A 576,716-nucleotide genomic window follows, 5' to 3' on the forward strand; every position below is an offset into this window, starting at 1 on the left:
AGGTGTCGAAATTAAGAAACAAGGTGCAGAGCTACAAACTTCATGTTTTGTTATACTCTTACGGAGACAATACCTACAATTATGCACAGCACTTCATATTCTCCATCTGTGGCAATGAACAGTAAACCATGATCACAGTATGTTAGAGACACAAAATGTGGTCCTCAGGCGCTCAGTGGGAGACTGCCTTGTAGTCTTTCATGATCCCTGTTACTCAGCAAAGTCTATGCAAAATACTTGTAAGAGAAATTGTCCATTGTGCTCACATTAAAACATTTTAACACTGCACCATAGCAAAGTCAAAAGCGAGTTAACAGAGCAAAAAGAATAATTTCATGCCCCTGAAAGCTACTACTTAATGCTCCATTCACAGGCAATCACCAGTTCACATATTTTTAATATTTCTGTGTGAAAGCTTCATTCCAAAATTTTCAGCAAAAAATGGATTAATCTTGGAAAACTGTCTGAAAATGATGTTTTTTAATTAAAATGTGCTCTCCTGCTTCATCTCAGTATTTATGACAAGAATGGCATCAGCTGAAACACTTTTCCCCCTACCAGATGAGGAAGACTAATGGCAAATCTTTCTTGCCCGATCATTGATGAAATATGGAGGGAAAATGTATAAGTGCCATGAGGGTTACTATTTCGCTGCCTCCCAGGCAAGCACACTCTGCTCAGTGCAGCACGTGTGAGGCAAGTGCAGCATCTGCCCTCCTGGGGGGCTGGAGCAGACGAGCTGCTATCCCTCATCCCGGCTCTGACTCACCACAGCTCACAGCAACTTCCAGCTGCTCCCGTTTGCTAAACGGCAGAGTTTCAGATTTAGGTGTGGGACAGCAGGCAGCCAGACATGGCCACAGGAAAAACGCCCTGCTCCTTATGTAACCCTTTTGCGAGATCCCTTTGGTAAGGGGCACCTTACCTTGCTAGGAGCCCTGACTCTTCTCTGGGTGTCTTAATCAGGGGGACAGTGAGCAGCAAGGCGCTGCCGGCGGGCAGGGGTGGCCGCAGAGCTTTCCACTGCACGAGTGGTGAGGCACCAACGGAGGAGATGAATCACAGATCAATGTGGGCGTCTATTTGGGGAAATGGATTTCAGCTGCTGCCTAAATACCTGCATTTAGGCAGATGAGTCACACCCTGTTGTTTTAAAATCATTAATTTGAACTGATTTTGATGCAAACAGTACAGACAACATTGGCTGTTAAGACAAAGTCCTCTCAACTGAGCATGGGAACTTGCTATTTACTTTATACATTTTTAAATGATGATTTCAGGAAACATGGCCAAAGCAGGATAGGTCTACAGGTTGCAGCCAGACAGGGTCCTCACTGCAGACACCTCTCTGCACTGGAAGGTGGCACTGGATAGAGCTTCAGAAGTGCTTTAAACAGCACAGGCCACAAACGGACAGTGTTTCCTATTGGAATATCCAATTATTGCATACAGATGCCCAAAAGATTTATACAATTGGAAGGAAAATAATACTAGCTCTAAATTAGAATGATATTAAGCCTTTCATTCTGACAGCTTGGTCTATTGCTTCACCTTCAAAAAAAATTTTGGATTTATTTACAGAAGCCTCCAGGAGGTAGATCTGTAGTTTGTCACAGTTCAAAAAGCAAGTGAAAATACATACAGCAGCATGTCCTTGGGGGAATGTTATTCCATCTGCAGAGGAACAAACAGGAAGGTCATATTCTACCCTCTCTCCTTCTCTCCTTTCTCTAAACACCTTATTTGCTACACCACAGACTTTTAAAAAGAAAAATCAGGGCATTCCATGATGATTCATAGTCAAGTACAGCAGAAGCATTAATCATTCACATCTCTAACTCTAGGGCATACAAACTTTCAAGGATGACCAGTCAGTGAGAAGCATTTATTTTTTTAGCTAGAAATTCAATTTAGAAATAGAACATCCTGAAGTTCAGACCAGAGACCGAAGTATAGAAAACACTAGACATCAGCTTCCAAAGAGCCCAATAGCTCGGCCTCCGCTCCTGCAAAGGGCAGCTCCTCCGTACAAGGAATGCTGCCACTTGTGATACAAGTCGTGATTCCAGGAAGTGCCAGGAAAGGTGAGATAGGAAAGGGAAGTGCAGTGGAGCCAGATAAAACCCGCCTGTCCCGCTTACCAAGCGGATTAAGAGGAGGATGTTGATGCTTGATAGCAGGGTAGGAAACAGAAATAGCCTCCCTAGTGTGCCTTATCCTGCTTTCTGCATATCCCTAAATCATCTTTCTAATTATTCCTGTACCCACTTTTTAGGGGACCTTCTGGAGTAGGAAATGATGAAAGTAAAGCCACTGAACTTGAGATCTGGCCCTTGATCCAGAAAAAGGGTGAAAAAAAAATCAAGAAAATAAAAAATCACACACATTAAAAATTTGCCTAGAAAAATATCCACGCAAGTGGCTAGTTACTACAAAAAGCATATGCAAACAATGAGCAGAGGACTGACCATGCTCTAAGATATTTTTATATTTGTAGCAACCTTTTACAAGATAATCTGAACTCTGGAGAGTAAATTACTGCCTACTGTCATTGCTTAGAGACAAGATTTCACCATCTGCGACAGCGTTGCAGCAATAACATTAGGTACCCATGGTACCCTTGGCTTTCACTGGAAATTCAGTGTATGCCTTTCACTATTGCATGTTTCCTTGTGCATTCTTTATAAGAAATTGATATGCTTTCACATTCTCTTCTACATGAAGAAACATATGTTTTTGATCTCAGAAAAAAGATTTTGCCAATGAAAGCTGATCTTCTGTTTAAACTAGACACAATAAAAGTTGTTATACTCTCACAGATTTCCTAATTATACAAAATTAAATAATAACTATTATGGCAGAGGACAACAGAGAAAAGGTGATGGTAGGACCCTCTTAATAAAAAACAGCTTCTGTTAAAAATAAAAGCTTAGATTCCCTTGACACAGACCAGTTAATTATTAAAATATCAGCTAGCTTTACTATAATTATAATTTTGTAGAATTTGCATTATGTCACCTCAAACAATTTGGAAAAAAAGTATTAAAAAAGCAAACTACGATCTTGCCTTCCTTCACCTTCAGGTTTAGTGTATCAGTAAGTTAACATATCCTGAGTTAGGTTTGAATTCTGAAGCTGCTCTCTGTATTTAGTGAGCATGACAGCAGCAGTGGCTCCTGGGATAAAGGCAGTAGGAAATGAATGCTAGTGGTAAGAAAAAAAAAAAAAAAGATAAAAAAAAAGATATTATGCTGTTGATATCACCATTTTGGATTATATAATAGAAACTGAACCATGGCCTGTGACGCTAAAAGTAAGTCTGAAGAGTAGTGGCAGAGAAGCTGACAAGCAGCTCAGTTTCATGGATGGGAAGGTGTGGAAGCACATTCTTTTTTGGGAACTGTTTGTTGATATCCCCAAAGTGAACATTTCCTGATGCTCTGGAGGCTGGGGGAAGGGTGATGTTTGTTGTTTTTTGAAAACTTCTCCTTAGCTAGAAATCCTGCCTTTTGACAGCCCTTCCACACAGTGAATAAAGCACAAGGCAGCTGCAGCCCGTGGGGAGGGAAATGCTGCTGGCACTGGGAGAGGGGCTGCCTCCCGCCGCAGACGCATGACCCACATCAGCGTTATCTGGGGAAAGTCAGCTCGCTCCTCTCACACACCAGAAACACTTACAGGGTAATAAAAGCCACTAAAACAAGATAAGAATGGTTAGCGGGAAATCGTTTGTTAAAGCTGAGAGGGCTTGTGCTGCTGACAGGGTAGCTCCGCGGCAAGGTAGCACTATGTGCAGCAGCTAACGCTCATACTGGCAGATAGACCTCTCTGCACCTGCTTAACAACACAGGAGAGGGCAAATAGACCTTCTTCTATGATGTCACCCTGTCCTCAAGAAGAATTCATGACCAAATGTAAGAATTATTTAAAGGAAATCCACAGATTTAACTACAACCTACTACTATCTTCATAATAAACATTGCTAGAAATAATGCCTGGATGGCAGCTATGATTACCCTGACACTAAAGGAGTTTAGGAACAAATCCTGCCATGTATAGCACCAGAAAGGATGAAACAAAAATCCTGCCATGTATAGCACCAGAAAGGATGAAACAAAAAAAAACAGACTCATTGCCAACAGAAAGCCTTCTGCTAGAAGTAGTCTCGTGACACAGGGTCCAACTGTGGGCTGAGCAAAGGAGCTACTGCAAAAAAGTCAAGGATTCTTATACATTAAAGCAAGACTGAACTGTAGTTTATGATTAATGTCAAAACAGAGCATTTCAAACACCTCTGATAATTTTAGATATTTGGATTCCCTTCATTCAGATTAGCAGCCCTTAAATTCAAGCACCTGCATAAACACTATTGGCGGTTGTTTAACGGCATTAATGTTTAAAGGCAATTATCTCTGTTCTGACATTGGTATAACAAGATCTAGTAAAAGGCATTCTGCATTCTCCCATACCTACCTTACCCTTTTCCTCCCCCCATCCACCTTTAGATCCCTTTATATGAACATAGTGAACAGGCGAGTCCCAGGAGCATGCTGCTAATCCACTGTGGTTTGTTTTTTTGCTGGGTGTTCAAGCTGGATATTCAGGAAGGACCTGGACAAAAGCAACTTGTAAGAGATGCAAGTGGCACTTGGGAATAAACTGACATGTTGACAAATAAATTCTGCAGTCAGCATTGAATCCCCCTCAATACTTTTCAACATTCTAACACTAACGAACTGAGCAGCAATTCATTCCATTGATACTTTCTCCTTACAGCTTGACTACCCCATGAATAAACATCTCATCGCATCATAACAGTCTATGGAAAAACAGCATGACAATTATAGGAGCATTCTGAAAGCCTTTTAGCAGCAACCACATCACCTCAGGCTGTACGCTTGTTGGTTCCCCTCACAGTTGAACAGGGTGAGCGCTAGGGTGGAGGAGGCCACGAAGCAATCCCAGCATATTCAGCACTAGCAGACTGCCACGCCGCTTGTGACAAGTCTCACTCTGAGCAGCCTGAGCAACGCTGCTACACCTTACCTTGCTGCAGCTGTGCAGTTACAAAGACCCTTTCTGGAGCCTGCTAACGAGAGCTTATGCCACTGTTCTGCTTCTCCTGCAGGAACTGCACATGCTGCAGACAGTTATTTTCAGTGCCATGAGTATCACAGATGTTTAACTCACTTTGGTCGCATTTGTTGCTGCTCCGGAGCTGAGAATAAATCACATGCTGATGGTGCAAGCTTCAAAACTGGTGTTGGCATGGTGGACACTGGGCAGCTCAGTACCAGGGATACTAATTTGCGAAACTCCTGCTTGGTCAGAGAGCCTCTTTCTGTTCAGTCTCAGCACTATCCATGGGGCTGTCGTGCCTTGGCACCTATTTTAAACCTCCACAGGCTTGCACAGGAATAATGTGGCTGCACAGGGTCACCCCTCCAGGGGTACTGCCCCAAGAAAGACTAAACTCAGGAAGCTGCTTTTTTTTTCTTTCTTTTTTTTTCTCCCCCTTTTTTTTTCCTCTCTGTTTTGTATCAACTCTCTTCTGTCCTGCCCCCTGACCAGCTTTAACAGAACTAAGCACTAAATGCAATTGGAAATATGCCTGAAGGATTTTTATATTTTATCTTTTTACCCCAAACAACATAATAAAATTAAAACAGTAAATTATTACAGAAGCAGATAGCTTATTATAAAGCTGTTGCAGGAAACTGAAATTAAATAGCTTATCCAGCTCTTTACAAGGCACCTGCAGGAGCAACATCAGGGAATTATTGATGACTGATATTTGCCTTTTACTCTGCTTACTGAGAGTCTGGAAGCAAGAAGAATGAATTTCTTCTTATCCAGACCTACTTGGAAGATGGTTTGCACGTATCGATTTTAAATTAATTATTAAAAAAAAGAAAAAAGCAAAACACAACACACACACATTTTCCTGCAGAGTTGTTATCTTACTTTCGAAGTGAACTAACAAAATACATTTTATAGGGTTTAGTATACAAGCACTGATGATTTGTTCTGCAGTAATTAGAGCCTTAGATGTTTCTCACCTTCTTAAAAAAACAGCTTCTTTTAAGACGCCAGCAAGCTTTCGCTTCTGTTTAAGCAGAGCCTAAAATAACGTTCTTTCAAGACTTAAAAGCTAAGCAGGATGGAAGTGTTTTAAGTGTGTAGCTATACTACCTAGGAAATGAGGCAATTGACTTGAACTCAGCTCTACTAGACAGTCCTTTTCATGGTGCTTATTACGCTGATGGCCTGGGACAAGAGAGAATGTTCCACAGTGCACACAGATACATATATACATATGTATATACATATATTTAAATGAAATAATCTCATGAAACTTTGGGTCCTACAGGATGCTGTTTCGTGACAGTCTGGAATGAACATATAATAGTGCTGTTTTACTAGCAACACCACCCTCTGAAATCTGTACATGGAGAAAAAAAAATCTTAGGAAAAGGGAAGTCTCATCTGCGGCAGAGATTCTGAGCATGCTTCCTGTGGGCAGCACAAACTGATATATGCACATTTCTGCAGAGGAAACAGGTACATTAGTCAGTACCACTGCGTGAAAGGGAGAGAGTCCTCCATGAATTTATTGCTAGGTATTAAATACACAGAGAAGAGATTTCTTTCTTACCTGAAGAGATCTTTGACTGATTTACATCTTGAAGTATGAGCAATAGATCCTACCTCCTGCTTGTCATGTATCCTGTTCAACTACATCACTGTACTGACACTACCAAGCAAAAACACCACCATGTATTTTGTAGACAAATGAGTCATCCCAAAGCAACTTTGGACCTCAGCAAATCTCACTTAGGTTTCAGAGGAGAGCAGAATTTGATGCCTGTGCAAAGTGATGCATTCAGACACTTCGGGACTGAATTAGATGTGGTTTTCTTTCCTTTTCTCAAAGAAAAAGACTATAATTCAAAAGATATTGAATACAACAGCAGGTTTTTAGCTGTTCTGTTTGAGTCTACATTTATCGCCTGTGATGTGATGGATGGAGCCCCTTTCTGCTCTCTGCACTGGTACAGAGTTCATGCAGATCCCCTTGCATGAAGGAGGACTGTTGCCCTCCCCTGCACATCCAGAACCCTGAATGACCCCACAAGAGTCGATGCAACTGCCCAGGGGTACTAAGAGCATCCCAGGGGCACATAGCCAAAGCCAGGGAATTAGAACTGCCTGAAGATACAAAGGAACATGACTTACTATTTTTCTTGGGGGACCTGTACATGGAACGACAACCAAAATGAATTAAAGATCCTGCTTCTAGCTCTTGAACCAAACATGGTGTGGTTTCTCTGCAATAATCCAAACAGCACTTCCAAGGGCTGCAACAGCAATGGAAACATGCTGGTTGTGGCTCCAGAACACATGAACCAATTTCCTCTTCTTAATTAACAACTGATTTCCTGCAAATGTTATCCACCTTTTCTGCCCAGCCAATGTACCTGTATGCCTGGCTCATTATTAGCAATGATTACAGCCTGTAGGCACAGCTGGAAGCTATTCAGGAGTCCTCATTAACCTGAATTCTGTGGGCCATTCCTCAAATTCAAGCAATGACATTTAAATCTCCCTTGATTATGCGGTGACTATTTGAATTGCAGGTTACTAAGGACTCCCAAAAAAGTGAAATAAATTTATTTATCTCTTCTTCTCCCTGTATTTAAAATAATACCCAGTTCATCAACCAGAACTCAATGTTGTAATGGTATACACAAACACAAGATCAGGTTCTCCCATTAACTGTCATCAATATTTGACCTCTGTATATAAATAACACCAAAGCCCTTAAAGACTCATGCATAGAAAGAAAACATGCAACCTGTAATATACATACTAGGCAAAACAAAATACACAAAACCACAATCAATATAATTGTCTCGACACTATCCTAGTCTTAACTTGATTATTAATAACATGAGATTGTCTTCAGACACTTGCAAGGAATCCATTTGCTTTCAAAACTGCATATGCTTTTGCTACTGCTTTCAAAATATTTCTGACATGCTTTCAAACTTGATTTTCTGTTAAAGTATTGCTTCTTTCAGTTTAACAATATAGAGACAAACAATTTCCCTGTATTTAGGCAGCACTGTCTTAAGCAAAAATAGCTGAAAATATGAAGAATAAAATTATCAAAGAGAATTATCTAGTCAATAAAGTTTATTATTTAAGAGGTTTTCACTTTGACAGCCTCTTTCATCTCTACTTTGTTTCATTTTCCTGCCTATCTTTTCTACCAAAGAGGCAAAAACAAAGTTAATAAATCCAATGCAGCTGCCTGCCATGGACTCGTTAAAAAGAAACTGCTAGAGTATTCTTGTTTTTGAAGAAACTAAAGAAACATGAAATGACATGCAAAGAAACCCACTAAACACCTCTCATCAACGAGCACTCTGAAGCCTGACTTTGGCTAACATAGCTTTGATACCTTCTCAGCTGCAATTTTCCCTGATAATTAGATTTGACAGAAATTCCTTTAGAAGTCAAAATCAGCCTGTTACTAAGCTCATTTGTTAAAAGGTGGTGGGGGGGGCTGGGGAAAGGAACTGTTAGCGAGCTATTCATTTTTCTTGCATGATTTTACCTAAGTGTTTCTTCATATAAATTTGCACACGTTTCAAGCCTGGCTTTTGTTCTGCTGTTTGGTCGCCCTGCCCGGTGTGGAAGGCAGGAGTTCACATTGCCACTTTCAGAACTGCTCCATTCTTGAATAGTCAGAGGACACCAGCATTCCTCCCCACCTTCCCATGCTACCTCTGTCATTACTCACACTGAGCAGCACCTTAATTCATGTCTCAGTGGAATATTTACAGGCACCTCAATGCAAGTGGCATCCTGATGTTATTTTAATTACATCTTCCTCTTCCTAAAAATATTGAGCTTGTGCCATCTTTACCATCCAGAAAGAAGTCACAACTATGCAGCTTTGAAGATATCCTCTAGAGAACCTTCAAAGGAAGGCAACCTTTCCGAGACTATCTTTCCCCTTGTAGGGAGAGACTCTCCGGACAGAATTGCACGGAGGGTAATTTATTATGCTTCTTCCGGATGTTCTGCCTACTGTTTCTTTGATTCTGTGCAAGAAATTTGCAACCATGAAATGTTTGAAAATGGCCTCTAGCCAGAATCTGACAAGGTTTTCCCAGGTGATTTTTTCCTCTGCATTTATTTGATGCATACCAAACAACACAGTTTAAAATATCAGCCCTGGGAGGCACTCATACCATTATTTTCTTAAGCAAGCCATTACAATAAACATAAAAACATCATTCCATATAATGAAGTCAAATTGCATTGAGGCAGCTGGTAATGTACGGAACATATAATCAGCATCCAAATCAATGACCAAATAAATGATCATTTCCTGCTTAAAATGCTGATTTACAGATTTGGAAACCACTAAGGATAGCTGTGTTTATATTTCTTCATGGCTTCTTGTGACACCTAAAGATGTCAATCCACCCAAAGGATGCACTGGCTGAGGTGCTATAGGTTGAGGGAGACCCCATAATTCTCACAGGCATTTTTTTAGATAATAGACCTTTTCTGATCATCTCTGCTGCACATAGTTTACTCAGAAATCCCAATGTCAGCACAGCATTTAAACTGTTTGTCAACATAGTATTTAAATGGCTATACTGGTCTTCAAGACAAAATAGGACTTTCATTTTCAAATTAATGCATTCCCTGATTTCTACAAAATCCACAAAAATGCAAATGTGTACAGTAAAAAGAATGCACAAGCAAAGACAACTGCTCTGTAAAATATTCATAATGGTCGCAAAACACTTCCTCCTGGAAGGCTGTCTTATGCTGCAGGGCCTTAACGGCATCCAGATTTTCCTGAAAAAGCGCAAAGGGGAGACCTCCAAAGAATGGAGCTATTATTTAATTCTTGGAGTGCCATTTTTCCCTCCGTAACTGCAGCTTTCTATAGAGATTAAAAAGCAATGCAAAGCTCTGACTGTACAGATCCATCTCCTTGCCTGAAATATTTAGTTCTGTACAGTATAATACAACACGTATTTTTCATAAAAATTACTTAAGTCAGATGGAGGCGCACTGAAGTCAAACATTATGCATTAGACAGAAAAGTCAGATGGAGCTAGTTTTGTGGAAGAGGCCACCTGAGCATTGTGGCAATTCATCCTTTCCTTAATACATCTCTCAGTCCTAGATAAAGCAGGTTGTTCCAACTCTGCGAATCCAATTGCAAATAGAAAAGCTTAAGTATGATGATCATAAATTTTACTCTTGCTGTATTATGAGAAACCTTATCTGTCTCAAAATAACTCTTCTCTAAATACTACTTTTAACCATCTTTTACACCAACAGCTTTGCAAACAGCCAATACAGGAAAGTACATGCACCCCACTGCAGGCTGGCTACGTTTTCACACAGTTCAAATGACTGCAAACACATACACACAGAGAACAGAACTCTGCCTCTTTTTGAAAGATCTGTATTAGTCCCTTCCCCATTCCTTCAGCTGACAGTCCAAAGGAAAAATGTTGATCAAAATGCATAGATCTTGAGAGCGACTTTATCACAAGAACACAGATCTGTAATTTCATCTAATGCTTCTGATTTCAGTTTTCACTGTGAACCATAGACAGAATTTGAAATTTAAAATAAAATCTCTGCTGGGACTTTCTTAAAAGTAACATTATCAAGTCGACGAGTTTAACTTCTGTTACTGACCATGTAAATTATATGTATAAATAGCAACTAGAATGCAATAACATTTAATTAAGAATATATCAAAATATTACTAGGACTCAGAAGTCTCAAAGAAGCAACAAATTAGTAAAAGCAACATACACTTTGAATTCAGAAGATTTTTGCCATGGCAAGGTAACAGCAAGTAATTGTCATCTGCCAAACCACTAAAACACTTTAATTATTATAGAAAACTTTATAAAGCCTTTTTTTTTGTGTGTGTGTGTGTGCGTGTAAACTTTTCTATGCCTGATCTTTCTATTTCTTTTCTTTCATGTCACTTTTTTCCTCCTGTGATCTTACTTCCCTTGATATTCAAGATCCTCTCATGCAATTTTCCCAACAGGCATAAAGTACTACATGCTAGCTAGAAAGCTTCCTAAAATGAGAGGTGAGGAGAACAAAAAAATTATCTAACTTCAGCTGCAGAAACTGAAGCTGTAAATCTCAGGTAGTTTTAGTAACTTCATTAGCCTTTCTCTGCAGACCTTCTCTGCAGTCTGAGGTATAACTTGCTCATATCTGTAATCAGAGCTGCAGTATTTCACTGGATGCTCTCTGCTCACAGTGCTATGAAAAGCCTATATATTTTGGGAAGCTAATGATAGTTAGTATTTCTTCCTGGGAAAAGAAGTTTTCATGGGGTTTTGCCTACACCAAAATTTTAAAGGAGATCAGTAAGAACATATACAACCAAACTATATCAAAATGGGATGTGATATAAAAATTAAATACATATGATGAAAGATCTAAAATATCTAATGGAAAAAAGAAAACCTTAGTGCTTAATTAGGTAAAATCCAAAGTTTGTCCCACAAGAATTTGTCAACTGGACATGCTTGTTCTTACCATTTTCTACAATCTATTAACCAAACAAATAAGTTTTTTTTTTTTTTTTTTTTTTAAGCAGTGTGACTCAGTGCTGCTTTGCAAAAGAAGAGACCACGCTCCTATGTGGTCAGGTAGGATCATGATACAAGGATTCATTCTTTCCCAGTTCCCAAGCTCTACAGTAATATCTCAAACACAACATGTCCTCGGTCAGCCTTTAGAAGGCTTAGATGATGCACAGTATGATCCTTTTATTATTGCCATTGTGATTTTCCCTTCAGGCCACTTTAGTGTACAAAACCTAGATTTTTACATTTAATATTCCTTTTCAAAAACACTACACAGAAGATATCCTGAACCATGAACATTTATTTCTTGAAAACTAATCTTATCACATCATGATTCTGAACAGTCTATGAAAGACACAGCTCAAGCTAAGAGTGTGTTTAGTGATTAATCCTTATATAAGCATTTTAAACGTCTAATAAATCTATTATCTTGAACAATCTGAATAGTGACTGCTATGAGAAGCAGGCAGAGGAAATAAAACAAATACACTTTATTTCTTAACTGGAAGCCTACCACTCCGCCCCACCCGCAACATGAATGTACTTGGAATTCAGGTTTTAATTAATTTGGAATAACTTTTGTTGGATAAAACTTTCTGTTGGGTAAAAATGCTCTTTGCACCCTAAAATATATTAATGGAATATCGTTACTGTTTAGTGTATATTTTTGCTTGTTTGTTTTTATTCCACAAATCCCGAACTTGAAATTGTCCTCTACAATAGCACACTGTTTCTTACAATGCTGCCTAGAGTTCAAACATATTTATTCCTCTGAGTATACAAGCCTTGGAAGCAAGTTTAGGTGTAACAAAAGAATTATCCATCCCAGCAGCGCTGCAGAAAAATATTTTCTGACAGTCAATAGGCATCATGAACATTGTTAGCACTGACGTTTACCAGACAGCTCACTCCTACCAGAACATTAACTCTGATCTGTTGGACAAAGCATTGCTTTATTTTGTTTGATCTGTAAATAAAATGAAGATAAATGATTTATTGCAGCATACAGCTGTGTGACCTTTGAGTGAGCCAAACTCTGCCTCCATTTTATCAGCAAGATTTCCCTATGGGCTCCCAGGCACTGGCTGCTGCACAGTGCTATTTCTGCATCCACGCATGTTAACGCACTCACTAGTGGCTACAGTTTGGGTATGTCAGCCCCTGAATTCATGCCTTCGTAAGCACGTTCCTTCTGTGACAGGACAGCAGGTCTTGCAATGTTTCTTGGAACTTGCCTATCTACATCTTGATCACAATAAAAACATCTGGTATCCCTTCAGGTAATGCTAAGAGAAAACAAGAGCTAAATCAAACCCTGACGATGGAAACTAAAAGGGAGGAAGTACAAGTTAAAAGACTGCACTCAATAATTTCTATATTTTCATTATCAAAATTGGTAAAGATCCTAAAGTTCTTCAGAAGTTTTCCTCAGCCCTTGTGCTTTTTTTAAACAGACTTTTATGGAACTGATGAGGAGCTGAATGTCCCTAAAGAGCTGGGAGAATAAGGAAGCAGGTTGACAGGTGGGAGATTAGAATTCCAAGCAATTTCAGTACACTGGAGAAGTGGCTAGCCAAAAGGAAAAAAGGCAACATTCTGCGCTTGTTGAAGGGATAGCAAAGTAAAACCAATACAGAACGAACAACAACTGCTTAGGTAGAAGGGTGATGCTAGAAAAGATTGCAAGTTCAATAGAAGAAAGAAAAGACAAAAAAAAAAAAAAAAAAAGAAAGTGGGGGCCGAGGTAAAATGACTGTAATGTACAAACTCAGAATATCAGCTCTGAGGCAGTTGAAGTGATTCTTTTACTCTGAACTGCAGGGATAAGGTTTTGGTTGGACTACCTTATTCAGGTTAGGCATCACATTTCAAAAATGAGGCTCAGTGCAAAGAGCCCGAGTCATAATGAGACTGCAGGGGACAGTCCCTGGAAAAGCCGATGCACCCAAGGCAGAAAACCCTGAAACGAGATACATAGCACAGGCATCAAACACAAACAAGAAAAACTAACTTAGCCTGCACATTAACTAGGAAGAAACCAAATTAAGTAATTGGCTTAAGCTGCAGCAAATGCCATACAGGACAAGAATTTGAAATGAGAAGAAGAGGTTGCCCAGGGAAATTTTGCAAGTTCTACAGAAGAGGTTAGACAAACACCCACAGTGAAACACAAGAGTCAACATTATTTTGGCTTCTTGATGTCTCTGTCAGCTGTATTCACTGCAACTCCTGGAGACATTATCCTGAGCTTTGCTTACATTACCTAGAATCTTGGAATCTAGTAATACTTGCTGCCTTTCCTTAGAGGAAAGGATGATGAGTTTTTTAAAAATGTACATCTAAGATGGAAAACAGTATGGATGATACTAAAAATGCTCCAAACCAAAGCAGTCCATAGCCATCTACAGTATTTAAAGTCTAATTTAAGATAATGCTGTTTATGAATGTTTGACTCTCCTATATTTTTCCTAAAGAATCCATCTCTATTGCAAGTAGTTGGAAACCTTCTACAAATATATTCTTATTACAAAGGCACTGATTATTTTTGCACCAACTCATAGGGGCAACTGACTGCATTTTTACTCCGTAAATTGGTGACAAGATTGCTTACATGTGAACTTTCTGAATATTTACGATGTTGGTGGGAAGATAATATATGCTTACTCTATTAGCAGGATGAGACGTGTTATTTGTGTTAGATACAGTGAGAGTTTTTTTGATTCTGAGTTCAGCTATTACTTTGCAATGACACAAACTCACCAGGCTGATATAGTTTAGAACCTGTTAGGGAATAGTGTGCCCCTTTCCATCTGCTCATTTTGACCACAAAATTACATCGACTAAAACAGATGATAGAAAAGCCTAGAAGTAAGGTGGAAAATTATGAACAAAGCAGACACACAAAGGTTTGAAATAGCATCTTCCTCAGTTGAATTATCCCACAAAAATGTAATCAGATTGCTCCTGCCAGAAACCTGATCTCCTCTTTTGCTGGATAATATTCTGAGATCTTACTCAGAATTTGTTTTATTCTCAAAAGGAAGGTGAAATGGGAGGCTGTACCCCAAGAAGACAAACATAGTCACAATAAGTTTTCTAATCTCAGGCATCCTTTCATCCACCCGACACTGCTGCCGTTCTCTTGGTACTGCCTGAGAGAGCTTGGGCTGACACGGCCTAGAGGCACAGCCCCCATGTCCGTGAAATATAGATGTATTTTAACTTTATTTAAATAGTTAATGATTTGTTTGCCCCACTTATAAAGCTTAAAAAACAATCACACATCTTTTTACATTCTTTGCTTTTATCAACAAGCTTCATGCGTAAATTATTAGCAATACAAAAATAGTAATTATTTTGAATTGCACTGAACAAAGTTTAAGCTTGGGAGGAAAACACACACACATACTCAGCAAACTGCTAGGGCAGATTATGCGTGATACTATCAGGGGCCTCTGCCACCTTTCTAGGGAGCAGCTCACGTATTTGCAGCAAGACCACCTCCAGCTCTTGGCAATCAGTGATGGCGGTTTCAATCACACTGATGATGTTGATGACAATGATTAAACTGGCTACTTAAAGCATCTTCTTGATTAAAATGATATTTAATCCATAATAAATCATGAAAATCTCTCCTGTTCGGTTTCATGAGAGATTCCCTTCATGACACTTTCAAGTGACAAATCCCTATCTCAGTTCATCCTATTTCCTTCTCATGAGGTAGATTTTTGCCAACCTAGGAAACAAGACAAAGGGCCCTTCTACAATTTCCATCTTTAACTAATGCAGCTTCTTGCATACAATAACAGCCTAACATTTCACAATACCAAAAATACAAAAAAAAAAAAAAAAAAAAAAGAGAGAAATTCAACTTCTAGCATTGTGAATTTTGGTCTCCAAGCAGTCTCTCTAACTTAAAATGTGCATTAAGTCATCATCTTATTTTTCTTTCGTCACCAGATAAAGTAGATAGCAAAAAAGATGTACTATCTGCTAAAGACATCCATAATATACATATAATAACCCATTTCTTCCTCTTCTCAGGTGAATATTACTTGTCTTGATGTGATTATGTACGTAAATGGGAACACTACTGTATTAGGGTATCCTGAACTGTTGCTCTAATGGGGTTTATTAAATTTTCCTCTCTGAATTGCTATTTCTTCCCAGTATTCGAAAGACATTAGTAGAAGGTGTTATTTTAGCACCAGAGCGCTAAACCAAAAGCCTTCAAGTAGAAGGAGAGCTGAAGTTACTTCAGGTTATTGTGGTCACGTAAAAATAGAAACTTCTGGATGTTTCTGCAATTAGTACCTGGGAATTAACAGCTCAGTATAGCAATAGTTAACAGTATCTTTCTAGGACTGATGAATTCATCTAATTCATGAAAGGGAAGGCTTTATGTTAGAGATGGCCATCTATATTGTCTCAGCTACCTCGGCAGGAATTGAAGGGTTATTTGAATTTAAAAAAAAAAAAAAAAGCATATTGTATTGGTTTATGTTTACGGTGAGAATTATCACCAATAAATCCATATATTCAATTCAGTTCAAACAGAAAAAGTTCTCAGAACAAGGCATACCCTAGGGAGGTTGGCTGCAAACTAGTTACATCTAATAGTACAATACAGCCCGTTAACAGAAAGTAGCAAACAAAAACCTCGTCTTTGCATAGCTCTGGAAAGGCCGCAGAGCAAGTACAGCTCACACAGGACAGATAAGCTCTCCCCTCACCCCGGCTCCCCCCTACACACAGGGCTGGCCTGATGTTGCAATAAGTTTTCATGCTCCCGCTTTGCAGAGGCCTGCTTTGGCCACATATTGTTCACAACACCAGCATCAACCTTCCTCAGCCTGCCAGCTGCAAGGAGGAAAACCTGTGTCCAGAAACCATAGCTTTTCATAAAGCTCTTCCTTAGCAAATTACTGCTACAGCAACTCTCTGCATAGCAGTGGCTTGCGAGGAAACCATCTCCATGGTTCGAGAGGCGTAAGTGAATTCACAGAGGCAGCAGAAAAGACGCTGCACCTGGGCATTTTCCAGGGAGCTCCCAGCAACATCTCAGCCACTGCAGCGCAGAGACCTCTGCCCGCGGGCTGCTCTCCCGGGGCCTGATGAACACCAGCACCCCTCGGGTTCCCCAAAGGCCCGGCCAAAACCAGAACCGCGCTCATTTTTGAGACCTGCATAGCTGTCACGTCTGTTATCATTCATGTAAAGCACAGCCTAGAATAGCAGAACTATTTTTAGAAGAATAGCAGCAAACTATCAAGTACAACACAGAGAAAAAGAGCAATAGCACTAGGTACCACATGAGAAATGCTGAGGACAAGTCAAGACTTTACATCAATACTGGAAGTAAGCAGGGGAACATAACGCAGAATGCATAATCTGTCAGAGAGCGACTTTATTTCCTATGTTCTCCTCTTGGCCCGCTACACTGAAGAACTTTCTAAATAAAGAGAGAAATGGTAAAAGACAGTTAAAAATAAAAGACACATAGGATGATGCAAGACAGGCATACGTCTCCTTACAATATCCAAGCTAACTCTAGTATCAGTGCAGTGCTCTGCATTTCAAGGCCATAGGAAATTAAGGGGAGAAATAAATAAATAAAACCTTCCCTAAATTAGACCTTAAAATTAAACCTCAACCACTACCTACAGTCCAATCTCAAAAAAATAAACAAAAAAAGAGAAATTAAACAAACGCAACAAAGGAAAAAGCTCTTTTTTTTTTCTAGCCATAATAATGTATTTTGCTCAAGTCTTCTTTGTTCTTAAAAGAAGCCAGCTCTGCTGCAGAACATCACCTTTATAATGGAGTAGTCAATCTATGTAACGCATCACAGCTCAAGCCAGCTGCTGCCAAAGTGATTGCTTAGGAGGTACAGATGAGAGCACAGAACACCCAGGCACCACAATCACAGGCTTTATCTATAAATCCCTTTTTGTTTTTGTGCTCAGGTGTTTCTGCCAAGCAACACTTTTATTTGTAGCCACATCTTTTTCTGGTAGATAAATGATGAGGGGAGTGAGCCTTCTTTTAAGGGTAGACTCCTCCATCTAGCTTTATGAGTAAGTCCCCTTTACTGACCTTGATCTGTCCATCTGGCTCACATCCACCTGAGCATGAAGGAAGTTCCCTGAGATTTTGTTATTTAAAGTCTTTAATAAACCAGGAACATGCATCTCCTAGGGTCTGTATTCAGTTTAGGTGGGTGCTGTGCTTCCCTTAGGCTCCCTTTTTGATTCACTCTGCTACAAACAGTGCGGGCTCCTGAACTGCCAGCCTTTTTCTACCAACTTTCCTTCTGTGCAAATCCTACTGTAATAATACTTGTGAATAACATAACAATTGAAAAACAAAACAAAAAAGCAGCAAACTTACCAGAAAAGGGTAAAAGCAGAGTTTTGTGACAGCTGGCTCTTTTGCAACCTGACCACCTACAATTTTACACGTCACTATATTGAGGAACTTGCTTAGGAGAAACAGAATCATAGAATCATTAAGGTTGGAAAGGACCTCTAGAGAAGAAACCTTCCAGCTCAAGCAAAGGACGTATTCAGCACACGGGCGTAAATGCAGCACTCAAAACATCATTAAATTAATCACAATACCTCCATTTTAAGGTGCAGTGCTGCAAGCAGCTTCATGATTATCCTTACTTCTTCAGCTGTGCTAGTTTGGGAACACTTGCCAAATAACTAAGCACTTGACTGCAGGCCACAGGTGCACATGCTCACCAAAGTCCTGGCAAAAAAACTCACAATAAGGCATGTCCTTATTTTGCAAGATACCAATAACATTCCTGTGAGTGTTTTGCTAGCAAACACCGGCAGCATTTGCCATTGTAGCAAAAAAATATAATTTTGACGTAGCTGCTGGAAGTAAAAAGTGACCTTTTTGGCAGCTTGCTGCGGAGCCATGAGGAATATAAATTGCAGGACTTAAAAGGTCTGAGGAAAGCTGTAGATGACTGTGTATGAGGGGTGGTTTGCAGTTGTAGGGTATGGATTGTCACAGGAAGTTTGTGAAGCCATACAGTAAGTACATGCCGGAGTCTTGCTTCAGAAGACGTTCTTAATTAACAAGCTTTTAACATTGGCAAGTAGTATTGCAGGTGCATGCAAAATTTTAGTGTCAAATATGACTCATAACAGGAACTATCGCTGCATGCTTTTTTCCTTAGTTTCAAATGGCGCTCTTGAAGGTAACCTGGCTGCCTGCCACCTAAGCCGCCATCCAGAGCAGCCAGGCCGTGCAAACGGCCGCTGTGGCACAAGCTCCACGTCCGCGCTTCAGAAAGCAGCCGCACGAACCGGCCTATCACCCCTGAAGACGGGGATACGGAGCAGGCACTGCCCTACGGAGCTACCCACCCTCGGCGGGGGGTCGAGCCGCCCTGGGGGCCGCTAACGGACCCGGCTGCGCGCACAGGGAGCCGTTACGGCCGTTAGGCCCTGTTTGAGGCGGCGCGCGCAGGGAGCCGTTACGGCCGCTGGGCGCTGTTTGAGGCGGCGCGCGCGGGAAGCCGTTACGGCCGCTGTTTGAGGCGGCGCGCGCGGGGAGCCGTTACGGCCGTTGGGCCCTGTTTGAGGCGGCGCGCGCGGGGAGCCGTTATGGCCGTTGGGCGCTGTTCGAGGCGGCGCGCGCGGGGAGCCGTTATGGCCGTTGGGCGCTGTTCGAGGCGGCGCGCGCGGGGAGCCGTTACGGCCGTTGGCGCTGTTCGAGGCGGCGCGCGCGGGGCGGCTCCCGGCGGGAGGCGCTGCTGCCCCGCGGGGCGGTCCGCCCTTTCCTCCGGCTGCCCGTTCCTCCCGCGTTGGTTTGAAGTTCTCCCTCTCGTCTTCAAACTGTCGGAAGCGCCAGGGATGAGGCTCGGTCTCCTTGCAGTGAGGTGGGAAGACGTTTTGTAAGGAACTTGTGCTTCGTCTTTCCTCAGCCTCCGCAGTCAGCACTGCTGCCTCGCTCCATTGATTTGCCTTGTGAATGTGCAGTTTTGTCTCTTAGCGTTTCTACATGGCTCACTGAGTGTGCACAAAACTGAGGCTTGCAGGTGAGGCTGGAAAGGGGGACTTCAACAGCAGAAAACTTGAACTTTTCACCTCGATGTTTCTGCATGCAAGAGCCTCGTGGTTGCGGCTGTCGCCTGCTCTGGACGAGCCTGGCTGATCCTTGCGCCAGCAGTGGACACACAGGTGAGCAAAGCTGCCTTCCTCCAACAGGGCAGCGTTGTCCCTCTTTGCAGCCATGTTAGCAAATGAAAAAAATCTGCTTTAAGAAAAGACGCACTTATCATAATACAGTGAGAACAGCACTTAAGAAAAAAGGAAAAAAAAAAAAACCCTGGATTCAGCTACATGTGCAATAAAACTCATTTGTGAAAGTAAATACAAAAATAATCCTGTTCATCTTAGTTTACATATATGCGTAAAAGAATCTACTCAACTGGAGTATAAAAACGAGACAAAATACAGATTGATCAATTCTTTTTTTATCCTTTAAAACCACAGACAGGAAAGAACAGCTCCACAAAATGGAGACCCAACATGGAATTGTAACGTTTCCTGGACTGTGGAGTGACTGTTTTGCTAAGGCTACTTCCTTTTAACCACAGTTTCAAAGTGGGCTTTGTTTCCAGTTAATGTAATCCCATAGCAGTACACACTGCAGACCCCTTGAAACACACTCCTTGTCATAGGCGCTGTGATTATTTTTCTGCCTTCTTTGTTTCTGTTGAAGCATAGTGAAACATAGTTGAAGACACACATCATTATCCCCTTCAGTAGTTTGTTTAGCCTTTTTGTTTAAGTGGATACTTTCTCTAGCTATGTAGATGAATTACATTGGGGAAATCATTTTTGTGTTCTAAAAAAAAAAAAAAAAGTTTATAGCTTTACATATTTATTATTCAAAAGCTCCAAATCCAACTCAAGTGTTTATCAGTGATTTTATTGACAGCAGAAGTGATTTTGTGGATGTGCTAGTTCTCTTAAGTGAGCGGTTCAAGACTTTCAGCTGCTAAAAAGATTTCACAAGACTCACCTTATGCAATAAAATGCTCAGACTTCATATCCATATTAGGTGCTTTCATGCATATCTATAGATGAATTTTAAGGTAAATGTAGCTTTATGTGGTATGGGAACTATCTAGTGATGTGTAAAGGAAATTATGAAACCAAGAATAACTCTGCATTAAAGGATAATCTGTTAAAATGAAACTTCTATGCATTGACTCTACTTGATTAGAGCAGAGCAAAAAGTCTGAAACTTTAGATTTGTGACTATTAAAACTAGTCCTGGGAATGAGTCATTCCACTTTCACTTCTGGACATCTTAATGCCTTTGTTGATTAAATGGTGAGGACTGAAAACCTATTTAATTAATACATCAGGCACATGATCTGCAAAGGCAATTTTCCCCTTGCAGTTATCCAACTACAAGAGCTGGATATTCACAACAAATAAACAATGTTTCCATTACCTTTATTCAATTTTTGGTGCTTTTAATATGATCAGTTGCTCGAGATTGCATCCGCAGACAGTAAGAAACCAGCGCAGAGCAATGTCTGGTGTTTTGTGATCTAATTAAGGAAGACGCACAGAGCACTGTAACCTACCATCTACCCACAGTGATGGAAAGTTGCCCGTCAGCAACTCTGAGCCTTCTTAGAGCATTGGTGTTTGCACAGTGATGTGTTCTTATTATTTTCTGAAGCCACCTAGGAATAGTTTTGAGTTGTTATTAATACAAAACTAAGTCTACTTTGTGGGGAAATGAGAGGAAAAAAAAAAAAAAACTTTGTTGTCACTCTATACAGGGTTATAGAAGAGCCTCTTTTTTAAAGAACTATAGTTTGAGTTTCATTCCAAGTCACCCCTTTTTTTCACCCTAGGCCTGACTTGCATCCTTATTTTAAGAGAGCTCTTCTACAGTGTGGGCCAAGGCTGCAAGGCCGCTTGCCTTGGCCTCACAATATGGAGCAGTGCCTACAAGATTTCAGAAAAGACTCCTTTACCATGTTTAGACAGCAGCAGGAAGCAATGTGGGGCTTTGTGTGACTCTCACACCTCCAGCTATAGGGTGGCACTTTCTATCTAAAATAAAAATGTGTGTTAGTCAAGTTAGACTGAAATGCAAGTTAATAACTCTTATTAAAAGTAAAAGCTATCTTTAACTCTGTGAAACTCCAACATGTGAGACAAGCCACTGACCAATTTGAAAGCAAGCTACTGGTTTATATAACATTTCTGTGGAAATACATAACCGGACCCAGATAGCCCCATTTTGGCAGTACTTACCCCTCTGATGACTGTTAACACTAGTGGAACTATCTAGAAAGGTTGTTGGTAATTAGCCCTTCCTTATGCCCCTGCCTCCTGCACAGAGAATGCAGAGTGTCTGTCATTTGCTTTAACCTTGCTTCGCTGTTCAGAATGTTTTAAGTAGTTCTAGGTACACTGGCACTTGGAAGAAAGAAGGTCTTTCTTAAAAAGAAAGTCAGACTAGATAAGCACAAATACATGTACAAATTGCTCAGAACAATCCTCACCGAATTTTAAAGAATTAGTCTCCTGTGCTCCTTTTGAGGGGAAAAGAAGCTAGCATAATTAGCTAGTGAAAATGTAGAGACTGAATTTATGCCTTCACTGCAAAGAACATATAGAAAAGCTTCCTAGAAAATTGTATTTGAAAGATAATTTTGTAAAGCAAAATACAAAATATGAAAGATCAACCTGGCTGCGCTCTTTTACAATCCCCATTTAGATGTGAACGCGTATGATTGCTGCAGCAAGTATGGAGATTTTTGCTTGTAGGAATACGTAACTCTGGCCTGTGAGATACAGCTCTGTTATGTACAGTTAGAATACCACATACAAAAGTCAGAATTGAAGTTAAATTTACAGTTACTCTGCTAAAGGCAGATCTGCAATGGCAGCTTTAAAAAGACTCTGGCAGCTTTATCTATGCAATAATCAGAAAGAATATGCAATGAAGTATAAAATGAGATTAGCTGGAATTAAACTGCTATAATGCTGTTCAGAACAGGATGGAGATACTTCTGCATGGATTGTTCCAGTAACTTAAAGTGTTGTGATGTAATAGGTCAGTTCAAACTATGAGCCAGGGCCTCAGAAACTGTGGATTAGCCCAGCGTATGGTACTCTGTATAACCTGACAGTTCACTCCCATATGTTTTTGGTCCAGATTATTTTATTACAGGTTAGTGAGTGAAGTACACACGGAGTTCAGTTCTAACAGCTGTATTTCCTAAAATCACTGATGGAGTAGCTGCAGATGTGCTGGGAACTGGGGCAGATCACCAAACAGGAGCACAGCTTCACCCCTTTCATGCAAAAATCTGGGTGTTATTTAATTCAGATCAAATGCTGAGCCAACATATGGTCCTCTGTGAGCCCGTTTCTGAGTGAAACAACTGCCATTTGTACAACACCAGAGCATGACCTGGCAGTCCCAGGCAGTCCCTATTTTCATATGTCCTCACCTGTGAGATAAACCCTCTACCCGCTTCTCAAAACCCTTCCCATTGTGCACCTTTCTGTGGTGGTATGGTAATATTGCTCTTAGCTGCTGTTTGTTCATCAAGAATATTCAAAATACAAATTATTCTAGGACATTCACATTCAGTGGATGGTTATGATCTTGATGTAAATTGGTTGATTTTTGAAAAAAGTCATCAAGAATACAGAGCTCTTTTTTGGGGAGGGGAGGGGGGGACATGTTCATTTATTCTCTTGAAGGGATTAAAATAAGCTAAAGCAATTGAATTTCACATTATTCAGAAAACCCAAGTGAAACCTATACTACATTTCTGTCCTGCTTATATTGAGGTATGTAAACTTAGCATGGCTCTGTATAGGAGTGAAGTTTACATTATGAAAGAAACATTGTCGTAATATATTGACACATAATGAAAAGTCCAAGCCTGAATTTCTTACAAGAGGTCTTAAAATTATAACTAACATGAAATATAAAATGGCCTGAATATTCTTTTACTTCCACGCTGCATCTAGATAATCTTTATGTACTACTTTTATTTCAGAAAAAGCATGTAGCTATGATGCTATTTTTGATTTTCTTGAATATTTATAATATTATTTGCATTTTTTCCAGATATTTAAGAACTGAGAGATCTCATTCATTATTCTTTCAAAACAAGACATGCATTAAAAATGTAATATTTGCCATATAACTTTCTGACTGTTCATAAACTTTGGCATTATTAGTATTACATAATTCTATGTAACGCCTGTTAAGGATCTAAACCTTTGGAGACATTTTAGTATCAGTAACAGGCAGAAAGTAACTTCTGAAGCAATAACTCAGGACACTTCAGATGAATTGTCTTTGGCTGACTTACTAGCAACACTTTATGTTGTTGATCATTGCAGAAAAAATACTGAACACTAATTCTCTTTCTGCACAATTCATTCCTTCACAGGCAACAACATACAAGTGATCAATACATTAATTTATGAGAAAACATGAGAAGAATTGAAACAAAATCCTCAGTATTGTGGAGTTAATATTCAAAAGACTTGGAAACTGGCTGACATGTTGTTCCCCTCTCAGATGGGCTGCAGTTCTGACTTGCCAACATAGTAGCACAGAAGGCTTTACCCTCACAATCTCCTGGATTTATTACTTTAAGGTAAATGTTTATACTGAAACTATTGCACATAGTGTATATATCATACAGTGTAACAGACAGAAAACTATCAGTCTGAGGATGAGTAACTTTGCAAACACTATTTCCAGCAGTATGTTTGCTTACAGAGAAAATGAAATATTCCTGACCTGTAGCTGTTTTTTATGCTGACCTTTAACCACTTAAAAAAGCAAGTCATGCAAATGTTATTACCTTGTAAAGTATGCATATAAGCAGCAGGACTTAATATATGGGAGATCAAAGCCTCTGAATCCTAACAGTATTCTCATGTTGGACAGGAAAACATGAAAAGAATTTCTGACTGTGTAATTTGAAATGTTAGGAAACTAGTTATGAAAGAGCGGTAAGAAAACACATTACAGCACAGATTAAATAGATCTTACTTCTAGGTAAAGGTTTCTTCCATTATGTCTACTCACAGCAGAGAAACATAAGCTTACAAAATCTTGAATGTGAGTAAAGATGCTGAACCACTGTAAGTTCAATGAGGACAGTAAAACCAGAGAGTATGTAAGTCAGTATGGAAGTTGACCTTGCAATGCAAGAGCAAGGAAAAAGGATAGTGGCATAGACCTTAGTTAGTATTAAGGAAAACAGAAATATAAATTGCATATAGGTCTCCTCTTGAGGGAGTTACAAGAATAAATTACTAAAGGTAGAATATCCATGCCACTTACATACATTATGCCATATATGTTATTTACATTCTGCAGTCATCAATAAAAGCATGTTTGTTACAGCTGTAAAATACAGTAGTTTCCCTATAGCAATGAAACAAAAAAGTAGCTTTAGTTATATTTTTACTTTATCATTTATCTGGAAAAATAAAAGTTTTTCACAAAAATAGCCGTGTGGCATACTAGGAAATCATTCCTGTATAAAGGACTCTTAACCAAAGAGGATCCTCTTAAATCTTTTCAAAAAAAATAAGTGTCAAGAGCGCAGCCCATCAGTGTAGTGTTATCATGCTGTCCCTATTGTGGACATTAGAAATGGTGATGTAGGAATAAAGAATCAAAACATACATAATTACCTTTGTTCCAATTCACAATAGAAGAATCAAGAATTTGGGAATTTCTGCCCCTTTTTGTTTTCTTAAATATTACTCAGTCATTAATAAGTTCAGTCATTAATAAATGGTTTCAAGTTTTTGGTAATTTCAAAACACACACAACATATTTTTGTGTACTTTTAAAGTGAAAGCAGGTTTACATTCTGCCACATCCACACTGCATGATTGTTTCCTCATCTGCTGGTGATTTCCACAATTCTAGCCTAAAATAGGAAGCAATGGAAGTGCTTCCCACTTCCATTAGTTTTGTGACTGTATTTCTTACATGTAACTTACATTCTTACATAACTTAGATGTAACTATCATTGTCTATGGCCCAATCCAATAATTATAATCAGAATGAGCATCATTATCATATTAAGTAGTTTACTACTGTTACAGTTACTTCATTTACCTCTTTTGATGAACTCTGCTAGTTAAAAAAGAAAAAAAAATCTTGTTTGATCTGGTGATTTGAGAGCATCAAATCCAAAACCTCAAAACTAAGGGCACCAATTATTTTCATGTGGGTAGTCATCAAAATAAAGTTAGGATCAATTATGCTCTCAGCAAGAGTATAGGATAAGGAACTACCTTAATATTCTATGAGCTTTTTTGTCTTAAAAATTTGATCTAACGGCCAGGCATCTGGGCCAAGTCAGGCAAAAGAAATAGCCCTTAAAAAATATATGAGACCTGTTATCATAGACCTGTCAGGTTACTAAAATGAAATTTTAAAAAAAGCACACAAGCTCAAAAATATATATGGAACATTTGTAGGTTTTTTTTCCCCTCCACACTGTTTAAAGATGAAGTGCTTCAAGTTACTTTCTTCTATATTCTGAAATTGAACATTTTAAATTCATGCCAAGATAATAAAACTGAAAGTAACAGAGTAAAGGTCAGTTTTTATCAGCTCGTTGTTTGCCCAAAGGAAAAAACAGTTTATAAGAAAAAATGTGTTTTACTGAAAGGCAATTCGCATATATGCCAATTTCTAAAGCAGCTTTTATTTCATGTCTGTTCCTACAAGCTTAATTTTATTTACTGGAGCTAGGGCTTTGAAAGAGCCCATTTTTTTTTGTATTAATTGTCATAATTTCTTCTAGAAGGTCAATCAATGTCTAAAATGAAATTGAAGGAAGTTGTGGATGAATAGGGAAGAGGAAACCAAATGATCTTTCCACCTCCATTAGAAGTAGACATGGGTTACCTGACTGAACATTTGGCTTCAGGAATAATTGTAGTACATGCCTCATCATAAGCACATGCCATACTCCCATTAGCTTCACCATTTAAACCAGAGGCTTCATAGCATTTTGATGACTAACAGCAGAACTAGCCACATGTTTAATTTGGATTAGATCTCAGTCAATACGATTCAGCCCTTCTAAGAGGATAGCCCTGACAAACCTTGAACTATATTCTATTGAGGATTCTTGCACATGGATATGATTTTCATAAACAAACAAAACTAAAAAGCAAAGATAGCTCTATAAAACAATGTTGAAAACGTTACATCATGCAGTAAGCTATTAACATTTCTGATTTTGTCTTGCACGTTGAGTAGAATAGATTGGGGACATGATCCTCTATTAAAAGTTATTATTAGTCCATTGACTACATCAGCAAAGAGTTGGGCTAGGCTAAATTCCAAAAGCACTCTGAACAGCACAATCCTCAGGAACTAGTTTATTGAGCTAAATGTGTTTTTTCAAGAATTATAGCATTTCAGCTTTAGCTCATGGTTGTACCAAAGGGTTTTTCTATGGTTAGTGTTGCTGAATGCACCCATACTTACCCACATTTCCTACTTCCAATGTTGGGATCATTCTGCTAACCAATACTTTGGGAACTTTTGAGACTTAAAAAAATATATATTTAGAAGCAAAAAAAAAAAAAAAAAAAAGAAAAAAAAAGAGAAAGAAAAAAAAAGAAAAAAAGTCAGGATACACAACATCTGTATTTCATAATTTCCACAAAATTAACATTAAGCTGAAGAGATGTAGGCTTTTTCTAATCAGTTTAATTATATTCAATTAACTATTCTCCCCGTTTTCTTGAGTGTAACACTGCATGAATTTTCAACCAGACTACACTCAAACTTCATAAGTCATATATATGTTTTAATTATGTGACAAGTACTGAATTCAGAGTTTTTTTTTTTTAAGGGAATTACAGGTTGTTTTCAAAGCTAGGCAGAGATGTAATCTTAAGACTGAGCTAGATTCTACACTGACTTGCATTCCTTCTGGTCCACTGAGTTCAATGGGACCATATGGTTCATATGTACAGCAAAATTTGGCCTACTATTTCATCTAAACTTCCGTTAAAGTACAACTTTATGAAATCTTTCATGCCTTTGACAAATTTAAATTGCCAGACCTCAGAGAAAACACTGTTCCATTCACTGTCGAATAGGATATTCCACAGGGTGAAGCAGTTGTATTACAGAAAGAGACAAATCACATTAAGGCTACGTATTTTGATGTTTTAAAACCTTTTCCTTTTCCTCTGTAAACAATGACATTTTCAACAGGCTCTGAAGTGATAGTCTTAACAAATAATACACTAGTCTGTCATGTGGTTAACATCTCTCTATTCAAACATGCTGAAAACTGAATAGAACAGTTAACATGTAACAGTCACACATCCTTTGCTGAATACAAGATCACATCTCTAACAGAAAATGAAGATTCCTCACCAGTTCAGATCTTCATCTGTGATTCAATCAATCAAACACTTAAATGTCTTAAATACATCGCTCTTCAACTGTTTCTGGGTCTTTGGGGGGGTGTTAAGTAAACATATTCTCTCAATAAAGCCATTGCTCATGATATAGCTCTTTCTTCAACAGAAATCTTGCCGTGTGTTTCCAATACATTTCCCAAGGTGAATTTGCCATTTGGTAGGATTTGGGGGCAAGTGGACCTTATATCTGGATTGGAAAGATTTCGATTTGAAACATCAGTTTAGGCCAGTGTCTTGCACTTTACAGCCAAGAGATTGTCTTTCAATACAATTCACAAATTGCAGAGTCAGAGCTTCATAGACAAGCAGTTTTCTATGTCACGGGTGTGGCCAGGGCGGGGGCTTAGTATGGGCTGTTGCAAGCTCACTTGGTTCATGACCTGAGCTGGCAGCATGTAAACAGCACCCATACAGAAGTCAGGTGTCCACAAAAGTGTAGCTCAGCTCCACCTGTAATATCTTGCTTTTTAGAGAGTTTATTTCCCACAGTCAGCTCAGCCCATGAACAGTAAGGGTGTGCCCAGCCACAATGCGCTGTAGGAACATGTAATGAAAGAGCACTCCTCACAGTGATCCCACCTCAAAATCTAAGCTCACTGCACAGAGCTTTGAAGAAGGGAGTCAGAACAAGGTATGCTCCATCCTGGGGCATAAAGCAGTTTGCCCTCAAATGTATTTTTATTGAAAACACACAGCAAAGATTACAGCCATAGAAAGTTCTGTAAACAAGACAGTTTCATCCACTTTGTCTTAAAACAAACAAAAACTCCCAAATAAGACTTGCTGAATAAGACTTGTGAATTGGAATTTTTTTAATGCCTTAACTGGGGATAAAATAAATGACATACACTTTCAGCATTTCTTTTTCAAATTTACTTGACAGAGGTTTAAATATTGCTTTATTCTGACTCAACATACAACAGCACTCTGTGATCAATTGTGCTATTTTGAGAAGTCTTGAGACGTGTGAACTGGAAAGTCTGGGGCACATCTAATCAATGTAGTAATTCATTTGCTGCAAAGTAATGTTTTTAACACAATCTGCATATACGGTAATTTTCTCCTTTAATCAGTCTTCCAACATTACCTAGAGAAGGCTATTTGGCAATTATTTACCATACTTCTTTTTTTTTCCCACAAGTAATTTAAGCAGATTTTTTTAATAATAATAAAAACAGGAATGCCTGTGTCATGGAACCCAATTCATTGCACTATTGACATATGTTACAGTCATATGAGGACGAAGAGGGTCTCAAAAGAAAAAAAATGCAAATATATATTGATAATGTGCTTGGGATACTGCAACCAGGAAATGACATTTCTTCTCTAAGGCCTTCATCTCCTGCAGGGACTGATTTGATGGAAACCATCTGCTCTTGTACAGCTTATTAGAGTTAGATATGTACTGGTCTGCAGGTCTGCCCAGACTGAACCATCTGCAGGGTTGAAGCTTTAAAGTTCACAAGCCTAAGCCATGATTAATTAAAGTGACTGGAGAACTGAAAGTGGGAACAAATTAGGGCAACATGAACACATTTCTGCTGGATTTTGATCATATTGTATCTCCCTGATTCATCTCTGAACAACCCATAATAAAAATAAGTTTAAAAAAATACACACACACACACACACACACACTCAGAAGTGCTCCTGGGTGCCTACAAATGCCTTCAAAGTATAACAAGTCAGTAACGTGGAGGGTTCTGTAACAAACAATGGAGTTTATATTCCCACTGTTAAAAACAAACAAAACCAAACCTGCCATGAAACACACTCTTGCATTTTCAGTTTGTTCCTCTTGCTTTCTCCATGGACCCCGCTTGGACAAGTAAAGCTCAGAGCAGGGCAGAGTGGCTGCATCTCCTGATCCCTGCCTTGTGGCAGGCCCCAGCCCCACAGGACTCTTCCCAAACTCAAACCTCCTCTTACAACTTTCTTGGGCTTATGCAGTAAAGTAAGGTTAAGCATCTGGTTCAACTAGGGATTTACTGTCATTCCACAATTGGTGCCAAACCACAGAAGCTGGACAAGGAATTGGTCTTTGTTGGTCTGTTTTCATGCTATGAACCTGGAGCCAAGAAGTGAAGAGTGGCCCAGACTCGTGCCAGGATGAAGTTCCCCTGGTCAGGGCACAACTCCTTGGTCAGCAGCTGACTGCAGCACTACCCTGAAACCAGTCATGAATCTAAGGATAGTCTTGGACTTTACTGAAAAAAATACACATAACCTAAACCTTCTAACAGCCAAACAGGACAGTGTTAAAATGCTCTGTAACTGAAACTGTATGTAAAATCCTGCCTAGAAAGCATTTGATGTAAGCTTCATCTCTCCTGAACTTTTCTTTCCCTTAAAAAAATATTTTGTTAAAAAACACTATGATATGAGGGCAATTGACTATTTGGTTTCTTCTAAGTAGATGCTCTTAAATTAATGCATATAAATAATTTGTATTTAATTTCCTCCTTTCCTGTTTAGCAAAGCATCAAATGCACCAATCTCTTATTTCCCCTCCCACAACCCCCACACAAAGTCACTTGGTCAATACTGAGTCTCTTTGTGTTTCACTTTTTAAGACAAATTGTGCCTCTCGTTCTGATTTGGCCACGGGGCTCATGGGCAGAAATGCTGTGTTTTCACTCGCACTGTTCTCTGGTTCTAGGCTCGTCAGTTCGTAGTCCTCTGACCTCCTTGCATCAGTCAGAATTCGGATCTGCTCCTGGACAGTTTCTAGCAATATTTTCACTTCATGTTGTTCTGCTATAAGACAATTACTGACTGGGGAACTCACATTGACAAGTTCAGCAGAATAGGAGTTTTTGCACCATTTGATGCCTGTTACTTCAGGAACGTTTTGCATTTGCATGCAGGCTTCATCCAAGCCCACAGACGGGATGATGGGAACGGAGTTGGCCCTTGAAGATGAATATCCAACCAAGTCCTTCTGATCCACATTATTAAAATAAGGGGTTGTCTCTCTTGAAGGCAGTTGCATATTTATTGAAGTATTCTGAGGAGTTTTTAAAACACTGGATGAATACCTGAAAAGAATAATAATAAAAAAAAATGTTGTATATCAAGAAGGGAGATGCAGCCAGCAGTAGAAATGTTGTAGGAGATTCAGCAAACATACCTTTTTTGGTACACTAGGAGCACTTAGTAATATTGTGGCCCTGGGAACAACACTGGACTCTGGAACCATGTCTTTTATTCCCAGATCCACATAAGACAAAGCACTGCTTTTCTCTCCATCTCATTTTCCCCATCAGTATATGAGAATAGCAATTCCTTTTTAAAACTTCTGAGAGTTATGCTATCTGTGACTAATTCATTACAATGACTAATTACTTCAAGTTAAATTTAAAATGCTGCTCCTACATTCCGAACTGTGGAAATGGACAGCAGAACTTTTTTAGCAGAACTTTAACAGCAGAACTTTTAGGGTCAAATAGCTAATTAGTAAAGTACTTTGGAAGATGCAGAAAAAATAAACGTCAAACAAAATATTGTTGTGGGAACATGGAAATGGCTGTACAGTCAGTCAGACAAGTGGACTTTAACGGCATTGTACCTCAAGAAATTATGCAATATTTTCACTCAGCTATACTGCTGATGTTGGCATGATTTCTTTTTTTTTAGATCTTGTCTGGAGATAGAGCTAATGCATTAGACTCTGGAAAGTGTCTGTTTTGCTGCTTTTCAAGGAAAATCCTTTGTCCTCCACTAACACATATCATAGTCTGATTTTTATTTACTCTGAAGCTTCTTTTAGGAAATTTCATCAATATTTTCATTTTGTTTCAAAGTCAAAGTAGTTATTCTTATGAAGAAATGTTTTCATTTAGAGGAAATATTTTAAAAACAGACATGGAAAGTACAGCAAGCATACAGTAAAGGAAACCTGGCAATAAAAAAAAGCAGATTTCCCATTTGAAAAATAGCATTACTAGAAATTTGGTGCTCTGAAAGTTAGTACTTCTACTAGTCATGACTACAAAGGACCATAAACAACATCTCAGTCCTGGAACGTATTTTCTTTCTCATTAACTTTGCAATCACATCACTTATTTAACAAAGCAAGGCAATGGTGAAGTCTCATATGCTTTACTCACGGGAAAGGAAAGCAACATCTAGATATATCTAGTATAGAAACAGGTATCTGAGTTCTGATTTTATTTATTTATATTTCCTGCAAGACATTTGAATCCATTAGATTTTGTTAGGAATATTCCTGTATTTTTACATGCCTTATTTCTTTTGGTTAGCAGAAGGAAAACTAATGAAAAGTGAAGTGCATAAAACAGTCACAATCCAATATTAGGGTACAGAATTGATCAAGCACCTCTTTGGGATGCATGGTTCTTGTGCATGTTAAACTGCTGCAGATACACGTACATTGTGCTTGCACACCCTTGTAGCCTGTTTATAGCAGGCCTTTTAAGAACAACTTTATAAAGATTGATATGAAATACTGATCAGGGAAACTATTGCAAAGGGAGGACAATTTAAAAAATAAATGAAAACACAGCATTGTAGATTCCTCTGATTTGTGCCCAGTCTTGCTTCCTTTTGCATTTGCTTATTCCATAATTTTTCAAACCACTATGACTGCAAGGATCTCAGAAAATGCACTGTTCTCTTTTTTAGTAATTGGGAATTTAAATATATTTATATTAATGTATTTATATCTAGCCCAGCTTTCTGTTAGTTACAAACTGATCCATGCTTCGACTTGTGACACCAGACAGTTTCTGTTTGTCAGGCTTAGATCTGCAAGTCCAGAGTGGTGATTACCTTCTCCTATAATTAAACTAACATTCCCAAAAATGTATTTTTTTTCTTGAAGATGGGTATCTATATTTTTTCATCTAAAATGTTGCTTTTTGTTTGAATAAACTCATTCATGCATGTGTTTCAAAGTGCAATTCTCTCTCCACCCTTTTCCTAAAACCAGGCCAAAAAGAAACTTAAACATTTATAAATATGCAGTAGTAATTATCTGTTTCATCCACACAATGTTCAGGACTCTAAATTAAAGACTGAAACTGAATCAAGAGTACTAATTATACTGCCTTCCTAAAACAAGTATTAAAGAGAGACTTAACTAATTGCGTGGGACTTAAAATACAAACTGGGTTGAATTTAATGTGGTACAAATAACTTTGCTGTTAACCCCAATGCTTGTAGCTGTCTAGTGTGCGAGGGTCATGCAAAGACTATTTGGGAGTCATTTCATGGACATTAATAGGCTTTAGTTCAGTCTTATAAGCACATATACCTATATACACACACCATTTGCAAGTTGTATATGTGACAAAGGTCTTACATACATAAACACATTTATATCTATATATCTGCATGTTCATATTAATAGTTAATATAATGTAATGCAAACAGCAGTTGAAAACACACAATAAAATGCTGTCCACTTAGCTGCATGTAAATTCTTGACACCCTCAGAGACTCTTATCAGACTGAGGGGATGAGAGTGGCATGGAGATGGTTTGTTTTCTTTAAGAACCTCATTTTAAGCAGGTTGTTCTCCTACTTTGAGTAGGTATTGATTAAAACTGATATTAATTGTATCTGACTCAAGCTGCAAATATCAGATACTGCTGCTAATACAAGACTTTTTATTTCTTGGAAGCAGGAAAAGCTTTCACCTCAACACAGGATGGGAAGATAGAACACATTTTTGTACCTGGAGAAAAACTAACCAGGTAAACTAGCCTCTTTTTAATTAAATATAAGCATACAAAATCTGACTCAACTTCGGATGCTGCTGCTAATGGATTAACTTTAGCAGGTTGAAGAAATTATGGAGACAAACCACTTAGATTTTTGCATCCCTATTGGGAAAAGATCAAGGAGAAAGGGACAGAAAGATCTGTACCTTCTGCAGGAGACAAGGAACTTTTCAGTTGAATTGAATCTAATGAGAACACCAACACTATGAAACTCTGGCACGTATTTAGATAGTATAAAACAGAAATCCTCTTCCTAGTTTTAAATATAGTGTTCCACATTAAATGCAATTAAAATTGTTTATATTTTTAGTCAAAGATGTGTTGTTTTTGTTAAATAAATTACCTCATTACTGCAACACAAAATAACTTGCAAAAAGTGCTGTTACGTTCTTTAAGGATTTCATTTTCATAAAATCCATCAGATCAAAGGATAGCTTTTATTTTCATTTCTACTACTTACATTCTTGTAATTCATTTTTATGGGCACTATTTTAAGAATTTAGTGTCACAGTTGTGATTATATATACACTACTGTGATTTCTTGTCACAACAGTACCTTTAGATACATTCAGACAACTATTTCTGAGAGACAACTTTTGTGAGTCTACAGAGACATGCACAAAATAAAAATAAGGTGCTTGAGTAGATTAAGGCCAGAACAGTAGTTAAAAGTTCAACATTTTGTAGAAGTGCAAATATAACACAGGTCAATTTGACATGTACGTGTAATACCAAAACTTAGTTCCTATTCAAGAGTAAACACAACTGTCCGGACAGCTTTGATCTGGATCAAAAAATATATATAGCTTTGCTGTATTTATATATAAAACAAAATATATACCTAAATATATACGATATTTAGATATATATTTTATTAAATATATATTTATATTATATATATATATAAAAAATAAAATATAGCTTGGCTATATTTTCTCTCTCACTTCTGCACCTAGAAGGATGCTGCAGCCTTCGTCAGCAGCCTGCTTCCCAAAACTGACATTTAATGAGGAAAACTGTGGTTACCTGCTTGTTAAAGTAAGGTTTGCATTCCAATTCACAGCTTCCTTAGAGAATTAAGCCTACATTGTTATACAAAAGACAATAAAATTCTTGGAAGAAGTAATAAACAGGTTTCTCTTACAAGGAAACAAATAGTAAGAAGGATATTTATTCTTAAAATGCACCCACAGAAGGTTGAAAGTCAAGGCAGGCAGGGGTTTGTGGTTGGGGTGCTTGTGTGCATTGTATGTTTGCATAGGGGAACTTCTGCAAAGACAAACGTATGCAGACACTTTCTCTTAGGCAGCACTGATGCCACTGAGTGGATAGTCATAATGATAATGGCTATGTTTTTCCTGGCCGCCACCCCCTCAAAAAAAATTACACACACAGTTGTCTCCAGTCTTACAGTCCATAAAGCCAATTCCAGTAGTTCTTTAAAGTACAGCTGTCTTCCTGCAGTATAATTTCATTTACTTCACTGCACTTAGTCTTGCACATAGTCTTAGACTTGCACATTGTATCTCATCCCAGTTACTTCTAGTTTTACACAGAATACATATAGATTCTGGAAAGTCTTTGGAAATCAATGGGGATATGTAAATATTATGCAAAATAGCTCAGCAATTGCAAAGGACTTCAAAGGCAGCTGTAGATGCTCAGAAACACTGAAATTCAAACCTTATGTTTAGCTGGAACCTATATGCAATCAATATTCTACAAAGCTGAAAGAAAAAGGAAAAATGTCTGATCCTTCGTGCACTGTGAAGGGGTCAGTCTTCAGTCTCTAGCAAACACACCTTGCAATATGCATTTTAAGAACATGAAAGTTGATTTCCTGAATAATTTTCATTTACAGTGCTGATGGCAGAAACAATGTAATGCGGAGGGCACAAGAACTGTAAATCACAGCATTGCTGAAGAAAGGATCATTTACAAAAAGTAACATGTAGCAAATCACTTCCAGTTTGTCTGATCACTCCTTTTATAGATTTAGAGAGGCCAAAAAGAGTGACCAGCCAAATAAAAACATATTATCTTCAAAGAGCCAAAATGCTGAAAACAATCTTCTGCTCTCAGTACTATAACCCCTGAATCCACAGTTCACTAAAAGTGCTGCAAGTACTCTCAAGGCAAAGCACAGTAACTAACGCACCTTTTATTTTGCAGCCAGTAACAAATTGGTTCACATTGGTTATTTTCTTACTTACCGTTGACAGGGTACTGTGTCCTGATCTGTCATCCTTGACTCTTCTAGCTGCTGATATGCTGGTCCTGTGATTCCATTGAACCTACCCCGAGGTAAGGGAGGAGTCCTCCGAAAGGCATTTTTATGTAGAATCCCACCTTTTTGTCCTGGGCTGCAGCATGAAGACAGGCTTCTAGGAAAAAGGGCAGAAGTACAGGAAAAGTTATCAAAGCAAGCTCATAACTTCTGCAAAATAGCTTCAGAATTAATAATACATGGATTGTTGTTTTTGTAAACTTTGGTATTCAGTCCACGATGTTAGTAGAAATTCTCTATGGAAATATAATGCTACAATTCACAGTTGGCTGTTGTTTACTCCATATTTAATAGATCAGCTTCCTTCCAGGATTAAAAAGAAGTGACGGGTAAATTAAATGTTTTCTTATATTTAATGAGGAATGCTTCTTTTTTCCTACACTACATACATAATTCTTAGTATGCAGTGTTGACTCCTCAGAGGTCCATAAATAGCATAGGTCCATCATATCTAGCTGAGCTCACAAGCATATCTTGAATTTAGAGCCCATTATATAACCTAGCAGCCTAGACAGTTCTGTTTGTTGATCTGATGACATTAAACTGAGAGAAAATATTTCAGTGAAGCTAATGAACTCCTAGCTTGAAGAAGCCAACAAAAATGTTCTCCACATTGGACAAGATTTCAAGATTTTCACAGAAAAAAAAGAAATTCTCCTTTGATATGCACAGCTAAATACTATGTTGTTTCTTTATGTGATTCAATACAAACTTTAACATGATATAATCAAGTTTAGGTATTTTTTTTGACTTATTCTAGAAAACAGCATTTTTTAAAAAACTAACATAGCATTTTTTTTGCAGAATAATAGATTTTCCCACTTTGGGCAAAAATTAAATTGTTTCCGAAATTCCTGTAGTTTTATTATAATAATGACACATTCAATGCTTGCTAAAGCAGGAATAAGGGAATACATAATAACGGTAAGACGTAACATATTTCTAGTTTTAACAGGTCACAGTACTGTACAGCATGACTAGCTGTTCCCTTTCCAGATACTCCTATTTCTCCTGACATCTCCCAGAGCTTTGAAATACATGTATATTATTTAATATTCTCTCACATCATTAATGATGTTTTTTATAGGTTTTGCGGTGCATTTTAAGAATAACTACCCTTGGTTATGTGAATAATTTCAATTTTTGATACAATTCACTTGCACCAAACGTTTTTGATAAATTTGTTTCTCTTTTCCCATAACCTGTCCTAAAGGCAATCTGCATTTTATATCTAGCAGGAACTTTACTTATAGTTAGGTCCACACTTACTCTCAGACTAAGTATCTTGGACAAACTCCCTGGAGCATGCCATTTTCATGAAACCCCTCCTTCTCTCCCAAAAGTCAAAACATAAGAAATGCAATAGGCTCAATCCTACCACTTAAATGACAAATGTCCCATCCTTTACTTTCCCACTTGCTTTTTTTTTTTTTTTTTAATGTTGAACTCGAGTATTAGCCATTTAATCTTGAAGATGAGTTCAAATTGTGAGTTACAATCCATATTCTCTATAATAACATTTCTACTACATCATAAAATACTCAGCAATCTCTGTTCAGGATATTCTCTGGGTTATTACAGCACAGAGTATTAAAAGATGCAGTTGAATTAATAAATCCTGATGAATAATGGATTTTACCTTTTTTATTGGTTGCAGTGTATCTGTCAGCACATTAGAAAAATCAACACACTGATTACACTCATAACACCTTGCAATGACTAAAATTATTCGTGACTAGAAAGGTATTGTTTAATTGCGGATGGTTTGATGCTCTTGTGTTTCTTCTCTGCTGAGTGAGTGCACAGAGTCTTCCATCTAAAAACATGCACAGGCACTAAGTTCTGCACTTGCAACAGGGTTCATTGAATGCATGCAGGTAACTTGAGCTAATTGCTAAACACAGCAGCAAGGACTCATACAAACTCCCCAGCTGCGCTTCCTCACCTTGCACTCAAATTCACATTGCTACATTTTTACTGCTAATGATGCAGGAGCTGGCTAGACACAAGTGAGCAGCCGTGTGTTAACATTATGCTGCAATCACGCTAGCTCCAGCACTGGCAGAGCTTGAATGTCTGAACTGTTTCTAATGTGGTGTGCTTATGCTTCCAATATTTCTAACAGAAAAAAGCAGGTAAAAAATGAACAAAAAAAACATAGGTGGGCATGGAAAAGACATATTTACTAAAAAGGATTTTTCTGGAAGATTTTTACAGCAAGTTCCTTTCTCGAAGCACCAAAAACAAGGATAGTAAGAATTTGCTTAAATTTTTAAAAGAGTCTCCACCAGAATAATTTTTTCCATTTACACAAAACTGTCAATGCATGCTATGAATATCTGCATATTCTTCCTCCAGAAGTGTTAACTAACACAGGCCCCCTCAGGCGCACCTATTCCGTTTCACTCTTGAAGCATTCCTCCCTAGGAGCAACGCCTTTCAGATTTCAGGCAATTTATCCTTCCAGCTTTCATTACAATTTCTTAGCCATGTACTCCAGTCTCACTGGGTAAAAGAAGCAAGCTCAGTAACTGAGGTGCTCACTAAGCCCACTAAGGAAAGCTATAGATACATTTTTAAAATCTTTTAATCAATATAGACATGAATAACAAAAATTGAATATTTTTGAACCGCTTCACAAGCAATTCATAAACTATGGAGAAATGTAGTTCTGAGGAATAACTGAAAAATAGCTCGAAAATACTATTTCAACTACCTCTGCACCAATGAAGAAATTCTAGTTCATCCTTGCAAACAATTTTGTGTGAACATGTACTTTAGGTTGAGTAACTAAGTGAAAACAAAGCATATTCTCTTCTCAAGGCACAAGCACAACTCCAAGTACAGCTGAATGTGTCCATGAATAGGAAAAGATGCATCACAATTAGAGTAACTGGGAATCATCCTGCAACCCCCCTTTTTTTTTCAGCTTGCTACCAAACAGAACTGATTACACATCTCATTATGGATGAATTTAGTCAGAACTACCTTTGTTGAGAGAAACATGAAAAGCCTTGACACTTGAACTGTGTTCCACTTGTTAACACTTTCAATGGGACCAAAGAGTAATTTATTGCATCAGGCAACTAAGCATGTAACACATCATTTGAGCATTTGCATACAATTGCATATATTTTTAAACAGCTAACATTTATGTGGTACACTGAGTCAGAAGCAGCACAACTAATCTGGGAAGCACTTAAATGTCAAACATCCTACTTCTACAGCAAGCAATTGATTTCAGATATGAAGAAAACTACAACAGGCAGAATAGATCACAAAATACTTTACAAAAATTGAAGAAAAACGTGGCCCTAGGATTGATTCATTCATTGTCTTGTAAAAATATATGTATAGAATCCTATATACCACAGTAAGTTTCTATAGCATTTTACCTTTGGAGGATGAAATGAGACTACTATGTGTATTGAAAACACAAATAATCAAAAATAGACTTTATATGTGATAAAATTCTTGGACAATCATAATTCTCCTTTCTACAAAACTGCAAGAACCCAACTCTTCTTCTCTTTGCTGTTGAATAAATGTAATGGAGCTAAAGAAACAGTGCTTATAACCATGGTTGTGTGTATACCTGTATTTCATATCCCCCACTTTTTCCTGCTTGATCAGTTACAATTTCCTTTCTAATGGCAGCACTGCCACTTTGTCTTTCTACCTCATCTTTTCCTTGTTGCCATTCATTCACTTTGTAACCCCAACTTCCCAGTTTTTCCACACTCCACATATGTCCTGTGCCATCAACTAGGTATTCAAGAGAAAGATGCTACGAACAGTAGGCTAGTACCAAGTTCTCTCTTCTGGCATTTTTACTAGCTCAAGCTTTGTACATCTTGTGTTAAATGCAAGCATTTTTCTATTAGTGCAAGCCTCCTTCATCCATAAGCTTGCCCTTTTACTTTTTTTTTTTTTAAACACTCTGCCAAGCTAAGATACACAAGTATAATTCAGAAAGAAGGATGCAAAGCTGAGGAAGAAAGGTTCTAAAATCAACTGGAAATATTCTGGCTCTATATCTGTAAAAAACTATACAGTGACTTGTACTACATTATATACCTTACTCTCTACTAGTAACAACATCTACACATTTGTTGTCTAAGTCTCGAAGCTATGATCTTTGCCCCTACAGGTCAGTGACCACAAACACATGCCTCAATGACAGACCAAGCTGCCAGCCAGTGTCTTCTGATGTTCTCTAGGAGACGTTTTTAGGCTATGTAGACAACTCACAGCAATGACATATACAAATAAACTACTTAGACTTACAACCAATTTCCAGATTTAATAATAAAGGATCTGTAATATCTCTGTACAGAAGTACATCTCAATAAATACTGTGACAACATCCTTGGAACTGCAGTGAAACTATATGTGATTAAAATAACACTATGATTATATGCAGATTATATGCCAAAAATCTGTAGTACTAGGGAACTGAGGACTTTCCAGGGCTTCCTTCTTGTCTGTTTGCAGTGTCCTACATTTCAAACATTTAAATACTACTACTTGCTATGTCTTTGTAACCATTAAAAACACACTGAGACCAAAGATTATTTGAGGAAAACATCTGATTTACTGTAGCACAATGACATATGTTTAATAGGTCATGTGTATGAAGTGCTACAGCTGGTCAAATTCTCAGTCTATATGATGGACTGGGATAGCAGCCAGCTGTTTTCACAACTCTCTTCTCCACTTGTAAATGCCAGAGCAGCTTCCCGGCACCCAGCATGCATCGACAATTCTAATTTTACATTTTAATTTCTGAAACAGTAGTATTGTTACTTCCATTACATATTTATATATACAGAAATAGCCTATACTGGGACTGATCAGGGATTTTGCAGCTCTGTGCAAGTGCCTCAGGACTAAATATATTATCTGAATAAAGACATCATACAAGTTCCACTGGTTAGGTATATGCAACAGGAAAAGAAAACAGAACAGTCAAAGGTATTACAATATCACTGAGCTCAACCATCTTATACTCCCCTTAGTGCACTGATCAGTCTTAAATTCCCAGTCCTAAACCTGGAAAGACTAAGGCTATAATTCCAGACAATTTTTTGAGGCTTCAGCCTTCTCTTGATTTCCAGTTTAAATTTGTTTATGGTCAGGACATATCTGTTTGTCCTTGTGCCACCATATTCCTTCATTTTAAAAAAGTCTTTTACTGCTCCTCAGGCTTCTCTCTGATGTATTTATAAGCAGAGTCTTTTCAGTCTTCATTTTATTACACTCAACAAGACAGGCTCTCTAATCCTCTCTATGGAACACAAACTATTCATTGCTCACATTATTGTATTATCTCATGAAGGCAATTTGAGTCCATTTTAATCATGAGCCCATTTTAACCAGATGATACTTGTCTATTTCTCATGTTATATTCAAATTAAGTTATGCCAAAGTCTTATGACCTGGTTTTAATGCTTTTGACTTTCTAATGGAAATGTCTTGACTAATACTTTTTCTTATCCTGTTTATCTTTTACATCACCTTGAGATTTGGTTTCCTTTATTCCAATAGTACATTCTGAGCCTTTTCTTCCTTGTTTGTTTCTCAGCTGAGAGCAGAAAACTTTATTAGTTCCTAAATGCATGACCTTGTTATTCAGTTCATTCTTTATTATATCAAGATTCTGATCTGTATTGACACTGTATCTTAACTAATTTCTTCAGCACGTTCCTGCTTTTTTGTGCCAAAATCATGAATGAAAGTAAGAGTTGTCTCAAGGCTAACTCTCAGAGAACTTCATTAGTGAGCATCTTCAGCCTAGCACTCATCTTCTCAATGTATTTTCTTACTATATCCCTTCTAACCACCTCTGTACATCCACTATAGTTGTTCTGCCTCTCCCTACTTTCTCCCACTTAACACATAACTACATGTACCACAAGGAACCCAATATTGACTAAGGTTGTATAGGTCAGGTCTATCTCGCTCTTACCAAAGAAAGCCTTCAATGTAGTGTTGCAGGAACTGCTGCTGGTAAACAGGATACATTTTATCCTTTTTTTCTATTTACCCAAAGGATCATCCTCCCCACAATATCCATCCTAAAACTTTGAGTACTATCTAATTCAACTTAGTAGGTCATCAGCTGTAGGTATTATCATTGTTTCCTCTTCTGAAATTTAGGTACGTTTGCTCTGTAATGCAGTGGTCCAACTCCTATTTTTGATGAATTTTTGCTTCCAGATTTAAGAGTTCATGAGCCAGTTCCTTCCAAACCTCTGTGATGGACACTAACCAGTCCCTCTTGACCTAAGCACATTAATCTCTGCATTTTACTTTTACCTTGAGTGTAATAGACCATTTCCACATATTCTATTACTGATTCTACCTTTGTTCCTGAATCATCATCCTAACTGGAAAAAGATATATTCATTCAGACTTACCTGCCTGTTTCATATATTATCTCTGTCACATCACCAGTTTTGCTTCTTCCTATATAGTACCCTTCCTATTTATTTAGCTAAAGAACACTTGACTGTTTTCAGAATCACTTGCAATCCTTAAATCAGAGTGATTTCTGAAAATGGTCCTCTGTGATTTTTTTTTTTTTTGGTTCCCCTACACCCCATTGCTTTTAGGTATTCTTTTTAGTAAACTTCTTCATAAGATCATGCCCTTTCATTGGGATAATTCACTCTCATGACATTTAGGCTTCCTCTTTTTTCACATCTTTAGTTGTTTTAGCTTATCAATATTTGTCCTTTTAAAAATCAATAACCTTATTTGCAGAATTACTTTTGCTTATCCTTTCATTTAATTTAAATGAAATCAATTATTTTATTTTACTATATTTTATGGAGTTGAAATTAATTGAAAATGTAACCACAGAAAATTTTCAAGTTTAGAGTAAGTTTATCCAACATTTTTTAAGATAACAGGCTGAAAGCCTTTGCTTCTGGCTTTCATCATGGTATTGTCTGAAATGAATCCCTCTGAAATACATGATGAATGAATAAATAAAAGTCAGTATGACTAATTACCTGCTACTCAAAGGGATCACAAATCAATTCCCATAATTAACAAAATCATAATTTGTTTCTATCTGTTAGAAGAAAAAACACTGGGGGGGAGGGGGTGTTTTTCTTTTTAAAAAATCCAACAGCCAGTCTGAGGTACATTTTTGAGCATATTTTATACTTTACAGGAAATATACTTGCTACTTTCCAGCTCTGACAGAAGTTAAGAACTGTTTTACACATACAAGCACATGATACAAGATTCTTATACAGTAATAAAAATGCATAATTCACGTGAAATATTTTAAGGGTAAGAGCAAGTCTTTTCATCTCTATAGTACTCTGCATGAAGATGAGAAAATGGTTATCTGCTAGTGTGCGTGAAATGACTAGGTGATCTCTGTCAGTCAAATTTGTTTTGTATGTACCACTAGAAAAGCAACAATCACAAGCAACCCAAAATTACTTCCCACCTTGGCAATCTTACTGCCTGGCAAGTTATATTGGTTTTATTTACTGGAAACAGAGAGCTACTGGTTCTAAGAAATAATCACCCCTCCACTAGCATCCCTGAAAATATCAGTAGGGAAAACAGTTCTAACTGTGGAACATAAAATGCCAATGGTGAGCAGAAATAAACCAGTAACATGGCATAACAGTTGTAAAAAACAGGGAACTGCAGAGATGCACTGTTTTTTTCCAGGCTTATGTCAGCTTCTTAAGACATTATACATAATATTAACCACATTTCCTCTATTTTTCTTTAAGTTGCCTTCTTAAGGATACCTGAGAATTCCAGCTAACATCTGTCACTGGGCAGTGGGCAACTGACCTCAAATGAATGAAAAGGAGGAACATTTAGGACTAATTAAAAGTTTCCTCATTTAATCATATGAAACATACATAAACAAGAACTAGTTATAGATAGATGGAGATCAGAAAAAGAGACCGCATGAAGTATTCAGGCAAAGCCTCACAAATTTATTTTGAACAGTATCTAGGGAAAAAAAGTCACAAAGAAACTTAGGAAGCTGTCATACGATGCATAAATAAAAACCTTATAAAGCACTGTCATGTTGAAATCTATCGTTTTATAAACAAAGGTTTGGTACAGTAAATCCTAAGGTACAAAACTACAGAAGAGGTTCTTTATAAAAATCAAGCCAGTGATTCCACATCCTACAGCAAAACTGTTCTAAAGCAGAGTCTTGATGCTGTCCATTGCTTGCCATCTGCTAATGACTATTGCTTGCCATCTGTTCCCCCCCACCGGTATAGAGACTTTGGAGAGCAAAGGCATTAAAATGAGCACTTTGGAATTTTACATTAGTTCACTGTAAATTCAGTATGGCTTTCTCAGTAATTTCCCTATGGAATATATGAAGCCTAGAGTTATTCAACTTTTATTTTAAGTGACCTTTATAAACAGAAGAAATATTTTCAGTCTTCAATTTCTCTCTACATTTTAAGCTTGGAAAATGTCTTGGTATGTCATCAAAACAATCTAAATTTTTTAAAGTTAATCGAATGTCACTGTGCTTTTTTCTCCCCTACCCCCACCTTGACTGAATTGAGATAAAAATCCCTCCAAAAGCTCAAGCAGAAAGCATTCCAGGAAACAGTTCCACAGTTCATCTATGTTCAGCAAGCATATATTGAAGTTTGTGGAATAAGAGCCCTAGGAAGTGGATCTTACACAACAGTTGACATTATTTTCTTCATGCCAAATTAAAGGCTTAAGTAACGTAAATGCAAATAGGATGCAAATATCCCTTCAGAGGTCATACAACACCCTTGTTAGGTTAAGCAAATCACTTATTCAGAAGAGAGAGAATATGTAGCTGACTGTCCTACTGCAATGGAAATGCCCTACATTTGCAAATTACACCAAATGCTACAGAATATGGACCTGAGCATCATGCAATCCCATATTTTTAGTAAGCTTAAAAGACAGTCCTTGATCCTAATTATTAAGTCTTTCCCTCTAGACTATCTAATTGTAATTTTGACTTGATTTTTCTCAGCCTTTTTTCCTCTCTCACTCTGCTTTGAACGAGATATTTTCATTGTTACTCCAACAGCAACATTACTTCTATGAGATAGGAGTTTGGTTTCCGTTACCTTAATATGAAAAGGTATGAACAGAATCCTAATCCAAATGGCATCCTGTGATAGGTGATTTTCCTCTTTTTTGCTCTTGGGAACATCTTACATATAAACTTCTAAAAGACTGTTTTCAAAGATTACCACATTTCATGAATAAGTCATCAGTCCTTTCTAGTGCTTTCTGCTTAAATAAACAGTGAGAAAGGCTGGAAGTCTGCAGCCCTGTCAATGTGAGGAGACAGAAGTCACTCGTGTCACTAAGCAGAATCTTGCTTTTAATGGCTTCTCACACTACAGTTGTTTCAGTCACTGGTTTGGGTCTATAGTTTTGGTGATGTTTTTTAATGCTTCCTCTAGGACTTTTTTAAAATGTAGATAAAGTCAACAAGCATTGTTAAAACTTTTTATCTCTGCAGCTAAGAACATGCTTGGCATCTGCTTAATGAAGCAGCTGATGTTAGTACCATACTGTCCTGACCATGTCCCAAACACGATCCTTAATAATCTTGTATATGCATCACCAAACCAATGATGTTTCCAACGCGTCTGCTGCATTTTCCCCAGTGCCATCTGCTCACCTGTGTTGCTTGATGGTCTGGGTTCCTCTCTCAGGAGACAAGGCCTCGGGGAAAGACGGAGGACCCGAAAAACTAGACTCCATCACTTTGTCCAGCATCGGCCCAGGATGCCTATCTGCTTTTGAATACTGTGGCACAGAGCACAAAGTTAATTCATGCACAAAAATCAAAATATATTAATGAAGTTATTAATTAGAATTTATATCAAAAGGGATAGAAGGTACTTATCATATTTTTAAGTTAATTGGTCATTGCAAGCAGTACATACATTCAGTGCTGCTATCACAGGAGCTGCCCCTGTCCATAATGAGGGGCAACACGGAGCCCTTTGAATAGAAGCCTGCGTCATGCCTGAGCTCATGAACTGCATCTCAGAGGATGTTCAGCACCTTCCCTGCCCTTTGGTGAGTTCAGTCAAATGCTGCTTTCATCAAGGTGGAAGCAGCATCAATGTTCTTAGCATCTCCAGGGCAATATCTCATACGTATGAGAAGCTAAAACACTTTTCCACATAAATACAAAAAATATGTCTTTGGGCTACTTGACAATGACCTGCAGTAAAACTAGTTATTTTATTTTTATGCAATCCATTTCTTTCTGTAAATATGAACTGTTTGAGTTTCTACTTTTATTACCTGACACTATCTTTATCATCCATGTTATCTTTTCCATAAACAAATATTGTATCCTTACAAAACATAAATATTGTATCCTTACAATACATAAATAATATAACGTATTTTAGAATGAAAACACAAAATATACTTGTTTAAGAAATAATCACATGTTTATCAGTAATAAAATGCAATTGCACTAAACCAAATTAAAAAATTCAATTAAACTGAATTAAAAATGAAGTAAACAATTTCAGTACATCTACTCTGGCTCCTTGTAGCCAATTTCTGTTCAGAAAATAACAGATCTAGAAATCCCTCCAAATTTTTCCCTTGTAGTGTGAAAAATCTATATGAACAGAGGAAAAATCACTGCCTAAGTGATTGCGAAGGTGTCATTATGCAAAACTATGAAAGTGACAATATGTAAAACTGTCAAATGCATGAACACAGGTGAAATAAGATATTACATTCTTAATTATTCCAGTTACAATGATCTTAGCTGTCATTTGTAACCGTGATAGGTAAAATATGCAGACAGAGGTAGGGTTTTTAAGGTGCCTCTGAAAGTTTTTGAGTTTAATAGTTACTCTGCCAGCTGCAGAAGCGAAACTGCCTTTGATTTCTGACCCAAATAAATCAATTTGAGCTACGTAAGGCAAGGTTGTTAGTGCAAGAAAGCTACTTCTGTCCTTTCTTGTGTTTATTCATGATACTAAATTGAAAGTCCAAACGTCTTGTAAGACTGTGAAAGTGAAATGAACCGTAAAGGACAATTAGGGGCAAGCTCTGCCCTTCGCTGCATCCAAGGTTAAGGTGGAGGTGGGCTGGAGGAGTGGAATATACCTTTTTTCCTCATCCCTGATGAGTAAAATAGAGGACCCTACATGCTGCCCAAAAACAATGACTAATGAAGTATTAACTATATATATAAATTCTCTCTCTTTATATATATAATTTGGCTCTACCACTCACCTACTGTATAATTTTGAACAAGTCATTACACTATTGTCTGCCTTGTATTCCCCACTCTCACATTATTTAGATCTGCAGATAAAACTGCTACACAAATGCTACAGAATAGCTAGACACTGTATTACTAGAGCTATCTAAACAAAGCATCCCTTTTTCCCATCTTTCTTGGCTTTTCCTCCTCACAATTCATTTCCCCCTTCCTTCCCTCCCCCAAAAGGAAGACATCTACATTTGAAGTTCTATTGAAAGAGATGCCACACAGGGATGTAATTTCAAAAACAGCTAAGAATGGGAACGGTGTCACCTTTAAATTACATTCAGAGAGAGTGCTTCAAGGAGATAAAGAACTAGTGATTCTCCTAGACGGCCAACCTTGTGCAGAAAAAGCTTTCAGGTGGTGTGATTAACCTCCTTGCAGCTCTTTCCATATGTCATATATTTTGTTGCCAACAGTCTAGAGAGAGGCCAGTAAACTCAAGTTTGTCGATTTTGGCAGGTCTTTCAAAGTAGTCATGGTAATAAAGAAACGGCAAATTTGCTTTTGATCTTAGCTGACAAGTCACATTGTAACTCAGGCACAACTGCATGGTAATCTTTTAAAAGATTTAACTGCCTCCATCTGGTGCTCAACATATTAATTGTATTTTTACCACAGTTACTAGAAATAATTTATTTACCACTAAAAGCAACAAAAGACAAGAAGACACAAAAATATATATTTTCTCCCCCTCTTAAGTATATCAGTAACCTGCAGCCATGACAAGTTATTTGAACCAAGCAAAAAAGAAAATGAAACCAGATTCTACATCATGAAAAGTGTATTAGTCGCTTGATCAAGAAAGAGGTGGGGAGTTTGGAAAGACCAATTTTTTAGAAAACCAAGCAAGAGAATTATTGTATTGCTGCCAAAATACTTGGTAAGAGCAATGGACAAGACTGGAGACGACTTGGAAGAAAATCTGGAGGAGCTCTGTTCAAATAGACATTTAAGAATCCTGCTTGAAATACACAGTATTATCTCATTGCTATCTCTAACAAAAGGATGGAGTCAATACTGAGAGAAATGGGCTCAGCACTGGTGAACACAATTACAAGCGCTAAGAAGCAGGAGCTCAGAGGCCTGACAATATCTAATGATTATTTTTTTAAACTTACAGAATCACAAAACAAGCAGATGAAGAAATTGGAGATATGATGCATTTGGATATGGGAAGGAAAAGCAAATGATACTTCTGAATACTTTTACTCTCTGTGCAAACAAAAAAGCACTGATTCCCTACAATTTCCCTGCAATAAGGCAAGCGACAGGAAGGCACCTAGATTTTAACACAAATCCATAACTCCCCTATCCATAACTCAAATTTGCAAATTTGAGTTTGCAAATGTTTCATGTTAGAAGAGTACTCACTTCACACTGGAATGAACCAAACCTTTTTATGTGAATTGCTCAGACCTAGTGCTCAGCCTGGGACTTAAATAAGTCCCCAGGCCATGCAGCATATCTTTCTCTGTTGCATGTCAGCTGGACAATGGTGCAAGTGTCATTGATGTAGGGTATTTTTAAGGGGATCTAAAAATTTAAATAAGCAATTTAACCTACTGGTATTTACCCAAGTGCCTTAAGCACCAAACCTACAAGTTCTTGTTTTCTGCTCGTCAGAGATTTCTGGGAATGCTTTCAAGAATAAGATCAAAGAGGAGGAGTCTAAGGTCCTGTCTGCGCTCTCTGGAGTGCAGCCTCTCTGGCAGTTCTAGCACAGAGCCTGTGGAGTTCCCATGCGCGGTGCATGACTCGCACAAGGCAGAGATGTGGCCTTCCTGCCTCGCTTGTGCCTATCCTGCGGGGCAGAGAAAGGGTGAAAAAAAGAGAGCAACTTGTTCAAGGAGGTGAGTTCTAAAAAAAATGGCCTTTCTTGTTCAATAAACGAAAGAGCAATCTTGTCATGCGAATGTTTAGCGAACTTGGGGGAAGTGTCCGACACTTCAAATTCATTTCTTGAACACTGTCTTTCAAAATAAAGATTCAGCAAGTTAACATGTAGCTGAGGATCCAGCAAAAGTCTTATGTAAATGGCAAGTGTTTCAAAAACAAACATTCAGAGCTTTTAACCTCGCATATGGTTTTCATAATCGCACTGCTGTAAAGCAGCTTTAATTGGTACAGAGGTGGGATATCAGGGGGTGAGGTCTTTTCTTTTTCTCCCGCAGCAATACAAACAGCTGCAAGTATAATCAGTGAGCTATAAAGAAATGCAAATTTGTAATTCATTTTAATACTTGGTTAAAAAATGAAATGTGGCATTAGTCTGTAACAGTAATTTTCTTACATTTACACAGCATCTCTCATTTAAAAAGATTCAGAATTGCCTTTCAAACTGTGTACACAAAAGATAACTCTTTTTTCTTAAGTCCAGTCAACAGAAGAAAGGGAAAAGGAGAATGATTAGGTGAAATAATACTTCGCTGCAATTGATTAAGCTCTTTAAAGCCATAACCCATTTGAAATGCTATTAGCTCTACTCTAGGTCTGGGGAAATAAAGGAAATCTATTTCTAGGGTAACACATGGTTTTGGAAAGGTTTATGTGCCCATCACTAAATGGAGCAACCTCTGAATCAAAATACCATGGTCCTTTGAAAACAGACTTTAATAGAAGAGTTATCCAATTATAACAAGGGTAAGGAAATTTATGGACGATTCCCAGGGCTATCCTAATACAGAGCACAATAAAAACCAGGGTTAAAAAAACCTGAAGACATCACTATGTCCCTTTGGAATAGGAAGGAGAGAAATATGGGAGAATCTGTTAGAAACAGAGAAGGGAGAGATACAAAGCAAACAGATTTCCCACGTCAAAGGAGCAGATGGAGTGGGAAAGAAAAGACCTCAAGGATTACAACAACCACAAGCTCTTAGGAGAACCATTTAGGCTGTACAGCATAGCCTGGAGGGCTAAACTCTGTACCCGAAACGTGATGCAAGTATCGGTCCTGGCTCCAGGGAATGGAAGGAAAAGTCCTGGCTCCACCACCCAAAAGCCAGTGCCGCTTCTCCCCAAACGCCTGGGGTGGGAAGTGCAGCTGGGAGCCTCCCGGCAGCGCCTGGCACAGCAAACCCGCGCTGCGAACGCGGGCGGGTGCCCGAGAAAGCTCCGCTCCCCTCGCCCTGCCCTGTGGGTGCCCACGGCGAGGGGCTGGTCTCTCCAGCGGGGAGCTGCTCAGCCACCCGCTCCTAGGAAATACCCTTTCCACGTTCTGCTCTGCTGTCTCACCACTCCTTCCCCTGTTTCTTCCCCAAATCTGCCAAGGTTTGTGAATATTTAATTAACTGCCTACACGCATTCCTGCGCTCAAGCCTTTCTAACAGCAGAATCGTTGCTGCCTCGCGCAGTTCCGCTGCATCCTGTGAAAGGTCAGTCTGTTTCCTCCTTAGTGCCTTCACTCCCAACGGGAAAACGCTTTAATGACAAGGAGAACCCGCTCCCTCCCTGCTAGTGGCCACAAGAATAAGCAAACCGTGGGTTAATTAGCAGCATTGATAATCACCCTCTGAGCAGCATTAAAAGCTGAAGAGCAAATTTGGTTTAAAATAATAAACGACAATAATGTTTTGCAGTCTCTAATATCTGAATCTGCAAGCTGCTGCTGCTGTGGCTGCTGCAGCAGGCGAGCACCGCACAGGCAGAAGGGCAGAGCTACAGTGAAGCTGGTTGATGTGTTTATCAGCCCTTGGAACAACAGAGCCAACAGCACTCGTTTGATGATTTCTTCAGATTCAAAACTAGGAGAATTTTTTAAAGAACTAAGCATTTAGATAGGCTTTAATAACATTTTATGATTTCCTATTATATTGTAATTTTGGCTTTACTAGCAGGATCCTTCTAATTTGTTCCAAAGGCTTTGCTCAAAAAACGGGCATATGACTGTGGGAAGAGAGCAGAGTGCCTTGGAAAGCAATTTGCAACAAAAGCTAAATCCACCCAATTCTGCAAACTTCTTGCTTCAAAATTTCTTTATGTAACTCATGATTGTGAGATTATGTTAAATTACATTTAACTATATTGAGAACATGATTAAATAAATCTCAAGTTCAGCTTGAACAAACTGACTTTCAGTACCAAAAATCCCTTTGTTTAACTCGACACAGGAAAATAAGACTGCCTGCACTATCTTCACTTGTATAATAGCGTAAATTTTTGATTTACTCTGAATTAACAACAACAAAAAAATCTCTACATGTTTTCATGCAGGTCCACTAATATTTTGTATTGGAAGGTTCAAAATCAATCAAGATTGATGCTCCCCATCTCATCTATAAACCGCAGACCACAGAAAGCTGTGGCAGTCATTTCCAGTGCTGAATGCAGAACTGGGGGGCTCAACAATATTTACTACATTATATGAATATATGAGGACCACTTAGAATAACTTTAGGGAAAAAAACAAAAACTACTTGCTGTTTTCCATCAACGGGCCTGATAGAAAACATTTTATGAAAGAGGTGAGTAATTTTGTTCCCATTGCTCAGATGGTAATAACAACATGGTGATCCACTGCCATCAGCAGCAGGAACCCAGCCAGGCTATTAAGTGCTGTGGCTGGCAAGATTACTTACGTGTTGCAGCTGGACTCGGCTTTGTGCCATACACTCTGACTTTGCCATCATGCTGGAAGCATTTAGGCTGTAGGTTTTCCTATTCTGTGTTTCTTTCAGCTGTTCATGAATTTGCTTTGTTTCTTTCCTGGACAGAGAAATAAAATTCATATAAGAAAGGGCTAGTCTGATCTTCTACTATAGTTGTGAGATTTTTATAGCCATGCTTTCCTATATTCAAAACTTCACCATATTGGATTAGCCAGCTGAGCTAATTCACTAGTGTCTAATATTTCAGTGCATTGGTCATTTTATTGCACAGCTTAAGAATGGAAAGAAAAGAGCTCCTCCGATTAAAATAGCTTCTATTCTCAAATTTATATAATAGCATGCTAGTTTTTAGAGAGCAGAGTTTTGTACATAAAGAGATCATCCATTACGTATTTAACAATAGCTTGGAAGTGGCCCCAAATGATAAAAATTGTATTTTGCTCTGATTTGGAGCAGCAACTTGGGCAAAAACAGCAGACATTAACCCCCGTTGGTTATAAAATCTGCCAAAACATTTGACTTTACTTGTAGCTCATTAGACTTGACCCATAGCAGTATCTTTAACAGACCCACTTTCTACTTACATGCTTGGACCTTGAAAAAGCCTAAGAATTAACACTGCATCTGTGTTTTGACTACAGGCTGCCATGTCAAAGCTGAGAAAGCCACTAGATGAGTCACTACGTTCAATGAGATCTTTTTATAAAGATTATCATCCTTTTTAAAGATTTGCTTAAGTGCAACACTGAAGGTTTGCTGAACCTTCAGCATCTGCTTAAAAGCAGATATTCATTTCAGCACTCTTCCTGAATACAGGCCATAAACTATTACCATTATTGGAGACCCTGAATAAACATTAGATTTAAACATATATAACATTCATAAGCCTAAACATATATTTAGATCCTAATTTGAAAGAGCGTGGCAAATGGAAAAATTAAATTACATTGGAAGCATGTTAGAAGCAAAACTGGTATGAAGTAGAGGCCCATAATTAGAAAGGTATATGATGGATGCGTGAGGAAATCCTCTCATACGCGAAAATGTTTTTTAAACTTTCAAAATTCTTCCTTTGTCCAGAACAATATGAAAAGTTAATATCAGAATAATCTGAAAAAATAAAAAACTGAAAGATTCCGTCAAGTGAAATAAATAATTTTGAAACATTTCATTTAGACTTAACTCTTTTATGTATTCAATTCCCTCGTGAAAATAATGAAGTTGAATAATTCATTTAGAAGATGACAAAATGAACCATTTAGCTTTAAAAAATATTCACAGAAATATTCAAATATCCATAGAAAATTTATGGAAATGATTACACACTTTTTATGCATAAAAGTTTTCTGAACAGCTAAATTATATACATTGGTGATATAACTATGCATATCCATATGTCCTGTTCGAAAGCCACCCACTTGCATGCAGGTCTCCAAAGTTTCTATAAAAGATCAAGTCTTTTTTTGTTTGTTTGAACATTTTTGAGTGGAGGCTTCATACAAAGTCTAAGCAAAGGCAGAGTAATATGATCACGGCATCAAACTTGGGGAATCTCTCCTGTAGATAACAATTTTCAGAATTTAATCAACAAAATAACAAATCAGCCATTTGAATATGAATTTAGAATAATTTCTACCTGTATTAACAAAATTTAAGTAAACTGGAATATTAAGCTTGTATTAAAGCTTAGAGAAACTGCTGTATTTCTTTAACATTAAAGCTAAGTTTTAAATTTTTAATTTACTGTGAAAAACAATCTTCTAATTGTTTCCTTTTCAGGCTTATACAGCCTAATATTAATATTAGGTTTATGTACATTAATTTGTTTGAATTATAAATTATAGGATGGACAGTTAAAAATCTAGAAAATAGTCATCTGAAGTTATTCACTGATAAATATATTTTAAAATTTTGTTTTCAAAACAAATGGCCCTTATATATTCCATTTTACAGATGTTCTGCAATAAAGTACTGTTATTGCTCCAACAAATAAATTCAAGTCATTCGGATCTATAAAAGTCTAAGCCATAAAGAGCAATCCATGTTGTTTTTGCTGTGCTCTGGTTACAGACGTTAACATATGGTTATGGTGAATGGAACAACAGCCAGGGAGGTAGGAACTGGTATCTTAAAATTCTTATGTTTCATGTGACCTGTAAGGTGACCCAGAGGTACTTCTCAATACTCTTCAAACCTTAGTTCCTAGAAAGCAGACTAAGCTCACTTCAGCTCTTCCCTCTTAGGCAGCAATAGTTAACTCTGAGCTATCGTGATATTTACAATGCAGGTTTCAAAAACAAAGAAACAGAAATTCCAAGCAAACTGTGATTCCAGCCGACAATCCCATTCGACCTTTTCTGAATCCCTTTTCATCAATTAAAATCCTGACTTCTTTACTGGATAGAGAGGAACACCTTATTCTGTCTCTTCTTCTCTGCAGATGTAAATATGTAAAGACATTTCCTAAATATGTAAAGACATTTCCTAATCAGTGGGAACGTGACTGCCTCTGCTCACATTTTTTTCCTACAACCTCAGACTCTGCAGAGGGAACCTTTCCTAGAACAGCATTGTCCCAGTTTATGCTTCTATCAGATCCTACATCCAAGACATTCAAACAAGTAGGAAAACCTAGATGAAACATGAACCAACTTAAATCTTCACAGAAAAAAAATTGCACAAACTATATCTGAAATTTTAAAAAAGGTCTTATAATGTTTCTAACATTTTTCTCCTTTTATTTTTTTTCTAGGAACATCGCATTAAAGAAAAGAAGCATTTCTCATCAGATTGCCCACCCATGTAAGTAAGTATATATGTACATGAGGGATTCAGATAAGCATCCAAACTTAAATGTGGGAAGCTTCCACATTATTTATATTCAGCCCCCATGACCAACCTCATGCAGGTGCCATTTATGTTAGCTCCAGTTGGCAAAGAATTGGGGAATGACAATCATATAGAACATGTTTATAAATACGGTGGCATTAACATGCATGTCAAGTAATTGCTATGAAGTTTTTGTAACTCAGATTACACACATAGCAATCAATATTAAAAGATAATGATATTCGGGAAGAGAAAGAAAAACAGAGTGGGAAGAGAATATTTAATTTGAAAATATTTTAGTACAGATGATTCTACCATTCTTGGATAGTATAATGTACTTGCTTGCTAGAGATACTAGGTAGGTAACTACACTAGCAGTTTACAGTTACCTACGAATTACAATGATCTGCAGTGAACTGCTTCCTGTTTGTGTATTTCTAATTCACCTTACACTTGTAGGTTTCTAACTCACCTGTTCATTTACCCAGAAATAAAAGGGACATGAAGGGGTATAAAAAATGCAAAAGGAGATGGTATGATTAACTTTTTATTCTCTAAGGAAAAATGTGACTATTACATTGGTACTAAAAGGCACAAAAATACTATTGTCAAGAAGAAGGACACATAAACTCTTCTTTCCTGATATCAGAAAATATAAACAAGAATATTTATTACTTTTGTTTACTTCTGTGTTTGTTTGACTTGATAATCCAGCCATGGGCAACTGTTCCAGACTACTCAGAGATAAGGACAGCTTCAAAAGAATGGGAGAAACTAAAGAATCAGAAAGTGATAAAAAGGACAGAAACTAGATAACAAACACAGCAGACAAAGGCTCTTACTTCGCTTTGAAGTAGAATGCTGCACAAAGCATGGCCACAACGACGAGGCCAAAGACGATGCAGGAGATGGACAGCACCTGGCGCTGGTACACTTCTTCGCTCTCTGTGAACAGCAAAATTGACAATTATAAAAATATCAAAAAACAGTACTTGGGAACAGTGGAATTCAGCATGTCATGGTTTTCGTAACAGACAAACATGAGAGACTTTGGAGGTCTGGACTGCATGTTCCTCCACAGAATAGATGCTTCTCTGAACCTCCAGTCTACGTAAGACTTATATTGTCTCTTAGAAAAATTTTAGAAAATGGTTTTCAGTTCTCAAAGACACTGAAAGATACATAATCATAAATATCTGTAAACTTTAATAGTATCTTTTTTTTTCTGTATGCTATTTTTCAACTGTTTAGAAAACCATGCAGCTACCATTAAGAGCATAAAGAGCTCCATAACCATGGGGCTTTTCTGGATGCAGGCAAGATCTGTCAGAGCTCTCACAAGGTCCCACATGACTCAAGAGAATTCGTTCTTAGCTACCAGAAAAATACAAGTTTTGATTTGATTGATCAGTGATTACTGTCTAGTGCTCCCATGTTATTCCCTGTACTTGAAGCTTACGTACAGCACAGTGCAGTGAAAAAATTAATTCAGTCGAGTTGGATGGAATCCAAGGACTGCTATGCTATAGTGCACCAGACACTGCTTTCAGGAGAGTTTCTGTTTTTTTTTTTTTTTCTTCAAGTAATTTCCTTGATAAACCTCATAATCTTCTAATTAAATTTGAAAACAGTTACAGAATGAAAATTTTAAAAAAGCTAAGAAAACATTAAAAAAAATTTACAACAGCAAACAGAAGCTGATAAGCAACTAGAGTTTCACATGTAATTTTTATCAAAAGTTGATTAAATATAGCATCTTGTTTTACTTTCTCTATGCATTCAAAAAGGTTAAAATGTCAAACTGGTTGCTTTTCCTGGCACACAATATTTAATAAATGCATATTTCCATTTGTTTTAGATAGCAAACATAAACATGCCTGCTTATCAAAGCATGGTAGAAGCATGGCGTGCGGACAAGGCTGTCTCCTGTTCTAGGTTAGTGATCTGCAGGGCAGACCATCATTAACATCAATACTAGACTCCTGTGTCTTTCACAAGAAGAAAAGTTTGCAAGTGAGCCTCGAGGTGAATTTAGGCACGTATGGAAAGATCAACCCCTAAGTGGAACATGAGTGAACTCCTCTCTCTGGTGTCAACTACAGTGACTGAAAACTATACAGAGTGTTCTAACTGGTACTAATTACTAATTATATTTCCAAGAGTAAATATACATAAATTTGAAAGTTTAAACATAATGGCCATCATCTCACTAATGGAAGCCACAGTGCCTTTTCTGTTAAGCATAACCATTTTCCCATAGTTACAAATCCCAAATCTCTATTTCTTAATTACTTCTTTGCTTGCTCATTCAATGACCAATACAGTGATTCAGAACCTATTTCTGAATGCAAAATGTCCTTGGTTCCTGTTGGATCTCCCCTCCCCCCGTCCCCCCCTTCCCCCCCATTTAATTTTGAGATTCTAGAAGTACGCACTATTTAAAAGTTATTAAAAAAAAATCGGGTAACTTAGAATTTTTACGTATCTATATAGCAACATGCATGCAGTTGAATAGAAAATCCTGGCAATATTACAGCAAATCTGATACCATTAGATTTTTAGGCCTATTGGCTTGTAGAAAAATCCAGAGCTGCCTGGTAAATTCTCATTGCTGCTGTACTAAATTCATTTTTAACTAGTTTGTGTAAACTCAGAGTTACGCGTCTTCCATTTCCAATATTGTACACAAAGACCTATTCTAAAAATATAGGTCCTTAGGAGAGATCACACTACTGCAGTTAAAAAGTTGTACAGTTCAACAACTGTTAACATCTACCTGACTGCCACTCCCAAGTTTCTACTGCCAAATAAAATTGACATCCATATGAACTATAAATTCAGTGAGATATTTCATCAATTAAATATATGTATCTGATTGTATTAAAAGAAACTGATCCAAGTCAGGTGTGCAAGAATGGTTTAATTCTGTTTAACTTTAGTCTTCATCAAAAACTTTTCTTTTGTTATTTTTTAAAAAATGGTGGGTTTTGTGCAGCTGCGATATTTTGTCTGTCCTGAATAACAATCACTGCCTTGCTAAAGATGGTTAAAGCATTTCCACAATTGGACAATATTATCTTGCTCAAACAATATGTGATGATTTAAGTCTTTCTGTAGCCAACTTAATCTCTGTCACCAGCTTTCAACGCAAGCCGATCAATGCTTTCTTTGCCTTTTGCTTGCCTTATACAGTGCCCATTTAGGGAACTGCTTATTGATTAATATTACCATATTTTTAGATGCCTTTGTTAATCCTTTTGATCCTTTAAAACTTTGTTTATGTATTGGTCTCCACTTTTTTTTTTTTTTTTTCTCTTCACTCTCCAGCATGTTAAAATAAAGTTGGTTACTTTAACCCCGTGAGCCAGGCAGGGCGCCGCAGCGGCCCCCGCACAGAGGGACGGGATGCCCAGGGACAGCAGCCCTGGAGCTGCAAAGTCAACCACGGAGCCCTCCGGCCATCTCAGGTAAGCGGGGCATCCCGTAAGCGCACTGCCATGCGATGCTCCTGGGCCATCTCCTCCCCAGCACCTCTTCTGGCACCAATGTATGGACTCTGGACACGAGGACAGTATCACCTCCCCCCTTCAGTGATTAATATGACAATAGTTTGCAAGTATGTTAGCCTCAAAAAATATATTGATTCAATGTACATATATCAAATAGATAAAACTTTCCTGGACAAGTTTGTTCCAACTCCACATTTAACAACATGTGCATTACTCCACATAAAAAAAAATCTAAATCTCAGGTATCTATAATGGTCAGTGCATTTTCTTCTTTTTGTCTTTATTTTAACTAGATGGAATTTCTCTTTTAAAAGGGTTTGAAGTCCTTTGGTTCACAAATTAGAAGCAGCAAGTTGTATCCTCTATTAGCTACAGAAAGGACTAAGTCAAAGTTAATAGAACAGATTCACTTTTCAGGCTGGAATCAGACCCAGCTAAGTTCCCTTGGCAAACATTCCCACTGCATTTAATAGTTGCAATAGCAATTCCCTCTTGGGGAAGGTTGTTCAATTGTTCTAACTGTGAAGAGGATTAAAAAAGTACATTTTCTTGTCCTCATGGAAAGTCTCAATGAGCGTAAGGAGAATGAGGTTTGGTTCATTTTGTATATGATAAATAATATGTGATAATTTCATGATACTATACCATGTTTGACTATTGATATTTTATAGTATTTTATACTATACATTATATATACTACTATATACCATGTACTATTGTACTACTGATATTTTTATACTAGTGAGATCATTTGCAGTGTAAGCAGAAGGCAGAAAAGGAAAGGAAGCGTGTTGAACCTGGCAGGACGACCTATTTTTGAGTATTTGATTCTATGGTATTAATGCTGCATTAGCACTAGTTTTGCATGGAATATAAAATATGAAGCAATGAATTAAGTATAATGCTAAAGACTCATCATGAAAAAGGGATGTAAATGTCTAAATCTGAGCTTTCAGCCAGCGATTCTAGGTCAGTGAGCAAGGCAAAACCACATTCAAAAATTTATGAATTAAAACCTTGTGAAAAATTATTTCCATCAAACCCATTCTCAATGGAGGAAAAAAAAATCAGCCTCCACTTCTTTGTCTCATTCTATCTGCAAAAGAGAGATATGAATGCCTAAAGGCATTTAGGCATATGAATGCCTAAAAACACAGTTACAATGGAAATGAACATGCCAATATTCTCAGCACCCATGGAAAATGCTACTTTTTTTTTTTTGAGAAGCTGTTATTTTTAATAAACATTCTTAAAGGGCAAGGTTGTAATTCTGAGGGTAGATGAATTTTAAATTTGTTTTCCTAATAAACAATTGTTTCCTTTCTATCAGCTCTAAGGCTTGCATCTAAACCACTTTTCAAAGCCTTAGCTGAGCACTTTCAGTGCAGGAAATTTAATAAATCTCAGGCTTGAAGAAGCCCCCTAAGAAGCTAAGTGATGAGAGGGAGTTTTCTCCTAAGGAAAAGCCTGATTAGGAGTTTTTACGCATTGCCAACTCATGCCTAAGACAAGGCAATTCTATTAGGAACTTTTACCTATTTTCATTTGATTTCTAAGATTGATCATGTCATTAATTTAAATGCAAAATGCTTTACCTAAGTCTCCGCAGCTGCTGGGTACATGTGTGTTATTTCTCCTGTTTGAAAGATTCATCCTCGTACTTTTTTATGGCAATTCTAGGTTTCTTAAATAAAGACATACCATCACAGAAGCAAATGATCTTCACCCCCTAACTTGGGCTGTCCTAGTTCAAGTTAAGCACTATCATTTTTTTTTACCATTTTGGAAACAAAAGAGAAGCCCGAGGGAGAACCTCCAAGGAGCAGCAGCCCTGGAGAGCAGCTTCTGGGACCTGGCAGAAAGGGACAGGGGTGAAAGGGCCAAAACATTTGATTTTCATTTGATATTAGATCACTTTTGAGGGTATTTATATTAAAAACACCTACATCAGCCAGCTGAATAAATGGTATCATGGTAATAAGGTGTCAAAGTCTGTTAACCAATTAACTATATCCAAAGAGTTTTTTTTTTGTTTTGATAAATAACGTTCTTTCAGACTGGATTTAGTTATTTTCCATGTTTATCTTTAAAAGCATATTCCTGCAGGCTATCACTTACTTGCCAGGCTGTTGAGCCTTCCAAGCCAAACACTTGGGAAGATAAAGGATTATTCTTGTTCTCTCCGACAGGACATGTAGTTCCATCATTTTGTGTATGAGTCTCCTAAATGGGGGTAAGATGGTACTGATCTGCCTCTGGAAGGATGAGTTGCCCTCCTTTCCTGGCTTGATTTGCTGGCTGTTTCTCAGCACCTCCCTCGTCTCCCGTTGATTTTGTTATCCTTATTTTTCTCATTTTTATTGTAAATCTTACAAGCAAACACCCTCTTACACTTTGAAAACGGCTCCCCTATGATCTTTCCTCCTCCACTAGCAGCACAAAAACTCTTCCCGAGCGCCAGTGCCGCTCAGCAGCCACCCGCGGCACCCCGCACGCAGCCAGGCACAAGCCTCCCGAATGAGTTATACTGCAATACACCACGGCTTCTTAAAATATGGACTTTGGATTAGCCCCTATGGATAGCGTGTGTGTGAATGTGCATATATAAACATATAATGGACTTTCGATTAATCCGAAGTTTATTAAGTACAATGGGCATTGGACCATTGTACTTTAAAGTCATTTTCTGTAACACTCTACAAAGACCATCTCTGAGATGTTTATTATGTAAAAATATTATGGCTTTATAAAGCAATAACCCTGTTTAATTCAGGCTTAGTACTTGGATAATTCCTTAGCCCTGAGCATGGCTAACATCTAATATAATAATGCCTGTATCCTCTCGCTGATGTTTTATTTGCTGTCAGAGCCTGCGCTGGTGTTACCAGACTTTGCCCTATGGGTGTCCTACGAGCCGTCTATATGCTGCATCTTGCACTCTTGCTAATATTGATACACACCCGACACTACACACACAAATACCAATAACCCTAAACATTAGCCAGGGCACCCCATGGATTTTGTTTAAGAAAATCCTGCATAAGCAGCAAATCAAAACCTTGTAAGAGATGCATATATATATTAAACTTGTAAATATAATTTTAAAATTCTATCAAACACTACTTAAAATACTGATGCAATAGGATATTTATCTGACACCCACTTAAATTAGTAGAAAACTCCCACTTATTTGGGATAGGATTTGATTAGATAATGCCTGTTGCAACATAATTGCTCTAACTTCTCAAAATTACCTATGATAAGCAAAAATTAGAGTAACCAAACCCAAATCATTAAAAAGACAACAACAATCATCTTGAAAATATAGCATGTATAAAACAGTCCCTTTCTTTCCAAAAGGTCTGTAAACAGATGCAGAAAAGTTACTGCAGATACGGGGTGGGGGCGGGAAGAAGAGGCTGGCATCATTTTTCTTTTAGTCGGAGAAGCACTGCAATCCCATACAACAAAGCCAACATCAAACATTTCAGATGTTTCTGAAGGCACTGTATTTGGAAAACTGATTTCCAAAATGCATCAGTAGCATCCAGTAGCACAAAGACATGTGAAATCCTTTCTGCCAAAGTCAAAACTTACTCTGGATCAAAGCCCCCACTTCTGCTCTTTGTGGTTGAGCTTAGGGCAGGCTCCACATCAGCAACTGTTCCCGAGCGCCTGCAGAGCCAAAACAGCAGCAGAATCACGCTACCAAAGAGCTCCACACCAGGGCATTTTAGAAGTATCTGAGTGCAGACGAATTCTGTCTCAACTATCTTGTTTACCTTCTTCAGCTCTGTGTGTTGCAATTACACATACATGCCAGGACTCTCCCCAAAGGCCTCCCCCACAGCTAAAGAAAATGCAAATCCCAGTAATCAATCTTTAATATGAAATGGGTTAAAATTGTCAGAACAAATGTGCGGGAGGGCAGGTAGAAGCCACGCAAAGTCCTCGCCTCTGAATAATGGAACAGACACAGTTCGGATAAAGAGAGGAGTTCTACCATCGGTAACTTCTATTTACTAGACATTTTTATTCAACATTAGAATGCTGCCCCTCAAGTGACCGGAATATGTTATGATTCCAGTGAAGAATTCCAGTGGCTGGGAAATGCTCTAATCTCACACACACAAAAAAACCCCGAACAACAACCCACCGGCTCCTCCATATAGGCACAAACTACCCTTTTCATATCACGTCACCAGACGCTACAGAGGCACTCAGCAATTCAACCAAATACAATCACTTTTTTTTTTAATGTAAAAGAATGCAAAATAAGAATATTTTTATATATTCCAAAGTTCTCAGACATGAAATGAGGCAAAAGCATTTTATCTTAATCAACCAGTCTGCTGTCAGCAATAGTTCTGCTATTTAGCTAATCATGGAAGATGGGGAGAAGGAAGAGAAAAAAAAAATATCTGAATAAATTCAAACCTAATAAATGTTACCCCCTTGCCAAATCCTCCCCTGCTAAGTTTTCTCTACTGAAACATTTCAAGACTATGAGCAATTTTAAACAGCACCATTAAACAAATAATCATAAAAAGTGTTCCTAAGCTCTGCTCACTGGACCACTGAAAAGTCTCCTATGTTCTAAGAAGATTCCTCTCCAGAGAAGAAGAGAGCACCAAAGCAAACATTTCTGAAAGAGATGACCATGCGATATATGGCAGCTTATTACAGACACTACTTTTTAACCAAAATTGGAGCAATCTCAGGCAGTAAGACACAGAGCTGCTTAAGTGGGCTGCCAAGGGAGCAGAATTTTAGACAAGCACCACACTACGAACATTAGTCACATTAAGCTTTGTTGCTAATTTGGACTTCAACATATTGATTACAACTTCTTCCCCCCCCTCAGTAATGAGCAGTAATTACCACTAATGAGCAAGAAAAGCCATTTCTGAACTGCAGATTATCAGTTTCCGTGGTTTACCACACAATGCAACACATTAGCTACACGGATTATGTTGCATGGCTTTCTCTGCTATTAGCTGAGAAAAGCAGTGCGCGGTACCAAGGTATACGATAACCAAAGAGACAAAGTGCAAGACCAGAACACATGCATTTCATTGAAAGCTTCTTTATATATAAAGGCACTTATTATCTTACACCCAAGTTATTTTTTAAAATAACAGTTACTGCACTCCATTCTGATAACGTGTGCATCTCCTTCCTATTACATTTAATGCAAATGCTCTTTTGAAGTCAGAAATGAGTTTGTATGAGTTTTTCAGATTTAAAAAACTAGCAGATTGATTAACTGAAGCTGTCTCCCCATATTCGACCAAACTAAGAAATAAATTAGCTTTTCTTGTACTCATCCCATTTTTTTTTCCCCAGTGAAGATCCACTGCTCAGGAGCCTGTGGAAATACCTCCTTAGAACTGCAAGCATTTGAAGTAAATTTTAATTTTTCATTTAAACTCCTGCGAGACGTACTTTTCATATGGAATACAATGGAACATGGTATGTGCTCTGTTTCCAAAACCGAAGCACAGAAACCTTGTGGATCCCTGTTAGAAACTCAAATGGAACTGAGTGAAGCACAAAACCCCCTTCTTTGAAGAGGGGACAGATGCAGTCATGTTGCTTGGAGAGCCTGGAAAGGAAGCGCTGCCTCTCCCTACCCTCCGGGGCTAACAAAGAAAAAGGTTAAAAAAGATCCTTCCTGCTATGTCTCTGCTCCCTCCATCCGTTATCCCGCATGGTAAAGACGGCAAGCGCGGTCTGTCGCGGCACCGTTTCCTGCCGCGGGTTTCTCTCCCTGCCGAGGCCACGCGCGCACAACCGCTCTAGGGACTAGCTGGGGATTCCTGGGCAGAGCTCAGCGCTAGACCCACCAGCCCCGTGCGCAGCTCCCTTGGACACAGGTCCGAGAAGCGACTCCCCTCACAGGGCGGATGCTCCATCCCCAACGCGGTGAGGACGGAAATCATGTGGCCAGCACAGAAATTCCCGTTCCCAGTAGAAGGGGCACTGGCTTCCCTGAGGGATCGCTGCCGGAAGGGATTCTAACTTTCCAGCGCAGCCCCGTGGATTTCGGAAGGAGAAGGGGATGAACGAACGTAAGTGACACAGCTCCTCGTTCCCTTGGGACCCTCCTGTTTCGGTTTGGAGGGTGCAGTGTCACAGCTGTGCAAATGGCAACACCTGAACACCAACTGAAGCCAGGGGCAACACTGCCCCACTGGCACACATGCACTCACACGTACTTTTCCTTTGGGGAAAAAAAAAAAACCCTAGCCAACAGCTTCTTCCTTCCTGGAAAATTGAAGATCACAAACTTCAATCAAGGCTTCACACACACACATGCGGAAGTATTTAGCCTCCCAGTTAACATGAGATCTTCCGAAGAGACTTGCAAATGCTTCAGTTGCATTTCGGTTTATATTAAACAGCTAATTTTCTTCATGCTTCTTTCTTAGCTACTGCTCACAAGCACACCCAATAGCGTGGATACAAACGAGCAGTAAGAAGCAGATTTTGTCTCTTGCATTACATGTTTTTTCACCAGTAAATGAGCCCGGGGACAGACCCGCACTGCTTTCCCTTGCATCCGTACCGAGGCACCCGACACGGATGTTTTTAATAAACACTAGGCCAGCTCCCTGAGAGCTCCCTGGATGGTGGGTGGTTATAAGCTCCAGGCTTTGAACTCGAGGAGCTCTACTCGACAGCAGACAAACCCAAACTCTGCAACAAGATTTTTTTCAATTATGCATCAATTCCCCTTCTTATAATTAAATCCACTGTGATGCCATTGTGGTTCACTTCTTCCTTCTCAAAGCAAACCCATTCTCTCATACTCTTTACATGAATAAATAAAAGCAGCCTAAGTCTGACTACACTTATCAAAGCCACAGAGTTTTTTCATAGATGTACTGTTCTCCAGTCTGCATTGGATTCTTCCATACTGAATAAAAGGAATAAATGATGGGAGATAAAATATTAAAGTGAACTGCAGGTACTGTAAGGCTGCCACTATATCCACTTGATGCTATAAACTATGCTCATCCCTAAATTTTCCCTCTGCCCATAGAAAAAGGCACATCCATCCAAACCATTCGTTTCTAAAAGAAGGTGCTTCAAGAACAGCGAAAGCAGAAGTGCCATTTCTAGAGCCTTTATGTTTTTAAGTAGCTTTGAGATAAAGTGGGAACGATCCAGTGCAGGGAGATTCCTATCAAAAAACATTTCTGTTGCTTTTAGCAGAGTAATTCAAAGCATAGTTTAGAGATAAGAGAGACCAATAAGAGATTGGTAGGAGAAAAAAATAAATATTTCTGATTAGCATATTTGTGAATCTTGATGAAACCTAAGGGCACTTAAAAACCTTTTATCCTGGCAAATAATAAACTGCTTTTACATTTGCAATTTAATCAGACTGGATGTTTCTTTTTAAATGCTATTTGTCTAAGACAAACATTCTGTATGCAATCCTTATTACATACGTTTACTCTATGATGTTTAGGGAAGACCCGGGTACTAAATCCAAGACAAAAGTCTCTGTCCCTTTACTTTCGGGGCCCAGCTGGGTGGGAGCTGCTCTGACTGGGGCCACCTCAGCGCGCCCTTTCAGAACCTTCAGAATAACATAGAGTACCCAAGGAAAAGGATATTGCATGGCAAAAAAAAAGATCATTACAGTAAATTTGAAAGGTTAACAGAGAATATTCTGAGGAGAGCTGCTCCAGCAAGTTCTCAAGTTCACTGCTTTCTAAAGCCAGTCATTTGCTGCTCTGAAAATAAACTTGCATTTAAGACTGATGTCTTATGCCTTAATCCAAAGGCAAAGGCTGAGCTAGATGCCAGCTCCCACAGCAGGCAGGGAGAAGGCCAGAGGCTCCTCTCCTAATGCACCTGAGCACTGATGAGGACACAGGGACACCACAGTGAAACCCACACCAAAACCTATCACGGATTGCACTCAGCTCCCAAGGAACACCTCAGAAACACGCGCTCTGCTTGGTGCTTCCTTCCATTTTCTCCAGTCCTGCCGGAGAGTAATAAACTCGAGGAGAAAACAGTACACTCCGGGCACTCCTGGCCTGGTCCTGATCCTTTAATTCATTTAGAGGTTGACAAAAATATAATTCTCCATATTTGATATGTCAAAAAATCCTATGTTGCACAATGCCTAGCATTTTAGGCAATAAACCAGGTTCTGGGACACTGAACACTGGTGGCTCCACGCTGGCTCCTACATCAGTACAAACAAGTCCACACTTCCAAAGCACGGGAGGAAAAGCAGCAACACGCAGCTCCTTGCCTTCCCGCTCAGGAAGTATTTGCGGGGATGTAATTTGCATAGATACAAGTTCAGAGAAAACTGAGTGGGTAGTAGGTCCTGATAACTTTCCAAGTTGTGCTGTATCTCTGGAAAATGAAAGCTTTCCACAGAGGCCTCCAATGGATTAGCAGTTTCGCCGTGTGTAAGCCTTCCCCATGGCTTTTCATTACATTTCACAGTCACTTAAGACTTCTCCTAATAAAAAGACAATGCCAAGTGTGAGATTATGAAATACTCCAAAGTTAAACTGATAACAGTTTAATTAAATGTTGTTCACTAGCGACATTTCCAGCATGGCCCAGACAATAAAAGGGAAAAATGAATTCTATAATTGCTTCTTTTGCCGCCTTTTCACAATCTTCCGAATGCTCTTCCCATGACACTGCCCTTCCAGGCGCGCTGCAGACCCGGCTGCACGAGCCGGCCGCTCAGGGCGGACACGCGCTGAACGTGACAGATTCACTTCAGGAGCCTGCACTGGATTTGGGACACACTCTGCACAACCAGCTTTTGTCTTCTTTTTAACTGCAATGCAAGGCTCGAATTGTTGAGGTGAATATTTCACCAGTTTTTCTGCCAACGTCAACAGCGAAATCCTCCGTCAAGCCATATATTCTTGGGTAAAGCACTGCTCTTTTTAGCATTGACTTTATAAACACACGTGATAAGGTTATCCCTCCTTTTTGCGTTTGCTTGCTTTGGTGTCCCTTCATTCCGCAATGCTCCGGCACGTGGCGTGTGCCCTCTGCTCCCCCGGCTTCCACCTCACCAGTTACGAAGTAGCTACATCATTTCCATATGATCTTCCCTCTACTATAACAACCTTGTCTACAGTACTAGCTTTCTTGCATACCATAGTCTTTCTAGTCTTTCTGTATTTAAAACAACTCTGATTCAGTGTCAGCTTGCAAATTTTACTTGGATAAGTAGTTTGAGATCAGTGCCTGATCATCTGCTGTTGTTGAAGCAGGTAAGTTAGTGACACATATTCAAAAACATCTTCAGAAATCAAGAACGATTAAATTTACCCTTCCCCTTAAAACTGAACTCTTGTTATGTCTGAGAATTATATAACACACACACAGTAGTCATGGATGTTAAAATCATGTAAAGCCTTCTGGTAGATGTTCAACGTAATTCATTAATAAAGCCCATTACGTAATGATGATATACTTAGATTGTGGTACATACTGCAGTACAAGGTGTCTACTAGAGGCAGTTTACCCTGAAAAATTGGAAGCCTACATTAAAGAATACAGAATGGTGGGGAAATTAAGACAAAAATTTAATTAGTTGCTCTCAGTGACAGAAGTGCTTATGAAAATATAAACAAGAAGTACTAGCACATGAAGAGCAAAATTAATTAAACACCCAAACTGGAGAATGGTACCTTTCCCATGGCACACACAGAAACACTAACTGCTCTGAATAACATCCTCCAAATTCAACTACAGAACAGCCAGAAGAAAAGTTAGGTAACCAAACAGGTAACTACTCGTCCTACATCAACCTTCGCTGTCTTGTGACCATTCCGTTAAAGACACGTTTTATTTTTCTATAGTAATAGTCGCACTGTTAGAGAACCCTCTAACACCTCTTGGCTGCTGCTTTGGTTTTAGCCTTCAGCACAGGATACAAAGCTCCCCGCCGCAGGTCAGCAGGAGCTTAGCAGAAATGGCCGCTACGACCAAGATTTACTCACAAAATTTGGTTAATTCTAAGGCTGAGAAAAAGGGTTCAGAGATCTAAACTGGAAGAGCAAAGAACGACTCCTGCAGGATTCAATTATCACCAGGACTGAGACATGCAATGCAAAACATCAGGAAATAATGTCCAAGCCCTCTCATCCTAGGGTGAAAGGCACTGCTAGTACTGGAGGCCACGGCAGTATCTGCGTAAAAACAAAACCAAACCTCACAACACAACAAAACAAAAACAAAGTCTCCTGTCTGGGCCGTCTGTGTTTTTAGACTGTCACAAACAGAATACAGTTGCTACTGAATGCAAGAGGCAAGCGTAAACAGTGCTTTTCTTTTTCATTTTTCCCCAGACTGACACCCATTTTCTGACTCAGAGGGAGACTGGCTGCAATGCTTATAGAAATCTTTCTTTTTCCCCTCAGCAAAACTGCTGGCTTCACTTTTGCCGGGAGATCCTTCAACCCCAGGCTTTGCTCGTGGCGCAGCAGCAGCAGAGCCCTTCTTCTCTGCCTTCCCACTCGCAGTGTTTCGCAGGATTGCTGCTGCTTTTGTCAGCCTGAGGCAAACATCTTCCATCCAGCACCGAAGAGGTTTCTCTTTGTTTTCCTGAAGAGGCACCAGGCTTTGCGTTTGTTTTTATCCTCCCTGCTTACCATCAGCTTCTATCTCGCTCGCCTTGGGTTGCAAACACGGGTCAACAAGAGGGGCTGCAGCACTTTGTGACCTCTGATCCAGCGACGCAGGCCGAGCAAGCAGCCCTGCCGCCGCAGAGCTACCGCAGGTGCTACCTGCCTCCTCCCTAAGGAGCAGGAATTTAGCAGCAGCAGAAAGGAGGATGGCGGACACAACATATGGAGTATTTTGCATCACAGTACATTATTTCTCCTCTTTATCCATTCCCCAAACGGTGAACAGTCTTGAAAACCCCAAGCCTCGGGTTAACAGCATCCCCTGAATGGCTTTAAGCACCACGGTGGCTTTGGGCACGGCTTGACCTGAGCCCTTGAGCCCTGCCTGAGGCAAAGTGGGCAGATACTGGGTGATGAACAGGTGTTAAGACCTTAATTTCTCTTTGGGGAGAAAAAAAAAAAAGGGGGGGGGGGGAGAAGATTTGAAGTGAATTTGAAGTGAAAATTCACAGTATTTGAAGTGAAATAATAAAGAAGAGGCATTGAGGATCTCAGACTGGACGACGCATCCCTGGTTCAACCCCGGCGGTGATTAATAGCACAGTGACTCAGACTTTGATCCTGAGAAGATAAATCTATGGCTCTGCTTTCATCGATCACTTTGGTGAATCAGGTGATTTTGAAGATCTCCCAAATGTATTGACTATTCCTAAGGTGCACAACTAATTCATACAGGGTCATCTACTTTAACGTTTTTCCTTACATCTCAATAGCTGAGACACAAATCCACAACACTAAAACAACGAATTAACTTCTACCCATATGGTACTTTACATTTTGAGAGTAATAACAAACTTATCAATGAGAAATGACAAAATTTGGAAGTGGGAGTAAAAGTCATTTTTCTTAGTAACATTTCCTAGTAACAAAGGAACTCCTCCTGTTCAGAGAACAAAAATAGAGCATCAGTGCAGGGCACCAACAACAATCAACAAGAATACACTCTGTACCGAGGGTATTCTTAAGGAAACAAAAACCGACTTTGTCAAACTGCTATCATCATGTCTGGAGTGATTTTTTCCCTGTACATTTGTGCATAACATAAACGAAAAAATGTAATTTTAATGTGTGTAAATACTTTAGCAAAAATATAAACCAGAACAGAAATCAGGAAACTCAAGCAAAAAAAAAAAGGCCAGAAAACAAAAGATGAATGTAGATAACAGAAAGCTTTTCTAGTGATTTCCACAGACTCTTCCTTCCCCCTACAAATCACATTATTAGTAATCACATTATTTCATTTTTCTTGAGTCATATTTTAGTTCATGGAACCTTTAGGAACTGTTTCTTCTGAGGTGTTCTGTCACAACCTTTTTCCATCTCCAATGGCCATATACGTGCTTTGGAGGAGCCAAGCCACGGCAAGGTTTGCAAACAGGCAGAACGCCACGTCCAAGCTGCTGAATTCCCTGCTAACCGTGCACGAGGGGGCACGAGGCAGAGGCGACTGCCTGCGGCAGACAGAAATATAAACGGAGATGAAGCCAGTGATGAAAGCAGGGTAAGGTTTAGACCATGACCATACAACACAGCTTTTAACCTTGAAGTCAAGGAAACTGCACATTCTGAAGTGCTTTGGGGAACTTCAGGAAAACAAAACAAATTACCAAGGTTAATCTGTCCTTACTTGCATTCACTGTCAGGAGAATAATGAAAATAGCACAAAAATCTCTGATTAAAATAAAAACTCCTTCTGGAAAGGCACTATGCTTAACCAGCGTCCTGTCTGAACGCTCCACCTCCAAGGCCTCGCTCCGTTCCCCCTCGCGCCCGCCGCGCCAGGCCCCTCTCACCTGCAGCCATCCCAGCAGCGCGGCCCACCGAAAGCTGCCCAGCAGCCCCCTCTCCATGTGCCTCTTCCCTCTCCACTGGTTATAGATTGAGTGCAGGTGATCAATTTAGGCCACAAACTTTAAATTGGGTACAGCTGGATGGGCTGAGCCACTTACATTTACACCCTGGGCCGCCTGGTGATGTCCCTGCTGCAAGTACTTCAGAGAATAAAGCACACGCGTGGGACACGAGCCAGGATCTTGCAACATTGATACTGTGGGTGCCACATTGGCAGCCTAAAGCAGCAGGTTACCTCCTGCTTGCTGTTTTCATGTGACACACCTCGCCTTACCTCTAGGGTTTATTTGGGTGTTAGATTATCGCAGGGTCTACATCCATGCCTTCCATTATGGCTGTAAATGATTAGCATTTTTTGGGTGCTATCAGAAATACATAACGAAATAGAACCGTAATTAATAATCCATCAAACTGCATTTCTTACACACATTTTAAGCATTTCATTAAAAACACTCTAAAAAAACCAATATGCAAAATGATGTAGCAAAGGAAAAGTTATCCCTAAAGGGAGATCATTAGTCTTTTCATCCTTTCACTGATAAAGTTGTCATAGCAACAGCAGAAAAGAAAGAATAGTCTATTAACTTCACTGGGATTTATTGAGTTGCTTGTTCACTGTCACCATTCACCACAAAAATAGAAGAGCTGCATCTCCGTCCAAAAGAACGAAATCATCAGCATCTCAGGAAAATATCTTCAAGCACTACAGACTGATGCTGGCTTTATAAATATTCACTAAAACACAAACATGAGCATCCTCTTTGATTTCTTGAGCACTGTCTAAGAAGAGATTTTAATTATTTCTTAAACATCCTTAAATTTCATTGAAGGCCAGAGAGATTTGGAATATATAATACAATTAAAACAATTTAAACATTAGATAATGTTAGGAAGGAAACAACACAAAAGAAATGTAAAAAGAACTTAATGCAGATATTCGACAGGAAAGCTTGAGTTGATCCTAAATGTTTATCCGCCTTTCATGACTATGGTCCTGATTCAGGACAGTGCAAAAGGATATGGCCATCAATAAAGTGAAGAAACACGCAGAAAAGTGCGTGTTTGCTCCAAGCTAAGCCTGTGTTTTAGGTATCTTGTTAAGCTTAATATGATCAACATTCTCTGAAAGCTTACAGATCATTACTGAAAAACATATGGAGGAGAAAAACAGGTGGCCTAATGCAAAAGAAAATTATTTTTTAAATGTCATTCCTTTAAAGTAAACAGGCTAGAAGCATCACATACTATTCCTGGATAAAAATAATAATAATTAGGGAAAAAAAAAAAAAGGAGATATTTGTATGTGAGTATTACTGACCAGGAAACACTTCAAACATATTGTACAATGAAGTTACTATATGAAGACAGAAATAGAAAAGACGTAAAACAAACTCAAAACTATTCTTTCAAATACGTAGCTCAGTGCATTGTAGGTAACATTCTCTCAAAGCACAGTGGAGCTTGGAGACACCTGAAAAAAACCTGAAGACTACCACTTATTACTGACTTAAAAAGAGGCTTTAAGCTCTAACTTAAAAGAAATAAAGTAAGTTTTGACTAGCTGATGCAGGTTAAAATACGTGACTTATAATGACAAGTAATTTGGAGGATTTGAAAAAAAAAAAAAAAAAAAAAAAAAGGTATCATCAACAGTAAAGGTAACAGTGATACCAAAATGATCAGGGCATAGAAATGGCTGCAGATACAGAGGGGTGGCAAGTGATCTGAAAGAAAAAAAAAAACTCCATAAGGGATTTAAACAGCCAAAAAGCTGTTCTCTCAAGAACAAGGACATTGGAGTAGTGACAGCAAGGGGCAGAATCTTTGGAACAGGAGAAGACTTGGCAAGCAGGTCTAGCAGCACGGCTCTGCTGTCAACAGGAAGCATCGATATTTTTTTTAATATCTACCGCAAAAGAAAGAAGGTAAAATGTAGAGTTTAAGCAAGCAATAAAGATGACAAATGATTTTTTTTTTTTTTTTTTATAAAGGGGGACTAAGGGACTGATGGTACAAGTCCTGACGTCATGAGGAATAAGGAACAGAGAATGACAGAAAATAGTAATGCTATGTCATGGAATATATTTATGAGAAGTGGAAATAAATCATACCCTGGTATTTTCATGAGTTTTTATTCTCATACACTATTGAAAGAAAACAAATTTATAAACCTATATTTATGCTTTTGATTCATAAAACATTTGGGAAAATTGGGATTTTTGGGGAGGTGGAAGGGCAGATGATGGACTTCTTAAAAACGTGCCTTTTCCCACCATACCTGAAGCACAAAAGAGTAGGTCCCCATTTTTACTGCATGGGTGAAGTAGAAAACTAGCACCAAAATCCGGGGTACAGAAGAAACATTCAGTAAAGCATCAGAAACACACTTCATCCCCAAGTTCCCAAGGCTGTTTGTCACATAAGAGTTAAAGCTTTAAACTTAAAAGTGATTCTGATTTTTATTTCCCCACACCAATATTATCAGATTCTCACTGCACATGAATGAACACACTGAACTGGATGGTTACTGAGCTGATTCATGGCCTACAGCCACAAAATCCAATCCATACAGGTTCTGAGGCACCAAGAGGGAAAAACAGCTGATACATGAATAGTATCAAACCCTGAAAGTTGAAGAGAAAAATTACAAATCATTTAAAGCCAATCAATGGCATACATTCCTCACCCCTCCATAGGACAATGCCGATTAAAAAAGCTGAATAAAGTGGCATTAATCACCCTGTACGTATTTCAATTGCCTTTTAGATGCTCTATCCACTCCCAGAGCATCCATCAATTAGGAACCCATGAGGCAATATTATGAAGTGGGATACAGTTTTGCCAGGACTGTTTTCACTAATCACTGTCACGCGACGTCTGCAGACCACTCAGAAAGGATTACATTTACATATTTCTTTAAGGATTTTAAGAAGTAATTCACTTGTACAGGAATAAAGTATTGAGGAATCAGGTTTTTTTTAACCACATGACATTTAGAACATAGAGCTTAACATATGTAAACTTGGAAATAACACATGAAAACCTCTAAGAAACAACAGGATTTAAGATAGATACAATTCACTGCTTGTCACCAAATCATTCTTGAATAATTTCTTAAAGGAAATTCATTTAAATATGGCTTGATCTGTTACTATGAGATTTATATAGGACTCACCTTTTCCTCCTGAGGGTCAAATTTAGTTCAGCACAGGACTTGCTCCTAAGAAGAAGACTGAGATACTCTGGTACTACCTTACCTTGAAAAGAGACTCTCCATTAGGGGTGAGAAATCTGCTAGAATGGTTATTTCTACTGAAAGTACTCCGCAAAATTTTACAAGAAATGACTGAAATTAGAACAGTTTACTTGTTTCGTTTGGTGGATTTTCCTTTCAGTATTCATTAAATGAACATAATTACCTATAGTGCCTTTTTTGTTGTTGTTGCTGTTTTGTCTTAATTGCTTTGCCCAAAGTATAAAGGTACAAAGAAACTTCAAATAACAAAAGTTGTGGATGTCATACTGTTATTGTCACTGAGGCAGGTATTAATTTTCTAATTTCACATTTTTATGACATATATTCTAATAATGTAACACACACGACTATTTAGGGCTCAACATTTTAACATGTCTACCTCAAAAGGCCACAATACAAAACAATTTCCAGCGCCGTTAGCATTACATTCAATGCACAGAAAGATAATCCACCCTACAGACTCAAAGAAAAACATGGCACAAAAGACAGCTTAATTTTGCTTGTCAAAGTGAACCTTTCTTACCCCAAGAAGAAATCTAAATTTGTTGAATGAGAGTAATAAGAAAAGTATAGAATATATTCAGAGAAAGACGCAGCTCCTATTTCTTCATTAATATCCCATGTATCCCATACACTAAATGTACACAATAGGAACAAATATATTATTTTGTTTCTCTAAATCTGATTAATTAGGTTAACAGTGCTGTATTCATTTTCTGAGTTTTTATATTTTATGAATTAGGTAATTTAGTGCACATCACAACTCCCATTTTTCTAAGAGAGTATCATTTCTGGAAGGAGATATTACAGCTACAAATGATTAAAATTGTGCATGTGTGTCTCTCCATTAAAGCTAAACAGAGCAGTTGTGCAATTTATGACACTAATAAAAGAAAGTAAAGGCATAGAAAAGAAAAAAAAAATGAGGTGAGTAAAAAAGAGTAAGTGGAGAGAATAAGAATGTTAATTAAAGAGGGGAAGGGAAATACTTTCAGCTTTGCTTTACACATTGCAGTGAATTTCTTACACATGCTAGACTTTGTCCACACTGCTCAGGACCTATTCTTCACATTCAGGTGACTTGGAACCAACCAGGAAAAAAGCAAAGCAAAACAAAACCAACAAGTTCACTTCGTATGTTAATTGAGTCACACATTTGTTCTTGATTTCAAATCCTGTTTTGAAATATAAATTGGCTTCCAGGTGTTTCTGATTGGGAATCACAAGCAAGACAAAGGTCAATCCTGTAAGTTCCCCAGCAGTTCTCACAATGTGCCGTCACCTCTGAGAACACGCGCAGTCCCTGTAGCGCTCCGTTCGTAGCGCTCCGTTCCCCGCGCTCCCGGCCTGCGCAGACGCACGTAGGTCTTGGCTGCACTGAGCCCTGGTGCTCGTCCCCTGCGAAGGGGAGGCCACGCGGGGCAGCGGCGCTCCGCAGGCATCGCTCCGCAGGCATCGCTCCGCAGGCATCGCTCCGCAGGCATCGCTCCGCAGGCATCGCGTGAGCCCGACAGGCTGCATGCCCAAACACGGGGACGCCCGAGGGCAGTTTCAGTGCTTTGTTCCATTCAACACTTGAAATCCTGTGCTTTTCAAGACTAAGGTCATTTTTTTTCATTACAAAATGCACAGTTCCAGTGTTTAACAGAAATGTGTGGAAATATATTGATAGAAATATTAATGCTCTTAATTGCAAAGATACTTACTTCTTTCAATTGTTGGTTCATTTTTTCTAACTCTTTGGTTATTTTCAGTGTTTTTTTATGGTATTTCACTACCAAAGAGTGAAGTCCCTAAATTATTTCAGGCAATTCTGCGGAGACTGTCAACACTGCGGCATTTTCTGCCCCTCCATTACCAGGTTATTATGTTGTCTTTTCATCTTCCTTTGTATTTGAATGTGGAACACAAGATTGCCAAAAGAATTGAAAGAACAACCACACAGTAATAGTGTGTTACTACAGACACCAGAGTTTCCCTCGGTAATGTAAATACACATTAATACATTAATTCACTTACCACTAAAATAAAAAGGATTATATTAATTCATATAAGAATTACTGGACAATTTATTTAATATAGCCACAGTGACTAAACTACACAGACACTATCTGCATTATGTTTGAAAAATCTGAATCCGTACTAAATATCTAGATATATCTTAACTGTGATCAACTTTGTTAAATGACAAATCTGTGCTAGTAAATAAAAACGTTTTCTATACTCTGCATGCAACAGTTTACAATTTTGGGATTAATTTAACTTTCCTTAAGAATAGCACATACAGGAGCAATGTGCGCACACATACACTCTTATTTTCCTTTCCTGCTGCTCAAGCTTATTACCTGCACAATGTAGAGCTGTCTAGTCTGAAGCAAATACTGACACTGAGTAACTGAATGAACAAAGATTTTCAGCACAGAAAAGTTAGTTTGAAATAAGATGAACCAAAGTTGATGGGGAAGGGAAACGGAACCATGAGACGATTTTCAATTATCATGAAAACATCTTTATTGAAACCCATCAGCCAGACTGCAGTAACGATGCAACACTCCTCCACGTGCCACTGTGCTACAGCTCCTGTAAGAGAAAAAAAAAGGGAGGGCATCAAAAAATTATCTAGTGCTCTACACAGTGCACCGTCTATTTTTCCACACTGCTTACCCTTCTCCTCTGCTTCCGGAAACTACTGGCAGTTGTGACACTGTCTCTACTCATTCTAGGCATAGAGGACACAGAAAGATTTAGTTCATTGTCAGAAACATTAATTATTCTATAGAACTGCAGCATTCAAGTGCACCACTACCATGAAGCATTTCTTGTGTTACTTACCTTGTGTTCTCTGAATCCTCGCTGGGTTTGCCGGGGGAGACTTGACATCTATACAACACCTTGAAGTGGGAGAAGGACAAAGTAACAGATTCACCACGGCTGGATAAAACACAGCACAGCTCCGGCATTTGGCACTTCTCTTCCTGTGGCAAGATAACTTCAGGACATCGTAAACAATGTTCTCCAAAACCCCCCAGTAAACCAACCCACCTTTCACGGACATGTCTCGTCCTTACTCCTTCGGAGCCGCACAGCCTCCAGGAGGGCTGCCCGCAACGTGCCACACACACAAGTCACTGCTATGAGTTTTTGTGCCTGCTGCAGCTGCCATTGAGCGCAATCTGGAGACTGACCAGCCCCACAGAAACCTCGGGGCCATGCCCGGAGCCCCCGCCGCACGTGTATGCAGAGCGCCGTGCTGTTCACGGTGACGCAGCACGGCAAGAAACCCTCTGTGTGCAGACCAGGCACTGAGCCCTGCGGCTGAAATTCAGCGTCCCAGCCCTTCTTCCCAAGGTGCCAGTACAGCACACGTGTCCCTGCAACCAGCACCGAGCCCCTGCTACAAGGAGTTCCAGGGCAGCTTACCCGGAAGCCCATCTCAGGTAGCCGGGTTGGTAAAGCTTCACATATTCCCCTTTCTAATCCACAAGCATACAGAATACAAGAATACAGAATAAAGTATCTGCAGAGGGCAGATAGGTCACAAAATGTCTATGGCTAGATGTCACCTTCCCACTATACTCCCAAAGCAGACTCAACAGGCTGTAACGTGGCCTTCAACACGTTCCCCAGATGCACTTCAGCCTTCACTTCTGCAGTGCCGTTTCCCCAGTAGGTGCAACCACGGGCAGAGCTTCCCATGTCCCCGAGGAAACCTCCATTTCACCCAGTACTCTCACAGTGCACAAATGCCAGCTCTTTCTATTCATTTCTCTCGTGGTGCTCATGTCTCCTTCTTCAGAGGAACCTGTGGGAAGTGCTGAAGCTCCAAAGCTGTTTCATGCCTCCGGATGCTGGGGTTATGTTGCAGTATACATAAAAAGGATGGGTGCTTCACCAAGCAAACACAATGACACTGTCCCAAGAGCAAAGCCCTTTCTAAGCTCAAGAAGGGGAAAATGAGGAAAAGGTACTGAAAGTGTGGACAGGATGAAGAACCACGGGACTGAAGGAGAAGTGACAACAACGGGATTCCATGTTGTGAACATCAGTATCTACCTGGAGACCTGCTATTAGCTCTACTGGAATTCAAGTGAGGAGCACAGTGATACAATGTAGTATTACAAATGCTTAGAGTTAAGAACATCATATTTTTGACAAATACGAGTAGAGAGTCTCTGCAGGTGCTTGTGATCAGGAATCCCTAGTAACAGCTTGTACAAACAGCAGCACAAACCAGCCAGTACCCAATTAACAACAGCTATACTTCGATTTATACTTCACCATGATTTACACTTCGAAGTCGCATGCAAACTGAACTTCATTTTTAAATGTATGTACTCTAAAATACACATATTCCTTGGCCATGCAAATCAATGTATATCCCCTCCTCCAGTTATGACAGGAGTGTTTTTAAGAGCATGATAAACTATATGCTAAACACATATGCTAAATTAGAGCATGCCAGTTTTATGATGAAGTCTAAAATTAAGGCTACGGCCATGGAGGTGAATGCTGGTATCCATTTTCACTGCCTGTTTGCTGCTGCAGTCCTGAACTGCACATTTTGTGAGCTGCACAAGAATCAAGGAACTTGCCTTTATATTTCTTGTCCAAACAGGCAAAATAGTCAATTTTTTCAGTCTTGGTTATACTGCCCATCAACAAAACCAACCTTTGTGTCCTGACAAAATCAAAAGGTATCTGTCACAGTGAACAACACAAGGTCACAGAGCAGATTTAGTTAACTCCATCATGTGTTCCCTGAGCCTCAGGCACGAGACCAGCATATGGTCAAAATGAGGCAATAGAATCAGCAAAATAAAAAATAAAGGATTTATCTTCTCCCAGAACTTCTACATTGCAGCCTTTGCTACAATTTGGTAATTTTCTTATTTCACTGACTTCAGTTAAGTTTCTTCTAACTAGCTGAGAAAGGAGAATTAATTGCAAATAACATTTATTTCCTGAACAAGACCTGAATACCAGAGCTTCAGAAAGTTAAAACATCACTCATCTGGTTTTCCAGATTCACACACCAGCTCATTGCTCTGCAACTGTTATATTAATTTTGCAATCTACACATGGTGAGATTAAGGTTAACATCATAATTGTGATTTTGGTTTATACACCTGATAGTGTTTGAACTGCCAAACGGCTAAAGATGACAACTATTTCACATTAGGATCGTATTTCCATCACAACTTTAGCAGTCTGCCTACTGTGCTTGCGTGGGGCATTTTATTTTCATCTGCATCCATTGTACGCTACTATTTCAGAGAAAGAGACAAAGATTCTGCGTTATCAAATCCAGCGTTGTGGATGAATTGCTGAAGTGGTCACGTTTGTTCAGCAGATTGTTCCAAAAACTCACTCACCTTCACACTCCACCTCCTTATACACCTTAACTGCCTCCATGTTTGCTTAACAAGAATGAGTAAAACGGACAAAACTGTCAAGCCTTTTGTCTCTGTCACCAACTGCCTTCTTGCCCCGAGCACTGGGCAAATGCCCACATCTCTCTCTCTCAACCTATGAAGAAAAAGACACTGCAAAGCAAAGCCAGCAACAACATTAACGCATCAGACATGCATGTTTGGGAATACACAGTATCATAGGGAACATAAGCTAGATACTACCTAAGAGAGGGAGGCAAGTCAGGAAGGAATATGACAGGTTGGCAAAACTGTTTGCCACCTGCCTAACTCTTGTTCACCAAATCCTGCGCATGAAAACGATGCCCTCGTTAAAGAACCTGGGTTTAAACAGGCAATAGAAACGTATTCCGTCACACAGCACACAAGTAGCAAACTTCTGAGCCTTGCTGACCCAGGAGCTTGTGGTGGAAAACAGTACTGGCATGTTCAGAACAGGATCAAACCAACTGGTGGGGAGCAGATCCCTAGAAGGGCAGGCCCTGCTGCTGAGAGACGTTCCCATCCACGCAGCATTCCAGCTTTACCCACTGCGCACCGAGTTCAACCTTCCCTCGCCAATCCTCAGCACTCACTCATACAACAAGTCTGTGAAAAAATGGGGAAAGCACTTTTCAAAACTAGGGCAGGTGTCCACATTTTCACTTAACTTTCCATACAGCGCTCGTGATTATTTTTTTCATTTTACCCAGTTTCAAAATGATTCTAACAAAAGGTGCTATGGTATCGTCCCTTGGCTCTTCACTAGTATTCAAAAATCAAAGTGAAAATATCAAATGCAAAAGTTCTGCTTTAAAAGTCAAGGTTAACACTCTGTTCCTCAAAGAAGAGGGGGTCTTCAAAAGCAGAATTTCCAGCCAGATGACAGAAACGGAATTCCTAAAGCGCATGAACCCACAAATACAAGGAAAATCTTAAGAAGAATGTGCCCTACATAACGTACAATAAAAGCTAAGCTCTGCAACACTTAAATGCTGCTATTTTTGGTAATTGGAATAATTCTACTTTTCTCATTCCTAGCAATTTGATTTTCTACAGTACACTCATGAAAAAGACTTTACAAAGACTTCCCTAACTGGTGAGCATGTATTGCCACCTGATGCCTCTGCATACAAAGCAGCACAGAATCATGTGCTCAGTAAAGGCCATCTTTGCTTAGGCTTCCTAATTAAAAAAAAAAAAAAGGCTCACTTGAGATACTCAGTGTCTCTTCTTTACTAGAAACCCAAACCAGGAAACAGTTCTCCACATACGGCCCACAAATACAAAAGCAGAGGTCCCAATCCCTCCAACCGCGGGTAGCACTCCTGCCGACACAGCCTGGCGCGCAGTCACCGTTCACCACCGCCCGGCCGACGAGACAACCCCTGCTCGTGCAGGGCGCCCCGCGCCATCGCTCGCAATCACCAGCCTGCGGCTGTTTCCCCAGGGCGCTGCCTGAGCGGTGGCCAGCAGCCCAGCCGCGCTGGCCGGAATGGGAGCGCTGCGCTCCAGCCGCGGCTGCTGCGGGACCGGCCCCCACGCCGAGAAGGGGCTGACCACACCGACGGCTGCCTCTTCTCCACCGCTGGCATCGCCCCTGCTCACAGTGACTTATGTCCCCTCTGCCCCGTTCAAAAGCTGACACTGGGAGGCTTTTGAGGGCTCAGTGTAGAATTAGGGAAATACAAGGCTTGCCTGTATAGAATACATAATTTTCAGATGGACTACACCGGATTCACAGCCGTTTGGCTATGCACCGAGTTTGTCTGCAGGCTGCTCTGCCTGGTTACAGGCCTGCACACATACCGGGTACGGCTGCTCCCCTGCGAACGGTGGCTGCGGTTCGGCTATCAACGTTCCTGTTTCACGGTACAGACTTGCAAGTTCATATTCGATAAATCAGAAATTAACCTTAAGAATATATATAAATAAATAGGGATTATCAGACTAATTGGTGACAAAACCAGTGATCAAAACATCCTCTGAATTTTTGGGTCTTCATAATCTCCCTAATCATTTTATCCAACAGTATTTTATCTCCTGCCACTCCTAATATGAGTTCATGAGCTTGGCAAGCTAAATCAATTTCCAAGAAAACCTGGGTACAACATAATATAAATAAATGACATATTAAAAAGCAATTTTTATGACTTCCACATGCATTTGCAAGCTCCTGCATGTGCTGTCAGTCGTGGTTCACGCAAGCTGCTCTGCACAAATGGTACACTGGGGGCGAGCTCAGCTTTGTGAGGAGAATCCACTCCTCTCTGCTGCAGAGCAGCTGAACGGTGAAGTGGTGGTGACCTATGAAGCCTGCCAGTGCCTCAGGGCATGTACACACTGCAGGGCAGCATTGGAGGCGAGAACAGTTTTCCCCTTCCAAACTTACAGGTAGCAATTCTCATTAATCATTCATTCCTGTGTAAGTTTTTGCTTAAACTGATGTTAACTTACTAGCCATTTTTCTTAAAAATATCCTTCTATATTTTCTGTTAAGAGCAAATGAAATAGTTCATTTTAAACATAGTTACACTTTAATATTACAGTCAACACATAATTCTGAAAAAAAAATTAAGCTTAACATTTATTTTCTTTTACATGAAGATAGGCACTAACTCTCCTAAAATCTCACATAAGATATGATTCCTCAGATGTCATGATTTGGCCATATAGTCTTTACGTCATGTTTCATTAAAGACAAATAAAATAGCCAAACGTCATTACATAACTTTTTGCCATTTAACAACGGACAAGTAAAATGCAAAATCCTGATACAATTTCAGTTGTAACCAGCAAATACAACAGGAACTGCTCTGAACACCCAAATCCACTGGTGGAGTTCATGAGAATCTTCCCAATCACTCCCACGTGCTTGGGGTTATGATACCAAGATAAACATTAGCAAGCAAAAAAGAGAAGTGAAAACTTACCCATGAATTCAATTCCTAAGTGGTCTGCTATACCCAAGAAGGCATGTAAAAGATGACAGAAAGAGAGAGCAAAATGTTAGAAACGGGACACAACACAAACATCATCTGTACCGTCATGTGCAGTAGGACCTGTGTGAACTGGTGGGTGGCTCTGCTGCAGGACTCCCCGGGGCTCGAGGACCTGCTCTGGAGCTGCTGCTCACATAGAGGAAACAACACCCTGACCCTAGGAGCACACTCGAAAGAAACTGTCACCAAGGCTGGCACCGGTGGGGACAGACATGGACACCTCTCTGTATTTCATTAGACTTGTGCCTGACTGAAAGGCCTCCAACCAGTTCACCAAGGGAATTGCTTCCCCGCCTCCTGAAAAGCCTCTCTCCAACTCCTGACTACTTCCACTCATTAGACAAGCTCCTTGCTTTCATTTTCTCTGGCAGAGATCAAAACCTAAAGAGATAAATGAAAGACTTTTACTGACTTTTGCAGCTCTCATTACTGAGCACTGGCCACACTCAAGGTGAACGTGCCTACTGGCTGTTTTACAAGAGAAAATCCGGCAGTGCAATAGGAATAGGACACAGTAGACCTGCTGCCTGCTTAGCCACAACCTCAAGCAAAAAAACAGAATATTGGCTGAAGCTACTATATGGAAATTCCAACATTTCAGGACTAATTTTTTCCACATGTCTGAAATTTGACTTGCCTAGGCAATGTTTTAGTGCATTAAATTAATATAAAATCTTTATTAATTTTAAAGTTGGTATAAAGTATGCTTAATTTGATTCTAGGTGATTAAGTAATAATAATAATGAGTCCAAGGAACTGCAAAAAAAGATTGCAAAGGGATCCAGCACCAGAGAAAATTATAATTGGCTTTTCAAGACTGAGGGTGTAGGAAGCTAAACTTCAAATTCACATCGAGCTGCTGCAGGACAAACACAGCTAAAGTGCAAAACACCTACTGTTCTCTTCTAGCCTAGATCTGAATTATTTTCCTTTCCTAGGGGAATTAAGAAGAAGGTTTTTGCCCAGACCAATGAGACGTTTTTCTTTAAATATAGTATTTTTTTTCTTTTCGAGTTGCTTATGTGTGCCTTTCAATTTATAATCACGAGTGCCCAGAACCGGGCTGTACTGCTTGGAAATTTGTAAAACTCTTTGCTTCTTAGTCAATACATTGCAGCTTTCAACAGTTCACTTAAAAACTATGCAGCAAAGTCAAAAGAAGGTTTCCAAAATAAACAACAATAATTTTAAAGATCGTTGTATGACCTGTATGTCAGTTCCGGTACCTGTAACAAGGATGGGAAGTGTCAGGCTCCCTGGCGAAGGCACCGGGAGCTGGGCGCCCTTCGCAGCCTTCGAGGCCGCGCAGGGCACAAACGTCAATGCCACCGGCAAAGGGCACAAGAGGGTGCCGCGTGGTATAAGCACCTTTTTACATGGCTTAAGACAGGCATGTTGTCAAGACTAGTGACAGCCAGATGAAGTTCTCATTACTGGTATTAAATATAAAACTCCAAACCATTCATGGGGGTATTCCCCATCACAGGCTCCCAAGCTGTATTCCCACAGTCACCTAGAAACACATTGCTGCATTTCAGACAGTCATGAGTTTTTACAAAAGCATGAGATCAGAAGTATGAGAAGTGCATTCAGAGGTCTGCTTTTTCTGTTTTACTTATATAATGCTATTAAACGGTGCAAGCCTATAAAATCTACACATATCATCTGCCCACAATACCGTAAACTAGATCAGGGTGCAGGCGTCAGCTGCTCACTTAAAAACAAACAAGAAAAGGAAACCAACTGCTGTAACCTGCTCTCCCAGGAGCTAAGAATATTCACACACAGAGAAAGCCCGGGTCATATCACCTTGATAAATCAGTGCAGAACAGCTCATAAAAAATGGTCTTTTCCTAACTGGGCCACCCGAGATCTCGAAATAGCAGTTTTCCATCTGCAGTTTGCAGTCTCCTTCCTGGAGTACTCCGAGATGGTTAAAAGCTGCTTCCAAGAAAACACATTTAAAATATACCTTTCCTTTATGAATTGGTGAAAGAGATTTTAGCTCATCTGTGAGTAGTATATACAGTGGGAGGCCAAGGTGTCTGTTCCCTAAAAATGTGTTCAGCTGGGGAAGGTGGAGGAATTCAATTTTCACTCCATCGTGTGCTTCAGCAACCAGCACTCCATCTTGCTGATAAGGCTGATGTGCAGTGATTGAGGAAGGCATGGCTAACAGGATAAACCTGAGCAGGAAAGAATCCCAGCTGCCCATCCATATCATTAAGCATGTTTTTACAGGCTCTGGAAGAATATGCCTCCGATTACAAAATGATAAAATAATAATTCCTGCTGATTCAGCACAGTCTGAAAGGCTGCTCCAAAGCTGCTCTCTCACCAACAGCCCATGGTCTGCAGCAGGACCACTTCCCACTGCCTTTCCCTGCATTAAGGATGTTAAGACACTAGAGTTTAAATAACACCAAACAAAATCAAGCAAAACTAAAAGACACCCTTGGTTCCAGACACTGCATGTTTTGTTCACAGACGTATATAGTTATCACCCTAAGACTCCACTAGCTACAGAAAACCCCAAACCCTGCAAGAAGCAGGAAGGAGGCCAGGCCACTGCCCCTGTCTAGGACACGCACTGTACCCGAGGGCGCTCCTTGCAGAAGACCTGCCTCGATCCTTCCCATCTGGCATCTCGGAAACAGGGAAAGGCTTCGGTGGAGGCCCGGGACTGCACCAAACACAACGCGGGCAGCGCTGATCTGCGGCAAGCCCGAGGTCCTACAGGACTGTGACACATTCAGAAGGTATAAATGATCGATTAACTCGCATCTGAGTCTTGGGGCGCAGAGCGCGGCGCGCCAGGCACTTCCCCATCGAGCAGTGCAGCTGCTTTGAGGACTCCTTCAACCCAGCCGCAGGCGGGGGCTGTTGCACTTCACACGACGGGGTCGTTAACCACGTAACGGGGCCGTGCGTTGCTTTGTTACTGAGATTGCTTTTCTTTCCACTACTGCCGTGTCCTCAAAAATGAATATATTACTCAGACAGGGAGATTATTCACTTTTATATTGAATTTTATGAATATTTCACTATTTTGCTGGTGATGTGGGAAAAAATACTGTCTTATGGCCTTTGTGCTATGTGAGCTTGCTGCTAATAGTAGTCATTTTATTTTACACTTTATGAATATGTATGCACCTGGAAATGATAAACTTGTACCCAGTAATGGATTAATTTATTAGTGTCTCACACACAACATGTAAGCTCATGTCTCTTGTGCCTGGGCTGTGGCTTGGGCTTGGCTTTTTTTTTTTTTTTTCGTCATATTAAAGAGGATTTTTTCTGCCAGTTCAAGACAGGCTTCATTACCCTGGCTGCATCTCAACCCCTCCTATGAACAGAAACACAAAGTCCACTTTTAAATGGCCCTGACAGAAAGAAGAGAAAGCTTGATATAAAAATATGCACTGCTGACTGCTACAGACATTTTAATCAGTTCTAAGGATAGACTTTTGGCAAGGAGGGGACAGCGTTGGGGAGTCAGTGCAACAGCAGTGCATTTTCCTCTGCAAGTGGAAGTCATTGGTTCCGATTCCAACACCCCCCTCATCAGACCTGTCCTTGGCAGCTTATTGCCTCAGCCGCAAGCCGCCGCGGAGAGCTCGGCGCTGCCGGCAGCTCCCACGCAGGGAGCACCACGATGAGCTCAGCTTTGAGGCAGCCCAGGCAGCGAGGCGGGAGCGCTGTCTAACCCTGGCAATTGCGGCTACTTTATCCATCATGTTTGACGATGCTTGACAGCGCGCGGCGCCCAGCCTGCCGCTGTGCGTAATGAAGCTCACAAGCAGAGCTGCTTGGACACGTAGTGCAAAGTGTGCTAGTTTTTCAGCCGAGACGGGAGCCTCCATTTACATGTGAGCACATGGGACAAGCTATTTCTCTGTTCATTACAAAGCTTCACTGTTCCACATTTCCTTTTTCTAACATCTACAGGGCTTTATCAGAGCTAGCAATTAAACCAGCTGCTCTGAGAGCAGGATCATTTCAGGATCAGAAAGAAAAAGCACAAGCCTGTACTAGAGTATTTTACATAACTAAGTTACTGGACAGCATAAATTTGGACTTTCTTTTACAGGGATTCTGCAGATTCATTTCTGTAATAAATTTATATAGAAATACTTCATTTTTGGTTCATGGCCACGAGTCACAGAAATAAAATCAAGATAGCTCCCTACAAAGTTGGTTCCAAGTCTCTTCATCCAAAGATGTGACAGCACATGCGCTCAGTGGGACACTTATTAAAAACTGACCAAAGTAAATCTTTGCTGCCTCTTTTTACCATCTCTGAAAAGTGGGTTATTAAAATCTTCCCAGATGTTGCCACCCCATCAATAGGCGGGCTACTCTGGGGAAGCAGGAAGGGTGCAGGATGTCAGTAATTAGTTTCACCTGTGTCAAGACTCAGTATTGAAAACCATACATACGCACATCCCTTACACGGTGCTTAGCTCTCAGTGAAATTAGAAAACATAGCTACAGTCATAACTGTATGATTTAAAAAAACAATGTTACTAAGCTACACAGAAGTTCACAACCTGTATATTTTCAGTAAAAAGTAATGAAAATTAGTTTTTTATTCTACATTTGTACAGATAAGGTTGCTTTTAATTTCAGTCAAATTGAATCCTCAAAGCCAGAAAACTAAATATTGAAGATAAAATCTAAAGGTTAATTGTTATGTTGGTTTCTCTTTAAAACATATAATGGCAAAGAAGGAAAACAACTAGGTTTGCTTTGCTTACAAACCTGCTCATATTGCTCTGGGGAGGCTCTGAAGGGCTTTCAGACAAACCTCCTCCTCCACCCCCCAATCCCAGGAGAAAGGAACATTTCACATTTTAAAGGTATCCACCAAAAGCTTATATAAACAAGACATAGTGCTGAATAATGGAATAACTTCCTATACTGCTGATAAGCACACATGTAAGAATTTTAGTAGATATAGATCAAAAGATTTAGTGGTAGGTGTTAGCCAAATGCAGCAGAACTTTACTTTTCCCTGATTATACTCATCAGCGAGATGAGTGCAGCAAACTGCACGTGTTGCTGGACTTTCCATATTATTCAGACTTAATTTTGCAGATTTTAACATTCATAAATCAACATACATGCTCTATACATACAATGATTTAAATAATGCATCCCAGAATATCAACATGCAAAGATTAAGTCCACACCTAATGTTTAGTCTCAAGTCAGAAGCTCTGAAGGATTTGGGGCTCTTCCAGTGAAAATCACCACATCAGATGAAAGGGAAGCTGCCTGGGTCTTGGCTTCGAGCTCATAGCAAACAAGGTTATTTATGAAGTACTTGCTAAACACATCGACTTTTTTTTCCTGCGTTTAGGAGAACACAAGTTAACACTGCACATCACATCCTGGTTCCCTAGTTACAAGACAACATTAGAAACTACTACAGCCGTTGATACTGCTAGATATTCATTGAAAAAACAAGATTTCTGATATTCTGCAGATTTGATATAATAGCTATACGGCAAAGCAACTGTATTACTGCAAAACCAAACCAAACCAAACTCTGGTTTTGCTCCTTTGCTACCAAAGCCTATCAACTCAGAGTTCCCTTTTCCTTGGCTCTATACCTAATGCCTTCTGTTAAAGTAACATCTAAAAGCCCCACTCTCCACAGACAGATCGCTCGCTGTGCTAAGAACTGCACAGCGACCAAGCACAAAAGCAGTTACTTGACCTATTTTTCCAGTTCTGAATCCTTTTCTGGGGTTTCTGCAGCAACTTGCTCCGACGACGTCTGTATCCGTCACAGAGCCACAGCTGCCCGGCGGGTGATGACGGCTCCAAGGAGCTGCCGGAGCCGCTGGCTACGGCACAAGGTGCCCTCCTCCCGCGCGCGCTCCGTGTCGCTGCCGTAACCGCTCCTGCCGAGCGGGATTCCTCTTCTGGTTAAATTAATGACACAAAATGCCTATTAAGGCAGAGTAAGTCCGTGAGTTTCTTCAAAATTATCATTGGGACTCTGGCACTGTTGTTTCCAAATGGGCATTTGATAATACTGTTGTGTAAAATATAACCAGCCTCTCAGAAACATTAAAGGAGTTGCTAATAGGTCCCTCATCTATGACATTTTATAAACATTTCTCATGCTAAATGTTACTTTATTCCTTCCACACATCATTAAGGTGTCCTTCACTTGCCTGCTACAGGAGAGCGTTCCAGATGCGGTTGCATTTACTGCTCTCTGAAGACAGGGACAATTTGGTAAGTTTTTCTCCATTTCTTGAAACCTAATTACTTGCCTCAACGTCAGGCGCAGAAATGTGCATCACTTTGTGAGAAAAGGTAGCCCCGGTCCCTAATGCACCAAGCAATTTGCAGCCTCTGCAAGCAAAGGAACAACCCAGCAGCAGCCGAGCACAAGTATTTGGTGTTTACACTGAGATTTTTACAATATTGACTGAAAATTTTAATGATTCTGAATTGCACACCTCTATCCTAATGACAGTTAGAAAAGCAGCCACGTCTTTTGCTATCCATCTGCAAACCTTACTGAAGCAGACCTGCAGGGGACACTCAGGAGGGTAGAGTCGCGCCCCCAGGACGGGCGGCACCCAACTCCTCTCCCACCTCAAACCCAACCGCTCGCAGCTCAAAAGGCTTCTGCTTAAAAGTGACGGTTACCACCCCTGTATTTAGCATGGAAAAGTGAAGTTTGTGCTCGTTATGTATATAAAATCTATATGCATATTTAAAGGCTATGCATTATAAATTTGTATGCTATAAAGATCTCACTGGAGTGAACTCCATGGCAAAACAAAGCATTTGTTCAACATGTCTTATGATTCAGTGGGGAAATAGCAAATGGCAGTTCACAGAGATATTCCGATTACTGCACAATTCTCGTTTGGTTTTAAGAATTTAGACCTGTACAGCACGTGAGTGATAGTAAATCTCAGCACATTTGTCCTTTTCTTAATATTAATTCCCTACTTATTCATTTTACAATTCAACTAATAGCTTAAAAACAAAACAAGACAAAGAACAACAACGACAAAAAAAAAACAAGCAGCTGCCTGATGGGTTGGCTGCCACAGGCTGCAAACCATGCACATGGGCAACTTAACGTTCTTGCTACATTTTGCTGTATTAAAATTTGAGGGACACAAGTCCCTTTATGGGATCCAGATTTTTGCTTTGCTTAAATGAGCTGGAAAATTTCTGTGAAAAAACTCTGCAATTCCAACAAAACATCTAAGGAGATGCGTCTTATTTAAAGCTCTTGAGTACACCAAAAAACTTAAAGTGATTGACTGTTTTACTATACAGGATTTTCTGATTCAGAGAAAGCATTCCTTGAACAACAGGAATGCATTGGTACTGCAGTGTGAGAGCTCTGTCACTCAAGCAGCCTAATAGATCCCTGACCTGTGAAGCTGGTGCATTGTATAAATAGTTAAAATGGAAAAACATTGATGATTATTTATGGTACCAAACAACAAACAGCAGATCAGAAAATAATGGTTCTCCTTTTCTACAAGTTAATATCCTTCCTTAACGTTTGGAGATTATTTCCTTCAAGCTGATCAATACTGAAAAAGCACACTGATTTGGACAGCAGTTCTATGGTGTCTATTAACCTCAGTATTTTGGGGCTGGATGACAAGTGTTAATTTTGGACATGTGAAAACTACAGAGTTGAAATCAACTATCACCGAAGCAGAGAAATGTGCATCTCACCTGGAGCTGTAACAGTTCCAACGAATTCATTTGAACCCAACTGCAGTATTTGCACGTGTGCCCTCACGATATTCTACTCCCTGGGATTTGCAAACCCCCAGACCTTTGGGATCAGACACTGTAATTAGTAATTCCATGTATTGTGCAGTCACATACAGCACATACTAATGGAATCAGGGCTTTTTCACGTCTAAGCTGTCTCTACATAAATACAGTCTGTTGAGAAGCCCTTAGCCAATAATATGAACAGACAAATAGTACCAAAATAGACAGCAAAAAATGACTATCAAATCTTTTCCACACAAGCTGGGCATCTCATGAAAACAGTTTAATTCAAATACATGGGATGAATTTTGGCTACATGAACAGAATTTAGAATATCTGGTATGTGGGTAGTAAACTGAACAGGTTCTTAATTACTTTGTGATTTAATACTGCATGTCTTCAAATTTTTTACTACTATTAACTGGAAACTAATAGGGAGTATGTGGTATAAACGCCCTAAGTGTGCTATTCCCCAGTTCTGTATTTTGTTTCATCGCTATATTAGAGAATGCTCATACACTTTTCAAAAATACTGCCAAGAATATGCACTATTTGACTTTGGTTTTATGGTAGTACATAGAGAAAAGGTGCTCTGGTAAGTGTTAATGTTTAGGAAGGACACTATCCCCCACACCGGAGGATCTGAACCAACCAGGGGCTACAATAAAATGACTTGGTAGCTGCTATCAACAGCATTAGAATACACCACATAGATATTAAAATATACTATATGATAGGAAAAACACATGCTTTCCCTATAACCTAGAATTACCCATGGCAAGAGCAGTAACACCCAAGCTGCTGTTCGCCCTCTCCTGCATTTGCTGGTACCCGGCTACTAACTGTTGAGTGTGATGTGGGAATTGAGCCCAAGGACCCCAGATAAAGAAATCTTGAAATCATTGAGCGAAATCCCACCATTAGAGTCCCTCAAACACAGGAATTCCATATGCAGGGACTGGCCGCAAGCCAAAACCAGTCGAACGGTATCTGTGCGCCGATACCTGCAGTGCTGATGTTTTGCGTCCTGCCCTCTCACCAACTTGAAAATTCCAGCAACACGCGTACAGATGAGCATGCCAGAAAAATAAAAAAAAGCAACAGAAGTCATTCCTGTGACCTTCATACACACGCGCTATGATCTAAAAGCTAAGCAAGGATATTTAGATAAAATAAACGAGCCACTCAGGGAAGCCTTCGCTTAAGATGTCAAACTGAACTTACTTTCTTGGTTTCTTTTCTATAATGGAAAATGGGCTATTACTACAGAGCCTTGGCTGACACAGCTCTTAGAGGATCTGCTACCTAGAAGAAACGGGCTTCAACCTATCCCCTTAAAACAAACTAGTCTGATAAAACAGATGTGTCTGTGGTCACAGAGAGAATTATTGCATCTCATGCATTAATTCTAATAAGAATCTCTAGAAACTATTAAGAGTGACTTGCAGCAGCAATGCAGGATGTCTTGCAGACAGCTCCTCTCTTTTAACGAGTCATAACACCAAAGACGTGCATGAACTACCAAGAAGAAAATGTTTTAAAATTACAAGAGAAATACATAATACATCAATCAGCATCTCAGGAGGAAGCTAAGCCATTCTGCTCTCTGTGTACACTTCTGTTTTATTTGTGCTGAATGAAACTGCATCATGAATTCATCCATTTATGAACACACTGCATTAAACACAGTTAGGTGAGGAAAACTATGGGTTATGAAATGGTTACCTTTTATCTCCCATCACAGTCTGTTAAAATGTATGGAGGCACAAATTGGCAGAGAACATCTCTCAAAGAGCAATCCTGTACTTACCTGACTGTGAGCCTAAATAGAAAAATCAGTTTTCCATCCTTGCAATATTACAGAACAAGTAGAAATAAAAGTAGCAAACCTACAGTAAAATGCTTACAAAAACACACTTAACACAGTGAGCGAAAGCACCGAGGGAGGGACACTTCTGCTGTGACTTTCTATCTATTTACACTTTTACTGAGTGTTGGAACTTCACATATGGAATAAAACCAGGTAAGAAAACGAGTGGGCCAGATGGAGAAGGGGAGACAAAGCTCAGCAGTGCCCACTCCGGAACTCCCTCAAGCAGAACTGCTGCTGACTTTGTGAAGTGGAAGTCTACATTCATTACTCAGACAGTTAAACAAGCTAAAAGCCAGTGTCTGCTTAAAGCATGTGTGTACCAGGACAGAGTAAGAAAGACAGCTCCAGGATATGTTTCTGACCCACTCCTCTTTCCCAAGATGTTTAAAGAAGGGGAGATATTTCTCTTCAGAGAAGCTGTGGGGTTCCAGCAAAATAATATCCGTCCTCGGGACTGAGGCAGCAGATCTTCCCCAGCAGCTGCTCCATTTCTAGCGTTTACCAGAAGTGAACTTTTCCACTAAAAGGTTTTACAGGGTAAAAGTCTCTCAATCCTACTGTCTCCTCAACCTACTACATGCACTGCAGCCTGGAATCTACGCTGCAGAAGAGACTGTATTGCTGCTTGTGCTGAAAGCAGCATCAAAAATGGATCTTTCAGTCCAAGAGAAGCTTTGCAAAGGACCAGTGTGTGTCTGACAAAGAAGCCAAAATCAATGAACAATTATCTCCTAACATCACTGTAATACAAGGAAATGAAGCAGGTATGCAGACAGAAAGCGAAGATAACCCGGTGGTGGCTCTTGTGCTGCCAAACACCAGTAACATCAAATCCCGCACAATCGTGCTGCCTCTCATGAAACCCTCACTTAAGCACTTTAAGCACTCTAAGTGGTCAGGTGATGTGCGGCTCCCAGCATCATTAGCGAGCAGAAATACAATGAACTGGTTCATAGGCCTTTGTATCCCCCAAAAGAAGCAATGAGCCCTCAGAAATGACAAGGCCCTTCCTTGATGCTGCCTTTTCTGGCCCCAGACTCGTATTTTCTAGGTAATCAAAAAAAAAAAAAAAAAAAAAAAAAGGATCCTGATGTGTTTATATATCACCGCATACACCCTACCACAGAACTCAGAAGATTGCTGGCAAATCCTCCCAAAAGGCTATTAAGAAAGTTCAAGATTTTGCTTTCACACCAGAGAACACTGTCATCTGCAGCAATATTATTGTTTTCCTCAAAGGTTATCTATTGCAAATTTCCTTCTGTCTTTGAACAGCTGTGCACTACATATAACTAAACTTCAAAAATATTTTAAGCTGAGAAAGCAGCTGTCTTTCCTTTTAGTCTGCCAAATGCATTCACCATTGAGGATTAGTGAAGCCTGCTACTCTCACATGATAGCGCTATTATTATTTTCATGGTTCAAGTAAAACATTAAAGAGAAGCTACCACACGGTTAAAAACACATTTAGGCATCTAAAACTTTGCAAAGCAAAAGGTGCTTTCAAAGCGGAAATCAGACTCTCGCACTTCTTGGCTCTCCCGAACATTTCAGCTCCGCAGGGTAACACCGGCACAACGAACGGGACAAGCGACGGCTCCGCCTGCCTCGTCCCCGCAGACCCCGCGGCTGGCAGGAGCACGCGGCACTGCGGCTGCGAAGGCCGCCCGAGCGCGCGCGCAGCCCTGCGGACGCCCTGCAGCCTGGTCCTGCGATGCCACCGCTGCTGCTCCGCGCTCCGGCTGCATCCGCAGCCCGGGGACGCCCAGGACGCAGCCCCGGCCGAGACGGGGAGTCCTGCTCGTGTTCGCCAACGGGGCCAACGCAGGGCAGCAGGACACGGGAACCCTCACAGGAGGAGCACTCCTGCTGAGGGCCAGCAACCAGGCCCGGGAAAGGCACCGACACCGAGCCACCTCCAGACAGCTGGCAAGCACGTATCCTTGGCTATTTCATTCAACCACCATTTATACCACCATGCTATTATATCCATCAGTTCAGATCTTAAATATGCCTTAGGCTCCAAGCTGCAGAACCTGGTTTCTCTGATGTGCAAGAATATTCTTTCAATTTTCAGTCTAAAATTATAAAGCATCAATTCAAACCCATTCATTCCTGTGACAACATCTCTTTCAGCTTCAATCATTCTTATCTTTCCTTTGTATTTATCCACTTAATGCATTTATAGACTTGACAATATCTCTGACACATTTCACAAACCATTATTCTATAAAGTTGTAATTTCCAGAGAGACATTAGAATATCTAGCAATTAATGCGCTGGACTAGCAATATATTTACCCAAACAATGGTTTTCAACTATTTTCAAAAAAGCTTAACAAAACAGTTCCTGCCACTACCATCACTTCCCATGTGAAATGGCCACATTCCTATAAAATACAGTAGGTGAAAAAGAGCAAGAAACAAATCGTGAACTTACTGGTGCAGTGAAGGCATGTATAAAGATAAAACCCGGAGTATCCTACATTAATGTATGAAACTTCTAAAGACGCATAAAGTAGGGTTGAGAGTCAAGCAAAAGTAAACACATGGAAAGAGGAACACAGGCTCTTCATCTAACTGAAACTCCTTCCCAAATGTGAGGTCAAAGAGGGAGAGGAAAAAAATAAAGTAAAATCTTAACCTGAAAAGACTAAATACAGCAATTCTGTTTCCTCTTCTTTTTGGAAAGCTAGAGCCTAGCCCTGCTGGTCACCCTAAACAGAGTAAGGTGTGGGAGATGCAAATGAATGCACAGCAAATGAAGCACAGCTGCCTGCAGAGAAACTTGCAGTGGATTAGCCAGAGACTTGCCCTAACAGAAGGCAAGGATTTCATCCTCTCAGCTGCATCGGACCATGCCAAAACTTTGCTTCTCCAAAAAGTGAGCAGAGACTAATGTGCTTTTGTTCAACTTCCCAGCGGAGTGGCTGGCTTATGCGAGGGACACGTGGACATGAATCTGCTGCCAGAACGACTGAAGGAGGGAGGCGCAGAGCTCTGGCTGCAGCTCCGAGCCCGGCTCCTCGGCGTGAGGAGGCTGCAGGAGCTGCCCCGACGGCCGCCACAGACCCGGCTGTCTGCAACGCTCCCTCCCCTGCTGCCCCAGCAATCCCAAGGTTTTCCTTAAATCCCAGATGCCTGCAAAGGAATTTTCTGCCCAGAACTTCATCTAAAGCTATTAAATTGAGAAAGCATTTTTTTAACGGAGAGAATACGTTCTTATGATATTTGTATGAGGACTTAAGAGAAAAGCTTAATCAAAACAGTTCAAGAAGATCTAATCCCTTTTCCATAATTAAATTTTGCACCAATAAAACAGGTTTTGGAATGAAAAGCTTTTGGTTTCAGACTGGAATATAAAAACAAGGAGATGTCTTAAGATTCCATCTCTAAAAATGACCTTTTAAGAATTATTAAAAAAAAAAAAAAGTGGTGGTAAGTACAGGTTATGTTACATGTAAAGACAATCATACATTGTGTTTTCTTTTATCTTTAGGGTAGGTACTACAAACACTGCCTCACAACAGCATCACAATGTAAATAAAGGAAAGAAATCAGTGTATTTATATGAGATGTTAAATGCTTGTCTGTGACCTGTCACAGCACCTGAAGAAATATGCATACCTCTATCCTATAATCAGAGCACTTGTCACTTGGAAGATGAAAATGACTTTTCTCGGGAAGATCCCAAGCACTAGGCACAAAAGGGTAAACAAAAGTCCACTGAGCTAGAAATGGGCAGAGAGGAAAGCTGATCCATCACATCGATCCTTTTATTCTTGAGAGAAGGGCAAGAATGAAATCACGGGCTAAAATTGCTCTCAGACACTGCCTGGGTCCTGCAATACCCTCCTCACTTTTGGAAAGCACTTCAAGAAGCCCTTCAGCCGTACAGTAAGCATTAATGCAAGTGTCTGGAGACAGATCTATATCTCAAATGACATGGAAGGAAAAAAAATTGCATACAACCCTGGTCTGACTGGGATGCGGTCACTGCCTCTTGGACGGTGTCCTTTTAGCACGGCAGCAGTCCCACACAACTGCAGGTTGCTGTTTTCTTACGGCCTATTAGGCTGACTTTAACACAATTAAACATACCCCAGGGCGAAATAACAACACAAAACAAAACTAAACACCAACCCCGCACATAAGCATTTTCTTAAGGAATCACGGTTTTGTGGATAAATGTTTCTCTCAAACTAGAAACAATTCCACTCAGCTCCTCTCCTTTAGATGGCCACAAAATGGGGATGGGGAAAGAGCAGATGTTTTGTTTCTGTTTAATAGGTCCACCAAAACCACCGTATATCATACAAGAAAACTTCTGCTCCATTAGAAGGAAAAGGAATAATTACAATAAACAACACTTTACTGTCACAAAAAAGACAAATAAGATTAAGTTGAATGCACCTTTGCAAAAGCTAATTACATCTTTTTTATGCCTCTTGTGCTGTAACTATCCATCATATTCATTGCCTTTCGTGGGTTGCACTGCTTGTGCCTATGGCTACTAAATGCAAAGTGTATCAGGTCAAATTATTTGTACCAAATCACATGGAACAAACTGCGCCTTTTTAACGTTACCACATTTTAAGCAGTTAAGAGGAATAGTCAGATATTGGATGATCTAAATAAAGCATGTGCTTTCCCTGCCATTTAACAAGAGTAGACAAGAGCAGCTTTAATTTTGAGTTGACTTTCTACATGTTTTACTAGTAAACCTGTGTTTTGTAAAGTCACTGGTACCATGACAGCCCCCCACCCCCCCTTTTTTTTTTTTAGAAGATGTTTATGAACAATTTAACCAGGACACAGGATGTGCCACCAAGTCACCCTATTTCACCCATTTTTATAGCGATTTCCAGGCTCGGCCGAGGACACCGGGCCTCCCCGGGACGCAGGCACCGGGTGCTACAGCAGCGGCTCTGCCCGGCAGCGGCTCACGGGCACACAGCCCCACCGTTGCCTTCCCAGCACATTTATAGAACTCAAAATCCCATTTTTGCCCCCTTTCCAACAAATCTCCCTGTGATAACTGCAAAACTTGAAGCCTTTGAATATAGCAAATTAGACCGGACGTTGTTATTCCCCCACAAAACAACTCCTTGTGCGTAAGCGAAGGGCAACAAGGCTACGTTGCAAACATGCTAAGCTCTCCGCTCCCCAGCAAGCCTCAACGCACCTCAGGAGGAGTCCTCTGTGATTGTGGTGGGAAGGTAAAGATCCCTCGGGTGTTTTGGACTGCAGACTACTGCTACGCTGTGCGCTTAGCTCATATTTGTCTTAGCAAGAGGCATTGGCTGCCTGCATTTTTTCCTTGAGATATGGTAAAGTACTATTTGCCTCTTAATAGAGCCATCAAGGGCCATTCTCTCCAGTTTAGTATACAGATTTGTATTCCTTGCACAAAAGTGTTATGACTTTAATTGGAATAGACAGCATGGTAGCATAATTTTATATAACTGTTTGCAATTACTTCAGTGGCAGCTTCCACAGAGCTCTCTGTGATATTTCAAGAGCATTTTTAAGCATAAAGTATACATATTAGAAAAAAAAAAGCCAGTAATTTGCTGCAGCTGTACAAAGTGAATTAGGGAAATCTATCAGTAGTGACACAGATATTCAGAAATGGGAGATATTTTGCCCATATGAGCACAATCATAAGAGCTGGTGACATTAATAGTTTTGTAATGGATGGATTAACTAAAGTATTCTCTTTTACCTAAGTGACACATATGGAAAAGACAGAATTATGGGTTCGGAAGGGATTTGGGTTGTTCTTGGCTCTCAGATGAGAGGGGTTAGAGGCAGAGAGGCGCAAGGAGCAGCCCTGGGGAAGAGGCCTGGGCAGCTCCAGCGCTTCTCCCTGCCCGCGCCGGGCCCAGCTCCTCCTCCCAGCCGCAGCTCCGCTCCTCAGCTCTGCCTAAGCTCCTGTTGCCGTTAGGTGCAACACACCCAATGCAGATGATGCAAAACAGACACTTGCATGGGACCTTCTTTTCTAAAGGAGAAGTTTAGCACAAATATTTAAAGGAGCTTTGTGAGCACAACAGCAATAGGAGCAGAGAACATTTTGCCTAATTAGACTGTAATGGAAAAAGCTCACTGGGGAAGTTTGAAGCTACAGTAGACGTATTTATGAAAGACAGCAACCCAGGTCTCTTCCTGAAGCAGTTTTATGGTGATAAGTCCTGTGGTTTCATTAGACAACAGATTTATTCTTTATTTACTTTTGAAAAGACTCTCTGTGGGAGGATAAAATACAAGACCCAAAAGATCCTTTTTGACCTTGAACTTTATGATCCTGTAAATAGATTTGTCACCAACTCAAAGCAGACTGGAATAATACAGTGGGGACCAATCGTGAAGAAACAGAGCTATTAGTAATAAATGTAAATTTTGTTGAAAAAGTGGCCCATGAGAGCTACTGGGTTGAAGACGAAATTCTTGGGGAGAGGGCCAGGCAGACTGGTATTTATGCTAGATGAATTGGCTTTTGCTGAGTTGGACTGATTTCATCCAGGATTTGTTTGGGTATTTCCTCATCCAGCTGCATGGGCTGCACACGCACTGCAGGAATAACCCAGGCACATCACATGGGCCCACACCAAATAAACACAATTTTTGAAACAAGCAAATGAAAGCTTCCTAATATGCTGCTGCAGCACAAAACTGATCAAACAGTCAAAAAGGGCTATACTAAAACTCACGTGCTCTAGTCAGAGAATTAAAATGTACTATCGAGGGCCCTTAGCAGGAGCTAATAGCACCTAAGTCACAGGACAGTCTATACCTAAGTGCCTCACAGTATTAGTGACCATTAATGTTATCCGGACAGGCAAGAGGTTTTATCCTGTAGTTCTTCCGTGAGCCTTCTCAGAGCTTCTTCATCATCCTCTCACTTACAAGCTAGGAAAGCCTGGCAGTGGCTTTGCTGCACAACACATGACGCTTCTTCCACAGATGCCCTCTGCAGATAAGCAAAAGACACCTCTCCCCCACTCCTTTGTATCTCTCCGGGTTTGGTGATGGGTTTGAAAGCAAAAAACAATCTCAGAAAAGCAGAATTTCTAAATGGGGGAAACACTTTGACTCTGCTCCTGTGTGCAATAACATCAAAGGAATGTTACAAGGTAGAAAATCTATTATATCCCCATTTACTTATGTGTCTGTGCAGGACAGTAGTGTGGATAGCAGCTAAAAACCCAGGTGGCATGGCAAGGCCTTCCGACTCTACCCAACAGGCTCCTTCCTGAAAATCTCAGCTCCAGTAGTCATTACCTCAGGATTTTTTCTCTCTCTTTTTCTTTTTTTTTTCTTTGGAGTGGAAAATAGAAGCATTTCTATCCCTTGTGAAACACACCTTCTGACAGCTCAGAAAAGAAGCAGAGAAATAAAAAGAATCCAAATCTATTAGGTTTTCAAATCATACTTTTAAGAAGATACTTTGGTGTTTGGTAGGCTTATTATATTCTGCACAGGTAAGATATGAAAAAAATCAACTGCAAGAAAAAGTTCATAAAAATAATTGGTTGGATTAACTACCAAGCAAAAAAGACCTTCACTTAGAATGACGGCCTAGTTAAAGTAATGAATGTTTGTGTACTGAGCATAAACTTAAATTTATTTTAAAAGGCTAGGCTTAAAAAAGTAAAAACCTAACAGCCATTGTACCAATCACTGGAAACTGCAGTTAGAGGAGGTGCCCACTTCAGGATATGCCCATATTTTTTTCCAGCCCTCTCAATTGGTTGGGCTTAGGTCACCACTAAAGCTTGTAACTCACGCATTACCCTTGAACTGCAAAGAAGGCCACATCTCCTTGGGAAGGACTGCAGCCACGCACACTAAAAGGAAAGGAAAGTTTTTAAAAATGCCAGGATGGAAATTCAATTCAAACAGGTGTAGTGGGCAGTGAACAAGATACTCAAGGGTACGCATCTATCCTCTTATTTCTAAATTGTTTATTCTCTCTTCCCATGTGCCTCCTCTCTGGTCCTGCACTGAGAGGGCTGTATTATTTTTTCCTCTTTAACGTGATGAGCCTCCCTGGCTTTCAGCCAGCTCCAGGGCTGGGAAAGGCTGCTTTCTGGGAAACTACTTGCCCTGGCGACCGTTTCCACATCGCCGAGCAGAGAGGCTCGCAAGACAAATCACCTTCTTAGTAATTACCAAGCAGCTCTGCGCGCCCTAACACCTCACTTGGCTGAAACGGGGCTGCGTCCTTACACACTCAGAGTGCAGGGAAAGGTAAAGGGAGCAGAAGGAGAGCAAAAAAGTCCACTCAAACAAGGCTGTTTTGGCACACAAATCTTTAGGCAATGTTTGGCATAACCATGGAGTCATAAAAATCCCTAGATATGGAGATTCCCTTCTAAATGCAGCCATCAAACAACTGAACTTAAGACATTAATCCTCATTCAAAAAAGAAAATGCAATCCGAACACCCAGCAAACCCCTCTGCCCTGCTGGCAGCCATTTGCTCCTGCTGCGAGCTGCCTGCATGTGACACGGGAAGTCAATCAGCAGGAAAGGCAGAAAGTAAACAGAGCCTATTACTGTTAAATACAGGTGAGATGCGTGCTAGGCCTCCTGCCAGTGACAGGCAAATGTATCGGCACATCCCAGGCCACAGTAGGGAAAGCCTCAGTCAACAACTCATTCACTCCCAAGTGCTTCCAAGGCAGTGGGGAATTCATTTTCCGGGGCCTAAATCTCCTTTCAGACACTGACCTCAGACTTGCAGGAGGCCCAGGATCACCACATGTCTGGGGCGCTGAGCTCCCACTGATGATTTGGACCTTTCTGCCCTTGCTTCTCCCCACACTTTGGTGTAGGAGACGTGGTGTTTGGATGCAGCGGAGCCGCCGCTCCCCATCCAGCTCGTGCTGTGGCTGCCAGGACGTCAGGCTGGAGGGAGTTACGGATAGTGACGGGAGAGTGCTGGAAATCATCGCATCCGGATGGGACCAACCGCGAGCTGCAGCAGGGCCCCAGCCTGCGGGGCAGCCGATCCACGCTTGCGGGTAGGTGTAGGGCAAAGAAGAATCCTCCAGTCAGCCAGGCTTCTTGGAAGCAAACACACTATGTGTTTGACAAGCCAGTGCCTACATGGATAAAGCACTTCCCTCTCCGACCAAAGCATACTATAGAGATTTGTTTTCTAAGCCAGAGGGTGTGCTACAGCAGACAAGAGCCATTCTTTTGCCTTGCTGTCCTACAGCAATAATTTCTATCATTTTGTGTAACAAATAAATGTATCAGCGTTGGGATCTCAACATCTCCTGCTCTGCACACAAACAGCTGCATTTCATCTGCCCATTAACTGATGGGCTGGGCACACACTTCTTTCCATCCACATTGCTTATTTTGACATGTCATTTCTGAACTGTTTTCTGGTGAAAATACCACATTCAGTATATATGAAAAGCACAAAAATTCTCTTTTTTTTTTTTCTTTCAATGAATAAAACAGACCAGATGAAGAACCACAGCATTCCCCTGTGCAAATCTCACATTATTATGCAATTATTTTTCTGTTTTAGTCAATTAAATCACCCAGAATAAAAAGAAAGGATGTGGTGAAAAGGACTGCCTAGAACTCTTGATTGTAAACCTGTACCAAAAGCCAAAGGTGCTGGGCGCTTTCCTCAGACACATCTTGGTGCTGGCAGGGAAGAGCCAGGCGAGCTGCACGTGCATCGGGGACGATGCCGACCCAACCCGGCAGTGAGAGCACAGCACATAACATCCCCATTGCGCTGAGCAAAGCAGCTCTGTCTATTCTAATTTTCCTTTCTGCTCAGTACTTTTACGGCCTGGGATTAAAACCCCTCAGAAATCCCTGTTGCAGCCCAAGAGGCCGCAGACCTTTCCATCCACTCCTCCTGGCTCCAGCTCCTTCTACTCTGCTAACTTTTCTGCTTTACATAATTAAAAATCCACAAAACTCAATCTAAAGTATCATACCTACCTTATATCCCTCTTTATCTCTGTATCTCTATATCCCACCACCTGCTTTGTAAACATTCATTGCTGCCACACGTTGCATTTTGCTGGTGAGGTTTGCAGAAGGATGTGCTTAGATGCTCCCATGAATTCCTTCCCGGATCTCCTCTTCCTGCTGACTCCCTCCTCTGGAAGGATCTCCTCGCTAATGCCTAGTGCACAGCTCTGTTCATTGCTTTTTAAACTTTAGTATCACTCCTGGCAGTTTTATTTCCTTTTCTTTGTAGCTGTTCTTTCCTCTGCTCATAGACCATCTGCTATCCTGCTGCCCAAATTGCTTGTCAGCTTTCAAATCCATCGGCACTGTAGCATCTTCTAGGTATTTCCTACTTCTTCCTTCCTAAATTTTAGTATAAGAAGGGGATTGTACTGTAATGCAAAACTGCCTAAGAAAAAAGCAAAAGCCCACAGCATTTGGAACAGAAGGCACATTCCACTATTGTTTTTATGTGCACTTACTACCACTTATTACAAGCTTATTCAAATTCCCTTTCGGTAACCAGCTTCAAATGGTTTTCAACACACCTATTTGCAAAGAGTATGAAGTTGTGTAGCTTATGTTTTCCCCCAAAGCTGAAAAACAACTTCACTACCAGTTCTAGTGAGGACACTTTGCTTTATGCCAACACATGCACGCTAGACATTAGAAAGAATGCTGGAATTTTGGAAGGAAGGGAAGATGGAGATTCGGAGGCTTCAGACACTAGGGAGGTGGGCCAAACTAGTCCATCCAGGTCTGGAGCCTGTATGAGGCTCCGTCATCTTCCCTGTCCCCACTGACAACCAGACACTGGGAAAAACTCTTGCTGAAAATAAGGGGTAGTTTTCAGAAGACTTGAGAAACTGGACCAAACTGGGCCAGGGTTTCATAGGAACACCAAAATACAGGTGGCTGCTGCTGCCATAAATATGCATGATCGCAACAGATTTTAATCTAATTTTAGAGGACTGGCTGATAAGATCAATCCTTTTTTATATCTGTTGATCCCTGCTAAGCTTAAGTAATTCTCAATTTAAGGCTTAAGTAATTCTCATTTAGTACCTCTCATTTACATTTTAAGCTTAAGTAATTTGCACTTTCAAGGCAAGCTCAGCTAGGGAGTTAAAACGCACAGCAGCCCATCCAGGTTGTACTCTGGGCAAGCAAGGGCTCACCTGGAATTCATTCTTACAAGCCTTGCAGCTTGCGCAACAGAGGACAGCACCCTACTTTGCAAAATAAATAAATAAATAAATAAATAAATAAAAATAAAAATTCAAAATGTCACTCAAGGGATTTTTTTTTTTTCCTAATCTCATCCAATCTGTCCTATCTTCAGAGCGGGGCAGCATGGAAAAATCAGAACATTACATGGTACACATAAACAAGACATCACCTATTGAACCTGCCACGTTTTAGAAAAAGCCTTGCATTTCCTACTGAGCCAAGCAGCAGGTTGCTGATGCTACATTATTTGCTTCACAGTCCTGATATAGCTAAAGCATGCTGAAATAAAGTCTCAGAAATGTCTCGTTCCAGCTACCCCACAACATATTTTTTTTCCTTTTTCTTTTTTTTGCCCCTCCTCTTTCATAGCTTCCTTTTCTGGTAACTTTATTCTCAGTTCAAAGAGCAGGGGGAAAGGCAGACGATGTCCTGCCCTGCGCACACGCGGAATGCCGAAGCTGCCAAGGCGGCGAGCGCAGGAGGAGCCTTCCCTGCTGGCAGCGCGCGCCAGGCTGCTGCTCCCGCAGCGAGCGGCTCTCACAGAGGCCTGAGCTTCCCTGGAGCAAGAAGCAGCCAAGGAGAGGGAAGCTGCGCCCGAGGGCCCTTCAGCAGGTCACATCTAGGTCACATCTAATTAGCCAGGAGAGCCGATATCCTCTAGATGTCGTCTGACATCCAAGTTAGGCTTTTGCCTAAACTGCCGGATTGTAATTAGCGTCTGGTAGAAGAGGGAAGTGCACATGCCCCGCTCGCTATGCAGAGCGCCTAAGGAAACAACCTACAGGAGATGAGTCTCCTACTTCAGGCATCTGTGAGATGGTAGGAAAAAACATACACAAGCTATGGTGCTATCAGAGCACCTCGTGGGGTGAGGTTCCTGACTGGTGTGGAGTTGGAGAAAAGAAAATTTGGAGAGTGGGAACTCAGAAAATGTGATTCAGCTGAAAGGAGTGCTCAGGATTCCCCCAGGCACCAGAAGTTCCCCAGACAGAAGCACCTCTATGTTTAGCAACAGTTGATGACAGCTATTGGCATCATCACCTCATCTCGGCCTCACTGGGCATCCTCAGACCTTGAAACGCTCCTAGCAGCAGTGCCCCTTAGCCACAAAAGTGTCAGCTACGCAACGTTGTGAATTGTCCTGTTTCCTATTTTTGAGTGAATATCAGAAAAGCACTGCACTTGCTACAAAACGTCTTTTCTAGAAGTTGAAATTTCAAAGCAAATACTGGCTTACATGTAACAGAGTGAAATTCTGAAAATTCTTCTGCTTTGCGTGACTCACTGTGACAGATATTGCCAAATAATGGGATTATATTTCCAAATGGCATTTTCTTTCCTCTTTAAGGAATAAATCCTGAAAACCTATGGACAGATTATTGCTATATTTATGCAAACAAAAAACAAAACAATGACAAAAACCCTGCTCATCCCTAACAGCCATCCGATTTGGAATCTACATGACTGCAAATTTAACAGTGGTTTACAATAAAATAATCAAAAAGTTACATTGCTATTAGGTCTAAGTAATCAGCTACTCTTACTTTTCTTCAGCACATCACAAACATTTGTCAAGTTAAAAACATGCTGGTCTTTCAGAAAATATTTGCCTTTTTCTATTTATTAGCTTCTTTCCTGGCATATTTGCTGCTGTTGGCTATTTAATAGATTAATAACTATTAAATATTTAAATTAAATAATTCATTAAACAGTTAAATTAAAAAGTAATTACAATAATAATAAGTACCCTATTTAAAAATCTGTCCTTATTTGTTTAGTTCAAATAGTGAACAAACTGGGTATGCAGGGTCCAACAGGGCACTTCGGAACAGCCCGTCTGGACTGTGTCCTGAAGTTCGAGCACGTGTTTGGCCTCACAAACAAGTCAGTTTTGCACTGCCACAGAGGATTGAAAAACATGTTACTAATGGGAAGAAATATTCTTTTCCTTATTTTTTTATCCTTTTTTGACAGTTCTCTGACAACAGGAATGGCTTTACCTGTTTGACACATAGTAAGGAATGAGATTTTATTTTACTAATCCTCTTAATCCTTTTGTGTTCAGGGACCTCCCAGCCTCCCAGTCTTACTTTAAAAAAAGTAACTGCGGTTCTCGTGAAGGCTTCTGTTGATGAGCTGGAATCTCTTCTGCTTCAGAAAACCAGGACAGTACTAATCTGTCCAAGCAGGCAGGTTATGTACAGCTGGTGACGGCAGCATGGGCACGAAGAGCAGACTTGTTCGCAAACTACTACAGCGCTAGAAAGCACGGAGGGTGAAATCACGTCCCCAGGCAGCTCCAAGGAGCACCTTCCTCCAGAGCAACTTCAGGTAGCTCAGCCCATGGAGGAGCTGTCAACCAGTCACTTAGCAGAAGTGCAGGGACCTGCCCCAGCGCAGCTGCATTTTATCGCACACGCGGGCAGTTCCCATGGCATAACTATCCGCAGCGCAAGTCTACAGCCTCACCTGCAGTAACTGGTAAACAGACAAATTAAACTAAAAAACGATTTATCCCCCTGCCACTTTTCTAAGCTGTTTCAATAAAATTTATGGCATTACTACAGCATTAGTCAGGTTTGCTCAGCTGCATTACAAATTAGAATGCATTATTCTAATGGTTTATTCTGGCCTTAAATATCTATGAATTTGTACTGCCTTTATCTTAACCTCATCATCAGCCAAGTATTTCTATTTTCTTGTGGATTAAGACACTTATTCCTATTATACAACATTGAAATGATTTATTTAACTCTTTTAGTCATCATCCTTCACATGTCTAGAAAATTAAAAACAATTTTCTGAAATAGTAGCACTGCATTGGTTGGTAGCTTTTTAATTTGGGGCCAAACATGGGACCTTGTTTGGCCAAACATTCACATGAATAGCTTAATGAAATGTCAAAACTTTGTTCTGAAGCAAATCACCTTTTCTCCAAAGATGTAAAGAAAGGGACAAAAAGTATCTGTGGGCTTTACAAATTGTTACAAAGCACTGAAAAAAGTTGCTGCTTAAAATTCAGAGGTTAAACTACTGCGGCCGACAAATTTACACTACAAGCAGACCGAAACTTTCAAAGACAACTAAAAGGATCGGAATAAAGTTTTTACAGTAGTCATTACTTTTTAATATATTTTTATAGTTTTTTTATATGTGTGTATGTACACACACACACAACTACATGTCAATCTCCACAGACCAACAAGCTCCTTCAAAAACTGAACTCTATCTTTCTGTCCCTGGGGTGAATTGTGCATCAGCTGAAGACTGAGCCTTCTAGGTACGGCTCCTCTACCTATCCCCCATTGACACGAAATCAAAACATTTTGGGGGAGGAAAAACAAACAAACAAAAAAGAGACGATGAGCTACTTGCTCTGCTGTGGTGTGATCTAGGCATCTACCTGGAAGACAGGAAAATCAGGTTAAGCAGAACAACAACTCAAAGCTGTTTCATCTGTTACACATAAATACTTCAATCTCTGCTAATTTAGAGTCCTCTCTGCATCTGATTTTTTTTCCTGAACTTGGAAAAATTTTCCACTAAATGTACTATTGAGACACATGAAAAAATTCAGTCTTGAAAATGCAACCTTCTTCCAGTAAAAGTCAGTTTTATAAAAACAAATTACAGATTAAATATAGACACTGCCTTTCACAAACAACCCACACAGTGCATATTTTCTCCTGGTAAGCATCAGGTATTACCCTCTTTCTATATCTTTAGAGATAATTGGAGCCAACCTCCTCAGGAAGCAAAATCGAATATGGACATCTGTTCAATGTAAACATGCAAAGAACATTTTGGACAGTGAGCTAAACTAAAAATTATTATTTTTTATATTCTATTATATGGTGAAAGTACCAGTGATAAAAAAGAACAAAGAGAAGCACAAATGAGACCCAACAGGCTGCATGTGACGAGTAATTTGTGACCTAGGTGTTAATCTGGAAGATGGGAAGCAGCTCAAGCCGAGCCAGAAGCTGAACTGGGTTCCGGGATGGTGGCAGGCGACAGACAGGAGGCAAATCACTACACAAGCACATCCCAAATGTAGAGTGGGAAAAGATTAGAGGAGTGTGAAGAACCATTAATAGAAATGTGATTCAGACAATGAAGAAGAAAGCCCCTCCATCAAGGAGGGAAATAAAACAGGTGTCAGAATATGGGGTAAGAGAAAAAAGGGAGAGAACAGGGAGCAGGGAAATGAGGCAAGGAGACCAAGAAAGAGTGAACCTGTATGTTAAATAGAATAAGTAGCACACTTGTATCTTTTCATTTTGATGATGATAATCCAGTTAAGCTGCAAAGAGGTAAAGGAAGTGAGGAAGAGGGGAAACAAAACCACAGGGCAGAACTACTTGAGCCATACTTGAACATACTGAAAGGACCATGGTGGGCAGAGCTTGGCCGTTACACACAGTAGGTCAGTGGTTCAATACTGCTTTCCTTGTAAGACCATTCAGAGCTTGTTTGTTAAAGCTGTTATTCAGGCTGTGTACAGACATAATGAGAGAAATTATATCCCAGGCCCCTTCTTAACCTGGGACTTCTCTATGGAGAGCTCGTAGTTAGAGCCAGGAGCTCTGCAAGCACAGAGCTGTAGGAAGAGGTTTGAAGGGAATCAAGTCCTTCCAACAGAAACAACCCCAAGTAAACTGCCTGTTAAAAACTGCTCTTTGGTTTGTGCCTTGGACAACACTGATGTGTAAAACCGTAAGGAGGACAGCTGTTCTCTGGTCTCTGCTGCTGCACAGGATTGTTAAGGAAGGCTTGAGAAAATGAAATCTGAAAATGGAGTTTCAAAATTATCTATTTTCATAGAAGAAAACAATTATCTCAGCATGGTCATTCAACTATATAGTACTGCTGACCTCAGGTTTCCATCATCTGAAAAACTACATGAATACACGGACTAATCCCAAAGCAGCTGCTGTTCACAGCCACACGGAGCCCTCACTCCTAATGCTCCCTCACTCACTAAATGCTGCATGATACGGGTCTGCCTTCTTGAGGTTGTTCAGGGAGCTCAATGAACTTCTCAAGGAAGCCCTGCGTGAAGTACGACACCAATCAATAATTACTGCCTTAATAAGCACCCTTGTAACAGGGCATGGACTTGGGGTAAAGACTGAATTTCAGTTAAAAGAACAGAGGCCCTCAGAAAGTTTTAGTGTTGGTTTGGTAAGTATTTCAGATCACTCAACAGAAAACTCTTTGGGAAAGCTTTAGTTCTCATGTGTGGGTCCCTTTATCACTGTTTTCACTCTCAAGACTAAGACTATTAGCACATGCCAGACTGATCATGAACACTGCCCCTGTAGGAAGTACCGCAGAATTTGTCTTCCTGCAATTTATTATTCACCCTAGTGGAACTGACTTTACAGGACACAACAAAGCAGAATCTCAGACAACCCACAACTTTGTGACTGCTCTGCACACTCAGTGCTACTTTTTTTTTTTTTTTTAAACTAGAATCACTTGAACACAGAACCATCCATAGGGAAACCAAAACGCTCACTTAGAACTTCGTTTGAATACAGACAAGTATACTCAACAGTGTGGCATTAGTTGTAAGTAAGAGAAACATGTCTCTTTTTTCTTTGTATTCTTACTGGCTCCGGCAACAGGCTCTGACATCTACACCATCGCAACAAATCCTGAGGCATTTCGCTTCAAAAATGTGACTAAATCACAGAGATAAAGCGAAGTGGCAATGCCATTTGGACAACTGAATAGATAATCTGTAACGACAGAAGCTGACGAAATGACTGAAGATGATGGTTTTGAGTTAAATCACTGATAACGTGTTTTCTGCAATATTCCTACACATCATCTCCTGATGACCCATCTTTGCAAGCACTTTTCTCCCCGAGCCTCAAGCCTCAACTATGGATGCTGCAGTGCTGAATATTCCTCTTATAAGGCCTGTAAATGTGATCTGACAAGTCAAATGAATGACTGCATCTTGTCCATCCAGGCAAGATCAGGGAAATCTGTTTTCAAGACAGTGGGAGGCTGACACCAACAGCAAAATATCATATGCACAAAAAGTATGCAAGTCAGAAAAGTTAGCTACTCAGAGCAACAGCATAAATTAAATAGCTCCAGAGTGTCACAGGACATACACTTCAAATTATATTTATATTCATCGGTTATGAGCCGCGGAGTGGCCAAAAGCAGATCTAGGAAATCATGAACCGTTTGTGAGAACGGCACAGGATCGATGCGCCTTGCAGAGACTCGTCGCGCCCGGCCACGGCGCCGCAGCCCTTACGTAAGCTGCTGACCTCCATTCCCGGCCATCTGCCGCGGCTGTTGCATAACAAGCTGTAGCCTGGTGCTTCTGCTGTCATGTGGTAAATTTGCTTAAAATACATGTACCAAAATCACTACACACGGACCCAGAAATACTTTGCCTAGATGCAAATCCTAAACTGCACAGATAGTAACTGGAAGGGAAGCCTTCAAAGTCCCGTGCATGGCTGTACTTCCCTTCTTGGTTTCTATCATCTGGAGCTTAAAGGACAATACACTGATTAAAACTTCCTGCTGACTTGCATTGATACCTCAATTTTCTCTCTTCCTTAGCATTAATACTGAGGTCAAAACTTTTTTGACAAGTTTTGAAAACAATGTTGCGTTGCCAGGTGCCAATATTTTCTTTTCTCCCAGGAAAGGAGATAAAGGGCAGAAAAGGTAAAGAACTGATGTTGCCCTAAAACTACTAAAAGAATTTTGGACAAATTCAGGCTGAAGCTTTCTACTGTTGCAAAGAAACCTGTGTGACTTCTTATTTTAATATTATTTTAGTTAAAGCTAAATAAAAAAAGATATAAGCTTTTTAAAGGCTGAAATCATTCTTATCTGAAATATAAAAATGAAAAGCACTTGTAAACCCCTTCAATCTGCCTAGAAAGTATGCCCTGGGCAGGGGGGATCTATTCCAATTGTGTTTTTTTTGAGGATTGGAAATTTGACGAAAACAGAATAAAAGCTCTAATACTGTACTCTAAAGCCCTAGCATTGCACCCTGAAGTAATGAAAGCAATTAAATTTAAAGGCAGTTTGGAAAACACTTTTATACCAGCTTACGGTGCTTTTCCTGCTATATGCTAGAAACAGGAAAACCACCAATATTCTTGTAAATTTTTTAACCTCCTTTCAGGGCTGATAGAAAATCACCAAATAACGTCTATAATGCACAGTTTGCAAAAGTCACTACTAGCTGACCTACAGAAATACTAATATATTAATTCAAGCTGTTTCCTATGCATTTTAAGGTCCTAGGAAACAGATACGTTATTAAATCTGAAAGCGATGTTGAGCTTGAGCCCACTGCATTAGCGGCAAACTTGTGATTTCAGCCACTCTCCCTTGGGCTTTAACTTTTTGGTACGCTGTGACGGCAGACACATTCCCGCTTCTCTTCCTCACGGCGCAGCGCTGCACTATAGTTGTTGCTCCGGAGCTTGTTCTTGCTGCACTTCCCAGCGTTGAGGCTTTCTAAATGAGCCTAAATGTTCCTGGCAAAATACTCTATCATTCTGAAATGAGTTGTAGATGTTTTAATCATTTACAGTCCCAATCTGCTGAGAGAGAGTCTCAGATCTGTTGCTACATCAAGACTTAATCTAAGAATGAATAACTGCAAATTCCAGACATAACACTGCAGGTTTGTCTTTGATGGGACTCAAAACCCAACATGACTTGTAGTTGCTCTGCCGTGCCATGCCGGCACAGGTTACAAACGACACAAGCACAAACCACAAGTAAATCCCTAGGAACAAGACTTCTGACATTTAAAAAGGCTATCTGACAGATCAAAAACATAACGTTTCCACCACAGTGGAAACTGAGGTAAAAAGAAAAAAGTACACATTTTAGGACAGAACATAACTGACAAATTTGCTAACACTCAAAAATGTCACATCAAGTTTAGGAGTCTTTTCCAAAAAAATGTTCCCGTTTAACGAGATATTGCAGGTTACTGTGGGACTTCCTGGTGATCAGTAGGAAGTTACCCTGGATGACCATAAATTGCTTTTAAGAATAAGGTCTGTAAAGCTCCATGAATATATGTATTTGACTAGCTTTGCACATTGATTTTATAAGGTGCCATTTCAACTCTCCATATACCTCTCAGATATCGTATGACACTTCCTAGCATAAGCACATATTTCTCCTTGATTGGATGGATTTCCAGCAAATGAATGAAGCCATAATCCTGTTCTAGTAAATGATAAAGATTTAATGTCCAGTGGGGCCATTCTTGTACAGAAACAATGTTTTCATAACAGATTATAGTACTTTGGCTGTGAATACGTTTTGGCTGAAATCTGAAGTGCTGAAAACCTCAGAGCAGGAAGGCTGCAAAATTCATTTCACACTAGTTCACACCGATCTTAAGTAGATAAAACCGGAAGATGCTCAGCTCACAGAAGGAATTATATGTAATAACAGAAACCTGACTTAAAAACCTAGATGCTTTCTATCCTATCTTTCTATATTCAGAAAAAGAGGCACTTATTTTGAAAACGACTGGATACCATTCCGCATATTTGGTGGAGTCCCATTCTAAAGAGCCCTTTTGGGACCCCTTTTCACTTAAGCTGTTGAAGTTAAACAGGACAACTTAAATGTACAGGGCTATTCAGTATGAAACAATGTCAGAATCTTACCTTAACATTTTATGCAGTAGGAACATGAATACCTAGGTAACAATGTCAACTAAAATAATAATAAAAAAAGAATTTCCTATTTCCTCTTATGCAGATACTAGAAGTATTTTGATACTGTTTTGAAGCACACTGGGGTTTACTGGGACTCACTAACAAACATTTAATTAAAAATGCTAGTATCTTGTTTTGGTTCTACCACAAATTTTTTGTTTTTACTTGATAATATGTCAAACTTAAAATGCAAGCTACACATTATACAACTCAAATGACAATTTTTGCATAGCAAATCCCTGAAAGGGATCCCAAGGAAATTACCTTTCAGCACTAAGCATAAAAAAGCTGAAGGCTGAACTCAACATAACTCATTAAAATACCTACATGACATCCTCAACTGCCTTTTTTTTTTTTTTTTTTTTTTTTTTTTTTTTAACTATTTCAGAACTCCACAGAATGGCCAGAGTCAAATGGATTATGTGCAGCCCAAACACGACTCACCTTTCCAGACTCGCGGGCCAAGCAGGTCTGCTCAGGGCACTCCAACGGCCAGGGCAGCACTGCCGAGCGCACTGCAGCGCCAGCCCTAAGCAAGCCCACAACACGCACTGAGCTGGGCTTGCTTCTCAGCCTAACTGACCCCGCGTGCAGGCCGGACACAACAGCATCCACGAGGGTGTTTAATTTATTCTGCAAGCTGAATCTTCTGTTTGAAAAATTGCTTATTTCTGAAACTGCCTCCAAATTCACTCTTCGCATCCTTCCTCCTAACGCAAACACAGCAACGCAACCACAAAACTGTATCTTTGCAAAGCACCACCAGAACCTATAGAGATGCTGCTGTTGCACTTGAATATAGTGTCAAGCATCTTCTAAATCCTTCCAGTTATGCAGATAACAAATATTACTGCTCTTGATTTCTAAAATTAACGTGGTGGTCACTCTTTTCTAAAAGCTCAAAAATTTAATTCCTGAGGAAAATGGTGATGTTTCAGTGTCCACTGTCCACGACAGCAAGTCTGTACTACCTGCTTTTAACACTAGTCAGGCTTGGAGCAAGAGCACGTGCATGCACACACAAGGATGTACATCACAGCGTGTCTACACACACAAGCCTAACAGCCTTTTTCTATTTGGAGGCAGATGAAGATCATATACAAGTTAAGTTTCCAAAACTGACTGGGAAAACACTTACATTACCCTTCCTTATGCGCTTTGGAAGGGAAGCTTCTTGGGCCTGGACCCATGCCTACCAAGTCTATGTCAAACCAGTATCAGGCAAGGATCTCCCTCTCCTTACATACTCTGAATCATGCGTTTATGAATGCAACCCACACTGAAAAAAATAACTGTATGATCAGAAAGAAATTTCAGCAGAAACACAGCTTATTGAGGAGGATCAGGTGGCTTACCAATAGTATGGAAGTGATACAGCCAGTGCAAACTTCTCCCATGTTAACAGAAACAAGTTGGTGCAATCAAAACAAGGCAGTAAACAACAAAACAGTTGCACATAAACATTGTTGGGCTCTTAGCCTAGTTAGATGCAGCTTAATACAAGAGTTGCTCCTTTCTGAGAGCTCCCAAGCAGAGCCCTGACAGTACCACCCTGTCCCAGACGCAGCTAACTGATTTCCTCTCCTCTGTATTCAGGATGCAAAGTACATTTCTCCTCAACATACACACGATACTGCTCATGTCCACATGCACACGCAACTTGGCAGAGCCAGAAACTGCCTATTTTCATTATAGGCTCTACAGTTTACAGTTAAGGGTCAAGCAAAAAGAAACGGTAAACTAAATATAAAGCCACTTTGAACAGGAGCTATTCAGCACACAGTACTATGAAACAACAGGTGCCTGGCAGCAGTCTCTCAAAATAATATTTCACAGGGGAGCACAGGAAAACAGACAGAAAACACAAAAGAGAAGAACAAGCATTATCCTTTAAAACAAAACAAACAAACAAACAAACAAACCCCACAAATGATAAAACAAAACTAATTTTGAGAAAGCATCCAAACCCAGCAGACTCAAATGCATTACAGTTTCCAGGTGTAAGAACATGAATAGGAGACTGGACATGACCCTTTGTTGTATTTCACTTCATCTAACAATTTAAGATGAATGATTTGATGTTAGTAAGTGGGTTTCTTTCCAAGAAATTCACTTGTCTAATAGCTTTGACATATTTTTATTAGTCAATAGAATTTAAGAAGTGGGACAGTGCAGGAGCAGAACACTGATGCATTCTGGCTGCCACAAAATAGGGAGTTACTTTATCTCCACTAACTGGAAATAAATCTTTACTCCAGGAATAAGGGGCAGCTTCACATGTAAAAGTTAAGAAAATTTATTTTTGTATAAACCGAAGAAATAAAAGAAAAACATAAAAAAAGACATCACATTTCCCTAGAGATTTATCATCTATGCAAATTGGAAAATTAATTTGTTTTCTTTGAAGGAATCATTTTGCAACTTATGAGTTGTCTTTTGGATTCTGAGGTTTTAGTTGTACCTGAGTCAAAAAAAGAGAAATATGAAAATCTGGACTGTAATTACGCACCCATATTGTTCCAAATTAAAGGAAAATAAATTCCTATAATGGCATACTTTACTGCCATCACATTATACAAAAACGGACACCAGAGTGTGTTCTTTTATCTGCAAAAACAGATGGATCAACAAGAGAAATACTATTTTTGACAAGCTACTGCAGTGGTCCATAACAGTGTGCCTGATAAGAGGCAAAGGGTCATCTCTCAAGGCAAGAACAGTCTCCAGCATGGGATAAAAATAGAAAAAAAAATTTACATACTTGGATCTGACAAGATTGAGTCGGTTTTCGGCAGAAATTGGTCACAGCGGACTCCTTGGTAGCCCTCTTTGCACCTGAGGAAAAGGGGATAAATGACACACATACGCATGCGATAGTAAAAGGTTAATTTTAAGAGGGCAAATCAACTGAAATTCTCCCTGCAGTCCTGCAAGGTCCTTCAATATTTCCAAGTATTTGAACTATTATGAAAGCAAGATCATTATGGTAATAAAATGGGACTACATAACACCATTTGTACTTCAGGAAATTCCCCTTGATCCTTTTTGAGTATTTTAGTAATTACCAAAAGAAGCATAACCTTTTCCTAAAATATCAATTCAGATAAATAATTAAACAAAAATATTCTATAAATAAAAATCTTCTAAAAAACAGATAAATTTGGCAAAAAATAAACTCATTAGGTAAGACATAGCTTTATAAAACCATTGAACTTGCAGCTCATTCATCTTCAGCTGTTCAAGTAAGTAGAGAACACTTATCTAGCCACTAACTTTAAGACTAGTTTCTGCTTTGCTTAAAGGATAACATGTTTAGGGATGTATGGGCAATGTTAGGTATCGCTTTTAAGTGAATTATCCTAGATGCCTGTGGAGTTGGATTTTCAAGCACATAACCTAGAAAGCCCTTACAGTTTGGTCTTGACTGTGCTTCTAATACTATTATTTCTGCTGAAACTTTGGAAATTCCTCCTACTGCATTTGCACTGTTCTCCAACAGTACTCTTTCATTCACCTAAGTGTGTCAAAATCAGCCTTTAATTATTTATTTGCTAAAGCAGTTTTGCAGAGAAAAGTGATGGACGCTTTAATTATAAATGATAGCAACAAGTGCTCTGCATCTCCCAAAGCTCTTGCACATCATACAAACAATATGCTCGTCTCGGTGCTGGCACCTTCACTAACATTGGCAACTTTAGGAATAATGTCAGAAGCAGAAGTAGCCTGGCTCCTTTGCAACATTTCTACTCAGCCTTGCTCTAAAAGTTGTCTTTTAAAATGGTTTGGGGTTAACAGAGGAATGCTTCAGTGAAAAACGCACCTCACCTGTTTAGATTCTGGGATTAGAAAGCAGATTTGGGAAAAAAAAAATACAAGCTATAAATACTCAGATTCAGTACAAATGAGTACAGTAAGAAGAAAACATAGGCATTATTTTAGATGCTCTTTAGGTCTCCCTTCCTGAAGGATATAGTGCCACTTGCCCCTCTACAGGACAACGCGGAGGGAGAGCCCCTGCGTTCCCGGGTGAGCGGCGCTGGGGCACGAGCCGCGCGCCCCACTGAATGGATGGCCCCACTGAGGCAGAGCCACCAGGGCCATCGGCTGCAGCTGGAGGGTCCAGGCCCGGCGAACTGCTCGTGCCAGAACTGAGGGAGAAAAACGCGGCTCCTCCGAGCTGCTGGGGCAGGCAGTTATGCGGGGCGGAGAGTTCTCCTCCAACCCCAACAGCTGGGTCAGGGACCAGGCCGAACATCAGCCTTTTAGTTTAGGGAAGTATTTTTCATATCTGGTAATAATGCAAAAAAGCTCTCAAGGCATTTTCGTCCTCAATGTAATGTTGTTTAGAAAGGTTATATTTTATGAGCAACAAATGCAGAAGATGCCTACAAGGTTGGCGGCCATGAAAACAACCTGAGAGTCCTGTAACAGACACAGTATCATTCAAGCACAAGACACTTTATTAGAGACATTTTCATATCTTTGATTTCTTGACTGTATAATACCAAAGGGCTGGAGGAGAATTGAAACACAGAGTCCTCCTGACTTGGAAAACATTCCTTGTATAACACAGCATCCCTGGTACCCGACCAAACTCCACACTACCACGACTACAGAGCTCATTCGGAAGATAATGACGGGGATGGGTTTGTACTTGCACAACGTATGGGCTATCACACATAACTATTTTGATCCTGGCTCTACGACGTCCGTAACTGCTGCTTGTCTCCAGCAGTGTGAAGCTGCACACAGTCATCACCCAGCCAACCCACCTGAAGGAGCAGTCAGGGAAACCTTGAGAAATATTCTGATAGAAGTCAAATGTTTGAGCAAGAGTTTAATAAACACGGCTTTAAAAAGGAAAAACAAAATGGAACTAAGATATTGTCTGCATGTGTCATCTCAATGAGACACTTAAGCACACTGAGCTACCTTCCCATATGAGGAATCACTTTGGTGCCTTCTGAAGCACTTGCACTATATATGGGTAGACTTGGGCACATACTGAAGTGAGGAAAGGCTCTAAAAATAGCATTAACTAAAACGGCACCTTCACTGGAAAGTAAATAAGGGAATGGAATCATCTCTTTTGCATTCAGGTTTTCACCAAAATAACTGCATTTGACTAGACTCTATACCAAAAATACAACAGAACAGGATGAATGGAAGGATTTAAAGATCTTATGATCAAATACTAGGAAAAACAGACTCACAAGTGAAGCCAATCTGCAACTACTGAAAAACTACATGCTAAATAACACCTGCTAAACTCAGACCAGGATCATTTTAGCATTTTTCACTTGGTAATGTACTTTCTCCAAGATCCTCTCTCTGAGGTCATTGAAGGCAAACTGCATTGTGCACTAGTTTACAGAGTCAGTTACAACATTGTTTGCGTGAAAACTCATTTCTCATTCCATGTGGTAAGTACTTTTTTTTTTTTCTCTGTATTCAAATCTTGTGGAATGGATGGAAGGCTTTCCCTGACTGCTTAAGGAAAATTTCAAATATGAGTGCATCAAAATTTCTATGTACAGTACTGCAAATACCTGCATTTAAAATGGGATGCACCAGAAGCAAGCAAAGTGAACACAAGCTGTGGTGAATGAGAATTGTATGTTGTGCTAGGGGAAGATAAAGAACAAAATATATCTAAAGACAGCAGGGGAAAGAAAGGATATTACAAAGAACCCACTTAGAAGAGTTTGGGAAGAACACAGAGCATTTAAGACTAAGAAACCAGTTCCATTGGTCCAGTAGTTTCTACTTTCCCCAACTACATCTGCAGACAGAGCTGCACATACCTATTTCACTAAACTGTTTTAGTTCTCAAGGGATAGCAGTGCTTAGAAAGCAGAGAGAAGGGGCACTAACAGTCCAGTGAGAAAATTATATTGGAGTGAGTCCCAAGCATTATACCACTCATTCCCCTCAAACAGTACACATGGATTTAAAATGGGAATAATTCCTTTTCCACCCAAAATTCTGGTGATACTACCTTTGCCTATGTGAAAAAAACACGCAGAAAAGAGATTCTCTGCGTGAAGTCCATAATTTAATAAGCATGAGATATGTAAGATGCTCTGAAATTGAAATTTTGAAAAAGGCATTTGGGGAACTTCAATGACTGGCTATACCAGAAGACAGTATTTAATACTATACATGAAAATGAAGAATCAGAGACTTGAAACGATGTCTTCTATATCCAATAAATGCCATGATCAGTGAATGATAGTCTTTTCTAGGAGGGTCCGTTCTTGCATTTTTTCTTGAAAAAAATTAGCGATAGTCCCTTTCATTACAAAACAAATCAGGGAAAAATGACAAAAATGAAAGCATCAGCAAGATGGGAAAAAGAAGTACTTTGAACACAGCTCTAATGATGCCTCAGTGAATGAAACAATCATGTGTCATCCTAGTGAAAGTCAGTACTGTTAACAGGTGGTGTTTACACCCAACAGTGTTCACAGGGAAATACAAAAGTATCGTTTTATATCCAAATTGCATAATTGTGGCTGCAGACTTTCAAGGCAGTGCAGGTGACAAGCTATTTACTGAGCAGGGCTCGGAGGGATGACTCTCTGCCAATCCCTTTCAGCAATATCACAATGCAAAGACTTTTTCAAGATGAGAAGGATTTTACCATACTGTTCCACAGAGGGTTTGTGCAACAACCCACGAGCAGGGGTTGCTTAACGGTGCCAGCGCAGGCGGGCACTGCGGCCGCGCGGAGGAGGCAGGGGAGGGAGGGCCAGAGCCCCCAGGACAAACCAGGGACAGGAGCACACGGCGGCCACACAGGAAACTGGCCCGCACCCACCTGCTTAGTCTTGCAATACACATAACTAAATAAAGCTCAATCCCCTCCAAAAACAGCAGACTTGAAAACTAAATTATGACAGTGCAGAGTTTTTCTTCGGTGGTTGCTATCAGAGATACGACACATCTACCTCACCACAGTCCAATACACTATCAGAACCGCTTTTAAAACATGCTTCTTTCTAGCAGGCTTCATCCTGTCTCCTTCAACCCAGGAAGACAAATCGTTGCCATTTTGAATGCAATTTTTAAAGTGCACCGGTGGGATCTTCCACACGGATTCACTCACTAATCCAGGCTTCAGGTCTCACTTGTGGTCGTTTCCCTCAAGTCCCGTAACACAAGGGTATATGGTCATGTGCAACCACAAAAATTCTGCATCTGCTGCTACTCTGTATCACGTAGCAAAGTAATTGAGGAGCAAACCACCCAGTTACCAAGTACTGACAGACAGCACCAGCAACGAAAGAGGCATGAACAGGGAGTTGAGAGTACCCATGATTACCAGGTCTGTCCTTAAACACAACCAGCTAAAGGCTTTAAGCACCAGGAAACTAAACCGATACTGTGTATACCAGAGCAGTGGTTAAATGGTATTTTTAGGTAGGTGGAGAATCTATTCAAAACTCTTGACTGTTACCCTGCTAACATAAGTAACAGAGCTCTTCCAAGGCAACAGATTTCAGAAAGATGCTCTCTATGTTTCACAGTCCTCAATCTCAGGAATTACTCCAACGAGCCATTTGCAATACAGGTAAAAACAACAACAAAACAGCCTCTTCTGGGTTTTTTAGACAACCTTCTTCTAGTATTTCTAAACAGTAGCACAAAGACCTGCCACAGTTAGCTCCCTTTCAATCCTATTTTCCACTGTCAAATGAGATCTCAGGAGATCTGGCTGCTTCTAAATACAAACTTGATTTTTTCCCTATTTTATTCTGTTATTTTTCTTTTTGAAAATGCATTGCAAACGCATCATTAACTTAGTGTGTATCTTATGTTACTAAATAGTGAGATTTCATTTTAAGTGCAAGTAAAAAAAAAAAAAAAGTGGATTTGTTTGCATAACCTTCTCACGACAAAAAAAGATTAATACCACCGCATTTAGGAATTCTTTATTACATGTCTAGCATATCTAACAAATTCATACTGATTTTACAAAAAACATCTTGTAGCAAATACAAATGCCAGTTTCTAACATTGCATTAGTCTATGATTACAAACTATTTACTTAAAATCCTGCTATACCTGGCTAAGTGGGGAATACAATCAAATTTTCATTAAAATTTCATTTCACCTGAAAAATATACTTTAATAAAGTATTAATTAATTAATAACCATTTAAATGCTCTTGAGAACATGTGCAAGTATATTCATTAATTCTTCAACACTTCTAAGGACAGAGAGTTCACATTCAAGCCAATAGAAACTCACCAATTTCAAAGACCTCTTATTTGGGCTAAGAAAACTAATGAAACTGTCAAGTTCTCCCGCGGAGGAGAATAAAAAGAAGACACCCTAATGCTCATTTTAATCTACAGTATAGTAGATGTTAAAATGGAAACAATTATCTGCTAATTAAAAAAAAAATAGACTGAAACTGAAGGCAGTTTCTAAAATTTTAGCCCAACTAATCCTTCATTTCTAACCCAAAATACATGAATTGAATCCTGCTATTTTCAGATAATAAACTTGCCTCCCCACCTTTTTTTTTTTTTTTTTTTTTTCTTTTTACAGTGATGGCAAAAACTTCCCAGGGTAGCAAGTAAAATGGGAGAAGGATGCTCGCTTATTTTTGCATTTGGTCTCTACTCAATGTGCAACGCTGTCTGTCTGGATGATAATTTAGATGTATGAAAAAGTTTCCTTTTAAGAATTCTATCAGTCGCAGGAGAGGTGGCTTACCCAGCAACAGTATCAAAGGAAGAGTTTTTATTTAATGGCTCTTTCTGCAGGCCACCCCACTGATGATTTGCTACTAAATGGGTTTTCCATTTGCAGCATGCATTGAAGATGCCCTTTTCTTTCACACACAAACTCACTTTCCTGCTAAGACATCATAAACTTCATATGCAGCAACATAAATTGCCTTCTTGGAAATGTTTGTCCGGAACTTAGTAAAATCTCCACCACAGAGGTGCAACTTAATGAATAATACAGGTTTTGTGTCACGGTTTAGGCATTTTGTATTTTTTTTTGAAGGCTTTGCAATCTATTTTGTGACTGACATAAGGAATGCATCTGGCTTTCTCACTCTCTTCTAAAGGAAATAAGGTTGACTATTGTGTAAAGAAATAATACAATTTTTACAGAATGGACACAATCAGCTTAAAAAAAAAATCATCCTTCTTTCAATTTTCTTTTAAAATCTTGAAATTGTTAAAAGTAACTAGAGGAAATAACCCCAAAGGCAGAAGATTAAATTGAAAAAGCAGCAAGTAAAGGCAGAGGAAAGATTTTTCTGTATAATTTACCCTGGACCCAGGCTATCTGAAACACTCCAACACCAACAGACTGAACGGAGTCACGCGTTTCTCTCCCCCTCATCACACTTGCTCTCGGGGCACCTCGGCATTGGAGCCGCGGCATTTTTTCCCCAGGGTGCAAACTGTCAGTGCATGTCCTGGAAACAAGGACGCGCCGGTACACTGCCCTTGCAGGTGTCAGAGATTAAAGGTCAGACCCACTAAAACCCGGGCCATTGCCTAGATGTGACTTTCAACCACTCTGGGGACTCCATTCTGCCAGGGTTGTTTAACCTATGGGAAGCTAAACGGGGAAACTTTAGCAAAAACTGCATTCTCTAAACCCTCTGTAGGAACCACTGAACTAAGTAAGGCTTTAGGGACTCAGAAAGGAACTATGTGGATTTCATCTAAATGTCATGTCCCAAGTTGTGAGGAAACTCCTAAATAATGAGGAAGTTTTGCTAAAGCCACTCCAGGATTCCAAACTTATGGCAGCACCTCAACTACTGCTTTCTTTCCCTCACAGTAGGGCTGGTTTTCAGTTTGAAGGTGTTCCCCTTAAAAAATGTTTCATATACTTACCAGTACAGATATTCCAGGCATAACTAGTAGTTAGTCTAAAGTATTCATTTAAAACTCAGGTTGGATTTTGTATTTGGAGATAAATTTACAGCATAGCCACATGCAGAGGTCAACATTTCAAACTAATATACAGGCCTTAAACTAGTCATATGGATGAGAATTATCTTCATCAGCTGACAAATCATCAAATTAAATCCTCAAAAAAAACCTCGCCACCTTTTCCCTACGCTTTCTGGTAGGTCACCTGGAGAGAACACTTCTAACATACACAACACTTAATCTGAAGTGACAAATCAGCAAATCAGTGTAGATTTGTTTCAGATTCAAGATTGAAAAAATCTGCCCTCATCATTTTATTGCAGTAAATGTTTCTGAATTTGAGGACGGTACAGTTGCAAGTCATCAAAAGATATCTAGAATTAACTGATGTTTCAAATGTTGCTAAGTGTTAGTCACATATATAGAAGGCACAGAGATCTACTTACATTGTTACTGGGATGAATTACTTGGTTTCCAAATATGACTTCCTCTCCTATCCTCTCTGCTACATTTTCCATTGCACATTTTAATAATGAAATATCCAGTGGAAATCTGTGTAATTATATGAATCTTTAAAACCAGGCAGATGCTCAACTCCGGTGCTGAAGGGGCGCTTAGTCGTGTGAGCCTTCACCCAGGAGGAACTAGTCCAGGGCTGCTACCACATCTAGTATGTGCATCAAAACATGTTACATACTTTTAAAGCTACATGAACGATTATATTTTTGTTATGGTTGAACTAAGATGAACTCCATGGTTTCAAGATATGATTTCTTCTCCTCTTCCTCTTTATGACAATGTCTAGCATACATTTTAACAATTAAATTTTTGTTTTTTCAAGCCCTTTCTTTCCTTTCTGCAGGAAAATGCCCTTCCAGCAAGTGTGCACTGCAATGATTAGACATCCCAGGATCATGTGGCCTGTTCAGCAACTTCTCTTTCCATTCTTGGCTCCATAATACAGAACATTTATCTATGGTGTTAGAGAAGTAAAGCCAAACAACATAGAACCAGTTACTCTGCTGCAAAAATCAAAGCTGGAAATACAAATACACCACAGAAGTATGGACAAGCAGTTAACTCCTGAAATACTGTGATGGACAAGAAAGGTAAAAGAGCAAAAATGCAACACGTTCTTCTGAAATCAAAACTAGAATTAAAAAAAAAAACTTCATCTCTTATTTTTCATAATAAAATTGGTTTGGGAACCAACCTGGATTACTAGTAAAATAATTAAGACTCTGTAGTCTGTGTTGACAAGAACAAGGTCATGCTCACTTTCTGGTAGGCCAGTTTAAATCATCTTATTCTTATTGCACTATTGAAATAAGAAATCACTTCTGGTCAACAACAGACTCCAACCCACAAAGCACAACAGCATTAAGAACTACTAACTGTCTTGGCATATCTAATAAACACGATGTTTAACCAACTAACTGAGCAATCATTTCTCTGCTACTCCAAACATAGCCAACCACAAAAACTGAAAAGTTTGATTATTTTTTTTTCACAATATACTTCTGCTGTGTGATAAATGATTTACTAGGGATGATAAATGAATAGAGTCTTTCATTATGCATGGCATTCATTAGCTATGAGAAAGCTTTTGAAAAAATGGAAAGTGATTTCATACCATATTCAAAGCCTCATGCTTTGGCACAGATGAAAGCCTCATTCAGCGCTTGAAAAACAAACGAAAACGAGACCTTTGCTTTACATTACACAGACTCAAGACTGCCATATTCACAAAAAAAACCCTTCAAAACTCTTCTTGAAAGCATCTTTCAAAAACGGGACCTTACGTTAAAAAAAAATTAAAAACAATAAAGAAAAGAGTAAAGAAGCTGAACTTGTAGACACTGTCACAGCATTCAGTAGGAAGCTGCCTCATCTTCACGTGGCCATTTGCTAAAGGCAGGGATGAGGAGAGCGTGCAAGCCCGGCTCTGCATGGTTTTTTTTACCCTGTTTTCTCTCCACAGACACTGTACTATATGCTTAAGACTAAAGTCTCTTGGCTTCTAGATATTTAGCAAAGGCAAAAGCTTTGGACTTTAGCTGAAAACTTCCAAACATGTTTTGTGCTTTGTTTTCTGGAGTATTCCCCCATAGCAATAGAGGGAAAGACACTCAGAAAAAAATGCTATTCCTGAGGTATTTCAAGCCTAGCTAGAAGAGCAAAAGGTTCTTTAATTATCATGAAAAAAAAAATCATGCAAGATTTGCAGCAGGCCAGCCATGCACACTCAGAAACATCTGTTAGGTTTCAGAGACATTTTCTGGGAAAATTTTAAAATGTGTGTAGAAACTCGCAATGCCTGTCCGGTTACAATATTTATATGGGAGAATGCTTGCCACACACTTCTCTCCCAAGCACTCAGGGCCACGTCAAACCAAAGCTTACCACGGGACTGAGGGCCTCCACCCGATGCTCAAAACCCCCAAACATTTTGGGGAGATATTTGTTCTACTCCACGTCACTGGTACAATACAAAGAATTCACATGCAGAGAAATCTAGAGAGCTGAGCACAAAGGAATGAATTAAGCATTCAAGACAAATTTGAGTCTACTGACTTGTATCCATGACTTATGGTAAGCAGTCTTAGATATTTTTTTGATCCTATGCACATCAAATAAACAAAATGATTTCAGATCTAACATGGGATTAACATGTGGAGAACCAGAGGGGTTTAATACTATGTGAATTTACATGGGAATGCTTGAAAAAGATACCATAGATTTAAGGACTGATATATGTATTTTTGAGACTTACTTTAGCAGCTAAGATGACAAACAAGTCTTGTGACCTTGCAGAGATGACTCAAACCCTAGCCTGCCCACACTACCAGCCGTCAGCAAGACCAACTCTTCCCAGTCCTGGTCCTTACTGGAGCCCTGATGGCAGCAGCTCTCAAGCTTATCTCCACCCTGGCATTCCCTCTGCTCCCAACTTGCTGAGAAAATGGAGCCTCGTGGCCAGTCTCACCTTGATTTGGGAGAAACATTTCAGAGGAGTCCCACCGTAGGGCTCCTTACTGGCAAAGAACCTGAATTAGGACCTGGCCCTTGAATCGGGCTGCCTGTAACACAGACATTTGCTCGCTGGGCCTTAGGACGGGCACGAGCACTCACAGAGGCCATACTCAACACACTCCCACAGTAACCATACTGGTGGTGGCTCTTCTCACCTGACATGCATGCAGTTTGGTTTGCAGGGGATGTCTGCCCTCTAGCCCCCTCAGACTCGCATTCAGCCCAGCTTCCCATAAATTTTAATTTCGGGTGGGAGTCGGTACCTTGTTTGGAAAGAATAAACTAAAGCTGCTCGGGAGGTCCCAGTTAAAATGCCTTTAGCTACTGACAGATGGTCTACACAAATGATGCCCTCTCACTTTATGGCGTGAAATAAAAATGCCTCTGCTACTGTTTTTTATATAATCGCACGTAATTTCACTTTACATACACGAACAATTTTACGTGCAAGTAATTGCCTAACAGAAACCAAATAGAGAAACATTTTCGAGGTAATCTTATTTAATATATTAAGCATAACTAAGAAACTAGAAAATGAAGGGTGTTAAAATTCAAACATTTTATTGATGTATTTAAAGTTATTCACTAAAATATGTAGTCAACCTTTGAAGTTACCAGCAGAACTAGAATTAGTAGCCAGTCCTGGATAGAACTATTTTCTAGAAGGCGACAAATATATACATGGTAGTTATGCTGCAGCATTATTCATAACATACATTAAGTGTAAAACTAGCAGCTAATGCTATCCTGCACATGGAAAAACTGCTTCCCAGCTAGCTGAAAGTGTTGGCACCAGGTGCCTAGACCTCGGGATTTAACCTGGGCAGGACACGGGAAGCTGAAGCCTTCTTTGCATTCCGGCAGCTGCTGGAGCTCGCAGCCCACCACAACTTGTAACTTGCAATGAAGACTCAGGCCCAAAGTCCTAAGCTTTTGATTTTGCTCCGCTCTCTCCTGTTATTTCTGAGGCAAAAAACCAAAACTAACCCATATGCAGAAGCAGCACAAAAACTGCCACAGGAAAAGAACATAGTTACATCATCATATACCCAAAATATAACGCAGGGGCACTTGCAGAGGAGGAATATGGTAAGATCCTTGCTGTACCAAATAAGTAGAAAAATTAATGGATTAAATAAGCAGAAAAAATAATGGAGGAAACAAAATGCCCCATGTAAAGAAACATTTTTTTTTTTTCAAAAGGTTTTATTAGATTGAGGAATAAAACTTCCAGCCAAGGTTTTATAGTGGCGCAAAGAGGGAAGCACTCCTCATTAATTTCTTTCTCATGGCTTAAAAGAATGTGCATCCTTCCAAAGCACTGGCTCTAGCTTTGTCTACAAGTTAGGGCCTTTTTTTTTTTTTTCCCCAAATTGGTTCAAGAATCTTTTTATTTTTATTATTTCATTACTACTTAACACTGTCAGGTACTTCACCACCACGTATCAGTTATGGGGTTTTTGTTTGCGCGAAATTATTTTTATGCAATAATATATCTGAAATCATTATTTATACAGGATAGTATTTCTGGGCTTCTTAAATGTAGATTTCCTTCAGAGTAAAGAACTGATCCATACCAAAGCTGAAGGATGCCATGACTCCAAAGGAATGAGGATAACATTTGTTCAGCCTGCATTTAAAAATAACAATCCCGTTACCTCAGACAACCTTAACACAAAAATCACTGAATCACTTGAAGACATGCTGAGGAACACAAGCTATGCAGTATTTTGAGAGGATATATTACTTTATATATATATATATATATATAATAAGTATTGTTAAAACGAAAAGCATTTCTAACAGCGGTAGCAAGTATTTTTCAAAAGTTTGCAGCAGAGAGCAAAAATTGTATTTATTTCTGATTGCAATATTTCTACGGCTCTTTTTAATAGATGACCTCTAAGCAGATGAGATAAACCAAACAGAGGTATGTAAGATGCAAGCCATGTTGTTCTATGTCCGTTTTATCGCCTGCCCAACACACGGAGTTGCTCTCTGCCTGATGGAGTCCTCAGCACCAGCTACCCCAGAACCCGAAACCGGAGAGGTTTCGTGGCTGCTGTCTGGGCACGTTAGCTCGCCGGCTGCCCTGCAGCTTATGTACGGAGAGGAAGAGAAATGGAGCTCAGAGACAAGGAAGCTCCCAAGAACCGTGTCAATATTTACACTGGTTTAGCACTGCTGAGGGGATTACGTTTTCCTAGGAGCTCAGCCCTGCCAAGTGCCAAATTCTTACCATGACATACATGAAGTGCTTAACTTCAAGTAAACAAATAGGAGCTACGTGAAAAGTAATCAAGCACTGCAGAAAGCACCGCTCACAGATGACCTGCTATCTTATGATTTAAAGCTGACACTTCTCAATCTACTGGCAATACTGTTAGAAAAAGTAAGTAGTTGCACCAAAATTGACCCTTTGTGGGCCCCTTCTCCAAACCCAACAAAACCCAGCTCTTTTCAGAAGCACAGTATTGCTCATGTTTGTCAGCTCCAACAGGCAGCACGGATCTGCTTGCTGCCATAGAATGGTACAGCAGCAGACAAGAGTAGCAGCAGAGACTCCTGCTCACGTCTTACCTGAGCTGGGGAGGATTTGTCAGAGTTGTGCTTCGTGAGGCAGCAACCGTCTCATTAGAAATATCCGAGTGAGCTAGTTCACGGTTACCTTGGACAATACGATGTGCTACTCTTTGTTATAAGCTATTCTAAATAATTCATTGCCAGCCTTGATGTTTTCACACTCACCTTCTTACCTGTAGCACTCCTCCCTTCACGATAAATAATAGTATTCTTATAAAAATTGATTATTCAGAAGTTGGATCAATCCTCCAGTGAAATACCTTTACTCCAATTTCACACAACGAATATAAATCTAGCCACACACCAACCATGACAGGATTCATTATTCTACAAACTCCTTGTCATTATAAGTTAATGAAGTTGATGATTTCTTTTTCACTTTTAAGTATTTAGTAAGTTCCTTCGAACATCAACACACAGATCAGAAAATCCCCAAAGCACTGACTTGCTTCTTCCAATACTACTAAATAACCTTTTCCTTTTTTGGCCATCTTCACAGCCTTGCCAGCATATTTAGCAATAAGATGCTCATGACTATATGAATTTTCAAATTAACTGTGTTCCAAAAAAAAAAAAAAATCTCCCACCATGTTTGTTTATTGTCCAAATGTCTTGGCTCTTTCTGTATTTGCATCTCACCCCACTTAATTCACCATTTCTAATATATCAGGTATACATGGTAAATCTGATTTAATTCTGCCCTATTAAAGATTATTTAAAATATATTTCAAATATACAAGACAAATCTTATGTTCTGAAGCACGGAGAAAGAATAATATTCATTTTAAAATGCTACCCCATTGCTACAGAAAAAGATCTGGTAATATAGTAATGCCTTATTATGTCTATCGGAGCATCTAAGTAAATAGAGTTCTCCAGCTTCAGAATTGCATTACTTGGGGAGAAAGAGAACTTTCTCTCAAAACATCTGCCTTTGAATATTCAAAGGAAACTGAAAAGATAATCAGTTTAAAGCAAGTAAGGGAATTAATGTTCTTTTACCTTAAAGAATCTTCGAATTCACCTCACAGGAGCTTCAGTTCAAGATTCAGAGAGATGCACCAATTGCACTCAAATCTGATCTTTGTACTGCACAATCATTCACACGGGATCACTCACACGGGATTTTCACTAAAATGGCTTCAGTCAAATTGACAAAAAACAAAAACAACAGTACTCCAATGTAGTAGAGGTTGATAGAGTAGCATGAACAACTTAAAGCTTGCACAAAGTTTAACCACTTCAAATTTTATAAATATCACTAAGGAAATAGCCTATTGCTGTTTTCCCTTAATGTACTTTGTTTCTAACAGTCCTCTAGAGACAGATTAAAAAAAAGAAGGAAAAAAAAAAAAAAAAAAAGAAAAGAAGAAAAAACCCAAACCAGATACATGGGGGAAAGTCAAGCTAAACCTGAGCCAGGCACTTCCAGCCACTGACACTGATACTCAACGGGACAGCACAACCTCAGCAACTTCCTGCACTCCAATTCCCTTATGTGCTTTGCATTTATTCTTCCCTCAGCCAGTCTACCCAGGTGTTTAAGCAATCTCTACATGACCTAACATTTGCCTAATTCCATTTTAGAAGGACAATATTGCCCCTAAAGCATTCTGTACTACTTATTGATATAGCCACAAAAATTGCCATCTGGTGGTAGGATTTCAGTTAATTAAAATCTGTATTTCAAGATTTCTGGCCATCTGATAAAACTCCCTTTCTTACTGCAGAGAGGAAATAGGCCCAACAGAGCAGCACGTACTGACAAGTAAGAGGCCTCTTGCAGGAAAGCAGCTCTTCACCCTGCAGCAATCCTGCCGAGCGCTCCAGCAAGACTTTTTGGCACATCAAGAGTTAAAGTCTTGTAGCTAACTTAAGTTAATGTAAAGTCTGTAGTTAAGAGAGTCAGTCTCTCTAGGTGGAATGCAGACTAACAACCCAGGGAATGCAGACCCGGGGAGTCCCACACCTTTAACAGGAACATCCCGACTCCTCTATCCTCTGGAGTGGACCAGTTTTCTGAAAGATGTGGGAGATCTGAAGGACCAGGCTAGCTGAGCCTGGCAAAGCTAGAGAAAGAAGAGGGATGTAATGAAATCCTATGCACAGGTTCTTGCCGCTCTTCTGTCTCTGCTGTAATATTACAGCCTCAGAGATTATCCCACACCCCAGAATGAATTAATTCCATAATTATAAAAACATATTACAGATTTATTCTCTCCCAAGTAGCTAGAACCTAATAAAAATGCAAAAATTTAGGATGGATTCAACAGAACTGGAAGCCCATGCTAATATCTTCCCCTACAGCACATATACTGTCTTATGTGTCAAAAGCTCTTGCTAACTGCATTAGATTTCCTTATGTGTGCTGCAAGGTGGATCAGGCTCCTTTCCTACTGCATGCATGTTCATAAGCAAACAAACAAGCTTAAATGGTTAACTATAACTGTAGAAAGAACAAAGCCTCATGTTCGATTTTTCTTTTTTTAATACACGTCCTTTTTCATATTTCTGTTTATTTGCTTGCTTATGCAACAATTTTAAATCCCAGCTGACAGTCATTTCACAACTATTAATAAAAAAATATGAACTATGTTGCTGTCTACCATTTCATCTCCCCCTGCATTTGCCTGATTTTCTGCAGTTTATTCACCTCTCTTGTAAACACAGACCTGTGGCACTTTAATATACTTGCAGATGCTCTAGCAGAAGAGGATGGCTATTTTAAAACTCCAAGCAGATACAAGATTGCACAACATTACTAAGAATAATGTTTGTTATATTTGTTATAACATTATATATTATAATATACATTATATATATTATATTATTATGCATATTATGATACTATATATTATATTTGCTATAATTTGTTATAACAAATAACAATACAAATAAAAGCCAGTCTCTGCCAGTCACGGGGAGAACCTTTGTTCCTCAATACAAGGGCATTATATTAATTCATAGCCTCCTTCCTTTATAGGGAGGTGACTGATATTAGTAATGAGGCTTAAGAAAGTTCAAAGGTTAAATCTAGCGCTTAAGTGGACTATAGCACCTAGCTGTTTCCTCGCATAGTTCTGAATTTTATCTCAGAATAACAGAAAATAATTTATGAACACAATATTGTGTGTTTTTTTTCTTACATTGTATTAAACTTGCTCAAAGATTACAAGGAACATTCTGTTTTACATTTTCTGTCCTATCAGTTCTCGGCAACCTTTTTCTTCATGGATAAAAAGAGCTTTTTTGAATTTGTATCATCAGATTTTTATCAACAAGTTTATACTGAGAAGAACTTAGAGACAGATGCAATGTCATTATACATACAAAGATAGCAAGAATATTCATCCTTAAAACATAGGGGCGCAATAAAGCCCTGCAGTGTGATATTTAGAGGCTGCCTGCAAAGCATCATATAGCCAACAGGATTGACTTGTAAAACAGTTATTCTTTAAAAACTAAACAAACAAACAAAAATGATAATAATGCCTGAGCATGCTCATGTGCTGGCCTTTTTATGGGCTAAGGGCAACCTGGGCCAGCTGCAGATGATGTAGCAGCTTGAATGCCATATCTGCCTAGTTCAGTGATTTCCTTCAGCTTTGGGTTCTGTGACAAAGCACTCCCAACACCTACCGTAAGTAACTATACACTGATAGGCAGCGGGAAAGCAAGCTAACTATAGAAGAGACAAAGATTTCCATGTAGAGCATAAGGTCTTAATATCGATATAATTCCCAGACAAATTCAGGGGCCTTGGTACAAAACCATGTACCTACCATGCATACCATTCACTGAGGAAAACACCTGTAGATATGCCCTAAATTCTACCATTAAGGAGAGACAGAAAGTGAAATGTTTCAGACCTGTCTCCAGGCATTTGTGAATTACTATTCGCTTGCTATTTTCAAAACATACTTGTGCTTTATGAAAAGAATATAGCTGACTGGGTAAAATTTGATTTCTCTATATATCACTCCCACTCTGTTGCAGTTTTCAGGTACAGATTTGCAAAGGGAATGCAAATTCATCTAGAAACAAGGAGAATGTTTGCAGAGGAGAACGCATCTTTTTCAATATCTCCCCAGAATTTCATTGGAGATCCAAGTCCTTTAAGCCTGCCTGGGATTACAGCAGGGCTTTGCACGCCTCGGTACGAAGAGAGATATGTGATACTTGTAATAGACAGTTGAACAGATAATATTAAATTGGTATTTTTCCTAGGCAGAAAGAAACACCTTTCCCACAAGCATTTCTAGTTAAATATACAACTACCTGTCATACATATATATATTTTTTCAAAATCACAAAGACTGCAGGAGAAAAAAAAATCTTGTGAAAAATGCCAGCATAACTCTCGCTTGCAAGTACTCAAAATGGCTGTAAATGATTCAAAGACATTTTCTGCTCCTTTACTGTAAAGGGATAGGAATAGGCTGATGAGAGCTAATCATTGCTTACTTAAGAAATTAAATCATTACATTTGGCACAGAGAGTTTTAAATCGAGTATGCTCATACTCCTCTGACAAAAAAATCAGATATTTGTGCTTGCTATCAAATACTGAGAATTTCATGTCTAACTTTGACTACCCTAAGGACCCCTCCCAGAACAGTTGGTTCATTTTTTTTTCCAAAAGACTCTTTTCCATAAGCTTCCAGAAGCATAGAAGAAAGCCCAGCTTTCACGTAACAAAATTCCTATCCTCTTGGATTGATTAGGTTTTAGCATCTTTGAAAAGTGAGGCTGATAACAAGCTAATGATGAGTTCCAAATAATTATTCATTCCCAAACAGAAGTACACAAATAACTTCTCTTCCTTCACTGATAACACATAGACCCACAAAACTGCAAATCAGCCAAAACACCAATATTTTAAATCGGAAATAAACCCATATTTGCAGTGATCAATTGAATGCAAATATTTGACCCGTTTGCATCTCCAGGGAATATCACTTAGAAGTCCCAGTCATCTGTAGTTCTGTTTTGATGGCTATTGCTCAACTTCAGCCGTTTTAGCATGAAGCACTGACTAAGTAATTACTTGCATACATGGTAAATTCAGTGATACAACACGTATTTCAGCTATACATAGTGACATTTTTTATCTCTCTCAGACCGAATATTAGCCCTAACTTCAGGAGTATGTTTTTGTCATTTTGACTTTTAATTCTGTGAATGAGTCGCCTGCTCATGGAAACAAAACACAAATTACTGCACAGCCAAATTCTGCTTTCAAAGGGAAAATTCCTGCTAAAAGGAATGTCATCTCAAAGCAGCTCATGCCAGTGTACTCTCAGCAACACAGCTTTTTGATATAACATCATTCTTCCAAGAGTACAAGTTATGTTTTTCCACTTGTAAAACCATGTAGCCCAAATGCCTCTAAGCCAAATCCTTTCTCTCTCCCCTAATCAGCAGGAGGAAGCAGTAGTTAGTGGGAGTTCTACAGATTCAGCTGGAAATGAGAATGAAAGTCGTTGTTCCAAGTCTTTCATGTACTTGGATGCTCAGGAGAACCCATGAAAGATCAACCCGGACAAAAGTTGGTTATAGGGAATTCCAGGGGCTGGAATTTTATTTTATGTATTTTTTTATTTTAATAATAAAATAGTAACAGGAGTAGTAGTAGTAATTTTATTTTATTTTAATAATAAAATACTACTGCTAAGTCAAGGAAAATGTAAGATGGTAAAGTATATAAAACCTATTTGACATTACAAATATAAATATTTTATATCAAGGGAAAGGCAGGAAAGAGGGGAAAAAAAGGTACTAAAATTTTAGCTGAGGCATTTTTACCTCATTTCTAGTAGCCGCAGCGGTGAGGCTACACTTGCATATGTACTTTAGGAAAAGTTACAGCTGCTTTCTGCCTTCATGCTCGTTATACCTATAGTAAGAATTCTGTGAGAAAACTATTCACTCAGAAAGGTTGCATACAACTGCTAGGATATGTGGACTGCATTATGTGTAACACAAGACACAATTTTGCATATGAAGATGTGTAAAATGAGAAAAGTTTTACTTATCAGAATGCTAATATGGTAAACTAAAATTTAGCCACTGTAAATGGTCAGACTATGCCAACAGTAGATTGGTACTGGCCAATATCAATTGAGCAAGTTCGGTTTCTTGGGAAAATCTCTAATCTAGTCTAACACATACCAATGGCAACAGACACAGGTCTATGCCGATGTATGTTAGGAAAGCACATCTTGTTGCTCCAGGGCAGATATATTTCCACCTTGGAATAACTACCAGTATGTCAGTGCACAGCTGTAAGGCATCAGAAGGATGCATTTGCTACTTTAAAATATTTAAGGCTGTAGATTATGCACTACTGTATCTTCACCCCTCACAAGTTATTCATCACCTACCATTACACACACAGTTCACAGAGCATAAGCGAGTAGAGGTGAGAAACAGAGCAGGAATGGCCAGAAAGTCTTAATTACCTAGCTCCCGATTGCCACTTGAAACATAAATTGTACTGCTGGTTACAAAGAGATGTCAATGCTTGCTAGTAATAATCTGCACCAAATTAGTTAACACCCTTTGCCCAGTGCTGAGCTATACAAAGATATTTTTCTAAATCTCCCAACAATCACAAATCACTGCACCTGAATCACAGCCAGCCTTAAAAAGACAGAATCGGTGAATTGAAAGATGTATTTCATCACAGTCACAAAGTGCAGTAATCATGGAAAGAGTAGATCTTACACTCTAAGCAACAATGTCCTAACCTGGAAGTGAATATCTTAATTTTTTGTCCACATACTTCATCAGAAAAACACAAATGTTCTCAAATGAAATGAGCATGCAAACTTCTTGGCATTTCGATGACATTAACTTACAATGGAAAGCTTCATTTTCTTGCCAGAAAGATCCTATACCCTGACAGGGTAATCCTTTTCATTATTACAGATCTACTTAATAAAAGTTATCGTATATCTGGATTTCTGCAAAATATTTTATGCAACTGAACCTGGCATACTGATTAAGACTTTCATTATGCAGATGCAACTGCTTGTGGGTTAGATTAATCAAGACACACACTCAGACTCCACTGTAAAATTACTCACGTTGAGCAGGTAAGAGCCTTTATTTGCTCAACTTTCTGTGGGGGAAGGAGGAGCTGGTGGAAAGGGTTACTGAGACATCAAATGCACATAATATGCTAAAGGTCTTGGTGGAAGCTGAGCATGTCAGAAGTGGGAGGTACCCGAGAAGGGGCCTGGAAGGGGCCTGGAAAGCATCGAGAAATCCTGTGGATGTGGGATGTGGGCAGCTGCACGTTTTCTGTGTCTCCTGTTTGAAGGGACAGTCTTTGGCCTCTAGTGTTGCAGATCCCTTATGCCAATGGTTCTTTTAATGGAAGTTTTTCTAACGTACCTTTTAAAAAACATGTCGAATTTTTAAGCACTTAAACAATTCATGTATCTCCACTGACCGTAGACCAAGAAACTAAACTGAAATTTATTTGAAAATATCTTAACTTTAACAAGTATTGCTTCACCTTCTCTTGTAACGTAGATTAAACTCCACATACATATGCCAAAAAACACTGTGCAAGTCAGACACTTTCTCTTGCTTAATTTCAAATGCAGAATGGAGTTGCTACTTCAGGGTCAACATTATAGTAAAATCTTTTAGCTGCTATAAAAGGCAGCTTTTTTTCCTTGACTTACTTTGTAGGAAGAAATAACAACATGATTCATACAGAAATATTTTGTTTTCAAAATTACTCTTCAGGTGTTGAGATCAGTAATGAATTTGAGGAGGCTGACTGCAAAATGATTGGGTAGGATTCGAGGAAGCTGAGAGAACTGAGTATGTTTATCCTCTGTGTTTTCGAAAATAACTTCATATAATTAGACAGTCAAGTTTTGTATTTATTATTCATTCTGAAATACTAGGCAAGCTTAGATAGATACTGCTTAGATAGATGTCTTATTCCTACTGAAGTAGAACAACAACAAAAAACAAGTCTTAATCTATTCCAATGCCTATGCATAAGACCCTTGGTCTACTGGAAAATACGTTTATTCTTTTCATGGTGTTGAGGAAAAATTAGTCATTTCCCATTTAGTAAAAAACAAAATAAAATCCCTTTCTTCCCCCCTTCATTCTAACTGTCCTATCCATCTTCAGTAACAGATTTACCACTGTTTCTTCCCTAGAAGACATAATGCAAAGTTCAGGTAACATTAATCCAAACTTATCCATGTACTAACATCAGCAAGCTAGTGCCTCCTCAGCCTGCTAGCGAAAGTGCCCACTTGCTGCACAGTTCCTTCCCTGTGGATTAACAGGCAGAAATTGCTGGAAAACAATCATCTTTGATTGATGATCACACTTCAAGGACTGTAAGGAAAATAAGCACAAAGGACTATATTTAAAGTTTTATTTCTTCTCTATTTCCTTAGATAAGAATTATAAACAAACAAAATCTGTCCCTAATTACCTTGAAGTGCAGCTGGTTCCAGAACACAGGAAATCTGACAATGAAATAAAGTCAAATATAATACTGAGAAATGTCAAGAGTATGAGTCAAAGAATTAAAAAAAAACCCCTAATCAGTCAATAAGATACTTATCCAACCACTGCTAATCTTCTATGTCATTGATGGCTGAAAACATATCTAAATACTGTGAAAGCAATCTCAAAGCTATAAAATAAACTGCTTTCCTGTGTGAATAAATTCAAACAGCAGACTAATGTAAGATGACTTGATGATCCTTAGCCATACGATTATTTTCTATGGTTTTGGTAAAATCAGCTTTGTGAAAACACGAAAGGTATATTTTAAAGAGAAGGTCAACATTCACGTGCCAGCTTCCTGATAGATTATTTCAGCTTTTTCATCAAATGGCAAAAAGATTGCTTCTGTGGCATTTTAATATCAGAGGAGGGAAAAACTGGAATAAGCAGCTGCAGTGGGGAGGGTGGAAGTGAGAGAGAGATGGAGAGGTTTTGCAGTAAATGCATAGCAGGGAACACAAACCTCAGTAGAGAATCACACTCAGTAACAAGAGAGCACAGTTACCCTCCCTAAGCACACACCTGCAAATGCTGAATCCTTACACGGTAAACTTAAGGATAGGATCAACAACAACAAAAAAATCCATGCAAATGGCTCCACTTATTTTCTCACAAGAGCACAAAACAGTGTTTATATAAGGCCTGCAAAGGTTGATTAATGGTTTCTCACCTTGTCCTCTCTTCTAATCCCATAATCTGAGTATGTTACACTCATCAGGCAATACTGTAGTTCCACTTGGTACCTTTCTTATTTTTAGCTCAAGCTAACAGGGGGCTCAACATTTTACATTGTGCTGTATAACCACTTCCCAGGGTTTTAATATTATTTGAAATCTGGTTTTGCATCACACCAGGATTGTTACCCTTTTCTTTCTTTCTAAGACAATATTCAAGGACATATTTTTAACACTACTACTAATTGCCCAAATACCCCTATTCTCTTTCTCTCTTTTTAAAAAAATATTCTTATTTATTAAATTCAGAATTTTCAAAAAAGAAAAAAAAAAAGTTCTCATAAAATAATTGCTTTCAATAAGACCTTTCACATTTTTAGTGCTACCTCTATTTTAAAAATAGCCTAGCTACCAAACTCTTGAAAAAATGCCAATAAAACTTCTATGAAAAGCATCCCTTAGTAATGAGCTCTCTCTCAAGATGGTAAAAACTCATCTATGGCTGATAACTCCTTCTCACACAAGCAAAAGTCGGTCCAGGAGTTCCAAAAGTAAACATATTTTTTCAATATGAAAGCAAAATCTGGTGGCATTCAAACAAAACTGACCATAAAGGAGAGCAAAATTGTGTATTTTTATATATACTTTCACTTATGTCCTGATCCCGACCACCACTCGTCTCAACAGGCCTGGAGCCATTTACCAGACAGAGCCTTCTCTTACCGGCCGTGGGGCTGCAGAAAAGAAAATACAACTTGCTTTTCCAAATTAGGATATTCCTGATTTATTACATTTTCTCCATCTTGACTGAAAACCAGCTTTAATTTTTAATTTTGCAATCTGCATTGCCTTTCATTGTTACCAACTTTATTTAGTTCCTCCAGAACTCCCGCTAACAAAACCAAGTCCATCCATCCACCCCAGAAGAAACAAATTGCTAGTTGTACAAAAATGTAATATGTAAGACATTACATAGAGAGAACACAGGCCCTTGCTTCACTTGGCCAGATTCTGAATGAAATATTGTAAAACTGATTTCTTCTAGTGCAACCATACATGATTAAGACCCTGAAACAATGCCAAAAAAATTAGTAATTTTTCTCAGTGAAAGATTTCATTAAAATTTCAGCCTTGACCTCTCTGGTGTTAAATGAATAATGAAATGATCATTTTAACACTCTAAGGCAAAGCAAATGAAAAAGAAATAAAGCAACTCTAACTAGGTCAGCCCTCCCTTATCAGCTGGGTTCAGGAAAAGCAACAGACCATATGTTTCAAATCACTAAATCTGCCTTCAAGTTTCTGATGCATGTGTGTCTGTGCATCCATTTCTGTCACTGGCAACTTTTTTTTATGGCTTGGAATTTGCTTGCTGGCAGCCAGCTGGTAACAATTCCAGTGCAAACTGGTAGGTGTACTGCAGTTTGGACACAGATTCACAATTCATTGAGAGGAAGGCCTAAAATAAATCTAGAAACTGTAAAATACAAATTTAACTGCTTCTGTTTTTTTCCCAGAAATTATTTCACTCAAGAACAAACAATTCATCAAGAAATACTAGAAATACAAACTATGTGCACAGGCTTTGTCACTGCAATCCCTGCCTTCTGCGCCAGCACCAATTAACCATGGTTCTCTAAAGACAGCATGGGCATATGGAGGAGAGAGTGCTCTTTTTCTTCTTCACCCACCTTGCCCAACTGGAAGGAAGAAATCCTGCTTGGCTCCCTTGAATTGCACTCAAAGCAAGGCTCCTCTTCCTCACCTTCCCTCCACCCTTCACCTGAGACAGCTGATCAACCATCTCATGTGGTCACTAGAAAGCTCAACCCCAGTTTAATGCTATAAAGTTTCAAAGTTTAAGACTGAGATGCTTTTAAAAAAGTTCTGAACATCTACACTCACAACCAAAACTATTTAGAACATATTCATTACTCCAATAAGTTTCTCTGCCAAAAAAAATTCATTTTGAGTCACCATTACTCTTTTTCTCCTGTTTTTCTAAGCACAGGAAAGCATTATCCAAAACACACTATGCTCTGCTGACCAAGAAAACAGGAGATGTGAAGCCATGCAGAAAAGTGAGATTTCCTAAATTTCAGCACCACACTAGACAAGTAAACATTTTATTTAGAAATATTTTCAGGCGATCTTGATGTGTTTGCCAAAAAGCCTGCAACGAGAGATAAAATGCTTCATAACAACCAAGAGACTTCATAGTCCTCTCACTGAGCATGGGTTCTGCTCCATGCTGCCGGGACAGGGATGCGAGGCAGAGCGGCGTGTTGGACCTGTCACCATGATATACTGTCAGATATGACAGCATCTGGTGAAACACTGAGAGGAAAATGTTGTTTGTGGTTCTATTTCCCAAACCCTAGAACTGCAGAAATAATTAACCTCTGTTGCACAACTGCTACGTGCACATTCGTCCCCAGCTACAAATTTTGGCTGCCGCAGAAACCCCATAGAGTCCAAGTCCCGAAACTCAACAGTGGCACCTAGTGGGTAACCATTTATCACATCTGAGTACTTCCTATACACTATTTTTTTTTGTTGACTACTAAGATACCCTCCTGGAAGAAGTTATGTCTAAACTCATTAAGACCTCCTCAAGCGCCTCCTACTCGTAACTAGAATCAATGTATTGGGATAGAATCCAAAAAGAAAAAGAGAAACACTATACAAAATAGTAGCTGTGGGGAAGTAACCAAGAATTAGAGTCTTTCTGATATAACCTTGTATAGCATTAGGGTTCTCCCTGCAAAACTAGCACTCACTAACTTCTGATAGCTGACAGGTTAGTACTACTCAGGGAAGTTCTCAATACTCTCGTTTTACATATTTTAAAAAAATAACAAACAAAAACCTCTAGGTCCAAAATCAACAAAATATTTAATATTCCATTAAGAAGCTTATGTGAGACTCAGGAACTTAAATATTACATGGAACCAGAGCCCTGGCACAGCAGCCACCTGCGCACTGAGAGGAAGCTTCTTGTGATGTGCAACTCCAGCTTCAAGTCTGTGGCCCCCTACCACTTGAAATGATTCCATCTGCAGCCATGTCCTCATAATTATGTATTAATATCAAAAAAAGAATAATCAGTGATTTCTCTACCCTCACCCCCACTGATAACTAAGGCTTCCTTCTCTCCTGAAAACATCTTCGAAAAGGGCACGTCAGTCTTCTTCCATTTGAGTGGAACATCTAATCTCATTAGAAAATAACAATTTATTTTCAGAGGTAATAAACATTACAGTGTACAGAAGACCACTGCACCTTAATTTTAGAGAATCAGGGCAAGTTTACTCACGTTTTATTTAGGCATCTCAAAACATCACTCAATATTATTTTTTTTTTAATTTGAACCTATCTAGCTAGCAGAATAGGAAATCATCAGCACTTTAGATAATCATTTTTGAAAGTACTGTCTTCAGGTTTCTACAGTTCTAAAAAGCCCCACATTTCATATATTAACACACACATTATACATGTATTTCTCTGCTGACCACCACCTTTGTGATTAATTTAGAACTTGAAAGAACCTGACAGGCTTGAATGTCTGATAATTGTGCATTATATCCCAAGTATTCATGTAATGTAAAATTTTTAAGAGGATCACATCAGCTTACAATACAGAATCCAATCACTATAAAGGGCAGATACTTAGAATGAAAAAAGCGTACTTTTTCATAAAACACTCTTTATTTTCAAGAAAACTATTACCACAGTGACTGTTTCTCTACTGTACTCACCAAAACACTTTCTACTGGAGAACTGCATTGTGATTTACCATTAATTTTTAAGCTCTATTTTCTTACAGGCTTTTGAAACAAAGGTAAAAAATGCAGAACTATTGCAGAGGTCATTTTTTTACCCAGCAAATAAATCTGGTTCTGTAAGAAAAGTTCTTTTTGTGTTTTAAACTTCCACGAAAGTTAGCAACATAAGCATTTATGTTGTAGCTCAGTTTTGTTTTATTTTTGTTTTCCTCTCTGCAAACTGTCTTTATTGATTCAAGTGAAATTTTTCAGAAGGGAACTGTTCAATCTTTCAAGGTTTCCCATTTCTCACTGTGTTATTAGACTTTTCAAAGAATCATAAAGAACAGAAAGTTTTCCATACATGGCACTGCTGAACTAAGGAGGCTTCATACCTCACCTACAGTCTGTGATTCCTCCTGTGGGATGTGGGATACTGCAAAGCACCTAGGACCAAAGCTCTGTCCTAGGGACTGGGCTCCATTTTAATGGTGGTAAAGGAATTTGGCAGGTGAGAGGCAATCTGTGCCAAGGAGACACACTCTCCTCTTAATAACATGTGTGTAAATGCTTGTTTTGACTAAAATATTTTTTAACTGATATAAAAAAAATTAATGAAATGATTTAAAATTTTTCAGAGCAACAGATTTTTTCCTCTCTTTTTTTGAAATCAGTATAAGTCTGAAAGAATTGATATTCTTTTGCAGAATGTCACATACAAAGGCTGAAACTTGTACAAATTAATTACAGTCATCTAAAACTCTGGCCTCAGATTCACAGCAGACAGACTCCTCCATAACAGAAGAGGAAAGGACATTGCCAACTAAGATTCACTTACCCAAAGGTTTTGAAAATTAGCAAAAAAATGTGTCTGTCTACTGCGCACAGCTCAGAAGAGCAACTGAAACCCAGCGATGAAGCTTTAGGCAGCCCAGCTCTGGCCCCAGCCCCCAAGTGACCCAACAGCTGGTTTCCAAAAGCCGGTAAAAGCAGTTGTTTGCTATGATACTGATGAAAAGTGCAGATCTTCCAAAGTACTAAATATTTTCCCTAGGACAAAGGACACTACTATCACCTTTCCAGGATGAAATGACCCTTCTTGGGACCCTAGCTGGGTCTCTAAAGTAGAACTTAAGAACTGACTTGAAAGATTTTGTTAGGCAACTGCCATTTACCAGGTATCTCTGAAAGGCCTAGTCCTAAACAATGCATTAGGCACCCCTTAGACATTAAGGCATTCACAAAAATCCATACAGATTCAGGATTTTCCTAAACGATGAACACTGACACTGCTAACCCACCTCAATCAACAAATTTATTGTGGCTGTCCCCTTCATATAAGTATTGGTGAAGAAATCCTCTGTCTGTTACAGCAGAAATGACTTGTCTCCCCAAAACACCTTGCACATCTGTAACAATTTATGCCTATATTAAGGGCTCACTGTTGTAAATTACCCCCACACAATGCTGCTTTTATATCTGCACATATTTATTTCAGAACAAGACCCAACATAATTATTCAAAATGCGTAGAGAAATCCAGGGTGCCTTGATAAGACTCCCAAATGCACGCTGTAGTAAGTGGGACATGTCTTCTATTAAAGTACTCCTTTCCAATTAAGAATCAAACACCGAATTTAGTAAGCTTCCATGGAGTTACAAAGTACAAATAAGAGAGCTGCTTTCTATTATGCTGATCAGTAGATGGGTATGGCCTAATCTGCTTGTTAGAAGGAAAATACCTTGCCAAAATTAACAGATCTAATACCTTAATCTGTTGTATCACAAGTGCTATCTTCTTATTAGTGAGCAAATTATGGAGAAAACCAGGCAGAGAACCTCACACAATTATGTGCTTAGCAAAACCACGCAGCGCCTTCCTGTGTCTGCAATTAGCTATGAATTACTGAGACCTCCAATACCAACAGCTTGCTCCATTAAATTCTCATTTTGTTTCTATTCTGGTTTCATTGTATCTCAGAATGACTTGAGAAAATGATCTGGCCCATTCTTTCTTGTATTTCATTTTCTATAGTGCAGTTTCACTTGAAATAGATTTAATTCTACTGGATAAAAGACACCCGGGGGCTTAAATATCATCAGTAGATTGGAGAGAGTATAAAACTCAGGCTCCTAAATTCCCTAAGAAAATTACATCCAAAGTGTTAAACAAACAAACAAACATTTTTGTATGGTGAATGGGAAAGCACAGAGGTGTCCTGGATGTTGTGGCAATATCGTAGCCTGACTTCTCTGGCCCCTGCCCAGCTATGACTCCTTCCTGCACTTTGCCCACTGCCCAAGGGCCAAGTTCAGTGCTCAGGGCCTCTCCAAGAGAGGCTGGGGAAGCGGAGTCGCACAAGGCTCTGACCCCAGCTCGGCACACAAAGAACAGCGAGCCCTCCACCTTGAAACGCCAGCGTGGTGCTTCCCTGAGCACCAAAATCACTTGGCAGAAGTGAAACTCTTAATGGCTCCAATGATGTAACTTCATCTGTAGGAACTGTTGATTCAATCTGACAGAAACGTTTCACACATTTGTATTCATATCATATTCACAGCAGTTCCAAAGGAGCTATTTAATGTCAATTAAGTGCTATTATAGTGTCAAAGGGAGTTCATTTCAGACGTATTTTATTCTTCCTTTAATATTTTGTTGCAGTACTTCTACACTTTTATTTCAATAATGGTGCAGCAAAGTTAACTGACTACAAACGAAGTAATGAATAATTTCCTTTTGTTCCCAAAGCAAGTTATTTTGGCACTTGCCTGTCTGTCTGTCCACTCTAAAACACTTTCCCCTCTCTATCTTCTCCATTGTTGAACAGAGCACGAGTGCACAAAAATGCAATTGCTTATGGAGCTACTGTCTGAGCAGGCCCTCCTTCTTCCTCCTCGATACATTCCTAATGGCAATCCTCCTTCTTCCGCACTTCCCTACTGAGGATAAACACATTCCCTTCCATCCTTTTCTCCATCAGTGCTTCATTCTTCTGCTCTTCAGATGGTTTTAGGTGCTCTCTCTCTCACAATATGTATTTCTCCGGTATTCTCGTACCAGCATCTCGCTCTGTCTTTAATTAGCTAGAGATAACAGTAATCCCTCTTTCCTCCCCTTCTCACACCCAGACTCTCACACAGACCTAACCTATTTCCCCTATGGTGAAAGACCATTCAGTTTACACTCCCCCCTCCTCCTCTTTTCCTTTTGGAAGTAGCAATAATGTTACAACAAGCTTTCAAAACATAAACTTTTCAAGATCCCCTTTAAGCCTCTGCTTATATGGACCACATTACCCTAACTCTACTACAGTGTTTAAAACTGGTAGAGATACATAGTAAAGAATATAGTATTGCTGCTGTCACGAAGCTCCCTGTCAAGCTCTTGGTAATGTTTTTCAGACTCTTTTCTCTCAGTATCTTCAGCATGTCACAGTAAAAATATTACAGAAGTCTCTTTCGTGCAACCCTCTCTGATTAAAACACATTCTGCATGTCTAAAGAAACATTCACACCAATTTATCATTGACTTTTAATTTTGAATCCAAAAAGCCTGTCTGTGCACTAAATTCAGGTTTCTGATATAAAGAATACATGCTATGTTCATTTTAAATTATTACTACTTGCTGCAGTGGTAATATTTTATTGTAAAACATGAAGATCTGCAAATTTCTCAGATCAACACAGCTTGGAAGGGTAGAAGGAAAATGAAAAACAAACACATCAAGACTTACAGTAAGGGTTTCAGCATCTGCTAATCTGCTTGGTTTCCCATGGCATCTTTAATTACATGACTGTAAATCACTCATGCATATCCTTGCCTCCTAATTATAGGCCCCGCTTTTATGAATGTCTCTCGAACTCACAACCAACAGGTCACCCTACAGATTCACTGCAAAGAGAGTCACCCTTGGAGCAAGAATTTCCTGTAGCTCACAGCTATTTTAGCCATATAATTTGACAGCAATGCTAATGAAAGAATACTTCTATTTTTCTTCTCTCAAATTACAATTTACAAATCAAATTACAAAGCAAGTACACATTCAGAAAGATTGAAAAGCAATACGTTTATGCACAGGAAAATTCCAAACTGAAGCAAACAACAACACAGAAATGAAACGGTGGTACTCTACCACAACAGGCAGACACAGGGCTCAAGGGCACTTCAGATGCCCATGTCATTTATGTGAGATGCAAAACCCTTATGTTTCCATGGCATTGATCCAGCCTTTTTATACTTCGATTAATCCATAACTGGCCCTCATTCGGATAACTTTAGCTGCATTTTCCTTTAAAGAAAGTTTAAAGCAAGCATTAAAACAAGTTGTTCCACCATCACAGAAAGAATCGGAATGTCTAAGGAAGAACCTTGCAGTCATCAGTAGAAATCCCTATTCTGATGCTTTCCATTTTGTATACACATCAGAAGTAAAGACTGCTACCTGGGGTACATATATCCCACTGACAAAGTGTGTTTCTTGCATTTTTTTTTTTTTTTTTAAAAAACTCAAGGCTCCTGTTCCAGTCTATCTTGAAATAAGGAGGAGTAACAGGACCAACGATAGCGTCAATTGGATTATTGTGTCTCTGGAGCATTAACACTTCTGGTCCCACTTTACTGGACCTATGAAAATGAAGCATGATACAAGGTTCAAACCCTATGGTCATCTCAGCTTTAAGTAATCTAGATACAGATCTCCACTGTATACAATATATACTGTATAAAATATATACTGTATAACTGAAACCTCCTCCCTGAAGTTTCTTTTTTAGTCTTTTCCAACTCTACCCTCTCAAGGGCCGACAACTCTGGATCAATCAGTTTATATTAAGCTGCAGGAGATGAGTCAGGCACTTAGACACAAGCAAGCGCTCTGGGCGCAGATAAGCACCGAAGTTGGAGGAAATTAAAGAGAATTGGTTTCCTCCCTTTCACAAGACTTTAGCTGCATCCATTTTGAAGGGTGGAGTCCAGTGATGAAATGGAGAGGTGCATCATTACAGCAAAGACATTAATTTTTTTATTCGTAAAAAATTTCAAGAGAAAAATACTGTCCAATCCGTTTTGGATGCTAAACCACTTAGGTGGTTCTGCTCTGCCACAGACTGAGCCAGTTAGGTTCAGACTGGAAAGATAACCCCAGGATGCCGGGCTGGAAGGAATACTGCAGGGTGCTGGATGCATTTCTCTGGAGGTGGAAAAGTCCAAAAGGCCCCAGGAGTGGTGAGGGATTTCATTGGCTCAGTCACACAGAGGTGTCACACAGAGGCATGAGAGACCCTGACTAAAGCCATGAGAGTAGGCAACTACATTTTGGGTTTTCCTGTGGGTGGATTCTGATTTCAGGGAGCTGTCTAAACAAAGAGAAACTAAGGCTATCAAAAATGCTGAGCCGGTGGCTGCTCTGTTCCCTTGCTATGTGGATCTAAATGTCACCCTGGCTCCTCATGCATTTTTGCAGGAAGAAAGCATTCCCAGGGCCCTGAGAGCATCCCCAGGCACTGACTAGAGCCAAGGGCCCCACATCAGCACTGAGGGGGTTGGAGGACATCAGGCTAAAGCACTTTCCTGTCCATAGAGATGGAATTGCAGCAGCACAACTGGATCGTGCACATACTGCGTAGTCCTAGAGGGCTCTTGCCGATGCATTCCTCAATTTGCCAGTGCATGTAAGAGGAAAAAACACCAGCAAGAGAAAATGAATAATAGATTAATCAAATAGAGCTTTTATGGGACAGATAATTAACAAGATTTTAAGAATCTAGAATATCTAACCTCATCTTCAAATCAATGACATCTGGACTCACGGATTTCCAAATCCTGATACAACGACTACAGACTACCAATTTTTAAAGAACCCTTAATTTTGAATCTCACATGATCTAGCACACACATCACAGACTGGCTGGCTGAGGTTGGAAGGGACCTCTAGAGATCATCTAGTCCAACACATAGGCAGGAAGATTTTTTGGCTTCTTTTTGGAGTCATTGATATTTAGTGCATTCAGTGAAATTGATTTAATTCCTCACTGCTTATTTGGTCATTCTCTATTATTTAAAATAAAACAAAAAGTGATAGGCTTATTGACCCCAATTCCAAAAGTGCAGAAATCTGACCATAGACTTGGATCAGGAGCTAGATTTAGTAGGTTATTCAAGAACAGATCTCATCTCCCTTGTCTAGGATTTCCTTCATAAAACATAATAAGATTTTTGTTTGTTTGTTTTCCAATTATTTAAACAAAGTCTTGCCAATATAAAGTATTACACCTTTTCTCTTTGGGGGAAAAAACAAAATAAAACAAAAAAACAACCAAAACTGAATAAACAAATAATAGAAAGGTCATTACCAGACTGAACAGTATTAGAGATGGTACAAAGCAGAATACAATCCAAAACAAAGCTTTTTATAGTTCCTTTTCGGCACAAAGAACAAGACCTTCTGTTGTAAATTATCTACTCTAACATCAGAACAATGATCTAAACGTACAAAGAAGTCTCCTCATTTTTTTTTTTTTTAATGAAACATGGTGCTAAAACCCTTGTTCTTTACACTCCATTTTATAGAGAAAAGGTTCTAAGGGTGCCATAAGCCACACGGGTAACCGTAGGGTTACTCCACACACAAGGGATCCCATTGCATTTTTTTTTTTAAGATAAATCTTTAATTTTGAATTAAAAAATCAACTATTTTAGCCATCTGTCTCTAAGGCTTTCCTACAACTACAACATACTTAATTATCTTTCAGGAGAAGTGCTTGTATTAACTCCTCAAAAGTCATAAAGGCAGAGCTAAGCGTTTTGAGACTCCTATTTCAATCCTGAAAAAGCTCATAAATCTTATCATTTCATCCAAATATCTATGTTTTCTCTTCCATCGTAAGGTCACTGCAGTGCAATAAAGCAAATAGCTTTTAATAGCACAAGGGGAAGTATGAAAGGCAAAGCTTGCAAAATTGCAAGAGACAAATGAGCCAAGGCACTGTAAAAGAAAGAAAGTCTTCTGGTAGCACCAGAGAGGGGGAGAAGTTTGTGCAAGTCTTTTCCCAAGAGTCCTGCAGAGCTGCTCAGATTGTATAGAGAGATCCTGTGCCGAGGATTCCTAATCTTCACGATCATCATTATTAAATGAAGTGAGAACACTCATCTGGAGTCCTCTCTCCAAAGAGGTTTCAAGTGGTCTATTTCTTCCTCAGATACCAATTATAAAATGAGACTTCCATTTCTTTGCAGAGCAAGATTGCTGGAGCCTTCAGACCGGGTACTTCAAGAGCTCTAGTGAATAGATTTACTTTTGAGTGGTAAGAGGGATGAGAGAGGTCAAGTATGTTCAACGTAAGATATTTTAAAATCATAAAATAAGAAACAGCTCAGAAATGATAGGGGAATTCATATTAATATTAATAAAACCACTGCCTCCTCACCATCTATAGTAGAATCTTTTAGACATTAATGGTATTTTGCCAGTAACACCCATTAGCATGATCATTTTCTATTACATAAATGAAAAATATGTTACATTGTAGGTTACAAATGCATGTATGTAAGAACAGTAACCTGCAATCCTTAGACAATATTGGCATTAAATCTAGTAGCTTCCCTGCCCTGCTCCCCCCACCCGCTGCCGCGCCTCCCCAAAAAAAAAACACTTCAAAGCTTTGAACTACTTGTTACTTAGCTTAGAACATCCTACCTGTGAGCAGCCTCCCGTAGGCTTCTCTTCACTCATAATAGACAAAGTCTCAAAATAAAAAGTCTCGATGTCAGTGATGCTAAGGCTAGATCAGGATACTGCCCTTAGCACAAGAGGCAGGTGCTGATGACAACTCCTGGGGTTTGCTTTCCAGCCAACTATATGTTCACTTCATCATGGTGCATCTTGGAACATACTTCCCTTGTTTGGTCAAGAAAAGCAGGCAGATCATCCTTAGCAAAGACAAGGTATTGAGACACTAGCTCTCCCCAGTTCTTCACTGGGCTAGCAATTCAGACCAAGAGCATTTAAATTGCATTTGTAATGGAACAAACAAAACAAACTAAGCTGACTGATCCCACAGGTATCCTCCTTCCCCGCAGCATAGCTCCCTGGAGCTCCACTAGAAATGCTTACAGCAGTATCTCGGCCAGCAGGAAAACTCTGCTAAACTTGAAGAAAGCTGAACATTTCCCCCTGACAGGAAAGTAGGTTTGGATAAGCAAATCAGTTTTGAGCATTCAGTACATGTAAGATGCACTAATATTATTTTTAGCATGGAAATAAAACAGTCATGTTAGTACTGAATATAAATAGGACAATATTTATTTCCCCCATACAAATGTATACGACACTGACATTGCTCGTTACCTACACATGGTAAGGATGGGTGACTATTGTCTGCATCTGACTATAAACCGGGCCTTCATCAGCGGCAGATTACAGTTTATTTTGGCAAAAGCAGTGTTTCTGTCCATCAGCACCTGCACCAAGACAACCACTGCTCCGGGTGACATGAAGGATTACAACGACATGAGTGGACTAATGGAAAGAAATGATGCTTCATTACCCCATTAAAATACACTCCCAACTTGGCCAACAGGGACCCTAATCCAAATTCATTCTCTTAAAAGAAAAATCTTCAGATACCTTTTTATGACAGTTTTTACTTGCAACTCCTAACAAAACCTACCAACTGTAATAAACACAAATGATGTCCTTTTGCTTTGAGTTAGTTCCTGTATCACAGGCAGACAGTCAAATGCAGCTCTGGATAACTGCATAGCTGTGATCATGTCGCATAAGATAAGAACAAACACTAAGATGAACAAGGAGCGATAAAACCTCTCAAGCCCTTTTTGATAAATTCTTATTCCTCTCATTGTATAACAAGAAGGCAAAAGTGCTGAGGTGTGTTTTAAGATGCTACAAGGGACCGCAACGCTTGGAAAGGCTATTATTCAGTCAAGCTCTGACCAACAGATTCAAGCTATTGATTTTTTCACAGAATCCACAAGATCAGCCTAGAACACAAACTGCTGACACAACCTGATTCTTACTCCCACTTCCACTGAGGTGTAAGAGGTATGAGAACTAACATATTAAATAGAGAAGATCCAGAATTCTGCAGCACTACCGGACAAGATTTGCCTAGATGGGAGGGGAAAAGTTTCACAGTATTTTACTGGTAGCATCAGCTGCCGCACTGTCTCCTTTTCCTCATGTGTGCTTATTCCTTGATGTGCAGGACTCTAGGTACAAGCTCTCATAACTTTTAGATTAGGAAAGCTTAATACTGAAATAATAGATTCTGAACACTCATGTGGAGAATATAAACCCTACACTTCTCTTATTCTAAGTATTCTACATGAGCAAAGTTGTATTTTGCAGACTCATAACAGAATTATCAAGCTATCCAAGCACTTGCAGAAGCATTTGCCCCTGAGTTCTTGCCTATTTCCTATGAGTCTTACTGACTAGCTAGTAAATAAAAGCTAATTTTTATTTACCTCTAAAAACAGGAGTTCACATCATGCCATAAATACCTCATTTTTTCATATTTCAACCTACATAAAAAAAAATTCCCATCAAAAGCATGAAATGCACTGCGTGAGATCAAGTTTACATCTGTTAAAACTGCCAGAAGCAGTTAGAAATAAGCACATTTTTCTGCATATTCTGCGATGGCAAATCCACATTAACTGGAGATCAAACTAGGTTTTGCATGTGATATCAAAAGCTGTTTTCTGCCACGATCACAAGGAAAAGGCTGGATTAGGATCTTGTACTGCCTACCTGCAAGGAAATCTCTGCCCTAACTAAATTCAGTGGTTTACAAAAAGCCTCAGGAAGCAGTTTTTTGAATTCTTCTGTGTCTTCTCTACCACCGAATGGGAAGCCAGCGAGGTGGGAGCAGGCGGGAGCAGCGGCCACCACGGCGGCCGCCGGGAGAGGCTGCGCGAGGGCCGCGCGTCCCTGCCCCGCGCGTCCCTGCCCCGCGCGTCCCTGCCCCGCGCGTCCCTGCCCCGCGCGTCCCTGCCCCGCGCAGTCCCCCAGGCAGCCCCTGGGCAGCACCTCGGCTTCTCCCAGGAGCACGACACAAACGGCGTCAACATCAAACTCTAGTTTCACACCCCAGCGTCTGTTTTTTCTCTGGTTTTCTACTTTGCCTCAGATGTAACCTCTAAAAACATCAGCTTCTATGAGTATTTTAATACCCCCAGAAGGATCGACAGCTCAAGTGCTATCACCTGATTGATACTTGATTAAACAATTGTTTCTAATGTTTCTTCAATTAGAGAAAACATGGACATCATACTGTAAATATCAAGTATTTATGATCTCTTGCTCCAACTGAAACAACCAATGACATTAAGCCAAGTTAAAAAAAAAAAAAAAAAAAGTAAAAAAGTATTTTTGTGTATTCTCTCCTTTCTATTCAATTCTTTATCCCATCACTTTTTTATCCAAAAAACACACAATGAAATAAAGAGTTACAAGAAGGGCTTTTATATTCTGAAGCAATGACAGGAACTTCCATACTAACAGGTACCTTTCAAATGAAAAGAGAAGGAGAAATTACTGTCTTGATAGAACAATGATTTGATGACAAATACGAGATTATGATTAAATCTCCAGAATAGCAAGAAGGTGATAATATCTAATATTGTGCACCAATGAGACACAGAGAAATAGGTTTATAGAAATTATAACAAAATAGTAAGTCTGTTATTTAAGAAACATACCAACAGTTTTTACGTTCCATAACTTCAAATGAGAAAGATTGATCTCCTCACTTCCATTGCTTGAACTTGTCACATACTGAGATTTTAACTTAGTATTGCACCTGTTATTTCCTGATTTAAAAAACAGATACTAGATACTACATTTTACCACAGTCGACACACTTCTAATATTAAGTTGTCCTTCATATTCTGAAGAGTCTGAATTTTTCTTAATCTCTGTGACAACCCTGATCCCATTTGTTACATTGCACATTAAGGGACATTTTCCACTCCTAAATATAAAATAAAACTTCAAATGAACATTGCTGTATTTTGATTTTTTTTGTTGCTGTCTGATAGTCAAAATGTCAAGTTAACTGTTTTCATTGTAAAAAAAAAAAAAGAAAACTGAATTATTAAATAACAGCCATATTGCTCATTTATTTATTCATTTCTAAATCAGTTGTGAAATTTCCATTTCTGCATGCACAGAAAGACAGTCCAATGACTCAGGCTGGCCACACTCCTCCCCGTGCAGCCCAGGACACGGCTGGCCCTCTTGGCCACGCGGCGCTCTGACAGCACATGTCTAATGTCCACCAGGACCTCCAGGTTGCTCTCTGCAAAGTGGGTTTCAAGCTGGTCAGCCCCAGCAGGCACTGGCGCATGGGGTAACTCCTTCCCATTCCCAGGCGATGGCCCTGGCATTGCCCTTTGCTGCCCCTCATGCAGACCCCCAGCTCTGCAGCGGCTGGGGACGAGCTGAGGCTGCGGTCACCCACAGCACCCAGGCCGTTATGAAGGTGCTCAACAACTGGCCCCAGTACTAGCCCATGCAACACCATTAACTCCCAGCCACCAGGAGGATTTCACACCACTGACCACAATCCTCTGAGCCCATTTTCGGGCCATCTCACTAATCACTTTTCCAGCCCGTACTTCATCAGCTAGTCAGTGCGGATGCTAAAGGGGCCTATCAGACACCTTACTGAAGTCCAGGTAGGTGACATCCACCGCCCTGCCCTCATCTACACAGCCAGCCACCTCGTCCTAGATGGCCATCAGGCTGGTTAAGCACGATTTCCCCTCTGTGAATCCATGCTGACTACTCCCGATCACCTTTCTGGCCTATGAACATTCAATACACTCTTGTTTTTACTCTATATAGGTCAGACTGAAACACTGAATCATTATTCAGCAGAAAGTGTTCTGGGCACTTTAGTCAGAGGTCTCAGAAACACGCTATTTTTGTCTTCCCTTCCTATCCCACAGGCCTATGAAATTAAAAGCATTAAACTCCATTTTTTACATGAAGGAGCAGAAAAATAAGGCTTGTTCTAAGTGCTAGAATACGTGCAGAAGTTGAGAAGGGATTTAAACAAAATAGGTCTTGTCTGCTGACAAGAACATAGATGACATTGTCAGAAGCAAGCATTATCACAAAATTTCCATCCCTCCTCCTCTTACATGGGCAAACACTTGGTTTTGTACTAAGCTGGTAACATATACTTAGTTATTTGAAGAAACACAAAGCTATTGCTTGTATTTTACAATCTTACCACATTAAGAAAGAAAATCCTGCTAATTACATTTACAGAAACAGGGATGAACTAGAAGAGGCAGTGCATTAAAAATAACTGTGAGGTATGATCATTTTTTACAAAAACAGAACATAAAGAATGAGCTTATGAAATGCCCATTTTAAACCTACTTTCATGGAAATATCATAGCAAAAATGTATTGCAAAAGTGATAGAAAATGAGATGCTTGGTTTTCAAGAAAATGTTTCTTGAGAGATGGGGAGATGACACCACTCATCTGGTCAGGTATTCTAAGGTCTAAACAAGAGAAAATTACAGAGAAGGGAAGAAATGTAGTCCCAAACTCAGTATTTGTAACACAGTCATCTGTAATGACAGCTCAAGAATTAAAGCCGTCTTCCATAAGGAACAAAAATAATTTCAGCAATTTAAATGCAAATGGATTGCACTTCTACAGGAAAGATTTTTTGCAAGCAATTCTTTTTCAAGCAACTGCTGACCTATTCTCATGGGCTTAGTGAAAATATTTCTTTTACATCACACAAGCCAATGCACACACTATCCATCCTAATAAAAAGTGGCACCATTGCGCATGTCCTCCAAATTAATTTGAGGAAACTTTCTTTAATGTCTGTTAGGATATGAAATTATTGATTGAGAACAAGAATAAAAACAAGAAGCAAAGACAGCAGTGGGAAGAAACTGCTGTTTTCTAAATCTGAATAATGTAAAATAATGAGGTCTACCACTTTTTGTTCTTCAACATGTTGAATTAGCACTTGTAGGAATTTGTTAATAGTTGCTCGATGTGGCTTTTTTCATTTAAATTGATGTTTTCTACCATTCAATTCCAGCAAAGGAGTTTGCTCTCATTAAAAATGCCCATTCTCTAGTGCAATAGTTAAATACCAGTAGTATTGGACTTGGTTCAGTATTCATTTTCCAGATACTTCTCACTCTCATTTATTGAGCAAGAAAGCTGTGACAGAGTTTTGAGAGTTACTTTCTCTGAGTGATAAACTGAGCAGCTCTTTCACACTCCTGTTGCAGATGAACATTCTCAATAAGCTTCACCTCCAAAAACGTTATTCCAGATATCAGTTTGGACAGAATATAGTATTCTTTCAGGCAGGTTGTACAGCAGCCATGGACATAGGAGTATTCCAGCGTTTTCCTATATTGCCTTTCCCAAATTCCTGGACAATTCACAAAGTGGGTCACATTACTCATTGTAAAATCCACCATAAATTTAGGCAAGCTTTTACAAAGATGAGCTGGCCCCAGTAGCTGCAGATAAATTCAGTACTCAAAACTGTTTGTTTTACTTTAACAAAATTTTATCACCTGGTAAAAACTGTCAGCAGTTTTTTTTAGCAATGTCTGGGAAATTGTCAATACTCAAATACTCATCAGCTGTAGTTCCTGATTAGTCATGGGGCACAATTTTTACTAACTGAAATGATTCATAAAATGCCAGATGCCACAAGATGCAAAGAATTCCATACAAGTGCAGTGATTGTCTTCCTCCCATATAAGTCTACTTATATACAGATAATATACAGTTCTTTAGCATTCAATCATTTTGTAAACATTAATCCAATACAAAAACTCATGTGAATGTTTCATGCTAATAAATTTTCACGAGTGTTATTAAATTACAATATGTGTTTGCAAACAAAAATTATACACGGTTATAATTACAACACAGCCCTGCCACTATCACCACACATAAGGTAAATTTCTTTGTATTTGTACAATGCTCTATTGACCTACAGCACTATCAGAAGCAGAGGCACTTACATTGCTGTAACTGTTAGCACAACCTTCCCTCCTGCCCTGCTCAAAGCAGCAGCTTCCTACCCACCCGTTCCCTTCTCCAAACGTTCACTCGACTGCATGAGACCATACTAATGAAAGTGGCAAAAGCAAAGCTCTAAGTAGAGCCAGAGCAAAGCCAAATTTAAAAGTACATAGATTTAGTCTCAAGATCTGAAAAGGCCAATGCACACACATACCAACATGAACAGTCAGGTTGACTTTAAAGAAGGAAGCTATAAATACATGCATGCATCTTTGAAAAACAAGGAATTTGCTGCATAACTGGATCTGAAGTTAAGGAAATGTGCTTACGGCAATAGCAAGAACCTCAATGAAATAATCTTCTGTTTTAAAGTAACATAAAAGAAATCAGATTACTGCTCAGATCAAGCCTGCTAATGGGCTGCATATGGGAATAAGAAACACTGGAATCAGGAAACACCAGGATCAGGAAACACCAGTATAAAATTGTAGCCGATTGACATCTTCTATCAGGCTTTTTTTTTTTTTTTTTTTTTTTTAAAGTATCAATATTTTAAACAGTATTTATCCAACAGATAATTTTATAGATGAGTAAAATAAATGACTCAAAATGAGCTATTTATATTCTTACTAGAGTAGTGGTGCTCTGATTCACCTGCTAAGAGCAAAACTCTGGTACCTTCCTAAATTACTGGAGCACACCCCATAATCTACTTTCCAGTCTTCACAGTGCCATTTAACAACACATATAAGAAAAGTTATCAATCATTAAAGTTATGAATTAGTCCCGAGTTGAGTGCAAAGTTGATCACAAATTCCTCAGCACGTTCTTGCAGGAATGGTTAATCGTTTTTTGCCTCTAACGGTTTTAACAAATAATTTCAACATCTGTTTCTAATTTTCGCATGAAGAGCACATAAGCCTAACACCTGCATTTTCTGAGTTCAAATCGCACAGGGCACGTGGTGGGACTCCCAACCTCCCCCTGGGATTGCAGGACTCTGGGAGCAATCACCATGTTCCCACATGCAAATCCGTGTCCCGTCTCACAGAGCAGCTTTCCACAGGCACGTGGCTGTGTCTGGGCACAGCTGTATGGGCTGCATGCAGCACATGGTGTGAATGGAACCGATACATAAGAAATACCCTGTCACTTCATGCCTGTACCTACACATTTTGTATTTAGCCTATTCCTGACATCCTGACGGGGAGGAAAATAGCCAGTTATCTCCCTCAGAAATGTCATAAGACTGAATTGTGTAAACAGGAGAAAAACTTACTCTTCAATTTAACAGAAAAAGACATAAGACAAGGCAGTTGGGAGTGCAGAATAATCTTCATACACGGAGGAAAAGAGGCACACATTTTTAACTGAGAAGAATTTTAACCTCTAGGTTTTCCATTCATTGAAAATTTCAATAAAAATTGGATGCTTTCAGAATCAACAACCTAGATAGCAGAGACACATCACTCTTTCCAGCAGGAATGCTTTGCCCACGCTGCACGCAAAAAGAGCTGGAGCAGAGGTTTAAGTGCAGCCAAGAGCCCACCCGCGCGCTCAAAGCCTGCCGCGGTGCTGGGCTCAGTGCAATGGCTGCCCTGCTCTCGGGAATGGGCAAGGTAAGGTCAGAAATGTGTAATGTTCATAAGAAGCTTACAAAACACTCCAAGGTGTTTTGGAACCAGAAGTACTACATGAATTTGACTTAATTCCAATATCATCTTTCTGTAATTTCAATCCTATTTTCAAGCACACTACTTAGAAATTGTTTTTGAAGACAGAATTTAAAATAGCACAATCTTGTATCAAATTATATACTTTTGAAGTTAACGGCAAGTTCAGAAATTACAAGGGAATCCAGTTAGTACTCCACATACTTTTTTATATATATAGATATATACACACATACATAGAAGGTTCTCATTTGTTTTTTTATATTTTACCTAACTTTCCCTGTATCAGACAAACAAATATTCAGACATTCCTTCGCCTATGCTATAGAAAAGAAGCTCATCTATTCCAAGAAAATCTCTCGGATTTCTTGATACACTCCCTGATTTATTTGCCCACACACATAAACTAACCAGTCCATGCAGAGAGACACCAAGTATAGAACGGGACTGTAACCACAAAAAATAGTTGGGCATATCACAAGGTCACATTGCTGTCATTCTAGCCTTTAAAAAAATATTTTGGGCAGAGTCATTTTGGTACTCTCCAGTGAGGCATATAAATGACAGTTTGGATTCCTTCCGGAAATATATTATTATTAAGTCACAGAATCACAGAATGCTTAAGGTTGGAAGGGACCTCTAGAGATCATCTAGTCCAACCCCCCTGCTCAAGCAGGGACACCTACAGCGTGTGGCACAGGGTGGCATCAGCAATAAGAAACTTGATTTGCTTCCTTCTGAAAAGCCAAAGCAACTGGCACTGCTTGGAGCTCCGGTGTGGCTTGCTGCGTCACCTGTGGAACTGAGCAAATACTAAAATATGGGTGCAATAAAGGAGCAAGCAAGGTGATTTGGGTATATCCTCATCACCTGTAATTATAGGAAAGGAAAGAGCAGAAACACCATACCCAGAAAAATACAGGAATGACTGTAGAAAGGCTAAGGTGAACTTTAGGATACACCATAGTCATATAATACCAGTGAAAAGAAAATATGCTCCTTCAGAATTCCCTTGTTTGATGGATAAAATTATAGGGTATAGCTTTCTATTCTTAGAGGGGTGCTATATATGAATCACCTAAAAGAAACTTAGATAGCTCATAACAACAGTAGTTTCTGAACTCTGTGTTCACAGAATTGACTCAATTTAGCCACCTGCAGTTGCTACATAAAAGTTTAAACAACAAAAGCACAATACTGTACTTCTAAATAACTCATCCATTGCATTATTTTGAATTTTTCCCCCTCCAAATGAAGCACAGAACAACAACAAATATTTCAGTAGCTAAGAAAGCTGATAATCAGGTCACCAATGAACCACTAAGATCAGAAGCAGTGATTAAGGAGTTTAGAAAAATTTCTATGCAAAAATCTGGGTCATGACAAGCAAAAGAAAGGGAGTAAAACCTCAAGACTTGCATAGCAGTGGGCAGGGAAGGTAAAAAGAATATGGACAACCCACTATGTGTTTTGAAGTCAATAGCTACTTGAAAATTGCTACCATACATAACATTACAGTATTAGCACAAAGAAGGTTTTTTAACAGAAGTTCTCAATAGGTTTATACTTTTTAAGAGCATTCATTTCCTTTTACGGTAACTGTGAATGTATCTATTTTCCTTCCACACTCACAAAATTAAAACTTGACATGGTACTTTATTTTGCTAAATGAATTTATCAAAACTGTCAGGATAAGCATTTAAAAAAAGCTTGTGTGAACAATAGCTGTAGTAAAATGATTGCATCAGTATTGGAAGTACTGCCAGGATCTCCTGTTAATATGCTTTACTTGGCCACATACATCTCAGCTTTGCAACATAATCTATAAATAAATCATTAAAAATATTAAATCCATTAGTTATTTCACTTGATCTTTAAAAGTCACAAAAAAAGGAAATAAAATGTAGAGCAAGTTGGGCATACAGAAGGAGGAGAATAAAACCTGCAAAGTTGCAGTAAAATTCTAAGGAAACTCAGAGGCCCACCACAAAAAGGATTATTTATCATTGTCTTGATAAGAAATCAGTAAAAGCAAACAAAAAGTGGGAAGGGGCAGGATTCCTGCAGGAAGAATAGCCTAAGTCATGCTCCAAAACTGGCAGCACAGTTTTTTTTAATGTTTGCCTTTTAACGTTTGCCTTCTACGCCTGAAGAATACATTTTTCTTACTATTTTCTTCACCTACTACTGTCAAGTGCTATAGAACTGGAAACATCCCTTTCTGAGCAAGAACACACATCCTGGAAGCAGCTTGCAAAGGAAAATCAGCAGAGAATCACAGAAGTAATCATGGCGACAAAGCTACTAAAACAAGAGACAAACACATGAAATATTATTATTGCAAAGCTTATAGTAAAAACAGAACATTTTCTTTGCCTTACACACTAGGTCCTCTAGCAGCCATGGAGCTGAGTCACATGTGTTTGCAAAAGTTTTTGATGGGCATGTGTCTGCGGAGCCAAAGGGAAATGAGGAGAGGAGGACAACTGCATTCAGAGACTATCCCAGGGTCAGCCCTGCGAAAAGCAGCATGCATGAACTGCTCTGCTCTGGGGACATCCTGCTCTGCAAACAAGAACTGCCAGTGGATGTGGTGTTCAGATGACTCCTTGCTCCCTGCCCCTCTGCTCTCTTCCCCAGAGCCACGTGCACGCACAGCTGCAGCAGCTGAGCTGGTGTACCTGCTTCCACGGCCCCCACGCCAGACTCACTGCAACGCTCCTGAAGGAGCATTTTGTTCACACAGGTAAGCTGAGAAACTCAAACTGCTTCATACGCAAATTTTAATTCTCTGGTCTCAGCAGGAAAAAGACAGAAGAACATAATAATGCTCTTAAGCAATGTGATAACCATTAATATGGAGGCACTATTTGTGCTTCTCACAGTACTAACTGCAGCTCTTGGGTACCCACTTTTCTTACAACACAATTATTCATCCTCCTCAAATCATGCAGCAATGGCCATGATTCATTCTTCTACCTCCTTCCCCTTTTTTGATTTTACATAATGGTTATAGGAATAGTTATACAGGTTACAGGAATACAACAACACTAGAATCAAAAGCAGGGAATGTAAGGGATTTCACACAGCTTTCCACGGGGCTGTATACCACCCATCCTAAGTTCTAAGGAGCCATCAAGAAGTACAGAGCATGGCAGGATGTCAGGTTACTCTGTGATCCAGTCTTAGTGGTTCCCTGAACAAATTCTCCTACATATGCAGCTCCCAACAAATAGGACAACACAGTCTGAGCTTTCACAGAAGCAATAACATTAATCCAAGCACTTGACTTAATCCACCTTCCTCCGTGAGCAGGAAATTTTAAACTTGGTCACACAAAATTTGTCTATGGACCAGTTGTTAAAATACATTCTTAAGTAACATAATTCTAAGAGGAATCCTCGTCCAGAGGTATCCAAGTTGTTTAGGAATATCCTAGCTAACACAATGACAAATAATAATACATGTTCTCGAAAGAGTTGAGTATTTCAACTCAAAACAGCTTGTTAACTTCTTGCAAAATTTCAGAAAAAGTCAAAGTATAACATGGTAAAAATTCTTTTATTTAAATTAATCAGTATTGGAGGAGACTTCTGGCATTTAACTTTTCAATGTAAAAACATATTTTCTTTCCTACCCTTTCAATAGAATCACAGAATTCTTAAGGTTGGAAGGGACCATCTAATCCAACCCCTCTGCACACTCAGGGTCACCTAGAGCACGTGGCACAGGACTGCGTCCAAGCGGGTTTGGAAGATCTCCAGAGAAGGAGACTCCACAACCTCTCTGGGCAGCCTGTTCCAGTGCTCTGTCACCCTCACTGTCAAGAAATTTTTCCTTAAGTTCCTGTGGAACTTTGGATGCTTCAGTTTCCAGCTGTTTCCTCTAGTTCTGACTAGTTCCTCTAGTTTCCGAAAAGAGGCCAGCACCATCCTCCTCACTGCCTCTCCTGAGGTACTTACAAACACTGCTCAGGTCCCCTCTCAGCCTTCTCTTCTCCAGGCTGAACAGGCCCAGCTCCCTCAGCCTCTCCTCATAGGGCAGATGTTCCAGGCCCCTGATCATCCTTGTGGCCCTGTGCTGGACTCTCTCCAGCAGCTCCACATCCCTCTTGTACTGTGGAGCCCAGAACTGGACACAATACTCCAGATGCGGCCTCACCAGGGCTGAGTAGAGGGGCAGGATCACCTCCCTCGACCTGCTGGAAACGCTCTTCTTAACGCACCCCAGGATCCCATGGGCCTTCTTGGCCACGAGGGCACACTGCTGCCTCATGGTCAACTTGTCGTCCACCATGACACCCAGGCCCCGCTCTGCAGAGCTGCTCTCCAGAAGGTCAGTCCCCAGCCTGTACTGGTGTCTGGGGTTATTCCTCCCCAGGTGCAGGACCTTGCACTTGGCCTTGTTGAATTGCATGAGGTTTTTCACCGCCCAGTTGTCCAGTCTGTCCAGGTCCCTCTGGATGGCAGCGCAGCCCTCTGGGGTATCGGCTACTCCTCCCAGTTTTGTGTCATCAGCAAACCTGCTGAGGGAGCACTCTGGGCCTTCATGCAGGTCATTGATGAATAAATTGAACAGGACTGGACCAAGGACTGACCCCTGGGGGACCCCGCTAGCCACAGGCCTCCAACTAGACTCTGCACCGCTGATCACCACTCTCTGGGCCCTGCCATCCAGCCAGTTCCTAATCCACCTCACTGTCCACTCATCTATCCCACACTTCCGGAGCTTGCCCAGGAGGATGTTGTGAGGGACGGTGTCAAAAGCCTTGGTGAAGTCGAGATAGACGACATCCACCGCTCTCCCCTCGTCTATCCAGCCGGTCATTCCATCATAGAAGGCTATCAGGTTAGTCAAGCAAGATTTCCCCTTGGTGAATCCATGCTGACTACTCTTGAGCACCACCTTGTCCTCCACGTGCCTGGAGACAACGGCCAGTATGAGCCGTTCCATCACTTTTCCGGGGACGGAGGTGAGGCTGACTGGCCTGTAGTTGCCTGGGTCCTCCTTCTTGCCTTTTTTGAAGACTGGCGTGACATTGGCCTTCTTCCAGTCTTCCGGCACCTCCCCCGTTCTCCAGGATCTTTCAAAGATGATGGAGAGCGGCTTAGCTATGGCATCTGCCAGCTCCTGCAGCACCCTGGGGTGCATCCCATCAGGGCCCATGGATTTGTGGGTATCGAGGTTCCTTAGGTGCTCTCTGACCCAATCTTCCTCTACCCAGGGCAAGTCTTCCTCTCTCCAGGCTTCTTCTCTTGTCCCTAGGGCCTGGGGCTCTAATGGGCTGCCCTTGGTAAACACCGAAGCAAAGAAGGCATTGAGCAACTCTGCTTTTTCTGTGTTATTTGTAACCAGGGTGCCCATCCCGTCCGCCAGCGGACCCACGTTTTCCCTGATCTTCCTTTTGCTGTTAATATATTTGAAGAAGTTTTTCTTGTTATTTTTAACATTCCTTGCCAGATTGTGTTCCAACTGTGCCTTAGCTTTCCTTGTTGCATCTCTGCATTCCCTGACTATGTTCCTGTATTTCTCCCAGGGGGCCTGTCCTTTTTTTCCACATTCTGTATACCGCCGCCTTCTGCTTGAGCATTGCCACAAGCTCCTTGCTCATCCACGCAGGTCGCCTGCCCCCTCTGCCTGACTTCTTACACACAGGGATGCCCTGTTGCTGGGCGTGGAGGAAGTGCCGCTTGAAAACTAACCAGCTCCCTTGGGCCTCCTTTCCTTCTAGAGGTCTAGTCCATGGGATTCTACCGAGGAGGTCTCTGAAGAGGCTAAAGTTGGTCCTCCTGAAGTCCATTGTTGCAAGGCTACTTGCAGCCCTGCCTCCTCCTCGTTGGATCCTGAACTCCCCCTACTCATGGTCACTGCAGCCGAGGCTACTCCCCACCTTCACATCTCCTACAAGTCCCTCCCTATTTGATAGCACGAGGTCCAGTAGCCCGCCTCTCCTCACTGGCTCCTCCACAACCTGTGTCAAAAAGTTATCATCAACGCACTGCAGGAACCTCCAGGACTGTTTGTGCCTGGCTGTGTTGTCCTTCCAGTTGATGTCGGGGTAGTCGAAGTCCCCCATGAGAACCAGGGCCTGTGACCCTGAGGCAACATCCAGCTGCCTATAGAAGGCCTCATCAACTTCCTCATCCTGGTCAGGTGGCCTGTAGCAGACACCCACCACAGTGTCTCCCACATTAGCCTGCCCTTTAACCCTTACCCACAAGCTCTCAACTCTCTCAACCCCCAGGTTGAGCTCCACGGATTCCAGTTGCTCTCTCACATAAAGAGCAACTCCATCACCTCTCCTTCCCAGCCTGTCCTTCCTAAAGAGCACACAGCCTTCCACGGCAGTGCTCCAGTCGTGCGAGCTATCCCACCACGTCTCTGTGATTCCAATGAGATCATGACGCTGGGACCGCACACAGATCTCCAGTTCATCCTGCTTATTCCCCATGCTTCGCGCATTGGTGTACAGGCATTTCAGGGAAGTAAGTGTGCCTGCAGGCTTCCCAGGAGGGGAATTCTCATCATTTGCGTAACTTCCTAAATAAAGAGCCTCCTTCTGAAGCTATCCTATTTTATTTGCATTTTGCTATGCAATGGAAAACAATTCTTGTTTTGATGTCCTAGAATCATGATAAATCAAGGTTTCTATGGCTTTGTGGCTCAAAATTAGAAAAACTTGCTACAGAATCTAGCATGCACAACAGAATAACAGAGATGACTACAACATGCTTCATGATTATAAAATAGGTAAAAATGCACAAGGCCTTCAGAGCGGTGAGGACACGGAGAGCACGGCAGGCTGCGACACCAAGCACTGCTGTCAGACTGCGCATTGCTCCAGACGGAGCAAACAAAATAATAAAAGACAAGCAGGAAGCAAGCCACAAAAAAGAACGGCAGGGAAAGAAAATACTACTTATTTTTAAAATAGCTCATTTTGACCACACTAAAATACCGTCTACAGCGCGAAACAGCAGTTTCAGCAGTTTACTGAGCCTCGTTTCAGGTGCCTCAGTACAGTGGACATTGACAGAGCCCTAAAAAGACAAAAGGCTCAGGGGAAATTGCATTCCTCAACTATGTAAAAGGAGAGTAAAAATAAAGAGGGAGCCTGTATCTTCTCAGAGGGGCAGGACATGAGATAACGGGCCAGTGGGAACAGGGAAAATTGCAGTGAGATATCAGCACATTTACTGTGCTCCGCATGAGGCTGGTCCAGCCCCTGCAGAGGCTGCCCAGAGAGGCCATGGAATCTGCCTGGCCTTAAGTGATCTCATCTAATTTGAGCCCCTTTCTGCTAGCGTTGGACTAGAGGATTTCCAAAGATCCTTCCAAATTCGATTCTTCTTTTATAAAGAAAAAAATAATAATACAGAAAAAGACAGCAAAGTGAAGTAATTTATAATTTTGCAGAGGACTAATAGCTACTTCTAAAGCTACCATATCCTTCCTGTATCTAACAAACTTTTAGCCATTCAGACACAACTTATTTTAAAGCAGTCTGCCACCCTCAGCAGAACAAAATCAGGTACGCAGATAACCAGTGTATGCTGCTAATTGCAATAAACACTCAATGACCAACACAACTAGACAATAAACTAAGCAGCATGAAAGCTGCTCTCTTGTTACACTTCGCAAGGAAAATGCTGTCAGCTTTCTCAGAGAGATAGCTAATGTACAGTCCAAAATTAATTTTGGCTATTTAGAAAGGGAAATGTGATGAATGAATCAATTGCAGAGTCTCGGGGGGCTGATCTTATGAACTATGATGATGACACCATTTAGCCAAAGTCAAGCGCCTGTTCCCATCTAGTTTGTTTGTTATATCTAGGCACTAGAATCCTGCAAATCTAATTTGGAAAGCCAATGAACCACAGCATCACCTATCATCTGCTCCACTAAATCGTGCATTGTGTATTTTGCAGTGAATACCTTCTAACTGAATGAGCAAGAACCCTCTGACAGAACTGCGCATCCGTTAGCCTCATGCATAGGGAATAACGCGTCTTCAGCACAGCAGCAGTTGCAAGAGAATCTCTTCGAAGATAAAACAAGAAAAAGAGAGAAGGAAGAATTCCGTGCAGACATTAATAAAGCAAAATAGAGTTACGCTAGCTTGCTTTTAAGTAAAAATACTTCAAGATGAAACTTCTTCACTTTTATTAGCTTTTCTATGCTTTTCATTTGAAAATTTCATAGGAAAAGTAGAAATGTACATACATTTATTTAACATACAGCTCTTACATGCATTTTCAAAAACACTTCAATTATCTAAAGGATTTGGCCAAAGAAAATACAATTTCTCATGTGTGAAAGCAGAAGCTGGCTCACATATTCCTAATATTTTGAAAAGAATTATTTGTATATAGGATGGCAAAATACCTGGAATGGAATTATGGAATTCTTCATAAAAAAAATCCGAACTTTAGCACTATCCTTCCCCTCCTTATTCTATGGAATTTCATCTTTACATTAAAAAAAAAAGGGGGGGGGGGAAACAACATCAAAACATACTCTCAGGAGGCACATATTTAAACAGTGACCACAACAGTCAAGCTTACAGATACCAAAATGCTTTACACAGGATATCTTTTCATTCTGTCTTATTGCATATTTACAGAATTTAAAAGGATATTTTAGCTATTATAAGGAATATAAAGCAGCTTCTAGCTGCTGCTAGCTTTGAGAGCTTGTCTAAATGTAAATGTAAATGTAATGGTGCAAAACTATTACTTTTCTCAGACATTCAAGAACATTTGACAAACTACCCTAAATGCCAAATCAATCATCTGTATTATTAATGTCATGTGTGATGTCTTTGAAAACGAAACGTATCAAAAAGTCTAAATTACTCTGTTTTACTGTTCATAACTTTTATTATGTGTGATATGGTTCAAAGCTATTTCCAGGTATGAAAGTAAAGCTACTTCAGGAAATCAATACATCAAAAAGTCTTTATATCCACAGTTTTTAGAGTCAGTATGAATCATGCCTTATAATACATATAATAAAAAGTTGTAACAGTAAAGCAGGTAAATTAATACTACTTAGTCCTGCAGCCTTTGACTGCTAATTCACCCTGAGTTTATTCAAGTACCCAAGACTCAGCAAATACTGATTAACATGCAAAAATGAAAACTCTTCTCCACATGAAACATGCATTCACTCAGTACAGTGAATACAGGTGTGAAACAGACTTCTTCCAGTGACTGGGTTGCCCACTTCAGTATATATAGGTAAAGTTTCAAATACTAGAAACAGTTATTAAAATACAATCATAATTAATGTAAACTAACAATAAAATGTAATTTATCAGCTTTTTTTTTTTTTTTTTTTTAAATCTGAAGCATGATCAGAATATTCAAAGCAATTCTTATATAAAAGCTCTGATAAATGAGAAGCAGAACTGGACAACAGAGTACTTCATTAAATATGCTTATATCTATAGCATGGCTTCCCAGAAAACATACTTGTTTCAGAAATACTGAGCAAAAAATTGCAGCTACAGCTGTGCTGATTTAATAGTCATCTGACAAAAGCAATCCTACCTTCCCAACACAAGAGGGGTAAACTGCCCAGCACAATTCTTTGTAAACTGTGAAAAGTCCATCAAACTGCTAAATGCAGTTGCAAGTCTGAGCTCTTTGCATGTGACCCCTTAAGGGAGCCTGGCAGACCCCAGGTGGCTTGTAGGCAAGTGCTCCTCCTGCTCTAGCACCCTATGATAATCTGTATATAGCACATCACCCCTCTTTCCTAACTCCAGGACTCCATCCACCAGGAGCAGAACACGCGCAAGACGCTGGCAGAAGTGGAGGAGGAAGCCAGCTGCCAAACGCCAGCAGCAGTGACCTCTCCATCTGCCTGGCTGAGGACCACAGCTGGTGCCCAGCCAGATGGTGCTAAGAAGAGGCAATGAAACTGTTCTACCTTCAATCTGCTCACATATCCCAGGCCTTCTTCACCACCAGCTGTACCAAATGTACTTAATTTTTATCTGGACTATCTACTTAGAAATTAGAAAGAGCTTTGGGAGCCAGAACCAAATCTGCCCTCCTCAATTAAAATAAATAACATCTCTATATTTTTAGAACAAGCGCTGAACAATTCTACTGATGAGAGACTGGAAAAACAGGGTATGTCTTTCACAGGACTCTTCACATAAATTCTCTGTGATTTTTCAGCTCCATTCTTGAGGTGTGTTATATGTTCAAGTTACCCTTGAAATAATTATGTTGCTCAGAGACAGGAAGCTTGCTCAGAAAGTATTGCCAATGTTTTTCCCATTAATAGCTGATAAACTTTCCCTAATTTCTACATAAGTATCTGAGTGGTTTGGATTTAGTAACCAAAATAACTTTCCCTCACTCATTTTATGCTCATTATTTATTTTTGGAAGACTATTGTTTTATAATTACTAACTTTAATATAATAATTTAACATATCCAATACCTTAATTTCCAGCACACTGATCCTTACATGTTTTCTCTCTTGTTCCAAACAGAAATTGTCAAGAGAGATTTTCAGAGATTGTCAATCTATCTCATTGTCAAGAATGAGCAGACACTCAACTGTTAAAAGGATGAAACATATTGAAAGCAAAAACTGCCACATTTATCTGAGAAGAATTTCATGAAGATCTAGGAGAAGAAAGTGAACAAGATCATCTACTCCTTATATAGTAAAAGCCCATGGACAATTTAAGGTAGGACATACAGTGAGAGTTGCTACTATTAAGTCTACAATTATCCTACGGGAGCCTCTTCTACAGACAATAAAAGAAAAATCTAAAGGTATTGCAGAAGACTTCTTTCACAATTCAGGGGATTAGAAAATTATAAATGTAGTAAATCAAACAAAAAATGGCTTGTCAGATTATTTATCTCTGTAAAGTAAGATTTTCAAAGAAATATGGCTATAGATAACCGGATTGGATTTTCCATGCAGAGATGATGAGATCTTTTGGGGGTTATCTTAAATCACTAAACAACCTCTGGCGTTTCTTTTTGAGTAGATAAACTATCCTGTCTTCCTGAACTATCCTACACTCTCGAAGAGATGCAAATTAAAACACTATAACTGATGATAAACGTGACACATTTCTCAAAATGAATTAAAACTGACTCAGATAATAGTCGAGGCAGAAGTACATGGCACTTTAAAAGACAAGACTAAAATCTGAATTATAACACATGAACTACAAGGGCCTGCTCAAAAGATATAAAGCTGCCTAGCACAATCTGTTGTTGTGTTACAGTAACATGAAGAAAAACCTGAACAGCACATACAGAGCAGACAGCAGAACTAAGAAAACAGGCATTTTTTCCCCAGAAGAATGAGTATTGTTTTCTAGAGAGAATGGGTTTGGCTTCAGACTCTATAGCTAGGATAGAGATGAAAGAAAGTAAGTATGATTTCTGGGGGCGGAAGGAGGCGGTGGATGGGAAGGTCAGCGATGACTGTAGACATGTCAGAAAGCATGACAGCTCCCCAAAGGTGTGATTCATGCTGAAATGACTTGCCAGGAAGTTGAGTCGCTTTCTAGAGGTTTGATTTCTTTATTTTTATTTTTTGAAATGGCTCTTCTTTCCTAAATATGACAATATTTTCTGAATATGACACTCTTTCCCGGAAGGTAATGCAAATGCAAGCTTTTATAAAGACAATTTGATTAATAAATGTAAGCAGGGTTAAACTACTTATGCTTAGAGTGATAAAATGCTACTCTTCTATTCACAGGCTAGAATAACATAAGAATTCTGAGAGATAATTATTATAACCAAGGTGGAGTTTTATCTGAAAGAGTGCATCAAATGTGTGAAAAAAATCACTCATACTTCCTATCAGAAAAATGGTAAATATTTAATTAAATTTTAGGGGAACTGGAATGATTATTAAAGCATTTGAAATTCTGGATGTTGCCCTGTAGGATACACAATCTTATACCCACCAGTGTACCAAAAAAACTACTGCACAAAGCAGACAGGACCTTGCATGCAACCAGAGTAAATGACAAACAAAAATCTGATCTTTTTTTCCAAACACAGTCACCCAGGGCTGTTAACCCTCACTTTGTTCACCAAGCTGATTTCTGATCCCTTTCATGACACAGCAAACACAGTAACAGGGGAATGAATTCTTTTATCTAAGGACAAATAGCTTGTGGGGCTTTGCAAATGATAGCACAGGTCAGGAGAGACAGACAGCAATTTAAAATAAAAATAAAAAATAAAAGTTTCCTAGGCACATGATGAAACCAAATAATTTAACTGACGGAATTCATTTCTAATATGCAAAATCTATGCTTAACCCAAACCATATCCATACTCTTTTGTAAGGTATTCGTACTTAATTTTCTTACGAGAAAACACTTAACAGGAACAAAACATTGCTGTGACTGTTAAACAAAGTTTCAGAAGCTCTTCTGTAAGTTATACTAAATTGCATGCAACCCAAGACTGGTGTGAAGTTAGAGCAAAATTTTGTTCACACATGAAAAAATTGACTATAATATTTCACTAAGCATTAAAAACGTATCTTGTCATTCCTTCCCACATGAAGTAACTTAATATAAATGCAGATTCTGACACTCTGCTTTTTTTCCCCTGTTCTTCCAAGGGAGAAAAAGAACACACCTGCAGAAAAATGAATTTTAATCCATCTCCTTTATGTGGCAGAAGAATTTTCTTATCAAACTACATTTTCATTTTACCTCAGGGTAACCTTTCATAGGGCCCAAGTTCTGGGTATCAGTGGCGCAGATATTCATTCTATATTTCCTGAAGGGCCTCCAGAGTTAACACTACTGACACAAGCTTTTGCAAAAGGAAAATCTCAAAAGCTGATAACCAAGCCAAGAATTGTTTCTGTTTATCACCTTGAGCACAGAAACCCTTGGCGTTTACCTTTCAATCCTAAGCAGTTCTTTTCCTACTATAAGGACTTTATTTTGCTTTCAAGCAAAGATTACGCCAGATTAAACTGGATGCAAAAACGACAGAATAGCATGTATATATACATGTTAATTTAATGAAAGCAACTTCACAAGATGACACATTCAACAGCTTAGCAGGATTTTGGTTAAGTGAAATTTGCGTTGTTTCCCAACTATAAAATTGAGTATTAAATTTCACTTATACTCAGAGACTTCATTTTGCAGTGGGTGGGATACACGCCTCTTCTCCCGAAGACGGACTACTGACAAAAGGGAAAGAACTTCTCTTAGGCAAGAAAAGGATAAATAGGAAAGATTACACATGGAAAATGTTCCAGAAAATCCATGTTTATACACCTTTACTGAAGTGTTAGAAAGAAGCGAAATTAAAGACTACCTTCACTAAGCCAGAGAAGGCTGAGTTTTTACAGTTGGGGTGGCTTAGCACTGGAACAGGCCACCCAGAGCAAACTGCACTCTCCATAAGTCGCTAAACCTCCACGGGGCAAGATGCCGAGAAGCTTCAGTTGAGCTGCCGCGAGCCCTCCGCTTGCAAGAGGCTGGGCTAGACGAGCCGTGCAGGTCCCACGCGCTCCCTCCCCTCGCCCGCTCCCACAAGCCAGCCCCTCCAAAGCGCCAGCACTTCTGCCTCCTGCTGCCTTAAGACCAGCAGCCGACTCACTGATCGCTGTGTATCACCTCTTATATAAAAGAAAAGCTATCATGTTAATTCGGGCGCTCAATAAACGTGCTGTTCGTGATCACAGCTGAAAAGCCTGGGTTAAACGACTGCTATAAGCCCAGGAGACAATATGGCAGAACTAAGGAAGAAATCCAGTTTCAGAACGAAGTATCCACCTAACATCTTTCTTCCCCAACTCTCTGTACTCCACCCGGTTTTTCAATCAACACTGACTCATCCTCCCTGTACTTCCTCTCCAGGAACAGTGAGTCTTGGTAGAAAATGTAAAGCTTTTATTAGACTGTACACATACTATATATACACACACACATCTATAATGTACATAAAAACAAACCCTGATGAACAAATGGATCTTTTTAGTCTTGCCTCCTAAAAGAAATGTTCTCACCAAATAAGTATTCCAAAAGCAGTGAAGAATTTACACTAAAAAAAGATTCTGCCTCAGTGAAAGTGATTGGTGAAAGCATTTCCAACAAGCTCTCTCAAGCACAAGCATTAAAAAAGTTTGAATATAATTCCAGTAAATATCTATATTTCAGTGCTTTATTTTAAAAGATAGTTATATTCTAAAATGCATTCTATTCAGAAAAAAAGGTATGTTTTATATGTCCTAGAACTACTTTTTAACCACAGATCATCTAAATGCCAGTAGTGTTGCTCTCACAGAACTAGCTATATTTAAATAAACCAACTTAATCTGTTAGCCGATTTGTGAGCTGTGGTAAATACTTACAAAAGCATTTTAAAATATATAAGGTAAAAGGGTAGATATATTTCAGAATTCTATTATTCTGATTTTTGTACTCAATTTTATTAATAAAATATATATATTTTTTAAAAAGAGTACATTACTGGGTATGTAATTCCTTATCCATGAGCAGAACCCATGGATCTAGTTCTACTCATGCATGTTTTTTCTTTATTTAAAAGCAAAAGGAATTTGCCAGAAGCTAGTCAGCAAATAGACTAAACAGTGTTTTTCCTCCACATCTGGAAGGCTTCTGCAAAACGAAACCCACTACTACAAGCAGTGTTAACAGCCCCCAAGAAACTATAGTACCAGGTTTTATTCACTTTCCTTAATAAGCAAAGATGTGCTAAAAATCTAATGAGGAAGACTACTGCAAAAAGAAGTGATATTTCACTAGAAGGATCAAGAAAAGGTCAGCCCAGAAACGCAGTGGATCCCGGCTTTGCCGGCTAACATACGACCACAAGGGCACAAAGGGCAACCCTCAGGATGGACACCCTGTCGCTGGCAGGCCGAGGGCCCAGCCTGGTTTTCGCGCGGCAGCCGCAGCCCGCGCTCCATCTCTCACCAAGGGCTGCGGCGGCTGCTCCACGCTTCACGCTGCCAGTGTCAGCTCATCCTCTCAGGCTCTAGATCCCTTCTTCAGAGGGGCAAAGGGACAACATGCAAACGCCCAGACGAGTTACCCGGCTGATTCCAGGTACGAGGACGACTGTGCTCGTCAGCACCGAACTTGAGCACAGCAGCTTTTAGAACGTCAAATATCCCCCTGAACCCAATTCTGTAGAAGAATTTATTTCTGCATACGGAACTTATGCCTTCTTTTACAAGCTCCAGCCCCAAAACTCTGGTACTTATCAAATATGCCCCAGACCAGGATGGCCTCCCATTTCTTTTCCAAACATAGACCACCATGAAACCCTCTCTATGACATTATCCCCTCTGCTGCACTTAATGGAAACTACCTCAAACACTAAATGTAGTCACAATTCCACTGTAAGGATAGACTACCCTCCAACTAGGGAAAACGTCCAGTTACACACACTCAATTTCTAAAAGCATCAGACAAAATAGAATTTACAATAGAAAACAGAAATTGAATTCACTGCAGTTCTAATAGGATCAGACATTTATTTGCTTTCAAATGCATAATATCAGTAAGTCCAACTCAACGCAGGAGATGCCAGGCAGGTAAGTCCCACAGACCAAGAGGCAAGGCAGTGCTGACTCTTGCTGCTGAAGCTGCGTGTTGATCCCTCCCCAAAATAATCTGTGTGTGCTCAGCAGTTAATCCAGTGTGCCAAGGGCTACAAGGGAAAAAAAAAAAGGTTTTTTTGTGATGGGGATTACTGGAATTAAAACAGAAACCTTTTATTCATGAAGTGGATAAGCGCTGAAATCATAACAGAAACCTTCAAGGCTGAGACCTAATAATACTTCCAGAAGGAGCCCTTATCTGTCTGCAGTGGGAAATAAGTCTAAATTAAAATGCAATTCTACAATTTATGCAGCTCAGACTCGGCACCAAAGAGAACGGATTCGTCCTTTTATCAGCAGTAACACTGAACAACGCCATGGGATAAAAGCCTTAATATCCCCTCTGCGGCCCGAAGCCTCGTATGCCAGGCTGACGGACGAGGCACCAGCTCCCATTTAAGCAGCTCCCCTCACCCTTGAAGGAGAGGGCGGCTCTTGTAGCGGGTGTTCTCCGGCTTCAACACCATTTGTACATGGCTGGAAATACAGGGAACCTGACCTGAATTTTCTCACTAAGAGAGGCAGACGTATAACCAGCAGGGCCAAATTACCAGGCAGCGAAAGATACAGTACTGCATAAACCCATAAAAACTGGCACAAAGCCCAGAACCACAGTGACAAAATGATAGTTTTAGGTCTAAAACCTCAGAAGACTACACCATGGCTTTGCTGCAAACAGCAGTAGGAAACAAACTGTTCTGTATCTTTGACACTATATGCCAGAGGAAGCTGGCAACACCGTTACAAATACAGGTATTTATAGCAATTTATTGAAGTTTGCCTGTCATTATTTCACGGACTTTGCTTCATGAGCTCTCCTACACTTTCTTACAATAATCAGGTTTGAGCTCAGCCCCAGATAACTTAGTCTCCCTTCTCGCACACAGTATGTATTGTGCTGGCTGCGAGTGATCCAGAGGCAGCTGCAGACTGCAAACTACAGCAAGGTCACTAAAAAGACTTGTTCATTAAAATGAAAATTCTCCTAGTTTTGGAATATTACTCCCTTTATAGTTAAGGGTAAGCTTCAAAGAGTATTGCTCCAGTTTTGTTTATCAATTTGTTATGAAAATTCATAGCAAATTTAAAAGGAAATTGATAATAAAAATAGAAAGAATGCATTTTAATAGTTTGCAAACTATTCCCTCAATTTTTTGATTAATTTCACCAGTAGTTATTTGACCTTCTCAAATACTTCCCTGCAAAGGACTTAACTACTTAACTACCTTAACCTAAGGTAGTTAACTACCTTAACTACCTTTTTTTTTCTTTTTTTAATTCCCTTTTTTTTTTTTTTTTTGGTTTTGTTTGCCTAGCAAGGAGAAAGAGCTGATGAATTCTATGTGCTACAATTATCATATAGTATGGCCTTGGCAGAAATCAGCTCTGATGGTTTATTCTTGTGTACAAAGACACCATGATCAGTTTGAAAAATGAGCATGTGAAGCTCTCTCAAGGACCTTATTCCTGATGGAGGAAAGAGGTTAGCTCTGAAGCATACGATCCCATTACGTCTTGAGTTCTACAATATGAAACCTGAAAGTGAAGCCGCATGTATCTTTGTCATTTGGCCTCAAGTTTTCTTATAAAGTCAGGAAGAGACATGCTGAACTGCTCAGTGAGTTTGATTGATTTATTCTATTTGGACAGATTTGTGCCTAAAAAAAAAAAAAGCCTAACCACTAGCTCCTCAGCTGGAGAAAATTGCTGCAAAAATCAGGCAAGAGCTACTTAATTTTCTTTCTGAGCTCAGCCAAATCTCTTCATGGACAAACTGCAAATATCTATACTCTTCACTGTCAGTTAAGGCATGATCTGCAAGTGTCCAGCTTAGTTTTAAAGATTTAACTTTGCAGCATGCTGTGTAATTAAGATCCTTTGTTTTTTGTGGGTATATTCTGCATTATTGGCATTTTTTATTCCACACACAATTATAAATGCTCCATGTAGATATGCTCAGTGTTAACTCTGATCTCTGCAAAAAAGGCCCAAGTTCAGCTTTATGGTGTAATAAACTATGTTTGACTGAATAAAGGCCAAAGGTCACATGCATTTTTATGTTAAGTTGTGTTTGTGTTAACCTTTCCTACACGACAAATGCATTAAAGCTTCTATCCATACGCACAAATAAAACTATTGCAGTTTATATTTATAAAATGAGAATAGTTCTATTTACTACCTCTTTTAGAGGTGAATTCTCCTTGTCAGTAATTTTAATTCAAGTAATTGCATCCTTAGGCACCTAAAAGCAGGTATCTGCTGGAAATTGAGGTTCTCTTCCAACCAGGTGGAGCTGCAAGGTGTAGTGATCAGCTGAGACCATTCTGAGGAAAACTGGTTTATGGAATCTGAACCTTTCTCTATCAGCAATGTAGGTTTGTCCCCAGCCTTGGCACTCAAAGTGAGGTGCAGTACACAAAGTGAAAGCTTTCCAGAGCACGTGTTTCTCAACCAAAGATTACAAATGCGTTTACAAAAATCCCTGGAAGACCCAATGTATTTCAACATCCTATGCCACGTGCTCTAGGTGACCCTGCGTGTGCAGGGGGGTTGGACTACATGACTTCTAGAGGTCCCTTCCAACCTTAAGCATTCTGTGATCTGTTGTTAGGAGGCACTGCAAGTACTTAACCTTCTTTCTTCATTTATTCCAGTATGCATCAGAAAGATTCTTTGGAAGAAAACAAAGCAGGAAAATTGCTTGCTTCATTCAGAAATTTCAACATCTGTTTGCCCTAGGAAACATTACAAAGCCTCTTCATTCTTTTATCTTGTAAATTAAAGGATCCAATTTGTTATCTAGTATATTTTTCTTAGTTCTTCAGTGACATTTGTTTCTCTATTCTTGGATTAGGTTTCATGAATTACATTCAGTTTTTCTGAATAGGTTAGTCTTTAAACCAACATCCTTTTATCTTTTCTCTGTGCCATCTAAGTAACTGATCCAAGAAATGAACATTAAACACCTGTAACTGAATGTAAATGTTCTATCACAGTTACTTTCCAAATTGCTCTAAAATCCCTGTAAAGTAACAGAAAGATTTTATATTAACAGTAATTTTGGAACTTTATAAGGGACTATGAAAAAAGATTAACTAAAATGCATCCACTTTTTCAGATGCAGAATCACAGCGACAGACCTGGGTGCATCAAAATATGAATCTGCCAGGACAATTTTGTTCTCAGCCCATCAGTCATCTTGCAATGCCGCATGGAAGTTGCTTATGCCACTGTTTTACTTACATCTCTCATAAAAATAATAATAAAAAAGGGTAACCAAATACAATTCATGACTTTCATTAGAAAACAGAACTAGATCAAAAACATTTCTGAAGTTCCTTACTAAATTTGCCAGGTATAAGAGAGATTTATTGAAATTATTCCCTGAAATATATGATCATTTGCAGCAACAACAAATAATTGCAGTTACTTTTCTCTAAAGCCAGTACCTCAATAAACACTTAAGAAAGACCCAAGAAATGAAACATTTCAATTTTAAAGACAATATGGAATAAGAAAGGCAAGTAATTTTTTTTTTACAAGCATGTACTCCAGACTCCAGCCTTTATTTCTCTCTGCAGCTCCCCAGCTACGCAGACATGCTCAGTGTCCCAGTGGCTAAAGCGTTAGGCCCAGCGGGACTGCTTATGGTTTCATTGCTCATTTCAGGTAAGTGCAGGCAAAAATGACCTCCAAAATGCCCCACAAAGATCACAGCATTGAATTCCACCCTGTGGATGCAAGGTGGGGCTATACTCCAACCACATTTAAAGAAAAAGCATTTAGATAAAAACAGAAGACAGAAGAATTTTAAACTAACACAGTTAGCAAATCTGTAATATGGACCCAGCTTGGCAGGAAAACACCCACATGTCGCGGAAAACTTAACTGCTGAGCATGGTCTGTCTAGCCCAGTAAGTATCCTGGCCAATAACAGATGCCTGGAAAAGATTATCAAAACACTTCCCAAGCCAGAGAGATTGTTTTTGTATTTAATACTTCACCAATAGATTTTTCTCCTATGCATTTGTACAGAGGTATTCTGAGGCCATGTAAAATTTTAGTGCCACAGCATTAAGCAGCACAGAGTTTGATAACTGCACGCCTGGGATTAGCTTAAACAAACACGCAGCTACACAGCAGCTGCAGCTCTCACGCACCGTGACTGTCCCTTGCAGGGCCCTGGCTGACCTCAGAGCAACTTAAATGTTGCTGTAGCTTGGACCAGTTGAGGGGATCCCTCCCCGTTACTTGAGCTCTCTAAATCTTGATGCTGAAAGCATTTACAAAAGCTTCACAGCATTCAAAAACCTGAAACGATATGACAGTAAGTGACAGAGGACCATTATGATCCTCTGCATTCTACTACAGCTGGTATTTTTGCTTTTATAAATATTTGAATCTTTGTATTTCCCAGACTGAGAATTTGCTCAAGGAACAGCATCATCACACTTCTACAATGTCTGAAAGTGTAGAGATGAAGTACAAAATGAATCTGAAAATATTTATTTGTACAGAACAGGAAAGTCAGAGTTCAGACATTAAATCACCTGATACCTAGAAGGCAAACTGAAGAGGCCACTCAGACACGCTAATTGAATGTAACTTATAAATTGTTCAGATTTTGGAAGCGTTTTATATTCCAAGACCACAAAAGCTAGAATAGACCATAGTCTGTTAGAGAACAAAGAAAACGTGTACCAGTGAGCGGAACTCCTGCTGTGCCCTGACCATACTTCAGTAGAGAGTTATAAATTTCTTCCCAAACTTCTGTAGTGGATTTGTTCCAGGGCTTTCTGTATCTACGGAAAAAGATTCAATGCAGAAGTCTAAGCTAATTCAAAACCTCTTACCTGACCATTGAAATCTCTATCTGAATACTGGTTGTTATTTTAAACCTATGAATTTGAAAGATCTTAGGATGATCGGTATATATAAATACCTCAAGGGAGGCAGTGAGGAGGATGGTGCTGGCCTCTTTTCACTGGTGGCCACCAACAGAGCTAGAGAAAATGGCTGGAAACCGAAACACCAAAAGTTCCAGAGGAACTTAAGGAAAAAATTTCTTACCAGTGAGGGTGACAGAGCCCTGGAACAGGCTGCCCAGAGAGGTTGTGGAGTCTCCTTCTCTGGAGATCTTCCAAACCCGCCTGGACGCAGTCCTGTGCCACGTGCTCTAAGTGAACCTGCGTGTGCAGGGGGGTTGGACTGGATGATCTCTAGAGGTCCCTTCCGACCTTAAGCATTCTATGATTCTATGCTAAACGGGGACTTTTTTTTTTGCTCATTAGCACCCCAAAATAATTTGGAAGTTTAAAACTAAAATTCTGAATTTTATCAGGCAAAGACAAAATCCCCAAAGTTAAATTACTAAAGTACAATAGAGTTCACTGCCTTTTACTGTTCCGATTGCCACTAGCTTTAATCAAAACACAGCTACAATGATCAGTTAACTCAGGTGCTTCATGATTCAAAACAAAACTCTGCTTTCCTGAGTACAAGGCCATCTACTGCAAGGGGCAATTTGAAGCAGGAACTTTTGGTAAAAATTGTCCTTGAACATATTTAAGTCTATGCCCTCTAGCAAAATTCTCCAAGCTCCTCAATTTCCCTTTCCCCCTTATTAGTATTCTTTTGGGTCATGATTTGACAGTTCTTCAGGATTAGACCAGAAACATTTTGCAAATGCTGATCAGACCTGCAACCTTCAAACCAAAAAGAAACAAATCCAGTATCATCCTGTAAATGGTGAAACTAGCTCTCAAAAAGCTTTCTAAGATAATCATTCAGAAAGCTTCCTCGCTTTGGGGCTGGGTACCTGGATTCCTGATCAGGATCAGAAACGTTATTAACTACATGGACCTAATACATCAGAGTATTGGTCTTGAGAACAATTATTACAGATTTCCGGATTACGCAGTATTTAGTTATGTCCCCGCAAAGAACATCTGTGTGCAGGTCATGTTTTACTGCTTCAGAAATATCCGCTCTCTGTATTGATTGAAAATTAAAGTGGTAATTTATGTCCTGCACTTTCATATTGGACCACTGCAATGTTTTATTTTATTGACTTTTTGGATTTTTTTTTTTTTGCATACATTTAAAAGCTTATACAAAACACAGACCTCAAGGTCATTCCAAACAAGCCATTCCCTATTCTATTTCTTCCACCCTCCTCACAACACCAAACCTTTAGCTTGCAATTAAATCTTGTAGATTCGAAGTTAACATTTGTCTTTGCACTCTGTTGCATGCCCTATTTTTTTCATATGCAAGGGCCTAGCAGAGCTTATTTCAGTGGATTTCCCTATTGATTGAGGGCTGTGCTCTTTTTCTGCTCAGCTTTTAGCTGCTGTCAACCTTCTATGTCAGATCAACAACTTGTTACAACAACAGTGACAAACTTTCAGCTTTTAACTCCGGTCTCACAGCTCATTTACTTCATCTAACATAGCAAATCAAGTAATTAAATTTAATTTTGTTTAAGAACAGCATGAAATACTGTACCTGGCATGAAAAATCTCTCAAAAGTACACTTTGATAGTCCGATAATTGACAAGGCTTTGATTCTTCTGAGCATGTATTGATTTTGGACTCAAAAGGAGATTAAATGATGGACCTTTTAATAGCATGAAGGGTGCTCCCAGGGCCCACTCTTGGCAAACGGCCTGGAGAAAAACACCTATCAAGTTAAAACGGGAGTGTAAAACACACATGTGGTTCAAAAACACAAAACTGTGGGATGTCTGCCCCAAACTGATCATATTAAAGAGGCTACCATGAGACTTTGGCTCAAAGGTAAAGACTTCCATCAGCTGCTGATCTGCCCTGTAAATAGTGACGGCAATGAATATACTGAAATACTAACGGCAGCAAACATCATGCATATTCTGCACTTCATAATTCTTACCCTTTTTAAAACAACCTATGCACAACCACCTATATACAAACATTTTTAACGCTTTAATGTTTTAAATCCCCTCCATCAGGGCAGCAGGTGAAGCTGCCTCCCTGACTACTTGGGAGTCACCCGTTCAAAACTGCAAAAAAAAAGTTTTTAACCACTTCATACAGAAAATCAAAGTGGAAGTAAAGAGAATGTGACTTTGGAGCTGAAACAAGAATGCTTAGAGTATTACTGGAACCAACCAGCACTGATGTGCACTAAGACGTGCACACCTCAAGGAAGAAATTTTGCATGGACACATCTCAAAATTTTAAAGAAAGGAAGTTTTGAAGAGTAACAGTAAAATAAGCCATTTCCCTGTTTATGATTGCTTCTGTGACCAGATCCAGACATTCACAGACAAGTGAAATAGCAGAAAATTGATATACAGGTTGTTATACACCACAATCCACTTAGGCATAAAATATGTTTTTCTTGCCTGTTTATATCTAAAACAACAAAATGTCAAAAGCAAAGGACTCAATTCCAGCAAAAGCTGACAACAGGTAACATGTATAGTAAAACTATCTAAAAAAACTGAAGTCAAGAGACAATGCAGGCTTCATTCAAAAAGATTTACCTCCGACTTTGCTGGATTCAGTACTTTGGTTTGTAATGCAAAGAAAAGGAAAAGAATAGACACGCAAACAGGCTAAAAGAACAAATCCCAAAATACCAGTGTCTGAAATGAAACAGGAGGTAAAAATTGAAGAGACATAATCATGTAAACTTTTCATTATAGAAAAAGCCACTTCTAGTTACTTATTCAGGTACTGCTGCCATTAAATTTTATTTAAGATACAGATCAGACTGAGGTTAAGTAACCTCAGAGAAAACTCAGGTTAACTGCAGCCATGGGCCGTGCAGTGTGCTCATACCTCGGATCACAAGACAGCAGAAATAGTAAGCAAACGCCCACCAGGAGGTTCCAGATTTACTGAAGTCTAAATACCAAGATAGGAAGCAAAACAAAGGCAAAATGACTATCCAAAATCACATTTGTGTCCCTATTCAAAAATAGAACATAAATTGTAAATTATATTTTTTCACTAAACAATTAATATAATCCCTATATAAGTACTATCTAAGTCAGACTAACTACTAATCTTTTTAATGTTAACTTTCTCACGCTTAGAGAGTTTCTGATGTGAAATATCAGAACATAATAAACAAAACAAACAAACAAAAGGGAAAAAATATTCCTGCATATTACAGGTTATTTTCCTGGAAACTCGAACTCCAAATTACTGCTCTAAATCTGCCTGGTGGTAAAACACTTAACACTGACTCACACTCCATTTTCATGAACAGCAATGTTTACCTTCCTCACTCCATGATTCTGGAAATATTTGTGCTATTGCTGTTATTCCATGCCTGGAAAAACACCTCGCTGTAAGCCTCAAAAGTCTTTGTGTCCTCAAAGTTGGATATATTTCCAGAAAGTCACAAACATTGTACTGCTCTGTAAAATTCTGTTAGCCATAATAGGATGCTGCCTGCCAAAAGCCTTAAGTTTGCAGTGCACAGCCTTGCAGGGTACATCAGCCAAACCCCTACCTCAGCACAGAGGGAAGAGAGAGGAACCCCTTACCTTCTTTCTTGGCATTTACTACGATATACATTCATACAACATCTAATTTTATTTTTAAAGAGCAATAAAAGAACATCTTAATAACACAGAATATAATAACATTATTTCCCTTGAAGGGAGGCTAGAAAATGAAAGGTCTTAAAACAAGTGTAAGTTACACAAAGCTACATGAAAAAGTTTAGGATGTTCAAGTGAAGACACTAGATCAGATTGGTCATTACTAAGAAAATTAGATTAAAATGTGGTAATCTGGGTATACCTGTCACCAGTTAAAGAGCACCATCAGCATACAGCTCAGTTCAGCTGGTAACAACAACAGGAAAAGAGCAAACACCCCTAGGGAAACATTTTCATACATGTCTCCAGGGCCACATAGTGAGCGTCATCTTTAAGACAGCGCAGTAACACATGTTCTGTGACACAGCATAGAAGCAAGAAGCATTTAGAATGAAAGCTGTCAGTCTGGTATGCAGGGACTCCTTCCCCTTGAGACCCTGGGGAGGGAGGCTACGGCTCTAAGGACACACTGCCAGCATCTACTTGGGAAAGGGATTTAACTGAACAAACCATTAAAGGATTAAGAGCTCTACCTGTGCTGCAATGAGCCTGAGATTAATCCTAGGCGTGTATGATAATACAGGAGACAGGCAAGCCACAAACCTTTAAATGGGAAGAGAGGGCTCTGGACTACAGAGATCTGTGAATTCTGCCTCACCAAACATGTGGTGCAATTTCTTGAAGACAGGTAAAATATATAAACTTCTTATCTTGAAAGCTATTAAAATATTGCTGGCCATAGCTCTAAGTACAGCAGTGTTTTTCTTACTACTTAAACCACAGAATCTGAGATAATTCAACAATGCACTCTGAATAAATACAAGAATTCTATTTCCCTTCTTATGCAGCATTTTTCCCTCAATTTATGTTTACACATACGCACAAACAAAAAGGAAAAACAACTGAACCACACAAGTAGAGAAAATATGACAGTCCCCTGGAGAAGAGCATAAATATTCTGCTGACCAAAATTCGACTCATAGAAAGCTTTACTAGAAACCTAATCTATGCAGATTTTATAGTTATCAATCATGCATAACAAATGACAGTCTTTAACTTTGCACTTCATTTAACATTCATAAAGGTTGTTTTTGAGGAACATGTCACATATGTCACTATCACCTCTTCCACTCTCTCTTACTCAGGGATATTCTACTGTGCAATGCTTGCGAAAATGAGGTGGTAACGAAGCTCTCCCTGCTGCAGAGACCATGCGCACCAAGCACCCTCCTTGCAATAGCCTCCCTGCCACATGCAGGAGGGCTCAGGGTCTTCCAGGAGTGGGCGTTCAAACACAGCTATTATCAGAACAGAAGAATTCTCTCTGAAAGGCGGCACCTTTGCTTCTTGCTTGGAAGTTTTTTCTTGCAACTATATAAAGGAATCATATCCAGTTCTACCTGTCACTGCTCTTTAAAGACACCTTCTTAAATACTGTTTTAACCCACTTACACAGCTGTTTTGCATTCACCAATACATTTCCTTAACCATTTATTCTTCAAAATCAAGGGGAAATTATTAAAAAAACAACCAAATGCACCAGATTAGCTTTTGTATTTCACAACGCTGCAAACAATTTCTATAGAAAGTACATTCCTTTAGTAGTGTTAGCACATTTTAGTTCCTTGAAGAATTTCCATATTACTGCTGTCCTTATTGAAGTCAAGGCTCTTAACTTTGCTGGTATATGTACCTTGTAAGTGTATTTCCTCTGAGTTCTGAAACACGCGATAGTCACATTGCCACACATGGGAAGCACGGGGTTTTCTTTTGCGCATTAGGGTCCCCTAACAAGGGCTTTTATACTCTGCAGCTATCTCCAGAACCTGAGCACTAAATGAGACTTTTGTTGTTTGCTTAACAATACTTGTAAACACTTTCATGCATGCATTCAATGTTTGCATAAACGCTAAAAAGCTGCTTATGTAAGAAGTGCAAGAGTATACGTGGTTCTTCATACTTTTGAAAACCCTCTTGACTTACTTCCATCAAGCATCCATTTCATAAAGGGCAGCAAGGATACATGCAACAACTCACAGATTATTTTCATTTTGGATTCCGAAAAAAACAAGACAATCCCAGAGGACTGAATGTGAAACATTAGCACCACTACTTAGATTAAGCTTGGTCTTTACCTCTGGAACAGGCTGAAACAGTGCGACTCCAAGCAACGCTTGGCGTATTTACCACATGTGAATCCCCTGGCGGTGGGTTCCTATCTTTTTTTCCAGACAAACACATTTTTTCCAAGTCACATATTACATACACAGAGGATTAACCATAAGATTTTACATATGATGAATTTCCCAAAGAATTCTTTGCACTGACTTTTCTCACCTTAAAACAATCAAGTATCAGTAATCAACAGCCCTGCGTTTACTCAGATGCATTCTCTACACTAGCTGCCAAGCTGCATAAACTGAAACACTAACTTCACATGTTATGCAGTGAGTGGAATAACTTAATTAGCTTACAAATTTTTATAAAAAATGAAGTTGCGCTAGCTTGCAATGCAGAAAATGATGCATCTTACTATGCATACCGTGCTTAGATCCCTTCTCGGCTGAATCTAATAGCATATTATATAACATTAACAGTGGGCAGCCTCACTTGGCCTTTTGGCCTCTTTTAGAGGGTGTCATTCAGACATATTTGCCTTTTTTTCTCTGCAGCAAGATAGCCCTCTTCACGTGTCTGGAAGGCAGTCTCAGCTATGTCTGCAATCCATTTATTTGGGAATAGCAGCAGATTTCAAAATAAAACAGTGATTTATTCTTGTGCCTAAGAACAATCCATTACTAGGCTTACTTTTCTCAGAAATAGCATACTAATTTGAAGGCATTTTAGAAGAGATTTATATTCCTTGCCATTCTGCCATGAAGCTTTTTTATAAGTTGCACATAAATCCTCTGTTTGTAAACAGCAAACAACCAAGTTACTGCACAAAATGTATGATAGTAATAATATATGTCTTCAAGTGCCTGCCCTTTTCCAAGCCCCTCACACTTTTTACTTTTCTACAGGACAGATTAATAAGCTAAAAGCAGCTATCTTTCTTAATTACGTGGCTTGCTTCTTAGGAAGGTTTCTTATTCTGTAAATTCACACTGGCAAAAGGTTCACAGTACAGAAGCCAGAAGAACAGATGCTACAGTAGATGTACGAGGACATTAGTGAGGGGGAACACAACCCACAAGGCCATGCTTAGCCCTGGCCATAACACAGGTTTCCTGTGCTCTGGAAGAGGCCAATCAGAATCAACACGTCAAGGATGTCAAAACCTTTCGGAGGGGAAAAGGTGAACAAAAGAGCAACCACGAGCTTCACACAGCTGTTCAGAAAAACAAAACAAAACAAAACAACCACCTGTCAGTGAAGAGGAGTTCTGAATAAATCAATTAGGTTCAGGGAAACCCAACAGTTTTTGGCAAAACTCTGCTTTGTCCATCAGGGAACCCTGGCCCCAGAAGACCTCACATTCTAAAGCTTGAGAATACAGAGTGAAAGTCTCAGCTCACTCCAGCTGTAGCAGTAGTTAAATATTTGATTTTTATTATATTATTTCACTCTCAGCTCTATAGAAAACCATGAGAAACAGCTTATCTGACAAAATTGTCAAAATGGTAAATTGAGATATTTTGATCCATCTTTTTGTTTTCTGTCAATCCACAATAGATGAAATGCTTTTACTAGCTAATGCGGTGCAGAAGAGATCTTCCTGCCCATTAGGCCAAAATAGAATTTCAAAAATCTACATTTCAAGAGTTCTCCTCTAAAAATACATTTTAAAAGCACATAAAAACTCACTGGCCAATCTCAAGGAATTTGTTTCGTTTTTGAAGTATTTGTGTCATCTTTAAATGACTAGCTTATCTCTTTATCATAGCACATATAAGCTGGTGTGTTTTTGTTTTGTTTTTAAACATGTACCTTCAATCCAAATGCCTCATTTTTTTGTAACACTACAGAATTCACCTGCACTTACCTTCCTGTTCCTGTTTATGGTAGTGAGGAGGGTTTTGTTTGCAGAATGATGGATGAGTGAACAGAAATGCTTTTGTTTGTTCTTACCCAGATTAACTAGAGCACTTGCAGATTAAAATTTATTATTTGTTAGTAATTTCACATAGTTGGCATTTACTTTTATTTCAGTCAGTCAATTAATTGTCAGAGGTATTTATTTCTTATACTAGTAAAATATCTTTCAAGGTAGTCCTCTGGGAGATTGTCTGCAGAAAGGATTAGGTTGGAAATGCTATTGCTTTCAGTGTATTTTAGTCACTAGCAAGGATGAGAATTTTAATGAGTGAGATTTCAGATATCTGCATTATACACTTCACAAATTCCTTCTTGCCTAGGGAAGACAGGAAGAAATAATAAAAATAAAACAACCCAACATATTTCTAAGTTAATTTAAAACGAGGATTTGATGGCAGAACATTTTTGCATATGTTAGCTTCCAGAGAGATGTAATATGTGCTATTGATATTTGCACCCATACTTTTAAAGATGCTCTTCTCTACAAACACTTTTATTAATTGTGAACTTTTCATTTACAGTCTTTGGAAGAAAGGGGAAAATACGTTTCTTGTAAAATGATGGAGCAGCCTTTGTTAGGTGGACCAATTTTACCACTTGTTTTTTACCTGCAATTTTCAGACTTTACTCCTTCACCTATTTAGTTCCAGGCAGTATGTACTAAATAATATCTTTCAATAACACAGTCTTCATAATAATCAGCACAGCCAAGCAGATTCTGCTGGATGTGCAATCCACATGATCGGTTTTTGGACAGAATTTGTCCTTCCTGATTTTCTGCAGGTCTAGGTTTTGGAAAGTATCACAGTCATGATGCTTTAGGCATCAAAAAACTCTATCTGAAGCCAAGCAAGAGTTCAAAAGCACTCCTGAGTAAGCAGGTGACATAACAATGCAACACAGTATTTACCTATCTATATACAGACATATATATATGTATATGCATGCATACAAACAGTGTGGAGCTACTTAATGAAATATTTCACATTTGCCTCCACTTTTCTAAAGTGAATAGCACAGCATTTCCAGCTGATGGCTGCAGCTACCCAAATATGATGTATATAATTTCCTACAGCTATGCTAATAAGCCAGTAATTTTCATAACAGATCTGCTGATTGCCCTTGACATGAGAAGTCTCCTAAATTATGGTTCAGCTTTCTTTCTCTTCTATATCCTTGTAAGTGTACATTTGGTCATCAGCTTAATACAGTGGGTTATTCTTGGTGAAATTAACCTTGTAATACTGCACTATGGATGAAAAGCCTCGTTTATTCAGTAATGATTTATTTTCAGGTTTTGCTTTGCTTGTGAAGAGTACATTAGTGCTCATTGCCACCTCCAGTATTTCCAGTGTGTACACAATAGTCTCGGCAGCTTTTTTGGAAGAGAAATGTAACAACAGCGCAAACCTCTTCAACCTCCATTCTAAGTTTTAGGTATTCAGTTATTTTCAGTTCTAAATTAGCAATCAGGAGAAAGGAACTAAAAAGAAAACAGTAGAAGTTATTAACTCAAAAATCAGAGTTTCCAAAGTTACTCTGAAAAATAAAAGTGTACACAGACAAAACCAGAACTACTACTATTTTCTGTTTTTGTTTTTAAATGCTGCATTGGGTAACATTCAGTTAAATGCTGTTATGTCAGTATTGACTATGAAGTTTTTTCATTACACGGAACAACTCAAGCACCCTCACCATTCAACTTATGTTCTTAATTTAAGAAGGCAACCCTATTCAAGGAAGAAGCTACAGCATATGGAGAATAAATGACGTTTCTCTACAGCTAAGCCATTCTATCCTTAAATAAGTTAGTGTCAAAACCATTCACGAAAATAAATATTGAAGTCACACATTTAAAATAGCACAAACAGCAAACAGTGTATCTTCTTCTACATTATATAACCACACTGGAAATCTCTGTCATTTAATCATTAAACAAGCATCCATCAAAAGCGACAGACTAAGACTGGAATTTCAAACAAACATAGTATTACAGATTAAAAAAAAAAAAAAAAAAAAACAAAAACAAACACCCACCCACACACTGTATTCTTTTGTCCAGTTGCCAATTAAGCTAAAACATCCTGTAATGTCAGGACAACTCATGCTGAGGTGGGTAAGAACAGAAAATACCACCTGAGGAGCGCTGCCGCACACTTCCTCACGCGCTCTCCTCCCAATGGCCTCCTGCAGCACAGCGCCCTTTGGCCCTTCTCTAAGGACATGTCCTGGTCCGGCTCTTGACAATTACGGGCATTTCCACTAGACGTGGAATGTAGCTCATGAAAAAAAGTTACAGAGCCAGCTGGCATCATTGTTAGCGACTGCTGGCATTCGACATGTGCTTACCTCCTTCTCTGCTCCAACAAGGGCATGATGAATTTTGTCTCCTATGAATGGTACTCGAACTGCCAGTTGAGACTTATTACTACCCTGTTTGTATTGGCAATACTGTTCATGAGGATACAGGAGAGCCCTGGCATCTCACCGAAATATTTAATAAACTGCTGTTAAAGCTCATTCAAATTTACTTTCACTTTAACAATACTTTGTGTGTATATCCTTATACACGTACAAACACAAGAATAACTGCACCACTGTCTAAGCATATTATCTACTAACACTCTTTAGACCTGAAAAGAAAAAAAAAAAAAAAAAAAAAAAAGAGATAAAGCTTTTTGCTACATCAAGGTCTCCGGTCTGCAGCTGTTCTGCATAGCAAATTCCCATTTCAGTAAATTGGTGCTCTGTTCCCAGAACAGATGCAAAAAATCAAACTCCTAATGAGAATATACAATGCAGCTTGATTCTAAGAACAAAGTATAATTTCTCGCTCAATTCCTTCATTCTGTAGTCAAATGATTCTTTTAATTGTAATGGGAATTCCATAAACCTTTCATTGTCAGGGATATTTTTTTTTTCCTAGCAAGAGGACAAGAGCCGTACATCAATGTTGTATTTTTCAATACATACATGCTCTAGCTGTTAGTTCAGAGAACGTATCTCAGCTATAGATAGGGGAAAAAAAAAAAAAAAAAAAACACCACACAACAACAACAACAACAACAACTGTGCTCCACTCACTGCAGCACTTGCCCCAAGAAAGACTGTTTTGTTAGTGAGTAGAAATATGAATCCCAGATCCAGAATTTGAAAGTCAAATTAAAAGGTTATTCTTCAAATTGGACATCAAGATAACCTGCTTCTATGTTATAAATAAAAAATTTATATTATAAATATAAATAATAATATAATAATATAATATAATATAATATAAATAATAATATAATATTATTTATTATAAATAAAAAATAAAAAATTAAAATTTAATGAAAATATGAAAATCTTTATTGCCATATACACATCTTTTAGTATTCCTCACTTCAAAATGCCAACTCAAATAGATAGGTATTTAATTCCCAGAGAACATGTCAGTGCCTGAAATTTGTAAAATCAATGCCTAAGTGTAAAACTAAACACAGGAGACAGAAGATTCACAAATGATATTCCTAGTTCCATACATAAGAACAAAGCAAGAGAAGATGTTGAAAATTTTCACTTTACCGGGAAAATTTAAAACTAAACAAGGAAGAATGTTGAGTCATGGGGAAGAGCTCCCTATCTTTACTCAGAACGTTGCAGAATGTTAATTCATCACAGTGAAAAAACAAGGATTTGGTGAAGGCAGGCCATCTGAAAGATCTTTTATATATAAGCATAAAAACCATGAAGACACATATCACAATCTAGTACAAATTCTATTACTTTACATATGTAAAATTCTACATCTGATTTTTTTTTTTTTTTAAAGCAAATTAGCAAATGACTTACCGGCAGTGTTTATGTGATCCGGTTAAGGTTTCAATCACAAAGCATTCCCCCTCATTGAGACAGTATGCAAGATCCTTGTCTTTGCATGGCTTAAAGTGCTCAGATCGCTCAGTGGAATACGTTGTAGTAACTATAGAGGAAAAAAAATAAGACAAAATGAAAGAGATGCTGTAAAGACTAAATACAGAATGTTAAAATTGGTGTCAGTATCACTGATTAAGACAATACAAGTAACTAAGAGATAGCAAAAGCAAAGGGCAAGCAAACTTCAATTTGGCGACAATGTTATTTTCAATTAACATTGCTAAAAATATCCACCAAGTCTTACATTTGGAAATATTAGCCTCCTCCCACAACTCCACTCTAAAAAAAAAAAAAAAAAGGGGGGGGGGGGTGATTATACTTTAAGAATTTGTAATTAAATGACAAGACCTGGTAATACTGACATGTCATGCTGAGCTACCATTCCTGTCTTCCAATTTCTCTCTTCAACACTTAATCAAAATAAACTGAAATTTTCAAAGAGGAAAATGAATATCTGACTGAGACCACTTGAATCCTCTTTACTAGAGCCAGAATTTCACTCAAAGTGCTTTTTTGTGTGTGTGTGTGTAGACAACTTCCATGGAGTCATTGCTCATATGAGATCTTAATTCTCAAAACCTTATTAAATTGTCACTCACTTCACTGGAACAAGAACCAGAATCTAATGTATTGATTGATACTAACACGATAGGAGAACTTTTCATTATACATTGGGCAGCCCATCACAAAACACTCCGTTTCCTACTGCAAAAGCAAAAGTCAAAGGACCGAGGTCAAGCTCATGGCATCTAGAAATCTGCACACTTGAACTGCGCACACACATTCAGCCTCTTTCTATTCATTAAAAAATACAAAACAGTATCATCTAAATTGAAAACAAAAGTTGAAAAATAAAACACACAAAAAATTAAACAATCTCAAACAGTTCTATAAGAATATCTGCATTATTAAATGTGTTTTAATGATACGATTGAGGAGATTCTCGGTCTTTCTCAAAAACAAAATGAAAAGTGACAATTTACAAAATATTTGAATTCCCCAAACTTTCAAAGTAACCAGTTTTTCATTTTTAATACATCTTGACAAAAACTGGTACTGCAAGGTTTCCCTGGCATGCAACCTAAGTGAAGGAGGATTAACAGACCTAAATTCAGAAAGTTCTCTCTCAAAATCCCATAGAGAAAATCCACAACCTAAATTGGTAAATAACAATCTTCCCCCAAAGTAAAAAATATTTTAATTCAAAGGGAAAATACTCTCCAGCTTCCTTTGCAGAGGGAGATGCCGGGTTTCCCCAGCACCTTGCTGAACAGGTGGCACAGGATCAGCTTTCAGAAACGCAACACAGAGGCACTTAGGGAAAGGGACCGGCCATACAAACACCACTAAGTTTTTGCTGATGGCAAACAAACCCTGCAAGGGATGCACCTGGGAAACCACATGAGATCTTTATAAGCATAAACAAGGGCATTCACGTCTGCTGATGTTTCAGGAAGAGCCAAGTTTCACATTACCAAAATAGCCTTAGGTAGAGGCAAAGCCCTAGTTACCTTGTGAGACCCATTGAACAGGGCTGCTTGAGCCACCACCTCAGATTTCCAACATTTCTACATACGAGCAACAGTAGCCACACTTGACATTTATAGCGCTCTAAGTAAACAAAACTTCAAAAGTAGAGGTAACATTTACAAGCCCTTAATTACAAGGGGCAAGCAAGCACGCTTGGTGGAAGGTAGTCTAGGCTGAGCGCCCGTCAGGACTGGCGCACGATGCCTGCGGCCTCGCCAGCATGTCAGCGATGATCCAAACCACAGGGTCACACCAGAAGCATGGGACATTGCTTCTCTGCTGCAGTGAGCACAGAATTAGCATGTTTCAAAGCTCTGAGCCACACATGCTCCTCGGAGGTTTTGGTCCGTTTAACCATTTCTCAGCCTCACTGAGCTCCCCTGAGCACTGCTGCCCATGAGGCAGCTGGTGCTCTGTGCCCCTCATGGCACCTTCCGGAAAGTTCTCCCCCTCAACGGGACACAGCACAGCAGCACAGGCAGCGCTGGGCACCAGGGACAGTGCTGCCACACTGCCTCAGGAGCTCCCGTGGCCATGGACAGTTCCAAGCTCACCTTAATACCATGGAGCTATTCTTTTTCCCCAGATTTTCCTGTACAAAAATCTCATCTGCTGTTTATTTTCCTGTGGAGTGCTACCTGCTTGGCCGCCATCTTCTGCATCTTCAATAATTTCATAGCCTCAGCAAACACCTCACAGATGTGGTTAGTTTTGATGCCTTCTACCAGTTATTTTCCTCACCTTCCCTTTTAGCCTGCTGTACTGCCTCTAGGCATGGTTTGTGATGCTGCATTTTCCCCAGCTGGACCTAATTTCAGTTTTTCTTACCCTGCTGGAGTTCTGTCCTTCCAAATTGAACACAAAGACTTTATATTGAGATAACAGTGATGGCAATAGCCCTTATGACAGCCTGGGAATGTACTCCTCATGGTGAAAAGTAGACAGAAATTGCTATTTTTTTTTTAAATACAGTCTCAGTGAAGATAATTTTTGAGTTATAACCTTCTCTGTACTGGCAATATTTGTGCAACCCTAGCGGGTGCATATGCACAGCAGCATTTGACTATGTCTAGCTGATCTCTGTTCTGTGAAGGTCAGATGTCTGAGCTGAACAGCTTGTATCACTCAATGTTGTGCTAGCCTTGCTGCTATTAAAGAGCCTAAACTTCTTACAAGCTCTTACTAGTATTTTACAAAGAAATTGCAGGAAAAAAAAAAAAGGCAGTTCTCAGAATTGCCACCACTTTCTTTGAAAAAGGATGCAAGACAGAAATTCTCAACTGTTAAGATTTCTTGTATTCAAGTACAGCACGTTCATTTCCACTTCAGTGCAGGCCTCTTTTCTAAAGCTACAGTTCTTTTACTTGGGCATTTCATATAGACTTCTCAAATTTACTTTCAGATTTGTCTCCCTGGGTTGCCTTCAGGACACCTGAGAAGTTCCTGATCATGAGCTCTGCATTCAAAACTGCAGGTCTCTGCTGAAATGAGGTAGGTTCTATGTAGAAAATGCAAGCTACTCTAAAATGAAAAACCCTTCAGACAATACACTTTGTCATTGCAATCTAGAAAAAGGTCATATAAAAAAGCTTTTAATGAGAGCGCTAAATTTTATGTTCACTAAAATAATGCAGTTCTCAGAGTTATGTAGTGCTTCCCTCCTGCTGTTTTACAAACATGTAACTTAAAAAATTTTATTCTTTCACTTACAGACTAAATAAGAATGGGGGAGGGGGGGGTAGAGAGAGAAAATGCCAAACTCATAGCATGATATTAATTAAGGAATAAAGAGCAAAAGAAACTTCCTCTTATTTGCAAGTACAATGTTTGTTAAAATTTTGCCTAAGATAATTTTAGTTCTGTCTTGACAGAGCCTTTGGTAACTGTAAAGTAAGTATTTAAGAGAGACTCACTTTTAACACAAGAGATCTTCCCTTGTCATGCTAATCAAACACCAGTTGGCTGTAGCTAGGGAGACTGTTGGAATAATTAAACTACAGTCATAGACTGTATGCTAAAACCTAAAGATATTATCTGTAAATTAAAACTTTTTTTTTTCCCTGAAAATAGCATCAAGATTTCTCTTTAAGCTTCTTTGAACTGTTTGCATATGGTTATGTACAATTAAAGCCTTTCCTTTTTATGAAATGAAGATAGGAAAAATGTTGCATATGTTTCAAGAGGCAGCACTGTAACAACTAGCAATGAAATTATGAATGCTGGTTATTTAAGCAGATACTCCATAGCCACTTTTTGCCAGTCAAATTTATATTTCATTTAATAACATTTAAGAAGGATGTGAATGTACTATGATGCAAAGTTATGCTACAGATATGGGACTACTTGGAGCTTTTATACTACACTTCAGATTTTAATGAACACATACCTATAACTTAGCAAAAAACTGATAAAGCAGCAGATGCATCAGACCAGCATCACTCACCCTGGCTGGCTCACCAGCCAGATCGTGGAGAGTGCTGAAACAGGGAGAAAATGCCCAAATGCGGTACCTTCATGTTTAATTTGGGGTATTATATAAGCAAGCTGTCATGCTATTAACTCACTCAAAAACATTCCCTGGAAATATTTCTGTGGTTATACCCAAGCATATACTTGAACAGATTGCTTTTGCCCTGGACCAGCAGGGCACAGACCACATCCACTACTGCATGGAAAGAACAGCTCAAATCCCAGCAATGCACAAGAAAGGAGGCAGAAGTCACCTCTTTAATAATAGCCCACTTCCCCTCCCTCTTTTCAGTGATCCCCAAAACTAAGGCTTAAAAGTGAAATGTGATCTCATTCCAGAAATAAAAATATTGCCATTTTCCTATTGGTATACCAGTTTGTTACTGCAATATGAAAGGATTTGCAAGTTATCAACAAGTTATCAACCAAAACACCATTGTGATCAGGAAACTGCTCACTTGCTTCAGACCTCACGTGTACTGAAGTTTGCATTTGTTTTCGCAACTTCATTTTCATTTCAGAACTATGCTAGCTAATCGCATTTATTAGAGCTTAAATACAGTAAGTTCTGAATACAAAATAATTTATGTACATGCAGGATGGACATGAGAGGTTGCATTCCCCTGAACAGCTCATAATAAAATCTGAGGAAGTTGCCAAAAGGAAAAACATTCAGGAAAGAGCCTTAGGAGACACAAAGGGCCAGGGCTTCTTAAAAGTTCAGCATCTAAGAGCAATATCATCAGCAACCTAGGGGACTAAGACTATAAATGGCCTTAGCATCACCGTGAAGAGCTATTTTTAAGATTGAGACGTGGCCATTGTTGCAAAATGCTTTTGACAATTGCTCACATATTTGAGGTGTCTTTTTGTAGGGCTTCTCGTTAACTGATCTGAAAGAAATTCAGAGAGGAGTTCGAGGAAGAAGTGGGGTACTCAAAACTGTGCCAAAGATGGATCTAGCATCCCCGCTAGGGCTTTGCTCTCCTTTGATCCTTAGCAGTCTGTTCCTCCCACATGAAAAGTATGCCAACATAACTGCAGAAATCAAAAGAAGTGCCAGCAACTAGATGGCACAGGATAGACACCAGGGCCACTAAAAAGGGGACACTTGTTTTGTTTACCTTGGATATGAAATTAGCTCTAGGAAATACATTCTCTGCAACACACAGGCAAACTGAAATACAGGAGAATTCATTGACTTGTAGGCCAGCACAAAAGCAATACAGCAACAATAACAAAAATCTTCTCAGTAGTGCAGAAATTGCACTGATATTCCCAATACTTACGGGATAAACAAAAGAAAAACAAACAAACAGAAACAAACTAACAACACCCCCTCCTGAAGAGTTCTGCATAGTCTAAAAGCCACTACAAGAAAGTGAGCATAAGCCACTGCAGCTGTTATGCCTGCAACCGCTGGCATGTCATGATGAAACAGTAAGTACAAATCTTCATGTACCACATCTGCAGCAGAGTGCACAGAGTGCAGCAGTGAAGGTTTGTGAAAGAAGCACTTTTTTTTGCTCAGTTTGGCCCTTGAAAAAATTAATTTGGAGCAACAATTGCTCATTATGTATAAAGAATTGGGGAGAAAAAAAAAAAGTTGCCCTAAGCAAATCAAAATTCTCTGCTTTTATTTTATATTTCTCACTGCTCAGTTCCTTTTTAATAAATTTAAGTGAACAGCTTCAGGATTTTGCGTTTCCAAATCTGATATACTTGAAAGGAAACAAGAAAGAAGTGCAACAATCTAAATAAATCAGTATTGTTACAGAAAGAGCGCCAAGTCTGCGGGCAGTAAGGATTGTGACACTAAGTAAATACATAGATAAACTCAACACTAGCCCTCCAAACCACCCCCATAGAACACAACTGCCTTTCCTCGCATCTGTGAATCACAGCATGGGGGAGCAGGAGCTTGGAAGCCTGGACCAAAAGAGAAGGAGAACGTGCAGACAGACGCCTGGGCTCTGGGCGCTAGGCTGAGCAGGTACCCCCAGCACCCGCGCTGCTACAGCTCAGAACTAGCAGAACCAACAGACCCCAGTGAAATCCAAGCCTCTTCGGCTTGGATTTGTTTACCTTGGATATGAAAAATATGCTCTGGTTTGCCCTGTAATGCCCAATTCCCATCACAAGTCATGTAAAAATTCCATATGTTAATCTAAGAGAAGTACACTAGTAATATAGTTCCAGGTCCTGCTACAATTTTTGGTATTGAGAATTTTTTTTTCTATTGTCATTTAAATTATTATTTATATTTTCTTTCAGGAGAAAGCATGAGGCTACTTCAGTTTGCCTCAGGGCTAGTATAAATCTCTGACTAACCTAAGAACAGAGAGAGGCAGACTCCACACCACTTAATCTTCCTCCCTCTTTGTGCTCGAGTCTAAAATACTTCACAGTCGGAACCTCCCACTGCAACGATGAAATCAAAGCCATTTTGTTAACAGTTCGTATCTTTTTACATGAATATCATTGTAACCGAGCAATAAACCATCATCAGCTCATTCTACAAATTCCATTCACCATCTCAAAATTAGTTACAGGCTCTACAGACTCTTACTTTTCCATGAAAATCATACAGCACGTGGTTAGGGAAATTATTAATGCAATGCACAGACACTGGTAAACTAGAGCAATAGCCTTGTGGTTTATTTTAAATTTCTTTCAATATAAAATGAAATCTTAATTAAATCACGTTCCCCCTTCTCTTGGATAAAGCAATTTTGCCCTTAACATGCATATCAAGCAATCCCTTTTATCAACATATGGGTGAGGGCAGAGAGGGAGAGAGCAAAAGTTTCTGTGGGTCTCAGGAGGTGAGTGGGAAACCTGTAGGAGGGAACAGTGAACAAGTGGGTGCTGGTCCCCAAGAAGGGCTCTGGAGCTGTCAGGAGAGCTCAGATCCTTGCCTAAACATCCCTAATCTCTCATGCCAGCCTTGATGAGGCTCCCAGACCCAATTCAGTCTCAGTTCTCCTGACCATTAAGGAGGTGGCCTGGAGGACCTGCTGCCCTCCAACTTGGCGCATGCTGTGCTTTGCTGCACCATCGCCAGATCAAACGATATTGTCAGAGCTCAGAAATCTCCAGCTAGCTCTAAGGCACGTAAACTGCCACAGGAGAGTTTTACGGAAGCAATAAAGTTGGACGTAAAAAAATGAATGACTTGTGGGTTTTTTTTTTCCTCTGCAATCTGAGCTGCTGTCCACACGTTCTTCCATAAAGTTATAGATGAATTTAAATTGTAATGATTCTAGTTCACCCTCCTGGCTTGGAGCATAACCAGCTTGCATGTTAGACCTGATTGCTCAGCCCTTCCTTGCAACAGTTTTGAAAACCTCCAAGGATCGAGGTTGCACAACCTCTTGGAGCAACCTGCTGTGCTGCCCAGTCACTCTCCCTCACTCAGGCAGGCACTGACTCGTATTAATGACTCCACAGGCATCTCCAAAGATTTTGCATTTGCATATAGGTAGAAACTAGGTGGGCTACACTGTTGTAAGAAGTGCTGCAAACCTATGACACACTCAATAGCATTAAACAGCAACAGAACAAGAGTTACCAGTAAACTAACTTAAAGCAAAGTTCTCCTGGGAGCCAGTATTTTGTGATTTATAGCTCCTACGGATCAGCTGCAAATTCTTCACAGTAGATAGAAATTAAATTACTCACTCTGGTATTTTAAAGGCTTAATAAGATACTTGCATAAACTATTCCAAAGTACAAAGGTTTAAGTAGATAAAAAATAAGTGCTATGCAAAATACAGGAAATAAACATTATGTTATACTACCAAGATATTAATTGCCAAGAGGGTATTAGTCATCTCCATTGCAAAGTTCTACTTTCAGAAGGATTATTTTAAAACTTTTGGAAAGTTATGACTTAAAACATCAAGTCTTTGCTAAGAAATTACTGATATGAAGAAATTAGAATGGGCACCGGCATAACTGTGGTCACTTGGGACCATCTGTTAATCTGAAGAATTAAATTGTCTGTACTCATAAGAACAACAAACTTAAGAGCAAACAAGTTTCCTTCTTTTTTTCTCTGCCATGTAATTTATGTAAAAAGACAATTAAGCCTTTTTCACAAACCAGCAACTTACAAAACTTTAAACGCTAAAACCTTGGCATTCTTGAGAAGATCGCATTTTTTCAAAAGCTTGGGGTTTATGTATTTAAATAAGCAACACAATGAATGCACAGGAGTCTCTCTGCACAGAAAAATATCCTACAGGATTTACAACCACAAATAAATACAAGTCAAATCATTCAGACTAAATATCACTGTCTAGTTGATCCAGGGGGCTTTTGTTCCCCAGCTATTGCTAATGCAAAGAAAGGCTAAAGCTGATAATTAAGGCCTCTTCATTAATGATAACTGCAGATTTACTGGCCACCAAGGCTTTTTTAGTCAGAGACGTGAAATAATCAGTATTTGCAAATCCTTATATATTTTCCTAGAGGAAAGTTCTCCTGGAATCAAAATGATTTGTGATTTAAAGTTTCATAGACTCATTTGCAAATCCTTAAAGTGGTACAGGAATTATTCAATAACATGTTCTAGAGATTTAATGATTCATATCCTATAATCATTGACAAAATACTGTGGGCTAAAAACAGATATACAGTGGAAAGAAAAGCATCACGCTTATTATATTAGGAAAGACAACACTATAATATAAAAGTACTACTAATGCATGTATTTTCTTGTCTTACAACATTCTGTATTCATCTGACACATTTTAGAAAGGGAACGTGGGAGAACAGAGAGAAATGCAGTTTGCTGATTACTTGCTCTATTAAGTTATTCCAGAAAGAAAACAACTAATTGAAATGATGGAATTAAGTTTTTGTTGTTGCCTTTTTTTTTTTTTAAAAAAAAAAAACTCTATGCTTGATAAGAGTGGTCATTTCTTCAACATAAAACAACAACAAAAACCCAGAACTTCTGTCTGTTTTTCCACTCCTTCAAATTCAGAAAACACAAGTCTACACTATGCATTTCTAGACTAATAAATTCCAAAACTTAATCTTCATTATGCTTAAGTTACAATAAAGATAGAAGGACAGAACGAAGTGACTACAACTTGCACATTAAAAAGGTGATATAAATGATGTTAAAATAGCATATTTGAATTCCTGAAAGTCTTAGCCACTTGTTCTAATATATCCAGAAATGCAGAAAATTTGCATATTATGTATCAGGGAAGAAAAGGAATGAAACACCTGTAACGGCTTCTCTCCCTTACAGACACATTAAGATCCACTCTTGCCCTTCCACGTGCCCTTCACTCCACTCTGCAATTAATCGGTTTAGATAATAAGCACTGAACGTAGCTATGGCAAGGATATTTCAATAAAAATACTTTGCATGAAATCTGCCTTGAAGTAAAACAAACGACCCTGGCATAATCCACATTAGCTAAAGAACATTAGATTTTACGTCTTGCAGTTGTATTCTTGCCTTATTAAGGCAACAGAAATAATTAACTCAGTATAGTTGAAATTGAAATACCTCCTACCCTCACCCATGAGAAATTTGGGCAGCATCACAAGCACTTAGTGCCCCTTGCCACCAGTTTGATGGATGCAAACTAGTCAGCTCTCCAAAGCTAAACAAAACAGCTTGGAGGTTCAACAAACCAGCACTGCTGGCAACTGAGATAGATAGTTCAAGCAAGGGGGAGGAGAGTATTTGCGAGAAGGCACTGACAACCGCATTTCCAGTTCTTGTTCAAATTAAATGTAGGCTGCGGCACAGAAATAAAATATAATTAGACATAAGTAAGACTGCAGGCTCTAGATGAAAATATTAGTACGGTAAAGAAAGGGCCAATTAAACTAGTACTTTAACTCCCGCTGCAGTGTTCATAATGTTTATAGAATTACAAGACAATGGGAACAGAAAAATAGAGAATTACCTCCAGAAGACCAAATTTATTAATATGAAATTATGAATTACGGAAATGCCACATTGACCACCTCCAGCGGTTACAGCCTAACTTCACTTTATCATATTTCAACTGAAAAATAAATCATATTTGCTAGTCTAGCAAGACATTAGAAAAAAATTACAAAAACGCCAGCTGTGATGGCTGCTCCTAGCACATGTTTCAAAGAACTAGTAATTGAGTAATAAAAGATAATAGGAAGAGTCATTCTCTTTTGACAATTTCTAATTCATCCCAACTAATATAAGTGATACACATATCCACTTCTAACAGGTACGACTTCCCTTTACCCATTAATCAGAAAACAAATGTAGTGTTTTGTGATCACCTATTGGTACTAGGCAAATTTTAATGACCTTTTGTAACTAGTATGAGTTTTTATGACTATGCCAAAGCTGCATTTTTGCAGCTGTCTCTGAACTTGTCACGTTATAAAGCTGACTCAGAGAGTGATTTTATGCCAGAAGATTTTTGGCAGCTGCAACAAATATCCTGGTAATAACCCCTCTGGAGAGTAAAACCACTAGTCTTGGAAGCATGAAAAAGGCCCTCAAACATGAAATCAGCTGATGAATCAAGGGAACTGGTTACAGAAATACTCTGGTAGTCATAGGCAGAAGTTCATGGGAAATGAACCCCACGGGTAGTCAGCTCCTCTAACAGTAGCTCCTTTCAAGTTTATGGAAGGAAATCAAAACAAGTATTTTCTCATTTCTCTCTCTTCTTTTCCAATAAATGATCAACTTTTACTTTGCTTTCCCAGCCAAGTTGTTTCTAAATTACTATCATGTACAAGTGGCCTGTTCACAATGCAGCATGAAATCTCGAACATCAAAATGCTTGTAACACTTTAAACAACAGTGGATTCAAAGAGTGGTTCTTTAGAGCCCCTTATCACCCAGCCCACCCAGGTTCAAGCTTCCCCACTCACTGAACTGAGACAAATGCCTCCCTACCAGGATTCTTTTTTTCCTAATCATTCCCTAGGAAACATGAAGGTCATTTGCTTTACGGGCCTATTACCCTTGTATTTTCTGAGACTACAATTACAACTGGTAGTTGCAGAGTTTTCTTCTTTTAAAAAAGAGATTTTTTGCATTGCTTCAATGTTCGGTTTCTTTTTAGGAACAGGAATGTAGTTATGCAGTGCAATGCGCAAATGCAGTCAGAAGCAGCAGATGTTATAGTTTGGACCTCATTAAAACCTGAGCAAAAGCTAGGAAAATGCAGAGGAAAGCAAGGCAAGCAATCAAATTCTCTGGAACACAGCATGCAAAGTTCTTGGCCTTCAATAACGTTGGACTGAATTAGCCATCTTTTATGTAAGAAAAAGCTTCATTAGTGCAAGAGTTGTTTAACAGATCCATGCCAGAATCCTTAAATGGCCATTGGCATGCAGGCAAGCATAGGATACACAACATGCAATTTTAGGGGAGGAATATTGTCAGAATTTCTTTTCTCTGAATGGCTCTCAGGGATACTGCGACAGTCTCTGAGAGGCACTGGAGGCCACGGTAAGCTAGAACAAGCTAGAACAACCTTCACATTACCCAGGTTGCACTCAGAACATGGCTAGTATCTGTTGACTGCAAAAATATATTTAAAAAGAAAAAAAAATCCTGAATGAGTAGATTCATGTTTCTCATCCCTTTTGGCACCTTTCCATTTGCCAACTAGCATATTTTCTTTCTGTTTTTTTTTCCCAGTTGAGCAAGTTTCATGGCTGTTCAGCAGTTTTACATGTTTTCACATGCTCTTGCCTTAGTACTGTAAGATATCCGTGATGGTAGTTTCTGCTAGCTAATTCTCATCCTATGGGCTGACAAGGACTTCAAAGCCAAAGTGATCAGCTAGAGTGTTCATTACCCAACCTTCCCACTCGTGCATATCCTGCAAGTAGAGTTTTGTCCAGGTGCCAACATGACAGCAAAGCAGGAGACAGCATTCAGTATCTGCAAATCTGGCCAGTGAAGATGCATCCTTAGAGGTCTATATTAAATGCAAAAGGAGTGGTACCTACCATGGAGTTATTGATAGGGCTATTAGACTTACCTATGATCATATATACGGTATGGCTGAAAGCCTCAGCACATTTTAGTGGTACATCAAAGCTCAGTCCAAAGGAAATGACTTTTGACTACCAAGATCTAAATCACACCTGAATTGACTATTTAGAAATGAAAAAATAGTGTACAGAATCACCAAAAGTCAACATGGGAGAAAAGCAGGATTTTCAGATATCCATTATAGCTAAACAAAAACTACGGTTACCGGAAGAGGCCACAGTTTTGTGTTTGCACGTTCTGGGCACCAGGGCTGCTTATAGGTTAGCATCCTTCCTTCAAGATTACCAGTATTTGGGATGTTGCAAGGTATGCTTTAAAACGCTGTAATTAACATGGCCAATTAGTGTTACTAATGATTGTTTTGGAAAATAATACATCAGTGATGGAATGGAAGAAAAATTTCAAGAGGTTCCACACACAATTCCATGTCTAGTTTGAGACAGATCTCGTTTTGATCTACTTTCTAGCTGAGCATCTACTGCCTGCAGCTGTGGGATGTTACAATATCCAGAGACTTTTCTAGGTTCACATTTCACCACAGCATTATCACGCAAACACAGCAATATGAGGATAACAGCAACAACAACAACAACAACAAACAGCTAAAAGCTTGCACATTTATGAAATTTGGCTGAAGTTCAGCCATGTTCATGACGGGGGAAAAAATAAACAAACAAATAAAAAATATCAACTTCAATCCCGTGAGGATTTGCTCTTACGTGCACAATTCTGCTACCCTGTTTTACAGTTCAAAAACTACTGATCACACCTCTATCTCAAGGTGAAGCTTTACATTTAATGATTTTTAATAAGGAAGTTTAGCAGTTGCTCCTCCCTCCAAAAAAACTTGCAGCTTCAGCGATTGTCTCCTCACTATTTCCTTTCTTTCAGCTTCAGTACTGAAAGAACAGCATATAGCACAAGGCACAACCCTTCTCTTCACAGGATTAGATAGATGCATTACCTGGGACCAAATCAGGAGGCAGTTCAAATTATGGCATTATTTCAAAAGCTGTGTACTTCCAAAATTCCCTGAAATATGGGCAGAAACCTGAAGATCTGTGATTTCATCAGCTTGCATATCTGGGACATGTTTTAAATGGTGCGACCTTTTAAGGGTTCATGGTGAGGTTTAGCATTTTGGGCTATTCTAAATAACCGGAACACAATCTAGGATAATATCTGCCCTAAAGCTAACAATGCTTAGAAGGTTCACATTATATATTCTAATTTCTGCGTTGCTGTGAGGTGTGTATTATTTGTCTAGTGTCAGGGCTATACAGATTACTTCATGAAACACAGGAAATCCAAGTTCGCTCCTGGAAGATCTGTCAAACACAACAAAGAAAAAAAAAAAAACAAAAGAACAAAAAGAAAAAAAAATTGTCCAATAGTCTTCCTCCCTTCCTCTGCCTCTGTACAAAACCAAAATAATAATCAGAAAAAAAATCAATCTTTTAAAAGGAACTTCCTTTGAGAAGTATGTTCCTGAGATAACTTTGATCAATATGTTCAATATGTATCTGAGGGGTGATTGTAGGGAGGATGAGGCCAGGTTGTTTTCCGTGGTGGCCAATGACAGGACAAGGGGTAACGTGTGTAAGTTGAAACACAGAAGTTTAATCTTCATGTGAGGAAGAACTTCTTTCCTGTGAGGGTGACAGAGCCCTGGAACAGGCTGCCCAGAGAGGTTGTGGAGTCTCCTTCTCTGGAGATCTTCCAAACTTGCTTGGACGCAGTCCTGTGCCACGTGCTCTAGGTGTCCCTGCGTGTGCAGGGGGGTTGGACTGGATGATCTCTAGAGGTCCCTTTCCAACATTCTGTGAACTTAAAGCAATAGCACTGAACTCTAGGTCCTAAAACAAATTAGGCAATTACTTTGGTAAAAAAAACCCTCTCGCAATCATTGTCGTTTATGGTTTTTAAAGAGCACACAGTGTTGTCTGTATAAATATTGTTTTGCTCTTTTGATTGCTTTCGATAAAGTAATTTTTCAAGCAGAACATTTAAATTACCACACGTGGAAAATCGTAACATCTTTTACCTATTTGGTTTGGTTTTGTGAGATTGATTGCGCATTAATTCCTATCTGTGTCCAGAAAGTTTTGATGAAATAGTTAACTATTTGTTTATTGGATATTATTGTAGGGACTGTAAGTATTTACTTGCCTTCCCCACCTTTTTTTTTTTTTGTTAAAAATAAAAAACTTGACCTAGAAACTGAAGTGAGACCAAGTCTATTAACTTTTATCTTTCAGATATTACAGATGATGTGTGGAAAAGCACTTAGCTAAAGGTCAACTGAAATATAGAAATAACTAATTTAATCAGAGCATCCAAGATAGGAAGCACAGTTTTATGTTAATAAAAAGGTTGGGTGCACAAAGGTAAGTAAAAAAACCCTTCAATGCCTATAATAAAAGCTGCAGATGTCATCTGCAAGGATAACCCAAATGATGGTGAACACTCTCTTCCTCTCCTTAGCCAGCTGACATACTGTCTTCCCCAGAGAAAACACAGACCCTAGAGCAACCTACCTTGGGAGAACATAACTAGGTCTCACAGGCAAAGTCTCCTCTCAACTCTACCACAGCAGTTCAGGGAAGTTTAGCATACAACCCAAAAAAAGGTTTCTGCTCCCATCCAATCCTGGAGATGAGTGTTGCTAAAGTTGGCTAGTCCTGATCTAGCCCTATAGCCAAGGCACAAACAACATAATTAAAAGCCACCCTGATACTCTTGGCTAGATTCTATTTTCTATTACTCTGTGGTGCAGGGCAAGTTGTTCCCTGGGCTGAAGGCAGCCTGCAGACCTCGCAGGTGCCCTCGCTCAGCGTTTACACCGTGGTGATTGCAGGGAGCCCTTAGCCAGTCAGTGCATTTCCCACTGGCCACGCAGCGGCTCGCGGGCACGACGCTCCGCGCGGCCAGAAGGTGTTTACGCGGTTCTCAGGCACGTCACGCGAGGAGCTGCTGCGGTCAAACGCAAGCTGCATGCGCGAATCGGCTTAATGCGTGTCGCCATCAACCAGTGATAAAATCACACAGGGCACAGGCATTCTCCACATATTTGTTGTTGCTGCTGCTCTCAGTGATTTTTGAAAATACGGCAAGATGGTGACTTCAATCAGCTTTTTTTTTTTTTTTTTTTTTTTTTTTTTTTTTAAATATGTAAGCTGTTTACATTACATACCTATAAGTCCTAATGACAATCAAGGTGCCAGCTGCACCACACATTTTAGTGAACAATCTCCTTTCCCTCTTCCTTAAGAGTTTTGGTCTAGAAGAGATAGAAAAGAACAGGTTCTGTGCGAGGTTCAAGGCTTCGGAGCAGGTCACTGACAGGGTGAGAAAGGCAGTCATCTCTTGTGACAACCTGTCACACGCTGTTGCTCAGTTTTGAATGCTTTGTTTGTGAAGTTAGGAGAATATCTACTGAATTGGAAAGCAATTGTGATTTCTTATTTTTAGTAAGATAATACTAAGCTTAATTGCAAAGAACTGACCTTTTTTGCTCCTTCAGCATGCACAGACTGGCATACAGATGCTTCAAATACTATCTACAGTTCAAACTGGCATCTTGTTAAAGTGGTATTGCTTTGAGTGTAGAACAGTAGGGAATTCCCTTATTTTTATGAAGCAACTATACAGTAGAGATCTTTCAACTTCATATTCTGCTAGAAAACAACTACAGCTTCTTATATTAATAGGAGAGTGTTGTTGCATAATGTTTCAAGAGAACACTGTTCCAGAAATTAAATCACTTTTTATGAAATGAAAGCATCAAACTTATCAACTGATATTTTATAAAATATGAGAAAATAGCAGTAGTCAGCAATAGAATTGGATGTCTGCAGGGAAGCAATGCTCTGTTCATACTTCTTACTTCAGCACGATAACCTTTAAATTGCTATGCAAACCCTTTGATTCCATGAATTCCCTATTTTCTTGGTTTCTTTTCAAATCCCTGCACTGCTAACACACACATTGTTTCACTAATATAAATTGGTAAAATCAGTTTTATTTATGGACTACACTCAAATTTTACAACAGTATTGGTAGCTTGCATTTTGATTATGTATTTGAATAATTTAGATATGCTATCACTTTTCCTAATGAAAACAAAGCTCAAACATGCAATGTAGAACCATAGCTTATTCCATAAACAGCAGACTCTGACCAAGGTAACATTCTTTAAAATAGGCAATGTCCAAGCATTGTTTTTTGTTTTGGAAGAGCACTAGGTATTGACTGAAGTTTGTTTCCACTGAATTCAAACCAATTTCATGAGGAAGGAACTAATAAAAGTGTTCTTCTGAAAACCAGGGCCCAAGTCTCTGTTAGTAGGTGGTTGGGTTTAGGAGGTCATGTTACATTCAGAGGTACTGCTAGGTATTTTGGTTGTGCAACACCAGGAGGAACTTTGCTAAAAGCAGGTTAAGGGCAGTAAGTCTGATATCAGGATAACTACAGTTCGTGATAAAGCCCTTAGCTTCCTCTTCATACAGCCGTAAACATAGACTCATTAGGCTACCTTTCCCTCCCTATTTCTATCTGGGGTACTGCAGAGCCAGTTAAAGTAGCCCAAAGCCAGCTTCCAACATTGCTACACTTGAGACAAAGGCACCTAATGTATGAACAGGATGGGATGGCTGGGCCATGTAACTTCATGGGATCCCAAAAACGCAGAGCTGCCCACCTGCATCTTAGAGATGTGTGAAAGCCACAGGAACGTCAGTCCCCTCCTCCACAAGTTACACTGTGCATGTTAAGTCACCTAGCCCAGGTGAGCACTCACCATACGATGAAGATAACTGTGTTTTAGGTGTCCGATTGTGAAGATTTTCTTGAATCTACTTGTTGCGAACACATATAGAACTATAACAAAATATAAGGAAGTACTTCTTTCCTCCCAACCACTTTTTCTTCACATTTCTTCTGTTTATTAACTCACAACATTGAAAGTTGACACTACAACCTACACAAACTCTCACCATCACATTAGCTTCATAAACCTAAATGAAACACATTGATTGGCTTACATTCAGCTTCATGTACTCAGAGTAGTACATTAAAAATTATATGTATTTACACACACATGTATATATAGGCCTTTAGTCTCCCCTGTTTTGCTGCTTTTACAGTGTGACTTGATCAATGTCGTGGCAGTAGTGATTTTTAATACAAAGGAGGAAGTAGGTTAGACTTTTTTTTAAATGAAAAACATTGCATCTACACCCTTAACTCATAAAAATATTTTCAAATAGATTGTACTACCATATTCAATAATGAAGTGTCATGTTTTATAAGTACAAACTCATTGAAACACTTGTAATGCTAACAGTGTAACAGATATATCACAAACCTGTAAGAAATAAATTGTCCTTTTCCAAAGAAATAACAGGCTTCACCACCAGCCAAGCAAAACGGTCAAGCACAGGTTTTAAGACCTTCTGTTGTAACTCAACTGAAGTCCTGTGTACATTATTAAGGGGGAGTAGGCGCACTCATTTAAAAAGTTTCCCTGTAACTCCTTTTCTAAGATAAAGGCAAAAACCAGAACATCCCAGGACGTAAATCTCTATAAATACAATACTAAGCAAAGAGGCACCAGGCTTCCTGAAATGTACTGTGAAACTAACCAAGAAATTGCAGAAAGGCTACATAAAGGAAGGACAGAAATTTTGGGTGACTTCCCTTCGTAATGGTTATTTGATTTTTTTTTCCCTTATTTTCTTGGGAACAGCCAAACAGGTGGAAGAGATAGAAAGGAAAACCTGCAGTTGTCAGCTGGTGCAAAAATTAGCAGCTAGGCTGCTCAGTAACAAAGGCCACTATGAAAACATCAGTGTAATTTTTCTGGTGAAGACAAGTCACCACTGAGGCAGTGAGTCAAAGCCTGCATCCAACCTTCTACACCCTGCTGGGAATTATCCGGAATTACCAGAAAAATAGGTTCTTCAGATACCATGATGATTTCCCAGTACAAGTAAAATGAAGTCGCCCATTAGCAGGGGACACATGCAAAAGAGTTCATTAGGTAATTAACATTAATGACAGGAGAAAGGAAGACAACCACAAAAACTAATGCTTAAATTAGTTCCTTTGTCTTAGCTTCTCTTCATCCAAACTTGACACCTGTACATTGAGAATTACTATCAACAGAGTTTTTGGATCATATACTGAGGCCGGTTCTTCTTTCTTTTCTTGTCTTTATCTTTGTGTGCACCAAAACTTAGACTAATCAACAACATGCAAGACCAAAGAGCTTTTTCCTAGACAAAATTCATCTAGGTTTTTTTCCACCTACAAACAGGCATTACAGAGATAAGTCCTCAGTAGTTAGAAAAGCAACTTTTAAAAAATGACCCAACTTTAAAATAGACTTCTGCCTGAAGATGTGAAGCACAGCAGCACACCCTTCAGTCCTGGGCTTTCCAGTAAACCCTTCTGGGTACTTTTGGAAAGTGAGTTCTGCTCGCGCTCTGATTTCTTAGCCAGAAGTTTCAGAGTTCACATTTCAGGAAGAAGTGTTTTATTTCACTCATGTCATTTGTTTTCTGTTTCTTGCCTAATAAAAAGTATATAAAAAGTAGTAAAATGTTTTACCAAATATATTCGCAAACTTTGCCAAGTATCTTAACGAAACTACCCCATTTTTTTCCTCTAAATTCTTTTCAGACAGAAGCTTGGGAAAATGAGGAAAGCTTTAAGATTTAAGTTGCCCAAAATGGTTAACGACAAACAAAAACACCAAACAAAACAGAAATGAAATTTTTTGCTTCATTTTGGGATGAATCAGGTGAAATGAAAGACCAAAGACAGACCTGTTATCAGTCATCATTGCTACAAATAGAGGCCTCAAGCTGATCAGAAAAAGAATTAAAAGTTCTGAGAATTTATTTGCACGACAGAGACATTTGGACAAATGTGCCCTTTGGGTCTGTTGATTTTTCCAAATGTAACAGCACCTGTTGTCTCTGAAAAAAATCTCTCCTTGATGACATTTCTGATGAAAACTACATCGGAATGGATCAGATAGTCCAGCTGGGTGAACACTTGGAATATGTGATCAGCCTTTCAAAAGTGATCCATCTTAGACTCTTCTACTCCCTTCGTCTCTGCATACTAAAGGGTAACTTTTAATATTTCCTCTCTTCTTGTACCATGTCTTTAGTTTCCCTCTTATACATGTATTTAATCAAAACTCATTCAAACTAAAAACTGGAAAAGTTTAGCAAGATACACTATAGGCTAAGAATAGGTGTGTCAAAATTATCACCTAAGTGATGTAATATATATCACAATGCACCTAAAAATCAATCCTGTGATGTTGCTAAGGCTTTAGAAAGTGTAGGCCAGCAATGGTATCCATTTCATCATAGGATTCCGTTTTTTTTTTTTTTTTTTTTTTTTTTTTTTTTTTTTTTTAAAAACTAATTCTAACATTTTAGATTGACTAACTCTGGAAAACAAATTCAGACAAGGAACCTCTTTGACCACCCCCCCTCTTTTTTTTTTTCTTTAACTCTATTGCTATCTTATTCTTTTATTGATTCACACTGCACACCACAGAAGATAAAGCTTTTAGGAATTCTATTTATGAAAAAGTCTAAAGCCGCTGCTTTTTTAAGCAAAAAAAGTACATGATTCTGTATGGCAGATTACAAGTCAGAAGAACATGACCTCCTTTTGGGTGATACCTATTGCATTTTCTTCCATTTTTCAAACTTAATCTAAAGAGTTGCCTAGTATCTTGGCTAGTATAATGGCCCTGTAGTCTCAATCTATGTTTTAAACACAGCAATACATATTTTCAGCTATTCACAGCTGTATAAACCTATTATAATGTTTCTGGTGTAAAGCTTTTCTTCAGAGCTAGAAATATGCATCATATGTCAAGCCCAAAAGTTGAAAATACTTTGTTTTGTTACTACTAAAATGTTTAAAAAGTTGGTAAAAATAAGTTTTCTTGAAACATTTCATTTGCATATAACAGATTTTGCAATAAAAATGTTGGTTGGAAGTTAGTCAACTACCTACAAACATCATGAAATGATTTGCTCTGTTTACATGGGAAAATATCACCAGTAATCAAATACAGAGGTCTGTTTTGTTCAATACATTTAGAAAGCAAAAGTGTCAGTTAAATCGCAAGCTTGTTCCCCTTCCATTCCCAAAATACTCCACCGGGATAATTAAGGCCTGTTTCAGATTTTGCTGTGAGAGGAGTATCTGAAATATACATTAAAGACCTAGATAAAAGAAATCGGAGCAAAGGTAAGTTTTGAGGAATCAGATGCCCAGGTAAGTCAGAAATACAGAAGAATCGAGGAAACTTTGGAACAAATTCTTTGAAGGCACGACTTAATGGCAGATACATATACCTTTTCATGCCCTTTTTTTTTTTTTTTTTTTTTGGTAAGCAATTAGGAAATTCATCAGAAAACTAGTTCTTCAAATTCGTATGTGAGAAATCCCCAGAAAAATCAGTTTAAGATGCTTAATTTGACAGACAGCAGAACTGTCTTGCAAGTGCAAGGCATCCTGGAGCAGGTCAGTGAAGCAGCCCTCCCCGAGGTGGCAGCCAGCCAGCCTGGAACGGGAATAACTTCAGGAAAAAGGGAGAACTAGCCTACAAGAGCTAGCCTCTTTTTTTTTTTTTTTAAGCAAAAAAAATGTTGGTCATATCTTCAAATGGTTAATCCTGTAGCTTTAAATATTAGACACAGAGTTATTTATGGCTGGGAGTTTACAGCTTGCCTCTCACTTTACTTTTCCTGCCTCTTGCCTGTCTGGATTTCACAGGTACAGGACAGAAGCAATCACCACAGCGCAGGGGAACCACTAGAGCAGCAGCAAGCACACACATGCACACCTAGAACTTCCTTTCCTCAACCAGAGAGCGGGAGAAGGGACAGCTGCCAGCGACCAAGAAAGCAAATAGTGGCTGCCCTGAAATCCAGGACAGCAGCTGGAAATCCATGTTTCTGTGACTTACAAATTAATGCTTTTGTCTTAAATAATCCCATATTCTCCTTACCTACTATAAAACTCCTATCACTACAAGCAGCAGTAGGAGGTAGGACTTCATTCCATAGATCCAAATTTCTAGCGATAGCCGTAAATACCCAACATTCAAATCAAGCAACGGACACAGAAAAAAGAACCAGAATCATATATTAAGGTCCTTAAATACTAGAAAGACCAGTAAAATTAATTCCAGCCTCGGCCAAGTATTTACAAAGGTCCAACCATGGTAGCGTTATCACTTTCAGCACATCTAGCTTTCAGCCTCTAGCTTAGAAGGGCCTGGAAGCCCTTTCTTTCTTCCTCCACTCCCCCATTTAACAGAAAAGGGAGATCTCACCCATGAAGGTGGTTTCTGGCGAGCTCAGCACAAGCCGCACACCCGTGCACTGACCCTTCAGTTCCCTGCACCGCATCCCTACCAGGGCCAAGGAAAACCTGCACAAGGAGCACACCTGTATTACACCCTGCATGCAGACACTGAAATTTATCACAAAGAGAGAAGGAAAGGCGCATGCAACTGAAGTACAGGTCAAGCAGGAAGTCAATACATTAATTCAACAACACGCCGAGGACTAACGTAAGCTCCTGTAGTGCTGGTGAGCGAACGCGGCAGCCGCCAACAGCCGCGCAGGACAGCCTGCCGCCCAAGCGGCCCCGGGGAGGGGACCTACCCTGTCTGCAGGGCACACTGCTTTCCTGGGGACAAAATCCTAAAGCTGCTTTCCCTCCTTCTTGCTAGGCCTCGGAAATGTAGCCAAAGCTGCACCTCACTGCTGCTGACTGCACATTTCAGCACCCACTGAAGTATTCTAAAAAGAATTAATAGCCATTAAACACAAGTAAGAGCTTCTAGAAAATACTAGGGATTTACTATTTTTTTTGCCCTACACCAAATCCGCAGTTAATTTTAACTCCAAAACCTCTCTGATGCCCCAAAATGCTTCACTGTGTGACTTGAGCCAGACACAGGAGTCTTCTCCATATATAGTTTAATATGGTTCAATAACCAATAATGCACACTGCAAACACTGTGCTAGACCACGGGATTTTGTGCAATTTTTGCACCAAAAAAGGGCTTTTTTTATGGAGAAGTTCCCTAAATAAGAGAACTTCACAGCATACTGTTCTTTGGTGCAGATCTCAAAAGTACTAATTTTACATTTGTTCATTAAAACCAATTGAAAGTTCTAGCCTTTTTTACTGGGAGTTGGAAGAAAAATTTATAACACCTTTCACAACTCCAGAGCACATTTCACAGTTGATCGTGTATTAAATTATGCTATGTAGAAGAGGATTGCATATTGATTCCCTCATTTGTAATGCCAAACTGACCTGCCAAGCTTAGCCTTGAATTCTTCCATCGGATTGTAACCAACATCCTCTACCAAAAGGGTAACTGATCTGGGGATTTTCTGTGTTACAAAAGCACCTAGGAGTTCCCACAGTTGCTCAGGCTTCTCTAACCGTGGCACTGAGAGGACTGCTAAACACAGTTTTCTTCCTTCTTTCCATGTAGCTTTCTGTTCCAATGTATTTATTTCTATAATCAATCTTGATCAGAAGAACAAATGCACATCTGTCTCTTTCACATGGGCATGATGGAAGGGGTTAATTAACATTAATGATATGATATTAAGCAACTGAATGCATAGCAGAAGCTATGTAAATACTTAATTTGAGGAATTATTTATAAAGTACATTTCTGCGGTAGTTAATAATTAATCCTCTCTGATTACGGAAATTACAGTAATTAGAGAAAATGAGATAGCAGTGAAACGATTAAAGCATATTTTTATTTAAAGTATACTTTTCCCCCCCACCTTCCAAATATATGATAAACTTCTCTATTTATTGAAAGCTTATTCCATCAGCTACAGTTATAGACTTAAAAAAAAAAAACACAGTACTCCTAAAATAAATTAATATTTTAATACGTTTCTAAAACTTCTGCAATTTTCTCACCAAAAATCTCATGGTAAATTTTCCACAATTTCTACAGTTCTTCATGTTCTATTTATGTTCTAGCACTCTAATCAGTGTAGTCCATGTCACTACTATCAAATGGGAAAATCTTGGCATTTTTGACTGAAACTACAACACACACACATATTTTTAATCCCTTACTATGTGCAATCTATTCAGCTGGGGCTTTACTACCAGCCTTTTCTTTTAGTTACAAATTTGATGAACATTGCAAACTTCTTCAACCCTATTAATAAATGAAAACATAAAAAAATAGTACAATTAAAATAGCATTAACCAAGTGTCAAAGATTAGTATTTTTAGCCCAGAAAACCAGCATTTTTAATACTAGTGTATTTAACAAAGAGTTTCCTCTTGCTTCTTCACCCAGTCATTTGTAAATATAAACAAATTTGTTAAAAATAGGACAATAAAACATGTAGTTAGTCCATAGTTTCTTTTAAAGTTTGAATAAATATGCTAAACAAAGTGTAAATGACAACTACAGAACACTACTACTAGCACAGCCTTTTAAGCAAAACAACTTCTTTCAGTTTTTTGATTGCCAAAATCCATTCCAGAAGACATTTAAAAGGAAGAAACCAGTGCATAGATAATACTGCTATATCAAAAAAAAGTCTCATTCTAATTAATTGGAAGAGGACACAGAAATCAATCATGATCTTTAAGAGACAGTCTGCACTTGCCTACACTGACACACAGAAAAGTTACCGAGAAACAATTCAAAATTTGAATTTGAATCAAACTACTATGGTTACAGCTGGATGCCTTGATGTCATGCCATAATCCGCATCATTTAAAGTGAAAAATAAATCCAAGTCAAATCTACTATAACGTAGAGAACGTAAGTAAAGAGTTTGAGAGAGTGAACTGGAACAGGGAACAGTCCCAAGGCAAACAGAGCAGGCTTTAAAAAAGGTGAACAACAGAGAAAAGCAGCTCCCATCTGAGCATCGCCTTTATTTGCTTACAATTACTGAATTTTAAGGTGATGGGGGGACCCAAAAGCCTAGTATAAGAAGTGGAATCAGCAAGTACATAAAAGTTTCCATGCATAATCACAGAGTCCTTAATTCAAACTGAATTACAACAATTTATTTCAAGTTAACTTTTAAAATGAATTAGCTAAATCAAATCAAATACTTGGTAAAAATTAGCATTTCACAACTTCTCCCTGCCCTCCATGAATTCAAGTATTCTACAGAGTACACTTGTCATTTTATTTAATAAAAAAATCCAAATGATTCTTCAATTTTCAAATTGCAGAATATTTGTATCTATGCCAGTGACTTCAAGATACAGGATATTCTTTATAGTTTGAGTAAATTTTACACTCTTTTCTCTAAAAATTTATGGCATGTTATATATCAAAAAAGCCATATAGAAAGAAGCTATTCAGAGGCTTTACAAAATTGCAAACTATTTTCACTGACTACATGCTGTTTAGAAAAATCTTCCACCACCAGTCCTAATTGGTAAGATCATAATACTAATAGCCAAAAATCAAAAAGAAGCAATTAGCTTCAGCTATGATTTTACAAGCTGTTAGTTCAAATACATATACAGTCTGATCATCTGTAGAAAGAGAAAAAAGTTGTAAAGAATCAAGTGATTCTTTGACAGGTTGCAAGCAAAGAGAGTGAAAAGAGAAGGGGAAAAGATCACATCAGTATTCATGTTCTTCACAGTGTGAATTAAAATAGAAGCTTTAATAAAAGCTAATACAATAATTTTACAAGTGAAGAAATGTAAGTTAATAAAGTAGAAAAATTATGGATGACATTCAAATTAAAGAACAAGGGAAAACAAACTATTAACACAAATCTCTGCGTTAATTCTGGGAACTCATTGTCAATTACATTCTTAGTTTCATACTATCTTTTTTGAGCAGCAAATCTCCAGAAACAAAGTTTGGGTCCTCACAAAGGATGCCAGGTTCGTTCGTGGTCTGTCATAGACAATTAGTTCAAGCACATCTCAAACAGAGCAGGATGCAGCCTTCTCTAAATATTATAGCACTAAAGAGAAGCATTTTTCGCACCTCTCGCATGAAAGGACTGTCTTCCTTTAGAGGGCAACAAATTATCCCTACATTTTCATAGGGTGAAAGCTCTTACTCCTCACAGTCAAACAATACAGACACTCTCCTCACAGGTCCCCGTGTCTGCTACTCTTCCACCCCAAAGGCTTTGCCACTGCTACACTGAGCAGCACAGTGATGCTGTCTCCTAACACTGGAGGAGTCTCAATCCCATTTAAAAATAAACAAATTTAAGCAAAGCAAAACAAATGGTTATAAACAGAGCATCTTAAACTGTACCGATGATAGCCAACTTGTTGCTTTTTTAATATATATTACTTACCCTCCTGTGGAGGCACAGAGGGATCTGTACTTCTTTTGCTGCTGCTCATTTTTAAAAACCTTCCAGCTACTTAACCATATAGATTGCTAGTAATTGTGCATCCTGCATTCTTTCTTTCCAATATTCTTGCACAATTCTGCTTATTCTGTGAAATCATTAATACTAAGGCTTGAGGAAAGATCAAAGGTTCAGCCATCCTCCTCCACTTTTTTTAAATTTACTTTCACTGTAATTGCTGCTGAGATGTCACCTTGAGGAGTCTGACCTCAAAGCACAGCGCAGAAGCAGCTCTGAAAAGGACATGCCAAACGATCAAAGAGGCAGACCTGCATGGAGAGAGGCTGCAGGGCACTCATTTCGTGCACTCACATTTTGCCCTGGGTGATCCGGAGTAAAGTCAAGCAGACGACAACTGAGATGAGTCCAGTGCTGCCAGTGCAGTCCCTGGAGCCGGGCAGGAGGCAGCAGGAGGGGCATTGTCTGTCGGGACAGCCCTGCCCGACTAGGGCCAGGGCTGAGGAGGACAGACGGACTCGTACCACCACACACAGACCCATCTGGGTACAACTTAGGCAATAGCAGCTAGGAACCCAAGAAAGGCCAGCGGGGGTGACTTTGTTAAACTCACAGACTGATTCAAAGACTCTTAAAATTCAAAGGTTATTTTTACTTTTGTTTTAAGCAAATGAAATTATTCTCTAAGGTGTTTATTCTCTAAGGTGGATTGCTATGATTTCCTTGCTCTTACTGTACACCAGTGGAGTTACTGCAATTCAAAATGGTTTTATTTTAATGTAACATTTCTGAAATAGAAAGTACTAGATTACATGTTTACGCCAACAGTTAAAGAAATTCTGCATCTATAAGGTTCAAACACAATATTAAAACAAAAAGAATTTCTTAGGTGAACAGCCAAGGGAAAATGCCAACTGGGGAGAAAGGCATAAATGCAGGTGTAACTGCAACTGCCAGCATGTCACTGAAATGAAATTCCAGCAAATGAATACATACATACATATATATATATATGCATGCACACACACACACATTCATTCTGTTTCAGTGATTACTTTTCTATTTTCAAGTATGTGCTAACAGAAAATATTGAAATCTGTTATCCTTATTGAATTGCAGTTCTTCCCAGACAACTCTGTTACACTGTAACAGGGGTTAAAACATAGTCAAGAACATGTCTTTCTTCCTCTTCTGTAGTTCTGTGCGCAGTGCAGTAGGATTTTCACAGATAACCACACACTTAAAAACATTTCAGACAAACATTCTCAGAAAACAGGACCCAAAACAAAGCTCGGGTGAACATGTAAACGCCTCCACCCTCAGGAAGCTCAGTGATATCTACGTTATTTCTGATAAATGACTGCCTAGATAGTTTATATTTTTAGAGGAATAAAAATGGTTGGTTTCAACACCAGCAGGCCATCTAACTCTGCGAGTCAGTCCCACTGACCCCCCAAGTCTTGCCTTCAGTCCTGCGCTCGCCCTCCACCCCGTACCGAATTTCTCCAGGCAACTGGGAGCCTCGTTTAAAGGCAGACGTTTCCCACATGAGAAGGGCTCTGCTGCCGCCCACGCACGGGTGCTGTGGCCCCCGCGGAGCCCCACACGCTTCAGTGCGGCCGCGTTAGCGCCTCGCGCGGCCTCCTCTGACAGCCGAGACGCGGGGCAGCAAAGAGCCTCGCGGGGAAGAGGGAATCTCTCTCTCCCAGCAAGGGGATGCTATGCTCGCGTCGGTGTGAAGCTGGGGGAGCCGCTGTTACATTGCCAGAGTATTACTATACGCTGTCCAGATATGCCTTTTTCCTGCATTCAGGGAGATCTGCCCACATAGACAAAGCCAACAGAGAAATGCAGTTTGGTATTTCTGAGCCACTGAAGTTATACAACTTATATTTCCAGGTTGCTTGCAAAGACTGCTTTCTACATAAACAGTGAATAATTTTACATATCGGCCATACGATAAAACTTCTGTGCTAGATCAAGTTTGACTTATAATCACCTAATGCCTTTAAACCCGTAAGTGACATAGAATATGCAATTTTGATGCAAATGCACTACTTGACTTTGAGTAAGACTGTAAAATTTCTGTCACAGTTCACTGTGCTACCTCTCCAGTACCGCTAGAAGAAATACAGCAAGCCAACAGTTCACAAATGAGAAATAAAATACCCCAAGCTTTAGGCTTTTGAAACCACATTAGAATCAGTTATTACTGCTAACATATTCCCCACACAATTTAAAATGGAGAAAGATTTCAAAAATGGAAAATATACAAGCCTGCAGCTTCAGTGGAATTAATATATTATTTAGAGAATACATTAAGCAGTGCTACCTTCCATCAAATAAGGATGTGGCACCTTGTTCTCAACCTTAATATTTTAATATTCCTTCATACATGGTGAATTAACAGGAATTACTCTGTAGATCTCTCCAGAAATCATAGAATGCTTAAGGTTGGAAGGGACCTCTAGAAATCATCCAGTCCAACCCCCCTGCACACGCAGGGTCACCTAGAGCACGTGGCACAGGACTGCGTCCAAGCGGGTTTGAAGATCTCCAGAGAAGGAGACTCCACAACCTCTCTGGGCAGCCTGTTCCAGTGCTCTGTCACCCTCACTGGTAAGAAATTTTTCCTTAAGCTCCTGTGGTACTTCCAGTGCTTCATTTTACTCTCTGCCTAGTGCCGCGCCGCCGCCCCCCCCCCCCCCCCCCCCTTATAGCTATCCAGAAGTGTCAAAAAGCTTCCTGAAGAAAAGTGTAGGAAACAGGCCAGATCCAATGGTTTATTTTGACAATTTAAAACTATTTCCTTCCCCCCCACCCCCCAGCCTTGATATAATGCAGAATGCTAACGGTCACCAAAAAGGAAGGGGATGGGAAGGGAAGAGAATATCAGAATTTTTCAAAAATGCTGATACAAGACCTTTTAAAAAAGCTTTTTAAAAGCCTCTTCATTTTCCTTCAAGTACTTTGAAGGATTTGAATATCTGAGAATCTTTAATGATTTCAATGGGAGTTATGTTCAGATCCTTATATATGAAGCACACAAAAAGACTGGATTTAGTTGTCTAAACAAATTTTGTTAGCCGTGCGCAAGTGTTTTGATCTAGCATTGCCGTTGGAAGTGTTGGTGGTTTTCTCCTTACTCCATTAGGATCTGTTCACCATCTTGATTTTTAGTTTCTGTTCCCCACATTTGGTGTCTACTTATTTTAAATCTCTGATTTCATTAGCTTTTCTTTGTTCCTTCCTTTCCTTTGCACACATCATCTAAGCAAGATACATAGAATTTTGGATTTGAGCTATGTTGTCAGTCTCAATATTCACCATTATACTATGAAAGATTTTCATGTCATTTATATTATCATTTCAATGACAAATAGAACAACTCAGCAGCTTTTATAACTTACTTTGTTCCGTATCACAGTTTACACTGTGATACTGAATGACAATTTTGTAGTAATTCTTCATGCTTAATAAATGTTACATAAGTCTGTGTCTTTATCAGCAAGTCATCACTAGAGTACAAGTACTAGCAATCAAGAGATTTACCAAAAAAAAAACAAAAACTCCCCCACAGAAATAAACATAGGAGCACAGAAACCTCAGTTCTTCCCAGGCATGCCCACTAAATTCAGATGAAGGGTCAGAACAAATAAGTGAGAGTTGCCTGGCTGCTCTTTCATTTGCAGGCAAAAATGTTTCTATGGTTGATCCTCGAGAAATTGAAAAAGTTTTCTTGAATATGAGGTTGGCAATTACAGCACTCATTGATCTGATTTGCTGGTGAATTTTTCATATTAACTTGCTTTGATTTTGTAGGAGTAGGAATACACCTTTAGAAAACACTTACATTCAGATAAACATTAAAAAGTGAGACAGCTACATTTCGCTTATTTTTAAGACATGAGCAGAACTGATAATACAGCCAGCACCGCGTGAGTAAAAGAGGCAAACACCTCTGCAGGGAATCAGTTTCTGTATTTTGACACTTGCACTGAAAGACTTGCTTACTGCCTTTCTCTGTTTCCTGACCAGGTTTTTCACTTTAACAGTAAACTACTGTCAGCCAAATTATATACCTATTCAAAAAAGCTAACCCAAATCCAATCAAAGCAAGTATATAAATCCAGATAGCCTCAAGCCCCGAATTATTCTAGGACAACATTTATGTCCAATCGTTAAGTATTAAACCAATCAAAAATTAGAAAATACGGTGTAGTGTCAGTAATTCTGGTGTCTATATAAGGTGGCAGGCAGAAAAATCAACTTGAACAGATCTCATTGAAGAAAAAGTAAGCATCGAGAAGCCATGCACATTGGTCACCTTGTTTCTTTTGCTTAGGCAAACACTGTTTTTTGGATGACCTTTCTCAAATGTCTTAAAACCTAAGTATCCAGCTATCGATACTGTGGATTGCTATGATATTGCCACTACATCATCAGGAAGGGGACAGAAAATTCGTGAAAATTCATATGAGGATAATTTTTTCATCTCAAGTTCTTTAGTTCTTGTCAAATTGGTTAGACCAAGCAGAAAACTTAATCACTGTGATCAACACCTGGATGACATCCAACTTAGCAGTGTCACTTCTCACACAGCCTGTATGGGCAACTCAACACTAGGGAAACGTCAAGAAACAGAAAGAAACTTTTTAGAAAAGTACTAAAATAAAAACAAATTTTGAAATGTATAAGTGAAGAGATCAAAAATAGTGATCTCAATGTTCAAATGTAAAATGAAATTGTGTGCACATATCCACATGTCCATCCCCTACAGGAATTTGCTTTATCTCCTCACTTCTACTAATGCAAACGAAAATTTAACTAAATTAAAATATAAATGCTCAAGTAAAAGCATTTTATTACACCTGAAGATCTAAGAAGTCTCATGGTTTGAATAATAAATCTGAATTGAATAAAAAGGGCTTAAGGCTCTGAACTTGAGAAGGTGGAATTGCTCGCTCACTGGCTCTGAGGGCACCACCAAGGGCTACTCTGAGCCAAGCTAGTTAATAAGTTTCCACCTCTAGCATCTGTTAGTGTTCTACTCAAAATACAAAAAACAGGATTTGAGGGCATCATATTACTTTTAGTGAATTACACATCACATACTAATAACTACTGTAAGTAGCCGCCAAGTAGAAAGGAGAGAGGGTTCAAGGAGAGGGAGGTGGCGAGAGTGGGAACCAAAGATAAAGGCCTTTTCCTCAAGTAAAATCAATTTTTATTGTGCAAATCACAGACGTGACTTGTACTGTACCTGGAAATAACTATTCCAGTTGCATGGTAAAACCTTCTCCCTTCCTTTTGACTCCAGAGATAGCATAATCAATAAAATATGAGGATTGATGCTCACTATGATTGTGGAATTGATTACAGACTCCCACATTGCCAGTAATAGCCTATTTCAGTTACAACAGGCTGCTTTAAATCAAGTATTGTCACATAGCACAACTTGAATTTTGCATGCAAGACCAAGCTGTATTAGCAATGCTGCACCCTTAAGCACAGAGCAGCCTTCCTCAAGCTGCTGCTGTAATTACAAATACTTCATACTGAGAACAAATCTACTTACCAACATTTTCAAAGCAGTTCTGAGTCTACAAAATAGATCACTGAATTAATTGGTCATTCAAGCACCTTATCTCATTAATCATGAGGAGAGAACCATCTCAAGATTTACAATCAAAATCAAAACTAATTTTTCCTCAAAGGCCAAAACAATTCACTTGAGTATCTTTAAAGGAAACATAAGAATGGGACAATTTATAATAGCTTTAGAAGAAACTACTGGCATTTGAAGGCTGATTGGATTTGGCTTATGTAACTGGTTCTTTCTTTTCAAACTTCTCTGCGCCAGATAATTAAGACCCAACTCTTGCTAAAGCAACACAGATTTTGTCCTGTGTGCTCTGTGGCTAGATGATATTGGCTGGCTTAAATTTTAAAGGTAGCAGCTCAATAGTCCTAAAAAGAGATTAGAAGAATTTGTTGCATCCAAAAAAGGAAAGAATGTGGGGTCCTTTAGAGGAGTCTTTCCTACTTTACAGACGAGACTGTTCTTCAAGAAAGGGAAATAGTGCACTAGTGAATTTGCCTACAACTATGCAGGGCTTGAGGAAAACTGTACAAAACACAAGACCCAAATTAATGCCATCCCTGGCTTCTGCAAATGGACTAGCATTGAACAGGAAACACGGACTACCATCAAACATCACGCTCAACTACACCTGCCTATCCAATCTTTAAAGTTTCCTAAGTCTTGGATATGATGCACTACATTCTGCAGAATTAAAGCTTTGTAGTAAAATCTGGGAAAAAGATGATGATGATACAGGAAAAGGAAAAGAATGACAGGAAAAATAAATGTTTTCTTATCTTTCTAAGTTTTTCCACACAGAATAGCTCAGGGTCCCACCTACTGCTCGAGGAAATGCAGCACTGTAATAGTTGTTTTTCACAGCTTGATCCAACATTTTTTTCTCCTAGGCATTAAAGGAGAAGGAGGAGCTCTTCAGTCCACACCCTCAGCACAGTTTCTAAATTAAGTCATCCTTCAAAAAAGGTGAAGTGTGTGGGAGAGCAGCTACTGAGTTGAGAAGCATTTGAGCTTCATGTACTTTAATGCAACTTCTACATAGGCTACATATACTTGCTGTGTATATGCTTTCTGTTCACAATAAATCACACAGTATTTGTACAGGGCCCAAAGAAGCTTCTGAAACACAGAGATTCTTGTACTGTAAACAAGTCTAGTCTTTAGTAACAGATTTCTTACATTTCAAAATAACACCACCTGTCAAGGGAAAAAAAAAAAAAAAAAAAAAAAAAGGCCTAAAAATCCAGCCATCACACTCTTAATGTAAGCAAAATTATTGTACATCAGTTTATCTTTTACAAACTTCCCCCAAGGGGGAAATAACAGTTTGGATATCATTTCTATCTCATCTGCCTTAAAATAAAATAAATGGCAAGCAGCTAATGGCAAGTTACTGTCAGGAGAGTAGAGTGGAGATGGGGCACCCATCTTCCTCCCTCCACAAAATCCTGTTGAGTATTTTGCATTGTTTTGCATTTTTAAGATATATCTTTTATTAATCATCCTCTATAAACAACTTCCAATTTCTTTATGCTCCATAACCAGATAGCTAAGGAGCCATTAAAATATTTGAGTGATATCTACTATACTGTTGCAAGATGTGGTATGACCTAATACTTACTGGTTGGTACAGAGGTGAAAATTGGTAGATTTAATATTTTGTACTACTGTCTTGAAACAGAACATACATTGCTACCCCTGCAATATTATTTAAATGGCACTGATGACTGTTTGCCCCAAAAAAGTGTCTTTAGAGTTAGTTTCACAGTCGAACCTTACTCAGAAGAAGTGTAAGCATATCCCAGATCACGTCCAAAAGGCCACAAAAAACCCTTTGTCTCGTTTTCCACAGAATTTGGAGACTTACAGTACTTAGTGCTGGTTTTACAGGACTTGTAACAAGAAAGTTTCGTATAGCTATATTCTTAATCTACACACTGCGAGAAGATTGAAGGAGAGGTGGTCTGGATAAAAATCAATTCTTTCTGCTTGCAGCCAAGTTTACTTCAGTGAATGAAAGCCAGAAATATTGACATTTCAGGCAGAAAGTTTAACAAAGAGCTGAAGAAAATAGAGACTTTCACGCTATTGAGCTGAACAGCTGAGGACAGCATGTACAGAAACAAGAAGCCATTAGTAAAAAAGGGCAGAGTGGAAGATATTCATTTTGCACCAGAAAAATATTTGCAGCCCAAGGAAATCTGTGAAGGGTGGGTTGGTTCCTTCCATGTGAAAACCAGCAGCAAGTCCCTGCAAATTAATGAAGCAAGCTGTTAAAAGACCAGAATCTGACACCATGTGTTCTGCCCGTTCTCTGAATCTGGAGAAGTTCACAGTTCATAATTCAGAAGCAGCAAATAATACTGTGTCTGAACCTGCTAGGAAACAGCCCATAGCCTCACTCATTACATTTCTTGTAAACTGCCAAGTTTTTCTCCCTCAGTTAAAAACCATCAGTCCTACTTACCTTGAACAGATGGATTCTGTCTACTACAGGGTATGCGAAACTATGGGAATAGGGTAAGCACTGAAAAGGCAGCACACTCAATGGCAAGAGTGCAAATGAAAACTCAGCATCGCTCACACTCTGCATGCAGGGAGTAATTGATAGATACAAACATCTAATCCAATATTGCTATTATCTGACATTGCAAATATTGATCTCATACATACAGCACTGAGTGGTTTTAAGTTCATAAAAACAGCAAAAAAAAAAGAATTCAAGTCTCCAGTTAGCTTATTTTTTAACTACATCAAAATTCCTTTATCATTTTATTTATCAAAAGCAATTATGAATTACAAGTAATAAAGGAAAAATGCCTTTCCCTAGAAACAAATTTACTTGATTAGACATATTCTTACTATAAGATGCAAAACATTTATGCTAGGCAACACCCAACTGAGCCTACACCTGAGCTATATGAGTGTACATTTGGCTGTTATCCTGGGCCCTGTACTGCGCACCAAGATGTCGTATGTATCATTAAAACTGCAAGGTAACATAGCCTTGACCATAAAGAACATAAGGAAGAGCTCTGCCCATCCACTCTGACAGGAAGGTGAGGGATGACACAGGCACTGAAAAGAAACAGTGACAGGTTGCAGGCTTTTCTTCCCTCCCCCCCCCGCCTTTTTTTTTTTTTTTGCACATGCTGTATGTAATTCAAGGCATAAACTGTGCCTAGCACTGAATAGATAAATAAATTCTTGGTCCACAAGGAAATGATGTTGGAAGAGAGTGAGGAGAACAGCATGAATGAGTTTAGAATTGCCTGTGCTCATCTCCCAGATGTTCTGGAATGACCCTGACCATTGCTTAAGGTTCACCACCATGCAACATGGCCAAAGGCCATTTTTTAACTGCATCACCCACATTCAGAACACGGCTTCCTTTGATTTATGTCTGCCCACTCTTTCAGCTGAGGTGATCTCTCTTCAGACACACTGTCTCTTAAGCTAAACAGCTCCAGTCTGGTACTACACAATAATAACAATTTTGATAAAACCAAGTTTTACCCGAGTGACATTCCTCGCCCCTTCCAATGCAGTGCCACACTTAGAATACGTTGTTAAGCCCATCCTTAGAAACCCACCCTAGAAGAGAGCTCAGCAGGCTTTCCCTCCCACATTAATTGTCTTCCTACGGCCATTTTTACCCCCAATCAATCCAGATTTTGTTGGGCTGCTTATCCTGTACCCAGGGCTCCACTGATGGGGCAAGGTGGTTCCAAACCACAGCAGTGCTTCCAAATCCCAGCAGGCCACATGGCTACTGGCAGGCCCAGACACAGCCCACACTATTCGAGGGATTTAGTAAAACTCAAGTTCAACAGATGTAACAGTTACTTTTAACACAGGTTGTCAAGAGGTTCACTAATTTTAAACAGACTTGAAAAGGCGAGCAGAAAGTTTCAGGAAGAGCTTGTCTAGAAGGAATATTTCTGCGGTTCACAAGCACTTGAACAGTATGGTACCAATACACCTGAAGCCAGAGTAGGAACATATTTAACTTTGAATGAAGAATAGGTGGCTTAACTGCAACTCTTTTACCATTTAACTATTTAACTCTAAAACTAAATATTTTTGTAAAAGTAAACAATATTATTGCATAATTCCTTCCTTGCAGAATTAAAAAAAAATTACGAAACTTCTCTTGCCTACACTTCTATCTCTACATGTTGACAGGCAGCTTATTTTTCATTATCACTTAAAAAGCTCTGTGCACCAACCACTAGCTACTTTCATGGCCAGACTCCAACTACAGGATCTTTCAAAGACTAACCTCTTTGAAGTTAGACTAGACTAAATTCACTAACTCTGATTGCCTGTCAGGCACTCAAGATGACTTACGTGGCTTCTCCATCTGATGGAGACAAAGGTCCAACTCCCTTAGCTAAGAGGTAGGTACTTCCACCATGCGGCAGACAACCCCATCCCAGCTATCGCCAACAACGGAAGAGGCTTCAATGCTAGAAAGAGACCACGTTTCAATGCTAGAAAGAGTTACCTCTATGGCATTTCCTTCATCAGCCTGGCACATGCTGGGTGCAAGATAATAAGGAAAATGAATCTTTTCCTCCTACCATGTTATCAGGAGACAGAAATACCTCAGTTACAAATAAGTTTTAACAGCTCCACAGATATCTTTTAAGTGACTTAACTAAACTGAACAGGATTTCTGTCCACAGGTCTTTAGATTTCCTGTAATCATTTGATAATTGAATAATTAAACTTACCAGCAGGGAATAATTCACATTTATTTTGCATTGGCAGATGCTACTGACTGTTAGAATGATGTTTGCTTATTTGTATTTTTAACTGACAAGGTATATTAATAAATGCATGAGTTTTGAAAGAGTAGATAAAAGCCTTGGAAACTGAAACCTGCCCCCTGGTACCTTCACATCCCAGTGGCACCACATTCTTCAACTGAGAGATGTGGGAAGCAAACGGGATGTTTCTAACATGCTCAATTTGCCATGCCTGGGACCAATCCTGTCCTCCATGCCTCCAGGTAAGCACAGGCCTAGAGATGCTATAAGTTCTGCTGTCCGCAAACATCTATCACTCTGAAGTTATTATTACTCATACATTACTCATTTATCACGGCATAAGCTTTGCCCACACCTCTATAAAGATAGTACACTGTGGTTTTAAGCTAATAAGAAATAAAAATATTCTGGCCAAAAGTATTGACTCTAACTAAGCTTAAAGAGAACCCAGAAAGGATTGCAATGTCTTTCCCTGTTCAGACTACCTGAATTCTCACTAATGTGGCCCAGCCAAGTCTTCCTCCATTTTCCAGAACGTTGGTTAATGCCTTCAAACCTTGCTCTGTGCAGCTGCAGTTCTGACTCCCCAACCATTCCAAATCAGAAAAGATAGTTTAAAACAGTCTCCATTCCCCATCGAAGTTTTCAACTATACCACGTCACAAGCAAAAATCATCAGAAAGCACCTATAAAGAAGAGTGCACCTACAATATTAACTGCTTCAGTTAGACTCACCTGCTCAGACAAACTGCTTATTAAGAACAGCCTCGAGTACACACAAGCCTTATTTCCACAAGTGAGCAGCTCAACAGGAGACAACTTGGGATTTCAAAAATAACTTCCTATAGCAAGTATGATCAACTATCATTTCCTGTGGCTATGCTACATTCTCTCTTTCTCCAGAAAAGAAATCATGAGTTTCTAAACTCAACATCAGATATTTACCAAATAAAATTAGTTGTGAACCAGAGGTTGAAATAAAAATGAAAATAAAAGTGTAGTGTGAGGGTTTAAAAAAGATGCTGACATTTTTGATGTCATAATTCCATCAAAATTGACCTTTTCTCCATGACAGCTTTGTTCACTCCAGTAAGTTTAGTGTCAAATGCTAGCAAACAAAAAAATGAAAAGGAAAACACACAAACATGCTGAAAAGTGAGCCTGGAGTGATGCTCTATGGCGATACACAAATTCTCTAACTGAACTGGCACCTTCTTTGCCCAGTTTTACCACCCAGCTATTGATGGATGGAGGTCCTGCACTTTGCTGAGTGTTTAGTTCTGCTGTGCTACACTGTACTTGAGTTCTTGATACCCAAGCTAGGGATTGTTTATCCACCCAAAGGGCACACCTACTTGTGAGCAGCTCAGGCCCCAGGCTCTACTTTGGGCATTTTCCTTTAATAACAGAGAAGAGAATTTGACCCTCCCACCAAAAACCAAACCAAACACCAAACTTACAATTCTGTGACATACTCAGACTTCAAAGAGGTTAACTCAAAAAGGCATTCAATTTAAGAGAGATCAGTTCAAAGAGTTGAGTTTCATTATCGGCCCATGCAAAAGGGCTTCTTGTGATCTAAGATGACACATTCTAATAGGAAAAATTGCCAGACAGAATGATGAATATTAAAATAAATGAGGAGCAGGAATGAACTGGCATTAATCTAACTTCTCTCATAAATGCACATCACAGAAATTAAAAAGATGTTGATTATACCGGGGAATTGAAAAGTTTAATGAGATAACACTAGTAGCATTTAGAAAAGAAATACGGAAAAGCAAGCAGGCAACACGATTACAGCACAACAAGCAAAAAATGTAATATTGACAAAAATGGTCCTGGAACGCAAAGATGAGGAGTGGTTGTGCTGTGCTCACTGGTTCTGTAGCTTCCCAGACATGTTTTATTTGAAGTACAGATAACCAATTATGACAGAAAAAAAAAGAAAAGAATAATTCAAAGGAGTGAAACTGCAAGCAAAATAAACTTCTCAGATTTGGCATGACAGAAATTCCAAAGCACTAGGACATGAAGATGAATGAATTCCCTGTGCCTGGGCTGCAGCAGGTGAGACAGAAGTCAGTGACTTTAGCATGGTGCTTGGTGGCATCTTGGGCAGGGCTGATACAAACGTTGCCATCACGAACAGTCAAAGAGCAAGTGTCACCATTCTGCCACAGGTGCTTACTATTATAAAATGCAGAAATAGCAGTTTATCTGTTTGTCATATATATGAAAATAAGTCAAGGTGAATGGGGCTTATAATCTACTGCCTATTTTCTGCTTTACCACAAAAGCCCATAGAAAACAGCAGCTTTCATAAACATTGCTATTCTTATGTCTTGTGCAGCACAAGTTCTTCGCCTTGGATTCAAAGTAAGCATCTGTCCCTGATGAGCCTTTGCATAAGCTTCATAAGCATGCACTTCATAAGAGTTGGTAAGAAATGGGCAGATTTCGCTGAAGGTAAACATAATTCTTCAAAAGCAGAAAGTTGAGAGCAAATTTCTAGATGCAGATCTGTATTTTTTGAGCATTCCCCAACTCTCTCAAGCAATCTAATTGTTTCCAACTATACTTCTGAGCAGGTAAGAGATACCAATTGAGCATGTTTAGCCATATATTCTTATGTTTTTCCAGATTTTTTTTCTTATATTAACAGCAATAGTATAGTATTTCATAGTCCATCTGTCCACTTCAGTTGTATACATAGGTACCGAGAACTGATAATCGTCAAAGATGCTCAGTTTTTAGCCATGAATCCAAGCTGATTAGACAGCAGCAGAAATAAATTTTGTAAACTCTAAACACAGGCCAGTCTGCCTTAGCACATATTCATGTGAGCTACTATTTCCCAGTTTCATTCCCATGAAATGAAATTAAAAAGCAACCTCTTTGGAGGGGAAAGTTGAACAGACCAAGGGACAGACTGCAATTTAAATGCCCTTGTGGTACATACTGCATACATTTCAGAGAACCCACAGGCACATTTTATGATCATTTTAAGAGACCGATGAAAAAAAAATAGCAGCATATCTCAGACTACTAGGATGATAAGACAGGTCTTTCTCCCTTTCTCATTTATGAAATGAAACTGTAAAGACCATATGCTTAATAAATGATGCTTGCATAAACACTCCCTTGTAAAACCAAAGGTAGTCGAGGCAGAAGTGAAATGCAAAAGAGTCATTCAGGTAAGAAATGTCTACACCAAAGAAGCTCCACTGAGTGGGACAATTTTTTTTGAGAATTTTTTTCTTTTCTCCTTTTTTTTTTTTTTTAAAGCTGCTGACTGTAACTTCATAAAGTAGTTCCAAGTGGCAAACGTTAATATCAAAGTACTTAAAAGTCTGCCTTAAGAAGATTACAGTGTTTGAGTAAAAGTGATACAGACCGAGGCTGATGAAAGATGAATCATCATTTTCTTTGTGCAGATCAGAAACTGAGGAACTTACGGATTAAACGTTCAGGTGATTTTAAGTTACACGTTCGTGTCAGAATTGGCAGTCTCAGTTGTAACATTCAAAGCTTTTCCCCTGCTTAGTTCAGAAAATACTGCGTAAAGGATGCATACGCATCCATGTCTGGCAATATGCAATTATTACATAGCCAAATTAAAGCTGCAGCAGTACTAGTTACACTGTACACTATAATGCAGCATAATATGTAACTATAATATATATACACTGCATACACACAGTACATGCATATCTATATGTATATATATATATAAGCAGAAGCAGCCAGGGCAAGAGCAGTTACACCACATAGCTTTTTATGGCAGCCTAAGGATCGAGTTGTGCCTGGTTCACATTTCGGCTGTCATTGTTTCACTCCTAAAGGAGAAGGTGGCCACTGAACAGCAGGTGTGAAGAGGGGCAATGGAAATAGCATGATAGCAACCACAGCAGAAGTCAGCCACACAATACACATTTTACATAAGCAAAGACATGATACCAAGGAATTTTTCCCAACTCCCTCAGCTTTTCTATTCCACACAGAGCTCTTAGCTTACTCAATCCTGAAGGGCCCCAGGGAAAGCAGACCAAAGAGGCCAGTCACCACATGTTGCCCAGAAATGCTGTGTATTTCTGCACCTCGTTCCAGCTCACATTCCTTCCTTTCAGCACCACGTGGTCAGAGTTTTTATGTGCCATTTCGCACAGTCTTCCTTCCTTATTCCATCTTCCTCTCTCTCCTCCAGACGGAGGAAAACCTATTGAAAACTTATGGCTAAAAATGAATAAAGTCCTCCCTTGGAAACTTGGAAAGCTACAGTACAGTGGAAAAGCAAGAGCAAGAGCTGATTAAGAACAGCTGACAAACTATGCATTTGTTAAATTAAAAGCAATACAACTAGAAGAGGGAAAATTTCAGATTTCACTTACTTTTAATAATAGTTTTCTTGCTGCTTACATAATGCAGCAATATTTTATACAAAAATGTCCTAGCTGTAGCCTGTTTCAAAAGAAAAAAATCAATATTTGTGAAAACAAAGCAAATAGCTGTGGTGTTTGAAATGAGGACTGATCTATGAAATTGAAATCAATGCTTCAAATCTCCAGTTCAGAATACTTAATGTTCAACTCCGTTTCAGTGCTTATGTTTGTGGCCTAGCCATTTTTACCGGGGGAAAAAAAAAAAAAAAAGTTTATTATTTCCAAAATAGTGGGTACCATAAGACCATGCATATTTAATAAGATCATTTGCAAGTATATTGCAAATATACATAAGCACTTCAGGGTCCTTTTATATCCATTTTAAACTTGGAAAATATTATTTTAAATAAAGCAAGTCTGGATGCATCTATGCAACTTGGAGACATATCGTGTAAAAACAACTGCATTTCAGATAAACGCACAGAAAGTATGGATATAAACTTTAGCAGCAGAATAAGCCAACCTTTAAATTATTTTAATAGAATATGAATATTAAACAACAACAGCAAAAAAGAACTTGTTTCATACTGGCAGCTACTACAACAGCAGCTTCTTTTTGCCCACATTAGATGTTGTTCTCTTTAATTACCCAAGGCAGGAGAAGGATGGCTAGCTCCTCACCTGCCGCTCAGGTCAAAGTTGTTACCTAAGCAGTTCACTTGCTCTCTGCTCACATGAGTAAAATGTCTCAAAGTCGCTGTCATCTGAACTTCCACTTAAGGACAGATCCAATGCTAGAAAATTCTGTTCGCTGCATACAGTATCTCATGCTTCAAACTCTATCAGTGCTGACATGCAGCCTACATACAGCAATTCTCCTTCTAAGAGAAGTCTCTAGAATCAGGTTTTCAGTAAAAGCATCTGCTAGTATCAAGTTAACAGCTAGTTTCTCATTGTACCCATCTCCTATGGGATGCACTCAGCAGTGTAGGTATTACATTAGATTATGATTAAATCTCTCCATCATAAACAAGAAGCAAAATTAACAGGTGCTTGTTAGCGCTGAATCATGTCTCTTTATTGCAGCATCTCTCTTTATTGCAATATAATTTTAATTAGAGTTTACAAGACAGACCTATGAGATCTAGTGAAGCATGGGGTAGAGAGGATGGGTTCTTAAGACACTAATTTCTGTCTATGTAATAATTATGCTGATATACTAAACACTAATCAGGATATTAGACACATTCATTAAGATATTATTTTTACTCTCCAGGAGAGATTTTAGTTTTTTATATTACTTTAAAAATATGCAGTAATGTTAAACAATTTTAAGCACTCATAGAAACCAGAGAGGATTAAATTTAATCCAGTTTTGCATTTTATAAGCTTAAAAGGTTAAGAAATTCTAAACTTCAGATAATTAACTCATGATTTTCTTTTTACGCTGTCTGTCTCCGCTTGATCCCTTAAAATCCCTGTTATAACCTTACAGACCTAAACCTAGAAAACTATTTCCTACTTGTACAGGCACAGAAAACCACTGGACATGTACACTGGATATGCAAAATTTGACTCCCAGGAAAGGAATAATTAAATATACCAGTTCTCTGTCATGGCACAACAGTAAAAGCAGGGCTTATAGATTAATTTTCATACAGTAAAGGCTCTATAATTATTTCCAACAGTAATTCCAACCTCAAATAAGAGACACAAAAGAAAGTGCTACTCAGAAATTTTTCTCCAGGATTACTACCTTGCTGAGAATGTTTTCTTGAATTATAAACCCACCCATAACTTGCAAGTTATATCCCCCACAGCCTTTCCTAATTAATCCTTTTACCTGACTTTCCAGGTACCATATATGTATAAATACTGCTCAAACACATCAAAATTCAGCTTGTAGAGTCTGCTTCTTTTGCAAAAATGTAAACATCCGTACAGCACTGTATCAGCCATGCTTTAGGATGTTCTCATTCATTCAGAAGCTTTTACATTAAAGTGTTCTCTGAGAGTCTATCAAGAACCTTTTTAATAATAGCTTCTTAATCAACTGTTCTGCTTCTCCTCCCCCCATACACATGTTGTTTGATAGACTATTCACAGCAGAATAAATCTTGAAGCACACAATAGAGAATCTTGTATTATTATCTTGTATTATGATTTTTTTTTTCTGGGCTAGTTGTCAGTTACATGAATTATATATCCAAACCTCAGTGATGCAGCAAAAGAAACATGACCAAGAAAAATATGACCAAACATGACCATGACTTGCCTGAGCCTCACATTTACCTCTACAAATACGGGTAATTTGTTTGACTCCGGATGAAAAAGGCTACTTAGAAATTTTCACGTTCAAAAAGTTAACTTGAAAGAAAGAATGGAAGGACAAAAGCTTTTTAAAGGGAAGCTTAAGCCCCACCACCCAAAATAAGAACACAGAAACTTTTTTTGTAGAAAGCAAAGCTTGTCGCTGATGTTTAATTCTGAGGAACATATGTTTTTGTCCCTGGTCTACATCTCTTTGTGCAGAAATGGTCATTTAAGAACTTAAATAAAAGCATCAGCACAGAATAAGCTATGCTTTAGAAGTGAAAACTATTCCTCGGCTTCCCAGAATTATGCTCTTTCAAGCACTCTTGGTGAGGAACCTCACATACCAGCTCTTCATTTGCGAGCTTGATCTTTTGATTGATCTTTCCAATTTTCCCTAACTTCCAGGGAAATCCATTATCCCTATATATCGTGAGGAAGGGTAGTACGCTAATAATTTATTACTCACTAAGAAAGCAGCAAAATAAAGAGACTAAAATATTTCCCTAGCATAGATCTTCCACATACCAACACCTACTAGTTTCTAGATTTTACTAATGTCAATACTGACTAAGCACCATCAGAGTAATTTCTGCACTAGTGATTTCAGGAGCTCATTTCGACAACACGTGGAAGTTCTAGCAGAACCGCTACCCCAGTGCTCAGGGTGACATGCTGGATCCTGAGCTCTCCTCAGCTGCTATCCCAGCAGGACCGCAGTGGCTGCAGGGCACACGCTGGGTGGCACCTGCATCGCAAGGACAACACTGTGCACAGCTGTGCCACAGGCAGTAATGCTGCAGCAAGGAGGCAGTGCAGGCCAGCAGGCTGCTCTCCTCCTCATACTGAAGCACCGCTAGCCGAGGCAGGGGCAGCAGCGCAGTGCCAGCACACACCCACCCACCGCAGTTTGCTCCTCACTGCTACAGCCAGGCTACGTCAGCTCCCCCCAGAACAGTCCATAGGCTTTAGGCAGTCCTGAGTTACACATACCGCATCAATATCCGTTTCCTTCTGTTGTTGCCTTTGCTGGACTGTGATGCTTCCTACACAGTGGAACAGCCTCTCATTTACCACATGATACAGGAGGTATGACCACAGCAATTCCCCCAGACCTCACTTCAGCACAGGAGGCCTTCAAGGAAAGAAGGCTGAGGGCCAGATAAAACGTGATAGATGTAGCACATGGCTGAGGGCCACTGCCTGAGCACAGCTGCGACCAGAGGAAAGCCGCCACCACCACCAGAGCACAAGATAACACTTACGCACCAGGGAGCCCACAGGCCACTCGCTTCACGCTCGAGTTAGGTCATGAGCCTCCAGGCCTGCTGCAGCAGTGCCTCGGCCGTTAGTAATCTCTTCCATATCTTTAAATTGCCACACTCATCTCTCTCGGGATAACAGATATCTCAAAATCCAAAGGATCACATCACCTATACAGGGCCTCCTAAATCCCTTATGCTCCAAACCATCTGTCTCTTACCAACAGAGGTTTAACCTTTCCTTAAGAGGAGCCAAGGGCCTACACTTCTCTCCCCAGCACCTCTTCCAGGAGGTCCCTGCACAAGCAGCAGCACCTGCCCTCCCACACTGCCCGGCACCCTACATGGCCCCTTTCCCAGGTGCTGCCAATATCTCTCTCTGCAGAGTCCCAGCTGTTGCACCGTCTGCTCCCCAGGCACAGCTGGGTTTCATTAGCAACTTGGACACAAGCCAATGAGGCCACGACCATCTTCAATAATCCCTTACAGGCTGCTTTGGCAACACAGGTCCCTATATAAATTTAAGCAGAGGACACGGGAGTAGCAAGATCTCTTCACACTGAAAGTACTGGCTATCCAGGTGGAGGAGAGAAAATGCTTTCATCATGAAGAAAAGTACTTCAGTTTTGAATTAAGTAACTGATCCTTCAAGGTTACAATTTGTAAGCATAAGACAAATGAATATATTTGTGCAATAATACTTCTTTAATGATGTAAAGAGAGTCAGGGCTTCCTTCCTTGGAAGCTTGGAATATACCTGACATGCCCAAGCTGTCTGCATGGGGAAGTTTTAGCTGTGCTCAGCTCTTTTTCATCAAAAAATAAAACAGGAATAGTCCACATTCGGTTCATCTGATATCCTTCAGCTAGATGAGAAGCCATAGAGCAACTCCTTGATAAGTCTCGCACATTGTTCCTGTGTTCAGCAGACTGTGAGCATAGAAACAACTCCCCAAAGGACAGATCTGTTCAGAGCAAAAAATATAGGAAACAAATAGGCAGCCAGAACCTATCTGCTTACTTTATTGATTAGTCCCACCTGTGAGAGTTTGTTGTAGACAGATAGATAGACATGCCCCAGCAATTTATTCCTACACAGCAACATTTTCATCACGTGGTCAGCTACAGATGCAACATGAAAAGAGTATGGCAGATCTTAACATTTTATTATCTACTGCTCTCTGTAATTGCACATAATAACCTGAGCAGCTGCATGGGATTCTCTAATGGAAAATACTAATGCAGGCAGTAAATGAAACCGTTCCTAACTCTAAACTTTTGCACTTACAAGATTGCTCAATAATGTAAGGTGATTTAGTACCAGGCTTTACAAGCTCTTACATCATTTTCATGCAAACATTTAAATATGTTTGCCTTTTATACCATAGAACACCTTACATGTAAAAAGTTGCGGATATTTTTCATAGGGAAAGTAGGTACATATAGCCACATCCTTTTTTTCTTAAAGACAATGCAAAATTTAAACAATTCATTATATATTTTCTTTCATAGGAAAGAAGGATTTTATATAATCACAATATTTATTTTTAACAACATGCAACCTTATATCACAATTGCTTATACTAATATAAGTTCTTAAGCAAAGTTTTCACACACAGTTTAGTGATCAAAGTAGAAAAGCATCTGATACAAGGCCAGGCACATACTCAAGAGATTCCTCTGCTGCAGGCAGAATCCTGGCTAAATGCAGACCTTGGCATAAGACCTTGCATAAGCAGCCTGAATGAGGCTGAGGCACAACAAGTAAGGGTCACAGCAGTAGCTACATCAGCCTGCCATAAAAAAAAAAAAAAAAAAAGAGTTTTCATGGGCTTAGAAAGCTCCATTTTCTATCTTTTAGATAATTTTGCATGACCAGAAAAATTATGCTAGCACTATCTTTGGCTTTCTCAGCCCCAAGCTTGAGCCCTGCCAGGTAGAGGGAGGCTGGTAAAACCCTGCACCATGCTCTATTAAAAGAAGCAGCATCAAAGCTCTCGGTCACAGCTTCCTGCAAGTCTCACAGAAACCCATGAAAATTACTCAAGATTTTAAGGAAAAAATGGCCTATCTACTAGGTTTCTACATTTCCTGACTACCAAAGCTTCAAATGCAAAATGTTTTATTGGGTTTGTGCATGAAGAGAAAAATAGTAAAACCAACTCTGAGCCGTAATGTCATAGTTATGACTTGCTTGATCTCAGATATTACGCTGTCTTCAAACATGTTTAGAGCAACATTTTTTTTTTCCTCACTGAATATGGTTTATGTTACAGATTATGTTACCTGAGGACTTTAATGCCATTATATCTTTTAACACCATAAAAATTAGGATTGACTCTAGTTCTGAAGAGATTACATACACCTCGACAATAAATGCCTTGTTGAATTTATGTGGCAAGGGTGAAACATGACAGAATTATAAATGTTGCTACTTAAGATCAAAAACTAAGGAATATTTTAAAATATTTTCACAGTTTTCATAGAAACCAAATGTCTGACACTCACTTCCGAATTAAAAAAAAAAAAAAAAAAAAAAAGGTGCCATAGATTGCTAGAACTAGCAAAAAAAAATCTTAATAAAGCCACTAGAAGGAGTAAGTCCATTTTTTTCTGTCTCAAAAATAATGTGAAATGTGGAATATCTGCGTGGACACATGAGATGGTTAGCATTTGCAAGCACTATTTTTAATGTCATCGGTCTTCATTATTTTTCAGGGAAATAATGTCAATTTTGACCTTTTTAAATTCATTTTTGGCTTCTTCATTTTGGCTGTTGCCAAAGTAATTGCTGTTGCTATAATTTCTTCTCATTCTGAAATGTTCTCAGATTTCAATAATATTCAAAGACTTAATAACTTTAAAATCCTAAATGTTAAAAAGCATTGCTATGCTAATGCTTTCTGCTAAATTTGGTATGAGAGCTAGATCTGTATTCTGTATGTAGATTCATATTTCTGTTCAACATCTTTATAAGAAAAATAACTACATCTAAACAACGCATTTAGAGCAAAGTTATTGAAGGTTTCTAATCATTCTCTGCACCTATCATCAGTAACATCTGGCACTCAAACCCACATCAATTATAAAAGGGACTAGAGATATTACTTTGTAATTATTAAAGGAAATGCAATACAGTTAATGACACTTCACACTTGAAGTTAATAAATTGAATTTCTATAAGCAGTTTTCATCCCAGTTCTCAAAACACAGCAAATATTAATGAATTTATTCTCACAACTCTTCTATAATGTTGAAATAAAAAAAGAATTAAAACAGTTTTAGAGATTACCTTATTTTCTTCAGATCAGAAAGGAAATCTTTGGCAAAATCTGCCAAAACTTGATTCCTACTTTCCAGTTCAGCTCACCAGATCATATCACCTCCCACAGTACAAAGATAATAGCACAGAGGGAATCACATACGAGAACAATACAAATGAGGAGTAAAGATACGAGGACTTTAAGAGATCAGACCAATAGTGAGTTTGTAAGTAGGGGAGTTTCTTAGAGAAACTTCTGTCACTGCATTTGCTTGAATGAGGAATTTCATATATATTCCTCTTCCTTACCTTGCTGATTAAGATTTAATTAGTTCCAACAATTACTATCTGTTTGTCCCTCAACCAAGTTACAAGGACCAAAAGATGTGCCAGTATGGGAGCTATGAGGGATTCTGTGATATTTCATAAACTGAAAGTTCAAACACAAGGTGGAAAAAGGAAGTAAAGCAACCAGGAGCAAAGTCATTACTAGGCAAGCAAACTATCATAATTCGAGATTAATACATTTATATAATCTAGTTTACTGGAGTTACAGCAGAATTCCAGAAAATGATACTTCAGAAATTCTCACTAGCTTCTTGGTAGCAGCAATAATTCAATCTTCATAGATATAATTATATAGATATATATATATTATATAGATATATATATATATTTTCAGGCTTTTGATGTATGTACAACTATTCCAAAGAATTCATTCTTCATAGCTAAGTTAGTATTTTCTAATACCATTTATTAATATAAGTTGAATAACTTTGGCATAGCAGTTTTGAACTGCAATAATTTGGCTGAAAGTCATTAATTTTATTTATATTACTTACCAACATGTACATTATATATAATGTCGTATATATAATGTTGTAAATTGTACAATTGAACATTTCTAACATGATTGGCTACAAAACATGTAAGACAATTAGTCTGCATATATTATGATGACATTAAGCATTTCTACATTGAGGCTAGATTGTACCATTTATAGGCTGAATAGATCTTTCCTCTTACACTTCCCATGTTGGCTCAGTAAATTAATGCTTTCAGAGCAATTTAAAATGTAAATTAATCTGGAAACACAAAGTCCTACTGCAAATGCAGTAACATATTAAATGGATGTTTTATTCTCTGACGAATCAAATTTTCAAACTGCTGTTTTGAGAAAGTCCAGGCAATGTCATTTTGTCACTTCTGACTGAGTATGCAAACACAGACATGCTTTCCAAAAACTATTTTCCAGCATTTGGGGATTCAATGCACCTCCTGATAAAACAGGAAGATGTGAGACAAATGCTGAAAGAGCTAATGCTGTATCTCGATGTTATGTATTTTTTCTACCACGCAATAATACAGAAAGCCTGCTTATGTGTCTTTGTAAGACTAACAATAGTTGAAAAGAATGAAGCGAAGCAGAGAAGCCCCATATGGACACAGTGATGTCCAGGCTGCATTAAACAGAAGGAATGGGGAGGTTTTCAAACCTTTTCTAATTTTGGAGAGACCGTTCTGCCCCTGACTCTAAAGGAGGGAGGAGTAAGGACCCAGGCTTTGCAACAGCCTTTCCTCACAGGTGACTCCATTTGCAATACCCTTACTGGTGATAGTCGTATAGGCCAGGTCATTCAGCTAGGAAATACACCCCTCTAGCAGATACCATGGGCAGATACCCATAACAAAACATTCTAAAACACAGCAATATGTATTTTTTTGCATAAGGCCAACAGGATCACATTATTTGTAATGCATAAGTTTGCATTCAACTCCTAAAAAAATAAGGATAATTTTAGAATTATTTAATTACCTTTACAGGATGAATTATTGAGTATTTCACCCAGAAGAAAACTTGTGAAAAAAAGAAAAATAGAAAGAGACATATGAAAGTGCTTTGCTTTCAGTGATAACATTTGATAATGAGTGGTACTCAAAGCACTCATTACAAATCAAAGGACATCAAAGATAAAACACACATTGAAGAGAAGCTTAAATGTAAATTACTGCTTTAAAAAGATAAAGCTTTATGCAATACATTTTGATTCTTACCAATTATAGACTCTTAACCGCTTACAGAATTTGAAGCGTAATAGTAATATGCAAAGCATAAGTAACAATAAAAACATCCGCCAAGACGCTTTTTCAAGAACTCCTTTCCCTAGTTTGCCATGTATTAACCCACCAAAAGACAGGCAGAAGACAAATGCCAAGCCAGCACTATCAGACCGAGATTTCTTTTTCATTTCCTCTCTGTGGATCTGTTCTGCTATCTCCCCTGACCCTAACATCTATTCCTGGCATCTGCCCTCTTCCTTAGGCTTGGCTTCATTTCCCCGTTCTGGATCTGACTTTTCCGTCTTTTCATCAAGGCCAGAAATCCTTCCTGAAATTAAATAATTCTATCTGGCTTATACATGTCATGCTCATTTGTGCAGATCTGAGAGTTTTAGATCAACCACAGAAGGGATCCTGGCAGAAGTGACTACAGCTTTCTTCTGGTGTGTGTTTGTGTTTTGTGGGGAAATCATACTCAACAACTCAAATAAAAGGAAGTCCTAGCCTTAAGAGTTTCTATCGCAAAGTTTCTTCCATTCACAGATCAAATTTAAAATGATTTGTAAAATGAATTTTTTTCTGCATATATCATGCTAAGCCTTCCTTCAATCAAAAACAGGTTTTGAAGTTTGTGGTTTGACAGTACAGTAAATCTGCCTTTAAATCTCACAGTGCTGGATCAAAACCACTACAGTCATATTAGACAAAGTGCTGATCCAGCATAAGCTCACGCTGCTCATTCAAATTCAGTCCAAAATGTTCCTGGAGTAATCTGTGCCAGCTGCCTTTCTGCTGAATAGGAAGTCCTGGTAGCACCTTTCTGCATGGCCACCAAGCAGGGCAGCACAACCTGCACAGCACGTGCTCCTTATCCTGCAGCCTGGCACGGCCACCCCTCGGGGCTTGGGCCATGGGCGACAGCCCGTCCTGCAGGCCGGGAGCAGGAGGGAGCTCGTGCTGAGCAGCCCCTGCTCACAGGGCCCACGGAGCCTCCAAACCCATCAGCTGTCTCCCAACAAGTATCACGTGGAACATGCAAGCAGCTTTACCTAGAATAAAAGTCTGTAAGAATGTTACAGCGTAACAGCAGCGTTGGGCAAATGCCAAATGCTGCCCAGAAAAAAGAAAGTGATTCAGCCAGAACTAATACCCTAAAGTTGATGCACAATGAAAACATGTTTTCCATCATATGTATTTAATGCAGCATCTGTTCTCCAGTGCACTAGGGCGGCAGAGCTAGCTGGGATGCTGCAGCCGAAAAGACACAAAGCCCTTCCCAATTCCTTCCCCCTCCAGCCCCTACCCATCCTCTGGCACACAGAATCAAAAATATTGGTTCATCAGTTTCTCACTAGATTTATTTTACTCTTAAGTTACAGTTGACCAATTTGCTTTCTAACTATTTTATGACCTAAAAATGCACCAGGGAAGATCAAAACCTGAACCCAACTGATTTTTCTAGCAGAGATAAACAACGGATGACTAAAGAGGGTAAAAGTGGGATTCGTGTCCTGTAATTTTGGACTTCAGATGCAGATCTACACTTGTTGACTATATTTTCTTTCTAGTCAGTGAAAGAAAACAGCACTTACAAGATAGGACTATTTTGGGCATCTGAAGAAAAAAAAAACACATAACAAATTCCTGGCAATCAGGAAAAACAACAAATTATAATAAGTTGTGTTTTTTTTTTAAACTGTCTGATGAAGTTTTGTAACAGAAAAGAAAGGTTAATAAAGTACAAAACCTGGCAAAGAAAGAATACAGCAAAATAGAAATGTGGATAAACTGAAATTAGTACCTTTTGCTAGCAAGTAATTGTTATGTAAAATATAGATGAGATGCTTAAATTGTTTTCTGAACAGAAAAGCTATTACAAGTGAAAGGCCAAAGCGTTTGTCAACAGTATGGTTCCAGAATTCCCCCTCCCTCCCAGGGAGGCTGTATATGCTTCCTCCCTTCAAGGTAACTACCAATTATACTATCAAAAATTACTGATTGGAATGAACACTTTGGTGGACAATCTTGTAGTTATCATAAGGTCAAGTTCGGATTTTAGGTTGTGGACTTCAACCAGCCGAATTCTACCTTTCGAGCAATTTAGATTCATTCTAAGAACTCAGTTTCAATGCTTTTACCAAAAACCAGTCCAAAGCAGTGAGGTAAGAGAATTAATAATAGTATGTTTGGACTTACAGAGGACATACAGAAAAAAAAATAAAATTGGAGAATTTGATGACTAATTCCAGAAAATGTAGCACTGTGAGGTGCCCCACAGAGCTAAAGCATTTGAGTAGTTCCATTCCACTTCAAGAAAGAACATAAACATATGTTTAACTTCAATCATAGATCATCTTACTGCTTTCACTCAGACCTAATCATTAACCATGAACACGTGCTGAAACGGTTCATTGGGAAAGGATGAGCTTGCTTACACACTTAGAGGGATTGCATGCCTGGATGTTACAGTGGCTCTCGGCAGGCTGCACCGTGCGCTGCGACTGACCGAAGCAGAAGCGAGTCGCAATGCCCTCCAGCACACACCAGGACTGCGGCTTGCTTTCCTTCTCCCGGGGGTGTTCTTTGGGGGATGTCGTGCCAGACAGCCTCTGTATGGATGTCTCTAGTGAGACTTGGCCAAAAAATGTCCTGTAGAAGATACAGCTAGTAAATTGGTCTAATTCAAATGCATTTTCTACCACTGAATAGGACTTATTTCACAGTAGGAATTCTAATTAAGGTTAATAATTATTATTAAATCTAGTGTTAGGTTAGAAGACAAATTCTAATTATTAACTAGATTAATCTATTATTGTCAAGGTTGCTGAACACCATGCACTTCTAGGATGGCCTTCTGCAAAATATCCAGTTTAATCTTCTTGGAGCCTCAAGCAATGGGACTGATGACTCATCAGTAACTGGAAATGTACATTCATTCTCCTATAACTTCTATTATATTTATGGCCCTATGACTGTAGTGTCTGATTTCCTTCATAGAATTTGGGAAAAAAAAAAAGACAGACAGGGCTCTACTTCCAGTGAATTAATTTCAGTTGAAAATGTGTATCAAGAATTGATTCTTCTTGGAATGAAAAGTGCATTACAAAATTCAAATAAACAAATTTCTTCTATATTTCTCCTGAGCTAATATCAAAGTCATATCAAATTATTTAATCAAGTTAAAGGCTGATAACCAGCAAAGGGACAGTCTAAAGAAGTATACAAGCCCTTTGAGAAGAAAATGAATCTAGATCAACCCCATGACCCAGCTGTTTGGTTTGTAGCCAGTTACAGTGCATTGCACTTAGCATATAAGCCACTTGTCATAGCTGTTTATGCACTTACTGAAGTATTCCTCCCAACCGGATTGTTGGGCTGCAATGCAATCCTGCAGTGACTGTCATTATTTTTTACGGCTGGACAAGCAAATAGCCTTAGATAAATGCTACCACTTGTTAAGAAAACAAACATCGCTTATCCCAGGGAACAGTAAGTATGGACTATGTCCATCACCTAGAAGACTGTTCAATACTGTCTCATGCTTTCAGTGTTATAGTTTAACTGCATCACAGTGCTTTGTCAATTAAAGCGATTCATTTTACAATCTCAGAGCACAAAAAGAGGATTTTAAATATATATCTTAAAAAGCAACGCCCTGTGAGCAGCAATTTCACTTCTATTAAACTGAAAGTATTTTCACCCTCTTCAAAAAGAATAAGTGGTTTTGGTCTTGTTAATCAACAAAATATTTAATCAAATTGTTAATTCAAAATCATTTTTACTTCTCACAGAACTGGCTACCTGCAAATGTGATTTCTTAAATAAGGCACTAATCCAGAATTTAGTTTTCTCAAGCAGAGCTTGTTTGTCTCTTGGCATTTAAGCAAAACAACTTCTTATCACCCATTTTTATCTGTGTAATCTGAAAGTCAATTGGATTTCAGCATTCTTACAGGAAAACATTGACAATGATAAGCATTTACCTTCTTCCAGATAAATACTGTAAGTATTTTGTAGAACTAAAAACAGTAAGAGAAAATGCTTGAATAGTTTTGGATAGATTCTTAATATATGAGGAAGAAAAGGTGGCCTTCCCTTTCCATGAGTAACACAAACCAAACAAGTGTGATGGTGGGGCGGAGTGGAAGGCGAGGGGCAGTGCAAAACCAAACAAAACAACTCCTCAAATCTTACAATAGTGCTAAAATAGAACTAATGTCTCAAAGTGAAGACAGATATTCCATCTCTGAACTGTGCAGTATATGAATCTGGTTATTTTCCAACCTCTTTTAAAAATAACCGGATAGGCTCACTCATGTCACCAAGTCAGTATTTTATTAACTTCAAGTCACAGTGGTTGCTTCTGTTCAACAACCTCTCTGGCAATCTCAGCAGAGAGACTAAACAATGAATTAAGCAGACAGACCCCCCAGCATCGTTTTGGACCTCTTACATCCAAGGCTTTTAGGGAACATTAGCATCACGGTGAAGGAAAGCCTGAATTGCCGTTAGCTTTATCATACTAGCAGTTGTTTGGAAACAGGATCCCAGGGGAGAGACATGTTAGGTTTCAAAAATAAAGGGAGAACTTAATTGGGGAAAGGGAGCATTACTGCTTTTAGCAGTTGTAGGGCACAGAAAGGAGAGAGTTCAATTTAAATGCAGTGGCAGACTCCTACCAGATGGTAACTGCTACTAAAAGAATATGATTAGTTGTGAGGAATATAGAATAATAATTACTTTGATTCTGCCTGAAGTGAGAATAGAACCCAACAACCCATATAACAGTAATGAGGGGGACTGGGAGCCAATATGTAGCTTCAGACATTGCCATGCTGCAACATTCGTGTGACTTGGAGGAGACGAAAGCAAACAGTACTGCAAGGACCTCGAGGACGGGTATCCAGTATAAATCTTAAAACTATGTTCCATTTTATTCTCAACTGACTTCAGTTTTAGAAATTCCCGAACAAGTTATTTCAAGCTAACCACTGCTCCCACAAGGCAAAATCAAGCAGATCCAGCCTATCCTCACAAATTTTATCCTGGCAAAAAAATTTCCATGGCCTTCGTTATTTTTTTTCTTTTTTTCCTCAAATTATACCACTTCTGAAATGACAGCTGCAGGACAACTTTCCAAGCCCTATTTCCCCCAAAAATCATAGTAAAGGAGAAAAAAAAAAAACTTCAAAACCTTATGCAAAATTCCTTCTTCCTAATTGCTTTCAGAAAAAAAAAACTTGCTTAATAGATATAAAGTCTTAGACATAAGTTGTTATTATTTCCTGAAATAATCTCAACTGGTTCAGATCTACTGCGAAGAAGTGATTTATTGATTGTAACCTTTTAAATTTTACATTTAATGTCACATAATTTGTCATTAATAAATTTTTGAAATCTGTGGAAAACATATATATATTTTTAGCTCATGAAAGAAAAATAATTACAAATCTTTTGGATTTAGGTAGGTGTCATTTATTTTAAGATATAAGTACTGAAACAAAAATAGCAGTTCCTGTATCTCCTAGTACTATAAACTCTCAATTTTAGCCAACGATAAAAGATGTATATCAGTTGCCTAACGTGAAATGACAGATATGAGAGTAAGGACTCACTTAAGAGATTCTAAAGCCTACTCTTAAACTGACCAAATTTCATCACTAATGATTCCAGCAAATGTCTTAGATGGAATCAGCTGGTTTATTCTAAGACCAGCTTCATGATCCCTAATTAACACCGCAAAAAGAAATGCTATTGATGAAAGTTTGACACCAAGAAAATTGTATGCAGTTATCTCTGAGTATCTTCATCTGATCCGATACAGTAACTCTAGTGAATCTCCATTCTTGTAAACAAATGTACTATATTTGTTGACATACAAACAATCAAAATTTCTGAAACACGGTTTCCTCTAGATCTGTTGAAAAGTTTTGTTTTTTAAATCTACTAAGAATGTATGTAATAGATTGTAACGTATGGTTTATTAATCTAGAAATCTAGAAGACGGATAACCTTTCACTTGTTCTCAGTTACTAACGACGATGAGCAAACACGATCATACCCCAGGAGCAAGGTCCCACCGAATTACACACATCATCGTGGCACAGAGGCATGGCAACGCAACGTACCTTTGACAAACCAAGACCAACTCTGCATCCATTCACTTCTGAATCAAGGAGGTCTACAGCTTTATTTTATACATTGCCTTACATCCATTCCTCATAAGAAGAATGAGTCCTGCTTCAAAAAAAAATAAGGAGTTTAAAGAAACCTAACAAAAAGTGTAAATGAACAGCAAGGGGGAAAAAAAAAGGGGGGGGGGTTGATGGGGTGTAGGGAAATAATTGGAAATTCCTATAAATTTGGAAAAATGGAAGCAAAACATCCCAAGAAACAACTCTAACACGTGATAAAGGATACTGGAAAAAGGCAGTACTCTTACCTGTTTTCTAACCACTTGTATACTCTGCCTGTATACCACAGCATATAAACTAGCCATCCACAGGAATACTACCCATGACATATGGCTCGCTTTCTTTTCTGCTTTACTACACTCTGAGGTTAGCAGGCCTCTTTCATGCTACCTCCTGCATTTTTGACGAAGGGACACAGATCCATACGGAATACTGATAGCATTTGCTGTACACATCCTTTTTTGGAAACAAAGCAGCTAGCTATTTATAAGCCATGCTGCATCTGCCGGGTGATACATGCACAATACTTGTTATTTTTGGATGTTTCGCTCATGCTTCCTACTTTTCTGGTGTTTTAAGCCAGCAAGAAAAACGCCAACACTTCCACTCAGTCCTCTCTGCAACCCAATGGGACAGCAAGGCACATGTCTGTTAATGATGCTCCCAAACGGGCCAAAGCTCCAGGTTCACACAGGATGCTTTGGTTGCACATATTTGTTTTACTTGTAACACTGAATCTTTCGTTTCAATTGCTACAGCCAAAGACGCAAGCTATTTTCTCACATTTAGACATTAGGAAGATGACAGTCGGGCATTTCTGCACAAATAACCAAGAAAGTAAAGGCATGAAGGTCTCATCAGAAAAAATATTCAAATAGGGGAGGAGGAAAGATGACTCCACAGATGAATCCTCCACACTTACTTTCTAGTATATTTCCAGAACAGACTGATGCACCAAACTGCTAAAATCCTCCTCTCCACCATTTTCAGAAGCATTTTTTTCCACCAAAAAGCATGTTTTTGTTTTCAAATTAAGTACCATATTCTTACTAGCTCCTTAACTCATGCTTACAGTCTGCGATACACGTAACTAGAACTAGCAGGATGAAGTTCCTTGTATATGGTAAGGATTTTTTATCCTTAAAAGGTAAAGAGACTTATCCTTAAAAGATAAGAGACTCTGATCCTCAGCTCCTAGTGACAACCAACAGCTCCAGTGCACATAGACAGCAACTACTCCTCTTTGGGGAGCAATTTTCAAGTGTGGTGAATTGTACTTGGTGTAAAAATCTATTTTGGAATTAGTTTGTTACAGCGTAAGTTGAATCTCCCGTGTTACCTTGTGCCGTGTCTGACACTACAAAAGCAGCCAAAAGTCAGATCTCTGAATGAATTTTTCACACAAAAATGTCTTCCAGCTAAGGAGACTGGGAGCAGAATTATCCATCACTTTGCTGTACTAAACATTCATCTTTATGCCAGTGTCAGAAGTCCTGCAGTTTTACTGGCTTTCTATTTCTTTTCTATGTAAACCTCCAGAATAATGAACTTTCAGCTATCAGTCAGTTTCTAAAATCTCATTTCTCCTGACCAGATATCCATCAAGAATTGAACACGTCAGGCACTGCCTTCGAAGTTTTACCTAGAGACTCAAATTGCTCTTTTCAAATAGATGCAGCTCTGCAGGCCCAGTCCTACACCAGCTGTTTCAAAGACTACCAGTAAAACCCACCCTACAACACAACACCTTGCGTGAAGGGCTTTTTCCACCCAGTCCCAGCGGTCAGGCTACTTGTGGAGCTGGACTCCACACTTCTGCCCTTGTTCCTCAAGCCAGGTAACACGCACCTTGACTAACACACGGAGATTTTGTCCCTGCCCGCGAGCGGCCAGGCCACTGCTGCCTTCACAGATTTTGGAGACTAGTGATGCACTTCTGGAGTCAAACCACTTTTTGGCCCAGGGTGTGAAATACTTCCCTTATGTGGACCTCAGCTGGAAAAGTATAGCGGACCAAGGCTGCCTGCTTAGACAAGCTGTAAAGACACTTCATTTCCACCGAGCAACAGCTGTTTCATATTAGGGCTTTAAATACTTATTTCCTTAAATACTGCCACTTCTCATGTTGAAATCAATCCTATGTTAACATACCATCTCTCCTCGCCGAGATGAGCAGGGCAGGCGATGCCAGCCCTGCACTGCTCTGTGGATCCCAGCTGGCTGCAGTCACTGCTGGGCTCTTCACGAGCTCATTTCTGAAGCGCACTCGAGAACCACCAATCTGCCACTGAAACGCAGGAATCTCTCAGGTGAAACAAAGCAATTACTTAGGAGTGCCCAGCTCTCTCTAGCTATCAAGGCTAATTATTTGAGGCATTAACTGATGTTTTGCAAGGTAATTCATAACTCTTTCACAGGTGTAATTAAAACTGTAGCTCTGAGTTGAGTTCGAGTATCCAGGCACTGCCCTTGCATGTCCACTTGCTAGAGAGGCAAACAGGCACAAGTAAATACTCACAGCACCCTGAATCTTTATTTAGTATCTGTTCTAGAGGCTAGGTCGATAGCACCATTTGTACTTTACTTGTCCTAAGGAAAATTAGATAACATTAGAAAAATAGCCGTGAATTTTCTGATTATTTATTTAAGCAGTCAAGTCTTAACTGAGGCCCAGAAGGTTTCCATGGCTACTAACACTGCCCAGGACAGATGAGGCTGGTGTTGGTTGGACTCCTTCCCTAATACCCAGATCGGCCACACACCCGACCAGCTGCCAGCGTCAGGCTGCTGCGTGCCCCGCACCTCAGCACCGGCCCGTGTGGCTGCATCCTGCCTGGCACCACAGCCAAAGGGCACACCGCTTCCTCGTGAGCGTGGCAACACCACAGGGACGCACGTTCACTAAAACTGAACTCTCTTTGTCCTGAAGGAGCCCTTTCCTGATGGTAAAAATTAATGTATGGTGATCAATAACTGTGTACTGGACTGCGAGTGTGCAGCTGATGTGCACAGAAAGCAAGCGATTAGAGACGGCTTAATATTCCCCAGCCACCCGCAGTATTATGCACATTAGCTCTTTTCACTCAATATTACTAAAGCCCGTGGAACATAATATTATTTCTGATTTCTCTGTCTAAGCTTGAACTCAGGCCCTGATAATAAAAGGACAAGTCGCTAATCCTCTGCAACACACAGTTGCTATCGCTTGACAATTTTGTATTCATACTTTATTGATTCCTGTGCAAAAAATATTCTCTGCTGATTTTTGAATTACATACATAGCAGCAATGGCTTACTGTTATCTCTGCCTTTGGCTGGGTACAACAAAGCCATAAAGATTTTTTTAAGGATGGCAGTACAAAGGAGCATGCTGACAGTGTGATTCAGATCTGCTTCAAACCAAGGAATAAATCCAGTTTATGAGAAAGTTGAAACAAGAAGTTCATCTCATCTGCTAGCATAAAGAGGATGAGGGAGGAGAGCCCATTCCTGGAAGGCTGCAGTTTGGAAAATGACACAGCATTTATTTAAAATTTTATTCTTTTTAAAGACATACTCACGTTTTTTCTTGCTGACACAAAAGCTTCACAAAATGTCCAGTTTATATATTAAATGTGTGTGTGTGTGTGTGTGTTAAAAAGCCAACCAAACAACCTCTAAAGCACTTGCTTCCTCTGCTACAGACAGGCAGCGGGAGTCATCAGGCTTAGCTACACCAAAACTGCTTACCCATAGGAACAGTGAGGAGAATATGGCCCTACAGAAAGTGCAGTATTTTTTCTGAGAAAAATGCATCTATACATCTACATCCTGTAGATGTCTTGAATCTTTATTGATATCTTCATGTCTCGTGGAAATTAAATTTCAAACCACTCCACAAAATTCAGATTCCCAACAGGCTAATGAGTGAGATAAGTAGAATGTAAAGGCCCACAACGGCCCAGCTGCTTTCAATCAGAATGCCTGACACAACTGCACATGGAATTACTGAACAAAGCTGCTCTAACTTAACTTTAAATGACATCCAATAGTTCCTAATGCATTTTTTTTCTTTAATTCCTTTTCATTTGTTCTTCTGGCCACACTAAGCACAACATCCTCTAGACATACAAAGCATCTCCACTACTGGTAAAGGTTTCAGCCCTGCCAATCTTCCCCTATAATCATATTATAGATTCGCAACCTGTAGTTATATTATATATTATATATATTATGGATTACATTCATATTCCATAAAAGAAACAAAAGATACCGGTTCCTTTCCTAATTCAGAATTACCCTTAGAATCCTTCATTCATCCGTGTTCCCAAGGTCAGGAAAGTCCAGGGCCTAGCTGGTTAGACATGTCCTCCTTTGATGGCTTAGGCAGAAATAGCCACATCAATACAGAAAATCAATGCTTTTTCCTGTAGTTGCCTGCAATTAGCATCAAGGAAGGCTGGGCACATTTAACTTTTAAACTGATCATAAAAGAAAAGTCCAGTTTTAACAGCCACCTATAAAATCGATGCTTATGGAAAAGTGTATATCTCCCCTCAGAGTTAAGTCTCTGAAAGCATTAGAAAATATGTATTTTCAAGATCTTTTGATATTGTTACATATTTTTATTACTACAATCATAAAAAAATGCAAGTTTCTTTCTATATGACCACTGTTTGTTGAAAACAACAGCAGTCAGTAATTTTCCACTTTTTAAACCATTCAACTCAATCTTATTTCCTGAGCGATATAAAATTTAAAGTATAAATCACATCGTCTGATCTGATATAAACATAATGCACAAAGCATAAGCCAAGGCCGTACGCCTTCACGAAGGAAGGCTGCAAAGCACGTACCTGGGCAGCAGGCAGGGCACTTCATTAGTCATCACCCTCCAGTGAGCTGAAAGCCCGTAGCTTGTGAGGCATGAAGCTGCACACGAGTTATGAAGTCCCTACTGTTTATGCTTCCATCTTTCTAGCTGGTATCTATAGGCAAGCATTGCTTACATCGATAACAGGAGATAAAAAGGTGGAAGTTTGCCAATAGAAATAGAAAAAACAATGAAACTACTGATACATATTAGCATTAAAGATGCAGGATAAAATCAGTAAGGAAAAGTGACATTGCAGAAAATAACAACAAACGAAAATAAAGTTCTTGAATTGAAATGTCATCATTTCAGTTAGAAATTCTTTCTATTTTTTTTCAAAGCAGGAACTACAAGACATAGCACTGCTTCTTCAAGAACGTGTATGCACCGATTGGAGCACAAGGCAAGTTTTCTAAAGAGGCTCCGAAGGCTCTGCAGAGCCGTGCTGTGTCTTGCGGCCACCCCACTGCAGCCTGCGTTATCAAAGACAGACACATACAGAAATATGGATGTGGAAACCAGATCACTGCAGGTATCGGGAGACCTGGATCTCCCCATAGTTAGGACTGACTACTCTATGAGCTAAGTAATTACAAAATTCACCGCTGAGGAACTTCACACCTTGATTTGCCACCTTGTACATTTTTCTTTCCTTCCCACCGCCCAGCATAAAATTGCAAATCCTTTATTTCTTCATTCCCCTCCTCAATTTTAAATTTTCTTTTAAGAAGATTTTATAAACCTATAGCCCTTTTATATGTCAGTTATTTTAATTAATATGTATACAGGTGATTATGTACAACATATAGATCCCCATACATCACGGAATGATGTACAGCACAACTCTGTTCACAGAAAGCAACACATTTCAAGACGACACAATATTTGTCTTGTGCACTACAAAATTTTACCTTGGTTCAGTACCCTGGACAAGTGCCCTGCACTTGATCGTCACAGAATATAAAAAGAGCTACTTTAAAGTGAATCAATACAACTCTGCTGAAATACAACCAAAAAAGGTAACTTTGAATGTGTACCAATAAATTACACCAGAAACATCAGTGGAACTGATACTCTATCATCATCCTCCACTTAAAGAAAAATAAAAGAAATTATAAACTTGTAACACATAACAGGAGAGCAAGAATTGCATTTTTAGTAGTGGGAAATAAAATGCATCTATTCATCATTTCTTCTATATTTTTAAAGAAATGATTTAATGATCATGTCTCTTCTTCAGCTTTTCTTCTTATATAGTCACAGCACAATCACTCTGGATAAGAAGTACCTAAATTCAGTAACTCACAGGCAACTACTTCCTGCTATTTCATAACAATCTAAACAAGTGTTACAGTATGTTTGCAAAGCACAACACTGGCAAAACACCTTTCTCCTAATTTATAAGTTCTCCTAATTTATAAGTGGTCCTAACAGAATTCTGATTTGTCGTATTTAGTTCACACGGTTTTGTTTATCAAAGAACGAACTGTTTCTGTTCTCCTCGTGTCATAAGGGGCTTGTAGCTTCAATATTTAATGTCAGGAGATGGAGTAATAAAGCAACCATTACTTCATTACTCATTCCACGAGTACATGAAATGAAGCCATAGCAAAGTACACGGTAAATTAGGAAGAGAACAACTGACATTGCATTCCCTGAATTAGAATAGCTCTTTTTGTAAAAATACTTTAGTCTTCACCTCTGGCAATCACAAATAAAAACTGGTTGGGATGGAACATAAAACAGAATATAGCAGCTGGATCTTAGTTTTCCATACATGTCAAACTGCAACACATCTCAGGAAATGAGCCCCAAGAAGCCTGCTGTATAGTCCATGCTGGTCAGCTAAGGTGGCAGTTTGCTTACTTTCTGCCTTTCGTGACCCAATGCCCTTTTATTGCCCTTTTACTGAAAACTGCACTCTAAACGAGAAAGACATGAGCATTAGAAAGTTCTTGAAACTCCAGAGGAGAAATCTGTATGTATATTAATGACCATTCTAGAATAATCACAAAGGGAAGAAAGGCTTGCTCCTTGGATGCCACCTGTCTAGCACACCTAGCTGCCTTGGGAAAGGAAACCACACACGTTTCCAAAGTGTGTTTTTTTTAACCTGTTTATGGGAATAAAAATTTTAAAACTCACCATATTATTCAAAACAGGAAAGAGTAAAAATGGAGGAAGTAGAAGTATGGGTAGCAGTTTAATTATTTAGAAATAACAAAACAGTAAATTGCGACACATTTTAAATATTTTACATCAGACATGATGATATCTTAGTACTACATTCTGAGGGTTTTTGGAAAGGCTAAAGGTGCCCCAGGAACTGTGTCAAAAGACAATTTTATTCTGCCCAGCTGCTAATGGCTCACCTGGCCAACCTGCTATGTTCCTGTGATCCTCACTGAACTGAGGAGTCACAGCAGCTCTTCTAAGGACGCCAGGATTTGCATGGACTAGAGAGGCATTTTCTGCCATTTTTTGTTGCCTCAGCATGCCAGGGAACAAAAGAACAGCATCAGACAGAAGAGCTCTAGGAGGGTGAGCATGGCCAGCCGAGTTCCATGTCCTTTTCCTCCAGACCATTTACCCACAGTGGCGAGAAGCTCTCTAACTGCCATGACTAGGAGGTCTGAAATGTTGGTTTATAGATGCAACACACAGCGCAATTATTCTTGTGTTAAACCTACCAAAAAGGGGGGGTTACCCAGCCTTTCCACAGATGCAAACTTACAAAATCAAACCATTCTTCGTAGAAATCTGACATTGCGGTAATACAATTGACTGTAGATGGAATGGATCATATAAGCAAAACATCTGTGAGAAAAAAAGTGTTTATTTGGTTTTAAAAGAGTAGGATGAAAGATATATAGCCCAATTACTCCCCACTCGGTTTATGCAGTTATAACTTTTACCCACATCTTACTTGGCCCATGCACAGCACAAGCAAAATTGAAAATTCTGTATTTTAACTGGTAACAAACATTTTACCAGATGGTCACTTAATAAAATGTATTTGCTTGCTAGTACAAAAACTTCCCAACTACTAGCACATTTTTTATAATATTGACATATTTATAAATCTGAAAGCTGTTTCCGCTCTTTTTATAAGTCAAATGCTGTATAATAAATACTGCCTTAGATTTCCACTTTCAGAGAGAGTGGATCTAATACATTTTGGTGTAGAACACCTCCTTCTACACTTTAGAACTCACATATTCGAGTATATTAAACAATTTCCAATGCAGCATCTTGGGGAATACAGCTAAGAAAATACTGTCTGCTTAAATGTGCTACATAGAAATTCACAGTGCAGTAAGTGATGCACGAAATCTTTTAAAGTGCATCAGAGGCTATATGTCAGAACAAGCATCTGCCAGCTACAAGGTCTTCCACCTACCGTATTTCTACTTTTCAGTCCATTTCCACGCTACAAATTTCCAGGGCAGAAGTAGGGATTATTTGTAGGGCAGTACTGCGGACGAGCTCTTCTGAGTCTGACCCAAGCAAAGCTGGGCCCATTAGGATAGGGTTGTCCAGCACAGCTCACGTGGAGATGCTGGGAGGCTGCTGGACACAAGGCTGAGCACAGGATTCAGCAGACTGCCAAGACAAAACATCTGCTACATCCAAACAAAAACGGCTGAGAGCTCAGCGTGATAACAGGAAACAGCAAATCTGCCTCCAGTCCCAGGCTTTGTCTTTGTGATGCTTCGCCTGTGCAGCAAGAACCGTGTTTGTTACTCTGCCACTCAGTTCTCCTCCTTCTGAAATCCTAAATCCTGCTCACCTTGAAGGGATGTAAATTTTAGAGTTTGTAGGAGAGATGGTTTTGATTTGCAAATGTAAAAAAAAAAAAAAAAAAAAAAAAGGAGAAAAGAAAAAGAAACTGAAATAAATAGGGATAAATGATGTAAAACCTGATATAAAGACGCACCATCTGAGTTTAGCGGTATTTCAGTGAGGATAAATTCCAAGACCGGAGGCAACAGGCTTTAGGCAGAGGGTTGAGGGCTGCCAGAGAGGAGACAGTGGATGCTTCTCACCAGAAGCCCTGGAGAGCTCAAGAACAGAACACTCCTTCATTCACAACAGCATCTCACAGTTTTGAATGGCATCTTATCTACACAGCTCAGAGTCAGCTGATACTCAAAAGACAAGATATATTAGCTCATCATCAAAGCCATTTTGATAGCATATTATCAGTGAGAAGTTGCATAACGTTTATTAAAAGAAAGTATGTAGGATTCTTTGTGCAGTGGTATTAACTCACAGGAGCCAAGTTCTAGGTTAGGTAATAAAGGTGTAACTCCATAGGATGGACACCTTTCAGTATTTTCCTCACCAGAAAAAAAAGTCCTTTTATTTTTTGTCACATGTTCCATAAATCTCTAATGCAAAGCCATAATAAAAAGATACGCTCTTGATATAGAAATAATCCTTTTTGCAACAAGGGTTACTGAGATTAGAGCTTGAATCCCTGAAAAGATATTTTCATAGCAGACCAATAAAGGATACTTATACTGGCGGAGATATGCAGCACCATTTAGACTCTCTATGTTAGCAAGACACAGCTCAGAAACCAAAGACACAAACAAGCAGGCCAGCACTAAAAACAAAGAAACAAAAAGCACTAATGCTCTTTTAAACACGCCGTGGGTTGCAAGCCATGTATTAAAAGAGACAGACATTAAACTCTTTTGACATATGTACTGTGTGTCAACATTCAACAAATATCTTTACCCTGATCTAGAAGGGAAATCTCACTTTCCTTTTCAGTCCGCAGGTTGAAACTGTCTTCCAGAGGTAACCCTAGCTCTCTTATTCAATCAAAATTACAAATGAAAGTCAAGTAATGAGTGACCCTAGGCAGAGTTTAAAATCAGATATTCCTGCTTTCCCATATAGTCCTCTGCATTATCTCCACTAAAATATTTATTAATTTTTGCTAATATTAATTATTAATATAGCAAGTGCATTCCTTTGCCAGCAACAGTATATTTGCAATTTAAAGCATATTCAATAAATATTTTATTGATGAAACACCATCATCTTTAGGAACATTTTCATTGATATGGCAGAAACAAAACCTCAGAAAATCTCTTAGGATGCAGATGCAAAAGTGGAAGCCAGTCCCAATAAGCCACTGATACGCTTGTTTTCAGTGAGACGCCTGAAGTCAGAGCACAGAGACACAATTTACAGGTGTACAGAGGCAAGGAATTCATTCTCCTCAACATCTGAATTTATAGACGATAACAATAATCTCTAAGGCAGGCTCTTTGATTGCTTCACCTTTAAAAATATGCATCAAAAAGGATACCATCTATGTTTTACTATTTGTTTTGTGCTATCATTCTAAGTCTCACATGCAAGTGAATGAGCAGTATAAATCTCCAGGTACTGAACAGGCAAGAAATATTTCTTTGATCTTCATGTGTTTCCACCTGTTCTGTCCTTAAGCTCTTTGCATCTCAATGTATACTCATACTGATTGTTTTTCTTAATGAATCAGCTGAAGGGAATACAATGGAGGATTCAGTACATATATGTGAAAAAACACGCGTTTGTGCGTGTTAGTATTTAGTGCTATCATTAAATAATATAGTCTACATTAGTATAATCTACCTACCCTTACGTACATGGACTATTTCCAAAAAGAAATTTTAGGCCTACAAAAAAAATTCTACGTGGCATAAAAAGCAAGTATTTTTATTTCCTTGCAAGACATTCTAGGGTCCTCTCCTGCAGAAAGTTTTTCTTGAGTCCACATTTTTCCTCTCTGTCTCTCCAAACATCATTCCGTTACTACTAGGGATTTTTTTTAATTGACAAAAATATAACTCCTTTTATGCTTAATACAACTCTTTCGATGCTTTTATCATTCTAGTATTTGTAGAATGCTCTGTATGGCTTCCTGACTTCCAAGCCACAATATTACCATTACCTGATGTTAAATATTGTATTTACCAAATGCTAATATGTTATTTAGACAGGGAATCTTCCAGAGTTGAAAGGGAATACCAGTATTAAAGTTTGATGATTTTATGCAGGAAGCAAAATCATTAGGCCTTAAGATCTAATGGCCTGAGGAGAACAGCTTATTTATTCATTAAAAATGAAATGTATTTACATTTTTCTACTTTATGATTTTTCAATTATTTCCTCTCCTCTTCTTTGTCTCCCTTATACTCAGTACAAGCTGAATTTGTTTTTCACATATGGGTCAAAAGGCAACAATAAACTCTCTCACTTATGCTGCTTGTATTGAAAATCCAAAGCAGATTCACTGTTTACCAGTAATTTTTACCAGAAATTCTGATTTTTCAGAAAAAAAAAGGTGATGTTAAACTTTTCAAGTGAACTTTATGCTTTCTTCATACATACATTTCAATTATCTCAAATATAGTACAAAATGATGGCATATTTTGTTGCCATTTTCTGTCAGTTTTCTTAGAGGAACATCAAATCGCAAAACTATGCTCAGCATTCTTTCTAAAAGTTTTTATTATCTAGTGAATTTTTGGCAGAAGCATAACCAAAGGCTGCCCCACTGATAAGCTACTAATGCACTTACAATAATGATAAGAGCAGATCTGAAGGCAGAAATTGTGCCATCAGAGAATTCAAGAACGGTCGAGCTCAAAGTGCTATCAATTGCTTGGGTATAATGGACAAAAAATGCACCTGCATCTATCTCCAGGAACGTAAGTGACTAGACTAAACTAATAGGTGTATATATTTAAATCTGTGCTGTTTTCCCAGATCATCTTTAGCTATTAAAGAGTAGCATTCATGCACCCAGTGGAATTACTGATGCCATTTAAACATACACACAATTAACCGTGATGGTATCCAGTAGAATTTTGTAGGTTAGTCTAAAGACTTTGAGGAGATTAAGCTCTATTTTTGCTTCCTTGGGCTTAAAGCAATGTCGTTTTTTACTCTGTTTTATTTCATTAATGTATCAGCACTGGAAAAGAAAAAAAACACATGGCTTAACACAAGATAAAATGAAATGATATTTAATAGAAGGGCTAATACATTCCCCAAAAGAATTTATGTCAGCTACAATTGCACTAGCAGTTTCAGGGAGGCTGTATTAACAAAAGATTTATCATCACGATCTGATCACGTCACAATAAACTTGCAGTGGATTCCATCTTAGGTACGTTTAAGAGGACAGGCAGCAGGGTTCATGGAAACATCGCGGCAGTTGCTCTAATGATTGCCCTTTACCCTGCTCTTACAAGGCCTGCTCCTAAACGTGCTGAAATTTCAGCTTTCCAAATGTAACTTCTAACAACAGGAATACAAACTACTACTCCAAGTTTAAAACAAACAAAAACATTTTAAATTGGAAAAATTAATTCCCTCCCATATGTATTTAAAAGAAAAACAGTCCTTACGATCTGGAGATCTTAAAATGGAAGAGGGCAAAATGAAGTATTTAGTTAGTGATTTTTGAAGAAAATGGCTGTTATTTAATCAAGTGTATTCAATCAATCCCAGGAGTTCTGCTCTTTACAGACTGAACACATTGAGCATTTTTTTAATGTATTATCTGCTATGTTCCTAATCTGGCACAGTAGATTAGTCTTAGATCTCTTAACACAACCAATTTTAATGATACTACTATGGCTTCTGAATTTGGGTACATTTTTAAATAACTGAAGGTGACAGAAATGCAGCTGTCGATAGAGAGACAATTGTTTTTAAAGGGTACTATGTCATATCCAAAGGAGATAAGAAAGGGCTGCTAGCAGCTCACAAGATAAATACAAATTCACCCTGGTAAGGAAAAGGGCTCTTTTGTGGAGTTGCAGAGTTGCAGCCACTCCAATATATAACCAATATAAATCCAAGCCATTGAGCAAGAAGAGAGCAGGCTACCTTCTCTCTACAAATGCTGTTCTAGCTAGCAAATTCCTATCGGATACCAAATTCTAAGTTTTTCTTTCTTTGCCAGTTAAAGAAACTTAAATTACCAAGGACAGCTTGTCCTTGGTTCAGTTACTCTCCTGGCACAAAAAGCAAAGTCACAGAAGTACCAAACGCACTCAGCTCCCTCTGACACCTCCCCCATGTCACCATGTTCCAGTTCCCAACTGTGATTCTTCTTCACATAAGAAAATCAGAAAAGTAGATGCAAAACAGAAGCAAAGTAGATGTAAAGTTGCTCAGCTGCACGTTCCCTGCTGCACTTTGCCACTATTTGCAGTCCACTTGCCAGACTTTTCACAACCCATTGGTGCACAAGCCCTCTGGTGAGGCCTGAAACATTTTCAAATCTCACAACCCCCTCAAAGAAACAACCAGAGATTTGCAAGTCAAAACTTACAGCTTTCAAGATTTTAACTTTACCACAAAAGAGATCAAACCACAGTTAAAACTTGTAATGATTCCTCAGGCAGCTGCAAGGTGCATCTCCCTATATTAAAAAATAGTGTTGAGTTTTTAGCAAACCATGATTTTAATGGAAAATCCAACCACAGAAGCCACTATATTTATGTATTTATTCACCAGCAGCCTGTCTCTCTGAAAAGTCATGCTATTTCATTTTAGTAATAGTGTAGAAAATCCATTATTAGTGGCTTCCACTCTTAACAAGACTGGAGTACTATTCTTTGAAATCATTCCCATTTGAGAAGATTTTTACTCCATTAAGACTATTGTCCTATTTAGTTTCCCTGTTGGTAAAAGCCATCAGTAAGAGACAAAGCCAATCAAGGAAGAAGCAATTATATTTCTATTGCTGATCAACTGATAAATTGGAGCCAGTCAAGTTTTCACTGAAGCATCAGATTGCTGGCATGAAAAACAGCTGTGTTAGCAACTGATTCTTGTCAATCACTCGACAACCTTTTTTCAGAAAAAAATGTTCAAGGCTTCACTTTTCTAGGCAACACAAATGGCATCGTAGTGTTTTAAAATTGTACATTGAGATATGCACATTCAGTTTTTGCTTGAAATGGGTAAGTGAACAGTTCATGATATGGGAATCAAATTTCATGGCTAATAGGTTCAGTGATTACTAGCAACTGTTGATATTTAATTAAAATACTTTTACTCAGCCAAGAAGCCAATTATTTTCTGATGGTAGCTGGAACATCACAGCACCTCTCAATTGCCATCGCTTCCTTGGCACACTAATTATTCCTCTCAAATCAACTGCACTCGCACACGAATTTTGTCGTGTGTTTAGATATAGAAGTTTTCCAGAAGTGTTAAGCTGCGAGACTCAGTTTTACTACTCAATGCAATAAGTTTAATTTTCTGAGCTTTTTTTTTTTTTTCAGTTATGCGGAGTAAATTGCAGAAGGGCAAGAATAATTTCTTCATCAGCCTGCACAAGCGCAGTTAACAGGCAGCCTCTCCTGCGTCTCGCCCGAGCCCCGTGTGCCCAGGGCTGCTACAGCGGGCAGTCTGTCACGGGCATTGCACGTACGCAAGAGCTACGGACGCAGCTGAGGAGGAACTACATAACGCTGGTGTTTGCAGATGCTCTCGCATGACCCTGACATAGGGCCACGTGCTCTGGGTGACCCTGTGTGTGCAGGGGGTTGGACTAGATGATCCCTGAAGGTCCCGTCCAACCTTAAGGATTCTATGGTAACACCACCTAAATGCGCTGAAGTCCCACTGGAAAAAACTCTTCTCATAGGTACAGTTCAGTAGGTTCCGAATGAATGACCCTGATCACAGTGGGCATCCATCCCAACGCTCTTTCCAAAGCACCCACATAATCAACCTGCTATGGATCTGATATATTCAGCAAGAACAGCATGAAAGGGCAGGGATTTTAAGAAACTGCAGTGAACGCTCTTTAAAGGACCACCTCTCCGCACAGGCTGCAGCCAGCAGTGCCTGGCGCCTGCCTGGGTGTCCTTCTTGTCCAGCACCTGCACTTACCTTGTGGTAAGTTTCAGACTGTGCACAGCTAACAGGAAGCACTGACCTCGATGCAAATCAGAAAGAAAATGGCTCAGAACAGTGAATTCATTAGTAATCGCTTCCCTATCTCTGGAACATCTATGCTTCTGTGGCTTATCAGATGACAATGCTAAACGTGCATAAAGCCAGGATGGAAAAAAAAAAATCTTTGGTTTAACTACAGAAAAAGCTCCGAGGCAGCAGGTTAGTATGACTGGTCTTAAAAAAAGGAAAAAAAATTACCACAGTTTATTGCTGACCAGCAGCAATGGAGAATTTTTGAAGACTTTGTAATACAGTAATAATTAAGAAGTGACAGAAATTGGGCCAGGTTGTATAGCATGACTCTGGACAGTGGTTCCCAGGAAGACCCCCAGCACAGGGCCACTTCAGCGTATTAAATTGCCTGTCCAGCTAACATGGGCTGGAGAACAAAGATGTTTTTCCTTCTGGTACAACTTAATATTAATAACCATGTACACTAGTATCAGACAGCTGCATTTCAAATACAGTGCTACAGAACAATGAAGCAGAAATTTCTGCGCCAGTAACACTGCAGAAAAACAGTTTTCTGGCTTTCATTACAGTTGTCAGAGGATTTACCTTTTTGCAAAGCATTCCCGCTAATAAGATTTATCTCTAACTTGGTCTAAGGTCAAACATGCTTCACAGAGGTTGGCAGTACTGCACAACAGCAATTGCTCTCTTCTAGATCCCAGTCTCTAGCTTCTCCATTTCACTCCGAAAGAAAACAGCCGAATCTGACAAGAACACTTTTAGCCAGAGCTCTTATTTTAAAGGAGATTAAATCTGTATCTGGAATTGAGGATTTCATACTGTAAAATAGCAGGTGATCAATGCCTGAAGTCTGCATGACAGAGAGATGCAGCATTGAAAGAGCACTGGGATTTGCAGAAGGGTGAATTGAAAGAAAAAGGCACAAAGCTCTCCTCCACTTGCCAGATAATCCTCATCTTCCAGGTCAATCTTCTCAGTAGTGTTTTTCTGGGTACATTTATGGATAAATTGTGCAGCATGTAGTATCTGGCCAGCTTAGGATAAGAAATGTCTACATACTTATCATGACTTTTAATTGGAATAAATTACTGCACTAGAAGATAGCTTAATAACACAAATAATTAACTGAAAGTTAATATGAATTTTCCATCACTTTTTTTTGTGAACTTGATATTCAAAAATATTAGGAAAATCAGAAACCAAGTAGGAAGCTAATGACTGCTATCCCTCACTGAAGAATCCCTAAGACTTAGACTTCTCTAATCAGAAGTAGGATGCCTTTCAGTTATATTAACTCTCCAAAAGATCAGAGTCAAAAGCGATGATGTCCTTTTCGAACACTTACAGATTTGCAGCAGACAGGATTACACTTAGGCTTCACATCACGACTTTAGAAAGAAACGGAAACAACTCCCTGAAAGACACTTTCCCCCTGCGGTGGTTATTCCTGAACACCGTCTGTTTGGCTGATCAAGCTGGAAGCTCCTGTGTGTGTGCTAGAGCCGAGCAGCAGCCGGGGCAGCGGGCTGGCTCCCGCACGAGGGGCTGCTGCAGGCGCCGGCGGCGAGGGCAGCAGTCTGCGTGAGGCTTGTCCGACTCAGCAGCCCAGAAAACACTTGTTTTTTCCTGAAAGCGTCTCTAAAATGCTAGGTTCTTAGCCATTTGATAGCATCAGGAAAGGTTCAAGCCTGAAATGAAATTACATAACACTGGAAATTTGCTGGGGGCAAAGAAAGAATGACAGGTGTTTTAGCAGCCAGGGACAGCACAGGGAAAGGTGCTCGGTGACTGAAAGCCATTGCACAACATCAATAGAGAAGGAGCTGAAGGAGGGAGTGCGGGGAAGGTAAATGGAGCCTGTAGAGCAGGAAGGCAGAAAAGAACATGTCAATGATGTGAATAGCCACAAGTTAAATGAGAATGGAAAGAAATAAAAGGTATATGTCTGACCCTAAAATTAGAGCACGCAAAGGAAATCAAGTAGTAGCATCTATCTTCATCCTTCTACTAATTCTGAGTGTGTCCTGACAGACAAATCAAAAATTAACTCCACACACACAGAGTGACCGGGCTTACCAGATTACACATGATTTCTGTAGTTGTCAACTGGCTGGACCAATGAGTTTTTCAGGCAGCTGATGCCTATTTTATGGTAAGTACTTAAATGACTAGTTGCTTACACATTCAAAATTTTAAACATACCTAACTTACACTTAAAGCTATCATGAGTGTGCTGTGTCCTGAGTGTCTATTTAAGGAAGGCTCAATTACATATATGCAATCCTACAGGCCTTTAATCCGCTTGAAAAAGAACCCAGTTGTTCGATCTGACAGGATTTGCTTTGCTTTAAATGAAAAGCTGACCAGCTCGGGGTGATGCGATCCAGGGGAACACTGACACCCTGCATCTTGCCAGCAAAAGCAAAGCAGCCTGTCCCACAAGTGGGTAGAAAGCAGAGGCCTGACTCTTGCTCTCTGAGCACTTAGTGAACAGAAACAAAGCCAACTGGACTGACAACTCAAAAGGGAATACTCAGGGGGAAAAACACAAACAATTATGAGAGGAAAAATTAATTACACAAATGAATCCTTTAAGTTGATGAGGCAACTGCCTCACTGCAGTCAGGTGAGGACAGCCTTGTCACATATTCGTGCTTTCTTAGGGTATGCAATATAAAGCCTCTCAAGCCACTCCATTTAAAAACAAAGGAGAAGATCCACTATTAACACATTCACTACTTGGATCTTTTGTTCAAGCTACAGTATTTTCAATATGTAATCATTGCCATTGAATGTTTTACTGAAAACTGTTGTCCTACTTCATAAGTTATTCTAATGCCACTGCAAATCTTATCTAATAGTCTACCAATCAAAATAATATCAAAAGACACTGATTTAGAGCTGCTTGTAAACTGGAATGCAAACCTGTTGCAAATACACCCAGAGAACAGGCTCAGTAATTATATTACTTAATTATTTATAATAGGATCAAATTTGAAATTAGCATAATTTGGTGTTTCTCTGAAGAGCTCCCAGCTACGGCATTGTAGCTGGCTCTTCGAGTAAATGAAACCAGATCTGATTTATTACCATGAAACACGATGCTTTGGCTTTGCAAGACTGGCATTGTTTTTTAATGCCATGCCTCCGAGCGCTCCCCAGAGATAACGCGAGCGCATTTTTACCTCATATTGTCTGCCGGCCTTCACGCTGCGAGAGCCGGCGGTGTGACTTAAGGAGGATAGCATTGGAGATTAGAGTGTCCTTCCCCTCCGCTGTAATTACATCAGCATGCATCTCCCAATAAACAAAAGAAATTGAAACTGTTAGGATGAATAATGTGTTTAGATTCAAGGCTGAGCTAAAACAAACAAGTGTCAGTTTCTTTCTTTCTTTCAATCGCAGAATAAAAACCAGGCTTCACTCTAAGGTCACATTTGCATCTTCCACATAAATACATCTTGCTCCCAACTCAGAAACGGTCAATATGTTAAAAGCTGTAACTGGCCAAAAAGTAATACTTAAGTTACAGCAGCTGTGAGCTTGTATGACTCTCTACTAAACAAGTCCAGCCTTTCACATAATATTGCTTTCTGGCTATGAACAGTACCCAACATTCAATTCCACTTGGACTTTCAAGTCTTCTTAGATTGGATTTTAGCACTAAGACTGAACACAGAACAATCCTGAATTTTCTTTGCCAATAAGTTAATGTATTAACAAAATTCAACTTCTTACTTTATGTCTTGGGGTTATTTTCCTATAGCAGATTATTTTTTGGAAACAACAGCTGTGAAACACTTCGTAAACAATGATAGGGATGAAGAGCAACTACTTTTAGCTTCAGCCAATGGAGATACTGCATATCATACAGTAAAACATAACCAGGGTTTTTATTACATCCACCATGTATCAAAATAGATTAGAAAACTATCTAAATTCAGATTAGATTGGGCAGATACAGGGGCAGTTTTCGTTAAGATGATTTTATTCTTCACTATGAGAAGTAATATGGTTGTGTAGGAGATGTCAGCTTGTGTCTTTCGCTGATGATTGTAAAAAGCCTACATAGCACCTGCCCACTGCTCTGCGCTTCATGTGACCTTCCTGCAGCAATCCCAATTATCATCCCAAACTGCCACTGAAAGAAGCACATGTTGATCACATTTAACTTCCAACTCTTCAGTGAGCTGCAGAATATAAAACTACATAGCTCCAATTAGTGACAACAGATGTGACTAAAATTTCATAAAACCTTTCAAGAAGTGACCTTTAAATAACAAAGATATCCCACAATTTGAAAAATCTGAGTCAGATGTAACAGACGAGATGACTTTACCGCACCCCTTGTGTCTGCCTACTTGCTGGTTATGTATTAATGAACTGAAAATAACTGTCATTATGATTTCAATTTATTCAACAGGAACACAAGCAAAAACCTCAGCAAATAAAGCATCACAGCTAATTTGCATCCAGGTTATCTTCCCTTCTTTTCCTACCTTCCCATAAAGAATGATCCTTCAATATTTTCATTAGTATATTGTAGTTTTAGTGGTGTTGACCTAAAGAAATTAGCCAATGATTTTAAGACGTGGTTCTTTTTAAATTACTAATTTTAAATGAAAAATATATGTAAAAATAAACACAAAAACCATGCTTCTCTCGTTGTTGTGTTGCTTCAACATATGAAACTTTAACCTTTTTTATATAAAAATATATCAAATTAAAATATATCAAATTATGTGTTTTACCTAAATCTAAATTTCCTTTTTTAGTTCTGTGGCAAGATGAACATCGTCTACCACTGACCTACAATTAGCAGCACTGGCACACAGAGGTAGAGTTGAAGCTTGCACTGGGATTGGTACATGTGTTAGCAAGTTTAATGGCATGTAAAATGACATTATGAATATGGCATAACATACACAATCCCCAGAAATTTCATCATTAATTTTTGGACCTACAGCCCTTCACAAGGTATCAACAAATCTACATCATGTTCTTAAGTGACAGATTCAACATTTGAGTAACTGATTTGAAGAATTAGGTAACAGCTCTTATGAACACATTATTACCCATTCCTTACATATCTGAGTTGCTCAGAGGCTCAAGTCTTCTTTCCACATGATAAGCAAAGATATGAATTTGCAGCATATCCTACCAAATTACACAACGTATCAGTTTGTCTCATCTACAGAACTATTCTTGTGTTTTCAACAAAAAAGGTTCAGTGAGTTTTCAGACCAGACACATGAACATAGGAATCAGATTCTGCAGCAGTGCAATAGACTCATCTCATTCACCACATACTCTTCCATTAGAGTCTACTGGATAAGGGAACCTCTAGATGCAAAAGAGAAGAAATAGTATGTTCTCCTTCCTCAGTATGCACATCTCGGCCTGCTTGATTCTGCCTGCACAGTTACAGTTTGTTAGCTGTCCCCGCAAGTGTTCCTACCAGCTGCTACCTCAAAAATTTGTGCATTTCAGAAATATCAGGAAACAAAGGTTTGGAATAAGTATTAATTTGGGATTCAAAGCACATCTAATTTTTCCCACTAGTAACACAGAAATTGCAAGAAAGCTGGTAGTACTCAGGAATAGCAAGAGACAAAATTACAATTTTTGCCACATTTTATGCTGCCATGATTGCTTTTTCAAGTAAAGATTTCCTTCTGGTTTGTTAGAAGATTATTTCTTGCAGGTTGAAAAAAACCAACATAGATGCTTTGTTAAAATCATTTGGTGCAGAGGAGACCTGAGGACCATATGGATTACTGCAAAAGACTTATCTCTACAACTCTGACACATCCTCCTTGGAAATCCGTCTTGTTGCCTGCACGGGCAGCCTGTGGCAAGGGTAAATAACCCCTCCTGTGGAACTGGCCATCTTCTCAGTCAAGCCTAAGGGCACCACAATTTGCAGTAGAATTAAAGTAGGAGGAGAAACTGGACAAAAGCAGTTATCCAACAGGTTTCGAATCCAGGAATGAAAAATGTGAAAGTAGCCAACAGTCTTTTAAATGAACCACTCGAGACAGTGATCCCTGAACTGGGACACTATGGTGTGCCACCAAGTCCACAGTCTGTGTTTTTGGTATGCTTAATATTTCACTCACAATAAAATATGTGGGTTAAAACAAAAATCAGACTGCTCCCAAACTAGCAGGAGAAATCTCACAAAAAGTTTCTAAACCTAAAAATGGGACCTCTATAGCTGCATAGAGTACTTGACAACATAATACCAGATGGAACTGCAGCGTTATGGGGGGAATAATTCTCCTACTTATCATACATCTAGATTATCCAATAGTCACTGTATTTTCATATTTGTATATATAAGGATATATTTATTTAATTAATTTAAATAAATATGATATATTTATTTGATACTTGAGATACTCTGACTGCAAAACTCAAATACCTGCAACTGTTTTAGATGTCATCTTCCTCAGTTTATGAAGGCTGGCTCTGAAGAATCTTTTCCATTTTTTTTGAGAAATATTTTTCATTTGGAAAAATTAATTTTGATTGAATATACTCCGTTTATGGTATAAGACTGATTCAGCAAATAGCCTGCTTCTGCATTTGGAACTCAAAGATAGCTGTTGGTTCATGTGAATTCTGAAGCTAGAGTTATTTTCAAGCTTTACGAAAAAAAGCAAAGTTCAAGTTTAAGTCAGGTTTATGAAAATATAATTTAACACAAACACATACACTCTCTAACCATCTTTTGAAGATTACTACATTTCTTTACAGTGTTCAGTGAACCAATTTTCAGGGTTGTCTCTATAGGAGAATAAATTTCTCTGAAACAGTGAAAATTCTCTCAAAGTGTGAACACCATTTTTTACTCTGTTCATATTAATAGATATTAACATTGAAATACAATTACAATCACCACTGCCATTTACATGCTAATATTAACCTTTACATGGTGAACATTTAAACACTTCTCTAGTGCCTCCACAAGGCAGCACTTGCCATAGTTTACAACTCCATTAACTTGAAATGACACCCCCCTCTATTTAACCTTTGCAGTTAGCTTGTACTGTCTACCAGTACTTTTCTCTACAACAGCTTAATGCAAAATGATTGCCTTGTGCAGGTATCATATTAGTTACCTTGCTACTAAAAAATATCCAAACAATGAAAACTCCCTGGTTTTCCTGCAAAAATATTTTTCAAAGTTTGTTGCTTTGACAAATCGAAGGGTCTGTTATAAATGACTACAAAGTTCTCAAAGATTCAGATTTCTATCTAGTCAATTATTTCTGTATCGTGCATATTGAATCAGCTGTGGCTTGTAACAGGTACCTTACATAAATGTTAGAAATGTTACCATATGAAACTTCAATAAAATAAGCAAGAAGCACACTAACAGGACCACAACAGCATCACTGTTATCAAACCTTCTGCAGAACAAATAAGTTGCAAAAGAAAAACGCTAGGCATGACTGTTTCAGTAGGTGGCTTTTTACTTCTCAAAAGAAGCTGTTAACTGTTTACAGTTCAGCTGAGCTGAATGCGTCCGCCCTGTATATTCACGTCCTGGCACTGGGAAAAGCTGCACTGACACCTTCTACCTTCACATAATTCACAGACACTTTAGAGTCATTCAAACAATGCTACACTGTTACTTACTTTAATGAGCTAGGAGGAAAAAAATATGCTGGCTTATATACATAGAGATCTCTGTTTGTCCATATGAATATAAGGGATTTATCTGCTTGCAAAACTTGATTACCCTGACTCTGACCTAGAGGGGCTGGACATGTGCAAGGATTTGTAGTCAATCTGTACTGAACACGAAGCTAACTAAAGCAGCTTAAATGAGATCTCTTATTTGACGGTAGAGAACTAATCTTGGATGCAGTACAATGTGTACAATCTCAAATCACTATAGTGATTTTATCACCCCACTCTTTTCATCATCTACATGTTATAATTGCAGACAGACTATAAAAAACATACTCCTACGCTGCAGTGCCCAGTCAACCACGAGTACTCAGACACAGCTCTGCTGTCTGAAAAAGACATGGTCAGATCTCTTGCTTACCCCTGATCTTCAAACAGAGTGCTGGAAATCACCTGTCTAAATCCTTGCTGATCACCTTGCGGCAACCTCCCTTTCAAAGCTGTTCAGACATACAGTGGGCAGTCAGCCAAAGCCAACCTTGCCTTCACTAGAAATAGGTCCATGAGCTGAGCATACCTTGTTCTCTGTGACTCGGACTGTTGTGTACATCCTGCCTTGAGGCATTATCACTCCAGGGCAATGGAAAGCCACAGCCTCACACACTAGAACACTAATGATGTTACAGAAAATCTGAAAGACTATCACAGGACAAATTATTCTGTAACACTTGTCCTGTGAAGATATAAGCCAAACCACTCGTATGTCAAATGCTAGAAATAACAGAAAATTTCTGCAAAGGGTATATTTTTGAAAACAGAGTTGTTGAGTTCTGTGCTATTGGTATGGCCCAGCTCCCCAGATGGTTAGAAAGCTTACCAAAATAAATAAATAAATAAATAAATAGAGTGATCTACTGAATCTAGAATCTTGAAAAAAACCTTGAGCTGTGTGAAGGCTTAGCATTGCTATACCTAACTGTCCTCTTCTAAGGAAACTGAAATATATTACCCTGAAAAAGAGATGTCTATAACACTACAAGAGGAAGCCTCAAATTTCAGATATTTTCACTATATCTTTCATTAAAACATATTTCCTCAATTAAGCAGATATAAGTATTTTGATCCATTTCTGCAAAAATGTTTGCATTATAATCAATATACTTGGTAGCAAATTAAAACAAACAAAAATCTTTTCAACAAAACAAAATTTGGTTTAGTGTCTTCTGGAAGCGTTAGGCTTGGCTTATTTAACTTGTCCTGAAGCATGGATTGCTTATGTAAGAAAGCTGCAGTTGACTGTTTACCTGCAGGATGTACACAGGTGAACTTTTATGAACAGCAGATATCATAAATTTTATTTATTACAGTGAAAGTCAATGTTCCATGCGGTATTGCTTAGAGCCATTGCTTATTTTCTTGACTTTGATGCACTACTAGTGGTTAAAGATAAGGAAGATAAAATGGAATAGAAAAGCCTGATTCCGGACTCAGGATTTAAAATTCTGATTAGAAGAGAGCTAAGATTATTTTTAGGGGGAGAAGAATGCTGTAGATCTTGCTAAGATGTATGTGTGTTTACGCACATTTACAAATATGTATATTTAAACATATATATATACACACACACACACTTAAATATAGCATTAAAAAACTCTCTAAATACATACATATGTATCACACACACAAACTCACATATACGTGTATATATATATATATATATATATACACACACACACACACACATATATACACACACACACATACATTCATACCATGATCTGTAGGTGTTCTGGCTTGTGAAATTATGCCATGTGAAAACAAGACAGCAGCTGTCAATGTTTAAATGCAGTATCATATTATTAAAATTGTAGGAATGTGAGAATAGTTGCTCAGATATAATGAAACTGGCCTGTGGGATCCATACAAAAGTATAATTTTGCTAGCCTCTAAGAAGTTTACTACAAACCATGGTTGGGAAAATCAAAGCCATTTTGGTGCAGGATTAGTAACTCTTAAACAATTTTTCTCAAACATCTCCACGCATCTTAAAAAAGAACATTGTTTCTCCTACACTGGTATTCACAATCTGTAAAAATCTCTCATTTCATATTTTAAAGTCTTAGATGACTCAAAGACATATGCAATACAGAAATTTGCCAAAAGAGCAAAAAGATTCACGAGGCTAGAAAAGATGATCTAGGGCTGATAAAAGCCCTCCAGTTTGTGAAATGTAGCTGGCAGTCAGCTTTTCAGCACAAGAACTGGGAGGACACAAAGGAATCAGTTTAATAGGAATTAGGAATCAGTTTAATAGGAATTAAGCTTGGAAGGTTTTGAATCTCTTCGGTGGAGAATTTCATGAACAAGTTAATCGCAGACACAATGGGAATGGTCTGTTGTATTTGTTCCTAACACAGGACAGAGAGAATGAATTTGCAAAAATATTTATTCTCCAGCCCCAGGCTCATTCATTTTTATTTTCAAAATATAGGAAAGTCAGAAAGTTGGAGGTGCTTGGTGATCATCTAAAACCTATCAACCAAGAAAGCCCTCCAGTGCAAGACTACATTGTAAAAAAAAAAAAAAAAGTATAATTTTGTCAAAAATATTCAGATACTTCTTATGACATATATATTTCATGAAAAGTTAATTCTGATAAGCAATTTTATTTGTTATGATGTCTACTACTTGTTGAATTTTAATTACATCTCAAGTACTAATATAAGAGCAAACTATGTAATTAATTTAATAGTAAACACATTATTGATGAGTTTAAATAAAACCAATTTAAACCACTTTATCCCCAAAAAAATCCAAATTTAAATAATTTATCCAAACAATAGTGCATCAACCACCCCTACCAACATGGCAGGTTAAGTAAGTTATTTGTGGAGTCCTTAGCAGAGATTTCTGAATTCATGAAAATATTGGGTAGAGACAAGTTGGAATAAAGTACATAGCAAAGCCTGTTTGGAAATCATGAATTAAGTCCAAAATAATGCTTTTTACATGGCAATTTCAATTTCTTCTTCCTGCTTGTAGGTTTTGGTTCCTAAGAACATATGTTAACTCTGCATTTTCTGTTTAAATACATGTAGGAATTACTGCATAAGCCTTATGAAAATTTAGTATGGTAAAACACGTATTACCTGTATAAAATAAAAGCTTGCATGTATTTTCAAATTTTATATTACTGTATTTTGCATCTTACCTGCATATAGAATACAACTTCATTTTATCTAAAAAGCAGTATAAATCTGTTGTCCTTATATATGTGGACACATAGACAAGATAGCTTTACATGCTTGCCGTGCCATTAAGCTTTCTGTTCTACCACAGCAGATGCTTAGAATTCAAGGACCTTTCACATTTTGTTTCTTTTACAAAAAACAGATTTTGAGTTCTTCTAATTGCAAAATGAGTCAAGATATCCAAAAGGTTTTTAAGCCAAAGGCTTATAAGTGAAAGGTACCTAATATGAAACAACAGGAAGAAAGATTTCTCATCACTTGGTTATGATAATGCACGTAATTGTACCATGCATGCCTTAATGGAATTAAGCGAAATCACTCTGGCCATTTGTGTTCTGAAAACCTAAACAACTGGATTAGCTTGCTAAATTTGCACCTCAAAAGATACAGGAACAGTTTTTATTTCCATTTATTCAGTCCAATGAGGGAATTAAAATAATATTTGGAAACCAGAAATGTAACAGGATCACAGCAAGCTAACTCAGCGCTGATTGCCAAAAGGGTCTCTCACACAAGCACGTCTGTATAAGATAAACACGCTCCCTTCACGCAGGAAGAACCCATGCAATGCAATGTGTATTAGCTCCAATCTATCAAAATTGTTTCTACGTCATGATAAAGAAAGTCAGTTTTCAGACTCTACCTTCACTGCAAACAACTGCGTTAAAATCCAAATCCAGCTCAGAAAATGCGATTGGTTTGTTTGTGCCTTGTGAAAATGCTGTCAGATAAATCTAATAGCTAGACTTTTTGACATACAATTCATATAACCAAGAATTGTCTGAGCTTTGGAATAAGCATGAAATCCTAAGGCCTCTGAAGGTGAATTCTGCATCTCACTTCAAGTCAGCAAAGCTGAAACAAGCCAGAATCTTCTCTACAACACAGAAACAGACCTGCTAGGCACTTCTATCATGATGTTTCGGCCAGTGTAAACAGAGCAGCCCGAGCTGTCGGCAGCCGGGTGCTCGGCCGGAAGGCCCGCTCCTTCTGGGAGGCACCCTGTGCAGCTCAGCCTCCGCAGCGCTACGAAGAGCTGGCCTGCATTAAAGGGAGGACGTTTCAGACATACTTGTTTACCTCAAGCGAACACGCAGTCATAACTGCTGCATTTTATTTGACAGAGTTAATGTCCATTGTCAAATTATAGCCCCGTGGGCTGCTGGCTGCAGGGAAGCGGAGACTGGTTTTGACTAAAGTAATTGACACAAATCAGAAAATACCGTCTTGTCCCAAGACCCCCGGGCACGAGAAAGGCTGCCCACTTGCCTGCTGTCCAATTTAAGCCTAGTGTGAATGATTTGTCCCTAAATGAGTGAACAAAAGGAGGTCTGCATTAAATAGCACAGCAACTTCCATGAAAACCTGGCTGTAATCATACAGCTTCACTACCAAATGTGACAGTGTCATGGACATTACTAGTTTTAATGTTAAAGGGGAGGAAAAAGTACAAAAAACAGAAGCAATCTCTGGTTTCATGGCACTATATTTTTTACTTTTTGAAAATACAGTTGCTTTACAGCTTCTATAGTGGCCTCCCTCAAGCCATGCTCCAGACTTTTCTCAGTAAGTCACAAGGTCTGCTTTCCATTTAGAAAAACGTATGGTAGCAGTTTGGTATGATTTCTATTTTAAGATTAACCATGTTCGTTGCACATTTGCACATCATGTAGCTCATCCAGTGTTTAAAAGCCATATTGTAAGGAGGAAAAATAGCTAATTTATTCAATCTTTTTAGAATTAGATTTCATACTGAAATCTTCTGAGAAGCACTCCAGCTCCCATAGGCTTCAAAAATGCCTGAAACACAGGATCGAAGACATCTTTATAACCTAATATGCACAGATTAAGATCCTCATATTCAGACCTTTTCACACAAATAAACCAAGAGGCTTTGTATTAACAGAGGCTCACACAAGGAAAACCTTCAGAATTAGTGTTTATTCAGCATGGAAAATAAACGTATGTTTACCCTGAACGGATGAATAAATCTGTTCAATTCAATAGGCGCTAATGAAATGAATGGAACTAACATTGGTTTCGGGTTAGTCAGGTTTTCACCCAATGTATTTACTCCAAAAAACCTGTATAAACACATTAATTGACTCTAAGAGTAGAGCTTTAAGAAAACAGAATATAAATTCTACTGGCAATTATTTTTAGAACAGTACTTTGAAGTGAAGTCTACTGTTTATTATTACCTAACTTTTTGTAAAAATTGAATTATGCTTATTCAGTAACAACATAGCTGCTCTTTGTTTATTCAGAGCTCATGGTCAGTCATGAATACTGCTGAGGTGTGGAACTTTATACCAGTCCATCCTTCAATATAATTTGTTTTGCCGTTTAAATTATTTTTAAAAGCTATTTTGTAACATGATTTATTAAACTGTTTAATATGCAACTCCAATAATTATTTACAATATAGATCAAATATGTACCTAGTAAAAGAACCAAAAGATTTGGAATTATCACTTCTAAAATTAGTGAAAAAATATCAGCCAGTTCAGCACTAATAGCAGTGTTAGAATTCTTCCTAGCCTAGACTTTATTTAGCATCAATACTGTAAATTTTGAGAGACAGCAAGGAAATCTCTGATTCCAAGAACTGTAAAAATAAAAATAAGAAATATAGTAATCTTTGATATATAAACCAGTATCATTACGCTTAACTAAAATTGAAAATGGGAAGTATTTATGTAAGAATGGATTCAAGTTATCCCAAAGTATAGGGAAAGTCTTCCATGAACCATTTTGGCTAAAATATTTTATAAGTTTCAATGATATAACAATATGATACAAGTTTTATTGATATAATTGCTGGGAGAAGACCTCAAAATTATACTTTTTTAAGTCATGGTGCAAACATGACACCAGTAGCCAAAATCCTTTTTGCAAACTTTCATACATACCAGGGACCAGACAGAAACTGCTCTAAGACAACTGTCCACAAAAATCTGTTTTACTTTTGTTCATTTAATTCATACTTCTGACACTGGAATGTTCCAGTAAATACACAGAAGAATTACAGGAATTTATACCAGTTATAATATCTTAAAGTCTTTCATCTCTAGAAAAACGGACTGATGTTTTATCATTTCAGCACACAACTGCAACCAGCACAGCTTAAAGTAACTAACAAAATATTTTATTTCAATTCTCACAATTTGTGAGGGCTTTTGTTCCTCACAAGAGAGCTAAGAAACTTCAATGTCCCTTATTTTTAGTAAAAAAAAAAAAAAAAAAAAAGACATTTGTAAGAAAAAAAAAAAAAAAGTTTTGTTGCCTGAAACAGGAATGATGGTGCTACAATTTAAAGATGAATACTTGCATAAAGTCCACAAGTGTTAATGCATTATTAATAAAAATGCCCATTTTTTCCTAGTATTTCTAACATTAAATAATTCTCCTAGCAATCAGGACTAGTCAGATTCAGAAGACTGTAAAACATTTATTGTAGTAATTCATGAGCATATTATGTAATCAGGGAACATATGAGTGAAATTAAAGGTGTTTCTGCTAGGGTACTTCAGGATTTCTGGTATCGTGTAAAGTCAATCAGTTGTTCTCAATTTTATGAAAGAAATTTACCTGCACATGGACCCAGACTGCAATTGGCTCCAGACTCCAATTTCAAAATTGGCATCCAGATTAAATATTTATACAAATATTAGATATTTGTACTAGAGAGTCTAAACCCTGTGCATCTGCTGTATGCTTAGTGTAACAGCCTTATAAACAGATTAGATAAAGAGCATGAGGAAGGGAACATATTACTGTTCCATCACATAAATAGAAGAGTTTATTACCAAAAAATACCAGTGCTGTTGCAACTGATTTCCTATCATTGGCAGACAGGAGCAGAGATGAGTTTGACAGAAATACAACCGTTACCACAACTGAAGTATTAATATTCTTGCAAGGAAAAAGAAAAAATGAGAGCGGGAACGGCAATTGCATATTAATCCTGCTCGAGTGTATCTTACACTCTCTTGCTCTGCAAAAGCATAGAGTAAGAGTAAAAGGAACATGAGAAGGAACTGAGCTGAAAGTTTCTGTGAGAACACAGTAGGAAAACATACAGATTAATACGGTGATTTTACTTATCAAATAGTTTCAGTATAATTACAACTGCATTAAGACTGTCATAGTGAGACATCAACAGTAGTATTCAGCGCCATCATCATGCCTACATTAAAGTGACTCATCAGAGCCCTTAAATTGAGTGAAACATTTATTGTCACTTAAAATGGTTTAGGAAATGAAGCAATTTATACAGTCTAATCAACTAACCTCCTATGCCATCCAGGCAGGTTTTTCTTAGCAGATAGAACAAAAGCAATCAGGAAGAGGGATTTTTTTGGATAATGAGGTAGGTGGGATATCTAGTTGTGCCTTGGTGAGGCTCTGAGCAGTTGTGTCTTGTTTATTCGCCTATGGGTTATTAGTGAGCCAAAATGCGAGACCAGTGAGATACTCTTATAGCTTGAAACAATGCTAAATGGCTTTTTAGAAAACAGATATATTTTAATAATCCTGTGCAGAGTCTAATATATGTAAAGTTTGTATTGTTAGGTAATGCATATCTTCAAAACCTTCTATGAAAGACAAGAAATTTATCTCCCAGCAGCCATAGTGGGTAGCATCAGCTAATATATCTAGAGAGAAGATTCCATCTTAATTCATAGCATTTAGTGCCAGAAAATATAAGATATTGTTTCAATTCTGATACACCTAAGAGTAAAATAAGATCGAGTACTGCATTAAGGTTTTGTAAATTGCTTTTGATGGCACAAAAGGCATTATGAGAAAACCTACTGAAAGCTATGTGCTTAGGATAAATACATACATCCTTTACAGGTGCACCAGCATAATGTTTGAACTACCCTAAATTAAGTGCAATTCCTAGAGGCATGCATAGTAAACAGAGGCTGAAATTGCATTAACACCCTGCTTTCACACCTACAACGCAGTTCATCCACCACCTGTGCTATATTCACGGGCAAGGAGGGGCTAGAGCGACCCCGGGGCGGGTGGTGTGCGTGTGGCCGGGGTGCTGGCCACCCGCTCCACATGCCCGATGCCTCCTCAAGGACCTCATCCTGCGGATGGCCTTGCAAGGCAGAAAGCCCACAACCAGGCAGACTGGGAACACAAGGGCTGGGCCCAGAGCCTTGGGGCTGCCCCTCAACCGCTATGGACACGCTGGGCTCTCTGCCACTCTGAGGCCTCATGTCCAAGGTGCTGCCCGCAAACTGTGTCTCCTAAATTCTGCCTCCCCAACACGAAGAAGTGGTGTTTGCCAGCAGGCTCCATGCAGTTATTCAGGGTGTATGCACAGGTCTCCCGTATAGATACACGTGACAGCGCATGGCTGGATGTTTGGACAGCAGTACCAGAGTGTAGAGCCAAGGGTGGCCAGAACTGTCCGCGCTGCCTGTAGGGTTTCAGATTCAGTATCTCTAATGTAGCTGTTCTTAAATCCATGAGAAAATTGTCTCAATCCACCTAAGTTTAAATATGCATTTCAATGAGTTTTCACTGAAAACTATATCAAAGTCTAATTGGTTAAAGTCTATCAAAATCGGAAGAAGTATTCATTCTTTGGGACAACAAGGTAGCTTCAGATGTAAGTTAGTTTAATCTTAAACTTAGATTTTAGTTCCAGTTAAAATATGGATAATGCAGGAGTGTAGCCTACACAGCAGCTACTTCAAGGAAAGCATCCTTAACAAGCAAAGTCACAGGGTTAGATTTTGCTATCCTGTTCTAAAAATAAACTTACCTGTCATGTGGACCTTGCTTCAACTGAAAGTTATCTGTGTTCTCCCATCTCCAGCTTTGAACTAACATGGCAGTTCTGAGTGCAAGTCTTTTCTTGAGTAGAAAATAAGATAGATGTTAAATGAGACTACGCCTAGCAAAATTGCTTACATTGCATTAGGGTTGCTGTACAATGACAGCTAAGTGTATTTCATGTGGCTGCTCATACCTATTTCTGTTTTAAAATATGCTAAAGACTTTTTCTTTGGTTATATAACAAGAACCCAAAATAAAGCGTTCACATACTGACTTGTACTGTAAAAGCACAAATACCTTCTGAAGGCATGAATAGCATAGACATGCCAATTAGTTTTCCAGGGTCAGATTCTGCCTCCATAAAATGGCATGGTAGATAGGAAGAAGAAAGGCAGACTCAGCATATGCTAGGTAAGGATCTGAATAAAAACTTTTCTCTAGATCTTATGCTCTGCATTTTACATTCAACCATACCTGGAAAAAGAAGTAACAGGAGAATGTGAAATACAATCATTATGACTGAAAGAAAGGAAAAGCATAAAAGAGAAGAATATATATATATATATATGGAATAAGAATTAAACATATACAAAACAAGCAACAGAATCTTTTGGAAGGTACACATAAATGTATCTTTCTAGACAAAAAAAAAAAAAAAAAAAACCCACTGTTTGACAGTAAGGACCAAGGAAAATCTGTTCTATTTAAGGATGAAACCTTTCTTGTGCTTTTCCATCAACTCTGAACACCACCTACAGCTATGTAGAATTTCACAAAATATCTGAATCTTACTAGGGACAAGTGTTTGACTGGCTAAAGAAAGTATTTTTCAACTTTAACTCTAAGAGGGTTTTCTTCTTTTTTACTATCACTCATACAAACAGAAACAAACAAAAGATTTCCAGGGGAAAATTAAATTCATCTGCACTGCAGTCATCTTCATTTTGCTAAGCTTCACATAAAGAACAGCATTAATTCTGTTGTTTTGTTATGGATGAGTGGAAACCTGGCATTGTAAGTCCACATGCATGAATATGACTCACTGACAGATGACTTCTTTTATGCAAAGATTTCTCAGTGTCTGTAAGATTTATTCAGACCTTCACCTTACCTCAAAGAAGGTTGACTGTAACCAGTCAACTCCCTACTGAAGCATATTTTTGAGAATTTATAAACTCAAAAATCATTTTCAAAACCAAAGTTAAACAGAGACAAGGACAGCCGAGCCCACAAAGCATCTCAGACCTTTCTTTCAGATAGACCAAAAGCTCTTTGCCACAGGCAGTCTGTACTGGAACAATTTACTCCTCTGTGGCTGGTAATTCCAGCTGACAACGACTTGAGCATTACAAGGACTAGCTCTAAGTATAAATGAGTTGTGTGTTCATTAGACAGCAGACACTGTACCCAAATTTATCTTTACAGAAAAGAAGGAACTTTACGATGTTCAACTGCCAGTCTTATCTGGAATACACAGTTTGTATAATCTTAATTAAATTTGTGAATGAAAGAATAAAAAACCAAATACTAAAAATATCATTTTCCTGCTTATAAAGTCACTTATTCTAGTTTCCATCTACATGTATCTGGTTCTATAGAGATGTAAAGATATTGTGAAGAGTGAGAGTAAAGAAATCCAGGTTGCACCTATTTCTTTCTTTTCTTTGATTTGTGCTGTCAGCTTGTCTTTTGAAAAGAATTAGAAACTACAAAATTTATCTGTGCAAGAGAAGATAGCACTTCAAACCATACAGGACTTTTGTAAGTTTATAGGCTGTGTGTCCTTGGAAATTATACAGACAAAAAAAGAAAAAAATAAATAAAAAGAAGAAACAGAGCCTTCAGTTATCTGAAGCATTTTCTTTTGTGTTTGAAGGCAACAAGGCAAAATAAAAAAGGTCACAAAACTCATTTTAGAATCAAAGTCGTAAGCAGTAGCAGACAAGTCAGAGAAGATGGCAGCCACATTAACCTAGAGATCATAATCAAAAGGAATAATCTCTGTCTTACCTTTGAAACTGAGTGTGAAATGGAATATTTTTACATGGAAAGACTCTAGTCAAGAATATGATACACTTTTACCCCAGAACGTCTGAATATACTTTTGAAGTTAGAATGGCTTGAATGTCAGCATTTCTAGTTATGGTATTATCTGCTGTAATGAAGGAACATAATGAAGAAGCAGAAGCCCAGAGAAGTATCGCATTTAATTCAGCAGAATTTGGCAGGATTAAAACCCTATTAAGAGAAAGCAAGGGGACTGAAATGCTACAGATAAAGGCGAGATTTTTTATTATTATTTTTTTTTAAGAAAGAAAGAAAGAAAAAATCACCTTCGACCATTTACCTTTTCATTTCCCCTTCTTATCTCTTTCATACTATTATCTATGACACCATAGGTGACTCTCTCAGACAGCGAAAGCCAAACTCATCTACTAACTTGATTGCTATTTATATCTAGACTAAACTCAATCTTATACTCAATACTTAAAAACTATCTGGAACATTTCCATCATTATATGATGAAATTCTTAAATAATCTAGTTGATGGATTTTTCATTACCTTGAAATCATGAGTACACTTGCCAATATGTTTATAAAGATTTTTCACTGCATGCTTGTTAAAAAAAAAAAAAAAAAAGACTTAAATACAAAATGAAAATCATATAAACAGTCAGGACAGAACATGGGTACATGAACTCACAGCTTTTCACATCTTACCTGTTAACTGTCACCAAGTAATGAATGAACTGACAGCTGCCTAGTACAATTGATGAAGGGGGTTTATATATTCAGATTAACGAAGTACAAATTAGTACTGAACCATCGCAAGCAATGCCAAATATCCCCCTACATCTTCCTTTGTCCTCTAGTTACCTGCCACTAATCAAGTGCCTGTCTTGCATCAAAGCAAGCAAACAAAAATGTTTGCTGGAAGCAAATGGGTAAAAAGGCTCAAGATTCATCTTACCAATATTTGCTTTGTAAATATCTACATTTAAAAATATAACATTTGCATTCTAGCCTACTAGTCTGCTTCGTCTGTTGTCACTGGGCGGAACTAGAAGCGGGTATGCGAGTGCTTCATCTGAACTATTTTAGAGAGAGATGAGATAAACGGGAGGAATTAGGTGTTTGGTTAGGCACCTGGGGTCTGACTTCCTAGCAGAGTCTGAGCTTTTGGATCTTCATATTGCTCAGCATATTCATCCTGAAAAAAGTGTTGAAATGTTGTTGTACACTGTCTCCTCATACTAGCTTTGCATTACTTGAATTTAACTGATCTAAAGTTAGGCCAGATTCAAATCAATGCTATATATGTGAACAAATACATTTTGATCTGTATAAGAGTATATTATGTAATAATTAGGGGACACCCATGCAAAATTGCATTACTTTCTTTCCACTCACCTACACAAGCAAGACATTTTTCATGTTTTACGGTTAAAACAGATCTATATTTCTTCTTACAGAGAACACTAATTCCCTGCATATTTGGGGCTTAACAAAAAAATCCCTGTTATAAAATTGCTAAAGATCACTGAAATGTCACCCTTGGATAGGTCAGTAAATCTCAGATGGGTAAACAGAAACATGCCATTGCCTCTAGTCAGTATATCCCACTATAGGAGCTATGTTCAGCCCACCGACAAACAAAATCTTGTAATCTGACAAATTTTGTCTTATTTCAAAAATGTGCCCAGTAAATTCTCTGGTAATATATCTGGAAAGGTAGTTGCTCAAGGAGAGGCGTAAGGAAGAAGAGAGGCCATCTGACTTCTCCCCTACTGCATAATGGCTCACTCTAGAGGGAGGATCCATGACGAGTGGGTGCCATTCCGTTAGCACTTGCAAGTGGCTCTGCTACCCATCAGATTACTTGTTACATGATTTTTCTATATTAGTTTAACTGTATTTTTAACAATCTACAGATGTATTTTTGGACACAGAATCATCCTGAGATAATTATGGCACAGGTTTTTCAACAATAAATTAAACATACTATACTATACAGTGCTATTCATACTGATCTGTAAAGAAAACAGAAGCACATTAATTTCATCTTTGTGATTCTTTCAAAAAAATAGTGTGTGTATGCGCACATATGTTTTTAAACAAAAGCAGTGTTTAATGAAACAACATCTAGCAATCAGTATCTAATTAAAGCAACATCTAATTAAAAGTCTATTCTATATGGAAACCACTGAAAACCTTTTAAAAATATTTTTATCTTTAAAATAAGAACTACTTCAATCTAAGAATGAAGAACTGTGCAAGGTGATAAAAAGACTTTGACCAGCTACGAATTTTACTTGAAATTTACTTCAAATTCGAGACAAATGGAATTTTGCACTGCACTACTTTAAAAAGTGCTTTATCTAACACTACTTTTCAGCAGGGCAGTTAGCATTGAAAACCTAAGATTGCATGAGAAACAGGTAATCATTTTGGCATTATCCTTAATTTTCACAGCAATTATTGTCAGAAAGAAGGCAAGCAATGACTTTTTTTTTATTCTCATTACAAACGCTGTCTTTCTGAAGCAATATCAGAATTTTAATGACTCATAGATTCAGTGAATGAGCAGCATGAACACTACAACTCTGACATTTGCAATGTTCTGTAATTTGATTTGTTGGTAATTCCTATTCCCTCCTGTTTACAACCTGCAAGAAAGAGGTGAAATATCTCACAAGTCAAAATAGAGAATATTTATAGGGCTCAACTTTATGGATTCATTTTAACTTTCCAGTAAAGTGGAGTGCTCTATCTCATTATACATCAAGAAAAACCAATATGCACATACCCAGGCTATAGCAATTTTTCCAAAAGCAGCCATATTATGAGTTTAAATAGCTCCAGGGGAGAGCTTAGCCATATGTTTAGTAAGTCTCCTAAAAGTTTAAATGCTTCCGCTTGATAAAGCAGATACACAAATGCTGATGTCCATTTCCAGGCACAGAGTTAAGATGCAGTTTTAGATTTACAGTTTATATTCGCTATCTCAATCACACAAGTAGAAAGGAAGATGATACTGCCGGACTAGGCTGCACCTTAACTTCTCCGCCCTGCAAGCAACAGATAAGTCAGATGGCAGAGGAACTGTTCTCGTCTCCGTTCTCCAAATGCGGGTCCCTGCTCTCCCTCAGATAGAGGATTAAAGGGTACTCATGGCTACTCATGCCTTTCACAGTAAATGATATTGCTCATATAAATTATACCTGACACTTGCTTGGTCCCGATACCTCATGGAACAGACAAGTTCAGGCTATCTTACCTGTGCCCAACATCACACTTTGCTCTCCATGAAAATGAGTGAGATCTTTTTTAAAGCTTCCCTGAATTAGAACTGATAACAAGGTATTGCAAAATAAACATGGTGGGGGGTGAGGGGGTGGGGGGTTAATTCTTTTTTTTTTTTTTTTAAGAAGATTAAACAAAAAAAGATAAACAAAAAAAGCTTTTGCTTTCTTAGCAAATACAGAAAGCCTACTCCATCTGTTTATTGTCTAAGCTTTAGCAAATAAAACCAGACACATCACACCTCTGGCTTAGGACTTCTGTAATTGCCTTGTGTGACAATTTGTTCTTGGCACACACACAACTGTTAGCGCAGTCCGATTACTGCAGGACTGGCAGCAGTAGAGGACAGAGCCATCTCATCTCTCCTCCGGGAGGCAAGTAGCAATAGGAGGTTTGCTTCCCTCTCTATATGCTTTCATTCTACATTAATTTTGAGCTGGGAAAAAACAGATTGCAGAGAAGAGCAGCCGAATCTCTTGATGCTGCTGTTCTCTGCTGCGAATGCTGATTCATGCTTGGTTTGCTACATACTCCTCCTTTCTACTAGTTTCCTGTATATCTATAGTCTGTGATCTACGAGCCATATCTGTTTATCTGCATTTCAGAGGCATCCACTGGGGGATTTAAATAAATCTTAATGGAAAGGCTTGTTTTCCTTCTTCTCAATTTGGACTTTTAAAGTAGTTTTTTGTTGCTTGTTTTTTTTTGACACTTTAAATTAATGTAATTAACTTGGATTCAAAAAGCTTTATAAGGCCTGAATCAGAGATCAAGACCTGAAGTAATTTTCTTTTCAGATAATGACTCCCCTTTATAACTTTAATAGCTTTTCAAACTATTTTTAATAACTGCATTATTCAACCCCTTAAATACCACTGCGACACTAAAATTATTAGCAGTTAACTATTTTTCAAACTCTGTTTGAAACAACAAACAATATCTCAATAAGGAATACGATGCGAGAACGCTCATTAATGATTAAATCCTGCTGACACATTTCACATACATGAAACATTAATGCAGGATGAATGGTGATCCCTGAGTAAGTTTGTGTTTGTGCCCAGACTTCCATGTCATGCTCTGGCAGAAGCCAGAAGTCTATGAACAAAGTTAAGTAACAACACTGTCAGTTTATGAAATATGAATGTGTTGGGGAAGAAAACAAAATGGCTTTCAGATAAACCAAGATTGGGAGGCAACACACGCTTGCCACACTTGCATTAAATACAGCAAAGCAGATAAATCTGATACTTTTTAGTCATTTTATAATATTTTATAACAACGCAAGTTGATTTCGTAGTTTAAGCAGGAAGTTCCTCATTTTTCCAGTATTCCAGTATACTGGAAAAGTATAGATATGTAAGAAAAAGGTATAGATAAGAGCTCTTCATTGTATTTTATGCAACGTACATGAAGAATGAAAGCATTTTTTAATATCCATTCATTCAATCCCACTTTAGAATTGAGAGAGAATTTTTTAATGATCAAGGCTAACACTCCTCAGAGCACTTTTGCAAACTAAAATCATTTTCAGAGTTGCCCTAATTTCAAGCTTTCTGCCTTTATTTTTCTTGCTTGGAGCATGTACGATGTGGAGGCCTGCTTCAAGGACAGTAATACTTGTCTTGTTAACAGTCTTGTTAACAGTAGTACAGGATGTCTTGTTAGGAGATAACCCACCTCAAGGACGGCAGTGCAGGTGTTCTATCAGCAAACAAGGAACAAAAGCAACTGCCTGGCTGCTACATGACCAAGAAGCTGGTTGGATAGTTTTAATGTAAGCCTTTAGATTATTGGTTTATTTAGTAAGTGCGCTTCGCATGCTCACAGACAAATAAGGTATTGTATCCAGAATAGTACGGTATGTAAGCTTTGTCTCATGCCCAATAAAACGTCTTCAGTGCATTGCACTGGAGTCTGTTCCTTTGCAAGTTGCAACAGTATGACATAGGGTGGCCCAAGGAAAATAACTACATCTAGAAATCAGTTAAAGAATTCAGAATAAGAGAATCCAAAGTCACCTAATGGTGTTACTTTATAATACATAACTGAATAGAAAAGGTAATAAATATGCAGCCCTTTAACATATACCTCACAATAAATTTCCAGACATTGTGTGCCTTGATGGGAACTTACTATCCTTTTGTGCTTTGCTGCTACCCATGAGCTTGGTAGGAAGGACAGGAAGACTGCTTAGATACTCCACTCTCACAGCAACTGGTGCCCTACTTGCTGGACAGGCGCTCCAGTCTTTTCAGTGCCAAAAGCCCTGTTTCAGAGATGCTTTTTCTTACCTACACAAAAACTGCTGTCCCCACCCCCAGAGCGGGTCATTTCATTATAGCCCTCTATTGTTCTTGAATACTTTCTGCCTTGCTGTGGCAGGGTGTTCATTTTCAGAGTATTTTCCAGACTGACTCCATATACAGACCCTCCTGGCATACACAAGGAGAGCTTTCAAGTAAGGTAGCTTAGTGTCGACCACATAAAGTGAAGCACCATACCATTTAAAGCCTACTAAAAGCGTTTACATAAGGAATTCATGCTGGTTTACTACCTGCTATCCATGTTTACCTTTTGAGTCCTCAAAAAGTCAGCCAATTCCACGGAAGATTACATCAATTTACCAAATCATTATTTGGGGTTTTAGAGGCTATGCTAGGAAAACAACACATGGAAATGAAAACTTTGCGTCATAAACATTGGGACATCTCACCAAGGAATCTGCGTTGAAACAGCATGCTGAAAGCTTGGAACAGCAAGTGAAAGCACGGTAGTGCACCGAAAAGCAAAAATCTTCTGAGCTATTTTACAAGTAAATTTGCATTTAGAATGGGATCAAAAAAAAAAGTTTACAAGGATTCAAAAACAAGACATCTGCTTAACTTCCCACACCTGAGAAGAACAACTCACCTGACAGTCTCTGCCAGAAATGCTGACAGGACACCCTGTAGTCCCAACGGCACCTTGAGCTTGGCTTCCTCTTTCCTAGGCTCCTGGGATCAAAATCACCTCACTCTGCAGCCCCTTCTCAGGAAAGGCCTCCACAAGGCCATACGCAAGGGGAAGGTCTTAATGTGCATGAAGAGGATTCATGCTAAGGCTGAGAAGTGTGACAGTAAAAGTGCCATCTCTGATAGAAATACAACCTTCAAATGCTCTCCAAGGAACAGAGTTCTCCAACTAAAACCTATGAATCTCACTATAGAAACGTTACTCAAAAAAAAAAAAAAAAAGGCCACAAGAAATAGAAGTCATTATTATTTAGTATTCTAAGGCTCAATACACTGACTCATCATACATTCACTCTCCAAATCTGTTTTTGACATTAAGAAAAGAAGATGAAGTTTTTGGTGCTTGTATTTTGGGATCATATCAAATCAAATCATATTAAATTAGTAATACAATAAAAGTTTCAATGTATTTTTCTTCTCCTCTGTTGAAATATTTTATGTGTTTTGTTTTTTTTTTTTTGAAGTATACAGTGAGAATGCAGGTACACATTTAAACATCCTCCAGCGGGAACATTTCAGTACTGCTTGATTGTGCATCTTTTTCTTAAATGTATCAGTAAACAGCAATAAATAAAAAATGGCAAAGTTAAATATATTATTTTGTTTTACACTTTTCTGGATTTCATTCTCATCTGAACAGAAACTCTTTGGTAGAGTAATCGTATACATGTCTACACGAGATTCACAGGGAGCATATTTTTATGCTTTCGAAGAAGCAGCAGCAGCTATTACTGTGGTTTCTTATATAAAACGCTTAGGTTTGATACTGTGATTAAAATGTGAGTTTTCTTAAAGCATCATTCTCCATCAGATAGATCTGATTAAACTTGCATGACTTAAGTACACGAATTGAAATGATTGAAATGGAAATAGGCTACATTTGAAAGCACATACACACTGTGCGTACCCAGAGCCGTGACTGCTGACACTGCCTTGCACACCGAAGAGCTACCACACCAGGGCCACTCCAGCCAGGGCCTCCAGCAAGCACACTGTTCTGCAGAAAGGCTCTGGAGAAAGCGGACACCTCAGCAGGAGGAGGGAAGGAACCTAACAGTCAAATTACTGAAAATTATTACAATCTGTAATTCATCATATAAGGAGCACCTTGTAGGGAGAGTTGTACACATACCAGCATTTTTGAGAGTATTCTCATTGACAATATATGGAACAACGACTCAGCTCAAATATTCTAAAAAATCATGTTTGGTCACTGTTAGACAGGCAATGCACTGTTCACTGTTTTACTTTTCGAAAGCCAGCTATTCAGGCCTTGATCTGAAGGCACAGCACTATAAGAGAGTATAAAAAAGATAAAAAATAACTCATACAGGATGTATGAAAATGACAACATAGTAAAAATACTTGCATAGGATGTACCTGGATATGTTTAGCCAAACTCTGCTATGCATATTGTTCTGCCTGGCTTCACAGGGAGTTGCAGTAGAGGAAAAAAACTTCTTGCTCTTAGTTTTAAAAGTTCAAGTTCAGAGAATACTTTGGAAATCAAACAACTCTATATAACAAAATTAAATAACTAAATAAAAATACAGAGAGTCACTAAGAAAAGTGCCTGACAGGGTTTTATTTTTGACTGCATACATTCGTGACATGAAAACAGTGCTTTCCCCTGCAAAATTGGAATTTGTATCCATCACAATTAGCATAAATTTGACTTGTACTAAATAAATTGTCAAAAATAAATATTACACTTTAATAGGGTAGAGTAATTTGTAATTTCAAATAATTACTTCAGCAAGCTGTATATTGCAATCACTCACAGAGGTAAGATTACTATTAAACCACTCAAAATAAATATCCATGCCATTAACTGTTTGAAAAACACAAAACTGAAAATAATGGATTTTGTTGAATTTTCTCTAGAAAGAGTAATTCCTTCTCAAGAAATTCCTGTTCCTACTAGTCTTGTAACGTTAATCTAGAGCAACTCTGCACAAAATGTTAAGTGACCAATTCATAATCTCTGCTTAAGGCCACGAACTCATAAAACATTTTGCTGCATTGTGTAACCACTGTTTCCTGTAACAGAGAATCATGGAATAATTTAAGTGAGAAGGGACCTCCAGAGGTCACTCAGTCCAATCTAGTCAAAGCGGTAGATTTTTAAATAGATCAGGTTGCTCAGGAACTTGATTGCCAGGAACAGTGGAGGGGGAAAAAAATAAAAAGAATACGAAAATAACTCTCCCAAGCTTCTGGTCGTGATGAGAAGCAAGAGTAACTAAAAATGCAGAGAAAAAAACTTATTAGCTAAACACTGGAAAATACTTTGTTTAAAAAATAATAAAATAAATAAATAAATAATACAATCCTCAACATTCAAATCTCTTTTCAAGATAAATTGAACTGAAGGAATGAAAGGACTAGCAATATTCTGTAAATATCAGTACACATAATAAGGCAACAACTAGCACAAGTAAGAAAGGATAGTATCAAATGAAACTTCTGTGTACTTATCAAAAATAGCCACTCTTTTTTCATAATTGCATAGAACAAGTATCTCAGAGATGGATTTTCTCTAAACTTCGAAAGAGTTTCCTCTTTTAAGGAAGAAGAGCATAACATCTTCAAGTCTATTTAAGATGACACAAAAGCAGGCACTTAAAACCTCAGGTTGTATACATTTACAAATTCCCCATCGTACAAAATCTTTAAATCAAGATTATGTGTAATACGGCCAAAAGCAAATTCACAACCATTGCAATCAGGGCATCATTGACACCAAAAATGTTCTTGCATTTGAAAATATAAACTTCCCCAAGTTGGGATTTATATACCAAGTGAGTTAGTTGCCTTTGGCTATCTTTTCTAGTATGTTCTTGTAGAAAGTACATATTTTGATCTAGCAATGATGTATAATAGGATGAATTTCTGTGTTTCTCTAGATCACTGAGCAGACTAGGATATCATAAAGACATCAAGTGATTTTAAAGCTACAAATCTAAAATGCTTTCCCACACTCCCCCACCAGATCTGCCCTCTATAATAGATCAGCATATTCTCTAGTTACCCTCTTGGGATTTTTTTTATAACATTTGATGATGAAGCGTTATCATTTTTGTGCTAACCTCTAACTGTATAAAACTCAAATTGCTTAGCAATTTTGTAGATCTTTCTCTATTTCAAAGAGGAAAAAAGATACAGAACAACCTCCATCACTTACTAGACTATCTTACCACTTACTATCGCAGTTGTATTACTGTGCTAACAACTTACTCCATGGTAGGAGGGAGGAAGAGGGAGAGCAATGGATTTTCAAACAAAAAGAAAAGCCTAGGAGCACTAAGAAAAGCACCAACTAACAACAAAAACAGAATAAGGGAATGAAAATTTGCAGCATGGAGCAGGGTGCCTCCGTTTTCACAGAGTCTCTATCAAATCCAAATCAGGATATTCAGATGTTTACAGGCAAACAAAGCTGGGTTTCACTAAATCTACTGCAGTACCACTATGAATCAATTTCTTCCCTGAATTTCTCATCCCCTAGAATAGGTATATTTATTGTTTTAAAGACACCGTTTACCATGTCTCTAGCAAAGGGCATGGAGTTATGGGGAATATTCCTTTTCAATTCTGACCAGACTCATCCTATCATGACAAAGAGGATTAAATATATCCATCTGATTTCTCATACCCATCACAGAATACTATCCTATTTTAATATATTCTGTAAGGACTTTCTAAAAACATGTTGCTGTTACTTGTAGGTATAAAAACATGTTACTTGTATTTTATGAAGATTATTGTGCAGCTTTTACATCTGCAACTCTGTGAACATCTGAGTGAGTATTCAAGTGAAGAGATTTTCAGAATATGGGAATCCTTTACCCTTTCAAATGTGTGCTACAGTAGCACCATCTTAGCTGTAACATTCAATTATGTTTCCATACCTAAGTACCTCTTTAGTGAGCTAAAACATATAATGGCTTCTTCCTAGCTTTTAAAATTTTAAACTTAAAAATATATTTTATTCTGAATATTTAGCCTAAGTGAAGTAGAGTAAAACCATGTATGCAAGGTTTAAAAAAAAAAAAAAAGAGAGACCTCTCCTTCACTATGTAGTTTACAAGTTTTATCATCTTTCTCTGAGAGTATGTATAAAGAACTAGACAATTGTTGATTTATATACTGTCCAGTGATGTAATTCTCTGTTCTTTAATTACAAGCGCTTTTCTGTATGTAAAAACAATCTTTTAGCAGAGTGAATTTGAATGTTTTTTTCTTGGTTATGAAAGTCAATCCTATACATTAATTTGTATGTTTGCTAAATTCAGCAAAAATTCTGTTGTAATGCCAAGAAAATTAACTTTTGTAAGAAAAAAAGTATTAACACGCACATAAAGCACAGGCAATTGAACAGGATACTATGTAAGATGAGTTCTATGTTAGCTCTTTCACAAAATCTGTGGTTATCTCAGAACAATTATTATTATACATCTTGATCTTGAGCGAAAAATGAGGCACTTTTCACCCTGGGCATTGCACCAATAACCATCGCAGCTATCCTATTCTGAAAGCTCTATACTAGTGTTTCCTATTGCTTTTAACACATCTACGTCCAATATATTAGTAACTAGTAGCAACAGATTATTATTGCAGAGCAGATTAAAATCAAAATCCCAATTACCTTTTGGATGACAGACCTGCAGATTCACCTGTAGTTGTATAAATTTATAAACCAGCTGTAAGAAATGTTCCTTCAGTTTAATACACTCAATCTGTATTAAAGCCAACAAACTTTGCTAAATGAGGTCATGATCTTAATATGCTGATAATAAAAAATGATTATTTCCTAAATTTACACTGCTAATGTCCTTTAATTATTTCGCTTTAATAGCTCTACAGGCTACTGATGGCAAGAGCACGTGAGAAGCAGCAGCACAAATTACAAACAGCCTTCTGACAACAGGAAAATTTCAAACACCATAATTGTATTATTTTTAACATTTCTTCTGGGCTGTAAGGGCATTGCTAATTTTGAAATTCTCGCCTAAATATATTATTTTTGTTTTCAATAAAGACTAATATCCCATTCTGACCTCCGCAAAAGTTGGAGCACACAGATATAGCGCAGGTATCAAAGACTGTAATACTGCCATATACTATCCTACAGATGCTTTGGTTTGAGTTATGTCTGTTTTTATGAAAGTATTTCTGAAGAAACAGAGCCTAGTCTACATTTCCAGAGTTGGGACATGGCTGCTTGGTCCCCTGGGGATCACCCTGTCTCCGTGCTCAGCCGATACCCACAGTCCAGCACCATCCGTACGTGGGCAAGGCCAACATGGGGAGCAAGAGGCTCAGGGCGAATCACGGGGATGTTTGTCAGTAGTGACACTAGGTAAGTTTGTGAAGTTTATGTTGCTTCCAAATCTATCACAGAAAAACAACTTGCACTTGTACTTTTGTAAACAGAATTGGCTCTGGTTATCCTCAAAAAGTTACTTGGCTAAGACTTTGTTTCTTCCTCCATGAAATGGGCATATTAATCAGTTATCACGGATGGAAATGAAACTGATGGATCACCGGACAAATGGCAAACATCAGAAAGCTGGGAATCAAAGACTGTGGGGCAGGTGGACACAAAAGAATTGACCCTGCGATACTGGAGCACATTCTAGGAGTACTCACACTCACTTGTGTGTGATACTCCATCTGAATTACCCAGCAGGAAAGGTAGCATTTAGAAAAAAAAAAAAGCTAAATCCAATGTCACATAGTGCACTATTTTAGTGCACTAATTATGTAACATATGTAAGCCATCACCTATACCTATCAGTCTGATGGAAATTGCTTTGTTTCCATCCTCAGCCTGAAACCAAGGCTGTGGTTTCCACCTCCAGTACCTGAAATTTTATACATGATTCTCCAGATATCAGAAAAGAGACTCCATTTAGAGGTTTCTGCCATCTTCCTCACCTTATTGAAGTCCTCCCTCTAGGACTGAACTTCTTTCTTTTACAGAGCTCCCTGTTTTACAGATTTCCAAAATTAGTTAACAAACACAGCATTTGGCAATGACTTAATCTTGATTTATATTTCATATATGCACCTATATTTGATTTATATTAAAGAAAGTTTCTCACACAAAAGATACTACTGAAAAGTATTTAAAATGCCTTCTGTGCAAGAACACCCAAATATGTGGGAAATCCAACTCAAAGGACTAAACTATACTCAGAAAAAAAAGCAAAAGGGAAGCACAGGGACAAAATCATCCATGTGTTAGGCCAGTTTCCTTCAACTTGCTATTTTTGCTCAGGAACAGTTATTTCAAATAGATTGAGATAAAACTGAATAAATTTAGCCTATATTTTATAAAATATTTGTTCTTGACACCATAGGCTAGGTTTGCTCCCTGAGCATCAGCAGTGTTATTTGAAAGAGAAGTTCCATTGAGTGAATTTTACCCAAAAGAGCAGTTAAGGAAAAAGATCTGCAAAGTTATATTTCAAAATCCATTTTGAAACACTTATCTATTAATAACTCATAGATGCAACATCCCACAGCAATATTCTGCTCAACTTTCCTTTGCATCAAGAAAGTGACATTTTTTGTAGTATCAATTATATGAAAACTAGCAGTTATTCCTAACATACCCCCTGAGGCTGTTAGCTTTAAGGTGCTAACTAATAAATGAATTATTCTTAAAAATCCCAATTGTTCATTCTGGCTTGGAGAGCTCAACATTACTACTGAAGCACAAGAAAGCCCTGTAAAATTTCAATGAGGTGACAAATAGCAATTATATTGCATGTCACACTGCTGCACGCTCAACAAAAACTGCTAATGTAATTAAGTCATGCAATGAAGAGGTTCCACTTTTCATATTTCCTCTGAAAATTCTTCTAAATGGATAGATGGCAACTGTATTTAAGATATTTCTGATTTAAATAATGCCACTTTAGAGATATATACGCAGTTCTGAATTACAAGGGACTCCTCTGCAGGCAGTGAACTTGCAATCATAGAATCATAGAATCATAGAATGCTTAGGGTTGGAAGGGACCTCTAGAGATCATCTAGTCCAACCCCCCTGCACACGCAGGGTCACCTAGAGCACGTGGCACAGGACTGCGTCCAAGCGGGTTTTGAAGATCTCCAGAGAAGGAGACTCCACAACCTCTCTGGGCAGCCTGTTCCAGTGCTCTGTCACCCTCACTGTTAAGAAATTTTTCCTTAAGTTCCTATGGAATTTTTGATGTTTCAGTTTGTGGCCATTTCCTCTAGTCCTATCAGTGGCCACCACTGAAAAGAGACCATGACTGTCCTCTGCACTCCCTCCCTTGAGGTATTTATATACACTGATTAGATCCCCTCTCAGCCTTCTCTTCTCCAGGCTGAACAGGCCCAGCTCCCTCAGCCTCTCCTCATAGGGCAGATGTTCCAGGCCCCTGATCATCCTTGTAGCCCTCGTCTAAAACCCCACACACTCACCTAATGCTCTCTTGGTTCAGCAGCACACACAGCAGGGAAACACTAGCCCAAAGAGTGCCCTGTGTTGCCAAAAGGCAGATTAACCACTCGGTTACAGGAGTGATTTGCATGGAGCACAATTCAATAGAGTAGCAGTATGCCCTTATCTTGTCCTGCTTTGGTAACAACTGAAGGGAACTGGCACATCAACAGCACACAGATGTGCCCAGTTGGAAAAAACACTCTCCCTGCTTGCGTTATCAGGGTATAGTCTAGATGAAGAAACAGAAGGTTCTTAGTTGACTACAACATGGATAACGTTTATTCAGTACCAGATCAATATGGCCTTGAGAGATAATAAAGAACTAAGGAAAGGATGCCACGGATGCGTTTGAATTTCCCGTAACTGTAAAAGGTACTGATTCTATTTAGCCCACACTGCTTGCCACCTAAATGCCAAAACTGAAAACAATAATATTAAAAAAAAAAAAAAACAGCAACAACAAGACCAAATTCCTTCCTGAGTGGGCATTATTCTATCTTTTATGCAGTTTAGATTATTTTTTAGAATAATTATACGTCAGTGCAATGCTCTCCTCTAAAATTTTCCCTTACATTCCTTAGATAATGAGAAACCAGAACTAAATTCTTAATAGTTCCTATTTAAAAGTTCAACTTCATACTAATCACAACTAAAACTTCTAAGCCATACTTTCATTTATTTACAGAGTAAACTGTAAAGCAGTGAAGAGCAGCATAAGAAATTTTTAACCAAATTTTAACCACAGAAATTGCAGAAATCCACTTTATTTGATATACCATCCAGTGACAGGGCAGAGCAAGATGCATACAACTTCACAATATATTTAAAATATTAATTGTAAAGCACAGCATATTTGGCAACTCCTTCACTGTTACTTTTATTTGAGCGTAAAACAACATTACTGTGAATTCTGATGTGCCATAGTGTTTCTGCCTCAGGCAATCATCTTCTAACTCATTAGCTAAGTAGGTCTGAGCTGGATCAGAACCCAAAATGTACAAGGAGGTCAAGACTCAATCCTGGAGGATATTTGTATGTGAGAAGAATTCAAATAGAGAAATAGTGCATGCATCTGAACAGTTCTCATCCCCTCGTTAGACACAAGGACCTGCACTATCTTTATTGCACCAGAGGAAGCACCAAGCAGAGACTGTTCCCCCAGGATCTCCCAGAGATCATTTGTTCTGGTTTTCGCTTTTCATCCACACGGGTTTTGGATCTCATTTTTTTACTTCAAAGCACTAGCTCCCTTCTCCTGAAAAGCAAGAGACAAGATCATGCCAAAGCAAATGTCTAGTCACCTTGATTTTAAAGTCTCTCAAAATACTGTAAGTTAAACAAGATTTCCTCTCTACCCCTCTAATTCAATTTCTGCTATTTAACTGCCCGTTGTTCCCCATACCAACTTTGCCAGGCTCTTGTCCAGAATGACTGCCACTTTACCTGCCCTATGCTTACCACAGTTACCATAGTCACATTTTTTAAACCCCAGTAGTCATTCACAAGCCTTGTGGAGCATATGCAGGATAGCTTCATTCACTAAAGATCAGCACTAGTCATTCGGAAAGCTCCTTACCCAGATATTTAATATTAGTTCTTAGTGTAAACTACCCAGCCTTGCAGTTCAATTTTTTTCTACTTTATACCAAGCTATTCAATCCTGTAAAATGTAAAAACTAAAAGTGTTTCATTCTCTCTGTAGGATCTACAAATATATTTTCTCCCCCTCTTTTATTTTGCAAGTATTTCTTAAATATGTATATTTTTTAGTTTTCATTATGCCTTATGAAACATACCTATTATTACATCTGCACTGTTTTTAGAATTTCATTTCTGCTCAAATGTTTGTAAGGAAGACTACAATTCATATTATTCATTTTTGCATATGTTCTCCATTTCCTAGCTTTTCCATTTATCTATTTGTATATTCTTATCTCACTGATTAAATTCCCTTTTTAATCAGATTTGCTTTAAATCCAGAGAAATTCCAGTTCATGATTAATGCACTGTATTTGTTGCCATCTAATGAATCACCTAGTTATCATTGTTATTCTTCTGTTTCAGTATTATCTCCCACTTTATTTTGTTCATAACTGCTTTCAATTTCACATATATGTTTATACATTAAACTGGCAAGTACTGTCATGTTTATTCTGTAACACTGACTGTACTGTGTTTTTACATAGAGAACAAATTATCACAACCACTTCTAGTTCGCTGATCAGTGACTCATGTCAATGATAGCACAGCAGACTTAAGAGCTTTGCACAAAGATGGGAACTGGGACATATTATCCATGACAAGGTGGGAATCTTTTCCCCCTTCCCCAGAGGCAGGCAAAGAGGAATTAATAAGAGGAAAGAACTAGATTTAGTCTAGCCTTCCCCAGAAGTGCATGAAAGCAAAAGTGTGGCTACATTTTTCAAAGGAGTTTGATAAATTTGTGATGAATAAAAATTTAGTACCGCTGAATTAAGGTCTTTTTGAAGTTCTGATTTCAGGTCTATATTCCTTATCACCAGATCCTGTTGTGCATGTGGCTAGTATAAACATATTTCCTCTCAGAAGTCCTCAAAGTGCACTTTGGTGATACAGAAAGCAAGTGCGTGTGCCTGTATGTATATTAGTAACCATTACTGAATTTTACAGGCATTTTAGTATGAGAAAGATGGCTTATGCCATAACACCTAAATAATTTAATCACTTAGAGGGATAAACATCCCTTAAAATCTTCCAGAGTTTAGGCTTTCCAGTCCTTCCTGAGAAGGAAACTGCATAGCTGTGAAAATGTTACTTTTTATACAGTAATGGCAGCGTGTTTCAAAAAGTTGATAAAATAAAGATTTAATTATGGAAATACACATTAGTAATTGCATGTAAGTAAGCTCTTTGCATAATAATATAGATGGATAATACAGAATTATAACTGCATGCTTGTAATTATTTTCAGGATCAAAGCCTTTATTAAAAAAAAATCAAACTAAAGCCTTATAACAGTAATAGTCATGATGGACTTGCACATGCTTATAATGAAATGAAGTTCTGTAATAAGTGCTATGTTTTGCATAGACAATCTGATAAAATAAATCAGCGTAGAACTGACAATTACGTCAAAGCAAAGAAGTAAAATCATGAAAAGATTATGAAAATTTACTTGGTAAATAAAAAAAAATTACAAAACTCAACACTATTCCTTAGCAGACAAGATGAACCTCGCAGATTCCCACAGCAACAGGATGCCTGGCGCGATGGCGCGTTTGGCTGTCTCTGGGGTAATGACCTGAAACTAATCTCTGGGCAGGGAGCAGCTCCAAGGGAGCGCAGGAGGCAGGAAGAGGCCACCGTGCGCCACGGGGCTGCGGTATCGCTCAGCCGCAGCAGCCATGCAAGCACCTTTGGGGACATCAGTTTTGAAAGGGTACATTGAGAACAGATAAACACCAACTCTGTATTTCCTATTAATAGATTACACAGTGGTGACAGGAGGGGCAGCTCCTTTCCCAGGTTTTCTAAAACTGAGGAGTGGCGGGAGATAAGGCAGCTGGAACAGAAGCCTGTAATTTTGTGCCAGGGAGACTGTTGACTGACAGAGACACTGGAATGGTATGAAAAAAATTTAAAAGGTTATAAGGTGTATATGTGCTTCCGATTTTTTAAGCATTTACAGAGGTGACAAACATCCTCTCTTCTTTACCTACTACAAGTGGAATAAAGAAAAAATGGGCTACCTGGAATGAAATTCAAAGCCTACCCATATAATAAATTGAGAGGCTCAAATTATTCCCAATGTAGCAGATTGAGACAAAGAAATAATTATTCCTAAATGACCAGCTTTAGAAATTTTTCAAAAGAGGCAGGTATGTTGTGGCATAACCAAAGTCTTGTCCTCTAGCGATACTCTCTTGCGAAGCAGGCTCCCCAGGCAGCCACGGTACTGCTACATTTAAAGAAAGTTCCTATAAAAAGCCTCTAGATTCGTGTTCCTCTGTTCTTACAGAAAAATGGGACATTTAGAAAACTCTATTTTGTTTTAGTCTAGACACCAGTGATGCCTAATTTGTGCTTAAGATCAGGTGAACTTGTAACACTAACAGCAAACTAGTCACTGAATTGCTTTAAAAGAACAAAATATTTTTAGTGGCAATAAACACTAAAGATGTATCTACCATCAGCAGAACTGTAGGTAAAATGGTAACAGGAGAGAGATCTTCAAACCATATTAAAGATTCTAGCTTGCTCTCATTGCTCAGAGCAAGCCTATACTCTTGCAAGTTCAGGGTACACTGGTAGGAGTTTTAAATCCCTGAGGCATCCTCCAGGCTTGGTGGGTGAAAACACAGGGATCAAAGACAGCAGCACACTGAGCTTTCTTACCAAAAAATGAGTAATACTTTTGCAATCTTGCATTGTAAGAAGTCGTAGGACCACAGGAGTAGTCAGGTAAACAGCACCACGGATGTGGGAGAGCTTTGTTTTCATTCATTCTGTGGCTTGGGAAGGCTTTACATTTCCTTTTGTGAAAAATTAAGGTAAAAGACAGAGCTATCACTTGTCTATACTCAATCTGCATACAATTATATATCATAATTCACTTTAACGTTTTGGCACATATTAGCATATAAACCTATAAACTAAACTAGAACTATCAGGGAAAATTATCTCTAAACAACACAATACACATTCTAGCATAACAGCAAAAATAACATTGGTGCTAGGAGGATACAAATGTGGTACTTCAACCAAGATATTGTTCAGAACTTATGAATATTCACTTACTAGCTGGTTCATTCTGGTTCATTTGAAAGAACATCCACAATCAGTACCATGAAACAAATAAAAATACAAATGAAACCACATCATGAAACCTACAGAACTAATTACAAATGCCAACTCCATTTCCACAACAGCATCAGGTGTGGTGCTGCTAACAGTGTATCACAGCTGCTTCCTATCAAGCGCATGACAGGATGAGAAATGTTTCCTGCAATAATAGCAGCCTTGAGGTTTTTGTTTGGTTATAAAACTAAAGCTTTTCATCATTATTACTTAAAGCAAAATTTTAAAAGCATAGAATGGCTTATTTTGTAGTGCAAAATGGCTTATTTTGTAGTCTCCAATAATATCTCTCCCACGCATTAATTTCTTAAATATATAAAATTGGTGCCTAGATCATTTTCCCTGAAGCTTTCTCTGAAATATTACTCAGTCGACATATGCATTTAGGAGCTTCACAAATTTCTTACCAAAACCCCTTTTTTCCTCCTTAATCCTGCCTACAACACAGTTAAACAGCTACCTAGTTAGTTCCTGCTAGGAAAAAACAAGAGGACAAATAAATTACTATTGGATTCTTCTCTGCTTTAGTCGATTATTTTTTTTTAACTTGGAAAAGGAAATAAATGTAAAATAGACACACACCACTTACTTCTACAGAAACGGTCAAAATATTGCAATATTGCAATGTATTTATTTTGTGTCGCTATTTTTAAAGGGAGGATTGTCAGTCAGTATTTCATAGATAGGACAGTCAGAGTTAAGAAGCAGAGTGGTCAAATTAGGTCACAACCACAGGAATATTAGTGTGTCCAAACAAGAGCCATGGCTCGCTCACAAACAGTTCTGCATTAATGCATTGATGACCATATAGTTTTTCTGCTCCTGTTCAGTGATCTGTATCAGAGAATCACAGAAAGCTTAAGGTTGGAAGGGACCTCTAGAGGTCATCTAGTCCAACCCTCCTGCACACGCAGGGTCAGCTACAGCACGTGGCACAGGACTGCGTCCAAGCGGGTTTTGAAGATCTCCAGAGAAGGAGACTCTACAACCTCTCTGGGCCCCCTGGGAGAAATACAGGAACATAGTCAGGGAATGCAGAGATACGACAAGGAAAGCTAAGGCACGTCTGGAAGGCAATCTGGCAAGGAATGTTAAAAATAACAAGAGAAACTTCTTCAAATACATTAACAGCAAAAGGAAGATCAGGGAAAACGTGGGTCCGCTGGCGGATGGGATGGGCACCCTGGTTACAAATAACACAGAAAAAGCAGAGTTGCTCAATGCCGCCTTTGCTTTGGTGTTTACCAAGGGCAGCCCTTTAGAGCCCCAGGCCCTAGGGACAAGAGAAGAAGCCTGGAGAGAGGAAGACTTGCCCTAGGTAGAGGAAGATTGGGTCAGAGAGCACCTAAGGAAACTCGATTCCCACAAATCCATGGGCCCTGATGGGATGCACCCCAGGGTGCTGCAGGAGCTGGCAGAGGTCATAGCTAAGCCACTCTCCATCATCTTTGAAAGATCCTGGAGAACGGGGGAGGTGCCGGAAGACTGGAAGAAGGCCAATGTCACACCAGTCTTCAAAAAAGGCAAGAAGGAGGACCCAGGCAACTACAGGCCAGTCAGCCTCACCTCTGTCCCCAGAAAAGTGATGGAACGGCTCATACTGGCCGTTGTCTCCAGGAATGTGGAGGACAAGAAGGTGCTCAAGAGTAGTCAGCATGGATTCACCAAGGGGAAAGCATGCTTGACTAACTTGATAGCTTTCTATGATGGAATGACCAGCTGGATAGACGAGGGGAGAGCGGTGGATGTCGTCTATCTCGACTTCACCAAGGCTTTTGACACCGTCCCTCACAACATCCTCCTGGGCAAGCTCCGGAAGTGTGGGATAGATGAGTGGACAGTGAGGTGGATTAGGAACTGGCTGGACAGCAGAGCTCAGAGAGTGGTGATCAGCAGTGCAGAGTCTAGTTGGAGGCCTGTAGCTAGCGGGGTCAGTCCTTGGTCCAGTCCTGTTCAATTTATTCCTCAATGACCTGGATGAAGGCACAGAGTGCTCCCTCAGCAAGTTTGCTGATGACACAAAACTGGGAGGAGTAGCCGATACCCCAGAGGGCTGCGCTGCCATCCAGAGGGACCTGGACAGACTGGACAACTGGGCGGTGAAAAACCTCATGAAATTCAACAAGGCCAAGTGCAAGGTCCTGCACCTGGGGAGGAATAACCCCAGACACCAGTACAGGCTGGGGACCGACCTTCTGGAGAGCAGCTCTGCGGAGAAAGACCTGGGTGTCATGGTGGACGACAAGTTGACCATGAGGCAGCAGTGTGGCCTCGTGGCCAAGAAGGCCCATGGGATCCTGGGATGCGTTAAGAAGAGCGTCTCCAGCAGGTCGAGGGAGGTGATCCTGCCCCTCTACTCAGCCCTGGTGAGGCCACATCTGGAGTATTGTGTCCAGTTCTGGGCTCCACAGTACAAGAGGGATGTGGAGCTGCTGAAGAAAGTCCAGCACAGGCCCACAAGGATGATCAGGGGCCTGGAACATCTGCCCTATGAGGAGAGGCTGAGGGAGCTGGGCCTGTTCAGCCTGGAGAAGAGAAGGCTGAGAGGGGACCTGAGCAGTGTCTAGAAGTACCTCAAGGGAGGCAGTGAGGAGGATGGTGCTGGCCTCTTTTCACTGGTGGCCACCGACAGAACTAGAGGTAATGGCCAAAAACTGAAGCACCAAAAGTTCCACAGGAACTTAAGGAAGAATTTCTTAACAGTGAGGGTGCCAGAGCACTGGAACAGGCTGCCCAGAGAGGTTGTGGAGTCTCCTTCTCTGGAGATTTTCAAAACCCGCTTGGACGCAGTCCTGTGCCACGTGCTCTAGGTGACCCTGCGTGTGCAGGGGGGTTGGACTAGATGATCTCTAGAGGTCCCTTCCATCCTTGAGCATTCTATGATATTTTAAAAGTGCTTCAGGATTCCTAGGTGCTACTCTCAGTATTTCGAAAAATCTATTCATTTTTAGAAGAACAAGGAATAGAAAAAAAAATACAAAAATTAATCAAACTACTATTTCATTTTGCAGGTGGGAGAGCAGAAAAGGTAAGGAAGAGGACATTGGCTTTCCTTCAGATTCTGTGTACCTGGATACTCATGAAAAGTTGTCCTGCCCTCCCAGACATGCTGTGAGCCATTTCCTTCATATTGTGCAACTCAAACAACTAAAGGAGAATTCAAGAATTAATCAGTACATTAACTGAGGTTATCTAGATCATGATAGATGAGGACAACACATTAAGCAAGTTACTATGGTGGCCAAACAAATCTGTTAAAATCCAAATTAATGGGATAAGCAAAATGAAGTTCCCTTTCTTATTGATTTTTATCCAGCTGCACTGGACTATAAAAGAGCTATCAGGGAAAGCTATCCATTAGCTGTCAAGTCAGAATTCCTTAAGAAGCAATAGCTAATCCTCCAATGATACCTCACTCTAAATCCTAATCTCTACAAATTGCTCTTAGAAGGAGCATTTAACTAGTCATGAAACCTGGGTCTTTAACGCTTCTTAGAGTTATTCAACCTGTAATCCATCAGAGATCATGCAAAGTGCTCTCATTTTTAAAACCTTTAAGACACAGAAATAAGATGCACAGTCGCAACTGCAGGTCTGGACCTTCCCATGTTTGGCATGCTATCAGAGAGTAGAAAAATGAACAATTCTAATAAACAAAACTAAAAGTTCAAGAAAATTAAGAGACTTCTGTTACACTCCTCTTTTGATCCCTGACAGGATCTCCTCTTATAAAATGGTATAGGACACCCTTTTTTAGCAGTGGAGATGGATTCATTGAAACTCTGGTGCTCAGATCACTCCAGATGAACAGCAGAATGAAGAGACATACTATTTTTCTCATCTCATTCAAATCTTGACTGTCTCATCTCACATAACATGAAAAGCCATCCCTAAAATGGGTTTGGCTAAACCAGTATGAAGTCGATATAAATTAATAAGTCTCTAAGACTAAACTAAGACTTTTAAGGAATGACAAAACTGATGGAGCTTAAAAAGTAAGTGGGGGCATGAATTTCAGAGAACATCTGCAAGATCTCATACATCTCCCTCATGCACTGCTGAAGAATATAACCCTTTTCCTTTTCCTTCAGTGCCATAGAAGCTGATGAGAGACCTGGTGAAAGCAGAGAGGTAACAGTCACCAACTGGAAATAATGATCGATGGAAGGAGACGGATGCTCTTTAACACACAGCATTATGCTTAAGCAGAAATAAGCAATCGCCCAGCAAAAAACCCCAACGTCCCACTCCCCAGGCCTCCGGGGGGGTGGGGGAGAGATTGGGAAACACAAGGTGAATAGGAGTCAGGTACGAGATGCTGTTTCAGCTAAAGTGAACAGCTTATCAAATTCTACAAATGGGAATCTTATGCAGTCCAGCGAACTTGGCTACATGAAACAGAATTTATCTGCCTTCTGTTGCTCTCATTGTCACACTGTTGAATTAATTTTGCATGTGACCTCTGAAAAGGCAGATGCATTCATATTTTTTAGAACACATCGGGGGGGGGTCAGCAAATAGGAAAAAGGACCCAAGTATCATATTAAATAGAAGGTTGTATTACCCCAAACCAAACTATTCTGTATTTTTAAGTATTTGCATTGTCTTTTTAAAGATAATATTACCATAGTTTCTCGTAAATGTTGACGGGTGTGAATAACATGTAAAAGGCTTTCCCCACCCCACCACAAGCTAGAACTTGGGAGATAAAGCGAGCCTACTTTAAGAAAGCATTTAATTTCAACAGGTCATCCTAGAACATTTTATCTCTGTATGTAACAGAAGATAGGTTCTCGGTGTATAAAAGTTGATAGAAAAAAAAATTCATTTAAATGCAAAGGACTTGAAAATTTTGGCACACAGGGACCTAGGCATTGTTACAGTCAAAAATATTCTTCAAAATTTTCTGCATGTCCTTACGTGAGGAAGGACTCACAAGACAACACAAAACTTGATAATTTTCCATCTGATGGATGCAAGCAAATACAGAAAAAATTATCCTGCTGTAACCACTTTTATATACTAAACCAGAGGAAAAGTGATTATATTCTTGTTTTTATCCTTATGTATTTTGTCATTTCTAGCAGCACCTAAAACAGCTGCTTCTTGGAACAGCAGGAAAAGCAGATCAAAAGATTAGTTTTGACTCAAGTCCCACTGAAACCCAGTAAACTGATTCAAAGCATGAAGGGAGTACAATGTAGCTGAGTTACGCCAGGAAAGGGGGAAGACAAGGCATCAACAACCATTACAAATAATAAGTGAAGCTTGTCAAAAGACTCAGGAGATTGAAGAATAAAATAAAAAAATGAGGAGATGGAGAGGGAGAAAAGGAAACAAACAGGAATGTAGAAAAAAATAGAGAATACAAAATAAAACACTTTCAAACAATATTTTAATTATATTTAGGAAGGTACAGAAATCTCTGCTCTCCCTATGAGACAGAACAGAACATAACTGAGGAAAAGAGCAAGCTAAATGACAACACATCTATTCAGAAAGGAAAGCTAGCCCAAGCGAATTAATCAGGAAATCAGGAAAATTTTAAAAGCGATTAGCTAACGACAATGAATAAATAAAACATTCAAGTATATCAGTCACAGGAAGTCTATGAAAGAATCAGATATTATACTAAAAGATAAGCTATAAATTATGGATACTACAGATAATGTAAATGACTTCTCTGCATTGATCTTTACCACAGAACATGATGGCAAAATATCTCCTATAGGCTTAATATTTCCAGTAGGAACCACTTATAGAGAAGATACCGCACTTGAATTAAAGGTGCATCAGGAAAAGGTTCTAGAAAGACTTTCAAAAGCTCATTGCAAATTCCACGGCAGGACATTTGTCAAAAATTAAAATATAATCCAATAAAAAATAAAATCAGAACCATGTGATCACCATCACAAAAACAGATTAAGTGAAAAATTCTCTTATCTCAAAAGTAAGAAACTCTCACCAAGAAAGGTAGAGTAAGATAGTCCAACAAAAAATATATTTAGGTCAGAAAATGACATTTCACTGAGAGTAAACTCTTCACTGGACCACAGCTTTTGTCAAAAAAGCTCTGCCCAAATATGTCTCCCCAAAGACATATTTTTAGATTAAGAAAGTTCCATAAAACTTTTTTTTTTTAATTAAGTGAATTTTGAATGCAGGAGAGCAACACCTTGCTCAATTGTAACCAAATATCAAAATATATTTTGCAATAACCACAACCCTCAACACTATTGCAGCAAAAAGCAGAGGAAAAAAAACTGAGGTGAAAGAGAGAGTATGGAGGAGGAAACAAGCAAAAGAGACCATGACCATTAGGTTTTCCTAAGAATTACATGAGATGATTTGAACTTAAAATTCTCTTCTCATTCAATGGAAGTTTAAAACACACAGTTGTCTTACAAGATATATTTTTTTGAAAGCAAGCATTTTAATGAAATGATAGTAAAAAGAAAATAGTAACATTGTGAGCACCACAAATATGAATGGGACCGTGCTGCCTTTGGGACATGCTTCTCAGTTCCTTAGGGCCAGCAGCAGCTCTTCAGAGGCTGGTACACAGCACTCTTGGGGGTGAGGATGAGCATGAAATGTTCATTGACTGCAGAGAGCCATAATAAAATGGAAAATAAAACAGGCTCAGCTGGGTAGGAAGTTTTTCTGTTGGGGAAACTGAAAAGATCCTCCCAAACATCCCATGATACGTGAAATGATTTCTCAATCTTATACATAACCCCTCTCTTTAGCAGCTCCACCCATTGCAGGATGCTACAGGATGCTGCTGGAGAGCACAGCTGGAAGTGATCCTAGACCATGCCACCCTATTGTGGCCGCACTGCAGTCATGCCAGGGCAATTTCCTACTTAGCTCTTCAATAATTGATCAACAGGCAGGAGTTTTATCATAATAAATGAGGCCCAAGAGAAAGCATGCTAAATCTTCATAATATATACAAGCCCATTGGCTTTTATAATCACTTGAGTTTCTAACCCCATCTTTCCGGTTCTCTCTGAGAACGAGACCTCTGCTTCTACCTCGGTTGTCCTTTGGTATTTGTGGAAATACATAACTGAAGAACATCAGTGGGAAAATCGGGGCAGAACACTGGAAAGAGCATTCCCAGCACCTTGCTCTGCATCAGCAGACCCTAAGTGGCACAGCATATATAAAAAAGGAGAGACTGCTTCCATTGGGTCGTTGTGTGTATGCACACTCCAAACATTTCACATGGGAATACATGCTACAAGTCCCTAACTAGAAGATTCTACAGAAGCCACCACTGGAATTTCTGCATAGTTACCACAGTCTATGGTTTGGAAAAAATAAATAAATAAATATACACACACACATATATATATATACAGCAAAATTTATAAGTTTCCATGCCTATTACAACATGAGGCCCAAAACAAAAGCTCATTACAACAATCTGCAGAACCAAATCTTCCTGTGATCATGTCCTGTTTTTATGTTAAAATTCCCAAAACGTAATGTGATCCACTTTTGAGATTTTTTTTTTCTCTAAACCGGTTAATAAAAAGCTTGAGATCCTTCTCTTTTTAAACGGAAACCCCTATTAAGCAATAACCTTGAAACCCCTGGTAGCTCAGTTCACACAGAACTGTTCCAATACAAAGCCACAAACAACACAGTTTTGTTTCCTTCTTTAAAATGCAGAGAAATTCTACCCAGCAAATCTCTTGAGCAACGTTCACAAATAGATGCGAGATGAGTCCGGGCTTGCACAACAGCCATTGAAGAGGTCCTTGAAACTCCAGGAAGGATGAGCACAGTGGCAGTTCAGACTCTCAACATGGTCTCAACTTATAAAATTTAACCTTACTTCAACAGCTCATCTCAATTTTTCTTTTCTTTTTTTTTTTTTTTTGTTTAAGAAACTTTTCTGGAAGTTTACAGTGCAGCTTATTGCTGGACTACTGAACATTGTGCCTTATTTAAGATATACCATTACACAAATAAACTGGGTTTACTTATCAAGGTAAAAAGGACGAGATTCTTTGTTGTCATATAGACCGCACTAGTAAACAGGATTAAAATCCATTAAAAAATTGAGAGCACTAGAATGCTAAAAAATGGTTGAAAAAATAATCTCTAATTAAATAATTCAAATGTGTTTAATTAATTAGATATAATCTAACAGCATCTTCTTTATGGGATTGTCATTTAAAAAATAAGCTCCCTCATAAATCCCCACTGTTTTAAACTGACAAAATCCTCAAAGCACTCCATGAGAAAGAGTATTGTTTTAATGACCTGGAGTGCTTCATGCTCATGTAGGGCTCTTTGCACAGTAATCACTATATGGTAGGCACTTGGTAGGTAGCTTGAGCCTCTCCAGGAGGCTTCATTTTCTATATATACATTGCTCACCAGCCCGTGCCATTGATAAAATACAATTTATCCCTGATTTTAGCATCAACACTGAAAACATGCCTGCTCATGATTCCAAATTAGGCACTGTAAGCAAACCAGGAAGGAGGAGCCTGTACTCGATGACTCCTCAAATTGCGTTTGCTCCCGTTTATAGATGCACCTTTGAACAGTGAAGCTGCGGCTGGCTACAAAGCCCCCGCGCACCTGTCAAGGTGAAAGCTTATCAAATGCACGTCAACCCAAGGATTACCAGTCTTTGCGGCGTACCCACTTACTGAAACCCAGCAGACGCAAGTAGCTTCTTCGAACTCTTATAAAATAACAATTGCGAAATATCAGCCAGGCTTTCTTTCTTCTCCTCCCTCCCTTAAACATGAGTCTTAAATTTAGCTTTATACACATACAGATTAAATGTCATCCAAGAAGTGAAACTTTTAAGAATTTCCTACTGCAGCAGATATTTCCTAAACCAATTTAAAGTATCAAATCACCTTTGTTGGTTTTCATTTAGGACTAAGCAAACCTCTGCAGATACTAGAAGGTGCTAGGAACAGTTCTTTCTCTGTGTGCTTCTGCAGGGAAAACTCAACAGCTGAAGTTGAAGGCTGCATCTTCCCAGACCAGGCCAAGCTGCGCTAACGAACGCGTCACGTGGGACCCCGGAGGCGCGTAGCTCATGCCAACACCGCGGGCGAGGGGCAGCAGGCACCAAGTAGCACTCGTCCATCTTCCCAAAGCAGAGCTCACTGTTCAGCCTGCAGGTCTTACAATGCTAAAGGTATCTTGTGAATGATGCGTTTTCTTTGTCATTTTTATCACCGCCATTAATTCATCTTCCCAGCTGGGATATAATTAGTTGAGGTAAAGGAGCAACCTCCTATCAGGACCACCATGGCAGAAAGCGACCCTACAGGCACTACAAAAACCTAAGTACATAATCCCAGTGTAATAAATGATTGCAGTATTTCTACGCTGCTTTCTGATAATCAGAATATTTTAAAATGTTTTAAACTTTGAAAAGGCTTTTAAGTTGAGTAACTTGACCTGCTAAGAGATGTTATGATTTACAAATTGCTTTAGTTTGCAGCATCTGTTCTCACATTATTTTTGATTGACGGACAATAACTACAATTAACTTTATTTCATAAAGATTCAGACTTATAGATAAAGAGCTAGACTGGTTAAATGTATGAAACTTTCTATTAACGTAAAGTTATAAAGTAAAAAGATTCAAATATAAAAGCAAGATAAAACAGACTGCTTAATTTAAAAAGCCCTGGTGTATGCATGCATATAGTATTTTGGCTTTTTAATTGGGGCGGGAAAAAAAGGAAAAAGAAAAGAGAGAGCAGAGAGAGGGACTGGGCTTTAACACTATAACCCTTATGTAGCTGGGTCAGATTTCAGGCTAAAGCCTAATGTGGTTTAGCTACTGATGAAATAATTATAAAAGAACCTTTGGCTTCCTAAGTCGGGAGCACTGACATTCATCAGAATAATCCCCTCAGCTGAGGTGCTGAACCCACTGCCTGCAGAACCCTGACACTGCACAGCCTTCAACTTTGATACTGCTAAATGGCAGAAAAACAACAAGCATTTCAGTGCAGCTTGTCTCAACCAAGGCTTCGAACCATGTTTTTTCTCTTGGAGATTTACTAATACATTTAAAAAGGAAATTAATTTCCTCTCCACATACCACTACTCTTAAAAGGCATAACAAAGCACATCACTTCAGAAGATGACAAAAGTTCATCTTCAGTAAGTACTAACTAAGCAACTCCCCAATCTAAACTTAGGAAATAATTCGCTACTATTTTAATCATATCCCTCTGACCACTTGTAATTTATAGGAGAAGAAGAAACAAAGTTTCCTTTCATCTCTTCCAATATTTAGCGCTTGTGAGTATCATTCAGACACACAAGGTTGGATAGATTTTGCAGTTGTCAGTCACTCTAAGCACACTATTGGAAATGTTATTTTATCACATATTAGTATGAGAAAACTCGGTAAAACATTTGCATTACACCATGGAGAATCATTTTGGAGGTTCGTGTCATTTTGGGATGCAAATTATTTGTTTTTGTTAAGATACTGATTATATTTAGAGGCAGCGATTGCAAGCTAGACTGGCCACGAAGCAAGAAATAACCCTTGTCATCCCAATAAAAACAGCCCACCAGAGGCATTCCAAGAGAATAGCCCTATCTTATCTCAGACGCTTCCTTTACAAATGCTGGCATCAATAAGAATCATCAAATTTGTAAGAGAAGCACTTTGCTATTAATACTAATTTAATGGTTTGCTGTTAGGCAGTGCTATAGCCCCTCTATCTGGTAACATGCAGCAATCAAGGCTTGGTTCATACTGAACTAGAATCTTGAGCTTTGCGGTAATGATGTCTTGAAAAGAAAAATGTTAAGGTAATTTGATAGCATTATTCTAAAATACAATTAAATTATGAAATATGACTTATCTCTGCCATTTTAGAAAATATTTTCTATGGCTTAGGAAAAGAAGTTTATGTTGGCATATCTCTAGCTGAACAAGTAATACACAGAAAAACAATGTACGAAAACAGAAGAATTATTTCCCAGAATAACACAAAAAAAGTAAAGTTCATATCCAATAAAATCATTTAAAAGTAAAATGCAAGAAATCCCTAACCATCATGCTGTTTAACAGACTACAGCTAAGCAACTACAATCCTCAAAATACAAAGACTTTATTACAGAAAATATTTTCAGCAAAAAAACACAGGATAATTGTAAATCTTTCGTAGTAATAGTAAACAAAAAGAAAATATGCCAATGAAAACTCAATTCTAACTAGCACATTTAAATAATGCTGAAACCTTTTAAAAGGCAGCACCTTAAAGCTGATGTACATTTATTCAGGCATGCACATTTTGTAAGCACTCACACTGCAATTTAAGGCCCACTAACAGATTCAACCACACAGCTGTCCACATAAATTGACCCTGACTCTGCAGATACATAATTCTACAGAAGAGAAAAGGCATCACTCACACATCTTAAATTGGGCCTACACATTTGCAAAATTGCTCCATACAATAATCTCATTACAAAAACAAAATACTACAAACTATTGAAGTCACAGAACATTTCAGGAAACTCTTTCTCTACACTTTGCTAACAAAGCTACAAAATGTCTCCGTGAAATGTCTTCAAACAGATTAAAAGATCCATTCCATTTCCTCCAGGCAAGGCACACTGGCCACGCTGCCGGCGCACAAGCACGGCTACCGGCACCTACACACGAGTCTTGGAACGTAAAACACAGACTGGCCAGGACAGCACATTATGTGGACTCACTAAGAGATTGTTGCAGATTTGAAAGGAAAAGTCATTAAAGAGGAGGAACAACCAAAAAGAAAATGGTAGGGCAATAAGAACGGGCTTTGCAAGCTGCTGGTTTTACTTTGCAGAGGCTAGGACAGGAATTTCTTGTTGTATTTGAGTCCAAAGCTTCACTTCATCTTTTTCCCCAGGTGTGTTTTCTTTCACAGCTATTGTAGCAAAGTTTGGACAGTGACCCACTTCCACTTCAGTTTTTTCCTAAAGGTTGACTCTTGCAAAAATATATAACTCAAATTATTCTGAGGAAAAAAAAAATCATAAATAAATTCAGATTAAAAAGAAAAAGAAAGAATTGATAAACATGAAACCAGGTGAAATATCTTTGAAGCTGAATGCTTTGTCTCCTGCAGTTGGCATTCAGACTTCAATGCTATACTACACAGAAAATTAGGAGAAATATATTGTAAAAAAGATACAAATTCACAGACCCCATATATTTACATCCTACATGAGAAGCACAGCATAGGATATACAGAATGCTGGTCCTTGTGAACAGAAAGACTTTTCATCTATATTTGCAAATGTAACTTGAGCATATGAACCTTGGCTGCCTAATGCCCATTGATGAAGTTTATGAAACAAGTGAACACTTAAACCTCCAGCAATAAGCTAATGTATTTTTTCCCTGGGAAAGGTTATCCAATTAAATAAATTTCAGTTTCTTTTTGACAAGAATGAATATATAAATGCAGCTTCTATTTTAATTTTCCTCGTGCGTACCTCATTCATTTTTCTCCTCTGGAGTATACTCTACCCAAGGGAACCCACATACCTATTTTATAAAAACTGTTCCAAAAATGCTTGCCACCTATTTCCATTTTTTCTTTTTTCTGCTCTCTTCCTGTTACCAGGAACTCTATTTGAATGCTCTTTCTCTTTTCTTTTTCTGCTCAGAAGGACCTTCGCTTGCAAACCTGTCTGGAGTTGCTGGAAGCTACTTTCCTTTACTAAGATGCACTTTACTCAAGGGAGTGGCTTGAGGTATGCAGGGGGAGTGAGGATTAAGAGATGACAGCCTGATAAATACCATTTTGATTAATGAGAAAACACAGCCACAGCTCTGATCTGAAGAACAGACTTCTTATTAAACTGCATTTCTAACCCTCACCATATTGTTCCAAGAACTAAATCCATCAACCTAAGAAATAACATCCAAAAGACAAAGTATTTTGATCCATTTCCTAACTGTGCTTTGTCTATTCTAGTAGTGCAAAAGACGTTCTTGCCTTTACTAGAGGCATGAATGTTCTCATATTTAACAGCAACACAAACTCCTTCCTCATGGTCAGACTATGAAGGAAACTTTCAAGAAGAGATGCATGATATTTTGGCTTTCATTTCTACTAGGTACCAGGAAGCTTCCTAAACATAAGCAACTAAGCTTAAGCGTAGTGTCCTTGCAACACGGTCCAGAAACAGACAAGCCCCACAACCAGAGTAGCCTGAGCAGACACTAGTCCTGATGTTCCTGCCTTCTTGGAGATCCTGATCCCTCTTGAAATCAGGCAAATGCCTGCATTTCTTTTTTGTGGTGAAGATGGAGTATCAAAAATTTTTCCAAAGTACAGCACAGAAGAATTTTTGGGAAGTGGAAGGGGTGGGAAGAGAATTGTTGGAGTCAGTAGCACACAAAGGTTCCTGGTTTAATTTCACTTATTTTTGTGATCAAGTAGTCCTGCATAATTTTACTCTTCACTATTTCCTGTGCTATTTCCAAGCAAGACATTGGGGAAAAAAATAATAACAGTATGCTTTAGATACTTCCTGAAAGCCACATACGCTATAGAATTTAAAGATAAAACCAAAGCCAAATTCATACCAATCCTTGTATTTAGTGGGCATTGCAGGTTTCAAAACAATGACTCAGATGATGAATGTAGTGCAACACTAGGCTCAATACTGTAGATAGAAACAGGCCTTCTGCTTTAATTTTTAATTTCCATTTTCTGTGGGTTTAGACAAACCACTGACATTACTTTAGCATAATACTCTGCAGTGAATCAATACTTTAATTTAATAACGGTATTCTGTTGTCAACATATATCACTTAATGTCCCTGTATAGATGCTAAAAAAAGAATTATGTCAAATAAAATGCAAGCCTTTGCTTTTACCAGTGATCATAGGTTAGATCAATGTAATGAGTATAGCCTCCAAAGATATTTCTTCACATTTAAGACAGCATGAACTAGCTTCAGCCATAGCCCTTCCTCCTATCATACTTGCCTATGAAAGCTCTCCTAAGTCAAGGTATCCCAAAAATCCTCAGTAAATACTTCTCAATATAGAAAATATATCCCAAGAGACAAGTATGTACACATCTGTGAGTGTGTGACTTTTAATAAAACAGTCCCCTTTCTTATGAACTTCAATAGAGATAGCTGTGCTAATTCCTAAGGAAAAAAAATGAAGGTGGTTATAAACAGAAAATGAAATAAACAGAAAATGAAACTAAATCCAGTACCATCCATCTTGGATGAAATAGATGAAGATATAACCATAAAATATGAAAATAAGATTATAATTGCTTCCATTTCAGTGATGTGACTACAAATCTGTATTTATTCCTTTTATCTTGACAGTAGCCTTCCTGTTGACAAGTGTTTAGCATGGAAAACACAAATTTGATCATGTCTGGAGTATGTTGACTCATGGTATGTGAACAGAAAGCAAGCAAGAACGAGAAAAAGAAGCAAAGCAGTGCACTAGGAGTGCTTCCAGAACTCCTGGTTGTTCATTTGTACATTCCACTTCCTTTCAACAGCTTTTGATGCAATACAAATTGAAAAAATAACTGACATATTAATCCTATCAACACTAAAGGCACAAGCTTTACAGTCATGTGCACTCTCCTTGATTTCAATGACAGCTCATGATAATAACGTGATGTGTTCACAGATACATGTCATTTGTTGGCAGAGTATTTCAGAGCTCTGGAAAGAGTAGGTCTGGTTTTACTACAGCTTGGCACCTCCCACAGTACCTACCAGTTGGTAAAACCCCGCAGTTCCATCTAAGTGTCATCCTTAATGTGAAAAAGATATTTGAGTCAGTGCAGAATACAACAAACAGCTTTCACCAAAATGTCAGTGCTGGTAACAGTTCACTTGCCAGATGCTTATTACTTGAACGCACGCTGTGCATAACAAACAGATAAAAGATGTGGCTAGGATAAACGACTGGACTAGAAAAATCTCACAATCCTCTAGTAGAAAATCAAAATATACTCAGGCTGCAGTCTGGACTCATAAAAAAGCTCTCAATTCGATTTCATGAGATATATTGATTAAGAGTTCTGTAACATCTCTTTCCTAGGTTACTATACATTAGCTGAGCCCTGCCTGCCTGACCTCAGTTCTCTGCATTAGCCTGTGGTCATCTGAACACAAGAAAAACCACAGTGCTATTTCATAGCTGAATTCACGGAGGAATTCTTGTAAGTACAGTATCTCAATTTAAAGATGATAACATTAGTGAAGAACTCAGAACAGCATGGAAAATGCGTATTGGAAAAATCAGGGCATGACACTTTAGAAATGAAACCAATGGCTTGAGAGAAAACCTCACTGGTGTTTTTCAGTTAGGTGGTTGATTCTTAAATCTACATGCTAGACTACTCTTCTAAATCAGAGAATGCCTTAAAAAAAAAAAGTTGAATGCTGGCTAAAGAGGCTCACGCTGAAATGACATAGCTGGAGTGTGTTCATGGGAAACACAGGCAGACACACGACAGAGAAAGAAGTGATGAGTAAGTGGCTTTGCTTAGTCAGAAGCTGAAGGATCTTCATCAAGAACTTTCAAAACAGCTAACAGATAGCTTGACTTTGACTGAAACACAACCAAGAATTATTATCATTATGCACACCCACAAAAAAGTGAGAGATTTCACAACATCTCCTCGGATGAACACACACATGCACAGAAAAGGCTTTACCAACATGTACTTCAAGTGGGCAATCACGCAGCTTTCTGAAATAATAACTTGTTATTTGCCTTCCATTTTTCACTGTTCTATGTTAAGGCCAAGAGAGGGGAAAAAAAAAAAAAGGCAACATGAAGCAACAGAAGGCAGCTTCTTTTTTCCTTAAAACCTGTGAAATGCCAAATAATCTCTGACCCTTGCCTCTATACGCACCTTGTCAAGCCAAGGATCACACAAAGGTGTGCACCAAGGTTGAGAGCTGGGGCTCCAGCTTTGTCATCTCATATTTGTATTCATACGATACAGCAGGCTCCAGGACTCTCATTTCAATAGCAGCTGGAGCAACGGGCACAGAAAGAACATACAGCTCACCCTGTAAAATGAGGATGAACTTGTTCCAGGAAAAAAAAAAAATCCTTTCTTCATAAGAGCTGTTAGTTAGCAAAATCGAAGCAAAGTGGCAGATACAGATATATGGTTATAGGGTCACACCATGTCAGCAATTCATGAAAAAAAGATCATGTTTCTTCTTCTCCCCTCCAGTTGATACTGAAGCCTCAGAGAATTTTACATGCATTCTCAGAGATCATCATATGTATCAGGGAAGTACAGCTGTAGGCTTGTAAAAAAATTTTTTTTAAAAAGCCACACGCACTATAAATTCAAATCCTTTTTTTTTTCTTTTTTAAAAATGTAATCTATTTAATTTTCCATTAATGATAAACTCTGCTATCAATGTGTCCAAACAGGGTCAATTTCTACTGGATTTGCACTCCTTCCATTTGATCCTATAAATGAGCTGTATTTAATGAGGGGAAACACCCTGCTATAAACCATACCAGAAATCTCTCTAAAACAAATATTACTTCTAAAACTATAGAGTGCAGCTACCATATCAGGATGTTTATTTTCTCCCCTTGTACATCTTGCATAGAGGGGAGTCCTGCCAGCTGACCATTATTTATTAATCAAGGTATTATTCCCATCTCTACCTTGCAAGGAGACAGCACAGAGGGGCGGAAATTGCAGTGGATTTCTCATTACACGGCCACAAAGATAAAACTGGGACAAAGGAAGAGATCGCGAGGCAGCATTTAGACACCGATGGATCCCATCCGCCCAGGCAGAATTTCAGACACATGCAAGTCACTGCAGTTTGAAACACCAAGTACCATTTCTCGTTCACACAGGCTTAAGAACACAGAGCTATGGTTTGAAAAATCACATTCCCTTTACACCTTTTTAAAAATAAATAGCATATACAGCTCCATATATAAAAGCAAAAAATAAAGAGACGGAGATAGGGTTAAATGCACAGGAAATCTTCCTTCTGGTAACATCCAGCTTCCTTAGCTTGCACCTATAGAGCCTGGCCACACCTGGAAGGGAGGGCTCTTTCCCAAGTCCTGTGTCAGCCCTGGGGATACCAGGCACTGCCTCGTTTGCTGCTCTGTTTTAGAGGCAGTTTTATACATAACCCTTCCCAGCCATCCACTACCTGTACACCCACCCACCCACACATACACAGCCATTTGCTGCTCTTCTTCCTATTTTGTCAGTTCATGAGATTGGTTTGCATAAAGTGTCTGTCCCAGGGCAGCAAATACATTTAATGAACAAAATAAAACTTAAATGACCATCTAACAAAACCCTCTCTCCAAAGAGCAATGGATTAGCATGCAAAGAGAGGGCCATCGACTGTAAAAACATTTCAGGTGGTAGCACTCAATCCAATTGATGTTCCTAGCAGAAGCCGCTAAGAGTTAATGGAGGACACAGAGCTCCTCATTTCTTTCACTGCAGCCGAGAAAACACACAGGACTATAATACAAGATAATTAACTGTTTTACTAAATTGGACTGCACAGAAGTTCTCCTGGCACGGATTGCATTTGTCCTAGCTAACCTTTATGAAAAGAAAAAAGTTGATGTGTCCAATCCAAACTAATTTTCAAATTTAACCAGAATCGTGAGGGTCGTTACTGGGAGGGCGGTAAGCAGCAGTCAGCCATCACCGACCTGGGGAACTAAGCCCTCCACAGCTTAAAACACCGTCAGTTAGAGCAAGCTCAGGCTGAGCTCGGGGGACGCGTAATACAATCGGGAGCCTGGCTCAGCTCTGCCTTTCCCCAGTGTACCCAGCTGCTGCCTTCTCATCGAGCTGGTGGCAGCACTTCCCAGCGGCCAAGCACTGGGACGAAAGGGACATCTTTCCTGCTTTAAAGGTTTTCTTTTCCCACAGAGGCAGCCGTGTGGGAAGCTAGAGAAAACTCTCGTCATCAGTGGGACGTGACACAACCTACTCGAAGGGCTTCCAAACCCTGCTCCTTTAACTGATTTGCAGCTACCCAGCATGACCACGCTGGGAGCCATCACCTGTCCCTCCTGCGGGGGCATCTCCCCACACCTCCAGAGCATCACCTTCAGGGCAGCCTGCAGAGCGGGGGCTGCCTTCCACGCACACAGCAAGCCCGGTCCCCTCCAATGTTTCGTCCTGCCTGAACACGCACCAGCAAGCGGGGCACCTGCCCCCACTCCGGGAGGGAGAGCACGGCACCAACTTCGGCGGTGTCCAAACGGCGGCGGCGGCCACCGCGCCCCCCACCCCGCAGCGCGTTCCCCCGGCCCGGAGCAGCCCCCGCGTTCTGGCCCGCTCCACTTACGGGTCTTGGGGGTCGTGCTGGCCTCGGGCGTGGCGGTGCTGGACTCCTGGAAGGGCGAGAGCGTCCAGGACGGCGCGGAGTCGTGCACGTAGATCTTGTAGGCGGAGGTAGCGTGTGCCGCAGTGGGCCCGGCGGGCGGCGAGGTGCCGGCGGCGGCTGGCGGCGGGCGGGCGCCCGGCGCGGCGGAGCCGGGGGAACCGCTGGCGGGCAGCGCCGTGGCGGGGGCGGCCGTGGGCCGCGCCGCCGTGGGCCGCGGGCCGCCGCGCGCCGGGCCGCGGGTGCCAGGGGGCCGCGGGGGGGCCCTGCTCATGGTGGTGAGGCGGGGGCTGATGCGGCTGGGCGGGCGCGGCGTGGCGGCGGCCGCCGCGGTGGTCTCGGCGCCGCGCGGCGGGGCGGTGGGCTTGGAGAGGAAGAAGGGGTCCTGCCCCATGCCTTTGGAGTCCATCAGCTCGGTGGGCACGTACTCCTTGACCGAGCCCACCACGATCCACTTGAGCAGCATGAGGCTGAGCCCCAGCCCCACGAAGCCGATGAAGAGGGGCACCACGCAGAGCCACGTCTGCTGCCGGTTCCACACGATGCAGTCGCTGCAGCGCAGCTCCCGCGGCGGCCCCCCGGCCCCATCCCCGCCCGGGCCCCCCGCTGCTGCCGCCGCCTCCGCCGGCCCGGGCGCCGCGGCGCCGGCAGCCCCCTCGCTCATCCTAGGGGCCGTGCGCAGCCCCGCCGCGACCGCGGGGCATCAGCGCGCGGGCGGCTGCGGCGCAGCGCGGCGCCCGCACCCTCACGCCGCCCGCATGGCCCGCGCCGCTCCGCGCCGCCTCCCGCGCCCGCCGAGTCAGCGGGACGGCCGCGGCCGCGCCATCCGCCGGCGCCTCCTCTTGCGCGACCCGCGCTGCCTTTTCCCTCGCTTTCTTCTCCCGTCGCTCTCCTTTCTCCTGGTATAAGTCGCAAGCAGCAGCAGCCTCCGGGTTTTTATCGCTTTTTTATCCCAAGCGCGCCGGTGCAGCGGCGAGCGGGCACATTCCTGCACACGGCCGATGCTCCTCGCCCCTCCGCTCCGGGGGGATGCGTCTCTCCTTCTCTCCTCGCTCTCCTCCGCGCCGCTCCCTCCCCCGCCCCGCGCCCGCCCCTGCCCGGCCGCGGCGCAGCAGCAGCGGCACCCGCGGCCGCTGCACTCCTCTCCGCGCCGCTGCGCGGCCAACCCGCGCCCGGCGCCGCGCCGGGAGGCCGAGCCGCGGGCGGGGCCCCGCGTCCGGGGCAGGCGGCGGTTCCGCGCTCAAGTCCGGCCCCGCATCAAAACTCCGGCGCCGAGGAGAGCTCCAGAGAGGCGCGATCCTCTGGGGAGCGGAGCAAGCGGCGGCGCGACGGGCGCAGGACAGATCCGGCCGGGAGCCCGGCCCGCGCCGGCGGCCCCGCTCCGCTCCTGCTGCCGCGGTGCGGGCGGGCAGCGCGCACGGAGCCAGGCGCCTCCCACCGCAGCCTAATGGTGGTTTCTTAATGCGCACAAGATAAATAAATGATCCAGGCAAGGCCCTGGGGAAGGCAAGCGGAGCCTGGAAAAGGAAGGAAAAAATAGGAGAAAAGGAAAAGGAAAAAAGCAAGGAAAAAGCTCCTGCAGCCACGCTGCGGGGTACAGGCTGCAGTCGTATGTCAGAAAAGACACGAGGGGGGCGTACAGCAGGGAGGTGGAGACACCTTCGGAGAGGAGCCCTGGCAAAGATGAGGCTGAGCAGGGGAAGATCGTTCCTGACACTGATGCTCCTGATAACCAGCACTAAGCAGCATTTTGGTTGAGTTTCTAAAAGCGATTCCTCGCGGGAAGCCAAGAGCCGCCAGCACCTGCAGCCCCGCGAGGGCCCTCTTTGGAGCAGCGGTCAGCGCGGGGCTTGGTGCCAACACGCGTCGGGGCACGGAAAGTGCTCCCACTTCTTCGTCTACACCTGCACCGGAGGCCTTTTCATTCACTCTCTGGACACGATGTTCCAGCAGGCAGGATGGTCGCTGCAGGTTGACAGCCCTCCATCGAGGGTGGGTTCACTGCCTTGGGCTATTTCTAAAAAAATTTAGAAAATCATCTGTGAAAAATACATGTACAGATTTTTTAACCCCTTCTTCTGTGCTGTTTCTTCATTCATGTCATTTCCTGGTATTGACACATCATACAAGTTCCTGAGTTGCTCATTAAACGGCATATTAATATTTATACAAAATAATTGAGCAGAAAAAATAGAAATGGGAAATGTTTGTTCTGTATATACACAAATTTAGAAAATAAATATTTCAACCAAAAAGTATCATGCTTGAATTTTTGTTCAAAGGGAACAATAACAGCATTTAAAATACAATATGGAAGTCACATTAAGTAGATAGCTAGATGATAGTCACTTCACGCAAACCAGCTAGAGCCTGGCTGCTTCGCTAGGACAGATTAATGCCAACGGCCTTTAGGAAATCTGCAGAAGTTGAGGATTGGGTGTGCGTTCTGTCTAAACACTTTCTCACAAAGCATATTTGCTTTAGAAAATATGAATATAGAGGTTTCTATTAACTTGGTGAAGAGATAAAAGGTCGGGGGGTGGGAAGCACTTAGAAATGAGCACATGAGCATAGTCCAGTACTCAAATCCACGCCCATGAAAGCAAGCAAACAGGCAAGCCACTGATACCCTGGCAATCACCAGAAGCTCCAGCACTGATTTAATGGAAACCCAGGCTGTCTATGGCACACTAGGACTCGCTGCCTGGAGGGTTTAGCACCCGCCCTGTGCAGCCCTCGGAACCTGCCACCCATGCACGCCCTTGCTCTGCTCCTGACACTGTCTGCACACATGCTCCTCAGTCCCGTCTCTTCTGCAACCATAGGGCTCTTCCCTGAGCTCCATAGGAAGTGTATTTTTGTTTGTTCTCTCAGTCTCCGGGGTGCTCCCTCCTCTCCATAAGATTTTCAAGCTGTCAGCTCCTAAAGTTTGTAATGGCTGTAGTGTCACATTCTAATACTTTTACGGTAAGAGAACTGGTTGTTAAACCAAATCTGTATAGTACCTTAATTGTAATTTATGCAGGTATTTTGCAAGTTTCGCTTGCATTTGTTCCTACTCATTCTATATGATAGCCTGTCTTTTTTTTTTTTTTTTTTTTTTTTTTTGCTTTTTCTGAAAATACTTCTATCATGAAAAACAACATATAATTTATTTTTTAATTTATTCTGGCTAAGGATTCTGACTAAGAAATCTTTACCTTAATATCTCCTAGAGGGAATGGGACTATGAATGGGACTGAGTTAAGTAATTTATCTGTGATGAAGTCCAAAGTGGTATTTTCTTAAGGACTGGCATGACACATGCATGCAGGATGCATTCTTGATACACATAAGGCACTGTTTATCACACACATCACACACTGCTTAAATCTTTCCTGTTTTGGCTTCATATAGGCTTCCATGCAGTAGAATGATTTACAGTGACATAGCCTTTAAATTGTGAAATATAATAAATAAGTTAAAGAAAATTGCTTTAACTTTTATAATGGAATTAGTTCCAATTATCCCAGAATAACCATCCTCAGAATAGTAAGTAGCAGTAATAAAAATTCAGAATCGGAAAACGAGGCCCTTTAGGGGGCCTCCATTTTAACAAAACCAAAACATTTCAGATGACTGTTATATAAATATACTAGAAGCCATTCTTTCTTCCGTAAGTCCACAAAATATCTCAGGACATTCATTATTAATTTACATAAATGTTGTTTAACACTGTGAACATCAAAACTTCTTGAGTGACTTTGCTTTATGGCACTATCAGCAGCTGACAGCATAAACAGTTTCTTGAAAACCTGAGTTCCTCAGCACACACCTTATTTGCTATGTTCTGGTAGCTTGGCAGTTGAATGAAGCAAACAAAATATAATTTCACAAATACTGGAATTGTCACTTGTTCTATCAATACGTTTTACACTGCAGTGTTATTTTCCCAAACCAGGGCGTTTGAATATTCTTGCTCCATTCTTCCTCTTAGCTTTCAACTGCGAAGCAGCTACAACATATGTCTCCATAATGATTAGTTCACAGACAGCGATAACTTTGCTTTTTGTCTGAGGTCTGTGTGTAATTCTACTCCTCCTTCCACATGAAACCTTTAAATACGTTTTCCTATAAATCAATGCCCAAAACTAAAGTCGATTTCTTTTTCACCCTGATTGCTGGCAAGGCAAACCTATCAAATGATAGGTTATAAAGAGGCTTGGGCTATGAATGTGCATACAACATGGTACCTGCACTTCCACCGAGGGTGTTGCAAAAGCTCTTTATGGACAGAGAGCGACAGTGTGAGTTGCAGCAAGTCGGGAACCTACCGCAGAGTTTAAAAGCGCAGCAGCAATTTGGGATGTTAGCAAGCTGCCAGTTAGCATTATGTCACTCTCGTGCAGGTGTGACATGAGTGACAGCTAATTTCAAGAATAAGGAGAGCCTGCTCTCTCTCATTGTAATATAGACTCCGAATAACAATCTGATGGCTAAATTAATGGGGTAAAATACACATATCTCTTTACGTGGGGCAAGCATGTTGATTGCTTCTCAATAATCAGCATGTCCTCATCCCTTTCAAATCATGTGTACCCTAATTGCAAATGCCAGAGCTGCCACTAAATATTTAGAATTACAATTGAATCTGCACCAGTGAATATATACAATTCAAATGTCTATCTTGGCATGGTTCATAAGGATTAATTGAAATACTCCATAATGTTAGCAAAACTTCCTCCTCAAAACTTGCAAAACATGTTTCAGTCAGGAAACGTTAATAATTTGAATATACTCCTTGCAGGAACTTATTGCTAAATAACTGAAACTAAAAGCCTGACTCATTTCTTATCAAGCCAAATTCTCAATATTCTCCACACTTAGCTGACCATATATTTCAATGGGAGAAATTGTGCTTGGCAAGAATAAAATCGAAGTAGTTTTTAAATTCTGGTTTTAGTGGCATTGCAGCAGTCTCTCAAGTATACACTTAATAATGATTTTAGACAGAGATATATAATGACTCTTCTTAACAATGCCCTCGTGATATACTGAAGCTACTGCAACACAACAGAGCTGCATATATTATTCGTCAAACCTTTCTAATTCCTGAGATTTTTATCAGGAACATAAATTTAGGATGCCAAAGGAAGAAATACTTGAAAGTAAGTGTTGAAAATCCCATTAAAGAGATCCAAAGCATGATGAAATCACCAGGAACCTTTCAATATATTGCAATCTATCTTAGAATAGGCTCTAAATCAAAATTCAAATCTTACCAAGATTTGGGAAAAGCTAATGACAATAGCAAGTGAAAAAAAAAAGTAAGGTAGCCAGTCATCAACAGACAAGAAAGTTAAAAATTATTTACTACTATGAAACAATTAGATTTTTTTCCAGGAAGCCTGCTCTTTTCCATCCCACTTAATTCTCTCCATCCCAATTAAGCAGGAAGAAAGGGAATATGTATTTACTCTTTTTTTTTTCTAAGGTATTTGCTCCCTCATGTAATGGGAGCTTCTGTCCACTACACAAGACATTGCTACTCAGGTTTGGTTGATAAATGATCTGGCTATGAATACTCACTCACGTGACAAAACCCTGGAAATGCAAGTGTGAGGCAAGGAAGTATTAGTACAGATTTTAAATATCTTTAATGCTGTTCTCCATTGCAGAGTCCTTTGAAATTTTGAATAGATGCTTGTTTTTAGTTTAAATGGATTAATACAACTGCAGTCTTTCACACATATCTTTGATATCAACTTGTGTGCTTCTATGAATCACTTTTTGCTGTTTCAAGAAAATAGCAAAATACTGTAAAATAATGTATATTATATTTAATATGTTTATGTATTATGTTTAATAAAAAGTTGAAATAGAAAATAATGTAAAAATGATCTGAAGTAGTATATTACCTATGGGGAAGACTCACAGCTGATTATACCAGAATGTTTAGCAATTTTCTACTAGTTATTAAGTTACAGATTAATTTCATATTCTTAAGACTGCATAGTTTAATACACGCCTGTAATACTTGTCCTCAGTTTTGCTTTGGGGAAAAAAAAGGTTTTTTTTTTTTTTGTTTGTTTGTTTTTAATTAACTTGAGAAATATATAATTTCGCAAGGTTTTGGTACTGTGCAGTTTGGACAGTCACCAGTGCAGTGCAAAAGGAGGAGAAAGGGGCACAAGGGAAACAAATTTTCTTCTGCAGTAATTTTCACAGACTACCAAGGGGAAAAAAAAAACTGTTAGGAATAATCTCTTAAAATGTACCTCAGGGTAAGAAGGACGGTAGCCTGGGGCCTCCTCTGCTGTCTCGCTGATGGGCAGTGGTGGCTGCCAGCCAGCCAGCCAGCCTGCAAGCGACCTGTGCGTCGGCAGCTCGGCCGCAGAGGGATAAGCCTGGAAACTCCCTTGGGAACACGCCTGAAGCTTCCAATTTTTTCATGCTTCATTTCTCCTGGAAATCAACCAAAAGTAACAGTGTCATATTTAAGAGGAAAGACGGTAAGGTTTCCAAGTGAAATTTCTATGTTAAGTAGTTTCAGCTATTTCAGGTTCTGAACTTGCCTCCAGAGAGACACAAAAGTTCTTTCCAAATGGTAAATCTGCAAGGCAAACAACAAGGCAAACAATGTACCTCCGACGCCCTGGTTGTTAGCTTTAAAGTGTTTATTGTCTTCTCTAAAAGTAGAATTATTTAGCAATACTGTTTTTTTTTTTTTCAAGTCTTAATCAGCTTTGATGGTAAAGTTAGGCTTTGTCACAGTCTTTGGACATTAATCATAGTTGTTATATTAAAAAAGACAGACTTCATATTTAAATAAATGGCTTCAAATATTTTTAAAGCTCTTAGTGTGATCAGAAAATGAAGTAGGCCTGTAGTAGCACAGAGATCCAAATCAGAGGCAAAAATAAAACAGTGATGGGAAAAGTACTACCTAAATTAGATTTAATGAAATTGCAAAGTTAAAACTTCCTCATCATTAAATTACATTCAAAGGGACTAGCTTCTCTGCCAAGAATGACCAAATAAATGACAGTTTATCCCAAATATTGCTGTAATTTTAAAAGATAGAGAAACAGTAACATGAGAAATGATGCTGTCAGCAAAAGGCTCATTTTGCATAGATCCTACAAAAACAAAGTTATTTATTTCTTCTAAATAATACCATTTTTTTCTAGTAACTTCTTTATCAGAATGTGTTATTGTACTACAGACTGGGTGCCAAGACTGAATAATCCAGTTTGGTCATTTGCTTTTAAGTTTTGCTAAGTTCTTTTATCACCATTCCCTTGTATTCCATGCAGTGTTTGCTTGATATTTTCATCATATTGTAAGGATTCACTGACTTCATTTTTGTAAAACTCTCACAATGCTCTTCCTAGCTCTGTTATCACTGTTTGTTTGGTGTGGTGGCAGGGGCAGTTGCTCATTATCAGTTTGGATCAAAATCAAACCTAAAGCAGAGCTTCTTACAGTTGAAAGGCTAAATCAGCCATTGAACTCCAAGTTCTTTTGTAGAGAGTTTGGAAATTCATTTGTAATCTGCAATTGCTCAACAGTAGCAACGCTGAGCAACCCTGAGTTAAACTATCAGTTCTCACATAGCCACCTGGAGCAGATTCCAAATGTTTGGGCTAGACCCCCAAGCCCAAACATGGGTTACGCAGCATTTACTTCTGCAATGACCTAACTGATACAAAAGATAAGACTTCTGTAAGCCCGGGTAAATTTCAGTAGTTTTACACTAGAAAGTACATAGAATAGCAATAGATAGCAAAAGCGAAGGCAAACAGTCTTACTCGCATGCACCCTTCCATGTAGCACAAAAGGAACTCACTCTATCAGACTTCCTAAAAACAGTGTTGCATTTGCTGTTGCTCCTTGCTGTTGCATTTGACTGACCCTTTGAAGTTGAAAAAGCCCACAGGATCTAATCATTCTCATAGCTTAATCAGGAAAAAAGCTGGATGTTTCATCTTTAAAGCCTTGAGACATCCATGAAATCACTCAAATTTTCCAAGCACTTCACCTCTCAGTAGGTTTCAAATATGTAGAAAAAAACATCAGCTTTTTTTTTTTTTTTTTTGCAAGACTCAGAATGAACTGTTCCTCAGCATCCATATGTAAATATGAGTAACTTCTCTATTCCTGGACTAAAGCAACATAAAGAGCTGGAAAAAAAAGTGGATGAGAGTCCCGTGTTTATTACTGTTGTGTATTTCAGTTTAGCTGCAAATGGAGAGACACCAGGGAGAATAAACAAGTGGCAAAACAATGGCTAGAGAGAGGGGGCCGCTCAATGAATATTGCCAAGAGGGAACATTAATTGGTAAATACCTGCCTGGCCCTTTGCTGCACGCACGGACTACAGGCAGCTGGGATGAAAAGGAAGGATGCTCTCTGACAACACCACGATTTTGAAAGCAACAGAGGACACACGGAGAAATCCCCAAACAAGACAGCTTTAAAACGCTTTTTTCAAGAACAAAATCACATAAGCTCCCAATCACCAAATTAGATCAGAATTCCAGAACATCTTGTCTGTGCAAAATAAAAATTTCTATTTAACAGACCAGTTAACCAAGCCTAAGCGCCTAGACTTGATATACTGCTCACCTATTTGTCTGTCCTGCAGCCATCTACATTTCCCTTCATCTCTAAGCCTATTTTTAAAGAGAAATCTTTCCTGTTAATGTGTCTGTAATCAAAAAATCAGACTCAGCAGACTGTTAAATCTATATCCAGAACTGCCAGACCAGAAATTAAGACTTGAGAATTTGTTGATTTACTTCCCTCATGATCAAAATTTCTGGCCATGGAAATCGTGAGTGTCCACATAAACTTGCATGGCTATTTATTCAGTCTTTTTTGTTGTTGTTGTTACACTCACCCTAAGCTTGTAATACAAAGTAGCAATGTGCACAGTGCAACCAGATATTTTTAACTGAATGGCATAAGTCTTCATTTTCATCATTTATTTAGGCATCTTATATAAAGCCCAGGTGTGCAGAAGTGCTTAAGATCTGCTTCCACAGAAATCAACAGTCAATTACATAAATTCTGTATAAACCTAACTTTTACTTATGTCTGTGCTTGAAGATAGAAGTTGATTGAATATCTGTAACTTAAAAAAATCAGGAAGCCAAGTTTAGCCTCCATTTCTCAGACCTGCTATGTAACAAGCTGAACTGTACTGGCACATACAAGAAACTTTCCTTCAGCAAATAGCAAGAAATAACTTTTAAAATAAAAAATGCTCAAAAAATAAATATCGTGTATAAAAATTCAAAGCATACGTAGACATAAGACAGAACTTGAAAGAACAAAAAATCTGCAAGCTTTGGTCTTATAAAACATGCTGCCTCTTCCAAATTTTGGGAAATCTTAGCTAAATCTTCGAAGTTCCTCAGAGTCACTATCTTTGTTCATTGGTTTTGCTCAGACTGTTCTTGACTGCTGAGATGTCTTTCGATTCCAACATGAGGAAGCTTTTAATGATTAAGCATCCTTTTGATAAGGGAAGTGATACAATTTTAATTACTTCCCCTATAATAGCCTCACCATTAACTCTTATGAGGTAATGTATAGGAAAGTGTCTTGCCTCTGGATTTGGTTTCATCTCCTACTTGTTCTTTCTAACAGCTTCTTTTGATTGAATTAGAAAAAAATCAAGTAGTGAAATGTGTACATACTGCTAATAACATACACACAGTCTAACTTACTCTACTGCACACTGCTTAAATACACAAGACAAAAATTATTGCTAAGATGAAAAGCACTTTTCATCTGAAGACACCATTTCATATCACATAAAACTTTCTTCCAATATGTTCCTTTAGAGATATATATTTGCAATTTTAATGCTAGCAATGCCAGTCAAAGTGGGAACTTTGAAGAAACTGTTAAGCTCAATCAGTTCAATCATTAAAGTTATGCAAATGTAAAAACATATTCCTTCTTTTTAAATGTTACTATATTTTAGTTACAATCATAACATTCAAGAAGTGACGACGGTATATGAATGTCAAAAACTTGACAGCATCACAGGGCGAAATCAAGTCCCAGCTGTGGTCAACAGCAGAACTCCTCTGTATTTCAACAGGAACAAGATTCTAGTTACAATCTTCACAGAAGAGCTGAGAACTGAGTCAAGTTTAAAAGTGAAACTGTTGAGATGTCTGTATGAGCAGACAGCAAATCTTCACTCTGTACTCCTAGCTCAGGAAGTTCTTCTGAAGCAAAACACATCAAAGTAGAAGAGTGAGACAGACTTGTATCATACATGATATGATGCCATTGTTTACTGATACTTTGACAGTACTTGCTGTCTTGAGCAAAGGAAGCAACAAAAATGTCAAATTCCTTGGACTGAGACCACAGTGGCAAGGTTTTTCTCCGGGATTAGTTCTGCTTACTGTTCAGTGGCTATCAGCAGCTATCCATGTCAAATACAGGAAGAGTAAACTGCACAAGCAGTAAGGAATTCTACCTCCTGGTGCCTTGTTCAGGGTATGTGCCAAAAGATGTTGCCCACCAAGATAGCAGGAATGACAACTGCCGGACCAGAGCACTTCTTTGCATGGTGGCACAAATTTTCCCTTCCCCACAGCTCTCCATGCCTTTACTTATTGAATCAAAGTGATCTCTAATTAGAAATCACTGCCCTCATAAAAGTCATTAAAATATGGAGAACTGCCATTTAATTATATTCCTCCTGTAATGTCACATTTATCACTACAATAAGATTTTGTGTTTTGAAGTGACCTTTGAACGTGAGTCATGCAACAAGTGTTTGCCTTTGCCACTGGGTCTAATTTATTAAAAAACAAATACTAAAAAAAATATACATATACTTAGTCTAAACAGAGAAATTCTGGATAATATATTTTTAAAATCAGTGCTCACAAATGCCATGTATGTCAAAGCGGTAATTTAGACTTTTTTTACTTTTTTACTTTTTTTTTTTTTTTTTTACTGAGTCTGTTAAATTAGAGAGATCTTTCTTATTCATTCTTTGAAATTTGCAACTTAGTCAAGTACATCACTTACTCCATGAGATCATTTTTGATGTCCATACACGTTCTGAATTACAGGCCAGCTCACAAGAGGCTATGATCTCTGTATTTTTAGAAAATAACAAGTGACTTTGCTTAATTTCAAATGTCTTGTGAAATCCTTGCCTTTCTGAGAATCTTGAGAAACATTAAAAAGTTTTAAATATGGCCAAGATAGTTGGAAATCAAAAACAACAGGAAGGACAGTTAGATAATAAGAAACTTTAAAGTGAGCTACTTCAGATTGAGACGACTTGAATCTCTAAGGGTCAGTTTTTGGTGTTCAAATAATGTGTAATATATTAACAATATATTGGTATAAAGAGTCTACATTCTTATTCAAATTTGATTTTCTTTAAAGTTCAGAGTTACGGGGAAAAAAACAAACAAACAGGAAAACACTATAATTATAACGCATTGCATAGCAATAGTGAATAGAGTTTACTAGATTACCAGGATATCAGACTATACAAGACATTGTGTCAAATTAAGTGAATGCCTATACCATACCAGTGCTTCAACACAGCTAAGTTAAGCTCTTTCTGAAAACCTGCATGTTTATAATCAAAAAATGATGAGTATCAACCTACCAGGCACCAGTTACATGATTCCTCATTCTGAACTATGAAATAATCATAAGGAAAAGCAGTCACAGTATAGGATAGTATCAAAAAACAGTAGCAGCAAAAATCAATTTTAGTTGATTCCCAAAGAATGAATATGCAGAGAAGAAAACCATTTCTCCATTCTATTAATAAAACTTATTTTTTATTTAGTTAGTTTATAGAATCCTTCAAAAGAATGCTAAGTGACTAAGAAGGTGCACATGAAAGCACTGAAATAAATGAATTGCATACAAAAGAGTTGTTTCTACATTTCTGATATTAAGAGACTTAAGTACAAATATCTGGAGGGCAGAACAACTCTCTAAGGCTGCACATTCAAAATGAAGCATTTGAACGAGCATACTGTTTGTGGCCATATTAAAAATAAAATTGTCCATTGGAAAAATGGCTACTCCATGTACTAGAAAATCTAATTTTAAAACTTTTAATTAGATTTTAGCTACAGAAAAATTATTAGTATTTTGCAGATGTGTTATTATAGCAGAAATTAGGTAAATTCCAACCCATCATTTATATCTGATTGCCGGTTTTCAAAATCCAAATTACATTTTATGATATTTGCTGAGGAACAGAACACAAACCTAGCTGGCTGCAGAGATTTTAAGGAGTGAATTTTAATTTTAAATTTGTTTCCTCTGAAGCTTATGGCTTTTAATAAAAATGATATTCTGTTGTTATTTGTCAGTGAGGACAAGATAATGGATGAGTTCAGACATAGCCTGTGCATGCGCGGCTGAGAAAGGCAGTGAGAGTCAAGCAATCTCTTCCACCATGTTTGCATTTCCAGTACCTTGTAAACCAATTTCATTGGCCTTAAATATTTTCTAGTTCATAGACTCCCAGTGTTATACACAGTGTTTTGTTCACACTTCTTTACTTTGGTTCATTAACAATGCCTGCCAGTAGTAAAAGGCTCCAGGGGGTTAACACTTGAATAGCTTTAAGTGAGATGCCTCTTAAAAGCACTTTAAATGCTTTCTAATACAGCCACAGCTTCTTGACAAGCTCTAGCTCACTCTATAGCTGCTGCCTGGACACTCATGGATGATCTATTGATATTGCAAGACCAGCCCAAGGCAAGTGAGCCTGCACGATTAACGTTTTAGTATCTGTGCAACTCATGGAAAACTCAAGTTTAGAAGAGCATTATGTGATACTTATCATATTTTAAGGAAAGGCAGAAGTAAGCGTATGGAACTAGTGCTCTTTAGCGTACATGCTGAATCTCTTTAAAATATTGTAGCATTCTCTTACCATCTGGCATATAAAATACTATTTCTTACTTACAAAAATGTTGGTCTTAGAATTAATATCTAGCCAAACAAATCTCAGCCTTCAATGAGCACTGAGGTATATCAAAAATTCTGCAGTGTTTCTATGGCACACTAAGCCTAAAATCTGTACTGTGTATAAATACATCATGCAGTCCCTAAGCAACACTAATAAACCAAAACACATAAAACTGCAGCATGTTCAGGATAAAAGAATAACTTGCATGATGCATAATTTGCAAAATATTACTACATTGTATTTTAACTGCAGTTCAGGTCACTTCTAATAGTAAATGTGTAGGTTAATCAGGATTCCAAAGATCTTTTGTACCTGTAATATGGCAACAGAAGCTCACAGTTGTGCTATTGATGTGCCCTCAGAAGCCACACAGCTAAACTATAGCGACAGCAGACTGAGATCCCCTAAGTTAGTAGGAGAAAACAAATACTAGATGAATAAGACCTAGCGACACTCTGAAAGATGGCAATTTATAAAGAAATTGAATACTTCTGAGCTCAAGTTCTTAGTTCCCACAGGAGACAGGTACCTTCCAAAAAAGGTATGGATAGGACGAGAGGTTGATGACAGATTTCATTTGAGCTTCCTATTTTTTTACAGTTTTCTTTTGTCTCTATGTTGCCAACTTTGATATTAATAACACTTTGTTTTGCCTATCTGATACTGAAAAGCCTCTGATAATGCTAGCAAGCAAGAGACATGATTCTTTGGAAACAGCACATACAAATAAAAGAGTTTGCGCGGTTCTTTTGTTTACAAGCCAACACAACCTTGAAAAATCTAGACTGGATATTTTTCCCACTGACTTGCAAAAATCAGCTTGGGAGCTGATAGCATCAAATGCCAGGACACAGAAAAATCTGTCTTAGTGTATATTAATCCAGGTGCCAAGTGATGGGATAACCCATCCTTTCAGAAAGCCCTGTTACAGACATACATGGTGGTACTGAAACGCTATTTATACAATACTCACAAGGCTGGATAATACTTGAATTTAACAATAGAAATTGTTTTCCTGATTTCATGGTAATTGGTCTCAGGCTTCAAACTAAACTCAAGATAAATGCATTAAATTTGTCTAATTGCTTTGCTGCATTATGTCTCTACACCTAAATGTTAGTGTAACATTCAGACAGGTTGCAAACTATAGTTTAATACCAAAGCCTAGTATGGATGTACATTTGTCACCATGGGACATTGCATAATTTATCCATTTGTTATGCAGCAGCAAACACATGGATCTATAATCCATCCTTAACAACTGTATTCAGGCTGTCTAGATTTTAGTCAAAGCTATCCACCATTTGCTCTTAAAGTGCTCATGCTCATATAACACACTAAGCAAATATGTTTACCAGAGCCAGCCTGAAATGCATGTGCACATAGCACATGCATAGTGTACAGCAACATAAAATTCTCTTTCTGCATGTAACTGTCTATCCTCTCAGATAAGTAGAAATTCGCTCTGCAATTGTAACCACAACATTCAAGTTAAATGGCACAGTAATAATCCAGAAAACATTGCTAGCCATCACTCTATGTATCTAGATAGAGCTTTCAATATTCCTGTAGAATCATGAGTAACAGCTCTGGATCGTCTGGATGCAGCCTGCGAATTCTGTACCCAATACTGCAGCTCCAACAGAGCAAGCACAAATAACGAGCTCAGGGCTGAGTGATATTGCAGGCCGTTCAGCCTTCCGCAGCTGTCAGATTTAACCATGCACATACACAGACCAAAATACAGAAGGTACATGCAATGGTTGGGTTGAGAAGTGCGTCATTATATTGCACCCAGTGGCGATTAACAGAGTCTCCCTGTTCAACTCTGCAGCGAAGTGGGGCCTTTTCAAGAGAAGATGCCAAGTATAGTTCTGTTGTTTTTGAGAACATGCACTTTTTCTTGCATGTTACATCAGAGTGCTATGAAATGCAAGGATACCTTTTTTTTTGAAGGTTTTCCGGTATGCCTATCAGATCTGCACTGTTACTTCTTGAACACTGCTGACACATTTTTTATACGGTGCTAAATACCTCTTAAGCAGGTTGCATCTACCACTGCAGCCATTGTTCAGGAGAGACTCTGCGCCCCCAAAAGGCATGGGGTGTTTTCCTTTCTCTTCCTGTCCTTTTCTCCTTCTTGTTCTTCCCGGGTTCCTGGCCTGCAGTATGTGTGGTGCCTCAGGTCCACAGCTCTCTGTAACTTTCAGTGGATTCAGCCCAACTAAGAACATTCTATAGGGCTTGTTTTAACTATTTTGCCACAGACAGTACAAATGCAACAGTTTTTGTTGCTAGTTACTCTACAAACTTTGAGCTGATGATTAGGTGTGTGTCTGCAAGCGCAGGTCTCTGCGATCCTCCTCTCAGAATTGCCTTTCCTTTCCCTGCTCTCCACCACTCTCATAGCTATTGCAAGCTTTTTAACAGAAAGTCTAAGATTTGAGAAGTGAACTTGACGTTCTGAGATAAGGAACTATCACTTTTTCCTTGAGATTCTTTATCTCCAGGCAGCTTCATTAACATGGCCAAGGCTGATGCATGAAGAAATCCAAGGCTTGGTGTCCACTAGAAAGGTCAGCCTCCTCATAGAAATAATGCAAATTTCAGTTTACCATTCAGTTTTGTGCAACATTATGTATTTCCAGTGCGAAAACTCCTCATGCCTCTGAGGCCTAGCGGTGTGCCAGGGAGCGCAGGCCTCCCACTGCTCCAGGTTACTTTTGGCAGTAGAGGCTAGAAAGCCCTCAAGGTGAAACTGCTTTGCACACTGACTGTACCACCTGCCTTGGCTGGAGCTTGAAGCTTTTCAGTAACATAAATAATTAGTAAGAGTTTTCTTTTTTTTTTTTTTCTACAACAGTGTGAGAACCTTTTGCAAAGCAGAGGCAGCACTTCACTCACTAACGTTGGCACAAGTCAGGATAGTGTTATTGCAGCCGGAGAAACGTTTTAATGCTTTTGAGACTTACATCCTATCTTTCCCCCAGTTTTATATAAAAGAAACATTTATAAAGAAGGGTTTTTTTTGTTGGGTTTTCAAACCCTGGCTATTTTTGTTTTCAGAATTATAGTAAATCTTGTCTAGGAGCCTGGGAAACTTATAAATACTGTTCTTATTTTGTCATAGAAGGGACAGCAATATCCTAAGTACATGTATAATTTTCTTCTTTGGAAGAGGGAGGTTTAATATAATGAGCATAATTTCAATATAATTTCAGTGGGAAAAGATCTATCCTTAAATATTCCTCTAGTCACTAACTTCTGCTTTGATGACATGATTATTGTTTAAAAGTAGAAGAAAGAAAGAGTTTTTATGTAGTGCGGGTGTTTTCACCTGATGTATGTAAAAAAGAAAAAAAAATCCCAGCTTGAAGCACATCAGAGTAGCAGTGGTAATTAGGTATTGCCATATCATGCAGGAAAAAAAAAAGAGCTTGAAAAATGATACAATAATGTCAGCTTAATAAAGTTTTAGTGTCCTAAAGCAATACAAGAAGCTCTGAAAGAGAAATGTAAATGGAGAATGGGGAACACTTACGATTCTTAGAGGGAAAAAAATCATAATAAATACACGGAGTAAAGACAAGTCTTCCCATTTAAATGTGTATGAGGAATAGAATCGCACATCTGTTTGCAGGCTTTCAATGAATGAGACTTTTTTTTACAAATAGCAATTGCCACAGCACACACAACATCTTCCTGTGGAAGTCACTGGGAACGTTACTCTTATCAAATACATACCTACAGGTGACTGCTTCTAACGGGAAGGTTTTGTGCCTTCTACAACTTTTACAAGCAGTCCTTCCAAAGTTTTGTGGTCAATGATTCCAAAATATAACGTAACTACATTGTTAATCATGAAAATGAGCAATAAAACACCTCAGATAAAGTCTTACAAGATTATGACAACCACAGGCATTTCTAGCTATACTTTTTTTTCCTGAGTGAACTTACAATTCAAATAAAGAAAAAAAAAATGGAATACACACATTCCCACAGCACAAGCACACATTTGCATGTTTATTTATGTTAACCCTTCTTAATCCAGCTAGACCAAAATGAGATTTTTTACAATTTGTACTAGCTGAAACTCACTCATGCATCTATTAGAGATGTCAAGAGCATGAGCAGCAATCAACAGTCAGCTGGAGCCAAGCTAGACTAGAGCAGCTAGCAGGCAGCTGCCTCTACCTAGCTGTTATTCTTAGAGCAAGTATCTCTAAGCTAGCTCACCTGCAGTTATGCAGGTGTTTTTGAAACCTGGAATTAGCTCTTTTCAAAAGCCTTTTTCATGGCTCTAATTCAAGTATAGCCCCCCAGTCAGGCTATTCCTGACAATTATAACTGGACCCAGTAGAAAACGTTAAGATTCAAGCATTTATTTTTAATTGAAACAAAACCAAATTTTTGAAACTTCCCTTAAAATGCAACTGCTTTTCTCTACCCAACCTGAGGTACTTGATGAAATCTCACAGTGAAATATTGATTTGGGTCCTCTTGAGCCATTTTTTTATTCCTTAATATTTTTCTTTTTTGTCTTCCCCCTCCCACCTCTTGTTAAGCAAAGGAACAAATAAAAATTTACAGACTGATACATTGCATAAGAATGTTTCATACATGGACAAAATTGCCCTCCTCTCCACTCTCCTGTATTTTTTTCATTACGAAGGTTAAGGATGAGTGAAACAGAGGAATTTGCATGTTGCAACTAAAATAGAATACAATGCCACTGGGGGAATTTTAGATGTAAAGCTGTATTTTTAGTCAAAGCACAGGCGAAACAATTAGTAATATCCAATGAGACACTATACAAAGACACTTTTAACACTTTTAGTCAATGGCTGATACGCAGTACACTGTCTTTGGAAAGTACAATTGTTTAAGTATTTTTCCTTTAAGAAAAAATAATAGGTTAGACATTTAGAAGGATGAAAATGTAAATTTATTTCCATGAAAACTTCTTATTTCATATTGTCCAATAGCATCTTCTAAACTGATAAAGCACGCAAAGCCAAAATCACACCCTGAACAGCTTTTGGAAAGCTGTTTTTCTCACCTTCCTTTGTTAGTAGGAAAAGGGTAGTTAGCAGCTAGGTTAAGGTCAGAGAGGTGGCCAGGGCGCAAAACTGCAGATAAAGATGACAGAGCACTGGAACAGGCTGCCCAGAGAGGTTGTGGAGTCTCCTTCTCTGGAGATCTTCCAAACCCGCTTGGACGCAGTCCTGTGCCACGTGCTCTAGGTGACCCTGTGTGTGCAGGGCGGTTGGACTAGACGATCTCTAGAGGTCTCTTCCAACCTCAACTGTTCTGTGAATCTGTGTGAACTGAACAGCTTTTATTGGCTGTGTTAGGTAATCCCCATGTTCTCACCTAAAACAGAGTTAATTCCTGTAAGAAAGGCAATAAAGTAAATTATGGAACAAATATGACAGAGCCCATCTGTCCTTCTGTTGTTCCATTGCATACATTTTTGCATACTCACAAATATACACTTAATACAGATATAATTCATTAATGTGTGAGTGGCTAGTTCTTGTACAGGTGCCCTAACTATGAATTGTAACTCCACAGTACTAGGTTTTGTATACCAACACACATAGCTAAATATACACACACACATATATATATATTCACGTATGTGGCTATGTATGCTTGTATAATCTGATATAGAGGTGACTGCTTAATTTCCAGTCAGCTTGAGAGTTAAAGCTTTTGAACTCTGATGATTCCTATGGAATTAAAATCTAGAAACACAGGAAGGTTTCTTTCCACCACTGTGTGATTCAGGCTTCCCTGGTTTATATGACCGTACACTATGCATCCAAAAGCTCCCCAGAGAAAGATTACATTTTTCAAAAAGCCCTGGAAATCCTAGAGTCAGCAGTTGACAGAATGAATACTGACTTAGCTAGTGCTACTGGGCTTTGCAATTCATGGAGGTTCCTTCATTGGTTACTGTCATTACCAAATCATCTAATGCGAGACTTTTTTTCACCCGGACTTTCTCTCTCTCTGCTCCTGTGTAAATCAGAACATGGTAATTCCAGCAGCGTGAATGTCCCCTGAAGTGGCACACAGTGTACAGTGTATTTGTCCATAACAGCTGCCATCTCTACCCCAGACTTCTGCAAACCGCATTTTCCCATGGAGATGCTAAATAACACTGTGCACTACAACTATACTCCCTCCAGTCTTGAACTGGAATCCGTGAACACAGTACTCCCTCATGCTCCTGTAGCTAACTAACTTGAAATGCCTGCCCCATTCCCACAACAAAGTGAAGACATGCCCACAGTTCTGCCTTGTGCATCCCTTCCCTTCATTCCCCTATCCTAGGCCTTCTCCGACCTCCTTGAATATGTCTCTTATTTTCACATGTATAGTCTTTCAAGTGTTAGTTATGAAAAATAAGCTCTCAGATGGCATTAGATACGCTGCAGTAAGGGGAATGGGGAGATGACAAAGGCTAGGGACATGGGGTAGAGTTCAGGTCATACAGATGGAAGTGCTGAGACCACAGACCCTCGGTGTTTAAACATCCCTATGCAATCACTTGCCCAAGGCTGATAGTAACTTGCCTTTTGAACTTGGCTTGACTTATAGGCATGCTCAGCTCAGGTTTTAAAGCTTTGCTTCTCAGTCATGGAGTTCAAAAAAATATTTAAATGAAATCTAAGATTTTTAGTTAATTATATACCTCTGGTAGCATTAAATGCTAAATAGCCTCATGGCAAAATTCAGTGACTGGGAGATGGGAAGAACCAATGGGAAGAACCTAAACAGACTAGTCGAAAGACCAGTACTGAATTTCAGTCACTAGAGGAATCACTGAGAATTTCAGAGAAAAACTTATCAGGTATCATTAAGCCAGCTAATATATATATTGTTATTATTTGTTTTACAGTACTAAGTTGTGCTGTGGTGTTGTTTCTTTATGCGACAGAAGACAGTTGTTTCCCTGGAGACTGTAGTCTAAATAGAAAAGTCTAAATAGACAAGTCTAAATAGAACCTGCATTTTAAAGAAGCTGAACCACAGTACACAGGAAATTAGTGACACTGCTATCTACACAATTAAATGGCTTGCCCAACTGACCACCTATCTGATACAGCCTCTATTCTCAATGAAACACAAAGGCTACCTGTCAGCAACACACACTTACAAGGTTTTTTAAAATCCCTCTTTTGCCTATTTCCTTGACATTTGCTTTGCTATTAGTTTCACATGAACTGGAATTCCCTTTGCAAAGATAATGTTTGCAAGAACTTTTTTGAAATCCTATGTCCAAAGTGAGAGACATATTTCGAAAACAACAAAACACATGCTTGTAATGTTACAATAATAAATCAGTATCACATTTTGCAGGTAACATCTTGTCTTTCAAGCATTGCCAGTTGCTACAAGTTCACAGTTTGGTTTGATTTTAAAATAGCAGCAGAACTGTGTCAAAACTACAAGGAAAAAAGACCTCGTGCAAGCAAAGCGAATTGAAACAGCTAATAAAATGTGACAGCTGGAGAAAAGGACCAATTCATGTATTGCACTGAGACTGGCAAAAAGCTTCAGAAACCTGTTGTTAGCTGGCAGTGACTGTTCTGTTCTGTCAGCTTAATAGGTGATAAGCCAAAAAGGTGGAAGGAAATCCTCAATATTATTAATGTACTTTTTCCCACAATTTCATGGTGGTATTTTGATAAGATTTTCAAACAAAGTTTTCCACAATATTATTGTCAATTTTTAATGACATTAATTGAATTGAGTCTACTATTTCCCATTTTATTACTCTTTCTTCAGATCATGACCTCCTGCCTCTTTTTAGCTTAATTTTAATGCTTCCAGGAAACCTCAGATATGGTTATGCTTCCCCAGCAAAGATACTAGAATATAGGAGACTAGTTAAGTGTAGGAATTCCATAAATCCCTGTTATTTTTTTTTTATGACAGGCTATTGAAATGGTCAACATCCTTTTCATTACAGCAAGAGTTTAGGAACTAGCTTTATTTGAAAATAATGACATTTTCTGAAAGATGTATTTTAACATTTTATAGTTCACTGTACTTTCAGAAACTGGGCCATTTATATTAGGCATTGACAATTCTCAAATGACAGAGGACACTTATTCCCTACCACAAAGTTCTATCAGCTTCAAAATATATATATTTTTAAAGCTTTCTCTCCTTCACACACACACATACAAAGTCTGTTTTATTTTGACCTTAAATACTTTTTTTTTTTTCTCCTTGGGTGCTCACTGGAAAAATGACGGTTTGAACTTTTCCATTTTCAATACTAAAGGTTTGGGGAAAAAAAAAAATCATATGAGTCTTTTCAGACTAAAAAAAGGCATTTAAAAAGTATGTGGATGAAACAAAAGCAGTCCTTTCTAAGTGTGGCTGAGGGAAGCAAATCCAGAATATTCCCCAGGCAGTACCAAAACTGAAAAAATAGCAAACGTGATTCATCACTCTAGACCTGAAAATTGAAATTCAAAGCAGGTGGGACAGTCTTTTGAACTCTCTCCTCTCCTTCTCCTCTCTCTACCATTAAAATTTGAGGTGCAACTGTACTCTCACCTAATGTCACCAACAGTCCCCTGCTGTGCTTGCACATAGGTGTACATTAGTTGATTAAACAAGCTGTGTAGTAACACAGGCAACAGACTATCTCAGATCACAAAAAGCTTCTGGTATCAGCAGAGCAACTTTTTGGAACTTAAAAGCACATACAGTTATAGGATATACTGCAAGATTATTTGAGGTTTAAAAATATGTATAGTGAATATACATCTTTTAAAAACTTCTCCATTCTTTATATTCTAAAGGTTGGTATTTATAAAATACAGATTACTTCCATCTTAAAATCAACAGTACATTAGAAACACAGTTTTGAGAATCCTATTTAAGAGGAGGAAGTTCCCTGAACACCGGCACATATCCTGGCACAGCATGGCATGCCAAACATTCAGAAAGTTTTTTTCACTGAAGCATCTTTTTTAAGCATGAGCCACACAATGTCTTTGATGTTTGCATGGTATTAGGACACAGGTATATGAAACTGACTATTTTTCCCTAAGGGATATTACTGTAAGGACTGCAGAGTTGTGGTAGCAAAAAAAATACATTGTTAAAATAGAAGTGGTAAACCACAGTGGCAAGAGACAGGAACCTAAAACAGTGCAAAACACTTCTGCAACTTAACGTCAGCACACATTATTGCTGTCCCGAACACTGTGAGGCCAGAATGTCTAGTTTATAGACCTTTTTTAACATCAACTGAATAAATTTATAATACATGATAATTATTAATAGTAATTTACTCCAGAAAAAGAAACGTAAATCACTAGAAATGGAGTCTGTTATTTAAAGGAATACATTGCTAAAGTAATTGAAGCTAAATAACTCAGCATTTAAATCCACATCTCTTCAGACTGATACATCTCCAACCTCTCTTAGCTGGGTTCTTACGCTTTTTCTCTAAAAACAACAGGGCTTAATAAGAGTGACTGGATCTAGGAGGTAGGGAACAAAGTGCTGTCTGGAGCAAGCATGAACAGGAAACGGGCAGGTCATTGTTGGCTTCAAACAAACCAAATGTGAAGAAATCTGACTACATCTGTTACTGATTTTCCAATATGCTTACAAGTCAGTCCTTAAAGCTATACTCAGACTGAGTAAACTCCAAACAAATTTAGATACTTTGTGAAACAACTATTTTTTAAACTTCCATATTGCCAGGCATGCAACCCACAGAACGCTCATTAACAGTTAGGACCTTGTGTAAATATCAATTTTCACAAAATCTGAGAGTGTGAAAAATAAGATTTCCCCAGGACAGATCAAATGGCTGGGATTAAATTTGAAGGGCCAGACATTTGGAATAACTCCACTGACTTTTCAGAACTATGCAGCTTCATCCCTCTTGAGACCAAAGGTACATATTAATCTGTTCAAAGTACTTCAGACATGACTTTCTAGAAGTATCTTCTTGTAGCCCCTTTGAAAATGTTTTGCAGGCCTAGAAGCATGACTTGGAACAAAATGAAGTTAAGAATACCTGAATTCTAACCGTGAACTTGTTTTCCAGGCCCACGTTATCCTATGGGAATCAGGAAGGAGGTAGCTGCCCGCTGATACTCATGAGACCTTGGACTTAGGTTACCAAAGGGTTATTTTAACCACCATATGTTCAGAACAGTCTGCTGAATTACAACGGCAACATCTAAACTAAATTGGAAATGATAAATAAAAAGAATATTTCCTTAAAAGAAACAACGAGCGTTTACTGTTTTTTAGAATGAAAGACTACTTTGGAAAGTTAAATATATGTATCTGTTTTAACTTGTTCCACCTATTTCTCTCTAATGCATAACTTGTTCTGAACCCATCAACTTCTGCCACAAGCTTCAAGCAGAATTGAGGCCTAAGAGAAAGGCAACTTCTAATGGCAAGTTCAATGCAATTTAATGAGATACCAATTTTAAATAAAGTGAGATGGTATCAACATGGCCTAGTGCTATAGACTGTGGGACCAGATTTGTGATTATACTTCTGCACACATCTTTATTTTAGAAGTATACCAGCCACATCGTCACAACAGCTTTCAGAATTTGGCTAGTCATTCATACATATTTTCCAAGTGCAGTGAGGAAGGCTGCAAACTCCCAGGGAAAGTTCTTTGAGCTCCTACCAAGTCAAATCCTCCTATCTTCTCAAATCCTAGCAAGATTATGTAATAACTTTTTTTTTTTCTGTCTATGCTGCTGCTTGTAGAGATACCCATATGCTTTTTACTTAGCTGGTTATATATCTATAGCAATATTGCTACAGAGAAACAGAGGTCAGCATAGCTGGCAAACATACTTGGGAAGCTACATAAACTGTCAGCTCATAGTCTACACTGAAGCTCCTGGAGCAGCTGAGTTGGTTTAATGAGTTAAAAGTCAATCTCCAGTGATGGCTGAGCAGCCATGCCCTACGTCATCACAGCCTGCAAAGCAGCAGGATGACCATATGAATGATGAATGCAATGGTGGAACATTATAAATTATCTAAAACAATGTTTCTCATTGATCATTTTAAAGACCTTCATCAAGTTAGGTGCCCAAATTCTAATAAAAACTAGAAGTACCTACTACTATAAAATTGCAGCTCTGAATTTTATACAGAATGATCAAGTATTTCAAAGAAGTGAGAAAAACTTCAGTTTTGAGATGAACTGAAGAAATTTCTACCAGGGCTTACCTTTGTTAGAAGGTGTTATCTAGAAAACAAAATGAAAAAAAAAAAAAAAAAAAAAGGGAAAAGGGGAAAAGACCCCTGAAAACTAAGGATAGTTTTATACTGACTGCTGTTATACTTGCGTGCACTGACACTTAACAGAGTCCTGCTGGCTTTTGTCTAAGCATAGTTCCACTTCCCGTCTAGCTCTGAATGATGGATATTCCTGCATCTAACTGCATCTAGCTTCAACCAATATTTTGCTTCACTTTCCCAGAATAAAAGCCTAATAAGAACCACCACCTGTTCACAATGCATTTCCTTCTTTTATCTTATCTTCATCTAGCACAGCAAATAGTCAAATTATTTCATAGCCACATGAATCCTCTCTATGCATCTACATGGTTTATAAGCAGAAACATCAGAGTATGTTTCTGAAAAATTTTCATTTTTTAAGTCATTTCTCTTTACTGGTGTACTAGTGCATACCTGAAAAATAAAGAGCTGATCCAAACTCACACATTATGGATGGGGAAAGAAAAAGAGAAGTTCCATGAAGCATTCAGCCACCACACATTTTCAGACAGAACTGCTAAAAGTTGGCAAACGTGCAAACGTCTGAAAATTGGGGTCTTAAAACTGAAAGTAAAAGGCAGCAATCCAATATTTTTCCAATAGTAACAGTGATACGGATCTTGATATTTTACTCTGCAATTTAACAGATCATATGTGGTTTACCAGAGTTTTAGTTTTTGGATTTGTTCTTTTCTCATCGGAACTAACGTGCTAAATAGATACACTCCTATGACATAACTGAATATGGCATGTGGATTGATTTTTATATATATATATATATATATATATATATATACACACACACACATATAAAGCTCGATTTGCTAAATTTGTATGAAAATGCCATTCATTCAGCATGACTAGTAGATAAACATAGTCCTCCTCAGTTTAACAGCCAGCATTCTTCCTAAGCATCAAAATGCTTATTTAATTTTCTTTATTTTTGAAAACAATTTTTTCACTGTGCATTTATTTGCTGTGAAATCTTTTGTTGCTTCCCAACTGCAGCCTTGCCTTTTCCCTTTCTGTGCTTAGCAGGTTATTATGCTACACTCTGCTTGATGTCAGATGGCACTACTAATACAGTAGCACACTCATTCCTGGCTACAGCACAATTCTGTGTTTAGAAAAGCCAATATGAAAGAAAGAAAAAGAATAGTATATGAATTTAGATCATCTTGTTTTATACTGAAAAGGTACAGGTAAGTCTTCTAGTATGTCAACTGGAAACATAAAAATTATCTTTGATTATTTTCCTCAACAATTTTTTTCCACAATGATTTCTCAGCAATCACTAAAACAAAAACTTTACAAAAATTACTACAATATTAAATATATATATATATAAAATCTTTCCAACAATCAATATAAAGATCTAATCATGAAATGAAAGCTTTCAATATACCTTAGAGAATAATGCTGCACACAGACACAAATGCCAAGCTTCTATGCAAAATTATTTCCATTCAGCTTACAGCTCCAAAATATGAATATAATAATAATATCTCTCAAGACATAAATATGAATATTTGTACAAAAAAGAGCATGCTGATTGCAAATGCCAACAGATATTCTGAAGCACTGATTTAGATGGACCTTTATTTAGCTTGTGTTCCACACTGATAAAGGACAAGTTTACATATTTGGTATCTGGAAAACCTCCAAGTAATTTCAACAGAAACTTGTAGGACATATGAATTTTTATCTTTGTGATGTTGCAGCTTTGCAAAGAATAGAATCAGTATATGGAATCAGTCTTGATGATCAAAATAATACATACTTTTCTTTTCATTTCCTGAAAAAAATTCAAGCACTACCTGCATCAGTGAGTATATAACCTCACTGATTTTTATTACTTTTATGTATTAGCTTTTCTAATTCACAGCTGCCTCATTAGTGTTCCTGTAGTTATTAAAATAATGGCTTTTATTTATTTATTTATTTATTTTAATGAAGTATCTCTAAGAAACTGGGATGAAATCCTGGCTTCAGTTAAGTCAGTGCTGCAATTCTGCATGACACTCTGTAACTCAATTCTACAGACACAGCACTTGAAATGGCTCAGTGCCATTCAGGTAAATCAGAATGTACAGATTCACACCAAGTCTGAAAATTAAGAGTTTAGGATTGAATTGCTTTGATCGCAATAGTTTAATAGCGTAACATAGAATAATCCATAAAGAACAAAGCCACCTAATTCCTCCACAATATCCAAAATACCTATAAATCCTTTTGCAGGACATTAAAATAATTTTGATTTTAATTGTTTTAAGCCATGCGAGACGATAAATATTTCCTATCATGGCTAGAGAATAGAAAAAGTTTATATACATATATACAGTTCTTGATTATTTCTGCCTGTAAACAGGTTAGTCAGCCTAGCTTGCTTGCTTGCTTCTTAACAGCAGCATCAAAAGGGAGATTTAATGAGCCAAACAGGAATCAAGACCAAAGTAGCTTAAGACTAGTTTGTTCAATATCTGTTTGCTAACTTGGTAATTTTAATCCAAGAACTCTCATGGTGTCTCTTAAGCAATGTGATATCAGGGGAGAAATCAACTCAGACTTCATGGAAAGTCTTTTCACGGGCAGAGAAGAAAAATAGTAGGGAAAAAATAACTTTTTTTTTTTTTTTTTTTTGCTCCTAAAACTATTCATGAGACAGAAGATCTGCATTATCAACACAATAAATATGAAAGACATAATTACAGTTCATAGATATTCACAGATACGTTACCATGTCAGACAGAAAAATATCAAAAGGCATATGGGGCTTATTAAAACACTATATAAACTTTATAAAAAAAAGTGGTCCCACTGACACTAACCACTGTAATGCCTACAGGCTAATTAATTTGCATCTACATTTGCGAAGCCTCAAAAATGTAAAGATAATGAATGCATAAACTTTCTAGTAGCTTCTATCTGACAGATTTAACACCTGTTTATCTTTTAATTATGGATCAGTGGCAGAACTGTGCTCCTGCCAACCTGGCAGCCCGCAAACGTCACTGGGCCTGGCACGCAGCAGCCTGCTTGAAGAGCAGGGTTTGCTCTGTCTTGCACCTTGCAGAGTCTTCTGGCAGCAGCCTACGCATGTTGCAGCCAGCAGCAGAGAAGAGAGAACATACAGAGGTTTACAAATAGTTTAACCCCTTTTAGAGTCAAAATACTACGAATTTGTCCCTATGTAGTATATTATTAAGGGACAGAGTGAATTTAGGGCAAGAAAGTTTATCACAGCATGGATTCTCCTGTCCTGTAGGGAAAGTAACTGAAGTGTCAGTACTGAAAGTGGTTCAGCATTCAAAATGCTGCCTGTGGGAAACAATCCATTATCTTCACAGAAATCCTAGTCAAGTACCTTTTTGAGATAACCTGACTGAAAGCACGGACTGTGGGAGAGGGATTTGCTCCCAAATCCAAACTAATTCCAAAAGCAGGAATTAGTTTAAGCAATAAATGGTAGCGAAATATAGAAAAAATGTGTTGTGTATGTTGTGTTGGGAGGGAGGGAGAAAGGTTTGCTCCCTTGCCTTACAGAAAAGCAGGGTGGAAATTCAGTCTTCCAAAAAGAAGGACATCTGAAAAGAGTACCACCTCAGAGTCAGCTCATTTCACCAGTATCAGCTTCATTCTACAGTTGTTACTGATTTCTTTATAACGATACCATCAACATGCATGTATTTCCTGCTTTCACCATAAGAACTAATATACTTTTTTCTTACCCAAAGTAACAAATTTGGAAAAAAAAATGTTTCAGAAAACGTTTCAGAAACTATTTTGTCTTCTTTTTCAAAATAACCACTATTAAAAACAATAAAAACCAATAAATTGAATATGCCAGTTTTCTTGTAACCACAATATTTTTCAAAGTGCTTTTACAGCTGGAAAATCCAGACCATGGGATATAAAAGTATTTTAGTACACAATCAATCTATCATGCTGGCCTACTTTTAGGCAAACATGTGTTAAGGAAAAAGAAAACAAAAACAAGCCAGAAGTGACAGAGTGTAATAGCTTGTGGTCTGTAAATAGTCCAACCAGTGAACTCTCTAGACCTATACAGAAAATGAAAATGGTGAGCTTGTAGGAAAATGGCTCATTTATATTCCAGAGAAAAAGAAAATCACACTGGTTTACCACACATAGCTGCAGACTGCCCCTCCATTTTGAGCAACAAAATTGGTATTAGGCATTAGGAAAACTGAATAGAAAATTCCACTCTGTAAATATATTTCATAGGTGAGATAATATAAAAAGAGAAAGATTTCTTCTAAGGAGCAGGCACACTGCAGCTTTAACTAAGCCTGGCCAGTTTCTGCAGGATCCCAGCAGCGGTATACAGAGAAAATCCCTGTCAGCATTCCTGATTCACCTTCTACTCCCAATAGTGCTAATAACACCTGATAAATTTATTTACACACTCCACTACTGGATAGAGAAAATGCAGGTCAAAATGAGAGTTTCTAAATATCATCCAGAGTGCAATATCCTTTCTGGAAGAATAAAATAAAAGACCCTTTCAAGGAAGTCATGGTATGAAAGAATGGTTCAGTGGTTCACTCTCTCTCACAAGAGCTGTAAAGGTGTCCCCGTGCATCCCTGTGTCCCTCTGCATTGTCCTTCAGTGCACATACATTGTTTATGATTCCCCTCTAGTTCTCCATGAGCCTCTGAGTCCCATCCCTCTCCTTCCCCTTCCACTTGGTATCCATGATCATGCCTTTTTTTCTTTCTTTCTTTCTTTCTTTTTTTTTCTTTTCTTTTCTTCTAGTGCCTCTTGCTTCTTCATTTCCTGAGCTTAATCCAAACATTCATATTTGTTGAGATACAGGAAAAAAGAAAGAAATAAAAAAGAGAAAAAAAGTAATTCCAAATTCTGGGATATGGAAGTTAAAAAAAGGATGTTGCTAAAACAAGGACACAAATAACTTAAAGATGTAGCTTCATGAATCTGAAAGAAATTCTCAACAGACTGACATTCTTCATCATCTCTGAACTGCCTCCTTTGCCACTACTCCTTGTTGTATGATGTTCTACCTGGTCTCCTTTGTATCAGAAGCTTTCCAGTGAGATCATTTTTATCAGTAGCCGAAGGAAAAGAAACAAACAAACAAAAATATTAAAGGTATTAAATTAACTGCCAGAGGCAGATTTTTGACAAGAGGTGAAGATGGGTGATTATTACTCATCACGATTAGAGCATCTAGCATTATCATATTAGTAGTCAGCCAACTGCTTATTTGTCACTGTTGTTGAAATTACGTATCTTGCATGCATGGTGCCATTTCAGGAAATGACGTCAAAAACATGTAGGTATTATATAATTAGGATATTCCTAGTAGAGTACAGCATCTTCCCTGATGATAATTGCTTGTGCACTATGCTTTTAAGTACCCACACCTTTCTATAAGCATATATGCATCCTGGCTTTATAGCATCATTTAAACTGCTACACATACAGAGAGATTTTCCATACAACAACATGGCAATCAGACAAGATAGTGTCTGATAATGGCAGTGTTGTGGCAAATTTTATTTGCCAATTAATCCTGATTTCCTGCAAGCTAGGTCTGTCAGAAGAGCACAGAATGTTAGGACAAATCCTCACAGATAGACCAATCCTACACTTGAGAACTGCCCCAAATTATAATTCGGGCCAATTGCTTTTGAGGTAGCTTTGTTTCATGGCAGCTTCTTCAAGCATGAGCAATTAAGATGCTATAAATCAGAAAGTCCATAACAGTGAGGGTGACAGAGCACTGGAACAGGCTGCCCAGAGAGGTTGTGGAGTTTCCTTCTCTGGAGATCTTCAAAACCCGCTTGGACGCAGTCCTGTGCCACGTGCTCTAGGTGACCCTGCGTGTGCAGGGGGGTTGGACTAGATGATCTCTAGAGGTCCCTTCCAACCTTGAGCATTCTATGATTCTATGACTTGTGCTGCCTCTGGTTGCTTTCTGGCATATGCTGAGATAACACTCCTGAGGGCTGTGCTGCCATTCAGAGAGACCTAGACAGGATGGAGAGCTGGGCAGAGAGGAACCTTATGATGTTCAACAAGAACAAGTGCAGGGTCCTGCACCTGGGGAGGAATAACCCCAGGCACCAGTACAGATTAGGGGTTGACCTGCTGGAAAGCAGCTCTGCGGAGAGGAATTTGGGAATCCTGGTTGACAACAGGTTAGCCATGAGCCAGCAATGTGCTCTCGTGGCCAAGAAGGACAATCGGATCCTGGCCTGCATCAGAAGGAGCGCTGCCAGCAGGTTGAGGGAGTGGATCCCCCACCTCTACTCAGCTCTGGTGAGGCCACACCCAGAGTATTGGGTGCAGTTCTGGGCAAGAAGGACATTGAGCTTCTAGAGAGTGTCCAGCGGAGAGCCATAAAGATGATTAAGGGACTGGAGCATTTGTCATACGAGGGGAGCTGGACTAGATGATCTCTAGAGGCCCCTTTTGTGATTCTGTGAACACCTAGAAAACAGACTTTGGTTTCAGCATATCTGCATGTTCTGGATCCATTTACAATTACCCCTGTTTCTACAGACAGTTGAAGAATACAAAGAAGTATTGGTCTCATATACTGCAGGACCATCCCCTGCAGGTCTATAAAGACACGCCAAGAACCTGATGAGCCTTATTTTATATAGGAAAAAAAGTGTCTTCTGCTAGTTAAATTGTATGTCAGCAGATACATTTTACACAGACATTTCGTGAAATTGTCTTCCTCATTTATGTAAGAATTTTCCACAGCAAAAAAGAAACAAGCAAACAAAAAAACACCTATCAGATACTACTTTAAACACGTCTTTGGTAACAGAATGAAACAAAAACTTAGGTTGATTGAATACACTCAGTTTGCATAGAACTTAGCAACAAGGACTCAGAAAGCCAAGTTCAGTCAATAATCTACTAAAATACACAACTGACCAGAAATTAGTCATAGAAATTAACTTCAGTTCATTACAGAGCAAACAAACAAAAGCTACCATGACTACCAATAACCCAAATGTGTGTCTAATTAGGTATGTTTTTAAAATACACGCCCTAGGTACACATTTAGTAATTCCTGAATATATGTTTACATAGATTTTAAATACAGTGAACTTACTTAGATGAACAAAAGGTTTTTATGACTCTGGAAAAGCCATGAAAGCAAACTGAAGAATATGCCATACTCAGCAAGCACCTATTATTTGTTAGTGTATGACTTCAGTTATTTTGTTTGAGTACTTAGGTTCTATAAACCTGCAAGGAGGAAATGCAATCTCAGCCTTACACTATTCTTTCATTGCTCTGAAAATAAAGCGCAAAATGCATTTTGTTTGACCTAGCCATAACATACCATCTATCTAAGCACGTGTTTTAAATCTTGCTATTGTAAACCTTGCAATTCTGTTTGTATTTCACAATCATCTTTTTGATCCCTTGTGATATGGTGTTTCCACATCCATATACTTCAAGACATTACCAATAGAAACTTCACTATGGACTGGGTGCTGACAGAAGCTGAGAATAGCAAGACAACCAAGTAAATAAGCCTGTTTCCTTGAACATTTAATAGAAAGCTGGTTCACCGACCACAAGCAGCATGGAGTGTGCAGCTCCCTGTGGGCCACATAGGGCAAACAGTGGCTCTATCAATACTAATAAATGAATGTGAGCCAGTGAGAGAGCTTGAACACCACTGTGACACTGTTTAACTATTGGTTCACTCCCCATATCTGTCTGGGACTGCTAAAATCAGCTAGGGAACTTGTGAGGGCCACCTGTTAGCTTCTCTTCCCATAACTGCTCCCATAAGTGGTGTGGATGAACCTGTGTCAGACTGATTTTCTCCATGGAACATATTTGGACAACCCTGTCCCAAAAGCCAAACTCAGACTCATGCCATGCTCCAGGGCATGCAACAGAGACCCCACAGGTTCCTATCACAACAACAACATGCACAATGTGACTCATTATTTCTAACGCTGGCAACTGAGAAGCACAAAAATAACTAAGCCTCAAGTCCACAGCAAGAAAATTCTGGTTCAAGTCCGTATCTGTAGTTGGAAACAGCCTACTCTAGCTGTATGGATGTAGCTCAGTTTGCACAGGTTGCTTTGGGACCAGGACCCATTTCTTAACCTTTTTTAAATTATTTATTTATCATTAAAGATTTAGCACATGCCAGGAATGCAATGAAAGAGCAATGATAATCAAAGCCCCAAGTCTTTTTCCACATCGTATCAGCCAGTGTGACAGCAGATGTCATAGCAGATATCGAAGTAAAAAGTATCTCAGAGGTGTTCACACCCTTGGCATGCCATTTCTATTAGCAGATACTAATCTGATCTGAAAATGGCATCTTATATGGCAAATTTCTCTAAATTCTTAATGTTTCCAGGCAGTGTTGATTTATTATTTCCCTAGGCTGTTAAACTGAACCCTTGTCTTGAGAGTTGTTGCTTAAAAACATCTGAAATGATGCAATTTAGCAGTTAGCATTTCTCTACTAATAAATATCTAGCAATCACGCACAAGTAAAAATTAAATATGCTAAAAATCCAGACTGCAAATGCAAATATATATGCTCCAACCTTTTTGAATGAGTGTATCTCATTCAAAGCAAGTGTGTGGACGTAAACTACAACTGCTGCAATTTCTGCCAGTTTTTTGTTTTTGTTTTTCTTTACTTTCTTCTCTCTATATCTTTCTTATCCTTTTACCTTTTCCGCAAATGGATCCACAGATGAAAACATCAAAGCTGAAAAAATACTCATTTTTGATAAAAAGACGAAACACAACATGCTCTTAACTGCCCTGTTGGGGTCCAACGAATGACTGAAAGGGATTATGTTGTGCTGTTCTTTGCTTCGCAGGACTGCATGACTTAAATTCCAGTATTTGACTAATTACAGAAGTAGAGAGAAATGTGGCATATGATTCGAGTTAAAATCTACCCAGGAAAATTCTTTTGCATGGAAGGAGAGTGGGAAAGTACAGGATTTTCTTCTGCCTTGCTCCTATTCCAGATATTTTGCTTCCTTATGTCTTTGTTATAAACAAAATCCATCAAATTAAAAAAAATATATATCCCATTTCTGAAGACAAATAGATGCCTCTCTCCATTTGATTTTAATTTAGTGCCTATGCACAACTACATTACGCACAACAGCTTTTGAAACTTTAGCCCACCAAAAGGTAAAACTCAGAACACGCAACTGCTCATAGAAGATAGGAGCCAGTTCAGGAAAAAAAAATTGCATATTCAGATGAGTCCAATGTATGTTTTTCCCTTTGAGTATATATTTCAATCTACGGTGGCAGAGTATTCTTCAGAAGCTTACTAAAAATTTTTGTATGAACTGAAAGAGTTACACAGCATCTTTTGATTACCAACATATCTTTTGTTAACGACTGTTACCGTCAGTTCAAAACTGTCTTAAAAATAAATAAATTCAAATTGGTTATATCTATTTATTTCCTTCCTCTTCGGCAGATTGTGCAGAAACAACTGCAAAGGTTTGTGTTTATGATAAATCCTAACACAGAAATGTCTTGCAACAGCCAACCACACAGAAAAACATGAGGATAAGTATGTTAAATCCTCAGGATATGTTGATACCATCTTCATTCAGAATCAAAACTGAAACTCTATCTAGCATATTTACCATACCTAGGGACTCACTACTATTACTTTATTAACCTTCAAGGTACTTTTTTACTTTTGTCAGTTTTTGGTCAGCTAACTGTCCAAAATTTCTTTTAAGTCAAGGTAGTATACCTCCTACTGCTTGTCATCAAAATTCTAGAAATGCAGACATAGGTTCACACTTATTCTTGGTTCCTATAATTTCCTTTTGCTATCATCTTTAATTTATTGCTACATTTGCCCTTCCACATATTATTGCAGCCAACTATTTATGCCCTTCCACTCAGGGCACAGTCAGAAAGAAAATGAGGTGAAACTAGAAAAGCTCATTAAAGAAACTACACAGTCTAGAGGATTTAGAAGGAAGCAGATAGTTACAAAATACTATTTTCCTGTCATAGTCAGAGACAAGCTAGCAAAAAAAATCCTGCTGAGATATACTTTTATGTGAGTGCAGCCTCTAATCCAGTCATATCTCTCTTTTCTAGACCAGCAGATACTGAAAGCTTCTTTTTAAAGGAAGGGAATACAAAGCTCAAGAAGGAAGGAGAAGGAAAATCAAAATCAGTCATAGACTCTTAGTTAAATCATGTATCATTTGGACTGAAGCAGAGGCACTAAACAGCTATAAAGCACCCAGACTACCAGATAGTTCTCTCTGTTTCTAAGACTTTGGGACTATGTGAATGAAGCATGAATCAGGCAGTGAAAGCAAACACCATGGCCACTTGAATTTAGATATGAAAGGCATGAAAAGAGGGAGAAATTGCAGGTGATCCCAACTATATTGTAGGTATCTCTTTTGCTTTTTGGTAGAACTGCTGTTTGAATGGACAGCAGCATTTGCCATTGGATCTTTAAGAGAAAAAAAAAAGTAACTTATACTTGTTAATATTCTGGTGATGCATGATGATGTTTCTAATTATTCTGAGAACATATCCTTGTACAGGCATGACCACCTTTCAGTTACGAAAGCAAGAAGAATTAGAGAAGTCTTTATGTCAGTACTAAATTTTTTGAATAAATTATGAATACTTAGACTATTAACAAGAAGTTCTATTAAAGTTTACTAAACTTGAATAAAGCTTCCACTCTTCTTCCACTGAGGAAAAGAAATCCCATGTATTTTTAAAGCTGATTAGGATGATTTTCATGACCCTTAATTCTACTAATGATCCTAAGTGCTACTTTTAACAACAGTGGAGTTATGGTAGGATAACAAAGTAGAATTATGATTTTCAGTTATAGTTCTAATAGAAGATTTAAAGATTTTTAAAAATAATACTAATTTAGAACAGCTTTAACTGTTTTTGTATTTGAAATCTTGGACTATATTTCTCATTAAAAGAAAAAAAACAGGCAATTTCCACCACTCTTTTTCCAGAAAGTTTTTCATGAAACTTTTTTTTTTAACATTTTTTTTGACAGCCTCTCTTAACTTGTTTTCATAGCTTCGGTCTGGTTCATATTACATGATTTCTGTACAGCTCATATTTCTAAAATACTGCCAAAACTTTCACAAAGATCTGTATATCTTTTGGATTTTGTTAAAAAAATCCAAGATACAAGTAAATGTTTTTAGAGTTAGAAAAACATGAATGCTATTTTTTTTTCTCTGAGGTTCAGAGGAATACAGATGTGGGAGCATGTCCTCTTTATGACATAAAATGTGATAAAAGAGAACTGGAAATCTGCTGAGATTAGTCAAACTGTTCCTAGCTTACATCTCAACAATAGTCATCTTGACTCTAACAAAATAGAAGATATTTTTCTTCTCTGAAAATTTAAGTGAAAAAGGGATTTATACTTCCTATGAAAAGTAAGAATCATCTTTAACTCCAAGAATCCAACTGTACTTATCCAATAAAAAATGATCTAAAATTATAGCCGCTCTTCAAAGCAAACTATTTTATCCTTAAGAAAGAAACTGTAGGATGCTAGGAACTTGGAGAAATGAAATGCTGTGAAATTAATGTCTGACTTTCAATTTATAGAAGACTAAGAGATGAGAAAAAAATGGAGAGGAATGGACAGGAAATTTACATACCATTTATTTTTACATTAAATTCACAACTTTCTATATACTCTACTTCAGTGTCCTCTTCAGTAAAAGGGATTATAAAAAGATATAGAGAAAACATTATGAAAGAAAAGCAGAAGGTAACAGAACTTATCGCAGGGGCACACAACTTGGTGGTGACGGATACCGACCTATTCACTTAGCCTAATTAGAGGATTCAGAATGCAAGCAGGAAAGTGTTTTCTTACAAGCAGCATGTTGTGAAGTCCATAGCTACATTAACTGCTTGCCTTCTACAACTGTTTCTGAACGTGTTAGCAGCTGAAAATTTATTTACCAATTCATTCTACCTTTAAGAATCACTTTCTGTTTCTATCATGCTTTCTAAATAGCTTGCTATAAAAGACATACCTTAACAACAGTGTAAACACAGGACAAAAACGCGAAACATCTCAGTCTACTTACACTGATTTCAAGAAAATTCCATTTCCACTCTAAAATACATACATTTGGAGTTATTTGCCATATTAATCTATTTAAAACCTCTCTGAAATTAGATGCATGCGTGCACACACACAATTTTAATAGATATAAATGTACTAAACTCTCTGACTTGCATAAATATCATTTTATATCACCATGGCTTGACAGACTCACATGAAACCTCATGTATAATTATCTCAAGAGAAGAAAATGAATGATTAAAATCATTCATTTTTCAAAATGAATGATCCACCCTGTGTGCTCTAAAAAGGCCAAACAACATATTTGAATGATACAGGTCTAATATGTACCAAGCAAGTTCATTAACGAGTTTTTTGTTTGTTTTTAAGAAAAAGTCTCTCTCTCCACAGAGATGTGGTTTTATTCAGGGAAGGAAATTTTAGATCCTATAAGCTTCTGTATTGTATTTAACATAGAGACCTAGTCAGTAGGCCTAAAAGTCCTACTGCTATATGCATATCACTATAAAAAATGGAATTAAACTATATCATCCGATAAAGCAGCTGCAACAAGGGCTGTCGATTTTTCCATCCAAGCCCATTATAAGAAAGGCTGAATTGCATATCTATACAAAAGAATATTCTTCTTTGTTCATATTATCTTCAAAGTGAGGACAAAGGAAGAACCACCTCTGTTCTTGACTTCAGCATATTAGACTATAAATATGGATGAAATAATTAAGGCTGAATACAAGAAATGCACTACATATTTTAGTCTCCCTTCACTTAAGAGGTTTAACATTAAGCTACAAAAGTATACTCTACAAAAAATAACTACAAATCTTGTACATGTCAGGCTTAAAAAAAAAAAAAAAGGAGGGGAATAGGGCATGATATTCTGTAACTGTCTTTTTTTTTTGCACAATAATAGAAGTGTTACTCCAAAACAGGATTTATGAATTACTGTTACTCATGTTTATACTTGGATTTATATAATTTATAATACTCTACCTTCAGTTAAAATATTCACTTATAATTTTCTCTCAGAATGGACACTAGATTACAATAATAGATAGATTTTTAAAGAAACTGAAGTAACTGAAATTAGAAGACCAGACAACCACATTTACTGGAGGAAAAGCCAAATTGTCATCTTTAATATTTTCAATTGTTCTAATGACACAGAAATGTTTGCTGACAGGTATTGAGGAGCAAATTTAACTTTTAAACCAAATGTAGTTACTAAAACTGTATTTCGAAAGCCTCAAAATGCATCTTTTTCCCATAACAATGCTCTGCACCTTAATTATGAAGTAGCTACTGTAGTTGCTCTTCCATTTGCCTCACCTCATAATAATGATTATTTTCAGTCTTGCCTGAACTACAGATTTGGTAATGGCACATTTAATTATGGTAATGGCACATTAAATTATGATATTAATTTGATAATGGCACATTTAATTATGACTCCAAATGATGGTTGTGTTCTAAGAGATTCTCCTGAACACCTTCAAAGCCAGGATGAAAGCATATTTGTCATCATCTGTGATAGTGTTAGATGATCAATACATTGTGCCAGAGGTTCTTGATGCATTCTAAAACATGATTTGAAATCTAGGTTTACAGCAGTCATAAAACATGAAATCAGACAGAGGACCCATTCTTGAAAAGTCTGTATTTATGTAGAGATTTTTTAATCTCTCACTGGAATTTTCTAATCAACTGTGGAGCTCAATAAAGATAAAATTAGTACCCATTCTGTAAGCACAGAATGTGTCTATTACATGACAATACTTAATTTCCTTCAATGTGGATATTTGTCTTGACAATAACAAAAAAAGGTGGGCACATGCTGACCGACAGCAACGGAGGAACGTTGCTTTGTAAAGAACTCGCATTTGAGCTGGACATGATGCTATGAGCCACAAGTTGGATAAGCGCATGAATTCCTTCTAAAAAAGAGCATAATATTGCCCATTTGCTTTGTGCACTGGCTTGTGTGAGTATCATTCATAAAGGTATACATTTCTCTCTGTTTTGTAAAAAGCTTAGACAAACTTTTCTAAGCTTTTTACAAAGATAAAGATAAGCTTAAGATAAGTTTAGTCTTATTAGAGATAGACATTGAGTATTTAAACTCTTTCACGGTCGCTCAAGTTTTCATTTTGAATCCAGTCTCCCATTATGCTTAGGTTGGGCTTTTTCTTTTAGAAGACAACCCTTTTCTTCATATTTTCTAAAAAGAGTACTAAAAATTACATATTCAAATAGCTGGCAAAGTGATTAGATAGTGCCAGATTAAGTGACTAAAGAGCTGGTCAAAGTGGCTTCAGCTATAAGTTTTTAAATGGAATAATGCTTTCTCAACCAAACAGAAAAGCTCCATAAAGCCAGATCAATTTAACTAGTTCTAAGTGTATTCTTTTTTTTTTTCTGTTTTTTTTTTTTTCATTCTATACGAAGAGGAGACCTAATTTGAAAATCAGATTTTTCAAATAATTAAATCTGTTACATGAAAACATTCAGTGTTTTGTTTTAACCCTACTGTGGAAGAAAGAATAGACACCTGCAAGTTGTCACCAACTAAATTCTTGTTCTTTTACCAGTCTTGGTTACTAGTCTGCAGTGCTGCAGATCTGCAAAATTACTTGTGAAGAAGATGCCAGAAGAGGTTTAAAAATTTTCTTGCTGACTGGGCCAGCTTGCAATAATATAATTATATTTGAAACTGTACTATATTTTCAAGTGTTCTGTTACTGACTGCCTCAAGGAAGTAAGGGAAGAACATGTTATTTAAGAATTACTGTAATGGTTGAAGATAGATGGGATATTTCTCAAAGTCTCAAATGGGAGTTGGGGACTTAAAATTCTTTTGAAATGCCTACCATTAGGACTTCTCTGAATTTTATAAACACAAAAAAAAAAATCTCAAGGGCACTCTTTAGCTGTATCCCCTTTTGCTTGTTTGCCTAGATACCACCTAGGTATCTAAGAACTAAATGGAAAGTAATATCAGCATCATGAAGGGACCTATTCCACCTGGAAATTTCACACTCAGGTGACAAAAAGATGAAGAGTGCTCATTTGAACATGCATAGCTATCATAATGATTGGCCTTAAGAAAGTTCTGAAGCGTATTTGTATCTCACAGGAAAGTGTCAGTCTAATGTAGCGACTTACTTGAAGCTACATGAAGAAGAACGATAAAGAGAAGACAGCTGACTCAAAGGAATTACACAGTGTCATCACATTGTGTTGAAAGTGTGGAAAGGGAGGAGGGGAAGGGAACAATAAAGAGAATTTCTGGAATGGTGATGCTCATAGCAAGCAATTTATGCACAGACAGTGATGCTCTAGTGACCCTGCACTGCATGAATGAAACAGGAATCTGCTCTGTACTGTCTGACAATACTGTGGGCAGAATCCTTATCAGACCAGATACTTACAATTTAACGTAAGTGACTCTACGCAGAAAGAGAAAAAAATAATTTAAAATAGTCCCAAGCAATTTAGCAAACAGAAAAAAAAATCCGGTGAAATAAATGGTTAGTGGTCTCCGATGAGTTCTCATTCACAAAATGTATTTCGAATATGTTAGTGAATGAATAGAATGAAGAGACTTAATGCTTTGGTTGAACTTCTTCCTGAAAAAACAGAGCAAGCCTGAGATAGCATCAACAAGATTCAGGTATTCAGGAAAAGAAGGCATTAGAATTAATGCAATGCTTCATGGACACAGTTTATATAAAAACACTGAAAGTTTATGGGAGTTCTTGGATGTGTAAATAAAGAATAAATCATATTTTGATGGTTAATGTGTCCTTTAAATAAATAGCAGAATTTGAGCAATCTCTTTTCTTTTGGTTTGCACTGCTGGTGATATCTCACGGTTATGATGATGGATAAGCATGCTAAGGGAGTAATCATCCATGTAAATTTGTCTGACATCAATAAGTGACAAGAGGGAGGCAAAGCAAGCTTCTGCCTTCAATAAAAAGTATATAAGGTGTTAGAGTACTGCACTTGTCAATATTCAGGCACAGGGAGTGCAAAATGTAAAAACCCAAACTGCTAGATGCAACAGTCCTTCCTCACAGAAATCCCACTGAGAACAGTGAAATTCTTGCTTGATGAAAGGCTGATTAATTTGTCCTGGAGACAGGATGAAAGAAAAAGTTATTATTTTGGCTTGTTTCATATTGCCATACTGAAACATAAATAGGTGAATTGCAAACACAGTAGGAAACAGACAGACAAACTTCTGCTTCAGCAAATTGCTAAATAACATTCCAATACCTGTAAGTCCCTAGAGCTAGAGAATCAGAGAAAAACTGAGGTTGGAAGGGACCTCTGGAGATCATCCAAGTCTCACTGTGCCTCCTGCTCAAGCAGGGTCACTTATAGCAGGATGCCAAAGACTGTGTCCAGAAGCTTTGTAATATCTCCAAGAACAGAGGGATATAGCAATGGAGGAAATCTGCGTGGCAAATTGGAAAATAGTTAGAGACCATTAAGTACAGATGTACTTGAGATTTTTTTTTTGTGAACATTCTAAATATCTTTGCATATATGTATCTTCTAGTCTAAATCTTTGTATATAAAGGCAGTAAATAATCTAAGGGTAAGCACAGATGCAACAAAAAAGATGCATTTGACTTTGGAATTCTAAAATTAGTTCATCTTTGGTTGGTAGCAGATTGCATATTTTTCATTCCATAGTAGAAACACAAATATATAGGTAAGTGCAGACAGGGTTCCAAGTACTAGCATGCCAGGTATACTACAGAATTCCTGAAAACATCTGCAAAGGTGTTTGAGTGTGGGTGCTGTAAACATATTGAAAAAAAATCACAATTACAGCAATAAGAATTTTAAATGCTTATTCAAACACATTTTGACACAAGGTACTTCCTTGTAAATTAATGGTGCATTTGTGTAATAACGTCTGGATTTCATGAATCATATATAATAATGGATCGAGTTCTTTCATTTTGTATTTCTCTTTAGTCAGCAATGAATGATTCAGGCATTAAATGATGAATGATATTACTCTATCTACAGTCCCACGTTCTCTTATAAGGACATTTAATATCACTGAACTTCCTAAAGTACTTATAAGACAGTTTTTATTGCTGAGAGCTTTTTCGAACTGCATTTTCCTTTTATAGTCATACAAAATCTTGTTTTTGATTACCCTTTCGTTTTTTAAAGCTCAGTTTTATACGTCATTGAGAAGCATCACTTCCATACAACAATAATCACACTTTATCTTAGTGGTCAGTAAGACAGTCTTATTTTTCATAGTTTAAAATTATTTTTAAAACTGTCATGTAAGATCATATAGTTAATATATAAACAAAGCAGAAGGAAATGCACGCTTAATTCTAATTCTCAAGAACTAGTTAACTGTTACATAATAAAATGGTAATTTAAATTCTCCAAGAGAGGCTAAGACCATCTGTTAGCTACACACATAGCATGCTAGGCTTCCCTGTATCGGACTGATATCTTTGAATTCCTCAAGTTAATTGAAACTCAGATTTTATCAACATTTCCCTAAACCTGTGCTTGGTCAAGTCTACCTGATCTATCTTGAAAGGTCTTTTTGTTTTTAAAGTAGCTACTATTAGGTTTTCCTATGAGAATAAGAATTTCTTTGCTATTTGTGGCTAAATCTTTCTAGTTTATGAAGAGCTATCATTATCACTGTTTTTCATTCACTCTCACATCTGTCTTTCCTTTCTGCCACCTAGCTGAAATTAGACATTTATACCCTAATTTTGCAGTTTATATGACATTATATTTCACCCAAAGATGCTTTGCTTCTACTCTTTAATGAGAATTTGCAGGATGAGATCAACTACCTCATCAACAGGGGAGTGCTTTCCTTTTCATGGAAAGGATAGTTCAAGAAGTCTCCATTAGTAAGCGAAACAAAAATATCAAATTGCATGTAAATCCCACTTTAGAAATAAAGTAAACATTCTACAAAGCATAAAGATCATCAGAACCATAGTGAAGCAATAAAGCAGAAGGACTTTTAAATTGTTTTTGAATCAATTATTTATGGAGAATTCTACCATGGAAGGCCAATAAAAATGGTATTTCATATCTCAAGGCAGACAGCATTTTTTTTTTAAATCCATTTCCATGTGGAATTGTTTTTTTTTTATTATTATTATTATTGTTCAAATACATACTTCAATTCACCAGTTGTGTCCTGAACTAAGTATCTGTGAGCCCTTCATTCACAAAATTTTCATTACAGAGATGAATTTCTACAGAGTTTCTTTCCAGTGAAATATATATTTGCTGATTCGACTAAGGACTGGCCTGCAAATTTACCAAAGCCAAATTCCATTTTTTTTTTTAAGTAGATATCATTCTTTATATATTGGTAAATAAAGACTCAAATCTGAAATAAAGGAATCAATTATAAACTAGTTGCAGAGAAAATTAGAGAAGTTGAGAAAACTGATATCAAAATGGATATTCGAGGTTGACTTCTTTGTAAAGCTTTGAAAGTCTTATGGCTTATGTTCAACTATAGTGTATTTTGCAAATATAAGTTTTTAAAAAAATCTCACTTTTTCTGTATGTCTGCTTCTCACTTCAGGCAATAGCAGAATGAACCAACAGAATAAGCTTTTACATTTAAATACATTTACATTTTGGCATCGGTTGAGCTCTCCTAAAAGTGTGAGAAGGGAAGCTTTGACTTGGTTATTTCTCTCTCAAATGGACCTTCCCTTTTCTAACAGGAGTGTACTCCACAGATTCAAAGGACAGAAAAAAGAAAGAAAAAAAAGCCTAGGACTGTTCAAATAGACGCATTCATGCACCAATTCATGAAAAGGGGAAAATATTTCTGTGGCGTCACCTAGCCCCAACAACTCATGTGCTCAGTGTGCCAGGAAAATATCCTTACTTTTTAAAATAATTTACAAAAATCTGTTATGTGTCCTCTTGTACTTACACATCATTGTGGCTATTTCGTTACGAACACTACTCTGCAACACACTTGTTAAAACACTGTGTCTGTCGTAATACTTTTTTTGCCTGTCACAAATTTATTAAACAACTTAAGAGACTTTTACCTGCAGAAAGCAAAATAAAATAAAAAATATCTCCCAATTCCAGCATAGCAACATAATGCTTTGTAAACATAAGCCTAAGCAGAACTGAGCTTACATCTCTTCATTAGGCTGTAGCTTTTTATGAATTGAATACATTATCCATATTGTTTTATTACACACTCCACAGAAAGCACATGCCTATTGCTACAATACTATCTGCAACAAATCACCTGGTAACATACTTAGCCCTTAGTTCTCAATACATTTTCTACACTGCCAATCTAGACTAGCTCAACTTACTAGTTCTTCCTCTCTCAGGTGTATGTATGTCTACAAAATTTAAGACCAGAAACTAGATGTTCAAATATGTCTAAAATATTTAAGACAATAAGCTAGATATTTTAGATTGCTCATTTTCTTCTTTCAAACAGTAATAAACATACAGACTGTTTTATAAAAATGCTAAAACATATTAATCCACCAGATAGTAAGAGAGAACAGAAACATAGAACTTGCAACCTTGGTTTCACCATTACACTTCTAATTTGCGGTTCAATAAAAAAAATCTATTTTGAAAGTATTTCTTAGTCTTTTACACCATCAAATGTTCTGCTATATGTTGTGTTATTTCTTTGGTAGCTTTAGCACTGTAATATACAGAGAAGATCTTGTAATTACCCTAGGCAGCTGAAATATACCTAAAAAACAGTAGATGCTTAAACTGCATGAAAAAACATACGATTAACCTAAGTACAAGCAAACTACAGAGGAAGAAGATGCAGATTAAACACAGAAAGACTGTCTGTTGCTGTCTGTAACAATGCTTCCTGCTGGGGGTTAATTTGACAGGACTTGAAAGTTAAATTAAATTGAAAGAAAATGCACCATGGTAATTGCACTTATTTGTGCGTGTATATATGCAATTCCTGGAAAACGTATAGATCACTTTATGCTGACTCTAAGATACTTGATTTAAAGTCAAATACTTTTTATTTCTGCATAATTAACTTAAATGTCCTGAAAATATTTTTTTGTTGTTTCAAAACTAGTTTTATAAGTTACCTTTGGAATATCTGTTAGGGACAAAACATGAATAACATCCGAGTAAATAAGCTACTAATCTAATCATGAATGTATAAAAATTCTAATTGTGATAATATTGCAGCTACACACTCCACCTGATGTTGCACCCCACCCTCTCTTATCAAACCTCATGTAGGATTGACTTATTAAATCCAAATTTTGAAACTATGTCTCCACACAAGCAACTTCATTTTTGTGAATATTATCATTATACCTGTTCTGAGGCATAGTCTCTTCTAAAGAATAATTCATATTATTGGGAGTAGATGGAGAACCTTCTCCACTGTGGGCCGACTGATAGACAATGTCAGCGCAACAGACACACGCAGGAACCACTGCTTAGCCATTATGAGACAAATGGGCTAAATCTAACCTGATAAATATATGAGCAGAAGTCATGGTAATTTCTGCATTGGTATTTGCATAACCTAGAGTGTGTAATGTAAGCTAAAGCACAGCATGCTTTGAAATTAAAAATATATTGTACTACAAAGAATTGGAACACATACTCAGAAGAATTTGAAATAGAAAAGAAAAAGTAATTAGAGTTAAATAAGCTAAGCTTTTCTACTGATTACTATGCTTTCCATTATATTTGCTGCTGTATTTTGCTGTATTTCATCAAAAACATGTTTGGTTGCAAGTTTTTGTATGTATGTTTTGAGAACTAGAAAAACTTATTTTTACACTGTGAATATTTGTGAATATAAAATATTCATTATGCCATAGATTTTTTTTTTTTTAATTTTCAATAATCTAACCTAGCAGAGCCCATAAGTACTTCAAAACAGAATGGCTTCTAGCAGTAGGACTAAGTCCAGACTACTCATATTAGATACACACTTCTGTACTAGTGGAGCTATGTTAGTTTTTGCAGGTTCATTTGAATTAACTGGACAGAATTTGGCCGTATGTTTCCAACGGCCTGCAATTTGCTCCCAAACATGGCAGCACAGCTTGTATCATGTGCAGGAACAAAAACGTAGAAAAAAGGCAAAAAAAACAAACCCAAATTAGTTATTCAATATACAGTTTTGCCTTGTACTGAAGCATGGTTTCCCTTTCGAAGTATCTCATTTTTATGAAAAAAAAAATAGAAAAAAAGAAAAACTTAGAGTTAAAAACTGATCCCTACTCAAATGATGGTAAATTTCATAAATATCATGGATTGTGCTATAGCAGTTTCCTAAATACTTTAAACAGATGGACCACTACAACTTGCATTCATGCTTTGCCAGTCAAGAGTGGCTCTAACTGCTGGCTCTACCACCCAAGCTGAGGTATAGTACACATACAGTGCAAGCAGAACTGCCTTGTTTGCTAAGAAACTACATGGAAACATCTAACTGAAGCAATAGCATTTTTAATAACTGTGATCACTGGCAGAAGAAAGCATCACTATTATATTGGACAGACAGAAGTAGTAAAAAGAAGCAAGGCTTTGATTTTTTTTTCTTTTCTGTCTGGTATGTTCCATTGGGTTTAATGAAATGATAAGTTTATCGAGTTATAAAGGGCTAGCAGATGTTTAATAACCCAATCAAATCATTGTTGCTTTCTCGTTTCTCAAATCAGGTAGCATAGTAGGCTTTAGTAAAATAGCTTATATTCAATTACACTCAAAATGAGTTAACACTTTTATTATATACAACTAAAACTTAGAAATTTAGAAGTGCCTTTTTCCCACCTGTGTGAAGCTCCTCCCTCCTGAAGCTCCCTGTGTAATAGTGAAAAAGATAAAAGCAGGTGGGATTTCTAAACTGCTACTGAATTATATGTCAGACTCTCAATATCCAGGTTCTGAGCATCACTACATGCACCATTTCTAAGATCAAAAGCATCCTTCAAATAGTCATGTAAGGTCAATAAACTGAGCTGCTTTTCAAACTCCAGAATTTCACAATTGCTTGCATGCTTACATCCATGTACACATATCCATGAGATCCAGCAGCACAAAACTCCATTGCTAACCATACCCCTTAAAACTGCCTAGAAAACTTTATTTACTTTCCAACTGGCAGCTTTCCAATAACATGCTCTATTGTGGTGAATGTCATATCATTTTCACACAGAAGAGACACTGATAGAGAACTATTATCTACGTAGAAAAAATACACACACAGAACACACACAGACACACACAGACTTGCACACATAGAACTTTAATCTCACGTACTATAGCATCTAGGCCTTCTTCAGCACTGTCATTTATTAGCTTTTTGTTGCTTCCTTAAACAAATCTTTTATAATTCTTTCCTTCAGCTTGCTTGTCTTCAGACATAACCAGCTAGGAATATGCAAAAGAAAAGCAATTTCAGCAGTTTATTCCCTTCCTTCTTCGATCTCGACTATCATTTCTGCGTTCTCTCTCCTCACTGGTGTCCAACTACCCCTCCATTCCCTAGCAAAACTACTCTACTGTGAAGAATTACTTTGAATCATGCAATTTTCCTTGCAATTCAGGCTTTCACAAGACTATGAAATATGTAATAATTAACTATGCAGCTTCTCTTCAGAAATAAGTGCAAAATACCATTGTTGCGCTATTTTCCTAGGGTAGGTTATCAATATTGCTTAGGACCAGGACCTGTACAATCCAGTTAACACAAATTATCCCAATGAAGCACTAAACTGAATGTTATCTGCCTGATACAACTTCAGTCCTGAGGGAGCCTCCAAAGGGTCAAAATGGCAGCTTTCAACCAGTTTCAACCTGAATGCAAAGCTCATCGCTGAAAATTTCACAGACTCCTTTACACCAAAGAAGCACAGTAACACTGTGAAAAAGAAACTGGTGTTTTCAGTGATGGTGGTGCAATGGAAATAAGAAGAGAGAGTACCTGAATCCACATTTTAATAGAGAGAAGGAAGATGTAATATGAAGAAGGATATATTCTACATCTTTCACTGTGGGTTGAGACACCCTCTTACAGAGTACCACCTGGAAAGCCAGAAAGGTCACATTCTCTATTTTGCTATATACAAATTGTAATGAGCTCTCCCTGACCCCATTCACTCTGAATTCATCTTTCAGATGTCTGAAAAATAACAGTAGAAAAATATCCTATAGGTCAATTGATTTCCTGACAGGCTTCTGCTTAACTATAGGCTGCATTATGACACATACTAAACACATGCTTATAACACAACACTACGGACAAAGGGTTTAATCTTTACCTTATAAGATTAGACAATATTCAATATTACCTTTAACTCTTAGATATCAAGGGAGCATTTTGCATAGGACACAGACGTGTTCTTGTGCAGGAGAGGAAGGAAATGGAAGAGGCAGAGCATCCTCAGGGGAAGGCAAGGCATAATTTAAAAGAACCACCTTCTGTATTTTTGAACAGAAAGCACAGTGCCGCTTTCGGCATTTCCAGTGTTTATAAGAGAAAATCAAGCTCACATGCTGTCATTTGAAATGCGATGAAGTTACAAGCCTTACCCTCCACCTATCTAGAGGAGAATGTAAACGGAAGCCAGATAGTAGACTACTCAGTAATCATTCCTGCTTGAGTCCATTATTTATGCGAGGCAAAACACATCTCTTCAGCTGTCATATGACAAGCAATAGCTTAGAATCAGATTTTAATCACAGGGTTTGTCATTCATGAGTTTGAACTGGTGATTCTTGGACACAAGTATAGTCATTGGCCATACAACTCACTTTTCTGTTGTGGTTTTCAAGACAATATATCTTCGCCAGCTGCATCTGGAAGCACCGTGAGGAGATTTGAGCATGTGAATTCCTTTGCCTTCTTTCTACAGCTAATCTTTATTCTGCAATGATAGAATGAACAGAATGGTAAGTGAAAGAAAAAGTGAAGAAATTTCATCAATAATTATAAAATGACCTCTGTTCAACTTAATGAATTTAATTAAGCCAGTCAATACCAATTACTTAGGAAACGAGCTGATGCATAGAAAACAGCAGTGACTTGTCAGCATGCCACATAGAAGACCACACAGTATTACTCCCAATCCCTTTTTAAGTCGCTTTCCACATTTGTAGGAAATAATTTCATCAAATCTTTCTAGGATTTTTTATAGCTTGCATTTACATGCTTTCAAAAATAATCTTCACACTTTGCTTTTCCCATTTTTTTTCTGTTAGAACACAAAAGCCAAACATAGCTTAACTAACTCATACAGTCAATTTTTATACTAATCCTAAAAGCAAGTAATTTAGACATTAGTAGTCTAAATAATGCTACTTAGTGTTCTCCTTTAAAGTCATAGCTTTACTACAGTAGCAACTTTATGGAGATCAAGGTCTTACTGTTTTGAGGTTTCTGATGACTAGTTGATAAAATTAAGCTATTTTTTAACCTAGCTGCCAAGAGCAGTCACAGTAGAACAAACTGGCCCTTAGCACCATAAAAGCATTTGTTAAGAGCTCCTTCTACATTTCTGTAGTCTTTACTGTTACCTCACACTAACAAGATCAAAATCAACTTCTGTGTGCCCGCAGAGAGAGCAGCCGGATTCCTTGGCTGTACTGGTTACATATCATATCATACATTTGAAAGCTCCTAGGTTCTCTTATATATTTGTCACCTCACCTACATCCAGTAATTTTTATCAGCCGTATTGTCCCAGTCATTAATTAAGTCTGACACATTAATCCTCAAAAGCTGCTGAATGTCTAGAGTGATACAGATCAATCCAGGCTCACTTAAACTAACGATAGACTTTTTACTAATTCTGGCAGACTTAGGATAAAGACAATAGCCAAGAATCAAGATGATTTTTTGCTGCAATGAAAGCTGTAAAGCACGGTAAGCTTGTAACAATGAATGCTGGGGAGAAAAGCAAAGTCAGTCTTCTGAAAGACTTAATGTATATGTGCTCTTCAAAAGAGAAAATAATGTATAAATCTACAAGAGAGACACATTAGAATGCACCTTTACTCCAAGTTTAGCTTGCTAAATTGGTGGAATTTAGATAATTGGTGCAATAACGATCATTGATCGAACCCTATGTTTTGTAGATACTTTTGGAAGTTAAACTCAAAGATTGATGAACACTAGTAGTAATGCTTTCTCTCTTTGTTTTTATAATTAAAAGAATAATATTGGATTACACTTGTTTATTTTGTAATTGAAGTCATGAATTTCATTTATGTTTTATTTACTTTTAATAAATTAATTTACTTTTGAATTATCATACAAAGTATAAAATAAATGCTTCATTAATTTATACAGACTATCAAGAGTTTCCCTGTAGCTGGTATCCCCTGCGTAGCAAGAGCTGTTACTGAACTGTTTAAATATAAGTGTGCAGATATACTTGCCGCATAGCCAATCATAGCAAGAAAAGTAAACATTAGGGCTAGAATTAATTTTTTGTGTGTGTCAGATGATATGCTGATTTTTGACTGTACGTATGCCCCATGGGATTAAAAAAGGTGCCAAATCCAATAATAATAATAAAACAGTGATTTCCAAGCATTTATTCTCCCTGGAATCAACAGATGAAATTGATAGTACAAGGCTGCTGATGAGGTGCCATTCAATTTCTTCAGTTGTTCAGTTGTGTCAGAAAAAGACAATATCACCCCAGGCTAGTCCATCTAGCATGAAATTTGAATATATACAAATCAAAGGTTTTCAGGACTGAAAAATGTTTTGGTAATTGAGATTTTACTTAATCAAGGAAATTCCATTGTGAAAGTCATTCAGGACTAAAGCGTGATCATTTTTAAGATGTTTAATATTTTTATGGACTATCAGAGCTGTGGTAAGTCAAATGCAAACCAAGGATGCAGAATTTGAAATCACTAGTATTGCAAAGTGATCTGCAAGCCATTCTTCTCACTACCATTCAAGGGACCACTGTATGAAACAAGTAGTAAATGTCAGTGCTTTACTTGAACTCCACCGCAAAATCTAATGCATTGAGTATCTTGCTATTTATTGTAGAGGCTCAGATGTGAAAGGAAAATTAAAATCTGTACTCTAAATTTAACTACTATAATCAACTTAAATAATCAAAGCTGCCCTAGAGTTTTATTGCTTTACATTAATTTGAAAACAGTTTATTATATTCCCTTTTGCATTAATGTAAATGAACCTAATACTTGACAAAACTCAACGTTATGTGAAAACAGAAAAATAACACATTTTAACCGTTATGTGTCTAATCTGCGGGGCATACATTCACATGCAGGTTGCATTTTAAACCAGCCTGTCTTATAATTTCCACATGACACTGAAGAACAAGCTGTATGTGTTACTCCTGTTCATGAAGACACTGTGGTGACGGCTTTGCTGATTAGAATATGCTTCCAGCAATCCTTGGTCACTATAGGAATAGGCCCACCATGAGCACCTTGCTCATTTCTTTGCAGACATAGTTTGATTAGATTGAGACATATCCAACTCTATACACTTCATAAATCTGTTTCCTCCAGTTGGGAATAAATTGTTGATTTTTGGATTAGCTGCTGCGATCTGCTATTTGTCATTCACCTGCAGGCTGAAAAGTTGAAAAATAAGTATTGAGGCATTTAAACAAGTGTTTCTGATCCATTTACAAAGGAATCAAAAAGGTGGTCTGTATCTATGCAATGCTTGGATGGAGGAAAAAAAAAGATCATAATGTTGCAGGATCAGATAACCGTTTAGATTTCAAATCAACAGTAGCACAAGATCTTCTGAACTCTCACAGGACTGATAATAGATCTGGACGCTGAACATGCGATTTCGCTACTCAAAGAAAGCCATACCAATCCAGAGACAGCACAATACCGCTAGCTACATGTTTGACTGCAGAAAGGTGGGGAAATCAGTATTAGCATGCTGGAGACAAGAGGGCAATACCTACAAAGTAACTGTGAACAAAGTCAAGGCAATGACATGTATTATAGTATCGACAAGAACAGAGAACAAGAATCTCACTAACTTTCAAGGCTGCCACATATTTCAAGTGTGTCTGGCATAAGCTAGCTGGGCAGCAATGCATAGCTCAGCAAACGCAACCACATAATTTGACCATCCACAATGACAAAGCATACAAATAAAGAAAAATATTTGATTGGATACAGAAGATCTGAGTGGATACTATCAAACATTTGATTCATTCATTGCTTTTTGTCAAGATAGCAAAGTGGGAAAGGAAAAATATGCATTTAAAAATATTACTGGTGATTTAGTTCCTGAAACGTGCTATTACATCACTGTTCAGTTGTAATAATGATAAGAGCATGGAGCATTACTTGAAGAATTAATGACCACCCGAAGTTAACAGTCCAAGCCTAAGCCCTAAGCCTTCATCTTTCTCAGACAGTCATTAATCCCCAGGAATTGTCCTGTGCCTCCATCATTACTTCTAATTTGAAAAGTGAATTTTTGGCTTTTAATTTTCTTTTCACAAAATGAACGTATTCAATTAGACTTTGTCATTAAATCACATCTGCATGGATTACTTAGGAAAAAATAATGACTGCAAAATTAAATTTGCCTGTTTAATCACTGAATCCTGAATAAATATTTGTTATAAACATTTTGTTCCAATTAAGGTTGCATAAAAAAACAGCATTAGGCAAAGAATGGTATTCAACTAAAAGCTGTAATGCATCTTGCTATGTTGCTTCTGATTCCTACCATCTTCACCTCATGTTGAAGAACATATTACACTTGTAAAAAGCTGCACAGTTTTTATCCTGCTCCAATGGTTATTTAATATTTAAGGGGAGCTGGAGAAACATGCTTACATTTCAATGATCTGGTAGTCGGTGTAATCCAGGTTTAAGTGACAGTGATGACAGACAAATGTTATCAGAGAAGTAATGGGAGTACTTCCTTTTGGAAGGAAAAACTAACCATCTTTGTACAAGCTGGCACAGGGATGGCACACTGCATGGTGTCAGTGGAGTCACAGGACAGACATCTGCAGAGAGCTGGCTATGTTTTCCCTTCTTGCAGCTGCCAGATGGTATTGAATTGTGCACACTACTATATACAGCAGCTGAAATTTTTACCAGGTAAGTTTGACATGACAGAGAGCATTTTTATCTACCCAGATACCTTAAGAGAACAATATAGGACTATGTGATACAGTTGTATTAAAAAAAGATTAAATATTCAGCATGTTCTTTGAGTTGTCTTCTACACATAAATTATAGATATATAAAGCAAACAAATCTACTGAAAAACATAAACCAAACAAAACCAAAAATACTTTAACATGGCCTTGGATATATAAAATATAGCAAAGAGTATCACAAAGGTTTTATGTATTCAATAAGAATAATAAAAGGCAGTGTCTATTGTCATTCTTAAGGAAGAAATTTTGTAGACAAAATTATTGTTAAACATCCATATTAAGGGTACAATTTAATGGACCTTACATGACAAAATACTAGATGAGACTTTATTTTTGTCCCTTTTTAAGTAAAAGGATGGCTACCTTACCTTGATTGAAATTACAGGAGTCATTTTTAGCCACAGTAGGAGGAATGAAGTTAATCAAGGCTAAACGCAACCCCAAACCTAAGAATCTTACTCTTGAACAGAGAATGGGGGAAACTTTCATGGCCACACATGGTTTCATTTGAAAGAGAGCTTCCCCCACTAAGCTTCCCATTAGCACTTTATGAAACATGGGTTCAAAATTGATTCAAAAGAAGGATGACCTACTGAGTCACTAGTATCACTTAGGGAAACATAAGAAATGCCTTCAAGACCTTGTGTCCTACTGTTTGATCTGTTCCTGCTTATAACAGCACAGCCTAGGACTGCATACTTTTCTTCAAAAATTTTCATAGATGTTTTAGTATTTAAGCATATTTATTTAGAATAAAGCACACTTTCTCCATTTATTGTGAAAGCACATGAGTACCTTTATTCTTCAGTACTTAGCAAGCAAACCTGTGGTAATCACTTTGGGGTGTATCTCAGGCTTCTTTTGAAACTCCAAAATTCTACCCTCCATATTTCATTAAAAAGGCCATATCCTATAGCACACATTAGCAGCATAGGAAATGCTTGCTCCAGATATAGAGCTTTGTTCCTTATTACAATCCAGAGCACTAACCTGTGCATGTTTATAGCTTTACAACAGATCCAAGGTCAAACTGACCTTGCGACAAAAGACGATTAGCCATTTGTGAAGAGTACATACTTTTTTAAACTTCATAATTAACATGTCATTCTTTAAATAGATAAAGACTTACACATGTTTAAAGTGAATTTTACATACTAAACAACTGAAGAACTTTCATTTCTCTAAGAAATTAATTCAGTGCTAATGAAGGGTGAAGACTGACTGAAACATTAATTCATTTAACCTTTTCCCCTCTTGATAAGATCTAAGCTGCTACTACTCACAGGAATACATCGAGGGAACACAATTTTATAACAATTCAATGATTATATAATACGTTGTAATATACCACATATTATATACATATAATACATATTATGTAATATAATCCTATTAGTATTTACAAAATGCATTAGCTAGAATTTACTGAACCACCTTGAAGTTATCAGATATAATTAGGGAGCCTTCCTTAGGGCCATCACCCAAAAACGCTTAAAAGTTTAAACTGTTTGAACAGTTACAACTTCTAAAAATTACATGTAGGCTCTCCTTTTCAAAAGCAAATGTACTACCTACTAGTAGTCAAACCTGTCTATGTTGAGTATACATACTAAACAAGTTCCCTATGCAAGATTTTACAAAAGTCTATAAACAAACAAACAACCCTCTCAGTCATATGCTGATCAGTATATGGTCAAAAGAAGTGGGTCAACAGCCCTATTAGAGATGTCTCATACCTTCAGATACGTTTCCAGAGAAATATATCTTATTATAGTTTTTACCATTGTTATTGTTAGCACTTTCTTGTTTAATGTCTTATTTCTTCTAGCAGAGTAAAAAGTCCTTTTAGAGAATAAATTCAACATGAAAAATATTGCATTTTCTGGGACATATTGGTTTCCTGAATGTTTGTTAAAATAATGAATCAAGACCAGGCTTTTGCATTTTACTGAACTCTGCTGCAGCATGCTGAAAGGCAGATTTATTTCATGTTGTATTGCCCACTGAGTCCCTAGTAGAAGCCACAGTACTGTCAGTAACACTATTATTAGTTCACCTAATTCTTAGCAGCCAAACATGAAAAGGGAAATGTCATTACAAATCAGTACAATTCCTGTTTATACCAAAAATAATCCTGAACACAAACTAAGAAATCAAGTAATAGTCATCTACACAACAGTTGATGAATAGTACGCCAATTTTATCATTCCACATTTGAATCCAAAATTCTAGACATACACTTTGAAATACTCAAACTATGTATTAAATGTTCATGTTTTTTAGTCTGAGCTTTGTAATCTGAATGATTAAAACTGGGCACAAATTTATTCATTTTGCTCATTTTTGTTACTGAATCAAACAGTTCCAAGAACAGGTGAACATTCACTTTTATCAACCCAGTAATCTGAGTTTTAGACCTAAAAGTTGAAAAGCAGACTATATTTTAGGAGGCATATTTGTCTAACACAACAACTTTCATTTTTTACACTCAAAATTTAGAACCTCAAAAACCAGACCTATATAAGACCTATATATACAATATGATCAATATTGTATAGCAATAATCCACAAAAAAGTATTTGTACAAAGGTAAGTAGCTGTGTACAAAAAACAGCCTACAGTACATATTCTTGACATGTTATTATTATTGTCAGAAGAAATGCAAATAAAAGCCTTCCTCACATTTGTGCAATTTTCCAGACATTTTACATCTGTGGTAATGGCTATTTACCTTAATACTCTTCTGGCAATCACGACATCATAGATGTATTATTTTGAAAGTGTCTCGATACACTTGTTTAATAATACTAAAAGTTTGTTTGTTTTGTTTTTCCTCCTATCAACTACCATTTGCTTTCAGATAATAAACATACATGTAAACATCCATTCAAAAAATAACATGAGAAGTAACTGCATACACTTTTCACCAGGATATCATAGACTGTTGTTTATTTGCTGAAAGTAAAGTTGTCATATTTCCAAAATAAAATACCAGTACCTTGCCTTTATCTAATATTAACATTTCACAAATTTAGATGGGCCGGGAAAGCACAGATAGCTACTGCAAGATACAGGAATGAATTCCAGCTGTCCATAATAACCAACAGAACACTCACCTGGCAAATATTGTTTCAAAATGAAGGCAATGGGAAAGAATGGCACCCCTCCTCATTTTATGATAGAGGCAAAAGTTTATTTGGAGCTTTTATATCAGAACTCTAAATGCACTCTGATTTATGTAAAAAAGTGTAGGAATAAGGAATAGGAGGAAAGGTTAGCCAGGGATGAAAATAATAACGCTCATTTGCTTATGGATAAAAGGATTTTCAGATGCCAACCATTTAAGGTTAACAAGGAACACTTGGTGAGATATAAGCAGTACCTGGGTAGGTTGTGGTAAAGGTAGAGAGGTGAGGATATAAGGATCACCTGGAAGATTGAAGAGAAGACTGAGACTGGATGGAGAAGAGGCTGTGGGGCCTCTCAGTTGTTGCCTACTCCTTTCTCTATTTTCCCTCAAAAAAGTAGCAGTCAGTCGTAGAGTTTATTCTGAAACAAAATTATGATTGTGGTATACAGTCAAGCCACTCAGAGGAACTGCCAAATACAAACTGAGGTATTACAGCCCTTTGGTCAGAATGATCTTCTTAACCTCCTTGCTACAGGATTAGAAAAAAATTAAGGGAACCGATAATGGTGGAGGAGAGAGAGATTTTCTGATTGCAAATTGAAAGATTCCAAGATCTTGGTTATGCTTAGGTTAGCAACAGAGTAAGGATTATTAAACAATTGAAACCCAGTGCCACATTTAAAACCTTTCATCATGTTCGAGCTCTTCTTAGGACTGTCTCTTGAAAAGAATGGAAGACCAAACATATGAACCCATAAACTATGCTTCCAATTCTTCTAATTTATGCAGAAAAATAAAACAAAATTAATTTTATATTTGTTAATGTTTTAAGAATTGTAATTTTATGAACACAGTTTAGCAAAATTTATTATAATGTCTATGCATTAGGTCACAACTATATAAGACCTACTACTTACGTAAGACAGGACAAAATATTTAATGGTTATTTACTGTCAAAGGGTTTCTTTGAATACTCAGATACGTTCTAGATCTCTGTGCCTTTTTTAGAGGCTTGATAAATGTGGTGGGAGGAGATTGTCTTTTTTAGAGAAAGATTAACCCTATTAATCTCAATACTTAAAACTCAGCAATTGTTCACATGCTCCATTCCTAGGATTTAAGTGAAGAAAAAGCAATTACAGTTTGCTTCCTGCTGCTGTGTACACAAAACAACATTTATCACAATAAGTACCAACTTGTCCACATACTCAGCTGGCTACCTCAGCCCATCTTCTGCTTTTGTTTCTTAGTGAAAAATCTTTCATGCTCTGATTTCATTGAAGTAAGAGTTAGTCTTCCTTCATTTTTTTTTTCCCCTAAGGTATCTGCATGTGTTTTTTTTTGCTTTTTCTCTGGTATTTTTGCAAATTTGTTAATAAAATCTCTATGTACTAGCTCAGTACCATAGGACAGGAAAATGAAAACTAAACAAATGTAAGCAATTACAAATAAATAAAACAGTAAGAATTATTAGGTTTACCTGATACTGGTTTGACTGAACTATATCAGTTTCATACACTGTGCTGACTAGGGACCTGCTCCTGCACTGAGCTCTGCGCCAATGGGACCCTGGCGACTTTGCACAGTTTTAAGTGCAGCTAACGGCAATTGCTGCAAACTCAGCACTTGGCAGGTGGTGGAATCACTTTGCTGACAGCCTAAATATGCATTTAAGGACCTAACTCTGTTTCATCACTTTTTAATATCTGACATACTGTGTTGTCATACTTCAGTAAAATACGGTGTTTACAGCTAATTCTTTTCCTTCCTTTCTCCTCCTTGTTCACAACAAAATCTTTTTGTCAAAAGAGTTCCGAGCAGAATATTAACATACAGTTACCATCAAGTTATCAACAAGTTGCCTTGTTGGGGACTGTGTGAGAGGTTGCTCTCATGATAATTTTGCCCTTACTGAGTGTGTCGACTCTACTCATAATGTTGGTACTTCTGCCTACCTTTTTAAAACTTCACCTTTAGTTGACAAAAAGTTTACTGCAATGAGACAGCCATCTCTGTTCATTTTTCTAATACTGTCATGTAGATAAAATATTATTTGGCTTTCACAAGCACTGTTTCTTGATCCTCTCCAGAGTTTTGAAGGTACCCACTCAGACGGGGCCCGATACGAAAAAAACTCAGCTCTATCTTCACTGAAAAAGGTTCTCCCCAGTGGGCTGAGGCAGCTAGTGCCCCTGTGGCTTGGGCGGCTCTTGCTTTCCATCTACACCTGCCAAAGCTTGTGAGGGCTATTGCAAAGGCAAGCAAAGCACTGGCCAATTTGACTCAAGCCATTTCACCAGGTGACAGGCTTGACACAGGAGATTATAAGCCTTCAGAGAAACCAACCAAGGATTTTGAGTCAGTGACGTTTTAGCCTTACTTCAGACTCTATACTTGTCTCTCAATGCCAAGTATGCCTGTCTGCTAATTACAAGCAAATTTATGAAGAAAATCTCAGGAGAACCGAGTTGGCAATGGTGTTTTATACGAATGAAAAGTCTCCTCAAATCTTTTTTAAACTAACAACTAGTTACCCTTCCCTGTGCTGATTTTGCCACAGAAAAACCATGCAAGAGGCTTGCAACTGGCCCTTCTAGCTTCCAATTTCCTATTCAGTTGAGTTGAAAAAAAAATCAAAGTAATTTATTAAAAGCTAAATAACTCTTAACTGAACTTTAAAGTGAACAGAGATTTAAATAAAATTTTTCTCTCTGGAAGGTTAAACCTTTCCTCAAGCTGCTAATAAAGATTCACCTCTACCAAAGAGAACAGTATTGGAACTGGTGCTGAAGACAGCCTACCTAACCTACAAAGTTTTCCTAAAGCAGACATCTACTACCCCATTCCAAGCACATTTGCATAACTTGTCTACATTCCTTCCATACTATTAAAAAATAGGATCCTAGTTACTTTTCTGCTGAATCTCACTCCATATGTTAAGTTTGATGGAGAGCTTATTGACAGCAGTTCTGAAAAGCACAGTTTTATGGACAGCTTAATATCTAAGTACAGTAGTTTTATACAGACCCATTTTTTTCCTTGTTTCCTGACCAAAGCGCCACGGGAAACAGTATCAGAACAATTTCTAATGTCAGCCTAGATGACATTCACCTCTTGTAAAAATATTACCCTGTCACACAATAAAATTAGGATGTTTGATGGTGTTTTTTTTTCTTGAGAAAAATCATGTTGGCTGTTTCATTTCTTTTTTTTTTTCTTTTTTTTCTTCTCTAGAGAGAACAGTTTAAATACAGCTTAAATTTTTAAATTTTGTTCAGGAATTGTAACCAGATTACCGTTTCCTACTCCTTATTTTATAAATGCTGTCTTCTTGGTCTTACGTTACCACGAACAATGAGTTTCCAAAGATGACAAGCAACATTCAAATTGTTGCAGCCAGTTTTCTAAAACACAAACATTTAAATTCAGTACAGGCCAGTTTGAAAATATCCCATTTGCTTAAAAAAGTCAGATCTTTAAGTACTTTAAGTTCTTATTTCTATTGCCAGTAAGATATTGTATGTTTTTATTTAAGGGCAATACATTATTTCACACAGCCAAATACAAGGTAAATATTATGACTAAGTCAGGTTAGAAAAGCCAGAACATTATGTACTGTAAGTGTTTATCAGAACATCAACATCTGTGAGCATGAGAAATCATATATGATTAATTAATTTTTAGGAGTCTATATCTTCCCGTAAAACTGCACAGTTTGCCAGCTTCAGCATATTAAAGTCTCAGGGAGGTAAAATGCAATAGCCATTCTTTATAATCAAAGTAGGTTTAACAAGATTGTTAAGGGAATTTTCTCAATAGCTGTGTGGACAACCAGTCAACTAGCAAGTCATATTTTTTTAAAACAAACAAAAACCAAAACCCACACAATTCCTGCCATACCGGCTTTTCCTTTCCCGCCACTGATTCTGATACTCTCAAAAGGGAAGTTCAGAAGATATAAAGTGTTAGAAGATGAAAATACTGAGAGTACAACAGGAGACTCAAATTTAATCACAAAAGCAACGTGTTACATAAAACAGACAGAAATTGCCATTAGACAGATACCTAATGATAAAAATAATATTGCAGCTATGCAAGTGCCCATGGCTGCACGATTTATACATTTTTAACTGCCACTCTGCAGCTGTTAAAGACTGTAGTTATACAGGCCAGGGCTTGCCTACGTGAAATTTGCACTGAATTTGCCATATGCTGTTGCAGTGCAATTGCAGTGCTATATCAGCTTTACCTTACCATGAAGCTAGAGGCTTTTGCTATATCTGCTAGTGCCACCTACAGCAGACTGGTTGCCAGCTACTGTTTCTGATTCTGCCTTGCTTTAGCACAACAGCAGCAGTCTGAATAAGAAAGCTGAAATGAATCAAAAATTTATTTAAAAACAGCAAACCCCTCCTTTTTTATACAGATAAATTGGTCTGGCTGATGAAAACAATTCTATTACAAAAAAGAAGCAGGCAGGCAAGCAAGCAGATGAAAACAGAGGGAATAGAAAGATGAAAAACAGCCAAACAGAAATTAGCCTAATATGCAAAATACATGACAGATCATCTGAATTTTGTTAAAAGATTTGCAAATGGCGAATAGATTATGCAGCTGGAGTGATGGAGACAGCTGATGGTTTCTACTTGATAACCCCCGAGATAAGTGAAAGTTGAAAATATTTTTTGTTACTTTAAACTGAAACGTTTTACATCATCATATTTTCTTTATTCCACTTCCAATATAATTATACTATTTCCTTATTATTTTGTGTTAGCCCTTTCTGCATATTATTAATAAAAGATAAATATCATAACAAAAAAAATCCACAAACATGCAAAAAGGAAAATTTCAGCAGCAAGCAAGAGGATCAAATAAATGTATACATGGTTGGCAATGAAGACGACTCTGGGGGATCTGGAGACGACTCATATCTTTGTCAGAGACTTTTTAATACAGTTTCTGAGTATGTCTAAACAACTCACTAGAAAGCAGTGCAGAAAGTCTTAAACTAGAAACATCCAAATTAAGTATACGGCAAAATTCCAGTTTCTATATCCAACACAGGATATCTGTATTGCAGCATATCCCTCAGTAGAGCTAATGAGCGAACCCATACCAATGCTAGAGGGCTCAGGCAATGACAATTTAAGGCTCTTTGAACTTCTTTCAGCAGTATGATATAGTATTGTCTATATCAATACCTCAGGTCTGTTCACCTCTTTCTTCCCACTTGCAAAGCAAGTTAACATTTCATTTTTCCTCTTTGCTTATCTTTTCTAGTTTGGTTGTTAACTTTGGGGCACCAATCACATATTTTAGAAGGACATCCTGTATAGTACCTACTCAGCAGGATCTTGTTCTCATCTGGGCTCTAGGGCTTTCTAAATACAGCTTAAAAAAACCTCAAGCAACCAAATGTACACACACACACACACACACACACACACACACACACAAAACCCCAAAACAATCAATCAGTCGAACAAACAAAGCAAAAAGAAGCTGCAGACATTTTAAAGGAAAGAATTTAAAGATAGGGGAAGGCAGGTTCATTTAGGTGAGACTGCAAAGGTCAGGTTAGGATCCTCAACAGCCATGAGGATAATTTTCTTATTGCATAGTATTTGTAACACTTATGACATCAGAATTATATAATTTCTCTCTAAAAATCCTAATGATGTTTCCAGGAAACACTGTGGCATTGATAAAGAAACAGGATGACATGAAATAATGTTAGAAGCCCTACTTGGCTTAACGAAAAGTCCTCGATGAACTATATAAATCAGATACTGCGGATATACAAGTGAGAACAGAACTCACCATCTGTTTTACTATTCACACACCGAGAGGCCCCAACTGAAAAGTACCTCAACATATCACTTCCAAAAAAGAAGGAAGACAAGGTCCCAAGGAGTGTGTAAATTTAAATTAATAGAAAAAGCATGTGACATTGAAGAAAGAAATCATCCTCATTTCAAGAAAGTGCCAAAAAAAATTAGATCAAATTAAAAAAAAAAATGCCAAGAAAAGCTACAGAAAATATATGACAGTCCCCAAGCATTAAGAAACCAGATAGAGATGTTATTCATGTACTGAGCAGGAGAGGCACATACTGTATACTGTATATTGACAGCTGTGTATGTTGAACAGTTTGAGACACTGACAGGGATATTTTTGTCTCTGCAACCAAAGTGCTAGGATCTACTTTGTAAACTAAAGATCTATTAATTTGATGGATAAATTATGCTAATATTTATGTGTCAGAATTCCATCCATTCAAGAAGAAAGACAGTATTTTTCTGGCCTCTGCATTCTTTTTCTGTGAAGTCCGGCAAGGTTTTCATGCAAGTCAACACGCAATCCAAAAATCCTCAGTCCTTCCTAAATCAATTAATTCATATTGAAATCAGAAGACTATTCACCAAATGAAGACCTCAAAATCAAGCATTCGGTCATGCAATCTGCTTTATAATTTCTCATACTCATCTCTTAAAATCCTGGAAAACCTGGAAAATCCCCAGGCAATTTATCATCAGCCATCCTTAAATTACCAATATTTTTAAGCACTAAATGGCTCCACATTTTTTTTTTTAACTGCCTTTACCAATTGAAGGGAACATAAGAAGGGAAGAAGAAACATTTTTGCCTCTGGAAAAATGTCTTCTGGTTCATCCCTTTGAATAAAAAGTGAAATCCAGCATATGAAAACTATATAGTATGTCAATCAATATACATTCCTACAAGAGGAATTCCTTTTTTTTTTTCAAAAGCTCCAAACCTACTCTGAACAGGTCAGGCTGGCCAAGCAATTAGGCAGAACAGACAACAATCACAATAGCACTGGCAATTAAACACTGGAAATACAATTTCAGGAAGAGCATACCCACTATGCAGCAAAAAAGTCATGATCTACAAAGGAAGAGTTTGACAAATACCTCATAAAAAATTTAATGAATATAACTTTAAAGTATGGAAATTAAACCAATCCAAAAACCTAACTCCTCTTCAGCACAGAGATGCATGCAGGGTAAAACTCTCAAAATAAGATGCTGTTATCTTGTGCTGTGAGAAATGCCTGGAATACAGATCTTTCTCAAAAATGACTTTGTAGACCACGTATTCCAGGCTGGTGGGGATTTTGGGGCACTCTACAGATGCCACAGGCAGATTTACTTTCACTTTCAGTTCCCAATACCTTGACTGTTCTAATCCAAAAAGCAGTGGAATAAATCATTTGGTATCATTCAGCACTTGGTATCTTTATTATGAATAGAAACTGGAATTTTGTAGTTCAGTAGTTTGTTTGGTGATATAAAATATCTTTTTTCTTATATGCTTAGTCTAGGATGCTATTGGGATAATGACTAAAAGCCAAGGTCCTTAGAGTATATAAAAATAGCTTATTAGGCTTACATCCTCAAGTGTCATGTCTAAGGGATAAGATTCACATAGACAATGTGCCCAGTGAAAAATGTGATGGCAGGTCACGTATCACTATTACTGCAACTGAGGATTGTCTTGAAATGATAGTTAAGTGTTTCCATTTAGTTTATAACCTCCTAGCAGTAGGAGGAAGGAAACAGCAGAGGTAGAAAATAACACCACCTGGTGAGGAAAACTGGTATAAAAAAAGGCCTACAGAAATTATGAATCTACAACTCTGGAAAAGCAAGGATAACTTAAAGAAAGATTTAATTATTTTCCATTCCTTAAGCTACTGTTATGACTCTCCTGCTGTGGAAAGGAACCCTAGTGTTACACTAAGTGAGCTGTAGGCTCTAATTGCACTCTACAGCTTTCACATGCAACAGTATTAAAAACAAAAGCCCCAGATCTTCAAGCATTTCACAAACTCTCCCTTTACTATGCATATGTGTGCATATATTTTATATATATATATATAAAATATATTTTCATTTTCCTAAATCACTGCAATGAATATTTTAACCTTAAATGTATCCAAGTTAGCATAAGGTTGTATTATGGCCAATAATATCTATTGGAGGCATGTGGGAACCTACACTACTTCATTTACTATTTTTAATGTGAAAAAATTTACAGGAGTTCAGGTTAGAGCATCTGTCTGTCAACAGCAAAGCTACAGACACATGATGTACATTAGTTTTTATGTTGAATAGATACATACTCTAGTTCTTACATGGCACATAATTACTTTGTCAATAGAATCAGCACATTTTTTTCCAGAATGTATCCGCAGTGAGTGCACAGAAAGCATAGTTCCTAGTGGCTGTGCTCAATTTTCCTTCCAGCTGTTTCTTATTGACTAGTATTGCTATGATCAAAGTAGAGTGATTCAGAAATAAAGACTTCATCTCAAATCACATATCATAATGATTTGACTAACCAATAACTAATAAAGAATTATCTCAGTTTTTATTACTCATCCAATCCTTTCAAAAATCCCAGGCTAGACTCAAATCGACTAAAGTTAACTTTCAGTTTTTCCCCTAGTGGCTCTGTGTTTATTCTGTTTTGTTGTTTGGAGTGTTTTTGGTTTATCTTCTGATTTTTTAACGTGGTGCCTTTTCTTCCTATTATTTCACAAATCTGTTATCTCATAGAATTGTATTGTTTTTAATTCTGAAATATTGCAAGTCTATTTAATGACTGCATTTGCTTCTTTTACTTACATGTCCACAAAAGCTTTTTTCCCCTTATTATCTAAAGCCTTTGTCCCAATATCTAACACATTTATGATATTATAAAAACAATCACCTGCTCCTCTTATCTACTGCCTTAACCCCTTTAATGTATATTTGTATATGCACACACACAGGCATACATACATACATGTGTACAAATATTCAGAAATACATGGATTTGCCCAGGTAAAAGAACTGCAGAGCTACCTCAGCATGTCACTTGTACCGACCGTAGTTAACTGGCATCACCTGCCTTGGCAGTATGCAGGTAACACTGATTCTGCAGCGCAGCGTCAAAGGGAGGACTTACCTCTTGAAAAGTTAATTGCCTTGCTACCTCTGAGTACATTGATTTCTGAACTCCCTTCCTGATGTATAAATCTCTCCATATAAGCTTATTTAACCACATAAATCCTTTTGCTTTCAGTTCCACCTAAGCTTTCTGCAAATTTCCCATATTAGCCTTTCTTAAAGCTTTTATTTTCCTTGGATTATTTTTGTCTAAGCTTTGTGACATTGTCTGCCCATTCTTAGAACACCTTTATTGCCCTCATCTGTCATTAACTCTTTTCCTGCCTCAATCCACTAGTACCAGGCTGCTGCTCCTCTTTAGTGCCTCTTACGTTAACAAAATCTGGGCATTTCCCAGATTTGTCTTCACTAATACAATCTCTTGAGGCAGACGACGTTTTATCCATCCTAAAAGTCATGTACGTTAACAGCTTATGCAAATGTTTGTTAACAGCCCTAATATATAGATTTGTTAAGACAGTCAAACTCTTTTGGCCTCACATGTATGCCAATACAAAACAGAAATGAGTTGATGAAAGATTAAGAAGTTTGGGAGTGACACAGATTGAGTAGTTGTTTTGTTTTGTTGTTTGTTTTTCTTTAAGGACAAGTTCTAATAGCACAGAACTGAACAGAGGTAATACTTTATAAAAATATCTCATGATTCTGAAAAAATCAGAGGACAAAAAGATTTCTGCACTTAGAGCCTGATGCATTTACATTAATCAAAACACCAATAAAGAGTTGAAAACTTTAAATAGCTCAAATTATATGTAAGCTGCAGACTTTCAAAATCCTGGCAACCTCAACCCATCCAATAAGAGAGAAGCTGGTTGAAGGTAGGCAGAATAGTATACAAAAATATTTCAAAGAGCTTTCAGAAAGTTTATTCTCGTAAGAGCCACAAGGCATCTGTGAATGGATGAAAAGTGGATGTTCCCAAATTCACTAGAGATTTATCTGTAGTCCTAATCAGTCACCTGAAAAATAGTGTCAGAAGAAAATACATCATTTAATCCATTTCTAATAATAAAGAAGCATGAAAATATTTAATGGTGGTTAGTGCATCCTGTTATTTTAGTACACTGCAGCTCAGATTCCATGTTTGAGAGACAGAAAGGCACCATTATTGCTTCGTTCTTTCTATTGCTGTGTAATTTACATAATTGTCATAATATTTAAACTCTTCGTTAGTTTCATTGTACTTATCCTGGTCATATTTTTTGATTGTCTATGAAAACATGAACATGGGTTTTTTCTTCTGTGTAGCTGCTATATAAATTTTCATGGCAGTTGAAAATGAAGAAACAGTAATTTACAAGCAGCCAATACACACATGGTATCTTTACCTGTGTATTTTAAAATCATTCTTCTAGAAAGAAAGATTAAACTACTGTTGTTTAAATCCTTTGGCTTCAGTTTTGTTCACGAGTTTCAGAATTGAACGAAAGCGTTTTTCTCACCATTATCTTCTAGAGGCCTCATTTCTCACTGAAGATTTTCTACAGTGCAGTTGATTCAAATCAATTTTTCCCCTGAAAAATCTATTTCCAAAATTCAACACTTCAATGATCAAGACCTTAGAAATACTTTGTCTTTAAACATTATAACTCCAATGAAGAGAATAGCAACAGTTATTCAGAGCCTCATGCCACAGTACACCTCTGAGCAACAACTATTAATTTGACTATATTTTTTTATTTACAGCAGCTAGCTAATAAGTCAGAATATACTAGTTTTTTATTTTCAGATCACCTACAAACCATTTTTCTTCACATCCTAGATGGGTAAATTAGTATTGATAGTTGAAAAACATGAAGCAAATATTTCTGAATAAATCTAAAAGTTATTCTTATTTTCTATGCACAACGTACAGACATTAAATGCATATTTTAGAAGATGCATGATCTCATTGGTAATCTATTAGCAGATTTGATATACAGCATGATTTCTAAAACATGATAGAATTATGAAATTCAAAACTTTAAGGTTGTTAATAACAGGAATCAAGTCCTTTCTTCTCCCCTCATTGTTAAGATCACAAAAATAGAAAAGACAGGTGAGATAGAAGATTAGCATCAGAATTGCTAGGATGAAAATACCAAAAGAAGAAAATATTTTGAATACATTTTAAAAGGTTATTCCTTATAGCTAAAAAAAATCCAGGGAAAACATACCAGAGACTATGACCAAGCAATTCTAATAAGAGTTCTAGAGAATAAATTTAACTTTGAAAGGTTTATGATCTGCCAGATCTGTCAACATGTCAACACTATAAATAAGGGTTTCTTGAAATAAACAAAGAGGCATATGAGAAAGAAAAAAGTGTAATTAATGTATAATCTAGTTAGAAGGTCTGATAGGAAGGTCTAGCCATAGCCGAGGTGTATTTTTTGAAGAATAATGACAAGGGTTTGAAAAAACCCTTAGGCCACAACTGCAGCTTTTGTTCAACCATTTTAGCCATCAGTGCACAGTTTTTACAGCTTTGTACAATTGTGTTTATGGAGAAGGTTGGCTGGACCTTTACCCCAACCCTTAGGGCAGAGCTGATGACAGCTCTTAACGCAGGGTGTTCTCAGTTAGAAACAAATTAGAAAAGTAAACTTTTCTTTGGAGTAACTTTGGAGTAACTTTTCTTTGGAGTAAATACATACCTGTGCATCCCTTATTCCTCCTCCCTTCCTGCTATGTTAATGGTAGGAGACACAACATTCACAAAAGCAACTGTTAATAAGTAGTTAATTAGGACTTGCTTGAATATACTAAGAAAATAACATTTTGCATAAAAGGGCAGTTAAGCCACACTAGGAAAGAGAAACAAAGAAAAATCTGGAAGTTACTTAAAACTTCACAACTCATCTCAGAACTCCTGAGAGCTGGCACATCCATTTTCTGAAAGCTGCTGCAGGTCCAGATCTTCTGCGAGTGGTTCTCAAATTCATTTCAGGTAATCCCATCAAATTCAATGGATTTACCTATGGTTCACAGACAGTGCCATGGATGCATAGCTGTTTTATAGCGACCTAATCCACAACCATCATTAAGAAGTCCAGTCCTGCCTTCATTTTTCCCTCCTTATAGTTCAGCCCTCTCCTCCCCTCACACTTTTATTACTACTTTATTATTACTTATAATAATGGTAATTCATGAAACGTACTTCTGTTTAGTTTAAACTATAGGAAACTTCTCATACTGTCATTTTTCAGGCATTAAGTGGTAAATATTTTGCCCATATTAGATGGGGCAACATTACATATTATCTGATGTCATGTTATTAGCCCGCAAAATATCATTTTAATCTGAAAACTAAAAAAATCCTTGAACAGCAATAGATATTTTGCATTCCTGGTGAACCTGCAAAGTACAATACAGTGGAAGAGACAGTGTTTTTCTGTTATAAAGATCGCTTTTTCTCAGCAGTCCAAACAGAGCATGAGACAACAACCACAGGCTGTAATTACTTTGAACTGCATTTGAGATAATGCCTGCCTGATGAAAGGTTTCCTCTCTATAGCTGCTAAATTATCTTAGTGCTTGGCTAATGTTTTATTAAATATGACAAAAATAAAGCTCATCAATACTATAACTCAGAAGCTCTACTTGCAGAAAAGTTACTTTACCTTCATTAGAAACTATGGTTCTTTTCCATAGAGGGAAACCTGGACAATTTTTAATCAACTTGTGTAAACTTATTAATTTCAGTTAAATCTCACTGGAGTTGATCAAAGGGGAAAAAATGAAAGGGAAAATGATAGAGGGGGTGTCTTGAAACTTCCTTTCAAATGACAGTCCCCCCTGTCCCTCAAAACAAACAAACAAACAAACAAAAACAAAAAAAAAAAACACCTAGCAAAGGAAGTTCAACATCAATTCCAACCTTGCCCGGAAGGATTTTGACCCTCTAACTGTGGTTTTCACTCTCTCACCAATCAGGAACTGGGTACAAAAGAGGATACATTTTGTCCCTACGATACTCATTTGTGATAAAGGACACACAATCTCCTGAAATTCTTCCTGGGAAATAGTTATTATATCCAAAAGCAAGTAGAGAATCCACAGAAGGCTGAGAGCAGCTGAAATCACAGCAAAGTAACAAGATATTCGCCTGAGAACTGAACCCAACATATTACATCTTGTGAAGGCAACACAACTTTTATTATTTAAAATATGAACGGTATTTCTAGTCTTCCTCTTGAATCAAGCTTATAACTTAGTAATTTTGCTTTTGAGTATAAGACAAAAACACTTTCTTTAAAGCAAAATGATCCATTCCCAATTTTTTTTTATGTTTTGATATGAAAGACATGAGCACATTTCTTTGTTTGAACCAATAATGTTATTATTTTAAGTATTATTAGACTGCCAAGCTAGCAGTCAATTATTTGCACTGTCTGACACCCAGGTTTGTCAATAGCCTGGAGTAATTTTTTTATTTGCAGTTCCAAAATAAGCATTGTGTAATTGCTGGGTCTGCAGAGAAGGCTGTCTGCTGAAGCATACTTGATGACGGCAGGAGAATCACATACAAGCTGTGGCAAAAATATCCTGCAGGTGGAAAAAGCCTTTCCAGAGTATCACTGCTGCGTTGGGGGTGTTTAAACCGTTTGTATCAGAGGAGGATCATGCATCAGCATTTTCTAGTTCACATGCAAGCATTCATTGACCCTTCAATTAATACAGCTTACTGTGAACCTCAGTCTTGAGAAAACATTGCCTTTTAAGAGATGGAGTTTTAGAGAAGCTAAACTTCTTTTTTAAGAAGCTAAACTTTTTCATCTTCTAAGCTTTAGAAGAAGAAAAAGAATGGGGAAAAAAAGCATGACAAAAATAGGCATGTTGCCAGGTTTTAAAAATTAGTAGCCCAAATCAGTTTGAACAAGATAGATCTTAATGAACTTACCTGGGGTAGGGTGAGATCCAACAACAATAGTAACGTCTGATGACTGTAAACAACCGATGCTAGTTTTATGCCCATCTCATGGCACGCAGTGATTTAAATACTTTTGATTTCATGAATTCCTGATAAAGGTTAATAACTTTTTTTTTTTTTTTTTGCATATCCTTATTCAATTCAGCATTGTATTACTTCACAGACCAATAAATCTCCCCTAAATCACTTTTGCTCTGAAACTCTAAGACAGGTTTTCATGTAAAAAAATCCATTTCCCTACTAGAAACTAGAACAAAATCTAGATCTAATAAGAAGGAGGCTTGTATCCTTTCCTTAGAAGGCCGATTTTATCATATTAGGAAAACTAGAACCACCGCTGTAATGATGAATAATAAAGAATCTACATTTTTCAATTGCTAACTGGAAATTCATTGCTACAAAGGATATTCTAAAGAAATAGAAAGGTCAATAACAGATTGGGGAGTGGCTGGCTTTACCCATTGCCACTGCTGCACTAATATTCCAAAGTAATGGTGATCTGCTTGTGTGCTACAACAGGAATGCAAGGCTTCAAACACTGATGTATTAGCAGTGACTGACAGACTGTTAACACTATGGACAAGATTTGCTGAGTACCTCTGCTCAGAGCAGCTACACAAGCAGCTACACATTTGGTAGAAGTGTGCAATTTTAGGGCAGTTAATCTTATGAAATATATTAATGTCAAGAGAGATAACTCAAAAAATAGCCAAGACATTATATCAGAAGGATAAACTTTGAGTCCAACTCTCAACTAAGGTAAAACAGGACATACTTACTCATTTTTCATGGTTTCATTCTGTAATTTCATTTAGAAAGCAGATAAACTAAGCTATTTTGCTCGCTAGAGACAAGGCATGGATGAATTTGATAGTGTACCTGTAAAAACTAGATAAGCTTGCAGATTTTGACTATACCACCTGGTTGCAAATGGGTTTAATCCGTCCATGACCAAAGCCTCAAGATTCTAAACATTTCTTATTGCTATAGGCATGTTTGACTAGGAAACTAATCTAGGTATATTAGGAATTCACCTGCAACAAATAGAAAAGCTATGATACTACTACCACAGTAAATATTACACATCATTTTATTCTTATACCTTCATGAACCTGAAAATAAGAGATGGTGCAAGAAGAGTCACCAAGATGAATCATTTTCTAACATAAGCAGTCATCCGCCAGTTGGATAATCCTTTTGAGATAGTTGCACGAATTGATTGTCCGACACTGTAATTTGAGCATGGCTCAAACCTCTAATTCAGTTTCACATCATCTAGGTTTCTCTTGAGCAGTTTATCTTTTTGCCTGTCAGTGGCTGTCTGCTACAGGTTCTTCATCAGTGCGCACAGTGCTAAGCAAAGTACTGCACACGCAGAAAACCTCATTGCAACAGAGAGCTTCACAGATCTGAAAATAAGTGTGGGGGGAATAATTTACTTGGTTTCTTTTAAAGAGATACAGACTTTGTTGTAGCAGAACTACTGTGCTGGTGCTTCAAAACAGCTTAAACTGCTTTCCATCAGATTGCATATATATTTAATTAAAAAATATTTTTTCCCAGAACAAATATCAGAACCTAAACTCTAAAATAAGCCATGGAAAAATTACAGGGTGCAAAAGAAAGCTCAGACAAACATATGGGTTCTGACATGGGTGCAGAGAGAAAACATATGGCTATTATAGCAAAAGATATTGACCGGATTCTGACATGTTTTGATTATAACAAAACGCTTACTCAGTTTGAAAACAAGCTGTGTGCATACTTTTACACAGGCACCCTTCTTTGTGGCAATTAAAATTAATTGATATTAACAAAAGTGTGAGTCACACAGACCACATAAGACATACAGCACTATGAACTTCTCTTGTCTATGCAAGGAACACAGACAGCCAGATGTCTGCTGGCACAGACAAGTTAACTCCAATGAAAACAGCAGGCATCTCTGGATTGAAAACAGAAAGCAGTTCTCTGCTGAAAGCTACAGCAAGTGAGGCAGGATCAGCATTTGAACAGGTCCACAAAACCAGAGTTTGCTCCCTGGCTAGACAGGGTGTTTGGAAATACCAGTATGTATGGAGATTATTCAGTGAATTTATTAACTTTAGATGAAATTTACAGCATGTGCTGCTATTTAAATAGTTACACTTTCCTGAACAAACAATTCTCTTAACTGTATCTATCAAAACTCTACATGTGCTGAGAACTATTTTCCGAAGAGTTATTGTAGTACCTAACACAAATAAAAGAGCATTAATAAATAAAATGTAGTTTTACTAATGCTTTTACTTGATTACAAGCAGTGTTACTACTTGGATTTCTTTGATATCCAATTTATATTCTAGACAGAAGTTATTCATAGTTACTTCTATAATTTCTTATTGCTGTAACTGCACACATCTCACATAAATTAATGCCCATCAATGCCACAATAGTCTCTGTCACAGGCATTTCTTCCATATTGTGAATTTTAAATTAGGACACCAACACTAAGAATACGACCAAAGTCAAATGATATCTGTTCAGAGGAAAGATCATAATCCTTATCTGCCAAATTCTAGGCTAAAAGTATAATTTAATAGCATTTCTCTATTTGGTTTTGTTTGTTTCTGAAGGTCAGGTGGAAGATTCCTAATTATATGTTTAAAATTCAAACTATTTGGGTTTCAGACTTTTTCTATTTATCAAGTTATGTCACACACAAATCCAGTAATTAGTCAAATTCCAAGGTGTTCTACTTAATATATTAACATGATAATATCAAATTCAATGAACCAGCATAAAAAAGAACTATATATTATCACTGTTTTTTTAAACAATGAGTGAACTATACCTATAATCTTTCTGCCAGAAGTGTCAGGAGACACAGGTATGCTAAGCAAATCTTCCTTTATAATAGGACAACATTCTTTTTTTTTTTTTTTTTTTTAAAGGAGTAAATTGGTCTAAAATTCCAATAGTAACCATAACTCTAAAGTGGAGATAAATGCTCCACTTTTATTGCAGTAAATTACTGCAGTAAATATTACCAACAGTCATCATATTTTTTCCTCAAGTGAGTTGATCTGTGCAATTGGTTCATCCTAGAATAGGGCGTTATGGAGAGTCCCTCTCACATACAGGCAGAATAAACTCCTTTGAAACGGACCCAATACATAGCTGCCTCCACAGCATCATATCAGAGGAACAGGGTTTAATGTCACTGTTCTATCTATGTACTCTAGAAGTGAATTACAACGAAATTTTAAGATTGAGACATTGATGTGAAACTGAGTCACTTCTAATTATGGAACTCCACACTGAAAGACATCAGCTGTGCAGAGCACCGGCCATTCACCATTGTTACAGAACCCAGTATAGAGAATTTTGGGCTCTGTTGACTCATTTTTCAGAAAACAAGACACTGATACCATCACACAAAGTAACTGTTGAGAAGGCACTGCTATTCAAATTTCTTTCTTCAGTAGGGAATGCTCTAGCCATAATAATTACATACACTTATGGGCTGCTGTGAATTAGATCAAAGAACAATTTTATTGCAATCTACTCTCTAATTTAGAGTACACAAACAATCATGCACTTGTGTACAGCGATAGGGTAATTAATGTATATCATAATTAACAGACATTTGCAATATAAGAGGAACCTTTACATGATATGCATCCTGTAACTCACTATGCTTAGAAAAAAATCACAAACATTTGTTAGACTTGATCTCATTTAGAGAATTCAGACTCATTCTCTTAATTAAAATCACAGCTCTCCTGACAATTTTCTATTCTTTATCTGAGTACTGTTTCTACCATAAGTTATTATGCTCATTTCAAAACTCACTGGTCTATAGATTCTACAATTTCCACTATATTTAGCCTTTATCATCTTTCAGTGTTTACTTCGAACACCAGCATTTTGTCCAAGAAAATAACAAACACAGACAACTGATAAACTTTGAAGAATAGTTTGTGTTTTCAGCTTATGGAATATTAGACCATAATGGGTTATTAAGACACTTTGCACTCTCCATAAGGATGGATGCTGAAGCATTTCCCTGTCTCTCTGGCCCCTTCCTTCAAAAATTTTCTCTTACTCATGCCAATTTGTCAGTCAATTCCTTAACTGCCTGCTTAGCCATGAGCTCGATGCTTTCTTATTCCTTCTCCTGGGAAATGTATGTTTCTTATGGCATTAGTTATCCATCTAATGAGAGAAAAGTTGGGGAAACAATTCATCGAAGTTTTTCAATATTTACCTCCTATCCAAAACAAAGACCCACCTCGACCTTTCTGTAGCTATCATAATTAGCTCTTACTTGGCAAGCATGCTCCTACTCTTTCTATGAAATCCCCACATTTTCTCTTTTGTTTACATTTTACCTTTAGCCTACTCCTTTGTAAATATATAAGCTTCCTTGCCTACAACTTGGTATAGTTCTTTCTCAAAACTTATATATATTTTTTTCCCCTATCACCTCATTTCCAGTATCCTCCACTGCTATTCCACTTGTTCAGACTATTGGTAACAACTGTATCAAGTGACACGTTTTGTAACCATATTTCCTTAATTTGTTTCAAATGCATAATGCTCAAAAGTGTGTATAACATTTTGTTCCTTCAGTCTCCAGTTTATGTTACAACTTCGTCTAAATCACAATTTTCTAAGTTTACTGAATTATTGTTCCTTTTCTTTAAAATATTTGGAAACACCTAAGTAAATTCACTTCTTTTTTGAAAGCAAAATAACTGTTGCAATTAAGGAAAAGATAAAGATGCAAACCCAGTGTGGTTTACCCGTGTGTGATGTACTACTGAATTTACGATGCCTGCAGTTTTCCTAAAGAGACTGGCATTTTGCATTGTTCATATGCTACTGTTCTTACATCTGGGAAATCCTCCTCCTGCCCTGCTCCTTGCAGCCCCAAGTGCAACAAGGCTTTTCCAAGCTCTATTCACATGCTGGCTTCTTTTGGGCAGCCATGAGAGATGAACTGCAGAGTTCAGGATATCTGCTGCCCATTTGATACTTTCTATATGTGCCTCTGATAACCACATTTACTACAGCTCTGTTGTTCCAAAATACCCTCGCATCCTTAAGTTAGGTGTGCTTTAAACAAAAGCTTCTAACTCATGTCAAATGATTTTAGCAAGTAACCACAATTTATCTTAAAGTCAGTGTTTACCTGGAGTTATACCAAATCACTTTTGATTATATATAAACCTATGCCTGATATGAGTGAAACATTTGCTCATTGTGGAGCTTATTCTTGGCTGGCATAAATGAGCTAGTGCCATTGAAGATAACAGCACCATGCCAATTTATGTAAAGTTCATCCAGTTCTTTAATGGTACCTAAACTACAGATAATAGAGGCAACTACTTATGGCAACACAGCCTGCTGTGCGACTGGCCAATCTGAGTATATTTTACCTAGTTGCACTGTAAGTTGCCATTCAAGATCAGGTACCCTTTATGAGCCAGGTTCTTAAAGTGAAAGTGGCTTATCCCCGTTTAACTCATCACATCATACACACTGAAACCAAGTAAGTACACATTCCCATGCAGTAATGGAAAAGTTGAATTATGAAAATATTACATGGTATAGACATACTTTGAAAAACAGATATATTTTAGGTCAATATTAAATGACTTTCCAATTGTCTTAGACAATCAATAAATTACCTAGAAGTTCTCCCCACTGTGAATATTTGAGTAATTCCTATGATTAACTAGTTCACATCAGTTTATTCAGGACAAAGTTTTTTTAAAAAATAGCAAATATATTAATTTTAAAACAGACAGTAACAGAACAAGACACAGTTGTTTTCTGTAATTCACCTTGAACCCTTGCAGTTTTACTGCATGGTCAACAAAAAGGCATGGCCATGATGCTGAAAGTGACTCTGCTTCTGAAAGTACTGCATTGTGCCCCCCAGGCCCTTATACTGTGCAAGTCAAGAGCTTGTATCTCTTCCACCACTGCGGGCCCACTTTCATCTTTATACTGATGTAAAAGTCAGCGAGTGCTCCCAGCTACTATCATCATGGTCTAAAGCTGTAGCATTTTAGGCATGATGTTTCTCTACCCCTCATGGACTTGCTTCCTATAGCTCTTTCACTGACTGCTACACTCACTACGTGTCCATCATCCTGCATTCAGCTGTACGAGACCTAAAACATAACTTCATTTCACCAAATTTTTCTTCCATTCAAAATATATCATCTTATTTTATTGGGGCTCTTTATGAAACCATAATGATTCAAAAAGCTATTGTCAGAGTACATGGAAGTATAATACTACATAGGTGTACATTTTTCTGGAAACCAAGATTCATAAACAAACATAATTTGAATCTATACAGCAACCTGAAGACCTAAATAAAATAATATTCAGTAATGAGAACCATTACAATATTCAAATAGAACAAATAATACAACTACGCTTCCACAAGCCTGAAAATGTCAAAATCCAATTCAGAAGAATGAATTGTTTCATACCAGAAAGATAGCAAGGAAAGATATATTTCACCTTTGTGGGATTGCCAATTGTGTATTTTTATATTGCATATGGTAAAATAGAAGAAATATCATATTTTTCCATTCATCCTCATACTTATCAGTAAATTAACACACTTTTTTTACATATTCTTTTTATCTTAGATACAGTTGCAATAATATGAAAAGACTTGGAGAACAACTTGCAGTGGATAGGTTCTATATCTTCAAGATACAGACACCAAGAACTCTTAAAAAAAAAAAACCTCTTTAATGCCAATTTCACCTAACTATAAAGAGCAGATGTATATTTGAAAACTAGACACTTAAATTCCACATGAGTGTTAAATTGGTACTATCTTGGAAATTCATCCTCTGCTGTCAGCTAACCTGGATGCCCAAGAAATTATTTTAACTGCTAAAACTCCACAAAATTTGTGTTCCATTCCTCTTGGTGCAGAGGAGTGAAGTGCCTGAACACTACATATTCTTAAAAGCATACATATGTAAATTAATAAATAGATGTCCGTACTAGCAAATATGGGTATTAAAACAACAAGCTGTCCGAGTTACTTTCCAGAGAATGACAAAATGCAGGAAATCTAAATGCAGGAAATCTAAATGCAGGGCACAGTGAGATGTTAGTGAAACGAGAATATTTTAAGAACTTTTTCCAGAAAAATTCCACCCTACTCACTCTCCTCATTTTAGCCACTTAGAATTAAATAGACTGACCAAATTGGTCTTCATTCAGGCAACCCTGGAAAGCAGCTATTATGATAAAAAGTACAGATAAAGTCTCACAAAAGTACCCAATTGTCTACCAGGGAAAAACAATTTTACTTCCACATGTTCTTTATGACTGATACAATGTACCGCAGCAATCACCTCACTCACCCCTGAAATGCGGCTTTCCCAAAGAAAAGTACAAGCTTTAGCTTAATAGAGTTCACACAACATTACACAATGATTGCACTGTTATTTACATTTCTAGAAGAGAAAAATGGAGATTCTACACTTTCAAAATCATAAAAAAAGGGAGAAAGAGGTAAGAATATTCTAAATTCTTCTACTACAAATCAACCTTTCTAGGTTTATTGTTTTCCTCTCTATTCCATTGTAACATTCTCATCAATTGCCTGGCTCTTTTAGACATAAGCTTAAGGACCAAATTTCACAGTCTGAATAGAAGATAATCTTTGATATAGCAAATCCTGCTGTAGAGAATAAGAGGAGTTTTTTGTGTGTGTGTTTTCTGTTTCATTTTTCTTCTTTCATCAACACCTATTTTACATTTAGATTCCCCTCCTGCTGAGCATGCAATTTAAAATCATTGTCTGACAGTTTTTTCCTTTTTTTTTTTTTTTTTTCTTTTTTCCAGTTGTGAGGATTCTCAGTGACAGCTGAATATACATTTTATATTACCTTAAGGGCATCCTATTTCTTAAAATAAAGCAAGAGGAGGCAAGAATAACACAATAGTTGTAGAGAAGATTTGGCTGTGCTGCACTGGTGGGAATCTGTCCAGTCAGATTGGACATGGGCCCAAGGTCCACTCATGAAGTGTTGAATTTTGCCACCCAAGAAAGCTTGATAAAGTTTCCCATGCCTCAAGTACAAGAAACTCTCACAGCTTTCGTCTGTGAAAGCTGATGTCTGAAGTGCATTTCAGTGGAAGTTGAGACTGCAAACAAGTGAGCACTGAAATTTCAGCTGGACAGTAGTGACCTTTTATGAACTAATTTATTTACAGCTATTTAACGGATAGAATATGACCTTATATATCTAATATGAAAGGCTTCTGGAACCTCTCAAAAAGTATGTTGGAAGGTTGGAGCAATTCCTCAGGTGAGATAAAATATTAATGAATATACCTAAATTGAATATACATGATGAATAGCTAATTCTCAGTACAAAACAGCTCCTACTGGCCGTTGTCTCCAGGCACGTGGAGAACAAGAAGGTGCTCAAGAGTAGTCAGCATGGATTCACCAAGGGGAAATCTTGCTTGACTAACCTGAAAGCCTTCTATGATGGAATGACCAGCTGGATAGACGAGGGGAGAGCGGTGGATGTCGTCTATCTCGACTTCACCAAGGCTTTTGACACCGTCCCTCACAACATCCTTCTGGGCAAGCTCCGGAAGTGTGGGATAGATGAGTGGACAGTGAGATGGATTAGGAACTGGCTGGATGGCAGAGCTCAGAGGGTGGTGATCAGAGGTGCAGAGTCTCGTTGGAGGCCTGTAACTAGGGGTGTCCCCCAGGGGTCAGTCCTTGGTCCAGTCCTGTTCAATTTATTCCTCAATGACCTGGATGAAGGCCCAGAGTGCTCCCTCAGCAAGTTTGCTGATGACACGAAACTGGGAGGAGTAGCCGATACCCCAGAGGGCTGCGCTGCCATCCAGAGGGACCTGGACAGACTGGACAACTGGGCGGTGAAAAACCTCATGCAATTCAACAAGGCCAAGTGCAAGGTCCTGCACCTGGGGAGGAATAACCCCAGACACCAGTACAGGCTGGGGACTGACCTTCTGGAGAGCAGCTCTGCGGAGAAAGACCTGGGTGTCATGGTGGACGACAAGGTGACCATGAGGCAGCAGCGTGCCCTCGTGGCCAAGAAGGCCAATGGGATCCTGGGGTGCATTAAGAAGAGCATCTCCAGCAGGTCGAGGGAGGGGATCCTGCCCCTCTACTCAGCCCTGGTGAGGCTGCATCTGGAGTATTGTGTCCAGTTCTGGGCTCCACAGTACAAGAGGGATGTGGAGCTGCTGGAGAGAGTCCAGTGCAGGGCCACAAGGATGATCAGGGGCCTGGAACATCTGCCCTATGAGGAGAGGCTGAGGGAGCTGGGCCTGTTCATCCTGGAGAAGAGAAGGCTGAGAGGGGATCTAATCAGTGTCTATAAGTACCTCAAGGGAGGCAGTGAGGAGGATGGTGCTGGCCTCTTTTCAGTGGTGGCCACTGACAGAACCAGAGGAAACAGCTGGAAACTGAAGCATCAAAAGTTCCACATGAACTTAAGGAAAAAATTCATAACAGCGAGGGTGACAGAGCCCTGGAACAGGCTGCCCAGGGAGGTTGTGGAGTCTCCTTCTCTGGAGATCTTCAAAATCCGCTTGGACGCAGTCCTGTGCCACGTGCTCTAGGTGACCCTGCGTGTGCAGGGGGGGCTGGACTAGATGATCTCTAGAGGTCCCTTCTAACCTTGAGCATTCTATGATTCTATGAAAAAAATTTTGATAGCAGCACACAATAGATAAGCCTGCATGGAAGTAAAAAGTTTCTCTCTTTCTCATACCTCAACTGCGACTACTTGGAATAACTTCTGTTTTTGTTTGTTTTTCCACATAACATACTCACCTCTAGTAATCAAATGACTGAACTTCACAAAATACTTTGGAATAGCTGTAATTCTGATCTCATCTACAGTAGGATATTTTTAAAGGATTTTTTCTACATTTACTGATACCAACTGGGAGGAAAATACAGCTAACAACTTCATACTTCTAACGGACTTCATTTTCCACAAGAACGCACAGCATCCCTATTTCATGCTATATTACAAATATGATAGCAAGTATGCATACATAAATTATCCAGTTTACCTCTATCAAGTTAACTGGAGTTTTTAAAAAAACTTTGAGTTCATAACAATACTCACTTAATGGTGTCCTTCCAATTAACTATAAACACTTTCATCTCTGCTATATAATGTGAATAGAACTAAATATGGACAAACCAGTTTTGTTAAAATGTCTCTTCCTATCCTGAGTCCTAGCAGTGAATCTAAGTGGCTGCTAAGAGGCTGGTGACGTAGTCCCTGTATCCCTCCCAAGAGAAGCATCAGTACAGCTTTTGAATTTCTTGTGCTCTGTTGGCTTTGATCCAGAAACATCCAAAAGCCCTGGATAGCCACCTCTATGGATATTTGAGATTGCCACATGTCAATTCCAACAGTTACTTATTTTAGAGGGATTATGTTACCTACATTAATGCTTCAACAATTCATGTCAATGGGCTGCAAAGCAACTGAGAAAATGCTGTAGAACAAGTGGAAAACAGACTACTTCAGGAATCTAGACATCTCAGCGCTGTTTCCCCCTCTCCGAGTTTTTTCATCACAGAATTCCTAGACTGGATGATTGAAAGATGTAAATAACTCTGTTCTCTGGAAACAAGTTAAGGAAAGGAAGATGATGTGATCACAACAGAAAGGAGAAATACGCCCATTATGCTACTACGGAACATACAACTAATCATCTTCCATACGGGTGTGCAGGGCCATGCTCTTAGTGACAGCCTGAGGCTCCACTTCTGTCAAGCAGTAGCACAGGAGGCTGGTTACAATTTGGTATCATTTTATGGTTCATCTATGGCTAAGGGGAATGGCCAGGGAGCAAGAAAAAGTAGTTTGAAATTTTTAGCTAGTGCCAGAAAGTCAGCCGTCTTCAGCCACTGTGGAGATGTGCAGAAGTGTAGCAAAGATGCAGGCAGAAAGTGAGAGGCACACAAACATACCAAAGGTAACAGCACACCTGCTCTACACATGGAGTGTCATCTATGACCCTTTCCACACAAAACCATGCTGTGGTAGTTCTGAACACTAATGCTATTAAGAATAAATGTATGTCTTGCTAAACACAATGGGAAAGCCCTTTTGCCAAGATGATGGAAACCATAATTAAGAAAACTGTACATGAACATCATTACTCTGTAAAATACTTCCTAACTCTGCTTAAGCACAAAGATGACAACTAAAGCACACCTAAAGTTTCATTTTAAAGCACAGCAAATAGTTTTTTCCTTTGTTTACAAAATAGCAGCCTTTCAAGCAGGCAACTCTCTTCTCTCACTTGAGCTTCTTGAGGGATTCCCTTTTATTTCCCGTAGGGAGACACCAGCTTGCTATACTGCAACACAAGTAACGTGGGGCACGGTAGCCTCCGAGCAGCCTCAAGAATCTCTACATTACACATACAGAATAGAGAACTTCTTACCCAGGCTGTTCTCCACATTTTACTTAAGCTCTGGGCAGGGAATCCCTTAAGGGCACAGTGATATGAGAAAGATATATACATGAGGGTAGTGCTTGCAAAAGAAGTGTATGTCAAATGGAAGGGGAAAAAGAAAAAAGAAAAAAAAAAAAAAAAAAAAAAAAAGGACAGTAGTCCCTATATCGTTAGTAAGAATTCTGGTCTCTAGAGAGTAAAAAATTCTACTAAAAATATTTTAAACTTCTGATACATTTTAAAACATTTTTTGAAATAGCTGTATTTCTTGTTCTGCCTGTTCTTGTATCTGCCTATAGCCTCCCTTTGCAGCTTGTATCTCTTTCTCCACACTTTGCCCTCAGTGGATCTGAATGTAAATTCAATGATAATACCCTTCCCCTCTGCCCTGTAGATGGACAGAGATAGCACTGGCATCTAGTGAATTGAAATATGTGAAATCTAGTGAATTTGAAAATTGAACCGAAAAAATGCAATACAATATATTAAAAAGATTGAAGTGCTTTTCCATAAAGACTGCTTTTCGTTAACTGCAACTAAGTATTTTACTGAGAAAATTATGTGGAAGTCGCACACTTTCAGCACTGGGCCTGGAGTTCTTTCTCAGTTTTCCTCATAATACATGTAAGATAACAATGAACAAGTCGAGAAAGACTAAAGACTAAAGGACACGATAAAAGAAACTATACAACAGGCTTTCATATACTCTTTGGGCTTGCAAAACTGGTTTAGCAAATGGCAAAGCCACAATTCAGGCAAGTGCTTAGCAGAGAAAATTCCTAAAATATTGCATCATGATTTCAACTTCGATTCAGCAAGCAACATGTCTATGAAATTTCATATATCTGTAACTAAACTTGAGAAAACATTAAACAATTTCTCTGTGTTCTCTCAACATAGCAGAGTCCAATGTCTAAAAAAATAAAAATACATATTCTAGTTGGTAAAAGCAAAAATCACCTGTGAATAGTTTAAAATGCAAATTCAATTCCTACTGGTCCAAAAGGTGTTCATCAGTTTTGAAGATAAGTACGCTATTTAAAAGAATTTTATCCCTATTCCCCTCTTCCCAAACACATTTCTAATTTTCCTTTATAGATATTTTTGCTAGATTAAAATAAAGTGATTTTTCTTCTTCTTTTTCAAAGTTTTATTTTATTTTTTAACATAATGTTTTATAAGCTGAGTAAGTATTTTGCAGGCTTGAGTATCAATGATACTTGTATATAATTATCCCATAGAAAAAGTGTTTATTTGGCAGGTTGTGCAGCTTCCTACGTGCCAAAGACACTGTAGAATAAATCAGATATTATTTAATTAGTCCCACTCAAATAAAGCTTAACAGAGCAAAGATTTCCAAGCAAGCGCACTTGCTGGAATTCATTAGTCTCTCTGTATGTTGCAGATGTATTTAAGATAAACAGAAAACCAAGCACCAGCCCTTAAAACACAGTAACAGTACAGATAACAGTAAGAAAGAACTCAATAAAACACCATAAAAAGAAGAATACTGTAGACAAAAAAAAAGTGGTCACTCTGTTCTTATACTTTTATTACTAGAAGGTCAGATTCAACTGTGGTTTTAACTTATTAACACATAACATATTTATTAAATAGCACTTCTGTGCTTTAAGCATGTATTTAATGCTAATTCTCATATATTTTGAGGATGAATATAATAAACAGCCTTAGTTTCACAATAGTATTGTCTCTACAAGGAAAATGTGCCATAGAATTCACTTAGGAATATGGTGACTGATCCTGTATCTATTGAGATTCCTAGATTTCACTCCAAAGTTTCTGGCATGCAGTGAGCTTGCTTGAAGTGGCAAGTCTCATTTTCTTAAGGAAAAGCACTGGGGATTTGGACCTCATTTTGTGAGCTGCATGCATGCAGTTGCTCTTCGGTTAGTATAAGCTGTACTCTATGAACAAACTTTGTTACAGACAGCAATTCTAACCACATACAAAAATGTCTGCTGTCACTACGCATGCACAAATACTCTGCATTATGTTATTATTTGTGAACCCTCTAGACTGGCATAAAAGTGTTAATTAAAATTTACATTACTCAGAAGTTGAACTTACTCATTTCATTTATAACAAAATTTAAAAAGTTAACTTGTTTATCTTCTCTAATCAGTATAATTTTTTCAGTTAAATTGCTAACACTAAATAACCTTATTTAAAAAGAAAGATTAATCTGTAACATTAATAGTGGAGATCAAACAGCCACTAATATATCACCTCACTGAATATATACGCGCAATATTGAGGGAGCATTAATGGAAAAACTACAGCAGTTTCTCTCTCTTCCCCCAAAATATACATGCCCGAGTTTCTTATCCAGTATTTGCTTCACACATATATTAGTTCACTTTCAAAAGACAATATCCTATTAGCAATAATATACCTTTTCCACAGAATTCAATTCTATATGTATGTATGGAAAAATAACAAGTTTCTTGAATTTTATAGAACAATAATACTAAAAAGGTGCAAAAAAAAATCAGAAGAAACTGACAATCAGTGCTTAGTATTTATGATGGTCCTAGTCCTACTTTCAGACTCTCATCTCATTAATACTTCCTTCATATACTTGTTACTGGGACTGCTCAAGAAAATGAAGTTTCTTCTTGTTAGTCAGGTTTGTTCTGCTTTCACAGCAATATTCTCTGGTGAAAGGAATAGGCTGCCCAGAGAGGTTGTGGAATCTCCTCCTTTGGAGATCTTCAAAACTTGCCTGGATCCCACCTTGTGCCATGCGCTCTGAGTGTCCCTGCTCGAGAAGAGGGCTTGGACTAGTTGATCTCTGAAGGTCCCTTCCAAACTCAACTATTCTGTGATTCTGAGAGACTTCTTTTAGTACAGCTTAATTTTACCTTTATGATTTCAGTGTCTCCATTTGTATCAAACAAGGGACAAAACAACTGAAATTCAATTAATTAGTTGATGTATGAAAATAACCATGGAAGGGTAACATAATTACCGCTCTTCCAATTATCCAGTAAATATTAAAAACTGCCCATTCTGGAAGCATCCTATAGGAAAACTGCAGAGGATATTGAGCATGTGGATATGAGAAAGGGTGTGTACACAGTAGTATACTATTCACAGTAGAGTACCAAGTACAATAGAGTATGAAGTAAATTTGTTTTCAAATTCGTAAAAGCAAAGCCCAGAAAAGCCACAATAGTGCTGTCTTAGTATTAACTATACTTGTTACACAAAGAAATTGGATTGCTGCTTGTCACATAGGAAGTACTTAGTGGATACATAGATTTAAAACAGTCAGAAAGCCTAATAAATTTTTTTTCTTATTTTCTTGTCAAAACAAAGAGACAATTAAAAAGCATACTTATAATATTTTATCTACATCTGCTGCCTCTGTGTTGAGTCATCTGGTGTTTATACAATAAGAAGCAGAAGAAACCATCTGATAAAGAAAAGCTCCAAATATTCGTGTTTCTCAATGATATCCAAATGTTTTAGGCATAGCCATATCAATGTGTCTGATCCAATAGTTTTCTTGTAAGTTATAAAATACAAAAGTGAAACGATGGGAGCACCTGTGTGCCATACTACCATATAAATGAATATATACCTTTCTTCCATACAGTTCAGTTTTTCTCTAGAGATTAAAAATTAAGGTATTTTGTACAATAATCAGATTATTTTCTGTTACAAAAATCCTCTTTGTGCTGGAAGCTGTGTCTCTAGCTACTTACCATTAAAAAAAATAATGTTTTGCATCTGATGTAGATAATCCTCAAAAACCATTGACTGTGAAAGACAGTCCTATTTGATTTATCCCTAATAAATTAAAATAACTTAAGAAGGAACAAAGGTAATTGATCCAGTTAAGTTGTACTAAACTCAGAGTCTGAAGGGGAGATGTAATCAAGGTGTTCCAAATTATTGATCCTCAAATTTGCTATACATTCTTCCATAATGGAGCAATCTAAAAACATAGCTTAATTGCATGATATTTACAAACAGCTTAAATCAGGAAGACTTTGTATCAGGAACAGTCAAGAATCTCAACTTTCGTAGTAATATAAGGGGCAGATGGAGGGAATAAATTCAGATCCTTAACAGCGATATTCCCAGTTAGATTAATATTTCTTTGGTCTTATAACAAAACTTTAACCTCATCGTGTCTGAGAAAGTGACTGATTTACAGACACTGACACATTTTGAAGGGAAATAAATATACTTAAAGAGTAGCAAGCTTTTTATTCAAACACTTGTGCTGATTACACTTAGATGCCAGCGGCATCTTCCTGCAGGACAATATCATAGCAAATTGAGCTTCATTCCAAAAGTTAACTTATGAAAAACCAACATACACCTTGCCTGTTTTGAACAAACCTAGACTCATTTCTAAAATCAGTGATTGAAAAGACAGAATTTTTTTTTAAGAGTTCACTAGACAGATCCAAATTCAGAAGCTATTATACTGATCTAAATTTTTATAATGGCTGAGACATCCCTGCAGCTTTTAACCCTGAAAAAACAAAGATAGTCACAGGGAAACCCTGCTCATAAGCCAGCATGACCCATAAGAATCTAGGATGCTTTGACTGCTCTACCGGAAGAGCTCTAGTCTTTCCTTTCAACAGATAAGTCAGGAAATATTTCATAATTATAAAATATTTCAGAATCACAGATTTCTTCCTGTTACTGTTAGCAGTAATCTTATTTTGAATTAACAGAACTATGTAGCTTTCATCTTCAAAAAAAGTTGGGTCTAACCATCAAATTTAACAAGCATCCATTATTTAACGCATTCCATCAGCTCGAGGTCTATGCTGTTTTCCTTCTAAGTTTTTTTTCTACTTTTTCTGAAGGTCTGCATGCTAGGCAACTCAGGAGGAATGAAAACCATCCCACAGTCGCCATATGGGAACACCAAACCGACACATATTCCTGCATGCTGTGCTACGCTTGTTGTGGCAGGCAAAAGGGGAAGGGTCACTATGAACCAGCGGCACGATGGCACCAGGGAAGCGTGGACAGTTGTGCCTCCAGAGGCCCAGAGGTACTGCTATGATCACCCTCCTTTTTATCCAACTGATGTTAGCCTCCTGCTTCCTGCAGCTCTCAGGCTGTGCCTGAAAGGCTAAAGTGACCCAGGCTTCCTGTATTTTCATCCAGAAACAAAGCACACTCCACACTCCTGCACTGAAGTAATCAGCACATCTATTGCTTGTGACACCAGCTTTCTCTACTGCTGCTGCTGGCATTTGACCAAACTTTTCTTCCAGAAACTGACTGCTAGGGTAGTGAATAAAGTTAAAATTTTAATCACCCATTCCAAAAGTATTTCTACTTCTAGTATAGTGGCATTTTTTAAGCTCTGCTAGTGTGTCTTGAAACATTTGAATACATTAGCATATAAGTATCACAAGGTCATTAGAGAATGTAGGGGATGAAAGCAATTTTACCAAAATCTAAGAAAAACAAGCTAGTATAGTGCATACTATGTTAAAAAAAAAAATCCAAAAAGAATCTCTTGTAGGTATTTGATATATCTGTGTTACAGATAGCTCTGCTCTAAACCGCTATGGATCTTTGTCCAAATTTACTTTTAAAAGTTCCAGTATTATTTCTCACATATAGGCATAAGAGATCTCTGATAAAAATATTTAAAAGAAACATTATATTTTACTCTCTGTGCTATACTACAACAATTTACATTCCTCTACATTTCTGGTCAGCACAACAACAACAAAAAAGAAATACTCTAAGAGTACCGCTTAGCAACTAATACTAGTTACTAGACTGTGGTTGGGCTTTCACTGATAATTAATTCTACTCTAATATTAAGAGTATTTCAGCCAACAACTATACCACGTTAGAGGTACATACAGAGCTGTAGATCAAATCTATCTATCCAAAGCACCTTTAAGAATATGTAATACCAAACAGAAAATTCACTAGTAATAAAGAGAAAGCTCAGCATCACATTAAATTTTTTTTGAAGTTATTCAATTACTTCATCATTCATTTGCTTTCATTATTCTTCAAAGAGATTTTCAAAAAAATACTCCTCCCTTTTTGATCAGCACAGCAATCAACATTCACAAATTGGTAATTTATCACTAATATATGGAGAAACGGAGGTGGAAATTAATTCGAGAGGCATAAGAGTTTTCTTAAATTCCAGAATGTTTCACATGGTAGCTTCTCAAACTTCTGAATTTTCATACTGATGGACTAAGCAAGAGAGCTGGTATTTGCATTTTATAGGGCATCGATGTATACCATTAAGATGTAGAACAGACTGAAGAACTGCATGAAAGTATCTCAGGATAATATTTGTGCATGCATGGAGTTTTTTTTTTTTTTTTCTGGTTGTACTGAGAAAATAGCAGATTTGGTAGCAAGGAAATAAAATACAAACTTGTTGATGTATACTTAGGTGTATATATGTATATATAAATAACTGAAATTATATAACTTCAGTGGATGAAGACCCATTTCCTCTAATCTTGTTCCTTCAACAAACTGCAGGCAGTTGTACAAAAGAATGAAGCCAACTTGAAATATGCAAGGATATTTTACTATTTCTGCACTTCACTTTCTGAATTCTAAGGTGAGTTTATTAATGGACACAGTCATATAAAAAAATCAACTGTTTAAAAGAAACAAAAATGAGAAGACACACAAACACCCCAATGGCTTGCTACTGAATTACATATTCCATTACAGTACAATAAGTAATTTCCAATTTCACTGGACCCTAAAAGGATTGAAACAGTCAGAGATTTGTGTAGTGGCAGAGTTAGATGAAGTATTTTGTAGTGAATGATCCAATTATCTTGAGAAATGTTCCTAAAAGAGAATGGTTTAAAATATTTTTAAAATGCATTTTAGAGGTACTATTAAAATATCCCAAAAATATGTATATTAAACAAAGAGAGACAGAGACAGAAATATTCATAATAAAGTAAAGCCCCAGCAAGATGAGGGTTACTTTTAAAATAAATATTTCGTAATATTTAGAAAGCTGAGCTGGGTGAGGGTGAGAAACACTTTCTTTATAGATGCCTCTTGTGCATGAGCAGATATTGCGTATTTACATGTTTAATAGAATGTATTGAAGAGCAGAGGAGATTATGATAGGCCAATTATTATTAAACACTTTGCAATCGACATTTCCCCCCCACCCTTCCAGCTGCTGGAGAGTGATGAACATACCAAAAGTCTTTTGAAACCAGCTGAAAATGTCTATGCTCATTACACTTTCAAAAAAATCAGCCACACATTAACTTATTTTCATTTTTTTCTGAAGAGTTTCTGATTTTTAGATGTTTCCATATAACAGATAATAAAAACAGAATTAAGAAAGAAAAATTACAGATAAAATTCTAAATAATGTTATGTATTTATACAACTGAACTACAATCATATATATTCCTGCTTCAAATTTTAATAGCTGTTTCATGACAACTGTGAAACACTGGCACATAGAGTGTGCACCAAAGCATGCTTAAGTGCTCAAAGCATACTTTAAAATAGGCTGAATATGACGGAAATTTCATGTGAAAGGCTAAAATGCACTTTCTAGATAGGGCACCAGTTTGAATCAGATATATGTGGGCATAACTTCTTGGTCCTTGCACAGTTTCTTATTCCCTGTGACTACATAGCCTATAACTAGAATATTAGGAGGCTTGATGATTTTACAAACTACCAGGTGGGCAAAATGGAGCTGATAAATGTATTAGAGAAAGTTTTTCCAGTTCTCTTGGCATTAAAATAGCTGAGAAGTTATTCCTGTTTTGCCACCAATGACCAACAGGGGAAGTTACTTTTTGAGAGACAGTGAGTAAGAGAACAGAATCACAGAAATATCACCATGTAAGATGCTACCAACAGTACTTAACATATGTGATACTTCCCATATCATTTATCACTACCTTACAACAAAGGTGAATATACGATTTTTTAAATAACTGATAAATACACAAATTCTTGTAAAATAGCTGAAACATAGGATGCATAGCTAGAGAAGGATAAAACACCTCAGATGAGCAACACCTCAGTGTGGAACAAAACAAAACAAAGTCAGAGAATAGGATTGTACTCTCTTTTCATATCCTCTACCATTTTTGCTAGTCAGCTTTGACGCTAAGCGGGTGTCACAAACACCTCCTTGTCATAACCCTCTTGTATTTAGAAGATCATCACCACGGACTGATACCTGTTCTCTCTGTACTGGTTTTCATGAGCTATTAAGATCAAAGACTACCAACATGAATGTTCTCTCCCACCAGATCTGCTCTGCAGTCGTAAAGGAGCCAGATAAGGACCATCTGTCATTTTACCAGCACAGATATTAGTTTGTTTTAGAGCATCTTTCTTGCATACCCATGTGATTTGGAATAAACCTAACATGATTTTCACCAGGAACAAAGAGCAACATATACATCCCAAAATGTTGTGAACAATCCCTTAGTAGCCCTATAGCTTTTTAAAACGAGACACGATGGCAGTTAGATAGACAGTCCTTTCCAAAAGTAGGAAAAAAATAAGAAAAGTTGACCAAAATTTGTATCATCTTTTGCTGAAAATTTGATTAAATGCTTGCTTGGTTTGTAAAATTTCTGAACATATCCTAATTAACAAGGGAAACAGAATAGTGAGGGAAATTAGCTACATTGTTATTCCATTGTTTCTGCTTTCCCTCAGTTACACCTTTATAAAAAAAATTAAGAATTAAAGAAAAATTCTTGAATGCAAGTCTTACTCCTCCTGTTCCACACTGTACAGTGACTTAGTAATTGTCCTTACCAACCTCTATACCTTGAATCTTCGCTTTATGCTGTGATATCTATTCTATTTCAGATCTGTCACATACATTTTAATTTTTCTTAACTATAGTTTCACATTAGAAGTCCTTTTAGTTTCCTCATACTTCCATAATTTGCTTGTCCCAATAGAAAAATCAGACAACCCAAAGTACCTCTCACCAAAAAGCAGAAAAGGTTGTCAATTCCATAATCTTTCAAAGAGAAGTAACTGGTGATGATGTGAGTAGCAGAATTAGTATAGATGCTAGCATGCCTAGTATGCTAATAAGAGCATAAAAATATGTATACATATTTGCCTTTTTTAGCAAAAGGCCTAGCAATCTATTTTGATACTGAGGTGGGTAATGCAATGTAGAGTATAAAAATTAATTCCAATTCCATATATAAAAGAAATTAAGTATCCAAAAGAAGTCCAGCAAATCTGGAAATCTGAAAAGCCAAGACAAATGGTGAATAAATCTAAATATTACGTGTTCTCCAGAGGACCATAATCAAGCATGATACACTTCCTTATACTGTTAACAATCAAAGTGTTTCTGAAAACTAAGCAACAATTTTTGAGATTGTGAAAAAGGCAACTGCAAAAAAGCCTTAATATGTGTAGTTACCTAAAGCAAAGGAGGGGCAGGTCAAGGACAGTAAGGATGGTGTAAGCATTAAATATTTGAAACTAGATAAAATAGAAGAACACTAGTTGAAAACAACAAAAACATCTCCATCCCCTAAAACAAACAATAGCTCATTTTGTATTTTAAACAGTAGGTTAAAAACAAAATTCTCTAACAAAACCATGAGAGCTATTTTTATAAAAGAACATGGAAAATGCCCATGCTATTGTATATGTTACAGTTTTACTGAGCAATTTATGGGAAGAAAGAGATGTTCACATTTAAGGCAAAAAAAAAAAAAAAAAAAAAAAAAGCACACACATACACACAAAATAGCTATCGTTGAATGTTTTAGGTTCCTTCCTGGCATGTTTTGGTATGTATTTTTACAGAAGTACTATTATAATGAAAATCAAATTGATTGATGCCTCTCCCTGTTCAATATCAAACTTGTCACCACAAGCTACACTTAATCTATGTATGCAGTTGCTTGCTGTAAAAGTGATATCCACTACTGCTCAATGCTGTAATGCTATTTTAATTGAACCCCTGAAGACTTTTCTATAGTCATTTCCAGATTTGCTAAGTTAAAGCCTATTGTTTAAACTATTGCTGATTAGGCCGCATCTAACAAGCTTGTTTTGAAATTACAGAAAAATAATTTGTAAAATCCTGGTTACTGAATAGTTGATAACTCCATGTTTATTGCATTTGCACATGATCCTACACAACAGCTAGTGCAAGGTATATTGAAATTCTTCACTCCTCAATGAGAGAAAGAGAATATCTCATATTGACTAGGCGGTCTTGTTAAATATGAAGGTCTAGATAGATGGATAGATGGTTATTTGGAAGAAGTTGGTAAGTGGTGATCATTAGGCCCCATGCACTACATGTGAAGGTCCTTGTTGTGATACATGCAAGTGACATCCGACTGAGTTCGTTTAAGAGTTCCTTGATTCTCTTCAGTTCTCCTCCTGCTTGACTATTCCTAAAGTTTCGTGGGTTTATACTCATTTCATGGATATATTAAAAACACACAAACACACACATGCACAAAACCAGCCACCCAACCTCCTAACCTAACCAACCACACCAACCAAACTAATTTAGTTCTGTAAATTCCGAGCTCTAGGGATAATATTAGTTATTATTATTCAACTGCTTTCTCTGTTGAAGTGGAAAACACAAGATATATTCCATACAGAGATGTTCTTTGGTTAGAGTATACCCTTATGATTTCATACTGCTAGCATAAATCCAAGTTCTTTCAAGAATATTGTGAGCTTCAGCAATAGCATTTAGCCTAATCCTGACAAGGTTTACTTACAAGCAAAATTCCCTCTTACTATATAAGGAAATTCAAGTTCCTAAATACCTTCAGGCATCTGTCTATTGGATACTAAAGTCACATGAGTCACTATTTCAATTGCATGCCCATCTATGGAAATTTTTTCTATGGAGAAGGAAAAGTGGGACTGATTGAAATAGGATAAAACAAACTTTCTCATCTGCAAAGATTCTTCAAAATTTAACATTTAATTTCAATTTGTGTTTTCGCATAAAGAATATTCAAAATAAAACTGTCAGAAAACTTTGTGAAAAACATTAGAAGGAAATGAGCAGTCCATTGGATAGACTGAAGCACAAGCAAGTTTATGCCACAGAGTTATTACTAGGTTGTTTTCTGTTGTGCTTTGAAAGAAACTTCTAAGGAATTCTCCTGTTCAGCACATTCTGATTGAACCTCAGTTCTGCTCTGAGTTTATATGCCATGATACTCCCTTGAAATAGTACTTCAGTCTTATTTTGCCACTAGTGAAAGTATGCACATGTTGAATTGCAATTAGAATACATGCCTGACACATCACTGAAATTTGGAGGCTAACATCTTACTTCTTGCCTTGATTATCAAAGTCAAAACCAGGACATTATCCCTCTACCTAAATTTTAACTTGAACTAAACTTCCATGTCCTTGGTATCTCTTGCATAGTTTTATAGCCCACTAGTCAGGAATTAGCTAGTTGACTAGGAGACTAATCAACATTCTAGCCAAATTCATCTGTCAGGAAAATTGGTTATCTGATTTGAGATTTAAATCATTTTCTTTAGGGTGCCTTTGGTGGATGACAGATCAAGCTCGGAGTCAAAAATCTCAGAGTCAAAAAAGAGACTGTTTAGAAAGAAGGTCTCTCACACCATGAAGCTTTTACTTTTAAAATTATTATTAAGGCTGCTTTAGAGCCTCACTTTTTTTTTTTCTGAAAAAGCTATGTGATACTACAGGAGTCTTGACAACACACCAGTTTGCCTCATGTCAACTACAGATAATCTCTGAACAGGTCTGAGAACATTATATGCTATATCACCTTTACTATTTCCTCTTATCTCTAACTAGCTGAAAGAGTAATTTATAACCATAAAGGACTGAAGTGAGAATATCAGTAACCTCAGACACTTTAAAAAGTGGCATATCTTCATGTTGCAACTGGGTAGATGGAAACACAATGAGCTCTTCACTCAATTAATGGAAAATGCAAGGATTCTGCACTACATCAGACATTATCATAAGCTACAGTGCTGCTGCTCTATCACTTGTAGTATGAAAACCGAGCTTCATTTTTTATGAGCGAAATAATGAAATATGGATCAGATATATTCCAGTCATGTTATTTTCATTTTTCTGCAGTATTCATCTTGGAAATAATACCATAAAACATTGAAAGTTACTAACACGTTTGGTTTTCAATACTGTCCAAATTAATATACAATTAGGTCTAAGTCATTTTAAAAAAAAAATCTCTCCCTTCTGCCCCTTTTTAGTTAACTGAAAATACTTAGCTGATACTGGATAGATGTACCAGTTTCAGGACCTCAGAAACAATACATTTCAATTCAGCCATATATAAATACAGCCACTGAGAGAAAATGGTTGCTCCTGAGGAACAAGTAATTAAAATCCAAATAGAAACGCCTAGTTTTCACAAAGGCCTGGTCCAAAAATCTTTTAAACTCAATGATTTTTAACATAATTAAAAGCAGCATACTCTTCCTGATATTGGTGATTCCAGTTGACATATTTAGGGTCTGATACAGTAAGCTATGGGTCTGATACAGGCAGCAGTTGCAAAATACTGTTTTCAGAAGGAAACTATTTCAACTATGAAGCTGCTCCTGAAAGGTCTCACTGAGCAATTCATTTCTAACAGCAAATGATGGGAAATTGAACAGAACATCCAGACAGCTTCAACAGGATGAATTCCTGCTTTTACTCTGTGCACTGTGGCTCCCATATTTTTCAAATCCTCTCCCTCCCCCAGAGTAGTACAGAAAGGAGATGAACAAAAGCTTTGATGTTACTACTATGTTTATCAATGTTAACATAAAATCTAGACCACAGAAATTAAAAACAAAGCTATAGCAAGGTATTAGTAAGGATAACTGGTAGGTAACAAATGAGCATTTTCTGCACTATAGTAATAAAATAATAATAATAAAAAAAAGAATCAACCATTTAATTATCTTCAGGAACTTAATTCTCCAGTCTCTACAGTTTATAACAATTGGAATTTGAAAACAATCTCGCTGGATATTCATTACATACCTGAGATAACATCACTTTTGCAATAGACAGAAAATACCTGGGTCAAATACCCAGGTCAGTTTTGTTTTGCAGCAGAAAAACAGATCTATTATTTTCATTTCCAGAATATTCTTTCCTGTATGCTCTTCACGGTATGTGAAATGTTGGCTCTTGGTTGTACAAAGACTGCAGCTCACATGGCCGCCCCCACTCTAGGGAAAAAAGGATTTGAAAACCTTTAGAGTGAAGAGACAAAATGACTGTAGGTGACTTCTGCGCTATGGTACAAATATGAGTAGGCAATTCCTCCTTCCTTGAAATTTGAAGAGTTGCAATTTATGCATGCGTCTGGACAATTAATAGTCTTTCAACTAGATTCCGTTCAGTATTTGCGTGGACAGCTACTACACCAGATAAAAAGGATTATTTTTCATTAATATTCCTCATTAATAAATTTGTAAATTGCTTGGAATACTTCTGCGGGAAGTGAGTATTCACGTCCTGTAGTAAATATAACTGGATTTAAATAAAATTATGGTGGAACCTTGGCATATGACCAGTAGCACCCAAAGCACATGCTTAGTAAAATCGGTCAGAACATTACTGTTTAATATTTTCATATGAAATGTGTACGTATTTCCAATATTCTCGCTCAGCACATAAGATTTGACTTTGTTCCCTGTAGTTCTCCCCCCACAAAAACGGGGAAGGAGGAGATCTTAATCTGAACAAAAACATGGCATTTTTTCAACTGTTCATTTCAATTAAAGACTCAATGAGAACTTTCAATAATTTCAGCCAAATAAAAGCTTACAATGGCTAAAAGTTATTTTTCTTGAAGACCAAATTTCTAAGCAAAAGTCTGAAATAGCTCAATAAGAGGAGACGGAGTGAGGTGACCAGGCTGACAGATGAAACTATACTAGAAACTTGTCTTAGCTATCAGAGGCAGTCTGGTGCTTCTTAAAAGTGGCATTAAAAAAAAACTCAGTAACCTGTGAAAGTGAGAGAGTTTGAGAGTTTCAATTTATTCTGAAGCTCTGGAAATGAGGCTAGAAGTGGCGTTTGATGGGGAAAATATGTGACATCGATCCAAAGTCACCCACATCCGCTCACTTTTCTGGACAATGCTGTATCTTCTTTTAGTCTCATGACTACTGCATCTAGCATTACATTGTCTTCTTTTTATAGTCCTGCTAAAAGACTCCTTGCCTTCCTTTCATTACTCATCAGGTATCATTTTTCACTACTACTGTACATGAAATGTATATCACCGTAAGCTTTCTCCGTGATGTCCTAGGCACTTTTCAAATGGAAAGGAAGGGGGAAAAAAAAGTCATTATTCCCCCATCCCCTGCAAACTCTTTATTTCATTATATACAGTTTTAGTTTCTAGAGAATAATCTCACCATCTGGATGCTAGAGAATCTTGTCCAAGACCTGAAACTACACACACAAAAAAAGTAACTACCTGAAATACCTCAAAAGTATTGAGAATACACATTTAAAAAACATTACACAGGAGCAAAAAGTATCCCTGGACTTGGACTACCTTCACATTAAGCTTGTAGCACTTAATACTTGCTGAAGTATTCAAGCATATCCTCTTGCCTGTTTTACTCGTTTTGTACAGTGACATTAAAACCTTTGGTTTCATCTAGCCAATTGGGTATATGAGTGATAAAGGGAATGGAATGACCAGAAAACTTCAAGATCTGAATGCATATGTAACTTTTTTCTTAGTCCTTTCATGAAGAAAGGATGAGTCCTATTGATTGATTTGTAATGAGAACATCTGAGATTTTTTTTTTTCCTCATATTTGACGGAATATTTTCTTTCCCCTGTTCCAATTCTTCTTTACATCTGGCTGTCCTTTCTCCCTTTCTTCTCTTCTCCTTTTCTACCATTTTTCTCCAATTTTACTTAAACTCTTCCCCTCACTCCTCACCCTTTCATTATTTATTCTAAGAAAGTATACACATTTTTTTTCTCTACCCAAATTGTCAGATCTGAATTCTCTCAAAAAGATATAGAATTTCTTTGGTGATTGGCAGCACATAACACCAAACATAAAACCTGTCTAAATCAATATAATTCCACATATCAGAACAGCATGTGGCAGTACAGCATTATGAAATTGGGAACTACATCAGAATCATGATTTCCCAAAAGCACTACCTCTATAATAACTAATTTAAGAAGAAAATCCCATTGGTAACCTACACAAACAAAACAAAACAAAACAAACAAACAAAAAAAAAGGAAGAATTTGGGATGTTTCTCTGAGCAATGCTAAGTTGATGCTTCAAGGACTATACTCCATACTGTTGAGGGGTTTTTTTTGTCACAACAAGATTAAAGATATTGGCAAGGGCTGTCTTCATTTTTTCCAGATAGTTTTAAGACACATTTATATTTTTACTATCATTTCTATTATTTACAGAAAAGCAAGTTTCATGCAGGTGGAAATACAGAACTAAATGGTGTACTAATAAAGAAAAATATTACATGTGGATAAATGTCAGATTCAATATTTAGAGGTATAGGACGTTGGACAACCTGGAACCTCTGTATATGCAGCTAAGTTAAACGTGCCCTGTTTTAGTCCTTATGGTCACTTCAGAATTTAATCTGAAGTGCACACATAGAAGAAAAGGTTATGTAACAGATTCCGGCTGTACATAAACGTGTCTCCTCTTGTCAAGAGGAGGATGTACAGTCATAAAGTAAAGAAAGATTAGACCATTACTGAGAGCTCTAAAGATAAGACACATGATCAAGTCATTTTATTCTCTGTTTAGAAGCACAGTATTAAATGACTTGAAAGAAGAAACTTTCAAGGCTATTTGGTTACAGAAAAAAAGATTAATTGAGTATTTTATCCTCTCAGCTTACTGCCTTACATAAAAGAGGAAATATACAATTACTTATACAGATCAAAACATACACTTTATTATGCGTTACTGGCTAACCTAAAAGCACTCTAGGAGTTCTATGGAAGACTGCAAAGTTATTTTCAGCTGAGACATCTACTCTCCATTTCCTATGGTTTCCTGTCATTCCTTGTCACCTACTCAATATATGCAGCTTTTTGTTTGATCTTCATAAATCATGCAATGGCAGAATAGCTAGTACATCAACAGCCATCCTGATGACTGTTCATCAGAGTGGGTGTTGATCCCTAACTCCAGGAAGACTAGAAATCAGCAGTTTTGGCTGAATGCCTTGGCCTCAGGGCGTCAGTGTTCTTCAGTACTTTCACCTTATGGTATCAACTTAAACATATTTTTTGGTATGGGAAAAATATGTTAATTCACACACCACCACTGCTGTGCCACTACCAAGCACCAAGGACTAGAGTTTAGCTGAATTCAAAAGCCATGTGCAGATTCTCAGCATGTGCTCCTAGATTCCTTATCACAGAATAATCAATTGCCTTCCTAAAAATAATTAATAGATTATTCTTCCTTCTAAATGTTTAAAACCAATCTTGGAGTTACAGGATTACTTTTAGACCACAAGTTAATGTAAAACCTTAGTTTTGTTAAAGCCAAAGGTGCACTTATTGCCTAGTGTAAAACTACTGGATTATACAAAAAAAGGTGCTTATAGACTGAACTGAAGAGGGAGAAATTAAAACAGCTCCACTAGAGATAACTACAGCTTAAATATTTGTCCTAGAACATTATGAAACCGCACGTCCACTCCCATTACCAAAAGGACGCACTGATTTCATATGGAAGCATTAAACAGCTAGCTCCTATTCCTGCAAAATTTTCCTCCCACAGTTATTAAAAGCAGCATTAATTACGTGCTATTAAAAATCAGCTAACTAGATATTGCATTGTATGAAAGAAATACAGCAACACAATACATAACTCATGCTCTATTACAACTGCTACTAAGAAATGAAAATCTACATGAAAAGTACCAAGAAAAAAGAACTGACACACCACAACACTAACAATGTTTCTGTTACCTCAAACAAGCCTTAGTAAAATATAAATATCTACAACATCAAATTAAATGAAACCAGCTTTATCATGTTTGACTTTCGGTAAATCTAGCAGTTAACCTGCAGGGGAAAAATACCTCAACTATAAAACTTTTATTTAACAAATAGCTTTTTTCATCTTCCTTGTGACTGTACTTAAACCAAGAAGTTATAATTACAGGACTTAAATATACGCATCTGCCAAGTGATGGGTTAAAAAAAAAAGTTTAAATTATTCCAATAGAAGAAAGACTTCTTTTAAAAAATAATATCAGTTAGAAAGCATTCTTTAAAATACTCCCTTGCATTTATAAAAACAAGTTTTACCCCACACTTTGGAGAAGATACAATGTAGCCAAAGAATGCAATCTCACATGGACTTTTTGTTACCTCTGAAAAGCTTAACACCCTTCACATATCCATTTCTTAGAATAACAGCTTATACAACAGGTGTGAAATATCTCTCTTCCCAAGTCTGTGATCCCCTATCAATTATATCTTGCCTCTTAGTCTGCATTTGTAATGGTAATTGTTTAACAGTAATTTTTAACTTGTGTTCTCCTTTGGCTACAATATACTTTTAAAATCTCTTTCACTTTTGTCACTTGTACAACCTACGATATGGTTCACAATTTGCTGATGAAATTTATTACAAGGTGCAAATAATCAATAATCAGCAAGTGCAAATAGATGCACAGTTCAGTAAGCATTAGTTTTGTCTTGTTTGGCAAAAACAAGAGAGAATAAAAGCCTTTGGCTTCAGTTCTTCAAATATCTATGCAAAAAATCTATTTTATCCTACTAGCAATTCAATCTGGTCATTTTACTCACCTGCTCAGTCTTTTCCTGCTACTGTATTTTAAGTAGTTATCAATTTTTTAATGCACTCCATTCCGCAATTCACAATAATGCACAATTCCATTCAGACACAGACAATATTAACATTTTCACAAGCAAAATAAGCCTTAATAAATTAATAAAATTATGGAAGAAATATTGCCTTCACTTAGAATCCCTTATCTTTGGAAACTCCAATTCTTCAGTATACAGCAAGCTGCAGGCTGAGATTTACCAGAATAAACAGATAAGGCACAAGTACAGGAAGATTTCTTTAGGGGAGCAGCATAATTAAAACTTTGTAGCTTTGAAGTTTTGCTTTTTCTTATGCTTGTGTAAGTGAATGCTATATTAGAATCAATCTGCATGCATCCTTGCCTATGAGAAAATTATATAGGTGTACTCCTGAAGACCTCACACAATTCTGTAAATCAATAGTTTAGCTCAGATATCTAAAAGCAAAACAAGCAGTAATCAAATTTTAAGCCAAGAAACAAACATTCAGTAAATGTTATTCTTTTCTCACATTATGAACATGGCTGTCCCTGGCTGAGGTATTTCCTAGGCCTGTATTTCCAGAACTATTAAGGAGTTCTTAGTTCTGATTCTAAAAAAATAACAATCACCACCACTCCTCCATTCCTGAGGCAAATCTTGCAGAATGTGTTTAGCTTTGTAATAATTTATACACATGTGCATATATACATGCATTTATTAGACCTCCTTTCTGATCATAATCAAAATATATGTATATACGTACAAAAACATTTGACTGTCAACTCCACCGTTTCTGTGGCAGAATAAGACAAACATTTTGAATAAAACAGGGCTGCAGAAAAAGTTGCTGGATCCAGTTGTGACCTCACTGGACTCAACATACTGATCATATATTTGACTGTACAGTTGTTAGCACATTTTCAGTGCCACTGAAACATATGTACCTTCCTAAATAGACTATTACTACTAATGTCAAAAAATGCATGTCAAACCACTCACAGAATTACAAGAAGAGAAATAAATGAAAATACAGAAAAATAAATACAATTGTGAAACACACACTAGCAATATTGTGAAGGTGCCCAATTCCGGCTGAAATATCAGTTTAAAGATACTTAACAGATTAACATAACACAACTTATACTTTAGCAAAGTATAAGTTTACTAAAACAGCTTCTTCAATCACATATCCCATTAAGATGTTTATTTGTGTTGAGTAGCTACCTTGGCTGTGGTGCACTTTCTCTAAGAGTAACATGCTTACTAATAAGGATATAGATGGCAAATTTTGTTCATAAAATGTTTTGATTCCCAGAAGCTCTCAGGCATGAAATACTGCACACTATAGACATACGACCAAAATCAAAACCTGTCAGCTTACCTTCTCCTTTCCACTAACTTAGTAATCAACATGTTATTATTGATCCTACTCTATCTCAGCACTAAAAAGAAAAAAAAAAGACTTATCAAATTCCGACGTTTTTTAAAAAGCAGAGCAACCAGTACTCTCTGGTTTACTAGTCTTTTAAAAAATGAAAGCAGCAAGAAGAGGTTTTAACTTACCTCATTGCAACATTGCTTTCATTAAAAAAAAAAAAAGAGGGCATACAGTATAAGTGTGAAGGATAATACTCCAACACTACTCTGAAAAGTATCCATTTAAATAGCATACTTTCATGATAGCAACTTTGTTCACTGCATAGACCGATATACTTACTTCTACCTGAACAGCTGTTTTTATTCTCTTTAGATTTCCTATTAAAAATTGATTTTTTCTTCTTTTGCATCATGACTTATATTTCAATCTTTGCCTAGCTGGTATTACCTTCTTACTGATTACAGAACTGATTGAAAGGTAATCTTAAGATCCCCTCTTACAAGATGCTAATGTCATTAACTAAGTTAAATGTTACTGCTTACTCTACCTCAACTGATAATGTATTTAATACATTATGTTTTAAGTGCTGATAAGAAAAGCACCAAAACAGCCTAAGTTATTAGTTAATTAAGCTTTTTGGTATAATAAATATTTCTAGACTTGCAATTCCAGATATCATTGTCCTAATTTTATTAAAAATTCCTTTGCGGAGGAATAACTGTATTGCAGCCTGCACAATTAATGTGAATTTTATATATGGTAAATACTTCTGGTGTGCACATCTGATACAACATGATACATCACTGCCATTGTACCATCCGCCAGATAGCACCTAAATAATTATGGCAATAATGTTCATTTTCAACCCTCGAATTAAAAAAATAAAAAAAAGTTAGCTGGCAAAGATGATAAATCACAGTGATACTCTGTACCAGAGTCACTGTACTGAAATTTATTGATGTTAGTTTCCACAACCACAAATCTGTGCCAACAAAAATATAAAACTTAAAATTATAATTTAATTTGTATTATATAACAACATATAGCCATAAGTGAAAATAAAATCTTTACATTTTCTTATGCATTGTTTACTTCTGTGGGCCTTGCAGTTTACAGAAAAGTAGTTATTTCAATCTACTTCTTGGGAGGTTTCTTTTGATAGGTGCATTTTCTACCACACAAAAAATAAATAAAACAAAATACTCACACATTTACCACCCAGTTGAAAAGACTTGGCATCACTCTTGCAATTGGAAACATGATACACATCAGAAAGCCCTCATGTAATTTTATTTTCATTTTGTGATTCAGGGTATAACAAAAGAACAATATTGAATAAAAGGGTTCGATATTACAAGTAGACCTCCCTGTATATTACTAGCAAGTAGTTAATACCAAGACACGAGCCACATGAAACTGTGGGAGCTAAAACTGCATGTTAAGTTATACGTATGTCTATGTTAGACAGCCAGCTATAAATATAAATGCAAATACAGATATGCATATGCTTAGTTGGGCAAATATATGTAAATATGTGACTCATTCAAAATATACATGCAAATGTGCCATCAGATAACTCCAATAAGCATGTTATTCAGTTGTATGTTGCTAGGTTCATGTATTTTAGTTAACTTATACAAAACACCCTTTAAAAGAATATACATTCTCACATGAATTTTTTCAGTTGAACACTGGGACTTGAAAACGTAATTATATAACGCATGATTTTAAAGAGCTACCTCTCTGAAATTCTGAGTAGCACGTGATCTCATAGCGCTATGCTATATCTACAACTCAAGTATCCAAGCTCATTACCAATCTCGTGAGCCACACAGTCTTCCACAGTTGTGCAAGTGCAACAAATTGCTACTTTTTTTTTTTCTCACTAGTGTATTTGGTACTCATGAGAAGTGACAAGTTGACAGCCTGAGAGACTGAAGTATTTTGCTTAAATTGCTGAGAAGGGGAGAAAAAAGTAAAAGGTGGCAATGACAGACTGACGAACCAAAATAGAATTAACTCTTTGATCAAGTAATCAGCTGAAGAAAGAACTGCTGAATGTCAAGGGAACAATCAGTGGCCTACTGGCAAAAAAAATCTCAGCAGTTAATGGCAAATATAAAATAAGATAAAAAATAATATTCCAAGATATGTTGATATTTGTATATGTATGTGGTCTATAAAAAGCTTGTCCAATTTATTGCAAAAGTCATGGAGAAAAACCCAAAATGATTGACTAGTCAGCTCTTTCCATAAATGAGCACTATCAGCTGTGCTGTAAGCTGGTGTCTACAATATATATACTAGGAGTATATATAGTAGGCCAAAATACTAGGACTAAAAAAATCTATTGGGAATTTCTTTTACTTTTTTAACCATTTTCTGTTGTTGTTCTGACAACAGATCTACTGTCAGCAAAATTCAACATCCAGGTGAATTGCACTGAACTTTGCATAGCACAAACAATTTGCCTGGGTTTATAAGTCTCCTGCTAATAAACTTTTTCTCAAAAATATTTGAGAAATACTTCATCTTAGCTTATAGCATCAAGAGGTGGTAATGGTAACAATATAATCTAGTAGAGGATTACTTTTTGAAACTTCAGCTGCAGGGCATTAACCACCTGGATAAGAGGCAGCGCAAAGCACTTTTCCCCTCAGCTCCCATCAACTTTGTTAGAAAGAGTTAAGGGAAACAAAAAGTGTTCAAAGAGTTCTGATCAGAATTTCTCTATGTAGGTATGTGCACACATGCACACTTCCTAATACACTGCTTTCAAAATCTGGAGGCCCTCTCCACTTTATTCGCAGATCAGACTCAGAGTGTAGCCAAACAAGATGAGAGAAACTTTTAGGCCAGCAGAGGAACTCTGTTTATGCAAGCAATAGAAGAAAGACGGCTGAGGCCTAATTTTAGTGCATTATTTTATAGGCTACTACTGAATAATAATAATTATCCATCCTAGGAGAGGAGAATGAGCCTGAGGACTCCAAAAATAATCCAAACATGAATTGAAATCATCACAGGTGTCTTGAAAACAAGTCAAGAGTCAAAAGTTCAGTTCTAGTGAAGGTAGAATCACAAAAAATACTTCTAGTATTTTCTCACATTGGGAATTGAACAATATATTTATTTTCTATGAGAAATTTTGACTTACATCGTGCTGAACTCAAAAGAGAAAAAACATAACCTTTTTCACGATTTGGAAGTGTCATCATATTTACCACAAAAAATGGTACATATATGCAAGGATCTCAAAAAGTTGTTGGTACCCGATTTAGACTTGTGGCTAAATTTACTTGTAATTCCGAATAAAAATTCTAGGCCAGACCGTGATTTGACTTCAATCAGTATTATTCCATGTAAACTGATATATACCACTTTGGAACAAACCTAGCTTTGAATGACTATGAAAAAAAATGTAGAATTGCTATTGAAAATAAAAGAATTCTTAGTTGAACACACTCCAAGAACAAAATTATATACCACAGTGACAAGGATAGTAAATCAAACAACACTTTTTAGACAACTGTCAGGTAATTAATCATAGACCTTTTAGATAGTAACATATATTACTGACAAGCCTGACAACTGGTACATGCTTTTTACAGACTCCTTTGCAAATCTCAGATACCAGATTTCAGCAAAGGGCTTGTATAGCACAACTATACTACCTTGTAACTTTAAGGTTTAGTAGTACATTCTGGACAGATGTTTTCTGGAGAAGAATTCTTTTACTGGGATGAATTTTGACAGAAAAGGTACATCACAGAAGAATTCTCGAAACAGACAAGTGGAAGAATGTCCTTAATCCATCCTTAAAGCCCCTCCCTCCACTGTGGGAATGGGCTTGTTCCACCCATTGTTTTGGGCTTGTTTTCCAGAAGTACACTTTTCACTGGAAAAGGGCCTTTTCCTGAAGAGTATGGATTTGTATGCTCACTTTGAAAAATTTAATGCAACACATAGACTTGATTGATGCTAATCATCTCACATTGTTTCCTCTTATACTCCTTTCAGGAATACATAGTAAAAGAGTATGTTTAAAAACCAACAAGATCACTTAAAGTGTTTTTTAAAGCCTGAAAAAAAAAAAAAAAACCACACCACACACACACATGCATTTGTCACTTGGGACCTGCATGACTGTGTGACAGACTCCTGCACTCTGAGGCACTTTGGAACACAGTGGTTGCTCTGATGATTTCCAGTGGGCAGATGTTTCTTACCTTCTGTCACATTTTCATCTCTCAAGTGGCTCATAAAAGCAGATGTTACCATATATATAATCTCCTCCTCATATGTGTCAGTCCAAAACAGCACATTAAACTATCTTGTATTTTGAGAGACTACGTAAACATGTTTACACACATATTTTTAAATGTGGCAACAGTTACATATTACATATCAAAAACACACATACACAAGTGTATGCTTATATGGGGCAACACATCTTTCTAGATTGAAACAGTTTTAGACTGAGATCTAAAGCACAAGGTGCTGTTTCAGAAGAGATAGCATTCTGAATGCAATAACATATTAAATATATGTCTGTACACACATGTTCCATGTGAATAAGTTTAGATGGCTTTTTTTTCTCCCTCTGAGCTACTTCTGCAGAATGGATATGGAGAAAAAACACCTGTCAACACCTGTTTTCTTTTCCCCCCCCACCAACAGGGTCACTTCCTTACATTATGTATATAGGAAGAGTTCTCCATCTCAGTGACATGAAGAGAGTGGAGACACAAACCACAGAGCACATGCTAGAAATTCCAGATAATAACAATTCAGTACAATAACTTTATGTGGTATGGAGAGTTCAGCACTATTTTCATGGCTGAAACAGTCCCATGCCTGTCACTCCTAATCAAAGCTCAATATAGAAAATTAATCTCGAATTTTCTTTCAAACTCTTAGCACCCTTTCTCCTTTAATAAATCAGCATTAGTGTGGCCAAAACATAGTATGAACAAAATGTGATGGAGGCGTATATGAAATAAAATACCTATCTTTCCTTTTATAGCTGCAATGACTTATCTTCAGGACTACTACAACGTATTTGGCAATGGTACCACTAACTTTCCCTTGAGTGCTACTGCTTATACTCCTTCCGTGTACTACTTCCAAATGACTGATGAACTGGCCAACAGACCACTAACACTCAGCACAGCATTCACATGATAAAGTGGAAGAGTCCTCATAAAGTAGATATATATTAATGCAACAATTTTTCACTGTTGTCTGACAGTAACCTTAACAAATTACTGCATCAGTCTCCAGAAAACAAAAGAAGGATCTAAGCTTAGTAAAACACAGGCTATTCATTATAAAACATTTCTGTGTATTGATATAACTCTAGCCTTTAAAATGTTTTCTTTTTATTCTTTTTAAGTGAAAGCATAAATGAAATATGCCTTACTTCCAAGGAACACTGCAAATTAGTAACAGAGCTTTAAAAATATAGAAAACAAATGCCTAAGAAAAAGAATTGGAAAAGTATTAAATTCATATCTTCTGTCTTAAGCGTAAGTCCTGCTATGGTGAAATGCAACAACTGTGATTTAATAAATGTCAACTTAAAAAAGAATTGCTTGGGGTTTTTGTTTGTTTGTTTGTTTGCCCTTTAGAGTTTGGAAATTATTCTCCAAGAGTAAGAACTAGAATTCATTCACTGCTTCAAAAACAAAAGAAAATTCAGGTGGACTGCCTGGCTGCGAGAAATGAAAGTTACATACAACTCAAAGCAGGCAGTTGCATTATTGCTGTTGTATTATTGGAAAAAATAAATTATACATCTACTTTTTAGAAGAAATAGGGAAATTAAGTAAGATAGACTTACTCTTTTGCCCCTGGCAATGTTAAAAGAGTCAAGACAGCAAGCCAAAGATCGCTAATAATGGGCCACAGTTACACAGTTTTGATCAAGGAAGGCTTATAATACGGGCATATCAATACTCAAACATGCATGTGCTTAGCTGAAGGACAAAAACCTAAAAGCAATACTCGCATTCCTTTGGCTAGGGAAACGAACACGTTTTTCAGACCTTTAAGTAACATTTGTTTACGGTACGAAGGAACCCAACACAGTATTTAGCAACACTTTTACGAAGAGCATTCATGTCCGAGTCAGCCTACCAGACTAACTAGGACATTACTATATTCACATGAAAAGCATTTATACTCATTTATGAAGCCACACATTTTTCTTTAAAACAGAGAATGAATAATCCAATGGACTACGGATCCAATGCACAACCAAATCAATCACCTTGAGCATCATTTTGCAAATGGCAAAAATGACTTCAGGGTGAAGCAGTAGTAAGAACAATAGCTAAAGTTTCCATGGTCACACAAAACAGAGCAATAGAATAATTGTCATTTTAACCACATCAGTAACTGCTAATGATATAGAGCCATATCTTTAGTAACAAAAGGCAGAAAGCTGAAAAAAATTTAACACGTGCTTCTGAAATACTGCTTTTACTATCTGAAGTAGTGATACCTTCACGGTATGTTAGGTAGAAAAAGGTGTTTGGCTATTTAGATACTACATGATTGAAGATTGTATGTCTGTAGAAAGTAATTCAAATAAACCTATCAACATAAAGATATCTTTAATAATTATTATCGGTCCTTCTTATTCTTTTATATTTTCAAAGGTTTTTGCTTGTTTTGTATTTTTCCCTCATCAAGTGTCATTCAGAATTTCTCAAAAGCAAAGCCATGCAGAACTGGCTGCTGAGGGAAAGCTAGATGTTCATAGGATTAGAATCCTGTAAAGTCATTTTTTCTTCTATCAAAAGTACCAGGCAATAAAGGTAAAAAATAGAAAGTGACTTCACAAAATGTTTCTAGTAAGCTCTTCCTTCATCAGTCAGCCAGAGAATTATATTACATCTCTCTGCTGAGTAGTATCTTTCTCATAATAATGAGATGTCTGGCTGTTACTACTCCAGTTATCATAGAAAATTCAACTGATTATAATTGATTTTAAACTTGACTTTTAGTTGCTATGGAATTTACACATTTCCAGAACTTGTTCGGCTTCTGCAACTTAGGGGAAAGGAAAAAGAAAAAGACAGAGAGAGAGACAGACAGAGAGAGAGACAGACAGAGAGAGAGACAGACAGAGAGAGAGACAGACAGAGAGAGAGACAGACAGAGAGAGAGACAGACAGAGAGAGAGACAGACAGAGAGAGAGACAGACAGAGAGAGAGACAGACAGAGAGAGAGACAGACAGAGAGAGAGCACAGCCAAAAGATTTTTTTTTTTTTTTTTTTTTTTTTTTAAGAAAGCTAAGGAGGGTTTTGCCTTCAGATTATAATGAATAGTTATCTACACTGAAGCTCTGGGTTAATCAGCAGGTTCATTAGTATTTTAGACTTCATTTATGGATATTGTCAGGATTTATGTAATGCAATGGAAATGTGCATAGGAGCAATCAAAGGAACCCCAGATTATAAGATCTGCATACAACAAATGACTTCTGAGTATGTTATTAACTGCTTTGTATACCACAGCTACCTTATAGCAAATGCAATGGTATGGACAGAAAGAGATGAACAAAACATGCCATGACTCTCAACTGTGTTCACTTTCACATTCACTTTAGAAAAAGAATACTCATGGACGGAGTTTTGGTCACAACAAAGACTTTCCTGCCATCTACAAAAATAAACTGCTCTAAAATAAACAGCTCCAAAATCCAGCTGATATCTCAGTATGATTACATAGTTGTGGAAGCAATCTAGCTGAACATCCACAGAGAGAATCATTTCTGTATCTGCTAAAAGCCACTTTCTGTCTCTCCCTCTTCTACTCTCTCATGCCTCCTGTCTACTTAGTCCATAAGCTGTTACTGAGTATCTGTAATGACCTATTGCAGGTAACGCTGTAGAGCATATGCAAACAGATGATATACAAAAAGAAAGACTACTTTGTTTGAACTAGGAGAGTGCTCTACATGAAGAATTACCACCTTAATTTAATATTCTTTTGAACTTAATATTGCTGAAACTAGGGGGAAAAAAAAATCACCGTCACAAAAATGGGTAAGATATTTCCGAATGGTTCTGAAACAGTTTATACATTATAGTATTTATTTTATCCAGAAGTGCTACTAGGAAGGCAAAATTTGATGTTTATACTGTTGCCAAAAGAATCTTTGCTGTTGTGATTTTAGACAATGATTTAATGAAACACAGATTTACAAAGCTAATATTCAACATGTTTGTACTGCACATAATAGTTTGTTGCAGTAATTAAATTTATTGCAGTGAATTAATCTTGAAAGGATTTTTGAAGAGTAGTTTTAATCCATAGGCATGTTCCTAGTGGTAATAAGCTATTACTATTAGAGACTCATTTATACGATGTTTCTGCATACAAAACCAAACTTTGCTTATATCAATACTAATAACTTTTTTTTACGGAATAAAGCTGGTTAACCAACTGTCAGTATCTGGGACACAAGAGAGAAACAAAAGAAACAACAATTCAAAAAAAAAAAAAAAAAAAAAAAAAAAAGAAAGAAAGCAGCACACACGCCGTTAGTCTTCTACCTCAGTGACACTTAGCAATTTTCGATGGTATCAGTTTTTCAAGGAAGCAAACAGCATTACTAAGGGTGCCATCCCAAGACAGAGCTACCTCTGTGGTGCAGTGACACCACCAGGCCTTTCACATCAGCAGAGAGTTTAACAAAGCTCTGACAGGAGGTAATTTAGTTTTCCTCCACTCCTCTCCATGCTCCCTCCCAAAGATGTTAATGGCATATTGAAATTGAATTGTAATTTCAAACAGTAATTGCCTCCTCTGTTAAAAGCTGACATGAGTTAGACCACTTTTCCCAAGAGGTGCACTTGATAAACTCAGAGAAACAAAGGATTTAATTTTGACTGCAATATTCATTAGCATTAAATTTCAGCGCAATACTCAAATTTCCCTGGTTGAAGACAGTTTTTTGAAATCAAAAATTCAAATTATATTTAAAGAAACAAAAATCAGGCTCTTAATATGACAGCTCCTCCCCCCCCAAAACACACAATTACAAACTCTGTATCACAGAAGCAAGCTCGAGTACCCCTTTTCTACTTTGTACATCATAAAAGAATGATAGCCTAGTTGCTAATTGTTTCTTAAGCAGCAGATACTAGTTGAAATGTATATATCCAAATGCATATTGTTTTAATGGAATTATAAAATAATCTAGCAAAATATAAGTATCTTCAATTACTGTCATGCATTAGAATAATAATTAAAAAAAAACTACTGAAAAGAATCTACCTGTTGTCTGTAAAGCCACAGTTATGGAAGAGAAATATCTTTGTGCGAAAACGAACTTTCATATCTGAGACTGATAGAAGTTAAAAAAAAAAAAAAAAAAAAAGCCACACATTAAAACTCACCTTTGGTCTTCTGTGCTGGGAATAGACACCTCCGCTACAATGGTGAGGCAGGACCATGCTGAGATCTGACCTTCAAGGCCATCCCTGCAGTCTCTAGATGCTCCAAAACTTTACAATTCACCTTCACTACTGGGGGGTCTGCAGTACTACTGGTAGCTAAGATCTTCCTTCAGAAATGATCCTAGAAAATAATATATATATATATATATATATATATATAATATATATATAATGTATCTCCTTCATGGATTTGGGACACTCAATGCAATATGTATCAGTAGTAGCCTATATCCCAAGCCAAAATAGCAAGAGAGTCATCCACTGCACAGCAAAACAACTAATGAAATTTAGGATGATCCTGATTTCCACAGAGAGCTCTGAAGAGCAATGGTTATAGCCATCCCAAAATCTGCACTGATTACTGCACTATGCACAGGTGCTATGACTGCATCACATAATACACTACAACTTCCCATACCAAACGCCACACCTTCCAGCCTTCAAACTTCTTTCCCTACACTGGCTACAAGCAAAATTTTCACTTCTAAATAGAATTTTGGGTCTTAGCATGTAGCCAGCTAGCAGAGCAAGCACAGATATCTCCCTGCAGAGCAGGAAAGCTGAAAATAAAGGCTTTTTCCAGACCTAGAGAAAAATAGCCCAAGCAGTGCATTTCCAGGTGTAGCCTGGCTTGTTCAGAAGCCGAGCAAGCCTTAGGAGGACGCTGGGAATTGGCAGATAATGCCCAGCCAAACTTTGGAGACAACGCTCCTTCTGCCTAGGCATCTCTGACCAACTCCAATACCAATCCCTAGCAGTCCCCACCGAGCTGCCGAGCCCGGCTCCCCCACCTCTCCTGCCGCCGCCGCCTGCGCTCCTCGCTCCACGACTCTAACGGCTCGCTCAGCCAGCACGCGCCCCCGGCCGCAGCCCTAACGGCTCAGCACGCGCCCGGCCGCAGCCCTAACGGCTCAGCACGCGCCCCCGGCCCCAGCCCTAACGGCTCAGCACGCGCCCGGCCGCAGCCCTAACGGCTCAGCACGCGCCCGCCCCAGCCCTAACGGCTCAGCACGCGCCCGGCCGCAGCCCTAACGGCTCAGCACGCGCCCCGTCCCAGCCCTAACGGCTCGCTCAGCACGCGCCCGCCCCAGCCCTAACGGCGCAGCACGCGTCTACAGCAAATACCGTAGTTATTAGGTAGCAAACAATAAACTGGGCTAAGTACAAGCACTGAATTTACTTATTTTGATATCACAGCAGCTAATATTAAGAAAAGCTGAGCCTGACTTGCAAAGGTAGGCCCAGGGCTTTCCTCTAGCCTCTCATAAAACTTGAGACTGGGACTGAAAGTAGATTATTAGCTGCAACGATTTATCACATTGCCCACTTTTTTGAAATGCTTCCTTCACTGAGTACTGTAGCAAGGAATATACAACATGGTGCTGTATTCTTTTTAATCTCCATAAGCAGACTAGGTGTTAGCTCTTAAAAAAAATAGCTACGCATTTTCATTTTGCCTCTCAAAGTATTTTTTAGTAGCAGAAATTCTGAGTGGTTGGAAATTTGAAGAATGTTTTCTCATCTACATTCCTCAGTATCTTTACAAGCTATTTAGCTTACGTATATGAGTTTTATTTGGTTACTTAATCCACGGTCTAGTAATTAATCAAATTGCTTTAAACAGTGTATTCAGATATCTATTGTTCATTTGCAACCACGTAAAGTTTGACATTTGACAAAGCTCAAATTCTTCAGGATAATGAAGACTGATACCAAATATATTTGGATCCCTGGAATAAATTCATTGTGGCCTATTTTATGTCCAAATAGTCAAAATAAATAGGATAATTGCAATCCCAGGTGTTGTGGATCTGTTGAAGATTAGTCAAAGCAAAGGCTTGTTTGGTATGAAAAATCCAATCTCATTTCTTGGAAAAAAAAAATCTTGAAAATTAAAATATTGGTGCATTTTCCTCTTGCTGCAACACCCGCAGTGCACCTGTCAGCACATTTTAAAATTGAGGCCACTAGAAACTTTGTTTTGAACTGAATTAAAATAAATAAAAATTATATGATATTAAAATTTTCGACGAGTTTTTATGTATGTGAATCTCTTTCGAATTACATACTAAAAGTTACATTTCAAATGGTTTTAAAATCATGGTGTGATAGAGGTTCCTCCAAAAGTCTGCACAATTAAATCAAATCTAATAGTTTACCAAGAATACATGAGAAGAATATCTCTCATTAGAATATCTATCATTGGAATATGATCCTAGAAGGTTTCTTTCTGTTTATAAAGCTTGATCATATACAAAAGAATGTTAAAGGGAACAAATTTCCTTTATACAAATAAAATTATGGTAACAAAATTTGGAAAACCATGATGAAACACTTAAATATATTGTGGTATGCAAAAGTGTTGTGGAAATTGTAGAAATATGTCTTACTATAACTTAATTTCTGAAGTATTTTCTTGAACCCGATCCCCGATAGTTTTGATTTTTGACTAGTTTTTCTACATTTAGGGCAACATGTTCCCCTTCCCAATCACTAAAATTCCATACCATCGCATGCCATTTTCAGTGGCATTCATTTTAGAAGCTACTTCATTTGAAGACGTACTTTTAAAAATGAGATCACACATTTAAGGGCCAAAGTATCAAGTTTCTTATCTTAGATAATAATTTTGAATATTTAAGCCTTCAAATTAAATGAAATTTGTATTAAATGTCTAGAAAGAATTCCTCTTTAACATTCTTAAAATGCTGGCACACTAACATAGAAAAGAACTAAAAAGCAAAACAACCCAAAGCAATCTAATTGAAAGGGAAGAGTGCATTTCATCTAAGCAAGAGTGAATGCACTATAGTTATGGGTATTTATTTCTGTATCACTAGACATAGCAGTGGCCAGTCTACAGGCAGTTCATTAATCTCTCCAGCTACACAGAAATGAAACGTCATGTACTGCAATGTATTCTTTACTGCGATTCCTGCACAGCTTTTCCATAAAGTTCTTTGTTAAAGATAAGAAAGAGAAAAGTTTAAACGGGATTTTAAGCTGGAGGCTCAGGAATATTCTTCAAAATGCTTTCACGATAGCCATAGTCTGTCCAGCTCAGCAATTTATGGACGATGGATTTAAAATGTGATGACTCTACAAGTTTACTCTAGATATTACACGTAAATCCGGAGATAGATGGATTATGAATATATATCCCATAATGACAACTACAGAAAAACAAATTCAAGATGAATAAAATGAGAAATATTGTTAAAAAAGCTACCGTGGTAACATGCTAGCTCTTACAGGGAAATTACAGAAACAGACAAAAAAAAAAGTTTCCTATAAGACTGCAAATTTATGCAGGAAAAACAAAAATAATGTATTCAGCTGTGCAGTGAGTTATGGCACATAAGAGGACATATTTTCGGATCTTCTTAATTGATATTTCAATCCTTTTTCAATTGATGAATAATTCTATCCTTCAAAGCAAACTATCCATTCTGATATAACTGTCTACTTTTATCACTGTGTAAAGAGCTTTGCATTTACTTTATGAAGAAAGGTTTAGTCCAACTAGAATTAGCAAACTCTTCAGAAAACTAAACATGAATGAACTTTTATTAACCTATTACAAATAATAACCATTTTTTCAAATAAACCTGCATACCTTTAAACACTTGCTTAAAAATGTAAATATGCCATTTTTTAGAGAAAGATAAAACTGCATACGTAATTGGCTATATTGATTTACATATTTAAACATTTGATTTCCTCATCATTTGTAAATTTGCTTTCATACTACCAATTTTCATCTCTTTGGATTTCCTGCTGCCAAGTAGTCATAATGTCAGTAAAGATAATACTGAAGATACTCTGTTTCCAAGGTCCCTGAATTTAAGAAAGTACATATCTTTAATAGAAGCATACTTCAGAATAAGGATACTTCACAATCAATAGAAACACAATTGCAGACTGAGGCATTCTCAAATCAAAAAGTCTTTTTAAGTGTTATAATTTAATTTTACTTGACTTAATACCTTCAACCTCTATACAGTAATTTTCAAACAGTTAAGATATTTGAAAACAGAAGCAGAATTTTTAGCATGAAATGTTCTCATTGTGTAATACAGATAATAGGATGGAGGAATAATTATATTTTATACATGAAATGTATGATCATATTATTCTACTATTCTCTACTATGCATTGTATGCATGTCCGTGAAAACATTAGAAGTATCCTCGATGAAAACAAAACACCTGCAGTATTACATATTTTTCTTCTCTGCCATATTTTCCAGTTTACTAAGGAATGAACTGATCATCTGCTACAAATCTCATTCAAACTGAGAATATTTTATGCCTCTGCTTTAATTTTCAAAATGAAACTCAGCTAATGATCACTGCACCCAGCAATACACCCTAAGATGCCAGCAGTTGCCTTGAAGTCCTTCTGAAGCACCACAGCAGACTTAAACATTAGGTAAGCATGAGCCTAGTTTATCAGCAGTCTTCCTTGAATTTTACCAAGATAGATTTGATTAGAAACAGTAAAGCAGAAAACTCAAATGACTTCATCAACTTTATACTCCAAATGCTGACTGAGTTAAGGACATAATTTAAGATTGCTGATCATCAATCAGGAATCTCTGTTGAATCACTATTCTCTCTATTGAGTCACAGTAACGGATGCCTATAGCTGTGTTATTTGCAGTAAAACTGTGAGCCTGGCTCTGCTGTCAACAAGTTCTCTGGCTCTGATGGATTTTTCTAGGTAATGACTGTACCTATCAGTTTCTTTTCCATTGCTCGATTTGCCATTCGGTCTGCAAAATGTTCAATTTGGTACACTTGGAGTCTATTTTTCTCTTCTGAGATACCTGTAGTCATCATAAAATACAAGCAACTTTGTCCTTCAGGCCAGACTACCTAGCATCAATGCTAAGAGAAATATTCTAGCTAACAAGACAACACTATGGACATATCTTAAAAATTGAGTTCAGGAAATTTCTCACATGACTATACTACCATCACTAACCAAAGTTCATATTGATTCCAGGCTTTGCATACAATAAGAAATATCAAAAAAAAAAAAAAAAAAAAAAGAAAAAAAAAAGAAAGAGAGAGAGAGAAATATCAAACCTGGACTTTGTACTTAAATTTCAGCTTAGCTAGAGTGCTTACTAAATCTAACATTAATGGATGGCATTCGTTATGGTCTTCAAATAAAGGAGGTCAAGAAAGTAACTTTTGTTGTTGCTGTTAATTTTGTTATATTAACATTGGATATTATGAATTATAAAAAACCAAGCTGCTCAAAAAAATTTCCATGTATGAATGTCCTATAGGTTGCAACAAGGTTTGCGAGTGACAGTACATTTAGTTACACGACTGCAACAACACTTCCATATGCACTATATTTTCTCTTCGTAATTCCAGCAACTAGACTAGTTGCTAGATAATTAGACAACTAGATAACTCGTATTATCACAAAATGTAAACTTCTGAGCCTTTAAGGATTGCAGTCATATTTGTTGTGATTTTAAATATTTCCTTTTTTATTTCACTTAGTGCCTCTAGAACACTTTTGCTAAAGCAAACACTAATGTATTTGTATATATTACAGGAAGAAAATACTAAGAATAATAATTAATGATATAAGTTAAATCAATATTTTCTTTTGGAAAAACAGTCTTTTTAGTTCCAGAAGCTATATTAAATTTTCAAAGCACTAACATCATCAAATGCATTTTTAAGAGATCTCTATACCTATAAGCCTGTCTCTGACTTTATTCATTATCTACCAATATAAAACATATACTAGACTAAGGACAGTATTTTTGGATAGATAGAGTCCTTTGATGCATAATTGAGCCTTACTTTTCCATCTCCAAGGGAAAAGATAAATTAATGAATCACAAATTATGTAACTTGCATCAAGATTTTTAAATATCCTTAAAATGGCATCTATTATTATTTTTTAAAATGATTATAATAGATGCTTTGACAATTTTAAGTTCTTTTATTGTTTTATGTTTTGTGAAGAGATGTAAGCGGTTGTAAGGAAAAGTAAGTATAAAAATATGGCTTTTATCAAGAGAGGAGGAAATAACAAAAATAACAGCAATTACGGTTTGCTAATAAATCATAACTGCTTTTTGAACCAGATGAGTTTTAAATCCCGCATAATTTTAACTAATACACCACTTAGTACAGGAGAGTCTTAGAGATGTGCATGATAATTTTTAAGTTCATTTCCCTACATCTTATGAATTCCACAAAGCAATCACCTGCAGATAAATCTTGCACATCTTATGGCACATCAAAGAAGAGGAATGCAACAATTAGGAGGTTTCCATGTATGGTAGTAACACTGGTATCTCATTGAGAGATTCAAACCTTCATAAGCAGAAGACTTGATTTTGTACAGTGGCATGCATGCGTTTTCCATGAAATGTTCATATATATACTCCCACCAGCAAGTTTCCAAATTTGTTCTAGTGATCACAGCAAAATATGCTGGGAGACATTCGTGCCACATCTCAGATACAGGTCTCCCAAACTAACCAGGGATTGAAAAAATTAACACTAAGCAAAATTGTTGTTTATAAAGTTAACAAAGTTGTGCCTTTTCCTTCAGAGATTCCACATAAATCACGTTGGCTTGGAAAAACACTCTCCAACATTCTTTTCCAAAATATCTTGTAATCATTAAAAAAAATAAAAATGCCTTTTATTTGTTAATACAGAGTTAATATACAACAATCAGTATTACAATTGATGAAATCAAAATTTTGTTATGATGAAAAATACAAAGTATACTGTTAATGGTGCATTGTATCTCAGATAGCAAGCAGAGTATCAACTGACAAGCCTGTTACGAATATAACAGTAAACAAAACATACTGGACACATTTATGCTAATAGCATGAACTCTGATTTATTGACTAAATAACCTAACTAGAACCACTGGACTATGAATCCAAACCCATGCACTCCCATCATAAGAGAGAAATACCTAGATTTTTCAGGAAGAGGTTTCCATGGATTTTTAACAATGGAGTAAATTGAATGTCTCAGTGAATTTTTCAGGTCCTGGAGAGCTGTTATATTGGCATCCCTTGGATCATATTGTTCATTTTAACGATGTAAAATTCTGGCACTGACTTTCACATAAATGGCCTCCATAAATTTGAATTGTAGGATTGAGGCCTACTATTATAGATTGGTAAATTAATTCTCCTCTAATGCTACAAATGCTGTCCTATTTATCATGACTAAGTAAATCCAATATTTCAGTCATTAGGAATTCAACACTAGAAACAGCTGGACTTTTTAGATTTAAACCAGGGAGTAAATTCACTAGCAGAGGTCTATAAAGCAAGGTCCTAACTCTCTGAAGGACTTTAGAACCCATCAAGCAGTTCTTTATTAGGGGAGCAATATTTATGGCAACTTCAAGAGCCCAAATTAGCTATAGGCCAATGAAAAAGGATTAGAAAAAAAATCTTAAGGTTTAATTTTGGCTGTATGGGGGAAAAAACAAAAGCAATTTCTAGTACTTCTTCTAGGAATGGAATGAAAATGAACTTCTAATAGTTAAAATAGATTTCCCTGCTAATTATGGGATGCATTCAGGCTAGCATGTATTAACTATGTCTGCTTTTGAGGAAGGGGCATATCTTACCTGTCCACAGATTTTGATCTGTGAAATATTCTCAAATTAAGGCTCTTCTATTCTGTGTATGCCAATGTAAGAGAAAAATAAAGGCATAATTAACAATGATAAGTTGAACCTGCTGAGGTTATAATAAAATAAATCTATTTCCTTTAGTAACAGACAGAAGAAAAGACAATTTTTCAACTAATGGAGCCATGCTGAAGTGTGCTTTAATAAAACATGAAATACATGACCTAAAAATGCTTCTTGTGCATATGTATGCCTTCCTGTCAATTTGAAATTGGTGGATAGTGAGAGGCTACTTTGATAGTGCATTTCCGATATTCCAAAGGTACAAGAAGTAATAATGTAAAGTTCTAGAAATGTGACACCCAGGCAGAGATTTTTAAGAGATAGTTTCAAGACAATTTCAATATCAGCCATTCTGAAAGCAATTATATTCCTTATCAACTGTAGTTGAGGTATTTGCAAACACCGATTTAAGCTTTATTATTATTATTATTATATTTGTTATTCTTTCCCATTTCAAATGCTGTTTCTCTGAGCAATTTCTGCCCAAACTGTGCTCAGACTGGTGAGTGCCATGGGTGCGCAGTCTGACAGGCATCTTGCCCCTCGGGCAATTTTGCAGATGTTCTGTGAAATCCTCTTTGGCCTTGGTCTGCTCCCATCCCCACAGAGCGAAACTTTTTCCAGTAGGCCAGTAAGTTGCATTACTAACATCTGGCGTCTCTCCTTGTTTAGAGCAGCTAACAAATACTTTTTGTTTTAATTTATATTTATCTATTTTAGTGCTCATGAAAGGTATAATTAAAATAATCTCAACAAGAACAACATCCTCAATTTAGCACTCAAGCCTCTAGTCCACTGGAGCCAGACATTTTCTGCCAATAATACTCAGGAAACAACTCTATGAAATATGGCACATTAATTGTATGAGCAAGACCGAGGTACTAACCAATATAACCTGATATGAAGAGCATGGAAGTCAGAGAGACCCTTTTCATAGACTTTGGGGTGTTACTGTCTAAGAGTCCAGGTTAAAACTATCCTTGCAATAATCCTAATGCACGAAAGTATGCACACTCAGAAATACGCTGAAATCTGAGTATTAACAAAATGTGTGCATACATTTAGTTTTACAAATAAATAAAAAAGAAGAAAGAAATAGGGACAGAGGAAAAAATCCTTACAGTGGAAGAGAAAGAACAGACATGCTAAAGGAAACCATTTTAGATAATGATCACAATAAAGGCAAATGATGGGATAATCCCCCAAAACATTTAATATTAAGAATGAAAATATTATTGGTACTTAAGACTTAATCACCAGAAAGCCTTATTTTAATATATTCAACAATTTTTAGAATAATATATTATTTTTCAATATCCAAACTAAATTTTTTAAGCATTTATTTTTAACAAAGTATAAATCTATTCCTTATGAACAGTATTATATGTACAGAGATAATTGTACCTGTTCTGTTTTTAGCGCAGACAGAAGAAGAAAAAAAAAAAAAAAAGAACAAATGTGGGAAAAACAGGAAAAAAAAGTAGGCTGAAAACTTCATTTTGTCATAATTACCCAGAAATAAGTTATAACGGTTGCGAGTTCCCATGTAAATCTAGACCCAACAACCTCCAGCCTGTATTTGGCCATAAAGGGAACTGTATTTTAGCCACGTGCCCATGCTTAGGTGAGTAATGCAATGTGACAAAAAGCATCCCGTATTTCACTGGGAGGAGCAGGCTGGAGTGGGAATGCGTTTTAGTCTAGGGCTGAGCATCAGGACACCACTATCATACAGCTCAGCACCTTGGCTCTGGCACCGGCCATTTAGCCACTTAAGTGCATAAAAGTGCATCACCTGCTAAGGTGAAATACAAGCTCCGTTTTAAATCCTTACTGATACCACTTATCTCTGTTTATGAGCAAAACTGTTTTACTGACTCATAAAATTCACGTACATTCACAGTTTGACCACAGGTTTTGATAGATTCATGGGCTTTGGGGAGTTTCTTTGGGGAAGTAGCTGGCCTTGCCATGCAAAACAGAAATCAGCCATCAATGTCTACATCGCACTTATGGCGGACAGACAGGAATGGATAAAATATAATTCTTCTTCCCAAATCAAATTGTGTTCAAATTTCTGTGGCAACATCTCCTGTTTGGAGAAAAGAAACAAATGGCAAAATTATTGCCCCTGTTTTGTGCTGTTTCCTCCTTCGTTTCTTTGATCCAGACAAAACTGTTTCACTTCTTTCTGTCCCATTTCTCCTTTCAGCCTTCATATTCCTCCAAGGATGGGGAAATTTCCCTCATTGGAGTGGTTTCCCAATGGCTATTAAGATGATTTTGAACTATAATAAGTAAAATTTAAATATTTCCTAGTACTTAGCTTTTGTGATTTCACAGGTTCATACTTCAAGTACGAGTAAGCTAAAACCTCCCCAAAATTCTAAGAAAAGTATCCAGGGTTGGTTACTCTAAATTGCAAGGTCCAAGGAATTATTATTTTGAATTATTGGCAAGATAAAGACTAGAAAACTGCACAAATAATGTAATTCTTATCTTGTTGTCTTTGATTTCTATTTCATTCTTCTCTACGTTCAGGCTCAGCTTAGTCCCGGTCCCTGTGTATAGCAGTTTACAAATCAACATGAATTTTGGCTTAACTAGAACCCATTCTGCTGCACAATTTTGCAAATACCGACTTCACCTTGCAAGACGAATTCTACAAAATTACCAGAGGAGGGGTTATGCCAAGTCAATATGTAATGCCATGCAGTGCATAGGCTTGGATGTTGGTAGAGTTTTCATGAGGGCATAAAGCACTGAATGTTTTACAGTGTATTAATCCAAAGAAACCGGACAACTAGAGTTAATGAGCATAATTTCTGGTGACATATAAATGTCCAGTTCCTTCCTATAACCTCAGATGACAAATGTTGTTGTATCTTATTCTCCATGTTCTTCATGGCATGATTTATTTGCATTATATATTTGAAAGTCTTACAGGACATGTCTATTAATTGTCTAATTGGAAGTGTACAGGAATGAGAAATAGCATTTGGGCTTTACACGTCTATGAAGCCTTGTAAATAATGGAATTTCTTTTTGTACAGTCTATTTGATATTTTGTGTCTCCATTATCTTTTATGATAAAAAGAAATCTCTTTGCAACGGTGTGCCTACATGTTGCAAATAGGACACGTCCACTGGCACAGCCTACTGTGCCACTTGTTTTTCATTGCTGTAAGCAACTTGCATTCCTCTGTGCATTCCTAATACCTCTCTTACACCAGGTGACTGTATTTACATCAGGTGACACCAAAAATGGAGAAATTGAACTTTTTTCTAAGGGAAGGGTATAGGTATTTTGATTTGGTTATATGTTCTATTCCCTCAGAAGTGTACATTTCACTATTTAACAGTCAATAACATTGCTAATAAGTCAAGCCACTTTGATAAACTACAGAACCTGAGCATTTTTCCCTGCAATAGTACACAAGCTTCTAATATTCAGGAAATATTTGATAAAAGTGCAAGCAGAACTTGTGTAAATTTTTTTTAAAAAAGATACATCTTCGAAAGCACTAGATTAGGAGAAAATGTGATACTATGCATGCAGTTGTGCAAACACCTGACTGATAGCGGTGATCTTGTTCACATGCCACATCAATATATTGCCATGCAACTTCAAGAATATTCCCCTCAGGCCATCACTGCACCTTTTGAGCCATTCAACTCTGCTCTGAGGCTTTTGGATTAAATTAACCAGCAATCACCCCTATCCATACAGCAAAGAAAAAAAAAAATCTGCTCTATGAGACTGGTGGGTTGCTGTGAATAATGCAGTGGAAAAATGGACTATCTAAGCATGAAACTATTTCAGTTTTTGAGAGAAGTGTAGTATAATCCAAGCAGCTGCAAATTTTATCCTAAGATATTTAATTAGAATGTTTAAAGAATTCTTTTATAGATACAACTTATTCCTTTGTGATCAAACGTGGTTAAATGATTTGGTCTGTAAAGCCTCGTTGAGGCTTTTACATTAGACACAAATTTCTTCCATGCAAATTCTTTTGAAAATTGTCACAATATTTCTAACCCACATGTGGATCAAGTAATCTGTGCAAAAGCAGTATTAAAGCAGTCTATTTCAGTGATATGACCACTTTCAAAATGCATTAAAAATGCAAATCTGATTGATGTCATTGCTTCTAAGCCTCTAAAAAATGCAGACAGCAAAACTGACTTGACTGAAGTGCTCAGAGTTGAAACTCTGCAGAAGTTCCCTCAGTGATAAAAATAAATAAATAGAGACACATGTGATTTTTATGGCATAACTTTAACTCTATAATTCTTACAAACATGAAAAAACAACCCATGCAGGAAATATGAATTGACATGACAGGAATGCCACTTCAGGGAAAGAAGAATCACAGAGATAGAGAGCATACATATCTAGATACTTAGAGAGTAGTGCTTGGATTTTTTGTACTTGCTTTCAGTTCAGTGAATTGCTAGCACTCCTGAGAGTGACGAATTGATAGCCCAGAATGGAAATGATGTAGAGTAGTGCATCATGCCTTCACTTCCAAACACGTGCAATAAAGATATTGCAAGTATAATTGAAACCCCTGTGGTTGTTCAGTGTCTGTCCTCACTTGCTGAAATTTGGAAATGCCGCAAGTGCTTTGAGAGCTGATGCATATGGGAGGTTTTTTTTTTTTTTTTTTTTAAATCCACATCTCTTACTGAAACATCTAAAAGTTGTGAAGAACCTCATGATGGACTCTCAGTCTTACCTGTGCCTTTAGTCTGCTGACAGCAGACTACTTGGTTCAACAGATTCATTTCCTGAGTTCTGCTCTGAGAACTGTGCACTCAGTTCAAATGCTTTCTTGCATACATTTTAATTTCTCTGCTTTTAAATTAATTTGGAATCATTTACATAGCGGTTAGCATCACTACTTTGCCTTGGAAACTCTAAGGATCATGTCTTTTACAGGTCATGCGAACGTTAGCATTGAGAGCATTGCTAGGCAGTTAATAAATCTTGACAAGGAAAATTCCTTATGACTAGGAAGAAAATGGAATTGTTCATCATTTCTACCTCATGACTTCTCTGTTAGACAGATAACACCTACTGTGAACAGATTTCAAATATTGATGGCCTTATGATGATTAGCTGGAAGATACTTTTTGAACAATGAAGCTGAGATCACATCATTGATAAGATGAGGAATGGCTCTTATTAGGCCTAAGAGGTAAAGATGAACTGTTACTCTCACTTTATAGTGACAACAACTAATACAGCGACAATAACTAATAATAAGTGATTTGCGGTGACACCAAAACTGAGGCAAAATGGGAAGACTTAAAGAGTATTCAGAATCACTAATTTGCTGTATAAAATTATTTGTTGATTTAAATTTTTCAAACAAGTTCACCATTAGAGAATTTCCGAGACATAAAAACAGTTGCTCATTTCTACTTACTTATTCTGAATACCTTATTCCTGAATACCCAATACCTTATTATTTTCTTATTTATTTTCATTATAAGTGAACAATAGCGAGCTATCACTTAATCTTTCACTTCACTGAATTCCTTCAAAACTGTAAAATGAAAAATACAGGCAGTAATATCTAAATTGAAGGTCTTCACTAGTTACAGCTAAAAATGAAGGCTGCAGTAATCATTTGCAAATTGATCAATACATATTCAACTCGAGGCAACTCTGTTCTCTCAAATCTGTCCTCATTACATGCGCCACAGCAGTGACATGCATTAGCTTCTCCATTAGGGAGTTAATGTGATCAAGTTCCTGCAGGCCCACACAGGTTGTCACTTCATATTGACTTCTCTTTTAGATACAACTGTTTCCAGATTTCTCTGGACACAGAGTGCAGAACTGCAGGAAGTTAGCACTTGTGATCACAGGGTGTTTGAAGACACTTAATTAAAAAAGACAGAAACTGCAAAAAATGAGCAAGACTCACACTTTTTTTCATCATGTCAGTGTAGACATAACTGAAACTGGGAGGCCAGAGGAAGTGGTGTAATGATAAATGGCTATGTCTAAATGAGAAATAAATGTCTTTCCTAGTCTGCTGCTGAGGCAAAGCAGGCTGTGGCCATTTTCATACAGGTTTGTAACATTAAGACCGCATGACCCCATTCTCTGAGGCTGCACAATCACCATGACGCTTCATACAACACACAAGGTATTTTTAAAGCACAACCCCGACCAGCTTGTTCACCTCCTACATGTATGAGCCCCTGGATGAAGGCAGTAATGTAAGATGAGATACATGAAACAGTTACTGTGAAAAGCACTGACACATTTGCAATTCTAGACTTTTTTTAATTGCACCAGTTAAACCACCTACAAAACAATCTGAAAGGATCTGCCTTCTCTATGTTTATAATAAAGAGGTTCATTGATTTTGGCTTCATGAAGCAACTGATATAAAATAATTACCAGCAGAAAACAAATTATTGCATATGCAGGAAAGTATATAACCACTTTTAAATCAAACGTATATCATATCTGGACCCTGGAAAACACGGAAGTAACAGGAAACAAGATTCCTATATACTCCCAAGGTCTCCATTTAATTAAATATTAACTACTGCTTGCTACCAACATACCTTTAGCTCTGCTGCTTGACAAGTTCCACAACAGTCCATCAACAGATTTGCATAATGCAACCTAAATTTTGGGGGGCAACCCATATGTTCATTTCTTCCTGTAAATCACTCCTGACACCTCACTAGTTCTCAGAGTGATGCTCCTTCCTGCAGCTGACCAAGAGACCTCAGCCCCAGACCCAACCCATTACCTCGTTGGTAGGGGTGGGAAGTTAATACAAGGTAGCTCAAATCTGGAAACTCAAAATACCACAAAATGGCACTGCTTTGGGAACTTACTCAGCAACAAACAAGGTTAATTCAAATTTCAATGCCAGATATAGGGCTCATTCTTTACCTTTTGGGGTACTCCATGTTATGAAATATCAGAAGTTACACCTATTTGTGAGGTGTAATTAATTACCTCTATGGTTGAAATGGAGAATGGCAGAGCTTTGTTCTCTGCCTAGAGAAGAAGATTTTTTGCACCTCGTGGTCTGTTCAATAAATATTGCAAAATATTCCATGCGAAGGAGTTTGCAGTGGGAAGGAGACACCATTCATGATGAGCAAAAGCCAGGCTTTCAGAACTACTCAGCAGTGCACAACTGAAACTAGCATTGCAGAAAGAGGACAAGCAATTAAGAAATCCCAGAGAAAGAATGTAATAGAGTGGGTTTTTTTGTTTGTTTGTTTGTTTTTTGGTCATTTAGTCCACCACAATCTTCACCTTAGACCTCTGACTGCTGGGGCATTTTATAGCATTCAGAATGAGGGTAGCTGAGAGTTTTCTGAACTCTCTATCCCCTCCTTTGCAAATTGTACTGTGAACAGAAGAGAGGAGAAGATAATTTATTTTTCTATTAAGTTTCTCCACACTTATAGTTGGAGGCACTAGTCACACTTAGGTGTGTAGGCTATGACAAATAACAACTAGCTGTCCAAAACAACTTGCATCAAGAAGCCTGGGTCTTATTTTTGCTCAAGCTAAAATAACGCTCTAGGATTTTGGTGCTGTGCTTATGTAGTGGCATGAATCAACATGTCCATCAGCTCTGTCACAGCATATATGTAATTTAAATTTGTATTGTTTTAAGAATCGATCAGAAAAAAAAAACACTGAAAACAAAATTTAATTACATGGTCTCTAAATTGTGTAGAGCAGGATGATAAGAAAAATATGGTAGATGTTATTTAACAGTTACTTTAAAGTTCTAATTTGGCCTGATACGAAGAGGGTCTAACAGTAAAACACTGTCAAAAAGAGGACAGAATCAAAGGAGAAAAACAAGGCCATAGAGATAACCTCTGTAAATCAGGGATTTTGGATCTTCTTCCATTACAAATCTTGCCCTTTTTACATCATTTGCAAAATCCCACTAAATAACTGTATGTGATGATTTATAAGATGTCTTTGTTTCCTTAAAACAAGCTTCATAATTTCTGCGGTATGGCCACATTTGTCTTTTCTCATGGTGAGAAGGACAAATGGCAGGGAGAGATGAACTGATCTCACAGCACTGCCTGTTCCCAGATCTGTGGCTTTTATTGAATTGGGTTGTACAATGGCTGCAGCACTTCTGCACGTAGGGCCTTTGTGCGCTGGGAATAGAAAACTCACCAGCAAATTATTTTAGTTCTATTTCTACTTCCTTCACCAGAATAGTCTGTTATAATTCTGAAAAGAAAGGTAACTGCAAATTCTACCTGAAATAAACATCCATATATTTGTGTCAGGAATGATCTTGTCCTCTTGCCATGGCAAAAGGGAAACATCACGATATGGAAAGCCACAAGGTGGATCACAGAGCAGGAACACCGGGACACAAAACCAGCCATCACAGCAAAGCGGGGACGAGCAAGAGAAAGGGACTTGAGCCCAGTCAAGAGAACAAGAGCCCACTGGCAGGGAACACAAAGCCAGCTCACAATTAAGGCATGAAAAGGACAGAACATTGAAGTAGTTAAACTTCTAAAATAGCACTCAAAAGAAAATTTAGAATCTATGAGGATAGCTGTATATGCCTGAAGAAATATAGATTTCATTTGTATCCTGCAGTATTACTCATTGCCTTAAGAAGATGACAACTATAAATTATACATTATCATCTTAGCTTCATTAGTCTTGTGTTTCAGCTGTGCCTTGTACTCTTTAGATTTATTTTGACATTATAAAAATGTCTATACAGATATTGAACAATAAAAAAGTCAAAGCTAAAAATAATTTGATTGCAATTCCCAAACTTTTGACAGTATTACTTGCAATAAGTGAAAATGTTGTAATTCACAGTGACGGTGGCCTTCAGCTCTTTCCAGTTGTTTTAAATGAAAAAGAAATCCAAAGAGAAACACCTTCCTAATCACAGAACACACATCTTAAAGAAACATAATACTCATGTACATTAAGCAACGTGCTGTTTTATGAAAAAGTGAACATTTGTACTGCACAGGTGTGTACTGAGTTTCCTTCTGGCTAATACAGTAAGTATTTTATTTTAGACAGCTAGGAAAAAAAAGAAACCACATCTTTACTGCCTCAGGCTCCTGTTAAATGAGAAGCCCAGTAATAATGAAACAGAAATTCAGAAGACGTATTCAGCCCAAACTGAAGGTGGCTGTTAATTCCTTCATTTCTTCTTCTGTATATTGTAAATTTTAAATGAAGCCCAATGAGAGACTAGATGAAGACTGAAGACAAAATGTAATCCTTATCTTGACCATTTCAAGATTGGTTTCCTGTTTAGATTTTCAATTCAATTCATTAAAAGCAACTATTGTTAAGGAACAAAAAGATCTAAAAATAGATCCTAATGACAGAAAGATGTAGAAGACAGTAATTAGCAAAATGATTACTTGCCATAATTGGATAATCAGAACATCTATGTGTTTTTGTTCACCTGATGCCTTTCCCGCCCGCCCTGCCCCCCCCGCACTCCCCCCAAAAAGGGGAGGTCTGAGTAATTAAAAGAAATGGCGTAGCTTAACATGGCATTGTGTTTTTTGTGCATATTCCAGTTCCTGCTGAAAGGATGGTTTTCCTGGTTATGATGCACTGTCTAATATGTGCATCAGTGTAGATGCATCAGTCTAATATATTAGCACTACTACATGTTTCTCTAAAAGTGGGCTGCTGTAGCTCATGGTTTCTGCACCTCAGCAATATGGGACCTCTGCCATGCTGAGCAGCCTGTCCTGCTTGCTTAAACCAGCTCTGGCCAATGAGAAGCACAGGAAAAAAATAACACAGACTGTATTGAGTACCCAGGAATCCCCAAATCATCTGATGAAAAACAAACATGCAAAACCCAAATTCTATTTTTGGTGTTAGTTGTTATTCAATGCCAGTTCAATTCCAAACCAAAGCTGAATTTCCAAAATATGATCTGAATCTAAAACATTCCTATTAGCTTTGTCCGGCATTTGCTCTCTTGTCCCTTAAGCTAACCAGAAAGGGGGAGGTTCCCATAAAGCAGGATTAGGTGGCTGAATGAATGTTAAACTTTCCTATCCTTTAGTTAGAAAAATGGTCTCTCCCAAAGAGTACAATTATATCTGACATACAAGCTACTAACCACTTCTTTAGTGTACAGTATAGGATTAAATGATTTTTAGTTGAATCTTGGATTGTTACAGGAACATTAAAAAAAGAACACAAACAGCTTGCCCTGGTGACATCTGCAGTGCTGTCAGGTTTTCGAAGATCTGCCTCAATTCAATGATTAAAGGACAAACATATGGAGGAAAAAGCTGGGGATCACTCCATGCCAGTGATTCGCAAACTCTAAAGTTGTAAAGATTTGCCAAGAAATGAACTTCTCCAACAGCAGCCTCAGCCCAACCTCTTCTTGCCATCTGGTGCAGCTCTGCACTAACGTGCCCTTAGGGAAGGGCAGCCCAGGGCAGCTGCCTCCCCCGTGTCTCCAGGGACCCGGGCTTGGACGCAACGGTCCCCTGAGCCCACCTTAACCGGCTCAGCCTTACATGAAGTAACCAAATTTCTAATGATAAATATGTAGATAGTGGCAGTGGTCAGATATTCTTTTCAACACGCCCAGGCTGGTATGTTTTCATTCCCATATAAAATGTTTAGCTTTTCTATCGTCTTGCAGAATGTGGTGTGAATGTCTGTCATCACACTATCAGGTGAGAAAAGCACAGAACTAGTTAATTTTGGAGATAACCCATACAACTGATCCATTGATGAATCAGTAAAAAAAAAACAGCTTGTGGACTCGTTCACAGGCAAAAATTTAATCTTTTTTCATAAACAGATTTCATTTTGACAGAGCATTCAGAAATAAAGCTTATGAAAATAGAAATGCTAATATGGCTAAGAGCACAGTAGAGGAAGGCTAATGACATGCTGGCAGAAGAGCAATGGTCTATGAATGTTCTAGATTAGATAAATTAACTGTCTAAAAATAGACTTCTGATGAATTAAAATTTGAGTTCAAGATAAGAATAATGTAGTTTTAGAAGCATATCTCTCCTTTCCTGACCAAGATGACAGAAAATTGTAGGGGAAATGAGAAAAGCTACAAGGGCACAAAACACAATTACCATGAAACTTTAGTTACTCCATTATTAGGGTAATTAGGGTAAATGAACAAGCACAAGTTGTCAAAATTAAGGTTTTATAGCTACTGTGTTGCAGGAATAATAATATCCTTAGGTTCAGCTTCCTTGTAGGTGCAACAAACTCACCGAAATGCACACAGCAGCAGGGCTTGTGCTCCCAAGGGAATCTACAGGAAAGTTACGAAACCTGTTAGATCAAACTGAAGGATAAAACCTTTGCTGACTTTCTAACAGTGAAGGGTACTGACAGTTCAGTGTAGACACTTACTTACCAAGAAACATTTCAAAAGTACAAAATAAAATGATCCTGGCTAACTAGCAGGTCTAGTTAACTACAAATCTTTATTTCAATGATGAGTTCAGCTGTATTAAAGAGCAAAATACAGACAAAAATATTAAAGGTAAACACAGAAAAAAAAAGGAATAAATGGAAAAGGAGAGAGAAACTAAGGATCTGTTTGTTTTTCTCAGGAAGTAGCAAACCAGGACTAGGTGCACAGCACGAAGGAGAAAATTTTACCACTAGTATTTAATAATCAAAACACACACATCTCTGCCAACAGAATTTTGCTAACAGTTACTTTTCAAACTATGCCTTATAGCTGTGTTCAGACATTAGTAGAATAGTTTACTAAAATAAACCAGTGAAACAGTTCACAACAGCATTGACTTTGTTTCCACTAGTTTTTCAGGTCTAACACCAGCTGAAATGATGCATTTCTCATAGCTTTTCCCTCATCTTTTCACAAACTGAAGGCAACAAGACAGTGATTGAAGAGGTCATTGCAGGCCACAGTTTGAGCTTATGTGAGAGTTATGAGAGTTAGACGCTCCTTTTGAGAGTTCTGCCGAGTACCATATTTCCATACAAAAAAAACCCTGTAGGTATTTGTGCAAGACTATTCTGCCAAACCAGTGTTTTCCATATGCATCTTCCACATCCTGCTTGTCTCACATCAATGCTAAATCTCCTCTAAAAATTCTTGCATTCCTTGCTATATAATATATATAATTAAAGTATATGTCTGCACACATCTAGTCTTAAGTTATGATGTTAAGCAAGAAAGACCCTAGCAATGCTGAAATTGGGAATACACAGGAGATAAGACAGTTCAATAAGGCAAGTGGCATGAGACATGAATGAGGTGTCTGGTTTATCTGTTAGAACTGAAAAAGGCAAACACTTTGGAGGCAGATGTTTTCAATTAACACAACTGAAAAAGCTCCCAATTATCTGGTCAGAGAGAATCTTCCTGAAACCTTGAATTAATTGCACACAAAGCTTGGAAACTTCACCAGTACAGAAACACTGGTCCAGCAATTTAGCGAACAATCTTCTCTCTCTAGTCTTAGGTATTGCACAACCTAGTTCATTAAAGTAGTCTTTATTTGGGAAGAAAAAGACATGGCAAAAAGGGCAAATAGCGTCCCTAGGAAAAACGCGAAACCGTGAAAAAACATCCAGGCATAAACATCCACACGATTGTAAGTGTCACTGTTCCCTTTTTGGATTTCACCACAATTTCTAAGCCAGGTATCAGACAGAACATGCCAATTCCAGCATGGCAACACAAACATAACATGCCTCAGTGCAAAACAAAACACTTCGCCTATTCATTAGCAAAAGCACTTACAAAAAGCTTCTGCCACAGCAGTTCCATCAATGCTGCCTATAGATTATCTATGACTTTTTGTTGTTCCTTTGCATGGTGAGAATCTAGCACTGGTTAGTTGTAGCTGCACAAACCCTGTAAGCCCAGGTATGTTTGTTGACCTAGAAAGGCCTGCATTTTCCTTTCCCTTCCACCTGGGTGACAGGGAGGATACAAAGGAGGGCAAGTGATAGGCCTTTTCCACCTTAATCTCAGCCTAACCTAACAAAACCTTTGCATTATTGCAGAAACTTACTCTAGTATAAATTAGCAGATCTCTCAAAATACAAGATCTGTGATTTACCTAATGGTCAAAAGAATCTTTTTTTTGCGCATTCTTCTTTCCTAACAGATATCTGGGGCTAATGAATGATGATCCTGCACGCGGTACATTGAAACACAGTCTAGTGAAAACAGGACCTTGAGAGTCAAACAGTCAGTGTATTAATACATCTGATTTATAAACAAGAACCATTCACAACTTTCACGGTGATGGAAACTACACTACTTAAATGCTTCTTCTCCCTTGAAAATATGAGCTCACGTAGAAACCCAAATTAGTGCTAGGTATATCACCTTTTGCAATATGCATCAAATATGCTCAAATGTCATCTGAGCAGTGAAATGCAGCAGTGCAATTTGCTTGGGCCAAATAGAAGACTGTTATAAACAAGTTGTGTGTCCCTCTTCCACTTAGATAAAAAACAAACAAACCAACAACAACAACAAAAAAAACCCACACAAAACAGAAGCTATCTGGAGTATTTAGTATGGCATAACTGAGCTGTAAATAATCTCCCTGGAAGATGAATTATTATATTCAACCACTGACTGAATGGGAACAAGAGAATGAAGTATATTTAAAGTAAAGCACTTTGGGCTGATATGGATGATGAAAAGAGATCTGTTTTGTTTTATCAAGATTTTTATTTACTAATAATCTCCAGAACATCACTAAAAATTAAGAAAAAATCAAAGATTTGCATCTTGCATCAATGACATTTTAGGAAATTACGATCTGCTCCTCATAGTTTTAGAGACTTCCCATTTACTTTTCCACACAGATTCATGAATGGTTACATAAGGAAGTAAGACATTATCATCAGGGTAATGTCCATAGAATTGCTGTTCCATAGAGTTGCTTTCGCTTGGATCTTAACTGCTTACACAGAATGTAAACACACTTTGTAAAAGGCCAGACTGGAATAAAAACATTTTGTTAATACCAAGAAGAAATCTGCCTGTGTTGTGTTTGAGGCAGACATATGTAGGAATAAGAAATTTTGACAAAATGTGGAGAGTGAAAAAATGGAAATAAACCCAGAGAACCAAATAAGCATTTTAAAGAATAGCAAGGACTGACAGCAAAATATACTGAAAGCATTTAGTGCAGCTTGGTTCTGAAAACTTGGACCAATTTGAAAAGTGACAGAATAGTGAAGCACCAGCCTTGGGGCATCAGAGAAAGTTTCAAAGATTAAGTTGTTTTCCTCATAACTGACTCTAATACTGAATTTGCAGTGTGGGGCAGCAGAGAGCTGGGCCCTGAGTTACAAAAAAAAAAAAAAAAAACCTCTTTGCTGTACAGCCTGCTGGTTCTCCCTGCCGACCTGACTTCTGGCTGCATCCACTTATGGGAGCTCTTTCCCCAAGTTCTTTCACCTAGCAGGGACTTTGTACTGGTGATGGACCTGCTCTGTCTGTAGCATACCTAGGCATCTAATACTTCTAAATATCACAATTATTGCTGCTGAAAGGCTAGACATGCAATTTCCTATCTTATACTAAGCATTATGGCATGTATTGTAGCATTTCATTTATTAGTGTGAAGAAAATACTTTAGCAGTATTGGGTCTTTAGTGTACTTGTTGACCTAACCAGCTCTGCCTTGCACAAATATTTACTGCAATCCAATAAGCAGCGCAATTTTGCATTTTCCTTTAATAGTTTCTTCAAGTTGTCTAAATGGTGATTACATTAAAAGTATAATTCAAAGAAGCCTCTCAAGGCAAGAAGTGTTTTGAACTGTATTGTACCATACCAGTAAGATTAATTTGCTCTTATTGATCTTCCAAAAAATTGTTATAATGATGCAAGGCTGGCAAATTAAACACTACCAGAATGTGAGAATGTTCATTATATTCCTAGAGGAATGCTGATAAAGATGATGAAACAATGAATGTGGTCTAAAAGCATTTGAATGAAGGCTGGCCATCTCCGTTTGGAGAGGGTTTCTCTCTCTCTCTCTCTCTCCTTCTCTCTCTTTCTCTCTCTCTCTCTCTCTCTAAACCTTTGCTATAAGCTTTTACCATACACATAGGAAGTTGGAAGAAAAAAGAAAAAAACCCCTAGTAACAGCAATTAAATAATTCCAGAAATAATAATAAAAAGCAGGATTTGCTTTTTGAGATGGCTTATGGTAAACAGTAGAAAATTTTTTGCTCATACTTATACCCTTATAAGAATGCTCACTAAATTGAGAAAGTAAGAAAAGTGGCTACAGCCGAGTTTCATTTATAGCTCTAGTAGTCAATTTGCATATTAAATTCAGATGAAAAAATGCAATTGACTTCATTTAAACTATTCATGAACCTATTCATTCAGATGAGAAATTAATTCATGTCTGAATGTGGGAAGGGAGTGCAAGATTGCTTTAAGGGTGAGAGGGAGAGGTGAAGAACAGGGAAGAGTAAGTAAATTAGAGAATTTCAAAGTAAATTTAAAGACATTACATACTTACCCTTAACACCATACTTCAGATATACTTTCACATAATGACTGAAATTTTTCTGGCCAAATACTGTTCACATTTATGGCAGTTTGCAGTTGACTAAAATTAGTAGCTATTCCCTTAACTTTATACTAGAATAATCTTCCATGGCTCCTTAGGATGAAAATGCCAGTTTTATCATTTTGGCTAAAAGCATAAATCTTCAGTTTCAATAGAATTTATTGCCAAAATGCCTTTTTAATCTTAGCTTGCTGAGAAAATAATCAGAATTGTAGTGAATGGCTCCCAAGGACCCGTCTTACTGAATTTCAGAAGGATCATGAAAGCACTGACATCAAAGACAAGACTTCAGACAGCATGCTGCCCTCACTCAATTCAGTGGACAAAACCCCAGCCAGGTCCATGGTGAGCTCTCTCGTGGGGATTTGCAGGATTATGCTTTCTCCTAATGAACAGTGGAGATACTCAGTGCCATTCAGATGTTCTATCCTGAGCTTTCCCTGAGAAAGCTGAAGAAAAGCAAATTATGTCTCCACATGTACAGCACCATTTTACTATACCTGAACATCAAGCTCAATGGATTACTCTCAAAGACCAAGTGAGACCTAAGTCATAAGGTCTTAGTCATAACTTTCTTAAATTAGCAAATCTCTGGTAGCCTGGAATAATGAAGGAATGAAAATGCACTGAACGGATCAGATAGTAGATCCATTGCATATGGAAACAGATACAGCAGCTTCTCTCATCATAGTTTGATGACCATCTCAACTGTCAAGAATGAAATGTTTCAGACTGCACATGAGAAATTACTTTCACCTACATAAAAATTAGCAGAAAGGATAGAAACAGTGTTAATTCTATACTAAAAAAAATTACCTTTATGAATATTTTTAGGAAGAACTTAAGGAAGCCTATGAACCTATGAAAGGATGAAAGATACTATTCATCAGTCTGCCAGAGGAAAGAAATTGAAATTGTTATAGCTTAAAATTTTATGCTGGTTTCATTAGACTTCATAGAAGCATCTCAATAAAAGATTATTTTGCAGTGATAACTGCTGTAGATATAACCCAGGAGGTGAAGATATCATTCAAGTCTTATTGGCATTTTATCTATTTAGGCTGCCTTTTGCTATTTAGGCAGACTCTGAGAGGATTTTTGCAAAACTAAGGAGTATTAAAAGCAAGTCAATATTGTCTTTACAGTTGTTTATTACGTTAATGCCAGGAGGGTACACAAGAATAAAACTATGGTCAGTCTATTTGCTTCATATCATTTGAGCTGAATGAAATGAATACATGCCCCCTATTAGATAGTACGTTTGAATATAGCTTATAGTATCCTATTACTATAACCTCTTTCAAACACTTAATCCATTGTTTATATTCTTAATCACATTCCTTCATTCTTTTATGTAAAAATGTAGACATTTATGTATAATTAAAACCACTGATAGAATCATGTGCTATATTTATAGAAGAAAAAAAAAAAAAAAAAACTACTCCTGTTCCTTTCTTAGCTTTAGTTCAGTGTATATTATTTATCAGTATTTCATAATGAAAAATAAAAAGTGTATTTCCCTCTTTTTCCTCTATAATCTCAATCATCCATTTGACAAAATAAATATACTCAGTTCTTTACATCTTTCCTTCTTGGAATTTTCCATCAACTTAGCCCATAATTCTTGAGTACTTCCCTAACGGGCCTTACATCCTTATAGCTTCTTAAAGATAACCTTCACTGTTTCACTGTGTTACAGATGAGCAAAGACTAATGCAAGCAGTCTAATGTCTAGAATGTTACTTGTTGATATTAACTTGATTTGTACTCCCTCCTCTTTTCTAACCCTCCCACCTTCATTTACTTTTTCCAAGTAAACAAAAAAAGCACTTGTTTAGCTGTGATATCGTTTTGCTGAGTCCATTCAATAGTTCACCTTCTGACATTTCACCATGCCTTCTGCTAGAAACATGAGCAAACTGCTCAAGTTCCTATAGTAGATTTGGACACCCAACAACTCATTTAGCCAAAGCCTAATTTGTTGCAATTTGTTGAACTCCATGGGAATAACATATTTTGTTAAAGCTAATCAGGCTCCCATCTGCTTCAGAAATAATTTATCCTTCTTATCTCCATAAAGTTGTTCTTGCTTATTTCTTATATCATCAGACAGATACATTGATTGTATAACTGCTGAACTTCTACAGAGTTTTAAATTTTGCCAGAGAAATGAAACAATAATTAAGAATTAGCTAATGTGTTTCCGAGACTTTCAGGCCTCATGTAGGGACCTATTTCAGTTGAAAGGCCTCCTTTTTAAAAATAGTCATTTTATTCAGCAAGGTAATAGCAGAGCTTTTAGCACAGATGGCTCAGCAGATTTCACTCACGTTATTCTCTTCTGAGACCACATGTCCCCCGGGTCAGTCTAGCCTAAATTTCTGAATTCAAAGAGGCAGCACAAGTTCCATTTGCTGAACAGAAATGTCTCACTGTGGACCTAATCCCGCATGTGTTAATGTCCATGAAAAAACCTGACTGATGTCCATGGATGATGGACTGGGTCCCAAAGCAATCAGGAACCAAATATTCCCATGTAAGTGCATATATCTCTGATACATCAGCTATAAAGAACTTGCATTAATACCCTTGCCTTTTTAGAAGATTTTAGTGAATAATTTTAGGAGATCTATTTTTGATAGCAAAATACTTTCTTTTGCTGCTGATTCATGTGGGGCATTTGCAAGCTTTTGATCAGATCTTCTGCTTCTGGACAGCAAGCTCAGGCACAGTTGAGGGGAAAAAAAAAAGTGATTCCTTAATTTTCTTGGTCTCTAGTCCCAGACAAACATAATGAAACTAAATACACAAGGTATTTAGCCCCCAAATCCTATGCAATACCAAGGAACTTGCATGAATTAGGGTGCATGCCTAAAAATTGTCCATTTCTTTGGGTATGTCTGTTTCTTTAACTGAACCCTTTTACCTTCCGTGTTTAATCTCGGAACATTAGCGTGAGCTTTATATTGCAATTCTGATATTCCTCTTCAAGACTGATCAATGCACTGACTGAATGTCAGTCTTACAATCGGAAGAAAACGCTAGAGAAACCACTAGAGTTTTCAATATTTCAGACAGAGCAAAAAGAAACATGGAACAGATTAAAGTGGGAGGGTTTTAGAATATGTTAAGTCATCCTTTTTTTCTGGCTTCTGTTCAGCCACAGCTCTGAGACCCCATGATTAGAAAATTCTGGCCAGTGCAGCATTGACTAGCAAAGTAGAACATTTACATTTAATTTTCTCTTATCAGAATCGAAGTAATTATTTCCATGTGCATGGTTGTAGTTGTAAGGAGTTTGGGCACACTGCAAGCTGGTTGATTTAACTGCTTATACACTAGGGTCCTGTTGAGTTGGTTTAAAAGCCTGCCATATTCCATCTACAATATACGTTCTCTGATCTATACTGAACTGATGTATACTGATGTATACTCGCCAGCTTGTGAGTTCAGAATTTAATTTTAAGTACTATTCATGAGAGTAAAACTTGCTTCTGGAAGTGAAACACTGAAGGAAGAATTTAAACTATTTTTGCATTTATGAATTCTAATGTAATAGAAAAATGTACTACCTCTTCAGAATAAAATTCTAAAAATCCTGATAAACACCATTTCATATTCAAGATACTGCTCTACAAGGACTTATCTACATGCTTCACTTTGTAAGCTGAAGAAGTTCTGTAAGAGACACTGAACAATACAGAACTAAATCTTGGAGAAAGTTGAGAAAGTCCTGGTGGGAAGAAAAACACACATTAGGCTGATGTTGGGCTATTTTGCCAGAATCTGATTTGATTTGTCTAGATAGTCAGACACATTATGTAGTGATGTTGGTCCCCCCTAGCTTCAGGACCAGAATGTCCTATTGAGAGCAGGTATCTAGAAGGATGGAGGTTGCCTCTCCTTGTTCTCTCAGCTCTGAGGTACGTATGTGCGACCAGCTTAGACATCGGTTGGCTGGCAGACGTGAATAGTAAGCTCCTAGTGCCTCGGAAAGCAGTTCTGGCACGTTTGAGGTATGACAGCACTCATTAAGAATCTTTTCCCACATTTTTCATGACTGAATCTTTTTATGGTGAGACAACTGTATGGGAAAGAGCATATGTCAGTACATACAGTAGAAAAACAGGGTTATATAGGAAGATATTTCAACATAAAATCCTAGCAAATGTCAGGCTAATAATCAAGCCTATCACCGAAAAAAAAAATCTCCACTTTAGATATCAATTCAGTTTGCACAGATGTCTTCAGGTAAAGACATATTTTCTCTGCAACATAAGAAGACACCCCAAATCTTTCAATAAAATTCCTGCAGACTTTTTCATTCTTTCATTCAGCTCCGTGTTTCTTAATTGCTGTTTTAGCTTCTATCTTCTTTGCTGGGGATTTCCACTGGCATAATAGCTTTGAGACTGTCAGGATCTTTATTTAGAATATATGCTAGTGTCATGATAGGGATGACTGCAGACAGCAAGATTTCCTTGCAGGATCTGGGGAACGGAAGAGGTGTTCTTTAAGGAGGTGCTTACCTGGAAGTTGAACAACTAATAGTATGGTTTAGACTTTCAAATAATTGTACTACAGTATCCTTCAAACAGGAAAGGCCTATCTCACACTTCACATTATTCCTCTTTAATGAGAAATGCAGTACTATGCTTCATATAGCCTAATTTTCATAATCATATACAGCATATCCACTACGTTATATGTACATGGGAGATAAGGTCTGCAAAAGCTGGGATTTACCAAGCAGGAAAGAACATTAATTCATCATTATTCATTAATTCAACATTACCTGATTCCCTCCACTGTCCAGAAATGCAATAACCAACACCTGCCCATTCAGAACAGGTTGCTCAGTTTCCAAAAGAGGAGAAGGGTTGAAATCCCTTCTTGACTGAGCTCGAGAAAAAGAGGAAGAGCAGGTGTTTATCACACAGAGGATATAAGCCTGTTACCCCAATCAGTCCTGGCCTTTAAAAAGAATGCTGTGAAGTGGCTTTTTGCCACAGTTACAGCTCTCAGCAAGAGCTCTAAGAGTATGCCAGAAGCAGTACAATGTAAATCTTACTAACTTAAGTTCAAGGTTCAGCTCAACTGCAATATGAATAAGGATTGGAAGTTTGAAACTTTTTAAATCTACTTACATTTCTCCAAAACAACACAACTACTATTGCACAACCACAGCTTTCCACACCACTCAATTTTCTTTTTTACATCTGCCGTACAAGGAGAGGCTGAGAGAGCTGGGCCTGTTCAGCCTGGAGAAGAGCAGGCTGAGAGGGGACCTGAGCAGTGTCTATAAGTACCTCAAGGGAGGCAGTGAGGAGGATGGTGCTGGCCTCTTTTCAGTGGTGGCCACCGACAGAACTAGAGGTAATGGCCACAAACTGAAGCACCAAAAGCTCCACATGAACTTAAGGAAAAATTTCTTACCAGTGAGGGTGACAGAGCCCCGGAACAGGCTGCCCAGAGAGGTTGTGGAGTCTCCTTCTCTGGAGATCTTCCAAACCCGCTTGGACGCAGTCCTGTGCCACGTGCTCTAGGTGACCCTGTGTGCTGAGGCGGGTTGGACTACATGACCTCTAGAGGTCCTTTCCAACTTTTAACGTTTCTGTGATTCTGTGATTGCTGAACACCACAAAACACTCCTGCAACCATTAATGTAGAGGGCAAACAAATAAGCCAATCAATGAGTCAAATAGGAGTATCCCAAACACAACAATTTCAGCAAATAGCAAGGGGCAGCTGCATGGTCCAGCCTTGAGATCTGGTTGCCAACATTCAGTGAGTAAAAACTATTACTTTTAAGCTGATATATTCAGCATTCAGTCTACCATTTGCATATGTATGCTGGAAACTCTAAGTCATTTAAACTTCCTGAAAGTAAGTATTAAGACTGAATGAGCTTCTATCAAAAGCCAATCTTCCCTTGAGAGTTCAACACTGTTTTAGTTCTAGTATTACGTTGCAAAGGTGCAGCTATCTGCAACCAATAAAGAAGTATACTAGAGGAATATGAAAAAAATTCTCTGTAGTACTTCACTCAGGAAAAGTATTCTGAAAAAAAATAGGAAAATGCTGAGAAGTTTTTTGAAGTTCAATAGTGTTGGTAAGATTCATATTTGGAAATGAGTAGATTTGTGTAGAAGTTTTTGATAGATCATGCTGAAATTCATCAGTACTAAATTTAATTCAGCACAACAATACTGGGCTTATTTTGAAAGCAATCCTAATGTGGATCTATATGCATAACTGAAAGAAATAAGGTCCTTGCTTTGTATAAGAAATAGCAAAAGATACATACATATATACATACATAATATACATGCACATATGTAGTATTAAAGTATTAGTATGGAGAGCTTTTTAATAAGAATTTTTAAAAAGTAAAATCATCTGATCCACAAAACCATATTAAAAGGTCAGAATTAACAAGTGTCTCAGAATCATGCAAATCTATGCTACACAGTCATCCTGCCAGTTTTAATAGCAGATGACCGTTATTATTCTAGATAAATAGTCATGTATTCAAATACACCTTGTTGACAGAATGTGTAGCTCAGTTGTGCAGGAGGGCAATGAATAAATGAGAAAAAAAAAAAGAAATGTGGTAAAGTGAGCAGATATCTGGCATTGAAAGAATAGCTCTGTGGGATATGAACAAGTAAAACACGGGGATGAAATGAATTGGAACTGAATCTATTTGCATTACAGATTGAACACGATGTGCTCAGTAGGAAGGCAAGCAACACTTCACTGAACAATAGCAAAATAAGCTGAATATCCCAGAAACATTTTTATGTTCCAGAAATGAGCTGTTGTTGTTAATGCTGCAGACCCGCCTTTTTTTTTTCCCCAAAAAAATCATCTAAAAAAATATTCTTGCTTGCATCTTTATTTTCAAGTCAGGCTTTACTTTTAAGCACACTCAAGTGCTATGGAAAGATTGACAATTTTTACAGCTTTTCAGTGACAGACTTGCTTCAAGTTTTTTTTTGTTTGTTTGTTTTTTTTGTTTTTTTTTAAAAACAGGCCTAGTATTTTGCATCAACTTTCTCTAATAAATCTTAGTTTTGGAGTCCATGCATATGGAGAATCAATTTACACTTTTTAGGAATAAACACTTAGCATGAGGAAGGCTAAACTAATGCTCAGTTCAGACTCAGAAAATGGAAAAATGATTTATCTCAAAAACGAACAATAATTTGTAAGTAACATAAAACACTGTAAAATGAGAAAGACAATTCTTATTTATTTGGAGGCTGTTCGCACATTCTGTTTGAGGTGTATCTTCTCTTTTGGGCTCTTTCCTCCCTATTGCTGCTGCTGCCTAAACCATGCTCGGCTTACAAGTGATTAGAGTTCAAAATGCAGATGTGTATCTGAAATTTGCAGAAATTTAACAATGAATTCAGCAAGTGTGGAATCAGAAAACTTTTAAGAGAACAACTCCTCATCCCGCTGCCCAACCTTGTGCTGATAATGGAAAAGGTGCTTTAGAGCCTACATGATGTCTGTATCTTGGCTCTTTTCCACTGTTCTTACCACCAGATATAAGTTTCATTATTATGTCATTCATTATTATGTCAAAGTTGATGACATTCAGATGTGAACTTTGCCTAGAACACATCTAGAAGATGCATTTTCCATCTTCCATGTGGAAAATAGAAAGTATGTAGGACATAAATGTTTTATAGAATTTGTACTATCCTTCCACAAGAGTTGAATTACACTGAAAGATCTTTTTAGTAAGAGTGTTTTCTTCTTTTTAAAAAGCATGGTTATCAGGAAAACTAAAACTGAAGAAACAAGCTGTCCTCTCACTTCTTCAAGAACTATTATACATTTGTCACTACTCTTGATACAACGCTACCTAACATTTATTACATGGAGGTATTAAAAATAAATAAAATCAACTTTCCTTTATCTACTCTGATTGCCTACCTCTACACTCATTACTTCAACGATTTTCATTAATGTTTATTTATTATCCTTTCTTACCTCCCAGTTCTAGGACAATATAGATATTTTAAAAACTATGTTTCATACCAAGCATCCTTCTGAATGAAAAAGCTAAATCTAAGTATCATGGCTCCAAATCCCATGTTTGGGAGAAATCTGTTTGTTTTAGCATAAAGCAATCTAAGGCACATTTTAATACTCATCCTTTGCTCATATCTCCATCTTTCCATTTCAAGGATAGAAAAAGCTTTATGTTATGACTTTTTGTATTCACAAATATGAAGTGTAGGAGTAAAACTGTGGTGAGCTGTTCTAATACTAATGAAATAATCCACGGATGTTTTTGGATTTCAGCCATCTTGTGCTATTACTGTATGAGTACAGTTCATTTAAAGGACATTTTTACACAGCTATCATGCTGTTAAATTGAATATTGTAGTATTTCAAAAGGAACTAAACAAGTAACGTATCAGAAAGTGATCTTTATCTGTTTAACTGACTGTTCAAAGCGGTAAATCTCATATTCTAGACTACATTAAGTCATATTTAACCAACAAATGTCAGTCTTGTGAATACTTCTAAGAGATCAAAGCACTTGATATATTCAAGCTCGGTGTACTCCAAAAATATACACACATATAAACACATGTATGTTCTTTGTAATATTTATATATACACACACATATGTATATAAAACAGTCTATTCTTGTATCTGACATTCACAGCATAACTCAGTATTTCCCATTGTAGGACTAACATTTTCTGCAAGTAGAGATGCAAGCAGAATTTTCACTGGTTCCAACAAAGAAATAAAGACCTGGCAACAATCCACTGATCTTATCTTCTGGGAGATCCATAAAACCTTGGATCAATGCTTTCCCAGTAGAATGGGAATGAGTTAGAAAAAAATATCCTACACATTTTCTGTATAATGAAAGGGCTTATCTATTACCCTAGAAATAAATGGAAGATTTTTCTTCCATTTGAAGACATGGTTTCGAAGGACATGGTATGAGAACCTTAGCGTTATACTTCTGAATAGCTTGTTCAATACTAAACAATATTTTTATCAACCAATCTACTACATTCAATAAGATGACTACCAAACTTTTGCACGTATTCTTGTAAGATGATCTTGCAGGATTTTCCCAGAAATCTTTCTGCCTATTTCTAAACTGAATACAAGTAACCCTGTTTTCTGTTAAATTTACATTTAAAGAAGCATCAGCTAGCTGTCTACCGAATGAAAATACATTTCTTGACATAGCAAGCTTTTATCCTAACATTCACCCAGGTATCTTAGACTTGAGGAACTGAACTTTTAATTCAAACAGTGGAATCACAACTATCCCTCCCACCTAGAGCTTACCCTCTGTACGAGGTCCTTGACACAGAGTAAGCAGTTATGATAAAAATTATATTGGGTCATGTTGTACGAAGGAGAGTTTTGCATAGTTAGGTGATTTTCATCACATGCTTTTCCTTTGCTTTCCTTTTATCTTACATAGCTTTTTCCACCCATTTGCTCAGGGGCTACATGGCAATAGCACTTCAAACTATTAAGGCAGCCCCACGCATTTAGTCCGAAGGAAAGTTCTGGGGGTGAAAGAAGATGTTGTGACACTAATTTAGATTGGAATCAGTCTCCTAGTCAACCTTTTTCCCTGGTATAGACTGTGCCTGTTAAGATTGTTGCATTGGTGTCTTGCCAGAGAAATTGTCTTCTTCGTGTACAAAACAGGCAATAATCCTTCATCAGGAATGCTCTTCTGATCTCTGCCATTTTTTTCTCCATATACTTACTCTATCTGTGCAAGATACAGGCAATTTGATAAGCACATGGTTATTCACCCCCACCCTGCTTAACTATAGATGAATTCCTAACCTGGCCTGGTTTAGCCTCGAGTCAGGATGAAGAAACAGGTAATAGCAAGATGTACTACAAGTAATTTCATATGTTTCTTGCTAAAGCTGTAATAAAGCAGATCCTGCAAGTAACAGTAGTTTCGTTATGATGAAGAAAGAAAAGTTAAGAGACATGGGATTGAGATCTGTTAATCACACAGCTAGCAGTTATCACAGGACTCCCAGCAGATTTGAGATAAACAAGGTAACAGCAAATTCTAACCAGTTTTCTGCATAGAAACAGGAACATCTCGTTGTACTAAAAGAAAACAGACATATAAACAACCCAAAACTCCAGTGCTTAAATCAAAATCTCTCAAGATTTCACAAAAAAGTATGAATTTAGACCACGTGAAAGGGTAATTAATGCACAAAGACTTATGAAGAAGCCAAGGCAAGGCTGCCTCCTTCTTCTCTGGCACCAAGCCTGTCAGGCAGGACAGGGTCATTTGCCCATGCTCCACAGTGACGGAAAAGTGACAGAAAATGACCTTGCTGAGGAACAGTGGAATGATACAATCCTGAACACTTTTCTCCCTGCTCCCTCCAGTGAGCTATAACTACATGCTACCCTACCACAGAGCATGCAGAAAACCCACTGTAGCTAATAAATTTAGTTTTAGCCACTAGTAAATTTGGAGGATTGTTCTGAAGGGGGTTGCCCTACTATTTACTCATGTTGATTAAAAACTGCTTTAAGAAGAGTAGCTCAATAACATTTCCATCACTTTACAATTTTGCAATAATTTCTCCTGCTACAATTTGACCCATATGATCGAGTTGGCAATATGCAAATGTATTTCGTTACCTAGTACTACTGAGTGTATGAAAAAGGGGTGGGGTGGGCCTGCTTTTCCAAACTGCTGAATCATTAGCCATCTAAGGTCAAATACTGCCATTTGCATCTTAACTAAAGAGCAGAAATGCCAGTGAAAATTGGTTTATTTTCAGCAGTGATAAAAGAGCTGAAAATATCTATGATTTTCTCTTTTCTCATTTAATTGAGTGAATTATAATGATGAATCTCAAAACCAATCATTAAAATTGAATTTGCATTGCACTTTACCCAGTCTTGCCAGTACTTATCACTATACCTACATACTTGGCTGAAGCACTAAATTTTACAGAAGTGCCTAGATCTCCTCAATTATCTGCAGTATGATGCCAGATTTGTTAAGTGCCATCTCATTTCATTTATTGGTATTTACTGTCCTCCAGCTGTCGGCAATGTTCACTTTCTACCTGCTAGCTGCCAAGCTGCATTTCTGGAGTTGTTACGCACCTACATTTCACCCACACTGTTCTTTTCCCGACGTTATTTGTAGTACCATCTCCAAACACAAAATCCTGCCTCCAAATGCCATGCAATTACCCACAAAAGGGCACCTAAATAGCTAAATGCATAGTTCTTCACTTGTCTGTTCAGACTGAGAGACTCTGTTGAGTTTGGCATGTCATGAAAATATTATCCAAGTACCTGCTGAAATTAGCATGCAAAAGAAAATATTGACCCTCTTACCTCAGTCAGGCTATAGCAGTGAATATTTTTGTACACAATGCTATTTGCTTTTATTCTCCTTTTCCCCCCTGTGCTTTAACGGAATTGAACTCACAATATTTCCAAAACATACAAACCACTCAGCAACCTAGAGCCATAATATTTACTTATTAACACTGTTTTAAACATTAGCATGCAGTGTTTAGAACAGTAAAAGCAGCTCAGAACACTAAGCAATAACAAAAAATCACCACTGCCTTCAAGCAAGAGTTGCAGTTACCGGGAGGTAACTGCTTCATGGAGTCTCACCAAATGTCCTCAGGCACACAGAAGTGAAAACATCCCGCTGTTGAAGATTTTGACCATTACTTCTCCCATTGCAGTTTGAAGTTTGCCATGGAATAAGAACTAGCACACTCAAAACATCCAGGATCTTGAGTGGAACTTGAAAAACAACTTCTCTTCAGATGTGCTGGGGTCCTGGCATGTTATTGTAAGGGTTTAGTGGCTAGATTGACCGAAGGACAAGGTCCATAAAAATTTGGTCAATCTTTTACTCCTAACAGCTAGCACTCTGCTAAAGGGCAGAAAAGAGTTGGTACAAACATTCCTTTTTCACATTTGAAATAAATTCAAAGGGGCATGCAGAACTGAAGGAGGGTTTGTTGTACTCAGAGCTCCTCTACTTCTTCCAAATCTATTAAGATATTTCCATCAACAGTCCTTGAATTACCTCTGACTGACACATTAATAATGCTGTAAAGCTCAGAGCACCACTGGGCCTGGAGCAGGCCTGTTTGGCAAGGACTCCCTGTACATCAGCGTATGAAAAATGGAAGCAGACTTGATGTATTTTCTTTTTTTTTTAGTGCAGGAGAATAGGGAAATCATTTCTGCACAAATTCTGGGAATGGAACGCACTATCAGCACTGTGACAGATGCAGCAACTTCAATTCGGATTTAAGCAGATTGGTTGAGTGATTGTGGACTTGCTGAACCGGAGCCAGGGTGCCTGCAAGCTTTGCTGCGGAGCCGCCACAGGTGCAGCAGTGACGGGCTCGGTGCCTGGGAAAGACATGGCATCAAAATGCAGTTTAAAGAAAGCGTCACTGCGTAAATGCAATGCTCTCTGTTAATAAGTAAGCATGCTCCAAGGTAACAGCTGATGTTAAGCACCGATTCAGGATACAGGTCTAACGATCAGTGTTTTTGGTTTTCCAATTTTGAGATTATGATTTTACTGTTTTGGTATGATACAGCTTTTAATGCTAAGTATCAGAGTCTGTCAGCTCAAGGAAATGAAGCATTTAGATTATTTTGGGATGAACCTGAAATTAAATGGCTTCCACTTGTTTTTTCCCCTCCCGCTTCATCTTCAGGCTGTCATGACTGTCTCTGTAGTGGACATTTCTTCCAAATTCTGTCACAGAAGGGGATTAGTTTGACTGAGGCATCCAGTACCTGGAAAACTCCATTATAACAAAACTTATCCCATATCACAGTAGGCCTAGACAGTCTCTACCTGCTCTAATTCAGAGACAGTCCTGTTAGGAAGATGCATGTGCAACATTTCCCTGGAGACATTCACAGGACAACAGGGTTTTGGTCAATAGCCCCAGGAAGTCAGCAGTCCCATGGCTCTTAAGAGGGCACACAGAGATAAGGTGGGGAGAACACCCCATACACCAAGGAGTGCACTGCAGCTGCTCTTGTGAGGCACTGCTAGCCCTCCAGGAACACTGTGAGCGGCTCAAGAGTATCCTCCTGGGCCATCGGAAGATTGCTTCTGTGAAGCAACAGATTGGAGTCTTTGGTTTCTAAGAAAACTAATCTTAAGGCTTTAGACTGATTTATGAAAAAAGTTAACAAAACATAGTAAAAAGTTAATTATATTCATGACTGCAAATGCACTTATTTAAAACACCCAGGCTCTTTTTTTATTTGTTTTTTTTAAAATTGTAACTGCATATTTGAGTTTTTTTCTAAGAGAGATTTTTATATATCAGGCGTCAGATTTGTGGAGCTATATTGGTTAATAACTAGTTTCTTGCTTTTGTTAAGCAATGACAGAAAGTTTGCTTGATAGTAATGAAAACATGTGAAAGTTACACTTTTACGCAAAATGTATATGGGTTCAATACTGCAACACCTATGTCACTATTGTGAGACCACTAATTTTAAGTTTGGAAAACAAACAAAGCTTCAATATTGCATTAGCTTAGATTGTACAATTGCATCTTCGAGTTTCTTATTTAGAAGACATTTGTAGCAGTGCCGCACACAGACACATGATTAGCATGCAAAGCACAACCACGGGCCACGCACCATGAAATTGGTGGCAGACTTCTCACTGTTTTATCTCCTTGTGTGCCTTGCAGGCCAGTGGCTAGCAGGCTTGCGGTGCAACTGTAAATCTCATTGAACTGTTAACTTTGATTATGTACTTATGACTGAAGCAAACCAATGTCCCTATTCTGACATTTAAAATAGTCAATTTTGGTTATGTAGTAATTAAAAGAATTTATCAACATTCAAAGATGAGTTTTTCAGCATTTAATCCTCATTTCCAATTCTTCCCTTAACCGAAATTGAATTTTGGAGAGCAATGTGGCTCATAGAACATTCTAACAACACAATGAATTTTATCTTTCTTGGACTGAAGAACAACAAACTTCCTTCTTTATAACCTTTTACAGGCTCTAAAATAGGAATAAATTATATTTACTCAGCACTTAATTTTTCAGTTACAGATATCAAAGCATCTAACTGCCATCTAATCTGATTGTAAACAATATCATATAACACTAAGATTCTGAGAATAAACATTTAACTGAGGGGTTCCTACTGAGTTAGATTTGGAAACAGAGGTGACTGACTGCTTTGTCACCCCTGACAGACTGCACTAGAAGATGCATCAGAAGTTCAAAGGCAACTGCTTAAACTCAGACATTTCAGCAGTGGGAAGCAGATTTTTTCAAGTGGTGAGCAGGATGGCCTGCTAAGTTGTGTCCTGAAATTCTAATGTTTTTTCTAAGATATTGGGTTCTTTGGGCATGTCATGAAACTGCTTCTAAAAAGTGTATATAACTGGTTATTCTTCAAGAAAGTTCTTTCATTAACTATGGATTTGCACCTGAAGAGTTAGACTTGGAATTTTTAATGTAACTGAAATTTAAAAGGGTCAAAGTGTTAAGGGATAGCTCATCCAAAAGTTCAAGTTTACTCTTTGAGGTCATTGAAAGATCTGGAAAGCTGATGCAAAGAAATCTCTGCATCAGTAGGATCTGTAAGCTAACTTCTTAAATAAAGTGTTACTAGCAGCTGATGAAGAAATATGCATTTGAAGAGTACTATTCCTTTAGTTTCTTTTAGCACTAATAGAAATAACTCTATCTACTAAATGCCGTCACTTGTAACATCGTTTTTTGCGTATGCAATGAACTTTAAATAAAATAAATACCAAGAGGCTATTCTAGTGAATCAAGGAAATAACCAGAGGAATAACATTGGCCTGACAAACAGCACTGCAGTAAAAAAACAGCAAACTAAAATTTGTAGATTGAGTTTATACTGTCAATGCTTAGAACCCCACAAGCAGTTAGTAATGCAACACCACATGATATAAACCAAAAAGGAATTTATTAGTATTCCAACAGAAATGGCCAGTTTTCTAAAAGGTGAACAAACTCAAAAACCTTTCATATTAAAAAGAAATATCACTTTTGTCATGTGTAAGCTTATGTCGAAAAAAGGGACGTTTTTAGATCCTTGCAAACTCAAGCATTTTAGTTGTCCAATTTGACCCAATTTTTTGTGTTTAATTCTTACTGGGTGACATGTGAAATCTATCTCTGACATTGTGTATTGCTCCATGTCTGTAAAGACTTATTGCACTAAGACTTTCAGCTTATTTCAGGTCACTTTCATATCCACAATTTCAGAAAAGATTTAGGCATCTAGGTACCCTGCTACTGTGATGAAAAAAAAGTCAGGAAGTTCCATCTCCATGTGAGGAAGAACTTCTTTACTGTGAGGGTGACAGGGCCCTGGAACAGGCTGCCCAGAGAGGTTGCGGAGTCACCTTCTCTGCAGATCTTCAAAACCTGCCTGGATGCGACCCTGTGCCACGTGCTCTAGGTGACCCTGCGTCTGCAGGAGGGTTGAACTGGATGATCTCTAGAGGTCCCTTCCAACCTTAACCATTCTGTGATTCTGTGAAAACCAAGTAATCTAATCAAAGAAAAAGCTAGGCGGATATAATGATCCATTACCACTGTTAAGAGGTACAAGGAAAGTACAAATTGAGTGAAAATTTACTCTCTCTCTAAAAAAAAAAGATGCTATGAAAAGGTTTATAGTTAATTTGCAGGGTTTGGGTGTCTTACCCTTCCCTTAATGTAGACTTTATACTGCCTGCTACTTGTGTAGGTCTTTAAACTATAATTCAGGGCTCTATACTGAGGCAGTAGAAGCTGAAGAATTTGTTTTCTTAGCAGAAATACTAAGAAATTGAAATACTAGGAAAAGTTATCCCAGGTATGAGCCCATGCAGACTGTAGTAACAAGCTGTCAATGGTGGAAGCAGCACAGGGGAAAAGGAACTCGACGAGCAATGAGCAAAGGTTGGCCAACCTGGTTAGAAGGGCTTTAAACTAGGTGAGAAGGGGGAAGGGGAGTGTCACACAGACAGGGCAATCCATACCACACAGCCAAAGTCAGATGGCATCCAGCGGGAGTATGGTAGTGGGGAAGTGAGGATAGGGTGTGATTATAGAGGTTCCTCTTTCACCCCTCCTGGGGAACCTGCAGGCTCAATTGCTTCCCTGAAGTGCCTGTACACCAATGCACGAAGCACGGGGAATAAGCAGGATGAACTGGAGATCTGTGTGCGGTCCCAGCGACATGATCTCATTGGAATCACAGAGACGTGGTGGGATAGCTCGCACGACTGGAGCGCTGCCATGGAAGGCTGTGTGCTCTTTAGGAAGGACAGGCTGGGAAGGCGAGGTGGTGGAGTTGCTCTTTATGTGAGAGAGCAACTGGAATGCATGGAGCTCAACCTGGGGGTTGAGCAAGTTGAGAGCTTGTGGGTAAGGGTTAAAGGGCAGACTAATGTGGGAGACACTGTGGTGGGTGTCTGCTACAGGCCACCTGACCAGGATGAGGAAGTTGAGGCCTTCTATAGTCAGCTGGATGTTGCCTCATGGTCACAGGCCCTGGTTCTCATGGGGGACTTCGACTACCCCGACATCCACTGGAAGGACAACACAGCCAGGCACAAACAGTCCTGGAGGTTCCTGCAGTGCGTTGATGATAACTTTTTGACGCAGGTTGTGGAGAAGCCGACGAGGAGAGGTGGGCTACTGGACCTCGTGCTATCAAATAGGGAGGGACTTGTAGGAGATGTGAAGGTGGGGGGTAGCCTCGGCTGCAGTGACCATGAGTTGGTGGAGTTCAGGATTCAACGAGGAGGAGGCAGGGCTGTAAGTAGCCTTGCAACAATGGACTTCAGGAGGACCAACTTTAGCCTCTTCAGAGACCTCCTGGGAAGAATCCCATGGACTAAACCTCTAGAAGGAAGGGGGGCCCAAGAGGGCTGGTTAGTTTTCAAGCAGCACTTCCTCCACGCCCAGCAACAGGGCATCCCTGTGTGTAAGAAGTTAGGCAGAGGGGGCAGAAGACCTGCATGGATGAGCAAGGAGCTTATGGCAATGCTCAAGCAGAAGGCAGCGGTATACAGAATGTGGAAAAAAAGGACAGGCCCCCTGGGAGAAATACAGGAACATAGTCAGGGAATGCAGAGATGCGACAAGGAAAGCTAAGGCACGTCTGGAAGGCAAGCTGGCAAGGGATGTTAAAAATAACAAGAAAAACTTCTTCAAATATTTTAACAGCAAAAGGAAGATCAGGGAAAACGTGGGTCCGCTGGAGGACGGGATGGGCACCCTGGTTATGAATAACACAGAAAAAGGAGAGTTGCTGAATGCCTTCTTTGCTTCGGTGTTTACCAAGGGCAGCCCTTTAGAGCCCCAGGCCCTAGGAACAAGAGAAGAAGCTGGTGGAGAGGAAGACTTGCCCTGGGTAGAGGAAGACCAGGTCAGAGAGCACCTAAGGAACCTCGATACCCACAAATCCATGGGCCCTGATGGGATGCACCCCAGGGTGCTGCAGGAGCTGGCAGATGCCATAGCTAAGCCGCTCTCCATCATCTTTGAAAGATCCTGGAGAACGGGGGAGGTGCCAGAAGACTGGAAGAAGGCCAATGTCATGCCAGTCTTCAAAAAAGGCAAGAAGGAAGACCCAGACAACTACAGGCCAGTCAGCCTCACCTCCGTCCCTGGAAAAGTGATGGAATGGCTCATACTGGCCGTTGTCTCCAGGCACGTGGAGGACAAGAAGGTGCTCAAGAGTAGTCATCATGGATTCACCAAGGGGAAATCTTGCTTGTCTAACCTGATAGCCTTCTATGATGGAATGACCAGCTGGATAGATGAGGGGAGAGCAGTGGATGTCGTCTATCTCGACTTCACCAAGGCTTTTGACACTGTCCCTCATAACATCCTCCTGGGCAAGCTCCGGAAGTGTGGGATAGATGAGTGGACAGTGAGATGGATTAGGAACTGGCTGGATGGCAGAGCTCAAAGGGTGCTGATCAGAGGTGCAGAGTTCACTTGGAGGCCTGTAGCTAGCGGGGTCCCCCAGGGGTCAGTCCTTGGTCCAGTCCTGTTCAATTTATTCATCAATGACCTGGATGAAGGCCCAGAGTGCTCCCTCAGCAGGTTTGCTGATGACACAAAACTGGGAGGAGTAGCTGATACCCCAGAGGGCTGCGCTGCCATCCAGAGGGACCTGGACAGACTGGACAACTGGGTGGTGAAAAAGCTCATGAAACTCAACAAGGCCAAATGCAAGGTCCTGCACCTGGGGAGGAATAACCCCAGACACCAGTACAGGCTGGGGACTGACCTGCTGGAGAGCAGCTCTGCAGAGAGGGACCTGGGTGTCATGGTGGACGACAAGGTGACCATGAGGCAGCAGTGTGCCCTCGTGGCCAAGAAGGCCAATGGAATCCTGGGGTGCATTAAGAAGAGCGTCTCCAGCAGGTCGAGGGAGGTGATCCTGCCCCTCTACTCAGCCCTGGTGAGGCCGCATCTGGAGTATTGTGTCCAGTTCTGGGCTCCACAGTACAAGAGGGATGTGGAGCTTCTGGAGAGAGTCCAGTGCAGGGCCACAAGGATGATCAGGGGCCTGGAACATCTGCCCTATGAGGAGAGGCTGAGGGAGCTGGGCCTGTTCAGCCTGCAGAAGAGAAGGCTGAGAGGGCATCTGATCAGTATCTATAAGTACCTCAAGGGAGGCAGTGAGGAGGATGGTGCTGGCCTCTTTTCAGTGGTGGCCACTGACAGAACTAGAGGAAACAACCAGAAACTGAAGCACCAAAAGTTCCACAGGAACTTAAGGAAAAATTTCTTAACAGTGATGGTGACAGAGCACTAGTACAGGTTTGTCAGAGAGGTTGTGGAGTCTGCTTCTCCAGAGATCTCCAAAACCCGCTTGGACGCAGTCCTGTGCCATGTGCTCTAGGTGACCCTGCGAGTGCAGGGGAATTGGACTAGATATCTCTAGTGGTCCCTTCCAACCTTAAGCAATTATGATTCTATGATTATCCACAAGCTTCTCCCCAGGAAGCTGAGCTTCTCAGCATCATCTGCCAGATCTAATAATAATCAGCCCTCTATCCTTTTACGTTTTTCCCCATTATTATACATCTCATGTATTCATTCTCATTAAAGGAAAAAAGTGCCCACTGAATATTTCTGAACCAATTTTTCCCCGAAAACTCCTGCCCAGGGAAACCAGTGAATGACAAGACTTCCATGGACACTTCATGCTACAGCTTTAAAAGCAGGTGCAGTTTGGACACTTATTAAATGCCCACTTATTGAGTGCTGTCTCTGCATTGGCACTGTTAACAAGCCAAACATGAATAAGCAATTTTCAGGGGAGGCCCAGAGCTGAGGACTGCCTCCCTGCTACCGTGCTGGAAGCTTTCAGGCACAACTGGAGGAGCACAGCTGCTCCAAGCTGCTGCTCCACTCACCTCCTACTCAGCCTGGTGATTCGCAGGCACTGAGAACCAGACCTGCTGTTTCATCCATCAGTGAATTTTTACAAGGTATTTCTATCAGCTTGAAGGAGGAGGACTACAGAAAAATTATATCTCCTTAAATGAATGTCGTACACAATAAGACAGAGTCATTACTGGACCTTCACGATAAAATAAACACTAAAAAGTCCCCATTATATACTGAGCACTAGTTTTGCACAAAATACAACCTGATTTTGAAAAACAAACAAACAAAAGAATATCTGTATAGCAACCATGGTGGGAGGGCACGGGGTGCAGGTCTGCACTAGCTGCCCCTCGCTCTAGGGTCTGCCAGGCCAGCAGTAAGAGCTGCTGGAACCAGGACGGGCACCTCCTTGGAGAGGGGCCTGCGCTTCTTCAGCTCTACCTGCAGAAATACCCCAAGTGTAGAAATGCCCACTAAGGCTCATCTTGGATGATGTTCAGCTCAAAGATGCTTGGCTGCAGCTGCCGCGTGAGAGTGTGCTTGAGGGTTCATGTAGGAATCCTGCACAGCTGGGAACATCTGGGGGTGCAGAGCAGATGGGGGCGCAGAGCAGATGGGGGCATAAATATATGCATACACATTTTCCTCAAAACATGGTACAGTAGAAAAGTGTTACATCCACTTCGAGCAGTGAGACAGACACCTTTTCCTTACTCATGTTCATTTGGGGCAATTCACCTGGCCAAGTTTGGTATTATAAAAATTTGTACCGCTGCCTGAGCCTCAGCAAGGCAGCCAAACTCCTTGGCAGCACCAGGGAGACCTCCTCCCACGTCCAGGGTTTTCATCAGAAAGCCAGTCTTAATCTCTTTTTAGACTGAAGAGAAATTGCTACAGCTCCACAGAAAAGGTGCCCTGGGTTTCCTGGAAAAAATAAAGCGCAATATCCTGAGCTCCTGCAGCAGATGTCACCGATCCGTCACCGTTTTGCAAATTTCACAGCCAATCAATATAATTGCTCTCTCGAGGGAAATTAAAATCTACCCTGGAAATTGAGTAGTAGGAAAAAAAAAAAAGGGATTTTTTCACCTTGCGATAAAAGGCAAGATTTGTCAATTTCAGTTTTCCATGAAAAAGCACTTGACAAAATATTTATCACAAAATCCACTAGGAAACAGAGCTTTAGGAAAAATCTTCACAAATAACTTGTGTAAGTGGCAAGGTTACTTTAGAGAAGAAGGTATAGTTAGGCTCTACTTCAATATACCAAAGACAGCGATACAGAGGAAGAATACAATAAAAACAAGAATAAATACTTTTATTTCACATTACAGACAAGGAGGCATTAATTTAAGCCTCTATTCAGAAACATCTCATCCAAAATTTAATAAAGGAAACAGCTTATAGAAAAAGAATCACTTCTGTTAAAAAACTTTTTTTTTGCAACTACTCGCAATAGTTTATAGACTTGTGAAGCATCATTTATGCTTCAAGAAGTTCAAGAGAAACTTTAATGATCCCTTTTGAGCAAAAGACATTACTTCAATTCACTAACTAGAATAAGAAATTAAAAACAGAAAAGGAAGCCCTCTCAGTGTTAGAGAAAGGGATAAGTAACATGCACATGAATTATATATGATAATCTTTACAGGTAGTACTGACAGAGCTGGATAGAGATTGTCTCCATAACCGCACAATTCTTTCAGAATTGAAGTCATCATATAAAGTTTGGGAAAAAAGTTTGGATGCTTGACATGACAGTAACTAACAGAGCAGCCAGAACTCAATACCTCAAAAAACCTGACAACAAGCGTATTAGAGAGGCCAACTTACCTAGTAATTCTGTCAGGCGAGAAATCTAATGACATGTTCTCAATAAGAGCAAAGCAAAGAGCCTGCATCTCCCTGCTGGGCATAGCCCTGCATCAGGTGCTGACACCCTCCCTGCAGACATTGGCCTTTTAGCGTAAGGACTCTGTCCTGCCTAGTTTACAGAGAGCCTTTCCTTGCACTCCAGTAAAAAAGGCACACACGCTTTTCCTCATGTCTCATCTAATTGTTACAGTACTGGCTTGTACTGGTGCCCCATGCAATGTTAACAAGAACCACTGGGGACACTCGCACTTAATGTCCAAATCACCTTAATTCAAGCTGCTATGCCCTGAGAGTACAAGAGCACCTCATGCAAGAGCTTTCAGTCTTTATTTCAACAGCATTCAGGAACATATAAAAAGGCTATAGCAGGAGCAAAGTTTGGGAGCCAATACCATCAAACAAAAGTGCAAGGAGCACATGAGGATTTTTTTTGTCCTCAACAGAAACTTCACTAGAGGCTATAAACTCAGAAAGCAACCCTTCGCTCTTTCTTTGAAAGGGAAGTAAGATAGATGAACTTCTGGAGCACAGATCCATATCTCAGTGTTCTGCTTTATTAAAATTCCCACAGCTCCCCTACAATTAATGAGCACAAAGCAACTATTTTAAAGGAACTCTCTCCACCATGCAAACTCTCCTGAAACAGAGGGCACTGAAATTCCAGATCAGTGCCCTTTCAAAGGCTCACTTTTCAGAGGAGCAAGCACATCCCCTACAAACATTACCTCAGGACCCTTTCAGCTGCCTTGGACACAGTTTCAAAGGTAAATTCTCTTTCTGCTATGAGACCCAAGCCAACTTGGAAAAGAAGCCACCTTCACCTAAAGCTTTTTATTTTTCCCTTTCCATAGCACAGCTGTTGCTGGGATAGTAACAAGGCCCTGAGGAGGGGGCAGGTATTTGTATCCCACCTGCTCAATGCCTTCTGCCTTAATATTAATCTTTTCTACAGAAAAGGAGTTTGTGAACTTCAGCTTCACCTTAGTGTGTCTAATTGCCCAAAGACCTGAGAAACTAGAGGCTTCCTCCAAGCATATAGTACACATCTGTTGTACAGGTTCTGCAGATCAGAAAAACTAGGTACTTACTGGGGGGTGTTCTGTCACAGTGTCCTGTTAGCAAACACGCATCAGCGCGGAAAGAGCCTACAATAAAAGAAACGCAGGAGACTTCAGAGCACTAAGCAGAGATCACATGCGGCTGCCCTTATGTGCATTATCATTTTTCTCTGTGAAAGAAGAAAGAAGAAAAGTATGTTTTCTACTAGCATTTCTATTGTAGTAAGACACTTTGGGGCTAAATAGGGATATTTTCTAAATGTGTTCAGCAACATCCATTAGTGATACATTCAAACTGCACTACTTAGCAAACAGATGGAGTGGGCAGGAGACATAAAAATCTTTTGTTTCGTACATGGATAAAACAGCTCTTTAAAAGAAGGCATTTCAGTCATGGATGAGGTTTTAAAAAGAGGATTAAGATAACTGGAGAACTGAATGGGGAACAATCCAAGTAATAGAAACTTATGAAAATGCAAAAATCCTATTCATTAGGCACAGAAGGAGACAGGATTTTTGTGAAAAAATAATATATGATCATATGATTAAAGGCAGTATCAAAACCATATTCACAAGGGCCAAATTAAGATCGCACTGACACAGTCTAATGTTTCAGTGTTTGCTCATGCAAACATATACTGCTTTGATAATGGAAAGGGAATATGAAAGGGGATTGCAGAGAATAATTTTTCTTATTTTTGTTTGAATTTGACATAGATGCACACATACTATGCATTAGATGGTTTGAAGTTCCAAGGAACGATTGCTTACTATTTCTAGAGTATACTTGTTTTCCTAAATATAGAGGTGACATACGACTTTAACAGTTATTCTAATTCTTATTCTCAGTGAGAAAAAGATGTTAGTACATAAGCAGGGGCTAGACAGAGAATAGCTCATTCCAGTATCATTTGTATACATTTTGAAAAGGAACACCACTCATGATACTCTCCTGAAACATACTCCAGAAATTATACTGCAAACATGATTTACTTTTCATTTTTGAGAGCATTTACAATTTGTTTCACTGTTTTACATCTCTTCACCTGCTACAGAAAGAAGGGGGGTAAAATGAAGTATAAGAAACAAATAATTTAAGTAAAAATAGTGGATTTTTTTCCTAAAAATATTAATTATACAATGAGACATTTTTACAACAAAAATATTGCATAAATATTTATGATCTATTATCTTAAATCTGTAAACATGCTTGACCCGTTCCAGCTGTACCTGATTTTCTTAAGGAATCGCCCATTCAGATAGGGCAAGTGACTGGCAGGACTACATTATTTGTCATTCCCATACTTTCACATCTGGGGCTAAAAAGCAGACAAGTAGCATCAAAAGTGGAGCTGTCAAGAACAAGCTGTGTCAGACCAATCTTGTTATAGTCTTCACTGGCCAAGATGTTTTGTGAAGAGGGATGCAGTAGAAGAGCCGGACCATGGTAAGTTGCACTGTGTCCCAGCAGATAGTCTCATAAAAGGGAGACACACATAAATTCAGACCAGACTATGTTGCTGTAGCCAGTAAAAGATCGCACAAAAACATCCAGAGAGCTTGTCCATGTTTTGCTGTGAAACTGGAAGGTTGTACTGAACTGGACTCTTCAAAACTCTGCCTTGGGTCTAGTGATATACAGTTTGAAGAGGCACAAAATGTCCAGTATCTCTACCCTAAGGAGAACAAAAGCTTAGCACTGTGATCACGGTCTCCTCCTCCTGGTTGTGGGTGATTCTACAGGAGCAGGACTCAAAGTTAGCAGAGACCTGTCAGTATATTTGCTCTTTACCAGAGCGGTGGAGTGCCCACAATTCCAGCTGTGCCTAGAACAGGGAAAGAGAATGGATTTTAGCCAATGGAAACAACAGTGGATAATTTTCTGGCCTTGCTGCAAGAATGAATGTGATCTTACAGCACAGAGTACTGTCAGTGAATGAATCAGGGACCAGCTAACAGAAAAGAGTTTCTGTTTGTACACAAATATCTTGGTAATCAGTAATGATGTGAAAGCAAGTACAGAAAAGTTCATGACAGTTAAATGGGAGTTTGTTGAAATATGATTATTTTTTAAATTGTAGCTGAGTCTGGCAGAGACATTTTAAGAAGGATCTCAGCCAAAGTCTTAGAAAGTGCATATCAAGCAGCCTTGGGCTTTTAATTTAATTTATTATAACCATTCGACTTGGAGTTTTCAAATTGATTCACCACCACTGTTTGAACATGCTGTGACAGAAGCAATGCATATTAAAGTAGCTAAAGTTCCCCTTTCAGCATGCCTAATTAACTGTACTTTTGTGATTGGCAGTAGCAATAACATTGAAATATATACATGTATGTATATTCATGGTGTATACTAGACTGAGCAAATATGGCACAAGAAAAAAGCAGCTAAAAGACATCTGAGTAAAAGTCACGAATTGGTCGTGATCTTCCAAACCCGCTTGCACGCAGTCCTGTGCCACGTGCTCTAAGTGACCCTGTGTGTGCAGGGAGGTTGGACTAGATGACCTCTAGAGGTCCCTTCCAACCTTAAGCATTCTGTGATTCTATGATGACATTGTCTATCTCTTTTTCCATGAGAGCATATTCAAGTGCTCTTTTCAACAATACTCCTGAAATATCTGCTTAAATAAAAAGATTCCATAATAATTGTGAAAAAACAGGAAGATTCAAAACAAAACAATGGCAAAGGCCTGTTGAGCAGGGAATACAGAAAGAAGCCTCAGTAAAAGCTGCTTCAGCATTTTGTAAAAATAAAAATATTTGCAACAATCTGAAAATAATCTACACAGAGGTGTTAAACATTCTGAAAAACTTGCTTGCTGGGAATAGTTTATCTAGCTGCAATATTAACTCTTACATTCACTATCCTTCTAGCACTCTCGTCAGAGTAATTTAATCTATGTCCTGCCACAGGTTTCTTGATGACCTCGAGCAAGTTATAAGGCTTCTGCAGACAACAGTTCTGCCCTGTGCGAAAGGGGGCAGCAAGCACTCGCGGGAGAGGCTGAGCTGAGCTGGTAAGCTGAGTAAGGTAGGGATGAACCACGATCCACTGGCTTTGAAAACTCTCTCTCCAACTGCCCCTAATAACTCCTGCTTCCACGCCCACAGGGTAGAAACCTCTGTGGTAAACAGACCCGCAACACTATGTCTCATTTGCGTGTATACTATACTAATAGTTATGCCTGTACAATTTTATTCAAAGCAGTTAATACATTTTGCTTCTTCAGATTCAAGTTCAGATAAGTTTCCTATCTCATTATTACAACCTTGTATTTTCTTTTCCATTTCATTCTTTATTTTAACCTGTTGTGACTATGCAATTTCACAAGGCAAAGAAAAAGGCACGATAAGAAAGAAGACCTTGAGGCATTCATATTAACCTGCAGAACAGGTCACTTAGTTTATAAGAGAAACAGAACACATCTAAAAAGCCTGGAGAAAGGCAGAGAATTCCCACCAGCTGCAAATAAATGCAGCCCTTCTTAAAGCAGCCCCAACAGTAAAAGTTAAACCAAAAACACTTGCCACTTTGTCTGTGCCTGTGCACATCACTCGGGCTGCAAGGAAATCATTACTGTGACAGATCATTTATATTAATACAACGCACCTGCCAAATTATTTATACACCATAAGCATCAGTGGAGAGAAAGTGCACACTGGGAACATCATCAGTAGAGAGGAGAGGCTTCACTGGGAGTCAGGCATGTTAAAATAGAGTGGGATTTTGCTCTCAGATTTGCTATTGTAAATACAGAGTGATGCCATGGAAGTCTGCAGACTTGGTTTGGATTTGCACCAATGAATGTGATTGACAGGAGAAAAAGAGGAAAATTGCAGCACAAAGTGATAAGTCACTGACAAGAGAATTGGAACGAGAAATAAAAGTTAGTGCTAGATTAATCTACTATTCTATGTTTCTCCCAGTATAGCTGAGCTTCTCTACCATGTTTCTCTGTACTTAATTAGTGATTTGCTCATCTCTAAGTGTACATTAACTCTATATTACTGAGTATTCCCAAAGGCAGAAAATCTAAATAAAATCTACTGTTCAAAACAGCTTATTTTCACAGGTATTAAATATTTGGTAACCATGAATTTCTTCTACTGGATAACATTACAGTTGACAAGACTTAGCATTACTGCTTGGTTAGTAAACACATTTTACATCATATGCAGTTCTTTAGAAGAGTTTTCCGTATTCAGGTATCAATCGTCACAAGTAATGGGCTTCAGAATTGCTCCATACAAGGTCTTTCAACATTTATATCTCAATCTCAGCATTTTAAAATTTAGTGTGTTCATATTCGGTTCCTTAAAGCCATTAGGTTTCACTGCTGACACATACAGGGATTAGAGAAAGTGGTATATTTCATTCAACACAGAATATTTAATTTTCTGTGCATCTAGTCTGAAGGACATTAAAATTTCTTTTTTCCCCCACTCATTACACTGACTTCAAATCAGGCCCTGTGTTACTGCACCTGGGTCATCGCTGTGCTACTGCTTATTCTGTCAAAAAGATCACATGCCAAGGGACGATCCCATTGACTTGCACTTCCATCAGCCTGGACATTTGACTGATGGTCAGCATCTTCCCCTTTTATCTTCCCTACTATGAACTCGATTGCATGGACATTCATGTGACCTCAACCCAGAAGGAGCATTTAAAAATACTCGCTGATTCCAAAACAATTAATCAGTAGTTAATTGGCAAACTCAGGGACCACGTTTTTCTAACCCAGGATCCTATTTGTCTTTTTTTCAAACTGACAGTATATAACACAAAAGAGATCTGTGTATTAAGAAATACCCTAAGTCTGACAACACAGTGCACAGGAAAAATGGCCAGGATGACAACCTAATTCCCTATATTCTTTTTTCCTTTTAAATGGAAAATAGCATAAACATACTGTTTATCCTGATAAATAAGAGATGAACTCTTACATTCCCACAACAAGAGAAACAACAACAAAAAATGTAAAATATGTATTTTCAAAGGAAATATTCACCAGTGATCTACATTCTGAGCCAAGGCTGTTCTGTACGCTGATAAGCTCTGGATAACACCCTCTTACTCTGCCCTCTTTAAACCATGACCTGGGTCTCTGACTTGGAAGCATTTTCTTACACACTGTCATGAAAATGCTGGTATTTCAAGACATGTATTTGCAGCATTCTGATCCATTCGTGTTAGATGAGAGAGATTTTACCAGAAAAAGAGGTTAAACAATTATATTCTGGGGAAATTCTCCTTCCACTTTAACATGATTGCTTCTGCCATAAGGAATAAAATAAAAAAAAAAATCACAATTATTTCTGGAAATACATTTGAAAACCTCTGTGATGAACAAGTGTAATCGCCCTTAGGGTATGATATCTCCCCTGTTACTACCAATTACACTAATGCCTTGAGATTTTTGCCTGTGATGTGCCTATTACAGTTTTATTCCTGCTCCTCTTGATTCTTTTCTGGCTCTCACACTCAGCTACTAAGATGCTTTAGCAAAGCAAAGACACTTGAACATAGTTGGAACAGTGGCTGCCTGAAATCTCCTTGTACAGAAAATATGTTTGCCCTGTTAACATCCTATAGACTTTCTGTAACCTAAGCAAGAGAACAGTTAACACTTCTATCACAGTCCAAGCTGAATAACCAAATTCCCCAAAGTGTGGGAAAAGGCTGGTGTACTTTCCTGACTTTTAGGCTGCTTACAGGACGAATTGTCAGGTTAGGCAGCTCAGTGGGTTCCCAATTCCTTTTCAGCTGCGAAATCTACTGTTTCTATTTTAAACCTCAAGAAGGGCTAGCACATGCAAAAGCACGTCTGTTTCCAGGTGTCTAATAAAAGGTATTATCTCTACACCCTTAACCTGCTTATGCTTTTTTAGAACAGTGTTACACAGTCAGAGGTGAATGAAATTATTTGATTCATTCTTTCATTCCCTTATTCAACTACTCTGTTCAGACTTTGGGGAAGGCAGATGTGGGGAAGACTCAGGGTCTTGTCCCCTGCCCTACAGGGGACAGGGGAAGGCAGGTGTCACACGGAAGGCAGCAGGGCTGCTCTGACTGCTTACAGCTCAAATTCCATAATGCTTCCCCATCTCTTTCCCACTTATTTGCTTTTGCAATGTAACTGCAGCCTGCATTTCTGTTCCACAGAAGGACTTAACATAGTATCTCGACTAGTCCTAACTATAGATGAGAAGATTGTTTAAATATTTTTTTTTTATTTCCAGCAGTAATAGATACTGAAAACGTCAAGACAGCTTTAAATTTTGAAAGTTACTTCTTTAAGAGTGAATTATTTATACATAGATTCTCCACTTAAACTTCCAACAATGATCTTCAAGTTACTTCTAAGTATTATTTTTTCTTCAGTAATAGAAGAAATTCTGATGTTAGGCCTTCCTGAAAACTACAGACTTTTGTTGTCTTGGTGTCATTTATCTTCCTGTCTAAAAGTGATCTTTATGATATAAAAGCCCCCAAATTAAGGGAAAATTATTTGCTTTATTTGTATAGGTAGAAATTTTAATAAACTGATTAACTCTAGTGGGTCATTATTATTATTGTTAGAAAAAAATCCTGCAGTCATAATAGCTCCATGATGAGGAATGTTAGTTTTGGGTTGGAATTTGCATTACTGATGTTTGTTTTTTTTAATCCAGGTAACAGTTATTTTAATTTGATATTATAAATATTACAAATACCAAAACAAAATAAATCACCACCTAATTTTTACTGAAAGAATACAAACTCTCTGACCTTTTCTAACAGAAAAATACCATTGGTGAGATGAGAGGCTGAACTAAACTACTTAATGAGTGGTTTAACATCCAAGTCTTCTTGTTTTTTATGTTCCTAATACGACAATACCTTCAATGAGTTTAATTAAAATGTTGCTGTGGCTTGATGAAATACTACTTGCCTAAATGAAATCCAGATCAGCGGGTTGCTTAATTTCTAATCATTTGCACTATAACAGTAAAATATAGTTGCCATCTCCTCACTCGCTAACCATGAGGGTGTCATTAGGCAATCTCTGCTGCCTACATCCAGAAATAATCAGTGTAAAAATGACTAAAAAATTTAGCTACAAAGAGTCATCCGAAGAGTTCCGATCTGCTACTTTAAACATAATTAAGTGCATATTCAGTGGCAAAGGGTGTTTTTTTTTCCTCCTTATTAAGCTTTTGTTATAAGTGGGGAGCAGTTTAAATAGATTTTAGTATAAAATTAAAGAATTCAGCCTACCAGAAACACGTGGGTGTCAGTGTGTGTTGACAGATGAACACACAAAAAAAAAAGAGTTGCAGCAAAATCTTATTTGCCTTAGACGCTAGTGAGGATAACCAGAAAATACCTAATATAGGAAGAATTAGTGCTGCTGCTCTACATATTAGGATGAGTGAAGTGACAAAAGCTATTGGAAATAACCTAAATACCACACCAAAGATGTAATGCCTTCTTACCTAAAGCAAATCGGAGCACTGAAAAGAACGAACATCACAAGGAAATTCAATGGCAAGATTTGGGGAGCCATCCATAAGCCATTCTGATACACAAATTCTCCACTTTAAGTCCACCTCAGTTTGTTGCAACAACTATCATCAAGGTGATAGCTGCAGCTTCTCATTCTGAGTGTTGTACTTGGCATCATCTCTGCAAGATCTTGCACTTGGGCTGACAACAGTTTACTTCACGGATCTCATGACTCAGCTCTTTCCTGAAATACATAAAACTATAAAGGAGAGAATGCAAACAGGTGCATTTTATATGTTTTCTCTATCACTGGCCTCTCTCAGTGTGGTATTACCCTCATACCCAGAAAGAGGGCTAGATGCCTTCAAAATTGCTGACATCTGTAATTATGTGTCCACAAGTGAAAGAGCATCTTGGGCAGCTCTGGCAGTGATGAATGCTACTGTGACTGCAGGGAATTTCAAAAGGAAAATGTCTGGGGACAGAGTTTTCATCCTATGATCACATGTATGAATTTATACTTTTAATATTTTTTTTTCTAATAAAGAGAAGTGCTAAATCCAAGCTTTTTAATGTAGGTTAAATAAATTGAAAATGAGTTCCTGCCTGTATTTCTAGAGCCTCTTGTCGGGGTATCCTGAGCCCAAAGGCTGCCTCGCTTGCCAAATTTTAAATACCTGTCACTGTGAAGTATGTTCTGAGCTCTTGGCAGATGCTGTTCCTCTAGTGAATATATTTTTTGTCTATCTAATAGGTGCCAAACTAGAAAATTGTTAATAAATTTCTATTACTGCCAACTTCCTCTGGCTCCTTTTGTTTTAGCAAAATTGGATCTCAGAGGAGATACATATCTTCATGTCTCAATTCTAATTAAGTAATATGGAGTTAATTAAGCAGAAGGCAGGCTCAGCAAACATATATAACGTGTAAGTAGGTAGCATCGACCTCTTTCTTGCCATGACTTACAGCTGACTACTCCATAACATTTGCTAGATCGCTATCATTTCATTCGCCACGGTGCTCACTCTGCCCAAATACGTGATTTGGAGTATTCTGGACTTACAGCAACTAAACACAGAAACAACAAAAGAAGAGGCAATACAGAAACAGACTGGTGCCATTATGAAGTTTTCTCATTAAAGTGGCTATAATTCCCCATAGAAATACAGTGAGTGAAACTTTATTTATTGAAGTATTCATTTCTATTTAAATGTAAGTTTCCCCTTTACCTGACTGAACTCTTAGCCAGTCAAAGAACTAGTGGCTGAGGTGAGAACATGAAGAAGCTGCCACAGGAGTTGAACTCCAGGCTTCCATTCTTTCTGGCTACTTAAATTGCTTTCACCTAACTTAGGTTAGAGCCCATTACAATTTTATTGTTTTACTGTATACACTTACTGCTGTAACTTAACCTGATTCTTGATGACTGTGCCAACACCATTACAGCAATCAAGCTGTACATTTTACCTTACTAAAAACGTTATGCCTTTAATATTGCTTTCTAATCAGCAAATAATGTGACCATTGCCTTTGTTGTTAGTCATTTCAAAATATCAACGTATATAAGAGTTTTCTCTCAAATGAACTTCTTGAATCTGAATTTTCCCAGCATGTATTTTTAAAAAGTGAAAACATCTCAACAATGTCAACATCTAAAATAAAAATAATAACACTAATAGATATTTTACAGCATTTGGTCTGACATCTTCATATCAAAATATTTTTTCAAAGGAAACTGACCTGAGAAATAAGATGACGTGCTGCAGTATATACACATCCCATGCCAGCAATTTTTAAATAACTTACAGTGTTATTTCTTTCATCTTCAAATCTAACACATAAACCAGGTCGTTACATTGTGGAAATCCCTATAAGGCATTCAATTAATAAAGCTGTGCTGACAGTCAGCATCAGAATGTTTCGTCAAAAATATTTCCAAATAAATTTAGAAAAGATTTATTATTACTTTCCTCAAAGCATGGATATGAAAGTACTTTTAAAGAGAAGGAGAAATTAAGTCACAAAGATTCTCAGTAAACACTGGGAGCATGTGCACGAGCTCTGTGACGCAGCAGGGTTCAATCCTGTGGGGTGCAGAGCTCTGGGGCTGGTCTGACAGAGAGTTCTAAACACATCCGTATTTCCTTTGAACACCAGATTTTGAAGAATAAGAGAATGAGTGGAAAAATAGACAAGGTTTATGGAGGTTTCATATTTTTTTATCCTTCTTTAAATTCAGATAACATGAAAATTTTAATGAAAGTATCTTCTATGGGATTATTCCCATTGCAATTATGAAAGAAGCTGCCCTTGAAGCTCTTCAAAAGTGCAATATATATCTTAAAGCTAAAAATCAGAGCAGTTTGAATGCAGGTAGTCCATTCATGCAGACTGCTATCTATACAAACTATCACTCTTTTTGAAGGAACAAATGACATGACACCGATGGCCATGATTGCCTTTAACACCAATCAGCAACAGCAACCTTAAAAGCCCTGCATCTCCTGCAAGCTGATCCCTGAGTAGCTGCATGTAGCTAGTCTGGTGCCTTCACGTTTTTGTTTTTTCATTCCTTTTTCATTTCTTCTATGCTGTTATGTAGCCACCAACAGAGCTCAAGGTAAAGGTGGCAGTGTGCTTCATTAACCTCATCTGGCCCATTCATTGGGGGCTGTCAAGCAGTCCTGAAAAACTCCATTTTTTCTTTCCTTTCCCTGAAGAAAGACAGCCTGTTTCAGCACTCTGTGAAGTCCACGTTTGTGCATGTATGTGATCCTCTTCTCTCATTACAGCAAATAGCCTAATCTATTTCTGGTAGTTATTATATCAACCCCTAATCTTTCAGTAAGCCTTCCTGGATTGTGGAACTGCTTGACCCTATAATATTCTTCACCTAACTCCTCCCAAAGAGATAGATATTCAAGCATTAATTGCTACCCTTAGAAGTCTATTTGAATAATACATCTGCCCTCAGTCTTAAACAGTAATAAAGATATAATGGCTTAAAGGATTTTCATTTTATTCTACTCTTTAAGAATAGCAATGGCTTGTGTTATCACAAAATGTAAAAACAATAATAACTTAACCCAAAGGACAGTAAAACACAATTCAATTACAGAGGTGCTTGCTGTCTATTAGAATGACAGTCTGATGTCTTCTCAAGACCCATCGACCAGCTGGAATGGCTCACAGGATTTGCTCCTAAATGGGGGCCAACAACACATCCCACTTTCTCAACAGGCACTACCAGACACCCCTCCCGAGAACTGCAAAGGAGAGGGCAGTGCTTTTTTTCTCCCCTTTAAAGACAGCAGTCTCGAGTGGAGACACAGCAAATTTCTCCAAAAATTGTCAGTGTGATAGTTCTTGTGACATCTAATCCACTAAAAAAATGCAAAAGCACATGTAATGTTCTCTGAAATCTCCTTTAAAATGAATACTTGAAAGCTTGGCTATTCACAGGCCATTTATACTATATCTTTACCTAATCCATGAGCACTTTCATGAGGTATCTATTACCACATGCTGTGCCCAAGAGACTCGAGGGGCAGCACAGCAGGAGGCAGCAGCCTGGACGCATGCAACGGATGCGATGTGCGGCTCAAGTTTGCACAGAGCGAGGGCAGAGGTTCCCTTTCACCAGGAGCAACTTGCCCAAGTGCCTTGGGCCCTCTAGAAAGCCCAGTCAAAACTAAACAGAAAAGGCTGGGACATTAATCTTTGAAGTGTTGGTGTTCCACCAGTTCAGTTGACTTTTGAAAGGCTGCCTGCATAGAAAGTGGTTCCCTAGAGATTTAGGACCGGATTTCCAAGAGGGATCTCAATTTATACTCCCAGGGTCCCTACTAATATTATTTGTCCTTTTTTACAGTCCTGACTCTTCACAAACACTGAGCTCCCCGGGTACACTGGAGTGTTGCAATATGAGTCTGGACAATTTTTTGAAAAATCACCACAAAGACTTCTTAAATTAATGAAAATACTAAGATCTATTTTAATGGCAGAAATATGTATTAGTTTAATAAGCATGCAATCAAATTTTTGATTGAGTGAAATGCTACAAAAATGCCTTTTCCTACTACATTTGCAGATTCCAGGATTCTTTATTACAGCACCAACCTACACACTGTCTCATCGTTGAGAAATAATTATCTCACGTTTAACTTGCTGATCAAAACGAAGTGCTAAAAAGTCTCAACACCAGACAAATTGCAGTCAGTTCCCCCACCATTGCAGCACCCTCTATTCTGCAGTACCCTCTACAGGCTGATGTAAATAATAAAAGAGAGACCACATCATGGGTCACATTTGAATCACAGAATCACAGTTCACAGAATGAGATGATTCTATATTACATGAGTAGCTATGTCCAAACAACATGGAAGCAATGGGTCCCCTCGCAGACCAGCAGTATAGGCAAAATATTCCAAAGTGCTTCGCTCACAGGAAAAACAGGAAGCAGCTGGTTTAGAGGGCTAGATACATCAGGATAAGAGTACTAGCTCCAAAAGGGGCAAGTGCGCATTTGTAAGCAGCACAGATGTAGGTACATGTCGCTGTGCTGTGGGGATGTGAGCGGGATGGACAGGCTGGCAGCAGATGGGAAGGTGTCTGTGCAATCCCAGGAGACGAAGGGATTCGGTGCTGCAGCAGGTAGGAAAGTGGCTCCTGAGCACAACTGAAGATGGGGATTGCAGAGCACTGAACAGATTGGGACAAGTGAATGACTGGGTGGATCTTGGGTTTGGAATTTAAAATTCCAATGCTTCTGACAATGTGGTTGTACTTTGAAAACCAGCTATGTAAACGGCATTGCCTGCCTCAGCAGATCTCCGAACAGTGCAGCTTCTGGGTCAGCTCTGCTCACTTTCCCGTGAGCCACCCCCCTTGTTTTTCTTTTCTTTTAAAAAAGCAGCAGTTATTCTTTGTACTTGCATTTGAACAAACTTGATGGCACACATGCTTGGAAAAGAAAACAAAAGCCAAGCTTTCCTTTTTATACTATATTGGCCTCACAAGGCTACGAAGATTTAGATTTTGCTCTGAAGGAATCCTTCCTGCCACCAGACACAGTTCATGAAGAGATACAGACTCACCTTGCCTTTTTGGTGTCCCTGAAAACCCCCACAAAAACAAAAATGCTAATTCAAAGACTTGGTCCTGAATCCTGAACACCCCAGTTCACTGACTGGGAGCGGAAGGTTTTGGTATTGACATCTAAGCAAACCATGACTCACAGTATAAAATAACAACAAAAAAAATCACTACTATTACACAGAAAGCCCTCTGCTTAAACTTGTATCTTAAGAGCTATGGTTGATACTGACAATCTCCAAATTTCCTTCTAAAGATGTCTTGTAATGACTTTCTCATCAAGAAGTAGGAGAAGATGTGGGCAGCAAAGCTAAAGCCAAGTTCCTTTGCACACATAGCGTGCACGAGCACAGCCCATGGATGCTGCAACTGCTCTTCCCATCGCCACATCCAAATTATGGAGGTTATACAGCTACAACGCATCCAGCCACAGATAACTGTGCTCTGTAGAAAGTGGTGTAGAAGCTCCTCTTTTGGACAACCAGTGGCAGTGCCTGTTTGAGGATATCCATATGGCTGCCTAAACCAGGCCCCTGAATCTTAACTGATGCCCTTGTGTTTAATAAGATTCAACCAATGCTGCAAATGTGTTTCCTCAGGAAAAACAAACCTGCCATCCTCATGTTACCTCCCAGGAGAACCCGTCTCCTTCCTCCTACTGGCAGTAAGAATGGCTGAGCTGGAAATATGGGGAAAACCTAAGAAGTGCAGTGCCCATATTGTTCATCTGCTTGCAACCATTTTTATAATTTTATCAATGCTGTTTTAGCTTCTTGTCTCCCTGCAGTAAGTAGTCTCCTCCAGCCTGACATGGAGCAGTGCTTCGAAATACTGAGTGTCAAAACAGATAAAATGGTAGCATGTGGCCCAACAAGGACATGCCCTTGAGAGGATGAAACCTGCTGTAATGACTGCCAAGCTAAGCAATATTTAAAATATCCTTTAAATAGTCTAGAAAAACTTTTTTTTTTTTGGCAAAACAAATTATTCATCATTCTCTCTTGTGAAATAAATAATCTTTGTCACAGAAGAATTTTTCTCAGGAAATTCAATAGCTTTTACATTTGGACGAAGTGGTGTGAACTCCACCCAAAAAAAAAAACCAACACCAACAGGGAACTGGGTCCTTCTTATAATGCCAGTGGAGAGAAAGTTTGTTTTTTTGAACACAGTGAATAGGATGAGATGATTCAGGAAAAGTTGAATAATTCCTGACATTAATGATTAAGCTTGAAAGAAGTCCCCTTATTTTTATGCATATCACATTTCTTCAGTCCTGTGAATGCTGGTTACATTTTTTTTTTCTTATTTCTTTTAGTGTGACTTTACAAGACTTTATAAGAGCTGATTTTTCCCTAATTACTATTCCTACTGTGTGCTTAGAATTATTACTTGTGTATTTTAATATAGAATAAGTAGCCAACAGTTTTCATCGCACAGCGGAGCTTCCTCTGATTATGAATAAATAGAAACCATAATTCTAAGAATATTTTGGTCTTTTATCATCATTGCTGTGTTCTTACTTGATAATTCCTATTTTTCTATTACCACGTCATCCTAAGCTTTACGGTCATCATTAGTAGAAAGCACACCATTTATCCAAGCTGAAACTCAAAGATAATTATTAGGAGACTGTTATGTTGATCATCAGTGACATCCCACAGCACATCCAGCAGATGTGTGAAGAGATTATTTGGTAACACAGTGATGTTATTCAAACTATTTGGTCTTTATTTATTTCCTAAATTATGCAATTTTGGGTCTCCTGACATAGATGAATGAATATCCTTCCACCATACTGAATATTTTTAAAGTCACTCCAACATATCTGATTGAGGGTTTATCTTTTAACACAATCTTCACAGATGTCAATATAATTGATAAAAGAGTTTGGAATAATTTTGTCTAATGGTCTGCAAATAGACTTGTCTGGACTTTGCATCCATAAATTTTCCTAACTGTTTTAATCACTGGTCCTTCTAATTTTAAGACTGCCCAATGCAGAACCACTTGAGTCGATTGAACTTGTTGTAAATGCAGACCCAGTTCAGATGTGATAGATAAATTATGGGGAGTTAATTAAAAACTACTAATTTGAAATACTAAGTCTGAAAACCTAATGGCAGTTCAAGAAAAATATGAAAGTGATTAAAGTGTTTCAAAGGAAATTATCACTTTCAAAGGAAAGTTTACAAGAAAAGCAAGCAGTCTCCAGTTCTCTTCCCTTTACTTTCTTCAGATGCTCTCTTCTGCTACGGAACTGCTCTTTGAAACACAGAGAAGAAAAAAACACAGAAAACCCCCAGAAAACAAAGCTCTGCCATGGAAACAATTCAGAACTCAAAATTTGTCTCAGAGAATATTTCAATTATTTCAAAGACTAGTTTTGAAAAGCAATGTTCTCACGCTGTAGGATGCATTAGTTAAATGAAACAGAAACCATCCTTCCTTTTTGTTTTTTTAAACTCTCTGAAGTTTGAACACCCTATCTCACATTTTCAGCCTCGGGATCTTGTATGTTTTCTAATAAAGATTAATGGATTTCTTTTCATAAACAGAGATGAAAAATAAGTTGTAGTAACATATGCTCTATCAAGTCATGCTGAACCAATCACAAAACTCATCAAGGACACAAAGACTCCCACAAACTCTCCCTTCTCCTTTGTGTTCTTGCTCCATCAGTCTGTTGCACTTCTTTGCAACTTCAATAGACTCCAGTCACACATTGTTGGTAGTTTCCTTTTCACTGAAGAGCAACATTTGTATGACCCACATTTACCTAACCCCAAACGCTCAAAAGGAGGGATGCAATTGCTAAAAAATCAAGTAGCTATAATTCTCAATACTAAATCAACGATATTAAATTAAAGGAGATGGACATTCAGATGAACCTCAACAACTTCATGCAAAACTTTTCACCCTATTTAAAAGCTATTACTGAAAGCCTTTCTGCAGCCATCAAAAATCTGCCTGTGGCTGGCAGAAAGTCACCCCAAGGTCAATGCATTTCCTAGGCAATGATGAGAAAGCCTGAAATCGGAAGCTGGACAGCTCATGCTGGCCTCCTATCACACAAGCAGCTGGATTGCTCTTTTGGCCAAAGTCACATTCTCATGTCGCTCAAGTAAGCAGCTCTATATAAAACAAACAAACAAACAAAAATAGGCAAACAAAAACATAACAAAACCCACTAAACTTGAATTACTTTAAAATATTTTATATTAATAGCAGAGTTATCATCACATCTGAGGTAGATATCATATGATTTTACAATCTAGAAGCCTGCACCTGTTTTCCGCAGCAGACATGGACAGAAAAGGTGATCTAATTAATATTTTCCTTTCTCTCTCTGAAATGGATTTACATCCTGACTTGGACTTTTATAGATTTCTTCATTACAACAAATGAAATATGAAGCTCTATTTCAGCCTTTTTGCAGGTTCAGCTGTCTTTGTTTTCAGGTATTTACAGCTCCAATTCCTTATGGTCAGCTGTCGCAGCTCCCTCGTGCTGCTCTGCTGCATCGGTGAGTAAAGGGACGTCTACTGAGGAGCTCTCCCTGAGTGCATAATGAATCCCAGTGTTCATATGGGCAATATTCTCAGCACACATGAAAGATTGCATTTATATGAAAAAAATACTGCATGGATATTCATGAGAAAGCAAGTTTAAAAGACGATGGACAAGTTTAAAAACAAAAAAGTATTTATATACCTTACAAACATGTTTCTGCTCTTAATGCTGGTACAGAGCTCGGTGCCTTGTCAAGTAAAAAGGTAAAGGACAGTGTTAATTTGATAAAACTGTGTTCCTATGGAGTCTCACGGACAGACACACTTTTCAAAGCGTATTAGTTACACCTCCTAGGCAAATGTGAGCACTAGGGTATTTACGTATGATTTGATCAATGTGCTTTGATATTTTACATAAGCAAGGATTTATTAAAAACAAAAATGTAATAAAATGTAATAGTGGATTATATATATTGCACTTACTTTATCTGTGTTAATTTACAAGGTGTTACACAACTTAAGTGTTAAGTGTCAAAGAATCCCTGGAGACTGGTGAGTTTCAGAATATGTATTAAATATGGATTTGTCAGCAGTATCCAGGGCATCTAAAACGGTAGTGGGAACAGTGCTCAGATATAACAATAATATTGTTATACGTAATTAGAAATTAAGGTGAAAACATCAGGGTGCTGCAAATGTTTTAACACGTTTCACAAGCGGTTCAACAATTTAAAATGACATTGCTGTTTCTCCCTAGTGTTAGGACACACAGTTTCGTGTATTGTTTTTCAAGCACACACACAGGACATTAGCACTTGATAATCAAAGATGTATCTTCCATGTATCTTTGTCATCTACCATATGCAAGTAAATAAGACAGTATAAACAAATTAATAAAAAAGAGTTCCACAAGCACTGCATGCAATTTAACGCTCTTTGAATAACTCAAATTGAGCATTTTATGTTCTTTTTTTTGTAGAAAAAGTCCACATTTCATGTTACCATAATACAAGTTTTGCTAGCACCCAAACAATTATGTATTTTTTTAAATGCAATTTTAAAATAATAATAATAATCAGCAGCTCAATTAAAATTAGTCAGTTTTGGTTTGTTTATTCCAGTGCTATTTGTTAGGCAGATGTAAATGTTTATCCTTTTTTTTTTTTTTTCTCCCAGTGCAGAACAAAATGCACTTGATCTGTTTTCTCTTTGCAAAATCCTTATTCTTGTCCTGTCTCGGTTAGCTCTTGTTATTAATAGCACCCAAGTGAAAATATGGGAGTTCTGTGCCTTGCCTTCTTAATAATGAATAAAGGTGATGCATTGCATGAAACTGCCTCAATAATTTACAAGGTAATATCAAGCAAAGACTAACTGTAGTGGTCTGCAGAAAATATACTGCACTAAAAAAATGATTTATAAGCTGCATAGATGTTATAATACTAAATTTAAGCACTGAGTTTCTAGTCTTTTAGAAGCGTTAAAGTTTTAACACCAAACATGGCTCTTTTCCTACTTGTTTTAAGTTGTAAATTATTTTCTGTTCACATCTCTTTCTTCATAGAGATGGAGTACACACTGCTGAGGCAGAATGCTCTTTTAGCTTCCCTTCTGCCTAGGAAGAGGCAGAAGGGGGTGGCCGAGGCTGCCATCGCCGCTGCTCAATTCCGAGCGTGCAGCTGACGCTACGTCTGCCAGGGCAGGGCACTTCCTGCGTGCTGGGCTGACCTACACCTTTCCCACTTTGTGGTTATCTTATACCATAGATATTCGTTGCTTTACCAGCTTATTTGGTAAACATTTAAAGTTAGAGGCACTGAGCAGGTGCCTCTGGTTTCATTTGATTCATGGGCAACTTGCTGAGAGCTCCGAGTGCTGCAAGGACACTCATGTATGGGAGAAAATTTTCTGCTTTCTAAAAGCTGCATGCGGGTTAGAAAATTAAGCACCCTGGTTTATTTTTAAAACGTACCATAGCTATTGTAATCGGCAATAGTTTCTAGTGCCTTTATCTCACCACAGGTGGATTTTCAAAAGGGACCTGGGATTAAAAATGCTCCTTTCCTGGGGCCAGCACCAACAGCCTGAATGCAGCTGCCTGAGGGTAGAAGATCATCCCACTATCAAGTGTCTTGTGTCTGATATTCAAAGACTTAGTTATATAACAGATAGTTACTGTTGAATATGATGGCCTACATGTAAATACAAAGGTTGAATTATAAAACTGGGGAATATAAAATTGGGCATTATTATGAAAAGCCTCACAACTACTGCTTTTCACAAACTTCGTCTGAATTGATGATCACTTGCTAAAGTACCTTTATCCCTACAAGCCCTTCCAAAACTATCCTTTCTATGAAATTTGAATTCTAGCCATTTAAGCAGGTTAAATGAAAACATAATATGAAACAGCACAGGTTTCTGTCCGAAGCAACAGTAATTTATGCAACCTTTATCATGCAAGTCAGGGAAAAGAATTGGATTTAGACTGATCATGGAGTTCAAGTCCTGGCTATGAGAAGGAATAACCATAGCAAACCCTTCCAAAGCTCTTCGTAAGCACAGATTTATATCAACACAACCCTTTGCTGGAGACTGAGCAAAGGATTTAACTTGGCAGTGTGTGCACAAGCAAGAAAAGAGGTTAATGCTGCCAAATACTTTCTTTGCTGTAAAACATTTGACCAGATACATTAAGAGTGTTTTTATCCCTGTATCCTACCGCATTTTAACATTAACATTTTAACAGTATTTTACAATGTATCTGCAGAATGCAGATATGTGAATGCATAGTAGAAAATGAAATCAATAGTTCATTCTTCACTTTGCCCATTTAGAAAGAAACAGTGACCCTTGCTGATAAGTGGACACGGATACCTTATCCCTTGCGCATGATAGCTGTATCATGGGCAGGAAGGCATAAGGAAAGAAGTCTTTAACAGCCAGACAAGCTATCCCACTTGCAGAAGAGGTAAAGATAAATCAGATGTGCAATGTAAGCAGCTTGGCATTTACACCTGAAGTATCACATATATGGTGATAAGGGAAAAGGGATATTCACGTAGAGAGGCAGTGCCAGCTACATGATGTCCTGGAACTGCTGAATAACTGGGAAATAGGCAGTAGCCACCAACCAGCTCCCGGGACCAGGAAAGCTGCAAACTGTGCTTTTAAGTATTTGCATTCATAAGCAATGTCCGAATATAATCCAAATTCAGTGAGAATTGGTGGACATGCAGAATTTCTAATTCAGTATTATTGAGTCCAAAAGCAAAGCATAGTCTTGTGCTGCTGGGACAGCATCTTTAAGACATATTATGCCATACATATAGAGTGTAACTCATTTTCCAAAGTCGCCAACATGTATTTTTGGAATAATACTGGTTCTGCAATGTAATAACAAGAAGATAGTTTATTTCTTTGCCCTGGTAATGATCACATATGATATTTTCTGATTTGGGAAATAACGGTGCTGGCAATATTATAGCATGATATTTAAGTTAATTTTAGTTAAAAAATACTAAACAATAAATACACAGTGTAGTATTTATTGTATCTATGTAAGTAGATAATACTTACATCTCTCAAGACAATACTATCTTACTGCATTGTAAACAGTGGTTTGCATTACTAATTTCATGGTTAGAGCTAAAAGCCAATACTTGCCAATTTTCTTGCTAATTCTGCCAACTGAATGAAATTGAATATGCCAGTTTAACTGACTCGTGTCCAAAATTTTCTCTTCTTCACTTGAGTTAATAATTCTCACACATACTTAAACAGAGTTTGGAAATAAGAGTTTCAAAATAAGTTCAGAATAGCAACATTATTGCTATAGCGGTCACCATAAAAATGTCATAATTTACATAAGATATAGAAACAGAATGATAGCACCATCCTTCTAAGTAGCTAATGTCCTAATGCATCAAAGATTGTATAAAGCTTAAAATAGTTCAGAAATCAAATAACATTGGATTTGCTTGACTGTTTAGATGAGAAGAATAATTTGATAAAATTTCTTATTTTTGAGCTCTAGTACAGAATTTAATCCTCCATTTAACACTGGAAAAGTTTAGTGCATAACCATAAAATATATTCTAAAATGTTAAAGCTATTTCTCTTTCTCCTTTATTCACCAGAGCAGTGATTGCAACCTATAATGCCAGACTTATTTTATTGGTCCATTTAAGTAAGAGGAGAACTTTTGGTCAGTGACTCAGAGCAATAATATCCCAAAACTTTCAAAAAATTGTCTGTTACTCAACAAGCACATCTCTGTAAAATGTGCCACAGCACCACACAGTTAAATCCTATAGTCACACTATGGTATCCAATACCAAGCAATTCACATGTCTACAGAACTTATTTTAAGAGACACAAAAGCGAAGGAATCCCCATACTGACATCTCCCCTTCTACCAAACTATTGTGTAAACCCAGAAGACAGCAGAGCAGCTACATATTCTTTTATGATGATGTGTTTTTACTTTTTAGGTAGCAAAACTTCAAATGTTGTCAGCAAGTCCTAGAAGCCAGGCTTGATCTGCAATGAAGTATCTTTGACTAAGATGCTTACATAGGTGTCTACAAGACAGTGCAATTGCAAGCACCTGAAGGAAACAGGGCATTCCAGCTGGGGTATTTAATGAAGACTGGCCTGTAAGTGGCCTTGTAAGTTACTGCTGCATACCCATGTAAAAGGAAAGTATGTTGTAATTCAACTCCCTCAGTTACGTCTTTGGTAACTGCAGGTTTGCCCAGGTTTCTTGCTAGAAGTAGAGCTGTGGCAGTGGCAATAAGTTACAATATGGGCAGTAAAGTGTTGAATACATGGTGCTCAAAGATAATTATTTTATGCCCACTGCAGGTCCCTATGCGTCACCACTGCTTACAGCCACTGAACACAAGCTGCTTTATCACCTCCTGACAGCCTCCTCTGCTCGGGTCCCTCTTTCAGGTCCTGAGTGTGCATTAATGGCCATCAGAAAACATCAATATTTGTCAGAAGCCCTCACCATCACTTCCCACTACTAAGCTTTTGTTCCAGAGGAAAGATGGAAGAATGATTTCCAGATCTGCTAGGGGTCAGATAATCTGTGATGTTAAATTGGTTTTAGTCAGGTTCCTCTGATTTGTACCGATCAAGATCCAGGTCTTCATCTTCCTGCTTCCTTCTGTTTTGCAGCTACTATCGCATGGGCATTTTAGCCCGCAGAACTGTAATGTTAATGATACACAGCAAGAGCAAGATGATTTTGTTTTCCTGACGCCTAAAGCAATTTTTTTTTAGACGAGTACCTTTGTCAAGCCAATTGTCAAAGCAATTTGACATCCAATTGCTTAATTAGATGATTTATTATTAAATGATCCTTTAGTAACGTTCTAAGGTAAAATAACAGGGCAAGGGGGAGAGGAAGAAATGGAGACGTATACCCAGCAACCATCTTCCTTTGGCAAAGGTTCCCTCTCTACTTCAAATCTTGTATTTTCACTGTTCCTCCCTGCCTAGACTGCGAAGAGGAAGGTGAGATATGCAGACTGACTCTTTGCTTTAGGATATTCCTAGCAGAGAACAAGCAGCAGCCCCAACACAGCGAATGAAATCTGAAATGAGTCATGGAGCAGAAAAGCATCCTTGAGGCTAGAGTTGTCAAAATACATGTACGGATTCTCTAATATCATTCCATTAGATCCCTTTCCCTGATGTGCTCTTACACAACCCACCTCAGACTTACCCTGCTCACAAGTCCTTACACTGTTGTGCGGTTACAGGGACAGGAGAAGGAAATCCTTTTGGTTCAATACTTGACCTTTCCTCTCCAAACAAACAAGCCGGTAAAATTCTATGTGTCCATATGATAATATTTATGTAAAATTTGGCGCTCAGATTCTGGGAAGTAAAGTTTCTTCCAAAGTAATGATAAAACTCTGTATCATTTTAGGCAGCACTATAGTCTGACAAGATTTTCTCTATGTTTTTGTTAATTTTAACTTTTATTAATGAAAACTTTCAACCAATATAGAAGCATCAGCTCATAGGAATAATCGTTTAGCTGATAAAGCTGTTAATTGAACTCATATTTGAAACTCTGCTAAGCTTATTGCCTGTGTGCCTGTAAAATACCCAACAGAGTTATTAAACAATATCAAAATTGATCAGGCTCTATGAAAATAGGATTGCATGTTTAAAGAAAAATAGATGAAGAAATAAATTTCATGCCAGAAAATAAAATTTAATCTTTTTATGCATGTACCTAATTACTACAGCTTTAATATAAATTAAATATTTGTTAGTAATTTTTCCCACTGGTATTTTTTAGAACCTTTTGGTGGATTCTTCCTGGTTTTCTGTGATACTGACATGGAAACTATGAGGTGAAATAATATTCACTGGATGATTGGAAATCACTGTATTTTCCAGTGGCTTAGGACTCTGTTCAGAGAGTGGATTAAACAGCTTTGGGGCAGAAACCCCTAGAGTCCTGCAGATTTTCAGCGACTCATATGGAAAGCCCAAGTGCTTTTTCCTTTGCCAGACTGGGCATGGTCAGGAGTCATCGCTCACAGCACTTTTCTAACCTGCAACTCAAATATTTGTTCCTTGCTCCATTCACGTTTTGTGAATTTGAGCAGTTGGTGTTACTGAGAGAAGCTTCAGAGCCCCTCGGAGAGGCTGCAGGTGCCTCAGATGGCCACGGTGAGCATGAGCACCAACACTGCACAGAACTGCGGACACAGCATCACCCGCATCCACTCTCAAACTCCTGAGAAGGACCGAGCACTCTGGAAGCCCATGAGCAAAGAGGAATCTGTGCATAGCTAAACCTACCAGCTCTTAAGAAGATGGAGAGAACACCCTTATTACAGGGAATAGCTACAAATCTCAAAGTACTGTTTCTTTCCTTGGTATTTTATATAGCATGACTATTTTGTGAATCTTAAAATGGGAAACTGGAATTTTTGTGAGTGCACAGTGAAAAATTATATTTTCATTTTAGGTAAGGTTTTTCACTTTTAAGCAATGTTATCTTCCAAAGGATATTTGACTTACTTTATGTCTTAAGTTCTACTAGAACTCTATGTATTAAAAGCATATACTAAAATACTTTATATATTAAAAGTAATTTGCCATAATGGGAAATTATGCAAATTTTATTGTCTACAAAATTAAATAAAATTTAGTTTACATTTATTAGGCAAGGAACATGTTTATGAATGCACAGAGTTGTGAAATAATGACCTGTGCATTATCTTCACCTACATAACACAGTTGTCTTCTGCCAAATCTTACCACTGTCTCCCTAAGCACCCTCATTTATCTGCTAAGGAAGAGCTTACTCACTCATTCTGTTTGTTGCATTTTCACTCAGTTCCATTTTCATGCTAATAGGCCATCTTCAGTCTTCACACCCATGGAAATCAAAGGCTTCTGCTAATGCACATCACTGCAAACATCTCCCTCTCTTACATAGGATGTGTGTTGAAAAGTGCTATATAGTTTTTAGATGGCTCAGAGTCACAAATGTCCAATGAAATACTTTGGGGAGGTAACTATAAGCACTCCTTCCTTCATAAGGGATCTCAATAGGATCACATCACCTTATGTTTGTCTCTTCCTCTCTTTCTGTCCAAAAGCTCATTTCCCTACTTTTATACCATTGATGCTTTATTAGTAGTAATGAGCTCAGCAGATTATTTTATTATAGAAACATAATACTGCAATTATGATTTTCAGTTAACCCTGTTAATTTTTTGCTTGGGATTTTATTTCTTAAAATAAGAAGTTCTATATATACACTCTATTATATTGTGAATATCTTCCATGGAAATCTGAAGGTAGTCCCTCATACATCAGTATGAAGCAGAACTGAATTTCCCCCTCCTATAAGTGCAAGAGATCCTACAAATCCAGCCTGGTCTGTCCTTATCCTACTCTTATTCCTCACTTCCAAGCATTGTGCTTACACTGGCTCAGATGTCTCCTTTCCCGGGCAAGAGGCACTCTGGCCAGCTCAGCATTAAACGTGGAAAGAAGCTGGTTGCCTGAGTCTCTTGAGGTTAACTCCCCTACAGAGCTTTCCCTCCCTCCCTCTCTCTCTCCCTCTCCACCTTCTTCCAGACAATAATTCTTCTAAATCTTACAGGAATTAGATTTCTCTCTAACTCTCATCTTTCTGAAAAATTCAGCTGAAATAGGCTAACAATTTTCAAAAATATATTGTAAAAAAGAAGTAGAGATACATATGCACATATAAAGAGTATAATTGTTTATGTAGGAAATCAGATTAAACATGAACTAAAAATTAACCTCAACTGATTATAACTGTTCCTAACAGAACTTAGTGATTTATCTTTGATTCCTTGTAAGAAAATAAGATGTTCACATCATGAAATATCTCTGAACTGGCAGACCAACTTGTGCTGCAGCTCCATTTGGTGCCATTACAGAATCAACTGTCTTAAAGTTGTTAGCTTCTGAAATTATCTTCTATCCATGAATACTTACTATTTATACTGAATTGTTTGGAAAGGAGGTTGAGTTTTTGAGTTTTGTTGCTATTGAGAAGAAATGTTGAGCTGCAGCATGTTCTTTTTTTTTTTTTTTTCTCTTGCTTGGCAGGTACTTTTCTTCAGCGCTCCCAAACAGACAGCTTTGACCTTCATTTTTGTCATGCTTTTCACTTCGCATACGGGATTGCCATTTTCAGGAGGGGTGACATGGAGAAAGGCAGTGGCCTCTCTTTTGATGCCCTTCTGCTGGTAGAATTATAACATGCACCAAGAAGAAAAGAACACAGCAAAAATATATTTTTAAAAAAGATAAAAGTGTTTTTTTTTAAAAAAAATACTTTTTTAACCATTTGAGGAGTTGCCTTCTGCTTTCAAGAGGAACAACCTACTACACAAATGTATGTTGTTTGCTGTTTCTCTAAAAACAGGTTTGCCATAATTGTTAGAAGAAACATTATCTTCCCTCTAACATATCTACTGCTCAAAAAAAAAAAAAAAAAAAAAAAAGAGTGGCGCAGAGTGAGTGACATCTAACTCTTGAACGTCCTAACTGAAATCAGTGGCAGTAGAGAGCCAGAAAGGCTGGGAGTCAGTCCATCTAACTGTAGTCACCAATCCTTTGGGTGGCTTGTCTGGGGTCTCTCTGTATGTAGTGGAAAAAGATGATTTCCCCAAGAGTGGGCAATTCGGCCAAAAGATTTTCGACACTAAATTACAGCAGGAGGGATCCTGAGTCATCTCTCCTTCTCTCTGTCTCTCCCCATGACCATAGAGACAACATAAATGGCCTCCAGTTACAGCAACTGCAGCAGGAATATCATCCAAGATATAGTCAGAATCATGGCTAAAGTTAAAATTGAGTACAAAGGGGATTGTCTCAGCGCTTAGAATTAAGTTAAACATTAAAAAAGAAAATACAAAATAATTTCTCAGGATGATGTGAAAGGAGACAAAAATTCTGTCTTTATTAGTTAGAGGATGAAAAGCTTTCAAAACAGCACCTGAGACTACATCCCTTTCTGCTGGGCTTGTTGGCACTGTTTCCCCATTTAATTGCACCTTTTCAGATGTGCAATTACAGAACAATTCTGAAATTCTTGTTTTTAGTGATGTACAGTTACACAAGTGGGCACGGAGAGCTAACGACAGCTGGAGATATATAATACAGAGCAGCAGTGATGCATGACCTACATTAATATCAGTGGGATCAATACCAGGCCAGTCATCTGGAAATATGATCTGATGTTTTGTAAATATGTCTTGAAATTAGTCTTGCTGTTACCACTTGATCCAATAAAAATAATTCAGGCAGTTCATTAGTGGGAATATTTACCTATAGCTGTTTGGAGAATAGGTGTGGCAAACTTGCTCTCTAATTACTTTGCCAGAAAGACTTGTTCCAATGAAATGTCCACTGGTAGCTTGTAAAAAATGTCGTTACTGTTCAATCTTGCATGTGTTCAGATGAAAACTGCGTAAATGCCAGCCAGAGAGACAAGTAAATTGAAACCAAGCTCCATATCAAATGAATTCAGCTCTTGATTGCTTTTGAAGAAAAGATTTTAATGGTGAACTCCAAGATCTCACTATAGAAAGCTGTAATAGACTCATGTGTTAAGAAGTCACCAGTACATATTTTAAATGCTCAAAATAAATACGAATTTTCTGAGTAAATAGTATTTTCCAGCAGAATATCCCTTAATTTCCCACTCCTTTCATAAGAAACATATTAGTTGGAGCAGTGATGAGGATTTTTCCTCTTAGTACAGTTGACTTGGGAAGGGATTGTCATCCTGCAAATGCTGACTCCCCGAGTGGAGCATAGAAGTGTCACAGCAGCTGCCACGGGGAGCTCCTGTGGGGCAATTGCTCCAGGTGACCATGACGGACTTGCACATAATGCAGGGGATCAGCTCATTTTTTAAAGTAAGAGAAGGCAAATTAGACAGAGGTTTCTCAGCCTTGGCTACTCAGTTGGCTGGCTGGGTAGACAATCTCTAACCTCAAAATATGAAGAACGACCTCTAATATCTGTATTTTTCTTGTAAAAGCAAAGTAAGTGGAAGTGAGGAAGAGCTTCCCCAGTTTCCAGCTTGCAAATCAGTAACAGCAGATGAAGAAGACACGCTGGTTATTTTGTATGGCTCTGGTATTTTAAAAAATTGTCTTTTTTTAAAACGTTCTTTGCCCTTTGAACTAGGGATCTGGGAGGGCAGCGTCATCTACTGCCCCACGCCATGCGGCCTTCTAGCCAGTGAGGGCCAGTGCCAAAGGCTCTGTTTCCGGAAGCTTAAGCAGCGGAGCACTAAGCACGTTTGGCAACACTGCTGAATGCTGCTGCACTCCGGAATAAACACGATCAAGGGAAGGGTTGGAAAGGAGAAGAGAATTTGGCTGCTGGTGATAATTTCCAGTTGTGGAGCAATTATTTAGATAGCAGATTTTAGTAAGAGAATAAAGAGTTTAGTAAGTGTTGGATTTGCATAATAGTAATACATGTCACTTTATATTTCCTCCTGGCATTTTCATGCACTTGTAAAATGAATCCTAATTATAAATGTTATACAAGTCCCACATAATGTGAATTTACTTGTATGCACATTTGCATTATCCTCATTTTTAAGTGTGCTGATGATTAACATTAGTAGCCTAGTTATACCATTAAATGCATGAGTATACTTCATACTATCTTTAGGAAATTAAAAATTTTGTGCTATGCACAGACAACATTCACTTCTAATCAAGGCTACAACCCCATGCTCCCCTTAAATTAAACCCAGCTGCAGGCCATCCTTTTTTTTCCTTCATGCATAAGGTCAAATCGTTATTTCCTCAGAACAGGGGTTGTAAAATGTAAACAAATCTATTTTGCTCTGTTTCAGGTGTATCCTTAAAATCCACTTTAATGTGATTTGTCTCATGTTCAGAGTTAGTACAGCCATGTCTCAACCATAATGTCTAAACAAAACCTCTTTTTCCTTCCATTAAGAGTCCAAAATGACTCAAATGAAGACAATTCCTCTCCCATTCTCCCAAGCACAGAAACTCTGCCAACCAGACAACGGACAAATGAACACTCCCGGATAAGCGAGCGAGTAGCTGCCCTGCCACAGGAACTCTGCAAGTCTCTCCCGTGCTCCCTGGAACTGCTCCCTGGAACTGCTCCGGAGCCTGAGGCCACGCAGACTCATGGTGCCACTCAGTGCTAGCACATCCCAGCTACAGCAGTTGGGACTGTGAGTAACACATGGTGAGACACAGTATTCAATTCTCGTGTTCTGAAAACACCTAACTGTTCCAACCTTAATAATAATTAGTAACATTGTTTTAAGTTTTCTTCTTTCACAGAACGTTTTAATATTTAAAGTATGTTTTCCTAGCATAGCTTTTGGCTATCTAGTAAAGATGACATAGATATTAAATGGCTGTTATATCTGAGGAAAAAAAAAAGACGAGATGAGTTTCATCTTCACTGCTGAGGAAAGATGCTGCAATATTTCTTTCAGTTGATGGGGTTTCAACCAGCATCACATGGTGGAAAAGATTCAGAACTACCAAACCATAAACAAGGTTGGCAGGCAGATGCAACTGAGATGCAGCAAAGCTTCCTCTTCAACCCAGTGAGATTTTTAAACCTGGTAAACTGCAGAGAAAGGAAGGGAACCCACCTAACAGTCATACACAGCTGTTACACACAGAACCAAAGCACGTACACAGCTGTGCTATGTACGGTCGACAGACTCTCTGCAAAGCCAGAGTTCAAATATTTCACCACACAGTCCTTGAGATTTTCTTACACAGATCAGCATTCAATTTGATGGAAACATTTATGGATTTATATGGCCTTCTGCACCCACTTTTATGGTCACATTTTCAAGCTGTCAAAAGATTTTCAGATTGTCCAGTACTCAACAAGCTCCCAGGTGACCTTGTAAAAAGCCATCAGTAATCAGAGTCTGCCTTAGACTCTAATGCCTGTTTACTTTCTTTTTAGAAATATCTAGTCATTAGGGAACAAGTTAATATTGAATCATACTCATGAACTCACACAGTTTAACTTCTAAATCTCAGTTTCTGAACTGATATTCATACTCATGACTGAATTAATGCAACTTTAGCTTAAAGTCTACAGTTACTCTAAAAAGTAGAAAGACACGGTCTTTTCAAAATATATTTTTCATCTTTCTTGTTTTAAAGCTTGAATTTTAAAGTGAACACTGTCCTGATAGGGTAGCTAAATTGCACTTTTTTTTTAATTGGAAACATTAAGATTAATATGATCATATCCATAGTTGAAATCACTAAGCATTCTAATTATTTCTCCCCTCTGGAAATTTGCTAGTGGTATCAGAGATGGCAGTTAGTTAACATGAAGACAGCAAGCACTTGCAGATAAAAACTGTATATACGTGATAGAGAAAATACTGTATTTAAAATGCTACACTGAATAAAGTTAAATTAAAAAAAAAAAACACAAAAAAGAGTAAATGCAAAGAAGGCTTTTCAAGGAACACAGTTAAAGAAAATGTACAGAAACTCATTTCTTATACGAATTAGTAGGTTAAAGCACTCAATTTTTTATGCAGCATGTAAGAGGTACGAATGACATTGAATTTTCATATGCAGTAATGTGAATGTCCTCAGTCAGACCATTCTCCAAAATGAGTCATTGCTTCCACCTGGAAGACAGTGAACTGAATTAAGATGTTTACCTCTTACGCAAAGATTAAAAAGTGTGAAGGGTAAAGGCACTGAGGTGAATGGTGGAGGATTGTGAAGACAGGGATTCCTCCCATGTCAGAGCAGTGAAAACAGTGGATTCCATCCTGCAGAATTCACTAAACTCTTATGCAAAATATGTATTTCAATAGAATCAGGATTCATCTTACATTAAAAAAAAAGTTTGATCACTCATTTTTCCTATTTTGTCAGCAGGGTCTGTCTATAGCCTGATCTAATATGTGTGAAATCTCTCCATTAACATCAATAAGTTTCCAGTCTGGCCTACGGTGACTTCACAACATGAATATTTTCTAATCCATAAATCATTCTTGCCAACACTCTCATTTCTAAGGACAGGCCAGAAAAAGGGAATCATAGCTATGTGTCTGCAGATAACATGGAGAACTGGATTTGCAAGAAGTTGGCTGGCATTTGTGGAACAAGAAAAAGTGTTTCTTACAGTCTAGAGCATTGAAATTTCCTCAATAAATCAGATGATGTAGTGTCTCAGTCAGGCAATAGCTTGGGAAAAAATACATTAGCACATGCTTAGTATTGCATTCACACAGCCAGCTGCCTAATCCAATTACCCTAATTTACAAGAAGAATAATTTTTATTTTCTAGTGAATACCATGTAGAAACTGTGCTCACTTTGTGCCTTTTCATAACTTTAATGAAAGCTATGGACAATCTAGTGAAATAAATGCTTTGGGTTAAACCTTTTTTTATATATTCTCACAGACATTAAAAAACCCCCACATTTTTAGGAAACTGGTTTTACAAACAGTTGATCTTGATGTGCATCCTCGATACTCCTTCCCTTACTGACAAACCTACTACAGGGTGAGAGGCGCTGGCGTGAGGAAACCTTCCAAGCTCTTGCAAGACGAGAGGGGCCCCCCCGGGCCTCGCGGCTCTCAGGGATGCAGCACCCTGCACCCTCCGGGTGCGGGAGCAGCAGCGAGCTCCAGCACTGCCCTCGCTTTCAGCGGCTGCGGCCCTTCCCAGGAGGAAGTCAGGCAGCCCTTCCAATGCCAAGCTGTGGGAGCAGCACTGATTTCACACTAGCACCTGAACTTCATTTCTCTAGCTGCCTTCTCAGTTGTCTGATATGTGAAGTTCGGCACGTTCACTCCTGAGCTATGGACCCCATAATAACACTGGGGTCTACCCTCTTTTGGACAGATACTAGAGCTTGTACTTTCTCTAAAGTAACATGTTTTGAAACAGCTTTATGAATCTGGACCAGTGAGTCTTCTAGTAAATAAAGAATATACTGAACATCCCTCTTCAGAGAGTGGAAACATCACGTCACTCCCTTGAAACCAGCAGGGTTTGAGGGTCACAAAAATGCCGGTGAATAAACTCCCAGTGATGTTTATTGTCTGTCAGTGATGTTAATGTCTGTATACAGACATTGCATCACAGGTATGAATTAGACTAGAGGGAAAGAAGATGAGTTTGTTTTAACTCCAAGAACATTAATTGCATAGCACAGCTCATCAAATTTCTTTTTCATCATTTATCATTTTTCAACTTTTTCTTCCCCCCAACTTTCTTCTTAAAATGCATAGCCAGCCAATTTTGCTCCCTTTTCCTCCTCAGAACTACTCACATAACTCCTATTGAGGTGGTACCTTGTTCTCATTCCCTCTTGGAGCTATGATCTTTGCACACACATTTCTTCATGTTTTTTTTTTTAACAGCCCTGCTACATATCTGTACAAGAACACTGGTTTCAACTCAGCAGAGCTAATTGAACCTGAGCACAATATGAGCACACAATTTCCATCATTCTCAAGCTCGTATCCATCATTCTCAAGCAAGGGTAAAAATAATAACAGCAACACTCTGAGAAGCAGAGTGCAGGTAGCTCTGCCTTTGAATGGTACTGACTGATACATGCTAACACACAGCAGTCACTATAGATGGATAAAAGCAGTTTACAGTATGTGCTTTTATATTTTGCTTGCACCACTGATTTCAAATAATATAATATGTTTTGTAATTGAAGAAAACCTGTTCTGAGCCCTTCTTGACCAGAATCTGTGACACACATTAGCCTGCTCTGATTTTGAGTGAAAGCTCAGCAAGCTTGTAAGGAGATCAACCCCAGACAGCTCAGACATTTACATTGAAGAGAGGCAACCTTAACGCAAAATAGCATCACTGAGTGATGGTGTGAGCTAGAAGACATAAACAGAAAGAAAACTTGAATCAAGTCTGTCTATCACATGCAGAAAAGGCTTATGATAGGGGCATGGGTATTATATAACTCCTCAATATGTTTCCTGAGCATCTGCTTGTGGTATGCAAACAGCACGGCTCATTCAGAATAGGTGATACCAGTGATTTTAAAGATATCATTTTTCTCTTTTTGTTAAATTAACAATTTGTGTGACTATTTGATTAAATGTATGAACTTGGCTATTTCATTGTTCAGTAAATAAGTGTTCATTACAAATACATTATTGAATGTTTAACAAAAACATAATTGATAAAAAGGTATTAAAAGTTTAAGGTTTAATGATCATATTTGTACAATTTGATGCTAAGAAAATAATATGGTTCTTAATATTACTTTATACTGTCTTAATAAAACATTATTATGTGTTGAATATTACTAATATATTTTAACATTCTCATCTTTTATTTATTCGGCAAACAATTATGTGCAAGCACTTGTTTGAGATTTCACAGCTTTTTATAGATCATATTAGTACATAAAAGCAATTAACATATCACTGCACAGGAAAATTTATCGACAGACCCGAAACTATTTTAGGAAAGTAGTGTGGATCAGTTCAAAACTTTGGAGCTTAATTTGCTCCAAAGAGCTTAATCTGAACCCTACAGCATGGGTAGGGAGGGCCCTTCCAGTGCCAGAGTGCTCGGGATGGGGCACTCGTGGTGTGCCCTGCCCCACAAGGCAGAGTCTGCAGCTGGCATGGGCACCACAAAGCTTCTCTAAGCAGAAGCAGGACATGGACATCGAGAATATGTTCACCCTGTATGCTTTGGCTGAATCTAAATATCTGTTTTTGCTCATGAATCAGCTTCTCATGAAGTCAATGCATTTTGGGGGGTAGGAGGGGCACAACAATTATATTTGTCACTAAATTTTGCGTGCAATTTCACAGTTTTGCATCTGCATAAGATGCATGCAGTTCTGACTTAGCTGTCTAGTGTCTATGTACTAGCACTTTGATTAGCTTCATTAACATTATTTATTAATTATCTGTTATATGCAGACAAAAGCCTTCTGATTCATTAGCCTCAAAAGAAGAGATAAGTAAATCAAATGGTTTAGGCATCTCTATCATAAACCAAAGTCCAAAGGTTGCCTTGTATAGTTCAGTCTCTCACAAATAGTGAAATACTAGAAAATTCAAGAATATTTTGTTTGTCATTTTTTCTTAAGCAGCTATTTGTGCGAGCTGCAAAGAAGATGGAAACAAGCACACTAGTGAATATGGATTGTGTTTATTGGAGACACTGTTCCATCTTGTGATTTGCAACTAGAGTAACCATTATTATACCAAGAGATTACATTGTACAGTATGTTCTATGAGTCACCTTTAATTCTCATCAACTCCCAACGAGCTACTTGGTAAATTACTGAGGTGAGTTAAACTTCCAGCTACCAGAAATCTTACATAATTCCTATGAGCTGCCTGCATAGTCACTTGCCAGGGAGAAATCTGCTGTAACAAACAATAATGAGAGTAAAAAATTATATTTGAGTAATTGTAACAATAGGTATAAAAAAAGGTGTTCAAACTCAATTGTAGGAACCTCAGATTCACTCTTAACTTTAAGACTATAAGTGTTGCCTTTGATCACCATGCTTTAGAAACTACAATCTCATTTTTAAGAGTTACCCCAGCCAAAGACACAAGCTGACAGAGTTATTCACTAGGGAAATTTCACTTAGCTCCAATCAGAAACAGATGCATTTCCTAAAATCCTTAAAGGCTGCCATTTCTTCTTGGGATAATTATTTGAAAGCAAACTTTATTTCAGGGATTAGGGAATCGAAAATTTGAGAGGTATTACTGTGGTTTGCTAAAATCTACTTATGTAACCTTGTGTAGGTATGACACTAGGATAACTGGCTTCCCCAAGAAGCAATGAAATTCCCTAGGAATGCCAGACAAACACACCATGGCAGGATGGAGGCCAGAGACTCCTCTTGCCTCCTTTCCATTGTATTCTGTCAGGAAAAGACAACACAGACAGTACATTACACCAAAGCTTCCACACAAACTTCTTCTGCACTTGCCCCAAGCCATAATGAATAATAAAAAATTTAACTGCAATGAAACTTAAAATACTCCTTTAAAATTCCATATAGAGAGGTGCTGGTCAGCAGCTAAAAATTGGAATTTTTCTCACTACACTGCCTTGGCATTTGTATTTATAAATGGGGATTGTGGAAGAATCAGGGTTCACCAGAGTGCATAAACGCCAGAAGGAAGGGGAAACGAAGGAGTTTGCACGGCATCTCTGCTAGTAGGTAAGCAAACAGGCTGAGCGCTAAATCCACCTCAAAAGAAACTATGGCTCCAGGACGAAACAAAAGAAGGCATCGCTGTTGCCCTGAAGTTTCTGAGACCTCTGATTTCTTTATTCACAGTGCTGTGACTAGTTGCAGGAATTTACAGCTATCTAGTCCAATCTCTTGGCAGCACTCAGGTCTCTTGTATCAGACTAGCATCTGCTGGAAAGCTTTTCCAGCACACTAGTAACTCATTTCCTTTCATTTTTGAACGAAGCAACTGCTTTCACAGGGAATGCTCTATTATCTGATGATGCCACAGTAAGAGTACACCCTTGATGGCATTTAGTTTACTCTTTATTATTCTTGTACATTTTCATAAAGATTATAGTATTTCTCCAACCAAAAGTGGCAGATTGTGTTTATATTAGGTAGAGACAGAACCAGTCTGGTTGACTCAGTTCACTCCTACCTGAAAAAGACAGTTGGGCTTCACAGTTCATTGTAGAGTCAGCATCTGTTTGCAATGTGTCCTCTTTACAAATGCAGCTTAGGACACTCTCCAAAATGTCTTTACTTTTATACTTCACATACTTCTATATAGAAAAAAACTTTATTCAAATTTTCACATTCCTGTTAATTAACACTGACTTAATTACCATTTAGGTATGTGTTTAAAGTTAAGTAGCATAAGATTTTCTGAACCAGGTCCAACATGGCTATTTTGTGCCAGACAGTTCACATATTCATAAAGCTATGAATATGAAAACTAAAGTTCAGTAATGATCTGAGTGAGGAACCTATTTTTAAAGATTTGAATGAAAAAGCTATTTTGAGATGTGCCATTAAGAAAAAACTACTGCCAGTAAAATTACGCCTTGAAGAATAACTTTAGTGGTCCTTTTTCTTTAAGAAACTTCCACTGACTAGAGAGAATGCAGGATCAAGGATGATGCCTCCTTTTCCTTTCCTCCCCCTCCTTTTCTGATATTTTATATTGGTGAAGCAAAAGAGAGTCATTAAGTGAGCACTAATGAATTCCTCCTCTATTAAAATATTTCCTCACTAGAAATTGTGTTCCCAGCTCATTATTGTAATAATTGTGTGCACATATTTAGTTCCCCAGCAATAGCTAAGGTTCTTATTAGATACTGTGCTCCAATACACAGCACACTGCAATAGTTGACAAGTAAGGTAGAGGACTGTGGAGAGCTTATAGATTTAATTTTCTACCTGCACCTGAACTATTCAACAGCAACAGCTGGTTTCTTCCATGCATTTTGGTTTACAGATGAAAATATTCCCTGGCACAGGATCTGTGCCCTCAGGACTGAGCACTCTACCACAACTCTGCATCCGCAGCTCCGCAGAGGGCTCTGGTCGCAAACCCTTTCAGGGGGAACTAGGCCCACCAGCTTCCCAGTAAGAAAATTTGAAAAAGGGAGGGACCTAATCCTGCGAGGACCTTTAACATCCACTAGAACAGGAGGAGCAGCGAGTGCTCGTGCTTCTGAGAAGATGCTCAGTGCTTCCAATGATTGTCTTGTATTTATAGCACACAAAGATGATGAAAACATGTATTATTGATGAAGGGTAGGCAAATGCTTTCTCCTTAATTCTGCATTCAGTGCTTTGATTCAGATTCTGCTGGCCTCCACATGGTGCTGGCTGGCACTCACTGCACGATGGAGGCTTGATGAAGACCATCTCAAAAATATCTACATGCTTAAGGGTGTTTTGTGTGCTATAGATTAGTGGAAAAACATTGGATAAAATTCATTTTGGCCCACGTTGCTATGGAGGATCGCAGACAGATAAGACTGCAAAAAGTATGTTCTTTACCCTTTTGTGCAGTCTTTCTAAAAATATAATTAGCTAAAACGACAAGTTAGAAATGTGTTAATATTAATTGTAGCAGATGGAATTTTGAGGGAAAGGAGAAAGGCTAATTTCAATTTCTTTTAATAAATCTAGTTAAAAATAGAGCTGTGGCAGTTGCAAGTTATGCCCAGCCAACTTGTATTCACTGAAACTGAAAAAATAATGTCAAGCTCATGGGTAGTCAACAACTTGCTTGCAAACCTAGAAGCAGCAGTATAGGCCTCCTGAACTTGTGACGCATTGCTCTCAAACCCTTCCTCCCAGAACATGAGCGTTGTGTTAAACTGTGTCAAATCTCAGAGAGATTTATTTTGAGGCTGAGAATTTATAGCACTTGTCACCATAGGTGATATTGCCAGAGCTGTGCAAAACATCGGCAATTTGCCCACCCTATAGTCATAGCTGCATGATACCCAATCCAGGTCTAGCAGCTATAAATAATTCTCCTTGTTATAAATAAAGAGCTGATTTACTTAAAGAATCTCAAGCCTGATTTGGCAAGGCACTGCGTGTCTCAGATCCTCCAGGCTTCTAGAGGATTTGAAGGTGTTGCTTGTTTCATTAGCAAGGCAGCTTTTTTTGTTGCAAAAATTGATGTATTACAAGATATTTGTGAAATCCTCTCTTGCTTTCTAAATTTCCTATCCATCCTATACATACGACAGGCAGCTCAGATATCAGAGAAAAACTTTCCTGGCTTATTTTTCAGAGTGACTCACATACACATTCAGACTCAGCTTTCTTCCTCTGAAGTTTACCTACCCCTAAGCTACCCAGGAGTTAGTCTTGACGCTTCTCCCACTACCTTACAGACTGCCTCACCTCAGTGGAGCTACAAATGGCACTTCAGTAGATCAGGTGCCACCTCCAGTAGGTGACTAGCCTACAGACTTGACTCAGTGCAGTCCATCTTCCCCCACATGGTGACTCAGCCCATGCACTGCAGCATGAAGCACCTCCAGTCACTGAACCTTGTGTTTTACACAAGCTGTGAACTGCCAGCAGCACTTCACACAGCCGCCTTCAGCAGCTTAGCACATGCTGGTCATTCCTGCTTCTTATCTGAGACCTGAATGGATGGACATTAATTGGTCTGGCAATATAAGAGCTTGCAGTAAGGGGTCCTTAAAACCTCTGAAGGAAAATGGTGGAATACATTAGTGTAGATAATGGTTTTATCAACTAGATTAAAATTCCTACTAGTATTTTTGAAGCAACGGGTACGCACATCCAATACCACATGCTATTTGTATTCAGCAGGTTAAATATTGAACCTAATTCACTCAAGCCATCAACCTGACAATAAGGAATATAGTGATTAGGAAGAGCAAGAATTAATTTTATATACATGCACACATATACATAAACCCATACACACATATATATACTTCATACAAGTTCATCCCTTTCCCCATTAGATAGTAAAAAGAACTATAATCACAATCTGATTTATTATTCATATACCCTTCACTAAGGGGAGCAACGTAACCTCTCTGATAGCAGGAAACATATGAGTTTCCCTCATTTCAAAGCCATAAGGACTCATGGAAGTGGGTGAGAAGCAAGGGACCAGAAAAAGGAAAGAGGGCCAGAGCTCCCCTTATGTTGTCCCAGTGGTTCAAAAGCACCAGCATCGTACAGCCTGCTGCTCTTCCTTAATGCTGTGCAGGGCAGGCTTTCCTGCAGTAATAACATGTGCTGTGGTACGTAACTTTTTCATTAGGTTTACTTAGAGATTTTTGTCCATAATACCCCTGAAGAACAGCTCCTCAAATGGCTATGGAATGTATCAGTTGGAATATATTATCAAAATTATTTTATGTTAATGTAGCCTGAAGATGTTTCTTTCCACTTTCTATTCTTGAAATAAAAGCTTAAAAACTACATTGCTTTTAATGGGGGACATTTAGCTGACCACTGGTGTCTTCTGGGACATAAAATAATTTTTCCTGAGACAAAAACTTATAATCATAGCACGAAATTCAGATTTCATTAAAACATCACTTCTTTTTACCTGTTATAAAAGACCTTTTGGAAGCTCAGTGAAGAAATGAAAATCAAGTTTATGATAATGTTTTTAGCATAATTTATCTTCTTCTGAATGGGGTTCATCTCTCCTCCTGCCTTCTAAAAATTAGGCATCTGGCTAAACTAGTCAAGCTCTCTTTCTTCTAAACAAAAAGAAATGAAGCACTGCCAGAATGTGATTCCTCCCGGACTATTGGGTTTGTTTAAGATAGCTGGGATTAGTTGTTCTCAGAGAGCACCATTGCCCTCCCTTGCCTAGGAGAAGCCCTGATTACAAAGCATTGAACTTCTACATCACTAACTAAAAGCAATAAGGATCTAGTCTTCATTGTCCAGATGCCTAAACTAAAGCCACAGCATTCACTCACTACAAGGACAATCTGATAATCAAAAGATTCAGAACCCCAACCAAGCATTTGCACAGTTTAAATCCTGTCTCTGTGAAGATTTCATAGAGCATTTTGAAATTTCACATCTTGCCTAATGCCTACAAAAATTGTGCCAAGAGCACATCAGTTAGCTGCTCAGAGAAAATCTGTACAAAAACCGAATAAATAAAAAAGGAACAAACCTGAAATCATGCTATTAAAACGTCCAAGAAAATATTCCTATTTTTTTCCTCTGGGTCCATCTACAGTTTTTTTTTAAATACATCCAATGCATAAATATATTTAGGTAACATTTCCACTCTAATTTTGTAAGGGACAAAAATATTTTCATGGCAGCCTACAACTCTAATATCTTTGCTCAAAATTCAACAGACTAAATAGTCCATAATATTATTTAAAGAATAGGTTTTTGTACAGCTGCATAAGTGACTAAATCATAAATAAAAACTTAATAAATGGAGATGGAAATAAATCAGCAGCTGGTGTGGACCTCATTAGCAACTGTTCCTAGAAAGTCTGCTTCCCATTAATGAAAAAAAAATCAGGAGATGTGGAGAACCTGGCTCCAAAGAAAACTCATAGTTACACAGATGGACTTATAAGTGAAACGGTCCAGTTACAAAAGAAGTCTTATTTAACTGCTGCTTCATGACAATATGCAAAAATAGTATTTATACATTTGTGTACTGAAATCTATTGTAGAGCTTCAGAGATGAGAAACACAGGAATTGCATCTGGGCTAGTGGCCTGTGTAGCTCTAACAGAAAAGTCACTGTATGCCATGGGAAAGTCCAGAACATGCAGCATAGTATGTGGGGTAGCCATCATGACTAACGTGACTCATGAGCTCAGTCTCTGAATCTTCTTTTTAAACTCCTCTTTTAACTCTTGCCCCTTTATTCTGTATACATATTGGCTCCCTCTTCAAATTGTCTAAGTCCTATTCCTAGTACGTAGTATGACAGTATCTGCTGTTCAAAGCAAACTCAGTGGATTGGTTTTAAGTTTGGTTTCTTTCTGTTTCGCTATTACTTCTTTTCATGTATTGTAAAGAAGAGTGTAATCTAACTTATCTGTATCGTTACCTGTCTTGCATATTTTCAGAATGTGCTTTCCAATAAATCTCTAATCTATATCACTCCTTTTTTTTTAATCCAATTTTTTATTGTTTTCCTTTGCCTCAATTTCTTTTTTAATCTTTTGACTTGTACCTATTTTTCACATCATATGCTTATGAGCATAAGTTTGAGACAAGTGGTTTGGTAAGGTCAAGGAAAAGATAAGACACTTTGAGCATTTCCTAAGAGAATACAGGATTTTAAATGCTTTACTTTGGGGGTTAGGTCATGAAGTGGATTTTGCCTCAGGTCAGGAAGTGTTATTTGTATCACATAATAACCTGGGGCAATTCAACACATTACGAAGGCTTCACACTTTTCTGAGGCAGCTCCTTACTACTGGTGGGCACCAGGATGGCCAACTATGTTACCAGTTGCTCTATTCTAATACAATTGAATCTGGAGCAGGATTTGTATCTAGGATCTTCTGTGTATCATTTCCTCTATTACAGGATGACAACTCTTCATAATCTCCCATACGGTGTTTGCATTCTTGATAACTTATTGACATTTCCTATTCCTATCAACACATTTTTTTTCCTGAAGTATGCACAGCTTATTCTAATCAGCAATACTTTGGGTGTTCAGTTTTTTTTTCCTTTCCTCTTTTAGCTTCAACTTTGATTTCAGTTTCCATGGTCTTGAACTCTTCAAAAGCTGTTTTGTTTTTCTCTAGAAACTCTACAAGTATTGCCCGCAGGCAGGTGCAATTTTTAACATCTCCTTCAAGTGTCATAGCAGGTTACATTTTTCCTAGCTCATTAGATTAGAAATGATGCAATCTGAGAAGACATCTGAGCACAGGTTACATTGGATGCCACATGGCAATTGCCAAAACATCAGAAAATGTGCAATGTGTTTTTAAGAATGACAGTCCCATACTTCAAAACTTTTCTCCTGCATGTATCTAAGTAAACCAATGAGTTCTTTTCACACTAAGTTTGGCACTAAGTTTTTGCTAACTTTCAGTTTCTTTGGGTAATGCTTTAAAATTTCAGACTACAATAGCGACTTCACTTTTTAATTTAAAGACTGTTGTGATAGTTGTTTTTCTGGGATACATTCCTGTTCCCTAAACCACACCAAAACGAAGCCAGGAATCTCTAAAAAATTCTCTATTATTTATATGTATTCCTTAAAAAAGGCATACTTTCACTTCCTCTCTGAATTATGCCAGAAGATAAGACACAGACAGTCACGAAATGGTTAATAAAAATGCCTTAAAATTTACATTCAAGGTGTCTGATTGAAGAAAAGTCTAGAGAAGACTACTTATAAAACCTGGATCAAAATTAAGTATAACTTTATGTCTAAAAGAAAAAAAGAGATAATGTCAGGCTGGCTCACATCCAAATAGGACATATAGTATGCAGTGTACCCAGGTTTTTCTAACACCAGCCAAGTTGAAGTACATGCAATAACATGGGTAAAGTCATATGGAAGAAAGAGTTTAAATATGCTTTTCCTCTTTAACTTTTCTTCTTTTCAGCTTCTCACTTTTGATCAGTTAGCAAATGAGTAAGGTGATGACCTGACCCACACCCCAAGTACCAGGTCAAAGGCAGAGGGGAACAGCTAAGCACATCCCAGGCCAGGAGAGCCGAGACACCATGCAGAGAGGCCAGGAAGCTCTGGGAAGCTCTTTGCAGGCTACCCACAGGAGGAGGGAACTTCAGTACTCTCAGCACTTGGGCAGCTCTACTTAGCGATAATGGTCTATAAAGTGATAAAGCCTTTGAGGAGTCTGTTTCAATCTACGTCAAGAGAAGAAATAAACTCAAGATTATGTCAGGAAATGCAATTTACATGAAAAGTGCAAGTTGTATTAAGCGATGCTTAACAGTGAATTTGGGCCAGCATTTTTCTTCCTCCTTACACTGAGTGGTAAGAAAATATGTCAGATTTGTAATTTCATTTTGTGTAAAATGAAATTAGCAAGAAAAAGTAATTTTTCTATACACTGCCTGTTAAAAAAAATCTGCATAGGAAGTTCAATCTCCATATGAGGAAGAACTTCATTACTGTGAAGGGTGTGAGGGTGACAGAGCGCTGGAACAGGCGACCCAGAGAGCTTGTGGAGTCTCCTTCTCTAGAGATCTTGCAAACCTACCTGGATGCCACCCTGTGCCATGTGCTCTAGCTGTCCCTTCTTGTACAGGGGGGTTGGACTAGATGATCTCTAGAGGTCCCTTCCAACCTCAGCCCTTCTGAGATTCTGAGATGCTTCATCCTCTTTCAGCCCTAATTGAAGTACCCCTTACCACCTATTCTGCTCCCAGACACTATTGCTTAATGAGCAAAAAGGGCAAGGAAAGGTCTCAGCTGGGGAGGTTTGGCTGGCGAGAGCCTTGTGGCGCCGTGGCCACCAGCGCAGTGCAGCACCACGGCAGATGGACGCCGGGACTGAGCCGCTCCCACAAACACAGCCCCTTCAATGGCTGTACAGAAGCGATGGCAGCGTTGGCACCACTGAGCATTTCACTGAGACAATCCAAATAAGGGAAAACTATTTCACGGCAAGAGAAGTGGAAGAGAGCAGCCTGCAGAGCAGTTCTGTGAGACCATTGACATGACTAGAAGCACCATCCTACAGGTTTGGAGGTTGCACAATGCAGTCCTTAGTGTTAAAGCCATAATGGTGCTACGTAAATAGAGTCAGGCCAGTGAACAGCGAACAAGTATCCTATGGAGGCATCTACATGAGCTGTCCATCAGAAAGGCTAGATAATGAGTTTGCAATTGCAGTGGCCCCAACTGCTCTAAAAATGTGTGCTGTCTATAAACACTAGTTTTTCTTCCAAAGGCGCACTAAGATCCACCTTTTCTAGCTTGTTTCCCCTTGTACAAACTCTGATTACATATTTTAGTAATGTTTAGCTGAATATTTGACAATATATTACTGAAAAGAATATGTCCAGGACTCTCATTTCAAAGACAACAGCTTGCACTCCCCTACACACAAATGTAACTGTTATGGCAAAGGTTAAAAACTCAATTACAATTTGCATTTTTGATGTATCGTACATGTTTCTGATAATGACTTAAATTTTTGAGGATTAAGCAATTAAAGAAGCAGATGCCTTTGAAACCTGATATGACTGTAAAAAATTGGTATCATTTAACAAAAATATTTTATGAATATGTTAATTTCAACAACAGCTAACACGAGTTTTCTTGGGTTAATGATTTATAGTGCCTTTTACATGACATTTTCAAGTTACTCCATGGCATTAATCTTTTCAAACTCTGAACCTAGAAGGAGCATTTGTTCACTAGAAATTAAGTTGTATTCATATTTTTTTTCCTTTAACAAAATAAACGATGAATATTAGTAGAGTTGGTGGTTCGTGTATGATTTAAATTGGGTAAAATACAGAACACAGCATTTTACCCGTCTCCATGGTATAAAGGACCAAGAGTCCCTACGATAAACAACAGTTCTTTACCTAGCTGGCTGGACCACCTCAGGACTGTAGCAGTACAGTAACTCCATGCTGTAACATGGAAGAGAAAGACAAAGCAACCTGTCAAAAACAGACACACAGTTCGGCTGTAGGTAAATGCAAGTGCGTGTCTGTTCACCCTATCCCTTCACAGGCAATTCTAAGCAGTCAGCTGGCAATTCCTGTGCTTTATGCTTAGTTCTCTTGACAGCGTCTCAAGTGTGGGAAGAGAGACAAAACTGTCATTTGTTGTGATCCATTGATTTTTTGTTTATTCTTTTTATAAATGTTAATAGAGATATAAAGTGTTCTAAAGTAGCTTAATTTCTAAAGAAAGTTACATTCATTAGACAATAGGCGTTATTTCCCATCTTCACTGCCTACAGACAGACAGCAAAACATTAATGTTGATAGATAAGTGATAAGGGATGACTCATCCTAGTTCACTTTCAATCATTTTTCTTCTAAGCTTGTGTTTCAGCTCCCAGAGCCTCTGTATTGCCAGTGCTGCTCATCGTCTCAACTTTCCAGAGAGGCAGAAGGGTAGACTTGAGTCCTGCTCCTATTGGCATTTGTTCCAGGTTTCATTTCCCTATTAATTGGAGGCCATTCTACGCAGCCAGGCCTATGACCTACACAGCCAAACTGAACATGAAAGGATCCAAGAGGCCTTATGAACATTTCCTTTGGTTTTTACCCACACTTCTGCAGTGTGCTAATCAATAGTGTGACCCAAAGCAGACAAGATTTAAAGAGACAGACTGGATTGATGGATGTCAGTGATTTTGTTTCCCTCTCTCTCAGAAGACACAGTGAACTGGATGAGTTAGGACATTTTTTCTCCTTCTGATCTTTTAACTGGTTTATCAAAGTCCTTTGATTTTCTCAATGGCTTATTTTAAGAGGATGGGATTAGATGAATTCTAAAACTGCTGTAACCTTTGAAACAGAAATTTAAAAGCTGTGGTGTAAAAGGGAAAAGAGGGAAAGAAGGATTCAAATGACCGAAAAAGCAGTCAGGGGAGAGTGCTGGTCCCTGGACAAGTAGCACAGACGAAATCAAATTGTTGTAGGCAATCTTCACTCAACTACGAGGCAAGCAGTTAAAAGACATTGATTTGGACAGAAAAAGGCTTGCAATTATTTGAAGGTCAGAAGAGTAAAAATAAAAAGGGACAAGAGGGATACGATGGGAAAGGAAAATATAAAAAGATCATGAAACTGAGAAGAAAGAAAGTAGACCCATTTTGAGGAAGGCATGTGTTTATTTCTTAGTCAAAGGCTGCATTCAATTCTCGATAAATGGTCTGGCTTAGATATATTTAGTATACGTTACTTCAGTCAAACGTTTCTAAGCGGATTTGACCAAACTTTTTCTCTGTTCTAAACAAGGTAGAACCACCCGCAGATCATTACAGAAAACACTGTGTGTAGGCATAAATGTTACTGAAGTCATTCTGTTCTTCCCACTCTGTCTTTTCATTAAAAAAATAAAACAGATAATGCAGTCCTGTAATATTGTAAATACATGATCAAATCATGCCAATTAAGACAAATATTTCAAATACAGAAGACTTCTAACACATAGACATTACAATATAGTCACAAACTATGACTGGAGCTTAAAGCCATACACAGTTTTTCAGGCTTCTTATTTACGCTGACAGATGCAGATGACAATTAAATAGCACTTCTGATGATTATTGCAAAATAACTCTCTATTACATCTCTTAAGGAAAAGTATTTTTCCTATTGAGGGATTGAGTAGATTGAAACAAGTGACCATGGAAACACCCATTTCCAATTAATAAACTAAATTAGGAGATAAGGTTTAGGTCAAAAATGAAATAGATGATTTTCCTTCAAAGAGTAAGAACCACAAGATATTCTACCCTTAAGTCAGTTAGTTAACCCCAGGATAGATCTGCAGATGACCTACTGTATCTGAAATGTAGACAGAGGGATGACAACACAATTATTTTCCCTTGCTTCATCAGTTAATTGACTGTTACCTATTGCCATTAACAATTTCATCATGCACAAGTTCTGTTTTTTTGGCAGAACAACAAAGATATTGCATTTCAGTCAAGAAAATACTACAGCCATCTTAGGAATATTCTGAAAAGTGCCAAGTGCCACTTCTTCACAAGTTTAGGATAACTCCAGATTCATTAATAAGGAAAAAGATTTCAAAAACCATGAAAACAGATCTGTTATGAGTAGGACTTCTTACTCCTAACATGAAGAATGTGTATGATGGGATAATTACAGAGAAGATAGACCACGATACCAAATGCATCTCTGAAACATGAATAGAGAATAGAAGCAAGAATCCTGGTCAAGGTTTCCTGGCCCTCCATACCAATCATTGCTATGATGGCCCCAGAGAGCTATATTAATTTACATTAATTGAAAAGCATTAGCTCTAATCTCCTACAGTCTGAGAATACTGCTTTACACTGCTAATGGGTCTTAAAGCATATGCCCATTCCTCTCTCCCTCAGTTTTTAGAATTTCCTGGCCAAAACACTGTACAGCTGTAGTATCTCATACATATCTGTTTGTCAGCTGAAAAAGATCCCAGTTAAACCACAAACAGAGCTCCTACAAGGAGACCTCCAAAAGAAGTTCTGCAGAGAAAAAAACTCACAGCAATAGAAGAAGGAGGACTGGCCAAGTTATTTGTCCCCAGAATGCTCTCAGCTCTTATGCATATAATCGATTCATGTTGAACCCATAATTTCATTCCTTTGCTGAAAGGACTGATAATACATTTTTAATTTGATCTGATGATCTTTTCTTTTTCCCTTCTAGTTGTACAGTCATAACAACTGAAACTGGGGAAGAGCCTTCAGATGAAAGAAATGGGTTTGTGGTGTTTAAAAGAAAAAAAAAAAAGGTTAAGAATAGTCATTCTCATAAATCCCATCTCTTTCTTAAAATCAAGAAATCTTCAAGAAATCAAGAAATCTCTTCACCTTATGAAAATCAAGAAATAACATTGAATTAAGTGATTGAACATAGTCACACGCTTGCAAATATTTCATTCATAAGTAACTAGGGAGATGCACTGATATACATGTCCTTATTTAATCAATTCTTGCTCTGTTTCAGAAATTCCAGCAAATCTGAAGCATCAGTGAAACGGGGGGGAATAAAAAAAAAATCTGTCAGTCTAACTGAGGTCATTGATGAATGCATGCCAATTATTTAATAAATAATGCAAATAATAAAGGAGCACAGCCTACAGAACACGCGGGCTGCTCACACCAAGCCAAGTACAGTCAAATGCTGCCTGCTAGCAGAAGAGCTGAGTGTCTATGAAAAAGAGCATCTGTAAAATGACTGACAGCTTTACTGATGAGCACTGGAAACTGCTAACTGCTGCTTTTTAATTTCTATATGCTGTCATCAATAAACAAGATGTTGCCTCATGACCACTAAAAAAGATCGAATGAGACACTGAAGTAGAAGAGGGACCACACGGACCATCAGCAGCAGGACTTACTGGATAAATCAGAGTTCTCGAGGTGCGTGGTAGCGCGCAGCCTCTGAACACTGTGTCAGACGAGAAATGGATCAAAGAAAATAAGAAATAAGGGATATCTGCTCTCATGTGATTTGCTATTGCCAGGCAAAAAAAGACCAAGTAGACATATGCTTATAGATTAGGAGAAGAAACTGATTTTGTGGTGGCTCTTAAGCATATGCAATATCCAGTAAGAAATCAACAAAGCTCTGTTATGGGAAGAGCACATCCAGGATTTGGATTGTGCTCTCACTTGCACTGTTTTAGGAGCATGTTAACAGCTGTAGAATCCACCTGAGGTAGTTCAGTTTAAGCATAACTTTAAGTATCCAAGTAGCTCTGTTGACTGTAATGATAATATTCAGTTAGTTATGAGTGAAGGAACAGAATCCAGTCAGAAGGCTCTATTCTCTATAGAATAGTAAAAGGACAAAATGCATTGCATTCTAACTCTTTTATTAAAATTTTCCAGAAAGAAGTTAGTGTTTTGACTGGATTAATATTCAAATGAGAATTACTATGCATATTCTTCCATTTATTGAGATAGTATTTTAATTTGATTTTAATGATGGTAAAGTGCTCTGAGATATTTGCATGAATGGAGCTCTATAAGCATAAGTGCCTGATTACATTATGAATTTTTACCATATTGCTTTTAGTACAGAAGAAAAAGAGCGTTCACAGAGCGTACCCAGGTACCAGCTGACTGGAGTTCTTCAGCAGTGAGGTGACCATGAGACTGTGCTAATACTAAATACTGAAAAGGTGGAAATGACTGTGACTACGCAGGACTGTGCGGCTGACCGGTGATGTAACTTAATAGTGTGACTGCTGGATGCCATTGCTGCAGCATATACCAACCTTGCCATGCTTCTGCCAAGCCACTTGCTTATTAATGTCCACTTTTGAACACTTTTCTCTTGCATGAAAGTCTTGTATGGCATGAAGATGCTGGTCCAAGTCACCAATGGAGATGAAAACTGCATGCTATGTACGCCAGAGTTATGCTAATCTGCGACAGATGAGGATTTAGTTCTTTACATACATTGTCATCCAGTACATGTATATTTCACAGACAACAGCATCTAAACACCACAGCTGGACTCTTACTATTTCAACCAGTGATATCTGTTTCAACCATTGAGAGATTTTTATATGTTAATGTATATTAAATTAATCAAATTTGGCGGAGCCCTTTTTACAGGCTTTCAGTAAAGTTGCTTTGAATAATACACATTTTCTATTAATCAAAATATATTACGTGTGCTATCATTTTCACTTAACTGTCTTGCTGACTTGAAGGTATCATATTTCTGCACATAATGTTTTGCTTGCATGGTGTAGCACAATAAATTGTACGGCTATTTCAGTCTAGTGAGACATAACCTAACACATTGTGTACTTATCTGTTGTTGACTCTGCTGACATTTACATGCTTGGAAGGGTGCCAGGGAACAGTATGATGTTCATCATTATTATTTGCACTGCAAATATAAGTAACTGTCTTCCTGTATTTCACCTGAGACAAGGCACGTAGTTAACAGGTATTTCCTTCACTTACTGATTTTTGTCCCAGTTTTTGTTACTGGGAGGCTCATCCGGAAGACAGTTCTCAGAGTATGCGGTGGTTCCTCTACAGACCAATGATAGTTATTATTCAATTTTTAGTGTTATGTCCTATATAGGACCTATATAGGACCTCAGATTGCAGTGTCTCATTTCAGATTGATCTTGTGTACAATATCCTTGTGAACAGCTGTATTAGGATCCTAAGTATTTCTTAAAATCAGAGGTAAATTATTCACATCAAAACCTGCATATATTCAATGCAACCCCCAACACAAATGTAACTGGCTCTGGAGTGAGCTGTTTTCCATCACAGTTGAAACCAGGCTATTGGATATTTTTAACCCACTGTGTGGGTTAATACATGATCTGATTTGTACCACTTTCTTTCTCAAAACAGAAAATTCTATTTTCCCTGTTTAGAGAAGCAAAATTGAAGCACAAATCATTTAAAGTCTTCCCACTCAAGCTCAGATCCCAAGTCAGTCAGGGTCCATACATGGGGAAGAATGAATTGGATTTCCTGCCAATTTAGCCCACTGGCCATAGCAATGAAATCAACAGTTTATTGGGTTCTTGTAAAGCTGAAACTGAAAGGAGTGATGTATTATCCTATCTACTGAACAATATCTATGGTTCATAACTTCATGCTTCAGTATGAATGCTCTGTATTCCCTCTAGCAAAGGGATTTAAAATACCTTTTGTTCTTTTCCTTAAGATTTATTTGATGACTTACAAGTAGGGAGACAATCCTGTGTGTGTGAGCATGTGCCTGTGTGAGACCCTCATGGTTTCGTTCACTGGTTCATCTTCTGGGGAAATCTTATCATTTCCATCCCTATTGTTCACCTTGCCTTTTGGAGAAATCCTATTCTAGCTGAGCAACCATACATGTTGGTTCTTCTTTCCTTTATCCCACCCTTAAGCAAGGATTAAAACAAAACATCTGTTCCCTATGTTCAGCTGTTTTTTTGTCTATTACACAGAAGCAGAACTGGTGGGAGCTACAACAGTAAGGCATGAAGCAGAACAGATCATTCAATCAGCCGACATAGGAGCAGCCACAGAGCTGATTAAGTCACAGACTCACTACCACACAGCACAGAAGAACACACACTTGTACTTCAGTATCTGTGTAACTTTATTCAGGATTTTAAAGTTTTCACCACGAACATGTTTGCACAATTAGCCAAAACTGTGCACACTGCTGCCTACACTGTCAAACTACTGTGTAAGGTATCAGACAGGTGACTCCTAGATTTTCAGAGGGATTCTGTGTAGAATGCTCCTGTAACACACTTCTTCAGGAACCAACTTCCATTCTGCTTTTCCTCCTGGCACAAATACAGTATGGCCTGAATTTACATCAGGATTACAGCACAAAAAGAAAACATGACTTCTGATCTAAATTTTATCGTTGTCACAAGTTGGTATGCTGATTTTTCCTGAAATGTAATCTATTAGATGTAGTAAAAAATTACAATGCCTCTTCAGTAAGGAATCCCTGTGATCAAGAACTAGGGGACATAACTCTTACTCCGTTACTCATCTGCATACTGAAGACTGTATAAAAAAAGACACAAAGCCTTGCGCTAGAGGTGAAACCAAGGACTTTTGCTATAACAAATGTAAACCTACTCTGACAGTAACAAAACCACGGTGCGGGAAAAAACCTAGCTGCCCCCAGAGCAAGCAACAATGTCTAGCATTTAGTATGTTTGATGCGTTTCTTCGAAAAGCAGATTATTTTGACTTTAACCTTTTTTTTTTTTTTTCTTTGGCTCAGACATACAGTTGAAACACCTATCCTGAAGTCCTGCCATCACCCATGCATTTGTTAGATGTTTTATGTAGGTTTTGATCACCTACTTAAGACCTTTAATTTGTTTCTGGAGTAAACTGAAAGAAATACATAAAATTCTAGCCCCTCCAGTTGTGGAGAAAAGCTTCAAAATGTGACCTGTGTGCTGTATCCAGAGTCAGAAGAGGCTAGGGAAAATGAAAATGCCCAGGGTGCTATTAATTTTTAATCTTGTAATTTTTAAACCAGTGATGAATTTTAGCCTTGCCGTTCACAGTGTGATATCAGTCACTGTGTATTTAGGTAACCATATGGGCTACCCGGTCTTTATTTTGAAACTAGGGCACTTCCAAATCTTCCTTCTCATTTTAAAGATACAAGGAGTTTGCTAATTTTGAGTTTTCAAACTTACAGAACAGATTTACTCCTTAACAATCTGCAGTAACTTCTTCCTAAGAAGAGAGTGGCTACAAGTAATTCTACCAATTTCCTTTGCAACCTGTTCACCATATCCAAAGGAAATACAGGTTGCTGTATGGAACTCTGTACTATCGAGCTACCAGCACGCGGATTCTCTGCACCAGCTTTCTCCAAGAGGGTGTAGCAGGTTCTCAAAGGGCACTACATGCTCTCTGCTTAGACCAAATTGAGCCCTGCATTCACCGCACAGCTGGAAAGGTGGCAGTCATCCCCAAGCTGAAAAAAAAGAAGAAAACACTCTGCCTCATGTCACCTTCTGCACTGTCTTAAAGTTCCTCTGGAGGAAAGAAACAAAACTGAACTATTTGGTCTTGGAACAGCAAAGTAGCTGTGTTGATACAAGTGGATTGTACCGATTAAACTGCCTGGAAATGCGGATGAGTCTTGCAGTAGTGTTACAACAGTTAAAATATATTACAGTGAAAAGGCATGATTTTCACATAGCTCCACAAAAACATTTAATGAATCACTAGATTTGACATGAATTCTTATTGAGAGGGCAAGTGCCAACAGATCTAGCTCGTTCCTTCTCCTGTATGCTCTTAGGTCATGGTCTAACTCTCCTTCTAACTACCTTTGAGCCTGGGAGACTATGTGGAGATGGGACTGATCAATCCTACTTAGCTCCAGTTTCCAGTTCAGTGCTGGGGTATGGATCACAAAAGCTGATTTTAGTTTTGTTTGATCAAATTCTTACCAATTCTTTCCTATGTAGGAAAGACTCCTTTCCTACATAAAACTTGACATTCAGAAATGGACCTTGAACTGGCATTCAGAATATTATTTATGGGGGAAGGAAGTCTTTTAAATTTTGGTACAGGACTCCCTCTAATACTATCTGGATTGCTCTGCTGAAATTCTTAAGGGCATCATGTTTATGTACTCAAGATCAATATTTGCTTCAGTTATTCAAGCACTAAGAGTGGTCAGTGTCACCAGCTGCTTAGAGTAAAGAGAGAGAAGCCCTACTTACTTCCTTAGAGAACCTGGGGTTTGCATCATTCTAATTTTTGTTTGTTTGTTTTTAATCGCAACTGCAGCTGTGAAGAATCTCCTTTTACCCAGAAACTCCCATTCCATTTATAGCACTTCCAATAATCTTGGCCTCAATCAGACTTCATGGCAATGAATGCCACAGACAAATTACACTACATACCACAATAGTTCTTTTTATTCCTTTTAAAATACTTGCTATAATGCCAAATTGACCAACAATTAAAACCAACTGGAATTGGTGAAAGGAATATTCAGAAGAAAGAGTGGGGAAATATTTCCAAAAGTTGGGATAATAAATGATACAGTGATAGTGCTCCTGGTGTTCAGACACTAGCTGTGAGCTAGAAGAGCCTTCAGGACAGAGCAAAACCAGCTATGTTGCACTTCACTATTTCACTGCTTAATAAGGATTCAGTCTATAGATATGTGTTTTTTTCCCCAAAACAGAGCTGCTAAAATAACTTTTTGGATTTTTTTTGATGTTTCTTCTAGAAATTCAGAAGTCAATCATTTGCCTTCTCACCAGGCAAAGATGCCATTTAGCTGAAGCCAGTCATCATCCTCATGACTGAAATTAGAGCTTCTTTGAAGCAAATAAATGCAAGTGAAATGAGTTTTTTTTAAAGAAGGCATCATAACCATATAAATATGTCCTTTATAATCCAATTTTAATGCCATAAAAAAATCAAATGTTTCAACAGGCATTTAGTAAGTGGTCACTGATTTTAAGAAACTTTGAAATATGAATGCTTGCAGGGGTTGCATAATGATAGCTCCAAGTACTGCTTATGATTGTGTCAATGTGTCCTCCTGGCAGGTGCATTTGCATCATCTTCACAAACATTTCTAGCATTTTTCTGCTGACAGCCAGATTTCCGATCAGCAGACACCTGGCTGACTGTTCAAATAGGCAAAATATCATTTCTGTGGAGTTTTGGTGCCAAGGATTGCTTGGCATCCCACTGGCATCTCTCTAGGTCTTTAGAGAGGAGAAGGCAAAACATTTTGTTTTTTTATATACATAAGAAGCAAATAGAAAGAGGTCCTAGGACCACCCAATGCAGGTGACTGCCTGTTCTCCCCTCCCACGCATTGAAATATTGTAAAAAGACCTCCACGGTACACTGGCCTCTTGCCTCCTCTACCCTTTGCGTACCCCTGTACCTGAGGGAGAGCTCGTTCACCAGACAGAGCTCATTCTGTGAGAGGATGGCGCTCTCAAGTTTTTTCTTCTCAGTTTTCTTAGACTACCTAAGTAGTAACCTATTGGCTTCTATTTACTTCCTGTTGTCCTCAGGAAGCAGGGAAAGATTGAAACAGAAATTTCTGCCAAAAGATCTCTGTTGCCACATTTCCATACGCAAGGAGTAGTCCTAAATAATTGATTTAAACAGACTCAGAATTAGATACTTACTGAAGGGTCTCCATGACACTTATTTTAAGTTTAAAAAACAAACAAACAAACAAGAGCTGAGATATTTGTTTAAAGAATGCTTGATCAGAGACATGGGGAAGGAAATAAATGTTACATATTAGATATTGAAGGCTTGACTGAACTATACCTAATGAAATTACTGAGGAAAATGAGATAGAGTGAGATTATTTAGGTGTTTTTATCCTGAAGCCTTACCTGTGGGCACAGAAACAGAAAGTTACAGATTTTCAGAGAGCCTTAAGACTGAACTTGCACAATCAGTATTACAGTACTCTGCAAGGCAATAATCTATATCTCCTACTACGTATTCACTAAAGGGTGGTATACCTCCTGAACTCCCTATACCACAACACCATTGCACGTAATGATCACTTGCAAAGTGGTCTCTCTGTTGATTTATTTACTTCTTCCATCACAGCACTGAGTGAAACTGAGAGTCTACAGTTAGCCCTTGGCCAGGACAGACAAGTTAAGCAGCACTGATATATGTCTATATCTGCAAAGTAATGAAGAGAGCAGACTCCGCAGTGCCTAGGGCTGGGATGCAATCTGTTAACAAGGTTGCATCTGTCTCAGGCTTCATCTGGGCTTCACTGGCCAAAGCCCTCAGAGCCAACTATTTATATTGAGGCATTTGGGGTGAACAATCCCAAAATGCAGAATCACTGTTTCCAGATGTGTGAACCTTTGCACCTGATTAGAGGACACCCTTTCACTAATTCCACCCCAACATCTGAACAAACTCACGTGCTAATGCTGATTCTCCCAGAGATCTCCCCCTGTGCAGTTTTATGCATTGCTTGACATTTCACTTCTAGAACCACCACCTTGCATGTGGCACAAGTTTGCCTGGGTGCTCCCAGTTGCTCCTCCTCATATTGTAGCGTGGGTGCTCTCCAATAATCTGTTAGCTCCCTTTTTTTTTCCTTATTCCCACCCAGTCAGTGGACAGATGAAACATCCAGGAACCTTTATGCCAAACCAGCACACACAAGCAATGAGTCACATGTACGTGAGCTCTCGCAGAAATGCACTACTCCAGTATTAGGTCTTGAAAGAAGAGAATGATTCACTTTTTAAAAAGATGCTTACATGTAATTTGTAAATAGGAAATAAATATACGGCAGGTGTTGCCTTACTCCTGTTTGTTTTATACCATCTAACTGAGAACAGAATTAAACCTCCATACTTGAAATTTATCTGTACCTCAGCATTATTTATATATGGAAGAAGATAGTGAAAAGCCATATACACTCCTCAAGGCTAAATGTATGGTGACTGTCTTGATACATGTTAAATTCAAATACAACTTTCCTGTTCTTTCAGGAACCTCTCCAGATCACCTCCCAAAGATATACAATTACAAATTACAACAGATATTTTTGGTATGGCAGGAACTTGGATAGCAGGTAGCCTCAACTAACAAGAGCTTCCCCTCATGTCAATGACATGATCTGCCCTTCCCAGCAATGAACAGTATTTTTGCCTTCCATGCAAAAGCATGGATTAGCTATGACACCACTAAACTAGCACTTCGAAAGTTAAGGGCTCATCATAGTGACACAGTCATTTTAAAGAAAAACAGTGTAAATGCACTTATTCTAAATACACAGTTCTCAAGCAAGTGAAATAACATTGCAAACTTCCCGAAAACCAAATACCAATAGGACATACATATTTATCTACCTTCTCTCTGACCTTTACATTTCTGTTCTCCAATTTAACGCAACACTACGAGTCCACTAACACATAAGCACTTGGTAAAGGACCAAAACATATGACCCAAACTAACATACATCCTAAGCTAGAGTAAACCCTTGCAGATCTGTTTGCCTCGTTCTCTGGCAAGGCTCCTGTATTACAGTTATTTTGTGAACCACTGGACTTCCCTTGCTGATTTTTACAGTGATGGTTGGCACTGTTTCAAGATATTCCCCTTTTTCAGTTGATAAAGTTATTAATCTTTCAAAATAGCATATACCATAGAGAGCAAAACCACAAGAAAAGTCGGGGTTAGTAACTGAAATCTAATCACCTGCTCTCCATATTGGAAATTTAAACATCATCCTTTCTCTCCTAAATAGAGAATTAGCTCTGATAAGAACATATATAGTGACAATGTCACGTTCCACAATGGCCTTACCTCCCAAAGGATCCCCAAGCTCTGGGTGGAATGGCAGGCCCTCTTGAACGGCTCAGATGCGCACTGCCCTGAAGCTGAAAGAAACGCAACAATAAGGACAGGCCCATCTACTAACTGCAAATGATTCATTTTTGAGTCATGGAGGGTCTTAAGACAAATGGAGAAAAATGCAGAGACTATGATCAGGATTACAGAAAAGCTATTAAGTCTGGACTTATAAACCTCCTACACATCAAGGCAACCAAGTATAAGTAACAAAAAAGTAAAGCAGAAAGACTCATTAAAAAAGGCTTGTGCTGGCAGGACTTTTGTGAGGTTGTCTAACATGCATCTTTCCCCCCATCACTTGTAACTAGACCTATACAATTCCTTACTGATATTTGTTCAAGCTGCTCTTGAAAGCTTATATGCCTGGAGCTGCCAACCTTTCTGGTGGTTTTCCATCTCTACCATGAGGAACGTTTTCTTAATATCTATCATCATTCCTCCTCGCTACAAATCAATGTCACTATTGTGTGTCCCATACTCCTAGAGAAAAGATTATTTTCTTCCTTGTCTGCACACCCTCTTTAGGCTGAACAGCAGCAGTTTGTGCCAAGAGATTTCCCCATTTGTCCTTTGGCATAAGGTTATTTCCATAGCTGATCCCAACAGTCCTGTGGATTTGTTAACCTTTCTTTTTTCATATATTGATAATTCCTACATGCATTCATGAGTTTTCTAGGTAAGGCTAAAACATTTTCTAGCATTTATATTCAATCTTATATCTGAATATTCAGCTAGATACAAAGAAAGAAGCACCTCTTTCAGAAGAAGGGTGAACAGAAGGAAGCAAAGAGATCTAGCAGTCAAAAGGAACTCTGATACAGAGGATGTTGTAATGAGGTCATATATCTGTAAGTTTTTGCAATACTAAGAATACTTGTCACCTAAAGAGGCCCTTGACTAAAGCCTCTAGCCCTGTTCTTTAGGCCTTTTGCAACATGCTCTGCTAGCACACAGCAGTGACCAACTCGGGGAATTGCTCAAGTACTTAACGCTTCTAACAGAAATGTAGCACCTTGATTCTTTTGAGCATCACATTGGATTTTGAGTCCTAGGGGTTAGGGCTCAGGATTTTGCTCATTTATTTTCTTGATCCAGTTTTGTTTCCAAGCCTAGGAAGACCAGCCTAGCACATCCCTGTCACTTGCAGTGAATACAGGGATCTGGGGGACATCACAGTAGCCAAAGTCTATGCCCACTTATCGTTATACTAAGCAGGTAACAGAGTCGAGGTGCTAAACCTCAGAGTCACAGACCTAATCCTTCCAGAATAGGCAATGCAGAGTATTCAGATCTCTTGTCACGTGGGATAAATCTTCCCTGGGACCATAATTATTTCTTCCTTTTGTAAGGTAAAATATTGTTCGTTTAATACCAGCAAGTGCTGTCTTTCGCTGTGAACCCTTGTTTTTGAGATGTCCTTTGTTGTGTGTGTTCATATAGAAAGTAAGGTTATTTCATGTCTACCATAAATTGTTTTTAAATTCTGTCGTTTTTGTTTTTAATCACTGTGTAACATATATTCTTTTCAGAGAGGGAAATCTAGTATATGCATGAATATTCTTCACCTTTTCCATATGAACATTCAAGTTCCTTTCTCTCTCTTTTTTTTTTTTTTTAAACACAGAGCAAGATCACCCTTTCTAATACAGTGAATGGGTTGTGAGATCACCTTGGGGCTGGCACGATGACTGTATCATCACTGTACACATCTCGAGCCTTGTGCTTATGGGTCCTTCATTCCTTCAAGAGCACCACTCTTCAGTAGCCCTTGTTCGGCTTGGGGCTCCTTCCACCAGCTACTGAACACTCTGCCCCCTGCCCCTTTCATCCCCCTCAAGTAGGGTGCAAGATAAATCACTTCTGTTCACGCAGAAATTTACTGTCTCAGTGCTAGCAGTGTGACAAGTGCACGTTAGTCATCCCCACTGCTTTTGGGACGGTGCAGTTACACATCAGCAGGTCACATCTCTCCTGCTTCTGAAGGGCTGCGGAAGGTTTTGGGATTGAGAAACCAACAGGATGAGACCAGCCTGAAAACAGACCTTGTGTGTGTCTCGGTTCTGTTTCTTCATGAAGCCAGAGTGACCCTCTGCTATTTACAGAATGAGTTATTTGACTTTGCCTTTACACAAAGGCTCAGAACAAGAAATAGGAAACTTTTCAGAGAGAGAGACCTCTTTCCTACTATTTTTCCACTGTGTGGCTATAGGGAAAGTTTTCTTACAGCCAACCTTGAAACCAATCTGCTACCACCTGGGAAATACTTTCCAAATCCTCCTTCTTAAATTTCATCATTTTCAAAGCATATCCTGACCAGTCAATAACTAAATCTCCTTTAACTCCTGTGTCGTACAGGTGCTTGAAATAGCACAGGCACATTCCTGAAGTCCTTTTGGTCCTAGGAAATGCATGGCAAGCAGGGCATGGTTTAAGCACCCCAGCGTAATAGCCCTAATAAAAGCACCAGATACCCAATGCACTACAGTACTGCTTGCTTTGCAGCACATCATTTCAGTAATCTTGCTTCTCTGAAGCACTTGTGATTGATAGCCACTTTGCACATCAGTCCTGAAACAGTGTCACTCACCTGCTTGCATTTATATTCTGTTCTCATCCATCTAACAAAAAGAAACGCTTGGATATTTTTGACAATGATAAATTATGACCCATTGAAGAGAGCAAAGACTTAGTTACTCTTTTAGAAAATCACATCCTGGGCAAAAATCTGCATGGCACAGAGGATCTGACCAGGCCTGGGCAGCAGCAGGGCTGGCAGCTCATCTCCTTTCCCTTTCCTTCCAGATGCATTCAAGGTTATCACAGGTCCTGCATACTGTTTTAGGACAGTACAAATAGTAGTATCACCTACTCACCCAGTGAGAAGAGCCAGTAAATGAACTTCAAGACTCATGAAAAACATTTAGTCCCCTTAATTTCTGGTCACTGCTTTACAACTAGGATTAAATGGCTCAGCTCTGAAGATGAGAAACATTTTGGCAGTCCATGGTAACAAACTAATGACCCTGTAAAATAGGGCTGGCCAGAAATTTTCCAATCAAGATGTCCATATGTTGACTTGGAAATGTGAAATCTCTGAAAACCCTTCCCCAAATGAGAAAATTGGCACAGGAGTAATATACAAACTGAGCCCAACGCCCTGGCTCATTCCTTTCTGACCATGACTCCTAAACTTTTAATTTCACTTGTAATACAATAAAAAAGATTTTTTTTTCAGAAGAATTCCTGACTATCCTGATATTCAGTATTAGTTTTATGAGCCCATATAGCTAAAACAAAGCATTAGGAAAGAAATTATAGAAAAACAAAAGGCTACAATAGAGACTAAATTGAGAAATAATTTGTAATTTTCTATTATTGGGCTGTGTGCTTTAGCTCACCAGCTCCATATGCTGGCTCATAAAACATTTTTTTTTTTCCATTATTTGTGCGCGACATATCTGATATAATGAATGAGCAAAGACTACAAGATCCATCAACCACCAAGTGAAAAGTGACAAACATTTTCAGTGTGCCCAGTCCTCCTCTCAGGAGAGCTCTGGTTCTCTAGCACAGTTCTGTTCACACTGCTAAGGATAAAACATGATGAGCATTAGAGAACCAAATACTCATGTCAGCCTATACATCCCTATGGCTATAGACAGCATCTTATAACCGCGGCTTCCAAAACAATAATAGCTTCAATGCACCTTTCAAAAGCTATATTTCTATAAAGAAATATGCAACCATAAGGACTTTAGGTTGCAGGTGATAAGCAACATTTTTATTCCATTGCAAGGAAAACACAGCAACCAATTCAGGGCAGTCCCAAGATAAAGCTCATATGAATGTCTGTTAACAGGAGCAATCTCAAACCTTCACCACAGATGCTCCTTCCCCATGCCCTGCGATGGCTGCCATAACAAAAATTTATTTGCAGCACACGTGTTTCTGCTGTGGCTCTTCTCCTGCTTATACCAGAAGTAGTGATACCCCTGGAATCACTGCAATTTGTAATCCCACAATCTAGGAGGAGAGTCAGGTTGAAGACTTCCTTTGTGTCATTATTTGGCACAGAAGTTTAGTGATTTAGTTGGTTTCCTTGCTAAGACAAAAAAAAAACACAAACCAAAGCTCCCCATCTAGCAATGAAGCCAGGGCCTTTTCTCAGTTGTTTTCTCTATAATCCTGAGAAGTCAAGGAATTCCTCTCAAAATGCATGAAAAAACAAGTGAAGAACGTATCTCTTCCTGAGTGGAGCATTTTTAAGCAGACACCGGTATTTCTGCTCTCTCTTGTGACTTTGGAGGACCATCATCTTTACGGAGGAACTCAAAAAGGATAGACAACATTTGTGTTTGATGAATATAAGCAGGTTTGTACAAAGTCATAACTTAGGCCCAAATCATCTTTTCTACAAACTTGGACATAGGGAACTTCTGACCCTGCGGGAAGGCCTGTGAAAGGCCAAGCTTAGTAGTCGTGCAGAATCCTAACTGTGCCTGGTAGCAGGCTCTGAGAATAAGCATTAACAAAGAGAGATCCATTGTAAAGAAGAATATATCCTAACCTTTCCAATAACTGGAAAAAAATCTGTATTAAAAAAATGCCTTTGATACAGTGTTAATGACAAAGAATTATTAACAGTCAACTAGGAAGGTATCATTCCACAAAGCAGAGAGGACAGAGCAATCAATTTTTTATTTGAACGGCAAAAGCCAGGCAACTAAAGCTGCAAGTGGACATGCCTTGCCAGGAACAATAACAATATTTTCAGGGCACAAAATCGTGGAAAGTAATGGGGTTAGTAATAAAATAAAAATAAAAGGCATATAAATATAATGTAGATGGATCAGAGCCATAAATATTTGAATGGGTGCTTCCATGTTTACACACTTATTGAAAATTACTATAAAAATATTGAGCTGTACATGAAATTATTTCCATTTTTTCACAAAACATTTTTTATTTCTCTACACTGTTGTTTTTTTCAACCACAAGCTCCTCAACTCCCCAAAGTAACAAGAAAAGCTATTTCAGAGGGAAAAAAAAAAAAGTGTCAGTAGCTGGGGGATTAGAGTAGTCAGCATTGTCAAATCTTGCTTTAGTTTACTCAGAAATACTTTCAAAAATTCTTCTGTTAAAAAATTCCAAATCAGTTTTATTCTGTGTTTTGATGCAACAGGCTTTGGATTGTTTGAGCTCTTTAAAGAGATAAGGAACTATCTGTCAAATAAAATAAAATATAAAAATGGAAAGGTGCCTTTTTTGGTCAACCTACCCTACATCCCACTGCGCTACCTGCCGTCTCAGTAATACAACACATTTGTACTAGGTGAGTCAACCTTCAGCTTCAACTTTCTCATCTTTCCTAATATGTCACTTCCCATCATCAAAATAATGTCCATTGTTTTCCCAGAGACATTACTAGCCCATATGTGACAAATAACATGAAGCTCCATCTAACATTTTTATTATCCTTTTCCTGCAAATTGGCACATTTGCAATCCTCATCCCAGTTAACAGGTCAACACAGCAACAATGACAGGCAATATTTTTCTTTTAAATGTTCCTAAAGATCCCAAAATAATACCAGGGTGGGGTGGGTTTTTAAAAAAAGACAAAAATGGAGAAAAGAGAATACTGTATTTTTTCTCCTTCACTAAACACTTCAACAAGCTTAGATAATCCAACGCCACAATCCTGTTGTAGGTATGGGATCTAATTACAACAGCAGCTGGCCACGAGTGTCAGCTCTAGCGAACATACAGAATGCAGCAGTGCAGAAATCAAAGAGCGCAGCTTTGGCAGGCAGAGCACAGACGCGCTCCTACGGCCGGGCTGGGGCTGGGGGCAGCCGCAGCTCTGGCGAAGGCGGCACTTACATTCCGGACAGGTGTGTGCACCAAGGGGAGGCTCTGGGAGCAGAATGCAGCAGAAAGGAGGCTCAAGCTGCTGGATAAACCATGGAGGAAAGACTGAGAGGAAATAAATGATGCATGATGCTCTCATTAAATATATGTGACTTACTGTAACAGGTGGAGAGAACTTTAAAAAAATAACATCCTGATGACAGATATTGGTATCTAGGATTAAAAAGACAGCAACGTGTACATCAGCAGAGAGTTTGTGTGTGAGGTAGATGGCAAATTACGCTGTACGGGAAAACAGTAGACCAAGAACAGAATACACCACCTTTCAGCGTGGACAAATCATATATTTACGACATTGAATTATGAAAACTTATGACTTATGCGGAATACAAAAGACTTCTAAATATTACACAAAAGTATTCAATAACTCAGTGAAAAATAACACCAGTTTTGCCTGGCATTTTCATGGTGCTTTTCTTTTTGTATGCAGAAAGGCAGAAACATACACACTGAAGTGGTAAAATCACATTTCCCCGGGTCTCAAGTCCCTGTTCCAATCCTAGCACGTCTCAGCCGTTCTGCTTCAGGGAAGTCTGAATGCATTTCCTTAGTGAGTGAGCAGGCTCAGGAAGAGGCTTCCTGAACAACACAACTGAAACTACCTTATCCTTAACCAGGGAAGTGGTTGTCAGCTTCCCTGCGCCCTAGAGGGCCAGCGCCCCACAGGCTCGAGCCCCACGTGAGCCAGCCCAGGAAGAGCCCCCAGGCAGGGGCCACAGACACTACTGGGCAAGCAGAGTTTCCTTCATTGCCTGGCTCAAGGCCACAGCAACACCACGTCACCATTCCCTCAAGAATTAAACAGCCTTGGTCTCAGCTACATCACAGACGACAGCCCAAGCCTTGCCTGAGAGATCTATATAGCGATTTACTCCTCTTCCATGTGAGGACACCACCACCATAGCCATGAGAGTGGACACAGGAACAGATCTATTAATTAATGTTAACAAGAAGGGCTGGTAATTTAGATTGCTACTATTTGAATGTTATTTTAAAATACAAATCCATATTTGATCTGACAAATATATTCACAAAACTGCACCGCCGCAGTATATGAAATGTGCATTCTATGTATTAATTTTATTAGATACAAGCACAATGCTTAGAAGCATTTCATTCAGTTTTTGTAGGAGAGAGAAACTGAATTTTATAACAAGGTCCTTTCTTCTTTTGCCCTTCCCCCCATACATTTTCTTTCCCAGAAATAAAAGAGTAGGGAGAAAGATCTTCCATGCACTTTTTAAAAAAACAACTTCCTTCTACCAAATAAGGTAAAAGTGAGAAATGCAGAAAAACCTTCAATCTTATTTACAGAGGACAATTTGATGTTTACCCTTTGTGTATGTAAACGAGGTGCAGAAGACGTGCGACTCAGGATAGACATTGCCAGATGGTTTGACTGCGGTTTGTCTGGACCAAATAAGATTTTTCATAGAGTAGTCTACATTTTAAACAGGCAACATATGCACCCACAGAGATAGAACTTACAAAATACTGACAGTTTTCAGCACTGCTTTGTGACCGAGCTTCCAGGTGGAGTTTAAGTAGTACCTGTAAGGAAGGGGTGCAGAGGACAAAGCAGCAAAGGAGAATTTGGTCCAAGACCCAAGGGATGCCCATACACACACATAAATCCTATTCAGAAGGCCTCTGAGGGGCTACACAACATACACGTGAAGGGGTGAGATCTGTGTGAACACTCTGCACGGCCACCAGCTGACTTCTACCAGCACTAAGATGGAGCTGAACTTGGATCTTTTGGTTCAAAAGTGCCTGTGTGCTGACAACGGAGCCTTCCCACTCCCGCCTTGGTTCTCTCGAAGGTCTGACTCTACCAAAGTAACCGAATCAGGAATTTGATTATATTCCCTAGAAAAAACTGATATTCAAAAGGAAAGAGCCTGAGCTGTTATAAATCAATGCCTTTCTTTTCATGTCCGCAGGGGAAATTGTTTTACAGCAAATGAGGAATGTCTTTTTCACCCGTCTCTATCTCCTGACTCCAGAAGGTGCAATGCTGGATGTCATTGGGATAGCGTGTTAACACTGGGCCAACAAAGTGGCCCCCAGAGAGCAGACCTTATGTGAAATTGCAAAGAGGATCCACATTAGTTGACAGAATTATCAAGTGTGGAAATAAGACAGGCCAGTTCCAGGCACGGATTCTGCTCAAAAAAATGGTGCTTTTCTAAAAGGTTTGCTGCTCTATGTGAATAATCTCTATAATAATAAATTCTCCCAAATTAATTAATAAACTTCAGCAGTTGATTCCTCTGTCAATTTGGCTTATGTAAAAATAGTCCCAGTTTTTCATTAAGATATAAAGCACACTGATACAAATACAAATGCTGCTTTAATACAGCGTGCTGCACAGATGCAGTGAACACTTCATTTTAAAATGAGCACGACTCCAAAGCAGGAAAGCAAACACAACACAGAAAAGCTGTAAACTTTTATAGGTGAACTGAGAAGTTGGGTGCCCGATTGCTCAAGTTCCTTACATATTTTGTTGAAGTTAAATTTACAGGTAAGGACAGAAGAAAGTTTATTTATCAATGAAGGTTAAGAAACCCATTCTGTTCTTCAGTAGCACTCCACTGTACTCTGGCACTGCTAGCTATTTTGCACCCTGAGCAAAACATGTGCCTTGGGCAGTAACCAGCACCCTGGGCAAACTCCTGCTTGTCCAGAGAGGTCTGGAACATGAGACACCACACAGCACAGCCTGTCCACTGATATTTCCTCCTGCTCAGCAAGACTTTGGGATAGGGACAAGCAACGGCTGGGAGGATGATATAAGCCATTATTATAATCTATTATTTTTTCTCAAGCTTTGACTGCCCCACTCTGCCAAACCATATTTTCACTTCAGATCATTTAACAAGACCCTTGCAGCAGCCCACTTGACATTTGTATTCAAACAGACACAGCTGAAGAGAGGGCACATCCAAGCAAATACACACTGAAGTGGCATCACTTGCTACTGCTGCTGAAAGGGGGGCCCTCGCTGAACTCCTAGCATGCAACTCAAGTCGTAGCAAACACTACGTCTGCCTCTGCAGCTGCTCACAAATCACCAATTTTCCAAGTGAATTACACTCATTTCTGAAGCTAATATAGAAATTCACAGAGTGCCACTCCCAAAACATGCATATCAGCTAGAATGTGAAATTTTGAAGAACAGACACACCTGATTCTGCTTCACATTCCCCAGCACAGGTACAAACACAGCAACATCCTACCACCACCATGAAGGGCACTGGTTGGCAAGGGGCTACCAAATCAGGCACTGTGGGAATGGGATTTCCAAGTCCTATCAATCTGCCCAGTTTCTGTTAAAAGCTGGCTACATGGAGGCAATCAGGGAAGGCAAGAGACATTCGTCAAAAGTATTAAAGTAAGTTACATAATGTGGATGACAACTAAGCTACGTCAAACAAATGCTTTGGAGTACAAGCATCCGTTTAGAAGTTTAATTGCACTTTCCAGTTAATTGATTAGCTAATCAGGCTTATTTTTCCTGAATCACTGCAATAGAAGAACCTTTAGAATCTGAAATGAGACCAAACCTGCATTTTCCATACATCTCTTCTTTTTCCACATACCTATGACCTAGCCTACTTTAGGTAACTGACTTATTTGTAGGAATCTTTTTTTAAAAATTCATGATTAATGCAGCTATTAGACACTACAGATCTGTTTTTGGTTTTGTTTTGTTTTGTTTTTTCCTTACAAAATGACCTTAAGAATCCACTTGCAGTTACTAATCTATTTCCTATCTCCTTGTTGGGATCCATGCCCTGAAAAAAAACAGATCTCTATTCTTTTTTTAGTCTTATAACTTAACCCACTACCAGGTTCTATCCCAACATGATATTTATTCTCTAGCTCAATATTAAAGCATAAGTTTCTGGGCAAACAGTGTTGGCCTTTGGGTAAAAAAAAAAAAAAAAAAAAATTTTTTTTTTTTTTTTTCCAAAGACACGAGCCTGTAATAAATTCAAAACAATTGCTGGAACAGAGACTGGTAGCCTTTCTCTTAAAACACTAACCTTTCTATAAACTGTTGTTTTGCTGCTGCTTTTGTCCTTATTTCCTTTGGGTAACTTCTCTGAGTTTACCACAGGGATCAAGTACACAAAAATCTCTACTAGATCATGAAAGAGGACTCAGTATCCCAAGACTCATTAAACTCTGAGCTTGTTGTTTGTGGTCCCCTGGGACTGGAACAATTCATGGCCCCCCTATTCAGAATATCCTTCCTCTGATAAAAAAAAAAAAAAAAAAAAAAAAAAAACTCACATCTTACTGCCCTCTTAGTGGATGTAGGCAAATGCATGGTAGGAGAGAAACACCTCTCCATTTCAATTTAGTAATAGCCCAGTTTTCTCAGCTGTGGTGGTGTCTCAGCTGGAATAGGACAATCAGCTTGAAAAGTGTAAGAATGATGAATGACTAAACAAATTAGTGCTGATTAGTTTAAAGAAAGAAGACTGAACTGCTAAGAGACTTCAAAAATCTGAAGTAGTTACAGAGAGAAAATAAAATGAGTACCTGTCCTTGCTGCATAAAGTAAGAAGTTGCAGGTTTAAAATACCTCAAGGAAAATATAAAATAGATGTTAAGCAAGAACTTCCCTAGCCAGGAAAAGCATAATGATCATGACTTTTTGACTCTATGTCCACACATCCTTTGGTTGCTCCCAAACCCACAAGCAATGGAACTGGCTGATTTACCCATCTTTTAAGTGAATGTTACCATTTAAATATCTGTAAGTCTTTAAATTGTTAAAGGGTGGGGTGCTTTGTAAATAAGTGAGGAGCCAAAGATTCCAATTCATGAAGATAACAGTTGAACTATTGTTAGATACTTTATCAACTTACAGCAGGCACTGTACTTTATACTTCCTTTCTCTATATTAGATATTATTTGATTAGTAGTGTATATAAGCCTTGCAGTATAAAGCAAAGATTAATGAGAATCATGCGGATACTGTGACAGCAAAGCATTCCAGTTTTCCATATGCTATCAACACAGATGTTTTCTTTTCTTCTGAAAATCCAAGTTTTTTTCTTTAATGACTTCAAATTCAAGCACTTTAATATAATATAATATAAACATTTACAAATGAGTGCAAGATCTACCAAATACAAAAAAAAATAAGGGCTCTAATTTTATAAAGATAGTTCTGAATTTTTCTACCCTAAGGGCAAGAAAGCAGAGCTATATTTCTGAAAGAAAGAAAGAAATGAGATCCAAGAGAAACTGCTAGGGGCATTTTTGCTAAGTAAGCAAAAGAAAAACAATAAACAGTAAGAGAGTAAATCTGAGTGTAGGGTTTGATAACTTAAATGGAACAGTGTTTAACATGGCCTTCATTAGTGAAACTGAACACAGTTTTAAGAGAAATTCAAACCAGCATTTTCTGAAGAGGTGTTAAATCAATAGCTGCAAACTCGATACAGTTAAATTATAAAATACACTACAATTCATGCACAAAGTACATGTAACAGTGACAGTTGATTATCTAACTGCAGGAGCCCAAAAAAAGGATTCAGCTTTTACTTTTCCTCCTCTACACAGATCTCATTAATACAGCACCCATGCTAATGACAATTAATTCCTACATCAGCCATTCATGGTGGCTTTTACCCAAAATTGTTCCATAGCTTATCCACCTCTGTTCCTGTTCCACTCTGTTCCTGTTCCACTAAGGAGTCTAGACTATCGAGACAGTAGGGACAAAACCCAAACTTTGCCCTTCCTACCCATACCACACTCTCGCATTTCCCCATTAAAAAGAAAAAAAAATGGAGAACAAGGAAGCTTTGATTAAGTGAATATTACAAACATTTCATCTTGAATATTTTTCTTCGTATTTTTCATCAAATTTATTTCTGCTGCAGTGAACATATTTTAAACCTTTCTTATTTGTATCTGACCTGCTTCACAGTCAATATTACTTCCTTCATTGTTAGTTCCATTGATTTAGAAAACAGTTCTATGGATTAAAGAGTTATTTGAAAGTGCATAAAGATACCTCTAGAAATAATTCTATTGACATATCTTATTTTGAGGAGAGGTGATGTGGTTTGGGGATGGGTTTTTTTTTTCTCTCTTTTTGAACACAGTGATGAAAGGAAATATTAATTCTGCATATTTTAGATCTTGCTACTTAATCCCCATTTGAAAATCACAAGACTCTGCTAGGGAGCAGAGTCACCATAATCACCACCAGTGACCAGCAAGCAGGTTAAATAAATAAGTGTTCCTGTATACTTGCAAGCATGCACTGAGGCCGTCAGGAGATGGCTGGTTAGACCTGCTGCTTCATCGCACTGCACGGAGAGCTGTGCAGCGAGGTCAACTCAGAAAGGGGCACAAGCCAAAGACAGGTGAAAATCATTGATGCTGACTTATCACTTGCTCATTCATTCTGTAAGGAAGATTAAAAGCACTGACTGCTCAACTCCCCTTGCTCAAGATCCTTATTCAGCACAGGTAACCTCATGAATTTAGATTGTATCTTCCCTCTGCCCTGCAAATCACACATCAAGAGAGAACTTTGTCAAATCTTCATAATTTTTTAAATGGAAAAAATAGATGAGGAGAGCAACTTAAAGTAATTCATGAGTCTTCCCTAGATATATACCATATGTTTCAGTGCTGTCCAACCTTTATTCGCTGCTAACTTCGTAGTGTAAAATCACAAATAATGAGGAAAAAAAAAAAAGCACCATCTCTGGGACTACAAAAGAAAACAATACACGTCAGTAAAGGCAGGTATCTACAGGGAGGCAGACAATTTCAGAAATAACCAATGGCTCTCAATTTGACTTTAACTTATGTTCAACATGTGCTGTCAGATTCCTGCACTATCTGCATTGATGTACATGAGTTATGTCCGTCCTTGGTTTTAGGCATTTAGCTCAGTGCCTGATTTTTAATGAGGTTTAACAGATTTAATACAAAAAGGGCTTCTCAAAGCCTGTAGTTAAACAAAATAGTTTGTCATCAAAGACCAAGACAATTTTTTTTCAGAATTAAAGGCATCTTCAAAACAGCCCTTTCATATAAAATAAGACAGCTCTGTGCTAAGAAATTCAAAATAACATAACCTACTTCCACTAAAGCCACCTCTACTTCTAAGAGTAACCGATGCTTAAAGCAGTGTAGACAACTTTTCCCCCTTCCAGTCCATTTCTGTTTTGTATGCTATCTCCTATTAATCTTCCACGATTTGGAGGAGTGCTCTAAGTAGGGGGATCTAAGTTGGCACATACTATTTTTAATGAGCATGTAAGGTGGAATATTCCAGGATGCTCTAGGGGACCTCCTGCATGGAGCACTGGCTCTACATCCCTGCATATCGCATCCAGAGAGTGAGTTTTTACTTCTACTTATTGTACTTCCTTCAGTTTTTCAGTTGAATTATTATAAATTAACTCTCCAATGTGCCTTTATGTGGAATTACTTCTCCTGGTATGCTTCCATTAACTATAGCATTTAAAAAATTAAATTATGTATTAATTGATGTAATTACCTACTGGCTAATGTAAATTAACTAAGGATTAATTAATGAAATTAATTAAGGAAAGAAAGAAAATACTCAGCCATAAAAAAGCCAAAAATTCCTTCCATGCTTTGTTTTACATGGAGGTTTCTAATGACAATTAGAAGACTTTGCAAGATGAAATGTTCTAACCACCCATCACAGTAATCCTTAATATCTATGTAAGTCTCAGTCTCTAACAGTCAATGAAATATCAAGATGAAGTAGAGAGAGAAAGATTATCTTGAATATTTAACTGGAGTATGGGACAAACAGAATTGTAAACCTTATTCTGCACAAGATGAGTTATATAGAAAGAAGAATCAAAGAAGTAAATAACTGTAAAGTCAATTCTGAAGTAAATTGAAGGAATTCCTACTCAATAAAAAACAGATTTATGAGTATAAGCAAAATCATTTACAAGGTCTAATTTTCAGTATTGCTGATTAGCTGTAAATCTTATGGATTTTTACTAGATCTGTTAGATATACCTGAAACAGCAGGGTTGTGATTTTATTATCTGTGTTCTCTCCAGAACTTAGAAGCACCAATGACAGTATTGAACAACATTGCAGACAAAATGACTTCCACAACAAAGCAGGTGCAAGTAATACTTGAGCCACTACTAAATACTCAAAAGCAAAACAAAGCGACCAAACTGAAAGGCACAAGGCAGAGGACCTGCCATGGCCGTTGCCAAGGAGCACACTTGTGTTAAAAAGGCTTCCTAACAGGCAGGCAGCAGCACCTCTTCCTGTGCACGGCCGAGTTCATGGCCCAGTTGCTGCCTGTGGACACTCAGCACAGTGTTTGTCCCTTTGGTAGAAATGAAAAAATGAGAGTCCTTGAGGGAATATGGGGACACGCAGCTGAGAGGGATTATTTGCAAGCTGGATCTGGTCCCAGCAATTGTGAGGCACACATGTAGTACACAAAGTCTAAAAATGCTCCTAGTACACACTTCGGATACCACCCCAAGGACAGAAGCAATGGCTCATGAAGTACAATCCATACTATTTACAGTAAAGAAGTTGTAATCTGTAAAATTTCTCAAGAATTGATCTGAATTCAACCAATTTTGCAGCCATAGAGCATTTCTTCAATGACAACAGAAAATTAACCTAATTCATAAGAGCATTTAAAATCCCCTGTGGTCAACTTCCATCTCTAAAAAGGAAAGGAAAGAAATATAAAGGTGGATTTCATATCATACATGAAATTTAAATAAATTAAATATTTCATATAATAAAAGATACATCAGGCTATCTCAGAAGGATCTCTAGCCTACAATTTACCTCCCTCAATGTAATTTTTTTTTGCAAACTATTTTATCATTTCTGAAGATGTGACAGAAGATGTGGCAAACCCAGGGTAACAGAAGTTTAGAGAAAGCGGATGAGCTTTACTTTTAACATCAAAGAAGTGGATAGAGGAATGGTTTAGACGAGAAGAGGGAAATCAAAAGAGTAAGAGAGTAAGATAATTATATTTTGAAATGAAGAGGAAAATTAGACAGTGTCTAATCACATAAATTAAACAGAATCTTACTCGGAAATGAACTCAAAGACAAAGCACTTTGAACCTCTAATACTTTTTCATTCATCGTAAGCATTCCTCAGCAGTAACCACTGCTATAGTCATGGTCTCAAATGGTTTGTTTTTTAACATATGTAAAGAATTAGCGGAGCATGAACATATCCTAAGAAATGTTAAGACACAGTCATTTTACAATTTGACTTATACAGGTGATTGGACAAAGTAATTTGATAATCCTCTGCTTTTATAATCTTTGCAAACAAGAATTTGAAAAAGAGAGGCTGAGTATCTATCTGCCAGTGTCTGCAAAACAGGAATGTACATGTGAGGGGTAATTTTCTTAGCAAAGGCCTGAGAAGGCTGACATTCAGTGAAATAAATATTCAAGGAAAGCAAAAATATCAGAAAAAGGAAACAAATAAATGGAAAAAAAAAAAGGATTCCAGTTTCATTTATTTGAGTTAAAATCTGCTTTAGTGGATGTATGTACCGATACATGAAGCTAACTGAAACAAATGGTAACATCACATGATGTTTTTCAGAAGGTAGAGGCTGGTTGACACCTAAATATTTTTTATGTTGACTCCAACGTAATATTGGTATAATCAAAATAATTGACAGTCAGCATATTGAAATCATGAGAAAGTGTGAGCCAAGGAATCTCCTCATCCATCTAAAGTACCCGCATGTCTTGAAGCAGAAGTCTTAAGACTTAATGTCCAAGACTAGTGTCCTCTGAAGCATCATGCTGGATCTGCTTCCAAGTGATAGGACAAATCCATTCTGCACTCAGAATCTTACCAAGTACTGAATTCTCTGAAAAAGATAAATACCCTTTTTTTTTTCTACCCACATCTATCCACAATATTTAATCTCTCCAGCAAGATCAAACTTTATCTTAGGATTCCCTGTATTTCCTTAGCTACGTATTTTGGCAGAAATTTTCAATCTCTTTTTTTGTAGATAAAATTGAATAACTGTCCACATTTTTGACTGGTTAACACACACTCTATACTCCCACTGACCCATCTTTTTAAACAGCTTACTGAAACTTGTGGCATTCAGAAAGAGCAAGCATCGATTCTGTGACACGCCATATAAAATACCCTGTAAATATTCCTATTAAATGTCATTGCCCACATTTTCCTAAAAATGTGTTAAAAATGTATTTTGTATGTCTGCAGTTTCTTTTTTAAAGAATAGTTTGAGCACTGGCAGAGAAGACTGTAAGATTCCCCGCAGCACCCACATGAGGGTGACTCAGGCTCGTTACAGACAGCCCTAGCAGCGCTGCGTGAGCGTTCGGCTGCCAGGCCTGCCTCACTGCAGGTGCCGATACCATAACCGGCCGCAGTGCTGCCATGTGGTGTCGTTATGGCAAAATAGGGACACCGTAGTGTGGACAACTGCCCTCAAACAGTTGGCTTCTTTCATATACATTGAGAAACAGCCATCATTGATGGCAATTATTTGTGTTGACTTAGTCTAGACTTTAATTTGTTAGATAAAAAAGCAAGAACATTAGCTTACTCTGACCTCTCTAAAACACATATTCTTCTAAGAGTATTGGGCACAGTCCCAAACATCGTCATACCGTATGATTAACACCCTGTGAAGTTTTGATGTTTTGGGGTCTTTTCTCTTTATCTTCCTTGCTTAATATACATTTCCATAGTGTATAAGTACACAGCAGTCCATCTCTGTGTAAAAACTATTCCTTGCTTTGTAATTTACTACTCCACTGCTTTACTTCTGCTACATGATACAAGGGCTATGGTTACAGAGTACATGTACAATAGTGCAACAGCTCTTAGAAGAACTAAATAACCTTGTCTTTAGTCCTGCATTGCTATTGCCACTACCTGAAAAAAGGCATTTTCCAACTCTCTCCAAACTCCACTGCAGTTATCTCTAAAGGGTGACAGAGCACTGGAACAGGCTGCCCAGAGAGGTTATAGAGTCTCCTTCTCTGAGATCTTCAAAATCCACCTGGATGTCACCCTGTGCCACATGCTCTAGGTGTCCCTGCTGGAACAGGGGCATTGGATTAGATGATCTCTAGAGGTCCCTTCCAACTTTAACCATTCTGTGATTCTGTGATTCTGTGAAATGTCCACACAGTTTATTAGACCAACATCTCTGTGCAGCGAGTTGCCACGCAGGGGAGTTCCCTACTGTGCAAGGGACCATGCGGATGTGCCTTTGAGCTGGCCACGAACTCAAGCTTAGGGGGCAGAATGTCATGATAACCAGGGAAAGGCAAATCCCCAGAGCTGAGAATTGACAAGTGAGGATTTAGTGGTTCAAAACAAACTGCAGCTTCAATTCTTCGGATGCTAAACCAGTGGAGATACTAATTTTTAAAAACTGACTTGGTAAATAAATTGCCCTAGCTCATTAGTGACTGGTGAGCAGGTGAGTTCACTGACTGTCTCACTGGAATAGGGTGAGAGTCACAAATGAAAGGAAAACAACCAGGACCCTTAGGAAAAGTCTTCAGTCCAAGACTTCAGAATGATAAACCTGTCATCTTTACAGGCCCACAGGACAAATGAAAAAAGAGACTTCAAAAAATATTGGAAATACTGTAACAGAATAAACCTCTTAAAATAGTCTTCTTTCCATCTCAGTAGTGAAAAGGTACATTTTACTTTACTGATCACTGCTGGCAGGTTTAAGCTATGGTTCAATTGTAAATTCACAGAAGTCATTTCTTCTTAGTCCCGCAATCCAATGTGCTTGCCCTTTTCTTGTTCAGTTCTGCAGAATCTCTCGTTACAAGCCAGACTGAAAGTGGTGTCCTTTATTTTCTTTTATGTTTTCAAAGGTAGTACAGAATTTCAGAAATTTCTGACTGCCTCTCTGTTGCAAGTAAAGAATAGGACAGCTTCTAATTAAAGCCAGCTGCAGCATAAAGCCTGACCCTCAAGGTCACTGCAGCAGACGCCATCGCTCATGCGGTGTGTGATGGCAGTTGTGCTTCCATATATGTGCAGCTCTCAGGCACTTCCATTTTGCAATGGTATTGGGCATAGTAAATATTTGGATACAATAATTAGAAGTAGCTGCAGCTAACTATAAATACACACTACTGAATCACGCTATGCATATCCAAAAAGGAATGACGCACAGTGTTTGTAGTGGTGCGATGGCAGCGTTCCTAAGCATCTCGGAGTATTGGGTAGGATGTGCATGAAATTCTCACCTCCTACTATCCTGTCTTACAGGTTCCCTCTAGTCCTTACAAGAAAAGCAAAAGTCTAAGTATGGCAATAGTAAAATATCAAAGCACATCCACTCCTATAAATTTTTTTCAGGACAACAGGACAAACAAATGGAACAGTTACCATTTCCAATCAGGTTGCACAGACTCTGCCAAGCCTGCCACTGAGGACCACTTTCTTCTCTGCAGAAACCTCCTCCCCAACACAACCTTTGGAATCCCACAGATAAAAGTACATTTAATTAAATCAGTTACCATGCAAGTTGAAGGATAGAAAAAAATCTATGCATAATGGTCCATGTCACTAACGCAGCAAACAAAATATTGTTGCTAAAATAAATAGTTTCGCTCATCTTTCAGCCCAGGTGTGGGAGCAAGAACAGCACAGTGCTTCCAGGAGTTTTCCTAGGGACACAGTCCCATAGCAGCTCCCCTTCCCTGGAGCGGATGGTAGTATTTTGCACTTGCCTGACACGAGATTCAGCTCCCACCACTCCATCCCCCTCTTCACCTTCTTGCTGTTTACTTGTTCACAGAGACATAGTGTGCTGGGGCTAGTCCTCCCTCCATGCTGTCCCTCCAGTATAATCTGCACAAGGTTTATTCAGTCATCAAGGGGATGATTGTGGAGGGACTGGGCAGCTGTGCAGACACAGTCAGCATTCCTCCCTATTGCCTCCCTCCTCTTGGCTTGCTACATAAATTCCAAAGAAGCAGGAGGAATTTCTCTAATGGTAAATAATGCTAATGCATGTGATTAGCATACGTTTTTGTGTTTTCTTTGTTAAATAAACTTATCAACCCTGTGTCTCTTTTAAAAGCCTTGCTGTCAGATGGCTCCAATTCACCTACTTGTATATTAAAAGAGTACACTGGTGCACTAATAATGAATCAGCGTATGAATACCAGTTAGAGTATAAGAGATTAACATAAAATCAAATTGCAAAAATCTGGAATGCAACAAATATCTGCATTGTGTTGTCAGATTTCAAGACTGCTTTAAAGCTTAATCCTAAAACTGAAAAAGCACAGAATGCCACTGTGTGTCAGCCCTCCTCCTCCCTTACAGTATGGTAACAGTGTCCTGCACGCCTGGCCGGGACACTGCTGTGACTTCAGGTAAGAAAGGAAAGAGGAGGAAGTTCACCCAGCATGTATTTAGCAGTAGCTAAATGCTGGTGTGAGAAGTAGGTATTTTTTTTCCTTTACAAGCAAGAGCGGAAGTGAAGACTAAAAGAAAGGGATTATCCTGTCATAGCAAGTGGATAGCTTGTTCACTTTCCATCTCGCTTTAATGTGCAAATCAATGCGCATGCTGCTCTTTGCCAGTTCCCACTGAGTTAGTCACCCTGGAGGAGCAGGGCGCTTTCCCACGGCTCCCCCGGGCCCTGGATCAGCACTGAATGGGGTTGGCTGTGAGATGCTGCACGAGAAGCTAATTGATGGAGGTCTTCCAAGGGCTGCAGCCACCAGCTACTTGTGCAGGTGTACAGTGAAACAAAGTAAGGTTCATTAGTTCATTAATGGAGATTATTAAACAAACAGTGTACACATTCAAGGTCATTTGGGGGCTCTTTTCTAGCTGCCTGCTCCCATTCTCTTGTAAGGTACACTTTTAGGAATAAAGAATGATCTTTTTCAATAGCCTCCAAGGTGGATTCTACTGTAAGAGTTCACTCAGTACATCTCAGATTTCATTTAAACCAAAATAGCTTTGAATTTTACATGGCTTCTGGCAAAGAGACAGTTTTTCCTCCTTCTCAGTTAAAAAAAACATTTGGGTTTTCAAAATCACTTAACAGTTTTTCAGAATTCCCCAGAAATCTTATCTGCACGCTGAAAAGAGGCTTGTACACACACCTATAACAAATCTTGAAGGCAAAGGAAAAGCCCAGTTCAAAGTATCTTTTTAAATAATACCCCATCTTAATTCAATACGGTAACTTTCCTGAAAGCCTTTACCTTTGCACGAACTCTTTATACTGTTCTGTTATTTTACATTAAAGTATTCTCTTTTCAAATAAATATAGGCACTCACTGTCTCTGAGAATTTGTGCTCTTTATACGGGAGTTCTGGACTCAGTCACAACAATCTTCTGTGCTCATAAGAGCTCAAGTGCAATTCAGCAGGTCTGTGGGTGAACTGATGTCACGTCTTTCGCTCTCATACTCCAGGATTAGGAGGTGCTGCTCTGGATGATAACAGTGATTTATCATAATAGGACCAATTACTTTCAAAGTGATTGCTTCTTTCAAAGAACTTAGGGTTTGTCATAGCCAGAACATCAGTCTTGTCCTGCTGAGCACTATTTTTTTTTCAGATTCTTTCATGCTAGATCAAATTAAGTGTAATATCAAATACTCCCACAGAATTCAGTGACTTTCTTCCACCTCTCATGGGAATAAAATCAAAGCTACTTCCTACGTCACATTTACCTCCTTAGAAGCATTGAAGGCTACTCACATTCTCAGAGAGGAATGAATTTAAGTTCTACAGAAGATCCCCATGGTTACTGGCTCCAGATATGTGATCTACTAGCTTGCTATCTTTAGGGGGCAACTTAACAGCCTTTCGATGGATATAGTGACTATTTACTGCAGTTGCACATGTAGCATTACTATGAGTGCAAGAAGACTGGTAAAGTCATGAAGGTTATATTTTGTAAAACAGTCAATAAAGAAATTAATGGTAAAGTGAAGTGCTTCACAGAAACAGAGCAATAACCTCTGGTTCAAGAATATGACAATATTCAGACAGGGAAGCAAACGTTAAGCTATTAGTACCTAATGTATTCCATACATTTATTTTGGGGTCTGGTGAAGGAATTATAAATCTTCCCATAGAAACCTTCATACTCTACATAGTACACAAGCACACTTTAAACAAGACAGATTCTCAGGGTGGAGTAAGAATGCATAGTACAATGGGCTGTATCTTCAGAGACATAATGTTTGGCACCAGATGACAACCTGGATTCCAAAGCCTTATTTAAATTCATTTCCATGAGCTACATCTTGCCTTTACATCAGAAGAAGACAAAAGACGACATCTTCATTGATGCCCTGAGAATTTGCTGGCCTTACTGGCAAATTCAGTATACGAGAGAGCATCCAGACTGATGTAACTTCCTCCGTTTTTAGCTCTGCCAGAGAAACATTATTAACAATGTCAAGCCCTCTACTGTAACCCTCCCCAACAATAAAATACACCCTTGAATATCAGATCTTCCTCAAGTTCCATTATGTTCCGTTATCCAGTTCTCTTAAGCATAGGTCCTGAAAGTATTGCCTGCTGTTTACACCTAACACTTGGACTTTCTTCAATACAGATACTCATATATCTTTGTTTTCTTCTACTGAAAACACTAATAAAGCTACATTTGTTGTAAAGGAATTTTACCAATGTCTATGCTTCCCATGTCCCAGCCCTAACCAGTCTATGGGATTTTCAGACTTAATTAGATTTTTACAATATACTCTTTCAGTGGGAAAATCTCTCTGAAAAGTAACATCATGATTGCACTTTTTGTAATCAAGACATTTAAGTAAATTTTGAGGGCCTTTTGAGAGAGCTTCTCTTACAAATTACACACTTCTTCCTTTTTTCACTACATAATTGTTCATCAGAAATAGTTGGATAATAGGAAACAAGTTTGTATTTGATTTTTTACATGGTACTATATGATAATATAGGAAGAAGAAAAAAACATAGACACATTTCCTTGATCAAAAGCATATAAAAGCAAAATGTGAACATGTGTGTTTGCATATGTTTGGGCTGACCACATAGCAAGGAATGCAAAGGAAGTGAGAAAATCAAATGCAGAAATCTTTCCTGAAGTGCAGTAGCTGCCAATTCCTATGAGTAGAGGCTAAGAAATAACTAAGCTTGGGAGATGATACAACTTTAAGCTTGATAAGGTTGCCCTCTATAATTACCTGATCAATATACACATATATCACAGAATCACAGAATGGTTAAGGTTGGAAGGGACCTCTAGAGATCATCCAGTCCAACCCCGCCCTGCACACGCAGGGTCACCTAGAGCACGGGGCACAGGACTGCATCCAGGCAGGTTTTGAAGATCTCCAGAGAAGGAGATTCCACAACCTCTCTGGGCAGCCTGTTCCAGGGCTCTGCCAATATATGCAAACTAGTCTCATTTTTGCCTCACAATTATTTTTTATCTCTGCAAGTCTGAAGGAGTAAAAATGTATGGATACATTATATATTTCTTTCAGCTCATGATCCAGCAGATGGTTCCAGAGTACATACGATGTATTTTTTAATTCTGACTGGATTGTTATTAAGTAAACAAAACAAAACAAAAAACAAGACAAAAAAAAAAAAACACCACCAACTCCTTACTCCACTAGTATCTTGAGCATCCTAATCAGTAGTTAGGTTAATTGTATGGCTCCAAAGCCATGCATCATTAGGTACAGATATAGATGAATTAATCTAAATAAAATTACATTCATTGTAAGAAAAAAGATTATATAGAAACTGTAGCAGCGAAAACTTCATCATGCATTATATTAAAAATCTTAACATTTTTAAGAATGTACTAAGCTATATAACAATATTTAACTCTGGTGCTGGTGCTATACTTCATAATTTTTTATTGATAATAACTATCACACAATAAATACAGTAATCAATGAGGCTGATGAGTCTGGGTCATTATTGAATTACAGTCCTAATGTAATCTAAGGAGATAAAAATTAACACCAGAATTAGTGTTAGAATAAAAGTTAAGAAAATAACTATCAATAGTGATTAAGTAATGAAAGAGAAGACCTTGAAAACCAAGCAATGAGAAAATGAGCACTGTCAGAATTACAAGTAACAAAGACACAAGTTTGCAGGGCACGAATACTGGAAAGGAGATCACTATATGTTCATGGTAAATATGCACTGCTGTTGACCAACATACAAAAATTCCTTATGCAGATAAGAAGCAATACGATGCAAAATTTTTAGACATGGGGATACCACTAGTATATAGAATTATCGCAGGCCAACATTTTTCTCCAAGGCATTCTTTGCTAAAGATAAAGCCAAACTCGTGTCCTCTCTTATCAGGGCTGAGACAGATTTTCTTACAGGATTGGAGTGGGAGTTCATCTGCTCCCCTTGCTCTGGAATTATCTCTTCCAAGAATCAGAGAAAGAAAAAGCACCAAAAAAAAAGAGAAGAAGTGGAAGAAAATGGCTTGTATCAAATGCCACGCTGTATCTCTTCGGGAAGACAGTATCTGCACGTCAGTGTAATATTTACAGGTCACACAATACTTCTTAAAACACTGATTCTGAATGCAGCAAGCCTGAACAGTTTTTAATGATAATGATTTTAATGATTCTAATGTTAGAATCACAGGTCAGCTCAGACCACTTATCCTCTGAGCCATGTTTCTCGCCTTTTACAGACTCTTGTTTTCTCTGGTATGTCCTGCTGACATGTTAAGTCACACTGCTTGTGCTCATGTTATCTCTTGATGCCTTCCTGCTTGTTGCAAGTTCTATAAATCTTTGCGCAAAATACTGCAGCTAGGAGAAATGAATTAAAACTGACAAAATGAATAAATCAGCTAAATGACACAGAAAAATTGCTGATAATAGGATGTTAGGTTATGAAACAGCTTCCTACAGAAAGTCAAAGTAACCTAGTTATTGGAAGAATGTAAAAATAGAGAAAACAGAATTATTGAGTATGCTGTACTGCCGGACTTATTTTCCTGGTAGTTCCAAGTGCATGTAATCTCAAGAATTTTATAAAAAGTCAGTGAAATCAGTTGATTTGCCATATACTAGGTGTGCAGCTAAATAATACAGATAAAAGAGAATATCAGCAGCCTCATAGAAAAGGTCACTGATGAAACTATTTGTTCAAGATCTCAGATGAACAATGACTACCTTCATCTTCTCTCAGCAACTGTTAGCCTCATTCTGCTATTAAAAAAACAGCTTTTCAGTATAAGATGTTCCATTTTGGAAGCATTGTTGATGCATCTCAATTTAATGTGAGGTTTTGACATTACCATGGAAAGTATGAAGCATGCAACAATGTGTTGTTTTGTAGGCTCTATGAAAACAGGATGTTATGCAAGTTTTCTGACAAGATATGACAAAAAGAAAAGAAGACAGTAGTGCATTTAAACATTCAGGGTTTAGCAAAGACTGCCCTGTGTAGAAACGTACCATCCCAAACAGTATTACAAAAAGCAGTAGTAATTGAATCAACTAGTTGGTGAGTATTGTTGCACTAGACACAGTTTAGCAATTTTTCAGGCCCAAAGCAACAGTGGTTGCAACCCTTAAGATGTAGGCAATATATAACAGGAAGTTCTTAACCCCAGAAAGAGCAGAGATCTAGGCAAACTTGCCATTTCAGGCAAAGGTGTGTGCCATCACATAAAGGAATGTGATGATACAAGCAGCATTCTAAGACCAGCAAAGAGCATTTCCAATCTTTCATGGAGATTAGAAGTTAATGGAGATAGATAACTTCAGTGTTTTCACATATTGTGAATAAAATGGTCTAAACATACTGACAAAGCAAAGAAAAGCTTTTAAACTATTTAATTTAAAACAGCAGGTAAGAATATGAAGAGTGGTATATACTGTTTCTAATATACCCTATTATATCATATCATGGCCTTTGTAGCTTTGCCAGAAAAGACTACTCAATTACATCTCTGTTAGGAAACAGATCTTTTTGTTAGCAACTTTATCCTGACCGTGACACCATCTGCAACACCAAAAGGACTTTTTTTTTTTCTTTTTGTCTTTATCTCGTCTAACCAACAGTTTTTTGTCATTGAAAAATAGTGAAATTTCAGGTGTTTCACAGAGTCGCTAGTGAAATTCTGAAAGAACTATTGCTCTCCAATGTGATAAAGCAATTTCAAAGATAAAACATCCTTTGGAGAGCATGCTTTATTGAGACCAGCTTTGAAATTTAAGAACTGCAAAATCTCTATCTTTTCTCCTGTGGAGCATCCAGTAAAGAGTCAACTATTTATACTCTGGGAGCAGTGAGTGAGAAAAAAATCTGTTCTTCTGAATTCCCTACATTTCAAGAGGATAGCCATAGATAAATGTTTATTTTACTGCTACCGAATTTTCTGTTCCTTAAAGAATGTGCAAATTACTTGAAGTAACTTATTCAAGATGCTGAATTCTACATTACTTGAAATCTTTAAATTGATATGGATAAATTTTCAAAATACATGTTCTAGCTCAATCTAAAGCTACAGATTTTGACACAAAATTGTAAGGCGAGCTTCTTTGTCCCACACAGTGCAGGAAATCAAATTATAATTCCTATTGTTCCTCCTGACCTTAAAAACTGACTCTCTATAATGTACTCCATAATCATATGCTAGTTTTGTTATTCATCTTGAATAGGATTAAAAAGCCTCTCTTCTAAGCATTTAAGGTTTAAATCCTGGTCCCATTTCAGATTTATTTAGGGTATTTACTTTAGAGGATAAAGTGTTCAGTAATAAGGTTACTCTTATAGTGTGAAAAGGAAGCATTTATTGATCCAGCTCTCGATACTCTATGACACATAGCAATGAAGATGAAAGGAAGGAATCACTTCCATTCATTGACTCCAAGATCACTTGAAATTCCACCTACAGTACTTTTAATAAAGTACATACAACAGTAAATAGTTTTCTCATGTTAGCTTCAAAATTTAGGAGTATTATGAGTATAGATTATATAGGTTATCCTGGAAGAAAGTAAGGTTACCTGTCAAGTTAACATGCTCTCTACTTTGAGATTACTGATCTATGTAATAAGTGCTAGCATTTTATTACTGGACCTCTTCAAATTAAATTATTTTAAGCCTATTTATTTCCTTTTGCTTAACAAAATACCAGAGAACAACTTTTTGGGTTGTTTTAAATATACAAACTCACAGAACTAATAAGTGAATGTTATCCCGTTCTTGCAGCAACAAACTCAACATTTTTTTTTAAACCTGCTTTACAAGAAGGTTTTTGTCCAAATGTGTTTATAAAAACTTTAAATATTGAAATTTGAAAGATTTAAAAGGAACTGAAACATATTTTACAAAAACAAAAGGAATGTCAAATTCCAATTCAACTTCTGAATTCAACTCTTCCTATACCTGTCTCTTCATTTTGATTACATAAGGTGAAACTTGAATTTGAGAAACTCATAAGCATATTAGTAACTTCTCTATTGTATTATCATGATATAATAAAAGTACAACACAAAATTATTATACAGTGGCTGATAACAAATACTCTAAGAATTTGCATTCTATCAACATTGGCATAATATGATGCAAAATGACTAAAACAATAGAGCTTTCATGTTGTCTTAATAAAGAAAATTATTGACAATGTTCACTTATTGCAGAAATACTTCAGATATTTGCCTTAGCGTTTCTTCTAGCTGCAGCTCTTTGTGACAAGATTTATAGAACTTGCCACAAGCAGGAAGACATCAAGAGATACCATGAGCACAAGCCGCATGGCTTTACCATGTCAACAAGACATATCAGAGAAAATAGGAGTCTGTAAAAGAAGAGAAATGCAGCTTAGAGGGCAAGGGGTCTGGGAAGAGAGTTGACCTGTCCTCCTTTACCTTAAGACTGCAAATTATTTAAACCTTGAACACAATTATTTAAACCTTGATCTGCTTGAATTTTGGAGTTCTATAACCGTAAAATTTCTGATAATTTTACACAAGTATTAGCCTAGCTCTCATTTCATTTGGTCCTGGACATATCTGTGTACTTGAGCATTAGTCTGGAATATAAAGATGAAAGTTTGATATTTTGCATGATAAGATGCAATGGCGCAATAAAATTAAAAATGCAACAAAAAGTGATTTCTGAGTAATTTACACAAAAGATCCCAAATAATCTGCCTAAGTTACCATATAGGCTTTATTGATGTATCCGTACTTAGGAAGAAAAAAGAGCTCATTTGTAAGTCATAAAAGACATCTTAAGAATCTGAACATGATATGTTATAAGATACTGACATGTAAATTTAATACATATTAAATACTTTTATCTCTAAGCGGCTTCACGCACTGAAAGATGTAAAGAAAACCTCATTTTAGAAAATGTGCTAAGGCATACTTTGTACCAATGCCAATGCTATCACTTCTCTTAAGAATAATACATAAATTCAGAAGGAGGGCTCATTTAAATGAAAACAATATTATATTAAAATATTACCTTTAAAGACGTAAATTCCCTTTGTCTTTCCTAAATGTATCAATTCTCTGCCAGAGTAGCATTCCACCATACTATGGTGCAGCAGCAGAACTGGAAGTGGGCAAAGAAATGGAAGGTTGGTTTCCTCAAAACCTACCAAAGTTTAATTCATTTTTCAGAAATAAAAAAATCAGTTTTAAGCACAGTCTTCGATTGCTTCAAACAGTTTCATCAATGTCTTGATTTTGTTTTGGCTCAGAAGCATAGAAAGTTTGCTTGACGTTATTTAATGTTCTTCCCATTTGTTAATAAGGTTTGTTGTGTTGCTTTTTTTCACTTGTCTTACTAAAATCTGTTAGCTGTTGCTTTTACTGTAGAGAACACTGAATAATATCCCATTTTGCAATATACCTCCACAGTTACAGACACTTAGCCAAAATTTATGTTTCATTTTTTGCCTAACCTAGTATTGTCTGAGGCCAACCTTTCTGCAAGATGGTTATTTACAGGTCAGCTGCAAAATGGGTTTTGTATGGTTGCAAATTTCAGTAAGGAAAAACACCCTGTTGACTGAGTAGTAACACAACCAAGGACTTTTAAAAATGAAATGTAGCTTTTAAATTAAAAAAGTATAATAATGAAATATAAAATCAAAAACACAGAATAATCTTTAAAAAGACCCACAATTGTCCATTTTTACGCAATTTTGTAGTTAACACTTGCATTGATTTCTTTATTACTAGAAATATTCTTATCCAGCAGCTATTCATATATGATCTACTTTTTCCTTCAACAAGTTATAACAGCATCTGCCAGAAATATAGAAGCAATATATGAACTTCATTTTTTGAAAATTAATCTTTTTTTTCCTAAATATACCTTCTCTTTGCCCATTCTACCATATTAAAACAAAGTAGCAGGTAAAGTTATGATTGAAGAAGGCTATATTTCAATAAACAGCAAAATTACAGGACAATTTAGTCATCTCAGTTGTTATCATGACCATCTCAATAATAATAGCTGATCGTGTAAGAGCTCAGTAAGCAGATACTTCTTGTCAACCTCAGCTGGAACACATCATTCATAATACCCCTCTATACTGCAATGTAACGTATAGGTGGTTCTTCATCCATTATCATACACAACTCTGAGTACTTAATGAAATCGCCACAATTTTCTATGTCACCAGAAAATATTGAAATGATACAAGTCCCCAGCAATGACATTTATGAACAGTAAGAAAAAGTTTTAAATATATCAGCCTTAGCTGTCTCCATTACCAGTGGCAAAAAATCACATGGTTTTCATATGGTATCTGTCTCTGTTCCTACAGTAGCTGGCAACATGCTTCATGTGAGCACCGAAGGCCATCTCCTGCTTCTCCAAGTCCTCTCTCTCAATTAACAGACTGGCTAGTTTGATCCCTTGTTAAGTGAATCTCTTGACCTTAATTCTATTTCCCTGCCTCAAAAGCACCACTGAGGACTGGCAAGACAAGCCTGGCAAGCTTTATGCAACCTCATTTTATTTATTTCTGTATTTATAGCGGATGCCAATGAAACAAATCCACGCCATCGGCCAGGTTTCTGAAGATGATACAAGGCCATGTCAATACAAAATAAACATGAAGTCAAAGGTGCTAAAGCTTTTTTAGGCTTAGCTTTTTTAGTGACACACATGGCCAGTGTGTCACTTGAACTAGAGCAATGAAACACCACACTGAAACAAGAGTATAGACATCGAGAAAAAGCCTTTTAGGGCAAGCGATCAATAGACATCACGGGTGCCACAGTCTAACATTAAAAAATGCCGCACACAACAAAGCCTTCTGTTTCACTACAGAATTTTTTGTATTTATTTAATTAAATGCAAATACATAGCCTAGGGAAAATTTTAATGTTCCAGCAAATGATTCTTAGACTAGAGTTTACTTATTTTTTTTCAATGTTGATGCATTTTTTATGTAAATGAAATCCAAATACTTCATTTGGGTGTTTCAACAAATGACTGTACAAAATTATTTTCCGGATACAGTATCAAATAGACTTGCCATACTTGAGCTGTCAGCCTTGGGCATCGCAGCTCTAAGACCTCCACCTGAAGCTCAGCAAAAGCGAGCAGAGGCAGCCCCTCTTTCACTGGGTCCTCAGCAGGCTACCAGTGGATAAATGGCCTGACAGTCGGTTGGAGGGCAGTGAAGCAAACCTGCACGACTTCTTGTTTCCATAGTGCACAATAGCAATGGACAATTCTTACCTATTTATTGCAAAGTTTGCACTATAGGCTAAGAAAAAAGGAGCACAGAGGATTCTTAAAGCCCCAGGACTTGACAGTCAAGTGAATGCCAGTGATAAAACTCTTATCACCATGTCCTAAAACAAGCCTCTATGTGATAATAAGATTATACAAGCACCTGCCAACATGTATGGGGACACCAGCTTTCAATGGTAGTTTGTATTTCCAGTGCTTGCTGTCTGTCATGCTGAACACACCCACGTTTCACAACTCCAGCCTCTGGCTTTGCTGCATGAAAAGCAAGATTAAATGACAGTTTTGAGAGCAACTGGTCATGGAGGAGCAAGGCCCCAGCTCAGCCCGCGCACCCAGCAGGGTGCCAGGGCCTTGGCAGGAAGCACAGCGCGCGGCGGGGCAGCCGGCCGCCCTGCTTGCATGCACGTGGCCACGCCGAACGCACCCGCACCGGTACCTGCACAAGGAGAACCACAACACAGGAATAAGCAGGTGGGGGGCCTGCAAAACAGGAAACGGGTCTCAAAGTTACATTCCTTTTAACTTTTAAAATCTACTCATTTCCTTATGATATAATCACTTTTACAGGCTCCAACTATGAAACACTGTAACAGGATTTAAAAATTGAAAATTCATTTTTCGCCTGCTTTGTCAGTTTTCTAATAACCTGATCCGTTAAATTCCTTGCAGAATTAATTAAGATACAGAATTTAAGCCTGATTAACAAATACCAATTTTAATAATGAAATCCTTGTTTGTAATTGTTGAGTAGCAAGTAAATTAAAATTAAAACATACAGAGCAAGAAATACAATCTCTTTTAATATTTCAACCATTCATTTATTGTATTAATTTTAAAGTAATAGTACTCCATTTTTCTTTGATGGATACCCCAAAATTGAAGAAAATAGTCTTTTCATTCTCCTGAGATGTAGAACAGTGTAACTATCAGCGTGTTCTTTCTTAGCAGTTGCTTTGCTACTGTCTTTATCTTTTCATTACTTTACCTAACTGCAATTTTTTTCCTATGTGGCCAGAATTCATAAATTCTAGAGACAGAACAAAGCAACAGCACACAAGATCTTAAAAACAGACATAAGTACAGCTGAAAGAATACAGATGCTTTCCAATGCAAGGGCTCAAGGGTTTAAAAAAAAATAAAAAAAAAGGGAGAGGATTTACTAATGACACTCAGAGAAATCACTATCACATTTTGGATTGCAGTGTTTCAGATACCACCACGTAACATGTTATCTTTATAGCACAGATTACACAGAGACAGATTCAGCACACGCTGGAGTGACAGTGAACACTACCACACCATTATCAAATGCATTATCGGTTTAATGCCTGGTATGAACCTAATTTGGTCTATATCCAATTCATACAAGAGATACGTTCAGTCAGTTAATGGGCTTTATCTAGTCCTGAAAGCTATATCCTAATATCCTAATATTGATGAAATACAATATGAATATGAAAATGATTTTTTTTTCTTTTTTCACCAACATAGCACCTAGTAATTATTCCAAGAGCTATTCTGCATGCTTCAAGACACCGATAAGGAAGCATCAGGGTGCCATTTGTATTTGTTAAAATGAAAAATATCTCCTGGTTATCCTTTTGATGAATCCAGCCATTAGAGAAATTAGCATGAAAGGCTAACTCATGCAAAGAGGAACGCATAAATGAACAATAAATTATACAACAAATAAAAGACATCATTTATATTTATTACGAGCCTGATTCTGGGTGCTCTTATTCATCATAGCATCCCTGCTCAAATCAAATAGTCAATAGAAACATAGGAACTGTCATTTGGATCATATTGAGGATATATTACTCTCTGAAACAGGAGTATCAGGCGGAGGTGCAAGATGCACAGCAGGCAGCTGTGGGATCTTTTTTTCAGCCCTGCTACCATGGGTTTTATCTTGATTTCTAAAGACTTTTATCCCAAAGTTTTACTTCCACTTCCAAAATGTTTTTTTATTATGATAACCTTTGGCCTGATCCAAAGGGTCACTGGAATCAATGGAGAACCTTCCAAGTTACTATCAAGCTGTTGCACTAGAACATCAAGCTCCAGGTTTCTGAGCCTGCAGCCCACCAGGGCTTCTCCCCAGGCCCTTTCTTAGGGTTCCTTCCTACAAAAGTGTGTGTATGTAGTGAAGAGACTAGTGTGCATTCAGGGCCTGCCAGACATATATACATCTGGGAGGGAATAAGAATATAACCTGGGTCCAGCAAACTGAGGCTATCAGTTTAGATGGAGTCACCCTAAATTAGACAACATCTAGATTACACTAAGACTTGTACTGGGGTTAAACTTTAGTTACACCCTCAGAGCAGAGGTTTGAGCTCCACTTTCCCCAGGGACGCTATCTGCCAAGTGACACAACTACCGTGTGTTCACTGACACCTTGTCATTGTCCAGATACTCAGGCTGCCTGGTTTGAGGCCACTTCTGCCCATCAGTCTGCTGCAAAGAGATCATGTTGAGATTCCAGAGACAGTTATAGCTACACTTCTCTTGAGCAGATGCCTTTCGATCCCATCCTCATTAGTAAGTAGGATGCAGCTAGGAGACATGCTGACAGTTTATCTAGATACAAATGGGTTGCTAAAATATGATGGTCTTTAATTATTGACTAGTGTCCAAAACCTGCCTGATGGAAGCTGGAAAAAAGCCTAACCAGGTGAACAGGATAAGCATAAATGGGGAGCGAATCTGACTGAAAACTCACTAAAATCAATGTTTTCTGCGGTCAGGAAAACACAAAGACGACCTTGGTGGCTAGCTTCATAAATGTTGGAGGAAAGGTTATTTCCAGATTCCAGGGGCTTTTTATCAATGTCAAGCACTAGATTCATATTAATGACTCTAGCCTGTGCAGTTTCATAAAACGCGAAGAAGGGAGTATCGCTCAACAGACTGGTTTAGCTTGGGTTTACCTACGAAGCAACAGTAAGAAGCCTTCACTGGGAATCACCAAGTATCACCAGGTTGTGCACAGGCTGAACCTCTGCTGATTTCAGCCTTTTAAACTCTTCTCTGGGTAATTAATTGCAGAATGCCCCAGTGCCAAATGTCCTACCCTTGGAAAATACCTGATCTATCTATTTACCTGTCAGTTCACCAGGTATTTCTAACATCCATCACTAGTACAAAATGGTACGAAAAAAATGTTCTTGCCCAAATGATTTATGTATTCTACTTATAAATAATGAAAAAGAAGTGCCAAAATTAAATTGCATCTTCTACCTATCACCTAACCTTTGTTTACTGAGCAATACATATGTATATATTTGAAGATGGTGTTTTCGGTTTTGAGCAGCTTGTGATGTGTCGCTCAGGCTACCCTCGGCTTCCTCAGCGATGTATTATTCTGACAGCAGGAGCAAATAAAGTGACGAGTCCTCTGTTGGCATGGCAACGCAACACTGAAAGTAAGTCAGGTCTTTGGAAATGACAACAAAATATCGCCTCCCAAAATCACAGTAGTAAAGCATTATTTCAGAATTCTTTCCACAATTTCTTCTGCCCTTTTTTTTTTTTCTTTTTCTGACAATTCGTATTAAAGAAACCTGTTTCGGAGCGAACTGGTTTCTCCAGAGCAGTATTGACACAGCCTGTTTTCACTCTTTCCTTTTATAGCTTGACTGTATTCCCACTTTGAAGTTTACTATACCTCCTGAAAACTGCTATGACAGAAAGGTCTCCGGGTGCCAGGTAGCACCCTCTGCCTCCCTTAGTGGTGGTCCCTGCTCTAATGGATGAGATTTCTGAAAACACACAGAGAAGTATTGGGGTTTATGAGTTCCTCTTAATATATAGAGAGGTCAGAAGTAAAACTAGGCCAGAAATGTTCACTCAATGTTACAGCTGCTAAGCAGACAGGCAAGGTCAGTGCTCCAGCTGCTGAAATCTTGAAACTGGGATGGCTTATACCAGAAGAAAAACATGGTGCTACAAAACCTGTACACAAGTGGTACACAGTCTTATGGCAAGGATGCCATCTGTATTTATTTAGGACGCTACTCTCTACTTTTTTTAAAGTAGAGAAAGGCCATTAAAATGCTGTAACATGTGGAGCAGAAAGGGGCAAACACTTTCGAAAAGCACAATGCCAGGGTATAGGGTCATTGCCCTTTTAAGCCACACCTCAGGGATCATACCCCTTCTCCACTAGGTAGGAAGGACCCTCCCTCCTGATCACACTTGCTCAGTTCTAGCAATAGGTTTATAGAAAAGAGACTTGCTTCATCATGTCCCAAACCTGCTTGATGCTGTTATAGCCCTGCCAGACAATTTCCTGGCCTATTTCACTAGCATTAGCGCAAGGCAAGACGTGCTGGTGTGCAAAGAGCTGAGACAGCCCCACGTTCACAGAACCTCTTGGTCTGAACAAGTCAATTGGCAAAACAGAGAGCGGAAGTTAAAGGTGACAAAGTGACTCATCCAAATTCAAAGGATCCTATAAATTGATCTCCAAACTTGCCCCTTTATTCCTTGCAGTCATTTTCGGTTTCTGTTCTTGCCACTTAGATATCACACACAGCTTGCAATTATCTACACCAGTGCTACTAGGAATCCAGAAAAAAAGTCCAGGCACATGACAATTTCAAAAGCAAGACATTTTAAGACTGGACAAAAGACAAAGAAAACAATATCCTGTCTCTCTCGGAAAGATACTTCTTATGAGATGCTATTCAGGTTTTTCTTCCATTCAGTTTTATTTGTATTCAACTCTATAAATCAAAATTGGTGGTGAAATTTGCATTTATCAAAGAGGGAATATGTTTGTGTAGACATAAAAATAAGACACCTCTTTGGAGTTACCATGCATATTTACATACATTCACAGTTTAGAATACACAGAACTTCACAAGACATAACTGCTCAGTATCAGGAGAGCTTCCAGCCTCCACCCAGTACATATAGAAAGGAAGTATTTTCTAATGGAGGCCAGATACAACACTGTAATCTCACTCTCTGAAGGAGCTACTACTACCAGTATCAGAGATACATAGTGAAGACTATCTACTAGTTTAATCCTTCTGTTGGCATCTTTCTGTCAAACTTGGTTTGGTTGACTGTTTGCAGCGCAGGTTTTCATATCCTGTTGTGGCTCCTGCATGAATATACTGGTATTTGCTCATTCTTTTTTAACTTTGACTTTAGGTTTCTGCTCGGCAGGGAGGTTGCCCATCTCTAAATGATCAGCAGGGCACACTTTTATAATCTCTTTCACTGTATGTTGGTGAGAGACAGGCAGCATGCAGCAATCTACAGAATAATCTCAATTATGACACTATACGCGTGATGCTTTTCTGTAAAATCCTGGCTGTGGTCAACATTTTCAGCTTCAGCTCAGTTCAGTCAGAGGCAAAGGATAACCCTGCATACTAATGCCCTTCCAGTTAGAGAGAACAGGGTGGGAAACCACAGGGGATACATCGTGCTGGAATCAGGCAAGGCAAAGAGAAGCAAACAGGAGCTTCATCATGAATGAAACATTGAAAATTGCAAAGGGACTAAGGGACAAAAGTATGACTCCCAGCAGATGCAGAAACTACATCTAGGGCAATGAGAGAAACAGAAGGGAGACAGAAAATATGCTAATAAAAATGGGGATAAAAGAACAAAGGAAGGTTTTGAGAAGGAACTAAAAGAGAGCCAAGCTGAGAGGGGCAAAAAATCCTTTCAAAATTTTTTTAATGTCCCTTTCTTTCAACTCTAAGAGGCATGTTTTCTAAGCCTAAAAGAGTTTAAGCTTTCTGCATTACAAGCAAAACATAAATATTTTTCCTCATAATCTTTGCAAATGTATACATAAAACAGCAGGGTCCACTTCTAAACATTATTCCAGAAGGTCTGGTGTCAGGATAACAGACTGTTTCAGTTTACAGTATTCTTTAATAAAAATAAAATGTAAGGCATTTACCAGTATAGGGCACAGATGAAATTACTTTTTAAAATCTTCCTTTACACTAACATCTTTAGCATAGTTAAAAAGATCACCTACTACTATATTAGAGCTAAAATTCTCAGAGCATAAGAATTTCAGCTGCTGACTGAATTTATCATTCTGCCCAACCACAAACACTGTTTGTGTCAGTGGTAGCACTTTGAGAGTAAAGCTGTAAATTCAGTGTCGTTATCAACTGCAGAGCTTCTCTACAGCCGCCGAGGCTTCAGCAGAGGGTGGGGGTACACCCCCAGCAGTGTTTTGCTGTTAGTGTTGCATTGCATTCCAGGAATTTTGCTGCTTCTTTTTAGGAAGTTCCCCACCAATCTCCACAATCTCCTGATGCTCGTGGGGTATTTTTCTACTGCCTTTTTTGTTTTTTTTTAGAATAACTCCAGTGCCTTCTAGGAATTTCTCATGTGCTAAGAATTTACCTACTGTTTTCTAGGAATTTTATGTATGCTTTCTAAGCACCCTCCCATGCTTTCCATGAATTTCTCTTCGCTTTTTAGGAATATTTCTGAAGCTTTCTGGAATCCTCCCTGTTGCTTCTGGGGACTTTTTCCTTCATGTATTCTATGGATTTTATATGTTTCCTAGAAATTTTCCATGTGCTTTATTGCAGTCCTACCTATGCTTGCTTGAGTTCCTCCAAAGCATTCTGGAAATTTTGCTTGTACTTTCTAAGATTCACAGAAAAAAAAAAAGCGCAAGGAACCTCTTCTGTGCTTTCAAAACAAACTAAAAAGTGATTTACCACTTCCTTATCCTTACCCACTATTTAGTAGAGAAAATCACAAACTTTGTATTATCTTTCTTTAGCTAGATATAAATTTGAGTTATTGGAAGCCAGCAAGAAGCACTACAGGCTCTACCTGTCCAGCTCAGGCAATACAATAAGCAAAGGCCACCAGCACAGATCACTTCTCTAACTTACACGAGCACTAAATACATCTCCTGGGCTGCCCTTTCCTCACACGGTAAGAGTATATGCTACAAATCCACAGAAGTCCTACAGATGTGTCTCAAATCTGCTCTACTCACCAGATCTAATGATGGATGCAAAGGTCATTAAAAATCATCCTCTTCTTTGTCTCAAGTCTTCTACGCATCAAGCAAAGCATAGCTGAGAATCAGGCATTACATTTTCCAGCTATCTGGGAACATACTAGGTCAGACAGCAGTTGCTGTGGATACTGCTGTGGATAGTGCCCATGAATAGTGCACTATAACTGAATTCCAAAAAAACAATCTGGCCTTTATAGGCACCTTTCCTCCTCACCTCATCCTCTCACTTTCCTCTTGCACTTGCTGCAAGGCAATACCCCTTGGAAGCCCTCTCTGTTGTCACATTTCCAGCTTTCCATTCTCCTAAATTTCCAGACAGTTAGAACTTGATACAACACACTCTGAGTGCCAAGTGCAACGTAAAATATGCTGAACAAGTAGTACTATGCAGTCATAAAGCTGCTGGAGTTGGTATGGGTGGCTACATAGTAGGAGCAGAGCTTTTAATACAGTGGGGTTGAGTGCTCAGAGAAGGAGGTGTTTACATATGTTTGGGAATTGGTAATACAAATTACCTTTGAACTTTTTTTTTTTCTTTATAGTGACAACCAGAAAAGAGAACAGAAATGGCAAATCAGCTGGTCAAAGCAGAGCATTTCCAAGGTCCTTTTGATCTTAAGTTGTTTTGACATCAGAGATGTATATATACATCAGCAAAACAAATGCTTAACAGAAGCTATTTGCCAGCTTAAGTTTGCAATGCACGTTTACTTTCATTTGGCGTCTTGTATGTTCTGATTGATTTGCTCTTTATTTTAATTGAAGTCATTTAGAGAAATGATAAAACTTCATCACGGATTCCAAGCAGGAGCTATGATCATTAGATAAGCACAGTAGCCATGTCCTGCAGTTAATTCCCTTATTACAGGGACTAATAGAAAAGACCTTGGTGGAAGTTTTATAAAGCAATTTGACACTGGCCCTTGGAACTTGAGTTAGGGTTGTGTGTGACATGGAGCCCGTTGAGCTCCAAAATACAGGAAAGAGAGACTTGAATGAAGTCTCACTGCCTTGGTCTCATTCATCCTTATCCCAGGCAATGTATTTTCAAAGAATGCATCCTTATTTCTAAATAAGCTACAAATGTTAATGGGACTCTAAGCACACAAATATTTCTGTGTGAAGTTTACTGTATGCAAATGGATTATTTTCATTCACAAACAACTAGGCAGGTGCACCTGCAAATGCACATTCGATTTGTATATGTTGTTGTAGCAACAAGACTGAATTTTTGTACATACCTTGCTGTGTCTCAAGCTTTCAATAACTCTTCTTACTGCACCTTGACAAATACCGTGCACCTACTCGCTTCTGTCCTGTGATGAGTCATTTAACTTGCTGAAAGTCTTCTTCATTGCTCTCATTTATACGCTATAACCTCATTAGCCATGTTCTAGGCAAGGACAGTTCAAAAGAAAGCATGATCATCTAGGGCTGAAAAAAACTACAGATAAGCAAGCCGCAAAAGATGTGTAACTCAAAAACACCTGTTCAAACACTTCACAATAGTACTGAAGATGAGACTGCAATCAAGTTCCTTGCAGCCTTGGTCTGGTTTCAGACCTGGTTTCATGCTAGTGGGTAGGGTACAGCATTACGAAAGGCCGAGACAACTTTCAGATTTTCCTGAGCCCTTTGGCTAAAACCTACTTTTACATATGCCGAGTGTATGGAGCTACTTAAGCAACATACACTTTTGGTTATGAATGCTTCCTACTCACGCAAAGAGGTAGACATCAACTCACATGAATAAGGACTGACATCTTGAGCGGAAATTGTGCTACTCAGAGAAAACAGAAAATCTTTCTCTTTTGCATCCTCAGATTATACATAAATATTTCCTTAAGAAAGACTTGCAGTTCCAAACCTTTGTAGGTAACAGGCAACCTTATTATATAAATGCTAGAAGTGCGCTAAGATGGAACAAGCCTCCTCATTTTCTGTTATAAATACTGGCATAAAACAAGGAAGGGAAAATAATGAAACAAACAGATTGTTCATTCTACGGATATTTTAGTTGTATCTGGAATAATGTTTCTTTAATACCAGAAATCAGGCATCTTAATATGTACCACCAAGATACAAAAAACAATAGTGAATTTACAAGATTTAAAAAACAAAGATGTTTTGCAATAAGGGACTCCTTCCTGCAAGTTCTCCGTGACTCTCCTACTTTTATGCGGGCAAAGCCTCAGGACATAAACACAGGCAATAGCGCAAAGCTAAGTTAAGTGGAAAACTTGACATGACCTGGGGCTGGGACTGACCCTACAATGATCATATCATTCGAGTCAACTTAGCTGTCAAGTAGTAGGAAATGGAAAAGAATAAAACTGTGTTGTTTCATTTTATAATCTCCAAACACATAAGTTCTTTGAAATTATGAAACTGAAATGCCATAAACATGGCACAGGGCAATTCACTACTCCTACATGAACCATTGGCACAGTTAAAACTCTCCGACACTTTCACTACACAGTTTCTTAAGGTCCACAACGTACTTCCTCTGGCTTTGCAAAATACAGTTTGATCCCATACCTTTATATTCAGGATCCTGCTGCAAATATCCTTTCCTTAGCGCACCAATATAACTGCCTCTTTGCACTCTTCTACCAATTTCTTTTTCCTTCGGCCGATAAAAGCATTACGTCCTCCATCGGAAGCCTCTCTTCCCAGCATACCCCTAAATATGTTGGCAAGTTGTGGGCTGACGGATGCAGCAAGACCACAGACTTTAATGCCAACATCACTAGCTGCATTTTGCTGTGCTCCCTGCATGGGCTGGGCTCCTCTCATCTCCCTCTTCATTATATGTTGGGACAGGGAACATCTTTTGCATACAGCACCTACCAAGCAAGTCTGAAATTCTCAGATGATAGATTTGGAGGGAATAACAGGCTCATTCCAAATGTCATGCTTTGGCTGTTTTTCACTAACTCAAACTATTTGTGAAATTTTAGAAAATTTAAAATATATATATATAAACTGGATGGCTATGTTAGTATTACAAAAATTACTAAGTCTGCAATATTGATTTATTAGACATCCATCCCAATTTGGTCTTTGTGACTGGGATGAAAAGATGGCTTTTCAGGCCAACTAATCTGTACTGTAATTTATAACTTTAATTTTTTTGGCTTGCATGTGTAGTTCATAGGTTGCACAGATAAATGACAGAAAGATTAATATATATTGCTACCACACTGCCTTATTGATGGAAAACATCTTTAAATGCATTTCAAATGGATTATTTCAGATTTCTTGTAAACTCACAGCTGGTTTGCTTTGGGTTTTCATTGACAAAAAAAGCAGAGAAATATATCACTTACTGAAAGATATGTTAACATATAGCTCTGACAGTCTCAAGAGGTGACAAAATAAGACTTCTGGAAATTAGTGAATAGCTGCATGCTGGTAAAAATGTGCTAATGTAAAAGAGGAAAGAAATCAAGGTCTTTTGCCTATTGATTCTTGCAGACAGGAGATCAGAGTAGAGAGGGGGAAAATCTAGTTAAAAGCTGAAAAAATAAAATAAACCTTTACTTTTAGAGAATAAGATGGTTTTATGCCTGCAAGGTTTGGTTTTGTTTTCCCCTTAAGCCAGTTGGTTAATATGAAACCATTCTCAGTGTCCTGAAACAAATGTCATTATTCTGAGATCCAAGGCTCTGTTTGAATGGATGGAAGGGTTGAGGGAAACACTGCAAATCCCTTGTGAAGAACGCATAGTTGTTCTTGTGAAGTTCAAACCGGTGAGGAACCTCCATTGGAATGGAGGACAAGATTAAAAATCATATCTAAAAACTCTAACTTCTTCATGAAGGATACCTCTGGCACCCTGCCCAAGGAAACAAGCCCCAGGAAATGCCTCTAACATTCACGAAATACTATTTGTTGGCAATAGCAGGTTAGGAGAGACTCACAAATGCTCTTCTGTGAGTGACTTTGTTTTCTTCATGTTGTTCCTTCCATGTGATCAGATGCCTTCACCACAGCAATTGCTTCTCTTACTCATTTTAGCAAAACTTTTGTAGAGAGCATTTGCCAAGTTAATATGTATCTGAGCTTCTGAACACAGCTTAGTACCAAAATTATGAAAAAAATCCCTCTTTGAGATGTTCCTATGAAGTGTCTAAACAAAAAGTCACTATTATTATTCAAGGAAACCTGCAATTTTCTGATTATTACCAGCATTTTACTCAATTTCTAAAAATATAGATTTTCAGAATTGACCCAAACTGTAGGGGGAAGGTAATCTTTATACTCCAGTCCAAGAGTTGTCTGGTGACACAATTTCTCACCTTTCTATGATTTCTTTGTGATATTTTCCTTGCCCATTTATTGATGGGTCTGCCCTGCTTTAGTCGAAAACATTTTTTTTCTGACTGAAGAGAGCTTTTATACAAGAGTACCAATAAAACAACATCTGGGTTGATATACACATATCTACAATATCTTTTCATAGTGAATCTCAATGTACTTGAACTTTAATTAAACAATGTATTGCTAAAGTAATCTCTGCTTGTATTTCTTTGTTGGTCAAGTGGAACCAAATTGCATATTCTGAGCTGCTGCACTTGAAAACAGTTGTTAAATCCAAAGGGATGCAAAGGAGTTGGAAGTTAGCATATTAAGCACATTTTGCTCTGGACATGATTTTCATTTACCCTGCATTGCATTAATAATTTCATTTATGTTAGACTTCTCCACTCTCTTGGGTAAAAAGTCTGAGACATAGGAGAGTGATGCCCTCAATTGTTTCACTGAGAAAAGTCAACTTTTCTGTACTTGACTGCTTTTAATTTAAAATAAAAATCTCATTTAAATGGGATTTTACATATATACTCATTAAAAGACAATGATTCTAGGGCTAGAGAAAAATGAGAAAACATACCTCACTACTGTTAAATATAGCTTTTCTAGTAAATATGATTAAGACCTTTCAGCTACATAAATAGAGAAGACAGAGTTAAAAGGGTTAATATAAATATCAGTGTCAGAAAAACACATGTTCTCTCATTTCTTCTGTTTTTTCATTACCTTCAGTTAGAAAGAGAAAGCAGTCTTTTTGTGCAAGCCCACAATGACACATTCAAATTAGATTTTGCTAATACTGCAGATCTTCTGAGGGTTCAACCATCACAGAAGAAAAGGATCAAAAGGTTTGTCTGGCATCAAAGAGAAACTGTTCATAATCCTGAAGCCACAAACAAGTGGTAACAATAGACACAGCTTCACTTAGCATGGGAAAAGTATCACGTAGCAGGACTCGTCGCGGACTTTACTAAACCTATGAGGCTACAAAGAAACAAGCAAGCAAACAAACAAAAACCCATACACCAGTATTCAACAGCTTTAAAAGCATTTGGTCCTCAAAAATCAAACATCAAATCTCAAATGTCATTTCCCATCTTAACATATGGATATAAAACCTGGAAATCCACCAACATTATAGACAGACTTCTCAATACTTTCAGAAAACAAATGCTCACAAAAAGTGTAGATATTTTTTGTGGATTAGAAGACAAATGCCTACACAAATGCCAAGATTTGTCAAATTGATTGATTTATTTTTTGATCTCCAAGTTTACTCAGAAAAGGAGAAGAAAACATCTTAGACCTACATGAAGAATTAAGTCAAAGCATCTACCACTTCAGTTATGCCACAGGGGGAAAAAACATGTAAGAGGTAAAACCAAAAGGATCTCTCCAGTAGACAATGCACAGAAAAAAATAGTGCAAAAACATAGAAGACTTACAAAAATAGAGGCCCTCCTAAAAGGAGTGAAGAATAGACAGTAATAGCAGAACCTGGTCTGTGTTCCAAGCCAAATGTCACAATCCATGTATTCATTTATTGAAAAGTATATTCATCATTCTAATGACGTTAGACAGCAACTTGTAAAACAGCAAAATAAAAAAATAAACCTATGTGAACTAACAAACCATTCCAATTTCATGTGCATTAGCTGGTTTTCCTTCAGCTGAAGTCCAGTTTACTTAAGATGTTCTGGGAGTTTCCACAAAAATGAGGTCCTGCGCCTGGAGGTATCTGGGTCATACCTGTACTGCTCAGAGCTCTGAAAGAACATAGAATTGGCACCAGTGCTCCTGAAGCCCCAGCCACACGGTACTGGGCCTCTGCCCTGCTCGCTTCCAAGCAGCAATAAACACAAATCTTTGCATCACTGCACATGCATTCAGCACCGGTGCTTGGAGCCACTGGAACACTCATGAATATGCAGCAGTTTAATTTAAAAACACAGAAAGCAAACTGGGCATTTTTCTCTTATTAAAAGAAAAGAGAAAAAAAAAAGTAGTGGATTGACTGCACCTTTAATTATATATTTTTAGTTTTGAAGTTTCTACGTTACCCTGCAGGTCCATACTTAATGGAAGCAATAGAGACATACAGACAGTAAGATTAAGATAAGAATAAGTTCTGTTTACAGAATAGGTTCTGAGCAAAAATAAAGGGGAGAAAAAAGAGGCTTGAAAAAGATACAGGAAAGAGGAAGGATTGAAAAGCAGTCTCAAGGAAGAAAGAGGCACAGAAAAAAACACATGTACAAGAGAAGGACAAAGCAGTACAAAGAAGAACCAGAGGGAAGGAAAATTAATTGATAAAACATAGGTGGCAGAAAGGTGGAATCAAGGTAATAGATTAAAAATAGATATGTGAATAAATAAATAAATAAAAACTAAAACACAGAAATCAGTATTTACAAAAAAAATCTTTCCAAATAATGTTCTCGTGTTAGTTCCAGTTTCCCTCTTCCACTGTGTTTAGTGCTTTACCTACCATTGTATTAAAAGTAACATGACACACCTTGATTTTTAATTTATAACCCTAGTCCTTCACAGTTCTGGTACAGGCCGGGGGGCCATTGTACCAGTCTAACAAGCTAGTGATAAGGAATGATTTTTTCAGTCTTGAACTTTCAGTCACGATGACAAGATCTAAACATGTAATTTCCACCAAATATCAACTATTTCCATAGTCTTTTTATGCACTACATACTTTTTTATTTGCATGCATTCTCTAAATATTGATGATTTGTTTGAATCTTTGATCCTCCACCCATATTTACACTCCTTTAGATTTGCTTCTTTGGTAGGGGGGATACCAGTTCCAGAGCTATCATTTTTCAATGACTTAACAATATTTCTGCCCTAAATGATGCTACAATAGTTAGCAGATAGAAGATACCACATGTGCTTATGGCTAGCCCTAAAACTAGAGAGAATGAATATTCAGACATGGTATTCAAACAATTATGTCTTGCTTTACACATATGTTTAATTTGAAGGCTGAGGAGTTAATAAAGAAGCAGACAAGTGAGATATATATTTATGTGTATATGTATACATATGTGTGTGTGCTTTTATGTATATATATGCATACATATATATATATAAAACTATTAGACACTCAGCTATATTTGCAAAAATGCTTACTTTAAAGATGAAATCCCAGATCGTTTTAGTCTGATTGTCTTCAACATGGTTTTGTACTGATCCAAGTAAGTACTACTGAAATAAATAGAACTACAGGATTTTTATCAACTTAACAAAAATGTACTGAGAATGAGTACCACAAAGAATATCCCACAAGGTTTGCCTTCCTGAAGCCTGAACTGAATATAAATGAATTACATTATTACCACCTGGACTTCTTGGTTTATGTTGGTTTCAAGGTCACAGACTCTTATTTTAACTGTCACTCAAAATACGCAAAGCATCCAAAACCCTTTGCACATTATTTTTGTTTTAACCACTAGAGTGGAATTTCTCAGTGCTTATTTTCATTTAAAGCCTCCTGCAAAAACAGCCAAGGTGGAGGTGCTCTCATCAGCCACCTGATAACTGCCTTTTCCAGAGCCACTGCGAAACTGCACGCAGCCTGGAGGCACACACTGCCTCTCAGAGCAACGCTTATTTAGACACGAGTTGCTCTACTGCACCAGCTCCTACTCTTCTGACACTCAAGAATAACCTCTGTGATCACAGGAAGGGACTTCTGCAGCTCACGGGGGACGTATTTACCTTCAAATTCTTTTGACTCTGAATGCCTGTTATCTCCCAAGACAACCTGTTTTCCAGGGCTGCCACGTGTACATCCCATGATTGTTCTGTGCTGACCTCTTTAATAGACGGAAAAATCACTTTGCTGTTCAAGTCTGTCAGGCACTTATCTTTATCAGGAAAAGAAGGATTACAACAGACAGTTCCAAGCCTAAGTCATACTGGCTGAAATAAAAGTGAAATTACTGTCTTTCTAATCATGCAGCGCTGCTGGTGGAGGGGCAAATCCATCATATCAAGGGTTATGATTCCCTATTGTTACAAACCAGGAATCTATTAGAGAGCTTTATTTTACATTTTGTTTTTTATATGAATTTATCAAAAAAAGGACATGAATCATGGTTACGTTAAGAAAAAAAAAACACCTTTAAAAGATCAAGCCTTGAAAATGCTGTCCTTTCCCTGCAGCTGATTTCCAGCTGTTAGGAAATGTAACCAATGCGGGTACTTTCCACAGGGAAACAGGCTGTTGCTTTCTGCAGTACATGGACTGCCAGCCACACCTGCACAGCGCGACCTTACGCAGCAATCTCTGCCCTGTGTCAATACTGCCACTTGGTATAACTCAAACTGGGAGTCCCAGGCGAGGATGCCTTCTAGTGCCACGGCAGCGCTTCCTGAGCACAGCACATGGGCAACCTTCGTACTGCCCAAACCAATGCTTGGCTGGGGAGGCGACAAACGTGAAGGTGCAGTGATAGTTACTGTTTGACAGAGACCTCCCATCAGATACATTCTTTAAGGAAACTGCAGTGAATTAAAAAGCTAAAAATACCATGTTCTTTTGCTAGCATGAGGTCTAGGCAGATTAGAAAAAACAAAGCAGTAAACCAAAAAGACCAACAGTAAAACAATTTAAACCAACAGAAACTAAAAATCACTGACTATATAAATGTCTGAGCACAAATATTTGCTTATTTTACATGCTGCAAGTCTCTGCTGACCATGGTTACCTCACTGCTAGTATAGAGGAGTTGTTTCTTGGTCATCATGCCAAATAATACATATGTCAAATCTAATCTTTTATTCATGCAGTAAAACCCCTAGAACCAATCTTAGATGTAGCATTAAAAATGCAATAAAATAAATACCAGAAGTTGTTTAGATCTGCTTGATTTTACAACGCTGTGTTCCCTTCGAGTACTCAACTTTTTAATAGCACTTAAAATTAAATTTAATCCCACCCTCTCATCTTTCTTATTAATAAGAATGTTCATAGGTTAGAAGACATTATTAAGTTTGTATCAGTCTGAATTATGGATGACATTTCAGACTTATTTAAAATAACCTCTGTAATATATGCATTGAAGTCTCTGCTGAGGACACTATTAGATCTGTGAACAGTCCTATGAAATAGTAATAGTGTTATTAATAAATTAATAATAAATGCTGAAATAAAAATACAGAAGAATGATGCCTTCTCCTCTGCAATAAAATCCCGCCAATTCTACCCATCTATGCCACCTCCCCATCATTTGACAGTATGAGCTGAAGTTACCAGTCTGCACAGGCAATAACTTGTCATGCTGAATCGTTTTCTTTAACCACCAACACTAAAGGACAGGACAAAATGCCCAAAACAATTGCGAATTTATGACATGACACATTTTGCTGACAAACGGTAGCTACTTGAGAGAATTTCTCCTATAATTACAGCGTGTTATCAAATGATCCTGGCAGTGATTATAACAACTCTGACAAACTACTTTCTGTGAAGTCTTTGCTGCATCTTAAAAAAAGGCAGTGATACGTCTCCTGGTTGCTGCAGGCTTAACCCTGATAGTGTGCATATGCATAGCCCATTATCCTATTAAAGCCATAAAATCGAAGTTTTGAATGGCTGCACTATGACAGAAAGCGCATCTCTCTTGCAAAGACAGTTTGAGGTCAAGCACAACACCGGTTCCTAGGCAGGAGCGTGTGGAAATGACAAAACTGCTCATGGATGACAAAGTCTGTTCACTTCCCTTCTACCCAGGATAAAAGAAAGACTAGTTTCCCAGTATCAAACCTTATTTTACAAGTTTTCAGGAAAAAGAATATTGCTACGAATTTTATTTTAGGCTGTAGTTTTACCTTACAGTTTCATATATGGATAGAGAGATCCAAAATTAAGGAAATCCCATACTGGTAAAATCATCACTCCCATCTCATGCAAAAAACACCAGTTGCTAACAGCACCCAGCATGTCATAAGAAAGCCCAGGGGAGAGACGTACCCAATGCCACACCAATCTCATAGGGACTCTTGCTTTCCACCACTGTTCCGAAGAATTCACAAAGCCGTCTATACTTCACAAGTATCTCCGATATTTAATTTGGTTCATTTCATATGAACACAGACCATTTTCCAAGCAAACTGCTCATCCCCAAAAAGTGTATTACGCAGTTAAGAGTCACAGTCTAGATCTGTATAAATTCATATCCAGCAAATCTGTATATATAACTAATCAGAGAATATAATAAAATAGTTATCCATTCTTTGCTATATATACAAAATAGCTTGTCAAGCAAATACATACTACACTTCCATGACATCAGTGCTGTGCAAATGAGTTCAGAAAAGCTAAATTTCATGCTTCTGTAGTGCCCCATAAAAGTGTGATTTTCCAATTCATTAGGGAAGCAAAAGAAGGAAAGGTGAGCTGTATATTTGCACAGGTTAACACTATAAACTAATGCAAAGAAAAAAAAAATCAGGAAGTTACTGTGTATTTGATGGAGTATAGCAGCTGGTAAAATATTATACAGCAATTTTCCACAGATTTACAATAAGGTAGTAAACTATAAAATGGCAGAGAGATGAAAATGAAATTAAACTAGGCCATACATCAGCACTGATTTTATTTTCAGCAGCTTTGAATTCTACAATGGATTATGCAGAAAGTGTGTATGCAAGGCTAAAATCCTCAGGGACACTACAGGACCAGAATCTAGGAAAAATCTAGGAAGAATTTATCCATGCAGTTGTAACCACCGGAATTACACTGAATGAAACATACCAATTATCATAGAATCATAGAATGCTTAAGGTTGGAAGGGACCTCTAGAGGTCATCTAGTCCAACCCCCCTGCACACGCAGGGTCACCTAGAGCACGTGGCACAGGACTGCGTCCAAGCGGGTTTTGAAGATCTCCAGAGAAGGAGACTCCACAGCCTCTCTGGGCAGCCTGTTCCAGGGCTCTGTCACCCTCACTGGTAAGAAATTTTTCCTTAAGTTCCTGTGGAACTTTTGGTGCTTCAGTTTTTGGCCATTACCTCTAGTTCTGTCGGTGGCCACCACTGAAAAGAGACCATCACCATCCTCTGCACTCCCTCCCTTGAGGTACTTAAGAGAGACTGCTCAGGTCCCCTCTCAGCCTTCTCTTCTCCAGGCTGAACAGGCCCAGCTCCCTCAGCCTCTCCTCATAGGGCAGATGTTCCAGGCCCCTGATCATCCTTGTAGCCCTGCGCTGGACTCTCTCCAGCAGCTCCACATCCCTCTTGTACTGTGGAGCCCAGAACTGGACACAGTACTCCAGATGCGGCCTCACCAGGGCTGAGTAGAGGGGCAGGATCGAAAATTATACTCATTAAAATGAACTCCATGAAAATAGATTAAATGAACGTGTTTGGGGAAAAAAAAAAAACAGTAGATTTATCAAAAGTGTTCACAATTGCCAAACCAGGGTGGCTGGCAGTTATAAAATCTGCATGTGCACACTAGTGGTGTCTGTCTTAGAAATATTTTCAAAGGACTATTAAGCACATCTGTAATGTAATGCAATACAGTACATAACAGCAATATGCACAGCCTAGCCTGAGTGCCCTTGAGCATGGGTGAAAACTGTGGCAGAAAGGACTAGAGGAGTCATTATTACTATTAGATTTGATAAAAAAATCTTAGCAGCCCTTTTGTAATCACATTAAAAAATTGGTTGAATTAACAACAAATTAGGTGTAGCACCTCTAACATGAAAAATCTGAGAGACTGATTCCTATATTTAAGAACAGGTTCTTAGCCAAAACAGAAAAGGTCTTAGAAGCTGGCTTAAGCTGTTAAGCTGTGACATATCCCCATCACCAGCATCATAAAGATGTTCAGAATTTCACTTGGACATGCAAAACCACTGCCTATTCTCACTGTCTTTCCTTTCAGGTCTCCGCCACTCCTCACACACCTCCAATTCAGGATACTCAAATGTTCTCACTCCTCTTCTGTCCTAGAAGACATTCATCTTCAAATGGGAAAAAGGGAGCAGAGGAAAAGGGAAGTAGCTCTACAGATCAACTTGGAGCCATGTTAACCCTAAGTATAGGGAAACTTTGGGGACATGAACTGTATTGCTGATTACAAGAAAAAAAATCAAAAATTGCAAAGAACTCACTATAAAAAAGTCTTTTATGTTTTATACAACCATCAAATGTCTTCCAAACAAAATCTATCATTTTCTTAGTAATTATCATAGACTAAGGCTGAAAGTAAAGGTGTTATCCTTATGTAGTGGAGGATATAGAAAATTAATAATAGTCCAATGTATAAAAAATACTCTCTGGTTATTTGAAGTTGCTTGCTTTGGAACATTCTTCTCAGTGGCACAGCAGCAGAAATACCACATCACTTGGGATTCCCCAGTAATGAAGCATCACTCCACAAGATAACATCTTTGTATTCATGGTACTTGAAGTAAAATATTTATTTCAGTGTTTACTGCTCACTTTCAAAATTTCATTCTCTTTTGATCACAAGAAAATGAGGCTTAAAGAATTATTCAGAGCTGGAAACACAAGAGATACACAACTAGACAAAGCTAAAACACTTGTGCTTACCATTTTTACAGTCAAGGTAGAAATGTGGCATCCCAAAGCGGAGGTGCAAAGGAAACCATGTGCACAACTAAAAAAGATATTTTATGTCTGTTCATCTACTGAAAGCTCTTCAGCAGCATCACAGAGCTATCCACAGCTCAACATGCCCAGTTTATGGACAGAATGCATTTCTATTATGATTAGAATAGCACAAAATCTGTAAACTCATACAATGAGTTCAACATACATACAATGATATCAGTACATCTAAACAATCCATTTGTATTTAAAGTAATATATAAAACAGATTTTTCAAAATATTCCATTCAACATGAAATCTAGGAAGCATCTCCTGTTCCTATTTTACCCTACTGTATTTTTGCCCTATCCTTTTTAATTTATTTTAATGTCAGACACATGTAAGATACAAGAAGGGGTTATTCAAAATATTTATTGCCTTACTAAACCAGACCTGCTGCTGTAACAGGTTTATAGAAGTCCAACAAAATCCACAGTTAATCACTTTTCAAACTGCACCCCAATATGATTAAGCAAACCACCCTTGGAAATGTGGAGACCCTAGTAAATATCATCTATGTATCCCTGCATACTAAATATGCAATACTGAAATGGCACAAGAGAATAATGATCCGTTTCAATATTCATTTTCTTAACATATCCAGTATGTAAGGCATTTTGAAGAGACATTACTGTCAATGTATAAGCAATGATTTTTAAGTCCTCAGGAATTCTGATGCTGTCTTACAGTATGACAAGATAGTTTAAAGTAACAGAAAATAGGGACAAAATTGCAGGAAAATTTTTGATAAATGCAAAATTTCTCACTTTTTTGTTATAAATTATTAAATAGGTCTTATTTTAAATTATATATATTTTTAGAGAACTGTAACAACTTTCGCTTTGGTTACTGTAGAAACCTTGGATACTGTGCTATAAAGAATTTTAGAAATCACAGATGCCCTCAGAGGCATCCAAATTCCTTCAATGGCCTTGAAAGTCTTGGCTTAAAAACAGTTACTTGTGATATCAGGAAACTTCTAGAAAGCTAAGTTCAAGAGGAATCTTGCAACAAGATACTTCAAGACGAGAGCAGAGAAAGCTGTGAGTAACCTGGTCCAATCTCATAGCTAGCCCTGCCTTGAGTGAAAGGTTAGGTTATTGTTAAATATTTTTGTACTAAATGCAGAGAATATCAGATATCTTATAACCTATACAGATTTTTCACTAGATATAAGTCTGGATAGCAGGAGAAATATTATGAGAAAATACATACAAACAGTAAATCCCTCGTGGAAATGAGAAAATATTCCAAGCTGGTTCTTTATTTTAGTTCTCATAAGCTACGCAAAAGGCCAAGGCTTCCAGTTGCAAGAAATTTCTATTAGTGCAACATCGTGAACACATTAACCCATTTGTGTTAATTCTGAATGACTGAGCACTCACCTGAACGCTCTTCAGAATATAAATTTTATTAAGATATGTCCTTGAATTGTAAAGAACGGTTTGGCGAAAAAAAAAAAAAAAAAAACAGTAACAGAGGACCAGAACTCTAAAGGTAAAATTCTGACAAACGGTTTTGGTGTCGAATCCCTGATTTCTATGGAATATTCCAGTTAAATAGCCCCTTGTTCTCTCTAGAAATTTTAATCAGAAATTACTGATGCAGCAGAATTAACTGCATGCTGCAGATGAAGAGATAATCAAAGGGAAAGAAACTGCTATGCAGTTCTAGCACTCTATTGCAGGCATGCAAAACCTTTGTAATTTATATCAGTAGCAGAGAACTCTTCAAAAAATTATGGAAGCTAAATAATATTTTGCTTGCTAGCATGAAATATAGTCTTGAAATAAGACTTACAGCTAAATCTTCAACTGCTACATATTAACATAATTCAGTGGAAATCAATGGAGTTCTTACGATTAACAAGTAAGGAACCTCTCATCTTTAATTAAAAAAATGCATTAGTATATGTAGTAGTCTTGAAAGGAAAATGGGAAACAAGTAAATACTAATCAATAGTCCTCTAGAAACAGTAGAAATGTACTGTAGAAATGAACGAGAAATGATAGAGAAATCTAGGAAAATGAAAAATGTTTATTTCTGGAATGTATTCACTAAATGTCTTTAGAAATGGTCTAGTGAGACATACTTCCTTGTGAATCTGTGCCTCTCTTCTGCAATCATAGCTCCATTCTACGAAGCTTTTTGCAAATCCTGTAGCGCTCAGAGTGGTGTATTATGATATGTAAACTACTCCCAAAGAAAACCACCTCCGACTCACTACTTCCATGGGAATTGTCATTACATAGGACAGCCATGGAGATCTGCCTGAGGTTTCTAACAAGCCACAGCCACACCAACTGCCTACCCTATGTCTTTTTTTTCCCCTTGAGGAGTAGCTAACTCCATACGTGATGTAGGCTGTTTTGCAGCATGTACCAAGACCTTAATATAAGCAGGAGGCCAGATCTTCAGCATAACTTCATTGACTATTAATAATTTACAGCAGACGAGAATCTGTCTTCAAAAAGTGTGTA

General features: G+C 38.3%; 1 protein-coding gene and 1 long non-coding RNA gene across 2 annotated transcripts; both read right to left on the bottom strand.

The window, feature by feature from the left end:
• Positions 1–30,402: 30,402 nt before the first annotated feature.
• Positions 30,403–315,087, bottom strand: NRG3 (neuregulin 3). The gene is made up of 9 exons (XM_088526367.1): positions 314,388–315,087; positions 188,551–188,680; positions 114,980–115,053; positions 82,559–82,585; positions 55,759–55,861; positions 52,058–52,184; positions 45,855–45,982; positions 36,105–36,275; positions 30,403–31,185 (listed from the first exon to the last, which is right to left on the bottom strand). The coding sequence occupies exons 1-9, from the start codon at positions 315,085–315,087 to the stop codon at positions 30,678–30,680; spliced, it is 1,968 nt and encodes a 655-aa protein (XP_088382493.1). The 3' UTR covers positions 30,403–30,677.
• On the bottom strand, positions 76,704–76,976 carry LOC148594443 (uncharacterized). Its single transcript, XR_015913495.1, has 2 exons — positions 76,882–76,976; positions 76,704–76,797 (listed from the first exon to the last, which is right to left on the bottom strand). It is a non-coding gene; the product is annotated as an uncharacterized LOC148594443 (long non-coding RNA).
• Positions 315,088–576,716: the final 261,629 nt, after the last annotated feature.

Source organism: Tinamus guttatus, unplaced genomic scaffold (assembly GCF_059628265.1).
Source record: "Tinamus guttatus ecotype Peru unplaced genomic scaffold, ASM5962826v1 Tinamus_guttatus_pri_ptg000246l, whole genome shotgun sequence".
Classification (NCBI taxonomy): domain Eukaryota; kingdom Metazoa; phylum Chordata; class Aves; order Tinamiformes; family Tinamidae; genus Tinamus; species Tinamus guttatus.

Bases quoted from the DNA above. Each gene is read 5' to 3' on its own strand.
- NRG3 (XM_088526367.1), bottom strand. From the start codon at position 315,087: ATGAGCGAGGGGGCTGCCGGCGCCGCGGCGCCCGGGCCGGCGGAGGCG. The intron at 188,681-314,387 runs GTAAGTGGAGCG...TTTCCTCTATAG, and splicing joins CAGCACGACCCCCAAGACCC to TTACTACAACGTATTCCACT. The intron at 36,276-45,854 runs GTGAGCAGATGG...CCTTTTTCCTAG, and splicing joins CAGACCATCAAGCAACACAG to AAGCCTGTCTTCATGCTGCA.